This window comes from Balaenoptera borealis (assembly GCF_965194805.1).
Source record: "Balaenoptera borealis genome assembly, chromosome: 7".
NCBI classification, from domain to species: domain Eukaryota; kingdom Metazoa; phylum Chordata; class Mammalia; order Artiodactyla; family Balaenopteridae; genus Balaenoptera; species Balaenoptera borealis.
The window spans coordinates 116,434,813-116,862,053 of NC_138864.1; the positions used below are offsets into that span (position 1 = coordinate 116,434,813).

Here is a 427,241-nt window from a genome sequence, read left to right on the forward strand (position 1 = left end):
CCACGCCTTCAATCCAACAAATCTCATCACAGTCTCCTCAGTGAGACCAGGCCCCATCTCTACAGTCACTTGGGAAAAAAAAAGAGTGAAAAGAGGAAAAAGATGTGACGCAAGTAGAGAGAAGACAGAGAGGGTCACCAGCCCAGCCTTCACCTTGTCACACTTGGCAGGAATGATGGTCCCCAAATACAGGGGCTCCACCTGTCCTGGGCAATAAAACACACACCTCCAGCCCATTCCTAGCAGCTCTTAATGCTCTTACAGGACAGGGAATTAAGACAGCAGCTCCGTGAATGCTCTGAGTCGAAAAGACACATGCACCCCAGTGTTCATAGCAGCACTATTTACAATAGCCAAAACATGGAAGCAACCTAAATGCCCATCAACAGATGAATGCATAAAGAAGATGTGGCACATATATACGATGGAATATTACTCAGCCATAAAAAGGAATGAAATAATGCCATTTGCAGCAACATGGACGGACCTAGAGATTGTACTGAATGAAGTAAGTCAGACAGAGAAAGACAAATATCATATGATATCACTTATACATGGAATCTAAAAAAATGATACAAATGAACTTATTTACAAAACAGAGCCAGACTCACAGACATAGAAAACAAACTTATGTTTACCAAAGGAGAAAGGTGGGGGAGGGATAAATTAAGAGTTTAGGATTAACAGATACACACTACTAAATATAAAATAGAATAACCAACAAGGACCTACTGTACAGCACAGGGAACTATATTCAATATCTTGTAATAAACTATAATGGAAAAAATCTGAAATTTTATATATATATACGAATCACTTAGCTGTACACCAGAAACTAACACAACCATTGTAAATCAACTGTACTTCAATTAAAAAAAAAAAAAGATAGTGGCTCTGTTTCCATTAATCGCTGGGTTCATTTTCTGCCATCAATAACTATTTGTGAACAAATGCATGTGCGCATATTGCTAAACTAAAATGTTCTTTTTCAAGTTCACCTTTTAAAAAACCAGATTAAGTTACTCATCGGAATATTTGCTTCTCTCTCACTCCCAGGGAACAAATGTGACATGTGGGAAAAACGGCACGTTCTGTTTGAGGATGCCTGCACCCTGGCTGAGAAATACGGCCTCCTGGCTGTCTTGGAGACATCTGCCAAGGAGTCCAAGAACATCGACGAGGTCTTCGTGCTGATGGCCAGGGAGCTGATGGCCCGCCACAGCCTGCCCTTGTATGGGGAGGGCACCCTGGGCAGCCTCCCCCTGGAGTCCAGTCCTGTCCTCACGGCCCCGGGGCCGAGGGAGAAGAGCCAGTGCACTTGTTGAGTACGTTCCCCAGGCTGGTGGCACCCAGCAGAGGCCACCTCCGAAACCAGGGGCAGCGGACGGCCTTGTGTCTGCGGAGTAGACCTCGGACCCCAGTGCGGACTTGCTGCTGGTCCTACTCCTTCCTGCCTGGGGGGAGGGGGGACACCCTTTTGCCTCAGTTCACACCAGAGGGGGAAACCCTGACTCTGAGGACAGAGGACACCACTGTTTTTCTTGACTTTTCCTAGGACTCAAGGCCCAGCGGTAGGAGGACAAGATTTGTTCCTCTTCATCTTCCCCTTTTCTGTTTCCCCAACCCTTCAGCTGTTTTCTACTGAACTCTGCTTCTCACTTGAAGGAGAGGGTAGTGAAGGAAAGAAGAAAAGAGAAATAGAAAAAGGAAAGACGAGAGGGGAGAAGATGTTTGGAACATTGCAGAGTGGTTGAAAACAGTGTGGGCGTGGGAAGATGGGGAAAAAGCCTGCAATGACGAGCCAGATGCTGTTAACTTTTGCTTCCTGACATTCACACCTCGGGTCTTCGTTTGGGGAGCAAAGCTTTTTGACCTAAAGACCATAAATACGGTCTTGCCAAATGGTCAGGAGCCATGTGAGGGAGAGAGAATTAGATTTCACTTTATCCGAGTTGGGCTGATTGGACCACCCTCCTAGGATGAGTGAGATGCCTACAATTTCTTTCTAAAACACCCAATTATCTGCTGGATCAAAAGCCATTTCTGAATTGAAATTAAATTGGCTCACAGACAAATATCAAACCAATACTGACCTCGCTGTATGGCCGGGGCGTGCTGTGTACCCTCTGGAAGCTGTGAGTCATAACCCTTGTGCCTGCAAAGCTCCCTGATGGTTGCTGCTGAGGGTGTCTTACAATCCTAATAAGAACTGCAAGTGCTGGTCCAGCCACAACATCAGCCCTGAAAGAGGAAATGTCTGTCCGGGGCGCACCCAGGGTGCAGGTGAGTCCCCCCCCCCAGGCATTTCTAGCTGTAGCACCGTTATCTGTAGGCTGAGACCAGCACAAAACAAATAGCCACTAGCCACATGTGACTGAGTACTTGAAATTGGCTAATTTGAATTTGATGAGCTCTGAATGTAAACTACATACCAGAATTTGAAGACTTATTATGAAAAAAAAATGTAAAGTATCTTCCTAATAATTTTTATGTTGATTATATGTTAAAATGATATTTTAGATTAATATCATTCTAGGTTAATAAAATATATATTAACATTTCAGCTGTTTCTTTTTACTTTTTTTAATGTGGCAACTAGAAAATCTTAAATTATGTGTGTGGCTCACACCAAATGCCCATTGGACAGTACAAGAGAGCAATGCTTCTTTCTGTAGTGGAATTCCCCAACCACACCTATGACAGGGGCCAGGGGATGCTTGTCTAGGATTCCTGACACCCATGGCTTACTGACTGAATCTTTCTAGAAACCCACACTTCACCAAGCTTGCCAGGTGATTCTCCCCACACTAAACCTTGAGAACTACTACCATACAGAGGTTAGGTGAGGATGGGAGTGTAAACACAGAGAATAAATTACATTTTAATTCACAGCAATATATATTTATTTTTGAAGCGAACAACTTACCTTTTGGAAACATGAGGGAAATCTATTACAAGCCAGAAATAATAAATGCATCAAAAGCAGATTAACCTTTTTTCACATACACATTCTTGTTCTAAAGAAAGGGTTATGTGAAGCAGGAGTTCACAAGGCAGGTCAGGAGTACACCTGTACCGAGTCACTGGGCAATTTTCAGAGGAGGCAGTGAGCAGACACTCATTAAGAAGGGGAAGGAAGGGACTTCCCTGGTGGCGCAGTGGATAAGACTCTGCGCTCCCAGTACAGCGGGCCTTGGTTCGATCCCTGGTCAGGGAACTAGATCCCACATGCATGCTGCAACTAAGAGTTCACATGCCACAACTAAGGAGGCTGGGAGCCATAACTAAGGAGCCCGCCTGCAGCAACTAAGACCTGGTGCAAGCAAATAAATAAATAAATATTTTTAAAAAAAAGAAGAAGAAGAAGAAGGGGAAAGAAAACTGAGTGGATCAGGGAAAAAGTGTGCAGACAAGAGGCTGAGCAGGAGATGAGATTAATGGTTCACACCAGTGCTCCTTCATTTACCTGCACATCAGTCTCAACCAATACTCGAAAACCTCATCAGCTTCTAGGATGATGCACTCTGCGGGTTATCTGGAATTAAAATATTCCTACCAACAGGGTACACACGTGAGAACAAGGTCACCTGAACACCAGCAACCTGTAATTAACCAGCGTGGGCTCCTGTTGAAATGACGGTGCTGGGACAGAAGCACTGGAAAGGGCAAGCGGAGTGGAGCAGCTTCCCTGGGTGAGGGCGCACAGACGCCCGCTCTGAAAAGAGGCGCAGGCTTTCCTGAAGCTCAGAGCAGGCTTGTACCACACCGTGAAGCTCACTCAGGCAGGCGCTGCTTTACAGCCATGGCCCAGGAAGGCTCTGTGTTAACTGAATGCTGGCACTTTTCTCACATCCTCAAAATTGTAGAGTTGTTAACAAGGGAATTATACGAAGTTAAGTTCCAAAAGGGACATTTTTGGAAGAAAAAAAGATTATAGATGTATAAAATAGATAACTAATGAGAACCTACTGTAGAGCACAGGGAACTCTACTCAGTGCTCTGTGGTGACCTGAATGGGAAGGAAATCCAAAAAAGAGGGGATATATGTATACGTATAGCTGATTCACTTTGCTATACAGCAGAAACTAACACAACATTGTAAAGCAACTATACTCCAATAAAAATTAATAAAAAAAGATTATGAATGTCTCTATTTCATCTGCCAGTGTCAAGTACATCTCCATGTATGAGAAAATCTTTCAGTTAATATTTCATTGTTCATAGATTATTCCTGAATCTCTTCCCCACTCTATTACTGAAAAGGTCTGTTAGTAGTAACAGTAATAGTACTACTACGGTAATAATAATGGCAAACACATATGGCAATTACTATGTGCCTGGCACTGTACCAGGCTTTTTTTTTTTTTTTTTTGGCCGCGTGGTTTGAGGGATCTTAGTTCCCTGACCAGGGAAGGAACCCGGGCCCCCTGCAGTGGAAGTGCAGAGTCCTAACCACTGGACCACCAGGGAATTCCCTAAGCATTTTATTTACACTAACTCAGTGCATCCTGTCAACTATTTTTGAAGTAGGTACTATATGTAATTCCTATTTTAAGAATGAGGCTATGAGACACGGAGAGATTAAGGTCACACAGCTAGTAAGTGGCAGAGCCAGGATGCAAACCCAAATCACCCGGCCCCAGAGCCCACTCTTAACAATTATGCTACACTCTCTCTCAGATAATGACCAGTATTGGATTTGGGCTCCATCATGTTAACTCCTCACCAACCTCTACACACACAAAAATACACTCACCGCAAGATAAACTCACACACATACATTTCAATATCCTTCAAAGTAAAGTTGTGCAGCTCTCTCTATAAAAGAAGCTGAAGGGGGACTTCCCTGGTGGCGCAATGGTTAAGAATCCGCCTGCCAATGCAGGGGACACAGGTTCATGCCCTGGTCTGGGAAGATCCCACATGCTGCGGAGCAACTAAGCCCGTGCACCACAACTACTGAGCCCGCGTGCCACAACTACTGAAGCCCGCGTGCCTAGAGCATGTGCTCCGCAACAAGAAAAGTCACCGCAATGAGAAGCCCGTGCACCGCAACACAGTAGATCCTGCTTGCCGCAGCTATAGAAAGCCTGCACACAGCAGGGAAGACCCAACGCAGCCAAAATAAACAAATAAATAAATTTTTATATATATAAAAAAAAGCTGAAGGGGTGAGAAGGCAGTGGGGAAGGGGCACGGTGGAGAAAGGGTAGCAGGTTGGGTGGATTGAGTGAGTCCTATTTAACTGCGGGGGAATTACGGAGGAGCTGTGCCTGAAGTACACCCGGCTCAGGCTGAATGCTCTGCCTTTTGAACAGGGATGATGTAGAAACTCCAGTTCCATCGTATGTAAGGTGACGTGGCTGATCCAGGGCAAACCAGGCGGGCTTCCACCAGCCATTACGACCCAAGGCTTAGATTGAAAGGATGAGGAAGAACTCGGCCAGCAGTACACATTGCAGCTCCCCGCAGGTGGCTTGTAAACCTCCAGATGATTGAGAAGAGGTTCTGGGGATTCATATCACCAAAGGCAATAACAGTGCCTGCTTAATTTTTTTTTATTTTCAACAATATCAGTATAATCTGTTCAAGAGCCTGTGATCAATTATTGAATGAACATGCGTAGATTTTACAATTCACAAACGATTCACTAGTTGGTTTACCACCAGAAGAAGGAGAGCTGCTGAAGTGTTTTTGACATCCTACAGCTTCTTTTGTGTTTATTCTTAACCATATATTGTTTAATTTATACCTCAAAATAATTGCCAAAGACTGGAAGTACCAGGAATGCCGAAATTAAAGTACAAGTTAATAAATAGTACAGAATAGGGCTTCCCTGGTAGCGCAGTGGTTAAGAATCCGCCTGCCAATGCAGCGGACACGGGTTCAAGCCCTGATCTGGGAAGATCCCACATGCCGCGAAGCAACTAAGCCCATGAGCCACAACTACTGAGCCTGTGCTCTAGAGCCCGCGAGCCCCAACTACTGAAGCCCGTGTGCCACAACTACTGAAGCCCGTGGGCCTAGAGCCTGTGCTCTGCAACAAGAGAAGCCACCGCAATGAGAAGCCCGCACACCACAACAGAGTAGCCCCCACTCTCAGCAATTAGAGAAAACCCACGTGCAAGCAAAGACACAATGCAGCCAAAAAAAAAAAAAAATTAAAATGAATAAATAAATAAATTTATTTTAAAAAATAACCATTCTTTATAAATAAATAAATAAATAAATAAATAGCTAGCTAGATAGTACAGAATAGGTGGTAATTCTGCAAAATCAAAGTTTGCTCTTCACCTGAATAGAAGTTTCCTTTACCTATCATTTAGACTTGCATTTACTTATTCTTACATAGTGTATCAAGATGTCTCTAGAACTTGAAAAACAACATTTAAAAGAGATCGTAGGGACTTCCCTGGTGGCGCAGTGGTTAAGAATCCACCTGCCAATGCAGGGGACATGGGTTCGAGCCCTGGTCCAGGAAGATCCCACATGCCCTGGAGCAGCTAAGCCCGTGAGCCACAATTACTGAGCTCACGAGCCACAACTATGGCGCCCACGTGACACAACTACTGAAGCCCGCGTGCCTAGAGCCCGTGCTCCGCAACAAGACAAGCCACCGCAATGAGAAGCCTGTGCACCACAATCAAGAGTAGCCCCCACTCACCGCAACTAGAGAAAGCCCGTGCGCAGCCACGAAGACCTAACGCAGCCAAAAATAAATAAATAAATTTATTTAAAAAATAAAAGAGTTCATAGAGTGATAATTATATTCAAACAGTTTTTCATTTTGGGGCAATAAAAATTATCCACACATGATGTGTTAATTTTTATAAAGTCACTTACAAATAGCAGCCTGAAACCTCATCTAATTTAGAAATGAAATTTCAATTACAAAAATAAAATTTATGACATTTGTAGAAATACCAAACCAGTTATTTTTTCAAAATTACAGGATATAGGCATTCCCCATATAAGAGCTTGTGTGTGTAGCAGTTGCCTGTCAGCATTTCATTGTCTATATACTTCCAAATCAAACCATGGGTTATTTTAAAATTCAGCAATATTTTAACATAAATAAAAATAACTTAGTGAACATCATTTTAGTGGGAAAAAATCAGTATATCCGAACATAAATAAAGAATTTCACTCTTGGTGATAGGTGCACAGTATTATGAATGTAATTAATGCCATTGAATTGTACACTTAAAAATGGTTGAGATGGCAAATTTTACGTTATATATATTTTACCACAATTTAAAAAAAATTAATAATGTATTATAGCAAAACCCATTGAACTGTGTGTACTTAAATGTGTGAATTGTATGGTATGTGAATTATATCTCACTAAAGCTGTTAAAAAGTGTTTTAAAAAGAGCTCAAAGGGCCTAAGGAGAAAATAATTGCATTTTAAATAAATTTTATAATACAATCTTTGATAACTTATCAGCCATAAGCATTGCTTTTTAACTTTAGCCATTGCATATCATACAAAAACACTGAAACACTTTTTTTTAAATCCCTAAGGGAATTACTAAGATTATATATTACTCAGAAACAACTGAGAAAGGGATTTGTCACTTGGAAAAAAAAAGGTGAGGAACACTGGCTTTAGAAAAGCTGATTTTTTTTCCAATGTAGCTTTTTTAAAAAATATTTATTTATGTATGTATGTATTTATTTATTTGGTTGTGCCGGGTCTTAGTTGCGGCAGGTGGGCTCCTTAGTTGTGGCATGCGAACTCTTAGTTGCGGCATGCATGTGGGATCTAGTTCCCTGACCAGGGATCGAACCCAGGCCCCCTGCATTGGAAGTGCAGAATCTTCACCACTGTGCCACCAGGGAAGTCCCGCAGTGGAGCATTTTTAATAATTTTTTCTTCTGCTGCACACTGAAGAAAAAATTAAATTACAGAAAAGCTTAAGACTACTAAAAATCAACTGGGATCCCATGCAGAGTGACTCTCTCAACATGATCTTGTACATGTTCTGTCTTTTCTCTATACATTGACTTTCCATAACATTTCAACACGTGCAGGGATGTAGCTATTACTCAGGTAGCCCCTCGATGGGTTTAAGTCTTTCCCTGGCCATTTACAATATGAACCTGTCAAGTCACTTCCACTTTGGGGGGGGCTTTAGTATTCTTAACTGGAAAAAGAGAAGCCTGGACTAGAGAATGCGTCCTGCATCCTGGCTGTGCATGGGGCGGGCCACAGCACTTGCTAAACATACCAGTTCCCAGGTCCCAGCCCTGGAGCTCTGCTTCAGTAGGTCTGTCTGGACGAGGATCCATAATCTGCACTTGTTAGAAGTCTCTTCAAAGCATAAGGAGATTCTCACACACCAATCTACAGACTGACACTTGGGCATCATAGACCAGAACTGATCTGTTGTTTTACCAGCTCTCCAAGATTCAGCACCCAAAGCCTTAGTGGCCGTTGACCACAGAGATCTGAAGCAGAAGTGGAAATGTCAAAGGATTTCCTAAATGCCTTAAGGAATGCCCATAATTAGGGGGAGAAGGGAGGAGCCACTAGGTCAGAAGAAATCAGAACTAAGATGGTGTCAACCGATGCCACTAAGGAGGGGTCTGCACACCATCCCTGGTCCCAGGCCAAGGAAGTACAGACACCAGAGCATCTAGAAATGCTTGTATCAATTTGGCATCGCCACAACACCCAATCCTATCTCTGTTAAAACCAATAATAACAACTTTGGGATTGTACTTTGAAGAATGTTTTCCATGCCCTTTTTCTTTTCTTTTTTTTAATATTTATTATTATTATTATTTTTTAATTTTGACCGCACTGGGTCTTAGTTGCGGCATGCGGGATCTTCGTTGAGGCATGCGGGATTTTTTTTTTTTTAGTTGCAGCATGTAGGCTTCTTCTTTGCGGCATGCAGACTCTTAGTTGCAGCATGCATGTGGGATCTAGTTCCCTGACCAGGGATCGAACCCAGGCCCCCTGCATTGGGAGTGCGGAGTCTTACCCACTGGACCACTAGGGAAGTCCCTTCCATCCCATCTTTCTAACAACTTATTTTTATTGCCTTTCACAGAAGGCCCATGATGAACTGGAATTTTTTTTTTTTTTCTAAGACAACTAGTCTTTTTACCATGAATGGTTTGAGAAACACTGGTGTAAAATAACATTAAAGATTGGGGGGAATAGTGATCAATTCCACCTATTGCTGGGAAAAGCCAAGGACATGGAGTAAAGGTCCCTGCAGTTCCTGAATCTGGCAAGACCGTCACTGGTTGCCCTTGGCAATGCACTTTTGGTAGGATGATGAGGCGAGTCCACTGCAGGTGGCACAGTCTACTTGAGTCTAGCCTCTAGTCAGAAGGTGCTAAGTTTGAAGGCTGCTCCACAGCTTATCAACTGTGAAGCCACAGGCAAATGATTTAACGTAAGTTTCAGTTTCCACCATTGTAAAACAGACGCCATTCACCTCAGATTGCTGTAAGGAGTAAATGTGAAATGAATGAAGTGCTAAGCACAGGGCCTGGCACACTATGCATTCAATAAAGGGTAGTTACCTTAAAGTCATTAGTAGAGATCCCTTGTTCAAGAGCTCTCACAATGAGGGACTTCCCTGGCAGTCCAGTGGTTAGGACTCCGGGCTCTCACTGCCGAGGGCCTGGGTTCAATCCCTGGTCAGGGAAGGTCAGGGAACTGCTGCATGGAGAGGCCAAAAAAAAGAAAAGTAAAAAAAAAAAAGAGCTCTCACAATGAGAAAGTAGGAGAGAATTAGTTGATGGCTGGAAACGAGCAAAGGTTTTTTAAATATTGGGAAGACTATTTCTAGGTATTTAGATTCAGGAATTCTTCATGGATTGTGTGAGACAGTACTGCTAATAATAATGAAAACCTGAAAATAATCTTCAACAACAGGGGATTATTACATAAATTCTACACAACTTTTAAAGGTGTGGTAACTACTATATATAAAATAGATAACTAATAAGGACCTACTGTGTATAGCACAGAGAACTCTACTCAGTACTCTGTAATGGCCTACATGGGAAAAGAATCTAAAAAAGAGTGGATATATGTGTATGTATAACTAATTCACTTTGCTCTACACCTGAAACTAACACAACATTGTAAATCAACTATACTCCAAAAACAAAACAAAAAAAAGTGTGGTATCATTGTTTAATGGGGTGAAAAATGTTCAACAATAGGGTAAATAAAAGATTAAAGAGGGACTTCCCTGGTGGCCCAGTGCATAAGAATCTGCCTGCCAATGCACGGGACACAGGTTCAATCCCTGGTCTGGGAAGATCCCACATGCCACAGAGCAACTAAGCCTGTGCACCACAACTACTGAGCCTGTGCCTTAGAGCTCGCGAGCCGCAGCTACCGAGGCCCATGTGCCTAGAGCCCGTGCTCTGTAACAAGAGAAGCCACCGCATTGAGAAGCCCGCGCACCGCAACGAAGAGTAGCCCCCGCTCGCCGCAACTAGAGAAAGCATGCGCGCAGCAATGAAGATCCAACGCAGCCAAAAATAAATAAAATTAAATCTTAAAAAAAGATTAAAGAAAAAGTATGATTCCATTACAAGCAAAAAAGTATAGATGTACACAGAAAGAAAACTACAAATGATATAACTAGAAAGATATAAACCAAAGTGTTATTCCTGGGTATATTAGTTTTCTATTACTGCATAACAAATTGCTACAAACTTAGTGGTTTAAAACAACACGTTTATTATCTCAGAGTTTCTGTAGGTTTCTGTACATGTGCAGGCACAGCTTAGGTGGATTCTCTGCTCAGAGTCTCACCAGGCTGAAAGCAAGGTGTCAGGCAGGGCTGTGGTTTTCATCTGGGTCTCAGGTTCTTCTTCCAAACTCACTGGTTATTGGCAGAATTCATTTTCCGTGGTTGTAGGACCGAGGTCCTTGTTTTCCTGTCAGTTCTTTTGTTTGTTTCGGCTGCGCTGGGTCTTCGTTGCTGCGCATGGGCTTTCTCTAGTTGCGGCGAGCGGGGGCTACACTTTGTTCCAGTGCATGGGCTTCGCATTGCGGTGGCTTCTCTTGTTGCGGAGCACGGGCTCTAGAGCACAGGCTCAGTAGTTGTGGTGCACAGGCTTAGTTGCTCTGCGGCATGTGGGATCTTCCTGGACCAGGGCTCGAGCCCGTGTCCCCTGCGTTGGCAGGCAGTTTCTTAACCACTGCGCCACCAGGGAAGCCCCTTCCTGCCAGCTCTTAAAGGCTGCCTGCAGTTCCTTGCCACACAGTCCCCATAGGCAATCACGACATGGGTGTTTGCTTTCAGCCAGGCCAGCTGGAGCATATCTCTCCACTTTCTCTTTGGCAACCAGCCAGTGAAAACTCTACTTTGAAAGGATTCACCTTATTAGGTCAGACCTACCCAGGATAAGGTCTCTTTTGCATTATGACACATAATCACAGGAGTGATATCTCCCATCATATTCACAAGTTCCATCCACTCAAAGGGGATGGTATGATATCTGAGCAAGGGTCATTCTAGAGTTTTACCTATCACATTGGATTCTTTGGGTTTAAAACTTTACTCTTTATGATTTTGTTACATTTGTATAATAAAAAACGTTATTAATAGAAACCTGTGAATAGTTACCATGTAAATGAGCACTGTCCCTTAATTTCAGTGCTCAAGTTTGCCTTTCCTTTTATAATTGTGTTGGTACCAAAACTTGTAATGCACCTGTGTCCCAAGCTGCAGTCCACAGACTACTATGTCTCTGGAAATGACCTTTAGAGTCCCTAAGACTGTAGGTTACGACAGCAGTGTTTTCGGAACTTTGACTATAATCCATATTAAGAAACACAATTTACATTTCTACCCGGTAAAACGTGTCCTTATCACATGAGGTGCACTCTGACATAAATATACCATTCATTTGCTTAAAATGTTGCTTGTGGCCCATAAATTGTTCTCCCCATCCATGAATGGGTCACAACCTGCAGTGAATAACACTGCTCTGGAGCGGAGCTTCCATGTCTCTGCTACTCCTTTATACCAGCAGTATGATTAGCAAGCAAGCCACTTAAATGCACTGATCATCTCAGACACTTAAGACTAGATTATAAGCTAGAGGGTAAGAGTTGTGTTTTGCCTGTCTTTGAAGTCTGCAGGATTTAAACAAAGCATATCCTCTGTAAGAAACTAAATTTCTTACATTTGAATCTCCTGATGCAAGTAAACAGAACTAGAATAACGACAAAAAAAATCATTCCCCCCAAACCCTGAGGCTTAGGACTCCACAGCGTCAGGAGAGAACAGATGTTCAAGTCACAAAGGCCAACTGAGGGGATGGTGGTGAGGAAGAGTGTAAATCTGTTACTCAAGTCACCCAGAAAAGTGAGCTATATCCAGAAAGGAAGCAAATGGCAGCAGATCTGTGTAGAGACCCAGACGTGGAGTCCAAAGCTATAAGGCTTCCACGGACACACTGCCTGTTTGACACTGGGCTAGTTAACTCCTGCACCTTGGTGTTCTCATTTGCAAAATGAGACAAAAACTGGCCTTAACTACTTTACAGGCTTGTGAGGATCAGTTAAGAAAGCTCAGGAAGTGCTTTATAAAGCAGCGTGCAAGTTCTCCTATGATGACAGTGTTATGGCTAGGTGGCAAAGACTTCAAATTATGGCAAAGGTGGCCCAACAACGTGCAAGTGGCTTTAGAAGAGTGACAGCTGAGGTCCCTGTGGGACAGGATTCTGGGGGTGCAGTGACTTCAGGGGAGGGCTAAGTTCTGGTTAGGCTAAGAAGAGGACCAGTTGGGGGTGTCACATTTTACTAAAGTACTAAAACTTAGGAAGATCATCTTGATATATTAGGGCAACCCAATATTATCCCTATAAATGTTACAGACACACTTGCACTGATATTCTTTTCTAAAAGGAAAGGAAGTGTTATAGCTAAGATAGTAAACTGGGCATATCCTGCAGGGTATCGAACGCCACTGATGGTAGGGTTCAGTACAAGGTGTCATATGTTCTGCCTTTGCCGGCTTCACGGCTTCAGCACACGTCTTTGGTCTGAGGGGTGGTGCCCTTTTCCCCCCTTTCAGATCTCAGCTCAGATGAGCTTTCCCTGGCCAGAGACGAGCCAGGCCTCCCACTGAAAGTTCTCATTTTACACCTTTATAGTAGTTATCATAATTTATAATTATCAAAAATAATCACACAATGGGACTTCCCTGGCAGTCCGGTGGTTAAGACTCCACACTTCCACTGCAGGGGGCACAGGTTCCATCCCTGGTTGGGGAACTAAGATGCTGCATGCCGCGTGTCGTGGCAAACAAACAAACAAATAAATAACACAAATATCTCTAACTCCATTAAGAAAAGGACTACAGCTATCGTTATTAGGATATTTCATGCTAGGCTACATCGGCAAAAAAAAAAAAACAAAATAGACTCGCAAATCTCAGTGAATCTCTTGTTCATGCGAAATCTGATTTGGGGTGGAGGGGTTCTCTTCTCCAGTGACCTGGGGACTCGGGATCCCTCCACCTTGTAACTGCCGATTCAGCGGGGGGCTTCCAACATCTCCTTGGCAGGAGGAGGGATGGAGGAGGCATGCAGCACATGGTCCAAGTCAGTCACATGGCACCAATTTAACGGCAAAGAAGTTTGGAAATGGAAGGGATCACATGGACTATTTTGATGAGCACTGTTTCCGCCACATCTGTGCTCACAGCACCTCAGTGCTAGCACAGTTCTGGCTCTGTAACAAATGGTTACCTTCATCTTATTAAAAACGTTATCCGTTAACAATTTTAACGAAGAAGGCAAGGGCAGGGGAAGAAAGTGAGTTCGTGCACCTGCATCTATATAAGTAAAAACGAAATAAGCCCTTTACAAGAGGGCAAATATATCATCAGTCTTTAAACAAATCTTTTTTTCTTAGAAATTCATAATTTTGCATTTTAGATTATGATCACTGTTGGCAAAGACAGAGGAGGTACAAACTTTCTGGAAGTCAATTTCTAAGTATTTGTTGAGGGGAACAAGTTTTTAATTAAAAGGGAAGTAAAGCACATCACTTGAACCTAAAAACACGTATTTGTTTAGGTACTACAAGGCGTATTTCTTCTATGTACTGATAAGGGAGCTGCACTAAGACCTGGTTAGTTCTGGTGAAAGTAAGATCTTAGGTATTTTCTATTACCAGCAATGGATCTCTTCCTGTCATTCAATACAAAATAAGCACTGGCTGCTTAAAATTTTAAAGATTCTTTTCCCACTTAGAGGGAAATCCCTTTCCTGCACAAGCCTATGCTACCCTCAGAAATGTCTTCTAGTGTTTGAGGGCTACTTAAAAACTTATCATCTAGCTAACCAACTTACAGCAATTCAACTAAAGTCCTTCCGACATATTTAAAAACTGTAGTACAAAATCTCATTCTTCTAAAAAAAATTACATATTTTCATTAGTAGTATTTATCATCAAAGATTAGGCAAAAAAGCAAGTAAAGTTTGTAATAATGCTTTTCCTACTAATCATTGTCTGTATACGATGTATCAATTTTAAAAGATAAAGTTTATTTATGTTTGTTCATCGGTACAATTTACTTGATCACCTTACAATTTATTTTCTACTGGATTATCTTGAATAGAGGTGCCTAAAAAGTATTGTAAACATAAATGAATATTTTAAATACTGAAAGTCTTTTACTTAGATTTCTGTAAAAAATGACAGCTCATTTCTTTAAACAGATGATTTCAACATAGGACTGGTTGTTATGCTGTGACAACATGAAGACCCAAAATTTCAGAGGCCTTTCGCCCCCCAGCTGGCGTCCCATGCCCCTCAGAGGTCAGCTGAGTGTCCGCCCCACCTCTCCCTGCAGTGTGACCCAGGCCGGTGGAAACTCCACCTCCTCAGAAATTACGCATGGCCATAGGAAAGTGGAGAATGAGGAAAACCATGGGCTGACTGGCTCTTAACTTTCATCTGGAAATGATATTTGTCACTTCCGCTCACATTTCATCAGCTCACGAAAGTTAGATGGGCTTTGCCACTGTACCGCGCACCCAGAAAGCCGACTTGGACATTTGAAAAGCGTGAATAACGACGACTACAGATACTTTTATCAACAGCATACCTCCTCCCTCCCCCAAATCTTTGGCAGTATTTGCTTCACTTTTCCTCCAACCTTTAAAAAAAACAATCTGTGAATGTCCACAGGAGTTACAGTCACAGATGTAAACATCACTTATTGTGTGTGGTGGCAGGAAAGACGTTGAGATGGTAGTTTTGTGCAAGTGGGAAAGAAGTTTCACTCATCACCGGTGGTCCCCCAACTGTCTGCAATCGGCAAGCACACAGAAAGAGCTCACTTTCAATGCAGGCAGTGACCAGGCAGCAACACGCAGTAAGGACAGGCTTATATATAAGCTTCCACTGCCTTTTCTGAGACACAAAGAGAGCTGCTCCAAACACCAACCCACCGAAACTCCAGCAGTAAGCTATTATCACCACCTGGGTCATGCCTAGACCATTCTCCCCACCACAGACTCAGACACGCTGCCAACGGGGCAGCTACTGATGAGCCTCTTCCTACTTTCTGGACACCAAAAAAACAGAGGCTTAAGTCTCTCCCCCGGCTCAGATCCCCAGCACTTCCGCCTCGCCTTAGGCATCCCTGGCATCCCTCTGGGAGTACACGTGGTCCCCAGCAAGGCCTCAGCAGCAGCAGCTGCAGGTGAACTTTGGGCACTTCCGGAAGGGAGCAGCTTCAGCTAAAGATCCACCAGAAGGGAGCTTGCAGAAACACACACCTCAGTGGACCTTCAGCTATGACCATGACTGCAATAAGTTGCAATACACACAGTCCTAGATGTGGAGACATTTTCAATAGCATTAATTCTTAATACAGATATTACAACTATTAATTCTTAATTATAGATACTAAATTATTTTACAAATAGGCACTGTAAAAAGGTTATCTAAGGTCTTCCATTGGAGTGGTGGAAGGGTTTTTATTTTAATAATAAAAAATTTATATAGGGAATTCCCTGGTGGTCCAGTGGTTAGGACTCCACACTTTCACTGCTGAGGGCCCGGGTTGGATCCCCTGGTCAGGGAACTAAGATCCCACAAGCGACGCAGCACGGCCAAAAAAAAAAAACCAAAAAAAAACCATGTAGTAGAATTAGGAACAAAAACACCGTTATTTGCGGGTCTGAAGCAGGTTCAACCAGCACATGGCAACAGAAACTGTCAGTGCCACTGGCCAATAAAGAAGGCCTAAGGGTTAGTCTTAAAAATCCTAAAAAGAAATATATAATTTGATGATCCCAGCTGGTAAGATTTTCCTCTTTATCTCTTTCTCTCTCAAACATTTCTCAGCAGGCTAGATGTTTTAGGAAAGGTGTCAACTTTTCTCAACGAACCTATATCCACAGAAATTTGACTAACTGATGAACTGATCCAAGAGGCGATGAAAGAAACAAATATGCTTTGACATCTGCACATTTCAAAATGGCTCATTACACAAAACAGAAAGCCAAGTTACGGGTTTTTAAAATTGTTTTATTTGGGAAAAGTGCGTCTTACAAAAGGGCAGCTGCAAAATACAGAGACCTCTGCAACAATTACTTGTTTTTGCTTAACGTGAAAGAATGAGTGGTATCCAAGGAATCAAAGCAGTAGATGGACAAATCAGGGGCATCTCCAAGTTATTTTCAGGAAATAGAGCAACAAAACGCAAATTTATAATTTCTGATCAAGGAATTCTTCTAACAATTTAACTTTAGCTTATCTTGTGGATTACCACCCCTCCGTCCCCTTTCAGTGGAAAAGCATGACTTACTACTGCAAACCAATTACTCCACTACAGGAAACACCTTAGAACATAGTTTTGAATCACACCTGTCTAGCTGCAAAGCTCAGGGATGGAATGAGGCAAATACCCACAAAAACGAACACAAAAACCCGACAACAAAACCCCTCAAATGAGGACAAAGGTTTGTCAAAAAGTGCCTGGACTAGAAAGTCTAGGAGATCATAAAACATTAAATACAACCATGTAACTGAGACCCAGTTTGTGTTAATACATGAGATAACCAGATAGTTTGAACTTCTATGGCTAAGCCCGTTTCCCTATTTATACAGACAGAGCTAGCCCTGCTCTATTAACAGCTACCAATATACTGCTTTGTCCTTTTTTAAGATCTATTTGCCACAGGAGGCTGAAACCACTAAACTTGAGTTTTTCCACTAAGGCTACAGACACTGCATCTATGCAGGGATGAGAAGCTTGTTACACACTCACACGTACCAAGTCTATCAGCCCTTGGGAGTCAACTTCCAACTCTGCATTTATTTTATCCCACTATATCTTTATATGTGTTCTTTCACAATTTTCCTATCAGGCTAAACACAGTAAAAATCTCAACACAGTCACACCTGGTTCTGGTTACCCAGCAGTAGTACTTGTGTGCAATTAAACAAGAGACCAAAACCACAGAACAAGTGCACAGGGTGGGGATTACAGGGCAGGGAACAGATATAAAAACACAGATGTGCAGAATTCACCAGAAACCTCAAGCATCCGCCTAAGTCTATAGCAGAAGGCTACGTGCCACAGTTCAGATCCTTCACCTATCACCCCAATTCCTGGACCCCAAAGCAGGGCCAAAGCTGTTAGTTTTGAACCTGGGGTCCTCAAAAATGAGTACTGGAGATCCAGAAACGCTACCCTTGAACTGTGTGAATCTGGCTGAAAACAGATGACGCAACAAACCTACACTCTAACTGTCTGACAGTTAAATTCATGTTACAAAAAAACTAACTTTAAGATTTATTTTTGTAACTTTTTTAAACAGAGAAAACAACATATTCCTTGGGGAAAGGTGAGGGATTGAGAAGACAGGCCCTGGGTAAAAATTATTACGACAGCACCTGGAGTTGAGAGGCCTGCCTAGAAGAGAACCACGGGCGCTGCCGCCACCAGCGGGGACGGCTGCCGTCTGAGGCTCAGCAGACCAGTTCACACGCCCCGCAAAGCTGCTATAGATCCAAGTCATAAAAATCTTCCAGCTCATCGTGAAACAAGTCCCACTCGTCTTCAGAGTCTGTCAGGTCGTCGTCCCCACCTGCAGCCAAAAGCATAAGCAACATCTCGCCCAGCTCAAAGGTGACAACCTCTTCTTCGTCGTTGTCAAAGGGGTTGCCGTTCTCTCTTTCCTCAATGAGCTCCCAGAAGTGGTTCCTTCGTTGGGCCTGTAAAAAACAGGGCCGTGATAGGGATGGCACTGCCGAGTAGCATCTTCTATTCTGTTGTTTCTAAGGCAAAACGTCCAGCACACCAGAGGGCATGACGAACCAGACTTCTCATTTAGGGTTTCGACTTTACCAACTCCTCCCCTCTGGTTACTTGAGGCCAACAGTTTAGTCTAGAGCGTTAAGCATTCTAGTTTCTCCTCTCATAGCCCTCCCAGTTTGCTGAAGTTGGTTTCCTCCTGTAACGCTCTAGTCTCGCTCCCACTGTTAATCTTCTCCTTCCCCTACCCCAATCTGTGTGGGACTCAACTGAGAGTGTGGTATTTCCCCTCCTTTAAAAAAACAGTGAGAGTTACCCGGTATCTGCTTGATGTTCCCACTTTCTGTCTCTGTGGCTCCTCTCTACGGCCATCAGGGTACGCATGCTTGTAAAAACAGTTCCCTCCAAATGGGCAGCTCCCACGTCCTTCATCAAAATACCTGCACGCCTTGTTGCTGGAAAGGAAAATATCGCAACCCTTATTCACAGTGGATTTCAGGTCTGTATTTGACTATCATCCAGGGTTTCTTTAAACAGGGAGGGATAGAACTGGTAACGTCTGTTTACAGCCCTCCCCAAGGTGTGTTCTTAAACACGTGTGTGCTATTGCATGAAACACTGACTAGAAACAGAAACTGGTCAAGTCTAGCTGTTTAACAGCCCTACTACTGCAGATCCAGCAGAGAGAAAACCTTCGAGAAAGCCCACACACAAGAACATAGGACAACCGTAACATGGAATCAGGACAAGGCAGACCCCATTCCTGGGGCTTTAGCTCTATCAGCAGTGCAGACTCCATCGTAACGCAGCCCTTGGCGTGCACCCCAAGAACTGTGTTATAGGCAAGATACAGAACAGGTAAGTGTTATCAGCGGTGACAATATAAACTGTACTGGGAAGTAAAAGAAAGGGTAGGAAGGAGGTAGGAGTATATAATGCAGCACTGTTCTTTTCAAAGTGAACCCAAGCGACGTTGGGATCTTAGGTTGAGAAAAGGCTGCAGTGCTCATACCTCATTGCCTCCTTGTATTTCTGAATGAGTTTCTGCTTCTCTTCTTTCTCCTCCACCCAGTACTCACTTGGAATGACAAAGTTAGATGTGATCCGGCATTCTGGGCAGGACCTGGGAAACAATGAACAGGCTGCAATGCAAATTCCCCTTTACAGGCCCACTCTCCTTCAAGGACACACCCCGGTGTGTCACCTCCAGATTTAAAGACTTAACTGAAAGGCAAATGGGCTTTTCCTGAAAGGGTTCCACACACTGGTCACACAACTGACCATTTCTTTTGAGGCAAGACAAACCCCTTTATAAATTCAACTCAATGGCTAGCCAGTGCATTAAAAAAAGAATAACTTAGGTTAAAAAAAAAACAACAACAAAAGAAGACATTTCACACAGACTCCTTTTTCTTTCGTTTAAATAAATTTATTTCTTGTAACTTTGCTCTGTTTAGATTATGTAGTTTTTGTTCAGTTATGAGAACAATCTTTAAAGGATGGTGGATTATTGGCTAGCTTAATGGATGGAATAGGAAAGTGGAAAATGTAAAATGTCAGGAAACATACATTCAGAGCTAGATAAGTTTGTTCTCTGAACCTAAACTGGCTAATCCATTAAACACAATCTCCTCAGAAAAAAGCACGAAGATTCTACTAACTGATACATACGGTTTCCTCATTCAAATAAAAGTAGATATACCAACTAATCTAGAAGCTAGCTGAAATACAAAGAAGAAATCCCAATTAGAAGAACCCCCAGTTTCAAGATAAAATGCATGCATTTAAATGCGGTCCATCTGGTTGAAAGTTGGCACAAGATACTAAATTCTTCCCCAAAATAGAAAGCACAAATGGAGATTGGGGAGGAGTCTCACTTTATGATCTTGCTCTCAAATTGCTTAGCACTCCTCCACTTGCGAATACACTTGAGACAGTAGGTGTGGTTGCAGTTGGAGAGGATTCCGAAGCGGCGCTCGCTGGGGTTGGCTTTCTCATAGACCACCTCCATGCAGATCCCACACACCATGTCCTTGCTGCGCTGCACAGCAAACGAGAGCTCCATGTCCTTCTCATGCGCCTCGATGCAAGACTAGAAAAAGTGGAGAGAGGTGCAATCAAGTCACGGAATCATGACCAGACTTCAACCTGACAGCTAAAGACTCCTGTGCAGAGAATCAAACAGTCAGTTGAAAAGATAATGTTCCCAATACGACACTGAAAACAGCTTTGTTCACCAGTGAGTATAGGTGCACTGACATCTGGGGACTTCACGATACTATAAAATCAAACTCTGAGGACTCAACTTCAGGAACTAAAAAATTACCTAATTTTCTCTATCCTGCAACTCAACCCCTGCTGCTATTCACACTACAGACAGTTTTTCACACTACGTTTGTTGATTTTACTGTTTTCTAGATGGAAAATGTAATTAGGATTAAGGCTCTAATTTACAACCTGTCAGAAAATAAGGGTGAAGGAAACTAACATTTATTAGGTGACAATTACGTGCCAGGCATATAATTCACATTCAAAATAAAACAGCTTTATTGAGATATAATTTACATCCCATATAATGCATTCATTCAAAGTGTACAATGAAATGGTTTTTGGTATATGCATAGAGCTATACAACCATCACCACAATCAATACTAGGACATTTTCATTACCCCAAAGGGAAACCCCAAACCCACAGCGGTCACTTACTTCCCCCCCACTCAACACCCGCAGCCCTAGGCAACGACGAATCTGTGGACATGCTTATTCAGGACATTTTGTATAAATATGTGGCCCTCTGTGACTGCCTTTGTTCACTTCGCACATTTTCAAGGTATCTATGGTGGTACAATATATGATTATTTCATTTTCTTTTTATTGCTGAGTAATATTCCATCGTATGGAGAGACCACAGTTTGTTTTTCCATTTTCAGGTGATGGACATTTTGGTTGTTTCTGCTTTGGGGCTATTATGAATAATGCTATGAACACTCATGTACAAGTTTTTGTGTGGACATCACATACTTTTTATTTTAAATGAGGTATAATTTACATAACATTATATTACACATATTTTAATCTCTAATAAACATGCTAATTATAGGAAATACAAAAAAGCAATAGAAAAGTCACCCATAGTCCCATATAACCAGTTATTTTAGTATATATTTTTATCTTTTTCCTAAACCTTTTTTTTAACATCTTTATTGGAGTATAATTGCTTTATAGTGGTATGTTAGTTTCTGCTGTACAACAAAGTTAATCAGCTCTACTTATACATATATCCCCATATCCCCTCCCTCTTTCGTCTCCCTCCCACCCTCCCTATCCCACCCTTCTAGGTGGTCACAAAGCACCGAGCTGATCTCCCTGTGCTATGTGGCTGCTTCCCACTAGCTATCTATTTTATATTTGGTAGCGTATATATGTCCATGCCACTCTCTCACTTCATCCCAGCTTCCCCTTCCCCCTCCCCGTGTCCTCGATTCTCTAGTAGGTCTGCGTCTTTATTCCTGTCCTGCCCCTAGGTTCTTCATGACCTTTTTTTTTACATTCCATATACATGTGTTCACATACGGTATTCGTTTTTCTCTTTCTGACTTACTTCACTCTGTATGACAGACTCTAGGTCCATCCACCTCACTACAGATAACTCAATTTCGTTTCTTTTTACAGCTGACTAATATTCCATTGTATATATGTGCCACATCTTCTTTATCCATTCATCTGTCGATGGACACTTAGGCTAAACCTTTTAAAAAAAAAAAAAAAAAACAATCCCCTGAAGTAGGCACTGCTCTCCCGAATATATGCAGGGGTTCAACCTGCTACATCACACAGCCAATATGCTGAGGAGGCAGAGGTCAAACCACACTCCACTGCTTCACCACCACCCACAGCCAAAGTAAGTTTATTAAAAGAGATGATTATGATTAGAAGCAAAATCTGCTCCAATAAATATAAGGTTTGTAATACAGGGTCTTCCCAACAAAAAAAAATTCATGCAGCAAATGGGCTTAGGAAACCATAGTTTGAAACCTTCATCCATCGCTGATGAGAATGTAAAACAGTGCAGTCACTGTGGAGAAAGTTTGGCAGTTGCTCAAAATATGAAGCACAGAGTTACCATGTGACCCAGCAACTCTATTCCAAGGTAATCAAGACCATATGTCCACAAAAATTTACACACGAATGTTCATGGCATTACTCATGATAGCTGAAAGGTGAAACAACCCAAATGGAAAAACAAAACGTTGTACAGCCATACAGAGGATTATTACTCAGCCATGAAAAGGAATGAAGTACTGATACACACTATAACACAAACGAATCCTAAGAACATCATGCTAATCTTTTAGCCAGTCACAAAAGGCCACATATACGAAATGTCCAGAACAGGGAAATCCATAGAGACAGAAAGTAAATCAGTTGTTGCCAGGAGCTGGAGGAAGGGAAGAATGGAGAGCAGTGGAGCTAATGAGCCAGAGGTTTCTTTTCTGGGATAATGAAAATGTCCTAAAATTAGAGAGAACAGTGGTTGCACAACTCTGCAAATATATTAAAAACCAATGAAATGTGCATTTTAGAAGACTAAATTGTATAGAATGTGAATCTCAGAGAAGCTGTTATTTTAAAAAAGAAGAAAGAAAAAGGAAAAAAAGCCCAAAGTCTGAGGTTCTAAAGCACAGTTTACTTGATAAAGCAGTCAAGAAGCCTAGGAAGGAAAACATCCCTAACTTAATGATAATCACCATTCAATTCACCAAACGTTTCTCTGAAATGAACTGACAATGTTGTGAAAGGGAAAATATAGTTCTCACACCTATTAACAGAATATCTTCCTTAAGACTTACTTTTATATGTTGTGATCTTTGGGCAGCATCCATTGGATGGAGGACCTGCAGCCCACACATATCACACGAGTCTCCGTGGAGATACACACAGTTCTCCCCGTATCGGCACTCTCCCACTGCAGCATAGGGGCAGAGCTGCTTCTTTGTTTCCACTGCAGTTTGCTCCTTCTCTGATTCTTCCTTGGTCACTGAGCCCTGCAGGGGTGCTTCAGTGGAGGAAGGGGCAGCTGAAAACGTTTAAGAGTGTGGTAAAGGTCCAAAACGGATAAGGCAGACACATCAACTATAACTAAGGTAACTGAGAAACTAACTGAAAAGAAAAAAATGAAAAGAACTTCAATTAAACTCCAAAGCAGTCTATGGAACTAATTCCGTTACTCTTGAAAGAAATGAATTTCTTCTGATACTGACATTTCCAAGATTAGCCTTGTTCTAAAATTTTTTTAAAAAACCTTTTTACGTATTTCTTGTGCAACTGGCTTGGGACTTCCCCGGTGGCACTGTGGTTAAGAATCCACCTGCCAATGCAGGGGACACAGGTTCGAGCCCTGGTCCGGGAAGATCCCACATGCCGCGGAGCAACTAAGCGTGTGTGCCACAACTACTGAGCCTGCGCTCTAGAGCCCGTTCTCCGCAACAAGACAAGCCACAGCAATGAGAGGCCCGCACACCACAATGAAGATTAGCCCCCGCTCGCCGCAAATAGAGAAAGTCCGTGCGCAGCAACGAAGACCCAATGCAGTCAAAAATGAAAAATTTTAAAAAAGAGAGAGAGAGGCGCTTCAGTTTTTCAAAACATTCTAAATTCATTACTATTGGGATTCAAAAAGTTTCTTTGACTCCATCTGTTAAGTCTTAGGTAACCTAATTTAAGAGTATTAAGATTAGACTAAATATGAAGATTGGAAGCAGGAAGCTTGTGAAAACTCAGCTAATTGATGAACTACTCTCTATCCCTCTAACTTGTTTTTATTCTTCAAAGTACTCACTACGGCCACAGTAGGGCTGCCCAGGAACAAACTCAATGGCGTTCACCCAGTCTTCTGAACCCGCTCCTACAGTTGAAAAGTTTGAATTTCTTGACTCAGCTTCGCCCATATTCATTTCAACAATCGGTCCAACTACTGATGAGAGACTTGAGGAAGCAGCAAGGGGTGACTTTGCAGTTAGATCTGTAGCAGTTGCTTCTTCCTGTTTCAATGGCTTGCTGTGTTCATATCTTAAAAATAAAATAAAATAAAATTTAAAAAGTCGGCAGTCACTGTCTAACCAGGAGCCTCTAGATGGAATATATTCCCCATCCTGTCCTTGGGTTCTTTTCAAACTACTGTGCCTATGAATCACGTGGAAAACTGTTAAAAGGCAGATACCTAATTTCTAAGTCTGGGTGCAGCCCAGAGTTTTGCGAGTCTAACCAGCCCTCACACATGCCAGTGTGCTGCTCCAGGGACCAGTGTGAGCAGCAAGGCCACAAACCAGGGGTCAGCAAACTTAAAGAGTCAAATACACACAGATTCGGGGCTCTGCAGGTCATAGTGCCCATGTTACAACTATTCAACTCTGCAGCTGTGGTTCAAAAGCAGCCATAGGGGGCTTCCCTGGTGGCGCAGTGGTTAAGAATCCACCTGCCAATGCAGGGGACATGGGTTCAAGCCCTGGTCCGGGAAGATCCCACATGCCGTGGAGCAACTAAGCCCGTGCGCCACAACTACCGAGCCTGCGCTCTAGAGCCCGTGAGTCACAACTACTGAGCCTGCGTGCCACAACTACTGAAGCCCACGCGCCTAGAGCCCGTGCTCTGCAACAAGAGAAGCCACCGCAGTGAGAAGCTCGTGCACCGCAACAAAGAGTAGCCCCCGCTCGCCGCAACTAGAGAAAGCCCGCGCGCAGCAACGAAGACCCAACGCAGCCACAAATAAATAAATTAAATAAATAAATTTTTTTTAAAAAGCAGCCATAGGCATTATCTAAATGATGATGCGTGCTGTGTTCCAGTAAAACTTTACAAAAACAGCCTTTGGTCAGGTTTGCCCTACAGGCCATATAGTTCACCCACCCATGCTGTAAGAACATCTATTACCCTTCAAATTCCACTCTACTTAGGAGTTTCAGACAGTTGACTACCGTTCCCATGGCAAGTCTGCTAAAGAGATTGTGCAGTCAAAATTAACACTGATTAAGAAAGCAAGGCTGACACTCAAATTCAACAAGTAAATATGTGAAACATTTTACCAACACATAAAATTCTCCCAATATTAAAATGCAGAGATAGTATTTACAAAATATGCAGTATGTATTTTCTTTTCCCACATCCATCCATTCACCTAATTTTCTTTTCTAAATTCTTACCCTACACATCTCCTGATTGCTTTTCATCTGTAAAATTATCATTGAACCTTATCCCCAAATACAGAAAAAAACTATTTCCTTTAAGAAGCACCTTGCTGCCTCAGAAAATCCTCACAATTCTTTGAGTATTTTATGCTGAGAGATTCACCCAGACACAATAAATTATGAATGCAGTACATGAACTGTGTTATAACATATAGTATGTATCTAGCAGTTGTTGTAACTGATTAGTTAACCGGGCAGTACTGACCGTGGGTCATCTGCGTTGTAAGTGTCTGTGTTTACATCTAACGAAGAGGTAAAACTTTAACTAAAGACTGTCCTTTAGCTTATGGCAAACATTTGCTGAGCTGGTCTTTATCCTTATATTATCTCAAATCTTCCTATTCCTACTCCTAAGCAGTAGGTAACCTACTCTGCTTTGCAGTACAAGTAATTTGAGTATCCTGATATCAGCTACAAAACCCAGTGCATTTATCCCACAGACTGGAATTATGCCAGCTGAAGATCAGAAATATGCTCTTTCACTTGTACCACCTCACTTCATCATCAAAAAACTATGAGAAGGTATTATTTCATTTTATAGATGACGTGTAAGTAGTGCTCTAGGTCTACTGTGACTCCAAAGCCACCCTGTACAAGAGAGCAGCCATTAGCCATATCTAGCTATTTATACTTAAATAACATTTAAAACTCAGTTCCTTGGTCCTGGCACTAGCTACGTTTTCAAGTGTTCCATAAGTAGTCACACGTAGCTAGGGGTCACCTTTTTGGGCATTCACACTATCGCACAAAGTTCTATTAAACAGCACCGCTCTGAAGTTTGTTTCAGAGCCTTAAGGAACCTTAGAAATCTATCCCCAGATCCTCACATTTTAACTGCTTTCACAGCCTTTAAGTTAGAAAAGAACCCGGGTTTCAGAATTAAGACAGGCTTGAATTTAAAATGCCAGCTTCACCAATAGAGAAAGCCTTCAGGGCTTTGGGAAAGTATTAAAGGATTAAATAAAACTAAATGTCAAGATACATAAAGGGTCTAAGAAATAGATATGACACCCATATTTTAGTTCTCTTTCTTTCTCCTTTGCCATATTGATCTCAAGAATTTCAGGGTAGGGGCTTCCCTGGTGGCGCAGTGGTTAGGACTCTGCCTGCCAATGCAGGGGACACAGGTTCGAGCCCTGGTCTGGGAAGATCCCACATGCCGCAGAGCAACTAGGCCCGTGAGCCACAATTACTGAGCCTGCGTGTCTGGAGCCTGTGCTCCGCAAGAGAGGCCACAATAGTGAGAGGCCCGTGCACCACGATGAAGAGTGCCCCCCCCCTTGCCACAACTAGAGAAAGCCCTCGCAAAGAAACGAAGACACAACACAGCCATAAATAAAATAATTAATTAATTTTAAAAAAAAAAAGCTAAGAGCCATCTTTAAAAAAAAAAAAGAATTTCAGGGTAAATGACTCAAAAAACTACTTAAAAGATAGGACTCAAATGCTTATCACCATCTATCAAATTACAAATACTACAAAGTTTTTGAAAGGAGTGCATTTTGGTTTTAAGGAAAATTTATCAAGGAATCAATAAGGTATAAATAAAATTTTTGAAAGCACAGAATATTAGCAAGAAAGTTCACATCTGTAAATAGTGCAGAATATATCTATATAAAATACGCTTCTAAAGTAAAAATTTGTGAGTAAGCACTAGGAAAGGTAGAGTACAAATAAGAAAGAATAAAGCAAGAAAGAAAAAGACAAAGGCAAAAGCAACACTCCCACTTTGAAAGGAGTTTACTAAAAACTAATGGTTCAGTGAAGCATGGAGCTCTTCATAAAACAGGGACCGGCCACCTATGGCCCTCAAGCCAAACCCAACGGGAGCTAGGAATGGTTTTGGCATTTTTAAATAGTTGGAAAAAAGATCATTTTATGACACGAAAAGTAACTGAAATTAAAATTTCAAGGACTTCCCTGGGGGGTCCAGTGGTTAAGACTCTGCACTCCCAATGCAGGGGGCATGGGTTTGATCCCTGGTCGGGGAACTAAGATCCCGCATGCCACACAGCACGGCCAAAAATAAAAATTTAAAATGTATATCTCAGAAATAACTAATTTTCTTGTCAACTGCATTATTATGAACTTTCATCAAATCTTTAACCATGGTCATTTTTAAGTCTTTTGTCATTTACAGACAGTTCTGGGTGTACTCTGATGCTTTTGCAAGTATGTTCCTATAAAAGGGTTTCATCTTCAAGAAATTCATGGAAAAAACTCTGACAAGTACAGGTTTCTGGTAACTGACTGTACTGCTGAACTGAATGAATAAGCATTTTCAGAAGTCTAATAAAAAACTGATGAACTCACAAAAGTGCTAACAAAAGATCAAGATGGAAAAAAAAATCAATTACATGGGACTGAGTGAACTGATGAGGATGAGTATAATTTTTGTGACTTTCTGTCTGAATTAAAAAAAAAAAAATCCCACAAGGACTCAGAGGCAAAGAATATACAAATCAATTTTCACTGCAAAGTAAAGGAGCTGTTACAGTGGAGGATTGCTGGACTGAATGTCAATATTATGACATAGTATGAGTGTGTTTCATGTTTGGTAATTGCAATCATTGTTGCTTTTGTTGTGGTCATCCATGTACAATGCTTGGTGTCAGTCTATTTATCTCTTGTAAAAATAAAATACAGTGTGTGTGTGAAAAAAAATAAATTAATTAAAAAAATAAATAAATAAATAATAAATAAATAAATAAATAAACTCTCAGAAATGTTTAAATTAATTAACAAATTAATTAAATAAAATTTCAGTGTCCCAAAATGAAGTTTCATTGGAACACAGCCACATCTATTAGCTTATGTATTTATCTAGGGCTGTTTTTGTGCTACAAGAAACCGTATGGCCTGCCCAGCCACAAATATTAATTCTCTGGCCCCATACTGAAAGTCTGCCAGGCCGCATTAAAGAGAATTCTCACATCTACTGGATTCACAGTCCATGACAGTGGCTTTGTAAAGTTATTAATTCTTTAAGAAATTAACACAGAATTGCTGATCCTTTAAGCCACAGTGTTAAGAGGTAAGTTAATACTGAGGCAACACTGAAACTAATACTGAGTTTTTCTTTCACATCTTGCAAAAAATACTTTCATACAGTATCAATTTCTGTCTAAGGAAGTTTAATCCATTTTTCTTCTACCTCTACACAAAAGACAGACATTTCTCCCTGTGGTTGGCTTGCAACTCCCCACCCCCAATCATTCTGAGCTTTGATATCTGCCTTTAAAGATTTTAACTTATGGGATTTGGTAGGTCTATAGGGCAAAAAAAAATCCCTCCAAAGGGGAATTCCCTGGTAGTCCAGTGGTCAGGACTCCGAGCTTCCACTGCAGGGAGCATGGGTTCAATCCCTGGTCAGGAAACTAAGATCCCGCACGCCTCACGGTCACTCCAAAGGAAACAAGATCTACCATAACAATGGTTGTCAACCAAGGCAGTCCTGTCCCTTTCCCAAGTGGGTGTTCAGAAACAATGACTAGGAGTTCTAACGGCACTTACGCAGTGGGGGCAAAGGATGCTAGATCTCCTGCAACAGTCCTGAGCAACAAAGAACCGGCATCACTAAATAACAGCACCCCCATTATGCAACATGGATGCAGCAATACTTCTGCAACACGGATACAGTAACCCTTCTGCAACACAGATGCAGCAACACTTCTGACCTGTTGGAACTAGGATATCATCTTTCATTATAAACTACTCCCTTCATGAGGAGTTAAATTACTCAAAATCCCTGGGCATTGGCCAAGTTGTATAAAAAGATCTCTACATAGTAAGAATGACAAGTAGGCTTAAGCCCCCAAGTACAATTTTAATGAGGAAACAAACAATCTTGGAACAAGCCGCTCCATGAGATTCCTTCCTTAGCTAGTCTATAATCAAGCTCTATATCAGCCTGTCCCAATTATCACCAAACTTTCCTTTCAGGCAGACTATTGGGATGTAGGTTTCCCTAACTCCTTTCACTTTACCCTAAGAGCACTAAACTCAGCTCAAATCAGGATCATTCCCCAAAAACGGAGCTGTGTACCCTTATTAAAGAGAAAACTAAAAAGAAAAAAGCAGTTTGTTAGGTGACTTGCATCCACCTAAGTATCAGAGCCTCACTGAAACAGGGCACCTACCTTACTCCCTGGCCTTCAACCTTGGTCTCCCACAAGGAAACCCACTCTGAATACAGGGTAATGCGGAAGATGGGCTCTGTACTTACTCCCAAGGAGAACATGGAATGCCATTTGGGGCTGGCAAAGCTACCTGTAAACTAAGCTGATTAACACATGGAGCCTAGGCCTTAGCTCGGATTTCTTCAATTTACCCCCTTACTTCCCAGTCATTTCACCTCTATGGTCCAATCATATGAGACTCTCTTCTGAAATAAGAGGCTCATCTGTTAACAACCATACTTTTCCACAATCTATCACACAGTATATTATTCTCCACATCTCTCTGCTGCGCACCTTACAGCCCTGTGTCCACTCTCGCCTACATTCAATTCCTCTCTCCCTACAGTTTACAAGGATTTTCAACTGACTGCCTAGTCAAGGAATTAAGTTGGTTTAAAAACCCTGCAGAGGAGGTGGAGTCAAGATGGCGGTGGGGGAAGACGCGGAGTTAGCGTCTCCCCACAGCTAGGGCACCTGCTGGCCGCTGGTGGTGGACTCTGACACCCAAGGAGACAGGGGGAACCCCAAGGTGAACCGGTAGGACGTAGGGAGACTGACAGTGGGAGATGTGGAGGCCAGACAGGATCGGTGCCCCTGAGGGCGGGGAGGTCAGGAGAGGCAGGCGGAAGGAGCCATCCAGGAGGAGTGGGAGAGGAGTGGAGGGTGATTGCCCCACCCACTTGGGCACAGGGAGCCTGCTGAGCTCCCAGGTGAGGCCCCCCTGTCCTCCAAACCCCCCTCCAGGCCGCGTGAGTCCTTGGGGGCACAGGAGGGAGGCCGGGGAGATCACGAGAGGCAGATGGGAGGAGCCCTCCAGGAGGAGCTGGAGAGGAGAGGAGGGCGCTTGCCCCACCCACTCGAGCCCAGGAAGCCTGCTGGGCTCCCAGGTGAGGTCCCCCACCCTCTGAGACCAACCTCTGCTCCTTGAGCCTAAGCCCCACCCCCCCACAGTCCCCAAGGCCTTTTCCAGCCCTGTGGGTCCTGAGCACTGGCCCTGCCCACTGCCCAAACCTTGCCCTTGCTTAGGCCCCACTCTCCACAGCCAAGGCCTTTCTCCCCGCCTCCGTCCTTTTTCATTTTCCTCCTCCTCTTTTTTTTTCTACTATTGTGGTACTGATGCACATTCTGGTTGTTGACTCATCTATATTTTTATTTTTATATTCTTCCTAAAATATCTGTTAGTTTCCTAAGCTAATTTTATTTTTTACTATATTATTGGTTATTTTTCTTTTTTTTGTCACCCCAGGCGGCTTGCGGCATCTTGGTTCACAAGTCCGGAGTTGGGCCGAAGCTCCGCTGGTGGGAGTTCCGAGTCTGAACCACTGTACTAACAGAGAACCTCAAACTCCAGGGAATATTCATCAGAGTGAGGCCTCACGGAATCTCTCATCTCAGCAACAAAACCCAGCTCTACTCAATAGCCTACAAACCCCAGTGTTGGAAGCCTCAGGCCAAACAACCAGTAAGACAGGAACATAATCCCACTCAAAAAAAAAAAAGGGGAGAGAGAGAGAGACAGCAAAAAAAATATATCACAGATGAAGGAGCAAGGTAAAAACCTACAAGACCAAATAAATGAAGAGGAAATAGGCAATCTACCTGAAAAAGAATTCACAGTAATGACAGTAAAGATGATCCAGAATCTCGGAAGCAGAATGGAGGCATGGACTGAGAAAATACAAGAAATGTTTAACAAAGATCTAGAAGAACTAAAGAACAAACAGAGATGAACAACACAATAACTGAAATGAAAAATACACTAGAAGGAATCAATAACAGGTAACTGAGGCAGAAAAACGAATAAGTGAGCTGGAAGACAAAATGGTGGAAATAACTTCCGAGGAGCAGAATAAAGAAAAAAGAATGAAAAGAATTGAAGACAATTTCAGAGACCTCTGGGACAACACTAAAAGCACCAACATTCGAATTATAGGGGTCCCAAAAGAAGAAGAGAAAGAGAAAGGGTCTGAGAAAATATTTGAAGAGATTATAGTTGAAAACTTCCCTAACATGGGAAAGGAAATATCACCCAAGTCCAGGAAGCACAGAGAGTCCCATACAGGATAAATCCTAGGAAGAACACACCAAGACACATATTAATCAAACTAACAAAAATTAAATTCAAAGAAAAATATTAAAAGCAGCAAGGGAAAACAAAAAATAACATACAAAGGAATCCCCATAAGGTTATCAGCTGATTTTTCAGCGGAAACTCTTCAGGCCAAAAGGGAGTGGCAGGATATACTTAAAGTGATGAAAGAGAAAAACCTACAACCAAGATAACTCTAACCAGCAAGGATCTCATTCAGATTTGATGGAGAAGTCAAAAGCTGTTCAGACAAGCAAAAGCTAAAAGAATTCAGCACCACCTAACCAGCTTTACAACAAATGCTAAAGAAACTTCTCTAAGCAGGAAACACAAGAGAAGAAAAAGACCCACAAAAACAAACCCAAAATGATTAAGAAAATGGTCATAGGAACATACATATTGATAATAACCTTGAATGTGAATGGATCAAATGCCCCAACCAAAAAACACAGACTGGCTGAATGGATACAAAAACAAGACCCATATATATGCTGTCTACAAGAGACCCACTTCAGACCTAGGGACACATACAGACTGAAAGTGAAGGGATGGAAAAAGATATTCCATGCAAATGCAAATCAAAAGAAAGCTGGAGTAGCAATACTTGTATCAGATAAAATAGACTTTAAAATAAAGACTGTTACAAGACATAAGGAGGGACACCACATAATGATCAAGGGATCAATCCAAGAAGATGTAACAGTGATAAATGTTTATGCACCCAACACAGGAGCACCTCAATACGTAAGGCAACTGCGAACAACGATGAAAGAAGAAATCGACAGCAACACAATAATAGTAGGGGACTTTAGCACCCCACTTACACCAATGGACAGATTATCCAAACAGAAAATAAATAAGGAAACACAAGCTTTAAATGACACAACAGACCAGGCAGATCTAATTGATATTTATCCACCCAAAAGTGGCAGAATATACTTTCTTCTCAAGTGCACATGGAACATTCTCCAGGATAGATCACATCTTGGGTCACAAATCAAGCCTCGGAAAATTTAAGAAAACTGAAATCATATCAAGCATCTTTTCTGACCACAACGCTATGAGATTGGAAGTAAATTACGGGAAAAAAACTGTAAAAAACAAAAATACATGGAGGCTAAAGAGATCACTGAAGAAATCAAAGAAGAAATTAAAAAATACATAGGAACAAATGACAACAAAAACACCACGACCCGAAACCTATGGGACGCAGCAGAAGCAGTTCTAAGAGGGAAATTTATAGCAATTCAATCTCACCTCAAAAAACAAGAAAAATCTCAAATACACAATCTAACCCTACACTTAAAACAACTAGAGAAAGAAGAACAAAGAAAACCCAAAGTCAGTAAAAGGAAAGAAATCATAAAGATCAGAGCAGAAATAAATGAAACAAATGAAGAAAACAATGGCAAAGATCAATGAAACTAAAAGCTGGTTCTTTGAGAGGATAAACAAAATGGATAAACCCTTAGCCAGACTCATCAAGAAAAAAAAGGGAGAGGACACAAATCAATAAAATTAGAAATGAAAAAGGAGAAATCACAACTGACACTGCAGAAATATAAAGGATTATAAGAGACTACTACAAACAACTATATGCCAATAAAATGGACAACCACAAAGAAATGGACAAATTCTTGGAAGGTATAATTTTCCAAGACTGAACCAGGAAGAATCAGAAAATATAAACAGATCTATCACACATAATGAAATTGAAACCATAATTTAAAATCTTCTAACAAACAAAAGTCCAGGACCAGATGGCTTCACAGGCGAATTCTATCAAACCTGTAGAAGAGCTAACACCGATCCTTCTCAAACTCTTCCAAAAAGCTGCAGAGGGAGAAACACTCCCAAATTTCTTCTACGAAGCCAACATTACCCTGATACCAAAACCAGAAAAAGATATCACAAAAAAAGAAAATTATAGACCAATACCACTGATGAACATAGATGCAAAAATCCTCAACAAAATACTAGCAAACAGAATCCAACCATACATTAAAAGGATCATACACCATGATCAAGTGGGATTTATCCCAGGGATGCAAGCATTCTTCAATATATGCAAATCAATGTGATACACCATATTAACAAATTGAAGAAGAAAAACCATATGATCATCTCAATAGGTGCAGAAAAAGCTTTTGACAAAATTCAACACCCATTTATGATAAAAACTCTCCAAGAAATGGGCAAAGAGGGAACCTACCTCAACATAATAAAAGACACATATGACAAACCCACAGCAAGCATCATACTCAATGGTGAAAAACTGAAAGCATCTCCTCTAAGATCAGGAACAAAACAAGGATGTCCACTCTCGCCATTCTTATTCAACATAGTTTTGGAAGTCCTAGCCATGGCAATCAGAGAAGAAAAAGAAATAAAAGGAATACAAATTGGAAAAGAAGAAATAAAACTGTCACTGTTTGCTGATGACATGATACTATACATAGAGAATCCTAAAGATGCCACTAGAAAACTACTAGAACTAATCAATGAATTTGGTAAGGTTGCAGGATACAAAATTAATGCACAGAAATCTCTGGCATTCCTATACACCAACAACGAAAAATCAGAAAGAGAAATTAAGGAAACACTCCCATTTACCACTGCAACAAAAAGAATAAAATACCTAGGAATAAACCTGCCTAAGGAGGCGAAAGACCTGTACTCAGAAAACTATAAAATACTGATGAAAGAAATCAAAGATGACATAAAGAGATGGAGAAATATACCATGTTCTTGGATTGGAAAAATCAATATTGTGAAAATGACTATACTAGCCAAAGCAATCTACAGATTCAATGCAATCCCTATCAAACTACCAATGGCATTCTTCACAGAATGAGAACAAAAAATTTTACAATTCATATGGAAACACAAAGGACCCCAAATAGCCAAAGCACTCTTGAGAAAGAAAAATGGAGCTGGAGGAATAAGGCTCCCCAACTTCAAACTATACCACAAAGCTACAGTAATCAAGACAGTATGGTACTGGCACACAAAGAGAAATATAGATCAATGGTACAAGACAGAATGCCCAGAGATAAACCCACGCACACATGGACACCTAATTTACAACAAAGGAGGCAAGAACATACAATGGAGAAAAGACGGCCTCTTCAATAAGTGGTGCTGGGAAAAGTGGACAGCTACATGTGAAAGAATGAAATTAGAACACTACCTAACACCATACACAAAAATAAACTCCAAATGGATTAAAGACTTAAATGTAAGACCAGACACTATAAAACTCTTAGAGGAAAACATAGGAAAAACACTCTTTGACATAAACCACAGCAAGATCTTTTTTGACCCACCTCCTAGAGTACCGGAAATAAAACCAAAAATAAACAAATGGGACTTAATTAAACTTAAAAACTTTGCACAGCAAAGTAAACCATAAACAAGACAAAAAGACAACCCTCAGAATGGGAGAAAATACTTGCAAATGAAACAACAGACAAAGGATGAATCTCCAAAATATACAAACAGCTCAATATCAAAAAAACCAAATCCAGTTAAAAAATGGGCGGAAGACCTAAATAGACATTTCACCAAGGAAGACATACAGATGGCCAAGAGGCACATGAAAAGATGCTCAACATCACTAATTATTAGAGAAATGCAAATCAAAACTACAATGAGGTATCACCTCACAACAGTCAGAATGGCCATTATCAAAAAATTTAGAAACAGTAAATGCTGGAAAGGGTGTGGTGAAAAGGGAACCCTCCTGCACTATTGGTGGGAATGTAAATTGATACAACCACTAAGGAGAACAGTATGGAGGTTCCTTTAAAAACTAAAACTGGAACTACCATATGACCCAGCAAGCCCACTACTGGGCTTATACCCTGAGAAAACCATAATTCAAAAAGAGACATGTACCACAGTGTTCATTGCAGCACTATTTACAATAGCCAGGACATGGAACCAACCTAACTGTTCACCTACAGAAAATGGATAAAGAAGATGTGGCACATATATACAATGGAATATTACTCAGCCATAAAAAGAAACAAAATTGAGTTATTTGTAGTGAGGTGGATCGACCTAGAGTGTGTCATACAGAGTGAAGTAAGTCAGAAAGAGAAACACAAATACCGTATGCTAACGCATATATATGGAATCTAAAAAAAAAAAAAAAAAAGGTACTGATGAACCTAGTTGCAGGGCAGAAATAAAGAGGTAGACAAAGAAAATGGACTTGAGGACATGGATGGCGTGGGAGGGCAAAGTTGGGGCGAAGTGAGAGTAGCATCAACATATATACACTACCAAATGTAAAACAGTTGGCTGGTGGGAAGCAGCAGCATAGCACAGGGAGATCTGCTTGGTGCTTTGTGATGACCTAGAGGGGTGGGATAGGGAGGGTGGGAGGGAGGCTCAAGACGGAGGGGATATGGGGACATGTGTATACATATGGCTGATTCTCTTTGTTGTGCAACAGAAACTAACACAGTATTGTGAAGCAATTATACTCCAATAAAGATTTTTTAAAAAAATCTTGCAGAGACCATCCTACTACAAAGAATCGCTCATTCACAGTAGGATGGATTTCTAACACCTATTGCCCTTTTTAATATTGTGACTGACTACAAAAGACATATCTGGGTTTTTTAGTTTTTGGCTTTTTTTTTGAGTGTCATTGTATCAGTTTTTTCCTTCTAGCAATATTGCAATGAAAATAATCAGCAGAGGGCAAAATGACCACTAAACTCAGATACCAGGGGTTCCATTTCTGGGATCCTTCCTACAGTTACATGGAAAGAATCTTCCTTCTTCTCTACCCTTACTAGATTTCCTAAGTAAAACAGATGTGAGATAACCTAACATCAATATTCCACCCGTCAATAATTTCTTAGTCTTTTCAACTCTAAGCTTTTGAACCCAATAGTTGACACAATTCTTTTCTGATAATAGGATGCTAAAATTGGCTATGACACTGTCAAAATATCTTACCTAGTGTGATCATTTAAAATATGCCTGGGACTTCCCTGGTGGCGCAGTGGTTAAGAATACGCCTGCCAATGCAGGGGACACAGGTTAGAGCCCTGGTCCGGGAAGATCCCACATGCCGCGGAGCAACTAAGCCCGTGTGCCACAACTACTGAGCCTTCATGCCACAACTACTTAAGCCCACGTGCCTAGAGCCCGTGCTCCACAACAAGAGAAGCCACCGCAATGAGAAGCCCGCGCACCGCAACAAAGAGTAGTCCCCGCTCACTGCTACTAGAGAAAGCCCACACAGCAACGAAGACCCAACACAGTCAAAAAAAAAAAAAATTTTTTTTAATAAATTTTTTTAAAAAACCTTAAAAAAAAAAAATATATATAAAATAAAATATGCCCGAAATTCTTTGACAGTCCCCCACCCCTCAACAGGTGGAGGCCAATTTCTTTCCCCTTGAAAGTGGGCTGGACTTAGTGACTCGCTTGTCATAAACAGAATATAGTGGAAGTGACAGTGTGTGACTTCTGAGACTAGGTCATAAAAAGGTATTGTGGTTTCGTCCTTGCTGTCTCTCTTGAATCACTTACTCTGGGGACAAGTTAGTGTGAGGACACTAAAGCAGCCCTAGGGAAATGTCCACAAGGCGAGGAACTAAGGCCTCCCACCAACAGATGTGTGAGTGAGCCACCTTCAAAGTGGTCCTCAGGCCCCCACTGAGACTTCAGATGATGGCAGGCCTGGCTGAAATCTTGGCCACAATCTCTTGAGAGTCTCTAAGCTAGAACCACCCACCCAGCTAAGCCACTCCAAGATTCCAGACTCCAGAATATGAGATAATAAATGTTCGCTGTTTTCAAACTGCTGATTTTCAGGGTAACTTGTTTAACATCAATAGATAATACACTTAGATATTTTCTAAACTGAGAAGATAAAGAAAAGCTCTAACTGGGACTTCCCTGGTGGTCCAGTGGTTAGGACTTGGCGCTTCCACTGCAGGGGGTGCGGGTTTGGTTCCCTGGTCAGGGAACTAAGATCCCATGTGCTGCGCAGTACGGCCAAAAAGAAAAAGAGAAGAAAAGCTCTACCCAATTGCTAGCAGAACCCACAGAACCCACTACTGCTGAATTGCAATTTAACAGGATTATGGTACCAATTCAATGAATAATGATAGAGATTACTTAATAACTAATCCCTCTTGGTTTTCCACAGTTCTGAGATAGATACTAGAGACTGTTCTGAAGCATTTTCTGTAAATCTTGGCTTAAAATTTAGTCTTGCGAGCTCAAGTGGTTTATGAAAGTTTAGTTGGAATGACAAGCCCTCTTAACTAGTAACCTAATACACTGTTCCAAATGCCTATGATCCCATTTTCTCCCCATAATTCATACTAATAGAGAACAACTGAAACTAGTCCCAACTGGTCAAATATTAACCTTATTCTTGGTCTTTAAGAGGAAATGCCATTGGGCTTCCCTGGTGGCACAGTGGTTGAGAATCTGCCTGCCAATGCAGGGGACACAGGTTTGAGCCCTGGTCTGGGAGGATCCCACGTGCCACGGAGCAACTAGGCCCGTGAGCCACAGCTACCGAGCCTGAGCGTCTGGAGCCTGTGCTCTGCAACAAGAGAGGCCGCGACAGTGAGAGGCCTGCGCATCGCGATGAAGAGTGGCCCCCGCTCGCCGCAACTAGAGAAAGCCCTCGCACAGCAACGAAGACCCAACACAGCCAAAAATAAATAAATAAATAATTTTTTTAAAAAAGGAGGAAATGCCATTAACAAACACGCCTTCACCATACCCTATCCATAGGTTTGCTGGAAGTTGCTCCTCAGGCACTATTTAAACTTAGGACTGTATTATAAACTCATTTTTTAAATGTAATACATTCCGTCCAAGAGAAAGATCTGTCAGTGTGCTAACATTTCTAATGAGCACTTTTTAAAGTACTACTTTAGGGAATTCCCTGGCGATCCAGTGGTTAGGACTTGGTGCTTTCACTGCCATGGCCCGGGGTTCAATCCCTGGTTGGGGAACTAAGATCCTGCAAGCTGCGAGGCGTGGCAAAAAAAAAAAAAAAAAAAGGACTATTTTAAATCTATTATTTACAAAGTTGTTGGAATTACGTATTTTACTCTCATTTTTTTCTGCCAACCTCTCCATCCACCCCTGAACAAAACTGAATTGGAAACAAATTCTTACCTGCAGCGGTCTCCGTAAATACAGTACCCTCGCTGAAAATACTTGCACACTACACCATATGGACTGTCAGAGAGGTCATGTGAGTATCGACAGTTTTCTCCTTCCTTACAAACCCCATGCATGAAATACCTGTGAGACAAAGAACCACAAGTTGGTTTACAAGTCAGTACTCAAACAATTCATGACCAATATATTCTAATAACACAGGAGCACTATATACTAATACTATATTCTACTGTTATAGTCTATTTACACAAATACGAGTCATGAACACAAAGAAAGTAGAACTAGACCATATGACCATAAAATTATCCATGATGGTACCACAGGAAGGTTGCCTATAGATACAGACACCAATTTAAACTTTGAGGTCATCATTAATCTAGTCTCTGCGGGTTAAGTCTGACTACTGCTCTCATTTTACAGTCCTACAGACGTAGCTTCTTGTTTTCCACTAACTTCAGCCATAACGGCAGCTCTATCTGAAAAAAAATCAAAGATAAGCAAGAAACAACGTAAACCTGAACGGGTCAGACTACTGTATATGTTTCAATTCTTGGAGAAACCATTTTAATTCTTTAAAAGCCACATGTGAAAATACAAGTAAAAGTTGTTGCAAAGGTAGAGGCAAAGTGAAATCACTTTCTGTCCTTCATTTAGCAGACTCTTGTTCTGAAGAACATGTGTACCTAACTAGCAGTTTCCAAAAACCAAGTATCAGAGAATGACTCAGTTTCTAAGAGGACCTGGGAATTTGCTACAAGTGCAACTTTTGAGACCTCACCTCAGACCAACTAAACTGGAAATAGGGCGGGGGGCCAAGCAGCAATCTGTAAGTAACTAGGTGGATCAGGGAAGTGATAAAGGTCTTTATTTTTTGTAGATAATCCTGATCTTGTAAAGTGGGTAGAACCACCACCACCCCTTGCATCCTCCCTCCCATCACTGACTTTGGTCTCTTTCTCTTGAGCAGAGTTATGAAGATTTCATGTTGGCAGACCATAACTGCCCCAAATATGCATCTATGTACAGCTGATCCAGAGTAAGGAAAAAGTGCCTATCTCCTGGGTGTGTCAAGTATCTAGAGGTGAAAGGTAGAATAGCAGTAAGTGCACTCCACTTGTCCACTGGATTGAAGGATATATAGAAAAGAGACTCATATTTACCTAAAGGAGCCTTGAAGGCGGCTGCCCCAAATTGAAATGTGAAAGGTTCTATTCAAATTACTGGCACAGGGCTTCCCTGGTGGCACAGTGGTTGGGAATCCGCCTGCCAATGCAGGGGACACGGGTTCGAGCCCTGGTCCCGGAGGATCCCACATGCCACGAAGCAACTAGGCCCGTGCGCCACAACTGCTGAGCCTGCGCTCTGGAGCCCTGCGAGTCACAGCTGCTGAGCCTGTGTGCCACAACTACTGAAGCCCACGCTCCTGGAGCCCGTGCTCCGCAAGAAGAGAAGCCACCACAATGAGAGGACGGCGCACTGCAACGGGGAGTGGCCCGAGAGCCCTCGAACAGCAAGGAGGACCCAACGCAGCCAAAAATTAATTAATTTTTAAAAAATTACTGGCATTTATACCTTCTATGTGACATAGAAAGAAAAAATGTAACATCTTGGTGGAACAGCTATAATCATCAAGAAGATCCTAAACTGCCCTAGGGTTTCAGTCCGTAACAAAACATAAGAATATAGTAGTAGGAAGTCAAATTCTAACTATAATTAACCTAACTTCAACTGTTATCAGGTTTAACTTAATCTAACTAGGTCTGAACTTTTGCTCAACTACAGGGCAACTTTCTGCAAGCTCTGAAGCTGTCTGAGCACCACATAAGACAAATTTGAGTTAAACCACTTGTGCCAATAGGTACTTTTTGACTGCATAAATGAAGAGATTAACACTTAAAAAAAGCCAACAACCCAACAAATCAATAATTTCATTGTAATCACCACTAGTATAATCATGCTTCAAAGTATCTATAAAAGTATCCACAGTTGGTAATTGGTTATTCATTTGAAACAGTCTCACTGTTCGAATACAGTTGCTTACTGTCCCATCCCCAGTGGGAACTTTCACAATTCTCAACACAAGACAAAGCTGTCTATACCTTCAATATTCTCTGGGGTCAGCTTGAAGTCAGAGATGCACATACTGATACAGTTTTAAGGCTTGATAAAACACCTACCCCTAGAGATCTCAAACCAGTTGCTCCAAGGAGTTCAGCTCCCTAACACCTGCATTTAAATGTTCAGCAGGGGGCTTCCCTGGTGGCGCAGTGGTTGAGAATCCGCCTGCCAATGCAGGAGACACGGGTTCGATCCCTGTTCTGGGAAGATCCCGCATGCCACGGAGCAACTAGGCCCGTGAGCCAAAACAGCTGAGCCTGCGCGTCTGGAGCCTGTGCTCCGCAACAAGAGAGGCCGCGATAGTGAGAGGTCCGCGCACCGCGATGAAGAGTGGCCCCCGCTCGCCGCAACTGGAGGAAGCCCTCGCACAGAAACGAAGACCCAACACAGCCAAAAATAAATAAATAAATAAATAAATATTTAAATGTTCAGCAGGATGCTCTTCCTTAACACTTTTGCAACACCTCACACCACTATTACTTTTTGACATCCACGATAGTAAAAACTGTTCCCGAGAATCCAAAATGAAAGAGTAAAACTCAGAGTCACTGGCCTAAGACAGTGTAGCATGGCCTGTTAGCACCTTTTGACCAAGAGCATAATACAGCAGTGACCAAGAATGGAGAGAACAGAGGGGAGGACAGGCTGGAGAGCTAGGGAACAGATTCTGCAGGGCCTTTTAAGTCAAGTTATCTTAAAGCAGTAAGAAGCCACTGAGAGATTTTAAACAAGGACATGTCAGAATTAAATTTAAATTTTAAAGCACTACATTAAACTGCCTTCTTCCAGGTGATGTGTCTGGGCCAGCTGATTACATTTATGTCTAGGGACTTCAGTTGAGTCCAAGTTTCAAGAGCCAGCAGTGGATGCAGCTACCAGAACAGTTAATACAATCAGGCTGCATCAGTAGTCAACTGTTTGGATCCAAGTAGTAATAAAAAGCACACAGTTTCAGGATTAGGAAGACTGTTTAAATTCCAGCTTTGTGACCCTCAGTAAAGCTATTGTCTTAGTTTCACCACTCTTTCAGATTTAAGAACTTAAAAACAAACAAACAAACAAACAAACCATGCATGCAGTAGCAGCTGCGTAGTGTCTTTGCTGGCACTCGAGTTCATTTCCTCATCTCCCCTTCCACATCTCTTCTCTGCCTTGACTACATTTGTTTCCGACCACACACTGTAAAGAGGTACACACTAACAAATCGGGTAAGAAAAGCAAGAGACCTAGATGTCATGCCATAAGAAGATTTTAAGTAACTGGAGTAGTTTGGCCAGAAGATAAAGGAATAGCCTTTTCCAGCACTATTCCTGGCAAAGTCAATACATGTGGGAAGCTACATCATAAACCTGGCTCAGCGTAAGGACTGAGAACTAGAACTACCCAGCAATGAAATAAGTTCCTGAGGTCCAGAACTAGCATCACCAAAGGAATTCAAGCAGACACAAAAATCACCTGATACTGCAGAATCAACAGAAACACTAGAATACAAGCCCTAATTAGTTACTGCCAAATACTAAGCATTATTTTACATGGTTGTTTGGTACATATGGTCTGGGTTACATATGGTCTGGGCTTCTGGTTTGTTTTACTTGCCTTTTGTCTCTCAGTGATATTAACACTGTTGGTATAATTATAAACAGTCCTCACAGTGAAATCCCTTCTTGCCAACCCATGTCTAAGTCTAAGAGATTACGACATGATAGTGTAAGTTATAACCTAAAGAGGAAAAAAGGCACCTCTCCCAAGAATTTCTCCCCATTTTTTTTTCTTTTTTAAATGCCACCACCAAAAAGCCATCATCCAAATTCACCTTAATGCCAGTGTCCAGGCTGAGCTTGCCTTCAGTTAAAGGCTGGGCCATATGATTTCTATGGTTCCTTCCACCTTGAAGATTCTATGACTCCAATCAGATATTGTCCAGTAATAAAGACAAATACAATTGACTAGAATCCCCGACTGTTGTACCTCTTGGAAACGTAAGCATGGTTACCAAGATATATATAAGAAACCCCAACAGTAGCTTGTGAGGGCGTAAGAGAGCTACACAATACCCTTAAAGTACTTCTAGGCATCATAACAACCTGTCTGGGGATTTACAGAAATTACAGAATATTAATTAATTTGGCACTTAATCACTTAATCTGCTGTGACATTGCTTACTCTGTTACTTAATTCTTGGTAAGTACATGTACCCTATTTCTCAAACTAGATTGTAAATTCCTGGTGTTTAAGAACCACAGTTTATTCTGCTTTTTATCTTCTATAGTACCTGTACACATAATACTTAGATATTTGTTCAGTAAAAACTGTAGAAGACAGCTAGGTGTCATGGGGAATCATAGTGCCAGTAGCAAATTAATTTCTCTTTTCCCTGGGCTGAATAACTTTTTCAATGCCATCCCTTCAAAAAACACTGAAGTCTGCAAGCAATAAATTTTACTATGGATATCACAGCACTTGGATAAAGACTTTCTGGAAAAATTCCCTTCATTTTTAAGCTACACTTAAAGTTTTTGAAAAATCAAAATGAAAAAACACTTGGTTTTTGTGTATTATTTCAATACACTCGTCTACCATTGCAGAAGCACTCTGATAAAACAGTGTCTAAATTCAAAATTACAACTTGCAAGTTACAACTTTGTTGTTTTAACCCCCAACACTCAAGAAAACTAGAAAAAGCAACAGCATTTCTAGTTCACAGCACTAAATTCTAATAAAAGATATCAAAATGGCCTGGTGGGGGCAGCATAACACAGTTCCTTGGGAAAAGTATACCTAGGTTTTTCTTAAAAGCCGCGAAGATAAACACAATGACATAGAATTTCAAGAGAAATATTTAGACAATACTAACCAACAAGAAAATACAGATGATTCTGAGCAACCAGAAACAAATTTCCAACATCCAAACAGCTAAGAGGATTATACCCTTGGTGAAGAAAACAGCCTTAGTCAAATTCCTAGATATAAAGGGGGGAAGAGGCACAAACTAGAACACTATCTTGAATTCTCTTCAAAGGAGATTTTGCTATCAAACACAATGAAAATATTTATAATACAGTGCATTGCTGCATTTCCTTCAACTTCTAGCTCTACGTCTCTCGTTGTAAGCACTAATGTTTATTTACTGAATAACTGAATAAGATAGTCCCAGAAAGATATACACATGTTCTATTAAGTCCTTTGTCTTTGCTGATTTAAAAGGGTCATCTTCTTCTTAACGAAAGCAGAGGAATCTTACAAGCACATATCAAAGTGGGTAATTTTAGGTGTGGATTTATCAAGATCAATTTAAGCATTTACTGAGTATACCAGGCACTGAGTAAAGCCCTACAGATACAATGATAAAACAGGGCCCCTGCTCTCAGAAAGCTCAAAGCTTACAATAAATAAATGAAGATATTGTATTTGGTATTCCCCTATTCAAGGAAGAAAGATTTTTTTTTTTTTAACAGGCGATCATGTTAGTACTTAGAACAACTGAAAACAATATCAAATATTAAAACCCAAGACTTATCAACTAGCCTGTGCTTTTTTGGATAACTGTCTCAAGCAAAAGCTACAGACAGCTTTATATGAAAAACAAAAACAATTAGCACATCTAAGCCTGTATCTGATACATAATGCTTCTTAGAAATATTACTCAGCTATGTAAATTTCTTAAATATATAAATCTATTTGTTCATGGGCAAGGAACTCCCACTGGTCCAGAATCGATCTGGGATATTTCAGAAACTCAAAGAGCCTAAAGGTAGGCAAAAAGGAATGATTAGTCTGGCAAGCTGTTCTGAATTCTGATGACACTGGTGAGGAAATAGAAAAGGGGAAGCAGATCAGGGAAAAGTGCCTAACAGAGGAGAAAGTAAAGTGTAGATGTGACCACGCATTCTGGACAGAAATGAGTTGAGCTCAGATACAGACACAACAGGAAAATAATGAGACAAGTAATATATAGTAATGTCAAGTTAGTGATGGGTATTCAAGGCTAAACTATATTGAGATCAGAGTCAGTGTGTAAAATCAAGGCACTGAATAGAGTTCTTAAAGAACCCACATATTAAAGTAAGATTAGTCTCAGTGTATAGATAGATTGGAACTGCAAGATGAATGGCTAGAAAATTCAGGAATGTAAAGGTTACACTAGTCCCTTTATTTTTAAGAGTCAACTAGCACATATAAATCAACTGTAACATTGTAGAGAAAAGAGAAGTAACAGGCTCAAATAATTGGTTCCATGAATAGGAATTTTAAAATTCTCATTCTTTGGGATACTGCACAAGTATTCTAAGGCTCTACAGATGACTGATAGAAGAAGCCACCTAAAACGGCTTTTATGCTTTCTACATCCCGTTATTGAAAATAAACTTAATTAAACTTATCATTCATGCCTTAAACGTATCATGTTAAGCACTGAGAACGCTTCACTCTCGCTGTTAATACCAAGGCAGTGAGTTCTGTACATTAAGATTTTCAAACATTTACATATAAATTACCCCACCTAAGTGAAAACCGGCGTTTCAACTGATTTTTTCAACCGATTGAAAAACAAAAGCTTCTAGGCGCTTACTGATCACTTTTTAAAAATCCAAGTACAACATCCAATTAAATGCCCTAATCTTAAACGTGCAGCTCGATTTTTTACAGGCGTGCACACGTCAGTATAACCGTCCTCCACTAATCACTTATTTTTTTTCCAAATATTTTCATCCGACATCCCAAACCAAAACAAAATCTCTCTCCTTTGGGAGCGACGAGCTCCTCGACTCCCTTAAGTAAGATGCGTGGATTTCAAAAGAGAAACCTTTTGCCGGGAAACGGGAACGGCAGCTCGTCAAATTTAGGGCGGAGGAGACGACCCCGGTCCGGCACTCGGTTCTAAGACAAAGCTCAGAACCGCCAACCTCGATAAACATACAAAGAAGAAATAACCAAAGCTCCTGCTCCGGGTGGGGCAGGGCGGGGGCCGAGAGACACGAGAAGACTTTACAAACGGATGACACGGCGGCGGGGCCCGGCAGCCAAGCCCCCTCGCCGGGGCCCGCGGCAGCGCTCCCCGGCCAGGCAGGGTCGCGTGGAGGCGGCGGGCTCCAGGCGACACCGCCAACCGCCTTCTCGAACCGGCGAGCTGGAGGCAGGGGCTGGTGGATCCGGCGACAATAAAAAGGAGGGAGGGGTCATCCTACCTCTCCCCGTGCGCGCTGCGCCGCTCCGCCGGGTGCGGGGAGACGGCGGGCGGTGCGGCGGCTCCGCAACGAGGCCGCGCGCGCCCGAGCCTCAGCGGCCGGCGGGGGTTGACGCAGCGCGGGCGGGGAGGCCGCGGCCGCCGCGGGGACAGCAACGCCGGCGGCGGCGGCGGCAGCAGCAGCAGCACCGTCGGCGGCGGCTGCGAAACGCCGGCTCCCCTCCCACCTCCGGCCGGTCGCCCGCCCCTTCCTCCGGGGTCTCGGTCCCCTCCCCGCGCCCGGCGCCGGCCGCGCTGCGTCTCACCTGCAGGTGACCTGTTTAGTCCAGCCGCCGCCGCTGCCGTCGCTGCCGCCTCCCCCGCCCCCCGCCCCCAGGGACGGGGAGGTGACTGTGGGGGTAGGGGTGGGGGAGGCCGCTGCCACCGCTGCCGCTGCCGCTCCTGCTCCTGATGTTGTGGCTGTTGTTCCGGGAGCTGCAGCCTCCGCCATTACTGTTTATCCCACACAGCAATGGCGCCGGAACTTCCGGGATCACATAATTCCGGTCCGGCTGCCGGGAGGAGAAGGCGGCGAGGCGAGGGGTGGGGTGCGTAAGGACACTAAGGCGCCCGCTCGCTCCCCTCTGCCCCGCGTCGCGTCTCTGAGCGCTCTCGCCGCTCGAACTGCGGGCCGGAGCCCGAGCGCCCCCAGCCCGCCCCCAGCGCCCTCTGATTGGTGGGCGAGGCAGCTCCGCCTGGGAGGGGCGGGGCGAGGGCGGGCTACCCCAGGTGAGGCCCACCCCCCCCCCTACTGCCCCCAGGCTCCACATCCTGGGAACCAAAGTCCTCATTTCAAGGGCACTGACTTAGAGGAATGCGTCCCAGCATAGGCTGATGCAGTGGAGAGGCGGAGTGCGATTGGGGTCCTGGGTTTGAATCCAGACTTTCCTGGCTCTACCAATTACTAGCTGTACGAACTTGAGCTGGTTACCCATTCTATTTAGCCTCAGTCTCCTGATCTCTCAAATGGGGGTGAGAGTAGGCCCTACCACATAGGGTTGTGGTGAGGATTATATATGTGTGGCAATCACTGAGCTTAGTGCCTGGCCAGACGAAACACTTAATAAATGTTCTCTTATTCTTCCCATCAGAGGTGGGATCTCTCAACCCAAGAGAACAGCATTGTGGCTAAGCAAATGCTCTGCAGTCAGCTTGTCTCTTGTTACCTCCAGGCCTCTCCCATTCCTAGCAATGTGTTTTTGAGTAAGTTAACTTACCTCTTAGTGCTCCTGCTTTCCATCTGTAAAATAATAAATAATAATAATTTAAAAATAATAATTGTCCCTACTCCAGAGACGATTATGAAAATTAAATGAGAGTCCACTGTGATTCACACTACAGTTTTAACTTAATAGATATTGAATAACAAAAGCTGTCTTAAATATCCCAGTTTCTAAGAGTTGTTTCTAAGATTTATTTCTAAAACTAGGAACATTAAAAAGTATTTAATCCTACTTTCTGATTAAAGCCCATGGTCCACACAGATGCTGCATATTAAATCCTGAGCAGTTTTTCATGAGCCCTTAAATTTGCTTTTCTATAGTCTCTCTACCTTGAGAAAGTGAAAATCCACCCCACTGATAATCAGACCACAATGTACCCAACAGACACAAACAAGGACAGTGGCAAAGCCAACAGAAAACAATGTTTCACCCAAGGCCACACCATGGCTGCGAAATGACTAACAATCCCCTTTTGAGTAATTACAGCTTTTTGCTATGACTTCCCCAGCCCCACTTCATTTCTCCCTCTGACCTCCCAAAGAAGATTTATGAGACACCCAGTTTCTAAACTGCCCCACCTCACAACAGCACCCCAAACCAGAGCTGGTCTTCTGCTGTGTTGTTACCCAAAAAGAGCTTCAACCCTGTGAGAAGCCCCTCCCTATTCCCCTTTCCAAGATGCCCACATTCCACTCCTGGGTGGCCTCCCCTGCTGCGGCAAGTTAATAAATCTTTGTTGGACCACAGGTGTGTTCCTGGTAGTCTTTTTCTGTTAGGGTTTATCTGTTGTTGTTAAATAACAAAATTTCAACCAAGTCAATTTTATGATCTAATTGGCTTTATTGAACAATTCATGAATTGGGCATCTAGAAAGGAGTTGCACTGAGCTGTAGAAAAGGAAAGTTTTTTAAAGGCTGAAAGGGGGCAGAAAAAGGAACTTATTAGCAAAGAAAGCATTGTTCTCCCAAAAGGAACAGAAGGGGCCTACTGGTCAGATCACCTCACCTAGTGCTGACCGGGTAATTCTAGGTTGACTGGTTAAAGGTTACATTCCTGGGGGGTTGAGACAACAATTAGGTTAGGTATTAAGTCTTGGTTTGGTGATGTGGGTTTAGCACAAGTGACTCCATTTGGGGCCTTCTGTCTCCTTTTTAACACAGTCAAGTGATAAATTGTGTTTTTAAAACGTGGGAGTAGGGAAGGAAGTACTGAAACTTTTTTATGTTAAGAAAAAGGGTCATTTAAAACAATTCTTCTATTTTAGAAAAATCCTCTTGTAAAGTATGGATTCTTTTTGTCTCCTCACTGCTGCCCTCACCTGGAAGCAGTGATGCTCAGCTCAGGGCCCTCAGTGCAGTCATATGAGATGGTAAAAGATCTGAGTCTCAGAGATACACCTGGAAAGGCCCTGGGCCTCAACTTTAAGATGGATTGAGGATGGGACCCAGAGCTGTCCCCGAGACCCCCTGTGCCCAGCCAAGCTGAGCTCTGAATTTTAGATCTTCCTGTTCAACCCTGCAGCCAAAGTGACTTTCTCTGCTCCAAGTCCTCCAAGGAGGGTTTCAATCAGGGTAAGGCTTTACTAGGCCCCATCTACAGACCTCATCTCTCTTCTGCCCCTTTTTCCCTTCTCCAGGAACTCTGACCTCAAGCTTGTTACCAAATGCAAGTTTGTGTGCCCGAGGCACAGTGAGGCCAAACAGACCTGAACATCAGAGTTTGGTGCAGAGAAAGGTTTATTGCAGGGCCAAGCAAGGGGAACGGGTGGCTCATGCTAAAAAAACACCAACTCCTCGATGGTTTTCAAGGAGAAGTTTTTATAGGCAAAATTTGGGGTGAGGGCTGCAAGGTGTGTGACTTTCCTCTGACCGGTTGGTGGTGAGGTAACTGGATGGTGCTCCAGGAATCTGGCGTTCAGCCCGAAGTTACCATCCTCCACCTGGGTGGGGACCTTAGTTCCTGCAGAAGAACTCAAAGATATTGTTATGTACATTCCTTCAGGAAGAACCAGGACCCTGCCCCGAGGCTTCACTATTGTTTCTTGACTGCTCCTTCTTTGTTTCTGTATTCCCTCCCTTCCCTGATTAGCAACTGTTTGAATCCACCCTTTGGAATATCAAGGAGGCTGAATGAAGCTTATAAACAAGAAACTAGGGGCCGGGAAAGGATTTGTATTTGGTTTCATGCTGACCCAAACACGCAAGTCACACTCTTACAACCTCATCATCTAGGCACTTCCTTGGCTACCTCCTCCAAGCCTTTGCCAAAACTCAACCAGAAATTCTCAAATCTCGGGGCTGGGGGTGATAAATTGGGAGACTGGGATTGACATATACACACTACTATATATAAAATAGGTAACTAATAAGGACCTACTGTACAGCACAGGGAACTCTACTCAATACTCTGTAATGACCTATATGAGAAAAGACTCCTAAAAAGAGTAGATATATGTGTCAACTAAAAAACTATTCACAACCTAAAAGTTGAGAGTTATGTTTTATTCAGCTGGAGTTTTTAGGACTTCAAGCCCGGGAGTCAGCGTCTCAAGTAACCCTGAGAAAATTGCTCCGAGGAGAGGAGAGGGGAGCTAGGACATATAGGAGTTTTGTAACAAAGGGCAGGTAGTAGGAACAAAAGATTAATGTTAATAAAAGAAAACCAGATAGCTCTAGTTAAGGAATTTAACATTTTTCTCTGTACGGGAAGATGCAAGAGTTGGGCTCACTGAAATCATTCCTTTGATATGCACTTCAGCTGTCTGGGGCCAGTATCCTGTGTTTTCACGTCCTGAGTTTCCTCAGGGCTCACCACAGGGAGTGGCTGCAGTCTGATGGCTGCTAGATGGCAGGTATGCTTTTCCTTCCTGAGTCCCCTCAGGGCTTACCAGCGCAGCCTAGGTGCAGCTGCAATTGCTGATGACTGTGACATCCTTTGTTTACTGATAATGGCAGGCAATATTCCATTTATCATATGCATGTGTATAACTGATTCACTTTGCTGTACAGCAGAAACTAGCACAACATTGCAAATCAACTATACTCCAATACAAATTAATTAAGGGCTTCCCTGGTGGCGCAGCGGTTAAGAATCTGCCTGCCAGTGCAGGGGACATGGGTTCGAGCCCTGGTCCGGGAAGATTCCCACATGCTGCGGAGCAACTAAGCCCGTGCACCACAACTACTGAGCCTGCAAGTCACAACTACTGAGCCCGCGTGCCTAGAGCCCATGCTCCACAACAAAGAGAAGCCACCGCAATGAGAAGCCCATGCACCACAACGAAGAGTAGCCCCAGCTCACCGCAACTAGAGAAAGCCCACGCGCAGCAACGAAGACTCAACACAGCCAAAAATAAATAAATTAAATAAATAAATTTTTAAAAAATTAAAACAATTTAAAGAAAGGAAATTCTCAAATCTCAATTTCTCCTCTGACTGCCTTTTAAAATATTGCAACATGTTTCCTCACCACCTCACCCCACCCTCCTACACTCCTAATCCCCTTACTTTGCTCCATTTTTCTTTTTCTTTCTTTCTTTCTTTTTTTTTTGGCATGCAGGATCTTAGTTCCCCGACCAGGGATCGAACCCATGTCCCTGCAGTGGAAGCTGGAGTCTTAACCACTGGATCACCAGGGAAGTCCCTGCTCTATTTTTCTTTATTGCATAGTATTTACCTTCTAATTTACTATAGAATTTCTTGTTATTTATTTTTTAATTGTCTGTCTCTCCTAGCTAGAATATAAGTTCTCTGAGGGCATGGATCTTTACCTATTTTGTTCAGATGTATCCCAAGTCCCTAGTACAGTGTCCGGCATATAGTAGGTGCTCAATAATATTTGGGCAATGGATGAAAGAATTCTCTGTTGTTAGAAAAATTACTATGCCTTGTCTCACCATCCATACCAATAGGAATAATGATGTTTTGTATTATAGGGAAACAAAATAAATGAAGAGTCATCTCTTTCTCTGGGAGAAAAGTTCAGCACAGGGCAATCCATTTATCTCTTCCCTCACAAAATATTTATTAGTGATTTTGATTTTGCTGGACCCGTGCTACCCAAACAGCCAGGTTACATAGGAATCATGAGCAGACTTTAGTGCCTGAACGTAGTAGCCAGGTGACATTGGGCAAGTTCCTGCCTACGTCTCCTCACTGGTGAAATAAGACCAGTGGTACACCTTCCTTATAAGTATTAAATGAGTTAATATATATAAGGCTCAAGGAACAGTCCCTAGGTGTAGTAACTGCTAGGTAAGTATTTATTATTGTTTCCATTGATGTTGTTATATGATATTAAAACAGGGTTGCCAGATTTAGCATATGAAAATACAGCATGCCCAGTTAAATTTGAACTTCAGATAAATAACAAATCGAGTTTTAGTGTAAGTATATCCCAAATATTGCATGGGATACACTTATACTTAAAACATTCGTTGTCTGTCTGAACTTCAAATATAACTAGGCATCCTATATTTTATCTGGCAACCCTACATCAGAACCATACTTGATGCTTTTCAAAGGCCTGTCACTCCTTGTCTAGTTCTAGTCTCACAACGGGCTTTTGAAGTTGAGCAAGCACAGATTCTTTTGCCCCTATAAATCTGAGCAGATGAAGTTGAAGAGACAGGCAGAGATGGTGTGCAGGTTCACACAACCCATGAGTGACAGAGCAGAGCTTGAAGCTTGAGGAATTGTAGCTGTGGGGCTAGTGTTTCTTCCCCAGCCGGTACTGGAAGTCAGGCTCTCCCCTAGGGGAAGCTTTTGATGTAAAAGGGAAGACTACAGACAAGACGCAATCCCACTCGTCGGTCTGTGCTGAGTGCTACAAAATTAAAGAAAGTATAAGAGATAAGGCTAGCATCGTGCCAAGCCGCTGCGGATTATATTGCTGTGAGCAGATCTACTTTGCAATCTGTGGAACAACCTTGAAAACCTTAGTGTGTGAATTCTAGTCCACACAATAAGCACCAGTATTAATCTTCCTGTTATTTTCTTTCCAAAGGGGCTTCAAATAATGATTTGGTCCCTGTAAAAACACTTCGTATTTTCACATAGGTCAGTGGTTCCCTGCCTTCTTCGGGCTAAGTATCGTCTCCGACAATTTATGAATTATTTTGTATTAGACACTGTGTTAATTTTTGCTTTGTATAAATTTTTTTTATAATAATACAGTCATGTGACTAAACATTTTTAAAAGTAGAAAAGGGCCTGACAGGGACTTCCCTGGTGTTCCAGGGGTTAGGACTCCAGCCTCTCACTGCCCAGGGCCGGAGTTCGATCCCTGATCAGGGAACTAAGATCCCACAAGCCGCGCAGTGCAGCCAAAAAAAAAGGTGGGGGGTGGGGGGCATGACAAAGATTCTTTGACTAAACTCTACTCAGGCTCCCCTGAACTTTACAATGAGGCCTCAATTTTTGGACTTCCGTGTTCATCTCTGCATCATCCAGTTTTAGCAAGAATCCTGTTAAATTGCTTTAGCCAGAATCCTCCATCGCACCGGTGCCGGGTCGAATATGGGAGACGGAGTTTTAGGTGAAGTAGAAAAAGGACAGTATTGCTTTGCCAGGCAAATGGGAACACACAAGGCTCCTGCCTCAAAAAAATGTGTGTCCCAACCCAAGAGGATTTGAGGAGGAGTTTTCTAACAATACTTCAACGGTGGGGTGACTGACAAGATTGAGGGTGTGGGCAGGGCCTCAGGCTCTCCTAATCTTGATGAGCTTCTCTGGTCCCTTTAATCTTGCCTCAGGTGGTTTCTCGGCAGCTCCTCCCTTGATTAGCAACTGTTCGAATCTGCCCTCTGGAACTCAGGAAAGGTCACGGAGGCTGGAGTCTTGCCTACAAGAAACGGGGGACAAAAAAAGGCTTCCGTGCCCAGGATCCCATAACCCCACCCCCGTTTCACTAAGCACTGGACCACCAGGAATTCCTCTCTGTCTCTCTCTCTCTTTTTAAATGGAAGTAGAGTCATTTACAATTATTTGCCATTCCTCTTAATCCTCATAAGTTTAAGAGATACTTTATTTCCTTTTCTGTCTATTCATAACCTTTGCCCATTTTTCTCGTAGATCATTTGTAAGTGGAATTAGGGAAATTAGCATTTTGTTTCTCATGGACTGCAAATATGTTTCTCAGTTTGTTGTTGGTGTTCTGATTTTCCTTGTGATTTTTGCCATGTGGATTTCTTTTTTTAAATGCAGTCTATGTTTTCTGGGTTTTGTATCATAGTTATAAAAGTCTTCCCAACCCCAAGGTTATTCAAGTATTCACCCGTGTGGTTTTTTTCCTAGTAATTTTATGGTTTGATTTACTACATTTAAATTTATGATCCTTTTGTAATTTGTCCGGGCACAAGGTGTGAGGTGTGAGCTTTGATTTTTCCCAGATAGTTACCCAGTTGTCTCAACACCATTTATTGAATAGTTCATCTTTTCTCCACTGACTTGAGATGCCATCTTTATGGCATATTAAATTCTTTTTTTAAAAATTTTAATAGTGTTCATTTCTTCTTATTTTTCTTAAGAAATTTATTTATTTTTGGTTGCATTGGGTCTTCATTGCTGCGCACGGGCTTTCTTCAGTTACAGAGAGCGGTGCGCAGGCTTCTCATTGCGCTGGTTTCTCTTGTTGCGGAGCACTGGCTCTGGGCGCGCGGGCTTCAGTAGTTGTGGCTCACGGGCTTAGTTGCTCCGCAGCATGTGGGATCTTCCCGGACCAGGGATCGAACCCATGTCCCCTGCATTGGCAGGAGGATTTTTAACCACTGCGCCACCAGGGAAGCCCGTCTTTCTATTCTCTTGACAGTATCTTTTGAAAAGCATAAGTTTTTAACTTTGATGGAGTCCAATTTGTAATTTTTTTTGGCTTATGCACCAGGGAAGTTCCATATTAAATTCTTATACTCAAGTCTGTTTGTGAACTTTCTGTTCTCTTTATTTAAATCCCAGTGCTGTATATTATTGAAGGTATATAATATCTGCTAGAGCCATCTTACTTTTTGTTTCCAGAAAAGTTCTCACTTTATCTTTTACATATGAAATTTAGAATCTGATTGTCTAATTTTTAAAATCCTGTTATTTTTATTTTTAACATTAAACATTTTGCCCTACCCCTCCCACAATCTGCACAGAATGCTTGGAGCCCTTTGTTCTCAGCTTTAGCTCAGTGCCTGGCCCAAAATCTTTGTTGAGTAAACAAATGAATAGATAAACCAATGGACAGATGTAGGAATGAATGCAAATTTAGGTTTGTGCTGGCTTACCCCAGCGAGAAGCTCCCCTCCCCCACTCTAAACGACAGGAGCTAAGGTCTTAGGAAAAAAATTAGGAAAACTTGTAGCAAACTCAGTGCCTCCTCTTTAAATGGCCTGGTGTCTCAGCCCTTCGCGCACTCCCACACCCCCAAGCCTTTGTGCAGGCCAGATAGCTTTTGCAGTTTGAGGGCTTTCTTTTAAGCAGGGAGCAAAAAATGCTAATATTGTTTCCAGTTTCCATTCTTGCCCTTGCTAGGAGTGTGAGCTGTAATCTCCAAAAGTACAAAAAGGCCTGGGGACAGCCCTAGGGGTGGGTGGGAAAAAGATCAACTAGATTTGAGAAAAGTAAGCATTTAAAGTACCAAGAAATTAGAAAAATCTTATCTGCTTTAACCTTTACTTTCTAGGGTGTGTGTGTGTGTGTATGTGTATGTGTTTTAGCCATTAGAGTAAATGCTACTCCCTCTTCTGCCCTAGTGAAACCAAGCTTTCTAGAAAAGAGAGGCTGGAGAGGGCAGCCTAATCTCCATAGGAATTATCTATTTCAAAAGACTTCTTGAGTCCAGACTAAGAAATGGGTGCTGAGAATGAATTTAAGAATTCCCTAGGCTGGGATTAACAGATACACACTACTATGTATAAAATAGATAACCAACAAGGGCCTACTGTATAGCACAGGGAACTATACTCAATATTACATAATAATCTATAAAGGAAAAGAATCTGAAAGAGAATATATATATATGTGTGTGTATATATATATGTAAATAGCTGTGCTGTACACCTGAAACTCACACGATATTGTAAATCAATTAAAAAAAAAAGAATTCCTTAGCCTTATTTGGTTAAAAAACAGAATTTTTTTTGTCTGTCTTTTTAAGAAAAAGCCTCTTCCGGGTACAGTCTAAATGGGCCACAGTCTTAGGATGATGGCATCAGTGAATGTATTCACTTATTCATTCATTTAGATAGGGTCATCAGGGAAGGCTTTTCTTTTCTCTTTTTTTTTTTTTAATAAATTTATTTATTTATTTTTGGCTGCGTTGGGCCTTCGCTGCTGCGCGGGCTTTCTCTAGTTGCGGCGAGCGGGGGGCTACACTTCGTTGCGTTATGCGGGCTTCTCATTGCGGTGGTTTCTTTTGTTGCAGAGCATGGGCTCTAGGGGCGCAGGCTCAGTAGTTGTGGCCCATGGGCTTAGTTGCTCCGCGGCGTGTGGGATCTTCCCCGACCAGGGCTCGAACCCATGTCTCCTCCATTGGCAGGCGGATTCTTAACCACTGCGCCACCAGCGAAGTCCAGGAAAGGCTTTTCTAAGATGATATTTGAACAGACACCTAAAGGATTGGCAAGAATAAGCCAGTTGAAAATCTAAGGGAATAGTGTGCAGGACAGAGGGAACAGCGAGTACAGAAGCGCTGAGACAGGGTCATGCTTGGTATAATCCAAGAACTGCCAATGCCAGTGTGGCTGGAGCCCATTGAGCCAGGCTGAGTGTGGCCAGAGATGGGGCAGGCTGGCTGGGGAGAAATGGGAAGAGAGAGCGAGAGACAGGGTCCCAAGGAGCACATTCCTCCTAACGCCAGTTCACAGCATGCTTTGGGTGTGAGTCTACCAGCCAAGCAGAAGTTATCAAACCTAGTGAAACTGCACTGAAGCAGCGCACATCCAGGTGTGGCTACCTGAAGGGAGGAGACAAAGGGATGTTGTGAGTGGAGGGTAGGGACAACACAGACCCCTTTTTCATTCTCAAATAATCACAGGTACAGAGTGTCTTCTAGCTTTCTGTCTGTTTATCCTTCTGGCTTCGCACTTAGCAGGGAGCTTTGATCTGAAGGATTACAGCAATGCATTCTGGATTTGGTAATTACATGGGAGAAAAAAAAACGTTCTCTACTCTCTTAGGTTCATTATCTAGGACATGCAAATTAAACTGATAAAGACAGATTAACAGGAGAAAAGAGTTTGTTTCATATGCATAAGAATAACCAGTGAAAGAAGTAGCTGGCTTCTTAAATGGTTAAAATTAAAGGCTTATACACCTAACTTAGTAGGGAAAAGGGAGGGAGAGAGAAGGCTTCTATGGGAAAAACCCAATAGGTTTCTTTAGGGAAGCCCAGTGGGTTTTTAGAACAGGTGAGAGATAAGAAGGTTTGTGATAATGATTGTCTACACAGGTATGCATGGTATTTCTGCCTTCTTGAGGGCCAGTCAGGGGATTTATGGTATCCTCATTTCCTAGCAGTTGCTGATTTTAGTTAGGTAAAGAAAACTCAGAAAAGCTTTTTTTCTGCATCTGTTGAATCTTAAATGTCTTCAGCTTAAAATCATCTTGATATCAACTCTGGGGTCCTGAGTGGGTCCCCACATTATCAAATATATATCTCATAGCATCTTGTGCCTATCTTCCAAAATATAAAAATGCACATGTAATTGACAGATGAAACTAATGCCCTTTGATCAGAGAGCTGCGCAGAGAATACTCGCTTTGTATGTCCTCATAGGACGGGGATCTGAGCTCCTAGGACTCACCCTTGAAGAGCAGTACAAGACCACCAGCCCCCCAACCCACAGGGAAGCCTTCACCTCGCTGACCCCACCTCAGCTCGGTGCCTGCAGCTCCTTGCTGCCTCTCACAGCAGCGGCCCAGCTTCTTGAGCACTGATTCCCATGCAGGACCACCAGCCAGGCCCAGAGGCTATGGATGCCTTCCTCTCCCTCTTCCCAAAGCCCCCCTGTGCCCAAGTCCTGGCCTTTTCACTTCTGAAATCTACCTCAAATTTGCCCTCTTGCATCTCCACTGCCACTACTCTAAGCTAAGATATCATCATTTCTTGCTGGGCTATTTCAGTGGCCTGGTAATTGGTCTGTGGGCATCTACTCTGGCTCTTCCCATTCCATCCTCTGCATTGTAGCCAGTGATCTAAATCTGAAGATGCTGTGTCATTCTCTTGCTTAAAACTTTTTCATAGTTTCTGGTTACTTTTATTATTTTTTAATTTTTTTTTTTAAATCCTTGTCTTTTTTTTTTTTTTAATTAATTAATTTATTTATTTATTTTTGGCTGTGTTGGGTCTTCGTTTCTGTGCGAGGGCTTTCTCTGGTTGCGGCAAGTGGGGGCCACTCTTCATCGCGGTGCGCGGGCCTCTCACTGTCACGGCCTCTCTTGTTGCGGAGCACAGGCTCCAGACGCGCAGGCTCAGTAATTGTGGCTCACGGGCCCAGTTGCTCCGCGGCATGTGGGATCTTCCCAGACCAGGGCTCGAACCCGTGTCCCCTGCATTGGCAGGCAGATTCTCAACCACTGCGCCACCAGGGAAGCCCTTAATTTATTTTTTAAACATCATTTATATATATATATATATTTAGTTACTTACCTGGTTGCACTAGGCCTTAGCTGCGGCGGGCGGGCTCCTTAGTCGCGGCCTGTGGGCTCCCCAGTGTGGCACGTGAACTCTTAGTTGCGGCGTTCATGCGGGATCGAACCGGGGGCCCCTGCATTGGAAGCACGGAGTCCTATCCACTGCACCACCAGGGACGTCCCTCTGGTTACTTTTAGAATGAGAATTAAATCCTTGGTATGATCTACAGAGCCTTACAAATTTTGGCCCTGTTATGGACTGAACTGTGGCCCCCTCTCCCCCAAATTCCTGTGTTGAAGCCCCAATTCCCAGCACCTCAGAATGTGACTGTATTTGGAGACAGAGCCTTTAAAGAGGTAACTGAGGTTATATAAGGTCATTGGGGTTGCCCCTAATCTAATGTGACTGGTGTCCTTATAAGAAGAGGCACTTAGGACACAGATAAGCAAAGAGGAAAGACGATGTGAAGATACAGTTCATCTGCAAGTCAAGGAGAGAGGCCTCAGAAGAAAGCAGCCCTGGGACTTCCAGCCTCCCCAGCTGTCACACAATACATTTCCATTGCTTAAGCTGCCTAGTCTGTGGTACTCTGTTATGGCAGCCCTGGCAAACGAATGCCCCTACGTACCCATCCAGCTTTAATGTCTCTACAAAGCTCCCTTTACTAAGTTTCTAGAACTTGCCTTGCTCCCTCCCACTATGTATCGGTACCAAGCTATTCCCAACCTTCTTTGCCTTGCCCGTTCCCACCACAGAAGTGAAATACTAGCTTTCCCAGCATCCCTTGCACCAAGGGATGGTCATATGATCATAGACCAAGGAGCTATGAGGGGAAGGCTGTAGGGAGGCCTCTGGGAAAGATGTCCTGGGTTTTCTGGGTAAGTCAGGCTTCTGCTTGGTCCTCCCTACCTCCTGCCTTTGAAAAGCATCCTGACGTCTGGAGCTGGGCTGATAAGAGGACAAGCCTGAGCACAAGAAGTAACGTTCAGAAGATGGTAGAGCAGAGAACAGAAGGAGCCTCAAAGACAGAGGGCAAGAACTGGCCCAGTGCCAGCAGCCACCACCTCCATATTTTTTGTCGTATGAGAAAAAACAAAAAACAAACACCCAATTGTTTTAGCCACTGGCAGTCAGATTTTGCTTCTTGAAGCCAAAAGCATTTCTAACCAATGTAAGGCTTTGCACATGCTGTTCCCTTCTCTGGAATGCTGTTCCCTCCTCTCTGGAATGCTGTTCCCTCCTCTCTGGAATGCTGTTCCCTCCTCTCCCCAACCTTCAGACCTCAGCTCAAGTATCACTTTCTTGGGGAAGTGTTCTCTCGGCTCCTGACCAAGTCCAACACCTCTGATCCACTCTCACACTCCAGTTCCCCATCCTTCATAACACCTGTCATGATGGAAACATTACGTTTGTTTGTGTACGATTATTTGAATGTCGGTCTTCCCCCCAAAATCTCTTGAGAGCGGGGACTGTATTTATATTTGTTCACTGTTGTACCTCCAGTATCTATCACACTCAGTATGTGTAGAATGAATGAATGAATGAATGTCAAAAAGGCCCAATCCCAGGACATGCATTCATTCAAACTAGAGCAGTGTCTGGTGCATCATTGCAGTTCAATAAATATATGTCTAATGAGTGAATGAATGGGGGAAACAAAGGTGAAAAGTAGCAGCACCTGTCCTCAAGGAATTTAGAAGCTAAGAGGGGAAGCAGACCCCAAAGCAGAACATTTTACTGGGAATATGCAGTGGTAGAGGCATCTGCAAGGTGCTGTCAGAGGTCAGAGAAGCAGCCATTATGCCAGACTGATTGAGGCTGAGGGTAGCAGGGAAGGTGCCACATGAGCTGAGCCAGCCGTGTGCCCTTGCTGCAGACTGCAGACACACAGGCGTGGAGCTCAGGGACCGGATGGTGGAGGAGGGAAGCTGGAAGCAGTTATACACTCACTGTGGAAGCATAAAATCCTCTGCAGGAAAGGGCAGGCTGCAGCCAGCTCTGGGGGAGGTGGGGAGGACTGGGAGGGGTTGGACTTGGCCTGCAGGCAGTGGGGAGCCCTGGGAAGGTCTTGGGCAGAAGCCTGGCGCCGGTGCAGGTGGTCAGATCACAATCTAGCAGCAGAAGAAAGGTAGCTCTGAGTCCTGAGCTGCCAGCTTCACCGTGGTTACCTACCCTTCTAACTGGGATGATTCCGAGTCCCAGGCAAGGTTTCTCCACACAAGCTGTTCCGAAAAACAAATTAACCCTGTTAACTGAGTCAAGGAAATAGGTCCTGACCATTCCTCAAGGACTCTGGCACCTGCCCTGCAGTTTCTCCACCCCAGGTCAGACCAGGAGGCCGGGTGTCTTTAAAATCCACGGGGAGACTTCCCTGGTGGTCCAGTGGTTAAGACTCCGAGCGTGGGTTCGATCCCTGGTCGGGGAACTAAGATCCCACATGCCACGCATCATGGCCAAATAAATAAATAAACAAAGCAAATCAAATCAAATCCACGGGGACCACCCTGACTCCAGTTTTCCATGCACTCACCCTCAGGGGCCATTTCTTACCTTAAAAAAAAAAAATCCCTACTATATATAAAATAGATAACCAACAAGGACCTACTATATAGCACAGGGAACTGTATTCATTATTTTGTGATAACCTATAAGGGAAAAGAATCTGAAGAAAAACTAGATATACATGTATGTATAACTGAATCACTTTGCTGTACACCTGAAACTAACACAACATTGTAAATCAACTAGACTTCAATAAATAAATATATATGTGTGTGTGTATATATATATATATATCTCCAACTTAAAAAAAAAATCCCAGATACCTTCTCTACTGTTTATACCCAGGCCTTTTCAGCCCCCCTAACTGCTCTACCTCCAGCCACTGCTCTTATAGCCCATTCTCTGACCACAGCCTATATCTCCTCTTTGGAATTCTCAGTCCAGTAGGGGTTTCAGGGACAATCATCCTGTGAGTCCAGGACCCCCCAAGAAAATACCATTTGTCATAAAATCTTTCTTGGTCATCAGATCCTGCCCTAAATCAATGAAAGGCTTCAGGCTTTAAATAGACAGCTGAGACTTCCCTGTTGGTGCAGTGGTTAAGAATCCACCTGCCAATGCAGGGGACATGGGTTTGAGCCCTGGTCCGGGAAGATCCCACAACTAAGGATCAACTAAGCCTGTGCGCCACAACTACTGAGCCTGCGCTCTAGAGCCCGCGAGCCGTGAGTCCTGAGCCTGCGTGCCAGAACTACTGAAGCCCGCGCACCTAGAGCCCTTGCTCCACAGCAAGAGAAGCCACTGCAGTGAGAAGCCTGAACACCGCAATGAAGAGCAGCCCCTGCTTGCTGCTGCTAGAGAAAGCCCGCGAGCAGCAATGAAGACCCAATGCATCCAAAAATAAATAAATAAATAAAATTTAAAAATAAAAAATAAATAGAAAGCTGGCCAATTCCATTTGATTATACTCTGGCAATGGGGATTCTGGTTCCAACACTGCATTTGAAACGTAAAAATGTGTGGTGTGATCCAAGTGTCCATCGACAGATGAATGGATAAAACAAAACGTGTTTTACATTCCCTGGTGGTCCAGTGGTTAGGGCTCCGCATGTCCACTGCAGGGGGCATGGGTTCGATCCCTGGTCTGGGAACTAATACGATGGAATGAATATGATTCAGCCTTAAAGCAGAATGAAATTCTGACACATCTCCAACATGGATGAACCTTGAGGACATTATGCTAAGTGAAATGAGCCAGTCACAAAAGGACAAATACTGCATGATTCTGCTTATATGAGGTACCTAAACTAGTCAAATTCATAGAGACAGAAAGTAGAAGAGAGGTTGTCGGGGCCAGGGGAGGGGAGAAGCGGGGAACTGCGAGAATGGGTACCAATTTTCAGTTGGCGATGGTGAAAAGTTTGTGGAGATGAAGGATGTCATTCTGGCCGCACAACAACATGAACGTGCTCACCACTGCGAACTCTACACTCAGGAATGCTTAAGGTGGCCGATTTTATATTATGTGTAATTTAACACAATTAGAAGTTTCAAAAATATGAATGGGTTTAGGAGTATTTAGAACAGACAACACACACACAGTCGAGTGCCTGTTCTGTGTGAAGCCCTGCGTGAGTCAGAGCTGCACCAGGAGCCCGGTGTGCTCATCAGGAAGGCAGACATCACTGGAAAGGGGATCCAGCACCGGGCACTGCAGGCAGCTACCAAATAAGGAGGTGTATGAGCTATAAATAGCTGCTAAGACTGGCTGAGGCATGCCCTGACTTTAAGATCAGCTCAGCTGTTAGCTGCGTGGGATACACTGGGCTCTAGCTCAGTGTGTTTCCTCCCCTCCTCACACCCCACCTGTCCTGCCAAGGCCTCCAGCTCCTCCCTCCCTCTTGCATCTGCCCAGTGGCCCCATCAGCTGAAGGCCCTGGGATCCCGCCCTGACCGGGCTTATAGACCACACTTCCTGGTTGTGGCCACAGGTGCTCCAGCAGATAGTCAAGTCTGGGGTCAGAAGGGACCTCTTCAGGGACCTCCCTGGTGGTCCAGTGGTTAAGACTCTGCGCTTCCAATGCAGGGGGCCCAGGTTCGATCTCTGGTTGAGGAACTAAGATCATCCCACATGCCACATGGCGCGGCCAAAAAATAAAAAATAATTAAGAAGGGACCTCTTCACCTACTTCACAGATGGGGAAATGGAAGGGCTGGAGGTGAGGAGATGTGCCCCGAGTTCCACAGTCAGCCGGAGGCAGAGCTGGGTGAGGATGCCCCATGCCTCCCTCTCTCCCAAACCTCACTGTCCTTTTGGTGCCAGGGCCTTCCCAGGGGACAGGTAAGAATCTGGAGCGGTGGCTGAAATTTATCTCTTCCTCTCCCCCAGGTGAAGCTAGGACATTATCAGTTTGCCAGTGAGATGTCCATCTGCTGGGCCTACACGAAACACTCAGGGAGTGGGACTTCCCTGGTGGCGCAGTGGTTAAGGCTCCACCCTCCCGATGCAGGGGGCCCAGGTTCAATCCCTGGCCAGGGAACTAGATCCCACACACATGCCGCAACTAAGGAGACTGCCAGTCGCAACTAAGAGTTGGTGCAACCAAATAAATAAAAAAAACAAAAAACCCCCAACCCTCAGGGGGCGATGGCTTTTCTTTTCTGGTGTGTGTGTGTGTGTGTGTGTGTGTGCATGCATGCACGCACATGCATGCAAACAGAAGAGTGTGTAAAAACAACGTGCATAGTTCGAACTGAAGAAGAACAGTCTATGCTGCCCCAAAATGTGCCATTCTGGAATAAAGATTATTTTGAGCTGAAGGCAATTGAGAATCAACAGATGCAGGAAGGGTTCTTTGTCCTTCTGCCCCTTTTCCTCCTAAAAGCAGGACATATATTTCCCTTGTGAAGGTACCAGAAAGAGGAATGCAACTCTTATTACAGAGATGGAAGCGTCAGTATTGGGATGAGGCTGCACGACCAACTCTTACTAACATAACCCTTATCTGTCACTAGTTTCCCCCATATATTTCCTAGTCCCTTCTCCACAGTTTATCGTCCCTTGAAACCCAAACCACGTTTCCTTTGCTAAAATGGTATATGAGCCCCTGAGTCCGACCATTTCTTTGATTTTCACTTATTTTTTGTGAACTCCCATGCACATAAATATTGATAAAAATTGTGTACATTTTATCCTGACAATCTGTCTTTTGTTAGTCTAATTCACAGACCCTAAGAGCTTAGAGGAAGTTTTCCTCTGACAAAACACACCCAGGCACCTATCCCCCATATCAGGAAGTAGAATATTATCATATCCTAGAAGTCCTGCCCTGTGTGCCTCTTCCTTTTTTTTTTTTTTTGTTTAATTAATTTTTATTGGAGTATAGTTGATTTACGCTGTTGTGTTAGTTTCTGCTGTACAGCAAAGTGAATCAGTTATACATATACATATACCCACTCTTGTTTAGATTCTTTTCCCATATAGGTCATTACAGAGTATTGAGTAGAGTTCCCTGTGCTATACAGTAGGTTCTTATTAGCTATCTATTTTATATATAGTAGTGTGTATATGTCAATCCCAATCTCCCAATTTATCCCTCCCCCCTTCCCCGCCATGTGCCTCTTCGATAACACATCCTGATCCTGAGTAAACCATTGTCCTAAATTCTGTTTTAATCTTTCCTTTGGTTTTCTTTACATTTGTTTTTAGCTGCACACAGATTCCTAAACAGTACGTTATTAGGTTTGCCTGTTCTAAAATTCTATTTAAGTGGAATCTTACTCATATCCTCTGTTCTTGCTGCTTTAGCTTATGTTTGTGAGATTAACCTATATTGGTGCATATGATGTAGTTTATAGATTTTTCACTGTTGCATAGTGTTCCATTGTACGGTTATCCCACACCTGACTTACACATTTTACTGTTGATGAATATTTAATTACCTCCAGTTTTTGGCTATTACAAATGATGCTGCTCTGAATATTCCTGTACATGTCTTTTGATACACATAGGCAAGCATTTTGTTGGGTGTATGCTTAGGAGTGGAATTACTGGGTCATTGGTAATCAATTGCTTTACTTGGTAATGTCAGTTTTCCAGTGGCTATACTATTTACTTCTGTCATATCCTGTCGCTCCAGATTTCTACATTTTAAACTGTATACCCAGCAGGAACCGAATGCTCCCAAGCCCCTGCTCTTCCTACTCCAGGCCGAGGCCAAAGCCCCTGCCCACAGCAGTTTTAAAAAGATGTAATCGGGGGCTTCCCTGGTGGCGCAGTGGTTGAGAGTCCGCGTGCCAATGCGGGGGACGCCGGTTCGAGCCCTGGTCTGGGAGGATCCCACATGCTGCAGAGCAACTGGGCCCGTGAGCCACAATTACGGAGCCTGCGCGTCTGGAGCCTGTGCTCTGCAACGGGAGAGGCCGTAATAGTGAGAGGCCCGCGCACCGCGATGAAGAGTGGCCCCCGCTTGCCGCAACTGGAGAAAGCCCTTGCACAGAAATGAAGACCCAACACAGCCAAAAATAAATAAATAAAACATAGCCGATGTTTAAAAAAAAAAAAAAAGATGTAATCTTTCTCAAGTGATGAAAGTGTTCTGGAGTTAAACAGTGGTTATAGTTGCACAACTTTGTGACTGTGCTAAAAACCACCAAACTCTGCACTTGGAAAGGGTAAATGTTATGATATGTGAAGTGAGTTATATTTCAATTTAAAAAATTGTCTGACTTTAATTTTTGATCATGTGGGAGGTTTGAAATGGTAACACATAGTGGTTTCAATGTGCATTTTTCTGATCAATATTGTATTTGAAAATACTTTCGTCTGTTTATAGATCATTTGTACTTCCTCTTCTATGAAATTACTATACATTTCTTTTTTTTTTAAGTATAATTGATCTTTTCTTTTTGTTTATTTGGTTGCGTTGGGTCTTCGTTGCTGTGCTCGGGCTTTCTCTAGTTGTGGCGAGCGGGGGCTACTCTTCGTTGCAGTGCGTGGGCTTCTCACCGCGGTGGCTTCTCTTGTTGTGGAGCACGGGTTCTAGGTGCGCGAGCTTCAGTAGTTGCAGCATGCAGGTCCTAGAGTGCCCAGGCTTCAGTAATCGCAGCCCGTGGGCTCAGTAGTTGTGGCTCACGGACTCTAGAGCGCAGGTTCAGTAGTTGTGGCGCACGGGCTTAGTTGCTCCACGGCATGTGGGATCTTCCCGGACCAGGTATCGAACCCTTGTCCCCTGCATTGGCAGGCGGATTCTTAACCACTGTGCCACCAGGAAAGTCCCGCTATACATTTCTTTTGCCTATTTATCTGTTGGATTGTTTGTCTTTTCTTATTGTCTTTTCTTATTGCTATAAGGCCCCTTATAGCCTAGGGGCTATTTACATATATTTAGGTTCTAATCCTTTGTTGGTTCTATATGTTACAAATATCTTCCCCCAGGTGTGGCTTATCTTTTTACTCTACAAAATGGTATCCCTTGATGGAGTAAAGATTTTTCCACCGTGTTTCTTTTTTTAAATTACATTTAAAAAACTGAAATAAATTTACCGACAATAACATGCACAGGGACTTCCCTGGTGGCACAGTGGTTAAGAATCTGCCTGCCAATGCAGGGGACACAGGTTCAAGCCTGATCTGGGAAGATCCCACATACTGTGGAGCAACTAAGCCCGTGTGCCACGACTACTGAGCCTGTGCTCTAGAGCCCGTTAGCCACAACTACTGAGCCCGTGTGCCACAACTACTGAAGCCCATGCACCTAGAGCCCGTGCTCTGCAACAAGAGAAGCCACCACAATGAGAAGCACGCACACTGCAAAGAAGAGTAGCCCCCACTCTCCGCAACTAGAGAAAGCCCGCGCGCAGTAATGAAGACCCAACACAGCCAAAAATAAATAAATTTATATTAAAAAAAACATACACAGAATAAATTAAAATAAATTTATAAAAAAATAACATGCACAGAACTTAATTGTTGTTCAGTGAATTTTGACAATTGTGTACACCCATGTGATCACCACCCAAATCAAGATATAGAAGATTCCCACCACTCCGGATTGTCCGTTCTTTCTCCCTTTTAGTCAATTCTCTCATCCCAGCACCACAATCACTTTCTGAATTTTATTATCACAGATGAGTTTTGCCTTTTTTCGGATTTTCATATGAAGAGAATGATGCCGTGTGTATTATTCTCTTTCTGGCTTCTTTTACTCCACACACTGTGAGGTTCATTCAAGTCATTGTCTGGGTCAACAGTCCATGCCTCCTCCTTGGTAAGTAGTGTTCCATTGTATGAATACACCATGATTTATCCATCCTTCTCCCACTATGATGTTCTTATTTTTACTATATTACAGTCTTTTGCTTTATAATTTGCACTTTTTGTCTTGTCAAAAAACTTCTTCCTCACCTTGAGGTCAGATAGGCATTTTCCCATATTGTCTTTTTTTTTTTTGGCTGCACCGTGCAGCACGTGGGATCTTAGTTCTCTGACCAGGGATAGAACCTGCTCCCCCTGCATTGGAAGGCGGAGTCTTCACCACTGGACCGCAGGGGAAGTCCCCCATATTGTCTTCTAAAAGTGTTGGATTTATGGGAATTCCCTGGCGGTTCAGTGCTTGGGACTCCATGCTCTCATTGCTGAGGGCCCAGGTTCGAGCCCTAGTCTGGGAACTAAGATCCCACAAGCTGCACGGTGCGACCAAAACTTTAAAAAAATAAAAAATAAATAAGAAATAAAAGTGTTGGATTTAGCTTTTTACACATTGATTTGTTTTACCAGCAGTTAGTTAGTTACCAAGTTCACAACATATTAACTAATTTAAACCTCATAGGTACTTCCCTGGCGGTCCAGTGGTTGACTCTGTGCTTCCAATGCAGGGGGTATGGGTTTGATCCCTGGTCAGGGAACTAAGATCCCACATGCTGCGTGGCCAAAAAAAAAAAAAAAAAAAGTAAGCCTCATAAAATATTCTTTCCACTTTACAGATGAGGAAACTGAGACAGAGACATTAAATAACTTGCTCCAAGCCCCTCAGTTGGTGAGAGGGGAGCCAGGATTTGAACCCACACCATGCCCAGAATCCACACTTTTGACAGCTGACATACTTTGCTGGATATCTGGAATTAATTTGTATGCATGGCCTGAGGTGGGGGCCCAATTTTCTTCTTTTTCTCTCTCTTTTTTTTTTTTGGCTGCATCAGGTCTTATTTGCGGCGCGCGGGCTTTTCTCTAGTTGTGGCGTGTGAGCTCCAGAACACGTGGGCTCTGTAGTTTGTGGCACGAGGGCTCTCTAGCTGAGGTGCACGGGCTCAGGAGTTGTGGCGCGCGGGCTTAGTTGTCCCGTGGCATGTGGGATCTTAGTTCCCCGACCAGGGATTGAACCTGAGTCCCCTACATTGGAAGGCAGATTCTTTACCACTGGACCACCAGGGAAGTCCCTCTTCTTTCTTTCGTATGGAAAACCACTTTTTCCAGTACCAGAGGACAGTGTAATTCAGGGATACTTTGAAGCTGCTTCAGAACAAATCACTGCTCTTTCAGCACTAAAAAAAAGGGAAAGAAAAGAAAAAGAAAGAAAGAAAAAAAGAAAAAAAGAAAGAAAGAAAGAAGGAAAGAAAGAAAGAAAGAAAGAAAAAGACCAAGTACATGCCCCCTCCTCAAGCACGCTGTCCTACCTACCCCCGGCCCTGCAGATCTTCAAGGGCAGTAGGAGCCTCTCTCTCCTGTCTTGGGCCCTGATCTTCCTTTTCCAATACAATGCAAAAGCACCCAACATGCCCTTTCCCATGTAAATTGGTGCAGCCACTATGGAAAACAGTATGGAGGTTCTTCAAAAAACTAAAAATAGAGTTGCCATATGATCCTGCAATCCCACTCCTGGGGCATATATCCAGACAAAACTACAATTCAAAAAGATACATGCACCCCAGTGTTCACAGCAGCACTATTTACAATAGCCAAGACATGTGGCACGTGGGCTCAGCCACAACTACTACATGTCCATTGACAGATGAATGGATAAAGAAGATGTGGTATATACATAATGGACTATTACTCAGCCATAAAAAAGAATGAAATAATGCCATTTGCAGCAACATGGATGAATTTAGAGATTATCATACTAAGTAAGTGAAGTAAGTCAGAAAAAGAAAGACAAATACCATACAATATCACTTATATGTGGAATCTAAAATATGACACAAATGAACCTATCTAAAAAAACAGAAACAGACTCATAGACATAGAGAACAGACTTGTGGTTGCCAAGGGGGAGGGTGGGAGGGGAGGAATGGATTGGGAGTTTGAGATTAGCAGGTGCAAGCTATTATATATAGAAAGGATAAACACAAGTTCCTACTGTATAGCACAGGGAACTGTATTCAATATCCTGTGATAAATCATAATGGAAAAGAATATGAAAAAGAATGTATATATATGTATAACTGAATCACTTTGCTGTACAGTAGAAATTAACACAACACTGTAAATCAACTATATTTCAATAAAATAAATTTTTTTAAAAATGCCCTTCCTCAGCCACAGATGAGTTAGCATGTGTCTGAACCGGGAAAAACTGCCAAAAACACTACAGCTTTCTCATTCCTCTTTCAGAAGAATCCCTGGTCTCCTTTGTAGAGGGCACTGTCCACTGTCCACTGCTGTGAGACTGGCAATAAAATCCCTGTGTTGGGGGACTTCCCTGGTGGTCCAGTGGTTAAGAATCTGCCTGCCAATGCAGGGGACATGGGTTCGAGCCCTGGTCCGGGAAGATCCCACATGCCACGGAGCAACTAAGCCCGTGTGCCACAGCTCCAGAGCCTGCACTCCAGAGCCCACGAGCCACAACTACTGAGCCTGCGAGCCACAACTACTGAGCCCGTGTGCCACAACTACTGAAGCCCGTGCACCTAGAGCCTGTGCTCCACAACAAGAGAAGCCACCACAGGCACAGTGGTTAAGAATCCGCCTGCCAATGCAGGGGACAAGGGTTTGAGCCCTAGTCCAGGAAGTTCCCACATGCTGTGGAGCAAATAAGCCTATGAGCCACACCTACTGAGCCTGTGCTCTAGAGCCTGCAAGCCACAACTACTGAAGCCCACGTGCCACAACTACTGAAGCCCGCGCACCTAGAGCCCGTGCTCCCCAACAAGAGAAGCCACTGCAATGAGAATCCCGCGCACCGCAACAAAGAGTAGCTCCCGCTCGCCGCAACTAGAGGAAGCTCGTGCGCAGCAACGAAGACCCAACACAGCCAAAAAAATAAGAATAAAAAAAAAAAAAAAAAAAGAGAAGCCACCACAATGAGAAGCCCACGCACCGCAACGAAGAGTAGCCCCCACTTGCCGCAACTAGAGAAAGCCTGTGCGCAGCAATGAAGACCCAACGCAGCCAAAAATAAATAAATAAATAATAAAAATAAATTAATTATTAAAAAAAAAAATCCCTGTGTGGGGATGGCGAGGGGCCTGTGGAAGTGGCGGGTGTGGGCCGGGACAGAATGTTCGAGCTGTTTCACGTTTTATTTCAGGGCTGGATGCAAGGCCAAGATCAGTGAAATATTTGAAGTCTGCCTATAGCCAGTTGATGAGTCTCTGGGAGGAGGAACAGCCAGGGAGATACTGCTGGGAGTTGTGTGTACAGAACACGCAGTAAAGCACGGAGTGAAGGGTCAGTTGAGATGATGATATCAGCTGTTGCGGTGAAAATACGCTTCTTTTTTTTTTTTTTTTTTTTGGCCGCGTAGCCCAGATTGGCAGCTTGGCAGCTTGCAGGATCTTAGTTCCCTGACGAGGGGATTGAACCGGGTCACCCCCACTGGACCGCTAGGGAATCCCCAAAATACACTTCTTTAATGAGCAGAGTCTTTAACAATTATGAGGAAACTGTAAGCGCACCTCTGTGGTAGTTAGATTATTGGTCACAGGGGTTGCTGTGACAGTGGCCCCCGCACGCCCAGAGCCATAAACCAAGACGGGGGTTTTCTCTCTCCTGATGCTGGGGTGTGGGTGCTGCTTCTACTCTCTGCAGCCTGTTGGGTCCCATGACCTGGGGCAGCTACAGGCTCAGCTTGTCCCATACACCAAGCTTGCTCCCCTTGTCCCCCAATGGCTGGTCTTGTCTTTTATTTTTATTTTTGGCCATGCAGCATGTGGGATGTTAGTTCCCCGACCAGGGATCAAACCCACAGCCCCTGCATTGGAAATATGGAGTCCTAACCACTGGACGGTCAGGGAAGTCCCCCTTGTCTTTTTTGGTTTTTTAAAGGAACATTTATTTATTTATTTATTTTTGGCTGCATTGGGTCTTCGTTGTGGTGCGTGGGCTTCTCACTGCGGTGGCTTCTCTTGTTGAGGAGCACGGGCTCTAGGCTTGCGGGCTCTAGAGCGCAGGCTCAGTAGTTGTGGCGCACGGGCTTAGTTGCTCCGTGGCATGTGGGATCTTCCTGGACCAGGGCTCAAACCCGTGTCCCCTGCACTGGCAGGCGGATTCTTAACCACTGCGCCACCAGGGAAGTCCCCTCCCGCCTCGTCTTTTATTTTATTTTTAAAAAATATTTATTTATTTATTTGGCTGTGCCAGGTCTTAGTTGCGGCATGCGGGATCCTTAGTTGTGGCATGTGAACTCTTAGTGGAGGCATGTGGGATCTAGTCCCCTGACCAGGGATGGAACCTGGGCCCCCTGCATTGGGAGCACGGAGTCTTAGCCACTGGACCACCAGGGAAGTCTCTTGTCTTTTATTTTAATTGAAATATAATTCACATACTACAGAAGTTCACCCTTTTAAAGTGTGCAATCCGGTGGTTTTTAGTATAGTCAGAAAGTTGTCGTGTAACCATCACCACTAATTCCAGAATGTTCTAATCACTTCAGAAAGATCTCACCTCTTCTCAGCTGCTGTGGGCAGCAGCTTGGGCGGTGTCGCAGTGGAGGAGCAGGGTTTCAGGAGGGCTCAGATCCTTTCCCACACCTGGCTGAAAGTGAGAAGGTTTCAGTGCTCCCCTGAAGGTCATCAGTGTCTGTAGGGGGCGCCCAGGCAAGTTGTGTTGCCTCAGACGTGGGCGGGCTTGGGTGCTAGGGAAGCTGCTTGGCTGGGCAGGCACAGTGGAGACAGGGGTGGGAGACAGGGCAAGTCCAGGGGTAACATTCAGGACAGGCCCTACCCAAATGATACCTCCCCTAAGCTCCGGTCTTAGCGCTGCAATCCACACTTTTGGGGCTACAGCTCAAGAGTCAGCAGTTGAACCGGAAATGCCTTGCAGGGGTGACTCCCTAAACGGTTATCACCACAGCCTTTCTCTTTGGGAGCTTATCTCTGGGGCCGGAGGGAAGATTGAGCTCTGGGGCTGAGAAAGGAAGGAGGAGGGGCTGACTTAGAGAAAGGAGAGGAGAGAGGGAAGACCAAGTTTTAGCAAAATTCTGTCAGGCCAACCACAACGCACACTGCTTTGTCCTAAGGCTCCATTTGTCATCCCCAAACCTCTGAGGAAGGCATTAAAGAGCTCCTTCACAGTTTCCTGGACCAGTCCTGCAACAGTAAGAGCCCAAAGTATTAAGAGGAATATATATAACTTTACCAAGTAGACTTAGTAGGAAGTGCTCTTAGGATAAATACCTGTGGAATGGAAGAAAACAATGGCATAGAGCAAGAAGTTGGCATTTATCCTGTAGAAATACATGTGTGAATGATATATGCCCAAGGTTGATATAATTGCACAGAATATAAATGCATTGCAACATTACTCCTATGGTTTTTTGTTTGTTTGTTTTTTGTGGCATTATGCACATGACATAAAATTTGCCAATTTAACCATTTTTAAGTTTACAGTTCAGTGGCTCTAAGTACATTCACATTGTTGTGCACCCATCACCTGTTTTTTGTTTTTTAAAGAGCAATATTTTGACGTGGCTGGAAAGTGCAGGACAGTGTGACTGTCCCCCTGGTGTAGCAGGGCCCTGGCCCTACATGTCCCCTAGAGGGCAAATGCCCCCATCTCGAGATAGGGGGCAGCTTTCGGCATCTCTCTGCTTCCACAGCCCCATCTCCGCACAGAGCAGGGCTTGACTAGCCTCGAGGGGTCGTCTGGCTGGTGGGAACCAAGGACGTGGAGCCAGTGGACCCCATGCCGCTGGGAAGGCACTGACCCCCTCACCCTGTGAATCACCCTAGCACGGCTGACCCTGGCTTGGCCTTGGCAGGGCTGCTGTGCCACCTCAGTTTCTGCCCAGAGCTTCCCAGATCAACCAGGCCAGGGATAAACCAGGGCGGGGAAGGGAGAAAAGCGGCCTCGGCCCCGGGACCCTAGCGGAAGGCAGCGCGGCTCCGGTCTGCTAGGCTAGTTGCCCGCCAGCCAGGCCCTGCCGCTCTGCTGGCCTCTTGGCCTGCCGCCTCCCAGCTTGTCAGGTCCGGCTGCCACCCACAGTGCCGTTGGATAAGCCCTTTCACACCTGTCCAGGGGCCTGGCGAGAGTTAAGGGTGGGTCCACATGAATCTGCCAGAAAAACAACTCAGGCCGCATTCTGCCTGGGGGGATAAGGGATGAGCTCTGTGTAAGGAGGACAGCCTGTGGTGAGGTTCAGTAGCAGGACTTCACCGTGGGCTCTTAGGATTAGGGTTGGGATGGGGAGGGGTGACGGTTGTAGGCAGAGGAGAGTAAGAGGCGCAGGTAGGGAGCCCAGCGCTGATCAAAGGTGAGACGGCTCCTTGGCCCATTGTCAGGGAAACTGGCTCCAGGCCTCTGTTTATTGTAGCCCGAAGGCAGTTGCAGGCTGGCAGCTGAACCCCAAGCAGGAGCTGGGTAGGGGCGAGGTGTGGTCACTGGACAAGCCAGGGAGTGAAGTTAATTGGCCTTCACAGGTGCCAGCAGTTAAGTGGCCCCTCTCACCTGCCTTCTGCTTTTCTTACTAACCTTTGCTCAGCCAGGAATCTCCTCTTCCTCCTCTACCTGTTTCAGCCCCTCCCAAACACCCAAGTCAGGCTCTGAACTCAGCTCACACCAAGCCCCCCTGAAGTCTGAGCCGAGCCTCTAGCTCCGGCCCACCTTGCCCTCCTCTGAGTTCACTCCTACAGCGATCTCTCCACAGGATTTTTGGGAGCCTAATCTGTACTGCCTTGGGTTGGCTTTTAAGCCTAGGCAACATAACTAGAGTAATGGGACCTTTTTTTAAAAAACAAACAAACCTGAATTCACCAAGTCTGTGGGCTCTTGCAAGCTTTCATCAATGTTTTTATTCTCTAAAGCACTTTAGAAGCTCTTATGTAATGCTGAATTCAGGCCATGCGTGCAAAAGTCTTACTTCCAAAACTTGGTGCTAAGATTACTCTCTGTCAGTGAAACTCAAGGGAGAATTTGCATAAAAGGGAGGAGATGGGTCACCTGAAGAAGTGAATCACCTAAGACAGAGACCTGTACATATTTGCAGATATCTGGGGAACTCCCAACCAATCAAGGCTTCTAGGGCCTTAGCCCCAGATAAGTCAAGGTGGATCCCAGGCATCTTATTTTAAACTAGTATCCCAGGCAGATTTGGTGCAGGTGATGCCAATCACCCCTGAGAAACATGGGGCTTCTTTGAGAGGTACGGCTGGAAGGTGATGGATATACCTAAGAAAGCTGGAATCTCTCTGAAGAAAGGAAGGGAGCATAGGAAAGGGGGCACCCCTCATACATTGTGGGCAGGAGTATAAAATGGTGCAGCCTCTGTGGAAAACAGTTTGATGGCTCCTCAAAAATGTAAATGTAGTAATTACCATATGACTCAGCCATCCACTCCTAGGTATATACCCAAAGGAATTGAAAACAGGTACTTAAATACATGCATACACATATTTGTTGCAGCACTATTCACAATAGCCAAAAGGTGGAAACAACCCCAGTGTCCATCGATGGATGAATGGACTTTTATGTTATGTGAATTTCCCCCCAATAAAATAAAGAGGAAAAAAAAAAAAAAAAAAAGAAATGGAGGGCAGGGGGCGGGGGCAGGGGAAGTGCCAAGGATCAAGGAGTCAGCAGGGCAGGGCAGATGGAGCACTGCCCAGGGAAACAGACCCTCTGTGAGATGGGAAAGTCTGTTGGGCTCCCCTCCCCTCCTGGGGAGACGTCCCTCCAGACTCTCCAACACCCTTTGCTCTGACTTCCTACTCACCAAGCAACCTTCTGATTATTAATGTGGTCTCCTAGGAGCTTGGTGCTTGTGCTGAAAACAAGCTATCTGAGATGCCAGGAATGGCTGTTACGGTCAGTAGCAGGTTGCCTCCCCTTGATGAAGTACTCCTTTGGCTTTGTGGGGTATGCATCCATCTCTACTGAGCTTGCTGCCTGCGATAGAGACAGTATAGCACCAGTTTTATTTTTTATATTTTTAAATTTTTTATCCATATATTTTATTTTTATTTATTTTTTATATCTTTATTGGCGTATAATTGCTTTACAATGTGTTAGTTTCTGCTGTACAACAAAATGAGTCAGCTATACATATACATATATCCCCATATCCCCTCCCTCTTGCATCTCCCTCCCACGCTCCCTATCCCACCCCTCTAGGTGGTCACAAAGCACCGAGCTGATCTCCCTGTGCTATGCGGCTGCTTCCCACTATCTATTTTACAGGCTGCTTCCCACTATCTATTTTACATTTGGTAGCGTATATATGTCCATGCCACTCTCTCACTTCGTCCCAGCTTACCCTTCCCCTCCCCGTGTCCTCAAGTCCATTCTCTACGTCTGCATCTTTATTCCTGCCCTGCCACTAGGTTCATCAGTACCGTTTTTTTAGATTCCATATGTGTGCGTTAGCATCCGAGTACCGCTTTTAGTACTGTTGTGGGAATTGTTTCTTTGGTCAGCAAACATTTACTGAGAGACAACTCTGTGCCAGGCGCTGGTTTTAGGCTCTGGGAATTCAGCAGTGAACGTGATGGACATAGTCCCTGCCCTCATGGGGCTTACATTCTAGTGATCAAATAACACATGTGATGAACTCAGCATAGTAATGGGCAAAAAGAAGTGCTCAATAAATGGCAGATCTTATTGTTATTCTTGGTCTGAGTGAGAAGAGGTTTGTGTGATAATTTCTAAGAATTCATTCTCCCTCGTCTCAGCAGTGGTGACAGCTGCCTTCTCGCTCAGATTTGCTATCTCCGGCCTCTTCCCAAGACATGCCAGCTGCACCTGCTCCCACTCAGCCCTTCCCTTGCCCACCAGTGTCTCCGATATTCCATAGCAATAAAATCCACCCAACAAGCCTGCTCCAACTGCTTTTCATGACCAGGTAATTGACCATGAATTGAAACACAGTAATGGAATGCTTCTAAACACATACTCTTTATGGAAAATGTATGAGTTTTACTGCAATTAGAGGACTTGGTTCTTGGACAGATGGTGTGAGGCAAGACACAAAGGTTGAGTGGTTGTGATCTGGTCTAACACACCCATGCTTTATGGCCATGCTCTGTTTCTGAACCCAAATAGCATTATCCACCCAGATCTACCCTCGACTGTGAGCAGGGATCACAAACCTACTTTTTTCTTTTGTCTCTGATCCTCCCCAGCCCAATTTACCACTTTGCAAAATGTAGACAATTTGTTAGTTGATTTAGTTTCAACTTAGAGTAGGATGGGAGGGATGTTGGGAAGTTGAACCGTGTCCGATGATGTTCTGCTTCTTGATATGGGTGCTGGTTACACAGATGTGATCATTTGTGAAAGTTTGTCAGGCTGTGTATATTTCATAATCTGTGCACTTTTCTGTATGTATATTTTACTTCAAGCAAAAATGAAAATGAAAATAGGGCAAATGGACTAAGATACTTTTTTTTTTGGCTACGCTGCATGGCTTGTAGGATCTTAGTTCCACGACCAGGGATTGAACCCATGCCCCCTGCGGTGGAAGCACAGAGTCCTAACCATTGGACTGCCAGGGAAGTCCCTGTACTAAGATACTTTTACAAAGATGCTTTTCTCAATGCTCCTTATGATATTAAAAATTGGAAATACATTGCATGCATGAGAGGATTGGTAAAATAACTTTTAGTGTATCTATAAAATAGAATATTATGTGACCATTAGAGGTGTTGAAAAGATGTATATTTATTCACTTGGAGGTGTAAACAATATAATATGAAATAAGTTAGAAAAGAAGGTAGATTATAAAATATTAAAAGTGATCATCTCTGGGCAGAATATTGGTATTAATAGAGTTAACTAATCTGAGGAGCTTGTTAGTTACAAATTCCTGAGTCCAAACACTCAGAGATTCTCTTTCAGTCTTCCCCCAACCCCCAACCACACATATCTACCCAGGTTAATTGTTATGCATAGTCTCATTCTTACCCTTTTGGGGGGCCTTGGACCCCTTTGAGAATCTGATGTAAACTATGGATCCTCTCTCCCCAAAAACGAATGGACACACCAAATCTCAGATACAATTTGGGGGGTCCATGACTTTAGTTAAGAACCCCTAATGTAGAATGAGAGGCCAACCTCTCCTTATTTTCCTCTTGTTCTTATTTTTCCTCAGAAGACCCCCTTGCTCCCAACTCCCTAAAGGTCAAGAACCTCTGCCAGGGGACTTCCCTGGTGGTGCAGTGGTTAAGAAACCGCCTGCCAATGCAGGGGACACGGGTTCGATTCCCGGTCTGGGAAGATCACACATGCCATGGAGCAACTAAGCCCGTGCACCATAGCTACTGAGCCTGCACTCTAGAGCCCGTGAGCCACAACTACTGAGCCTGTGCATCACAACTACTGAAGCCCGCGAGCCTAGAGCCCGTGCTCCGCAACAAGAGAAGCCACCGCAATGAGAAGTCTGCGCACCGCAACGAAGAGTAGCCCCCGCTCACCGCAGCTAGAGAAAGCCCATGCGCAGCAACGAAGACCCAACGCAGCCAAAAAATTAAAAACAAACAAACAAACAAAACCTCTGCCAGGCAGCACAGGCCCCTGGGCCATTGCCAAGGTCAGAGCACATCCCTTTCGTGTGTTTTTGCAGGGTTCCTGGTGCCCCCCAGAGGGAATCCACCAGTGGGATGTGCAGGCAGTGGGTTGGCCGCGGGGTGGCCCCGAGGCCTGCTTTGAGAACGTGCCTGTGCTGCCGACTGCAGGCCTTGCAGGACAGCGCCCCCTGGAATGCAGCCTTCTCCTGCACCCCCTGCTTCTTCCCCTCTGGCCACACAAGTCTGAGGAGGCTGTCCCCAAAGTTTTGATGCTCCTTGATAACATCAACAACAAAAGTCCCTGCATTCATCCTGCACATGCACTAGTTCGCGTACGCTGCTCTGGGTCCCTACGTTGAGATGGGAAAATTTCATACAGTATAAATAGGAAAGGGCTCAAAGCAGTGGCTCACATGTTTTAAGATGGGCTCTAGGCAGCACCATAAACTTTAGGACCCTAAGAATATTTTATTAACAGATCTTACGAGGAGATTTCCTCTTTTTGTGTGTACCTCTAAAAGTCATGGGCTGCTCGGGCAGGGGACGGCTCTATGGCTTCTAAGAGGAAAGAGGCCGTCCAGAAAAGTCAGGTCCATTTGGGACCAGAAGAGTCAGTGGCATGACAGCAAGTGGCCTCGGCCGCCAGGTGGCATCACCAGCCAGCCTGAAAGCACGGCTCATCCCAGGAAACCAAACCCTTTTACTGTTCGCTTCCTTCCTTTTCAGCACAGATTTGACTCCACTCCACTACCTGCCAGCCCTTTCCCCAAGAGGACTCCCGTCCCGACGCCTGTGGTGTGGTGTCTGTAGTGTCTGTAGGCGTCGCCACAGTGCGCCCCCCTTCACCCCCGCACCGGTCCCCGGTTCTGCCCAGAGGAGCACCTGGGGGCCGCTCCTTCCCATCGCCTCCTCTTGGCTCCAGAGCACAAGTGCCAGGCAGGATGAACCAGGGAGAGATGACACAGGGCAGGACAGCTGTCTTAGCCTTGGCATAACAAAAGGAAAACCCAAACACTTTTCTTTTTTTTTTTTAATATCTAAGATAAAAAAAATTTTAAAAACCCAAAACCAACAACCAAAACAATCCGTTTGAATGTGCCTGGTCTCAGGTCCCATTTCCAGTGCTGTTCTAAAGAAGCGGCACCTTCCGGTGGCTCGGGGGTCCCAGGTCCTGGGGAGAGCCCAGGGGTGGCCGGAAACCACGCCGGCCTTTATCCCAGCCCCTGGGACAACCAAGGACCCAACGTTTCAGAAAGACCACCAGGACTGTTTTTAAAACACGTGGTTGCCCTAGGAAAAGTTCTCCCTGGAGGCTGGATTGAGGGCTATTTCTTGTGGAGAAACTTCATTTTATTGCCTAAAAAAAGAAAGCGAGAACATTTCACCAGGCAGACAAAAGGGCTGAGTTAAATCCTGCCCTTTTCACCCCAGAGGCAGTGCGGACAGCTGTGGCCTCCCACCCCCCACCCCACCCCCCAGAGCTTCACCCCAGAGCTCAGGAGAAGCTGAGGGAGTTCGCCCTGCCTGTTTGCCCCCTTGCACTCCTCGTGCACCACCCCGTGAAAAGGGATCTTCCTCAGACTTGGGGCAGTTTTGAAAGGAAGAATGTCAGAGCTGTAGATGTTGCTTCTGAAATGGTGATACAGGAAGCACTGACTGTAACACACCCCTGAGAGCCAAGTGAGGAGAAAACTCCCAGCAGCGCGGGAGGTAGGTCGTCCCTTCCCAGGCAGCTGGCCATCCTGGCTGAGGCACCAGCACGCCCCCTGCAAGTCCTCCGTGGGGTCCTCCTCACCGCAGTTCTTCCTTACTGGGGCCTGCTTCCTCCTTCATCTTTTTCGTTTTCTTCTCCTCCTCCCTTTCCTAGTAAGGGCCTTTTTCCTGATTAAACTGCAGTCCTTATTAAAATTCTTACATTTCCACTTTTTAGGGGCATCATTTGGAGGCTGGTCCAGGTCTTTACTGCCAGACACCTTTCTCTGCTTCCATTCATCATGCTTCTAAGCCCAATACCCCAGAAGATTTAAGAGTGTGGGAGATAATAGTGAAAGAACAGCAAGACAGCCAGGGGCCCAGGAAAGCAGGGAGGGGGCCATTTGTGTCCTTTGCTTACGATCTGGGGACAGATTAGAGCAGGTGGGTAAAATGCTGACTTGGCCCACTCGGTGCAGGCCTCAGAGCTCTGCATTAATAGGCCCCGGCTCTAGGGGAGGGAACTGGCCAAGACCCCATGGCCCGGAGGCTGCTGATGGGAACCGAGACCCCTAGGCCTCACCTAGTCCCTTCAGGAACTTGTTGACACCACTGTGTTCTCCACTGGGCAGTGTTTCCAGGTACTCTTGGGCTCGGACCTCAAAAAGACCTGTTGACAAGAGAAATCCCAGCCGTTTTAGTTCCTTCTCTTCGTGCTTCTAAACATATCCATTTCCTTACTGCCATAGAAAAGAGAAACCTTGCTTCTGAGATGAAGTTGCTCCCATAAACATGCTCTGAATCATGAGATTTATAAGGGCTTTTACTGCCCTTATAATTGTCCAAGCTGTGCAATAACTGTCTTTGGAAAGCTGTAAAGCTAGCTCGTATGTGAAACCCTATTTTTACTGGACAAACGCCTTCCAAGCATCTACACTGTGCCAGGCCCGCGGTTTCAAAGATGAACCAGACAGCCCTGGCTCTCAGGAGCTCCTGAGAGCTCCCTTTTCCTCGCATTCTCCCACAAGAGGGCCCCTGGCCAAGCGGTTTGGCCTCCTGGGAACCCGGCTGCCATCTGCAGACTCAGGAGGGTGGGCAGGTCACCTCTGAGGGTCCTTCAGTTCTTACCCGGGACTGGAGCCTCAGGCACCCTGTCTTCATCTCCTAGTGATCTTCCACAGACAGGGGCCTCCTTCTGTGCTACTTTTAAGCCATATGTCTCGCTCTCTCTATCGAATAGTGATCTGTGTACCCAGCAGGTCTTCTATTAAAAGGAATCCTTTCATCAGGAGTTGTGGGACTCATACTCGCTAATCCATTTTCTTTTGTCTCTTCAGATAGCACTCATCAGAACACCTGAAGTGTGGCAGACTCCCTTTCTGCCTTGCAAAGAGCTCTGGGAATGTAGAGCTTTGGTTCCTCAGATCAGTCTCTGCAATCGCAGCCCCAGAGGACACCGAGGCCTGGGCCAGCTGCTTCCCTGGCCCCCACCCCTGGTCACTGTGAGGCATCTCCTCACAGTGTTGAGCATCTTTCCCCTTCTCGGGTCCAGCTCCCATCTGGGATAGCCTTTGCTGACATTTCTAGTTTTTAGATTCCCAAAAGGACTTAAAACGATGTGAGAAGGAGATGGGAATGGTTTCATTCTCCTGGTGCACACTCCCTGCTCCTCCATCACTACAAGCATGACAGAATCCAGCAACAGGGACACGGAGACTAGGAGAGACAGGGGAACCTCAGGGAGCGAGGGGTGGGGCGGGGGTGGGTGGTCTTGTGGAGCGATGACCCACAAACTCCGCAGGTTGGGGGAGTCTCTGCCGTCCTGCCTCCCCCATGGCCAGCCCGCTGGGCTCAGTGGCACCACATACAGCCGAGGGCGTGGGGCCATCCTATCCTCCTCTATCCCATCCCCAGGTCCCAGAGGAGAGGGGGAGGAAGAAGGGCAGAGGGAACCAGAGGAGGTCTGAGGAAAAGGAGAAGAGGCACCACAGAGAGGGGAAAGGAAGGGTGTCTTTGAGAGTTTTGTCCAGCTGGGGAGAATAGAACAGGAGGAAACTTGCCGCCAGAACCTGCAGTGTGGTTCTGGGAATGGGCAGCAGAGGGGAAGTGACACCTGAGGAGACGGCAGGACGCAGGGGCAGTTTCCCCAGCTCAGAGGTGGCGAGAATGAACGTCCTCCAGAGGAGGCCGCATGCTGTTCCCATCTGTGCCCTGGCCCCCGACCTTCCTCCCTGCTCAACACCCACCCGGGGTCTGGGCACCTCCGGCTGCCTCAGCCCCCAACAGGGAACATGCCTCCTGACCTTTGGCATCCTGCCGGCGCAGCTCTCGCTCCTGGATGAAGCCCCGAAACGTCTGGGTCTCCATGAAGACCTCCAGGAACCGGCGGAGGCTCTTGGAGGAGACGGCTTTGCGGAAGGCCTCTCGCTGCAGGGTCCTCTCCTCTCGCTCGCCTGCCGTCAGGAACAACGAGTAGTGGCCCACGATCTCCACAAAGAAGCGGACGAAGGCTTCAGACACCACCTCGTTCAAGGGGCTGGACTCAGGGCCTGAGCAAAATGGGGAAGGACCAGGACCGGTGAGGGCAGAGGGCTGAGGCAGAGCCTTTGGGACAAGCCAGTCACTAAGACAAGGATGCTAGCTCCCTGGATGGCAAACTGCAATGATCCACGAAAAAGATTACCCACAGTGAGCATGTCACTTCTTCCCCACCTTTAAACAGATATTTTAGGGCCAAAATGGGGTGGGAAAAGTCTTCCCCACAACTCATTGTTAGAATGAGGTCCTGATAAAGGGGATGAGCACCCAGCCTCTCTCCTTGTATACCTCTTGCCTATTTTCCTGCTTAACCCAGTGCCAAGTGGGACAGATGCTCAGAGTCCATTTGCTCCCTGACTCCATGATGGAAGAGGGGGTGCGGTCTGGGAGGTGCATGAGCATTTACCACGCTTGCAGTCGGGGGACCTGTCATCCTGGTCACTAGCCAGGTCATTCCTCTGTTCCAGAATGTGTTCCAGGGCTACCTGAAGCTTCCGGGGCAGAATGGAATCCTCGTCATCCATCTGTAAAGCAGAAAAAACGGGTGGGCCACCGCCCCAGTGCTTCTGGGGATGGTGGCTGCGTCCTGGCCAGCAGGACACATTGGACACTGTGGGGCAGGCCTGGCACAGTTCCTGCTTTAGTGGGAAGAACACAACTTAGAACTAGAGGTCTGAGGTTTGAATCTTGATTCCACTTTTTACAAGCTATGTGAGCCTCAGTTTCCCCATCTGTAAAATGGGCTACCAATCAGCATCTACCTCACCGTGAAGATTAAATGCACCATATAAGACGGTGATGAAAGAAACTGAAGAAGATATAAATTAATGGAAAGATATTCTGTGCTCATGGATTGAACGAATAAACATTGTTAAAATGTCCATACTGCTCAAAGCCATCTATAGATTCAATGCAATCCTTATGAAAATTCCAATGACATTTTTCACAGAAATAGAAAAAACAATCGTAAAATTTGTATGGAACCACAAAAGACGAACAAAGCTGGAGGCATCATAATTCCTGATTTCAAACTTTACCACGAAGCTACTGTAATCAAGATAGTATGGTACTGGCAAAAAAACAGACATATAGACAAACAGAACAAAATTGAGAGCCCAGAAATAAACCTGTACATATATGGTCAGCTGATATTTGACAAGGGAGCTGAATATTTAATGGGGAAAGGATGGTTTCTTTTTTCTTTTTTTTAAAATAAATTTATTTATTTATTTATCTTTGGCTGCACTGGGTCTTCATTGCTGTGTGCGGGCTTTCTCTAGCTGCGGCGAGCGGGGGCTACTCTTCCCTGCGGTGTGTGGGCTTCTCATTGCGGTGGCTTCTCTTGTTGCGGAGCATGGGCTCTAGGTGCATGGGCTTCAGTAATTGTGACATGCAGGCTCAGTAGTTGTGGCTTGTGGGCTCTAGAGCACAGGCTCAGTAGTTGTGGTACATGGGCTTAGTTGCTCCGCGGCATGTGGGATCTTCCCGGACCAGGGATCGAACCCGTGTGCCCTGCACTGGCAGGCAGATTCTTAACCACTGTGCCACCAGGGAAGTCTGAAAGGATGGTTTCTTAAATAAATGGTGTTGGGAAAACTGGACATCCACATACGAAGGAATGAAATTGGACCCCTATCTTATACGAATGAAATTGGACCCCTATCTTATATGACTCACAAAAATTATGTGGATTAAAAAAAATTGGATTGAAGAGTTAAATGTAAGAACAGAAACTGTAAAACTACTAGAAGAAAATATAGGTGAAAAGCTCCTTGATATTGATCTTAGCAATAATTTTTGGGGATCTGATACCAAAAGCACTAGTAACAAAAGCAAAAGTAAACAAGTGAGAGTACATCACACTAAAAAGCTTCTGCACAATAAAACAAACAATCAGCAAAATGAAAAGGCAACTTACAGAATGGGAGAATATATTTGTAAAGCATATATCTGATAAGGGGTTACTATCCAAAATATATAAGGCACTCATACAACTCAATAGAAAAAAAGATGGGCAAAGGACATGAATAGACGTTTTTATAGATGTGTATGTACGTGTGTATACATGTGTATGTGTATATATACACATACATACACATACACACAGTAGAATATTATTCAGCCATAAAAAAGAAAGAAATACTGACTTTTGTGATAACATGGATAGACTAATGCTAAGTGAAGTAGATAAGACAGCAAAAGGTAAATACTGTATGTTCTCACTTATATGTGGAATCTAAAAAAACTGAACTCAGGGAATTCACTGGTGGTCCAGTGGTTAGGACTCAGCGCTCTCACTGCCAGGGTCCTGGGTTCAATCCCTGGTCAGGGAACTAAGATCCTGCAAGCCCCGTGGCACAGCAAAAAAAAAGAAAAAGTTATATATATATATAAACTGAACTCATAAAAATAGAGAGTAGAATGGTGGTTACCAGGGGCTGAGGGGTGAGGGAAATGGGGAAATAATATTGGTCAAAGGGTACAAACTTCCCGCTATAAAATGAATAAATTCTGGGTAATCTAATGTACCGTTTGGTGACCATAGTTAACATACACTTGAAAGTTGTTAAGAGAGTAGATCTTAAATGTTATCACCACACAAGAAAAATAATTATGTGAGGCAATGGGGGGTTAACTAACCGTACTGTGGTTATAATTTCTCAGCGTGTATGTACATCAAATCATCATGTTGTACATTTTAAACTTACATATGATATGTGTCAATAATATCTCAATAAAGCTGGTGGGGGGAGATTAAATGCAACACAATTAATTTGTGAAAGTGCTTGGCACCTAGTGGTTCCTCAATCAATGTTTCCCACTGTCCCCTACCCCCCACCCCATGGGGTGGCTAGTTCTAACCCGGGAACTCGGGTCAGGGCAGATGACCAGTATTATTCAAAGCTGGCTTTATGATCTGGGTCTCAAAGCAGGAAGGCCTTGGGGATGGGCCTACCCAGAGGGCCTGTGGGAAGTGAAAGTAGATGGAACTAATGATTAAAAAAAAAGGCATTAACATGTATAATTTTTCAGTGGCCATTCCAAGTGTAAAAGCAGTCCTTCAGGATGCCCTTCAGAAAGCCTTTATGTAATGATCCTTTGTAAGATCTGATAGGAGTCAGGCCTTTCTGGCAAGTGCTAACAAGAAACTAACTGTGTATTACTTTCTCTGATAATGAAAGTAGTTTATAATCATTATAGAAAATATATGAAAGTATCAAAACAATTAAAAATCACTCATAATCTGTCTCCTTTTCAGTCTCCCACCCCAAGACAACCAGAATTAATGTTTTGGTGAGTTTTCCTTTCAATCTTTTTTAGCGTTATATATATATATATTTTTTTTTTTTCTCTTTCTTGTTTCTATTTTTTTTTAAAAAAACAAGGTCAGCAAAATAATGTATACAATTTTGCATCCTGATTTTTCCACTTCATGTTATATCATGAAATTTGTTATCAAATGTCACTGAAAAGCATGTTGAAGCAAGACAAGTGTCTATAGTTATAACCTATACAAAGATTCTAATTGTCAGTAAACCGTTTTGTGACAGAACACATGGGAATCACCCCTTTGTCCAAAGCCCTCCTCTTTGGCCCCGTCTTCTGTCCTATCCTCAGTTGAGCCCTGGCCAGGGCTGCCCAAGCCCCCCGACATGTTGTGCAACTTCAGGCACATAAGGGAGCCTTTCCGTAGCTGGAAAGCCGAGCTCCGAACAAGGAGGTGAAAACAGAGCAAGCAGTGAGTTGAAGCTGCACTTCTTACTCACCTGTCTGAGGAACCGATTGTTGACAAGGTCGACCACAAGGACCTATGAGATAAGGAAAAGGGACTATTATTGTTACCAGGGCTTCCGGGATACAGAGATGGACTCTTAGCCTTCCTCCTTCTTGGCACCCAGAGTGGCAGCAGGGCTGGGGGTGGAGGGGGCCATTTGTGGTTTCCTGACATTGCCACCGTAGCCACAAATGATGAAGAGGGGAGGTGCGGGAAAGGGCTTTCCATAAATGCACACTTTCAACACTGTAACTGCAGGCTGGGACATGTGTGGCCCACAGGCTGGACTCCCTGCCCTGTTCCCGGACTGGCTAAGGCAAAGCCGCTCAGACCGTTTTTTAGTGTGTGGGTCACTGAGGAGGCGCCAGAGGCTAGAGCCCCCCATCGTTCCCATTCCACTTGGTTCTGCCACTCACCCACCCCCCAAGCCTCCCTCCTCCTACCTCCCAGTGACACACTTAGCCCTGTCATTTGTTTTAATGGGGTAGGAGGGGAGAGACCCAGAGGACTGGACCCAACGGGAGAGTAAGTCAAGCTACAGGTGCTGGGCTTCCATGAGTCAAGGCTTTCAGGCTAAAGCACCTCCCTCCTCCCTCCTGAGAGTGAGGCTGAGACCCAGAGCCACAACCAGGGTGAAGCAAGTGAAGGGCCTAGGGCGCGAAACTTAAGGAGGCGCTCACTCATAGGATCATGCGAGCGGCCGAGCCCCAGGCCTCAGCGTGGGCCACTGGCTATGATGGAGGATGAGCAGGGGCCTGGATGGCCACCATGATTCCACCAGCAGCGGGAATCATGGGCTCTGACACCTGGCCCAGGAGTTAAGAGAGCACTCTCCTTCCTTCTCACACCTTCTCCTGGGGTGGAACTGAGCCATGTGTGGGATCGAGGGCACCCAGGCAAACTCTTTGCAGTTCACAAACCCACACTCGAAGACCTGAGTCTGATGGTTGATATTTAACGGGAATTTAGGACTATCTGGGCAATTAGAGGAGCTGCATCTGGGGACATGGGGAGGATTTCAGGGCCAGGGGTTCCCTGGGGGTTCAGGACGGCGCAGCGTCATTCAGCCCCCACAGTTCTGCTCTGACTGCTAGAAGTTCTCAGTACACGGGGACAAAGACTGTTTAGAGGAAGGGGCTGCGACTAAATAACCACAGAAATGCCAAGGGCTTTCCTCACTTGGATGCTAACTTGAAAATCCGGAACTCCATCATTAAAAACATTTTGGTTGCTGTCTTTTTAACTGATATGAAAAAGGACCTCCTTGTAGGAGCACAGTCTTTGTCAAGACTTCGTTATTAGCCCAAAGATAATTTCCAGTTATTGTTAGCTCTTTGTGTGCTTTCTTCCCTCGGTGTTGCGGGGTGGAGAAGGGAAGGATAGGGTGGATGGCGCTTTATGGATTAGGTGTATTAAAATCTGGGTAAATTGTTGATTGCTGCCCTTCTCAATGCGTATAAATGGCAGTAGGTTCATCTAGAGGGGAAACCGAGTCTGCAGTCACTGGGGGTCTACTGAAGCCGGCTTGGGGCGGCGAACTCCCAGACAAAGCTGTGGGGTCCCCCTGCTCCCCGACCCTGCAGGCTGGCAGAGCCACAGCCAGCACCTGCCCTCTGCCCCGGCCCACAGGCAGGGCACAGGGGACCTCCCCGAGCTCACCTCTTCCAGTGGCAGCTCCCTGAGCAGCGGCAGCGAGCTGGTGAGCAGCCCAATGAGGAAGGGGGTTGGCGAGCACACGATGTCGATCATGGCAGGGGGCAGCACGGGGATGTAGGTGTGCTGCCAGGTGAAGGGGTAGATGACCGCCACCATCGCGTGGCAGCACTTGGACAGGGTGCTGCAGCGGGGAGAGAGGGGAGAAAGGGCCGATTTAGGGGAGGTGGGCAGCCTCCACAGGGGCCAGAGAGAGCTGTTCACACTCCAGCTCCCACTCCCCCTCCCTCCCCAAACACCACCAAACAACAAAAGCCTCTCTTCTCATGGGTACTCCTTCTCTTATTGAAGATGCTTTGTATTCAAACACACAGTCTCTCCGCCAAGCATGAAAACCTAGGTGTGATCAAGGGAAAACAGGGTAAGTCCTTCAGTATTCATGTGCAGCCGTCCGCTCCAAACAGCTCGGTTTGTGTAAAAGCAAAACTCACATACAGTTGCTTCTTGCCCAGAACCCAAAACATAGAAAAATAACACCATTCAGAGAAATAGTCTCTCTTAACGCAGAATGATCATAATGTAGCCTTTTTTTTTAAAAATATATATTTATTTATTTAGGCTGTGCTGGGTCTTAGTTGTGGCACCTGGGATCTTTAGTTGCAGCATGCATGTGGGATCTAGTTCCCTGACCAGGGATCGATCCCAGGCCCCCTGCATTGCGAGCGTGGAGTCTTACCCACTGGACCACCAGGGAAGTCCCATAATGTAGCCTTTTATTGGCAAACGCGGGGCCTTATTAATCGTGCGTGATCCACAGCGCTTTGCTCAGTGCCTGGATTCAGACTCAGTTTGTTGAATGAAGGGTGGATTACTTGGGATTATCACTTTGATATCAGTCCTACGGAGCCGCAGCACAGTGATGACTGGCGGCCTTCCGAGATGAGTGAGAGCAGACTTTCTCTTCTCCCTTGCAATCGTTTCTTATCGCTACTGAGCCTGCTCACAGCTGCTTCCCTCTCCTCTCATTCTAATATGCTGTTTCTAAAATGCTATGGGATTGGAAACTTTAGAAGCTTGTTAGAAATGTCTAAGGTAAGAATAAAACAAAAGTGAGGGCCCAGTGGATTCGTCTGTGAGTATACCAAGTCATCTTCAGGGCCCTGTAACCAGCATTTCATTTGTTAGGACATCTTTTGAACATTTGCCCTAGTTCTCAGCTGTGCTCTGTTTACGCAAAGTTGCAGGGAAGCTGAGTTCTGGATAGATGAATGCTCCTTTACTAGGTTCCCATGATGTCAGGCACCTATAATCTCATTGTCATAAAACTTTCCTGAGGCCATTTAAAAAAATCACTTAGCTCTGGTTTACTTAAGGAGAAAAGAGGTGGATTAAAAGATATAGGCTAGGGACTTCCCTGGTGGTCCAGTGGTAAAGAATCTGCCTTACAATGCAGGGGGTGTGGGTTTGGACCCTGGTTGGGGAACTAACATCCACATGCCGCGGGGCAACTAAGACCACACGCCACAACTACTGAGGTCCCACACCTCAACTAGAGAGCCCGTGTGCCACAAACTAGAGAGCCCAAGCGCCACAACTAGAGCGAAGCCCACGCCCCCCAACGAAGAGCCTGCATGCCTCAAAGAAGATCCTGCGTGCTGCAGCTAAGACCAACACAGCCTAAAAAATAAATAAATAAAATAAATATTTAAAAAAAATGAATTAAGCCAGGCAGAAAGAGACAAATATTGTATGATTCCACTTATATGAGGGACTTAGGATAGGCAAATCCATAGAGACAGAGTAGAATAGAGGTTAGCAGGGGCTGGGGGAAGGGAGAGTGTTGCATTGTTGCTTAAAGGGTACAGAGTCACAGCTGAGATGATGAAAAAGCTCTGGAAAGGGATAGTAGTGATGGTTGCAAACACTGTGAATGTACTTAATGCCACTGAATCATACACTTAAAAATGATTTAAATGGTAAATTTTATGGTTATGTATATTTTACTGCAATAAAAAAAGCAGGGCTTCCCTGGTGGCACATTGGTTAAGAATCTGCCTGCCACTGCAGTGGACATAGGTTCGAGCCCTAGTCTGGGAAGATCCCACATGCTGTGGAGCAACTAAGCCCGTGTGCCACAATTACTGAGCCTGTGCTCTAGAGCCCGTGAGCCACAACTACTGAGCCAGCGTGCCACAACTACTGAAGCCCTCGCGCCTAGAGCCTGTGCTCCGCAACAAGAGAAGGCACCGCAATGAGAAGTCCGCACAACGCAATGAAGAGTAGCCCCCGCTCTCCACAACTAGAGAAAGACCGCGCGCAGCAACAAAGACCCAACGCAGCCAAAAATAAATAGATAAACTTATATATATAAAAAAGAAAGCAATCCCCCCCCAAATCATTTAAATTCCTCTGAATCTAGTGAGTTCCTCTAAATCTAGTACCCCCTGAGAAATCCTTAAAATATACACTAGCCCTCTTTTCTATCCTGCTCCCACTTTGGGGCCCCTAACCTAATAAGGGTAATGTTGAATCTCGTCCATTTATCAGCATGTCTCCTAACCTTCCTGTTCTCTATCTTAGCAAATAATCAATCTCCTAATACTCACTGGAGTCATGAAATGCCTCTTAATAGCGTAGCATCCGCATATTTCACTGACATTTGGTCTTGTGTTTTCTTTCAAATGATCACCCCCAAAATGAGAAAGATGTTACCCCAACGTTTTGTTTTTTATCACTATAATACCTTCTTTATTAGCTGAGTAAGGGTGAGACAGACTAAAGTTCAGACTTATACCAAGGAGAGCAACATCAATAATTCAGCCAGCAGCTTGGGGTGAAGTGACTTCTGCCTTTCAAAGGATCTTCTTGAAAAGCACAGAAGCTTTTTTTCTTAAGGCATCACTTTCTCCTAGATATCAAGAACGTTGATACTTTTAGTGAATTGCTTACCATTTATGTTAATTTCCTTGATCTATAGATCACTGAATGTGTTGAATTCACTTTATTCTAAAACTTTTTGATTTTTAGGACTAATCTGTATTTGTGTGTGGCGAGTCTACAAAGTTGATCTGCTCAAGTACTATGGGTGTGAGGTCATGACTTAGAAAACTAGAAGGACATTAAAATATAAACAAGGATAGTTGTGTCTAAAACAGGTTTTTGCAGACTGTATTTACAGCCCATTGTGGGGTCTTGAAATAATTTCAGTGGGTTGTTATTAGCATTAAAAACAACTACCAGGGTTTCCCTGGTGGCGCAGTGGTTGAGAATCTGCCTGCCAATGCAGGGGACACGGGTTCGAGCCCTGGTCTGGGAGGATCCCACATGCCGCGGAGCAACTAGGCCTGTGAGCCACAATTACAGAGCCTGCGTGTCTGGAGCCTGTGCTCCGCAACAAGAGAGGCCGCGATAATGAGAGGCCCGCGCACCGCGATGAAGAGTGGTCCCCACTTGCCGCAACTAGAGAAAGCCCTCGCACAGAAACGAAGACCCAACACAGCCATAAATAAATAAATAAATAAATTTAAAAAAAAAAAAAACAACTACCACAAGAAGAATAGAATAGAAAATAAGAGAACATGCTGCATTTTTTTCCAGTTGTAAATAACTATCTGTGTGTATTATGTGGGTAGTATATTGGGTCTGAATGTAAAATGTATTTCTTTTTAAAAAATTATTTATTTATTTTTTGGGCTGCATTGGGTCTTAGTTGTGGCACGCGGGATCTTTGTTGCGGCATGCGGGATCTTTCGTTGCGGTGCGTGGGCTTCTCTCTAGTTGTGGCGTGTGAGCTCCAGAGTGCATGGGCTCTGTAGTTTGTGGCACGTGGGCTCCCTAGCTGAGGTGCGCAGGCTTAGTAGTTGTGGCGCACGGGCTTAGTTGCCCCGCGGCAAGTGGGATCCTAGTTCCCCGCCCAGGGATCGAACCCGCGTCCCCTGCATTGGAAGGCGGATTGTTTACCACTGGACCACCAGGGAAGTCCCTAAAATGTATTTCTTATTGGGGACTGCAGTAAAAAGGCTCGGAAGCCAATGATTTGGATGAGAGAACTGGTGGGGGCGGGGGGTGGAGACAGGTAGACAGTGATGGTTGAGTTGGAATTTTGACATTTACATGTTTTACTGGGATGTTGGTTTTCATTTCCAAGTGACTAGAGGGAGTCCCTTAAAAGAGACCCTAAGAAGGAATTCCCTGAAGGAAGCCTTGTGTATGAAATCCACCTCTTTTTATAGCACATTTGTTGTAAGTTCCTAAATATTACTTGGAAAAGAGTGGATCATGCGATGGTCCAGGCCACGGACGCTGTCATCCATGGTCTCTTCAGCAAGTCTTTGAAACTCTCACTTTAGTCAATTCACTAAAGGAGAATAAAAATGCAGCACTCATGTTTAACAGTCCGTTGACAGGGGACTTCCCTGGTGGTCCAGTGGTTGAGAATCTGCCTTCCAATGCAGGGGACGTGGGTTCGATCCCTGTTGGGGAACTAAGATCCCACATGCTGGGGGGCAACTAAGCCCACGTGCCGCAACTACGGAGCCCACACCACAGCTAGAGAGCCTGCACCTAACTAGAGAGAAGCCCGTGGGCTGCAACGAAAGATCTTGCATGCCGCAACTAAGACTCGACGCAGCCGAGAATAAATAAATACATAAATACATAAATAAATATTAAAAAAAAAAAGAGTCCGTTTACATTTCAGAGGTGTGATTTGAGCATTTTTGACTCCAGGGAGGTTATAGAATCACAGAATTTTAGACCTGGAAGTGATTTTAGAGAAGGAGTGCATCGTCTTTTGAATTTTATAGCTAACAAGCCCGAGGCTAAAAGAGGTTAAAGTAGGGACTTCCCTGGCGGCCCAGTGGTTAAGAATCTGCCTGCCAATGCAGGGGACACGAGTTCCAGCCCTGGTCCGGGAAGATCCCACATGCCACGGAGCAACTAAGCCCGTGTGCCACAACTACTGAGCCTGCGCTCTAGAGCCCGCGAGCCCCAGCTACTGGATCCTGTGTGCCTAGAGCCCATGCTCCACAATAGGAGAAGCCACGGCAATGAGAAGCCCGTGCATCACAACGAAGAGTGGCCCCGGCTCGCCGCAACTAGAGAAAGCCCGTGCACAGCAACGAAGACCCAATGCAGCCAATAAACAAACAAATAAGTAAATAACATTAAAATAATAATAATAATAAAATAAATAAATAAAATAAAAGAGGTTAAAGTAACCTCTGCATTCAGGATGGGGGCAGGGTGGGGACAGAGGAGTCCTGCAGACTGGGGGCGGTAAAGAGATACAGACTGAGGAATGGAGGTACGAAGAGGCACGGCCAGAAGCCTTTGGGTTTTTCTCAGTCGCTGCAATAGAAAAATACAACTGTTCAACTGTTTTTTTCCCAACTCAAAGAAAAGGTCTCCCGCCCTTCTGCTTTCTTTTGGCCTCATCCTAGAAGGAGAAAGTCTAATGGGTTCTCCCTTCTCTGTGCTGCTGCAGCGCTTTGTGTCTCCTGTTGGAAGCCCTGCAGGGCCGGGGTCGGGGGACAGGGTGTGCCGGCTTAGGTGCAGTGAGTGTGAACCAACTGGACCGGGAAGGCGTTGGAACAAGTTGAGAAGACAATGATGAGCAACGCCAGCGCTGGATACATCAGACCGGTGAATAAACGTCACGGAAAGAAAGAAGAAATTCATTCATTTAACTGGAACGCAGGGAGCTAAAGGACAACTGTACTCAGTTTGATGACAACTCAGCTGCGTCACCTGTTGGCCATGTAGGTAGGTGCTGCCACTGTTTGTGATTTCTCCTAACAAGTGGTTTTTGTTTGTTTGTTTGTTTTTTGAATAGTCTGATTCGCTGTTGCAGCTGGGTCCCAATGTTCCACACCTGGTTCCCACTGCCACCTCGTTAGCTGGCACCTGTGGAGCCCAGAGTGTCAGGAGCCACATGGCAGGTGGGCAGTGCTGGCAGCGTCACATCCCTCTTGCTCTCCAGCCCCACCAATATTCTAAAAAAAAGTTCTGCCTCTTGAAACACTAAAAGGAAAGGTCAGATTCTGTAAATAATACAGCTAGTGGCAGCTCTTCCCCCAAAATAAATGGTGGAAGAGAAAAGAAGGGGTTATTCTGAGGGTAGCCTGTCGAAATTTTATTCCCCGACTCGTGAAGGCTAGAGGAGCCTTCCACGGGGGTGGGCCCTGCTGGGATTGGTGGTTTCTTAGGAATATGCAAAGAACAGTCTGTGGTTCTGGGGATGCTAAGGATGACTCTTCAAGTTCACTTGCCCCTTAATGTGTAGCCTTACTGAGCATCTGCTGGTTGGAGGACAGGCAGTGTTTTTGAAGGAAGTCCTAGGAAGAGAGCCCTGGAAGCTGGCTCCCATTACAGTGGGGGTGATGGATGGACAGGAACACCAGGGCCCGCAGCTGTGATCAACCTGTACAAAAGCGGGGGGGGGGCAGTGGGGGGGAGGAGATGCCCCAGTGGGAGGTTGGCTGGGACACAAGGTTAAAAGATGGGCACAGGGGAGAAGGGTCGGGTCTCAGAATGCTTTGCAGTTCTGTGGTGGTTCCTGAGGGTCGAAGCATCAGTCCAGAGACATCCGGATACACTTGTGACCGCGTAAGTTCTCCTGGAGAAGACACTGTGGTTCCGGTTGCTACAAAGCCCTTGTGCCCTCCTTGGGGTTACTGTGCTGGGCAGCCTCCCAACTCACCTAGCAACCAGTAAGAAGCAAGCACAGAGCTTCCTCTAAGATGCTACCAGAAGTGTAAATGATGAGTTTCCAGAGTTGGATAGACCCCAGGAATTTGAAGGATGAGCCCATCAGCAGCCTTTAGCATTGCAAGCAAAGCGTTTCCCCTACTGTGCATCAATCCCAGGAACGTGAGTGAAAGGATCTAGTCTGGGGCCTGGTGAGACTTAGTAGGAGGGGGCTGCCGTATTTCCATTACTATACTTTCAAACCCTGGAGTAATGTGTCACCGAGTTAAAAAGAACACAGGCTGGGCCTCAGGAAAACTGGGTCTGCTTCTCTCTGTGTGATCTCAGGTAAAGCCCTTCTCCAGGCTTTAGCTTCCTCATCTTTTTTTTTTTTTTTTTTTTTTTTTTAAAGGACGGATGGTGAGCATGTCCCATATTTTTTTTTTTTTTTTTAATTTTAGCAATTTCATGTATCTTTATTTATTTTATTTATTTATGGCTGTGTTGGGTCTTCGTTTCTGTGTGAGGGCTTTCTCTAGTTGTGGCAAGCGGGGGCCACTCTTCATCGCGGTGTGCGGGCCTCTCACTATCGCGGCCTCTCTTGTTGCGGAGCACAGGCTCCAGACGCGCAGGCTCAGTAATTGTGGCTCACGGGCCCAGTCGCTCCGCGGCACGTGGGATCCTCCCAGACCAGGACTCGAACCCGCGTCTCCTGCACTGGCAGGCAGATTCTCAACCACTGCGCCACCAGGGAAGCCCAGCTTCCTCATCTTTAACATGAGGAAAGTGGACGTTCCAGCTTTAACATCTACAAACTATGAACTATAAGAGAGAGAGAGGGCTTCCCTGGTGGTGCAGTGGTTAGGAATCCACCTGCCAATGCAGGGGACACAGGTTCAAGCCCTGGTTGGGGAGGATCCCACATGCTGCAGAGCAACTAAGCCCGTGCACCACAACTACTGAGCCTTTGCTCTAGACCCCGTGAGCCACAACTACTGAGCCCATGTGCCACCACTTCTGAAGCCCGCAAGCCTAGAGCCCATGCTCCGCAACAAGAGAAGCCACTGCAATGAGAAGCTCGTGCACCGCAGTGAAGAGTAGCCCCTGCTCGCTGCAACTAGAGAAAGCCCGTGTGCAGCAATGAAGACCCAACGCAGCCAAAAAATGAAAGAAAGAAAGAAATGAAGAAAGGAAGGAAGGAAAGAAAGAAAGGAAAGAAAGGAAGGAAGGAAGGAAGGAAGAAAGAAGGAAAGAAAGAAAGACAGAAAGAAAGAAAGAAAGAAAGAAAGAGAGAGAGAAAGCCAGGAAGTGGAAATAGGAGCCAGGAGCTGGAAATAGCGACACTGAAAAGAACCGAGGCCTGTCATCAGAGGGTAATGCTATAGCTCATTAACACAGACAGGACAGAAGAGCAATGGCAACACCTCACTCTGAGCAACTAATGGATACAAGTTTTGGAGAGTTTTAAAACTGCTGCAGTAAGGCCCCAAAAGACTACACACAAAGCCAGCACAGCCTGGGAGGGATCTGAATCTGAGGGAAGAACTGGAGTACGCTTCCAGCCCAAGATTCTGCCAGTGATGGGTTTGGAGTAGAAGACAATTTGTGGCTATGCTACTGTCTAAATGTTGCTTCAAATGCTATCTTCTTGGTGTTTATAGGCAAAAATAGGTAGTTAATATGTAATCAGTCTGATGGCATTGTGCTATTAAAATTGCATCTTTCATAGCACTCTGCTGAATTAAATGTAGGTATCTCCCTGTCAGCCACTCTGAGGACCTCTGAAGTAGTATTCTGGGTGCCAGACCACCAAGATGGCAGCTACTCACACTTTTGGGTAGGCCTTGGCAAGCTCACCTGCCTGGAGAGGGCATGCCACAAACCCAACCTTTTTCTGAGATGGCAAACATTGCTGGTGCAACTGATTCCAGACAAGATAGGGGACCCCATTTAAGCTTACAGAAACTGATTAAAAATGAACCCAAAGGAACACACAACAAGATGACGGCACACAGCTACACATGGACTTATTTGTTTAGTTATCCCATGTCAAGGCCAAGGTTCAAACTCTAAATTTGTCAAGATTTGACCACCTAATCCTACTTATCATTAGCTAGAAGTCTGTCATTTGGCTTCTGGTCTTAATGCACTACAAAAAGATAAGAAGTAAATTTCTTGACTATTAAAAACTTCATCCTGGGACTTCTCTGGTGGCACAGTGGTTAAGAATCCGCCTGCCAATGCAGGGGACACGGGTTCGAGCCCTGGTCCGGGAAGATCCCACATGCTGCGGAGCAACTAAGCCCGTGCGCCACAACTACTGAGTCTGCGCTCTAGAGCCCATGAACCACAACTACTGAGCCTGTGTGCTGCAACTACTGAAGCCCGCATGCCTAGAGCCTGTGCTCCGCAACAAAGAGAAGCCACCGCAATGAGAAGCCTGCGCACCGCAACGAAGACCCAATGCAGCCAGAAAATAAATAAATAAATAAATTAATTAAAAACAAACAAACTTCAACCTGTCTACAACTTCTGTACAAATTGTTTATGTGCAGCTCTGACTTCATTATTCAGCCTAGTCTGTAGATTTGGCCAAAACTTTGGGAACTGAAATTAATAAACTAAAAAACAAAATGTTTATCATCAGGGAAATGAAGAAAGGGGTATAGGGAAATATTTATTTGGGTTGTTATGACAACAGAACAAGCCATCACAACAACATTCTTTCTTTTTCATCTGCTAAACTTTGGCTTGACAGAGCCTTAAGAAACACTCAGTGTCCACCCTAGAGATGAAACGGAGCAGAAATGTTATTCTAAATTTGATAGATTTTTGGCTCAACTTAAAACCCTTCTGTAACTCACACGGTGTTTGCCACGGCTCCCAGCTCTTCCCTCTTGCAGCGGGCAGACGTACCCGCGGTGCTGAGCAGATGAGTCGTGCGATGGGGAGGGTGCTGGTGGCGGTGACTACAGGCTGGAAGCAGGCTAACGTCCGCCCCGCGATATCACGGGGCCACTCCCTGAGTTTGCGGCATGCCCTGTTCTCGTGCCCTGCTCTGTGGTCTTAAGAAGACTGGGGCTACAGACGGCAATCGGGAGAGGCCTGCTTCTCACTAAGCAGGGCTGGAACTCAGTGCATGTGCAGCCTGTAGAGAGCAGTGTCAGCTGATGAGGATGAAAGTACCGGCTGAACTTAGGCTGAAGGCTTTCTTAATAGACTCTGCCAGGTCAGACAGCTTGCGGCCAGCTACTTGTTTGTCATGGCCTGGCTGAAAAACACTTCAATCTCCTCTAGCTATTTTCCCGTAAATCAGAACTAGACGGAGGCCGACGCCTCCCAGAGGGGTACCCTTAGGCAGAGCGGAAGAGAGAAGGAGGGTTCTGGCTTTCTCCCTCAGCGACGTCACACCCACCATGCTTTTTGGCGGCGTTTCTGTGCTTCGATCATTAGAGAGGTCCCTGCCTCCCAGGTGAGCCAGACTTCCTGTGCGTGCTCCCTGTTAGGGGAGGGGGCACATCTGAGGGTCAGAGAGGCCCCCTCAGAAGAAGGCAGTTAAAGCTGCAAGAGGAGGTGCAGAGGGTGCCCCCAGCTGCTGAGCACAGGCTAGAGCAGAGGCCTGGGAATCCCGTGAGAGCAGATCCACAGCACGGTGTGTATTCATCTCTAACCCACATAAGGTGAAGAGGGCCATAGCGGAGCACTCACAGTGAGCTACCTCAGCATCTTACCGCCCTGAAGTGCCCACGAGTAGAATCCCTCTAAGGGAAACGCTATCTAGATGGTTTCTACTGAACCAGATCCCCCAGGAGAGGAGTGGGCCTCTGTGAGGGTGGGGAGGGGCAGATGTCTGGTTATAGGGCTGACTTTCCCTCAGTAGCGCCTTCATAGAATCCCAGAGCATTTGAGCTACAGGGGTCCCGCAGGAATTACACAGTCTACTCCCCCACTTCACAGCTGGGTAGATGACGTGGTTGTCCCCTGGGGCACTTTTTAAAAATTTATTTATTTATTTTTGGCTGCAGTTGGGTCTTCACTGCTGCAAGCGGGCTTTCTCTAGCTGTGGAGAGCGGGGGCTACTCTTCATTGCGGTGCGTGGGCTTCTCATTGCGGTGGCTTCTCTTGCTGTGGAGCACGGGCTCTAGCGTGCAGGCTCAGTAATTGTGGCACGTGGGCTCAGTAGTTGTGGCTCGCAGGCTCTAGAGCGCAGGCTCAGTAGTTGTGGCGCACGGGCTTAGTTGCTCCGCGGCATGTGGGATCTTCCCGGATCAGCGCTCGAACCCGTGTCCCCTGCATTGGCAGGTGGATTCTTAACCACTGCACCACCAGGGAAGCCCCTTGTTTTTTGGTTTTTAAAATTATTTATTTATTTATTTATTTGGCTGCGCAGGGTCTTAGTTGCGGCATGTCGGATCTTTAGTTGCGGCATGTGGGCTCTTAGTTGCGGCACGTGGGATCTTTAGTTGTGGCATGCATGCGGGATCTAGTGCCCTGACCAGGGATTGAACCCGGGCCCCCTGCCTTGGGAGTGTGGAGTCTTAACCACTGGACCACCAGGGAAGTCCCCCCTGGGGCACTTTGGAAATCACAGGATGCCTGAGGGGGATGAGTCCTGGGTCAGGAATTGGGGTGGGGGGACCTTAGTAAGTCCTGGAGTAAGATCGCTGGGAGGGCAGACACCAAGGAGCGCAGTGCCAGGAGGCCTGGGGCACCCTGGCCGCAGAGTCAGAGCATGTCCTAGCTGGGAGAGACTCCGGAGGTCACCCAGTCCACATGCCTCACTGGGGTCCCGGCTGGAAGGCTGAAGGCGGTAAGGGCGGGTGGGCCCTGGGGAGAAAAGCACAGGTGTCTAAGCGTCTTCAGGAGACAATTCTGGCCTGATCGCCAAGCACCAAGGGGGTCCTAATGGCATGTTTTTAAAAAGACTGTAGACGGACAGCCTCACAGACACTACCTCCCCCCACCCCCGGACCATGGCGGCCTGCTCCGCCTCCTCCCTTTCCCTGGAGCCAGCTGACCTTGTCTGAAGGCCGGCTCTCCCACTGACCCCTCCCTTGAGCAAAGCGACTTAACCTCCGTGTGCTTTTTCGCTTCCTACTCATAGAACCCAACTGACTGAGTTGTCAAGAGCCTGAGAGAATACAGGCCAAACCCTTAGAGGGGCCTGGCCCAGGGCAGCTTCCGGCGTTCCCTGCTCTCACGGTTGCGCTGTTGTTATTCTCATCAGCTTCGCTCATGCTGTGTTTCCTTCTCTTCCTGCCTCAGAGCTCTCAGGGCCTCCCTTTCTTTATTTTCCCACCTCTTCAGGTCCACATGGAACTAGTGTTGGGTGGAAAGATAATTTATTGGGCAAGAGAGAGAACACTCTGAGCCATTTGTAACAGGACAATCGTGGGCTGCTTCTGGGGACCACGAGACACAGGAGCCCATGAGACACCGAAGCCCTAGCAAGTCAGAGCTCCGAGGGGCCGGTCACAGACAAGCCCTTGTTTCCTAAATGAGGAGACCCGGGGCCAACAGCTGAGGGTGTTCAGGCCTCCTCCCTATCCAGGAAGACCCCTCTTGTGTGATGAGAGATGGACGTGCACGTCTGAATGTTGTAAAGGGTCTAAAGATGTAATCCAGGTATTTTATATGCACATGCATGCACTGGCACACACTAATTAGTGCACCATGGCCTGGCTCCGGACCCAAAGAAGGCACCAAAGTTACCCATGTCCCTGCCCCCGCCTCCTCCCCTACAAAAACCCCGTCTCCTCAGTGCCCCACGTCTGGCAGCTGCTGCAAAAGAAAACAGCCAGTGGGCAGTAAGGGCCCTATGGCGAGAACGGCGTGCAGCAGCTACAGCTGGCACTTTACGTTCTCGTGGGTGTTTGCTGCTTGAAGAGACTAAATCTCTCAGGGCAGAGTGCCAGGCACCATGGCAGGTGGGGTGACGAGAGAAACTCCCAAGTCCCTCTAATCAGAACACTGCGGTGACTTGTCTCCTGCCAGAGCAGGAGGGGAGGGGGCTGGGAGGACCGACCAAGACCCAGGGCAGGGCAGGCTCCATTCTCAGGGATGGGGTCCCTTCACCGTCCATTGTCTCTCATTACAGCAGCTCCGTGTGAGGGGATGCCCAGAGTTCAACCTGTCAACCCAGAAATCTGTCCAGGGACAAGGTAGAGGTGGCCAAGTCCCTTCCCGGACATCTGTGTCCTAAGTACTTCCCGGTGTCCTGGTGCCCTGAGCCTCTGACACATGCCCTCTACTGCCCTGCAGGGATGCACTCGTCTTTGATGAGGCTCCCCTCCCTTTCTGTTCCCAGCTTCTCTTTCATTGTACCTTCATGAGAAAGACAGATGATACTTTCTATTCTCCTTCCCCCTGAGGAAAGCCTGGGTTAGGGCGGGGGGCCACAGGCCCTGGTGGCCACTCCTCTCGAGCCACGCCCACCTTCTCAGACATTTTCTCAGGCTGGACCCTTCCCGAGCCTAACATCTTTAAACCAGAAGCAAGCGCCTCAAGGGGCTGTTTGCCCCATCTCCACTCCTGGTGGGCCTTCTACTCCTTGCCTAGGTCTTTCTGAGATCCATCATTTTCCCCTCCCCCAAAGGAAAGCCTGAGAATTCTACAACTAAAGACGGTGGGGGAGTCGGGGATGGTAGAGCTTCCAGAGAATACAGACAGTTACTCTAGTGAGTGCCGGTGAAATCCCATCCTGGTCACGGAAGGGTTATTTCTCATCCTTAGCTTCCAGGGCCCTAACCCGGAGAACTCTCTGGTCCAAATTCCCCAGTGCCCAGGGAGCTTGGAGAGCTGCCTGGCGCCCAGCACCAGCTGCAGGCTATAGGCAGGGCCTGCTTCCTGAGCTGACAAAAGTACACAGGGAGTACAATAGCTATGACATTAAAAGTGAATAGCTGGCTCAAAGGCAGGGTGGGAGCAGCCTGGGGGTAGCCAAGTGGCTGCCGTCCAAGGAGTAGCATCATCAAGGTGACCAGATGGGCTGCGGCGGAGAGAGGGCTGGATTCCATTTTCCACCACGCCTCCTGATGGACCCCACATACATACACTTTGTCCTTTCCGTCCTTCTTTCCCTTTTCTTCTTCCTCCCTTTTGTTTTCTAGAGTTGAGAGTCGTATTTCCTCCCCAAACCACAGTTCTCCAATTTTCATGTTTTGGCATTTCTTCCTTCCAGATGGACTCTCAGCTGGCCTCCCTACCTCTCCTGGTCGGTTGGCCCGTCTCTAGCTGGGCCCCATATCTCAGCCCTTCCTGGAATTGCAGCCACCACTTGTGCAACTATGTCCTCAGCTCCAAAGCGAGGAAGGCTCTGATTCGGTATTTTGAAATGATGAAAATGCCAGGAATTTTTTTTTTTTCTTTTTCAAAGTTCAGAATTAACCCAAATCCCTACCTGCATCTCCTTCAGGATCTTCTTTGATTTGTGGCCTGGGCTTTGCAAATCACTGAATGTGACCACGAGGATGTGGGTGCATCCTACTGGGCAGTGAGTCTGTGTGTGTGATTTACGTTAGTACTGAGGGGAAGGGATGCCTTAGGCTCTGTCTCTGCTTTCCACCATATGGCCCTGCAGCCCTCCATGAACCGGGCCTTGCCCATCTCTGCCAGTTCCGGGCTTTCCTCTGGGCTTTCCTCTCTGCGCAGCTACACTGAGCTGCTTTGCAAGTTCCTGAAGGCGATGCTCTTGGCCTCCCGTCTCCCTGCCTTTGTACAGACAGCTCCTTTTGCCCGGAATGTGCTTTCTACTTGCTCTTCACCTTAAGACACAGGGAACTCGCCTCCTCTGGGAATGCGCACCCTCCTCGCTCTCCAGATGCTCTGCCTCTAGTCAGCCTTTACGACATGCTGCTGGGTGGTCTGTTTACTTCTCCATTCCCCCCCTGGACTGAGGCCTCTTTGAGGACAGCTCTGTGTCTCTTACGCCTCTTTCCTTAGCACATGGAAGGGTGCCCAGCACAAAGCAGAATGAGTGAAGAGTAGACCAAGTACCAGAAAAGTAGTGCACAGAAGTGCGGGCTCACCTCACTTTACACAACTGGTGTGCCTCACAAACCTCCAGCCTTAGTTGCCCACTGACTCACACCCCTTCTTCAGAGGATCTGCCTCTGCAATCCCAGGCAGTCCCCACCCTACAGATTCCAGACAGTGTGAGACGCCCGCCGCTCAAACACCTTAGCGGGAGTAGCCACGGGTGGTACCTGAGTTTGTCTGCGATGAAGATGACCCTCCTTTCCAGAAGCAGGGAGGCAAAAACACAGAGCAGGTGTCGGACGCTGAGACAGGAAAAGAGAGACTCAAAGTCCACGTGTTCGAGCCGGGAGTCCAGAGGGCGGCACAGTTCAATCACCTGCCGGGGAACAGGAGCAGCATGAGGGGGGCCAGGCCGCTCACACGCAGTGCAGACCTGGGGCTCTGCGATCTGCAGCAGGGGTGGCCCACTGCCAGTGGAAAAGGGAAAGAGAAAAAAGGAAAACAAAAGGGACTGGGAAAAGAGAGTTCGCAGGAGATTGGGGAAGGAGGTGTGTTTGGTAGGGACTCAGTCTCACAGCTGCGTGTGAGGACAGTTTGGACGGAGGCGGGGAGAGAGGACTGCAGAACAAGAGGCCCTCGGCCCAGGATGGTTGCAGACCCTCCTTGTCGATAACATATCTGGAGCCCACACAGGGAGTTCTATGACTGTTGAGGTCCTGTCCCTCACAGTCCCACAGCAAAGCGTCTCCGTCTCACATGGGAATCACAGGCTCACGCAGAAGGACCAGCAGATGCAAGCACCTCTTTCAAGACTCACCTCCTCTAGAAGGCGATTCGTAATGAACTCAACCCCATTCCAGCCCCTTCCCAATGATGGCTCTTTCAGCTTGTATGCTTAGTGTGTGTATCTTCTCACTCTGTACTTGTTGAAATGTTCCTGAGTTCAAGTTCAAGTCATTACTCGTGTGCAGGTTTTTCTTTTTAAATAGCTGACTCCTTCTTGGTGAGCAGAGACTGGCTTCTACTCTCAGCACGGCACCTGCCCGGTGCTGCCCAGACAGTGGGGCTCACTAAGGTAGACACCCCCATGGCCAAGCCACCTGCGTCTGTAGGGGTGGTTTAGGATTCACCAGCAACAGGGAGACTGCTCCTCTCTGTGCTGGGAAGTTGGGTTGTTCCAGAATATCCCAGACACATCCTCATCCTTCCCCTGTTCCCAGAGGTGACCGGCTCTTCCGAGGGCCTTTAGAACTGGAGACTCAAGGCTGAGTGGGATCTGCCCTCTGATATCCACAGAGTCACACACAGGGAATGGGAAGGATGAAAACAAGCTCTGGCATCAAATCCCAGCCCAGCCAAGGAAAGGGACATGCTTCAAAGTCTAGGATGAATAGAAAGTAGTACCTGAGCTTATCTTCCCTGAAAGAATCTGCTTTACACTATCAAGTGGTAGAGGTGATGCAGACCAAAAACCTAAATAGGTTCAAATATGATTTATGAAGGTAGTAGGCTAATAAGAGAAGCTAAAGATGTTCACTGCCCTGGCATAGTTCTGAGCCAGAATCCTGGGCTGGACGGACTGGACTTAGGGTGGAATTTATGATACTCTTAGAGATGGGTGATCTGGGCCAGGCTGAGGAGCAAGGGGACATCACTGAATGTGACAGCCCACTGAAAGCCAGCCCCTGGGACCACTGGGACTTGGCCACTGTCTGGGCTACTCCCCCCAGGACAGGAAAGGACTCTGATGGCTTACCTCAGTTCCTGATCCTGGCAAGAAGTTCTTGACAACAATGGTTTTGCCCAGGGCTGGGAAAGGGGCTTCCATGACGCTCCTCATGAGAGGCTGGACCAGGGCGGGAGAGATGCCTCGTCGTTTTTCCACCTCATCCAAGATCTGCAAGGGGCAGAAAAGCAGCTCAGCTATCCTGAAGTCAGGTCACCAAGGTGTAGCTCTGTTCCAGATGAAGTGGGCCTGCCACAGAGGCTGAGGAATTGTGGGGAAGCCCGTTGTCCTCATCAGGTCAAACAAAGTCTCTTTCACCTTGTGTGTTAGGACCCCAATTCTCTCCTCTATGCAGCCACTCTTTTTCCACGTGACTCTGTAATTTCTCCCACTAAAGGGGTGAAGTACAGTTTCTTGCCCCCTTGACTTTGAAAACTGTCCTATTTGTCACACGGGTATGGCCATGTGACTTACTGGATTGATATATGCATTCTCAATGGGAAGAATAGCACCCCCAAAGAGGTAAAAATTGGTTTGGGGGTTGGTGGTGAAAAACTTAGATATTGTGAGGGTTTATAGCCTTCTAAGGTGCCATAGTACATAAACAGATATGCGATATATCTATGGAATTAAAATTTCTCTGGGTGAGGGGACTTCCCTGGTGGCACAGTGGTTAAGAATCTGCCTGCCAATGCAGGGGACACGGGTTTGAGCCCTGCTCCGGGAAAATCCCACATGTCGCAGAGCAACTAAGCCCCTGCACCACAGCTACTGAGCCTGTGCTCTAGAGCCCACGAGCCACAACTACTGAGCCCACGTGCCACAACTACTAAAGCCCGTGCGCCTAGAGCCCGTGCTCCGTAACTAGAGAAGCCACCGCAATGAGAAGCCCGCGCACTGCAACGAAGAGTAGCCCCCGTTCGCCACAACTAGAGAAAGCCCATGCACAGCAACGAAGACCCAATGCAGCCATATAAATAAATTAATTAATTAAATTAATTAAATAAATTAAAAAAAGTTTCTCTGGGGGGTAGCCATTAGGGCAACACAAACCAAAACCAATGAGATACCACTTCATACCCATTAAGATGGCTGAAATAAAACACAGGTAACAGGTATTGGTGAGGAAGTGGAGAAATTGAGACCCTCACACACTGCTGGCGGGAATGTAAACTAGTGAAGTTTTTCTTTTGAAAACAGTCTGGCAGCTCCTCAAAAAGTTAAACATAGAGTTACTATATGACCCAGCAATTCCACTCCTACGTTTTTAACAAAGAGAAATGAGAACATGTTCACATGAAAACTTGTACATGAATGTTCATAGAGCATTATTCATAGTAGCCAAAAAATGGAAATAACCTAAATGTCCATCAACTGATGAATGATAAACAAAATGTGATACTCATATAGTGGAATATTATTATTCAGCCATAAGAAGGAATAAAATACTGATACGTGCTACAACATGGATGAACCTTGAAAACACTGTGCTAAGTGAAATAAGCCAGACACAAAGGGACAAATAATGTATAATTCCACTGACATGAGATCCTAGAGTCGAATTCATAAAAGAGACAGAAAGTAGAGTAGAGTGGTGGTTGCCAGGGGCTGGGGGAGGAGGGAAGAGAGAGTCAGTGTTTAATGGGTACTGAGTTTTAGTTTGAGGAGATGGAAAAGTTCTGGAGATGGACGGTGGTGACGGCTACACAGCAATGTGAATAAACATAATGCCAATCAATTGTGCACTTAACAATGGCTAAAATGGTAAATTTTATGTTATGTATATTTTAGCACAATAAAAAGACAAAAAATTAAAAAATAATTTCATGGAGGGGGAGGCAATTGAGAAAAAATATCTAAAAAGGCTGCTTAGGGGATCAATAATGAAAAAAAGGTTGAGGACCACTGCGCCAGCAGAATGAGGCAGAAGTGACAGTGTGCCGGTTCTAAGCCCAGGCCTTAGGAGGCCTGCCTTATGTGTTTCTGCTCGTCCTCTCGTGCCCCTGCCACAGCTGCGAGGAGAGCACGCATGGGACAGCTTCCTGTGTAAGGGAGGTGACAGATGTGTGAGCCAGACCCGCACCCAGACTTGCAGCCTTAAGCACAGCCCAGCCAGCCTAGATCAGCCAACCCCCAGCCTACTAGCAGGACATGAGTGAGCCCAAGGAGACCGGCGGAGCCGAACCCCAGCGGCCTGCCCCTCTGTGAGAGTAAACGATGGCTGCTTTACGCCACGGTGGTTTCTTACATAGCATTATTGTAGCAACACTTCTGCCTTTCTTCAGAGATTCTGAGAGCTGTTCTTATCCATGATTCCTCTTCCTGTACAAGGACAATTTGCCATTTTACTTATCCTTGTCCCTCACCTAGAAATAGCTTGAGATCTTGGAATCATTTAGCCAAAGCTCTGTCTATGGTTCTATGCTGAATATCTGCTGTGTGATCTTTGGCAAGTCTTCATACTACAGTCTTAAAAAATATGCTGTCACGAAACTGACATGAAGATGCAGGACTGTGCATCACACGAGTATGTGAGGATGTTTACTGGCTCTGCACCCCCTGCCCACGACATAGCAATGCAGCTTATGTGAACTCCAAAGCTGCCACTGGGTGCTGGGCTACCTCACATCAGCTGTTTACTCCTAGATTCATAAGCATTCTTACAACAACAAGGGCTCTGACCTACAGCCTTATTTCCATGTTTAAACAAACCCACGTTGAAGACTGGCATCAGCAGCAGTGCATATCTGTGCTACAGCTTGTAAATGACTGACTTTAATGTACAATGACTACCACTTCACGTGGAGTGGAGGTAAGACCATGACTCAGATTACACTGATAACATTAATCACCTCAGACTTGCATACAAGTTCTACTGTGGCAAGAGGTCACACTACATCAGTATAATTCAGGCTTCCTCTGAGTTCAGGAGGAGGGTGGGCAGGAGGGAGACTTTTGTTTCGGAATGCTTTTAGGGAGTGCTGCTTACATCCGTGGACAGCAGATGTAGGACTTCAATTCTCTAAAAGAAAGCTCAGACTGAAATACGTGCTCAAGAAGGATTTAAAAGAAATTTATGGAGGGACTTCCCTAGCGGTCCAGTGGTTAAGACTCCAGGCTTCTACTGCAGGGGGCATGGGTTCGATCCCTGGTTGGGGAACTAAGATCTGCATGCTCTGTGGTGTGGCCAAAAAAAAAAATTTATGGATTATATATTCACATCTGGTTGACACAGGAAAAAAACGTTGAATTATACCTAACTTTTGAGATTGGCATCATATAGCATAGTAATTATCTCCTACACGCCATTCTGGAATACTGGGGTGGGTTAGCCAATTCACCACGGCAATTCCTACGTCTTGATATATTGGCTCATTTTCCAAAATGAAGGACCAAATTATACTAAGATTTTGATAGAGCAGTCTTGCAATAACAAATCTTGCACACACACAACAGATATACACACACGACACATATATACAACACATAATGTGACAAAAGATAATGCTTAAGAGAAGGAAAGTAAAACGTATGGAACATTCTGGGGAGATCCTCTGTCCCTCCCATCCTCAACTGCAATGACTTTGACCTTCTCCCCTCCCCCACTTTCTGGGCCACAACCTTCATCAACTCATTTCCTGTCCCAAAGATTAGAGAATAGATGAGGCTCAAGGAAGGGAGGAGGAAGAAGTGGGAAGGAAAACGGGTGGGGGAATAAGAGGATAAAAGTCACGGGAGTTAGGGTGTCTCCTGTGTCCTCCTGGGCCCTGCCCTGCATTCCCTCCCTCCCTTTTCTGAGGCCCAAGTCCTCACCTTCGAAAAGAGGCTGAAGCATCCCAGGCGGCTCACGATGCAATAAACTTCAGGGAGACGCTTTCCTTTGCCACCAGGCTTTTTGGAGTGAAACACAAGGAAATCATGAGTGTTACCAATCTCAGGGGAGGAAAGACCCCAAATGTTTTTAACATGGTGCCTATTGTTTCCATACACCATAGCTTTTGAAAATCAGTGAGGTAAGCAGTTACCAATACCCCGTCTTATAGGTGAAAGCACTTCTGGTTACGTAGACATATTTTTTAATTCTCCCAAAGGGACCAAATCAAGAGTGCTGTGCACATAGCAGGTGCTCAATATGGCCTATAGAACCATAAAATAAGGAATCTTAACTTGTTTACCCATATCACTGTAATTCCTCCCAAGGAAATTATTTATTCTTTATCATTATTATAATAATTCCAAATGAGAAATCATTTCTGAAAATCCTTTTTGGAAACTGACTTTTAATTTTCAAAACAAAAAAGGAAAACAATCTCAACACTTAAACTCTAAAGTAATTATATCAACAAAATTTATTATCCCACTTAACTTTTTCAACTATTACCCATACTTTTTTTTTAAATTTATTTATTTATTTTTGGCTGTGTTGGGTTTTCGTTTCTGTGAGGGCTTTCTCTAGTTGTGGCAAGTGGGGGCCACTCTTCATCACGGTGCACGGGCCTCTCACTTTCGTGGCCTCTCTTGTTGCGGAGCACAGGCTCCAGACGCGCAGGCTCAGTAGTTGTGGCTCACGGGCTTAGTTGCTCCGCGGCATGTGGGATCTTCCCAGACCAGGGCTCGAACCCGTGTCCCCTGCATTGGCAGGCAGATTCTCAACCACTGCGCCACCAGGGAAGCCCCTTATCCATACTTTTTATTCACTAATTACTAAACAGCCACTATGTGCCATGCATTATTCTTGACTATATTAGCCTATTTATAAAAAGACTAAAATATACTCTCGGTGGAAAATGATTTGCCACTACAGAAGATTGTCCCCAAAATCGGCCTCAAAAAGACCCGTTCTTAAACGTTTTGGCATAATCATTTCATTGAAATAAGTTTCTGACTTTTAAAGGTTAATGTTCTGAAGGAGACACTTAAATTATTTGCGTCATAAACAATAAAGCCATCCTTCTTCTGCCCTAACAACTATTATGAATGTTCTCTGTAAGCTCTCAAAGTCTGTTTAGCACACTTTATTAGAAAGGACATTTGGCGTGAGGAGAGAAAGGTCATTTATTTGGCAGGGAAAACAATGGAGAAAGTATTTTCTTTCCAAAGGAGACAGACAGTGTTCCCATCTACCAGTAAGACTCACGTGGACCCCCAAATATTCCTCCCTGTTTTTAACTGCCCCGGTGAACTTGCTACACCTCCTGCCCCTTCTCGTGTGGCACGTGGTGAATGAGACCGCAGGAAGCCAGCGCCGGCTCCGAACAGAGCTCTTGCTGCCTGAGAGCAGGACGTACTGACCAGCAGTCTTCGGCAGTAACCGAACCTCCTGCTCCCATCTTCTCCAGTTAAGACAAACGAGAATGTTTCACTGTGGTTGGGAAAACGAAAGTGCGTTACAAAGCAAAACCAAACCAAAGTCACATCGCGTTGAGCAACCAGGGGACATTCTGGAGGAGGCTGTCTGGCTTGTCCATCTCTGGGCTGGGGCTCCGGTCACCTACAGCTTTGGAGTCTGTGTCAGGGACAGGGAGATCTAAAGTGTCGCTGCGTCCTGAGAGGAAGCGAGGAATTTTCTTTTCACCCTGAGCCCTCATATAATCCTATCACCTGGGCCATCCCATTGCATGCACACGGCAGTCATTATCTGAGCCCGGGAGTGAGGTGGCATCTGCTGATCTAGGGATGTGCCTCAGCGACGGAGCAGTGGAAGGGTAGGACACTTCTGTGCCCCTCTCGGAACTGCCCCTTGTGCGGCTCTGCTAGGCACCGTCTGTGCAGGCCAGCCTGAGGCCTGGACCGTCCCTAAAGACTGCTGGGCCAACTTCAAGGAACTTAGTATCCCTCAAACACTTAGGATTTGGAGCCTCCTGAGTTTGGTCAGCTACTGAAACATCTGATAAAAAAATATTGGTCTCCAACAACATGGGTTAAAGCAGAAATGTAAACTTATCACAATCCGAGTAACAGCTGGATGGGCTACTGAAGAAATGTTTCCAGAGCACTGGACAAGTATTAGTGACGGGCAATGTTTTCCTAGGCTATGAATTACCTTATTGCCCATCACGTCAGCTTGTGAAACACATTCCCAGGTGGAGCGGGAGGTCTGGGAATCTGCATACTTAGCAAGGTGATTCTTGTCTTCAGGCAAGTTTTAAAAACACCTGTGGAGGAAATTGCTACACTCGGGCCCACCAGGATCACTTAACAGTAGGACCGACTTATGGGGTCTACCATCTATGACCCCCTCTAGTTCTTGCTTTAGTCTCTGCAGGAGGGGAATGGGATGCCAGCTCATACCTGGTAAACTGCTGGACAGGAGTCCAGTCCTTGGCGTCAGGGAAACAGAACTGGGGGATAGCCTTCAGCTGGTCCTCAGCTTCTCTCATGAACTTGAAAGACCTTTCCAACTGCAGGGAGAAGGGCGAGAGAAGATGGGAGAATAAACCGCAGCACTGGAGAGTGAGGCAGATGCTTGGCAAGAGCACATCTCCCACCTTCCTGAAGTCATGACTGCCACCTTAATCTCCACCTTGAGGAGGGTTTGCAGCTCAGTCTGCTTGGGGCTTTTTGTCCCCAGGGCAGTTCCAACTATAATCTTATGGGGGAAGTGAGGAGAAAAAAAAGTGTGCTTTAGAGAAATGTTCTCTATGCAGAACATTCTGGAATGCAAGTATTTTAATCAATAAGGAAATGCTGTCATAGCAATCCCTTCCAAATCGGAGACTCATGAATCTGCAAGGCAGAGCCTCAAATCCAGTCTTCTGACCTCTGGGCCCAGGCAAATGCGCCCCTCCTTGATCTAGGCAAAGATGTTTTACAACACTTTTTAGTGACTACGTCCAGCTAAATTATATTATATGGTGAAATTTAACTCATTTCAGGAAGTCTTTGAATGTCAGAACTAAAGGAAAACTAGACATCATCCGGCCTGATCTTCTTATTTTAGAGATAAGAAAATAAGTCCCGGGAAGTTAAGTGATTTGTCCATGATCACACAGCTAGTATGGAATCTAGTAAAGAATCAAAATGATCTTAATCTCTAGTCTGTCTGTCTTTCTTTCTCTCTCTGATTTATCTGACATATCACAGACTGGATGAATATCATCTCATTTCAAAATGGAATGAATCAATAAAGTCTGATCTAGAGATGATATTTAAAGCCATGAGTCTGCTTGTTCTGTGTCTGAACAGGTAATCTGTGCTAAAAAAAAAGCACCCCATTCTGGGGAATCTGTTGGACAGCAATGCACATGTAATTAACCATACTGTACTGTACACCTGGAGATGTTGGGACGGTGAATTTTATGTTATGTGTGTTTTTTTGTCTCAGTTGAAAAACAAAGGCACTCTAGGTATAAGTTTGGGATACAAAAAGGAATAGTTTATAATTAGCACAGTTAGCTTATAAATTGGTACTTCTAACGTGTTGGGAAGAATTGTTGGCTTTTGTTGTGTTGTTGATGATAGGTTTACACTTGTTAAATTTCCTTTATAAACAGTTAAAGAAAAATAAATTATGCTAAAATTATCTTCAGTCATTTGAAATATCAGATATTTGAAGTGAGTGGAGTATGAATTTCTAAAGTTACGAAATTGTAATGTCTAACCTAAATTCTTACTATAATATTTTCCATAATTTCTTATTTTGTTTCTCATAGTTTGCCATTGGCCTCCACCTTAAACCAGGCTGGCAGAGAGTTTCTGACATCTGCAGGCCAACAGAACCTTTGACTCCTTCACAGAGGATCTACAAGCCTTCCCAAGGCCATGAAACGTCAGAGAAAAGAGGTCTCTGAAGGGAGCATCCAAAGGAATAGAGCACCGGGCTGATGGCTTTCAATTTGAAAACTCACTTCTAGTATGATTCCCCTTAGGCTAGATCAAATTTAACTAAAGCTGCTACCACTGTTAATGGTTGAGACAACTATCAATGAGTGAAACACAGTCACCATATGTAGACTGAAAGCCAGTCATTAATTGTCCTTTAGTTTTTCTTCTTCAGAATAAATAGTCACTCTTCCTTTTCTGTATAATTGTTCTCTCTTCCATCCATGACTCAGAGGATTCCAAATGGTCCTGGAACAGTCTTTGAGTTGATAATTCACTAGCTCAGACTGTTGCCAAAGCAATAATTTTTGATTACCCTTGGACAGTCTTGCAGAGAAGCAAATACCAGCTGGGTGTAGTTGTTGGAAGGGGTCATTAATCATCACAGAGTGAAGGACCCCAAACTATAAATAATACAAAAGGAAGGAACAATGACATTTCTCCACAGTGGAAACAGCATTAGAGAACTGAAGCGTAGGCCTTGTAGGGAAATGAGTTCTAGTGCTTTTCAATGTGGCCCAGTCACCATTTGGATGCACCCACCCTCAGACCACATGCACGATACCCATAAATATGTGTATATACACATGTGCTTACACACACTGTCATCAATGTATGAGTTATCAACCCGTATGTGCACATACACGCTCTTACATGCACAGGAGCACATTTATAGGAAGTGGCACATAGAGATCTCTCTTACAAATACAACCAATCACAGATGGCTGGAAAACAGCCTGACCTCCATGAGTTGTCATAAAGATAACTGCAAGATATCAAGCATTTTAATGGAATACGGCAGGCATGATCTCTAGTGCGCAAATATGGAGTGTAAACCTTGATTAAAGTGGCTATAGGGGTGGAGGATAAAACTCATGAAAAAGTGTTAAAAATGAGGAGGCAGAAGGAGAAAAGGGGCCTTCTGACAGAGGGAGCAAGTGAAGGAAAGGAGATATAAAGTAGCCTGGCATGCAAAAATGCATATAAAGAATGATCAGCGTAACATTAAAAATATATATCTAAAGAAATACTGGCAGCAAGATACATTTCCAACAGAAAGAGAGTGGTTAAATAGATTAGGGTAGGGGCTTCCCTGGTGGCACAGTGGTTAAGAATCCGCCTGCCAATGCAGGGAACACGGGTTCGAGCCCTGGTCTGGGAAGATCCCACATGCCACGGAGCAACTAAGCCCGTGCGCCACAACTACTGAGACTGAGCTCTAGAGCCCGTGAGCCACAACTACTGAGCCCGCGCGCCTAGAGCCCGTGCTCCGCAACAAGAGAAGCCACTGCAATGAGAAGCCCGCGCACCGCAACAAAGAGTAGCCCCCGCTCGCCGCAACTAGAGAAAGTCCGCGCGCAGCAACGAAGACCCAATGCAACCAAAAATAAATAAATAAATAAATTTATTTAAAAAAAAATAGATTAGGGTATACCCACATAATGCAGCATTATGTAATTTCAAAAATGATGTTTTAGAATTTGTATTAAATATGTTTATAAACAATGACAGGTTTATAAAACATGGAACGGAAATTACACAATGTGTGATCTCAGTTTTGTAAGAAAATTATACTATGAGAAAAGACTGAAAGAAAACACAATGAAATGCTAACAGTGATGATCTCTGTGGGATTAGAGATGACTTTTTTCTTTATACATTTCTGGATTAGTCCCCCTTTCAACAGTGACTATGCAACTTTCCACTCAAAAAAAGTTTTAATGTGATGTCTAGGAGTCTGGAGATTCCATGTTGGAAACTCAAGCATTCAATAGTTAGGTTGATTCATTAATTCATTCACAAATTAACGCTTTTATTCCTGGAACACTGGTTAAGTATTGCTATATGTATAACATTGTGCTGCGCCCCAAAGGAAGTAAATAAAATAATAGGACAGTCCTTCATGCGTTGGTGCACGTGTGGTTCTCAACTAAATATGGGCACACCCATAGCACTGGGGTTTTCAGAGGATCAGACTTGGAGCTCAGATAGAGGAAGTGGAATAAGTGCCGGTGTGGAGGGCTGGTGCCTGTGGTTTATTTCAGTTATACACATTTCCATCCTAAACTCCAAGCAGAGCACTTGACTGCTGTGCTGGAACCCAGTGTGCAGGACAGAAGGAAGGCTGGCCCGAGAAAGGAGGAGAGGGACGGCTGGAACCTAGGTCTTGGTAGATGCTGGGATTATGCTTGGGTGGTGGCAGCAAAGGGAGGCCCTGATGGGACTAGGACATGAGCGCCCTCCCCTGGTCCTGTCTCTGAGCACCTGCACTGTATGAATTGTACAGAGACTGTCACATTGTACCTCGTGAGTCCTCGTGGGCTTATCTCATGCCCTCCTATCAGAGTGTAAGCTCCCTGAGGACAGGAAACGCATTTTGCTCATCTTTGTAATGCCCAGGGGCCAAGCAGAAAACAGCTGGAATGTAAAAGGGTCTCAGTAAATTCTGGCTGAACTGAATTAGAATGTGGTGGAAGCTCTTTATTACTGATGTCAAAGGCTAAGAATAATTTATATATTCTAGGCCATGTCATTTTCGGCTTTATTGAGCGCCGTTTCATTTTAGGAGCCATGATTTAATATATGGTAAAGCCACATCCACATAGCCATGACCCATGTGAGAACAGAACAGGATTCTCGTGCACACGCACATACAGAGGCACACAGGGCACGTAGGGGTGTGTAGCATGGACACAAACATGACACTCCTTAGGGAGAGTTGTGCGGTTGATGGAAAGAAGCTTCTAGGACAGGTTGGGAAGAGACGTGGCTGGATAAGGAGACGGGGAGGATGAAGAGGATAGTACCGTCAGCACAGTGACCACAGGAAGGGGGTAAGCATTTCTGTCCCTGCTTTGAGTCTTGACTCTCACACCTCCTCGGACCTCCCAAATTCTCCAGCAGCAGTTTTTTTCATTTGATATACCTTAATTAGGACCCATTTTTGAAATTCTAGACACTGAATGTTCCTTGGGCTCCTGTACCTCCCTGAAACCGTGAGTCCCAGTAAGATTTTGTCAAGAATGCTGCAGTCCCTGGCAGGCCACAGAGGCCTGGCCCACCCTGTACCTTCAGAGGGAACTGCTGGGTGAGTTCGGGCACATAGGCAGCCCCGGCCTGCTTCTTGTGCAAAGACACGACCACAAAGTACTCGAAGAGCTGCCTCTCCTGGTACTCGATGAGCTCCCGATCCAGTGATGGGTATCTTGGAGCCTGCTTCAGGCGTGACTTCACATTGACCAGGCGCTGGCTGTGGGCTGGAGAGGGAGGAGACAGAGAGAGAGAGAGAGAGAGAGAAGGAGAGAGAGGGAGGGAGGGAGGGAGAGAACGCCTGAAAATGACTCACTCCCAATATGGAATTGCAAAGAGCTGCAACACGTTGTGTAATTCCTAGCTCAAAGAACTTCTTCTAATCCTAAAAGAGTGTGCCCGCATTTAACAAATTAGTACAAAGCTCTTTATTTGGGATTCTTGCCAGAGTTCTAGTTGGAGCAGCACCCACCGGGCCACCAGGCTAATCGGGGTGCAGGAGCCTGGAATGTGGGATCTGCTGTCTGGACTTGGGGCAGCGGCTTGAGTGACCCTTGGGTTCCTCTGTCAGATGGGGTGGGGACTCCTCCCTTCACTCACTTCCTTCATCTTTCAGTTTGGGGGATGTGACAAAATCCAGACCCTAGAGCTTTCGGAGCTGGGAGCTTTGAAAACATTCCGTGTGGCTCAACTGGCAGCGACCTGACTAACTCAGGAACCCCATCTGCCTTCTCTCCTGCCACCATTCTGTGCAATGGAAGTGACTGGCTTCATTCCAGAGGTGGGAGCAGGCGGGCGCTGGAGGCAAATGAGGCAGGGCCACTGAGAAGACGGGTCCCCATCACCTCACTGAGCAGCCCTGGACTATGGCTTTCTTTGGCTTCCCCCTAGGGTCTGAAAAGTGGTGGAAAACTCATTAAAGCCTAGACCGAGATCACCAAATTTAGATCCACAGGGACCAATAATTTCAGCGACTTCATTTGACAGATGAGGAACTAGAGGCCCTGGATCTCAAGTGATTTCCTCCAGATCACAGAGCCATTTTAACACGAGTAGGGCAAGAGCCCCAGGTCTCTGGAGTCCCAGGCCAGCACACTGTACCTTACACAGGTGTGAAAAACACCTATGACATAACGGAAAGGCGCAGGAACGGGGTGTCACTGCAGTGGTAGCCTCCCTGGATCTCTAGAACGGAGCTGTAGGCTCAGGGACCGAACAGGCCCACTCTGGCCAGGCTCAGCCTTTCACGCCTTGCCCAACAAGCTCATGCAAGGCCACTGTGTCCCGTCGCTCACACTGAACAGGAAGGGCCACCTTCACAGCTTCCCAGCCACCTGCACGCGCCCTGCACGGCAACTGCTCTTCTCACCTTTCAGCTTCTCCTCGGTGTCACTGTCAGACTCACTGTTCTCATCTGTCACTAGACAAGAAAACACAACAACAAAAGGAAGAAAGTTGCAAGTGTGGGTTTTTCCAATGCAGGAAACTTATTATATGTGGTAGCACAAATCCAAGACTTCTAGTTCAGAGGGGCTGTTTTCTTTTTGTCTATTTAAATGTAATGAACAAACTATGTCTTTGTCCAACTATATGTGTTTCCAAATTAATTTGGCTTTAGTTCAGATGGTACCTATATAAGTACAGCAAAAGATACTGGCCCCTTTAATGTATATGAAGCAAAGAAGGCTGCTCCCACGGCGAGGTCAGAGCACGCAGCCCTAGGCTGACCTGATGGATACACAGGGAGACAGGATGGTGGGGGACATTTCCAAAGCCCCCAGCTTGTTCTCCTCCTTGCTGAGTCAACCCCAAACAACAGGAAGCCACTTCTAGGAAGATTCTGTTTTCAGATTCTTGGGGGAGAAGGGATGGTGGCGGGGCCCTACCTTTTCCTGAGTTGCTCTCCGTGGACTGGGACAGCCTCTTCACCCGTTTCTTTCCTCTCCGGGCCTCATAAATGGCATTGATTCGCAACACCAGCTGCCAGACACGGGGAGAAGAAGAGCCGGTGTGAGCACCCTCTTCCCCGTGGCAGCTGGGATTCCTTCGCTGCCCATATTGTCTTTCAGGAGGGCGGCGGGCCAGGGAAAGGGGGTGGGGCGAGACACTTCCCACTGGCCCGCCGGCGTCTTTCAATCATTCCTCTGGGCCAGATAGAAGCATGACTGTCAAGAACACTAAAGGACGCTGCCAGCCTCACTGATGTATGGGCGGGTGTCGTCTGAGTATGCTAACGCAGCCAGCTGAGACAGAGGGAGACGATTTCACTGGCTAAATGGTGTGATGGCTGTTTCCCCTCCGATAGTGCAATGTCACTGTGGTTCAGGAAGGAGCTTTTGCCCCCAAAGCAAAACAAGGAAAGAAAGAGACAGAAAAAAAAAAATGTTCCCAGGCAGGGCCCCTTTCATGGGAACCATGCCAAAGAGTGTCTGAGCAGCAGGAAGGGAGCAGGGATCGCGGTGGCTCTTGAGTCCGAGCTCAGGATGGCGCGGAGGAGTGCCGTGCACTGGGCACACTGTCCTTCCTGCAGAGGACACACTGGCTGCACACTTGCTGAGGCCTTTCATGACCTCTCTGGTGCTCAGAAGCCGAGCTGCTCAGCAGACACCTTAGTAAGCAGCACATCCTCCAGACTGACTATAGCAGAACCGTCTGGTGATTGAGGCCCTGGGTCACTTCCCCTCAGGCTTTACGGCACCACCTGCAACTTTCAAGGGAAGAAGCTTCCTGGACTTCCCTGGTGGCACATTGGTTAAGAATCCGCCTGCCAACACAGGGGACACGGGTTCGATCCCTGGTCCGGGAAGATCCCACATGTCGCGGAGCAACTAAGCCCGTGCGCCACAACTACTGAGCCTGTGCTCTAGAGCCCACGAGCCACAACTACTGAAGCCCATGCACCTAGAGCCCATGCTCCGCAACAAGAGAAGCCACCGCAATGAGAAGCCCGCGCACCGCAACCAAGAGTAGCCCCTGCTCAACGCAACTAGAGAAAGCCTGCGCACAGCAACGAAGACCCAACGCAGCCAAAAATAAATTAAAAAAAAAAAAGAGTAGAAACTTCCTGGGTTCCACCTGGTTGGGAGAAAGGGAAGTCTACCCATGCATAATCGACACAAACCAACTAGTGACTTTAAAGGGGAGCTGTCTGTAAGTTGCTGCCTTGAAAAGTTTAAAATTCTTTCATACATTGGGAAGAAAAGGAGGAGATGTGCTATGGTAAACTGGGTGATGGGTACCCGTCAGGGACAGTTGCCAATACCCACCTCTGCCCTCTACTCCTAGGACCCCCTCCTTAAAGTAGTTCACCAGCTCCTCTCTACAAGCACTGGCCCACTAGAGAGGAGGGGGCTTATTCTCAAGGTCTCCTTGTGGCTGGCCTGGGTTCTGTCCCCCCAGCTCTGCAGACTCTTACTGACACTGCCCTGCCGTAGCCTCGGACATCTGCGCCCTCTGGCTCCTGACGGGCAGCCCAGCCCTGGCCTTGCCAGCTCTCTGTGTGAACTCCTCTTCCCTAACCGTGAACCTGACCCGAATGAGGCCTCTGCCTTCACCCCCAAATCCCTGCCATGTGGCAGCTCTTTATATTTGCTCTCACGAACCAGCCGTCTCCTTGAGAGCTCACACCCGTGAATTGGCCTTCTTTTCTTTTCTCGCATGTTCTAACTAGTGGGATGTAACACTAACCCCATTTCCCATGGAAGAAGACACCGTATCAACAGTATTATTCACGACGACCAAGAAGTGAAAACAACCCAAATGTCAACTGATGGATGAATGGATAAACACAATATAGTATGTACACACGATGGATGGAATATTATTCAGCCTTAAAAAGGAAGGAGATTCTGACACATGCTCCAACGTGAATGAACCTTGAGGATTTCATGCTAAGTGAAATAAGTCACAAAAGGACAAATATTGTATGACACCACTTATACAAGGTACCTAGAGTAGTCGAATTCGTAGAGACAGAAAGTAGCATGGTGGTTGCCAGGGGCTGGGGGGAGGGGGGAATGGGGAGGAGGTGTTTAATAGGTGCAGCGTTTCAGTTTGGGGAGATGAAAAAGTTCTGGAGATGGATGATGGTGACGGTTGCAGAGCAATATGAATGTGAATGCCGCTGAACTATACATTTTAAAATGGTCAAAACGGTAAGTTTTATGTATATTTTATCACGATTTTAAAAATACAGGTAAATAAACAAATGAGTTGCTAGGTCAAATTGTTTTTGGAGAGAAGGAAATTTTTAAACCTATTCAAAATCTCCCCCCAAAATATCCAAAAATTAACTAGAAAGAAGACATTTACAATATAGTTAACATCCTTCCATGTGTTTAAATAAAATGAACACTAGACTGTAAGCTCCATGCAGGCAGGAATTTTTGTCACTTTTGTTTACTGCTGTCACAGTACCTGTATGGGATGGAGCAGGGCCTGGCACACAGTAGATACTCAATAAATATTTGTTGATTATTAATTTGTTGAATGAATACTGAGCATCTCCTATGTGCAAGGGATTTTGCTAGGAGCTGTGAGGGATAAAAGGATATATGGGACATGGCACACATTCTCAGGGAGTTTACAAGCTAATAGGAAGGACGAAGGTGCATTCATAACTATAAGACAATTCATGAGTGCTATGTAAGTAGTATAAATAATATGACAGAGAAGGTTTTTCTCATTTTAAATCAGGTCATGGAGTAAGTGGAAGCCATATATATACTTCAGTTAATAAATCTTTGTTCCTTTTTATTAAAAAAAAATTTCCCCAGGGAGAAAAACTTAAACAGGCTTTCACACATAATTGAACTTTAACAGGAGATAAGTTTTGTTGTTTTAAAAGTGTTCTGAAAAAAAACCAAAAACAAATAAATGTGTTCTGTACTGGAAGTATTGGCCTTTTTAGAAACTTTTTAAAAGTTGAAAACAAACATTTTAAACTATAAGCTCATTTGGAAGACAGTCTGTTTCAGACAGAGAGTCATCTGGGACCTAATTCTGCCTATGATGGTTGCCTAAGAAACAAAGGATTCCACATAAATCTGCTACAGTGCTAAGGGCGAGCTCACTTCTCATTATAAAGGACAGCACAATGTTTCATGAATCCTGGGGACATCACACCACTGTGTAATTAACTGCTCCGTTTCAGCTGCCACGTCAATGAAGGTACAGGGTTGCTAGGAGAATACAGGGAAGGACTGTCTCTTTCTCTCTCCCCTCTTCACTGGGACCTCCATTCCTCTTAGGGCTGAGGCGGGAGAAATCAAGGGAAGCATGCATACTTCCAGAAGGGACTCATGTTACACGTCACAGCAGAGGCAGCCGAAGGAACACCAACCAACCCATTAACTGATGAGTTGTGAGTAGACCCTTAAGTCCTTCTTGCTAGATAAAAACACAAAAGCAAGGGTTTTGGATAGCAAATGCTTTAAGGTTCCAAAACCTGGAAGTCATGAACGTGCCTGAAAAAGAACCTTTGACTTCAAGTAAAGGATTCAAAGCATTTGGAAAGGACAAGCTTAGGTTAAGATTAAGTAGCAAGTGATAGAACTGAGGATTCATGAGACTTCTAATAAACTGTAATGAGCCACTTTTAAAGAAATATTTATTGATTTATTTGGTTGCGCCGGGTCTTAGTTGCGGCAGGCGGGCTCCTTAGTTGTGTCATGCAAACTCTTAGTTGTGGCATGCATGTGGGATCTAGTTCCCTGACCAGGGAACCAACCCCGGGCCCCCTGCCTTGGGAGCACGGAGTCTCATCTACTGCGCCACCAGCGAAGTCCCTGTAATTAGTCATTTGTTTTCTTTTTAACCATTCCTTTGAAGAATTGTGTACTTCACCTTTATGACTAAAATTTTAATAAGATTTTGTTGTTGTTGTTGTGAAAGTGACAGGTAAAACATGCTGATTTTTCTCCAGATTTGATCACACCTGCCAAACCCTACTTGAGTAAATGCCTGGGCACTATGTATGTGGGGCAACTCACCTCAATTTCAGGCAATAAACTAAGAGGGAACAAACTGCTGCTTGCAAGTTAAACTCATATGAAGTGGCAGAAATAGTTCTACCTTTCTCTCCACCTCTCTATTTTTATATAAAATATGCACACATATTCTCTTCCCCTCAATCTCAAAAAATCTTTTTTAAATATTAAAATAGTATAAAGGGGGAAGTGATGGGTAAAAGCGCAGGGGTAGAAGATAGAGGTTAAATGCTTATTAAGAGATACATAGTCAAACTTAGAGTTGTATCAAAGCTCTTTTAACCTCAGCTGATTCATTTGACTGTTCCTGTTCAATTTGCTAAAATAACGGTGAGGCTGTATAGATGTTAATAGCCACTTGTAATTATTCCACTATTGCAGGTTTTTGACATTACAGATATGTGTGAGTCATGCCAGAACAAGAAGAGGCGAGTTAAGACAGTGACTGAAAGACAGCCAAAGGGAGACAGAAAGCGATTCCACCAGGGGCGAAGGAGACTGGGATCCATGTACTAGTGGGAGCTCATTCAGCTAGCATCCAACGATCAATATGCAACCTGCACTGCACCCTGGGTGGTGCGAGGCAGAACCAGGAGAGCAGGAAGGGGAATGAGGCCTGACTCCTGCCCTCCATCAACAACACAAAGCAAGACATCTTCTCCCCTGTTCCACCTGCAACCCCGCTGCTGGGCTGCAGGTGATAGGTCTTCTCTTGCCCACCTGAGCCTAACTGCCCTTACCCTTCAGAATGCACTTTTTTTTTTGGGCTGCGCCGTGCAGCTTGGGGAATCTTAGTTCCCCGAGCAGGGATCGAACCCGTGCCCCCTGCAGTGGAAGCGCAGAGTCTTAGTTACTGGACCGCCAGGGAAGCCCCCAGAATGCCCTCTTGATTGTCCAGGTGACTTAATTTCACTTGAATAAGAATGTGGGGGGCAGGGGTGATATTATGGCTCAAAACACTGATTAACCAAACTGGGTCAGGAGGGACTGGCTTGTGAAAATGTCCCTGGACTTTCAGGTCAATGGGTCACTTTGAGATATCTGATGAAACCTACAGACAACCCACCCCCTCTTCCTTTTATCCCCCCGGACTCATCCATACAGTTTTACATGATTTTGTGGGTTTCATGATCCCCTAAAGTCCATCCATGGACTCTGAAATGAAGAATTCCTGCTCTAAAAGTTCCTGCGGGAAGTTGGTACCAAAGTGGCCAATGAAGAATGACAGGCACTGCAGGGGTTGGACTGAGCAAAGGAAATGTAACAGCAACAGCGGCCACATTAGATGCACATCCAAGCCCTTGGGCACGTTTTGCGTTTGGGGCTGAAAAGAGCCAGAAAAGATGTATTTTTGACAAATGCTCCCTTGGAGCACAGGCTCCATGTGGTGCCACCTCTGCAGTGGGAGGTGATGGAGTCTGAGTCAGAGCACGAGGGATGGAGCTCTGCTTCTTGAGGCCATGAAGGAGGGAGATGTGGCCTTTTGAGGCTGGGTATTGGAAACACAGTTTGGGATCCTAAGAGTCATCAAGGCAGGGAGAGGGATGGCTAAGAGGAAGGCTACAGGACCACCACAATTATTCTGACAAAGGGCCAGATATCTCAGCCTGCTGGCTTCACCGTGTCTACCCGGCCTGTGGTGAAGCAGGTAGAAGGGCCCAGTGATTTGATCTCTGTCCAGACTCCTCTGCAGCCTTCCTTTGCAGGGAAGGGGGAGTGCACATCTGAACACGAAGTTTGTTGCAAGCCTTACCTTGGGTATCTTTCTCTTCTTCCTGCTGTTCTGTGGGTCTCCGAGGTTAAAGAAAGTGTCATCAGGGCTGCTGGGGGTAGAGGGAGGGCTGATTTTAGAAGGGGACCCAGTGCCATCCCGACTCAGCTTCCTAGTGTCCAGCAGTTTGAAGTTCCTCCTCTCTGAATTTTGCCGGAAAAAAGCAGGTTTGGACAAGGACTGCTGTGAGGGGAGAGGAAAAAAGAAGAGTAAATAAATACAAAGGGACTAAATGAGCGGTAACTGGTGGTGGCAGTGATGGAGACCAAGAAGATCAAGAAGGGAAGCTGGTCTACATTCCCAAGGGTATGTTGAGTTTGCCTACGCTATTATTAAGTGCTCAATAAACACATCATTCAATTATGGAAAATGAGCATGATAAAGGATGCAAGTCTAATCCAGTCTCTCTTTTTAGACAAGTGGGAACTCACCTGGCTCAATCCCTTACTTTACAAATGAGGCTTTCTGATACAATGCACTGGGAGTTACAAGACCTAAGCATAGCTTTGTCCCTGCCACTGGTAAGCTGAGTGCCTTCTATACAAGGAATTTCACTTCTCTGGGCCTCAGTGTCTTATTTCTAAAAATGAGCTGCTTTAAGGTCAAAAGGCAAACAAAAAACCAATTTAAAAAATTTGTGACTTATAGAACTCATATTTTTAATACATGCTACATATTAATGAGAAGAAGACTAACAACTCAGAAGAAAAACAGGCAAAAGATGAGAATCAAAAGTTTACAGGAAAGGAAATATAATAACTTTTATATATATAAAAGATTCTTAGCTTCACTCAATCAGAAAAAAAACCATTAAAACTCCACTGAAGAAACATTTAAAAAAAAATTGTTATTGGAGTATAGTTGATTTACACTGTTGTGTTAGCTTCTGCTGTACAGCAAAGTGAATCAGTTATACATATACATATATCCATTCTTTTTTAGATTATTTTCCCATATAGGTCTCATTGTACAGTATTGAGTAGAGTTCCCTGTGCTATACAGTAGGTCCTTATTAATTATCTATTTTATATATACTAGTGTGTATACGTTAATCCTAATCTCCCAATTTATCCCTACCCCCCAACCCCCCTGGTAACCATAAGATTGTTTTCTACATCTGTGACTCTATTTCTGTTTTGTAAATAAGTTCATTTGTACCTTTTTTTTTTAGATTCCACATATAAGCAATATTATATGATAACTGTCTTTCTCTGACTTACTTCACTCAGTATGACAATCTCTAGGTCTATCCATGTTGCTGCAAATGGCATTATTTCCTTCTTCTTTATGGCTAAGTAAAATTCCACTGTATATATGTACCACATCTTCTTTTTTTTAATTAATTAATTATTTATTTATTTTTGGCTGCGTTGGGTCTTCATTGCAGTGCGCGGTCTTCTCATTGTGGTGGCTTCTCTTGTTGCGGAGCATGGGCTCTAGGCACGCAGGCTTTAGTAGTTGCGGCACGCAGGCTCAGTAGTTGTGGCTTGTGGGCTCTAGAGCGCAGGCTCAGTAGTTGTGGCGCACGGGCTTAGTTGCTCTGCGGCATGTGGGATATTCCCGGACCAGGGCTCAAACCCGTGTCCCCTGCACTGGCAGGCGGATTCTCGACCACTGCACCACCAGGGAAGCCCTCATTAGCTTCTTAACGGATAAAAACGCTTAGTGGGCTGTCGAGGAGAGCATTATCATGTATAACAAGCACAATCTGAGAACAGGAATAGAGGCGAGGAAGAGCAAATAAAACCAAGAGAATCTTCAGGGTTTACAGCCAGTGCAGTGAAACAGATGGAAAGATGGTCAACAATGAAGACAGAATTGTCTGTAGAAGGCCTTTGAAAGTGAGGATATGAAGCCAGCAGGGATCAGCAAGGTTTTTCTAAAAGGCCAGACAGTAAATATTTTAGGCTTTGTGGCCTACACTGTCTCTGTCACAACTACTCAGTGCTGCCACTGTAGTGCAAAAACAGCCATAGACAATATGTAAACAAATGAGCTTGGCTGTGTTCCAATAAAACTTTATTTACAAAATCAGGCAACCATCAGCAATTTGCCAAACTTGAACTATAGTATAAAAGGAAAGTCACTACAGGACCCTAGGAATGACTGTGTCAGACTATGGTCCAGAGAAGATCCCAGCTTTTGATCAGAGCACCTCAGACCAACAAGCCCTGATGATAGCACACCCATCCTGTGGTGTCTCTATGTAGTAATCTCTATGGAGGGGCCTAGCTCTGCTGCAGAGGCCCCCAGAGGCTCCCTAACCTTAGAAATATTCGATTCACAATGGACTCAACCAAAGATCTGTAGTGTCCAAAAGGGAAAGGCAGACAAGAACCCTCTGTTGAAACCTCTTATTTCAGGAGACAGTACGATGGGCCCTGGCCAGGGAGCATTCACTGGGAGGAGGGGGCGACAAGGAAGCTACGTGCCTTGTGCCTTGAAGAGGGAGCTGACCTGGACTCAGCCAGAGTTCATTCACCCTTCTTGTCTGTGAATGGTGGCTGATGGCTTCACTCCTTCCAGTCCTCGAGTGTCCCTGTCTTACTGCCTCAGGAGACTGACAGCAGGAGACTGAAAGGGTCCTTGATATAAAACATCCCATCTCCTCTTTCACCTATCTCAACCTGACTCCTACTCTCTTCTACAGAGGCCTCCCCCAGGAAGTACTCAGATGCCATTCGCACACACATACACATATGCCCACAGGTACACATATTCACATGAATACATAGAAGCTCCCTTAACTATACATACATAGAAATACACAGGAAAGCATACACACACGTTCCAACAATTGGGACATTACACTAATGTAAAGTAATGGCATTACATTAAATGATGGCATACCATGCAGGCAATACAAATTGTTTTTAAAAAGAAAGTAATGACATGGGGAAACACTCATAATAAATGTAAAAGAGCAGCAAAAATGTATATACAATATCATCCCAAATCTTTTTTTATGTACACACACACACACACACACACACACACACACACATACATGCACAGTGTGACATGGTCTGGATGGAAGTAAACCAAAGTGTTAACAGTGGTTTTCTCTGGGTGTTGGGATTACATGCAATTTATAAAAATACTTTAAAAACACACACACATACACACGTAATAACAACCTATTATAGAAAAAAATATAGGTGAGTACAAAGAAAAAATAAAAATTCCCGGGCTTCCCTGGTGGTGCAGCGGTTAAGAATCCGCCCGGCAATGCAGGGGACACGGGTTCGAGCCCTGGTCCGGGAAGATCCCACATGCCACGGAGCAACTAAGCCCGTGCAGCACAACTACTGAGCCAGCGCACCACAAGTACTGAAGCCCGCGTGCCTAGAGCCCGTGCTCTGTAACAAGAGAAGCCACTGCAATAAGAAGCCCACACACCACAGCGAAGAGTAGCCCCCGCTCACCGCAACTAGAGAAAGCCCGTGCTCAGCAACAAAGGCCCAACACAGCCAAAAATAAATAAAATAAAATAAATAAATTAAAAAAAAAAAATTCCCAATTACAGATGAGTTTTTTTAAAATTACACTTCTTGGTATTTAAAAAGAATTTTATAATGAGAATGTTCTGTTTTTAGAAAATGAGGTTATTTTATAAAGAACACATATTGAGGGACTTCCCTGGTGGTGCAGTGGATAAGAGTCCACACTCCCAATGCAGGGGACCTGGGTTTGATCCCTGATCAGGGAACTAGATCCCACATACATGCTGCAACTGAGTTCACATGCAGCAACTAAGGAGCTGGAGAGCTGCAACTAAGGAGCCTGGGAGCCACAACTAAGGAGCCCACGTGTTGCAACTAAGACCTGGTGCCACCAAATTTAATTAAAAAACACACATATTGAAAAGCATAATTCTTTTCTTTAAATTAAAAAAAATTTTTTTAATGTATTTACTTATTTATTTGGCCGCTCCGGGTCTCAGTTGTAGTATATGGGCTCTTAGTTGCAGTATGTGGGATCTAGTTTCCTGACTAGGGATCGAACCCAGACCCCCTGCATTCGGAGTGCAGAGTCTTAGCCACTGGACCACCAGGGAAGTCCCTGAAAAGCGTAATTCTATCTATTTAGCAAACACACATAAATAGTAGTTATGTTGCAGGCACTAATCTAAGTGGTTTACAAGAATTAATTTGACTAATCTTCGTAAGACCCCCTAAGAGGAGTGTACAATTATCATTCCATATTTTTACCAATGACATACAGATGGTATAGAGATAAGATTATTTGTCCAAAGCCACAGAACTAGCAAGTGGTCTAGGTAAGTTTTGAATGGAGGCAGTCAGGCTTCAGAACCTGCACACCTGACCAGATACGGTCTCTACGTAGCCGCAGCTAAGTAACAGATGATTTGTTGGTGGCAGATGGTGTGGGTGAGCTACCCAGGCAACCAGAGAATGCCAGTTAGTGACTTTTCCCACTTAGGTGTCAATATATAAGAAAGAGTATCTCATATTAGCTTAGATTTCCTTTATTACAAAAAATAGTTCCTACCATATTCACTGTGCTATTCTACGTGTGGGAATGGTGGGTGACACATAGCAAGAAAAGAAAACGGCCCCTTCTCAGGAGCTTGCATTGTGTGTTTGTAAGTGTCAGCATCTGCCCCCCAGCTGCACGTCTCTCCTTGCTGAGGAAAATCTGTCCAGTTGACCCTTACTTCTCTACTGGGACTAGGCACAATCTAATTAAATAAAAATCCTCAAAGATGTCTTAGGACTTTTCTGTGCCTGGTAGAGGAGGTTGTCACGGAAAGACGGCTTCAGTAAGTTCTCAGTCCCAGATGCAGCCCAGATGTGGCAGATGCTCCATGAATATTGATGAGCTAAATGGAGGAGGTGGAGAAGTCTGCAGCTGTCCCCCAGAACGGGGACACAAACCAGACACCCAGATGTAGGAAGGCAGAGAACTGAGCATGACACAGAGTCTTGCTAATGACTTGCAAAGGCCCAAAATGCTTGCAAGCATCTGTGGCAATCGGACATGTGCATTGGGCAACTGGATTCTCTTTCTGCAGGATAGCTGCCTCTGGATTTCAAGTTCTCATTGACATGATTACCTACTGTGTTTTACTGTTTTGGGGACAGGGGACCTAGGTTTTCTCTAGCCTGGCAGGAAGGGGAAGAAAAGGGTTGCTAAGCCTTTATTTTCTGGTACGAGGGAGGAGTACCCAGTCCTGCAGGCAGAGCTGCTTTGGGCAGATGTTTTCCATTGTTCCTAAGACGCCATGCAGTTCACTCCCTGCATGAAGTGGGGTAGAACTGAGTAAGACACGAAGGGGGCAGGCTGGGTATGACAGGCTTCTTCTTCTTGTTTTAAATTTTTATTGGAGTATAGTTGATTTACACTGTTGTGTTAAGTTTCTGCTGTAGAGCAAAGTGATTCAGTTATACATATACACGTATCCACTCTTTATTAGATTCTTTTCCCATATAGGTCATTACAGAGTACTGAGTAGAATTCCCTGGGCTATATACAGTAGGTCCTTATTAGTTATGTATTTTATATATAGTAGTGTGCATATGTCAATCCTAACCTCCCAATTTATCCCTACCCCCCACCTTTCCCCCTGGTAACCATAAAATTATTTTCTACATCTGTGACTCTATTTGTTTTGTAAATAAGTTCATTTGTTCCATTTTTTTTTAGATTCCACATAAAAGTGATATCATATGATATTTATCTTTCTCTGTCTGACTTATTTCCCTCAGTATGACAATCTCTAGGTGCATCCATATCGCTGCAAATGGCATTATTTTGTTCTTTTTTATGGCTGAGTAATATTCCATTGCATGTATGTACCACATCTTCCTTATCCATTCCTCTGTTGATGGGCATTTAGGTTGCTCCCATGTCCTGGCTATTGTAAATAGTGCTGCAGTGAACATTGGGGTGCATGCATCTTTTCAAATTATGGTTTTCTCCAGGTATATTCCCAGGAGTGGGGTTGCTGGATCATATGATAGCTCTATTTTTAGTTTTTTAAGGAACCACTGTACTGTTTTCCACAATGGTTGTAACAATTTACATTCCCACCAACAGAGTATAGGAGGGTTCCCTTTTCTCCATACCCTCTCCAGCATTTATTGTTTGTAGACATTTCTCCAAAGAAGACCTACAGATGGCCAAGCGGCACATGAAAAGATGCTCAACATCACTAATCATCAGAGAAATGAAAATCAAAACTACAATGAGGTATCACCTCACACTGGTCAGAATGGACATCATCGAAAAGTCTACAGACAGCCTTCTTCTTCTAAGCCAGACTTATCCACTGTGGGAAATGAAGGATTCCCTAAATGTTGAAGACATCCACATTCCAATGAAAATACAAACAACACATTTCAAAGGCAAGTAGAAACTATTTGCTAATTATTGGTTGTCATGGATTATTCATGATGACACTCTTTTCCATAGGAGGAGAAAGCAGCAGTTAATTGGTTTTGGCAAGTATTGCAGCAATCGACTTGGGTGGGTAAGATCCACCCTTCATGAAAGGTTCTACCTTCCACCCTCTTGAAGAAGATTCCCTTTGTGACTATCATGTCTCATGTGTATACCCCCGCCCGCCAGCAAATCCTGACCTCGAGTGGAGCCCAGAGAGGAAGATGGCTTCTTTTCTTAGGCTGGAAACAGATCCTTTCAATGGGGTTTAAACGGACACTTGCAGCCTAGATTTGGTCTTCCTTTATTTAGTTTCTTCAACAACTAAACCATTGTATAACAACTACTTATGGGAGACACAAAGAAACCAAATATATACTTTCTGACCTTGAAGAATTTACAATCTAGTTGGGGAGATGTTTTTAAGCTATTTTACAGGACCTAAATCAGAATTCAAATCATGAAAGTAAGAGATATCATAAGACAGTATATACAGTGTGGTGTGAAATGAATGCTTAGCCCACTGAGTGTTACAGGCAAGCAGAGGGGGAACAAGTCCCAGGGACTGGGACGCCCTGGAACCTTCCTGAAGGAGGCATGATTGAACTGGGCCTTAAAGGATGGGAAGGGAGAGGTCCAGGCAAGAGCCAAGGGCAGAGGTAGAAATGACCTAGCACAGGGGTGGGCAAAGTACGGCCTATGGGCCACATCTGGCCCGCCACCTGTTTTTTTTTTGGTTTTTTTTTTTTTTTAAATATGTATTTATTTTAAAATCTAAGACGTGGGAAAGAGCATTTATTTATTTATTTATTTTTGGCTGAGTTGGGTCTTCGTTGCTGCACGCGGGCTTTCTCTAGTTCTGGCGAGCAGGGGCTACTCTTCGTTACGTTGCGCGGGCTTCTCATTGCAGTGGTTTCTCTTGTTGCAGAGCACGGGCTCTGGGCACGCGGGCTTCAGAAATTGTGGCCCGCGGGCTCCAGAGCGCAGGCTCAGTAGTTGTGGCCCACGGGCTTAGCTGCTCCGCGGCATATGGGATCTTCCCGGACTAGGGCTCGAACCCGTGTCCCCTGCATTGGTAGGTGGATTCTTAACCACTGTGCCACCAGGGAAGCCCTCGCCACCTGTTTTTGTATAGGCCATGAACCAAGAATATTTTCACTTTTAAATGGCTAAAAAAAAAAAAAAATTTCATGACACATGAAAATTATATAAAATCCAATTTCAGTGTCCATAAATAAAGTTTTACTGAAACACAGCTTCACTTACTGGTTTGTATATAGTCTGTGGCTTCTCTGCACCGCAACGGCAGCGCTGAGTAGTTACAACAGAGATCATATATCATCATATATAACCAGATCTCTGGTTCTTTAGAGAAAAAGTTTGCTGATCCTGGGGCTACAGTATCAGAGGGGCAGTTAGTAGGCTTTGGCTGGAGAGAAGATTTTGCACGTAGAAACTGCGGGAAATGGTAACCGGGGATCAATTATGAAGGAAGTTTAATGCTATGCTAAAGAATATGAATTCATACTAATCTGTTCTCTGTTCCTACAATTTTGTCCTTTCAAAAATATTATATAAACGGAATCATGTAGCATGTAACCCTATAGGAGTGGCTTTTTTCACTTGCCATCATTCTCTGGAGATTTATCCAGGTTGTTGTATACATCAATAGCTTATTCCTTTTTATTGATGAATAGTATTCTACCATATGAATGTACTATACTATATGTAACCGTTCACCCACTGAAGGATATTGGGGCTGTTTCCAGTTGGGACCATTATAAATAAAACTACATGTGCCAAAAAAAAAAAGAATATGAACTCAGTTCTGTAGGCAATGTGTTGAAGTTATCATGTATGTGAATATAGTAATATTATCTGTATGCACATAGTACAAAACTGCAAAAGGTTCAAAAAGATATTCTGTGAAAATGTCAGTCTTCTTTCCTGACCTCCAGATACTCAGACACTCAGACAACTCCACAGAGGTACCCACTTACTCATTCTTAGGGACCCTTACAGAGATATTCTTGTACATTCACAAACATATATGAGTTTGTTTTATGTCAGGACATTCTTCTTTATAGCTGTATAACATGGATGTACTATCTTATTTACTCAGCTGGGGAGAATTCTGACCTAGAAGCTAAAATGATACTTTAGAAAGCCTTGTTGAGCAGAGGGGTTCCAAGAGAACTAGAGGCAGGCTGCCGATGTGTAAATCCAGGAGCCTGGCAGTGAGGGTGGCCTGGCATTCCAGTGTAACCCAGAACTCCAGCCTGCTCAAGGCCATGGTGCTGGGGACCCCTCTCCCCCACTGCTCCTCTGGGGGCTCATACCTTGGTGGGTGTGTCAGGGATGGAAGAGGTGGGAGAACCCGGAAAGTTCAAGACACACTTCTTCCCGAGGCAACGACCATGTAACTCAACGTCCTCATAAGGGTTTTCCTTCATTGGTGGATCTGCAGTCAAAGGCAACGGATTAGGAACTGGGAACACTAAGGAAGTTCTCCTTATCAGATCTCGACCCGACACCTTATCAGGTCTCTCCTTGTGGGGATGTCTGTTGTCTTGCTATCCATTTAGCCTTCCGCTTGGTAACAGACCTTGGTTTTCACCGGGGTAACTCCCTGACTCCCCATTGTTAGAAATGTGAGATTAACTCCGCTCCCAGTTTCAGGGTTTACGCCGATCTGAGTATCCCGGATCCCCGCCTCAGTGACCAGCTCTGGGAAGGGCTCATATTCCAAGCCTAAGCCAGTTGCCGCACGGCATTCCTGGGCTCTGAAGGTGAACAAGGGACCTAAATCAGTCTAATCAGACTGAACCTCAGGCTGTTTGCTGGGACTGGCAGGACACAGGCTTTCCTTTCTTGCTGCAAGGCACTGATTCTGGGGAGCTAATGGCAGCCATCATGGGGATCGTGGGAAACCTGCTGAGAATGCAGCTAACATGAGAGATAAGAAATGAGGAAGAAAAAGCCAGTTCTGGTCACATGAATCAACAAACTCCCTTTGTTGTTTCAGCTGGGTTTTCTGTTCCTTGTAACTGAAAGCTTCTCTGTCAGGTACACACTGCTAAGAGAAGTCTAAATCTCATACCCACTTTGGATTTGGGAAGCCTACTGCTTTGGCAGGAACCCTTCTCTGGCAGCTTGGACATAGCAATTCAAATAGCTCGGCTTAGTATACGCCCTTCCTTAAGTCTCATGTTTCCTCCTACCATGGAGTTTCTTCTAGTGTTGATGACTGCATGCATGTAAGTACATGTATATCTGCCTGCTCTGCCCCTTGCATAGGGACACAGAAGGGTTTCTTCCTCGCTCATTTCCTCCCCCACTGCCGCCCTCAACATATGCAGACATGGTCTGAGTTTACACCTTACTGAAACTGTGATCCTCCGTGGAGATTATTTAACTCACCAAATCTAAATGCACAAAAGCTCTGTGAATCTGAGTCCCATTTTGGAATCAGAGAATTCTTTAGAGCAAGGCCAAAGTTAGTTTTTAAATAGAAGACATTCATTTCAGTCTGAATTGTGATGCCGTTACCGCCACATTCCTACAGTTTTGGAAAGAGTACGGTGGTCTTTGGTTTTCTTTCATTCAGTAATCCCTACAATTCACTGAGAGTCTGTTATAAACCAGGTGTTTTACATACCATTTTCTTCAGCCCTCAAACAACCCTGTAAGGTAGCTGTCATCCTCCTTAGTACAGAGGTGAGAGAATTGAAGTTCAGAGAGGTTAAGTCACCAGCTCAATGTCACACAGCTAACAAGTAGCAGAGCCAAGACTCAGTCATGGATATTGAGGCTCCAGGTCTCGCGTGTTCCCCGCTGTATCACGCTGCCTCCTTGGCCGTTCATCGCCAGCCCTTCCTCCCCACTCCAGCCCACTTTTCTCTCACGTATTTCATCATGGGTCACTCTTCCACCCACCTACCCGATCTCTCATTCATTTGAGTACATGTTTGTCTTTGAGTGTGACTCTGTGTGTGTGTGTGTGTGTGTGTGTGTGTGTGTGTGTGTGTGTATTTCAAGCAGCCAGCCCCATTTCCTCCCTCTTCCTTCTCATAGACAGACTCACTCAAACATTTGGGCCTCTTACCTAGAATGTCCTCATAGACGTTCTCCTCCGATAAAGTGCGTGTGAGCCCCAGCTTCGTCTGTGCGCACCAGTCAACCCTGCTGTTCTCAGAGGAAGACTGCAGTAAGTCTTCAAACTCATAGGACTTTCTGGGTTGTACAAGGTGGGAGGAAAAAAAACCGAGAACTCAAATCAAATGAGGCTGGTTCAGAGAATACACGCCAAAATGTTTTTTTTTTCTTGCAAAGATTTCCAATACTTAAATCAACTCTGTTTTTTATAAGAAAGTGTGAAAATCCTCAAATATGAGATGTGGTTTTTACTTGTGAGAATGTTTATGCTATTATGCCAGCTAAAGATAGTGAAGTATACATATAAAATACAATCCCAACTTTGTAAGCAAACATATACATAGAAGATAAAAAGAAGAGAAGTGAAACATATAGCTGCTATATCAGGGCCGAGGGATGACTGGTGTCTTCTCTTCACTCGTACTTTTCTGGATTTTTCAAATGTTCTACAGTGTTTACAGAGCACACATTAATAAACACAAAGGAGTAGTAATGGCCAGTTCAGAGCAGACAAGAAGCCTGAGCACCTCCCCCTTCTCTCACCCAAGTGGTTATTATCAGAAACCCAAGGGCCAGTTGAGGCACCCCACCCCACCCTGAGATCTGTGCAAATGTGCCTGGGGCTCTCTCTGGGGCCTGGCTCACCACCACCCTCCCCCCATCTTACATCCACACAGGCTGTCCCTGTTCTGCTGGTATTGACTCTACTGTGAAACCTAGCCCCTTCTCCAACTCACACACACACACACACACACACACACACACACACACGGCCACTCACCTTGAGTTTCTATGATCTTTTGTAACTCTATGGAACATTTGGGAGATCATGAGGTGGGTCATATTATGAAACGTACAAAACATCACCCATCTCACAGGTTCACTCCACCTCCCCCCTTTTTCTTCTCTCTCTCCCTATCCTTCTCCAAAGTAACCTGCAACTTCTCCCTGTTGGAGCAGAACAGTCCTGCCCACTCAGGCTCCAGAAGCTCACCTTCTCCTACCCCCAAGCAGATTTATCAGGAATTTCTGCTGAACACACCTGGGCCTTCTGTGAATGGAATTGAGGTGAACATGCAGTCCACCCACGTTAAACAGGGCACATCCCTGAGCTGACTTGGTGCTGGCCCCTCACTGCTTCTGGTACAGGGTCCAGACGCTCACAACCCTCCTCTGGCTCAGGAATCGCCGCTCTTCTCTCTCACTGTGTTCACGTGTGTCTAGCTCAGTGTTCTGCGCATGCCAGATGGCACGTTGCAGCTAACCGCTGCGAAATGCAGAGCGCCCTTGTTTCCTCGTCCACGCTTCCAGCCCCGGGAGAAAGTGCCCCTCTGGTGGCGCTAGGATTAAACAAATCTGGACACAGACCCCGAATCCTTCATTCACAAGTCTTTTCAACTTGGATAAACTACCTGAGCTCAAACTCAGTGTCCTGATTTGTAAAATAGTAATTATCTCATAGGACTGTCCATAGAACAGAGGAGGTTTGTAAAGTTCTTGGCACCTAATAAGCCCTCAACAAATGTTAGCTATTATTATCTGTCATGGTGCTCTTAGTTATTTGTGTAGCCAGTGCTTTATATGAACATTTACTGTGTGGGAGGCACTGTGCTCAGGGTTTGAAAAATAAGGACTAAAACAGCCAGAGTCCCTGCCTCAAAGAGCTTACACTCTAGGGAGGAAGACAGATGTTCAACCAGCTCACACACAAATAAACAGAATTATAAACTGGGTTAAGTTCAGTGATGGAAAAGCACAGGTTGCGAGGATATCGAGGAAGGCTCAATGTAGGTTGCGGGATGCATCAAGGGAGGGCCTCTATGAGAAAGTCACTCACTGAAGCTGAGCCTTGAAGGATAAAAAGAACTTGGTCGGGGGAAGAGCATTCCAAAAAGAGGGAAAAGCATGTGGGAAAGTCCTGAGTCTACAGAGAGAGCTCGATGCATTTCAGGAAACGGCAGACAGACAGACAGACAGCATGGCTGGGTTGCAGGGAGCAGGGTGGAGAGTGCCAGGCAATGAGACAGCAGAACCAAGCAGAGGCCATTTGCCTGCTTTCCAAGCTTTGGGGATTTCTTGCATTTTAAATCTTTCCCTCTCCACTAGCTTCTTTCTCTCCTCCTTTAAACATGCACAGGTTTCCTCTATCTTAAAAAGCTTTCATTTGGAGCAATGACCTTTGTGGTTCTATTTCTCACCTTCCTTGCCAACACTTTTAACGAGGGGGAGGGGAGGAGGAGGAGCAGAGATTATTCTCTTAGTTTACCATAGTTCACTCGTTTTTCTTTCCCTCACCCTCTCAAGCCGTCCGTGTGCATCCCTTTCCTGAAATTCCTCCTAAAGGTCACTAGCGAGTTTCTGGTAGAACCTAACAACTTTCTGGGTCCTTTCATTACAGGACACCACTTGGCTTCTACAGCATAAGGTAGCAGTGCTCAAAGTGCAATCTGTGGGCCAGAGCTGGGGTGCCAACTGTTTCCGGTCCTTGACAAGATAAGTACAGAAATTGAGAGAAAGCGTTTAGAAACTTTTCAAACAATTTAACAGAATGAACTTAAAAAAGAAAACAAGGGCTTCCCTGGTGGCGCAGTGGTTGAGAATCTGCCTGCCAATGCAGGGGACATGGGTTCGAGCCCTGGTCTGGGAAGATCCCACATGCCGCAGAGCAACTGGGCCCGTGAGCCACAACTACTGAGCCTGCGCGTCTGGAGCCTGTGCTCCGCAACAAGAGAGGCCGCGATAGTGAGAGGCCCGCGCACCGCCATGAAGAGTGGCCCCTGCTCGCCGCAACTGGAGAAAGCCCTCACACAGAAACGAAGACCCAACACAGCCAAAAATAAATAAATTAATTAAAAAAAAAAATACCCAAGTCTAGAGAAATAATTAAAAAAAAAACAAAACAAAAACAAAAAAACAGGTTTGTATACTGACGTCTTTTTTCATTACATTCCTCTGGTAATTCTTTTTTTTATTATATTTTACAAAAGTATTGTTTGGCAAAGGATTGGAAACACCTGCAAACAGGCCCTCCTGACGGTCTGAGGAGGCGGGTGCAGGGCTGCCCTAACTCTACTTGCCCTGTCAGACCACCCCTCCTGGGCTTGCGCTGGCAGCTCTCTACCGCTTCCTCTTTCTGGGCTATAGTGTTTCCCAAGGCTTCACCTCTTTAGGCTCTATACTTTTTTCCTTTTTTTTTTTTGGCTGCACTGCACGGCTTGCGGGATCTTAGTTCCCCGACCCGGGATTGAACCTGGGCCCACAGCAGTGAAAGTGCCGAGTCCTAACCACTGGACAACCGGGGAATTCATTAGGTTCTATACTTTAATATCTACACAACTGAATTCATCACCCCCTATCTCCACCCCACCCTCATTCCTTTATGAACCTGAACCCCTCATTCCTTTATGAACTTGAATGCGGCACTTAGGACAGGAGCACAAAGATGGGCTTCTAGGCTGGAGCTCTATGGCCTTAAGTCAGGTCACAAGGCTGAAACCGTCACCAGTGCCCCAGGGCTCTGACTTATGAAAAGAAGTTTGTGCCCAAAAAAAGGGATACTAATCCATGAGCCCCTTCTTTCTCCCCTTGAGGTGTCCAGCGGGGAGAGGAAGGACTGAGCTTCAGAGCTCTAGCAGATGGGACCTGGGGGAAAGCAGGTCTGAGCCGTTTTCTCTAAGACGGGAATGGGTTGTGCTGTGACCCCACTCTGAACATTTCCTAGTCCAGTTTCCATTAGCCCAGGCTGGCATCAGCCAGGCAGCTGACTGGGGCTGGAGGTGTGGCCCAGAGCAGAGTGAGGTAACTGGCCTGGAGTGGGCCAGAACTCCTGGGTTTCCCCTGCTGAGCAAACCAAGTTACGTTAGCTAGTCCTCAGCATGTACGCTACGTGGTAGGGAAAATACAAACTGTTCAGAGACCACAGAATCATTCATTCAGTACTTACTGTGTACTGACCAAGTGCTTGTCTTGGATCAGCACATTCAAACTTTACAACAACCTTGTGAAAGACTGCTATTATTATACACATGTCATGCATGAGAAAACAGGTATAGAGACATAAGGTAAATTGCTCAAAGTCACTTTGGGAGAACCCAGGAAATCTGGTTGGAGATTGGTGCTCTTAAAAAGACAGGCACTGGACTTCCCTGGTGGCGCAGTGGTTAAGAATCTGCCTGCCAATGCAGGGGACGCGGGTTCGAGCCCTGGTCTGGGAAGATCCCACATGCCGCGGAGCAACAAAGCCCGTGCGCCACAACTACTGAGCCTGCGCTCTAGAGCTCACGAGCCACAACTACTGAGCCTGCGTGCTACAACTACTGAAGCCCATGTGCCTACAGCCCGTGCTCCGCAACAAGAGAAGCCACTGCAATGAGAAGCCTGTGCGCTGCAACTAGAGAAGGCCTGTGCTCAGCAAGGAAGACCCAACGCAGCCAAAAATACATAAAAAAAAAAAAAAAAAGACAGGCATGCTGCAGAGCACGCAAGTAAGGCAAGGCAGGAGGAAAGCTGCAGTTCCAGTCCCCAGACTAAAACAGGTCGGGTTTCCAAAGGTTATTGTTAGGAACTTGAACTATGTTTTTGGGTTTTTTTTTCCGGCTGCGCGGCTTGTGGGATCTTAGTTCCCCAATCAGGGACTGAACCAGGGGCCCTTGGTAGTGAGAGCACGGAGTCCTAACCACTGGACTGCCAGGGAAGTCCCAAACTAATTTTCTCTATAAAACCATATTACACATTACTGAGCATTGCCCAGGCAAGCCCTCTGTTTCCCATCATGTAACTGAACTATACGATGAAGAGATGCTATGAACCCTCACAGGGAAAAGAGCGGACAGGTCGGGAGTCACTTCACTGGGAGCTGAGCAGTTTCTGCCACAATAGCAGGAAGCTCCACTCCCAGCAGCAGAGGGAGAGGGTGGTGGCCACTGCCTGCAGCTAAAGCCTTGACTGCCTGGGATTCCAGCATGACCTTGGCTAAGCTGGGCCTTTTCTTTGATTGCAGAAAGGGGCTGCAGCTGTGCCTTGCTTTGCCATGGAGAGAGCTCTATCATTATTTATTTATTTATTTATTTATTATAAATTTATTTATTTTTGGCTGCATTGGGCCTTCATTGCTGCGCGCGGGCTTTCTCTAGTTGCGTCGAGCGGAGGCTACTCTTCGCTGCGGTGCACAGGTTTCTCATTGCGGTGGTTTCTCTTGTTGCGGAGCACGGGCTCTAGGCGCGCAGGCTTCAGTAGTTGTGGCGTGTGGGTTCTAGAGCACAGGCGCAGTAGTTGTGGTGCACGGGCTCAGTTGCTCCGCGGCACGTGGGATCTTCCCGGACCAGGGATCAAAACCGCGTCCCCTGCATTGGCAGGTGGGTTCTTAACCACTGCGCCAAGAGGGAAGCCCTATCGTTATGTATTTTTTTAATTTTATTTATTTATTTATGGCTGCGTTGGGACTTCGTTGCTGTGCGCGGGCTTTCTCTAGTTGGGGCAAGTGGGGCTACTCTTCATTGCAGTGCGCAGGCTTCTCATTGTGGTGGCTTCTCTTGTTGTGCAGCACAGGCTCTAGGCGTGTGGGCTTTAGTAGTTGTGGCTCGCAGGCTCAGTAGTTGTGGCTCGTGGGCTCTAGAGCGCAGGCTCAGTAGTTGTGGCTCACGGGCTTAGTTGCTCCGTGGCATGTGGGATCTTCCCGGACCAGGGCTCGAACCCGTGTCCCCTGCACTGGAAGGCAGATTCTTAACCACTGCGCCACCAGGGAAGCCCTATCATTATTTATTTTTAAAAATCTCATTTGAGGTACCAGTGAAGCAATATTTGTATAGGTCAAATTTTAAAATAATAAAATTATTATAAAATATTTATGAAATAATATCTGAATAGTTCAAATGTTTTAATAATAAATGCCCTAACAATAAAGATGCTTGTATGCTAAAGGCTCTCCAAGTCCCAGCGGATGGCTCACTTATTTAGAGCATATGTGGCACAATCAAGAATCTGGATGGGCTTCCCTGGTGGTGCAGTGGTTGAGAATCTGCCTGCCAATGCAGGGGACACGGGTTCGAGCCCTGGTCTGGGAGGATCCCACATGCCGCGGAGCAACTGGGCCCGTGAGCCACAGTTGCTGAGCCTGCGCGTCTGGAGCCTGTGCTCCGCAATGGGAGAGGCCACGATAGTGAGAGGCCCGCGCACCACGATGAAGAGTGGCCCCCACTTGCCGCAACTAGAGAAAGCCCTCACACAGAAACGAAGACCCAACACAGCCATAAATAAATAAATAAATAAATAAATAAAATTAAAAAAAAAAAAAAAAAAGAATCTGGATCATCTGTTGGGGTTTGTTAGGATGGGATTAGCCTGCAATCCAAATGGCTGCTGTCAGATACCCTGGGATTTCAAGCTATAGTTTGAATTTTTTTTATGATCCTTCCATATTTCTAAGAACAAGATGCTAAAACAAGATATCAGCTATATTTTGCATATGATTCCCAACACATAAAAGGTACCACCAGTCTAAACAGTATTAGAAAAGCCCACATTTAAAATGTTACAAACTTCCATTAAAAAAAAAAAAAGGTGATTAGAGGATGGTTATTCACAGTGCAAAACTCTTATTTAATTTGCAAAAGAATTCATCACAGGATTTCTTAAATAGTAGTTCCATTTCTGTATTAAATTGTTGGGTTTTAGCTGGCTAATTCTTATACAGGAAGCCTGAAAGACCAACTTTAAATCAACATGAAGCTACTGTCCATCCAAGATCAAGAAGAAACCAGAAATCCTTACATGCCCAGCTTCTAGAGGCAGTGGGAAAACAAAATTCCAATCACAAAGTTCGATTTCTCATTGTCCTGTGTTGGTGACATGTTTGCAAGCATTAGCTTTATTAGGTGGTTGGTTCCTCCTCAGCACTATTTCTATAATCTGCATAAATGCCTCCAAGGACTGTAGTCCTTTGGTTCTGAGGCTCAGGTAGGTGATTAGGGTCCCAAAGAGGAGAAATATGATTAAACTAATCATCCAATCATTTAGCTAAGTCTTTTCTATGAAAATATTTTTTAATTGAAAAAAAGGTTTTAATACCGTTATTTACATATTAACTTTGAATGGAAATTTTGAAAGGGTTATTTACATATTAACTTTGAAAGGAAATTTTGAAAGGTTAATGATAACCACATCCAAATTGGCTTCTCTCTCGTTTAAACACTTCCACGTTTGTTCCACATCCAGCTGCATGTTTAATAAGCACCTTCTTAAAGGGTGGAATTGAGCTCACAGCTGGTGATGCACGGGTAAGATGTCCCTGGGAATGTATTTCCTCGAGGTCCAGTGACTGGGACTCAGCGCTTCCACTGTAGGGGGAACAGGCTGGATCCCTGGCTGGGGAACTAAGACCCGGCAAGCTGTGTGGTGTCCCCCGGCAAAATAGCGTAATTTCAAGTAGCATTTTGAATGTTATTTGTGACTTTTCCATATTTCTGTAAACGAAGTACTAACGTAAGAGCTCATCCCACATCTCCGTTTAGATGACGCACGGGAAGCTCAAAATGAACAGATCCGAAGTTGAACTCATACCAACATTCCCCACTCCCTGACGAGGACCAGCTCCCTCTCCAATGCTGCCATCTCGGCAAAGGCCATCACCATCCGTCCAAGTGTTTACGCCTTAACCCTGGAAGTCCTGTGCAGCCTTCCCTCTCCATCACTGCCCACATCTAACCAGTTAACGAGTTCTACCTGCAAAGTATCCCTGGGATCCACCCACTTCTCTCAATCCCCACTGCAGTTATACCACACGGTAACCCCCAAACCTCCTTGATCTCCCTCCCACCCGCCCCGACTACCCACGCAGTCCACTGGTGCCCCTTCCACTCTCCCCGCTGCTGCGGGGTGGGGCAACCTCTTAGAAACGCAAATCGGATTGTGTCTCTCCCCTTCTTAGAAACTTCCAGATGCTTCCCATTCCCCTTCGGTAACAGGCCAAAACCCTCGCCTGGGCTCCAAGGCTCTTGACTCCAGAGGGCTTCTGGGCCCCAGCTCACACTCTTCCTACCCCTCTGGCCCACCCCCTGCCTTTCAGTCCTCCAGCGTGCTAAATTCTTTCTTGCCCCAGGGCCTCTGCTTGTTTGTCCACTCAAACTGCACACCTCCCCATTTCCCAGCCCACCCCCTTGCCTGGGAACCTCAGGCCTTGCATGAGTGTCACTTCCTCTCTGAGCTGGCCCGGTTTCCATGACAGGCTAGCTACCCCTGCTGAACATTCCCACAGCACCACGGGCTTCCTCACGGCCCCGAGAGTGCTTAGTTACATAACCAGTTGTATAGTTCTGACTATGACTAGTATGTAAGTTTCATGAGGGCAGGGTCTGAGTCTGTCTTATTCATTGCTATAGCATAATACTACATAGGTATAGTAAATATTTGTTGGTTGAGTAAGTGAGTGAATATTTTAAAAGCTGGTTTTAATGGCCACCTTTACTGCTTATAATTTATCCCTATTTTGGGGTAAAGAAATATTTTATCTGTATTCTGAGAGCTAATTTTGAGTCGATTGTTTGAACACATTTCCCTCAGAATTATTTTCAGCTGTATTTAAATTTGCTTGGACAGCCTGAGACCCAGCACCCACCTAAAACACCATTCAGATGAGCTAGAAACCAGGGATGCCTTGCTCTGATTCCCTCATCCCCCTCCAGCTGCCACAGACTCTCTTCTTTCCTCCATCCCGGGTGATCAGGGGCAGCTCTTCTCCTTGGGAAGGGCATTCATACCACTGTTACTGACCAGGGTTCTTGGCCTCCTTAATCAATAGAAATTGATCAGAGGCCAGACAAGAAATTCAGGCAAGACTTTACTGGGGCCCCTGCTGCAGCAGTGCGGAGCGAGAACAAACAACAGGTTCCCTTGCTTGCTCATTCGCTCAAGGGGCTGCGAGCTGGTTCCTTATATGGGGTGACGGTAGGGGTGTGTCCAGGGGTCGGGCTGGAGGGACGGCTTAGGTGGATTTCCCACCCCTTAGGTGGCGTTGTATGCAGGGGACATGCGCAGTACCCTACTTTTTCTTCCGACCGCTTGTTTTGCGCCCGGCTCTTCAAAAGTGGCTGTTGGGTTTTTTGGTCTCTTTGTATCTTTTGTCCAGAATTTGCCCCAACTGCACATGCACGCAGTTATTTTTAGTCCCTTATAGTTTCTTTGTATTTTGCTGCTCAAGGAGATGTTTGTCCGGGTGCAAGCATTGCAGCACTGCAGCAAAGAGTCCCAGGTCCCAGCCTGTCCCACCACCAGGTGATCAGAGTAGGGGGCTAAATGAGAGAATGTTTACGTCAGCTCTTAGCTCTCACTCCGCTACCGGGTATCTCCTCTGTCGAGAGCTATGACTACGCATGTTGGGTTTCCACTTATCTCTATCCTGGATGCAAAAATAGAAATGTCAGAAGAAAAACTATCCTTAGCCACCATTGTACCTAAAATCCAACCATTTCCACCTTCTCATGAGAAATAAGACATGACAATCACTATTCTAATGTAGAATGACAACCACCCTCTCTACTCTCATCTCTTTGTCTTCCAATGCAACTACTATCGAAATAAATGAATTTACAGAGTCAAGCTTCTCAGCCGCTTTCAAAGTTACTTTTGCTCTAAATCTCAAATTAATTAAACAATTTGCCCCTTTGAAGATGTTAAACATTCAGTTTTTAGACATGGTAGTTAGAGTTGCCTCATGGATGACATGGTGACTGAGACAGACTCATAGTGACGGAGACAGACCACAGCGTGGCTGGTACACTAACTTTAACGACTAAACCCATGATAGCTGAGGGCTGCTACCCAGTCAGACTTCTGTGGGGATCCCTATCAGTCCTAGAGTAGATGGAAATTATGGAATCGATAACAGTGCCGTATGATTTGGCAGCCATATAATGACTGAGGTTTCATGTTCTCAGAAAGTTCTGAAAGTCTTACACTAAAGCCCCAAGGAAAGGCTGAATCTATGTGATGCCAAAATAATCAGTTGAAAAGTTGAAGTTTTGGTCAACATAGTTATTTGGTTTCATAAAGATCTAAAAGCTCTGTCATGTGATCTAATTAAACTAAAACAAAAAAATCTGAATTCGAATGAAAACATTTTGGATATAGAGACCCATGTGAATTCAGGATGCTGCTTACACTTAAAAAATAATAACTTTTCTTGTTAAATGTCAGCCTGAAGGCATTCCTGCCAAAGTTGTTAAACGTATGCCATAAAATATACATAACCAAGTTAATGCTGCTGTAGGAACCTTATCTGTGGAATTTCCTGACATTTGAGGGTTTCTCATTTTCCATTTTAGGATTGAAGGCATAAGTCCTTGCAGTTAATTTCCTGGGGCTTTAGAGAAATGAAGAAAGAAGAGAGAAGAGACAGAAGGAAGAAGGAAGAGAAGAGAAAAGAGGAAAAAAGAAAAAAGAGCAGGGAAAAATAGAAAGAGAGAAAGAGAAGAAAAAGAAAAAGACATTTTCTCAAACTGAGACTCTGAATCCATTGGTTTGGCTCTTGCTGAGGTGGACTAATCAGCCTATGAAAATAAGCTGAATATGTTCTCGGGAGCGCGCAGCCTGGCCGTGTAATTCTAAACCCTCATAACCTCAAAATCCTTAATCATTTCTTTCTTCAACCTTGGCTGGGCTTTCCTGCCTCAGAGAGGACAGGAAGCCTGCCAAATTCAGAGTTGGGTCTTTTCTTTTTTTTTTTTTTCTTAAGCGATAGGACCACAATAAAGGGCATACTTTGTTTTTTAAGAGTAGAAAGTGAACATCTTGCCCTAATCACCTCCGTTGTACAATTTTAAACAAAACGAAAAATCCAAAGCCAAAATTCTTAAAACACAGTTGATGCAACCATATTCAAACTGGCCAAGAAAAATTACATCTTTGGACTGAAACTAAGTAACTTTAGCTGGTTTTAAAGAAAATGCTGGAAGACTGAAAAGAGCAGATGGTAGCTAAGAGAGAAAAGATAATGGGAATAACTGTTCACCAGGTTGATCTGTCTGCCCAGTGATGACACAGCTGAAAGATTCCAATTTCCCAGAACGAAGCTGCCCCTGGGAGAGTGGGCCTCTTTGGAGGAATAGCCCAGAAAGGGCATGGAAGGGCTACTCTGGGTAAGCACTGGGGACAGGAGCAGAAAAGTCACGAGAGCACTTAGGGCCCTGAGGTTGGCACTGGTTTGGGAAAGAATTTAGAATTGGAGGTGGATTCAAACCTTCTCAGCGCATAAAGAAGGAAGCCTGTAAATTCTTCTATAGATATCACATAACGCTGATACCAAAGCCTGGTAAAGTTAGTATAATAAAATCCAAGTATAGATCAGTCCCATTTATAGAATACTGGTACAAAAATCTTAAATAGGGGGCTTCCCTGGTGGTCCAGTGGTAAAGAATCACCTTCCAATGCAGGGGATGCAGGTTTGATCCCTGGTGAGGGAACTGGGATCCCACGTGCCGCAGGGCAACCAGGCCTGCACGCCACAACTACTGAGCTCGTGCACCTCAACTACAGCCCACATGCCGCAAACTAGAGCCCACGCACCCTGGAGCCCGCACGCCACAACTAGAGAGAGAAAACCTGCACGTCACAACTAGAAAGAAGCCTGCACGCCGCAACAAAAGATCCCATGTGCCGCAACTAAGACCCGATACAGCCAAAAATAAATTAAATAAATAAATAAAATATAATAAATCTTAAAAAAAATCTTAAATAGAATATTAGCAAATAGAATTCAGCTGTGCATTAAAAGACTAATGAACCAGAACAAAGCGGGAGTTCATCCCCCAAATAGTAGGATATAAATTCACTATTAATAGGTCAAAGGAGAAGAACCACACAATCATATAAAGTTTCTGAAAAGTAATTTGACAAAACCCAATCCTAATTTTTTAAACTCTCAGTAAAAAAAGGATTACCAATGAACACTACCTAGATAGCATGAAAACATAACTCCAACAAGAGTGCTTGAGAGTAACACCAGAAGCATTACCACTAAAGTTAGGGATGAGATAAAGCTGCCCAGTGCTTTCAGCACTATTATTTCACACAGTTATGAAAATATAGTCAGTGCACTTTAGTAAGAGAAAGAATTTGGAGATGTAAATCAAAATGAAAAACATAAAATGATAATTCTTTGTAGACAATATGATTATATATGCAGAAAGTCCAAGAGAAACAATTGACAAACAATTAGAAACAATAAGAAATTTCTTTGAGTCTTTTAAATGAATAATATACAAAAATAAATAGTTTTCTTAAATACAAAGACCATATAATGAGAAAAAAGATTACATTAACAATGGCAACAAAAGAATAAAATACTTAGGAATAAACTTAGCAAATGTATAGAATCCCAATTAAAAGCTGACATATTTCGTGTGTGTGTGAAATTTGATAGTGATAATATAGACCATTTAGGAAAAGACATCAGAATATTCAAGACATTTTTTTTTTTTAATTTTATAGCTACTTTATTTATTTATTTATTTATTTATTTATTATTTTTGGCTGTGTTGGGTCTTCAGTTCGTGCGAGGGCTTTCTCCAGTCGCGGCAAGTGGGGGCCACTCTTCATCGCGGTGCGCGGGCCTTTCACTATCGCGGCCCCTCCCGTTGCGGGGCACAGGCTCCAGATGCGCAGGCTCAGTAGTTGTGGCTCACGGGCCCAGCTGCTCCGTGGCATGTGGGATCTTCCCAGACCAGGGCTCGAACCCGTGTCCCCTGCATTAGCAGGCAGATTCTCAACCGCTGCGCCACCAGGGAAGCCCCTCAAGACATTTTTTGAATAAGGAGAATAATTAGGAAATAAATAAGAGGTTTATAATTATTAAAAAGGAGACCAAATGATCATTCGTGTGTGTATTACATGATAGTATATGTAGCATGTCCAAAAGAATCCACTAATTATTAGCAACAATAAGAAATTTCTGTAAGCTCTACTACATATTAAAACAGATTATGAGGGGACTTCCCTGGTGGCACAGTGGTTAAGAATCTGCCTGCCAATGCAGGGACACGGGTTACAGCCCTGGTCTGGGAAGACCCCACATGCCACGAAGCAACTAAGCCTGTGCGCCACAGCTACTGAGCCCGTGCTCTAGAGCCCACAAGCCACAACTACTGAGCCCACGTGCCACAACTACTGAAGGCCCTAACTCCTCACATACAAGGGATCTTCAATAAGATTATTTGATTTCTAATAGAAACTATGGAGGCCAGAAGGTATTGGGATCACATATTCAAAAGGCTGAAAGAAAAATATTGTTAATTAAGAATTCTATACCCAAACAGGGACTTCCCTGGTGGCGCAGTGGTTAAGAAGCCACCTGCCAATGCAGGGACACGGGTTCGATCCCTGGTCTGGGAAGATCTCCCATGGCGCAGAGCAACTAAGCCCGTGTGCCACAACTACTGAACCTGCGCTCTAGAGCCCACGCACCACAGCTACTGAAGCCCGTGCGCCTAGAGCCTGTGCTCTGCAATGAGAAGCCACTGCAATGAGAAGCCCATGCACTGCAACGAAGAGTAGCCCCTGCTCGCCGCAACTAGAGAAAGCCTGCGTGCAGCAATGAAGACCCAATGCAGCCAAAAATTAATTAATTAATTAATTAAAATAAATAAATAAAACAGATTATGAGGTTAAAATAATTAAAACAGTTTGGTCCTAGAAAAGAAATAGGTACCCTGATTAACTAAACAGAATAGAGCGAGAAAAAAATAACAGCTAACATTTATTGATCATTTACTATATGCCAGGCTCTGTTTTAACTTATGTTTACAAATATTTACTCATCCAATCTTCACAACAAAGCTATGAAGTGGTCACATGGAGATAATAATACATCTCCATTTTACAAATCAGTAAAATGAGGCTCAGACAAATTTAGGAGCTTGTCTGATGTCACACAGCTAGTAAGGTGCAGAGCTAGTAAGTTCTCTGGCTCTAGAGTCTTCTCTGATGCCACATTGTGTTCGTCACAGCGTTATTTGTAAACTGGAAACAACCTAGGTGTAAATCACTAGGGGAATGGCTAAATAAAATATGGTTTAGCCACGTGCTGTAAAGATGGCAGTTAAAAAAGGAAGGTGAAAAAAAGAAAGGAAAGTGGAACCACTGAAATATCTCAATGAGATCCTAAGTAAAAAACAGTCGAGGGCTTCCCTGGTGGCGCAGTGGTTGAGAATCTGCCTGCTAATGCAATGCAGGGGACACGGGTTCGAGTCCTGGTCTGGGAAGATCCCACATGCCGCGGAGCAACTGGGCCTGTGAGCCACAATTACTGAGCCTGCGCGTCTGAAGCCTGTGCTCTGCAACAAGAGAGGCCGCGATAGGGAGAGGCCCTCGCACCGCGATGAAGAGTGGCCCCCGCTTGCCACAACTAGAGAAAGCCCTCGCACAGAAACGAAGACCCAACACAGCCAAAAATAAATAAATAAATTTAAAAAAAAAAGAAAAAATATCCTGAGGAGGAAAAATCTAGGTGCCTATATCAAGTGTTTGTTAAAAAAAAACAAAAACAAAAACAGTCGATATAGAGCATGATTTCATTTTTTAAAGGATATAATATATATGTGTGTGTGTTTCCAGAAATTCTAGAATACCCAAACTTTTTTTCCCCTGTAAGAGAACATAAGACATTACGTTTCTGGCACCCAAAGAATCCTACCTGACAGACCGTGTTGAGCAGGGGACTGACATGATCAAATCTATATTTCTAGAAGACTCCTCTGGCTGCTGAGGAGAAGAACACTGGGGATGGATACAAAATGACTAAGGTGGTGGCAGTGGAGGAGATGTGGTCAGCTTTAAGAAAATGTTTAAAACTAGAACCGAAGGACTTGCTGATGAATTAGATTGGGGATATGTGAAAAAGAGAGAAATCACAAATGACTCCTAGGTTTTTGGCGTAAGCAAAACAAAGGGTGATACCATTTAATAAGATAGCATCTATTTTGGGAGGAGACCGTTAGTAGTGGCCTGGATTGAGAATTTAGGTTTAGACATGTTAAGTCCAAGCTATTAGATAACCAAATGGAGACCCAAGCATGACAGGACTATACAAACCTGAGGCTGGGGAGAGTCAGGGCTGGAGATATACATCTGGGAATCATAAGCATGTAACTGACACTTAAAACCATGGGACTGGGTGAGATCATTTAAGGGCGTGAGCGTAAATGGAGGAAAGGTGACATAATCCCGGGATGGCGTGTAGATGGGTTGGGGGGCTGTTATTCCGACATGTAGAGGGAAAGGAAAATGGAGCTGAGAAGGAGCAGCCAGTGAAGTAGGACTATCAGGAAAGCTGGTGGCCTAGAAGCCTAGTGAACATAGTATTTCAAGGTGGTGTGAGTCAAGTTGGTTCTCAAATGCTAAGAGGTCAATCAAGAAAAGAACAGAGGGCTTCCCTGATGGCGCAGTGGTTGAGAATCTGCCTGCCAATGCAGGGGACACGGGTTTGAGCCCTGGTCTGGGAAGATCCCACACGCCACGGAGCAACTGGGCCCGTGAGCCACAACTACTGAGCCTGCGCGTCTGGAGCCTGCGCTCCGCAACAAGAGAGGCCACGACAGTGAGAGGCCCGCGTACCGCGATGAAGAGCGGCCCCCGCTCGCCGCAACTAGAGAAAACCCTCGCACAGAAACGAAGACCCAACACAGCCAAAAATAAATAAATAAATAAATAAATTTATATAAAAAAAAAGAAAAGAACAGAGAACTGGCAACTGGATTTAGCAAGATGGAGGTCGTAGGTGACTCAGCCTAGAGCAGTTCCAGGATAAGTGGCAAAAGCCCAACTGCAGCGAGTCAAGATAAACACAGGAGGGGAAGAAGTGGTGACAGTAGGTACAGACAACTGTTCTGAGGAGTTTTTCTCAGTAGCTGGTTTCCAGATTAGCAGGTATCAAACCAATTAGCACATTACAGAAATAGACAAGAAATTAGGTTTCAAAACAGAAAAGAAATTGTTTCCAAAGCACAGATTTTACCTTCAAGCATTCACATGTTTTATTATCTAAGGTATTATTTTAATATTATAAAATATTTACCGTGTGTGCATCTGTACGCATAAATGAGAAAACTGAGGCCTCGAGAGGTTAAGTAACTTGTTCAAAGTCACTTAGATAGACCATGATAGGGCCAGGGTAGGCCAGGCAGTGTGTTTCTAGAGCCCATACCAAGAAAAAACATGAAAGGAAGAGCCGGGAAGGACTCCGCGCACCACGCACCAGGTGGGGATGGTAGTAGCAGAATGAGCGTCAATTAGCACCAATTAGTAGATGGCCAGTGTCAACACAAGTGTTCATTTAACTCTTGGTTACTGTCTGAATTACAAGCACTCATCACATCCAAAGGGTGATTTTTCAACGCCAATACTCTTTTTGGAAGACAAGGAACTAACACAAAACACCTGTATCCGTTACCACGTTTTCAGGTTTAATCAGTGAACCATCTTAAGCTATGAACAGTCTCAACTACAAGATCCAACGGTTTAATACAGTAAATAATCAGGCTGAGAACAGACAGTTGCAGTGTGGCCTAAAGGGCTCCAGCCGACAGCCACCAGTCACCTACCTGTGGTCAGCACTGGCTTTCGGTCTCCCGCTCCACAGTCTCCTGTTCACAGAGGAAGGCGGGGGAGAGGAGGGCAGGGGCGGGGGAGGTAGAGAGGGCAGAGGAGGCAGGTTCCTTTTATCTTTCCGGAAGCTCATGCCTGGGTTCCCATCCCTGTCCCCTTCGCCATCATGTCTGAAAGTTCTCCGGGGTTTGGGCGGGGGGCTGATGAAGGGTCTTGCGGGGGAGTCCTCCAAGCCCCTGTACACACTCTCCAGCCTCTGGTCGCAGGGCCTCCCGCCCAAGCCCCTCCTTTCCTCTGCGGCCTCCGGGGCGGGCTCCCTGCCTTCCAGGTCCAAGCGGTGGGCCCTGAATTCTGAGCTACTCCCGCCCCCACGGTTCTCAGGAAGGGTGGGCCCCTCCTCGGCCTTGTCCGGCAGAGAGTGTGGGGAATAACAGGTGCCAGGTAGCTGGGGATCCAACCCTGCAGACCCATCCTTCAGAGCCTGCTCAAGTTTCTCCACCTGCTTCAGCACAGAGAGGCCATCATTCTGAAAGCGCTGTTTGCCGAGCCTGGGCTCCCGGCCTCCTCCCAAGCTAGGAGCCGGCTCCCGGGCTGGCTGGCTCAGGTCTTGCCTCTGCTCTGCATCCTGTGCCCCGACTTTCACTCCCCCTTTACTCCTCTCATCCTCTCTACTCTCTGCGTCCAGCCTTGTTCCGTCCTGAGCCTCTGCGACCCGAGTCCTCGAACCATCGCGGCTTCTCCTCTCCGTCACACACGACGTCAGGTAATCCTCTTGCCCATCTGCTTTCCTGCCAGGGGCAGGAGTGGGCAACTCCTTTTTCCCTTCCCATTCTGATATCTTGTCCTTTATGCTGAGGGACTTGTGCCAGGCCCCGCCTCGGGCGGGAGGGCAGGGGTTCTGAACACTGCTTAGCTGCCTCTTGCCGGCCCTGCTGGCTCCTTTAGTGCCGAGATCTGAAGCTGGGTCGCTGATGATCATATTTGAGCTGAACATGTTCTGCTGGAAACAGTCCACTCTTGGCTCTAGCATCAGGTTATAGAGGCTCTCCAGTGGGCTTCTTCGGAAGGGTGAATCCTGATCAGTCTCTAGGAAAGGAACGGAGGACCTAAACGGCTGCCTTTGAGGGTCTTCCCCAGCCTTTGGACCTTCCACCTTGACCCTGAACAAGAAAGACAAACACTGAGTGCAGGAATTCTTGGTTATTGTTCTTAACTAGTCATTCAGATTTGCTAGAACTTAGATATAAGTGTTACATACTAGTTGCAAGCCACACACATTGAAACCACCATTAAAAAAATCACTTTATGTTTTTCTTGGGGAGACAGCACGGTGAAATGAAAGGAGCTATTGGATTGTGGAGTCCAATAGACTTGGGTTTAAATCCTAATTCAACCACTGACCAGCTGTCTGACCTTGGGTAAGTTGCTTAACTTCTCTAAACCTCAGTTTCCTCACCTGTGAAATGGGAATAATAAACATATCTAACAGGGTGGCTGTAAACATTTAATAAGCTAGCTCATATAAAGCATCTAGTATAGTATGAGTCTACAATAAATGGTAGTTGTCATTATTATTAGCTTTTTTTTAGTATTTTATTTATTTAGTTATGTATTTATTTATTTATTTGGCTGCACCGGGTCTTAGTTGCCATGTGCGGGATCTTCACGGCAGCATGTGGGCTCTTAGTTGTGGCATGTGGGATCTAGTTCCCGGATCAGGGATGGAACCTGGGCCCCCTGCATTGGAAGTGCGGAGCCTTAACCACTGGACCACTAGGGAAGTCCCATATTTGCTTTTTCCCCTGATGAAAATAGGAGAAGTTTCATGAGATAGAAGATTATACCAACAGATGATCCTTTGGAATGACTACTTAAAACAATGCCACAAGTCATGAGGTTTTTCCTAATACTGGGCTTGATAAATTGTCCTGATCTGAGTGGGTAAAGCCACAGTGATTGGCTGCATTTGAATGGAACCTCCTCTAGAATGTGAGCCCTACTAGACTGGTCTCTCCGTGAGGACAGGGATTGTTTTGTTTTGTTTTGAATGGTGGCCTGTTTTGGCTACTGCTACATCCCTAGCACCCAGAACAACATCCGGCAGAGAAGGTGGTCAATAAATATTTGTTGCGTGAATAAGTGAGTAAACAAGCAGATTCAGATTTCTCGCATGGCCTGGAACTGCACTGTCTGATATAGTAGCCACTAGCCACATGTGGCTATTTGAACTAAAATCAAATTAAGTCAAGCTTCACTTCCTCAGTTGCAGCAGCCATATGTCAAGTACTCAGTAGCCATGTGTGGCTAACGGTCACTGTACTGGATGCAGAAGAACATTTCCATCATTGCAGAAAGTTCTGGCCTAGCACGTATGTGTGGGGATATAGGCCTCCATACGTGACTTTAGGAGATGAGTTAGTGCCACGAAGATGTTAAAAATTATTTTGAAAGAAAAACAGAACATTTTAAGCTATTCTAATGAGAATGGAAGTATCTGTGTTTTGAAATGCAAAGCATTCTTCCACCAGCAAAGGTCATGAAGGAGCACAGGGACCTTAAATGTGCCAAGATTAGCAAACATGCATGGACTGACTTCGTGGTGCATGTTTTCTGAATATATAGATCTGACTATATGGAAACTCCAGTTAAGGTTCACATGAGGGATGAATAATTAGCAATTTCATGCATACTGTTACTAGCTAGCTTTCTATTCCAGAGACTAACAGTTGTTTATGTAAAGACTTCTCCCTGGATTGGGACATTAACACGTAAATTATGTTGTTGTTCTTGGTTGCTCAGCATAAACAAGAAACTTGTGAAATTGCAGACAAATTTTCATATGTTAAATATGGCTATCAAAGCAGAATTCCTTATTTAAATAATCAATTAGCATTCATAACAGAGCGCTTACAAAAAAGAAACCCTTTTTTAATGGTCCTGTCACCACTGAGGACATTAGCATGAATTCAAATTTTAGTCAGAATCAGTTTGTTATTTTACTGAGAGTTCAAAAGACAGAAATTTAAGTCCTTGCTCTCATTGTGCTAGAGGCAAGATGACGAGACAGGACACATAAAAACACAATTCAGGTTAGTTCACACTTAGTGAGAATTGATGATATATAATCATAAATATCCTATGTACTGTTAAAAAATATTGGCAGTAGATAACTATATGGCTTTAGAGTTAGAGGGACCTGGGTGTGGACCTTGGCTTCATTTTTTTTCACTTTAAAATGAGAACACTGGATTTTATTGGTGCAGAGTCCAAATTTATCTTGTTTGCTGTGCCCAGTACATAGTAGGTAGTCAATAAATACAATGAATGAATGGTTGTGTTAATATATGTAATGTGCCCAGAGCACAGCACACATTATAAGTCTTGATGGCAATAAACGGTAACTAGTGTTATTATAATGATTGTAGTTATTGTCTAAGATCCCAGACATCTGGAGCGGCTTCACAATCACTGAGGCCCCATCTAAAAGCTGAAGAGGAAAAAGGCTAGCTTGCTAGAAAACCACGCTGGAATTATAAAGCTCAAGCAAGAGCGGCAAGGATGATGAAACCAGGGGCAGAGTGCCTTCTCCACATGGTTGCTGCACCCCAGAATTTCTCGAGTTCCTGTTTCCAGGATTCTGTGGCCCCAGAAGGGGCTCTGGACTGGTATGCACAGTCGTGAACAGCTCAGTGATCTGCGAACAGCCCAGCAATTGCTCATTCCATTGCAGAATGTGAGAGAGGGTATCAGAGGAGAGGGCTCCACCTGGGGAGAAAACAACCCTGCTAATATAAAGCAGGCTGTGTGGACAGATGCAGCTGCAAAGCTTTAGGGCTCAACGATAATTAGAATACCCGCACATCCTAGTAGTTAGAAAAATAAGCCCTGGACTGGAAGGCATACATGGGCATAGGGCCTGAAGCGGACACTGGGCACCGGGAAGACCTTCCCTTGACCACGCTGGTCTTGGGCTGCTGACTGAATGCAGTGCATGGAGATGATTTACAGGAGGCTCACCCCTAAGACCTGGAAAAGAATGCCCCCTTAGTTCAGGGAGGCAGGGTTAGTGAGGAGGGAAAGGCAGTAGAAAAAGGAAGGAGACTGAGAATCCGGGCCAACTTCTGCATTCCTCGGGGAGAAAAGTTCTTACTTGTCAGCCAATTTGTGGCCCAGGTTTTCAGTCTGGCTGTGGCTGCCCTTGGCTGGCCTGCACACTGTCATCATGTCAGCACCAAGAGGAGCTCCAAGTCGCCTGGGGGAACAGGGATGCACGCTCAGTGAGCCACGGCAGCGAATCTAGGGCCCACACCCCAAACTATCTGTCTCTGGTGGATTCCACCCCGGAGTAGGGGGTGACAGAGGTGCACCATACAGAATCCCTGACCCAGGAAGGGGTTGGGTCAAAGGCACAGAATCCTGAGGTCCACCCAGATTCAGACCCCATGCCAGCACTTCTCGTGTGTGTGTGTCTTTTAGATAATGTAACCACAATTTTTAAGAAAACGTATAACCTTAGAAAGTAAAACATAAATACCAGCACAACTTGACACTTTTTCAAGGCTCTGTAAGAACCTGTGATGAGCTAACAGCCCCTAAAGAAGAGAAGAGCTATGACTTTATTTGAAACAAGAAATAAACCACCTGCTAAAGTGGAAATACCTACCCAGGGCTACTCTACTCTTCTGCTGCCCCCATGTTGGGTGTAAACCCACACTGTCTTTGGAGCCCTGTACAGAGATTCACGTCTTTTCCACCGAACCTCCCAGGAATCCCTCTCCCACCTCCTTCTCAAGTTTCCAAGATTCCTATCCCCGCTCTCAGGAAGGTTTACCTGCCTAGTAGTTTTCTAACTACTAGGATGTGCAGGTATTTTAATTATTGTTTCTTGGCCTAGGCGTCCCCTCCCCCCAAGAAATCAAAGGGCTAGGCTTTAAGACATGCATATAACTCTTGGGAACAAGGAAAGGGAGGCTAGAGGGAGAAAGAAAAAGAGAAGAGTGAACACGGGCAACAAATTAAAGAAGAGGGAGGTTAGGAAACGGTGAGCTGAAAAAAACCTCTAGAGAAACTGTGGGAGGAGGACGGAGCTTGGGCCTGCCCACGGAACCCAGCTGTCCCCCTTTCCAGTGAGCGGCACCCTGCATTTGGGGGTATGTCAGTGTTGAAAGCAAGCCCAGTTCTTTAAAGAAGCCAGGCCCCAGGTCTCTCCCCTCCGTTAGGGAAAAGAGCACTGAAAGGCCTTTCAGGGACAGGAAGGAACTCATTGCCCCTCTCATAATGCTCAGCAAAGCTTCTGGAGCCTCTCTGTGCGGCTGGGCTGACAGACACTGCCCTTCTGTCCTGCATCTGGCAGAGGCCCCAGGGGACTCAAGGGTAATAGCCACGCCCCGCTGCCCTCCACACGTCCGCACTCCGCCTCCACACAGACCAAGCCCACAGCGATGCAGCCTTGCTCCACGTGAGCAGCAACTCTCCCCACTCACCCTCTTCCTTCGAGCTGGCATCCTCTTTCACTGGCTCTGTGAATAGCTGCCAGGCCCTGTGCAGGATGGTCTGGGCACTCAAGGATGAGGAAGACGTGGTGTGTGCCGCCGGGGAGAGCACCGGGACTGTGCTGGGGTCACGACCAGCCCCGTAACCCCCTCTCTCCTCAAGGGAACGGTTTCCTTATACTCCCTAGGAAGCCATAGCTTTTTCAAAAAGCACAAAGCCCACTGTGTCTAATGCACAGAGAACCATGTATGAACTTTGAGGTTAAAGATCCCGAGAAGCACTTAAACAACACGGTACTTAAGTGAACTTGATTCCCATCAAGCAGTAATAACTTCCAGTCCGAAAACCACAGTCTCTAGAGAAACAGCTGATACCACAGTCTGAAAAGCAAGTTCAAGTGGGCTTAAGGGGCTGGAACTGAGGGGGCATAGAACCCCAGGCACACTCAGCAATCAGCTCACCAACATTTCTAAATTCACAGAAGAGTGGAAAATGCTGCTCCCACAAAACTTGGACACTTCCCTTTTGTCTCTGATGTTTAAAGGTCATTAATTAGGTGACAAGCCTAGCCTAATTTGCTAGGTGGGAGAACTCTGTGACTTAAATTACCAAGATAAACTTCTCTATCATTTTATAGGTCTGGGAATACAAGATGGAGCTGTTTCCCAAAGTGTGGTCCATGAAAGTTCATATGTTTTTTGCATATTCGAACATTCCCGTAAGTTTTTTAAGCTGTCTTACAAATTGAAGAAGATATTTTTTAAATGCCGGTATCTACAGCCGATTATGTTTATCAGTCTAGTCCATAATCAAGTTTTGTTTTTCTTCCTGCTAAAGTGAATACTGTAAAATCTGTTCTTGACTCAAAGGTTCTCTTTGGGCATCAATGTCAAGTTGATTGGAAGGATCAGGTGAAGTTAAGAAGTGGTGGGAGAGTCTTTTCAGCTTTTAATGTTAGGAACTCCCTTCTAACATCTCAACATGTTACTCCTAATTACTTCTCTGAATTACCTTTACTTTTTCAAGAGAGAGAAAGAGAGAGATTATAGTGAGATGCTTCTGGTCAGTCTCAAAAGCCCACAGAAAATTTAATTGCTCCAGACTGACACTACTAGATCAAAATGCTATATTATTTTGTGACTCCTTCAAGTTTACCCACTAAGGCTTGAAATTCCAGCCTGATTTCTGAAAACACTATTTTTTTAAAGGGCTTGGGGTACTAAATGTGAAATCATTAATTTAAAAACAAGTATTTCCCCCCAAAAGGGTCAAGATTTTAAAACAGATATAAAGTGTTTTTCCACAAGTAGGAAGGAGGCAGTTGACATATCAGATCTTTTCCCGAGAGCAGTTCTTACAGGAGAGCCTGAGGGTGCCTGAAGGAGGGAGGGGAGCAGCCCTGTGTGGAGAGAAGCAACGAGTCCCAGCGGGGAGATGGTAACTCCTTTAGAATCTGGCCCACGCCTGCCTGCTCTCCTCCCTCCACTGCCATTTGAGGAACCAGCAAAGGCAGGCAGGAAACACCACCTGGTGAAGCCAGCATAGTCTTAAATACCAGGGGCCCGGTAAGACAGCTACTCATGGTCTGAGGCTTGGCCTCTTAGAGTGCTTCTACTTATAATAAAGCATTGTTCATATTTTGTTCTGGGCATTAATTAATTATCCATTTATGATATTTAAAAATTATATAGATGCCATTGATTGTTGATATCACCAACAGTAATAACCTTCTTCCTATTAGCTCTGGTGGGGTTTTTATGTTGGGAACAGGGAGGTGATACATGGTCTACAGAAATTTTGTGATCAAGGTCACTTACAAGAAGAAGTTTGGATAGTACTGGTTTAGGGACTGCTATAAAAAAAATCCTGGACATGTTTAAGCCACAGGACATGGTGGGGGTGGGAGGAGGAAGAACTGATTTTCCCCAAATCTTAAAACAAAAACAGTGATTTAAATAAAAAATGAAATCTGGAAATGTCGATCAACGGATGAATGGATAAACAAACAAAATGTGGTCTAGCCATATAGTATAATGTTATTCAACTCAATCTTAAAAAGGAATAAAGGACCATTACATGCTACAGCATGGCTGTACCTTGAAAACACACTATGTGAAAAAAACCAGATACAAAAGGAGCACTGTATGATTGTATTTATATGAAATGTCCGGAATAGGTAAATCCATAGAGGGAAGGGGAATTGGGAAGATTACTAACAGGTAAAGGTTTCTTTTGGGAATGATAGAAATGTTCTGGAATTAGATAGTGATGATAGCTGCACAACATAGTGAACACATTACAAGTCCCTAAATCGTGCACTTTTTTTTGGGGGGGGGGGCTGTGTTGGGTCTTCATTGCTGCGCGCGGGCTTTGTCTAGTTGTGGCGAGTTGGGGCTACTCTTCATTGCGGTGCTCGGGCTTCTCATTGAGGTGGCTTCTCTTGTTCTGGAGCACTGGCTCTAGGTGCTCAGGCTTCAGTAGTTGTGGCGCACGGGCTTAGTTGCTCCGTGGCATGTGGGAGCTTCCTGGACCAGGGCTTGAACCCGTGTCCCCTGCATTGGCAGGTGGATTCTTAACCACTGTGCAACCCGGGAAGCCCAATTGTGTACTTTTAAATGGTGAATTTTATGTGAATTATATCTCAACTGAAAATACAGTGTAAGTATATTCAATGAAATTTGGGTAGGGGAGGAGGTGGAGTGAGGAATACATAACTATAATTTTCCAGTGCCCTTCAGTGTTCTAAGGCTAGTATGTTAGTTCTGAAATGTAGGTAAATGTATATGATACATAACTTGATTCATAAAATGGTCAGACTTGAAATACTGAATGAGAAATACAGTTTAGATCATAAATGATTACATACTAATAAAATTAAACATTGAGTGGTTTTATTTGTGTTGCAAATAAAACTACAAGGGCTTCTCTGGTGGCGCAGTGGTTAAGAATCCACCTGCCAATGCAGGGGACACGGGTTTGAGCCCTGGTCAGGGAAGATCCCACGTGCTACAGAGCAACTAAGCCCATGCGCCACAACTACTGAGCCTGCGTTCTAGAGCCCGCAAGCCACAACTACTGAGCCCACGTGCCACAACTACTGAAGCCCGCGCACCTAGAGTCCGTGCTCCACAATGAGAAGCCACTGCAATAAGAAGCCCATGCACTGCAACGAAGAGTAGCCCCTGCTCACCGCAACTAGAGAAAGAAAGCCTGCATGCAGCAACGAAGACCCAACGCAGTCAAAAATAATAAATAAAATAAAATAAATTTTTATTTATTTTTAAAAGTAAATAAATAAATTTAAAAAAAACAAAAAAAAGACAAGCTTTTCAGCTTTAATGATTCTAATAACTTAGTTTTATCAGCTTGTAAACAGCAGGCAACAAAACTGAGAAGAAACTATAACAATTACGGTAGAACAAAAATAGTTATTTTCTCAACTGAGCATTATTATTATTATTTTTTTTTGGCTGCACAGCTTGCAGGATCTCAGTTTCCTGACCAGGGATTGAACCTGGGCCACAGCAGTGAAAGCCCAGAATCCTAACCACTAGGCCACCAGGGAATTCCCTGAGCATTCTTCTTATTAGCAAGTATACCCAGAAGGTGTTTGTTTTCAGAAAATATGTTGAGAAGGAAAAAAAAAAAAAAAAAAAGTGCACAATCACATAACACAACTCTTGCTGCGTCTAACTGCTTAGTGAAGCTCTTTCCTGAGCCTCTTGATGCTTCATTTTCATTATCTTCAAACAAACAAAAATAATTTTTAAAATTAAAACAGGCCACTCTAGTTATTTACATAACAGCTTTTTGGGGGGTACTATTTTCACAAAAAAAGCAATATTTTCACATTTGGAAGAAGATGGGGGATCCTGAAGCAGGTGAGTAACAACGGAAGCCAAAGGCTACATGATGCCTCAGAACCACACCCGGGGGCCACATTTGGCAAAATCACAGCCTGCGCTCTTGGACCAAATGCTTAAACAGTGCCTGCACACCACGACCAGACCCCAGGTCCTCAGTGCACACGCCAGGTAAAGCCTGTGGCAGAGCCAAGGTAATGGCTTTTCTGGTAACAACCAAAGTCTTCCTATTTCTAGGAGTTCTGCTTTGAGCCCAGAAGATTCCCCCTTTAAATAAGCATGTTCAAGAAATGTTTGTTGGGGCTTCCCTGGTGGCGCAGTGGTTAAGAATCCGCCTGCCAATGCAGGGGACACGGGTTCAAGCCCTCGTCCGGGAAGATCCCACATGCCGCAGAGCAACTAAGCCCGTGCGCCACAACTACTCAGTCTGTGCTCTAGATCCCGTGAGCCACAACTACTGAGCCCGCATGCCACAACTACTGAAGCCCGCACACCTAGAGCCCGTGCTCCACAACAAGAGAAGCCACTGCAGTGAAAAGCCCACACACTGCAACGAAGAGTAGCCCCCGCTTGCCGCAACTAGAGAAAGCCTGCGCACAGCAACGAAGACCCAACGCAGCCAAAAATAAATAAATAAATATTTTAAAAAAAGAAAAGAAATATTTGTTGAATGAGTGAACACATATACCATTTTCTTATACTCAACAGATGACTGGATAAACAAAATGTGGTCTAGCCATACAAATGGAATATTATTCAGCCATTTAAAAAAATGAAGGACTATTACATGCTACAACATGATGAAGCGTAAAAAAATACTAAGTGGAAAAAAGCCCAGACACAAAAGAAATATAGTATGATTCAATCTACATGAAATGTGCAGAATAGATAAATCCATAGAGATGGAAGTATTGATAGTGTTGCCAGGGGCTGTGTGACGGGGAGTGGGGAGTGACTGCTAATAGGTACGGATTTTCCAGGGGAGGAGAGTGATGAAAATGTTCTAAAATTAGTGGTGATAGTTGCACAGAATAGTTAATATGCTAAAAATACTTATAGTTAATATGTTAAAAACCCTAAAAACTGTATTAAAGGGGTGAATTTTATGGTATGTGAATTATATCTCAATAATGCTGTTTTTTAAAAATATTTACTTATTTATTTAGCTGGTTGCGCCGGGTCTTAGTTGCGCAGGCGGGCTCCTTAGTTGCGACATGCGAACTCTTAGTTGCGGCATGCATGTGGGGTCTAGTTCCCTGACCAGGGATCGAACCCAGGCCTCCTGCCTTGGGAGCACGGAGTCTTCACCACTTTGCCACCAGGGAAGTCCCCTGTTATTTTTTTTTTTAATCAGCAGGGACAGCTGCTAAAAGTGAGGAGTGCTGGCCCCACCCCAGACTGAGTGAATCAGACTGCTAGAAGAGGGCCTAGGAATCTGCATTTATAACTTCCCCAGGGAATTCATAGGCTTAGAGTCGAACCCTAGAGTTTATTTTCCTGTCACTGGTATTGCCAGTCAGCAACAGATCTACTCTCCTTTGCCCTCTTCCTTTGTAAGGCAGTCTTTTACTCCAGTGTGTCTCTTTGCTCCTATTTTTCAGAGCATCTCTGAAATCCGATGGAGGCGTTATCAGCACACAGTGAGTTGCTCCTGTCCCTCAAGCCCAGGTGTAAATGCTCCAAGATGCTGTTTCATAGATCGTCCCTACACAGGCAGGCTTCAACAGCAAGGCTCGTTTTCACTCTAAGGAGTGGCCTCAAGACCGAGAAGATAATCTGAGTCATTTTAAGACTTTCTGTGAGTATGAATACCCAGTTACTGACAATAACAGTTTCTTTGAACAACTTGATCAGTATTTTCTTGACCTACACCTGTCAGTTGTCTGACAAGTGAAGCCACTGGGAATCTGTGGCTTGAGCAGCCTGAGGCTGTAGACTGGACCACACTTTTTGATGCTCCTGAGGCCAGAGATAGAGAAAGATTTTTATTATTCTCACTTTTCGTAAACCCAGGAAGGATTTTTTCACACCTGCAGAACAATCCTACATAGGGAGATGTATTTAGCCACCTTAGTAGGATGGAAACACATTTTCACTTGACAATATTTGCAAATCATGTGTTTCCCCTCACTCACTTGCAGTGTGGAAATACTTCCGTATGTTGCCTTTTGGTTCACCACTTTGTGGAGGATAAAAAGCAAGAAAGTACAATTAGGTGGCCATCTTGCATATGAACACTAAATTACTGTGTGTATAAGGTTTTAGTGGTGTCAGCCCTCCCAAGTTAATGCTTGATAACTACTAGAGTCATCTCTCTGGAAAAAGTTACTATGAGTTTGCCATAAATCATAAAAGTAGGAGTTATGGGAGTTATGAAATATGCTAATACTGCTAAAATATGGTTTAAAAATCTGAATTCAGGTAAATATTTCTTTTAAGTAAAAAAGGACACTTCCTTTTGTTTCTTTTAGGTATTACAGGTCACCAAACTTGGAGAAGTCAGGTTCTAACTTCTTTCAACTCTCAAACATTTAAACTTGCTCTTCCTTCTCTCTGTTCTTGGCTAGGCCAGAAGCCACTTCTTATTTCTAACCTCTGCAGAAGTCAATGTCAATGCTCCTACCATTCTTCTGATGAGGAAATCAAACCAAGGGAACTTAAGTCACTTGTCTAAGTACATATAACAACTCTTAAGTGGTAGAGCCAGGAATGAGTCTATGTTTTGAGCCCAAGCCTGGTACTCCTTATACAGTATCACTGTGGCTTCATATTACATTTTCTAATCTAGATGAGAACTAGACTCTAGCTGATTATTTTTAGTGTTGTTCAGCTCTTCAAGATCAGCAATTGCTTTATCCTTTTACACCATGCTGAATTTCATAAACACTTGCTAACTGAGTGAGCTGGGAAGGAGACTGAAGGTTTTTTTGTGGGTCTCTCTTTTTATGGTTCTGTGATTAAACATTTCTCTACTTTGGGAGTCTATCCTAAAGAATAATCCTAAATATGGAAAAATGTATGCATAAATGTTCATAGCTATATTATTTATAATACTGAAAATTACAAATAACTCAAATGTCAAGCAATATAATGGTAATATAAACTGTAATACAGCTTTCAGTGAAATATTATATAGCAAATTAAATTATGTTTAAGACTACTACAATTCTATTGAGATAGAAAGTAGATTAGTGGTTGCCTAGGTTGGAAGTGGGTAGGTGGGGAAAATGGGGAGTGACTGCTAATGAGTATGCGGTTTCTTTCTGGAGTGATGAAAATTTCTAAAATTGATTGTGGTGATGGTTGCACAACTCTGTGAATACACTAAAAACCATTAAACTGTACACTTTAAATGGGTGAATTGTACTATATGTGAATTATATCTCAATAAAGCTGTTATTTTTTAAAAAGTAAATAAAAGGGCTTCCCTGGTGGCACAGTGGTTGGGAACCTGCCTGCTAACACAGGGGACACGGGTTTGAGCCCTGGTCCGGGAGGATCCCGCATGCCGCGGAGCGGCTGGGCCCATGGGCCACAACTACTGAAGCCCGCACTCTTGGAGCCCGTGCTCCGCAACAAGGGAAGCCACCGCAATGAGAAGCCCTTGCACGGCAACCAGGAGTAGCCCCCGCTCACCGCAACTAGAGAGGGCCCGCGCGCAGCAGTGAGGACCCAATGCAGCCAAAAATAAAAGTAAATAAAATAAATAAATTTATAAAAAAAAAAAAAAAAAAAAAAAAAAAAGTAAATAAAAAAGTCAAGCTAAAAAAAAGAGACTATTGGGACTTCCCTGGCGGTCCAGGGGTTAAGACTGAGCTTCCACTGCAGGCGGCACGGGTTCGATCCCTGGTTTGCATGCATGCGGCACAGCAAAAAAAAAAAAAAAGACTATTACTAAATGGAAAAAATGCTCATGTTGTAATGTTAGCCAAAAGGAACAGGATCCAAAAGCTTGCATACTATATGAGTAAAACATGGTTTTAAAGGGGGCAGGGGGAAGGAATTTATTCCTACTCAAAATCTCACACATAAGAAAATGACTGGAAGGAAATGTAACAAAGGATTAACGGTAGCTGTCATCGGGTAAGAATCTTGGAATGATTTTTTTCTGTTCTACTTATCTATATTTTCAACAACAACAAAAAATAGATTTCCAAATTTTTTGTCATAAGCATGCATTAGTATTACTATCACAAATAACAGGGGAAAATGTAAACTCAGCTGTTACCTGTGGGAGTCAGGGTCTGCCCTGTGGCGCCCCCAACAGGCCACATGGTCGCTCTGCAGCTACAACGACAGCTGCAGGGTATCGGGTCGGCTGAGCCCGTCACTCCACTACTTGTTGCGCTTTGCTACAGTATCTCCTGAACGAAAGGGTAAGTGATACTTTATTCTCATTTCCTCCTTTCCCTTAGTGACCACCAAGGCTTGGACCCTGGTCTCCAGTAACCACTTCCCAGTACAGATGTTCCCATGGGTTCAAAGAGAGATTATATGGGGACCTATGGCTAACGGGGAAATAGTCATGTAATTCATTCTTCCAACTAATAATTGTGTCTACTTCACACAGGGAACTGAGTGAAGCTGGGAGAAATGTAAACTAAATCATTTACTTGCCCTCTGAGAGTTTTCATTCTCATACAGAAAATAAGATGCGCACGACAGTACCATATTATATACTTGGAAGTTGCTAAGAGAGTAGATCTTAACTGTTTTCACCACACAAACAAAAAAAGTTAACTGTGTGAGGTGATGGATGTGTTCACTAACGGTATATGGTAATCATGTCACAATACAAATGTATATCAAATCATCACGTGTATACCTTAAACTCACACAATGTTATATGTCAATTATATCTCAATAAAGCTGAGGGAAAAAAGATGCAAACAAATGTCTTTAATACAGAACACAATATGATAAGCAAAACAGGTGACAGCAGATTCCTTTGCGGATCTGGGCTCAAAGGGTGGGCTGAATTTCCTTTGGGGTGTATGGGTGAAAGGCATAGATGTTTGCATAGTCTCAAAGTGGTTAAATGCTTAAGGAAGGACAAACCACTGAACGAAAAGCAGCACTGATTCTGTAAGGAATTACACCCAACTGATTTGCTGGATTTCCTTGCAGGAGTCAATCAAGATGTGAACTAAGACAGAATCTGAACACAACTTGTGTAGACTGCTGAAAGCTTTTACCAAGATGTTACCAGAAGCATGGCGACCTTAATTTTTTTTATTTCAAAATAATTTCAAGTTTACAGAACAGTTGCAAGAACAGTACAGAGAACTCATATACTCTTTAATGACATTCACCACGTTTTAATATTCTCTCTCAATTAAAGAGTATTCTAAAATGCTCTTTTGGAGCTTCAGGGACAATGAGTGTTATCCAGCCACTAGAAGCCTTCAGTGCTCATGAATCTAAAAGAAAATAGAATCTTACAAAACCAGTTTAGTGAAGTAAGCACACCCAGGTCCAAAGGACAACTCAACCCCAATCCACTCCTGACCCTCCACCAGGGCCTCCCAGGAGGACACAGAACACTTTAAAACCAGATTACCAAACGTGTAAGAAGAGCTAGGAAAACACAGAAAAATAAAAAAACCTGGGGGCCAGAGGTGACTGCCCCTACCAGATATTCAAACATACTATAAAGCCTCTATAATTAAAACAGTGTGGTACTGCCACAATAGATAAATGGACTGATAGAATAGAAAGTCTAGACATAGGCCTAAGTACTCATAGAACTTTATATATGATCAAGGTGGCGTCTTAAATCACTAGGACAAAGATGGACTTTTTAATAAATGGTGCTGGAATAACTGAAGAGCCCCAAGATGTTCAAGTAAGATCACACTGTGAATCTGATGTGCCTGCAGCCCTGGTGAACTGAGAATTACTTGGGTCTTTCTCAGAGCCAGAAAACCAGCTGCAGGCAAGAACTAGCTCCACAGAGGGGCTGCAGCCCTGAGGGGTTGACAGTAGCCCCTGAAAGATCTGACCAGTATCTGCCATATCCCCTAAAGAGCTCCAAATGCCCTCTGAACCTGCTGTGATTTGAACGTAATTTCAAAATTCTGATTTTTCCCCCTATGGCAGCCCTAGAGCTTATCACACATTTGTACAGCACCTGATTTCCGCATCATACACACATTATAATGTACGTAAGCCCCCTGCCTCCTGCCAGTTTCCAGATGTAATTCTTGTTATGCTTATTTTTGAAGAGAAGATTAAGTTTCAGAGGCTTGCCCAGGATCACAGTGTTCAAGTAGCAGAATAGAGAATCTTATGATTTGTATCTTTCTACTCCGAATTCTGTATTTTGCCCCCAAACCTTGTTATCTGTTCTCTTAGTACCTTCAACCAGAACCACCCAATCGACACCTCTCACAAGCCTGATGCAAGAATCTGCTACTCAGTGATGCCAGTACCCCTGGGGACAGTAACCTGAAGGCCTGACCCCCTTTCTTCCAAGGGCAGCAAGCAGGAAATAGCTTTCATTCATAACCTTTGGAAAGGCCAGGGTAAGGAAATGAACACTGTTACATCCTATGACCTGTTAGGCACTGTATTAAGCACTTTACCAACATAATCTTAGAAATAACGCATCTCCCAAGAGAAATGAAGACATATATCCACATACGTTCTTGTACACTAACATTCAGAGCACATTATTCTTGATGGTCATGAAGTGGAAACAGTCCAAATGCCATCGACTGATGAATAAACAAAATGTGGTATACCCATACAATGAAATAATATTCAGCCATCAAAGGAATGATGACACGTGCTACAACATGGCTGAGCCTTGAAGACATAATGCTAAATGAAGCCAGTCACAAAAGGCCACATATTGTATAAGTCCATTTATACGAAATGTCTGGAACAGGGATATCTACAGAGACAGAAAGTAGATTGATGATTGCTTAGTGCTGGAGGAGATGGAGTGGGCATTGGGGGTGATGGCTAAGGGGTGTGGGTTTCTTTTGCCGTGTGATGAAAATGTTCTAAAATTGGTGACGGTTGCACGCTCTGTGAATGTACTAAAAACCATTAAACAGTACACTTTAAATGGATGAATTTTTTTGGTATGTGAATTATACCTCAATAAAACTGTTACAAAAAAAGGAAGGGAGGGAGGGAGGAAGGAAGGAAGGGAGGGAGGAGGGAAGGAAGGAAGGAAGGAAGGGAGGGAGGGAGGAAGGGAGGGAAGGAGGGACCGAAGGAAGGAAGGAAGGAAAGAAGGAAGGGAGGGAGGGAAGGAAGGAAGGAAGGAAAGAAGGAAGGGAGGGAGGAGGGAAGGAAGGAAGGAAGGAAGGAAAGGGAGGGAGGAGGGAAGGAAGGAAGGGAGGGAGGGAGGGAGGAGGGAAGGAAGGAAGGGAGGGAGGGAGGAGGGAAGGAAGGAAGGAAGGAAGGAAAGAAGGGAGGGAGGGAGGGAGGGAGAAGGAGGGGGGACAGGAAGGAGAGGGGTAGAAGAGACATAGAGAGAGGGAGGGAGAGAGACAGACTAAGCATCTGGCAGCAGGTACCAGGTACATACTTGGAAGTTATAATAGTATCCCTGGGAGTTTAAGAGATGTGTGTAGCCCCAAAGCCCTCGCTCTAGTACGCCATTACCTCCTTCACAAGCACTATCTCTAGCAGAGTAGCGAGTGAATCTGAGGAACCAGGATTCTTAAGAATACAGTGGTTACGACAAATGAACACATACGGTTACAGAAACGTAACAGGTAGTAGATCTGACAGGCACTATCCAGGGCTTGCCTACCTCACAAAAGGCTCCCTTTCCTGAAAACTGCCCCTTCCCTCCTCCACGGAGGCCACTGAGAGCCGGGCAGCCATGTTCGAATGATGATCCCACCCCCAGCCAGAGCTGATTGGCTCTAGAGGAGGCCTAACTCAAGTCGGGCCAATCAGGTTCTGCTTCCAGGTAGTGTGGCTGGAACACGGAAACATGGCGCTGTGAGGCTGCCACTTTCCACCCTGTGGACGAAGAAGCAGAGGGAGCTGGGCCGTGGGGGAGAAGAATGATGCCGGCGGAAAGAGGGCTCTGCACTCCCTCAATCCAAGCCACTCTTAAGGCCAGGCTGCATTCCTGCCCACGGGTTCCACGAGGTATCTTTATACCCTTGTTTGCTTAAGCAACCAAAAGAATCCCCACTAACACAGTGTCATGTTCAATCTATGTTCAACTACTTTCCCAAAACGAAAAAAGAAAGCTAGTGTGTGTGTGTGTGTATGTGTGTGTGTGAGTTTTAAACATGAATCTGCACCCATATGGCTGAAGCTGAGCCAACTGCAGCTACTAAGGAAACCAAACCCCCATTAGGTTTGCCTCCAGCGTGGCACAGAAGGTTGCCTGTGATCTAATCATTCCTATTACCCTATTGAGAAGTCCCTTTCCCTTTCTGGGGAGATTCATCATGACACTGGAGGTGCTGGGAACATCTGAAGTCTTAGTAAAGCCATGTCATGAGACCTAATCTTTCCAAGGACCTGAACAGCATATTATAAGCATTAGTACAGGAAGATCTGCTGAACTCTTGGATGAAGTTAAATAGGACATGGTATCAGAAGGTGTACAGTTTCTTTCCTTCCTTCCGAATAAAACCTCACTGAAAAAACTCTGGCCTTACATTGGGCCTCTTACAATGAGAGGTTACTGTGGGTAAATGAACAAATAAAGGAATGTATGCCTTCTTCAGCTCTTATTTGGATCTACAATATACAAGAAAGCAGATCTCACATCTCTCCCACATACACTAGCAGGGACACATATGAATAAAAAAACATTTACAAGAGGTTGCATTGTCTGAACACCAGAAGAAGAGCTGAGTTGACAGTAGGAAAGGGATGGACGAATCCTTTTCCCATCCCTCTGTCTATTTATGGGAGTCATTTCCCTTCAGGAAATGCTGAGCCCCTTCTCCCAGGACCCTGTTGGGAATGACGCCTGCGCTGGCTGACCCAGCCTTCCACATCCTCCTCCTGGCCTCGGCAGCTCTCCCCTTGTGACCCCGTCAGTCACTGGGAACCCAGCCTGTAAACGACAGTTCTTCTTAGAGTCCCCAGTCTATTGCGGAAATTCAAAGAGGAAAGGGGGAAAAAAAGGTACATAATGAAGCTAGAAAAGCCCCTGGCATGGAGAAGCTCCCAAATATGAACAGACAAAGGTAGCAGGGAGGAAGTCAGGGCTAGAAATGACCACACTCACACTGTGGCCCAGGATTTTGTGGCTCACCTAGCTTCGGTCACCTGTCTAGGGGGGTGGCAGAGGCAGGAGCAGGACCCAAGGTTCCTGTCACCCCATCTGTCGACCTAAGGCTCACTCACCTCCTCTACACTCATTTCCCCTCCCCAGAAATGTATAGACTGACGTATCTATAGAGAAGCTATCCCAGGAGAACCTGGGTCCACTAATTACATATTCTTCTTTTCTTCCTTTTTCTTCTTTTTTGTCAGCTAGGAGCCCACCTTTTCAGAAACCCGGAGAGAATTCTGGGGTTAGCCCTGGCCACCCCAAACTGAAGTTCTTCCTCTCTCCTCTGAATTTCTCTGGATATTTTTAACTTATCTACATTTGGTAGTCCTACTAAATGTGCATAACCATGTGGTATCTCTTTCATGGTTGGCTTTGATTGTTATTTATATGTTATTTATTTAAGATTTCACATAGTTATTTTTTAAAATTTATTTATTTTTGGCTGTGTTGGGTCTTCGTTGCTGCACGCAGGCTGTTCTCTAGTTGTGGCGAGCAGGGGCTACTCTTCGTTGCGGCGCATGGGCTTCTCATTGCGGTGGTTTCTCTTGTTGTGAAGCACGGGCTCTAGGTGCGTGGGCTTCAGTAGTTGTGGCACATGGGCTCAGTAGTTGTGGCGCACAGGCTTAGTTGCTCCGCGGCATGTGGGATCTTCCCAGACCAGGGATTGAACCCATGTCCCCATCACTGGCAGGTGGATTCTTAACCACTGCGCCACCAGGGAAGTCCCAAGATTTCACATAGTTATGTTTGACACCTCAAATTAAACTGCAACAATGAATGAATGATTAACATTTATCAAACACAATATTTTCTAGGCCAGATTCTACACAGATTGTTTCACTGACTCCTCACACCAACCCTACAATTGCCTCCCCTTTACAGATGTGGAAAGCAAGGCCTGGAGAGATGAACTTGTCCCAAGGCCACATGGATGCTGAATGAATCCAGGTGGTCAGATTCAAGTCCAGGTGCCTAATGCCAAGTTGAGTGCCTTGGGGGCAAGGCAAGGGGCCTTCCCCTCCCGGATACAGAACAGCTACTCAGGGAATTGTTACAATTGGGTTTTATTCACTCCTCCCTCCTCTCCAGGCACACCGTGGCACCAGGGCACAACCTGGCCAGCCCTCCACTTCCAGAGGCAGCCCTTGGGCTGCCATTTTGGGGTTTGCTTTTCCCTCTGAAGGGTTTCCTCATGTTCTTTTAACCTGGCCTCACTGACAGGTAGTACTGAGGAGGGGAAGAAGGGTCCCCTGTGGCATCCGTCCTGTGTCCTGGCCTCTGGACACCTGGAAGCTCACACCACACCGGAAGTAGCCACTTGCAGGGGATGCACCTGAAGGCCAGGCTTTATTTGCTTCCCGGCAGCCCTCCCTCCCACAGCTCCAGCTGTGCCGCCCCTAACTCTTCACTCTCCACCTCCTCTCCCTCTCGCCTTCCTGCCCTCCTCTTCCCTTCCTCCCCCTCAGACCCCTTCCTCCCCCTCAGACCCTTTCCCACCCTCTTTTGCTGGCTTCTGTTCTCTTTCTTTCCATGAGCAGAGAGTTTCCAGTCTGGCTCCCGGCCAGCACATTTGGACAAAAGGCAGCAATCTTGGAGGGAGACGTCATCTCCCATCCCCTTTTCCGGGGCCAGCACCGTGGCTCCCCGAGCCCCGAGAGGGAGCAGGGGGCTGCGGCCGTTCCCGCCCCGCTCCCAGTTCTGGGAACGAGCTTGAGCGATGGCACATCGCGGGCGTTGAAAGCAAAGGGTTTGGAAGCAGACAGACCCAGATTCAAATTCCAGCTCTGAAGCCTGAGAGCTGTGGGACCTTGGGCAAGTTACTTTGCTAAGCCTTTAGTTCTCGCCTCTGTAAAATGGTGACAGAAGCGAGAAAGGCTCGCTTTGAAAGGCTTATAGGAGATCGCAGCTGTAAAACTTCCGGCACAGTGCGTGTCCTGTAAGAAGCGCCCAATACGGCTTCTGTTATTATGAACCGAACTTAACTCTGCCAAATAATCCAAGTAAAAATACAGGACTTTGTTACAATCATCATCATCGTCCACCTTCTCAACTCATCCGCAGGGCTGCTTACCCAGCTTCAATTGTTTGCAAGCGTGTTACAGTCGTAAGACCTCTCAAACGTATCCTTACTGTTACAATGTAATCTGTAAAAGTTGGTTTTGAAATCGGATAAGGAGCTGACCCTCTCCCCTTTCCAGTAGAGTCGGTGCTCAGCCTTGATGCCAGACGTGAAAGGAAGGAGGGGCCCACACCAATCAGCAGGGCCTGCTCGCCCTGACTCCCCTTCCCTCCCACCCTGTTTTTTGGCTTCTTATAAGCTGAGGCCCTGTTTCTGTTTGTTTACTATCTGTGCTTGGTGTTTTATACTTAGAAGTTGCACAATGCCTGGGAATGTGCTCAGTTTTATTTAGCTAAGCTTTGAGATATGGGCAATGGTCTTTCCCCTATGGTTTTATTTAGCTAATCTGAGCCGGCATGGATGGATTTGAAATTAATTAGTAAGATTAATCAAGGAGCTGAGCACGGTACTCCGTGCGAGGTGCTGCTGGGAAATCCACCAACGCATGCAATGGTCCCTGCCCTAGAGCTAGGGATAAAAGATGCCAACCCGATCAACCACCAGCAAGAAAAGATTACAACTGTTCAAGACGAAAAGACAAGAGCAGTCCGGGGAATGCCTGACCACACGTTTAACAAAAACCACAATGTGAGGGTGGCTTAGGGACTAAATTCAAACTACAGTGGTAAATGTTATGAAGTAAATATAACTGGAGGAATTTAGAGGCAGGCAATGAAAGTCAGGAGTCATGGACTGCTTCAGAGAAGAGGCAGAATCTGGTGGCCCTTTGATAGATTGGGTTCCGACAGCTGGGAGAGTGTTTAGGCGAGGCAAGGGCATGAGGAAAAGGGGACGGTGCACCCTGCCCCGGACAAGACTGATGGTGGGACAGCTACTCTGGGACGTGTGAGGGGGAAACACAGAGAGGAGGATGGAAGGGGCTGGCGGATGAGACTTGGAGACGTTCTGGAATCAGAAAGAGGAGGTAAGGTTTGCTCTCCGTGGAACGTAAAGAGGAGACGTGATAAACATACGTGTTCTTTTTGTACATTCAAGAGGAAACGTGTAGGGACTTCCCTGGTGGTCCAGTGGGTAAGCCTCCATGCTCCTAATGCAGCGGGCCCGGGTTCGATCCCTGGTCAGGGAACTAGATCCTGCATACATGCCGCAACTAAGGATCCTGCATGCTGCAACTAAGGAGCCCTCGAGCTGCAACTAAGACCCAGCGCAACCTAAATAAACAAATAAATAAATATTTTTTAAAAACTAATAAATAAAAATAATCTTTAAAATAGACCTTTAAAAAAAAACAGGAAATGTGTAAAGCAGGCAGTCAGAGGTAGAGATCTAAGAGTCTGGAGAAAGCACAACCCTGGAGGTGTAAACTGGGGACGCAGCTGAAGAACCAGTGAGCATGAACAAGCTCTCTGAGGGAGAAAGTGAAGCAAAAGAAGACAGTGAAGAATTGAGGTGTAGGGGTGACTCTCACTTTGCCCCTGTTACCCAGATCTTGACTCAGTTCTTTTTAATGTTTCTTCATCTGGGCCTTCCAACCGGACAGGGAGGTCTGATGACAGAACACCTGCATTGGGCTTCTTTTTATTCCTCTGCAATGTCTAGATCAGATCTTGGTCTATCGTGGGTGTGGTACGAATGCTTGTTGAATTCGAAGAAGAAAAGGAAATCAGTGAAGATCTCCTTTTCCAAAGACAATTAGGACAACCCAGATGGTGTGGTGTCTCAGGGGAGGAGCGATTCTTCAAAACACTTCACAAAGGTGGGGCTCGGACACCAGCCAATTGCAGTGGCCTTACTGTTGACCCTTTAATGGCTGGATCTGGTCTAGGGGCTCCCAGGATTGTGGGACACCGGGAGTGACTATTAACCAACCAGTAGAGAAGCATTTCAGCGTTTTGACAAGTGGCATAGATGTGTCACCATACCAGTTTTATATCGACTGTGACCCGGGTCAGGAGAGTTGCATACATTAGGAAGCTCAAAAACAATGAGAACTGGGACTTCCCTGGTGGCGCAGTGGTTGAGAATCTGCCTGCCAATGCAGGGGACACGGGTTCGAGCCCTGGTCTGGGAAGATCCCACATGCCACGGAGCAACTAGGCCCGTGAGCCACAACTACTGAGCCTGCGCGTCTGGAGGCTGTGCTCCGCAACGAGAGACCGCGATAGTGAGTGGCCCCTGCTTGCCACAACTGGAGAAAGCCCTCGCACAGAAACAAAGACCCAACACAGCCAAAAATAAATAAATTAAAACAAACAAACAAACAAAAAAACCCAATGAGAACAGCAAACTAGCTATTCAATGACTGCATCATGAGTAACGGGATAAAGTCTCCACAGATGGTTAGGGATGGAGGCCAGACCTCAGGGATGTGAGGAGGAGCTTGTGGACCCGCCCCAGGAGCTCTTGCAGGTGCTCTGTCTCCCCGTCCTGAAAGCAGCATTCTCCTTCTCTTGCCCTCCAGTCAACAGGCAGCCTGAACTTGGGCTGTGTGTGTGCCTAGAAGCAGCCTCTGACTCTTTTCCCTGTCGCTCTTCCCTCTGTCCTAGGCCAGGGATCTTGACTGACCTGCCTTCAGGTGAAAGGAGAGCCTGGGACAGGAGCCTCTCTTGACTCTGCGGTGCCGGAATCTCCACGTCTCATCGTTTTGGGAGGCATCAAGGAGCCTCTCCTCTCTGATGTTTTTCTATCCCATTAGATGCATCAGTTTGGCTGGCGGGTAAACAGAACACTGGTCCCTTTTTTTTTTTTTTTTTTTTTTTTTTTTTACTGGTCCCTTTTTGATGTCCTGGGAGCTTGCGTATGTTTGTTGATTGTCACAAACACAGATAATGAAATGGACCAGATGTAAAGGATGTCAGGCTGCCAGGGAGTTATACTTGGGGTTGGATGACCACACACTTCATTTCACATCTGAACAACTCTCACCTCCAGCTCAGAGTATCAAATGGAGAAATCCCTCTGAGCCCCCAGTGAGCTAGAGACGTTGCCCTGGCAGAAGCCCAGTGCCCCGGCAAGCTGCTTTGGTGGGAAGCTCCACCGTGTCTTCCCAGCCACCCCTCTGACCAAGTCTGTGGCTGAGAAACTGGTCCCACTCCAGCTGTAGGGGATGCAAGTTCTGTGTCTCATGCTGTCCCATTGCTCCTGCCCAGTGACCAAATTGGTGCTCTATGGCTTCTCCCCCAGCTAACTTCTCTCCTGACCATGCAAGGTCAGTTTTAATCCTGATTTGCGGTGTGGTTCCATACAAATACCTCTGCTCGGTCATCCGGGGCGGTTGAGCCTGTATTTCCCAGGGACGTGAGAAGCACAAATAAAATTATACAAATGTCTTGCTTTAATGGTTCCAGTTTGCTGGGGAAAGGCAGCTGTTACTTCTTCCATGGAGAGCTGCGGGGAGCAGGGAAGTGGTACCTGTCTCCTCTGACTCGTTTAGTGGGAATGAGTTGACACACAGCACTGCGTTAGCCACCTGCCCCCCTCCTCCTTCCCTGTACTCAGACCTCTACTCTAGGGGGGCTGAGAAAGGCTGGGGTCAGAGGGATGGCACAGAACCATGTCCCTAGGTCAATGCACCTGGACCAGCAGGGAGAATGGATGGGCATGTCCAATCCTTCACCAGGTGGCAGTTTGCAGGAACAGTCCCAGGAGAGGCCTGCTGTATATCAATTATCTTTAGTGCTCCCTTTTTACTTTACAAGTGTCGCACTTTGTATATATGGTTACCCTATCCATTATCCACAGTGGATTTGCAGAGAACTTAGGGTTAAATCAAATTCAACCCTATGACATCTTCCCTTCTGAAAAGTGAGGAAGAAAGAGGGAGACACCTTGGATTATTTCCCTGGGTTGGCTCTTGTGTATAACCCAGCCCACCCATCCCAGGTTTCAGCCTGCACAATTATGTGAAATCGTGGTTATATGGGATCAAGATTTTGGGTACACGAAACCAACAGCAAGAGACAATATTGGGACAGTTTGTTGGATGACAATCTATAAACCATAAAAAATTTCTTAGAAACTCTAGTTTTAATATGTTGCCTTTTTAAATTTAACAAAACTCAAAATAATAGATTGTCTCTATGAATTACCACACTATGAATTTTAATTTTCGTATTATCTTAAATAGAAATTCATAGTAAATTCAGTGGGGAACTAGGGTGGGGACACTTGGGTTAGGGGAGAGAGAAGTAATAATATTTTACAATATTTTAAGACTGAGTATCAGAATCTCATTTTTAAAACATCCATCACTGGGCACAGATATATTCAATATGCATTTGGCTTTGAAATCTTCTAACCTAGCAATTTCACTTCTGGGAATTCATCTTATAGAAATGTTGGAACGAGTGCTGGGGAGTCTTAGCTGTGGCTAAAATCAGAAACAACTAATTGCTCATCAATAAATAATGTGTTAAACAAATGAAATCGATCCATACAAAGGAAGACTAGGCAGCTGTTAGAAAGGAGAGGACTATGTATGTCCCACATGGAATTATTCTCACAAAATACTGTTCAGTTATGATAGCATGCTTCCATTTTTGTAACAAACAAACAAACAAACATAATATATTACGTGTAAAGAAAAGAAGTCTGGGGGATTTGGTACATACACCGAACAGTGATGGCCTCTGAGGAGGGAGTCAGTATGGGGAAAACTTTCATTTTTCATTGTGTTCTTTTTACGTATTGCTCAAAAGTTTTATAATAAGGATAACTTTCATATTTACATATAAATATATATGTGTATATAAAAGTATGTATATAAAAGTAATCCTAAAATTTTAAAGCACACTTTTAAAAAAAACAAAACAGAAGGAAATGCGTTTGATACTCTGCTTGAACTGGTCTGACAGCCCTCCTGATAAGACATGCAGCCCTTGGAAGGCCTGGGTACCATGGAAGAACAGTCAGGGTCATGGTCACGGTCACAGCTTCCTGTCCTGTCCCCATTCTCCAGCTCAATCCTGCTCTCATTTCCTTCTGAAGGGAAGCATGGAACCTCCTGGTTCCCCAATACAGAGGGAAGCTAACCTCTTCCCTAAGCTTGCTGCGAGGGTGACTCACCCCTCTTTCCCTAAGGCTGGGGGCGGGGGAAACCATAACTTGGTTTTTAGTAGTTTAGCCAGTTGGAAAAGGGGGTCTCAGGCTCATCCCTCTTTCAGCCCACCACAGGCCAAGGATGAACGTGTCAAAGAGAAGCCAAAGAGAAAGCAATTCTGGGCTCCAGCTGGCAGGGGCTTAACTTCTAGGCAAACTGAGTTTGGATAAATTTTGTCCAAATCAGACAATGATTTTACCACGAGGGGAAAAGATGGTCTGACGCTGGCTTCCCGACATATTGCTGTCTTTTGGATGTCAAATGTAGAGAATCACTCACCTCAGTTCCCGCCACTGACTTGCCTCCCATCATTAAAGGGGCAGTGGTGCCTGTGAGTCCCTCTGTTGGGTGGCCAGTGCAGGGGTTTCAAAGAGAGCCCAGGGTACCTGTGGCAGCTGTCTGGTTCTGGTGAAGGAAGAAGGGACCATGCCTGGACACAGGAGACTGGGAGTGACACGAGGCACAAGCAGGGGTCTTTGTCACTCATGAGTAACTGTCAGACATTCCACAGACCCTCAGGAAGCAAAATAAGGGGGCTGGATTCCAGAGATAGTGGGGGAGGATGAGTCAACTTTGCCCACAGCCAAAGAAGTAACTGCCTGCGAGGTATATTTGAGGGTTGTTGGGAAAGCCATGGAGCCTCAAAATATTTCCCCTGTTATCCTGTCAGAGTTACTGAAATTCAACTCTTAGAGATTCACTCCTTTTGATTGAGACTTTAGGCAAGTTAAATTGCAAATGAATTCTCCCAGCTTCTTTCCAATCTGGAAGACAGAGGTCAGAGAATACATACACTTGAATATCAGGAGGGAAGTAGAAAGAAAACTCAGAGGCTCAGCACTCAAAAAAGATAGACCTATGTGGGTCCTAGGCAAAAAGAGAAAGGTTCTGAGGCTTTTCAGTTTTGGCTGTGGTGCAGCACTGCATATGATAGTATTAGACCAGACAGATCTAACTGTAGAAGGCTTGTAATTATGCTTTTAGAATTTCTGTTCAAAAAAAGTGCTTCACACACATACACACAAAACTTCACATAAATGTGTTTGTTACTAGCCTCCTTATCTGTATCTGCTCAAGATGGCTTTAGATCTTGATGTTGAAGGCTGACTAGCCAGTTGATTTCATTGTAACAGGCTTCCAAATTTTAAATACTATGGGGTCCTTGCTTTTGCAATCTGAGGTTTCTGTCCCCTGCTGTAATGAGCCCTCGAGGTGATTGTTAAAGCAGCTGCTCTCAATCTTGGCTGTACCTTAAAATCACCTGGCGCCTTATAAAAATACTGACGCCCAGGGCCCATTCTCAGAGATTTTGATTTACTTGGTCTGGGGCAGAGCCCAGGAATCACTTGTTTAAAAAATGCCCCCTGACCCCAGCATTTAAATGTGTAATGTGTTCCCTGGGTTTAAAATGCTAAGAACTGTGATGTGGAGGCATGATGGAGTAGAGTATCACACCTACTCAGTGTTAAGACTTCTACAGCTGACAAGAAGTGGTTTAAACTTCGGAGGGCACATCAGAAATGCATTGACATAGGGCTTCCCTGGTGGCGCAGTGGTTAGGAACCCGCCTGCCAATGCAGGGGACACGGGTTTGAGCCCTGGTCCGGGAAGATCCCACATGCCACGGAGCAACCAAGCCCGCGAGCCACAACTGCTGAGCCCACGTGCCACGACTGCTGAGGCCCGCGCGCCTGGAGCCCGTGCTCCACGATGGGAGAGGCCGCCGCAGTGAGAATCCTGCACAGCGCGGCGAGGAGCGGCCCCCGCTCGACGCAACTAGAGAAAGCCCGCGTGCAGCAACGAAGACCCAATGCAGCCAAAAATAAATAAATACATAAATAAATAAACAAATTTATTTTTAAAACCCCTTTTCAATAATAAAAAATAAAAAGAAATGCATTGACATAGATTCTGCAGATTCACCCTTCTGCAGAAACCAACGGGAAGGGCCTGGTCAGGAGATGTGCGACTGAGTGTAGAGCCTTACCTCCCAGCCCTCACTCCCGGTTCTTCTGCAACATTCCTTATGTTGCAGCAAAGAAGTTTCCCACCCTCCCTGACCTCAGTAGAATGGACCTCTGGTGTCTTGAGTCCCACCCTTTCCCCACCCCTAGAAGCAGCCTTAACATCAGGTCTGAGGGCAGAAAGACCTGGACCACTAGGGGAAGTGGACCCACCCAGCTGAATGGAATCCTGAAATGCTCTTCCCATTCTGTTTCTCTTTGGTCAGGATTTCCGAAGGCAACCCTCCCAATACTCTGCCCTACCAGACCCCTTCTCCAGACCAGTCTCAGCCCACCTGTCTGTGGGCTATACTAGGATGTGCCTGCTTCCCCCTTCATGGTGGGCACCTGGGGTGCTGTGCTCTCTACATTCATCAAAGTAGGTATCACCTCTTCCTACACTTGAGAGCCCATGGGCTCCTCCATATAGGATTCCCCAGGCCCTCACTGCCCTGCATCACGACTGCCCACAGGCCCGAGCTGGCACTCAGCCCCCCACAGAAATGCAGTATGTCCCCAAGTCATAACAGGAAGATGATATAGGAAGACGGTCATGTGGAATTTTATCTTCCCATCTTTTGTAACACTGACAATGAAATTCCTTTTTCTATGTCACTCTAGTCTTTACACAAACTTCCACATGACAAATTCCCAGCGGAGTTCAATTCCAGGAAAAAAATTTGTGCTGAATTTGTGTGCTTTCTCTTGTCCAAAATCCAAAACTGTGCAATCTAGTGTATTTTTGTTTGTCTCTAAGCTGCCAGAAAACTTATAGCCAAATTCATGGTCCAAGTGTTATAATCTGCTAAATTCAGGCCATTCAAAATATTCATTCCTTTCGCTTTGCTTTGTTTTCTCCTGAGCTTTTCTGCATTTAGTTCTAAGTTATCTGACCCTGTGCCCAAGTCTGTCACCAGGTCCCACCTCTCTATCTCTTGGCTCTTTCTATCCCACGTCACCACTGCGGTCATCCTGCGCGTCAGTAACTACAGCCTGGGTGCTGCAAGGCCTTGGTCTCATCCTCCTCTGAGCCTCCACCCAGCAAGCAGAGTGAGCTTTCTAAGATACAGACCAATCCCATGGTCCCTGCTGCAGCGAGATCCTTCTTCCCTCTGGGAACTGCAACCATGAATTCTCCCCACACTTGCCTGTCCTCCTCCCTCCCACCTGGTGATTTTGCACACGCTGTTCCCTCAGCCTGAAACAACCTTCTCTGCTTTGCTTTCTTGGTGAAAAGGTTTTCAGGGCTCAGCCTGACCTTACCTATTCTGTGGGTTTCCCCTGAGCTGGGCAGCCCTGCTCTGGTTTCCCCTAGCACACAGCACGCATGGATGGCCGGGCCAGATGCAGACTGTATTTAATTTTTTGTTTGACTACCCAGCTAGGATGGTGAGTGCCTGGAGGGAAGGGAGATATCTTATTCATCACTCTGTCCCTAACGCCTAGCATGTCGAGCTGTAGAACTGTTAAGTGAATGAATGCATGACACAGGCAGGGTTCACCTCTTCCGGAATAGTAGGACTGAAGGCCAGCCTTTTCACTGCCCTTCCTAAAAACAGTTACTGTTTGCCCTTGACTTCTTGTAGAATTCTGCTCATCCTAGGCGGTCCACCCCAAAGAGGGTCTACTCCACTCCTTTGGTGTGTTTGATACTTGATGGTGCAAGCAGAAAGGATTTTGTTCTTTTCTTTTATGTAGTAACCACTGCAGGTGTAAGAGTTTAATAGCAAAATTACTGCAGCGTGCCTATTATAACCCTGGGGCTGTTATTACTCTGTGTCATTCAGAACACTAGAGAAGTTGCATCCCTGAAGCGCATCTCAACACCAGCTATAACTTCGTCTGCTCCTTCCCCAGCACCAGCTGGCTAAAAACAGTCAGTGCACTTCCCTTTTCCCAATCTCTGCCCCTGGAGGCAATGTCCGGCTTTCCCACCCGATACCCTTAAGGACAGGATTCCTCCGCTGAGGTCCAGCTCTCCTCAGTGGTTTGAAGCCAGTTCCCTGTGACCCTCCTAAATATCATTATATCCTGTGTTAAGAGACTACCCCTGGGCTCCATCTGGTCCCAACTCCATCCTGAGGGGAAAAGTGGGAGAAATAAGATCATGCAGTCATCTTTACCTCCCTGCTTTCTCAACACTGCAAATTTCTTTCTGTAAAAACACACACACACTCTTTCTCTGTCTCTGTCTCTGTCTCTCTCTCTCCCGCGCCCCTGGGACGAGCACGGCGCAGGGAGGGGGCTCTGCCCGGTTTCTGCAGGTTTCCCAGGCGCGGGACCACGGCCTCCCGAGTTCCCGGAAGGACGTCCGGACAGCACTTTGCTCCAGTCCCACAGGTCGGGCTCAAGCGCCTCGGTCCCCACGTCCGCACACGGGAAACCCAGTCTTTGGTCTGCAAAGAGCCACTTCCCAGCTCCGGGTTGGGGTAGCTCCGGCCGTCTCCTCTCTTACCCACACCCCCGCGCGTCCCCTCCTCGGTCCCCCCGCGCGTCCCCTCCTCGGTCCCGCGGCACGGCCCTACCTCCTGGCGGGCCGAGGCTCCGTGGGCTCCGAGGCGCAGCTCGGGGGCGCCCGGCCGGGCGGGGGCGGCGGGCGGCGAGGGCCCGGGGCGCCATGGCCCGCAGCCCCCCGCGCTCGTGTCGGCCGGGCCTTTTCCGGCGCCCTCCGCTCGCGTCCCCGCCGCCCGGCCGCCGCTGTGGGCGAGTAGAGGGCGGGCTCGGCCGGCGGCCCCTTCCTCTCCTGGTGGCGCGGCGGCTCTGAGCCGGGCCGCTCGCCCCGCCGGCCCCCGCCCGCCGCCGCTCGGTGAGCTCATCCGCAGCTGGCGGGCGCCCGGCCCGTTGCCACGACAACGCCTCTCCCAGGGCCGCACGGACTTGAGCGGCTCCAGTAAACAGGACCTTCTGCCGGACTCTTCCCTTCGCCCTTTTTGGGGGGTGGGGAGATGGCGGCTTAACCCTTTTTTTGCTGGAGACCACCAAGTGGCAGGCTCCGTCTCCACCGGGCCCGGGGTTTATCCGCGCGACGCGCTCCGCCGGGGACTGAGACCATGAGATAGATGCGCCGGAGTGGCGGCGACACTCCCTACCCTCAATTCACTCCAGTCTTTTAACGCGTTTATGGGGCACCTACTAGGGCTCAGGCGCAGGGCTGGGGGCTGGGACGCCCTAGGCAACGAGTCAGCCGCCACCCTTGCCCCTTGCAGCTCCAAGTCTGGCCGAGGCGCCGACACCCTGGCACTATCAGTGAAAGCCCAGGGGCCCTGAGCGCGGGGCACAAGACTCCCAAACCGGGAGGGGGTCAGGAAACCTTCCCAGAGGACAAGTGACTTTACGGTGCCTGCTGCCCCCACTTGCGTCGGACAAAGGATCGAGGAACACAGATGGGCACGATTTAGGACTGCCAAAATACACGTGAAAATGCTGTGGGCAGTTGATGCTGAGGGCAGCTGGGGACCATGGAAAGTTTTTGAGCAGAGGAGTGCCCTGCTGAAAGGGAGATGGAGCTGGCAGTGGTGATTGATGAGTGTTGGGGGAAGGCTCCAGGCCCGTGTCTACCCCCCCACCCCCGGGAAAAGTCATTCTTGTCTTTCGCCCACGAGGCTCCTAGAAGGAGGGACCTACAGCCTAGGCAAGGGGTGAAAAGGGGAGAGAGAGGCTTAGCCTACTAATTCAGAAAAGGGGTGTGCAGGAGAGAGGGGAAAGAGAAAATAAAGGATTGCAGAACATGGGGAACATTAGATACTGCCTAGGCAGTTCCTGCAGACTGGGGGCCTGAGCTCTGAGGGGCTTATTCAGATATAAAAGTCACAAAGACAGAAAAGCTCCATCTTCTTTGTTGAGGGGTTTGCTCATTCTACAAGATCTTCAAAGCTTTTGTAGACCTCCTTAAACCTCCCTCAACTCCTTCACACCATACCCATTTCAACTAAACACGGTAAAATTTTAGAATACAAATTTGCAAGGTGTAAGCAGGTTTATTTGTTTTTGTTTTTTTAACTATAATCATTTAAATGATTGATTCTTGATCTTGAATGCTGCTGTTTCCACCTAGAGCGACCACGAGGCACTGCAGACCATCTCTCATCCCCACCCTCCTCTTCCTTCAGCATCCTGTAGAGGAGCACAGGCTCTGGGACAAACGGCCAAATCTGGCTCTGGAGCAGGTTGCCTGGCCTCTAACTCTCAGTGTCTTCATCCGTATGGTGGAAAAAGCGGTTATAACCGACCTCATGGTGTGGGGATTAAAGCAGATCTTCAAGTAAAGGGTGTAGTACCTGGACTGGCCTATGGCGGGCGCGCTCCCTCAGCTCCTGTTTGTTATTCTTTTCCTAATCTCTTTTCTTTGCAGGAGCAAAGGTTCAAGGAGGGAGGAGGGCAGCAGGCAGTGTTTCTTCTCCCTTCTGCGTTGAGCTTCCCCCTCCCCCCAACCCTTTTAGGTCCGGGGCCTTCTGCCAGAGCGTGGCTAGCAGCACAGAGCCCGCACCATAAGCCAAATGAAGGAGAACTGCGGGACCAGGGAAAGGAGGCTAGTCTGAATAAGAGGAGGAGAGAGCCTGAGAAGGAGCCTTTGAACGTCTACTCTCCCCCAAATTGTTTAACATCCACTTAAATTCCTTTGGGATGCTACACACATCCTGAGTGTCTTTTCAGTTCCAGGTACTTCACCTCTGTCATGGCACCTGACCCACTCCACACTCCTGGGCAATTACCTATCACCCCTACCATTTTATGGGCGGGAAAGCCAAGTTTTAAGAGGTTATGTGACTTATTTGAGGTCACACGGGCCCAGGCCTTTTTGTCACACCAAGTTGCCTGAGAACAAGGGCTCTGCCCAGCGCCAGTCACTCTGGAGGGGGGTTTCTGGATAAGCATTCAACCCTCGTCCTGGGTATGCTCCCTGCTCTGGAAGCCACGGGCATCTCTGACACCGCTCCCCAGAGACTGGGTACCCCTTGCTTGGGTCACTGTGACCCATTCCTTTTCGACTCCTTGCCCGGCAGGAACTTCTTTCTCAAGGCCATTGGCCTGCCAGCGCGTAGTTGAAAGTTATACACACAGTAGATGATAGATGAGAAGTTTGGTTATTTTTTAAAATTATTATTATTTTATCTAGAAGCCTGGATGGGGAGAGGAATCACTTATCTATGTTTGGGGCCGTGACATTTGGATAAGGTAGAGCAAGGAAGGAGCCTATTTTAGGGGCAGGGAAAGTCCACAGCCTCACCTTGACATGCCTTTGGTGAAGATTCTCCTCATCCCTTGAGAGTGGGCCTGAGCCCACGGAGCCATCTGGGCTGGCGGCAGGGCTGCCTCAGTCTTTCGCAGGCATCCTACTCCTTTCCTCCCCAGGAAGCCATCTCCCTCCTGCCGTTCTCATTCCATGCTACTCGCGTTGCATCCGTGGCTCATTCTCCCCAGCCTAGAGGCAGCTGGAAGCGACCTCCCGCCAGTCCCACCACAACCCCCAGCTGCCTCCCTCTGAGGAAATAAAACCAAGCCAAGCATCCCACCCAAACCTCAAACCCAGGCTGGGTTTGTTCTCGGTCCCAATCAGATGTCATCCAGGAGGTGTGGGATGGGAGGGGAAGTATGGGGCGGGGGAAGTGGAGGCCACCCAGGGGAAGGGGTGAGCAGAGCCCAGACTGAGGGCCCTGGTGCTCTGACATCCTCCCCAAGCTTCGAAGGGCCTGTCTTTGCTGCCCTCCACCCTGCCCCAATTGATGCTCTTCTGCCTTCTACCTCCTGTGCTGGGGCTGGGAGATTGGAAGCTGTGGGGGCCGTTTAGGGGGTGCTGTGGAGAAGGTGGCGTTTGTTGATCACCACTGACATTTGTCAGGGTACCACTGGAAATCTCAAAGAATCACCGAATTGGCAAATATCACAATAATCTGTAACTTTTGCATAAGCACCACCTGTTTCACTCCTATGCCCCTACCTTACTTTGAAGGGTCATGTTTTCTTTTTTTTCCACACAGTTAAAGCGTTCATAACTTTACAAGGATTAGTGTGTCTATGACAAAAAGAGAGAACCAAGTCATGGAAGGCCTGCATCTTTCACCATTAGGCAAAGTCTCAACTATCATACCTGCAATGCCCAGTACCCTCTACGCTTATATTCTTCTCTGTTCCTTCTGGAAGATCCAGTTAAACTTCAGGGGAAGGAACTAGAGGATGGTGACTGAGATACTCTTTTAGAGGCACGAATTTCTGTGTTTAAGCAGGTCTCGCTCTTCCTGTGCACTGTGATTTCAGAACACAGGAGGGCAGTCGGACCGGCTCTGGACCCTGCTGAGGACACAAGGCTTCCACCTCTTGCTTCTCAGAGCCTTCCCCTCTACTTCCCGACCAACTAGGCAATCTCCTCAGACATAAGGGGGCGGCAAGAATCCCCTTCAAACATTTTCATCACACGTTAGGATCTGGGCACCACACCTCTGGGCTTAGAGCCTGCCAGCTCGTCCCCTTTGCTAACACCCACCCAGACCCTGATCTCAGCCTTCAGACCCCCAAATGGCTGTAAGTCATTGTGCTGCCTCTCAGAGGGCACACCTTGCCGGGGGGGAGCATATTTCTGGAAGGCCCTAATATCTGATCCACTTCCTATATCTCTCAGATCAAATCAAATCAAAATCAAAATATTGGCCAAAGATGCAATACTGTAAATCAACTATATATCACCTTAAAAATATATATATATATTGGCCAACGGCAAGCCAGGTGGCTTCTGACTGCCCCAGATGGCAGCACCACCTTGGGCAAGGCAACTCCTGTTTGTGGGTCTCCGGCTCCTGGAGAGATGGGGCACGATGGCCCTCAGGTCCCTCCCAGTCCCCACCCTCTCAGGTAGGCGGAGAAAGCACAAAGCAGCTGCCTGCGCACATTCTCATTCTGCTCTTTCCTGTGTGCCTGAGCAGGTGCCAGGGAGTGTCAAGGCTTCCCAGAGATCACCCAGGAGGTAGGTTCTAATAGCAGCCTCTTTACCAATGAAGCAACTGCCAAGAAGAGCTAGGTGCCTTGCCCAAGGCCACCACGAATGAGTGCCAGAGCTGGGATGACCCCAGACGACCCCTTCCCACCTTTGCTGTCGGGACCACTGGTCAGGAGCTACCGTCCTCATCTGCCCCGCTTGCAAACGGAGGGAGGACCTGGTTACAGGACCGGCAGCAGCAGGCTGTACGCAGCGTGGTGGGCATTGCAGGGGCAGAGCTGGAAGGGGCCTCACAGACGGGCACCGGGGACCTGCCCAGGCCACGCGGCGTCAGCACAGGGGCAGCACCTGCACCAGGGTAGAGCTGCGGCAACCATCCAGGAAACCAGAAGGTGGGAACCAGAGGAGGAGAAATCTCAAGAGAAGAGGTAATGGAGACGATTCAGCTAAAGTGAAGAAAAGAGAAAGGGAGGGGCTGAGGGGGGCCCGACGTGAAGGAGGAAGCGATGGAAAATCACTGCAGCAGGCCGGGCAGGGGCTGGGGCCTTCTCCCTTAGTGTTCTTTTCCAGTATGATTTCTGATATTTCTACTCTACCGGCTTAGGGAGTAGATGTATGTGGGTGGCCCAGAGCCAGCATTTTCATGCCAGGGTCCAACTCCCTGAGGAGCTAATTGCAGGCTAGGTGTACCAAGCAGGACCTAGGGGTAGGGTGGGGTCGGTGCTTCTCAAACTTTTTCCTTCCCTGATAATCCCCTTGGGCTTGTGGGGGGAAAAGCAGATTCTACTCTTCCCCAAAGGGATCCTAATGCAGGGAGACTGGGATGGGGCCCGGGAATCTGCAATTTTACAGCTACCCCAGGTGTTTTTGGTGGAGGTGGCTCAAGTCTCCACTGGAGACACACTGGTGTAGAGCCTGCCCAAGGTGGGGATGAAGTGGAGGCTGTGGAAGGGGTATGCAGGGGTGTCCCTTCCCGGTATCTATTCTGAAGAAAGTGAGCATGTGTGATGGGGGAGGGGAGCAGGATGCTGAAAGGGTCTCAGCAGAGAACTGTCCTCCACAAGAAGTGGTCCTCACCTAGGGACAACTTTGTTCCCCCAGGGGACATCTGGCAATGTTTGAAGACATATTATTTATTTATTTGATTGTACCGGGTCTTAGTTTCGGCTCGCAGGCTCCTTAGTTGCAGCACGTGGGCTCCTTAGTTGTGGCATGCGAACTCTTAGTTGCAGCATGCATGTGGGATCTAGTTCCCTGACCAGGGATCGAACCCAGGCCCCCTGCGTTGGGGACGTGGTGTCTTATCCACTGCACCACAAGGGAAGTCCCTGAGACATGTTTTGTCACAGTTGGGAAAGGGGGGTGCTTCCGGCACTGAGCGGGTAGAGGCCGGAGATACTGCTAAACATCCTGGGACAGCTTCTGCTCCCCCCACCCCAACACACAACAAAGAACTATCCTACCCCAGAGGTCAAAAGTGCAGAGGTTGAAAACCCCAGAACCAGCCAAGTCCCCATCCCCAACCCCTTCTCCAGGATCTTGAATAAATACTTGCTCTGCATCACATCTGTTATGTAACAATGTGACGTGGGAGATGCTAAAATCAGTCATTTGGCTCAAGCGAAAAAATCAGCACAGCCAGGTGGGTCTTGGCGTCTCTTTGCCCCTCCCATTCTGCAGAAGATTTGGATGCACTTCACAAGCGATTGGTGCCACCTAGTGGTACTAGAGTTAATAGCAGGAACATTTCCAAGAACTGGAAACTGTTGATTATTAACGGGCTTACTTACACCACTGTGAAGATTCTGTGGAAATAAACGAAGACCACCCAAATGAGAACAAATAGAGGCTATTTATTCAGAGCTTTCTATAGCAAGGGAGTCAGTTACAATCGGTTGCATTTGGCAGAGACTCAAGTACAAGTGGAGAATCAAATGCTAGCGGAAAAGGTTTACAGAGAAAAAAGAAAAGGCTTCAGGTGCCCTGAATTGGAGGTTGTTGGCACGGGGAGGCTGGAGGCCAGGGCATCGCGTGTGATTGGTTTGGAGAGGCTATTTGGCTTTCTCTGATTGGTCCTGAGTTGATAGTGGGGGGCGAAAATTAGAGAAGCTGCAGTCAGGGACCAAGTCCTGACTATTCGGGGCCCATTGCTGCCGAGGCTACGGGTCAGAGTTCTGTCGTCATGTATGGTCTGGCCAGTGTCTGTTTGTATATTCAGTCTCTTAATTCATTAATCATTCTAAATACATTCCTGCTGTTACTAATCACGAAATATTATATAGAGTTACCCGTGTGAGAAGCAGCTTGACTACAAATCAACAACTCTAATTTTTAAAGGCTGCCCTTACAATTTTTGATTTAGGGTTCATATTTGATATCACTGTTTGATTTTGCTGTCCATGGTGTCTTCATATGTAAAACTTTGTTCTCCTAATCGAAATCCACATGGGCCCCAGGAATCCCTCAGCTTCACCTGTTTGGGTGACTTGTTAACTCAAGATGGTGCACCTTTATCACCATCAGCACCACCAGCATCGCCACCACCACAAGGTCAGTGGTTCTCAAACTGTGTTCCCAGGACCAGCAGCAGCATATGGGAACCTGTTAGAATTGTCAGTTCTCAGGCTCCACTCCAGACGTACAGAATCAGACACTGGAGATGGGCCCAGCCTTCAGGTGATTCTGATGGCTGCTAAAGTTTGAGAGCCACCACTTTAGGTGAATTTCTAGCATGCCACAAAGGGCTGAAGTCAGACCTTCCACGATGTTTCCTCCAAATTTGTGAAACAGAACTTTTATTTATCTAGATAATATAAATGACAATATTTGCTAACATTTAGTGACACCTGGTGTTATGCACGTCATGTACAGTTTTTTTTTTTTTTCATGTACAGTTTTGACTCACTGCTTTCAACAGCCTGAGAGGCAGGTTCTGTTCTTACCTCTATCTGACAAGTGAGGAATAGAGGCTCCAAAAGGCGAGGTAACGTGCCCCTAAGGTTATACAGGTTACAAAGAACCAAGAACTGAAGCCAGGCTTACTTAGCTCCAGAATTTTGTTCTTAACTACTGTTTTCTTTTCCCCAAGATTATTTATTTATTTATTTTTGGCTGCGTTGGGTCTTAGTTGCGGCACGCGGGATCTTCGTTGCGGCGCGCGGGCTTCTCTCTAGTTGTGGCGTGCAGGCTCCAGGGCATGTGGGCTCTGTAGTTTGTGGCACGCAGGCTCTGTCGTTGAGGCATGCAAGCTCAGTAGTCGTGGTCCACAGGCTTAGTTGCCCTGCGGCATGTGGGATCTTAGTTCCCTGACCAGGGATTGAACCCGTGTCCCCTGCATTGTAAAGCAGATTCTTTACCACTGGACCACCAGGGAAGTCCCTTAACTACTGTTAAAGATACTAATTGCCAGAATCATAGATGTAAGTCTAGAGAATTTGTATAGCTTTGGTCAGACTCCCCTCCCCGATTCGCTTAAGGAGAAACAGAGGCCCAGAGAGACTGCCTGAGGTCATGTGGTTACCTCTTTTTTTGTTTGTTTGAATCAAAAATTTTTATTTATTCTTTGGCCAAACACAACTGATTTCCATCCACAATTATTTTTTAAGGTAAGAAACAGTGAGTCGGGGCTTTCCCTGGTGGCACAGTGGTTAGGAATCTGCCTACCAATGCAGGGGACACAGGTTCGAGCCCTGGTCCGGGAAGATCCCACATGCCGTGGAGCAACTAAGCCCGTGTGCCACAACTACTGAGCCTGCGCTGTAGAGCCCGCGAGCCACAACTACTGAGCCCGCGTGCCACAACTACTGAAGCCCACGCACCTGAGCCCGTGCTCCGCAAAAAGAGAAGCCACTGCAATGAGAAGCCTGTGCACCACGACGAAGAATAGCCCCCGCTCGCCACAACTAGAGAAAGCCTGCGTGCAGCAACAAAGACCCAACGCAGCCAAAAAGAAAAAAAAAAACAGTGAGTCAACTGAAGAAGGGGCCGTGGCCTTGGCTAGGGAATGGTGACACTGTGACACTCAACGGAGAACGTGGGCCTGTGGGGATGAGCCTGGGCTGTGAAAGGACTGGACCCGGGTCAGCGACCCTCCTCCAGGAAGGCTCTGCAGAACCACACACACTGCTGGTAGATGGTCTCAAAGTCAGCGTCGTTGCCATAATAGGGATATTCAATAATGAGTTGCTTTTGTGGATCATAGCTCCCAAGTAGTTCAATTTTCGCTCTGCAGTTTTTAACTTGATTACTTTTTCTATTCAAATCTCTCAGGTTGCTGTCATCCATACATAGCATATCATCAAATGTGGCAAAGTCTTCTTTGGTAACCCAGACACACGAACAGCACCGACTTGGTCACCTGTTCGGCCATCTTCCCGCAGCACATAGAGGTGTCCACTCATGTGGTTACCTCTTAATTAGGGGGCTAGAACCCAGAGACTCTGGTTTCAGATTAAGTCCTCAATAAGCCCTTTGGTGAATCAGAGTCATACAAGAATATTTTACAACTTTGGGACAGAGTGGATAAATAAATCAGAGGAAGCTGGGAGGGCATAATTAATAGCTAGCCATATTTGAAACCAGTGGTGGTAGGTATGACTTCTGTCTAGGGAACTTTAAAAGGGTCTGCCGCATCTTGCGGAAATGGGATATGGATTATTAGTTAGCAGTGCAGGAGTTCCCACATTTCCAGCACTTCTTAGGCTGTGAGTGGCAGTCACACTTCCAGGAGCAGGCATGGGCCACGACCTTGTTTCCCTCCTCAGGGCCCTTCCACTAGTGAGGCCCTGGCAGACTTCTGTGGAAGCCTGTCACCCTCGTGGAGATAAAGGGTCATGTATGTAGAGATGACTGTGGTACCCCAGCACAGGGCAGCCTCCTAAGCCCCAAAGAGCAGAGCATAAGACCACTGGGCCCTCCCTGGCTGTGTTGGCTGATTTCCAAGCTCTGTTCTGCTCTTCTTTGCTCTCTAGAGGTAGCTGACCTTCCTTTGGTTCTTCAAGGTTAAAAAAACAAACTCCCCCAAAACCTCACACCAAATACCTTCCATCTGGGGGCTTTATTCTTTCTGAGACCGAACACCCTCCCACCACCAAGCCTCTCCTTTCCTCTTCCAAGTAGCTGCCATCTTATGTCTCCCCCTTCTTCATTTCCTTCACGTGGGGTCTTCCTCATAAGTGATGAGTCTGTAAGGTCAGTATGTGTCTCCTTGTCCCCAGGACCTAGCACGATAGATATTATTGAGCCTCGATAAATACTGGACTGAGTTTAAGAAATACTGGGGCTTAATAAGTATTGGTTGAATGAATGAATGTTCTTTCCGGAGCCACTCCCCAAGGTCCAAACACGTTCCCCAAATCGGGGCAGCCAGGGACTCCAGCCGTCCAAGGACAACACTCCCAACCCCCGCCCTCACCCCCCACCCCCTCCCTTCCCGCTCAGTTGAAAACCAGACCCGTGTTCCGGAACCGGCTTCAGTTCACCCAGCGTTTCCGCGTTTTCGCGCTCTTTGTAAGGAAAGCTAAGGATGTCAGTGGAGAGACAGACGCGCAGCGGGGAGAGGGGGCGTGGAGGGCGCGTTGGCGTTTTGGGTTAATTCTATTTCTGGGACTCCAAGACGCGAGGGCCGGGTGAGCCTTGGCCGCAGTCCGGCTCGCGTCGTCTTTAAGGGGCGGTCCCCGAGCCTGCGGGCGGGCGGTCCCGGAAGACGCGGATCGCGCGGCCTCCGCGTCCGGATTCCCGGCCCTCTGCGCCCGGATCCCGGGTCCTCCGCGCCCGGACTCCCGGTCCTCCGCGGCCCGATCCCCGCCCCTCGGCACCCCGATCCCCGGCCCTCGGCGCCCCGGTCCCCGGCCCTCGGCGCCCCGATCCTCGGCCCTCGGCGCCCCGATCCCCGACCCTCTGATCCCCGGCCCTCGGCGCCCCGATCCCCGGCCCTCGGCGCCCCGATACCCGACCCTCTGATACCCGGCCCTCCGCGCCCCGATCCCCAACCCTCTGATCCCCGGCCCTCCGCGCCTCTTCCACGCCCTTGGCGCCCGGACCCCCACCGCGCGCGGGGACTCGGCTCTCTACAACCCCGCCCGACTCCTCCCCACCCCATACTCAGTGCCCGGGTCCTCGGCCGTCCGCACTGCCCCCGACCCCCGCCCCAGCTCTCCACGCCTCGCCCCGCCTGGCCCTTCCTCACCCCCACCCGGGCTCTCGGCGCCGCGGCCCTCCGCACGGTCGCCCCAGCCCCACCCCGCGCAGCCCCTCTGCGCGCCGGCCGGCGTGCGCGGTGACCCTGCGGCCGCCCGGCTCTGTCTCCACCCGCGCGGCCACCTCGCGCGGGTCACCTCCCCGACCTGGGCCTGGCTTGGCCCTTCCGGCGCTCAGTCCTGAAAGCCCTCGGGCCTCAGGCCCCGGCGAGGTACCCGGGAGGGAGCTGGGACAGATGGGCCAGCCCTCCTGCGGCGGAGGCGGGGCAGGGTTGCGGGCCCGCGGGGCCGGGCGGCCCTGCGGAGGCGGGACTCGCAGCAGGACCCAGCAGAGGCTGCACATGCGAGGCGAGGTCTGAGCGCCCCGCGTCTCACAGCTGCCTCGCTTTCAAGTGGAATACTCAGCTGGGGCCCCGACTCGGGCCAGCCTTGCGGAAAGAAGGAACGAAAATGGGTGCTCCTTAATTGGAGGCAGGCAGCCTGGACCGCGACCTCTGGGAGAGCATGGTGACCCCCTGGCGCTTCTCTGTCAGGGTCTGCTTGTCGCACCTAAGGGGCTTGGAGCTCAGAAAGGACCTCGGCCTTCTGAGACCCTCTGGGTGCTGTCGCAAGGCTAGACTTTGTTGGCTTCTGCTTGGCACTTTGCCCAAACTCATCTCAGCCTCTGAGGACATTGGCAAGGGGGCCCCGGAGAGCTTGTGTCGGCAAAGGACCAGTTGGAGTGACCTGGCTGAAAACGGGCCACTGGAGAGAGTCCCCCCGGAGCGGCGGCTAGGCTGCCTCCTTCTGCACTTGCGGATCTGGCTCCGGGCGGGGGCGCTCTTGGTGAAATTCTTCCCCCTCCTTCTACTCTACCCCCTCACCTACCTGGCTCCCAGTGTCTCCAGGCTCTGGCTCCACCTGCTTCTGAAAGCCACCGAGACCTCCGGTCCAACGTACATCAAACTCGGCCAGTGGGCCAGCACCCGGCGTGATCTCTTCTCAGAGGCTTTCTGTGCTCAGTTCTCCAAGCTGCACGTCCAGGTAACGCCCCATCCTTGGACCCACACTGAACACTTCCTACGGCAGGCCTTCGGAGAGGACTGGGGGAGGGTCCTTTGCTTTGAGAAGCAGGAGCCTGTGGGTTCCGGCTGCGTGGCCCAAGTGTACAAAGCACGTGCCAATCCTGCCTTCCTGGAGAATGACAGCATCCGGAGACTGGCCACAGCCTCCAGACTGCAGCTTTCTTCGGAAGCTGGGAAAGTCCGGGGGCTGGGAGAGCTCCCTGGACACTTGGGGAAGGCGTGGAGGCCTCACGGAAGTCTTGCCGACCAGTCATTTCTAGAAAGGCTGCTCTTCCCTAAAGCTGACCTGGTTGGATCAAATGCAGTCTTGTCTCAGGCTTCGGGACTCGCCCATGGACCACAGCCAGATCACCTCATCCCCGTGGCTGTGAAAGTAAGTGTTCCGATGTTTGCAGCCAGGCCCTTCCCATCTCTAAAATCTCACCGACTCCACGGAGCTGCCCAGATCAGGAAGTCCCCCTTTGCAAGTCACCCCACACTGCCTTCCATTGATTTCTTTTAGCTTGACCATTCTCTGAGTGCCTATGATGCGCAAGCTGTTTGATTTCTTGGCTTGAAGGAGTGGTGATGCGAATGGTCTGAAAGAGGAAAATGAAGAGGGTTTGGAGTTGGCTGCCGCTGTGGGTGGAGGACCCACCATTCAGCTGACCTCCTGCTCTGGGGTCAGGACAGATCGGAGACAGACTGTGTTAGGTGTGCTGTGGTGAGCCCAAGAGGGTGGTGTTCATTTTACAGAAGTGGCTTCCTTCTCTCTTTATTTCCAATCACCCCTTCCTGGGCTCCATCAACTCTTCTCTCCACACCTTTCCACCCCTGTTCAGCACGTCCCCAGGAGAACTGGCAGATGCTAGTAGCAAATACCCCAGTGCTCTCCTTTACCCCCTCAGATAAAACCCTCCCAAGGGTGCCTCACTCAGACCTACTGAGTCATACTTTCCAAGGGAAGAGCCTGGGCCTGGCTTTTTATAAATGCTGCAAATGATTCTCATCATTAGGCACATTTAGGAAACACTGGTCCAAAATATCTCGAAGGTTCCCTCTGCTCTGTGGGATACAAAAGGAGTGGATGCCTGCTGTATACCAGGAAACATGCCCGTCACGTCAGATGCATTGTTTAATCTTTATTAGATGCCCGAGATAGGCATTTGTTTTTCTTATACCTTTATTTATACTCCACTTTATTCCTAAAACGATTTGAGGTGGAGGTAGGGGCTATCGTCTGCATGAGTTTTTTTTGTTTGTTGTTTTGGCCATTCCATGCAGCGTGTGGGATCTTGGTTCCCTAACCAGGGATTGAACCGGCGCCCCCCTGCATTGGAAGCATAGAGTCTTAACCACTGGACCACCAGGGAAGTCCCCTATCTGCATGTTTTAAATGATAGAACAGGAGGCTGAGAGAGGTTGCGCAGCTTGTCCAGTTTCATACAGGAAATGGGTTGCAGAACTGGAGTTTGAGCTCTTTCCATCCCACCTCTGGAGTTCTGTGACTCTAGAGCAGTATTTTGCAGGCTTTGGACCACCTGACTCAGCTACCTGTACACTCAGTAAAATGCAGATTCCCAGCTCCCCTTCCAGCCAGTCTGATTCAGTACGTCTTTTTCTTTTTTTAAATATTTATTTATTTATTTGGCTGCGCTGGGTCTTAGTTGCAGCATGTAGGCTCTTAGTTGCAGCATGTGGGATCTAGTTCCCTGATCAGGGATCAATCCCGGGCCCCCTGCCTTGGGAGTGTGGAGTCTTAACCGTTAGACCACCAGGGAAGTCCCTGATTCAGTAGGTCTTGGAGGAGATCTGGGAGTCCACATTTTCACCAAGCAACCCACGGTGACTTTTATGCTCGCTGATGTTTAGGAGTCACTGATCTAAACTTAATGTATGTGGAAGGGGAAGCCCACCTATTCTTCCCAGCAAAGCTGAGTGCCATGCAGGGGGGCTGCCCTCTGAGTCTCCTCAGGAAGACACAAAGGGAGGAAGGCAGGAGCATCCTGGGCGTTGGGACTGCTTCCCCTTTGCTCTGATGAGAGAAGCCTGCTGACTCTCCTTTGACGGTGGGACCCAGCCCTGGCTGGGTGGACGTGCCCTCCTGATTGATCCCTCCTGTCTCACTGTGCCTCTTTTTGGCAGGTGTTGCACCCTGGCCTGCTTGCTCAGGTGCAGATGGACCTGCTGCTGATGAAGATGGGCAGCCGAGTCCTTGCACTTTTGCCAGGAATCAAGTGGCTCAGCTTGCCTGAGATTGTGGAGGAATTTGAGAAGCTCATGGTGCAACAGGTGAATTCTCTTTCCCTCAGTTGTAAATAGCACACAACAGTTTTTGCCATTAGCAGCTGCTTAGTAAATGCTGAATGGATGAGTATTTTCCCAGTGTGTTGTGGCTAACGTAGTATATTAGTCAGGATCGGTGATGCTAGCTGATATAACAAAGAATATCCAAATCTCAGTGACTTAATGCAACAATGTTATTTTTTGCTTATATGAAAGCTCCATGCAGGTGAACTGAGGGAGTGAGTGGGAGCTCTACTCCATAGTTATTCAGGGACCCAGTTTCCTCCCAAATTTGTCATCTGGGGTCAGTGTGGAATGGGGAGAGAGACCACGGAGGGTCATGTAAAGGATTCTGCGGCCAGGTCTGGAAGTGATATATATCACTTCTTCCCAGTCTACAGGTCAGAGCTTTAATCACACGGGCCCAGTGTAACTACAAAGGAGCTTGGGGACGGCAGTCTTCCTTAGTGACTGGGATGAAAATGAAATGAGTCTGGTGGAACATATAGCATTATCTGTGCCACAATCAATGGCCGAACTCCAGAAGGAGAAGAAGAATTTGCTAAGTCACACACTGTGCCTTTGTTTTGCTTTGTTTCCGGGGCTTAATGAGTAGACAAGGACCTCCTCCTTGTCCAGGGCCCTTGGGACACCTGTTTAAGTAGCCAGACTTGGTAAACATGCTGGAGGCTCTCAGGGCTCCAAGGAGGCATCTGTGCTGGCTTCCTGGCGGTTGGCACAGAAATTGGCAGGCTTTCAGAAGTAGTGTGCCAAGTCTTCATTTATGTCCTCTGATTTAGGGTTTTAAGCCCCAGGAATGCGTTTTAACATTTAAAAAGCTTTGCTTTATGCTATGGAGTTGTGTAGTTTCGATAATAAAAGAAAATTGAAACAGAGAAAAATAACTTCTTTTCTGACACCCGTCTTGGCATTAATCACTCTCAGTTCTACCACCCACCTGAGCTTCAATTCCCCTTTGAGAAGTCTAATAGGCATCATGGGATCCCATCACTTGAAGCTCAGACCTCTATAGCGCACCCCATTTGTCTCAAAAATCAACTCTTCCTACCAGCTGTAGCTCTCAGTGGTCCGATCACGTTCCCAGCCTTGAAATCTTAGAGTCTGGGTGTATGTAGGGGGTGTATGTTCATTTATAAATTCATGTAACGTGTATTAAGAACTGTGTTAGAAGCTGGTGAACTAAGAAAACAAGTGAGGTTTTCCTGTCCTCAAGGAATATATAGTAGGAGAAGGAGGGCTGATGTGAAATATTTGGAGAAAAAGCACGAGTTACAATAGGAGTCTCTACAGGTTCAGTCGGGTTCAGCTGAGGCTCAAGAGGGGAAGTGGTCATTCCACCCTGAGGGTCCAGGCTCCCTAGGCTTGCGCTGACTCTCCAAAGGGGAGTGTTTGCAGTTGGCCCAAATGAGGGAAGAACATTCCAGTCAGGGAGAGTAAACAAGGCACTGAGAGGGGAGGCGTCTGGCAGGCTGAGATGTTCAGCACTCTGCAGATTGGGTGCAGCTGGAGTTTTGGGCAGTAGAGGAAGGAGGAGGTGCCCCAAGAGATGGACCTGGAGAGAGAAGCAGGGGCCAAACCATGGCCCACCTTGGACGTCATCCTAATGAATGCAGACTCCATCCTGCAGGTGGGGTGGGGGGACACCAGCACACGGACTGGAGAGAGGGAAGATGGGGGACAGGGGGCCCAACTAGGACACCTCTGTTAGGGTTCAGGTGACTGGTTTTGAGTCACCGTGGGAGGAACAGTGGGATGGAAAAGGGGAACAGATCTGAGAGTGGTGAGGGCTGCAGAGTTGATGGCACTGAGTCTCCCATGGGTGTGGAGGGTAAGAGAGAAGGTGTAATCTGCAGTGACTCGCAGGTGACTGGGGGCAGGGTGAACGTAAATTCAGTTTAGACAAGTCCTCCAGCGTGTCTGCTGTCTGCAGCTTGGAGTTCACGTCGTTGGGTAGGGATGGGGCTCGAGACTTCTGGGGCAGCCTGAGTTTCTTGGGAGTTCTGCAGGAGAGTAGGTGGGGAAGGCAGGTGAATCGCGGGACTTGCTAGCTCTTGGGGGGTTCAGATTTTGCTGTCCCTGGGCCCAGACTACCCCTTCCCTCACCTCTTCTCTCCATTTCCCTGTAGATCGACCTGCGTTATGAAGCTCGGAATCTAGAACACTTCCAATGCAACTTCCTGAATGTGAACTCTGTCAAATTCCCCACCCCTCTGCGTCCCTTTGTCACCAGGGATGTCTTGGTGGAAACGTATGAAGTAAGACTGAGAGCTTCCCCTGGCCGCGCCTTTTGCTCATAGTCAGGTCGTCTCCCCTTCACAGGAAGGCCTGAGTTGGAAAAGACAAAAGCCAAGAGAGCATGTGATTACTGCCTGTAAAACTGAGAGGGGTCTGGATACGCCTGAGGGTGGAAGGCAGTGTAGCAAGGTGGCTGAGAGCCTGGCCCTGGCCTCAGACTTTCTGGATTTGGAGGTCTGCTCTGCCGCTGTATTTGCTGGCTGGCTTCAGTTCCCTCCTGTACAACAGCAGGCAACCCTTCCTGCCTCGTAGAGTTGTCCCAAAAGTCAATGACACATTGAATGCAAAATGCCCTCTGCACAGAGACTGCACAGCGAAAGTGCTCAACACAGAGAAAGTGCTCAACAAGTATTCCTGTCATGGCCTTAGCTGTCTCCTGGTTCAGTCTCCTTTGTAAAGATGGTAATGAGATCCAGAGGAGTGACCTGAATGACCCACTGTTACTAGTTGTGTGACTTTGAGCAAGTTACTTAAACTCTCTGGGCTTTAGTTCTTTTATTTGTTAATTAGGGATAACAAGATCTATCTCAATAGGCTGCTTTGACAATTAAATAACCTATACGAAATGCGTACTGACTGGCTCCCCTTTCTTCTCTCTTCCTTTTCTTTTCCCTCCAGTGAGGTCACAGAGCTCATTCATGTCCCTATTGGCTGATTCTTGCCCAGAAACAAGCTCACCCTGACAGCAAAGCCTCTTACCTGTGGGTGGCAGTCAATGGATTTCCTCCCTAGTAAACCTATGGGACTTGTTGATACGTATTGTAGAAGGGAAGTGTAAATAGGTTAAAATTATCTTGTGGGTAACAGATTCATAGGGGCTCTAAGAAAGGAAAACCTCTCCGGGTCACTTCCCAATCAGTGGGAAGGCCGTGCGGGTGTGTCCCTGTGGAGCTGAGGAGCGAGGCAGTCGCGGGCTGTGCAGGCTAAAGCTGTTCTCTCCCCGATCTTCCCCCAGGAGAGTGTGCCTGTGTCTAGTTACCAGCAAGCAGGGATTCCCGTGGACGTGAAGAGGAAGATTGCGCGGCTGGGGATCAACATGCTCCTGAAGATGGTGAGTTCACGGCAGGGCGGGCGCTTAGCTGGCACGCGGTGGAATTGTGTGTGGGAGGCGGGGGACCCTGCTTGGCCAAGCAACCGGCCACTGGCTGGAGAGGGTCAGCTCTAGAGATAGCCGAGCTGACCCAAACACGCCTTCTTCTACAGCTTTCTGTTGAGCACTTTCTCCGTGTCATGCACTGTGTCTCTGTGCAAGAGTGGGGAGGGAGACCCAGGCCCCGCCCGACTTGCCTACAGTTTAGACAAACAGCCAAAGACAACCTCAGGTGTTACATGCTATTTCATTCATTCATTCAGCAAGTATTTGTTGAGCACCTGCTACGTGCCACACACTGAATTAAGTGCTGGATTTACAGTTGTGAGCAAAAGAGACATGACAACAATGTTCAGGGAACATTCCTGTTCAGTGGGAAGACAGGTGATGCTAAATAAGTGGGTTAAGTACGGGTACCCGAGGGTCATTTAGGATGGGCTGTCCCAGCCCCAGGATTTGTTCAGGAAGTGGCGCCATCTCCTCCAGGATGTGAAGGAAGTCTAGCTGTCTCCTTGGAGAGGATGGCCTGACAATAATTATTAATGAGTTGACACTCAAAAAAGGCTACAGTGAGCCCAAAGCAATATCAGTTATTTCATCACGAGTAGTAACAGCAGGAACCCAGCATCGTTAGCAGCTCACGTGTAGGAGCAAAGAAAGAAGATACGCGGGCTTCCCTGGTGGCGCAGTGGTTAAGAATCCGCCTGCCAATGCAGGGGACACGGGTTCAAGCCCTGGTCCGGGAAGATCCCACATGCCACGGAGCAACTAAGCCTGTGAGCCACAACTACTGAGCCTGCGCTCTACAGCCCACGAGCCACAACTACTGAGCCCACGCGCCATATCTACTGAAGCCCACGCGCTCTAGAGCCTGTGCTCTGCAACAAGAGAAGCTACCGCAATGAGAAGCCCGTGCACCACAACGAAGAGTAGCCCCCGCTCGCTGCAACTAGAGAAAGCCCGTGCACGGCAACAAAGACCGAACACAGCCAAAAATAATAAGTAAAAATAAATAAATTAAAAAAAAAAAAAAAAAAGAAGATACTGAGATTGTCGAGGGTCTGAGGTCTTCCTGGTGGTTGGCACAGAAGAGAGTGGTCGAGGCAGAGACGGCTGGTCTAGGATGCATAGTGAGGACGAGTGCCCAGGTCTGGGGGTGCAGAATCGGGGTAGGAAGGAACCAGGCATGTGGTCAGAGAGTAGGAGGAAAGAAACCAGGTAACCAAGGTGGAGCCGTGAGGGCCAGGCAGGTGGCAGAAGTGGGGCGGAGGTGAGAATGGGCGTTCTGAGCCGGACGGTGGTGTGGTGCAGGTGGACAGCACAGGAGGCTGTAAGCCAGACACTCCTGGAGAGGGCTCAGGGTGAGAGGGGGTGGTGGTTGAGTGGCTCTGACTTCACCTCCAGCCCTGGGGTGCGTGGGTGTCGAGAATAGGTAGCCCTCACCCAAGGGGCTCCTGGAGAAGTGGGGTTGTCGCTGGAGAGCTGGGTTTCCACTGTCAGCGCAGTGGAAGCTCAGTGGGGAGAGGACTTTGTCCCGGTAACAGGGCTCCGAGGCACACTGTGGGCCAGAGGGGAGGGTGCAGGGGGGAGTAGCTAGGGGAGAAGCAGTGCTGAGCAGCGCTCAGGAGTCGGGAGATCACGGGGGGCTTCCAGCTTGTGGGATCAAGGACCCTGGGGGCTCAGCTAACAGCAAGGTGCCAGGAGGTTCTGTCCCAGGGTCGGGGGTCACCTAGCCTTTGGTGACCGTATCCTACAGGTGTGCAGGCCCCGGCTTCCTCAGTTCCCGGGATTTTCACCAGGATAGCAGCCTCCCTTACCTCCAGCAGAGCCAGGATCTGGACAAGAAGGGTCGCTCTGTGACCTGCTGCCATGACCACCATGAGGGATGGGGTCTTCGGCCTGCATCCAGTAGGAGGAAGGAGTCCCCCCGGAGCCCCTCCAGCAGCAGCTGTTCTGTACCTCTGCCCCGGGTCTCTCCTTCCCCTCATAGAAGGATTAATGGTGGTTTCTCTGATCTTTCACAGCAGGCAGATTCCTGTTCCACAAAGTCACGCCTGACTTTCCCTCCATCACAGTCCCTGGGGCTTTCTTTCCTGCTTAGCAGGTTCAAAGCCATTTCTCCCAGCCTCCCGATTCCATGTGCCAGTACGGTTGTCAGGATCACTGTTTAGACTTCATTATGTGGACGGATGGAGGTAATGGAGGTGAAGTCTGATTTATGAAATATTTTTAAAGAAAGGAAGTTACATGAATTTTAAGAACTGAGAGGTTTGGGGAAAATCTGTCAACAATGACTAGATAATTTTTAATTTGAATATTAATTGCTCAACTCATAGAGTAAAAATAAGTCTCTTGAAATGCGGTTTGGTCTTTGATCATGTTCCCCTATGATCATTTTTAATGCTCTTTACTTTGAAAATAAACTTTCTCTTGAAAACATCAACCTGGCTTGTCCCTGTACAAATTCTGAATCGATGATATCAAGCCCTGAGGCTTTATAAAACGCACACCTCTCTGCCTTGTAATTCATCCTCGGGAACTCGCCGTCACCCTGGAAGCTTTTCCACGTGTGGCCTCGTGGTGATGGGATGGTGAGGTTGACTTAGCCTAGAGTAGCTCTGATCTCTTCCCAGATATTTGTGGACAACTTTGTCCATGCGGACCTTCACCCTGGGAACATCCTGGTCCAGGGCGCCGACGGTCTTCCCAAGAGCCAAGAGGCGCAGCCTCAGCAGGTAGATGTCTGTGACGCACTGGCGGTGGCTGTGACGCCTGCCCGGTGCCCGCTGTGCCTGGTGCTTCTGGACGCCGGCATTGTGGCCGAGCTGCAGGCTGCCGACCTGAGGAACTTCCGGGAAGTCTTCATGGCCGTGGTGATGGGGCAGGTGAGACCCGCCGGGCCCTCGGGAGTTGGGGCTGAATTTTTTAGGCCCTTGGGAACCTTGGGGCGCCTCAGCGTTTGTCATTCTTGTAAATGCCGGTGTTTGCCAAGGGTGCTCCTGATGGAAATGGGTGGAGCAGAGAGAGGAAGGAGGGAGAAGGAAGAGGAGCAGGGAAATGAAGCTGCCTAAGGCTCTGTAGTCAGAACGGGCCTGTTCGAGCGGCTCATGGTTTGGAATGATGGGAAGGCACGCCTCCTTCCCAAATGCTGTTGTTCTGGTGGCCTCTCTTCCTTCCTCAGTAAGTGTACAGTTGGGCCCTGGGAACGCTAGCTTCTTGACTGAATAACAGCCGCCCTGGTCTGTGCCATTTGCTGCGAGAAGGTGGGGCTGGTGAGAAGCAGCAGCTCAGGGAACTTATTCTCCAGGTGTGGGAAGACACCTGATTGGCGCGGGGGTACGGGACATAAGTGGTTTTAACCCCCCACCCCGTGCCTCTGAGGGGCTCCAGTGGTTGAGAATTATTATTTAGCAAAAGGGACTCAGCAAAGCCTCTACTGAGTCAACGTAAAGTGCCACATCAAGGGTGACCGTGAATTCTCCAGTAAGAAAGACCCTGGGAAAAAGAAAGCTGGAGGAAAAGGCAAAATTCAGAGGAACCCCTGCTTAGGAGGCTTCTGAGGGGGCAGACCAGAGGCTTGAGCCTGAGCCAGTTGGGAAGCATCTCCCGGGCCAAGGTTCAACACTGAGGTGCAGTGGCGGGTGAGGGGGCGGGAGGTGCTCCTCTGCACAGGTTTGGGCAGAAGAAGAAGGTCACGGCCGAGGAGGAGGAGCTTGGCTCCTGGGCTGTGACCGCCGGGGCTGCGTGGGTGCTGGGGAGACCATGTAGGCTTTGATCAGGGGCTTCCTGGGCGGAGGAGGAGCGAGACGGCTGGAGCCGTGAGCAGGGAATTCTGTTCGGGCGGGAAGACCGCCCTCGAGGATGGTGTGGCTGGTCCAGCCTGGCGGCCGGTCCTGGTGGCTCTGGGGCAGGCGGGTTGGTCGGTAGTGCCGCGTAGCAGGCACTGGCTTTGCTGCTGGGCCTGGGTGGCCTTGGAGGCAAAGGAGACAGTGCAGCTGCTTTCCTTGACTGCGCTGAGTATAGGTGGGGGCCCCCTGCCCAAGACAAGCTGCAAAAGACCTTGACTGTTTACCAGGTATGGCGGGGCGGGGAGGTAAAGCTAAAAAAGGATGGGTGGCCAAAAGCAGGGTGGTAGAAAATTTGGGGTGGGAACAACTAGGATATGAAGAAGTTTGGGCAGAGCATCTAGTTTTGTGCCCTCTTGACTCTACCTAGTTTTCTTCTTTTGCGTCTTCCAGGGCCAAAGAGTGGCTGAGCTCATCCTGCATCATGCCCGGGCCAGTGAGTGCAAGGATGTGGAGGGATTTAAGGCTGAGATGGCCAGGCTGGTGACCCAGGCCAGGAAGAACACCATCACCCTGGAAAAGGTAAGCAGGCCACTCCAGGGGCAGGGGCCTTGGGGTGTTTACTGACCTTGCCCTTGGACACAGCAAACCACAGGTCTAAGGGAGACCTCTTCATGGGGGGAGGTCTTGAGGGGCTTGGGTTTTAAGGCAGATAAAGAACAAACCTTTTCCTCTGCCCACATCTTTGAGGTGTGAGGCGGCCCTCTGGAATCCCGGCTTTCAAGAGTGGCTCCTTGACCAGGCTCTCCTGGGTGGCTGCTGGGATGGTGACATATGTAGTGCTGCGTACCTGCCCTGCCCAGACTGGGGGTCAGCTGTTCTGCTGCTTTATCTCCGTGGAGCTCAGTGGAGCATGGGGGTGGGGCGAGGGAGGACTGAGGCCCCTGAGCAGACAGAGGACATACCGAATGTTCACGTCCTCTATTTAGACCTGCAGCAGAGCCCACTTGGTATGCTGCACACAGTTCTGACAAACCTGAGTTTTCTTCCCAAGTGCACTCCCAAGCCCACACTAGCTGGAGCGAGTCGGAACAAGAGGCGGCCCACTGGCAGTGAGGAGCGGCAGCTGGCCCCCGGCGCTGCCTGTCTTATTTATCCCCACGTGATGTCTGCGTGTGCCGGGAGTGCGGGTAGAGGCCTCCAGGCTGGTCCTTCCGAGGGGTCTGTGAACTCAGCTGTGAGGCGGAAGTTGGGCTTGCGTGCGTGCAGTCCTTTCTGGGATTTGTCAGGCAGTCTGTTCCTGCTCACTGGTGTGCGTGCGTGCGTGCGTGCGTGTGTATGGACGTGGGACGGGGCCGGCAAGGGAGAAGGGGTTCCCGAGGGCTCTGCAGCCTCTGCAGACTCTTTATTCTGTTTTCCAGCTTCAAGTTTCCATCCTTCTCTCGAATGTCTTTAAGTTGCTGATGACTCACAAGGTGAGGCCTGGGTGGAGAGCTCGCCCTCTGGTCAGGCAGGAGGGGAGGGCTCTGGGGAAGGCGGGTGGCCTCAGGGTGGTGACAGGTACTTTTCTTATGTGAGATCTCGTTTTTGAAAACGTTGCATGCACCGATCCCTGTGGTGAAGAGTGCTGTTTCTGTTTCTTGACGTCCGGCAAGATCTTTCCTTGGTCATGTTGTGATCCCACATTGGTGGGGTTTTTGGTGAAAAACTTTATGCTTTCCAAAACTTTTGACAGGTTCCATTTTAAAAATGACCTAAATATCACCTTAGGATTGGGGAAAGCTTTAATCATTGCTAGGGGGCTGGCTTGGAGAGAACTGGGAATGAACACACACTCCCGGGAGTTCAATTGCACGGGACGGGGAGCCGGAGGGTGAGGCTCACAGCCAGCTCTGCACCCACCAGCTCTGACCTGCTCAAGCCTCTCCAAGTCTCCCCGGGGCCGCTGGGAGGGCCGGATGAGGCCGTGACAACGGTAGCGGTGTGCCGTGACTCCCCTCTACGCACCTAATTTAGCTGTGTAACATTTATTAGTATCTGATTTAATCCCCGCAACATTCCTCGAGGCCGGCACCGAGCAACTCGCCCCTGGCCAGGTGGCCCCCATGGTAGTGCCCGAACCCGTGCCCACAGCCCGACCGCGGGGCCCCACTCCCAGCTGCTTTGTTCTCCGGCCTCCGGTGCTCCCATTGGCACACAGCCTTCCTCACACACTGCGTGGGACACAATGGTTACCAGCGCTTTAGATGTTTGCTGTTGTCATTGTGATTCTCAGGACAGGACAGCAGAGAGAGGGCCGATCGAGTACAGCCACTCTATTCAAGTGCTTCACCAGGCACTTAATTTAAAACAATTCAAAACATTTTAAATTGTGGTTAAAAAAATAATATAAAATTTACCCCTACCCATCTCCAAGTGCACAGCTCAGCAGTGTCAACCACATTCACATAGTTGTGTAACAGATCGCTAGAGCTCTAGAATTTTCTCATCTTGCAAAACTAAAACTCTGTATCTACTGAACAAAAACTCCCCATGTCTCTCTCCCCCCCAGCCCCTGGCAACCACTGTTCCACTTTCTGTGTCCATGATTTTGATGACTCTAGATTTCTCATATAAGTAGAATCATATGGTATTTGTCCTTTTGTGACCAGCTTATTTCACTTGATGTAATGTTCTTGAGGTTCATGCACTTTGTAGCAGGTGATAGGGTTGCCTTTTTTTTAAAGACTCAGTAATATTCCATTGTATGTATATACCGTATTTTCTTTATTCGTTCATCCTTTGATGGACATTTGGGCCACTTCTACCTCTTGGCTACTAAGAACAATGCTGCAGTGAACACAGGTGTGCGAATATCTCTTTGAGATCCTGCTTTCAATTGTTTTTGGATATTTACACAGAAGTGTGATTGCTAGATCACATAGTTTCTTTTAAATTGAAGTACAGTTGATTTACAGATGGGATTTTTTTTAGTTTTTGGGGAAGCTCCATACTGTCTTCCATAGCCTGCACAATTTTACATTCCCATGATGAGTGTGCATTTATAACATGCCTCTTTCTCCTGATCAGCCATCTGACTCCCCAGACAAGTTTTTGGGCCTTAACTGAGACAAATACCCCTTGTTTATTTATTTATTTAAAAATATTTAAATATTTATTTATGGCTGCATTGGGTCTTTGTTGCTGGCGCGGGCTTTCTCTACCTGCGGCGAGGGGGCTACTCTTCATTGCGGCGCGCGGGCTTCTCTTGTTGTGGAGCACGGGCTCTAAGCACTTGGGCTTCAGTAGTTGTGTCACGTGGGCTCAGTAGTTGTGGCTCACGGGCTTTAGAGTGCAGGCTCAGTAGTTGTGGCGCACAGATTTAGTTGCTCCATGGCATGTGGGGTCTTCCCGGACCAGGGCTTGAACCCGTGTCCCCTGCATTGGCAGGCAGATTCTTAACCACTGCGCCACCAGGGAAGTCCCCTTTACTTTTAACAAAGATTATTTCCCCAAGAGTCAGCCTTCCATTGCCTGACCTTCTGTCCACCTGAAAAGAGATTCTTGTTCTAGGTTTAAATCCTGGCTCTACTCTTCCTCACCCAGAGGCCTTGAGCAAGTCACCACCTGAGCCACCCTGAGCCTTAGCGTCCTTATCTACTGAATGGAGATAATGAGAGTACTTTTGAGAATTAATTGGGTAATCCACGTAATCTGTTATTACTATTAACCTGGCTCCAAAGGGGAAGAAACTCTGCTGTATTTGAGCAAAGCCGGTTGTGCTTGGTCTCAAAAAGACTACTGTGGATTTTGAAGAATGACCCTTATTTAGATTTCTGGTTCCCGGTGTAGCTGTAAACTATTCACTTTAGTATTTTTAAGTCATTCACACACTTACACACTTCCCCTAGAGAAGAGCTGTACACACTGCATCCCCTATATTTTCCTTAATATTTCTAGTAGGTGGGGGGTTGGGTGAGTAGATGAGATGGTGGGACAAATGACTGGGCAGGGAAAAGAATGTTAGGTAGATGATAAAAATCACATGGGCAGGTAGACGAGGCCGGGAGTGGACGGTGACATGTTACCCAGGACACTCTCTGTATATCAATGGGCTTCGGAAAGAACCACTGTTTTTCTGTTTCAGGTAAAGCTTGAGAGCAACTTTGCCTCAATTGTGTTTGCCATCATGGTGTTGGAGGGGCTTGGCCGCTCACTGGACCCTAAACTGGACATCCTGGAGGCAGCAAAGCCCTTCCTTCTGCAAGGACTAGCGACCTCCCGCTGACTGCAGCAGTGGGTGCTTCATCTCAACTGGAGGCCACTCCCCACAGCCTCTCCTGTGGCAGCTTGAACATTCTAAAACTGGGATTGTGGAAGACCTGCCACTGCTTTTCACTCCGATTTGGTTTCAGGCATCTGTTTTAAAAGGTTTGGGTTAGTTGGGGAAGTAAAGGGAAAGAAGGTCCTCTCAGTTCAGTCGTGGAAGCTGGGCCTGGTGTCAGGGAGACTCTATTTCAGGGAAAATGTTCTCTGAAGGAGGACGAATAAACTTACTTTGTTTTCTGGTTTTTCTCTCTTCTCATCTTAACCCTCTATACTCCCGGATCAGGTGGGTCCTGCTGGTTATTTCCAGACTCTGATATCTAGGTTAGAAAATGTCATAGACTCCTGTAGACCCATGGCTTCCAAATGTTTTTTGTATTTTGTTTTTTTTGGTGCACTGCTCGCGGGATCTTAGTTCCCTGACCGGGGACTGAACCCGGGCCCTCGGCAGTGAAAGCACAGGAGTCCTAACCACTGGACCACCAGGGAATTCCCCACAGTATTTTGTGTTTTTTGTTTGTTTTGTTTCAAATGTTTTGATTATGTGCCCTATTGGTAAAAAGTTGCATGTATTTATATATACGTGCACATATGTAATTTATAAGTTTTATACAGGTGCTACCATCACTAGCCAATCTCTGAAGGCACAGCCTTCACTTAGGGCAAGTTTCACTGTATCTCAAATTATCCTCTCGACAATTTAAAATATTTTTTGCCAACCTCTTGCTAAGTTGTATTATAAGGTAAAAGGAAAAAAACCACAACGATTAATGGTTAATGTGACATACTAGAGACAGGAACAGAATCAGCTCTGCCGTTCTTCTTAAAGATCCCCTGCACTCACATATTAGCATTTAGATTCTGGTTTTTCTGAGCAATGTTCAGGCCCTTGTGCATTTGCCCAGGGTTAATTTCGGTTAATATTAATATATAGATAATATAATAAGTACATCCTGTTAACCAGGACTGGAAATCCACGGTAGCACCCAGTGACACTTCAGCAGCGAAGGAAGGGGTGGCGGCCACTGCCGCCCTCTGCAATGGGCTCATCTACGGACTATTCTCTCAAAGCTGGTCTGACGTGTGTCTGGCCCACATGGACGTAGAGGGTCGCAGGGTCAGCTTGTAGAGTGGATATCGGTAAAGCTTAATTTCTTGTTTTTGATAAAAATAATATTTTCCCCACATTCCAGTGGATTCTCCTGCTTGTTTTGGAGACCACGGCTCTGGACAGTGAGTGAAAGCTCAAGCCTCCCTGCTCTCTAAAAGTCCTGCTCTGACCACAGGACTAGATCCTTTCATTCTTTCCTTCTTAAGGATAAAGGTTCTGTCTTTTAGGGAACAGCTAAGGTTTAGTTGGACAGAGATTCCTTTGGCGCAGTTTTTTTTTTCAGAGGGGTGGAGATGTTGTTTGTACCTTCCAAGTCTTGAGGGGAGGGCATTCGAATCAGGCAGTGAGGTGCTGGGGGTCTCCAGGTAGCCCTGTTCAGCTCCCTCCTCATGGGCTAGCCAGCCAGACATTCGGCCCTTGTGCCAAAGGCACATACACTTACCCTGTGGGGCGAGAGAAGGGGGCACTGACACAGAGCAGGTGTCTCCCTGAGCGAACACCAGCACCACTGAGCCTTCCTTTAAAGCCAATGGATTCCATCAACCCACTGTGACATGTATTAGTTATCTATCACTGCATACAAACTACCCCCAAATGTAGCAGTTTAATACGACTATACTTGTTACCTCATAGTCTCTGCAGGTCAGAAATGTGGGTGCAGCTCAGCCGGTCCTCTTCTTAGTCTTGCACGCCTGCAGGCATCTTGGGGCTCCACTGGGGTGGGTTTGATGCTCACTCATGTAGTTTCTTGTGGGCTGTTTGACCAAGGGCCTCAGTTCCTCAGGATCCATTACAGCAGCAACAGAAAACGAACACAGGCTGGATTGAAGAGGAGAAAAATGGTTAATGGTTGTGCTTTTTTTTAATTTTTTTATTTTTATTTTTTTTATAATTATCGTTTCACTGTTAGGAATTTTATTATTTATTTATTTATATTTGGCTGTGCTGGGTCTTCGTTTCTGTGCGAGGGCTTTCTCTAGTTGTGGCAAGTGGGGACCACTCTTCATCGCGGTGCGCGGGCCTCTCACTGTCGCGGCCTCTCTTGTTGCGGAGCACAGGCTCCAGATGCGCAGGCTCAGCAATTGTGGCTCACGGGCCCAGCTGCTCTGCGGCATGTGGGATCCTCCCAGACCAGGGCTCGAACCCGTGTCCCCTGCACTGACAGGCAGATTCTCAACCACTGCGCCACCAGGCAAGCCCCTATTTTTTTAAATTTATTTATTTATGGCTGTGTTGGGTCTCCGTTTCTGTGCGAGGGCTTTCTCTAGTTGTGGCAAGCGGGGGCCACTCTTCATCGCGGTGCGCGGGCCTCTCACTATCACGGCCTCTCTTGTTGTGGAGCACAGGCTCCAGACGCGCAGGCTCAGTAATTGTGGCTCATGGGCCCAGCTGCTCCGCGGCATGTGGGATCTTCCCAGACCAGGGCTCGAACCCGTGTCCCCTGCATTGGCAGGCAGATTCTCAACCACTGCGCCACCAGGGAAGCCCCTGGTTGTGCTTTAATACAGATAATTTGCTGATTTTTTAAATAAGTATCTTAAAAATGCTAAACTTGATTTATACGTTCATCTTCATAAGGAGAAAAGGCTACTTCTTGGGTATAAGTAGATAAAGTGGCCAGAAGGGCATCTCCCCGAAGGAAGATCACAGCTCAATCCCACTAAAGTAGAAAGAACAAGGTTCATTTCTGTGTTACTAAAACCACTGGAAAGATAAGTTCCTTTCTTCTTTACAAGGCTTATAGGGAAAGGGAGATCAAGCAAGCCTTTAAAAGTAGAAAATTAGGGAATTCTCTGGCGGTCAGTGGTTAGGACTCAGCGCTTTCATTGCTGTGGCCCGGGTTCAATCCCTGGTCAGGGAACTGAGATCCCACAAGCCTTGCAGCGAGGCCAAAAGAGCCCCCCAAAAACCAAAAACCAAAAAAAAAAAAAAAAAGTAGAAAATTAAATAAACATGAAGTTGTGTAAACAAGTTTTTGTTTTTTTCCTTCCTCATCCCCCTGCTGTGTTCTCTATTTCTAGCTATGGGATAGATTTTTGATTTGGGGTTAGATGCTATAATGTTAGGCCATTTAGAGTCTGTCCTCACAGTTTGTTAAATTTGACTGGGAGTCTGATTTGCACGTCGAAGCTGAGAGCTCAGTGTCTGGGCTTGGCAGCCTTTCCCTCACCTTCTAAAATACATCCATTCAAATAGTGTGCTTATCTGAGAACCAAAAAGAGGGTCGTCATGCAACCTGCAAAAGGCAGTCAGGGATATTTGCCCTTGGAGTTTTTAGAGCAAGTCTGCAAAACAAATATGCGTCGCTGTTACATAGTCCAAATAGTTTACTGATTGGGACCCTAAACTTTTTATAGCAAAAAATCAGAATTTGTGATGCAAAACATTAGAGCTAAGGACCCCACAAATGGTCTATAGAACAATATTGCTTTAAATACAAGCCAGCATTAAAGTTAAAACTTTTTATTTTGTAATTCAGCAAGAAGGGGAGGGTAAATGAATTTTAGTTTACCTGAAATGCTTTTGCTACCAGGAAAGGAAAGTATTAACAAAGTAATAAAAAATTGCTGAGCACACGCTGTGGGCCAGGTACTCTGTTAAATGGCTGATGAAGGGCACTGAGGCTTGGAGAAGTGACTTGTCCAAATTCATAGAGCTAATCGTTGGCAGAGCTGAGGTTTGAACTCCAGATCTTCAGACTCAAGTTCTATGCTTTTTTGTGTGTTTACGCTGTGCTTTTTTTTTTTTTTTGGTGGCCTAGGAATCACAGCATTGTTCTTTCCTGGGAGCAAGGCAGGCAACTGTATAATATGGGCAGAGAGCTCCCTTAGGAAGGATGGAAAGCCCTGTCCTCCCAATTCGTGAACTTCCTATCTTAGTGATTTGTATATGTCACTAGGAAGGGTAAGCGGTGAATGGTAGCCCAGAGAAAGCCACACTATTGCATGTCAGCTGGGAAGTCAACTTGCACCCAGAAAATAGTAAATTCTTTCCTATAATTTATATACTTAGAAGTTAGGAGGGCAGGAAAAGGCAAGGGTGGGGGAAGCACGAGTCCTACAGGGCCAGAGGTCAATCAATAAGTTCTTCAGAAGGGCATCATAGTAATCATAGCTTTATGTAAGCCTCTCTCCAGGGAGAGAGGTTTCCAGTTACAGCGCACATGGAGGCCCATATCTTGCCACAGAAGCAGTGTCAGTTATATTCAATGCACTCAAATCCCTAAATTCAGGTCTACATTTCTCTCCATAAGTTTCCTATTTTTCATGCTTATGACTCAGTGTGAAGTCTTCAGTGCTTGGCAGGTGATCCATTTCAAATCGAAATCTCCAAGGTGTGAGGCTGGCAGGTTAAGTTTATAATTTAATCAAATCTGGAAGTTCTTAGGAAAACTATAACCCATAAGTGGGGACCTTAAGAATGTGTGGGGACTTCCCTGGTGGCGCAGTGGCTGGGAGTCCGCCTGCCAATGCAGGGGACACGGGTTCGAGCCCTGGTCCGGGAAGATCGCACATGCCGCGGAGCAACTAAGCCCGCGCACCACAACTACTGAGCCCGCGCGCCTAGAGCCCGTGCTCCACAACAAGAGAAGCCCGTGCACCGCAACAAAGAGCAGCCCCTGCTCGCTGCAACTAGAGAAAAGCCCGCGCGCAGCAATGAAGATCCAACGCAGCCAAAAATAAATAAAATAAATAAATTTTAAAAAAAGAAAAATTTGGGGACCGGGAGGGGGGTGTCTAGAGAAGTTTGGAGTTCGTCCAGGACTTAATAGAAGGCAATATTAAGAGACAAAAGCCAAGAATCCAGGGCTGGCTCAGGATCAAGGAGGCATAAATTGGAGGCCTGCTAAAACGCAGATTCCTTGGCCCTACTCCAGACGTAGTATCTGGGGTCGGGCTCCTCAGGGGATTCTGATACCACCAGCCCAGGTGCTGACATTTGGGAACCACTGGCTGCGGGTTGGTAATCAAGTTCAAGTTTGCAGAACAATACAACCATGAAGACTTTAAAGAAACCGTTGAGCCTTTGCAGGAAAGAAGGGTACAGTGGACTAGCTTTGGGAAGGACATACTGTTTCAGAAAGGATGTGGCCGCCTAACAGAGTCTGGAAGGGTAGTTAATTCAAGAGAGCAGGCAGGGAGGCGGGTCCTGTTCGGGAACAGCATCTAGATAAGCAACGGTAAGGAGGAGCGAGCTCAGTTTCAGGGTTAAGTTTCTTACGCCCGCGAAACGAAGAGGGGCTCCTGAAGCGGAGCGCCGAGGCGCGGCACGCCCATCCGGGGGCTCCACCTAGCCGAGCTCTCCAGGGCCGTCTACACCATTCGCCTTTCAGAGGCGTCTACTGACCATCAAAGCCACGGCGAGCCGGGTCCCTCCGTGCGGAGGGCCAGCTCAGCTAGCGGCCCCATAGTCCTCACAGCTGGGAAAGGCCTCCGACGCTAATTTGAGGCGGGAACTCCTGCTTCCCCGCCCGCCTCCGTACTTCCCCCTCCGGGAGATGGGCGGGCCGACGCCATGACGTCACTGGGCGGGGATCCAAGGGAAGTGACGTGAAGCGGCGGAGCGGCTTGCGGATTGCTGTCCGAACGCGGGCTGGCATGTCGGCTTTGACGCGCCTAGCGCCTTTAGCGCGCGTTGGAGGCCACTTCTTCAGGGGCCGCCGCGCGCGGGCGGCTGGAGGCGCTGGAGTCCGTCAGTGAGTATTGCCTGCGGTGGGGGCTTCGCCTGCATCTAACGAAAAGTGCCAGTCTTCCGGACGCCCTCACCTTGACGCCGAGCACCACGGGCAGATCCGGGTCTGCAGCGACCTCCACCCCGAGGCATGCTGGGACTCGTAGTCTGACGGCGTGACCCAGGGGCCCGGGAGAGGGGGGGACGTGGGGCGGGGATCTCTGCTTGCCCGGCAGGTTGAAGTGTGTTTCGGGCGGGCCTTGCCCCAGCGGGAGCCTGCCCTCGGGAAGTTGACAGTTGAACTTGGAGACGGCTGGAGCTAATCTGGAAGCGAGAGCAGGAGTTGGGGAGGCGAGGGCGTTCCGGGCAGAGGAAATCACCTGTACGGTGTAGTTTGAAGCGTCAAGTTCGAGGCAAGGTGAGACAGGAGACCTTGGGACGTAGGGAAGGAATGGTAGAGAGTCCTCACTCCTGGCTCAGGGGTTTTGAACACAGGCGATAACTGGTCGTTGAGAGGTTTTAATCAGACGTCATGCGGCCAGATTTTAATTCTGAAAAATTATTGTGGTTGCAGACTAGAGAATTAGTTCTTCAAGGCACGGGCGTGGAGGCAGTCACCCATAGAGAGTGCCGAAGGGTGGGAAGAGAAGAGAGCCAAAAGTGGATGCTTGGGCAATATCGGAACTTTTCTTTTTTAAAGTATTTTTTGGAGCAGTTTTAAGTTCACATAAAAATTGAGTGTAAGGTACCGAGATTTCCCATAAATCCCCTGACCCACACGTGCATAGCTTTCTCCATAATCAACATTCCCAACCTGAGCAGTACATTTGTTACAGTTGATGAGCCTACACTGACGTATTATTATCACCCAAAGCCCCATACTATAGAGTTCACCTTTGCAACACCAGAATTTAGAGTGAGCAAAAGCAGAGTCACCCATGATGTAGCCCAGGAAACCGACTGGAGAGCATAGTGCTGGGATGCCAAGGGAGGGCACGTCTACCAAAAAGGAGTTGGTAGTGCAGAGAGGTTCAGTAAGAGCAGGACTGAAGATAGTACATTGGATTTCTCCAAGTAATGGGCCAGGCCCCTTAGACCGTGATCTACACTTTACCAAGAGGCAGTGCAGAATAGTGGTTAAAAGCAGGATTCAGCCCCCAGAGTGCCTCTGTTCAAATCTCATCTCTGCCACACTCTTGCTGTATGAGCTTGGAGAAGTTTCATGATCTCTTAATAACTCAGTTTTCTCACCCATATAATGGGGATAATAATGTTGACTTCCAGGTAAATAAATGAATAATAAATCTCTAAAATGTTTTAAGAGAGCTGCTGGTGCCTACTAAGGATCATACAAGTATTGTTTAACTGTTATTATTAGGGAACTGAGACCAGGAAAATTAAAGGAGTGACTTGCCTAAAGCCATGTGTCTATTAAGGATACGGAGCTGGGACAGGTGTGGGGTGGTGAGAAGGAAAAGGCATGTGTGACCTGAGCAAGGACAGAGATGGAGAGCCACCAACAATAGCCCTTGACCTGCATGGGAAGACTAGGGGGTGTTCCTCTTCACCAAGGTCTTGGTACTTCCGTAACACATCGTATTTCACAGTATGTGAATACTTAAGTCAGTAGGTTTTCTGGAGAGTCTTTCTAGGTGCTGGGGATAGAGCAGAATACAAGAAAGATAATGGAGCTTACATTCTGGAGAGAGGACACAACAAGTAGAAAAGAACATGTTTAGGTACTATTAAGTGGCATGAAGGAAATAAAACGGGATTAATCTAGAGAGTGTCTGGGGGTGGTGGGTGGGCTATTATACCTAGGATGATGTGGGAATGCAGGCCTGAGAGTTTGATTTGAACTAAGACCTAAGTGATGAGTAGTCAGCCGTGCAAAAATGCCAGGAAGAGCTTCTCAGACGAAGGAGACAGCAAGTGGAAAGGTTCTGAGTGCTGATAATGGGCAAGCAAGCTGGTGAGGGGACAGTGGTAGAGAGACAAGCAGGGCCCAGATTAGGGTGGGCCTTGTAGGACGAGGCCTTATTCTAAGAATGATGGCAGGCTGTTGGAGGCTTTAAGCAGGAAAGTAATATGATCTGGTTTATGTTTTATTTTTTTACACTTTTTTTATTGCATTTCTTTTTTTTTTTAATTTATTTTTTATACAGCAGGTTCTTATTAGTTATCTATTTTATACATATTAGTGTATATATGTCAATCCCAGTCTCCCAATTCATCCTTGGTTTATGTTTTAAAAAGGTCACTTTCACGGAGAGTTATGGTGCTTTCTTTTTTCTTTTTTTTAAACTTGACACTTAAAAATCCTGGGTTGGAACAGCCATTATTTCTTTGGATATTGTTTCTTCCCCATTGTTTTCTTCTTATAGGACACGAATTAGGCATATGTTGGGTTTTCTCATCCTTCTAACCTCTTTTCATATTTTTTACCTGTGTCTAATCCTGGCTTTAATCCTTTTTATTTCAAATGATTACATTTTATTTCTAGAAATTCTGTTGTTTCAAACTTGATCTTTATAGTTTCTTGTTCCTTGCTCTTAATTTCAAACTTTTATTTAAAAATAACTTGTTTTCTCTATTATAAATTGTAATTATCCATTTTTCAAGTCTTGTATATTTGATACTGCTGTCTGTTGTTTTGCTGATTCTCACTCATAGTGTCTTATTTCCTTGTAATTTTTGACTGTGAACTTTTCCTGGAACTTTTATCTGTCAGAATTCTTTGAGGTCTTGCTTCTCAAGGGTTCAACGAATCCAAGACCACTTTAAATTCTTGGGTTGAGGTTCTCTTGGACCATAAGGTCCAAAATCCAGGTAGTGTGAATTTGGGTGCAAACCCACCTGAGGACTGGCTACTGGTAACAAATTCCTGTTCCCTTCTTCATGGCAGGTTTATGTCCCATTCACTCTTATATCATGGGGCTGCAGTTTTCTTCAGGGGTCTAGTAATTAGACTCTTCATCTTGGGTGGGCCCCAGGCTTCTCCTGTCTCCCACAGCTGTCCAGGTAGAGGGTCACAGAGTCTGGGGAACAGCAGAAACCCTCAGGGCGAAGCCCAGCTTCAGCGCTCATGTAGTTTCCAGGTCTTGTTTTAACTTGGGTTTTGCCCTTGGTAGATTCCTTTCTTTTGTGTCTGGTCAATGATTTATTAAAAATTAAAAAAAAAAACTCAACTAGTATTGTAGTTGTTTCAATTTGGAGGGTTGTTCAGCTTGTCTAGTTTGCCATAGTGCAGTTAACAACCTGTCTTAGAACATAACATTAGGTATCTGTGGAATCTTTATATTCCTTAATCATGGCAATTGTTATGCCATCCATTCCTTTTCTCTAACTGCAGTGTTTCAAATCTTTGTTCAAAAAGATTTCCACCTTGCAGTCAGTGACCCACTTATTTCAAGTCATAGTTAAAACATGTCACTCCAGCAGTAATTAAATGTGGAGAGTTTCTGGGAATGGGTTTAAACTATAATTCTCAAATCTTATTTTAAATGAGTTTAACTGATGGGTACTTATTACTAGACTGTATCCAAAACCTATCAAAGAGGAAGCCTGTTGTTACAATATATTGAATTCACACCCCCATGGTTTATTTATATAATGTATCTCTATGCAGATAGATCCTGAATAGATACTGTTAAATATAATTGGCATACAGAAACAGTATGGTGTAAAGCAGTGATGCTTGATGGAAGCTTTTTTTTTACTTATTTATTTTTATTTTTGGCTGTGTTGGGTCTTCGTTGCTGTGCGTGGGCTTCCTCTAGTTGTGGCGAGCAGGGGCTACTCTTCATTATGGTGTGCAGGCTTCTCATTGCAGTGGCTTCTCTTGTTGCGGAGCATGGGCTCTAGGCGCATGGGCTTCAGTAGTTGTGGCACGTGGGCTCAGTAGTTGTGGCACGTGGGCTCAGTAGTTGTGGCACATGGCCTCTAGAGCACAGGCTCAGTAGTTGTGGCGCATGGGCTTAGTTGCTCCGCGGCATGTGGGATCTTCCCAGACCAGGGTTTGAACCTGTGTCCCCTGCATTGGCAGGCGGATTCTTAACCACTGCACCACCAGGGAAGTCCCTCTCTAAATTTTCTATATCCATTTGTATGTAATAGCATACCTATAGCTGCTGAATAGGACTTGAAAGTAGCCCCATTAAGTACAAATTCTATTATTTGAATTAGATTCAACCTGTAATAATTACAGTCCAACTGAATAAAATGAGTATAGCTCGTATGGATTATATTCCACACCTTGTCAACAGTATCTAAATGAAAACACAAAAACCAGAAAAACTTGTTCAAACTTACTGTTTAAGACTCTTCGCTTTGTTCAGTGCTTTTGGCTTATTAAAAAGGATCTGCTGAGTCCTCTTTTCCATAAAGTGGTCTTTTAATAAAGATTGTAATAGAGCAGAGGACATAATTTGCCTTTGAAGTAGATGGCTAACCAGACAAAATAAATTTGATTTGTTTTCCTGGATAAGCTAGTGCCTTACTACTACAGGTTTATGATTCCTTAATCAAAACCCTTGGGGCCCGTACCCCATAATCAGCACATTCATATTTCTGGTGTGAAATACATGAATATTCACTAAATGAAAATCATAATTAGCCTCTTGTCAGTTCAGGCCAGTTTTTGCTGCCGCACAAATTTAAAGCAAGCTTATGAAAAAGGAGTATTTCGAGGGGTTGTGGAGCATTGCCGTTCTGTATTTCGTGGAGGAGATGAGAAAGGTTTAGTTTCTGGATGTAACTCAGAGTTTTGGATGAGTTCATACTTTGAAGATAGAGCAAGCTGCTTAACATTTTCGTTTTGTCACGTAGTGCTGGTGGAGGTGTGCATATCGAGCCCCAGTACAGACAGTTTCCCCAGCTGACCAGATCCCAGGTGATCAAGGCAGAGTTCTTCAGTGCAACCATGTGGTTCTGGATTCTCTGGCGCTTTTGGCATGACTCAGATGCTGTGCTGGTAAGTGCAGGAGAATAATTCTTGTCCTTCTTTGGGTGTGGGGAGGGAAGATCTCTTAATAGCTTAGCTTGTTTCTTTTTTCTGTTTGTAGACTGTTTTTCAACCTGGATGTATCTCTTCACCACATTGTCCTTATGTATATGCAGGAATCCTTTTATTTTATGAAACATATTGTCTCTGACCTTTTCCACTCAGGGATGTATTGATACATGTAGGTGGCCCATGTCTTACGGTTTCTGTTTGGTGGCCATATTTGGAAGGGAGACTATAGAAGCTAATTCTCTTACTTTCCAAGCTAGGGTAGGGGTTCATCAGCAGGTTAAGTTTCACAGTTAAATGCCTTTAAATGGTAAATGTTATTTAGTCTGTCCAGAGGCCCAAGGCAGCCAGGTTGAGGTGGGATGGATGTGGGCTAATTTCCCTCAGGAGGGAAATTAGTTACTGGTGACTTTCTAACATGTCATTGGCCTCAAAAGGAGCTTTTAATGACATTTGCACAGATGCTATTCTCTAGGAAATTACACCTTTAAGTCGTTGAAATCCATGCTTATTGATCCAGAATACTTTGAATTTTAGTAAATTTGTTTTTTTTTTTTTAGGATAGGGAAAAATCTTAAATTTATACAGTGAGTTCTAGAAGCATCAGGTTGATTAACATCCCACTTCTCTTAAAATTTCTCTGTGCCCTTGTCACCCAGTAAGGAGCTGCATGGTGTCTGTGGCAGCACACAGACACCTTTATCTCACTGTAGGTCAGCTGTCAGGATTATTGTGTCACTGTCTGGCATGAGATAGTGATGCAGCCGGATATGCCCTAGATCAGGATCGAAAAGAAATGAGTCCACCTGGGGCTTCCAAATCTCCCAGCAGGAATGACAGGACAGTTTGAGACCTTATGTTTTGTCAGGGAGTCAAGAGATTGTTGTGACAAAGGGTATCTTTGAAATCTGTTGTCTCCGTACCGCCCACGCTCCGTCACAAACACGTACTCAAATGCTGGCTCAGGCCAGTAGCTCCAAAGTGGCCAGGCTTTTAAAATTCAGGCCACAGCCTATTTTGAGCAGATTGAAGAATAGCTGGACCATCAGATAGTTGAAGTAGAATTTGTTCCTGTGGTATGTCAAGGATTTTTTTTTTAATCACATTTTTTTTCAAGATTTCTTTTAAAATGTAACCAGCTGTATGGAGTGTAGATTCTTTTAGTTGCGTGAAGTATAGATTCTTGAACTTTTTTTTTAATTGGTTGTCATTAGGGTCACTTTCCATATCCAGATCCTTCCCAATGGACGGATGAAGAATTAGGTATCCTTCCTGATGATGAAGACTGAAAATGTAGACTCAACTCTTTCCAAGTGGGTATACCCCAAGTTTCTTTTTAAAGTTATATTTAACTTTTGTCAGTAAACATGTTTTGACTTTGCACCTATGATGGTCTCGAAAAAACAGTGCATTTTATAACAGCATGAAGAACAATTAACACATCATGTCTAATTTCTGCCTTTGGTATTTTCACATTTGCTGTCATTCTGCCCACTTTTCCCCATACACACTTTTAGTCTCATCTTCCTTTTCATGTTTTAAAAAATTATTTTTTCCTAAGCTATGTTACAGTTTAGGGTCCCATTTATCTATCTATTGATCAAAGACTTTTTAAGCACCAACAATGCACAGGGCTTAAAGTGATGGACAAGATAGATACGGAGCTTGTTTGTAGTTGCAAAAATACAGTGCTCTACGCTCAGCGTTTTAATGGAAAATTCGAGCATATGGGAATGTTACAATATGGAATTGCATGGAATTAACTCTTTAAACAGTAAAAGGTTGTGGCCCTTTCATTTTCCAAATCAGGAAGTCAGAGAGAGTTTTTCTTTCAAAAGGAAGATACTAGGAGGAGTTCCTTTCCTCACAAATCCCTCAGGGATTAAGACATTCTCATTTAACATGATTTTAAATTAATCACTGCATGGATAATAGACCTAAAAATAAAACCCAAACTCTTAAAGCTTCTAAAAGAAAGCACAAGAGAGTATCTTCATAATCTTAAGGCACACAAAAAACTTTTGGAGAAAACACAAAAGCACTGATACAAAAAAAAAAAAACTTGATAAATTTGATTTAGCCTAATCAAAAATTTCTGCTATCAAAAGACACCCTTATGGAAATAAATATACAAGCCACTAATTGGGAAAAGATACAGCATATATATCCAACAAAGGGCTTATATCTAGTATATGTAAAGAACCTCTATAATCAACAAAAATTAGATGAACAACCCAATTGAAAAATGGGCAAAAGCCTTGAGCAGATACTTCACAAAAGAAGATATATGAATGGCCAATAATCACATGAAAAAAGCCCCTTAATATCATTAATCACCAGGGAAATGCAAATTAAAACTACAGTAAGATATCACTTGTACCCACTAGAAAGACTGAAACTTTAAATGTTGATGACAATATGGAACAGCTGGAATATTGGCCAGTAAGAATGTAAAAAGGTACAGCAATTTTGTAGAATTATTTGGCAGTTTCTAATGAAGTTAAACACATATATCCTAGGATTCAACGACTTTATTCCTAGGCATTTAGTCAAGAGAAATGAAAATATATGGCCATCCGTACAAAATTTTTCATAGCGATTTTTTTCTTAGTATCTCCAAACTAGACCTAATTGTACATCAGTGAGAGAATGGATAAACATATTACAGTATATTCATTCAGTTGAGTAATAATTCAGCAATTAAAAATAACAAGTTACAAGACACAGTCATTTAGGTAAATCTCAAAATCATTAAGCAAAAAGAGTGAGTCACTTAAAAGCACTAATAATGAATGATTCCATTTATATGAAGTCTGCGAACTGGTGATACTCATCTATAGAGGTAGGGTGAGGGGTCGGTACATACAGTTGTCAGAATTCGTTGAACTAGACCTTTAATATCTGCGCATTTCAATTTTAATTACACCTCAATAAAAATGTAAAACAAAAAATTTAACCATTGCACATTAATAATTGCCATCATTCAAAATACCTTGGAAATTGTTTTAAAGGGTAGGAAGCATTAAGAGACGGTTAAGTGTTCCCATTAAATCATACTACTAGTATTGCTGTTATTTTAATTCGAAGTAGCTTATTGACACGAAAGTTACAGCAGTTTTGTGTATATGGGGGCGGGTGGTGGTGGGGCAAACAGTGAAGCTGTTTTATAGCTCGTTTCCTGTCGCTGGCTTTCCTATGGACAAGAGTCCTTACCAGGCCTTACAAGGTTCTTACCAGGTCCTTACCAGGCCTCTTGTTTCCCCAGTGTTAACGGGTCTGCCAGCACTAGCCTCTTCCTATCTTCTTACATATTTTCCAATATTCCGGTACACAGTCATTAACATTTTAATGGCTAGACTGTAAACCCTTTGAGAAATCTGCAAGGTGATTTGACTCTTCTGCAAGGCTACTCACATGACTGATGCTCAATGAATGCTTGAATAATTGAATGAACAAGAATGATGGATTTGAATTATTGAAAATAAAAGTTCTTAAAGCTTTTCACTTTTGTTTCCTTGCAGGAGCCAGGTGAGAATTTCAAGAAGTTACAGACATCATATTATATATTAAGTTGTAAATTAAAGTGTTTTGGTCAAGAATGAGGAACTGAGTTATGGATATTTCTGATAATGACAACCACCCTTTATGGATTATTTCCTGTGCTCCCAACTGCTGTGCTAACTGGTTATAGCCCTTTTGGTGGGTCTTCTTGGGTACCCTGTGGTGTCGATAGATAAGCCCTAGTACCATTTATCAGTGAGGACATCGAGGTTCAAGGAAATGAAGTAACTTGCTTAGGGTCACACGCTGATGAGTGATGACATTAGGTCTGACCCCGTGCTTAACCATACTGCCCACCTCCTTGGCCGACGTCTTAGTCGTATGTACATTGACAGTTTATGTGAAACTCTTGCCATTTCTCTACTGCTAGTGTATTCTTGCCCAAGTATACAGAGGTTAGAAGTCGGTGTGGTCCCTCTGTTGTGTTTATGTATCTCTTGTGGACTGGGCATTGTGTTGAGTCACCATTTGTGGAACTCTTGAGACACACGTCTAACTAGGAATTCTTAGGGGCCAGAGGAATGCGAGATAAGGGTGAAATAGGATGATGCAGTTTTTCAAAAATTTGTTTCAAAGTACTTTTCAACCTTCTGTAGCATCACAATTCTGAGAGGAGGTAGGACAGAATTTTATTCTATCATCTACAGATAAAAATATGCAGTAGAGTGGCTTAATGACTTGCCCAGAAGCATAACTATTCATATTTTTAATTTAGGTTTTTGACTACCTAGGTGTTGGGAATACCATGCTAAACAAGACAGATGAGAACGTAGATTTTAGGAAGGGAAGACGGACAAGTAGATAAGTGAGATTTACTAATTGCTGTGATGGAAATAACACTGGGTGCTAGAGATGGTTGATGCTGATCTTTTCGGTGGGCGGGGAAGACATTTGAGCTGAAACCTGAACAAGTAGCAGGAACCAGCTGTGCGGGGTCTGAAGGAAAAGTGCCCCAGGGACAAGGAATAGCAAGAACCAAGGTCACCATGTTTAAGGGACAGAAAGTCCAGTGGGGTTCCAGCAGGGGAGGAGAGGGTGGGACTACATGAGATTAATAGGTCATGGTTGCAGGTTTAGATTTTATGTTAAATGCAGTGAGAAAGCTTCTGACAGGCTCTAGGCAGGGGGTGGTCCAATTCGAGTTCCTAGTTCTTAGGTTTTTCACCCCCAGCTTTGGTTCTCCCTGGGTGTCAGAGTGGGCATAATGGCAGCAAAAGCTAAGTGGAACAGTTTCACCCTCCCCACTGCCAGCTCCAGCAGTCCTGAGCCTGTTGCGCAGGGTGTCCGAGGCTCTCCTTGGTTTTGTGTTTACTCACCTGTGTAAGAGTGTGCCGTCTCACCTGATAAATATTTATGGTCTTTAAAAGACCATTAGATCTCTGTGTACTTTTTAGGTTTCATTTTTCTGTTGTTCTCCACTGCCGCCAAGCCCTGCCCCTGCCCCCGCCCCCACCCCCATCGATGAAAGTTGTTTTGGGAAGGAATACAATCTGTAACAGTGAACTCAAGCAGGATAAGCCCATTAGCTTTTTCCTTAGAAATCAATCAGAGTTGCTTGACTTGAATTAAAAGGTAACTTTAAAACTAGCAGTCTTCTAAAACTGGCCAGCGTGGCCTCCACATGCTGGATCCTCTTTTCCATACCTGGGCTGTGAAATCAGTTTGCGCTGATGCAGAAATTGTCCCGGCCCAAGGAATAGGCCTCCACCCTCCTCACATTCTTTCCATTTTATAGATGAGTAAGTTGAGCTGTAGATAGGTAACTTGCCCAAGCTACAAGTTAAGAGAACTGAGGTTCAAATCCTGGTTGTCTGGCTGTAGGTCTGAGTGAGGTAGATGGTGTAAAGCTTTTTGATCATGACCTGCCTACTCTAAGAAATAATTTTACATTGTGACCTAGTGTGTGTGTGTATGTATATGTACGTACATAAATAATACAAAAGTTTTATGGAAACTTATCTGTTACATTTTCTTTTATATTCTATTCGACATTTAAAAAAATGGTTGAGGCTGATTTAACTACCCACTAATGGGTTTCAACCTGCAGTTTGAAAAACTGGCACAGTGCTTGAAGAACTCAGGCTCTGGAGCCAAACTTGCTTGGTCTGACTCATAGCTCTACCATTTATTGACTTGCTGTGAGTTTGGGCAGACTACTTACTTGAACTGTGCCTCAATATCCTCATTTGTAAAATGGATTAAATAGATTAAATGAGTTAGCACATAAAGCCCTCAGAACTACATCTGGCATGAAGGAATGGAAGCAACTATTATTTCTAGACCATTGGGTCTAAGCTAAGTTTATAGTGACCCTTGAATCCTGGTTTGATTTTTATAGAAAAGCCTCCATATGGAGATAAACTGTAAACAGATTATTTCAGCAGATGCAGTACCACCCCTCTCCTCTGCCTAAAACAAGACATTTAGGATGACCTTTTCTTCCTTCCTATTGAGTAGCTAAAAGTACATTCTAAGTCAGTTTTAGTGTGTAGCCTGGTAGATGGACAGATGTACCTTCATAAATGGAAAGGTAGGCAGTGAAAGAATTATTGATGGCAACAGAGAATATCAAGTGTCAAATTTTAACACACAAATTTGTAAGTTTACTAAGTTTCCTATGGAAACTTGAGTGTAAACAACACAATTGATTACCTAATAATGTTATGAGACCAGGGAGGTACTGTGTAAGGAACACCTGTTGTGCATGTTCTGGGAAGGTACAGAAGTCATCTTGGTTCCACTTGCCTCTAGAACTATTCGGTAGAAGAGGTTGACCTGGGTACCTTTTGCCACCAATCTCATCAGGAGCTTCAGCAGGACATCAGTGTACAGTGGAGGAAACGGGAGCTGCCTGAGCTGGTACTGACCTGCCTCAGCAACTGGGCCTTTACCTTTTATCACCTACATGAGCAGTGGGCTTGCTTGATTGGAGAAGACGGAAGGAGCAAGTGGAATACACCTGGCACAATATCCATTTCTAACTACAAACTCAATGTCATGGAGTCAACACCTATTTCTATCCAAATTTCACTATAGCCATCATCACAACCACAACAAAATTTTATACATACAGTATATATAAAATGCATAGCAGTGATCTTGGAAACAAAAGTCCTGACTGAGTCCTGGCTACGTGAGCCTAGGGAAGTCATCCTTGGGGATTCATATTCAGTAGCTGATGAGGGGACCATGAAATCTTTAAGGCTGAACCACATATAAACTTTTTTTTGGCCGTGCCTCGCAGCTTGCGGGATCTTAGTTCCCCAACCAGGGATCGAACCTGGGCCCCCTGCAGTGGAAGTGCAGTCCTAACCACTGGACTGCCAGGGAAGTCCCTAAACCGTGTAATCTTTAAGAACTCTTTTGGCTCTAACATTTTACGAGCCTAGGAGAACTACAGAGCCCAGACAGTAGGCCCAATTACCACAGCCCCTGATAAAATTTCAGAAGAGCTAGTATGGTAGGGTTCTTTATAATAGAATTTTATCACAATAATTAAAGGATTCATAATTCTGGACTAAATTTTAAGGAAAACTTATAGAATAATGCATTAAGAAGTGAATCCACAATTACCCTACTGTAATCATGTATGAAGGTTATTTAAAAATGAGTTTCTGTAATTCTTACAGAATTACATTTTTCAGATGAGAAAACTGCAGTTCAGAGAAAATACTTGTCTCAACAGCATTTTATGATTCGCTGGAGAGGCATGAAGACCAAAAACCAGATTCCTCAAATATGTACCATCTTGAAGACTTTTCTGTTTATATTTTTCTCAGACATAGGGTTTCCAGGTAAAGTCTTAAAATTGTTTACCTCTCTTCTGGAAACTGCCTGGTAATACGACATAGCCTTGATGGTATTCTAGGTGTCTTTCAAGCTTTATGAAATCAAGTGCATAAAATCAACTCATTGGGGAAGGTAGCCAGCATTAAAAAAAAAAAAAAAAAAAAAGGAAGTGTAAAACAGGAGTGCATAGTTTCTAATACATGTATTTGTGTGTACTGTCTGTGTTCCTATAGAAAATGTATTACCGGAAGTTGTGTCAAAAAAGTTTGAAAGATACCAAAGTTCAGAAGAGGGAGCTTCTACAGACTACTACTTAAACGACTCTATTACAGCACACACTTCATTTGAGCCACTGGAGGGGAACAGTCAGATCACAGCATCATAAAATGCTTGAGGATCACCACCAACACCAGACAAAAAACTCTCTACTACAAGAGTGTAGCCCGTGCAATGTACTAGGTATTCATCTTGACAAGTTACTTTTAAAATATTTCTCATGTAAGTACCTCTGCCCACCAAGCAGTAACTGGAAACAATGTACACTTCCTAGTCCCTCCACTGCCTGATAGAACTGACTGTCAAAAGCCCTACTTCCATTATTGAATGTGACAGTGCTAGAAAAATGATAAAGACTTCTCCATGCAGTCAATCTTTATTATAGCAGTATTCGCATATTCACATCAAGTACATAGAACTTTTTTGCCTTTTATATAGTACAGAGTTTTTAAATAACTTTACACAGAAATAAATTTCTTCAATCTGAATTTCAGCTATCTTTTTTTAAAATTCTCCATGCTCTCTATCCAAACTGAACAATATTTTCCATTGTACAAATTTACATGAGAAAAACTCCGAAGTACAAATGAAAGGACCTGAGCAGGAAAGAGAACCCAAAGTATCAAGAAGCGGGGATGGGGAAGAATTGAAAAAAAAAAATTCAAGCAAACACTGAGGATTAAGGGACAAGAGGGAAACATCATCCGTTTGACTGAAAATAAATGTCTTTTTTTATGAATTGAAAAATAAGCTTTAAAAATAGTTACTCCTTTGTAATTTTCGCAAAGCAGGTATAGAGAGGTCTGTGGACAAGTAAAAAGTCCCCATCTTTTCACTGGGCACACCCCAGACTCCATGAGAACCTTTTCAATGCTTGAGCGGAACTGAAGTGAACTAAACCCAAACCTCTGGCCGCAAGAGAGGAGAGGAATGTGAATGTGAATCGCCATAAGGTTTGGAGTAAACCAGGGGCCATTAACTCACTGCAGTTAAAACATGAAGGATTTCCCTTTCCTCTCTCTTATAGAAGAATTGTCCTCAAACCGAGAAATAAGTGAAAGGGGGGGGGGTGGATTTCCTTTTTCTTGGTCCAAACCAAAGAGCAATCATAACTACTAAATAGAATTCAAAGGGACATATGTTAAACAGTTAATTTCAATCTCCTCATAGTTGTACACTCCTATCTTAGAAGAAACAGCAATTGCTGAGTGAGGAAAGGGTCAGAGTGTACAACAAATGAATGAGCTATGTCACTGTGATAGAGTCCTTCAAATCAGGCGATATGAAGGCCAAGCTGAGACTATAACCTGTGGCATGGCCAAAGGAAACACAGAGGACCCAACAAAGGCATTTTCAAATGAAGGAGGGAAAATTTACAGCATACACACACATACACACCCCTGTATGTAAACTAACATAACATGAAGATAAATAAGACATAAAGGTTAGCCATTTATGTTGGTAATTAACATGAATAAAAAGGCATTATATGTTTACATAGCTGGTTTTAATCAGCTACAGAACACAGGCAAATGTATTAGGAAGGAATGATTTTTTAAAAAACCCGTTCACAGCTTAGAATAAAAAGCACACTTATTGCACTCTTACATTTTATTTCAGGTAATTATAGTTTATTTCCCACCCTCACATCAATTCTTCCCTACCCCTAGACTTACTCCCATACCCTCCCCCCTCCCATTTTGGTCCATTTTGTCTACACCTGTGCCTAGACTGTGAGCTTTGTTGCTTATGCTAGTCTGACCTTTCCTCTTATGTAACACATACTCCACCAAAACACAAGTGGGTTAAAAAAAGCTTAACACACAAATGTAACACAATAATTCTCAAAACAAAACCAACTTACTAAGCAACTTACTCATAAGCCCTATCTCCACTCCTGTAAACAGAACACTTCCTCTGCTCTATCTCTTCAGTGAATTTCATGCCCGATTCCCTACATAGATTCTGTGATGAGAACCAGCCACTCGTGGGTGCTGGACAATGTGCTCAGCCTGCCAGGAGAAGCCGATGGTTTGCACAAATCATCTTTTATGCTAACATGAATAAACGTATTTTAGTTCTTTGTTTTCAAAGAGTACTTCAATCTACAGAATTCTTAAGAAAAAAAAGCATCACAAAATAACCCAGATACACTCACTGGCTGTGTCCTCATGCACAACTGGTTATATCATTGTAATTAGTCAAAACTGCTAAATAAAATTAAACATTTTAATGAAACTGATTTAGTAATTAATAAGACTAAGTTAACAGTTGGGTAAAGGGGGTCAAAAGGTTAAAAAAAAGTATTACAAGAACAACAGTTGAAATTGTGGATACTGAAATAAAAGATACACTCAATTTTTTGAGGTAGAGACTAACCACCCCTAAGCGTTCTAAAATAAACCACTGTTACTTTAAGATTTTAGGACTTATGTTTCTGTCCTCTTCTACCTTAAAAACACCTGACAGAAACTGTTAATTACCACAACTGGCAAAATTTAGGACTGAAATTCAATTTAAATGTTTTCCCAAACAGAAGTGAAAATTGATTATCTTCAAACAACAAAACAAAGCTTACTCTCTAGAGTACTAATAAAACAAAAATCTTACCAGTATTTTCAATTTACCAGAGCTAGCAACATGGAATACGAGTACACTGGCCACTTCATTCTCCTCTGGGGGCCACTATACAATCAGGCAGTGATGCTCCTGCACCCCTCGGGTGCTCAACAACCTACGGGCATTAGTAATACTCCTTAGTGAAACGTCTAGAGAACTTGCTGAAGCCTTTCTCGGGGGTGGCGAGGAATCAAGATACTAGAAGCACACCATGGAGTGTGTCCAGTTCACACCCGCCAGCCATATGTCCCCTCATAGAGGAGCCCCTGGAGATTCCACCTGGCCCCCAGAGCACCTTGAACAGCATTAGCAAGACAGTCCCACTTATTTCCAAACAAATCCTGAGAGGCAAGTTTATATTTCAAACTCTGGAAAATCAGTGTGTAGGTTGGCAGCAGTACTCTGGGAACTGAGAAAATCAAATTCTGTCCTATATGTTAATTTCACCTTTTTCACTAGTTAATACGTATGACTGCTGCCCAGCATATAGTACTTCAACCCTAAACTATAGCAATTTCTTAAAATGTCTGTCAAACATTCCTGTTATATAAAAGTTCCATGCTTTGAAGAACATATGGGAGTAGAAAAAGTTTCTCTAGAAATGTCACTGAATTATGATTTCAACCTATTTGCTCTATGTGATAAATATATCTGACTATACTAGGGATTATGTGCTTTAAAAAAATAATTTTGTTCACTGAAAATTTACCTGTGTGTTTTCTCATTTTTTTAAACATGATTTTGGCTATAAACTCTTTAGTGCATTTATCTTTGCAGTCTAAATTGCACGCTAAAAAATAGTAACACAGCTGAGTTAGACCAGGGTGGCTGCTCTCTTCACAAATCACTGATTTCTGCTAAAATTTTAGCTTTTATTGCATCATGAAGGCACAGTAAGATCATTTGGCAAATTGTCAAGGTATTTTTCTAGAGCCTTACCTACACCATTTCAATGTATGACCTGTAAGCTATTTGCTGTTTATACTCACAGTAAACTTTCCATGTCTGGCTATGGTTTTTTTGTTTGTTTTGCTTTTCAATAGTCTAATGGTTGAAACCGCTAGTCTCAAAGTGCTGATATTCTAGCACAAAGAATGCCAATTTGGACAAAGAAGAGAATCTTGCAAAATGGGTCATCATTCTACCCTCTTAACTGCGCAGTCTCTCTACAGGAGCATCTGTGCACGTGACGAAGCTGCGGCTAACTCATTATGAAGATGTACTGTCTTGCTAAGCCTACCAAAAATTAAAATTATATCACCGTTAGTGAAGTGTTACCATTAACTATTTAATTTCATGCAACCGATATAAGGTTAAAAATTCTGAAACGTACCCCTAAACAGATTCTGGCACCACTTTCAACAACATTCAGATACTCTGAGCTACATTTTTCAGTATTACTGCTTAAATGTATAATGCCCTTTAGGACAAAATGAGAATGCTCAAATACAAGTACACATAAAAGTTAAAATCTTAAATCATCTTCATGTTCTAGAGCTCCTGACTTTTCATATTTTAAAATAAATTACTATTCATTACCTCATTCTGAGGAGGTAGTTTTTGAAGAGGTCACCTGAACCCTGCAATGTGTTTCAAAGTAAAGCTAAATGAGGCGTGCACAAGGCTGGAGAGGTGAATGTACGGGAGGGGCAGGTGAGATCTGAGGAGGGGCGTGCAGCAGTTCCAAAATTGCCTGATGAGTAAAAGATAACATTGTGTGATAAAGAGCTGTGACCGCACCAAACAAGAATTTAGGAAATATTTACAAAGTTTCAGGTTGACAGTGTTGAAGTCTCGATCTTTATTACTAAGTAACTGCTCTTCCTTCTCCAACACTGACATAAATATAACACGTATACTAAAGTATATGGGATTTTATCTTCTAGCTTGCCTCAGCATGTCCTACCAGATCGCAAACACAACCAGGGATTGGATGTCAAGGAACCAGAATTTGACAGCGAGACAGAATCTTCTTTTAAGAGTGCACTTAAGTACAAATGATTACAGTGGATTTTCTATTCACAAATCCCTTTTATAAATTACTTTTTGGTCAATATTATTTCAGTGGTAAAAGTTTAGACCCTAGACTAGTTTAATGATGAAAAAGTCCATCAGGAATACTACATACTTTAAAACAATCTTTTATGGTTGCTCTGAAATTTTTCAGGTGTCACCTCTCCTTATCCAAAATAAAATACACTACAGAAGGCACTGCAGCTGCCTTACAGGAAAGACAGATAAGTACAGCCTTACAAGCTCGTCAGTAAAGCAGCCACATAATATCAATACAAACTACTCATAAAGTGCACTGCACAACAAACAAGGAGTTCTTTCCTTGTATTCTCTTAGGAGCTCAAGTCTATCTGTAGTCTAAGCATCAAAAAAAGCATGTAAAACTCAGGGGAAATTCCTTTTCCATGCCATTTGTAAACTAGAGAAAAAGTATTTAATGGAGAAAAGGAAGAAAAGGGAAATGCTAAAATTTTTATTTTTTGAGGGCTCTATACAAATCTCTCAAGAATACCCTGAGCCTGGCTTCTGGGCACAGCTTCATTTAAGAAATGAGATTTTTCAAATGAGATAGCAATCTATTCTAAAAAGAAAGGGAAGAAAACAGTGTATCACCTTGAATTTTGTTTTGAAAACGCCAATGCTAAGCTCCCTCCATAACTAGCTCCTGCTGTGCTCAGGGAGGGAGTCCTGCACTAGACGCTCCGGCAGGACACGCCTACTGTTCAAGCCCAGGTCTCTCCAATCTTGGAAAAGGTAACACAAGCATGTTCAAAAGCATCTATGGGGACATATTTAAAAAGAAAAATAAACAATGCTTTTAAAAGAGAGGCAGCATTATGCACACAAGATGCTCTTCAAATCAGCACAAATCATTTTCATTTTTGCAATTTCTCAATTTTGTAAGATACTGCTCTGCTCACGAAAGACTTAAGAACACACTGCTTTTCAAACTCGTTAATAACGTGAAGATTATTTCCCATTTTACTGGGACAATCTTTTACAAGTCCATGGAATTTTCAACAGGCCTTCCTCTGAATATAGGTAACGTAGCAAGAAATCATCTAATGACAGTAAGCTTTAGTAGGCTGAAAAATAGCGGGGCAATTTACAATTTGAAAACTTTAAGTAATTTCTAATTCCCTGATTTATTTTATAGGTCCTGTCTAATTTCTTTCAGGTCCTTCACTATATAGCTTGGTTGGGCTAGGTACATTTGATTTACATTCCTAAATCTTGATAACAGAGTCCAGATTCATGATAAGGGGGGTATTTGCCATTAATACATCCAGAGTCACTTTCTTTGCTACTACTGTGATTTATACCACACTTTAGTAAAGGTCAAGGGAAGTTACGACTAGGTTATATTCCCCATTTATAAAGATAAGGAACAAGGTTCTTAACACCACAGCAGTTCTTTCTATAAAAACAACTGATGTTAGGCTTTTCACATCCTCCCTCAGTCCCAATACACCTAAAATTGCTCTATTCTCTGCCAGGGGGACTCGGCTGCCAAAGTTAACCAACCTTTTGAAGACCAGGCTTGGGAAAAAAGGAAGGAGGAGAATGAATGGAGACACCACCATTTTTATTTGAGGTTGCATATGCTAGATCAAAGACTAGAAAGAAAATGTAGGATGTAGTGCAGGAGTTAGTTGGAAGAAACAATGAGATATTAGTAGAGATGTTAGTGTGGATCCAGCAAGTACCATTAATTTAAAAATTATAAATATTTGTCATTATGCTAAGACTCCCCATATATTTAGGTAGAGAAAAGGATAATGATCTTTCTTTAAAAGTTGTTTATATAACAAAAATACAATTTTCCAGGATATATAATTCTAGTGGGAAGTATTATTTTATTCCAATTCAATTAAATCTGAAAATTATTTTCTTTTTAATAAAAATATAATAGAAGAAATTCAGAAATTAAAACTTGTACCTTACATTTAAATTACATAAATGTCTCACATTCAAAACTGTTATCAAGCAGTTTTGTAGGCTTTTAATTAGATACAGGCATTTTGTGCCCTGGACAAAGTAGCCACATAAGTACTTGGTGACTGGAAGAGCTTAGGAGGAAGATATCAATTGTATTTTCCTGAGAACTTGCTACATAGTGGAGAAAAAAAATCCCCAAACACTCGTCTTCATTGCTGGACCCAATGGGAAAAGAAGGCAATGTGCGCCAGAGCTTCCAGTCTGCCCGCCAGGCAGAGCCTGCGTGAGCGAGGAAACAAAGGCCAGAGACCCAGCAGGTCAGGAAAAAGATGCAGCATTCCCTTTTCCTCTACACCAAAACCTACCTCCTCATCTCTCACCCTCCATTTAAATAAAATAGCTTCATTTTGGTGAAAATTTATCAAGGACTGAACATGCACCATACAGGAAGGGCATGCTGCATTTTTGTTCCATCCCTCAGAAATTAACCAGTGGTGGCTAGGGGAAAGAGCTCCACAACAAAATCCCAGAACAGGAAAGAGAACGAGGCTTGGTGATTGCAACTGCCCCATCAGATGATCAGCCACATATTGATCTGGTGGTTAGAAGGGCAAAGTTGACTGGCAGACTTTCCAGAGCAAATCTCCCAAGCTGTAGCAGCAGTTTCTTTCCATCATGCCTGACCATCAAAAGGTCAGAACTCAGGGTCTCTCCTCTTTCTTCCTGGGAGTGGGCAGACTTGTATGCACGTGGTATTTGTGTTGAAGAAGAAACACTGGCAGCAGAGAATTCTAGTTCCTAAAACATTCTTCCCTCTTTTGTTGGATGGGAAATTCCATTCTGTTCCACACCAGCTTATGCATTGAAAATTTTTATCTTTAAAAAGAGTTAAGGAACAGAACTGTGTTTTGATGTTAACAAATTGTACGAACACAAGACTTAAATAAGAGTAGATGCTGTCATGATGGTGTGGCTACTTGAAGGCTGCAAATTCTCCTGTAGAGGGAGGACAAGAGCTAATTTTAAAAAAGTTATCTCAAATAACCTGGAGACACAGAAAAGCCTCACGGAAACCTCACTGAAAGGTGACGAGCTATATGTTACAAATCTAGCAACGACATCACTAATTTAAAAGCAAAAACGGCTGAAACCATGAAAGAAGACAACTTACATAGGATATTAAGTCTGTAGATAATTTCCCAGTTGGGTTTTACATGCTATGATTCTAATCAAGCTGAAACAGTTCCAATGAACAAAATTTCTCAGTAACGGACGGTAAAATAGTAAGGCTGATTTGTAGAACACTTTCCCCCTAAATTATCAACTCATTTTCATTATTATAATGCCACTATTAGGAAGGAAGAAGCAGGAATTATTCTCATTTTGTAAAAGATAAAATTCACAGGTCAAATGATCTGTCCACATCACACATTTGAATGAAGGAAAGAAAGTTCAGACCTCTCCCATTTGTAGTTCATTTCACCTTTTAAACTACCAAAAAATTACTTATAGGCACATGTCAATGAACGTTATTCTCAGCATAAAATTTTTTTTAACCACAAAGACCCTTTGAGGTACTACACTCTTTTAGCTTACTGAATTTGGGGGCTTCATGCCATTATTTTTCACCTACTATTTTGTCCACAGCTTCTACTTCAAACTAGGGTTCCTCTTATTAAATACACCACAGTTAATTTCTGGGGGTTGGTTGATAACTGACAGCTATCAGAATTTAGTGAGCCTTAAGGTCATTTTTCCATAATAGAGCTTCTGATGAGGACCCAAGCAATCACTTATATGAATACACTGTTTAACCGAGGAATAATCTATCTGTTTTCTGATTGCTATTTGATTTCAACTGGTGTATTAGAGAAAACTGGCATGTTTCAACAAACAACGGATTGCTAATGACTGGCTGACTGAACCCTCAGATTGTATGCTGATAATATTAGCAACTACTCGAGTGTCTATTATAGTATACCAGATGCCTCACTCAACACTATACACATTTGCATCTGATCCTCATAATAACTCTATGAAGTAGGTACTATTACTTCTCTTTAATTTATAGAGGAGCAAGCTGGGATTTTAAGTAACTTGCCAGAAATCTCACAGCCAGAAAATGGCAGAGTTGGAATGTAAAGCCGGGTGCTGACTCCAAAGTCCAAGGTCTTAACAATTAGCAGACCCCCTAAATGATTTTCAATAATTAATAATTTGCTTTCCTGCTCTGAATACAACTACTAATTGGACTGCAGATAGTGAAACTATCTCTTTCCATCTAAGGATTCCTTTTAACAAACAATTAACCAAGGTATTTTGAGTCAAAAGATCAAGGAAGGGTAAAAGATTTATTACCCTTCATATTTAAAGTTAAAAGAACTGGGGAAATTGGCACTGATTGGAAGAAAAAAAAAAAAGTAAAATTACTAAGACCTTGGAGAGTAAAACATTTAGAGCATAATCATAGGAGGCTATTATGTTAACAGAGACTCTAGAAATACATAAACATCCTTACTACCTTTGCTTATGGTTTTATGGTTGCTACTTTTTTCAGAAGTATTTTAATACATTTTTTAAAAGCAATTTTCAACAGTCTTTATGAGTAGTCACTGTATCTAACAGAACCTAAAACCCCTTAAAGGAAGCCAATGTGAAAACAGGATTTGCTTAACAGAAATCTTTATAAAAAATGGCTAGAATTCATTAAGTGAGAAAATATCAGAAAATGATAAACTCTAAGCCCAAATCTTATATACCATGTTAAAAATAACTTAAAAAAATCTTCAGATGTTTCCTACTCATTATTACAATTAGACACTCCATTTCATTGCAGTGTTCTCTACAAACTTAAATATTAGCCTTAAAAATACAAACACACAAAACAACCCCCCAAAGCACAAAATCTTGCCAACAAACTCCAAATCAAATACCAATAAAGCAAACACTAAGGATCATGCTATCAGAGTCTACTGCTTCTAATGGAATGTGGTTCTTTTCATAATCAGACTTCGGGTGGGGGGGGGGGTTAAAAAAAAGACAAAAAGGACTCATAGTTTAGAGATCAATAAAATAAAACTCCTTCTACATACGTCCCTGAAATCACAGAAAATTTAAGGAAAAGACAGGGGTAACAGGAGATGGATCTGCTATTGGAAAAAAAAATTTTTTTTTTCTTGCTTATTCCTTCTTGCATATCAGGAAATCTCTACTATCCCAACTCCTACCCTATTTTATTTGAGGTAAGAGCCAACTCTGCTTGTGTGAAGTTATTTGAAGTGAAACATCTAGATATTCTGACTTTAAAATAATTTAATTATTAACCAAAAAATCAATCAGAGGCCAAAATGAAACTTTTTAAATAACCTCCTTTTTGGCTAAGGATAACCTAAGCTCTATTTTCCATTTGACTTTATTTAGGAACGGGGAAGAGAACACTTGGGAAGATCCCAAGATTTCAGACACCTCAAATATCATGCTTTGTTTATTTGAAAGCTAAGGACTTGATTAACTAGTTTTAAGATATTACTAAGTAATCACCTTTAATTCTAGAATTAAATGTATTTCAGTGGCTGTTACACATATAATTTGATAAAAAATTCCTTAAAGATTAAATATGCTGTGAAAAATCTAACACGTTATTTTGTACATAAATAAATCCCTGTCTTCGATGTAGGGGGGCAGTCATTTGAAACTAGAGTAAGTCCCATTCTTTCTTTGTGGTGACCTTTCAGGCAGTTTCTAAAGGATGAGAAACATTCTGGCAGAGACACACTGGACTTCTTAAAATTCTTAGAGAAATGATCACAGGAGAGATGAAATATTTAGTAAAAGAAAAAGTACCATAGAAATGTTCAGTAATTCTCAAATAAGACTATAACTGACAAAATGTTTTAGTCATGAAATACTCTTCATAACACTTAAAAAAAAAAAAAAGGGCAGATCATGTCCTTAAATTGCGAGTGATCCACTTGAGAGAAAGGCCATTTAATAAGCAAGTGTGTTAAACAGTCACTATTTTAGAGAGTGACTTTAACTGCTGGTTTAGTATTTAAATGGTTGGTACAATCCTGTAATATCTGAAAACAAACAAACCTGAAGTATTTGAGTTAAATGCTGTGATCCCTAAACTACTTAAAACCAATCAGACAAACCTCATTCCTCATCACTGACTAGTAAAACTTTTAAAATGTAAAACAAATTTTATAAAAAGGCTGCCTTCTGAAGAAGGATATCAACTTTAATGAAAATATCTGAGGTTTCAGGTTTCAGGAAAGAAGCCGTCAGTTGCAAGAGAAGGAATGTCTTTCTGTTTCAATTCCTTAGTCAAAAAGATTAACTCTACATATGGTTAGGAAAATAATGTTTTTCTTATTTGGAGAATACATCTAAAACTCAGTATCAAACAGACAAACAGCAACAACAGAAAGGGAAACTACCATGTATCATTCTAATGCTTTCTACTTCTCCAGATCCATGTTATTTATATATTTCACTTGCTCTATTTTTAATGTTCTCCCAATAACATTTCCAGTGTGCCCAATTTGGAAAGAAGAGAATTACTATGCAGTCCTTTGAAGGCATGCTCAAATGTCAATGGGATGGTATAATGCAGTGGTCCCCAACCTTTTTGGCACCAGGGACCGGTTTCATGGAAGACAATTTTTCCACGGACGGGGTCGGGGGAATGGTTTCAGGATGATTCAAGCGCATTACATTTATTGTGCACTTTTATTTCTATTATTATTACATTGTAATATATAATGAAATAATTATACAATTCACCATAATGCCGACAGGAGGTGGAGCTCAGGCGGTAATGTGAGCGATGGGAAGCAGCTGTAAATACAGATGAAGCTTCGCTCGCTTGCCTGCCACTCACCTCCTGCTGTGCGGCCCAGGGGCTGGGGAACCCTGGTATAATGAGTTTTCTGAGCAGTTTTAAGAGTTTAGCAAATGCCCTCTGGCAAAGGAGACTGGTAAAGAAAGGAAGGAAAAGTGTCAAATGCAGATGTGGGGAGCTGGGTAGTATTTAGTGTGGGTAGTGTTGGGGGGAAAAAAAGAGAGTGAACAAAGAAAGGAAGATAAAAGTGAAGAAAGTATGCTGAGGAATTATGAAAGAGCTCTTCAATAAAAAGATCCTTTGACTCTTGTGCCTCAAAATGCCCAAACCTTTGAGCATTCCACAGACCAAGTCAATCTGTAAAAACTTTGTTAGCTACATGCTTGTTATTCAATTTGTGAACAAATAAAACCCAATCTAATAGTTACTAATAATCACACCTTTAGCGTCACTGGAAGATTTAGAAATCACACACTTTGATGTTTCTGAATAAGTCACATTCTTTTATGACTTTCTTATTCTCATTTTTTAAAATACAATAAACATTCTTTTTCACTACTCTTCCTACATTCAAAGTCATGAATTGATTTCTAAAAACATGAATGGCATTATTTATCTTAAGATACCCAAATGAGGGGCACAAGGTATGCCAAACTTATCACTGAATAACCTTGGAACTGTCAGTTATATTTAATATCATCACAGTTCCAAACTGAGTAAATGAAGATGTATTTAAGAGGCTGGCTTTGGTCCCTAGGCTGACTCTGAAGTAGAGACGGTGATTTCTTTGATGACAGCAATGCTGCTTCTTTCACTTTTGATTCCCGGTAAGATTCTGGTTCACAGTAAGAATATACTGACTGCCACATTACAGTTATTTTCTACATAAGAAAGTGTAAGCATTAGAAAGTGCTAAACGTGTGTGTGTATATATATATATATATATACACACATACACATATATACACACACACATACATACACACACACACACCATGGAATAAAAAAAAACAATTCATACATTCACAATAAGGAGGACAGACATTTTATGAGACACATGGATAAGTCATTGCTAATATGCATCATGAGAGGTGAGTATAACCTAAAATAATAATAATTTTTAAAAAATCCATTACCTGGTTGTTTGGCAACCACAGTTATCTAAAAGAAGAACAAAACAAACCTACAGAATTCCACAGAATTCTGTGGAACTTTTTGGAAGGAAGAGGAGACAATGCATTTGTAAGGAAATTCGACTTCTGCACTGTGTAAGACATCCTTAATATATAAAGAAATATTAACTAAAAATCCAAAGTTAAACCATGTTACTCATGTCAAACATGCCACTCAGCAATATCTCTGGTTACCTGCACCCATAATTTATACTGCTCTAGGGGAATAAAGGACAACTATATTTTCCAAACTGTATTAACAAAAAGAAATAGTTATAAGAAAAAATATTAAGAATAAAAATAAACTTATTCAATTTTAGTGACTCCTAATTAGACCTGTTCAGTTTACCCTCACTAACACAGCCTAACCTACTGTCAGCTTCCCACCTGCCATCACACACACAGGTGCAGCGTTGTTCTTGGAGCCCCTAATGGACGCGGGACAGCTAACAGCAAAAGGTGAGTGAGGAAAGTTTAATAATTAGAATAACCAAGTAAACAAAAGAAACTCGGAACGGGAAGTAAAACCTCTGGAAAAGGTACTGTGAATTTTCATCAATGTCTGAGAACTTCAAAAACCCTTCGATGTTGAAAATCTAATGCTAAGTATGAATTTTAGATTGGCAAAACAATTATATCCAGTCTTTAAAAAATACATGTTCTTTTGTTCACCTTAAAAAAAAAAGAATATCCTATTCAATTTAACAAATATATAAGCAAACATATGTTCACTTTCCTTTGTCCCTACCGTCCTACACTCTTGTCACTCATTTAGTTTGTTAAGTGGACAGGAAACGCACCATATCCCCCTGCCTGGATGGGTGTTTTTGGAGAAGCACAAGCATACAGACTAAAATCCTCTGTTTGGAAGCCAGCCCGATTCAAAGAGGGTTCGGATGCACTGCGGTGAATTTTTGGCAATGAGCGGGCCAGCAGCTCAATAGAGGCGAGAATCTAAAAAAAGAAAAAAAGGAAAAAAAGAAAGAATGATGAAAATCTAGGTGGTGTTAATCTTTAAGAGTCCCATTATACTCTACAAGAAAGCATATGAAATCTTATAATACATTGTTTTCACTATTATCCCAAATGCCTGGAAAATACTAAAGAAACTGATACTTTTCCTTAAAAAGAAGAGAAAATTACCAAACTATTACAGCTTTACTCTCTATAAACTGAATGGGAAAGGTAACCCATAGTTAGCTTTTCTTTACATTTTATAATTTTAGATCATTTGCCAGCCTTGAAACAGTAAATAATAAAAAATTTTAAAACCAATTATATACCTATTTCTCACAGACCACAAGTCCCTTTTGGGAAGAAGATGGAGCATAAATAACTAAAGCACTATATACCTTCATAAACAGAACCATTAGAGCAACTTATTCTTTAAAGAAATTTAGTAATGGGAAATGTCTTACACACACATAATTAAAAACAGGGCCCCAATGACCCAGAAAGCCAGCGCCACAGGAGTGAGAAGTGACAGATGAATACCCATAAGTGAAAGAAAAGACAGGAAAACTCTACAAGTAGACACCAATGCACAAAATGTAGAAATACAGCACATTTTTAAGGTACAAAGAAACAGGTTATGACTCTTGAAGGCATACAGTATGATAATGCATGAAACATACATATAAAGGGCTTGGCACAATGCCTGGTATATAGTAAGTACTCAATAAAACTTTAGCAGCCATTATTACTACTACTATGATTATATACTATATAGTAGTATTATACACATTATATACTACTATTATTATTTTTCTCAGCTACCAAAAATTTTTTTAAAGTTAAACTGTAATCTGTATAATGATTAGTATAAGAAGGCAAAGAAGCAATGTTACAAAATTTTTAAAATTATAAGCATAACACACAAATAAAAATTCAAATACAGAAAAGTATGAATCCTACCTTCCAGGGGTAACCACTGTTAAAGAGTCTATACTTTCTTCTGGACCTTTCCTATGCATAAACATGCACATATGAAAACAGAGCCCATCCCCTCCCTCACCACCATTTAAAGTGGTATCACAGTACACATTTTTCTGCGTTGCTTTCTTTTCCCCTCACTGACATCCAAGCCATCTACAGAGAGATACCTTGATCTTTATGTCTTTAATTTTTCCAATTACAGTTAACAGTCTTTATCTGGATACCTGTGGGGGCAGATTCTGTAGCATATAGCATAAATTTTCAGGAGTGGAATTACCAGAGCAAAAGGTATATATATTTTAAGTTTATGGCGTCTACCAAGTCCTTTCAAAAAAGGTCAAACCAATTTACATTCTTACCAACATTCCTTCCTTACTTCCCAACATTGTTCCCAATGCTGGATATTGTCAATCTCAGAGACAAAATCAAAATGTATTTCACAGTTGTGACTTTGCATTTTACTGATTATCACTGATGTTATTATTCCTAACATCCTGTGCTTAAGTTCATTCAGCATTTGTACTTCTTTTGTGAATCACCAGTGCATATTCTTTGTTGATTTTCTTTTGATTACCTTTTACTTATGGATTTGTAGGAGTCCTCTGTATAACATAAACACTCTTTATTATACATGCTACAATTATTTTTCTCAGTGTTTTTCTTTCAATATTATTTTTACTATATAGAAGTTTAAAAATGTTTCATGTAGTCATACCTGCTAACCTTTTCCTTTATAACTTCTGGATTCTGCCTCTTGCTTAGGAGAGCCTTTCCTACCTTAAGGTTATAAAAATGATTTGTTATTTTATAGTTTTGTTTTTTACATATAAACCTTTAGCCATCTGAAATTTATGTTTGTGTATGGAGTGAAGAGACATCCTGTAATGAAAATTTAAAAATAAAAGGGGCAGCCTTTAATAATCTGGAATACTCATATATGAATTTCATTTTCTGATACCATGAAAAGAATAAAATATTACTTATATTAAGAAATATGACCATTTTGTCCCTTTTAATACCATTTGAAAAGTAAGCCTAAGGATATAATCTGCATTATTAATGTACATCAACCACGTTAAATAGGAAACCCTAGCACCTGGGATGTGAAAAGAGAACATGGTGCAGAGTCCTGCTCACAGTGGCCAACAATACCGGTCGTTTACTTTGATGGTCTTAAACCAGTGGTTTTCTGGGTTAAAAAAACCCCAACTCTTCCTCAAAGGAACAGTAACGCAGAATTCCAATATGTAAAACATACAACTACCCATGCAGCCATTCAGCCTCCCCTCCCTGCTCTGGGACAAGCCCCTGAGAGACTTGTTAAAAGCACAGATTCTATCTTTAATTCTTTAGATAGGGATAAAAGAGTCACACGTTCCCGTAACACTGACTTCTAAGAAACTGAGCTAGGACTGAGAGCGTTCACAAAGGACCACGTCAGTAAATTATGGTAGCTGAGTTATGGGAGTCAGCACTTCCCACCTGAAAACTGTACTGACTCATCAGGACAGATTTATACAGCGCTATCATGATTTTCTAGGCATTATAAAACACCGAATTTATATTACAATATCTACTACAGCTAAACTTTCTAAGACTGTTCAGGTACTTAGTTCCAGTTCATGAGGCTTATGAAAGATTATTAAATTGAGGGCTTTAGCCTTCCAACTTGAAAAGATAAAAAACAATGGAAAGTTTCCAAGAATCAGAGAACGGCAGACAGTACCAACAGTTGCCTTTTCTTTTTGCCCCAGGTAAAAATGCCCCTCAGAAAAACCTAACATTAAAGGGATGCTTGCAACCTGTTTATTTTACCTTCAAGAAGAGTAAAGGTAGCAGTGCACAAAGTGTAGTCTGTAGAAAAACTATTTTTATACTAGCACTAAGATATTATTTCCCTTTTTTACTGTCATTATTTTACAAGTGTAAGTGGAGTTTTCAGAGGCTATATAATGTAAGATATTGCAACATAATGAATGCAAAGCAGAGAATCCAGCTATCTTCTCTTTGCAGAGATTTGCAGAAAGTCTAAAACAATGCCACTTTTCTCTAAATACTTTTTGTTTGGGAAAATATAACTATTTTTCATAAAAACATTATTTAACATGTAATGGTTTTATTATGTTTAAATAAATTTATAAATAAATATTAAAAAAACGTATTTTTAATTTCTAAAATGGGCATTACTACTTACATAAACAGAAGGTCTTTGGGGTTCTTCAACAATTTTTAAGTGTAGAAAACAGTTCTGAGACCAAGAAGTTTGAGAACTGCTAGACAAAAGCAAAATCTTTCTGAATATTTTGTATTGGGATCCTAAGTTTTTAGGTGTACCACTGTTCAACCTTTATAAAATCACCTTTATGTGTTTACTTATCTGGAGTCTGCACATAATCCCATGGAATCCAAATCCGTAAAATACAAACTGTGCTCTAAAAAGTGCTTAAAAATCTGCATCAGCATATTAGTCTGTCCTTCTAGGTAACACAAAGCTTTTTCTTACTTGGGGAAAGAGTGGTCTCTCATCTCTTTTCTTTTTTAGGCACTCTGCCATTAATCTCTTCATGGCTTTTGGACAGTTACTCCGTACCTTACTGAGATCTGGAGATAGATATCCTCGTCCCACCATAAAAATTATCTGGGGAGGAAAAAAAAGGCAAATCATATAACCTTGTAGATAAGTTGAAAAATATATAAACATTGAAAATTCAACAAGCTGTGCACTTATGACATGTACTTTCCTGTATGTACGTTACACTTCAATAGAAAGTTAAAAAACACAATGCTACTAGTACCCTGATTCCTATATACCATAGACTGTGGGGAATCAATACTTAATGTGCTGCAAGGTGAAATCTTCGTGGCGCCTGGACTGCTGCAAAGGTCTCCTAACTACTCCGCATGCTTCCAGTCTCCCCTTATCCAATCCATTTTCCCACTGATAGTAATCATTCCGAAACACAGATCGGGGTCGTGCCTCTTCTACTGAACCAAAATAGTTAACCTTTTTAACAGTTGTTTTGGCATCTGAATCTTAAATTCTTTTGTTGAGGAAACTCTAATGGGGCATTTAGTTATATAAGTCTGAGAATCAGAGCCTCCTCCCGAGGGAAGGTAAAGCTACTGGGAACTAAAATCTTATGTTTAATAAAGTAAAAAGCCTGTCTTCCCTGGGTACAGAGATTTATAATTTTTCTGATTTCTTACATTTCTAATTTTCTGACTTGTGGTTCTTTTGAAGTGGGCAGAGACAGATGTTAGCAGTCTTAGGTGTCACAGAAGAGAGAGGCGTTTTGATCTTAGAGGGAATAGGTTCAATAGGGACAGACTAGAGGCTAAGGTGGAGAGAGCCAGTCAGAGATCCCCGGCTACAGGGTAGAACTGATAAATTTTAAGAACAGTCAAGTTTGATATTCTATTTTATGTTATTTCTTGTTTGGTGCTGTAATAACCCTTATTTAACTATAAGCTGATTTGCCCAAGCACCACTAAAGTGAAGGTGTAAAGTTTAACCTCCTTTCCATCTCCTCTGTCACAACTGCCCTTCTCCCCCTTTACAAAAGGCACACCTTTTACCTATATGGAATTTAACTACCGTGCACACTGCGTCAGGGTGTAACACTGCTGAGGGTACCAAAGGGACGCTTCCAAATATTGGTCTAACTGGACTCTAATGAATGGGTAGCAAATCCCTTTGCAAGACAGTTGGTTTCCAATTCTTTGCTTTCAGCAAAATTAACTGAATTGTCAGCTGATTGTTAAAATAATTTTAAATGACAAGTTATTATATAATTTTTGGTATGCTATAGAAATGAGTTCAAATAAGCAGTGATATGGTTACGGTAAAGAATTAATCTTGCCCAAAGAGAGGGCTGGCCTTTGCCTTTGGCTCCTGGGAGGTAATCCCTAAGCCCTTGGAATGTCCTGCCTGGTAAGAGTGCCTTTGTTTATCTGGGAGTCTAAGGTCATGTCAGATAGTCTATGCTATCAATGTGATTCTACAGAGGGGGCTTTAAGTTATATGGTATCAGCTTGACCTCTGTAGGGGCTAAAAACTAAGATCAACAACAGAGGTGGTCAATTGTTATCTATGTGACTGAGGCCCAACAATAACTCAAGGCTCCAGTGAATTTCCCTGGTCGGCAATACTTCCTGCACGTTGTCACGCATGACTGCCAGGAGAATTTAGTGCTGGCCACAATTCCACTGGAAGTTCCATATGTGAAACTCTCCTGGATTCTGCCCTATGTGCCTCTTCCCATGGTTGATTTTAATCTGTATCCTTTTGCTTTAATAAACCATAACGTGAGTATTAACAACTTTCAGTGAGTTCTATAAGACTTCATGAATTACTGAACCTGAAGGTGGTCTGCTGAACTCTGCATGTGGTTATAACAAAACTCCTGACTTTCCCATATTCTTATTTATTTGAACAATATTCCTCAGCACTTACTTCTTTAAAAATAAAACTAGGAGAAGGACTGATACTAAGTCCCAGCTTATTCTAGCAAAAGTCATATTTTTCACAAATAAATGAACTGAAGAGAAAACAAAAGCCCCATGTTGCTCATTAAGAAACACATTTCTGGGCTTCCCTGGTGGCGCAGTGGTTGGGAGTCTGCCTGCCAATGCAGGGCACACGGGTTCGAGCCCTGGTCTGGGAAGATCCCGCGTGCCGCAGAGCAACTGGGCCCGTGAGCCACAATTACTGAGCCTGCGCGTCTGGAGCCTGTGCTCCGCAACAAGAGAGGACGCGATGGTGAGAGGCCCGCGCACCGCAATGAAGAGTGGTCCCCACTTGCCGCAACTAGAGAGAGCCCTCGCACAGAAACTAAGACTCAACACAGTCATAAATAAATAAATAAATAAATAAAAGAACGTGAATTTAAAAAAAAAAGAAACACATTTCCAATAAAATTTTACCTGTTTCTTTATATCAAAACTCATGTTATTCTCATCAGTTATATATTCAGTAATTATTAATAGCATAATTTGGAATTAAAAAAGTTAACAGAGCCTAAAGTCACTGGGAAAAATTTTTTTACTTCTAAATTTAAGCACATTTTTTTGTTGCAGAGATATAATCTGAATGATCAATAAAAGGGTTTAGAGCATAAAAATGTTACATTAGGGAAAAAATTCTATGGAGGAAGTAGGATACAAATAATTTAGAGACAAAAAAAGAGCCATGTAAAATTCCAAAAATTAATGAAGAGGTTTTTTATTTTTTAAACAAGTGATGATGGTAAGAATCAAATCAGTATGACATTTAGATTTTATTTGGTACATTTAAAAGAATGATATAATGCTTTTCTTTTTTTTTTTTTTTGAAATGTCAATATAATACACTGGAAATTACATTCTTTGTAACTATTTAAGCTTAAAGGAAAGGTCTTTCCTGAATGTAATTCATGGATAGAAAATTCAAGTGGCACTTATACTACAAAATCTATAGCTCAGTTTGAAATTCTGGGACTGGTTATTGTCATTCTCAATCTACAGCCGCACTGCTGGTATCCCTACCCCTTCATTCACTCCTCTGTGTTACTGGAGCACAGGTCTGCTCGTCCTCAACATCACCCCCTGCACCGCCTGCACTGCCTCAACAGAACTGAGAGCACAGCCTGTGTTTTATTCAGCTTTGCATCCTTCTATATCTCACAGCGTTTGCAGACAGTAGATATCAAAATTTTTTTATTAAAATAAAATAATTTGCATGTTGATAAGACACTGGTACTTATTATCATTTTCTGTCTCCTTGAGATCTTGTGCTTAGAACCTAGCCACCATACTGTGAGAAAGTCCAAGTTTCCTGTGAAAAAGTCGTCACAGAAAGACCCACGTCGAGAAGAATTGAGGCCCCTGGCCCTTGGCCAAGATTAAGCTTCCAGCTCACGGCTAACTGGTCACATACCTTCTCAGGTATGTGATCAAGCCATTTTTGGAAGTAGATCCTTTAACACCCAGTGAATCTACCACAGCCAATAATACCATGTGAAATAGAGAAAAACCTTCCACGCTGAGAGAAGCCCAAATTGCAGATTTACAATTTGTCTAAGCCACTATGTTTTAGGTGGTTTGTTATAGCAATGATAACTGGAATTCACGTGAAATAATAAATGTTATCTGTTATTTTCTTCTAAGATGACACAGCACGTCTGCTCCAATTAAAAAAAAGCCAATATACCTAGCTTAATTGAGCACATTATTAATCCCAATTTAGTAAAGAAGCTGCACTGAAAGAGAGCAAAACAGAATGATAAAGAGGGGGAAAAATGACAAAGCAATTTCTCAGACTTTCGGCACTAGGGTAAGTGAAGTAAAAAGTCATGCTACTCTGCAAAGTAACATAGGGATGGTCATCCCTCAAGGAACTAAGAAACCTGTTTTAGGAAAGAACTCAATCTTTGTAACTGTAAGGAATTCTTTAGTTCATTCTCTTATTTTTAATAATTGAAAAAAAAAAGATACCTAGAGAGGTACAGTGGCCAGGTCATGCAGGTCATGAGTCCAAGGTCTGCCATTACATCACACTGCTTTACCAGAGTCCTGCCTTGAATTTACAGGCAAAACCTGCCACCTCAGACTATGGGGGGGTGAGAGTGTAGGGGCATGGGTCATTACCATATTATATGGTAATGAAGCAGCTGTCCCATCTCCCACGGAAAAAAAAGAATATTCCTAGATTTTCAAACAGAAGTCCAATCTGAGAGCCATGGAGATCAAAGTATGAGAGAAAGAAAAATCAAATCAAGGAGATGGATGGAACAGTACCTGGGGGTTACTTCACTGAGGATGACTAGAGTTACTGATTCAAAAGAGGGAGTTCCATGGAAAGCGCCACTTGAAGAAAGCAGACTAGAAGGTAATGAAGTAGAATGGGGATGATGGGAAGAGTATATAATTCTTTCATATCCTTTTTCTTCATCAAATACTTGGTTTCAGACTGGCATATTCCAGAAGGCTCTAACTATACTACCAGAAAGAATTAACTAGTAAAGGCCTTACCCTTCTGTTGGTCACTCACTTACTTCTCTCATGGAGAGTAAGCCCTTGCCACATCATTTATTATACTCCCATGGAGGACAAAGCACCTAAAATGCCAAGAAGTGGATGAGTGCAGAACTCTGGGAGGCTTTTTCCATATTTTGGAGACACTACTACTTATTTCCATAATATAGCTTTATTATTTTATTAAAATAAACTTATTTACTGACAAATGGATTTCATCCAGATCTTAGGTTCATAAATTTTTATTATTTGTAGTCTCTATGATAAATCAACTAAAACTGAACTAAAATTCCCTCGTAATTCCTCTAGAAGAACAGAATGCATAGGAAAATTAAACACGGCATGGGGTATTGTGCTGTATGGCTGAGTTAATAAGACTGTAAAAGGCAGAGCACATGAAGCTGCTAAATTAGAGACAATCTTGTTCTTCAGACTGCCATCATCAAATCAATCATCTCAGTGATCTAGGATCTGTCACAAGTACACTAAGTGCAATGTTTCAATTATGTTCTTTAGCTGCTATCTTGGTCCATCCTGAATCGAAGTTTCATGGAGGCTTAAAAGATCAGATCATCAGAAGCCAGGTCATAGATTTCTTTTTAACACTTAAAGCTATAATCCAACATTCTTAAGCTATGAAAGTAGTTAGAAAGACCAAACAGCAATTTAAAAAATTAGTTTTATGCTGACTTATGTAGAAAGGCAGTCATTTTTAAAATTCTCAAAATAGAGAATCAATACCACTGTTGGGTAAGGGTCATATGGTGATTCAATAAGCATATGCAAAGTATATGACAACTTAGATTACTTCTCTGATATCACATGATAGTTATAAGTTCTTAGTGAGAAAGCTACTCAGTATCTTCAGAAAGCTTTAGTATCACCAAAAAGACTGAGAGTTGAACTGTTGACCAAAACACTACTAAATGAAGTAATATATTTATACATTAAAAACTATCATTTCATTAGGTTGGGAGGTTATGATCAAACACATAAAACATTCATGCTTTTGAAGATTCTTTACACTGGTGATTCTCAACTTTGGTATGTATCAGAAACAACTGTCAAACTTATTAAAAATGCAGATGCTTGGACCCACCCCACTGAATCAGAATCTACTTCAGCATCTCCATTTTTTAAACAAATTATCCAGGTGATTCACATGTGCATCACAGTATAATGTATAAATATTATTTAATCACAGTTTATATGGTCAACTATTGTTTTCTAATATATTAACAGTGTAATTGCTGCAACTCTCTCTCTACACATACACACACACACACACACGCACTTTTAAAATGTTGAGGTATATGAGGTAATTTCAGTAAAGACAATTCATTTTTCTTGGCCAGTATTAAAAGACTAGGTGAATTTAATGTGGCTGGGATCGAAAAGGCAAAGAGCTGCACGAGGCTATGTTGATACTTTGGAAGGTAAGGAACAGAGAACAGGAACTTTTAGGAAGAGAGAAGTAAAAAATTCCCTCCTACTTGAATTCTCACCACAGAAAAATGAAAGCATGATGTAACAGTCCTTTCATTTACCTAGTTTTAAAAATTTAAGAAGTATGGAGAAATCTTAATAATTTCAAAAGGATTTGATGTAAAGAAGTTCAGAGCTGAGTACCTGGCTCAGATAGCACATCTGTGATAGAGCAAAAGGGATAAGCCCAGATGCTGTAGCAGCAGAGCTCATTCTTCTAACTGTACCATGGTCAAGAGGCATGAGGTATAATCATTATTGCATCTCTAGTTTCTAGACAGAAGATGAGGAGTTTCACTCCACTACAAGACTTAAGCATGGTATTTCCAGGAAAGGCCTTATATGCTGCTATTACTGCCAAAAGTATACAAAAGGTTCTAAAACTGGTGACAAAGATCAAGAGATCTATCCTTCATGCTTACCCAGGATCCAATACCTCTTTTCTACAATGAACTGGAGCCTTTCTACAAACAGTAAAAATGAACCTCAAGAGATGGTAAATATTTACCTGGTCCCTGTTGTTGATGTTTGAATAAGGTAACTGTCCGGTCATCAATTCATACAGAACAATCCCAAATGCATATACATCTGACTGAAAGCTATATGGGTTTTTATCTTGCATTCTGATTACTTCTGGTGCCTGGTAGAACATAAAAAGAAAAATATTCTTGTTTATTCTTCACATCAACTGAATAAAGACTGAAAACCAAACTATTATAATTCCCAGAACAATGCTTTTATCATTAAATAACCCATGTAATATATAATCAATTCTCTTATTTATGGCCAAAGAAATAAAACTGATTATGAAAGATAAACGTAAAAAAATGCTCTGTAAACTCTGAGAGAGGCAGTACTAGCTGAGATTCCATATACATTATTAAGATTTTATAATTTTATCAGCTGCCCTCTTTCTGCACAAAATACCATCACTGCCATTTGAATTTTTCCCATGACTTACCCTATCAAGAGTGAGTTCCTACCTTCCATTCCTGATTCAGGAAAGAAATACTAGACCTGTTGTTATGAGATGTTTGGAAGTAGCACAACCACTATGGTAATCACCTTAGAATTTAAGTTTTCCCATTGGTACAAATGATTCTCCTTATCTCAGGGCACCTTAGACAATAATGGTAAAATTTTAAGACTGATAAACTCAAACTCCTTTCTTGCCTCCAAAAGCGGTATAAATATGCTATGGATGCTTTATTAACAAAAGCAATAGACAATAGGTAGATTTAGTAGAAGATGGTATAAAGAATCTTTTGGCTGCTGCTTCTTGGGCAAAGATACAGACCTAATCATATTTGTTACATTTTCACACATTTCAGTCACTGTATTCTATAGCTAGATTTCTTATTAGCTGTTTACATGAAATACAATAAACGGTTGGTTAAATATTAGCTTAAAGGAGTTCTTTCACCTTGCATCTTCTGTATTGTTTCATTTGGAAGAAATTAGAGAAACTGCAGAGTATTAATAAAACTTTGTGAAAACATTAATTTGATACCAAAACCAGGACTAACTGCAAAAATGAAAGACCTGGGACAAGATTCTTGGTTATTGGTCAGGGTAAGGCAGGTCAGGCTATCTCACAAGGCAGGCAGTAACAGCATCCAGCCTCACCTACAAAACAGACTCACCTGTGCAGCCTTTAACCTCTCAACATCCAGACTACATTCTAGCCCAATAATATACCATCAGAGTCTGGGGATGGGAACAGCTTCAACTTTGAGTTTTTATAGTTCCCCAGATGACTTTAATGTCCAACCAAGGTTGAGAACCACTGATGAAAGATGTGTGGGAGATCCAGATGAGAGTAAAGGATTGGGGGAGCGTGCAGTGAAGAAGGTTGTATCTATTTGCTTTTGTCATATTTTTTATTGATAACTGCTCTTGGTAGTACAGCACAAAATAAACCACATACAACTGTGATGTAATGAACAAGCCAGAATATAAGAGGCTGGTTATGATACAGACATAATTTTCAAAGCCAGAACACAATTTCTGTGAGGGACAGTGTAAGAACTACCCTTTTAAAATTTAGTTTTACCTCACTGTTGTTGGTAGATGGTTTGATGAAAGGTCGTATGGGATCTATTTATAAGAAACGCATGATTTATCTTCAATTTAGTAATTTGTAAAAATTTTCACAGAAGTTTTTCTTCTTTAAGATATAAATAAAGCAAGGTTGAGAATACTATTGTAAATAATTCAGAGAATTACATAACCTTTGGTTCTGAACAAACTCTTCTCTCCTAGTCTATGGATATACCATATTTGTTTCTGAAGGCAATATCAACCCAAATGGATTTTACTCAACAATTAAGTGTACTACTGACTAATCTCTTGTCTTAAAACGCAGCTTGATGGAATAAAGGATGAACCCATCTACCCAGGTATCAACAAAAAAGAAATTAAAAGAAAATATAAACCTTCATGTATAATAGTCTATAAACTGTATAAGCCAAGGTTTTTGGAAAAGGACAAATCTGGAGACTTGACTGAGCCTAACTTTCCCGGCACTAGTTAAAATAAACACACCTTTAAAACATGTAACAATTGTTTCTTTATAATTGTAGGTTTTGCAATTTCTCTCCCCCTTAGGATACATTGTTATCTTTGTTACATGGTATATGTCTTAAAGGTATCTGAGATCCAGATTACAATTATTAATTAGCTTCTTGTTTATAATTATTTATTAAAACAAACATATATTGAAGAAAAAAATATAGCTAACTCTAATTACTAAACCTAAGAAAATGCATTCAAAATCCACTAGTTCAACCCAATGTTAAAGATGGAGAGACTTGGAGGAGGTCAAGAAACGTGCAAGAGTCAAACAGAGCACGAGAGTACAGACCTTCTGACTCCAAGTCCAGTGCCGCCCCTTCCCACCTTGCCACTCTAATGCCAGTTATTATTAAAAGAAATCATGGCCAAATTTAACCCTAGGCGTATCTTGACTAATTCAGAATCCTACCTTGGAATTCTCTCTATGGAACTGCTACGGATAAGTTCAGGGAATTTAGGCAAATGTGGCTTTGAAAGCCCTTGCAGCTTTTCTATTTCCAGCAGGGTGTCCCAAAGTCTTACTGCAGATTCAGTTATTTAAAGCTTAAAGCTGCACTAAGAGTTTTGGGACACCCTGTATTCAGCTTGGAGCAGACATTCTCAAACTTTTTGGTCTCAGGACTCTTTTTCAGTCTTAAAAATTATGGACAACCCCAAGAAGCTTCTGTTTATGTGGATTATACCTGTGGATATTCATCATATTAAAACTTAACTGAGAAACTGTTAAAATATTTATTAATTTAAATAACAAAACAGTCATTAGATGTTACCATAGATCACCCATTTTTTAATGAAAAGTAACTGTATTTTCAAAAACAAAGTTTAGTGAGAAGAATAGTACTGCAATTCTTTTTTTTTTTTTTTTTTTGCCACGCTGTGCAGCATGTGGGATCTTAGTTCCCCAACCAGGGATTGATCCCGTATCCCCTGCAGTGGAAGCGTGGAGTCTTAACCACTGGACCACCAGGGAAGTCCCTGCAATTCTTTCTGACTGGTTTAACAGCAGCCAGCTAGAGTCACATATTTGCTTATGCATTCAATCTGCTCTGATGTGTTAAAGAATATGAAGAAAAATCTAGTTTCACACAGGACGACCTTGGGGACCTCTGAAAGGGTCTTAAGGACCCTCCAGAGAATGGCTGGCTTAAGAAAATGATCCTATGCTGCCCTTTTCACAGCCTGCTAAAAGTAACTGCACAGAAGTTTTGGTTCCCTTCTCTTATAACTTCTCTTTCTTATTTTCCGCAAAGCAGAAATAGGAATAAAGAAAGAGAAAGAAAGAGCTATGCAGGGCACACAAAACCGACAGTGTTAAAAATCTACCTTTCATTTTTCTTTTTGTCTTTCCTTTCCCAGCTGCCCATAATTATATGGTTCTTTCTAGTCTAAAGACAGTAACTTTCCAATTTAGGCTTAAATAAGATTGTGAAACAGCCTCTCTCTTAAAGGGAGTAATTCTTTTATTGAAACCTTAATAATGGCTGCAGATCACACTTGCTTAAATTGCATACTTTTTTTTTTGAAACAGGATACACAGAACATTCTGAACACAAAATATTTTAAAGAGACAATCTGAATAAAATTTAAACAGTGTTTATAAAATACACTTTTTGTTTGAAATATACTGAAACTGGTTTCATAATATTCTTTTTAAAGATAAAGAAAAAAGTTAAAATCTATTTATATATAAAATAAGATCAACATTGATTTTTGTGAATACTGAGAACTATGAAAATACTATAGTTGAAATCTTCAGTGACTTTCTAATAACTCAACAGCATCTCAGGGTCCAAAAATTTAATTAATGGAGAAATAGCCTCAATTCTTACCATCCACAAAATGGATCCAGACAACTGTTCAAATTGATGGGACCCACTCCATCGAGATTTCACTGTGGCTAGACCAAAATCACCTATTTTTACTGTGAGGTCTTCATGAAGAAAAATATCTGAGGTGTAGTAAGTAAAGGAAAACAACAGATCTCATTTTCCTATCAAAGCAACCATTATGAAAAATTTAGGTAAGAGATCTAATTTCTATAATTCTATATATTATGATATTCTTTAAAGAAGTATAGTACTTCATATTTCCTTTTAAAGTTAATAAATATGTTTTAAAAATAATTAGTGTTATTTGGACTCTGTGACCTGCTTTTAAGATATTTGGTGCTTGAAATGTGGTAGGATGAGGTGAGATGTTTTCCTAAGTTTATGGGAGACACTGAAACTTTCCCATTAGATTTTAGTAATGTAGGCCCAAATATCTTTCTGGCACTGCTGGGAAAGCTGTAAAGGCTCTTCACTGGAATGAAGGAAGGCAACAGGCAGACAGGATCTTAATCTGGGCTTATGGAAGAAGAAACGTTACGTTTTTCTCACCTCATTGTTATATAATGTAGAGCCTTCAGTTACATCTCAACTACCACTGAGCAAGGTCAGAGCACTGAAAGAAACTAGTAGATAGCTACAAAACTATGCATTTTATGGTGCTTATAGAACATAAACAAGCAATCAAAGAGTCCTACTATCATAATGACTTGATAGGTTTTTTTGTAATGGTCAATTGTTCAAAAACCAAAAGCAGGTTGTAGTACCTTGTACTACTATACTCTTGTGTAAACCCATTTATTAATTCCCTTTACAGTGTATTATTGAACTTAGCATGAAAACTGTTTTTACATAATGTGAAGATAAAATGCAGGAGAAAAGGTCAGGATGTTTTCAAACTTCGCAGACAAATTCAGGAAGGATACTATTACTCTTGAGGTCTCTGTGGATGATTGACTTGGCGTGTAAGTAACTGAAAAACAAAACATCATTTTAACCTGAGTAGAGCTAAAGACTCTGGCCTCAGTATCTATAGAACACATTTAGGGGTGTAAATAAAGATTTATTTAGAATCATGATACAACTGCAAACTGTACATAACCCCTTTAAATAAGAAATAGTAAAATAGACTACAAGTGAACTAAGGATTTTAGGACCATATTACTATTATGGTACAACCAAAATCTTTTCTATTGAAAGACTTTGCTTTATCTTTTACAATTTACCAATACAAACCTTCCACTCCAGTCAAGCCTATTTATCCAGGTCCTTTAAGTATACCTTGGTATTTAATCCCACCCCTGTGACCAATGCTCCCCTCTCACACCAAATCAGCTTTCATTCTATTCTCTACTGAATCATACTTATTCTTTAAGATTCCATATACATTATGACTCCTAAGTGAAGCTTTCCCAAGACTCAACCACAAGTGATCTTTCTTTCCCCTGTTCAGTTATGTAGTAATTATTTTAACAGTTTGATTCATGTATTTTTTTCACCTGCCTATGTTCACTTTCTATTTGGAATATAAACTCCATTTGATAAAATAAAACCATTTTTAAAAGTAGAATTATATATTCTTAAAATACCTTCTTAAAACTAGCGAGGAGCTTTCTAATGTAATGGACACAGTGAATCTATTTCAAAGTCAATGATAAGTTTAAATCATCTGTTACCCCTAAAAACTGTCTCAGTTGAGTTTATTGAGGGAAAGAGCTGTGTCTAGTTTACTTCTGTTTATCCCCAGTGCCTAGTACAGTGCCTGGCATGTGGCAGGTATTCAATACATATCTGTTGAATCAACTACAATGAGATGCATATAATGTCCTAGTCAAGGTTATTTTTCTTCATTTAATACTGGAAAGAACAGACATATGAGACTTCTGAAATCTAACAATGACTGTTAGGAAATAAATTTTGCCTTAAAGTAAAACTTTAAAATTCAAATGATATAATCAAAATTATGTAATGAACACTGTTAAAAATGGAAAATTTGCAAATAATTAAGTTTATTATTTATGCTTTCTCATCTTCAATTAAATTTTCTCATCCAGAGATCAAGATCTCAAAATTTTTTCTCAGACCAAATTTTCATTTAAAATTACTTGTTTATACAAGTAACTCCTTCTCCTCCAATTACTCTTACATGATACTGTTTACTTCCTTCACAGCATTTATCACAATCTGAACTTATCTTGTTGTTATGATTTTTTAGGCCTAGCATTTGATATACTACATCACATTGTCACTCTTCCATTAAAAAAAACATGATGTCATAGGTCTCATTTGCTTAAAAAGTTCTGCAGTGACAAACAAAGGTAAAAAACAGATGGAGAAAAATGAGTCTCAATCAAAAGCTGTTCCAAGATGGGGAAACCTTATCCTCATTAGAAAGAAAAGGGGACAGGTGATGGTGTTGGCGGTGGAGCTCAGTGCTTCAGTCTGGTATTTAGTGCACAGATAACGTGTTGGTCTTTGAAAAGACATTCTGTTTCCTTTGAAATTAAAAACAACAATAACAACAACAAATGGATGGTATACATGAAAATATGGAGGCATGATGAAGTTATAAGATGGGAAGATAAAGGCATTTCTTGATGGATAGTGTCAATCCTTTCAACAAATCTGATGCAAAGAAATACAGCAAGAATAAGGTAGACAGAAATGTAACTAGAGGGTTGAAGAGAGAAAATTTCTGACCAGGAAAGTACTAGATAATTAACAAGATATAAATATGATGGCTGAGCTAGTGATATAACCATAAACAGCATAAATCTATTATAGGCCAAAGTTGCATATAGCTGCAACTTGAAATAACACTACTTTATTCTTGTGTAATCCTCTATTGTTTAGAAATTGCTTTACTAACTTATATCTCATTTAATAAACTCTTTCTGTAACACTTCTATAACAAAAGCAGCAAAAGAACAGAAATCCAGGTCTATATAATGGAAGGTTGGAAAGAAAAGAGACCTAAAGTCCCCAGCTGGAAAAATGGGATAGGTATCATACCTCAATCCCTACATAATATTCCAGAGTAATTACTACCCTAAGTAATTCTATATAGGCTGACACTAAACCATAATTTCCTAAGCACCAACCAGTTACAATGGAAGACACCAAAAACCACATAACTGGTTGAGGGTAAGGACGGGAACAAGAATAAACTGACTTTGCTACAGATGATGCAAAAGTCTATCCACTACATAGGACAATTAAATTGGACCTCCTTCTTACCTTTCGAAGATGTTAAGGAGAACCTTATAAGTTTATAAAAGTAGCAGGAAAGAAAAAACATGCTATAAACTAAGTATCATTCTCTTGATAGGTTTCCGTTAGGAGTCTCCTTCCTTGTAAAAGAAAAAGTGTCCATCTACAGACTCAATTTAATCTTAAAGCTGGCAAATCATCCAGTAAAATCTGTTCTCTACGCTGCTTCTTCCAAGGTCTTATCCAAGATTCAGCTTTTCAACATTCTTTTCAGACCATAATATGATGCCCCGAAAGGAAATACAATGCTCTAGATTTGATCTGATCGACACAAACTAGAGTGAGATTCTCATCTTCATCCTCCCCTTAAATGTAAGACCTGAAACCATAAAACTCCTAGAAGAAAACATAGGCAGTAAGCTCCTTGACATTGGACTTGATGACAAGTTGTTTGGGTCTGACACCAAAAGTAAAGGCAACAAAAGCAAAAACAAACAAGTGGGACTACATCAAACTAAAAAGCTTCTGCACAGCACAGGAAACCACCAACAAGATGAAAAGGCAACCTACCAAATGGGAGAAAATATTTGCAAATCATATATCTGATAAAGGGATACCCAAAAAATATAAAGAACTCATACAACTCAGTAGCAAAAAACCCAATCTAGTTTTAAAAATAGACATCTTCCCAAAGAAGACATACAAATGGCCAACGGGTACATACATGAAAAGGTGTTCAACATCACTAATCACCAGGGAAATGCAAATCAAAACCACAATGAGATATCACCTCATATCTGTTAGAATGGCTATTATCAAAAAGACAAGAAATACCAAGTGTTGGCGAGGAGTAAAGGGAATACTTATGCACTGTTGGTGGGAATATAAATTGGTGCAGCTGCTATGGAAAACAGACTGCAGCTTCCTCAAAAAATTAGAAACAGAATTACCATATGATGTAGCAATCCCACTTTTGGGTATATATATATCCAAAAAAATTTAAATCAGGATCTCAAAGAGTTATCTGCACTCTCATGTTCACTGCAGCATTATTCACAACAACCAAGACATGGAAACAACCTAAGCGTCCATGAATGGATAAAGAAAATGTAATACACACATACATACACACAGGAATAAACCATAAAAAAAGGAAGGAAATCCTGTCATTTATGACAACATGGATGGATCTCGAGGGCATTATGCTAAGTGAAATAAGTCAGAGAAAGACAAATACTGTATATGATCTCACTTACATTTGGAATCTCAAAAAACAGAAAAAACAAAAACAAAACCCAAATTCATCTTCATCTTCCTTACAGAGGGAAAAAATGTTTATTGCGTCAGCCATTATTATTATGGCAGCCACAGTCACTCTACTGACTCCTATTAAAATTATATTCAGTTACAACCCTAGAGAGTTGTTGTTCTTGCATTGCTCCTACAAAACCATTTCCCCCATCCTACATTTGTATACTTCTCTTTTTTGGACTTGGATAAGATTTCATATTTTGTAGACATGACCTATAATTTCAGCTTATTAAAATTTTAGTTTTCACTAAAAAATAAGTTATAAAAGATCAGCATGCTAATGATGCCCTCATCTAAGTTATCTGTAAATACGCAGTCATATTCAAGAGGAGGACAAAAATCTCCTAGCTTAAGAGCTTCAGGTATGACAATAATACAGTTATGAACCTAGTTAAATTCTTCATGTTTGTTACATATCTCCATCTTATCCTCAAGAATATCATGAGAGATATTATTCAAATACCTTGCTGAAATTCAAATACTATGCCTACACCATCTGTAGGTGCAGGCATTTACCAGTCTAGTCTATTTATAAAAGCCTCAAGTATCTCTCACTCAAGTTTGCTGCCATTTTCTTGTATTTTCAACTATTTCTAAAACCAAACGACTGGCCTACACAGACATTAGCACTTCAGTCCTCTTTCATCTAATGCTACACAATTTCAAAAAAGTTCATCAGTCTTCACACAGCAAGCTAAATCTCTCCTCTGACACCAACAGAGAATTTAGCGGTTGACTGGACTGGTATGCGTGACGGTGGTGACAAGGTGTTATTTTATCCAAATACAGTTCCAAATTCTGGTCTCCCTTCTACTTTGTTGCCCTCCAAGCCCTCATAATCACAATGTGGAAAAGTGAGCAAGACTAAAGGGAATGCCATTCTGCTACTCCTGCGTAGTCAGTAATCATTTATCACTTTAAAATAATTAAAATCCTTAATACATGGAGTTCACACATTTTTCAGTTGTGCTCTATAGTGGCCTAAATTCTATTTTTACTTAGATTTTTCAGTTTCTCTCGCGTTAAAAAAATCAAATTTATTGAGAGGTATAACTAGTATACAACACAAAATGCACTCAATTTTTATGCACAGTTTAAAGAGTTTTTCACAAACACATATATATATACACTTGTCTAAAGACCAACCACAATCAAGATGGATATCCATCACCCCTAGAAGTTTCTTCACACGTTTCTGCAATTAATAACACCCACCCTAGGCTCAGGCAACCATTGATAATGATTTCTGTCACTAGCGATTAGTTTTGCCTTTTCTAGAATTTCACATAAACAAAAACATATGGATTCTTTTGCTCAGCATGACCCTGAGATTCACACACTGGCTGCATGCAGTATTAAAAGTGTACAGAAAAACCACAACGTACCCAGTTACCTGTCAGACATTTGGGTTGTTGTGTTTTTTGGCAATTATGAATAACATACTATAAACATTCATGTACAAATCTTTGTTGTTGACTTGTTTTCATTTCTTTTGGGGAAATCAGTAGGATTAGAATTGCTCATATGGTAATTTTAATTTTAAAAGAAACTGCCGAAGTGGTTGTACCATTTAAGATCCTCATCAGCAATGTATAAGAATTCTGGTTACTCTGCATCTTTGCTAATAAACCTGGTATTGTTGGCTTTGATTATACGCATTCTAGCGGGTGTGCAGTGGAACCTTGTCTATTTTAATGCCTAACATATTGAACATCTTTGCATTGCTTATTTGCCATTCTTTTATATTATTTAATAAATTACTCCAATCTTTTGCCCATTTTTTCATTGGGTAGTTTGTCTTATTACTTACTGAATTGTAAGAGTTCTATATATGCTTTGGATACAATTCTTTCACCAGATAATGTATCTTGCAAACATTTTCTTCAAGACTGTGGCTTGTCTTTTCATTTTCTTAACAATGTCTTTCGAAAAGCAAAAGTTTTGAATTTTGATGAAGTCTAATTTACGAATTTTTTCTTCTACGGTTCTTAATTTTTGTGTCCTAAGAAATCTTTGCCTATCTTTGGGCTACAGTGATTTTCTCCTATATTTCTTCTAGAAGTTTTAGATGTTCAGCTTTTAGTCTTAGGTCTGTGATCCATTTTGAATGAATATTCATGCCTTGTATCAGGAAAGGGCTATTTATTTATCCTATATGGATATACAGTTGTCCCAGCAACATTTGTTGAAAGGTCTATCCTTTCTCCATGAATTGCCCTAGCATCTTGGTTAAAAAAAAAAAAAGACAACTGACCACAGACATAATAGATATATCTGTAGGCTTTCTTTCCTGTTTTGTTGACTCACACGTCTATCCTTATGCCAGTATCACAGTGTCTTGAGTACTGTGGCTTTATAGCAAGTTTTGAAATCTCACACTAAATGTCCTTCAACTTTGTTCTTTTTCAAAACTGTCTTGACTATTCTAGCCACTGCATTTCCATTTACATTTTAGGATCAACTTGTGAATTTCTACAAAAAAATCCTGCTGAGACTCTGACTGGGACTGCACTGAACCTATAGATTCTATAGATCAATTTGGAAAGAACAGACATCTTAACAATATTGAGTTTTCTAGTCCATGAATATGATATTCGTATGTCTTTTTTGTTTCCTAGCTGGGACCTGCATTAGAGAGGGTATAATCCCTCTTTGGAAAATATTCTCATCATAGTTTAAGTACAACACTGGCCTGAAGAGAATAAATGAGGATGTATTGTAAACATGGAATATCATGATATTGATGGAATAGCAAAAACTATGCTATTCTCTTTTTAAGTTCACTTCAAGCATTCATAAGCCCAAATACATAAGATCAGAAGCATGATATTTGTTTATTTATAAGAGCAAGACAGCTCAATGTGGGAAAGGATAGATATTTGAACAAATGTTGCTGGGACAATTGGATATCTGTATGAGGAAAAAAAAACTTCAACCCTTACCTCATACCAATTTGAAGTGGGTTGAAGAACTAAAACTAAAAGCAAAAACTGTAAAACTTCTATAAGAAAACAAAGAATTACTATCACCCTCTTGTACATGTAAAGCATTTTCAAGTTCTCAGGATATTTTTACATCACTTGGTTTTATAACCTTTGTGTTTCTTTGTGAGGCAAGCAAAAAGGCAATAATTCCACTTATGCTGATGGGAAAACCAGAGCCCAGAGGACCTGAGTGACATGACCAGAGAGGCATAGTGGGAAGGGCATGGGTTTTGAGTGTACAGATTTCACTTTGAATTCCAACTGTATCACTTACTAGCCATACGACCTTGGGTACATGACATAATTTCTCTAAGCTTTGGATTCCTAACCTGTAAAATGGAGATAATAATTATGTTCACCTTCACAGGTTCTTTCTTTCATTTATTTAACACATATTTATTGAAAGCCCACCATGTGCTAAGCAACAACTGTTCTAAGTCTTGGAGATAAGGCAGAAAATCCCTACCCTCAAGGGGCTTGCATTTTAGTATAGAAGATAGAAAATAAAAAAGATGCATGAGTAGAATATACTGTGTTCTATAGGTGGGAGACAGAAAATGCTAAGTTGTAGGGGCTGTAATTTTAGGCCAGGGAGGGCCTCTTTTCAAAGGACATTTTGGGTAAAGATCCAAAGGAGGGGAGGGAGTCATGCAGATATGGGATAAGAACACGGCAGGCAGAGGGACCAGCAAGGGCAAAGTCCTACAGCAGGTGTGTACTTCCCATGTTCTAAGAATGGCAAAGAAGGCAAACTGGCTTGGAACAGAAAGAGCAAGAGGGAGAAGAGTAGTGAATGAGCTGAGAGAGGTAGTAAAATCGGCAGTCGGGGAGGGAGGGTTGTGGTGGTGGTCGCATTACAAGGACTATTATAAAGGGCTTTGGCTTCCTTTCTGCATGAAATGTGAAGACACTGGAGGAGCAGAGGAGCAACGTAATCTGACCAAAGTCTTCAAAGGACCCCTCTGGCTGCTGTGCTGAGAGCAAACCGAAGGTGGGTAAGGGTGGAAGCAAGGCACTCATGCAGCCAAGAGATAACTGTGGCTTGAATCAGGGTGATAGCAGAATAGGTGATGAGAAGCTGTTAAGAGTCTAGATATACTTTAAAGATAGAGCTAACAGGAGTTGATTAATAGATTGGTTGTACGGTATGAGAAAAAGAAAGGAGTCAAAAATTAAGTACAAAATGTCAGGCATAAGCAGCCTCAGAATAGAGTTGCCAGTTACTGAGATGAAAAGACTGTCGGAAGGGCAGGCTTGAGGAAAAAGATCAGGACCTCAGAATCAGACATGTTAAATTTGAGATGTCCATTAGACAATCAAGCGATGTTGAGCACACAGTTAGATATGACAGTCTGGAGTTCAGAGGAAATGAACTGGCTGGAGACTGGAATAGAAAAGGTAATTAAATGGTATTTTAACTCATGAAACTGGATGAGATTACCAAAGGAACGTAATCCCTGGACTATTCCAATATTTAGAGAGGTTAGGAGTTGAAAAAGAACTAGCTGAGAAGGAACAGACAGTAAGGAGAAGGAAAATCAGGAGAATATGATTTAAAGTAGTGCTTCTCAAACTTTAGTATGCATACAAATCACTTAGGGATCTTGTTAAAATGTAGTCTTCAATTCAGGAGATCTGGGGTGGTGCCTAAAATGTGTCATTTGAAAAGGCTCCCAGGTGGTAGAGTTTAAAGGATTAAGAAGAGGTTTCATGAAAAAGAGTGTGATCAAATGCATTATATATTTCTGATGGGTCAAAAAGATTGAGGACTGAGTATTTAACCCTTGGATCTAGCACCATGGTAATTATCTTATTCAGAGATATTTCAGTGAAGTGTCAGGGGCAAAAAAGCCTGATTGGAGTGGAGTCCAAGACAAAAGGGGAGGGAAGAAAATTAGAGAGTGCATATCAACAACTCTGTTGAGAAGTTTTACTATAAAAGAAACAAGAGGAATGAGGTGATAGCTTCAGAGGGAAGTGGGATCAAGGAAGGGACCTCCACAACTTTTTTATTATGAAAATTTTTAATCATAGAGAAAAATTAAAAGAAGAGTACAATAAATACCCTGGTGCCCTCCACCTAGGTTCAACAATTGTCAACATTCTTCCAAATGTGCATGATAAGAAAGATGTTTTAAAATGGGAGAAAATCCAGTAGAAAAGGAAAATCTGATAATGTACAGGAGAGAGCCACTCAAAAGATGTCAGTGAGTAGGAGAAAGGGGATGGAATCTAGTGCACAAAACTGAAGGACTGGCTTTTACTCTTAGTGATCAAACAGAAAAACTGAGCACGAATGTAGGCAGGTAGGTAGATATTGTGGTGGGTGCTTCTAATTTTCTTAGTGAAACGGCAAGCAAGGTTACCAGCTGACAGTCCTTGGAGAAGAGGTGTTGGAGAACTGAGGATAAAGGAAGTATGACAGTGTCTACGAGAGAGGAAGAGCGAAAAACCAGGGAAGGGAAAGTATGATTGCTGCATGGCATTAAGGGCCCACTTGAGGTGTTGAAAGGATTGACTAAACTGAAGAAGCAGAACAGTGTAGAGTTCAAGGAAATACACTCTGAAGCCAAAAGGCTTGCGGCAAGTCACTTGGCCTTTTAAACTGTAGTTTCTCCATCAGTAAGTAGGGGATAATAATAGGATCTACCTCACAGGGTTGTTGATGATTAATTGAGATGGTATATATAAAGTACACAGAACAGTGTCTGGCACAAAGTATTATGTAATTGCTAAATATATCACTGTATATAAACAAACCACAAAACATAGTTGGTATAAAAAAAAGAGTTACTAGTAGTATCAGAGCTGGAGTCAGAACATAATATTTATTGATCAGTAAAGATGTCTAAAATAAGAGCAAGTAAAAAAAAAAAGGTAAAACCAGTGTGATTCCATATTTAAAACGACAACAACAAACCACTGTATACAGTATTAAAATACAGAATTCTGAAAAGATACACAATACTACACATCAAAACACTAATGGTACTTCTCTCTCAGTGGAGTATTGGTGCTTATTTATGTTTACATTTTCTAAATTTTCTATAATGATTATGTATTTCCTTATAATACCTTATATTTTGAAATTAAGAAAAACTGCAACAAAGGCTAATGTAGAAATCACTTATTCTCACCATACTTTACCCTGTTAAATTTTTACACATTTGCCTCCTGTCTTTTTAAAAAATTTATACCTGTAAAAAGGTTGTGAAAGTAAAACACAACTGTAGAATCTTTTTAATTAAAAGCCAGAAACCACGAGAACTTTATATAGGTAAAGCTAAAGCCCCTCTCTCCTTGATAGCTATCCCCATCTTGACCCCTTTTTGCCATTCCTGGAGACAACAACTACTGAGCTTGGCATATACCTTCTAATCTTTGCTTTAATACTTCTACATACATATATGTAAGACTTAAAAAATATATATGTAATGTTTTGTTTTTGAAATTTTAAATGGTCTCATGCTACAGCTTGCTTTTCTCATTGGACATGCTGTAAAGCTGATGTAGACACATATATTATTCATTTCTGCTACGTATTCTTTCCCTGCACATAGGTGCCCTCTACTAATGGACATTTATGTTTCCAATTTTCCACTATTATATATTTTCCTGTAATACATCTCTTCCTATACACATCTCTTGGAACAAAAGCTGGTGTTTCTTGGGAGTAGACCAGACACTTTACATTTTAATAGATACTTCCAAAATGTCCCCAGGGTGGTTGGTTGCATCAGGAGTGTCCCAGTAAGCAATTCCCCTAACCTTTATCAACACTTAACCTTGCCAGAATTGAGGAATTTTGCCAATTCCAGTGGGTAGAACATAGTGTACTTCTTTTAATTTGCATTGTTTGTGATTATCAGCATCCTCCTCTCAATTACTGTTTTTGTCTACCAGAAAATGACGTTTGCTATAATAATTCTTCGATTACTCAGAATTATTTTCAATCATTAATACATGTTCACCATCTTCTCAGCTTCAATTCATCCTACTATCTTTCCTGTAACTAGGTTTACTTATGAGTAAAAGGAGGCATACGCTTCATTATTTTAAAAAGTAAATTGTGAGGATTTATCCCCAAATTATTTTTAATCACCTTATATACAGAATATAACACTCCTGTGAGTAAACAACAGACCAGAACCTTTTCTTTGTGCCTCCTTGATTTAACATTTAGTCAATTTTCTAATAAAGCTAAATTTAAAATTATAAACAAATATTAGACTGAAACGAAAAGTCCTGCAAAGAAACAGCACGATAGACTGACGAGCCCTGAAATTTCTTTAGTTAACATTATTCTTTAAAATACCCTGGCCCTTAGGCTGAATCAATGACTATCAGGTGAGAAGATGATAAACATACTACATGAACCCTGATTCCTAAGAGTGAGTCTTTAACTATCTAACACTAGAATAGCTCTGCTCTCTTAAAGTTAACCTAGGAATCAGAAATGATCTTTTACTGAAGAGAGAGAACAGAACCACACAGGAGAAATGTCACTCATTCACCATGTGCTTATATTCTATAATCCAATAAAAGTGACATATTTGAAAGTCCCAATGATTCAACCTTCCTAATTACTAAAGTTTTTATCTTATGAATGACTGTGACCTTAGTACTTTATACAATGAGATAGGATGCTCTTATTCTGCTTATACCCTGTGACTTTAGAGTCAATTTTGCAAAGTAGAAAAGATCACTTTCAACAGCATCTGGAAATCATGCAGGGGGCAGACTATTTTGAAATGAGGGCTGTGCAGAAGTACATTATTAAGCAGCTATTTAAATAGTCTATGGAGTTACTGGTCAGCTACATCTAGCCTATTCTGTTCTTTGTGAAATGATGGTGGAAGACAAGGGAAGAGGAATCCGACATTTAAAAGTTTAATAATTGCAAGGAAAGTAATTTCCAGTGTACTGTAAATATCAGCACTTTTAACATTTTAAATTGTTATCTGAATGTTCCTTATAAAGCATCTGTTCTTGTTTCATAGATAGAAAATCTTCTTTTATCTCTGAGAAAACTGATAGGGTTTTTTTGGGGGGGTGGGTATCTCTTCTCCTTGCATTGTGTTTGTTATTCCTAGTTGCCTTTTCCCCCATTTGTTCTCTCTCACTGGCATCAGAGACTTTCCCTCTGATGTCTGGTAATTGAGAGATAATTTGTCTTTACTCAGATTGAGACTAAAAGGCTACGGAAAGCTTTGAGCATACAGATGGGCTTCTTGTTTTTGAACTCCCATGTACTCCCATCTAGGTGGAATCCCTGATATCACTACCTTTGGGTCTTTACTCTTGGCTGATAAGATTCCTCAGACAAAACTCTTCCAATGTCCTGCCTGAAGGGGAAGGTTTGGCTGCCAGCAGTCCGGGAAGCAAATGAAAAGAGAGTACTGGGGAACTCTCTGTTCATCACTCAGTAAGCAGTCACCCACCACCCCCCCCCGCCCCAATTTCCCCCTATGTCCTGGGTCCAGAGAGTTTCTCCCCTCTCCAGAGGATACATTTCCAGTGTACTGCCAGGGTAGGGATGGGGTATCTACCCAGTGGCACAGAGCAGGAGAAGGGATTTAGAGAAACATTTCAGACAGGCCTTTTCATTTCTGTACTCTTCCTCCTCCAGAGATAACCTCACAGTGCCAATTCTTGAGACTTGAGAATTCTGTGGTACAAATCAGGTTGGTTTCCATTTTTCCACAGTCAGTTAATAATTTAGTTTTTTTGGGTGTACTATGTCCATTATCACTTCTCCATCTGCTTCCTAGCTTCTAAAATGTTACTGCTATTCTTTTCTTCCTCTCTGTTTTCTCCATCTTTATATGTTCATGCTTCAAAACAATTTTCATTATTATAGTTTTGGTGGTGTTTCAAGAGAGCAAAAACCTGTCACCTTAACCTGAAAATCACATAGCCACTTTAATAAGAGGATTTGCAATCTGCCAAAGCCTTCAGAAACTAAAGATGTGTTGGTACATTTAACCCCAGTTGTATATATTGTCTTATAAAGAACCAAAGGGAATTGTATCTTCTTTGGTTAAATTTAAGCTGGTAATAAAAAATATAATCTGTTAGAAGGCTTACATTTTATAATTAATACTTTTTCAGCTATTAAAATATAGGATAAATTGACGGGATGATCTACATTTATAGCCAGACATACACATCATATAGTAAGTGTTACTTAAAAATGTAAGCGAAGTATTTTAGAGAAATTAATTGACTGTAAAACTTTATACTTATCGATCCCAAACTGTAAAGTAAGGGGAAAATATTGCCTCTTAACTAACTATTCCCCAGACCACAGAACGATTCCAAGTTGATAGTGTTCTTCTCTCCTGTCACTTCTTACCTTAATCGACACTGGCACTTCACTGCCTCATTACTGTTTCTAAAACAATTTTTAATACTATTCTCTGTTGCCTCTGTATATAGCAAAAGCATTTTCCCCTCTGTTATTCTTTTATTACTTCTTTGACTATTTTTCCTTTTCTTGACATTTCTCAGTTTTGGTATGACAAGGATGTGACTGCTTTCTCTTCTGGAAGGTAAACCTATCAATAATATGCAGTTGTGTGTAATCATGGTTTCATTTTTAAATTTTTGTAATATGTATCTATCATAGGCCAGGCCTTGTTCTAGGCATTAGAGATAAAACAATGAACAAAACAAGACCCCTGCTCTTGTACAGCTTGTATTCTAGTGGGGATGACAGACAATAAACAAATATGTTATATGGAATTGGGTGTTAAAAACAAGAATGGGGTATAGAGTGACAGAGTGGGGCAGGAAAATGTTATATAAGGTGATCAGAGAAGGTTTCCTTTAAAAGGCAACATTTGAACAGAGACATAAGAGAGAAGCTCTATGAATATTTGTGGCATGAGTACTTATCCCCAAAAGAAAATAACAAGTACAAAGGCCCTGAGGAAAGAGCATGCTTGGCCTGCTGAAGAAACAGCAAAGAGACTGGTGGGGTGGGAGCAGAACAAGCTTTGTTTCTCTCTCAATGTTTACCATTCTGGCCAAGGTTTACTCTTTGCAAGATTTTTTTTAAAATTAATTAATTAATTAATTAATTGGCTGCGTTGGGTCTTCATTGCTGTGCGTGCGGGCTTTCTCTAGTTGCCACGAGCAGGGGCTACTCTTCGTTGCGGTGCACGGGCTTCTCATTGCGGTGGCTTGTCTTGTTGCAGCGTGCAGGCTCTAGGTGCGCGGCCTTCAGTAGTTGCGGCACGTGGGCTCAGTAGTTGTGGCTCGCGGGCTCTAGAGCGCAGGCTCAGTAGCTGTGGCCCATAGGCTTAGTTGCTCTGCGGCATGTGGGATCCTCCCAGAACAGGGCTCAAACCCGTGTCTCCTGCATTGGCAGGCGGATTCTTAACCACTGTGCCACCAGGGAAGTCCCTCTTTGCAAGATTTTAATATAATCTTTCAGATTTGAACAGATTCAGATTCAGATTCAGAGGTGGGATTGTTTTTAAGTCTACTGGATAAGTGGTAATGTTATTGAATAAGGTAATAATTTGCTGCAATAAGGATTTTGGCTGAATACAGGTTTATAAACAATCTAAATTACAGATATATTGTCTAGTTTTGAGACAGAGAGGGTAGGACAGTGGGAAGATTTAACAGCTAGATCTGGTTTTGAGTCTTGGTTCTATGCTTATTTGCCATAAATGATCCTGAGTCAGAGTTTTCGGCATTAGTACACGTATACTCTTTTACCTTTTTTATTCTAATTTTATAATGTAAAAGCAGTATAGTGGTTATAGTGGTTACGGGGAAAGAATAATGGTTTGGGAGTCAAAAATTCTGAGTTAAACACCTTTGCTGCTGCTTATTAAATGTGGAGTCTAGACAAGTCATTTAGAAGCCTCAGTTTCCTTATCTGTAAACATAAAATAAAAATATCTACTTCATAACATTATAAAGATTAAATGACATAATTGCCTATGCATGTGAAAGCCATTTGTATACTATAAAATGTTAAATTAACTTAAGACACATGCATATTTTTAAACTACCTATGGAACTTTCAAACATATTTTACTCACTTAAATTTTTTCATCTAAGTGCTTTCAAAATTTATTTAATTGTACCTTTTGATTTACCTGTTTATTTGTACTTGCATGCAAAATTTATCCTTCATAGTCAGTTTCCTATTTTGGCTCATGATAAATTTTATAGAGTAACTTTTTATCTTTTAAATTACACAGCAAAATTCAATGGATATGAACAAGTGAACGTGAAATCCTCAAAAAGGATCAAAATGTAGACTTTCATTTTACTTTACTTTTACTTTATTTCATGCAGATGATCATTTTGCAATAGAAAATATGGGTACATGGAAAAAATAATTTGAAAGGATAACTAACAATCATTTTATATACTTCAATAACTGTTAATGACTTTTTAGTAGGTTTTTTTTTTTGGTCTATTTCTGTCTTTTGAGCCCTTATTGCTTAGCTAAATTACAGCATGCTAAACATAAATTTGTAGTCACATATTTATTATCAAATATTTGATACATGTTTTGAAGACTATACCAGCGAGAGACTATTTTGTTTCTTAATATCATATTGCTAGCCATTAGTTAGAAGTGTCTACATGCTGCTGGACAGTAACTGAAGATGTAAGTCAAAAGAATAATAGCTAAAACCTTTAAACTGTCCTCAATGGTCTTCAAAAGTAACTTACAAGAGATTTAACAGAATGGAACTTACTCCATGCCCTGTGCAGTCTGCCGTGCAATATCTATAAGTTTGATCATCTCGAATTTGGTCTCAATGATGTGGAGATGATGATATAAGCTGGAGCCCTCACACCACTGGGTAACAATAGCCAGTTGTGGCTTTGTTGAATAACCCATGAAGAGTAGGATATTCACATGTCGAGTTTTCCTGTAAAAAGAAATGTGACAGTAAATAGTAAATGTTGATAAACTTTAGCAAATGTTAAAAAAGAGGGCCAAAGCAGTCTACTTATTAATAAGATGTTGTCAGAAAAAGGTATTTTTAAAAAAGCCAACAGAAGGATAAATTTAGATGAGACTTTAGGAATTGTCTAGTCTAACATCCTACCCTTTTCATAAACATCTTTTTTAGTATACCTCATAGACAGGCAACTAGAGATTCCTTAAATACCTTCAATTATGGGAAGTTTATCACTGAAACTGTAGCCTCTTCCCGCTACTCTTTTTCTTTCTTTCTTTTTAAAATTTTTTTGGTTGTACTGCGCAGCATGTGGGATCTTAGTTCCTCAACCGGGGATCGAACCTGTGCCCCCTGCAGTGGAAGTTCGCAGTCCTAACCACTGGACCACCAGGAAAGTCCCCTCTTTTTTTTCTTTTAAAGTGGTTCTAGTATTAGTAGAAGTTTAGGTTGAGAAAAAAATCATTTTCCTACAACTTCCGCCACTGGATTCCCTGTTCTGCTCTCTGCAATGAAACAGAGTAAGTTTATACCCTCTTGAACGTAACAGCCTTCTATGGACCCAAATATTCTCAGTTCTGTTGACTATTTTCTCCCTAAGTTATAGTTCCAGAATCCTCCCCACCTAAGTTGTCCTTGCCTGGACACATTCTAGTTTGTTAATTTTCCTTAAGTTCCAGGGCTTGATACAATCTCTAAATGTGTTCTGATAAGCTCAGAATTTTGCGAGCATTGTCTCCATAAGTGGAAGTATTACTTCTCGTGATCAGAACACTATATTTCCATTAATTCACTCTAGGATTAATATTTCTATCAGCTGTACCATATAATATTGCATACCACTTACAAGAATACAGTTAAAGACAAAATATACTCAGACAAACTTTGTTTTATTCATTTTAAGTAAATCTGTAAAGCTAACAGTGGCTACCACTGGAAAACACAAGTTGATCAAGATAACTTCTCTGGAAAACGTGATTCACACAAGCTCACCTGAGTACTCCTACTTCATTTTTGAAGGCCTGTAACTGCTGAGGTGTGGGTGCTGTCACATTCAACATTTTCACTGCCACATCACCTAAAAGGTAATTGCCATTCCAAATGTCATTCCAATTTTTAAAATTTAAAAATATAAAAAAATCTAGGGTATTTTCACTAATTACCACGGCCTTAAAAATATACCATTATAAAACTGCAAATAAATTATACCTTAACTTCTTAAACTGCATTAATTTTCTAAGGATAAAAACTAAACTAACAATAATATTCCTATACTAGTATTTCAAAATACCAATCCAAAAAAACAGCCAATCTCATTTTTCCCCTGGAAATTTAGTTTAACCAATTAAACACCCATGATATTTTCCTAGTTATTTAACAAAACTAAATTAGACACATTCACTAACTGAATGTTAAAACTGCAGTTGACAGGCCCAATGGAACTTGGCTGAAATAGAAAACTGCAGACTTCTTTATCAGAGTATTTAACACCTTTTCGAATCCATGGATCACTTGTTGCTTTTTACTTAGGAAAATTATTTAAAAAACACAAAACTGTATGTGAAACAGGTACAAGTCTTACATGTTGCCAAAGGGTGTATAAATTGGTACAACCACTTGAAACACTGTTGGCAGTACCTACTACGGGCCCCACAATTCTTTCCTAGGTATATACCAACCAACTTGGACACATGTGTTCACCAAACGACAGGTACTAAGAATACTCATAGAAGCAGCATCCATAATCGCCCCAAACTGGAAACTATTCAAATGCTCATCACACAGTAGATAGTCATGCTACAGTCACACAATGAACACTATATAGAGAATGAATAACCTACAACTACATACAATAATATAGATGAATCTTATAAACAATATTGAGTAAAAAGGACCAGATACAAAGGAGTACATCCTGTATTATTTCTGTTTAGGTCAGGATAGTGGTTACCCTTGGGGGCAGAGGGCATAAGGAGGACTTCGAGAGTGCTGGTAATGTCCTGTTTATTGAACAGTGCGTTGACTTTGTGAAATTTTAGCTACTTGTACACTTATGTGTACTTTTTTGCATGTATATTTCAATATAATTAAACTAACTTACTGATTTTTCCTGATTATCAAATAAAGTGTTTATAGTAAAAAAAAATCAAACTTAAAATTAAAAAATTAAACATTTTGAAAGCAAAAGGAATAAAATTAAAATCTCCCATAATCACGTCACTCTGAAATGACCATTGTTATTAACCTATTGATGTATACCCTACTAGGCTTTTATATGTATGCAGTATAAATATTTATAAATACATATGAAAAAGGCAACCTAAAAAGATATATACTAAAATACTGATGGTTATTTAAAAAATTATGTTATATATATTTATATGTAGCATCATAATATGGGATATTATACATGCTGCTTTTAAAATATACCACATACACCTTTCCATAAAATAGACATCTACCATACCATTTTAATTTCTATATAATCATATATGGAGGTTATCAATTTATTTATTCCTTCCTCTATTAATGAGCACTTAAGTTATTTCCATTTTTCATTAATATCAAATCTCTAATGAATATACTTGCACACACGTTTGTTCCTGTTCTACAAACGGAATTGTTGGCTCTATATATATATTGCCAAACTGCCCCCCAGAAAATTCATAGCAATTTATGTTTCCACCAGCAGCATTACAATCACAACTCTAAATATAATCAATTAAAAAAAAAACTTGGTCCATTTGATTATCTTTTCAAAGAAAGATAAGTCATTTGAGAGGCAATAATGATTTCTATTTTTTGAATTTGTAATTCTTTCACAACTAGTGAGACTAAACATTTTTTATATGTTTACTGCCCAGTCTTTCCTTTGGTAAGTACTCTTTTTGTATGTTTACTTGTGGTTTATAATACAAATAAAATTACCAGCAGAAAGACTTATAAAAATAAAAACAAATCTTGGGGACTAGCTCATCTGGAGGATTATCATCTTTAAAAATTATTACTGTAGTGTAATGATTAAACTTCTGGCTGCTGTGAATCCAGTTTTTATTTCCCATAATTTCTGTTATAAACCTTTGGAGGACTCTTGCATCTGATCAAAATTACCTTAATGATGCAAACAGTGAATACTCCCTTTGATATTTTTTTATAAAAGTTATTATATTCTATTATTATAATTTGTGACAAGGTCACTGTATTACATACATACCATGCCACTTTCCCTTGTAGACTGTCCCAAATGACCCGGATCCAATTCTTTGTCCCACCGTGATCTGCCCATCAGGAATCTCCCAATCGTCACTTGAATCCCGTCTACCAAGTGTTTTCTTGATAAAAATAGTGCAAAAGTCAAGCCAAGGCAAACAAAAAAGGAAAATCTTATGCTTCACACTAAGTACATTTCCCTTTTCCTGAAAGGGACGTAAGTTAGGAAGAGAGCAAGAACTTTGGAAAAAACAACAAAAAAACCCCATACTCTAGAGGAATAATAGAAGGATGATTCTTACAATATAGAACTTAAGTTTAAGACCTAAGTCAGTATTAGGGTGGAAATAGTTTATTAAAAAATAAAAATTATTTATTGGGTATGAGCAGAAATGTTACTATTATTAAATTTTATTATTAAAATCAATAAAATAAAGCGGCTTTTTTATCATTTGGAAGACTACTAGGAGCAAGATAAGTGCTATACGTTTGTGACTAGTTTTGGCTCCAAAGGCCAAAAAGTTAAGTTAACGTACTATGGCTGTTGATAATCTAATTACTTTCTCCCAGTCAGTGCTAAATTTCCTCATATATCTTATCTGACCCAATCTCTCTCAAAAAAAATTATCAACATATACAATCACTTTGGGATGATAAAGGACCCACATATCCAACATATACTATTGCTAAAATGATTAGTTTTTAATATAGATTTAATTTACAGCAGACAGTCAATTTTCATTAGGGAAGAATGTCCTTTGGTAGATATTTGTATTTCAGACCAACTCTTTAGAACATACATGCCTCATCATGCCTCCTAAAATACTAGCTTACTCTCTTTCCATAGTTTAGAAACAGAACACTATTCCTGCTCTTCCAAAACTGCCTTTTACTCAATGATATTAGAGTTGAGAGCAAAAATGAGTGTTGTGTTTTGTTTTTAAGCGAAAAACTATCAGCTCTTAAATTTATTTGATTATGGGAATTCTGTGTCAAATATGGACATATATGCCACTATATATCATATATCTAAAAGGTGACAATACATTTGCCTATGACTTCTAAGAAGACAGAACTTAGAGGAAAAAAGATATCATATACTCTCACCATTCGATTCCTGTCTTCTGAAGATGAAGATGACTTCCTTTCTCGCTGAGGTCCTGGAGATTTCTGTAATGCTTTCACATTAGTGAGTGAGCCAGGTAATGAGGCAGGGGGCGTGGCAGATAAACCTGTGGTTGATCCTAAGTTAGTGAAAGGGAAATGTATCTATTAAAGGAGGATCAAGTACATTAGCTTATTGGGGACAGAGGGTAGAGGGAGATTTAGACTTATTTTAAAAATGCAGTATATGTTCTAATAGAGATCATTTGGAAAGGACAGGCAAAAAAGGAGCCTCATTTGGTGACTAGCTTTAAATTAAAAAACTATAATTTCTTTCAGTTTTATACTTTTAGCTTTCTGGTCAATTTCATGACCTTTAAAACGTCTGATTACAGATATATACTTTGTTTATTGGTGCAGAGTCTAGGAGAAAAATAATCTTTTTAAAATAAGAGATAAACACTAAAAAATACTCCCAAGTTTTTTCTTTGATCAAAAAACAAGAAGCAAACTCAACTTAAAAGGGAATATAAAAAATAAACTTTAAATTATGTTACCTTAACAGCTTATCAATTAAAAAAAAAGATAGAAATTCCCCAAATGGAAACATATTCTAATAACGGCCATAATGTTGACATTACCTGGCTCTTTCATATTAGCCACTAAAATTTTTAAAAATCCTATACTACATACTATACTATTTAAGAGTGAGAGATACTGGTCACTTTCATTGGTTCCTGGAGGCTTATTTTGCTAAACAAAGATGAATTTTACCTGCATAACAAAGTTAATGCAAACAAAGCCAAGCAGGTTTCTCAAGACTTTCTGAAAAATCTCTGCCTATAAAATGAGGGCAAGGTAAGTGCTATGGCTTCTCAGCCAAGTTACTACAAATGGAAAAATTCTATCAGCCAAATGAGTCCAAGGGGTACACTCTTTGAAAATGGACTCAGTTGGCAGGGTTGCATATCTTTCTGATGGATATTTTTCCAAATGCTGATTGAGCAAAAATCCCAATTCATGTACAGAAAGCACCTGGTTCAGAGGGGTTCAGGGCAATGACTCCTAGTGGGGCCTGAGTATAGCTAAGTAGGACTGAGATGTCAGGTAATGTTTGCACATACAGAACAAAAAGACTTCAATTTTTTTAAAAAGTAGATAACTATTCTCTAGTTAAAAAGTCACTATCTTTCAAAGAACAAGGATCAGAATACTAATGGCAACATTTAAATGTTAAAACTGTGTAGAACTTTTCTCATTACTACACCACATATGTCATCATGTGGAATTTCCATGACCTCACATGCAATTTTCTAAAAGAAAATGGTAACTGGAATGTCTATTAATTAGAGCACAATCCATATTCTGCCTTCCACTGATAATTTGCAACATCATAAAGCCTTAACTGAATACCCAGGCTTCACAATTCTGATCTACTCAGTGCTATATTGTATCACTTTAATTACACTACTCAGTACTCTATAACTTCCAGTCCATTCCATGGATTTTCTGAGAAAGTTGGGCTGAGAGCAAAAATCTGAAATGCCACCATTACATTCAGAATAAGTTAAAAGACACTGACTAGCAAAAGCCAGTAAATATAATTCATTAAAAATATTTACAGCAAGACACCCATCTAAATTTTGACTTAAATTTTTAAAAATCAGTTTAAAGGGATGGATAATTAAAGGATGGAAAGATAAAATGTGAGTAAAGGATGGAAAGATAAAATGTGAGTGAAATTATACTGCTAACTTTTTCCTCACATGAGGGCATAACTGAAAGTATAAATCCTAATTTTCTTAAGTGTGCTAAAATACCCCAAATATATTACAAATCTTCTTTAAGTTCCCTACCTTTGATATAAAATATACATGTCCTACGTTTTAAAAAAAAGGACACATATTACAGAAAAATAAAGCGAAAAGTCTAGTAAGAACTCATAATAGGGATTTCCACTTTTTGTAAAAACCAAAAAATTTGATAACCATTATTAGCAGCCATCAAGGCTATCACCTAAATGGATTAAAGTAAAATAAATTCAGCTTGAAGAAGCCCCTCCCCACATTATTTACTGTCACCCACTGAGTTTAAGAAATTATCAAGACCAAAAAGTAAGTAATATAACAAAAAACAAGATGGAAATCTCAGCTCAGAATTTTCTTGCTTTTAAAAATTTATGACAGACAGCATACAGGAAGCTTGTGGTGGTGAGTATGTGTGAGAAGCACATTCAGAGCATTCCAGCCAGGCCAAGCAGAAATTTAGTACTGAAAACTCTCACACTTACAAACACACACTGTGAGGGTGAGGCACAAACAGTATCTGTTGTTTATATTTAGTTTGCTTTGGGTGAAAACAAGAAAGAAGAGCCCAACTACCTCTGAACACTGGGCCAGGCTCAAAATCAAACACTATTTCACTGGGGACAGAATGTAGGAGGGGACTGGGAGTCCGGGATTGGTATTTCCGAAGACAGCGCATCAGCTGGTTCAAAGGGGCTGTTAGAAGAAAAAGAGAGGGGCAGGCAAACACAGGAAGACAGACACACAGAAGAAATGAAAGAAGTCACGGGGAATAAATGAGTTGAAGCCTGCTTCACAAAATAATTCTGGATGTCTAAAAAATCTGCTTGTTTTCATAAAATTCCAATGATTCTTTATAAAGTGATTCACAAAAAGGATAAGAAATGGCATTTGATTTTTGGTACTAAGCAGGCAATTTTTCGGACTAAGTTAACTCTGTGATGCTAACAGGATGGCAACATTTAAATGCTGGATGTATTGGGCAAAATTATCAAAAGCCACAGCTATTAAGACATATGAAAGTCAAACTGGCAGCAACATTAATTGGTGGGTTCATGGAATAACAAACAGGAAAAAAAAAAACTTTTATAACTATGTGCTATAGTAAATACTAAGTCCAGAGTACATAACGCAGGCTTATTATTTTGGTAGGTCCACAGGTATGTATAAATATTACAACAAAAGATGGTTTACTCAATGTTTATTCAACATAAAGTATCTTTGAGCCTGGGCTTAGATATTTTGAATATAAAGTAGGTCACAGTGAAGAGACCAACTCTAAACAAGATATGCAGGTATTGTAGGGCTTCCTTATTAAATAGAAGACAGCTGAAGAGGTAAGCATAAAGGACCACCTGGAAGAAAACGTCAAGATAGTTTCAAACACCATCTCTTAGAAAAATCTTATGGGGGTAAAATCTTATTTAAAAAGTATTTTCTAAAGTAATGTTTTGCTATGCTCCCAATTTTCACTGTGTGCTAGAGTGAACATCTGATGAAAATTCTGTAAGAAATCTCAATTCAGTTTCTCATTTGCTTATTTTACTTACTGGACTAGTAAAAGGGGAACTAGGCTTTTCTATTAGGGGTCCATGCTATAAAGTATATATTCCAAAGCCTTCTAGAAAGCTGGAGGGAAGTGGCTGACAATGTCTAACAAACTGACAAGTTGTAGCAGGCAACCCCAGGGATTCTCCCCAAGAATGATGTAGGAGTCACGTTTTAACTGGTTGTAAGCTCAATCTTTAAGTATTAGTGGAGGTGGTTAGGAATAAAGTGGGTAAAATAATTAAGGATCTCTCCTCGACAACAACATCTAAAAACTGTAGATAGTACATTTAAGACTCCCTTTTATGTCCTCTCTTTTTCTCCAGCTATGAATTAATTAAAATTTTATTAGAGATAAATGATAAATACTAAAGAAAAGCAAACAATTTTTGGTTTTTCTCTGCACATTTTTCTCTGTGTCTGTGTTTCATGAAAGAAGCAAATATAAAGGAGACAAGCAGCAAAGCAATTGCATTTTTCCCTGATTTTTTTTTTAAATTGAAATCACTACTTACCTCCATCACTACGAAACCCTTGGTCTCTAATCAAGTCCTACAAATAAATAGTAATGTATATTTAATCAAAGCATATGTTAAGAAAGTAATAACATTTTATTTTCCACTAAGCATTCACAGAAAGGTTAATTCAAAATAATACCTGCCTTATAAATTACTTCACGAAACAGAAAGAATATGGAATTAGCTAGTGAACATGATAAAATAAAAAATTTGAAGCACTCGTCAACCTAACCCTAGATTGAAGGGATTATTAGTCCTGACGAAATGTTGAAATCCATTTCAGGCCATTCAAAACCAATGGCTGCATTAATTCTTAAAAAAAATTCTACTGGCACATATTAAGAGCCATAAAATGTTCATACCCTTTGATCCTGTAATTCCACTTCTGGGAATTTTTCCTAAGGAAATAATTCAGAAGAAAAAATGATATGCACAAAGATGTTTAGTGCAACATTATCCATTATACTAAAAAACCAGAAATTATTTCCCTATTTTAGGCATACTGACATATTGGTTAACTAAATTATAGTGTATCAATTTAGTAAGTATGATGTAGCTACTAAAACAATTATGAAGCTTGACTCATGAAACATGTTTACAATAAAAAAGAATACAAAATTAAATGTACACTGACACAATTATAAAAATATAAATGTGTAAGGACACACTAGAAGGGGGAAAAAAAATGTCTTTATTATTAAAATACAGCATTTTACAACAGACAACGTGGTGGGGCAGGGCAGTGGGGGAAGAGCCTACTGGCAATGCAATGCAATTTGGACCCTGACAGACAGAACTTAATCTACCCAGTATAACTTAAATATGAGGTCTCTAAATAAGCTCAAAGTCTCTTTGCAAATAGGCAGCTTTTCATTTATAGGCTAAAACAAAGAGCACATTCTTTACAGATGTATTTCTGTCATATTCAATGTATTATATAAAGCCTTTAACATTTTCTACAGAATAATCAACAAATACTCATATCTCCAAATAAGATGCTAAATGTTAGGGGTTGTGTGACTATCAATAAATATAAAAAATCATGGTGGTCTCACTAACTTTGTGTTCTTGAGAGCTTATAATCTAAGTGTAAGAAAGATATACACACACAGAAATTATGTGATATAAGAATAAAAGCTTAAGAAAACAATAAAAAAGGTGCCAAAGTTGCTTAGTTAATTGCCAAATAAATAGTACGGGTGAAAAGATTCTTCATGCTACGTTAAGTTCACAGGATAAATAAATAACTATAGAACTTGGCCATTGGTGAAGCATTTGAAGAAGATGATCTAAGTGTTGGGGTTTGAGGGGTAGACAGGAATGCAGAAAAGAAAAGCAGAGGGGGACTTCCCTGGTGGTCCAGTGGTTAGGACTCTGCACTTCCACTGCCGTGGCCCGGGTTCAATCCCTGGTCGTGCAACTAAGATCCCGCAAGCTGAGAGGCGCGGCAAAAAAAAAAAAAAAGTCTTCTAGACAACCTACTGCTAATAACCACCATAAACTTATATTTTCCAATCTCAAATATGTTCTTAAAGCTCCTTGACAATCTTTATCTATGTGACCTAGGTTAAATAGGATCTTCTAGTATTCCAATACTGGCTATTTCAAACTTTTTGCCAATCTCCTATGGGGTTCCTTTGTTACTTATATCTCTTCCCTTTTTTAGCATGACAGAGAAATCAGAAACTATCAAAGAACATTCTGTTCTGTCTCTATATCTACAAACATTTGTATAATAATATTAGCTATAATTTTTGAATTCTTATTTTGTGCCAAGAACAATAAGCATTTTCAAATCACTACAAGGGGTAGACACTACACGCCTCAAGGTTAAGTCATCTGCCCATGGTCATACTGCCTGTAAAGAGCTACGGAGCTAGCTATGTTCATCTTTAATTCCTCATAGCCTCTGAGGAACATCACTTCCAAGTTCAAGGAATTTTACTACCTCAGTTATTCTTTGTTATTTTTTAACCTCTCTCTTCACTTGCTTCTTCCCCTGAAGTTACAAATATGCTCAAGTCTCTGCTTCAATCTATGGCCCTTTCATCATTCCTTTATAGCCAAGCTTCTCAAAATTGGCACTTAATCCCACATCTTTAACTGGTTTTGCTATCCTCCAACAGTCCTCTAAAACAGCTCTCAATGAAGTAAAAATGACATTGTAATTGCCCAATAGTCATTTCCAGTCCTTATCTCATTTGAGTCTCAATGGCAACTGCCATCAACTACTTAGGCATTCTTGAAGTCCCCTTTTCTCCCTTTGGCTTCTGCAACACTACTTTCTCTTACTTATCTGAAGCTAAAGTTAGGAAGAGAAGCCTAAAATGGAGACAGAGAATGACAGTCTCTGCCTGTATCTCAAATGTTAATGTTTACTGGGGTTGCATGTCTACCCTCTTTTCAGCTTACATATAGTATTTGAGTAATATCACTTACATCCATGACTTTAACTGACAAAAATAGTCTATTTCTAAACCTGTATCTCTACTCAAGGTCCTTATTTCAACTGCTACTGGACTTCTAAACAAGGAAAGTTCCACAGACACCTTAAAGTCAAGGTATCCAAAATAAAAGTTAACATTTTCATTTCTACAAACCCTGTTCTTCTTCCTTTGGCATTTCCTATCTTAATGGATAGAATAAATACTATCTATTCACCTAAGCCAGACAACTCTAGGCATTATCTTTTTTTTTTTTTTTAATCACCATTTCTTATTTATTTATTTTTGGCTGCGTTGGGTCTTCTTTGCTGTGCGCAGGCTTTCTCTAGTTGCGGTGAGAGGGGGCTACTCTTTGTTGCAGTGCACGGGCTTCTCACTGCGGTGGCTTCTCTTGTTGCAGAGCATGGGCTCTAGGCACGCGGGCTCAGTAGTTGTGGCTCGTGGGCTCTAGAGCACAGGCTCAGCAGTTGTGGCGCACAGGCTTAGCTGCTCCGCGGCATGAGGGATCTTCTCAGACCAGGGATCAAACCCGTGTCCCCTGCATTGGCAGGCGGATTCTTAACCACTGCGCCACCAGGGAAGTCCCTAGGCATTATCTTTTGTTACTTCTCATCTCTTTCACTTCTCTCCTCTACTACTATATAGAACAGTGATTGAGATAAGAAAGAAAGACCAGGTTTTACCCCATTTCAATCATTTATCACCTGTGTGATCTGGGGTAAGTTTCCTGATATCTCTAAATCTAATTTTCTTAACAGTAAAATAAGGATAATACTACTACTTAACTCACAAGTGTTTGTGAGGACAGAATAAGAAAATGTATGTGAAGTACTTAGTAAAGTACCTAGCACATAGTAAGCATTAACAGTAGCCATTTACAGTATCCATCCTAACAATCGTGCCTATCAAATCTCTCACTAATTCAAAAGAACTTTCTAAAGTAAAGAGCTGATCACTTTCTTTCCCACTCAGTTTATCGGACCCCCTATTACCAACTACTATAGTGACCTCAGAGTAATAACATAATGTCTCTCAGTGTGGACTCTACCTACTTAGTTTCATCCTCTACCATTCCCTACCCTTCTCCTGAACCCTAAACTCCTACAATACCAACTATTCATTACAACCCACATAAAGGTACTTCTATATTTCTGCACATACCATTTCCGTAACAAATGCCCTTCCTTCTTAAAACCCCCACCTAGTGCACTGAATAAACTCCGACTCCTTCCTACTCATCTTCTACAGTCTGGCTTAAATGTTGTCCCTTCTCTGCTAAACATTACTACATTTAACCAGGTAGGGTTTATCATCCCCTTCTATAAACTATCACTGTATATTTTGTGTTTATTTATTTATATGGCTGATTCATCCATTTCCATTAGACTGTGACCTCCTTGAGGGCAAAGACTGTGCTAATTCATCTTAATTCCCTATTCTGACACAGTGCCTATCCCAGAGTAAATATTAAATCTGGTTTACTGGAATAATAAATGACAAATAATGACTGAAATTGAATGAAATGACTGAAACTGAATGAAATGCTAAAAGGTTTATATTTTTCAATGGGAAGTAAATGAAAGTTTTGGAACAAAGGAACAGATGATGATAGAGGTTTTATAAAAATTATTCTGATAATAGCAATAAAAAATGGAAATGGGCAGAGAGAAATCAATGGCAGGAAATCTATTTAGGAGATTAATGTAATAAGTAGTTCAAGTGAAGAAATATGGGCCCAAATGGTGGTAGTAATAACAAATTTGAGACGTATATTAAAAGGAAAGGTGATACCTTATGACTATTTGCTTATAGGGGAAGATGAAAAAGCAAGATATAAAGATGACACTCCTAATGTTCAAGCCTAAGAGAATAGGAGAAACTTAATAACACTAAGACATAAAGAGAAATAGTCTAAAAGAACATCAGTTTTGAAAGTAAATACAAAGGTAACAACTTTGAACATACTGACAATAGATCTAACTGACAATAGATCTGACAATAAATACAAAGGTAACAACTTTGAACATACTGACAGTTAGATCTAATAGATCTAACTGACAATAGATCTAGAAATAAGATGTGATTTCTTATTTCACACAATCTCCTTATTTCCATATTTCCCTCTCTATTTTTTTTTCCTTTGTATTCAGGTCTAGCCAGACAGAAGAAGACCTTATTAGTTGAGAAAAATTGATATTAAGAAAAGGCTACTTTAAATGAATCCAATAAAAATAGAGAAAAAATTTCATAGTAAAAAATAGGAAGAAAGTCTGACTTGGGAATGTATCTTGAAAAATGAAATTAAGATTTATAAGAAGTTTATTTTCTTTTACATTCAACAAAACTTTAAGTTATAATTTCAACAGTATGCTAATCCTTAGAATTAATACAGAAAAAATCAAGTTTTCATTGGTAATAATATCAAACTTATGACAGCACAAATTGAAATTCTTAATTTCATATTCATCTTTTACATCACAATCATCATCATTTTTATAAAAATTTTAAAGGACTTCATCAATCCCTCAAAGGCCTCCATCAATCCTATGATATTTAAATCATTTTCACTTGAAAAGCCTATTCTCTTGTCATCCTTATAGACTTTCTCTCTTTTACTGTTAACTGGACTAATTTAATTCTGCTGTACCCTTATTTCTCAATGACTTTATAAGATTTGAGTAGTTCTACCAAGTGACTTTTTCACTGTCTTCATAAAATCCTTAAAATCTTATTTTTGTTGTCAGATTCACAATCAATCTGCTTTATGTTTTCACTGAAATGTTGGATAGTGATGGAAAAGGGCTGGAATGCAAGCTGGTATTAAATGGGGAGGGATATGTGAGTGGAGACTAATATTAAGGGAGTCTGTTAATTAGTGATTATTTTCCTGTTAGGATAATTTTTGCTTCTTCACTCAACCTTATGAGGACTCACATAAGGAATGCCGGTATAATGAGAACAACCCTTGTCCTCTAACATACACATGACCCCTCAGTAACTTCACTATCCTGCTTACATGGGGAAACAGTTTCAAATTCCTTTATAAATATAATTACTTTCCAAGGCAAACAAATTTGGTGGCTTTTTTGTTTTGTTGCTTATTACAGACAGAGACTGAGGATAACCCACATTTTTTATTCTAAAGTACAAATTCTGGGAGAAGTGATCCCAACCCCACCACAGCTCAGATAGCAAGGGCTCTTTATTCTCTTCAGTTACTGAGATGATGTATTGATAGTTGAATGAACCAGTCCTTTTGGATTGATCCTGCGTATCTCATCTTTTTTCTCATCTCTTCCTTCTCTTTTGTCTATATCAGGGACTGGCAAAATACAATGGGCTGGCCACCTGCTTTACTAAAGTTTTACTGGAATAAAGCCTCACCTATTTGTTTAAAATGTATTATCTATGGCTGTTTTCACACTACACTGGCAGAGTTCAACAGTTGTCATTAGAGATCATATGACGCACAAGCCTAAAATATTTACTATGTGGCCCTTTTAGAGTTTGTTGATCCCTGGTCTGTATTATGGGAAACAGACCTCTGTTTTGTCTTCTAACCCTTTTACTAATACAAATACTTTTTGATGACTTCTTATGTTAGGTGCCAACTAACACCTAATAGTTCCTATGTTAGGGAACTATATTAGGAATGGTTTCTGCTGTCCAGGAGTTAAGGTCAAATCGAAGAAGTGACACTAATGTACATAATTAACTTATAGTGTATAAGATAAACCAGGAAAGTAAAAAAATTCAAGAGTGACCAGCCCCAGAAGGAGACTAAAATAACTGACTTGTGTAGAGATGGAATCCAATGGTATACTCAAGAAAGTAAAGAAGGTAAAAGGTAGCTTTGCATGAGAAGTACATAAAGTAATGATTAGTCCTTAAGGGTTATTTAACTCAAAGTTAAACTTTTCAAAATTTAGGTAAAGATTTCAAATTGATCTAAATAGGAAATATGCAAGTGTATTCTTATTTTTTCTTTACCCCAAAATGGTCAAGTGGATTATCTGTTAAATAAATGAAGATAAGACTTTTACAGAGATGGTGTCATAAGGAAAAAAAATGAGAATAACTCTATAATTCGGTGCCAGTTAAATATTTTATGCCATCAGAGAAGATGAAAAGGCTTTTCTGATTTGTAATTCATGAAAAGTCTATCACTTATAATAAATGTGATAAATGAAAGATGGCACTTATTTCTGATCTATATTATAAATGTAGCAGAAAAAATAAAGAAACACATTTGAATTTTCTAAGTTCGAGCACTGCTGGATACTTACATCAATATTGACAGGTTCTATGGTGTTTATATGCACATTTGGAGCTGATGAGGACCGGTCTCGTTGTCCAAACTGATTTCGATGATCTTCATCTGGTCGGAAAGGCTGTGGAATTGGAATGGATTTTGAAGGAGACGGACTGGTGAGAATTGGGGGCCTGGAAAAATCAAGTGATTGGAAGATAAGATTCAGATCAACTTTATAGAGATAATAACATAGAAAAATGGATGATATAAAGATTTTCTTGTTTTCATATTCTCAAATAAAATCTTTAAAATAAAGCATTAAAAATTCAGCAGTAATGGCTTTTAAAAGTGTTAGTTTAAAAAACTAATATGTGCTTGCAACTAACACTGACAAAGCTGCTTTGCTCAAGCAGACGCTCCAGGGAGTATCAATGATAAGAACACTGATTCTTATCCAGAAAACTCCAGAGAAATCTACAAATGGCTAAAAATTACCTGTTATTAATCAGCTGAAGAAACTCTTGTCCTTTAAAGTTATACAAAAATGCTCTAGGTAGGCACTGACTGAATAATGTCTGCCAATTTTTCTACCTTTGCCATTTCTTGATAGTTGAAGTTACTAAAATGAAATTTTTATGGGAAGTATCAATATTAGGAAATTATAAATCTTTTAAAAACATACATGTGTTTTTCAGGACCTAAAAGATATACCTATTGCTTTATACAAGAGTTGAATTAAAATCCTGAACAATAATAGCAAAAGATCATTTCCAAATTCAAAAGATGATTCTCAGAGTGTCAATCTCTCATATTTTGAAATGTTTACCATGCCCAATAATTGATACAAGACACATAGGAAAATAATATATTAAGCATTAAAGTAAATATTTGTAAAAACTGCTTTTTGATGAAACCATCAAAATAGGTGACAGAGTGACCTATTTTGGTACTGTGGATAAATAACAAAGTCTATGATCTCTCACTGCTCCCAAAATGAACCTGGCACTCACAGAGCACATTAAAGTTTTGAGAATAGATTGTAAACACCTGTGAGAAGTCTGTGCCCCTCAGAAGGAATATCCTAGGGAGCTAAGAAATGAGTGTCACTTGATTGACGAGGTGTGACTGTCTTAGTGAGCTCCATCAGGACCAATGAATGACGCAGTGCTAACAGCCTCTCTTCAGAGACTGGTTATCGTTGCACCCCATCTTATGCGAACTCTGTAACTAACCAGCATTATCTAGTGGTTAATAAGACAGCCAAAAAGACAATGTTGAGGGAATAAAAAGACATTTTTAAGACGGGAGAGGGTTTAGAGAGGAATGAGAAGAAAATACAGTAGAAAAGGACTAGATAAAGGTTGAAAGAGCCAAAGAAGCCAAATAGTGACAAAAAGCTTCTAAATAAAATATGTTAATAGAATCTGAACCAAGAATCTGTGCTTCTTTGAAGCACACTCTCAAGGGTAGGGAAAGAAATTTTGACTTTATCTAAATGAATCCACTTAGAAGGGAAATAAAAATAATAAAATATTATGTACTTTAAAAAACTGCTATAAGCCCAATGAGAATTATAGGTAAGGCTGATGGAACTAGCCTTTAAGAAAATTAGCATGTTCTACTGGTCCTTTTTATTCTGATAATTGAGAAATTTTTAGTTTGTGACAAAGCTGTCTTTATTTCTGCTTTAGACAGCCAATAATAGCCGTTGGCAAGGGATTTTGGGAGCAGGTAAAAAGAACGTAAAAGTGACAATATTAGCTTTTAAAAAGTTTTGGAAAGTACACTGACTTTTTAAACACTACTTAGAGGTGATTTAAAGTCTCAAAGCAGTAACATACTTTAAGTTAGAACTTAAAAGTGGAAAAAGCCTGAATTTACTACAACTGAATAGGGTAGTCTAATTAACACAACTGATCTGGTGTAGTGACAGCAAGTCATTCTTGAAACTTACTGAATTAAAACTATGACAGCAACATGTAGTACACAATAAGTCAGAAATATGTACGCAAAGGACATTGGTCTTTAAGTAAGAAAAACAAAAACCTGGATTAAATCTAATAAATTTTATTAGCAGATCTAAAGAAAATGGGTATACTAGAAGATGAAGATATGCTGCTTGTACCTCCCTTCTCCCCTTGCCCCCGTGCCCCCACCATCACCATGCTTTTATTTCCTATGCTCATTCAGATTCTAGAATTCTTTACGGTCCAGTTCAAATCCCACTTTCTTGATTAAATGTTGACTACCCTCTCTCACTATTCTCTCTTCTCCTGTAAACATGATAATATTTATCACACAGTTTAAAATAATATATCATAAATTGTAGATTATAATTATATACTATTTTTAAATCATCGGCCATTATCTCATATGTTAATGTTACTTTTCTAAATGGAAATCATATACTTCTATATCTGATATTAAAAATAAAGCAATGATCACAAGGCCGGGACTCTAAATTATCTGTTGCTTGATTTTTTTCAAGAATGGTCCTAAAACAGTCTATGTCAGCTTTAACCCTGTGTATCTGTACCAAATGTACGTAAATTAGCTGACTGGTGTGATAAGCTACCTGAAAAAAAAAAATCCTTAATTTAACAATCCAAATGTTGGAAAGGTTTATAATTAACCAAAAGTTCCAAAGAAATCAGCTCAAATAGCATGTCACTGAGCAGCAGGAATCAAATCATACCCAATAGAATCGGAGGGGGGTGCAGAAGGGGATGATCCAGACGTAAGGGTAGTCTCTGCTAAGGAGGCCTCCTCCTGTGGTATTGGGTGGTGTTCAAAGAACTTGGAGACAAACAGCAAACTGTGAGGCAAAAACAAAAACAAAACAAAAACAAACCTAACTTGTGCAAAACCCAGAAGCTTCATATACCAGAATACCTTAAAGAATTAACAAAAATGTCTGAGATCAAATTCCATTTTCAGGAAGGATTGTTAAATTCAATTACTTGTATTTTTGTCTAAAGGCTTATTGTAAAAAATTATATTGTACTTTCAAAGGCAAGCTCAGAATCTAAAACTAATTGCTCTATACAGCAAATTTCTACATAGTAGAGGGGAAAAATCATGCTTTATGGTTAAGGAATTAGAAGAAAATTTATCTACTGCTAAAAATTAGGTTATATCATTATGATATACTTTAAAGTACAGAGTTGAATTCCCTCTACTCAAGTAATCAAAAAAAGTAATAAGACTTTACTAGCAGCAGTAACAACACAAAAAAAGATTAAAATAGACTCAATCTACTGAGAAAGGAAGTAGGGGGAAGAGAGGGACTAGGGGGAAGAGAGGGAGGAAGAGAAGGGGCGGGGAGGGAGAGAGAGAGAGACAGACAGACAGACAGGCACACTAACTTTGAGAGAGAGAGAGCACTTAATTTACAAAATAGCTGACAGAACCAGATTCCCCAATCTGCGGTCCAAAAATATAATGGTTAATTTAATTGAAACACCCAAAAACCATCTAAAAGTGATTTCTATGGGCAAGGGATCTTTATTAATTAAAAGAGAATATAAAACATAAATGAAATGTACAGCAAACCAGAATTATAATTTGAGAGAGAAGTACTGGCTATACTACATATTACTCTCTAGCCACACTTCAAAAAGTTCCCTGTAACAACTCTTCTGTACAGAAAACTTCCACAGACTCCAAGACATACTAGTTTCACATTAAGAAAAGTTAAATGTAAAGTGGAAGACAGAAAAGAAAAATTTTTTGATTACTTACTCAAGTTGGTCATAATTAACACACATCAGTGGAACCTCTGTACTACAACGCTGGTGAAATTTATAACCACATGTTTGACAGCGGAACCCCTGGAAAAGCAGCTTTCGACAGAAGTCACAAAATGCTAAGGTGAAAAAAGTTTTCCGTACCTGCAAAGTAAAACATCGTAGAGGATTTCAAAAACTAGTAAGAATCTTTTTAGAAATCAACTTATTTACTCTTGATTAATATGCTTACATCATGAGAACTGACTTAAACACTAAGATACTAAAATGAAAACCAGTGGATTCAAGATAACAGATGGACTACATGTATTTATCTCCCACCCACTAACCAATTAAACTCAGAAGTCAAGAAGATGGGAAATAAATAAAAGACTAACTAATATCAAGCTTTACTACATAAAAGTAAAAGCAGAGATGACAGGAGAAGGAAGAAACAGAGGTGAAAGACAGAATAAGGGTACACTTCAATAACTCTACAAAGAAAGGAGTTAACAGATGCTTATTGGTGTTGACAGAACAAGAAACAATGGCATACTTAAAGTTACAAAGGTATGCAATGGAGGAACCAAAAAACCCACAAAAAACAAAAATGCTTCAGAGGAAGAGAGAAAAGAGGAGGAAGGTTGTAATGTTACAAATGATCTAATTCCCTATGGAACTGGTCATAAGTAAATGTCTAAAACTGATAAAGAAAGAAACTGTGGCTTAAAGTTATTATTTAGTAATATGAAAATAATCACGAGAAGAGGTTGAAACAGAAACCATTGAAAGTTAAGAATGATTTCCTCTCAGATAGCCTCATCCACCAGAGGGCAGACAGCAGAAGCAAGAAGAACTACAATCCTGCAGCCTGTGGAACAAAAAAACCATATTCACAGAAAGACAGACAAGATGAAAAGGCAGAGGGCTATGCACCAGATGAAGGAACAAGACAAAACCCCAGAAAAACAACTAAATGAAGTGGAGATAGGCAACCTTCCAGAAAAAGAATTCAGAATGATGATGGTGAAGATGATCCAGGACCTCAGAAATAATGATAGTGAAGATGATCTAGGACCTCAGAAAAAGATGATCCAGGACCTCAGAAATGATAGTGAAGATGATCCAGGACCTCAGACCAGGATCAAAAAGATGATCCAGGACCTCAACCTTCCAGAAAAAGAATTCAGAACACTGAGAGTGAAGATGCTCCAGGACCTCAGAAAAAGAATGGAGGCAAAGATTGAGAAGATGTAAGAAATGTTTAACAAAGACCTAGAAGAATTAAAGAACAAACAAACAGAGATGAACAATACAATAACTGAAATGAAAACTACACTAGAAGGAATCAATAGCAGAATAACTGAGGCAGAAGAACAGATAAGTGACCTGGAAGACAGAATGCTGGAATTCACTGCTGCAGAACAGAATAAAGAAAAAAGCATGAAAAGAAATGAAGACAGCCTAAGAGACCTCTGGGACAACATTAAATGCAACAACATTCGCATCATAGGGGTCCCAGAAGGAGAAGAGAGAGAGAAAGGACCCGAGAAAATATTTGAAGAGATTACAGCTGAAAACTTCCCTACCATGGGAAAGGAAATAGCCACCCAAGTCCAGGAAGCTCAGAGAGTCCCATACAGGATAAACCCAAGGAGAAACACACCAAGACACACAGTAATCAAATTGGCAAAAATTAAAGACAAAAAAAATTTATTGAAAGCAGCAAGGGAAAAACCACAAATAACATACAAGGGAACTCCCACAAGGTTAACAGCTGATTTCTCAGCAGAAACTCTACAAGTCAGAAGGGAGTGGCATGATATACTTAAAATGATGAAAGGGAAGAACCTACAACCAAGATTACTGTACCTGGCAAGGATCTCATTCAGATTTGATGGAGAAATCAAAAGCTTTACAAACAAGTGAAAGCTAAGAGAATTCAGCACCACCAAACCAGCTCTACAACAAATGCTAAAGGAACTTTCCTAAGTGGGAAACACAAGAGAAGAAAAGGACCTACAAAAACAAACCCAAAGCAATTAAGAAAATGGTAATAGGAACATACACATCGATAATTACCTGAAACGTGAATGGATTAAATGCTCCAACCAAAAGACACAGGCTCGCTGAATGGATACAAAAACAAGACCCATATATACGCTGTCTACGAGAGACCCACTTCAGACCTAGGGACACATACAGACTGAAAGTGAGGGGATGGAAAAAGATATTCCATGCAAATGGAAATCAAAAGAAAGCTGGAGTAGCTATACTCATATCAGATAAAATAGACTTTAAAATAAAGAATGTTACAATAGACAAGGAAGGACACTATGTAATGATCAAGGGATCAATCCAAGAAGAAGATATAACAATTATAAATATATATGCACCCAACATAGGAGCACCTCAATACATAAGGCAACTGCTAATAGCTATAAAAGAGGAAATCGACAGTAACACAATAATAGTGGGGGACTTTAACACCTCACTTACACCAATGGACAGATCATCCAAAATGAAAATAAATAAGGAAACAGAAGCTTTAAATGACACAATAGGCCAGACAGATTTAATTGATATTTATAGGACATTCCATCCAAAAACAGCAGATTACACTTTCTTCTCAAGTGTGCACAGAACATTCTCCAGGAGAGATCACATCCTGGGTCACAAATCAAGCCTCAGTAAATTTAAGAGAATTGAAATCATATCAAGCATCTTTTCTGACCATAACGCTATGAGATTAGAAATCAATTACAGGGAAAAAAAACATAAAAAACACAAACACATGGAGGCTAAACAATACGTTACTAAATAACCAAGAGATCACTGAAGAAATCAAAGAGGAAATCAAAAAATACCTAGAGACAAATGACAATGAAAACATGATGATCCAAAACCTATGGGATGCAGCAAAAGCAGTTCTAAGAGGGAAGTTTAGAGCTATACAAGTCTACCTCAAGAAACAAGAAAAATCTCAAATAAACAATCTAACCTTACACCTAAAGGAACCAGAGAAAGAAGAACAAACAAAACCCAAAGTTAGCAGAAGGAAAGAAATCATAAAGATCAGAGCAGAAATAAATGAAATAGAAACAAAGAAAACAAGAGCAAAGATCAATAAAACTAAAAGCTGGTTCTTTGAGAAGATAAACAAAAGTGATAAACCATTAGCCAGACTCATCAAGAAAAAGAGGGAGAGGACTCAAATCAATAATATTAGAAATGAAAAAGAAGTTACAACAGACACCGCAGAAATACCAAGCATCCTAAGAGACTACTACAAGCAACTCTATGCCAATAAAATGGACAACCTGGAAGAAATGGACAAATTCTTAGAAAGGTATAACCTTCCAAGACTGAACCAGGAAGAAATAGAAAATATGAACAGACCAATCACAAGTAATGAAATTGAAACTGTGATTAAAAATCTTCCAACAAACAAAAGTCCAGGACCAGATGGCTTCACAGGTGAATTCTATCAAACATTTAGAGAAGAGCTAACACCCATCCTTCTCAAACTCTTCCAAAAAATTGCAGAGGAAGGAATACTCCCAAACTCATTCTATGAGGCCACCATCACCCTGATACCAAAACCAGACAAAGATACTACAAAAAAAGAAAATTACAGACCAATATCACTGATGAATATAGATGCAAAAATCCTCAACAAAATACTCGCAAACAGAATCCAACAACACATTAAAAGGATCATACACCATGATCAAGTGGGATTTATCCCAGGGATGCAAGGATTCTTCAATATACGCAAATCAATCAATGTGATACACCATATTAACATATCGAAGAATAAAAAACATATGATCATCTCAATAGATGCAGAAAAAGCTTTTGACAAAATTCAACACCCGTTTATAATAAAAACTCTCCAGAAAGTGGGCACAGAGGGAACCTACCTCAACATAATAAAGGCCATATACAACAAACCCAGAGCAAACATCATTCTCAACGGTGAAAAACTGAAAGCATTTCCTCTAAGATCAGGCACAAGACAAGGATGTCCACTCTCACCACTATTATTCAACATAGTTTTGGAAGTCCTAGCCACGGCAATTAGAGAAGAAAAAGAAATAAAAGGAATACAAATTGGAAAAGAAGAAGTAAAACTGTCACTGTTTGCAGATGACATGATACTATACATAGAGAAGCCTAAAACTGCCACCAGAAAACTACTAGAGCTAATTAATGAATTTGGTAAAGTTGCAGGATACAAAATTAATGCACAGAAATCTCTTGCATTCCTATACACTAATGATAACAAATCTGAAAGAGAAATTAAGGAAACTCTCCCATTTACCACTGCAACAAAAAGAATGAAATACCTAGGAATAAACCTACCTAGGGAGACAAAAGACCTGTATGCAGAAAACTGTAAGATACTGATGAAAGAAATTAAAGATGATACCAACAGATGGAGAGATATACCATGTTCTTGGACTGGAAGAATCAATATTGTGAAAATGACTATACTACCCAAAGCAATCTACAGATTCAATGCAATCCCTACCAAATTACCAATGGCATTTTTTACAGAACTAGAACAAAAAATCTTAAAATTTGTATGGAGACACAAAAGACCCTGAATAGCCAAAGCAGTTTTGAGGGAAAAAAATGGAGCTGGAGGAATCAGACTCCCTGACTTCAGCCTATACTACAAAGCTACAGTAATCAAGACAACATGGTACTGGCACAAAAACAGAAATATAGATCAGTGGAACAGGATAGAAAGCCCAGAGATAAACCCACACACCTATGGTCAACTAATCTATGACAAAGGAGGCAAGGATATACAATGGAGAAAAGACAGTCTCTTCAGTAAGTGGTGCTGGGAAAACTGGATGGCTACATGTTAAAGAATGAAATCAGAACACTCCCTAACACCATACACAAAAATAAACTCAAAATGGATTCGAGACCTAAATGTAAGACCGGACACTATAAAAGTCTTAGAGGAAAATATAGGAAGAACACTCTTTGACATAAATCACAGCAAGGTCTTTTTTGATCCACCTCCTAGAGTAATGGAAATAAAAACAAAAATAAACAAATGGGACCTAATAAACAAAAAAAAAAGAAAGAAAACAAGAATGATTTCCTCTGGAGAGTGGCATTAGAGGCTAACAAGGGATAGGGCAACAGATGATTTTTTTGGTAAACCCCTGTGCACTATCTTAAAAACTATATACATTTGATTAAAATGTAATATACTTTGATTAAAATGTAAAAAAGAATTTATAATAGAAAAAAACTAGTTTATAATTATATGAAAATCAGATCAACCCTACCTAAACTTGCTAACTTAGGAGAAGGGACAGGAAAATCACATAAAAGTAGGTAAGAACTACTTTTAACAAATTATCAGTTTGTTAGAGGATTAGAACACCTAAATGTATCTGTGAACATTCCTCTATGTGAAACTTAAAAGGCAACATGTAAGAACTCCATGTCAAAAGCCAAACATGGGTCACATAAACAGAACTGTGCCAGGGAAGCTCTATCTTGATAACGAACAAAACCAGAAATTGTTTTAAACTGTTTGGTTTGTATATATAAGAAGCAGAAAACACAAAAAGGATAAACAAATAACAAAATGTTAACAATGGCTATTTGAGAGTGATGAGAGCATGGGTGACTCTATTTTGTCCTTTGTTCTTTGCTGTATATTCTCAATTCATCTCAGTTTTTCAGACAGCGTTAATCACACACAATAGTAAGAAAAATACATCATGATCCAGGACACACCTGTATTCATATAATAATATTACCCTAACTATACATAATGCATATCAGAATTTTCTAATCCATTCTACTGCATGTAAATGCTTTTCACGATCCATTAAATTGATTTCAACGCCCACTTTATCAAACTCTTTTCAATAAACACATATTTAACTGGATAAAATGTTATTAAAAATAATGCTTCATCAAGACAATGGTATCTTGGCACATCATCCATTCTGGCTTTTTGAGAACATTTAGATAGTTTTAAGAGTAGCTCTTGTTTTCTTCACCTTTTTGTCTATGTATCACTTTCTAGGGGATATAAGAAAACAACTGACTGTTTTTAGCTTTGTTCCTTTTCCATTTGTCTCTGGATTTAAAAGCAATTAGAAAATCTTCTTTAATATTTATGTGGCTACTATTTACTAAAGCAAGCATCTTTTTATATTGCTAGCATAATCTCTGGAAATTAGAGCACAGAAAAATACAAAACGTATTCACAGGAATCAGCATTTTATAGTCACTTTATCCTTTTTGCTAACTGCTCATACTCTCAATCGCCTAATAATCTGCGGACTTTCATGAAGCCCTAATTTCTCTTGCTTCTTTAATCTACTCAGTTGCAGTCTTTCTTCCTGTCACTGACTTATATGTGAAAACTATGTGTAACTGGTTGTTTCTGTATGTAAAGGAAGGGGGAAAAAAGGAGAGAAAAGGAAGGAGGGCAGGAGGGAGGAAAGCAGAAAGGAGAGAAAAACACCTGAGCAGGAGAAAATGTGGGTATGCATTTGAGCATAAATTGAGTAAGTGACGTATACCTCTATCTGTGAATATACCTTTGTCAATAAAGGTGGGCACAGGAAGGTGTATCTTTTCTTTTGGGCCACAACTTATGCTTATTTTGGAATTCAAGACATGGATGGTAAACTCGTGGGGGCCATAGAACAGGCAATTTGCATGCATTAATTTGTAAGGTGTGGGGCTGTCTGAGGGAAGACATTAACTTTAGTGCCTATAGAAAATGGGAAGGTCTGGACACATGGCATCTGTTTTTAATCTTGGTTCTCTACCTTCCCTGCCCCCTGCCAGTTCCCAAGGATTCCTGGGATGCAGGCATATACCGAAGGAATCGCTTTTATAACAGACTATGAAACCAGGAGGCATAAGCAGCCTTCCTGCAGTAGTCAACAAAAGCCAGCCCAGAGAAGCAGGGAGAGGATTTCTTTCCCTTTCTAAGCAGAACACAGGCTTACTCTTGCCTATGACACTAAGAGCAATCACTCCAAAACACAAATCTAATCACACTGCTCCCCTGCCTATTATAATCATTAAATTTCCAATGATTTTAGGGAAAAGTCTAAATCTTTAACATAGCTTACAAGGACTCTCACGAACTTACTCCACCCATATACACGCTACACTCTAATAGCCGCCTCTCCAACTTTGTATCATCCATTCTGAACTTCTTTCAAAACTGAAAAGGTAACATCCTTTCTTGCTGTTCCCTCTGTCTAGAGTACTCTTTTTTTAAAATATTTATTTATTTATTTATGGCTGTTTTGGGTCTTTGTTGCTGCACGTGGGCTTTCTCTAGTGGTGGCAAGCGGGGGCTACTCTTCGTTGCAGTGCGTGGGCTTCTCTTGCTGCAGAGCACGGGCTCAAGAGCGCAAGCTCAGTAGTTGCGGTGCACGGGCTTAGCTGCTCCGCAGCATGCGGGATCTTCCTGGACCAGGGCTCAAACCCGTGTCCCCTGTATTGGCAGGCGGATTCTTAACCACTGCGCCACCAGGGAAGTCCCTGTCTAGAGTACTCTTCCCTTCACCCTTCATCTGCTCTTCCCTCATCCATCAGGCCTTAGCTTTCATATTTCTTCCTTTGGGAAAACTTCCTGACTCCTCAAAGGCCAGGTTAGGAATCTACTCTGTGTATCTATAGCACTTTAAACATACACGGTAATTAAGAGTGCTTATGAAAACTTTTAATTAAATCATCTGTCTCTCTACTCTAAGGCAGGGATACTGTTTTCTTATTAATTGTTATATCCCCAGATCAGACAAAATATTGGCAAATGAAAAGATCTCAACAAATATTAACTGGCAGCTCTCCAATTATGTTGTGAAGATTTCCATACTCTGCAACTAACATGCAGTTTGCTTTCATTACCCTCTTGTGGCAAGGACCTTCCTGAGGCACTGCTTAAGGTTAGTAACTTAGATCTTCTTTTACCTCCTCATATCCAATTTCTAATTAAGAAGAATAAGAAAAAGAGTACTTTTTTTTAATTCCTAAAAACTTAAATAAAAAATCTTAAGATTTATCCTCTCAAAATTCTACAGGTTTTTTTTTTCACACACACACACACACACACACACACACACACACACACACACAATTTTATTTTTACAAGAGATAAATAGACTGACACCAAGCATTGTACATGGATGACCACAACAAAAGCAACAATGATTGCAATTACCAAACATGAAACACACTCATACTATGTCATAATATTGACATTCAGTCCAGTAATCCTCTACTGTAACAGCTCCTTTAATTCTACAGGTTTAAAAAAAAAAGTTGATAGTACTGAACTTCTTATATCATCATTACAAAACTATCTGCTACACAGTAAATCTGATTGGCATCAGGTGTATCTTACACTCGTCCAAAAGATACCTTATCTATTGAAGCACAAACCTGATCTCATTATTCACCTCTAATGGAGCCTCCAAAACACTAACACCCCCCAGGAAATCAAAAGAGCCCAGCTGTACTAATCAACAAGGCACAAGGGAAAACACTTGATGCCAAAAGGGTAGCAAAAACTATCCATCTAGAAAAATAAACTGTGGTCCAAATTCCATATATAGAAAAGTAAGAAGTGCATTCCTGCCTTACAGATCACTCTAATCTTGGCTCCTGCCTACTCTTTTAGAGGACAGGTTCTCAAGCTCTGGAACTGTACCCTCTACCTTATCTCTGAGGTAGAGAGGTTCCACTGTTCCAGGCCTCATGCTGGTGACACTTAGCTTAGGCTAGGTTCTGGCAAATGCAAAAACCAGATAAAGGGAGAAGTACTGAAGGAGAGCTTTAACATCTATCTTTCTTCAGTCCTCAAGGAGAGCTATTCCACTTCCATTAGTCTATCTTTCAGAAACATTTACACAAGTGTGTCAAGATGTATGCAGGAAGAGTCTATTTACCATGTATATAACAGATTTCTTAAAAACTTATATGTCTATTAAGAGAGATGGTTAAATATACCGAATTTATATTCTTATGGACTATTATGCAATCATTATAAAGCTAGGTGTACTGACATGGAAGGATGCCCATGATGCTTTGTTTAACTTAAAAAAAAAAAAAATGAAGACTATCATACAAAACATGATTCCATTTTTTAGTTTTAAAAAAAGGAAAAAATGGAAAATAATGAAGGAAAGGGAAGGGAGAAAAAAAAGAAAGGAGAAAACTTTGGGTTCACAGACACATGTTTTATATACAGAAAGACTTTGGAAGACTACACAATAATCAATTAACAACTGTTTACCTCTGATAGGGTACTTTCATGTTTTTACTTGATATACTTTTGTACCACTCAAATTTTGAAGAATTTTCTTTCAATAATGAGTATCTATTACTTTTTTTTTTTAAATTTTTTTTTAATTGAAATATAGTTGATTTACAATGTTGTGTTAGTTTCAGGTGTACAACAAAGTGAGTCAATTATATACATACATACATGTTATTACTTTTTTAAATTAAAAATAAAGTATAATTAAAACAAAACTCTTTAAATATGTGTTGTTTTTTTTAAATAACAGAACTGATTTTCAACTTAGGTAAAATATCAATGCCAAAATTATTCATCCATACTTCATATTCTCTATAAAAATTCATTCACAAGAACTTGAAGATTTCTGACATTAAAAAAAATATAAAGGTACATACAAAGTTGTGTGTTGTAAGTGGAACATTCTCCAACACTTCTACATGCAATTCCTCTCCAGTAAGCCAGGAAATATCAGTGTCCCAGCCAATTGGTTTCTTCTCTCTGAAAAGTGTAGACACAGCCTTTCTTGGTTATCATACCTAAAGATCTTCATAAACCTCATGCTGAAGATATGAAAATTGGTTATTGAGGGGCTAGTAATGGTGAGGGAGTTTTGGCTCCCTGGTCTTCCATCGTTAGAAATTTAAATGGCAATAAATTAATTTTTAAGTTTACCCCAAATAAATGTATCACTCTTGGACAAACAGCAGGGTAAAGAGATGTACTCTTTTCTTCAAGTCAGCTCCAGAAAAGACCTACAACAGCAGAAAATGGATTGTTCCTGGGGTCCAAAAAAAAAAAAAAAAAAAATCACAGGTACGGATTTACCTATCCATTAAAAGAAAAAGAGTACTCAAGGGACAATATGCCCCAAAAAGGAGACTTTTTTTTTGTTTTAAAAAAACGGGACTCAAAATTGGGGTTGGGAGACTCATGGCACAATTTTAGATGCTTTCTGAAAAATAGTTCAATATAAAATGTTAATTTTGGTAAGTCTTTTGTGAAACTATGAGTTTATATTAAAAATAAAGGAGTGGAAAAGAGTCCATTATTCAAATAAGACACATAAAAAATAGTTCAAAAATTTTAAGAATCTCAAACCCTAAACAAAGTCATTTGATCAGAGTAACAAACACTATCGTCACAAGAAATTATCTAATGTTAACTCCTCAAAGGGCCTACAAGATTTCTTTAGGCTAATTAACTTAGTATTAATATTTTTTTCCTGAAGTTGATTTTCAATACCCTAGGTTTGGGTAAAGATATTACAGAAAACTCCAAAATTTCATGTCTGAGGTTTTTTCTTCCTTTTTTAAACAAAGTTTCACATCACATACAAACCATACCCATCCTGAATTCTGTAAACAGCACAGCACTCTGGGATTAGACCTCTCATCATCAGTGCTTTCTTCAGGCTGTCCCGGACTGTAACTCCACACCTTGCAGGTACCTATGGTATCATAAACATATGCTATGAGGTAAAGGAAATAAATTATATATTTTTCACATCATTGAAAAAAACCAATAATTTACCTTTATAATACCTTTAAAATGTCATATGGATTACTCTGTCAGAAAATCATTTCACTAACTTAATATTAATGGGAAATTATGACTCAAGTATCTATTATTACCAACTTAAATCAAAGCAAAATTTATTTTTAGTTTTTTATTAAAATTACAAAATATCTTAAACATATAAAAGAACAGAAAATACTACAGATCCCTATGTGCTCACCGCTGAGAAATAATAGATGTCAACATTTAAAGCAAAATCAATTTTGATCCAACATTGTTCAAAGCTGAAAACTCTAATCCTTCAATCATAATGATGTTCCCTAAGAGATGTCTTACTGATCCTAAACATAGCAGAAGAAAATACTTGTCTTAATGTGTATAGCTGATATTTGCTGTTTAGTTGTTTAGCACTTTTATTTCCTCTGGGAACCCACCCTTCCCTAAAAACCACATGGTTCTGGAGAGGCCATCAATCACAAGGGTCACTACTTTTCTGGCTACACATGATATAGGCTGGCTAATCAGTTTCCCATATTCCTAATCCAGGGCTAGATATATGACCCAAACAGTACCAGAGTTCTTTCCTTAACTGATAGATGGACACTGGGTGAGAGAAGTTTCTGTTTCTACTGTAGTTAAAGTGTTCCAAGAGGATAGAAATCTGGAGTCCCTAATGGCCATCTTCCCTAGTACACTGAGAAAACCTGGCTACAGAATGAAGCTAACCTAAGGAGAAGTAGTGATGACATTAGGAGCAGGGAGAAAAGAGGCACTGAAAATAGAGATAAGAATCTTTCTGTATATTTGAAGTTATCTCTATCCTGGCTTTTTCTGCCAGTGACCCATCTCCCCAGATATTAATCCAAATAATTTAAAACTGAAAAAGGACTGACAAACACAGTGCAGACTAAAGTGAAGCAACGGGAGTTCAGGTTGGTCAGTCTTTATGGGGGGAGGGGAGTGCAGACAGAGCAAATGTTAGTTAATAACAAAATTAAAGGTTTCATTCTTTTAAATCACTAAAGTACTTAGCAAACCAAAAGTTTCCAAAGAAATTGGGAAACTTATGCTAGAGGGGGGAAAATGGAGTGAAAATGAATATAAGACAGCTGAATCTAAACAGTATATTGAAGGGGAACAATCCAGAAAGCCAAATTAGGACCTAAGATTAGAAAACACAGGAGGCAGATTTTAGCTCAATATAACCGTTAAAACTATCCAGCAAGGGAAAAGTTTACCATGAGGGAGTAGGTTCATCATTGGAAATATTCAAGAGACTGGATTGGTACAGTTGATCCTCTTTATTCATAGACTCTGCATTTGCAAATTTGTCTGTTTGCTAAAATTTATTTGTAACCCCAAAATCAATACTTGCAGTGCTTTTGCAGACATGCGCAGAGGACTGAAAAATTTGAGTTGCTCAAGGCATACTTTCCCAGCTGAGGTTAATCAAGGTGACACTGCCTTCTTCTTCTAGCTCTCATACTGTAGACAAGTGCCAGGTGACTTTTAAGCTAATGGACCCCAGTCGGCTGTGAAGAAATAAACAATCTAGGGGCCAATATAAAGAAGCCATCTTTGGCTCATTTATACCAGTAATCCTGCATTTCTCCTAGGAGCAATGGTTCAGTATTCACTAATTCAGTGTTTGCAGGGAATGTATAGAACATAACTACTGCAAATCGTGAGAACTGGCCATACCTTCCAGAAATAATGAACAGAAGGGAAAGCTTACTTTTTCCCTCTGCAACTCATATTCTGCCTACTCTAAAGCAAAAACATCTTGATTGGCAACCCTATCTTTAGTTTTAAACCCCATCCAATCTATCCTGTCCCCATGTTATCAGTGAAATCTTTCTAAAGAAGGTATTCTTAACATGTGTGTGTGTCAAATACTTCTGAGAACCTGATGAAAGCCTTAGATACTCTCTGGAACATAAAATTTCAAGCCTATATATGGACTGCTGAGGAGTCCACTGAACTCAGATTTAGAATCCCATTCTAAGATATAACCTTACATTTCATTAGTCTTCTCAAAATTTTCCAGTTATTTATAGGACAAAAGTCAAATTCCTTAATATGGCATACGAGGTCATCAATGGGCTGGGGCTATCAACCTTTCAGTTCCTTTGGTAATTCCCCTCATGCACTCCTGTAATGCCATCTTCTAATATAGCTATGCTCCCTTATGCTTCTCTGAACAGGTTGATTCCAAGGTGTATATATGTTTCATCAGTAGGCAAAAATTTGGTTTTCCACTCTTATCACCAAGGGGAAGTCACCTATCAGTCCTCATTCACTTCTGTAGGCTGATTTTTGTTCCCTCATGATACCTGTTCAACAGACTGACAGACCAACAGAATAAAACAGAAAGACCAAAGCAGACTCCAACACATAAAGAAAATCAAAATAAAATAAAGGCAGCATCTGAAATAGGATAAAGGTGAACTTTTAAATAACTGATGTTGGAACTACTGGAACCAATCTAGGAAAAAAAGGTTCACCCATACTACATACTGTATACTAGGGTAAATTCCAAATCGATCAAATATTTAAATGTTGAAGGAAGGAGGGGACAAACCATAAAAGAACTGGAAGAAACACATGGCAAGCTCCTTTATAACCTCAAGTGAAGAAGGTCTATAAATCTATGATGCAAAGTCTGGAAGCCATAAAAGAAAAATGTTAAATTCACCTACACATAACTAAGAACTTTTTAGATGGCAAAACACACACAACATACTACAGTCAGCCCTCCATATTGTGGGTGCCACATCCGTGGATTCAACCGAGGATCAAAAATATTCAGAAAAAAATTCCAGAAAGTTCCAAAAAAGCAAAACTTAAATTTGCCTACTATAAGTAATCTAGAGATGATTTAAAGTATACAGGAGGATGTGCATAGGTTATATGCAAATACTATGCCATTTTATATAAGGGACTTGAGCATCCAAGGATTTTGGTATCTTCAGGGGGTTCTGGAACCAATCCCCTGCAGATACTGAGGAACGACTATATAAGCAAAGTCAAAAGACAAATGCAAACTGGGAAAAAAATATTTGCAACTTATCTAAGAGGCATATAATCTTCATGATATATAAAGAGCTCCTGAAAAATTGAGATCAGGATCAACGGGCAAAGGACATGAAAGACAGTTCAGGAAAACAGAAATATAAACGGCCTTCAAACTTATGAAAAGGTGTTCAACCTCAGAGAAAAGCAAACTCAAACTTGCCAAAATATCTTTCATTTATCACATTGGCAAAAATACAAAAGTTTGACGACATACTCTGTTGATGAGGCTATGGTAAACAGGCATCTCATACACTGCTAATAGCAGTGCAAGACTAAGCAAAACCTGTGAAGCAAAATTCGAAAGTTTCTTATCAAAATTACAAATGTAAATTTCTCTTTGATCAAGGAAGCCTACTTTTGGTATACCATAATATATAACTGGTAAACTATAGTACGTCTATACAATGGAATCTATAGCTATAAAAAAGAATATTTAAGCATGCTATATGTGGAAATGGAAAATTTCCAGGATGGCCTACATAAATGTTAAAAGCAAAATACAGAAAGATATATACAGTATGATGCCTTGTGTGTATGAAGAGGAGTGGAGAAATAAGAATATATCTTTTTATTTTCTTCTTGCTACATAAAGAAACCCAGAAAACACACACACCCACACACCCACCCAAATAAAAATAGTTACCTAAAAGGTACAGGGAAAACTGGATGTATAGAGGTAGAGGTGGAAACAAGATTTCCTGATGTAAATACCACATGAAAGAATTACCTATTCAAAAAGGAAAAGGGGAAGGGGAGCACTGCCTCAAATTTTAAGGCTGAAAAGACTAAAAAGATATTTTCAAAAGAACCAGGTTAATGCCTCTTCTCCAAATTACAAAATTAAATGTCCCTGATTAGGCTGTCAAAGCAGCAATAACTTTTCTCTAAAATAATTTTAAAACAAGCATCCTACCTTAACAAACAAAGTTCTATAGTCAATGTAATCATCTGAGTATTTGCCAAAGGAAAATTTAGACCAAAACAAAATGTATCAGTCTAAACTTTAACATACCAGTTTTTAAAGTGAATATAAATCATCTTTTATCAATGGATTCATGATGGTCCACCACACTACCCTACTTTTGTGTATGTTTAAAATTTTCCATATAAAATGTTCTCTTAAAACCTTAAGAACTCCTTCTTAAAGGAGTGGCCATCAAAATTCAGGTGGCCATCACAATTACTACATGTTTAATTATCTGAGCTAGTAGATTAATTTGGTAGTTTAAATTCTTTACAATGCAGACTTTATTACATGCTTTAAGTGAACTTCATGATACACTGAGATCTCCTTGTATAAACTGGCACAGATTATACGTGCTGATATATGGGTTTTTTAAATAAACCTAAATTTATAGCTTCCTGATTTTATCATAATTTATCTTGATGTCAAGTCCTTTTTTAGGACTGTTAAACCAGTCATAATATAGTTTATTATTATAGACTGTTAAACCAATTCACAATATAATAAAAGGAAAAATTTAATATGATCTGCTTATAACATGGTCTTTTTAAAGTAAAAAGAGGCTGATTATATAATACTACCAAAACTTCCTAAGGTGAAAGCCATTTTAGAATTAAGTATGCATCCTGGTCAAGTTGTATTTAACTGACAAAGAACAAGTGATCACAAGATTTTATAAAGGTGGTAGGTCTTTTACTCCTAAATTGCTGGTCCCAATTAAATTGAAACCCAAAACTAAATTTAATCAATTACCTCATTAGACCTCCAAGGGGGAAAACTTATCTAGCAACAGATTAAGTCCTTTCACTGTGGCAAAAGTTAATAGAATTTATGAGGAGTCAATAATGTCCCAGACTTCACAGCTATTTTATTAAAATTAAACACAGTATTTTAAATATCAACATGAGTTAATACTGCTCCATATAGTACTCTGCCTCACAAAGTTACTATGAGGATCAAATGAGAGTATGGGGCAACATTTTTACAAACTGTAAACCACTATGCAACAGGTATTCTTCTTGTCTACAAAAGGATGGAATGTGTAACTCTCTTTCATCACTTGCAGATCTTAGAGGTTTCTGCTTTGCTTTTGCTAAAAATAAAGGGAGAGGGAGGGTATTCACTGGGGTTCTAGCATTTACTCTAATGATGTCCCTTTACTCAATCTATACCATTAAAACTACTTACTTGTGCTAGTAAGAGAGAGTTTCCTACACGTTTTTGTGCTCTTTACATGTTTTTCCTCAAACTGGCTAAAACAAGGACAGCTTGTTTAGCTTCTCCTTATCTCTTCCATTCCATAAACATTTCTTGCTTTAATTATCGTACAACCAAGGCATGATTTTGAAGGATCCAACATTGCCCTATCTGTTCCCACTGTCCTTCCTTTCATTATGTTAGATACAATCAGGGTTAATACCAATCAGCAGATATTTATTTACAAATCTCAGGCTACGGTAAACCCAAAGCCTCATTCTTTCAAAAATACTTATAGAACACCTACTAATTGTTAGACACTGAGGAAACCAAAAAAGATAAGCTGCTTTGAGAGCTTCCTCCCCACAGATGTTAAAATTAATTTAGTAGTTTTAGATATTTTTTTCAGACACCTGGTATTTACAGCCTTTGAACCAAATCTGCATTTCCCATTGAGAGATCCACTTACAGGTCTGCAACTTGGAAATACCCCATTACTTGTAGACAAAGAGTCCTGTATAAAGATGTTCATATTTTAGCACTGTTAGTAATAACACAAAAACTGAACATAACCTAGATGTCTGTCAGGATAAACTGTGTGAAATTGAAAAGAATCAGACCTATATGTATCAACACATACATATGTATACCTTGAAATTATAATTTTGAATAAAAAGGACAAGATGTTAAACATTACATACAGTATCATACTATTTTATAAATTAAAAAAAAATGCTTATAGGTACATATCCATGTAGTAAAATATAAAAATATCAATTGAATGTACCCCACATTTATCATAGTGGCTACTTCTTGGGGGACAAGGTGGGATGAAGGATGTTTGGGAAGGGAATGGGACAGGTAAGAGGGACCTAAATATATATATGTATGTACATATGTATGGATATATGTTATATATGTGTGTGTATGTGTAATATGAAGCAAATATAACAAACATTAATACTTGTTCATTGTAGGTGACTAAACACAGGTGTTTAATATATTGTCCTTTATACTTTTCCATATAAATAAGTTTCCTAAATAAAAAAGTTAAAAACCTTATGAATGTTCTTTTCTAAACCTTTGCTACGTCCTCAAATCAGCATGAATATGTTCATTAGTTTTTTTTCCTAGTGGCAACTGTTTCTTTTTAACTTTCTATTTTTCTTTTGTCCTATGTTCTTTGAATTTTTCCAACTCTACTATGAAAAATTTCAAACACAGAAAATTAGAAGGAGTGGTACAATTAACATCCAAGTTCTCTCAGATCCTAAAATTATTTTTTCTTATTTGTTTTCTCTCTTTAACATTTTGTTTCCATCATACCATTTGAAAGTTCTAAATTGACTGATTGAGATAGAATTCAGAATAGTGGTTACTCTTGAAGGTGGTCACTGAATTGAGGGAGCACAAGAGAACACTCACATTAGAAATGTTCTATATCTTGGTCTGCATGGCACTTACACATGTAGAAAGTCACTGAGCTGTACACTTGAGGTTTGTACACTTTACTATATGTAAGTTTTATTTCAAAAAAGGGGTGGGAGGGGGGTTGCAGGCATCATGACAATTTACCCCTAAATATTTAAGCATGTATTTCCTAAGAATAAAGACATTCTCCTACATAAAAATATCTCTATTGTCACACTTAAGAAAACTAATAATTCCATAAGAACATATTATATTCAATCAACACTCAACACTTCCTATCTCAAGAAGGACTTCTACAGCTCTTCCCCACCCTGGTCCCAAACCAGGATCACACAATGCATTTGTTTGTTTTGTCTCTTCAGTCTTATTCAGTGTAGAATAACCCCCAACCTTTTATCCTCCATGACACTGAGTCCAGGCTGTTTGTCTTATAGAATGTCCACCTTCTGGATTTGTCTACTTGCTTCCTCATGGTGCTTAACTTTTCCCTTTATCCCGTGTTTCTTATAAAATGGAAAGTCCAGAAGCTTAACATTCAACACAATCATTTTTAGCAATAATACTTCAGAGATGATGACTCATCCACTGAGTTTTACATTTTAAGGCCACCTAGAAATTCTATTTGGTTCCTTCTTAGGAATCTAATCTTGCTTTTTTAAGTCTTCTAATGCACTGATGGTAGACTGTCTCCTTGCATATTATAACTTGTGATTTTGACCTTGTCATTGAGGCATTCTGAATTCCATGAGACCTATATGGGCTATGGGAGGCTTTGCATTTGTTTCTGCCCAGTGCCTGAATGCTTTGCCACTTCAGCACCAGTTGTTAATTTCTTGGGTTAAGAATTCCTGAATAATGCAGGTAATATAATTATGAACCCCACACGCTATGATAAGAACAGGTCTATAGTTAAGAATTCACAAGGGAAACTTTAACCTTTATTTGGAGCCCTGGCACTAGTACTCAGACTTGAGTGTGGTTCAAGTTTGACAGACAGGTATAAATGTCAAATCCGACACTAAAAACAATGCAATTTGTTCCAGTTAAGGAACACAGACTTAGGCACCAAATAATTATGTCTTTTCCATTCTTGTTTGAAATGGATGCTTACATTTGCATGACCACTGGGTATCACATTTCATTTTCAACAACTAGTCTTTCTGAAAAATACAAAGAAAAAGCAATGATGATATTAAAGTTGACTCACCACTGTCCTCTGTTTATTGGGCAGGAAGACTCTAACGATAGGTTTTTGTGGTGACTTGGGGTTGCTCCGTGACACATCTGTGGGATTTTGAAAAACTGAAAGAGATGAAGGCAGCACTGAAAGGCTAGAAGAGGAAGAAGATGTAACGGTGTCTGTTGATGCAGAGCTAGAAACAGAAAAATCAGTTCCATTCCCCAGGGATTCCAATAACTGTTGTTCTCTTTGTTGGAGGGCATCTAGCTTGCTGGTGTATTCTTCATAGGCCTATAAAATAAAGTAGACTTACATTGAATCTGGACTTTTTCCTGACAGTAACAAAAGGAAATATGAAATTTAAGTCTTTGATTATAATCTCTTTATAATCTAGCTAACACGATTCTGTATTACAAATTACAAAATAAGTGCTGGAAGTATTGTAAATTAGTACTTTTACCTTTAAATTGATAAATATTTTGTTATAAGACACTACATCTAGAAAGTGACACACACACACATATATATATGTCTATAATAGCCATGAATATTAATTTTTAAAAACCAGTATTTGCAATTTTCTGGCCAAATCACAATTTATCTTCCAAACTACATATCTAACATAAGATAAAATACTAATACATCACAGATAAATACCCTCTCTATTAATTTTTTTTCCAGAAAAGTTGTAGGCATATAAGGTTTCATACTTCTCTCTGCCTCTCTCTCTCTCTAAAGAACTGAGAGAGAGGCTGCAAAGGATATGAGGTGTTAGAGAGATCTGTCAAAACACAAGACTAAGGTACACAGTGTCAGATCTCACCATTACCACCAAAATCTCCTCAACAGGGATCAGAGGATGTATAACTGCCACTTTTTTTTTCTGAAACAGCTATTAGTTAAAATACCTTCTTTTACTCACTATGGATATCTTATGACCTCCCTTTTCCCATCAAATACTGCTTAGAGAATAGAATTTTGTTTGAAAAGGTAGTTTACACCCTGCAGTCAAGAAATTTTGAGGCCATTATCCATCAGGGTATCTTCCTAGAAGTTTCATTTTACTAAAGCTACAAGGTCAAATGATCACATAAGATAGCATATTCTAAAAGTAGGAAGAATCTTGGAAACACAATGATACTGAAAATAAAGAGATGGAATGAACTGGAATGTATGTGTCCATGGTTCTTTGAGGCAGTAGTAATCACCTTCTCCCACACTATAATCCACCATGTCTCCTTACCACCCCAAATAGATGCAACACTATAATTTATGAAAGGCTACAAAGATTTAAAAAGATTTAAAAGAATCAAAGATTTTTAACAATGGCATTTCCCATCACTTATTGGGCTACAAAGAAGCAGGTGGATGCATTTTTTTAAAAAATTTAATTATTTATTTATTTATGGCTGTGTTGGGTCTTCGTTTCTGCGCGAGGGCTCTCTCTAGTTGTGGCAAGCGGGGGCCACTCTTCATCGCGGTGCGCGGGCCTCTCACTGTCGCGGCCCCTCCCATTGCGGAGCACAGGCTCCAGATGCGCAGGCTCAGTAGTCGTGGCTCACGGGCCCAGCCGCTCCGCGGCATGTGGGATCCTCCCAGACCAGGGCTCGAACCCGTGTCCCCTGCATTGGCAGGCAGATTCTCAACCACTGCGCCACCAGGGAAGCCCGATGCATTTTTATTTGTGCAAGTATTGTACATGAGAAATAAACAAAGAACGTTCTTGATACAAGATAAGAGTAAGGAAAGAGGGGGGGTCTTAAAAGGTTAGCATTTAGATAGATGGAGTTAAGTGGGGAGAAGAGAGTACTGTGTAGCACAGGAGAAATTTTGTAACAGAGTAAGGAGGTAAGAAATTTTAAGACATAGAGGAAAACTATGGACTAGCATAGCTGAACATCATACAATACCTGGGACATTATCAAGGGATCAACAGATGTTTGTGAAATTTAAGTGAAGAACAGGAACACAAATAATAAGACTGGAAAAGTGGGTAAGGGACCAGCTTGTAGAGAATGTATATATTATGTTATGAAGCCTGAACTTCATTCTATAAGCAAGGGAGAATTATCTAAGGTAGAGGAGAATAAAGGATAAATTTCATTTCAATACAGGCCACCACACCTGATATGCTTGATCCTACCATATAATTTTTGGGGGGTTGGGGAGGGAAAATACTAAAATGAGCTAGTGAAGTAAACTACACCAAAATGCCCTCTCCTTTACAATCTAATAGTTGTCCAACGCTGACCGTGAAATGTTTCACAGCATCTCAGGCACTATAACCAAATCAGTCCAAAATTTTCTGAGCTGTATTTCTATTTAGCTTTCAGTTCGATGGGCTAATTACTTAAGGGAATCTTTTTCAGTATGATCTACTTATTGAGATTTTGATCATTCGATAAATACATACTGAGCACACACGTACCTAGTAGAGTTTGGGACTCAAACCACAAAAATGAAGACTAACACAATTCTTACACTTTGAAGATTATGTACATGCAGCCTGGGAGACAAAAATTCCTCCTTGCGTAGATCAAATATTCTTATTTACTGTCACCTGGGCAAGTACATTAACTACACAAAGTTAGGCTTAGGAAAAGTAATAAATGTAAACAAATTTTCTGAATGTTATTTCTTTATTAAAATACTAGCCTTAATTTTTGAAAATATATTGTTCCCTCCACTGTGGATTACAATCTATTATTTCACTGCATTTATCAATAACTCTTCCTTAAGTACAAAACATTTACTTATTCTACCTCTCTCCATCCTCATAGCTGCAATCTACCAAGGTACTTGCCTACCTTGTTCTGTACCTGGCTTGACTCATTTCACCCCATTATCCTTGCTGCATTCTGTGTGGATGCTGATTACTCTTACAACACTCCTGCCTTGAAGTTCTCTAAACCTCGTATCTATAAAGGCATTTGTTTCTACTCTACCTTCAAGATCCAGAGATACAAACAGTTCTTTACCAAAGAGTTCCAAATGATGACAAGATCTCAACTGGGAACCTCCCATACCCCGATGCACACACACTTATCCCACTGTCTTAAATTTCATCCTCACTACCACACTAATCTGTTCATTGTCAACATTAATCCCTTAATGTTTTTCAGATTTCTTTGCTGTTTTACTTCCCATACTTCGTGACTCACCATTTCAACAATGCCAATGGTAACATCTTAGATTGTCTGGTTAATTCTTATTCTTTTACCAACTTGCTTGTCAAATACCAACTTTGGGTAAATTCTATCATTCAATTACTGCATTCTTTCTCTCAGGTTACCACACATTACTGAAGAAAATAATAAAACAAGGCCAACTGGTTCCATTATCAATTCATGGAAATTAGTCTTTCACACTACTATATGAAAATTTGTACTTATTTATTTAATTTTTTTAAAATTAATTAATTTATTTTTGGCTGCGTTGGGTCTTCGTTGCTATGTGCGGGCTTTCTCTAGTTGCAGTGAGCGGGGGCTACTCTTCATCGCAGCACGCGGGCTTCTCATTGCGGTGGCTTCTCTTGCTGCGGAGCACAGGCTCTAGACGCGTGGGCTTCAGTAGTTGTAGCACACAGGCTCAGTAGTTGTGGCTCCTGGGCTTTAGAGCGCAGGCTCAGTAGTTGCGGCGCACGGGCTTAGTTGCTCCACAGCATGTGGGATCTTTCCAGACCAGGGCTCGAACCCGTGTCCACTGCATTGGCAGGCGGATTCTTAACCACTGTGCCACCAGGGAAGCCCCTGTACTTATTTTTAATTCATATTACATTTCTCACAATACTTACTCCCACCCTTCTTATGCTTCTCTGGATCCTAACTTCATCCCCCAACCTTTAATTCACTCAAGAAAATAGCATTACCTTCAAATTTACTCTGAAGATCAAAGCCATCAAATAAAAGCTTCCTCTTCTTTCTTTGTCCAATCAATTCTCCCCATCTTTCCCCATCCTTCTTTTCCTCTCAATTTAGTGTTAACACTGGGTGTTTAGAGCCTCTTCTGTAGAGGCCTTGGTTCATCATTATCTCCATTTTCTCTCATATCTTCCAACTTTCCCTTTTTCTCTGTTTTCTTACCCTGCAAACTTGAGCAAGTCCTCCCACATAAACATACACCTCAAGCACCATTACCACCATCAACAAAATTCCTTTGGTGCTTCAAGAAGCTGCAGAAACCAGATATTTCTTCAGGAGGCAGCGTTTCCAAAACCCCATTCCTTCCCATCAAAATCCTACTTATTTTTCAAAGTTTAATTCAAAGGTCTGCTTGATAAGAATCCAAAAGCGGTATTTTCTTTTCACCTCCTTTGGAGTATTACCACACTCTTCTTTATATGGCTTTTTAAAAATCATTTGTGAAAAAACTTTGTGAGCATTAAGTGAAATAACACTAGCAAAGGAAGCTATTACAGCAAAAACCCAATAAATACTTTTATTAGTAGTAATAACTGGTACTAGTTCTTATCGTTATTACTGTATTACTTCGCTGAGTTCTCAACATGACTCTACTAAACTATAAGGTAGTTGAGGGCACAGCTCATGTTATTTATTTATTTATTTATTCATTCATTCATTTAATGGATTCTTTTTTCAAACTTAAGTATAGTTCATTTATTTTTGAACTTAAAAAAGAATGTAAGAACACAATATTATTAAGATGAAAATACTCCTCAAATTGATCTACAGATTCAATGCAATCCTTATAAAAATCCCAGCTGGCTTTTCTTTTGCAGAAATGGACAAGCTGATCTTAAAATTCACACAGAAGTATAAAGTACTTGGAATAACCAAAACAATCTTGAAAAAGAACAGAGTTTGGAGATTTACATTTCCTGATTTCAAAAGTTACTATAAAGCTACAGTAATCAAAACATATGATACTGATACACATATAAAAAAACACAATAGATTGAGAGTCCAGAAAAAAAGGCTTACATTTATGGTTAACTGGTTTTTGACAATGTTACTGGTACAACTGAATATCTGCATGCAGAAGAATGAAGTTGGACTACTACCTAACATCATATTACAAAATTAATTCAAAGTGTATCATACACTTAAAAGTAAGAACTAAAACTAAAAAACTCTTAGAAGAAAACATAGAAGTAAATCATCATGACCCTGGATTAGGCAATGGTTTCTTAGATGACACACCAAAACACAGCAACCAAAGAAAAAGTAGATAAACTCGACTTCATCAAAATTAAAGCTTTTGTGCTTCAAAAGACACTATCAAGAGAGTCAAAAAAAGACATCCCACAGAATGGGAGAAAATATTTGCAAATCATATCTGATAAGGATTTCCTACCAAGAATATATAAAGAACTCTTACAACTCAGTCATAAAAAGACAACCCAGTTTTTTAAATGGGCAAAGGATTTGAATAGACATTTTTCCCAAGAAGATATACAAATGGCTAATAAGCACATGAAAAAGATGCTTAATATCATTAGTCACCAAAGAATTACAAATCAAAATGCCACAATGAGATGCCAATTCACACCTGCTAGGATGGCAATAATAATAACAAAATGGAAAATAACAAGTGTTGGTGATGAGGTATAGGAACTGGAACCCTCACACATTGCTTGTGGGAATGTAAAATGGTGCAGCCACTTCGGAAAACAGTCTGGTAGTTCCTCAAAAAGTTAAAACACAGAGTTACCAAAGGACACAGCAATTCCATCCCTAGGTACATAACTAAAAGAACTGAAAACATATGCCTACCACAAAAACCTGTACATGAATGTTCACAGCAGCTTTATTCATGATAGCCCAAAAGTGGAAACAACCTAAATGTCCATCAGTTGATTAATGGATAAACAAAATGTGACATATCCACATGATAGAATATTAGCCATAAAAAGGAATAAATGCTACAATGAATGCTACATGCTACAACATGGTTGAATTTTGAAAACATTCTGCTAAGGTGAAAGCAGCCTGTCACAAAAGGCCACACTGTGTATGATTCCATTTACACGAAATGTCCAAATAGGCAAATCCATAGATTTAGAAAGTAGATCAGTGGTTGCCAGGGGCTGGAGAGAACGACTGCCAATGGGTAAAGGGTTTCTTTTTGAGGTGATGAAAATGTTTTGGAATTAGATGGTGGTGATGACTGTCCAATTCTGTGCATATGCTATATACTACGCAATTGTACACTTTAAAAAAGTGAATCTTATGGTATATGAATTATTTCCCAATTAAAAATGGGAAGATGGGGACTTCCCTGGCAGTCCAGTGATTAAGACTTCACCTCCCAATGCAGGGGGTTTGGGTTCAATCCCTGGTGGGGGAGCTAAGATCCCACATGCCTCATGGCCAAAAAACCAGAACATAAACAACAGAAGCAATATTGTAACAAATTCAATAAAGACTTTAAAAAAATAATAAATAAAAAAATAAAAATGGGAAGAAAATTAAGGACGTACTTAATTAAAACATAATGGGAAAAGGCAGTGGAAGAAAAAATTTTTATCATTAGAGTTCATTATATTTATTCTTTTGAACTTAATCTTACAAGATACAATGAAATCTTTCAAACTACCCATGAGTAATAATTAATGAACTGTTCTGTATTCCAAAGGAAGCACCTAGCTTCCTGTATTATTTTCTTTGCAGATTTTTTTTGGGGGGGCCACACTGAGTGGTATGCAGAACTTCCCTGACCAGGGATTGAACCTGTGCCCCTTGTACTAGATGCACAGAATCATAACCACTGGACCACCATGGGAGTCCCAGTATTATTTTCATTGCAGTATTTGTTTTGATAAATGTCTCTGTATTATCCTGGGTTCTACACAGACTACAGATCAGAAAGGCTGTCAGCATCATAATAATGATATAGCAATTAAGAGCACAGGCTCTGATAAAAAAGAAAAAAAAAAAGAAGACATACACGTGGGGAAAATGTAAGCAGTTATAGAAGACTCACAAAAAAAAGAAAAAGAACACAGGTTCTGAATTCAGTATGTCTGGCTTCAAACTTTGGCTACCCCATTACTAGTTGTGTAACCCTCGTCATGTTATTATTAAAACCCTCTGTGCCTGAGCTTCTTCATCTATAAAATGGAAATGAGAATATTAAATGTAACTCACAGGGCAGGTTGAGGATTAAATGACCTACTGTATGCTTAGAACAGTTCCTGGCACAGCAAGCACTCAATAAATGTTAGGAGCTTTACTGTCATCATCTGTCTGCCTGCAGGGGACTCCAGCATACATATAAATTCGGTGGTAGCTTAGATTCAGTGTGTTAACACTAGATATGTAGGGTTATTCCAGAAACTTTATCTCTTCATCTCTGGAATCCAATATATCAGGTCTAGAAAGAAGAATCTACTACTGGAAAAGCATCTAGCATTATATCTTACACATAGAAGGCATTCAAATAATTTGTTGGATGAGTAAATACAGAAGAATTGGGAGAAAAATAAGAAATTCTGGGAAATGACTTTTAGGGGAAACTCATCTTCCTCTGTATGATGATAAAAAGAAAAGACTGGAACCAAAGATTGAAAAGACAAACCTGAAATTCTTTAGAGTACAATAGTTCATTTCACTGAAGTTACCATCAAGGGAATCAACAGAATGTTAATTATTATTTCATATGCCAGTTGGAGAAAATCCAGAACTTAAAAGCTCGTTTTTAAATAAATTAGTACATAGAAAAAAGAAAGTCACGAGGATTTCTGATGGTGATATAAGTGATTTCATTCTGTTCTGCTAAAAGGAAGAAATGGAGAGATAGGTAAAGATTTATCTTTCTATGAAAACACCAAAGGGGTTTCTTTCGAAATGCTATAGCACAACTTCTACCTGCCAGTGCACAAACTAATCAGAAGCCAAATTGTGAACACTGGGAAAATTTTACTTTTTAGCCTCTTATTTCAGGAAATGTAAGCACAGTCACTAGTCTAGGGGTGTATGTAACCCCATTCTGGTTGGTGAAATGTAAAGACTTGTAAGGAATTTGGGGGGGAAGGTTTTCCTCCTTGAAAGGGCTCAGTACACCAGAGAACATCTGTGATCTCTTCTTCCCGATTTGACGTGTTGTGTTAGAGTACAATTCTCAGATGTGCTGCAGTTATGACAGAAAAACCAAAAGGACTACAGCAATCTACCCCAGTGTCTGACAATCTTGAGCTGTAGAACAATCTTTGAATAATTTACCTCCATGTTTCTTGTTATGGGAGCGGAAATTAAAACCCCTACATGTTTGGACAAATTGGTATTTGTTATTTGCAGATTAAAAACATTTGTAATTTTTATAGATCTCCTAGACTTATTCTCTAATTTTTCCGATCTTTCCTTTAATATTTTCCATCTTTGTTTTTTTCTACTTTCTGGAAGATGTCCTTAACTTTACAGCATTTGTTTGTCTGTTTATATGCACATGCAGATACACACACATTATGTATTTAAATTTTCCGTTATGCCATTTTAATTTACTATTTTAGTTTCCAAGAGCTCTTTCTTATTCTCTATTACTTTTGCTTCTTTAGTACAACCATGAAATAAGAACAGATTACTATATTTTCTCTTATCTTTGATGTTAATTATAGTTATTTTCAAATTTTCTTCTGTTTTCTGCACTGTTTCTGAGTTCCTTTTGACCATTTCTGCCATTATCTTTCCTGCTAACAGCTTTCTTTAAATATCTGGTTATTCATTTATCATTTTTTAAAAATTTTTATTTATTTATTTATTTGATTTTTGGTTGTGTTGGGTCTTCTTGCTGCGCGCGGGCTTTCTCTAGTTGCGGCGAGCGGGGGCTACTCTTGGTTGCGGTGCGCAGGCTTCTCACTGAGGTGGCTTGTCTTATTGCAGAGCACGGGCTCTAGGCATGCAGGCTCAGTAGTTGTGGCTCACAGGCTCTAGAGCGCAGGCTCAGTTGTTGTGGCACACAGGCTTAGTTGCTCCATGGCATGTGGGATCTTCCTGGACCAGGGCTCGAACCTATGTGCCCTGCATTGGCAGGCGGATTCTTAACCACTGTGCCACCAGGGAAGTCCCTATCTGGTTATTCTTTTTTTTTTTTTTTTTTTTTTTTTTTAAAGCACTTTTCTTTTTTATAGCTACTTTATTTATTTATTTTATTTTATTTTTGGCTGTGTTGGGTCTTCGGTTCATGCGAGGGCTTTCTCTAGTTGAGGCAAGCGGGGGCCACTCTTCATCGCGGTGCGGGGACCGCTCTTCATCGCGGTGCGCGGGCCTCTCACTATCGCGGCCCCTCCCGTCGCAGGGCACAGGCTCCAGACGCGCAGGCTCAGCAGCTGTGGCTCACGGGCCCAGCCGCTCCGCGGCATGTGGGATCCTCCCAGACCAGGGCTCGAACCCGTGTCCCCTGCACTAGCAGGCGGACTCCCAACCACTGCGCCACCAGGGAAGCCCCCTATCTGGTTATTCTTAACTGTCCATTCATATTTAAGAGTTAAGGACTCTTAAGATGTCAATACTACCCAAAGCAGTCTACAGATTCAATGTAATCCCTACCAAAATGGCAATGTGTTTGGAGAAATAGAAAAATCCATCCTGAAATTCATGAGGAAATTCAAGGGATCCCAAATAGCCAAAACAATTTTGAAAAAGAAGAACAAAGCTGGAGATTTGCATTTCCACAATGAGATACCACTTCACACTCATTAGGATGCCTATTATTAAACACACACACACACACACACACACACACACACACACACACACAGAAAATAAGTCTTGGCAAGGATATAAAGGATTGTTAGTGGGAATGCAAAATGTAGTTGCTTATGGAAAAGAGAATGGCAATTCCTTAAAAAATTAAATACAGAACTGTCTTATGATTCAGTAATTCCACTTCTGGGTATACACCCCCAAAAGAAGTAAAATCAGCATTATTCACAGTAACCAAAAGGTGGAAACAACCAACCAGTGAGGGTAGCCATCGACAGATAAATGGATAAATAAAATGTGATACATACATACAATGGAATATTATTCAGCCTTAAATTGGAAGAAAATTCTGACACATGCTTCAACATGGATGAAGCTTTAAGACATTATGCTAAATGAAATCAGCCAGTTACAGGAAATATGTTAGAATTCCACTTACGTGACGTTCTAGAGTAGTAAAATTCATAGAGACAGAAAGGAGAATGGTGGGTCTCAGTGGGTAATCAGTAGATTACCCACTTAAGGGCCTTCAAATAGCAATACCCACAAGTCTTCTCCCTGGGCCTGGTCAACTTTCCTCAGGGAAGAATACTGTCATCTGCAGCCAGGCTCCTCTTCACAGTATATCAAACGGTGGTAAGTTCAATGTTTTATTATTTCTATGTTTATTTTCTGTGACCCACTCCCCTGATTAAAATACAAGCTATCTGAAGGCAGAGATTTGGCTGGGGGGTGGGGTGGGTGGGGTGGTTGTTTTTTGTTATATCCCCTGAGCTTAGACAAGTACAAATATTAGCAGGCACTCAAAAATTATCTGTTGAACAAATGAATCAAAGATTTACGGAGCACTTAATATGTGTCAGGAACTATGCTATCTCATAATTATAAACTCAATTTAATCTTTAAATTACCATATGTGTGATATAGTCCCATTTTACCAATGAGGTGAGGTATAAGGAGGTTAGGTAACCTGTCTGCATAAATTAAGGCAGAGCCAGAATTTAAACACAGGGTCTGTGTGACTCCATGGTTCATCTTAACCACTATATTATACTGCCTTCTACAGAGAAATTGTGTAATGTTAGTCCCTGAGAGTCAGAATCTACATGCTAATGATATAACCTATGAGGTATAGTCTGCTGTATACCGTCCTCGTTAGATGTAATTCAAATAGTAAAAAGCCTGAAGCGTATGTGTGTGGAGGGGTAGTAAATCCCTGCAACAGTGAGACATGGTGATCGATGCAAATGTATTACATCTGAGGATGGGGAAAGTTTCCTGACACAAAATGGTTGGCAGAAAAACTGCTGGTTAAGTTGTCTAATTCTGATTAACAAAGAATTACTATTTCACCAGGACTTTGCCTCCTTATGACTCCTTTGCTTGTTCTCCTCACACATACAAGTAAAACAGACAGCATGGGATATTAGAAAGTACACTAACTATATTCAGAGGTATGAATTCTAGTCCTAGCACCGATACTAACTGGCAGTGTGCTCTGTGATAAGCCATATGAAGAAGAGAACACTTTATTAGCAGTTACTTCCAAACTTCCAAGTTTATTTTAGAAATGCAAGCTTACTTTCTCTTGAAATACTGAAGATTTAACTTACCCTTTAAAAGTAATTAGATTACTAAATTAGAATTTTCGTTTAGGAGTCTGTCAATCCATGCCTAAAAATCTCTGGCATTTGAAGGCAAATGGTAACCTGATCATTAGTAATTTAGCGTTCTCTCCCAGCATGACTAGTGATTACAGTTGGAGCCAGCTTTTATAGAGACAGCCAGGATAGCGTAGCGGTGAGCAGTGTGGGCCGTGGAGCCTGACTGCCTAGATGCCGTAACAGCTTCCTAGCTGCGGAACCTGAGTGGCGTACACGGGAAACTAATGCCAAGAAAGCCTATCTGTGATTGTAACAGTAACTACTACCTCCTAGGATTAAGAACAATGAGTAATCAATAAATTTACAATGACGTTAAAGGCTTGATACAAAAGCCTGAAGGCACTATCAAACAGTAAGGCTGAGCAATTTTGAGCTATTTAAATACTGTAGACTTTACCCATAAGGAAGCAAAAACCTATTTTGTGGGGATTTGTTCTGGGAAAAAGATATTTCACAAAATTCTCCCCATTTTCTAATATGGTAACTAGTTTGCTGACCTCCAGAAAAGACTGTTTTCTCTCTCTGTTTTTTCACTAAGTTTTTGGTTTTTTTTAAACCAGGGTGATATTTTGAAGCTTATATACACCTTCTCCTTTAGTTTTGATATTTTCCAAATTAGAAAATACTACATATTTATTGTAACAAGTGAAACAAGATTAAAAAGTACAATAAAGACAAAGCTAATTCTCTCTTCCCATATCTACTTCTAATCCCACTCCCTAAAATAACCAATATTACCAGTACAAATGCTTTTTTATAAGTTCATTTTCTTCTTTTCAAAATTACTACATATATGATACTCAAAAGCTTACCTCCAGATATATTGATGGTGGATTATGCTCCCCACCAAATTTGTCCAGTAGGGCCTCTATATGCTCCTGTGTCAACTTAATCATTTGTTTGATATTCCACACCTAAAAAATATTTTGAAAGAATGTGAATACAAATCATTTAGAATATGAATTAGAAATATTTTAACATTTCTATTAAAATATTGCAGTAACTGCCAGTGTTCCTTGAAATTTAAAGCTTAGAGACCTTAGAGATCATTTAGTATAGTGGGTTTTCCCTTTTATTATTAAACTTCTTTAAATTTTTTCCTACACTAGTAACACAATATATTCTCAACTATAAAAGATTTAAGTAATACATGAGTATTCAGGAACAAGCAATGAAACTCTCTTTTCACTTTCCCCACATTGCTGGGCCCCCTGCCTAAAAGGTAAGTGCTGTTTACAGTTTGATATACATTCTTCCATGTCTCCTTTTCACTCAAGTAAAAAACATAAATATATACATATATAAAATATACAACTATATATAATATAAATATTACATATTAAAATATTTTTAACACTTGCTTTTTTCACCAAACAACATGCCTCAGAATTCTTTCCATGTTAATACACATGTATTTTACTCCGTTTAAAGGGTTGTATAAGCATCCTTTTAAATGGCTGAAGTAAGTATAGATACATAACATTCATTTCAAAATATTGTTATGACACTGCTTATTTCAACAGTCTTCAAACTTCAACGGTAACCTAAGGTTAGGTCGACATGGATCATTTTAGGAGAATCAATTTCCAGATCCTCAATGTCTATCTGTACTCTTCCTAATTGATCTGCTTTAGAACTAGTTCTCCTTTCTTCCTCTCCTTTTAAAATTACCACTTTGTAATTCTCCACTTTGTAAGAGAAAGGCAAAGTTCTTATCCATCTCAAATCCTACAAAGGTGCACTGTTCTGAGCTGTATAAACTTCAAAGCACCTAACAAACAAAAGAAGAAGGAAAATCCCTTGGAAAAAAAGGGGGAAAATTAAGAGCAAGACCTTATTTTATTAATGAAACACATTCTTGGGAAGGCTCCAAGCCTCATCCATTTATCCAGCCAGCCAGCTGAGAATTCAGAAGTCTCAGCCAGCTGAGAATTCAGAAGTCTAGAATTCAGAAATCATAATACAGGCACATATTACATGTTTATTTTAAGATAAATAAGAAGTCAGATTTTTTTTCCTTAATGATAAATGAGTTCAATTTATCTGAGTGGTGTGAGAATCTGCTTTGCAAATTACCATACGGTATATGATGGATACTCTCTATAAACTGAATGATTTGAATCTGCAATTTTAAGGTGTAACCAAAATGTATTTAACATATACTAGAAATCATGGCCTTTTAAACTATTAAAGTTATAATGAAAAAACGTGAGACAATTTTCTAAAAAATTTTTATTCATTTATTTATTTATTTTTTGGCTGCATTGGGTATTTGTTGCTGCACGCGGGCTTTCTCTAGTTGTGGTGAGCGGGGGCTACTCTTCATTGCGGTGCATGGACTTCTCATTGCGGTGGCTTCTCTTGCTGCGGAGCATGGGCTCTGGTGCGTGGGCTTCAGTAGTTGTGGCACGTGGACTCAGTAGTTGTGGCTCGTGGGCTCTAGAGCACAGGCTCAGTAGTTGTGGTGCACGGGCTTAGTTGCTCCATGGTATGTGGGATCTTCCCGGACCAGGGCTCAAACCCGTGTCCCCTGCATTGGCAGGCGGATTCTTAACCACTGAGCCAACAGGGAAGTCCCAAAATTGTGAGACAATTTAAAAATGTACAAGGGAGAATAAGTGAGCAAAGGGTTTCAGGACCCTTGGTTTATTTAATAATTCCTTACTAGAGGACACTTAGATTATTTCATTTTTCTCAACTTCAAACAATTCAGTGAATAGCTCTGAAATGCCTTTCTGGGCAAAGGTACAAGTTTTCCTTTTAGATACTAAGGCAAAGGATTCCTGGATTGAAGGATATGCACATCTAAAAAGTTAATATGCCAAATGATCTTCCAAAGGGAAAAAGGTACCAAGATACCCTCCTACTAGGGTATCAGTCCACCCTTTTCCCCACAATCCCACCAACACTGGATATTTTCAAACTTTTAAACTTTTCCTGATCTTCAGGGGAAAGATGATCTTGTTGTTCCAATTTGTATTTCCTAGGAAGTTGAGCATTTTTCATGTTTACTGACCGTTTTAATTTCTTTATGGAAAATTCCCTATCTGTATTCTTTCTCCCCATCTATTTTTTTCTTGTTCATTTATAGATACTCTTTATTCTGGATATTCTGGGTATTAATCCTTATTCTCCTACAAACGTTTCAGTCTTTCCTTTTTACTTTATGTCTCTGTAGTCATAGAAAGTCTTGCTACTCAAAGCATGGTCCATAGACTACCAGCAGCATAATCTTCTGGAAGTCTGTTAGAGTAGCAGAATGTCAGGCCCCATTTCAGACCCACCGAACTTTAACAAAGTGATCCTTATTAAAGTTTGAGAAGAAATGACAGAAGTTTCTAATTTTTTCTATAGTCAGATATTACAATATTTTCCTTTATGACTCCTTCGCTAATTTCTCATATCCCCAACAAGTATTAGATATCTTCTTTTCTCTAGCTACACTTACTCCCCAAGTGATCTTACCTAATCTTGTGGCTTTATATGCCAAATATGAATTGATGAAACCCAAATTTTTAAACCCAGCTCTATCCTCTCAACTCCAGACTCTTTTTGTCCAACTGCTTACTGAATATCTCTACTAAGATAACTAATAAGCATCTCAAACTTAACATGTTCAAAAGTTAACTTTTGACCTGTCCCCCAGAGCCCCTTCAAAACTTGTTTTTCTTACAGTCTCTTCATCTCAGAAAATGACAAACTCCCTCTATGATGAGTTCATTGACCACCCAGGCAGAACTGCTTTATAGTCAAAAGTTGATATCCTAAAATTGCTTATGTTTTTCATGTCTATTAGCTACTTTGAGATCAGAAACATGTTTTATTCATCTTTTATTCCCCCATCACTTATCTTGGTGTGTCTTTGTCATGACACGCATTCAATTAGTGCTGGAGATAAGATTTAAGCTGTCTGCAGAATAGGATAAGAGAGAAAAATTAATCCTAGTTCAGCGATTCTTTCCAGTCCAGGAAATTAAGTACAGTCCTCTTTTTTTTTTTTTTAAAGCTCCACAGATAAAACTCATGTGCAGTTAGGGTAAAGAACCATTCCCCCAAAGAATGGGAGAAAGGGAAAAGAAAAAAAAATTAGAGAGGGCAAAGAGCATGGGGGAAATGAGGAGACTGAGCTGATTAGAACTGATTAGAATTAAATTTTCTTGCTGGAGGTAGAAAATGCAGGGCCTGACCACAAATGCCTGAAAGGCAGGTTTCTTAACTTCCAAACAAAAGCAACTTTATATCCAAAGAATGAAGAAAAATCACAAAGAATCCTAGTTGTAATTAGAAAAGATGAGTCTGGGAGAGGAAATTCTTTCAGATTTTCCCCAAAGAATAAGAAAAAAAACTTTGATGATATTTATACTTTGATGATACATTAAAAAGTAGAATAAGATACTGTAAAGTTAACAGTAGACACAGAGCTTTGGCCTTAAAATATCTTCTTGGAAAAACAAGAAAAACTGTTACAACAACCTAAAAGGGAAATGAAAGAATTAAAAACAAAAAACTTCAAGAAAGGTACTAGAAGATTTCCTATCCTTTTTTGATCTCTTCAGTAGAACACAGCAATTAAAACCAGGCAATACTAGTAAACAGCTTATCATTTCTAGCAACTTTAAAAATGGCAAAATTCACTCTCCAAAAAAGGACTGAATTTTTTTTTAAAAGCCAAGTTAAAATATAATGCAGACAAGCTGCTATGGGAGGAATTGAAGGGTAGCAAAGGCAGAAAAAACTACAGCCACTGACTCCCCTCCTCCCAATAAGAAGGTATCAGATCCAAATTATTGGTTTCTATCAAACCTTTAAGGAAATATACTATCAATTATTAATAGGTGATAGTATATGTAAAAAAGAAAATCTTCCAAATTCAGTTTATGAAGCTAGCAAAATCTAGATGTCAAACCTTGACAAAGATAAGACAAAAAAATAAAGCCACAAAATAATCCAACCTGTGAGGAAAGACAAACTCTTAAACATAATTCAGTACTATATATGTATTTTTTAATGTGGGGATAGTCATTCATTAGGAATCCAGTAATATAATACTTTAGGTCAAAGGAGAAAATTACAGGACTAGTCTAATAGATGCCAAAAAACAAATGATTATTACCAAAGATAATAAATAATAAATAATAATAAAGAAGAGACTTTGTCCTAAAATTCCAAGAAAATTTTTAAAAGAATCATGGTACTGAAAGCAAGAAAACTAGCACACCTGTCATTCACCAGAAAAAATTCTGAGTAATTCCTCTAAAATAATACAGATATAATCAAGCTTCACCAAAAAAATCAAAGCTAATACACTGTGGACCAAAATATAAGAGCAAGTTCCTACTGAAATAACTCTGGAAGATCTCAAAGCTTAAAGACAACACATACATATAAAAAGGAAGCATGAAGGAACTACAAAGACTGAATTTTGAATCATATAGTCATTAAAAAAAATCTCAGTATAAGTAAATAGATTAGAGTTGAAAAGAGAATTAAAGAACTAGAAGATGATTCAGAGAAAATTAGCCAAAAGGCAGAGAAAAATGAAAGGAAAACATGAAAGACATAAAGAACAGAATTAGTAAATGCAGAGGTAAACAGAAAATGGGAGAGATATTTGAAATGAAGATGGCTGTAATTTTCCAAAACAGTTGGAAATCAAAAATACTCAAGAGTAGCAAAATGAGTCCTGGCCATGACAGATAAAACTAAATCCACAACCATCCAGGTTGAAGTGAAAATGCATAAAAGTTCTTAAAGTCAACCAGAAAGAAAAGAAAGATAAATTAGACTGATGTCATACTCCTAAGAACAGTAAAAGAAGCCAGAGGATAATGAATTGACTTCAAGGTGCTAAAAGAAAATAGCTAACAACCTAGAAGAAGGAAACTGAACCCAGAATAATATAAAAGAACAGTATGGCAGGCTAATTAACATCCCCCAAGATGTATACATCCTGAAACCCAGAACCTATAAATGGTACCTTATATGACAAAAAGAACTGTGCAGATGTAATTAAGTATCTTGAGTTAGGGAGATTATCCTGGATTATCTGGGTGGGCCCTAAGTGTAATCACATCCTTATAAAATGGAACTGGAGAGAGATTTTACTACAGAGCATTAGGCAATAGAAGACCTACCAGAGAGATTTGAAGATGCTACACTGCTGGCCTTGAAGTTGGAAGAAGGGGCCATGAGTCAAGGAATGCAACGCTAGAAGCTGGAAAAGGCAAGGAAATTGCTCTGGAGAGAGCACAGCCTTTCTGACACCTTAGTTTTGGCCTAGTGAAACCTATTTCAGACTTGCTAAGAGGATAAATTTGTACTGTTGTAACCCAAGTTTGTGGCAATTTGCTATTGCAGCCATAGGAAACTAATACAAATGGGGAATCTAGAAACTATAAACATGACAGTATATATAAATAAGCATAGACTATATAAAATAACAACTAAAACAATGACTACAACTAATGGGAGAAATGACCAGCACTAAAGCATTTTAAGGTCCATCTATTATTCAAGAAGAGTTCTGGAACATCTTGTTGTGTTGGACAGATGTGAAAACAACACAGGAGCTAGTCTGAAGGGACTCCTACTGGTCGGGAGGTTTTCAGCAAAAAGAGTAAAGACTACAATTAACTATAACAGACTGCATACATTTAAAAAATAAAAATTCACTAGCCCATAAAAATAGTGTTTGATGGGAGACTTTAGGTAACTGTGACATCTTTAGAAAATTAAATATTAATGGAAAAGAATTATGCATTTATCCTGCCTTTTGGGGAAAAATCATAGTTATTCTCATTTGATATAAGAGGCTCTTCTTTTTTTTTTCATAAGTAAATAGCACGTATGTGTGGGTTTTTTAAATTAATTAATTAACTGACTGATTTTTGGCTGTGTTGGGTCTTCGTTGCCGTGAGCGGGCTTTTCTCTAGTTGCAGCAAGTGGGGGCTATTCTTTGTTGTGGTGCACGGGCTTCTCATTGCAGTGGCTTCTCTTGTTGCGGAGCATGGGCTCTAGACATGTGGGCTTCAGTGGTTGTGGCATGCAGGCTCAGTAGTTGTGGCTCGCGGGCTCTAGAGCACAGGCTCAGTAGTTGTGGTGCACGGGCTTAGCTGCTCCGTGGCATGTAGGATCTTCCCGGACCAGGGCTCGAACTTGTGTCCCCTGCATTGGCAGGTGGATTCTTAACCACTGCGCCACCAGGGAAGTCCCAAGAAGCTCCTCTTTACAAAAGAATGCCAGCTAATATAAAATAATTGATTCAGGAAAGGACAGGATGCTAAAACCATTAGGTGAAAAGTTGATGAACAGGATACTAGCATAGTGCCAAAGTATTTTCCCCCAGATTAAAGACAAAGGGAAACATACACCTTTACAAGGAGAGATGTGGCTTAGAATCATTAACAGTGTGACAACTTGACACGTGCCTCTTAATGTGATGCAACATAAACAACACATTATTTATCACCCACGAAGTATACGTGCAAAACATTTAAATAGAATCTAAACCTTTATACTTAGCTTCTAGTTTAGAAGAAATATAAGGAATAAAGAAAAATATGCTAAAAGAACCACAATGAAATAATCAAATATGGAATATGTGACATTCTATAAGATATTTACCTTCCTTTGAAAATCAAAGCTATGAAATCAGACAAACCCAAACATGTCATTCCATGACAACTGTCCTGGTTTCTTTAATAAATTATGTCATGGGAAACAAAATGGTGGGTGGTCACTTCAGACTAAAAGACAACTACTACTAAAAGACAGCAACTGATTTAATGCATGCACAAAGAGAAGATCTTAGTTCAGGGATGGAGAACAGCTATAAATGATATTCTTGGGGTAACTGTGCAAATTTGAACATGTACTAGATATAAGATTACGAAACTGTCAATCTTCTTAGACATAATGATATTGTGACCAGGTAAAATAATTTCTTTTTTTTCCTTAGGAGCTATAAATTGAGCAAAATGTTAACATACTGTTGAATCTAGGTAGTGTAAATAGTATTTATATAAGTGTTCATGGTACTATTATTTCAACTTTTCTGTAGGTTTGAGTTCTTACCCAAACTTTTAATTTCTTTTACCTTTAATGTTAAGTAATGGTCCTCCTTCTCCCCAACAATGCTTTTTATCTTGTTAAAGTCTGATATTAACCTACCTACACCAGCATTTTACCACTACTTGTCTGGTACTGTCCTTTCTCACCCTTTGACTTTCAACCATTGTGTGTCTCCTATAAATGAATTATAGATAGATTTTCTTTTTGTTAGCTTGTTTTGTTTTAAACACATCTGTGTTTTAACCAGAGAATTTAGTTCATTTATATTTTTGTAGCTGATTTATTTCTATCATCTTATTATGTGCTTTCTGCTTATGCCACTTTTTCTTGCTTTTCTGACTTCTATGAAATTGATCAAGTTTTGTTACTCTTCCTTTTACTTCTATATATCAGCCACAAAGCAAGTTTCATAAATACAAAAATTGCTATCACACAAACCATATTCGTTTACCATGATGCAACTAAACTAGAAATGAGTAACAAAATGTGAATATATTTTTGAAAAAGTCAACATTTATTTTAAAAATCTTCAAATGTTAGAAATAGGGATCTTTTAATAAAGTATATGAAACCTGCAGCAAAATACCACAGTGAAAGGTGAGGAATAAGATAAGGGTGCCTGTTATCACGGCTGTGATATACAAGACGTTACAGTTAATGGCATGGAGATAAGATACAAAAAGAGACTTCAGAATTGGACTGGTAGAGATAAGAATTTATTTGTAGAAAACACGCTATCTATAGAAAAACCCAAGAGACTCTATAAACCGTTAGGGCTCATAACTATTAACTATAAAGACTAATGTAAGAGTTCAGCAAGACTGGGACTGGCGGATGTAAGATCAAGGATACAAATATTACATAGTGTTCCAATGCATCAGCCAGAGCCAATTAAAAAAAGATGCCGTTCACAACAGCAACAAAAACTGTAAAGAATTCAGGAATACATCTAACAAAAGACTGCAAGATCTTTGTGGTGTAAACAACAAAATAATATACAAGTGCATAAAAGAATATTGATAAGAGACAAACTCAGATGACTCTGGAGGCTAATTGCCTCCCCTCTTATTATAGCACATCAAGAAGCTGACTCAAAAGCCTGAGTTTACTCAATGCAAGAAGAGGCTGAGGACAGCTACAGAGCTCAGGATACTTTCCCTTTCTAATAAGGCCATTTCATCCACATCAAAGCTCCAATTATTACCTAGGAGCTCTTTCCATGGTAAATTAATTCTAGTTATGTCTACCCTAAGAACACAAATATGTGGAAATAAAAGAGCTCAGGGGATTGTGTGTATTCTGGTACTTACTTTTCTCCACTAAACTTTATTTCACATTTACACTATATGATATGTGTGTGTGTGTGCCCCCTCTCCATTTGACAAATACGTAAATTGTGTGTGTGTGTGTGTGTGTGTGTGTGGACTCAATGCCATAACAATCTCAATTTTCCCCAAATTCATTCAGTGCAGTACAATAAAGAAATTCCCAAGAGATTTTTTTCCCATGGAATTTGACAAACTCTAAAATTCTTATGGAAGCACTGTAAAATGATAGCCTTTTAATAATAAGGAAAGTAAGAAAGGTGTTACCAGACAGCAAGATTTATAAAGCAATAGTATGGTAGGAATAGAAAAACAGAGTAAATGGACTGAATAAAGGACTCAGAAGCACAGGGATTTTTTTTTTTTAACATGGTTTTTTTTTTAAATTGAAGTACCGTTGATTTACACTGTTTCAGGTATATAGCAAAGTGATTCAGTTTTACATACACACACACATTCTTTTTCAGATTCTTTTCCATTATAGGTGATTACAAGATATTGAATATAGTTCCCTCTGCTATACATTAAGTCCTTGTTGTTTATCTATTTTATATATAGCAGTGTTTATCTGTTAATCTCAAATTCCTAATTTATCCCTTCCCTCTGGTAACTCTAAGTTTGTTTTCTATCTCTGTGAGTCTATTTCTGTTTTTTAAATAAGTTCATTTGTATCATTTTTTTTTAGATTCCACATATAAGTGATATCATATGATATTTGTCTTTGTCTGACTTACTTCACTTAGTATGATAATCTCTAGGTCCATCCATGTTGATGCAAATGGCATTATTTCATTCTTTTTTATGGCTGAGTAGGCACAGGTATTTATATACATGGCATATGGTTTGTGTTGGCATTATAATTTAGTGGGGAACAAAATTGAGTGTATAATAAATAATGCTGGGGTAACTGGTTATCTCTTTAGAAAAGGTCAAATAATCCAAAAGAAAACAGAGCAAAGGGTTTATGAATAAGAGTTCACTGAAGAGAATTCAGAATATCCAATAAATACCTGATAAAATAAACGACCTCATTAGTAATCAAAGAAATGAAAATTAAAATGAGAAACCATTTCACACCCATGGGACTGGCAAAAAATTCAGCACCAACCATGTACAGCAATAGATAATCTTCTATTCTACAGGCAGGTATAATGTAAATGTCTGAGAATAAACTGGCAATATCTAGTAAAGTTGAAGATGGGCATTAAGCTATCATCTAGCTATTACATATTAACATAGGCACAAGACATATTCATTGCAATAATGTTTATAATAGCAAAATATTGGAACCAAGTCAAATATTCCCTAAGAGAAAAACGGGCAAACTCCAATATATTTGTGAAATGGAATACTAGATAGAAGTCAAAATGAAGAACTAAAGCTAAATATATCAACATGAACACATCTCAAAAACACAATACTGAGTGAAAAAAGCAAATTCCAGGGTATGTACAGCTTTAAACATGGAACCGACATTGTTTATGGATATATACCCACAGCAAAAATATAGAAACATGCATGGGTACGATAAACACTAAATTCAGGATAATGGTTACCTCTGAAAAGAGAGAGGGCAGGGAATAGATTCAAAGGTAATCTTTGATTATCTATATGATCTCTTTGATTATTTTTTCTATAATTTTCTTATATATTTAAAAAATCTGAAGGAAATATGAAAAAAGACATGATTCAACACAGCTGGGTAATGGATACATGGATGGTCATATTATTCTCTACAATTTTCTATATGCTTGAAAAGGGAAGGAAGGAAGGAAGGAAAGAAGGAAGGAAAGAAATAAATTGACCTGGTGAGTTGGTTAGCGCCTTCCACACTAAACTTGTCCTTACTTTTGTAACTGCGGCAGCCCTAAACCTGCCTACTCCAATCCCTGTGCCCTAAAAGAAACAAACCAATGAACACAAAAGACTTATGGAAAACCCACGATCAGACTTCCCATTTAGAAAAGAAGTCTAGATCTGTATAATTACAAAGTTCTCTACTGTAATTAACTCAGTCTTTTATTCATAAGTATGAATAGACAGTCAAGATTCACAAGAGGGCTTCCTTGGTGGCGCAGTGGTTGAGAATCTGCCTGCCAATGCAGGGGACACGGGTTCGAGCCCTGGTCTGGGAAGATCCCACATGCCGCGGAGCAGCTGGGCCCGTGAGCCACAATTACTGAGCCTGCGCGTCTGGAGCCTGTGCTCCGCAACAAGAGAGGCCGCGATAGTGAGAGGCTCGCGCACCGCGATGAAGAGTGGCCCCCCGCTTGCCACAACTAGAGAAAGCCCTCGCACAGAAACGAAGACCCAACAGAGCCATAAATAAATAATTAAAAAAAAAAAAAAGATTCACAAGACATGTACAGCATGGTGACTATAGTTAATAATACTGTACTGTATATTTGAAAGTTGCTAAGAGAGTAGATCTTAAAAGTTCTCATCCTAAGGGGTAAAAAAAATTCTTTGTGTGGCAATGGATGTTAACTAACTTATTGTGGTGATCATTTCTCAATATACACAAATATCAAATCATTATGTTGTATACCTGAAACTAATATAATGTTATATGTCAATTATATCTCAATTAAAAAAAAAAGAAGACACTGAAAATCCAACAGGAAGAAAGAGAAAGATCATGATGAACAAACAGAATGACTGGGTAAGGAGAAAATGGAAATATTATTATTGGGAAAAAAATTTAGAAGGGGTAAATAACAGAATGAGCATTGGTAAAGACCATGGCAGTGATTTGCAATATAAAGTTAAAGAAACTTCCCAGAAAGTAAAGCAAAGCAAAACAAAGGAAAAAACAGAGGTGCATAACACAAGTATATAGTTGGGATATTAAGAACATATCTGGGAAGTTCAAAATTCATTTAATAAAAACTCTAAATGATGAAAACAGAAGAAATAAAAATTTTAAAATATTTTGACCTAAGGAAAAACATCAGTATTCTGACTGAAAATGCTCAGTGAGGGCTAAGATAGATGAGTAAAAAAAACATGTCTGAATAAATCCTAGTTTCCATGAATAAACTTCAGAAACTCAAAGCTGAGAAGAAAACCCTAAATGTTTCCTACTGAATAACTAGAATTGATATCAGACTTTTCATCAGCAACATGAAAAGAGAATGGAAACAGAAAATGGATTAACTTATTGCCTAAGGCTGGGGGGTTAGTGGGAATGGGGAATGAATGCTATCTGGGGGATTCTCTTTGGGGTGGTAAAAATGTTCTACAATGGATTGTGATAACGATTGCACAACTCTGGGAATATATTAAAAACTACTGAAGTGTACTCTTTAAATGGGTGCATTCTATGATACGTGAATTATATCTCAATAATGCTTTGAACAGAAAAGACAATGGAGTAATGTTTTCATTGCCCTGAATAAAAATGATTTGAACCTAGAATTTTACCCTCCAGGAAACTACCAATCAAGCATGAGGGTAAATGAAACTTTTTGGTCACATAAGGTCTCAAAAATTTACCTCAACAGGACTTATAGTTCTGAAAACACTCCTACCTTTTGACTTAGCAGTTCCACTTCTAGGAATTTTACCAGTCTCCCACAAAACTAGAAAACATAGTAGGTCTATTTATAAAGATAAATGATTCACCAGGTGAAAAAACATCAACTGATTTTTAAAAATTTGGCACTATCTTTACATACAACAAAACAAACACAAAACAAAAACCTAAGTTGCTCCCCCACCAAAAAAAAAAGATATTCCATAAAAAGTCATGTTTCAAAGTAGAGAGTTAAAGATAGCAAGAATGATAACAAAAAGCGGTCAGAACAATTAGGCAAAGGGCCAGGTTATGAAGCATCCTGAAAGCCATGGTGAGTAGCTTTGATTTTATTCTAAGATATGAGAATTCAAAGTTTCAAAAGTGGAGGGGTGTGTGTGTGTGTGTGTGTGTGTGTGTGTGTGTGTGTGTGTGTGTGTGTGTGATACAACCTGATTGATATTTTATTATTATTGACAATTATTATCCCATTTTATAGATGAGAATATTGTGGCACAGAGGTGTTAAGTATTTTGCTCAAAGCCACAAAGCTGGTAAACAATGAAGTCAGAATTTAATTCTAGACAATGTAAATCCAAAGCAGTATATATTATAATGCCTCAAATATCACTTTAGTGGAGAAGAGATTATAGGAAGGGCAAGAATGGATGCAGAGAAGACCAGTGAGACTACGGTTGTAGGCTAAGCAAGAGACGATTGCTTGGACTAAAGTGGAAGCAGTGCAGATGGAGAAAAACTGGTGAATCTGGTATATATTTTAGAGGTAGGAAAATGAAACTCACTAATAAACTAGACATGGGAGAAGGGTGAGAGAGAGAAATAAGAATCAAGGCTCACCCCAAGATTTTGACTAAGTAACAGGGTGGACGGTGATGCCATTTACTGAAGTGGGGAATCTCGAGGAGAAGAAATCAAGTATTATATCACCCACAAGAGAGGATAATTAAATGATCAAGGAGGCAGCTAGCTATGCATTTTAGCACTCAGGAAGAAATATGAGGCAGGAGATACATTTGGGTGTCACAGTACTTTAATAAGCAAATTTCCAAGGGAGTGTAGGCAAAGAAGACTCAACCTTAGAGCCCAACAATATTTAGAGGATTGGTAAAGAATAGAGTCCACAAAAATGGTTGAGAAGAAACAGACACTGAGGTAGGAGAAAAACTATTCAATGAAGATAATTTATTGGATAAGAATAGGAACAAGAAATAGTGGATAGAAGACACTAGGAAGGATGAAATCTATATAACTGTACATCTTTGATCATCATATTTACATATATTTGCATATGTATCAGGGCTGGCAGATAACAGAGTATGTTTGTAGGCTGAAGGGAAAATCCAATAGAGAGAAATTCATGATGTGGAAAAGAGAAGCTAACTGCAGGAAGGAAGCCCTAGAGACAGTAAGAAGAGATGGAACCCGAGTCACAAGAAGAGGAATTAGACTAGACTGTCATGGAAGGTCTCTGATAACAAGAGAAAGGAAGACTGAGAACATGGAAGACCAATGCAGATAGGTCTGCAGATATGGTGATGCGAAGATGATGACAGCTGCATCCAATTTCTCAATAAAGTTTGAGGTGAAGTCCACAGATGAGAATGGGGGCTGTGAGAGGTTTGCCATGAGTGAAAATGCAGCCTTAATAGGGAAAGTGAAGAAGGAGCAGCACTGCCAGACACTGCTGAAGCCCTGCTGAGGTTCATGGCATAAACTTAGAGCAGGACATTCAACTGCCTGAGTGCAGGCAGAGAGACGCTGGGCAGCTGGTATCAATATTTATTCCGCCCATAAAAGGGGAGGCGGACTAGAGAGTCAAGGATATTATTCTTTTTTTAAATTAATTTTTATTGGGCTATAGTTGCTTTACATTGTTGTGTTAGTTTCTACTGTACAGCGAAATGAATCAGCTATACATATACATACATCCCCTTTTTTGGATTTCCTTCCCATTTAGGTCACCACAGTGCATTATGCAGAGTTCCCCGTGCTATACAGTAAGTTCTCATTACTTATCTATTTTATACATAGTATCAATAGTGTATATGTGTCAATCCCAATCTCCCAATTCCTCCCACCCCCTCCCCAAGGATATTATTAATTGTTATAGTCATTCCTTACTAATATCTTAGTCCTGAAGTCTGTGAGTTGTGAAGAAACAGTTTTACTTGAGAAGGCTGAAGAACGGCTATAATCAAGGGCCAGACAGGTGTCTGGAACCTTTCAGGTTAAGAAAGAGGCTGAGGATTTAAGAGTTTGTTGATCATAGTTCCACAATTACTTTGGCCAGTAGACAGTAATAAATAAAAATAGGAAAGTGGTATTCAAGAAATCAATAACAGAATATATCCTGACTTTGAGTTAAACTTGGAAATTAATCTAAAATTATCTGAAATGGAATAAGAGGATCAAAATATTTCTTTTGGTTGATTAAGAGCAAGTAAATCCTAACGTTTCAAGGATCCCAACAAAACACAAAAGAAAACAGCACCATAAATGAACCATTTTAAACTGTCCATAAAATTGTCCACTAAATTTACATAACTAAAAAATTCAACAGCTACTCACCACTACTATTCAAAAGGGTCTTCAGTAAACAGGTCAAATTTTTGCCACATACATATAACTGAATTAAACAGAACTGTATTTGGAGTAGGAATAAAATTGGATGAAAATGCAGATCTATATCATGTGAAACAGATGCAGTACAGATTCAGGACTTTCAGGTGCAAATATTTTTACACATCTTAACAACATTATCATGTTTCCTGCTATTAATTTTGGTATAACCCCCAGGTCATAATTTTCTTCCATTGTAACCTCCTATCCCAAGTCACTCTCTGTTTTCCAAAACCATGGGAAACACTTCTGAGCACCACATCCTACAATTCTAAAATCACTGTCACAAAGATTTGTGGAAAAGCACTGTCACAAGTAAATAACTGGGGCCATAATGGCCTATTAGGGCTGTAAGTTCAGTAAAGTTGAGATCTGTAACACATCGATCACTGTTTTATTCCTAGCACTTAAGTATACTGGCAAGAAGCAGGTATTTTATAGGTGCTGGCTGCACGAAAATATAAAAACTCTATACTCTGGGTAAGCTCAGAGCAGACTTATTAAATCATATTCAAGAGGGTTCAACTGAGGTCACAGAAGTAGGAGCCACCTTAGTCAAGATATTTTCTTTCTTTTTCAGCTGGGGTTCCATGAGAGAATTAAGTTCTCATGCCCCAAGGCATCCAGGGTAAGTAATGAACTACCCTGTCTCCGATATATCTAGAATAGTACTTAGAAGACGCCCAAGTGAGACAAGAGTTAAAACGAATGCTCACTAGTTTTAGGCATTTTTTTTGTAAACCCTGGAACAACACATAATATTTTGTGAAGAGCACTTCGTGGTATGTGAATGTTTTAAGAATACAATGTAACCATACACACACTGGAAAAATATCACCTGGCTATTATTTCTGCTGTGCTTTCCACTTCCAAAAAAATATACTGCCAGTTTTCAAAGACCTCACAAATTCTCCATCAATGTAAGATCTCTCCAGCTTCCAGTTCCATTTTCCCTGTGCCATGTACATAACAAGTGGGTGACAGGAATATTATGCAGTAATTGTTGAACAAGGCACTGTTTACACACTTTATATTAAATTGTTCAACTCCTCCCAACGCCTCAGTGAGATTGAAACTATTGTTATCCTTAATTTACAGATGAGAAAATAGAGATGAAAAAAAAAAAACTGGCCCAGGACAGACAGCTAATAAGTGGCAAAACTACTCATATACTACACAGTCTATGTGTTTATAAGAAGCAGAAGAAATATTCCATCATTAGATATTCTAACCAAGAACAGCTGACTGTTTACACAGTCTCCAACATAAGGCAGGTGAGAACTTTTGAGAAAATTAGAATTTAAGTAAAAGTGGTTCAATGTAGATTCATTTCTTCATTCAACAAATATTTAATAATTGCCTACTATATGGCAGGGTTCTAGGCAATGAATACAGTGCAATTAAACCAAGTCCCTGACCTCACAGAGCATACATTCTAGTTGAGGGAAGACAAACACTAAACAAAGAGAATACATAATATGTCAGATGGTGATAAAAAGTTACAAAGAAAAATAGAGCCAGGAAACAGGAGAGAGGTAGGTGGCTATTAATTTTGGAGAGTGCTCAGACTTGAAGGTCTCAATGATAAGATGATATATGAACAGAGACCTGAGAAAGTGAGGGAGCAAGCTCACCATGCAGCTGTATAAAAAGGAAACCAGAGGGGAAACAAAGGCAAAGGTATTAAGGTAGGAGCAAAACTGGTGTGTGTGATAGACAGGCTGACTGCATTCAAGACCCCAATTAATGGTTTCCCTGTAGACATACCTTCTGAGTCATAACTTTGTAGTCCCCTTTCCACTCTGACCCTTGGCTTCTCCAAGTGACTCACTTAGGGCAACAGGTTATTAGCAAACATGATCCAAGCAGAGGCTTAAAATGCAAATATACACTTCTTCTTGCCCTCCTGCACAACTGAACTTGTTTGCTCTTACACTCCCGCCTTGCTATGAGAACATGCGTGGGCTAGCTTGACAGAACCAAGTGCCATTCAAGGCCATCCTAGACCAGCCAGCCTACCTAGAACCACCAGCTGGTCATAAAAACATAGTCTAGCCAAAGTAAGACTGCTCATAGACTCATAGTGATTGTTTTAAGTACTAAGCTTTGGAGTGGCTTGAGACACAATAGATAATACATTGTGTTAGAGGAACAGTGACATACAACAAAACATACAAAAAATTGTACATGAATGTTCATAGCAGCGTTATGCATAATAACCAAAAAGGGGAAATAACCCAAACATTCATCAACTGATAATAAATAAAATGTGGTGTATATCCATTCAATGTATATATTTGGCAATAAAAATATACGCTACAACATGAACAAACCTTAAATACTAAATGAAAGAAGCCAGTTACAAAGGACCACAAATTGTGTATTTCCATTTACATAAAATGTCCAGAATAGGGAAATCCACAGAGGCAGAAACTAGACTACTGGTTGCCTAAGACTGGGGAGAATAAAGGGATTGAGGGATGAGAGCTAAGAGTGTGGGGTTTCTTCTTTGGAGTGATGAAAATATCCTAAAGTTGATTTTGGTGAGGGTTTTTGCACAAGTCTGTAAACATGTGAAAAGCCATTGAATTACACATTAAATGGGTGATTAATATAGTATGTAAACTATATATCTATAGAGATTAGTTTTTTAAAAAGAAAGTAACATGACCACTTAAATTTTTTAAATGGCTGCTACATTGAAAAAGGACCATAGTGGGAGCAAGAGTCGATGCCAAGAAACCAGATGGGAGATGACTGCCAAAGGAAAGATGATGGTGCTTTTTACCAAATTTATACTGGCAGAGGTGGTAAAATGCGTCAGGTTCTGGATATAGTATAAAGGTGGAGTCAACAGGATTTGCTGATGAATTGAGTGTGGGGTATGATGGAAAGCAATCATCTTTGACTCTGCAGTTTTTAACCTAAGTCAAAGAATATAAGAGCCCCAAATCAAAAAGACTGCAGAAGGAACACTGGGGATAGGAGAAAAAGGCACAACATGTGGAATTAGAAATTTTATTTTAAATATCCTGACATGCCTATTAAACAACCAGAGTAAAGACATTAAATAGAAGCTGGGTATTCACATCTAGAATTAAATAAGATGTCTGGGCTGGAGATATAAATTTGGAAGTTGAGAAATAACATGTTTTTCACTCATTCTAAGAGACTATCCCCCACCACACACACATGCACATTATAACAACAGAATGCAATCTTACAATTGATGACATCTTAAAATTGCTGTTGCCCACGTGGTGGGCATGACATAGTTACCATTGCCTGAGGATGTACAATTTGGTCAAGGCTATTCACACTGTTGTCAGTCAAGTAAGTTATGTGCATTGTTGGTATTGCATATGTTGAGATTAACTGCCACTAAGATTATAACATGACTCCATACTGAAACAAAAGTTATTATAGATGCAGAAAGACATATAGAGATGCCAAGCATAAATTTGATATTGATAAAGCAAATAAGCCTAAAAAGGCTATGTCTGGGATAAAGTATCTGCAAATGGTGTGACTGACAAGGGCTTAATTTCCAAAATATAAAAACAGTTCATACAGCTCAATATTAAAAAAAAAACAAAAAACAACCCAACCAAAAAATGGACAGAAGACCTAAACAGACATTTCTCCAAAGAAGACATACAGATGGCCAACAGGCACATGAAAAGATGCTCAACATTGCTAGTTAGTAGAGAAATGCAAATCAAAACTACAGTGAGGTATCACCTCACACCAGTTAGAATGGCCATCATCAAAAAGTCTACAAGGAACTTCCCTGGTGGTCCAGTGGTTAAGAATCTGCCTTCCAATGCAGGGGATGCGGGTTCGATCCCCAGTTGGGGAACTAAGATCTCACATGCCACGGGGCAACTAAGCCCATGCGCTCTAGAGCCCGTGCACTGTAACTAGAGAGCCCGCAAGCCGCAACTACTGAGCCCATGCGCCACAACTAGAGAGAAGCCCGCCTGCTGTAACGAAGAGCCCATGCACCACAATGAAAGATCCCGCATGCCACAACAAAGATCCCACGTGTCATAACTAAGACCCAATGCAGCCAAATAAATAAATCAATAAATATTAAAAAAAAAGTCTACAAATACTAAATGTTGGAGAGGGTGTGGAGAAAAGGGAACCCTCCTATACTGTTGGTGGGAGTGTAAATGGGTGCAGTCACTATGGAGAACAGTATGGAGCTTTCTTAAAAAAACTAAAAATAGAGTTACCATATGATCCAGCAATCCCACTACTGGGTATATATCCAGAAAAGATGAAAATTCTAATTCAAAAAGATAAATGCACCCCAATGTTCATCGCAGCACTGTTTACAATAGCCAAAACATGGAAGCAACCTAAGTGTCCATCGACGGATGAATGGATAAAGAAGATGTGGTATATATGTGTGTGTGTGTGTGTCTGTGTACATATATATACATACACATACACAGACACACAATGGAATATTACTCAGTCATAAAAAAGAATGAAATAATGCCATGTGCAGCAATACAGATGGCCCTAGAGATTATCATACTAAATGAAGTCAGACAGAGAAAGACAAATACCATATGATATCACTTATATGTGGAATCTTAAAAAATGATACAAATGAACTTATTCACAAAACAGAAACAGACTCACGGACATAGAAAACAAATTTAGAGTTACTGGAGGGGAGGGATAAATTAGGAATTTGGGATTAACAGATACACACTACTATATATAAAACAGATAAACAACAAGGACCTACTGTATAGCACTGGGAACTATATTCAGTATCTTGTAATAACCTGTAACGGAAAAGAATCTGGAAAGGAATACCACTTTGCTGTACACCTGAAACTAACACAAAATTGTAAATCAACTATACTTCAATCAATCAGTCAACAGGCTACAACAGTAAGTATGAAATAAAAATGTTAAGTGAAAATAAGCACTAAAATAGACTATTTTTTTTAGTGGTACATAAAGCAACAATGCATCTTACAATCAACAGTATCTTAAATTCAGTGAAAAATGACAGATGATATTTAAAATCACGAAAATGAATTAGATTACCAGGGAAGTGACAGTAGATAGAGAAAAGAAGAGATAGGGCAAGTTCCTACCTAATCATAGTTCTATCCTCACAGGAAAATTGCTAAAATTTAGTGAGATATTTTATAAAGCACTGAGCAGATTGCTTAAGACGTAATTGAAAATACAATTATTAGTTACCAATGTTATCATCAAATGTTTAAAGGCTTATGACAGAAGTTCCATCAATGGGCCATTTTCCAGGGAAGGTGTGCCAGCCAGGAAGGCTACATTACACTCCGCAGTCTCTTTGCCTTAAAACAAAAAAGGTTTAGTTTTCATTCATGCTATATGTCCATTTCAGGCAGGCAGGGAAGCCCTGTTTATTGCAGTCACACAGGATGCAGGTTGATAGAGCAGCAGTCACTATTTTTAAAAATGCCAATCACCAGGCTGGATAGAAAAAAAAACTCTGGAGGGCCTGACACTGGCAATTAGACATAGGACATGAGGTGACACAGGTCATATCTGTTCATAGCACAATGAATAGAACTAGTCACGTGGCCTTCTGTGTGATCGGAATAGGAAAGCTGGATGTGGGTAAGGCGCACAAATGACTACCAGGGAAGGCTAATTTATCTAGAAATCCATAGATACAAGAAAACTGTAGAAAAACAGTCTGAGACTTTGGCTTAGAAAGAATGATTACTAGATGCCATGGAAGAAATGAAGAAACACATTACATCTATCAAACACTATCCACATTTTAATGGTCTTTGAATACGCTGACCCTTCTGCTAGAACATTCTTTTCTTCCATTACCCACACCATTCCACAATACAGTCAAATAGGGAACTAGGTTTTTTTCCCCTAAAGTCTTTAATGTGAACAAAAACTGTAAGCCCCAAACACACTGATTAGCACATACTTAAGCTGATTCATAGAGAAACAAACAATACAATCATAAGAAATCTGGGATATAATTTTAAATTCCAATATTTGGCCAGGAAACTGAAGGATTTGAAATTTAATGTTGTTTTCTTCTCTTCTCCCAATGATAAAAGAGGAAAAATTAGGAAGTAAAACGGCTATCTATAAAGAAGAAATTATAAATATAAATTAGGGTGTTCCTTGAGATCCATAATAATTCTATAACACCTTACTTCTGATAATAGACACTGCCACCTGGCCACAGGAAGGACATGTTATACAAGATGGACCAATCGCATACTTCAACCCACCAGACTGGGCAATTGGGTATTATGGGCAAATGATTCCAGTCATAAACAATTAAATATTTTCCCAGGAATTTTCCTGAAATTTAGCTTTCCTGACTATATATGTGTGACTATACGTTCTTAGCTATATACATTTGACTACAGTCACGTAAGTGGAAGCAAATGAATCTAGGGCTACTTACAGCCATGCTCCCCACCATGGGGGGAAACCTATCTCCAAAGAAAAAAAGGAGCAAATATTTAGAAACAAGCAAAGAAAGGTGGAAAATAGAATACCACTGGTGTTTGACAACCTAAGGCCCTGCCTTGACTGATTCCTGCAGCTCAACTAGTTAGTATACTTCCCATAAATTTCTCTTTTTTTGATTAAGCTGGATTGAGTTAAGTTTCTGTTCTGACCAACACTGTTTGTGCCAAATAATATATTTAAAAGAAGAATTTGGTTTCAGCGTCCATTGGCTGAAGAACACCAGAAGAACAGGTTCCCTGTAGATGGCATGAAAACTAGGAAAAAATGTATCTGGCTACAAACATGCCCATCTAATCCAAGCTGCATAATGAATTCTGAGATTGGCTGGAAAGCCCAGATAAAGGACTCAAATTGAGTAACACTGAAAAATAAACACATGAAAGAAATATCCATATGCTAGAGGTATCCAATTTTCCTTTCTGATCATGCAAAAGGTTATATAACTAGTTCTATTCAACATGTTATGAACAGAAATTACCTGTGTTAATGATTTTTAAAAATCTGATCAGCAATAAGCCTTATAAATTCAAGTAGCCATAATCAAGTTACCAAGTATATGTTAAAAAAGACAAAATTTTCAACACAAGAAGGTAACTTCTTGTGAAACTTGATATATTCAATACATCTCATTTACATAGATTCAACCAAAAAAGAAGAAAAAGAGAGAGGAAGACAGAGGTGAAGGGTAAAGGGAAGGGAAGAGTAATCATCACTGTATGTGAATCTTCACATCTGAGCATGGAAAGGCAGTGATGAATATCTCAGTAGCATTTCTAAGCTTCACTGTGAACTTATATGACTATCATTCCCTAGTCAGATTAATTCTCTTAACATAATATTCAAAATGTCCAGCAAACAATTCAAAATTACTCAGAATACAAAGAACCAGGAAAACCTCCAACTCACATGGAAAAGACAAGCAAAAGTTACAAACCCCAACATGACCCAGATGTTGGAGTTATCTGACAAAAACTTTAAGCAACTTTAATAAAAATGCTTCAACAAGCAATCAAAAATAATCTTGAAGCAAATGGAAAACTAGAGAGTCCCAGCAAAGCAAGAGAAGACAATACAGAAAATTACAGTAACAGAAATTTAAGAACTCAATGGATGGGCTCAACAGCAGAATGAAGATAGAGGAGTCAGTGAACATGAAGGCAGATCAATAGAAATTATCCACTCTTAACAGCAGAAAGAAAAAGGATTGAAATTTTTTTTAAAAAATTGGGGTTCTATGGGACAACAACAATAAGTCTAACATTTGTGTCACTGAACTTCCAAAAGGAGAGGAGAGTGAAGCAATAAAAATTATATGAAGAAATACTGGTTGAAATCTCCTCAAATTTGACAAAACGCATAAAACTACAGATTCAGAAAGGTCAGTGAATCCCCAAATGGATAAATATATAGAAATACATACCCACACACATCATTAAGTGTTGAAAACTAAAAACAAAGCCATTATCTTGAAAGCAGAGAAAAATGACCCATGAACTATAAGGGAACAACATTTCAGATGACTACAAATTTCTCAAAAGAAACCATGAAGGCAGGGCTTCCCTGGTGGTGTAGTGGTTAATAAGAATCCGCCTGCCAATGCAGGGGACATGGGTTCGAGCCCTGGTCTGGGAAGATCCCACATGCTGCGGAGCAACTAAGCCCGTGCGCCACAACTACTGAGCCCGCGTGCTATAACTACTGAAGCCCACATGCCTAGAGCCTGTGCTCCACAACAAGAGAAGCCACGGCAATGAGAAGCCCACGTACCGCAACGAAGAGTAGACCCCGCTTGCCGCAACTAGAGAAAGCCCACACATGGCAACAAAGACCCAACTCAGCAAAAAATAAATAAAACAAATAAATTTTAAAATAAAAAAAAAAACCATGAAGGCAGAAAGAAGTAGCATAGCATTTTAAAGTGTTGAAAGAGCTGTCAACCTAGTATTTTATCTAGTGAAATATCTCTCAGCAATGGTAAAATAAAGGTATCTTCAGATAAATAAAAACTAAGAAAATTTGCTGCCAACAGACCTGCTCTAAAAGAATTACTGAAAGAAATTCTTCACACAGAAGAGAAATGATATCAGAAGGAAACTTGAAAGAGCAGGAATGAAGAGCAACAGAAATGGTAAATATCTGGGTAAATATAATACACTAATCCTCTCTTCTTACATTCTTTAAATACGTTTAATAGTTGAAAGGAAAATTTATAACATTTCCTAATGAGGCTTTCCATAAAGGAAAATGTAATATGCAAGACAAGAATAACAGAAAGGGGCGGGGTGGAGGAAATAAAGACACCTATATGGTGGTAACTATATTTCTATAATCCACTTAAGGGAGTAGAGAATTTATTCTAAGCAGAGAGTGAAAACTTTAGTATGTATATTGTAATCTCCAGAGCAATCACTAAAGAAACTATAGAGAGACATAATTAAAGAAAATAACCACACTAGGCAAATTTAAAATGGAATACTAAAAAAATGCTTAAATAACCTAAGAGAAGGCAAGAAAGGAGAAACAGAGTAATGAAAAACAGAGGAAACTAATAGAAAACAAATTACTAAACTGGTCAACCTAAATCCAAACTTATCAATAACTATATTAAATGTAAATGGTCTACAGATACAAATTAAAAGACAAAGATCATCAGAAGGGATGAAAAAATACCTAAATACACAGTGTCTACAAGTAACTCACTTTAAATATGCATCAGAATCACACAGAGGGCTTGTTAAAATACAGACTGCAGAGCCTCATGCTCGGAGTTTCTGATTCAGTAGGTCTAAGGTAGAGTCTGCATTTTTAAACAGAATCCCAGGTAATGCTGCCACTGCTGGTATGGGTACCACACTTTGAGAACGACTTATTTAAAAGAATGTTTCTTAATTTCTAAAAAGCTACGTTAAAGGATATGGGATCAGTTTTCAATAGATATTGTTGATTTCCAGTTTTATTAACCATATCTCTTGAATGTACAAATAGTGTATAGGGGTGATATGTATACTTTGGTTCCTTTAGTGTCTGAAAATACCTTGGCCAGGTATGGGATTCGTAATCACAGCTTTATTTTTCTCTCAGTGTTGCCATTGTTCACCTGATTATCTTTCCTTTCGGTTCTATATAGAAGCTTATGATCATCTTTATCCCTAATACTCAGTAATTTCACCAGGAAATGTAACTTTTGCTTGTTATTCTGCCTTTCAATATACAGATTCAAGTCTTTCTTCAGCTCAGAATATAGTTTTCTATTATTTAATTAATTATTACTTCTCTGCTTCTTTTTTCCTTCTAGAAACCTGTTAATTCGTGTTAGAGTTCCTGAGTCTATCTTCTAAGTCACTTACATTTTTACTAATGAATTCCATTTCTGTGTGTTTCTCTTTTTTTACTGATTAACGGGTTATGTACCAAACACACTATTTTAGGCTTTAGGCATGTAACAAATAAAGTCCCTGCCCTCATAGAGTACACATTCTATTAGGGGAACAAACAAACAAGAAAACAAATGTATAATTTCCAGCAGTGATCAATGCTTTGTAGAAAATTCAATCAAGGTAAGAGACAGAGAGTAGGAAGAAGGCTTTTATTTTATTTATTTTTAAAATTTATTTATTTATTTGTTTGTTTATTTATTTTTGGCCACACCGCACCTCCTGGCGTGTGGGATCTTAGTTCCCTGACCAGGGATTGAAGACATGCCCCCTGCAGTGGAAGTGCAGAGTCTTAACTACTGGACCGCCAGGGAAGTCCCGAGAAGGTTCTTTTAGAAAGAGTAGTTTGTGGTTAGGAAAGGTCTTGTCAAAGAGGTGGTAACATCTGAACAGATATGAGAATGAAGTGAGAAAGCTGGGGAAAATATTCTCCAGGCAGAGAAAAAATAGCAGCTAATGAAAAAAGCCCTACATTACAAGTATGCCTGGAGTACTCTGAGAACAAGAAAGCCAGTGTAGCTGATGTGAAGAAAATGCAGATAGTGCAAAACAACAGCTCTCAAACTTTTTGCTCTCAGGATCCCTCTACACTCTTAAAAATTACTGAGGATCCCAAAAACTGTTTTTTACGTGGGCTGTATCTAATGATATTTGCCATATTAAGAAATAAGACTGAGAAATTGTTAAAGTATTAATTTAATAATAAATCCATTATGTTTAACACAGATAACTTTTTTAAATAAAAAAATAAGTCCACTGTCCAAAACAAACAAAAAAAGAATTTAGTGAGAAGAATGGCACTGTTTTACATTTTTGCAATTCTCTTCAATGACTAGTTTAACAGAGGGTAGCTGGATTCTCATATCTGTTTCTGCATTAACCTGTAGCAAAAATACATATAATGCAGCATCTGGAAAATCCATTCTATACTCAGGAGAATGAGAGAGGAAAAGGTAAATATCATCCCACTATTATTATAAACATAGTTTTGGCCTTATGGCTCTTCTGAACAGCTGTCCCTGGACCACATTTTGAGAATCACTGGTATAGAAGATGAAGTTACAGAGGGTGGCGGGGGCCAGATTACATAAAACTTGAAACCATAGTTTAAAGTTTGGCTTTTGTTTTAAGTGTAGTTTTCTAAGCAAAGGAATAACATAATATAAATTATATTTTAAATAATCACTCCCACTGCTATGTAGAGAACAAAATATAAGGGGGCAAGACCAGCTGGAAGGTTACTGCAATAACTGGGGAGATGATAGTAGCTAGGACTAAGATGGTGGCAAAGAAAATAGTGAGAACTTATCTGGTTCAAGAGGTATTTCAAAGGTAGAGCCAATGGCACTCACTGGAAGAGTGGATTTTGGATGTGAAGAAAAAAAGATTTTACTTGGTCTTCCAGAACACAAATTCGGTTCTGAGCAGTGGTTTCTCTTTTTCAGTTTGTCTTCGGAAGTTATACATTTGGAAATTAGTCCAAGAGAAAATTATCTTGGCTCCATGTTTGAAATATATCCTGTATCAGATGACTTCTTACCACTTCCCCTTCTATCACTCCAGTCCAAACTACCATCAACTCTCCCCCAGAATCTCCACCGATTTATTCACTGAACTCACAGATGATTAAAATAAAAAGAGGACTTCCCTGGTGGTGCAGTAGTTAAGAATCCGCCTGCCAATGCAGGGGACAAGGGTTCGAGCCCTGGTCCGGAAAGATCCCACATGCCATGGAGTAACTAAGCCCATGTGCCACAGCTACTGAGCCTGCGTTCTAGAGCCCACATGCCGCAACTACTGAGCCCACATGCCACAACTACTGAAGCCCGCACACCTAGAGTCCGTGCTCTGCAACAAGAGAAGCCACCACAATGAGAAGCCCGCGCACCTCAACAAAGAGTAGCCCCCGCTTGCCACAACTAGAGAAAGCCCGCATGCAGCAACAAAGACCCAACGCAGCCAAAAACAATTAATTAATTAATTAAATTTATTATGAAAAATAAATGAAAGAAAAGAAAAGAAAAAGAAAACAGGAAATTGTGGATAATGCATTATGGGTATGGTTGTGGCATTAAAAACAACATGTAACTCCACTCAGAGTACCATTAATCAAACAAAATACTTAAGCCCTATACCAAAATATAGTCATATGAGAATATATTTATATGCTTTCAATTAAAATGAAATATGTATCTCCTTCTTTCCTGAAATAATTTTCCATTTTAACCATTTTCAATTAACTGGCACTGACTGCATGATATAAGCATCAACTTAAATGGCAAACGTAAATAGCAAGATAGCTTTTTATTTGCTTTTAATACAAATGACATCACAACCTAATGGACTATAAGTTCAAAGATCACAGCTATGGAGATAATACACAGCAATAATCAATGAAAAATCAAATAAACCTTAAATTGATAAAATCTTCAAACAAGAAAGAAATACTATGAATACATTTGTGTGTGTGTGTGTATATCTAGGATACACACACACACACACACACACACACACACATATCCTAGAAAGCATCACAGTTGTACAAAGAACAGAATGTCTACAACCCTTTCTATTTAAAATGTAAGCAAGTTCTAGGTCCAAACCTAGAACTTAAACCAACTTTAATTTTTATCTCATATAAGAAAAAACAGTATTATTTCTTTTTCTTTTTTATTTTTAAGCACAACTGAACTATCTGCTTCAAAAGATACTACAAAGGATAATTTTCCTATAGTTTTCTGCTATGAAAAAAGCAAAGCAAAGCAGTCACTTGATCTTCCTAACTATTTCCTGGTCATCCTTTGGCAAACATTCTGCACTGTTATCTTAAAAAGTCTACCTTTAATATAGTTAGGATTTTAACCACCGAATTTGGAATCCACCACAGGCAGGATGTCCTATGTTCTCTTATCTTACTAGATCATATTTAGTTACATCTTGCAAATCATATTATTCCCACAGGGCCATTCTGTTTTTCTTCCATGGTACCTTTATTTACTTTTCCAGTTAGCCATCTGAGATATTTTAGGGCTTAACCTTTAATCTATAGTACATATTTTTCAAGGCTTCTAAAATGTGTTCTTAAGTATCTGTAGCTATTTAATACTGTTCAAATATTCCGTAAATGTGAGGCACTGTCCCTATCCTTATAGTGTAAGGGAGTTACTTAAACTATTCCAAGCCCACATTTTGTTTCAGTTCCCTTTTCTAAAGATGAATAACCGGGACTTCCCTGGTGGCGCAGTGATTAATAATCTGCCTGCCAATGCAGGGGACACGGGTTCAAGCCCTGGTCCTGGAAGATCCCACATGCCGTGGAGCAACTAAGCCCGTGCATCACAACTACTGAGCCCATGTGCCACAACTACTGAGCCTGCACTCTAGAGCCCGTGAGCCACAACTACTGAAGCCCGCGAGCCTAGAGCCCGTGCTCCACAACAAGAGAAGCCACTGCAATGAGAAGATTGCGCACCGCAACAAAGTGTAGCCCCTGCTCGCCGCAGCTAGAGAAAGCCCGCACGCATCAATGAAGACCCAACGAAGCCCAAAATAAATAAATTTTTTTTTTTTTAAAAAATGAATAACCACACAATGGATTATTTTGGCTTTCTCCCCTCCTGATAAACTGTTATATGTACTCAAATGGTGATTTTTTTAATTTATATACTGATTTATTCACAGACCTCCCTACTAACTAAGCTAAGCCCAGTATGTATGTGCTATGTAAAATAAATATAGGCACAGAGGCACGCAATAAAATGGTAACTATCACTTACTAATCAGGTTACATACATTAACTCGTTAAACTGTTACAACAGAGTAAGATAATATGTACTCCAATTTACAGGTGAGTGGTAAGGTTCAGCAAGGTTAAGTAACTTGCCCATATTCATAACAAGAAGGATCTGAACCCAGATCCATCTCCTTTAGTAATGAGAAATGACAGTATTTCAACAAAGGCTTCAAACAAATCACAAATCCAATAAAGAATGACCATCGGGCTTCCCTGGTGGCGCAGTGGTTGAGAATCTGCCTGCTAGTGCAGGGGACATGGGTTCGAGCCCTGGTCTGGGAGGATCCCACATGCCGCGGAGCAACTGGGCCCGTGAGCCACAACTGCTGAGCCTGCGCGTCTGGAGCCTGTGCCCCGCAACGGGAGGGGCCGCGATAGTGAGAGGCCCGCGCACCGCGATGAAGAGTGGCCCCCGCTTGCCGCAACTAGAGAAAGCCCTCGCACAGAAACGAAGACCCAACACAGCCATAAATAAATAAATAGAATAGAATAGCTATTAAAAAAAAAAAAAAAAAAAGAATGACCATCTACAGGAGACCTTGACAATGAAATTTAACCAACATACCCATTATATGCAAATAATTATAAGCTTAGAGATATGGAGATAACCAGACTCTACTTTTTAGAAAAACATGAGAATTTAAAGGGAGACATAAGATATCTTTTACTTCTCCAGAAGCTGCCAATTTAAGTCAGGTCCCCAATACAGAGATTCTTAAACTTCCCAGTTTCAAGATCCCTTTATAGTCTTAAAATTTCCTGAGGACGCCACACAGCCTTTATTCATGCAGGTTATAGCTATCAATATTCATATTAAAAATTATATCCAAGAAATTTTTATACCTAATTCATTTAAAAATTACAACAAACTCATTAACACAAATCATCTATTTTTTATGAAAAAATAACTACATTTTCCAAAACAATAAAAAACAGTGAAAATGAAAAGTGGCATTTTTTACAATACTAATTAATAGCTACCTTAACAAAAGACATCTGAATTCTCATATCATCTTCTGCATTCAATCTGCTGCACTATCACACATCACATCACCATATACTCACAAGAGAAGGAGAGTCAAAAGGCAGATAATGTCTTAGTATTATGAAAATAGTTTTGACCTCAAGGACCCTCTAAGGGTCTCAATAACCCACAGGCACTCTTTACTATTCCTTCATATCACCATTCAAAATTTATAATTACATATATGTGTGCACAGATTTTGTTCAACGTCCACAATGTATACACATAGCGCCCAGCACACAGTCATCACATAAATCTGCTGAATTAACATACTACAATACAAAGAAACTACTCTGGTTAAAAGAAGGTAAAAGGACAACATGTGTCAGGAGGCACACTTGGAAGCCTTCATATTTGACCTGGATCCTAAAGGATAGTTAGAATTTTATTAAGTATATGGGGTAAGAGTATTCCAGTCATAGTAAACAATCAGTGGCATCAAGGTACAAGGTATGTTAATGATAACTATTGCAATAGTTTGGTTTGGCTACAGCATAAGTGAATAAGTGTTTAGGAGGAGATAAAGGTATAAAGGTAGGCTGAAAAATCTACAATGGAGTTTGGCTTTTATTTTAAAGACACGGCCAAATGGTCAACACCCTTGGTTTCAATTCTATACCACCATTTACTAGATGGGCTTGGATCAATTTATTCCAAATCTTATTCTGCTCTTACTTCATAGGTTATTTTAATGGTTTTATGAGACAATCATTTCATGTGTTACCTTGTTTACTATCATTACTCTAAACTATTATCCTTTCTCCCTGAACTACTACTTACAAAGGCATCCTAACTGGTTCCCCCACTTCTTTTGTCCTACTTCCATTCCTCTCACATCCATTCTCCACAGTCTGAGTGAAATCCCTAAAACACAAATCTGATCACATCATTCTCCTTGCTTAAACCTTTAATGGCTCCCCAATGACTCAGAATAAAACCTAAAGTTCTTAGCAAAGAATACAAGATCCTAAATGATTTTGTTCCTGCCTACCTACTGCCTCATCAGGCACTATTCTCTCCATCCCTTATTCAATAAACTCAACCACAATGGAGTTCCAGCAGCAAACCTTTTCACATGCTATTCCTTCTTCCTGGAAAACTCTTTGCTCAGCATTTTTCCAAACTAGCACAGCTTATTCAGATAGAAGAGATCTTTAGATTTCACTTCCTCCCAGCGGCCTTTCCTCATTACCCTCCTCCCAATCTATAGTGGATACTCAAACTCTCACAGCAGATAATCACAATTCAGAATTTATGTGTATATATGTATTTTTAAAATAATTTTGTAAAGGACAGCTGATGGCAGAGACTACATCTAAGCCAGCACATAGCATAATTTTTTAAATGCAGTTTTTGTTGTTATAAATGGCTTTTGATCTGATTAGACATATATTTTAGGATGTTTACTCTGGCAACAATGTTTAGGTTAACTAACAAGTCAGAGAGGTACTAGAGGCAGAGAGTCCCATTAAAAGCGTGCTATAATGATCAGCAAGAAGTAATGAGAGTCTGAACTATTGTTGATCAATTTAATATCCTACCACAACCCTGCAGGGTAGCAAGAAAGAAGTTAAGGTTCTGAGAGAGTAAATGGCCATTCCAAAAGAGGAAGTTTGAAAACTTTTTGTCTAATAATTCAGCTATGAGTTTAGATGACCAGAAAAGTAAGGTGCTGAGAGAAACTGTAATCCCAACTCTACAAAGTAAATCATCACAATTGTAATACTGAAGTGGGTGCAAGAGAAGCCCCTTTATTCAATGCAATAAAGTCAAATGGTTGGTTAATTGAGAAGGTTAGTTAAATCAGGGAATCATAAGCAATGATAAAACCTTAACCATTTTATTTTAAGTTATTTCAAGAAACATTTTCCCTGGTTTGGTATAAAAATTGTTCAAGACCATGAAAAATCCGAGAAAACTAATCAGCTCTTTCTAACAACACAAATAATCCTGATACCAAAACTGGGTAGAACAGCACAAGAGAGCTACAGACTAATCTTATTTATAAACACAGATGGAAAAGCCCTAAATAAAAACCTGTATTAGCAAATGGAATTCAACAACAAATTAAAAGAACACACACTGTGATAAAATGTATTCCGTAAGTAATAATGAGTTTCTCAAAACTAGGATGTCTGCATATAGAATTACTTACATTAGTAGAAGAAAGAAAAAAAACCATACAATCACCTCAACAGATGTAGGAAAAAATATCTGACAAAATTCAATACCCATTTATGGTAATAAAAAAAACAAAAACACAAACCTCTCAAACTAGAAATTCAATCACCAAGCATATAGAAGCATTCCCATTAAAGACAGGAGAAATAAAGATATAGTGACACAGATCACTACAACTATCAAATATTGTATGGAACACCCTAGGCAGTGTGTTAGAACAAGAAAAAGAAAAAAAAAAGACATAAGCATGGGAAAGGAAAAAAATAAAATAATCATTACTCGTACATATGATTGTTACTTAAAAATCCAGGACAATCCACTGATGAACTTGAGAAGTAACAAGAGTTCTATAAGAACCAGATACAAAAATCAACGTACAAAAGAAACAATAGGTTCCTTACATACCAAACAATAAGTTTTTTTTTTTTATCCCATTTGCAAAAGCACAAAAGATTCTCAGGAATAAAACTAACCCCCCATTCCCCAAAGTATGAGAACATTATGTAGAAAACTATAAACATTTATTTAAGGAAATAATGGACCTAAATAAATGAAGATAAAGACCATGTTCATGAACTGGAAAACTCAATTTGTAAATATCTAATATATATGTCCCTATATTAATATATAAATTTGATACAATCACTATCAAAATCCCAGTAGGACTTTTTATAGAACTTGACAACCTGATTCTAATAGTCACATGGAAGAGTAAATGAGCATATGTTTGTACAAAATGAACAAAGAGAAGAGACTGGCATTATCAAAATGCAAGATACAGTATAAAGTAGCAGTGCAGACCTAGTGCTATTACAGACAAACAAACCAAGAGATAGCCCAGAAACAGACCCATGGAAAGCTGGTATATATTAGAGATGGCGTCACAAGACAGAAAGAGGAAAAAAGACCACGCACATGTATGCAAATGGTGTTTGGATAATTATATCCCCCCAAATACCTTCATATCTTCACATAATAAATACCAGACCACTTAAATACCTACAAAAATTTTTAAAACTTTAAATTTATCAGAAGACAAAATAAGGTAATATCTTTTTAAATCCTGGGTACGGAAAGATTTCTAGACAAGAAAGCAAAAAAAAAAAAAGGAAAAGATGGATAAGTTTGACCACATAAACAATAACAACAAACTTCTTCATAACAAAAGCCTGGAAGAAAATATTTTTGACACATAATAGATTAAAAATAATATCCATAATATAAAATAGAACACTTAAAAATAAATTTTAAAAACAAAACACTTAAAAACAAATTTTAAAAACAAAATAAGCACAATACATAAATGGGCAGAAGATGTCCACAAATAATTCAAAAAGAAAAAAATCCAAAGGCAAATAAACATATAAAAACATACTCAACACCAGTAATAATCAGGGACAGAAATTAAAGTTAAATTTTTTCTTTTATTATACAATTATGTAGAGAAGAGTTTACAAAACATATCTATAGTTTAAAGAATAACTGTAAATTAAAGCAAACCTTACATAATCACAACCCAAAAAACAGAGCACCGCTAGTATCTTAAAAGCCTCCATGCGTCCTCCTCAATCACATCCACTTTGTCATCCCTAAAATTATCACTATCACTTTATTTTTGTGATTATTCCCTTGATTTTCCTTATAATTCTAGTATCTATAATTTGCATTCCTGAACAATATAGTTAATTCCATTTGTTTTCAAACTGTTTATGAATAGAATCATGTTGCATGTAGCCTTTTGTGATTTTCTAATGTTTGACTAAATTATGTTTGGGAGATTCATACCGATTGATGCAGGAGCCGTCTGTGGTTTTTTTCTAATCTATCTGAACAATATTTTTATTCCATAAGTGAATATATCATGATTTATCTATCCAATCCACTACTAATGGACATCTGAATTTTGTGTCTGTGTATTTTGGGGTTAACAGGAGTAATGCTGCTATGAACATTCTTCTATACATAAGCTTCCTAGTCCACATATTGACACATTTCTCTAGGACAATGGTTGGTTCTCAAAGTATGATTCCTGAGCCAGCAACACCAGCATCACCTGGGAACTTGATAGTAATACAAATTACCAGGCTCCACCCCATTCTTACTGAATCAGAAACTCTGGGGGTGGGCCCAGCCATCTGTCTTCAGAAGCCTTCCAGGTGATTCTGATACACACTCAAGTCTCACAACCACTGGTCTAGGTGAACTGCCTAGGAGTAGTATTGCAGGTGGTAGAAAACTATTAATTTCCAAAGTGGTTCTTCCAATTCACACTCCTACCAGCAGTGGAAGAGCTCCCACTGCTCCATATCCTTACCAATGCTTGATGCTGTCACATATTTATTTCTGTCAATTTAGTCTGTATAAAATGGTCTCTTGTGGTTTTAATTTCTATTCTCCTGTTAATGAGGATAACGATCTTTTCATATGTTAACCAGTCATTTGAATTTCTTTTATCATCAAATGCCTTCTCAGACTTTTTTGCCCTTTTTCTACTTGGTGTTCTTTATCTTAGTGATTCATAACAGTTGTCCATTCATTATATGTTGTGGTATATAACTTCTAAAATGGCCCCAATGATTCTCACCTCTTGGTATTCATGCCCTTGTACAACCTCCCCTCCTTGAGTGTGGGCTGGGCTTACTGAGTTGCTACTGAATAGAATATGGCAGAAGTGATGGGATGTGACTTTTAAGATTAAGTTTTAAGAAGACTGTCAACCTAAGTGTCCATCAACAGACGAATGGTAAAGAAGATGTGGTATATCTATATCTATAGATATAGATATCTACAGATATCTATAGATAGATATACAATGGAATACTACTCAGCCATAAAAAAGAATGAAATTTTGCCATCTGCAACAATACAGATGTACTTGGAGGGTATCATGCTTAGTGAAAAAAGTTAGACAGAGAAAGACAAATACTCTGTGTTACCACATATGTGGGATCTAAGAAATAAAACAAGTGAATAAATATAACAAAACAGAAACAGAGTCACAGAAATTAGAGAACAGACTCATGGTTACCAGTGGGGAGAGCAAAGGGGGGGGGGGTCAAAATAGACGTAGGGGATTAAGAGGCACAAACTACTATGTATAAAATAAATAAGCTACAAGAATATATTGATCAGCACAGGGAATACAGATTTAAAAAAAAAAAAAAGACTGTGGCTTCCACCTTAGAAAGTCTCACTCTCTTCTGGATCCTTCATTCTGGGAAAAGCCAGCTGCCATGTTGTGAGGTGGTCCTATAAAGAGGCCCATGTGAGTGAATTTGGAAGTGGATCTTCTGAGGCTTGCAACATGCACATGAGGGATCACAGAATTAGGTACTCCCTCAGTCCAGCCTTGAGATAACTGCAGGCCCAGCTGACACCTTGACTGCAGCCTCATGAGAGATCCTGAGCAAGAACCACCAAGCTAGGTTGCTCTCAGATTCCTGACCCACAGAAACAGAGAGATAAATGTTTGTTTTCAGCTGCTAACTTTAGGGATAGTTTATTACACAGCAGCAGGTAGCTATTGCTTGTCTTGCAGATATCTTCCATCTGTGCCTTGCCTTTTAGCCTCTTACGGGGATCTCAATAGAGTTTCTATTTTTAATATAGTCAAAACTTCATCAATTTTTATGGTGTTTTTCAGTCTTAAGAAATCCTTCCCTGCCTTGAGCTCATAAAAGTATGCCCCCTCTTGTAAAAAGCTTTCTGAGTTTGTCTTTTTGTATTTAACCTTCAATCCACTAGTAATTAATTTTTATGCATATTAAGAGATGTGGGTACAGCTTCATTTATTTAATACAATAAGCAACTAATTTACCATTAAGCATGCATCCAGCCACCTACCCCCATAAAAGCATATAAAATTCATTAGCAACCTCTACTTATATAGTATCACCTGTCATTTTGTTATTCATCTTCCCTTTTCTTCTTATAGGCTCCTAAGACACCCCGCTGGCTAGGTCTCAAAACCCATGCCTGTGGAACCCTCAAAGTCACTCTCCCTTGCTCCCCAAGGTCAGGTAACTGCTCTGGACATCACTCAGCAGCAGATCCCCATCCTCTCCTGCCTGTAACAAGACTGTAATCCAACTGACATTCTTAAAGATCTATTTTAAAAAAACCTGTCTACTTCTAGGCTTCCTACCATTAAAAGAAATTAATAAAAGGAAATATAAACAAAAAACATATACAACAAGGAAAATTTTTAAATATAAAACTCAGATACTAAAATTAGAGTGATAAGTTTGTTGGTAGTCCTGGCACTCATCTAATATTTTAGGAAGTGGTCTGTTAAAACCCCCAGATATCTCTAGAAGTGAATTTGAATGTGACCTTTGGTGGGAGCCACATGTCATATTCACCAAGGTAATAACCTGGGCCCAGCAGTGCCTCACGTATAGGAAGCATTCAAATTTGTTGACTGAAAAAATGGATTAAAGAAGTTGTCTCATCTTACTGTTCTTTAAGGATATCATGGCAATTCTTGCCTCTTTTTACTTCAATAGAAACTGTTAATCAAGTTGTCAAGTTCCACAGAAAAACCTACAGAGGTGTGGATTTCAATAAAGTTACTGATCAATCTGAGAAAAACTGACAGTTTTACCGTTCAGTCTTCCAATCCATCCTCAGTATATGGTATGTAACTCCATTAATTTAGGTCTTCCTTTATGTCTCTAAATAAAGTTTAATTACTTGTCTTTATAAAGGTCTTATACATCTTACATATTTAGAATTCAGTTTAAGTATCTCCTTTTCTAGAAAATCTTTCTGTCCTCTATCCCCCACAACCATTTTGGATTATATGCTCCTCTTCTGTGATTCCTCTGTACCTGGGGCACACTTTAAACATAGTATACTGTCTTTAATTCTTGATTTATTTGTCTGCTTCTACCACTAGACTATAAGCCTCTAAAGGACAGGGACTATCATTCATTTCTATATCACAGCACCTAGCAACCAGCACAAGGCAGCTCAATATTTTTAAACTTTAAACAAAAGAATGAATAAATATAATCAATTAATATAAAGTATAAACTGTCACAAGGAAAAGAACTACCATTTATTGAGTACCTTCTATGTGCTGGGCACAATAATATGCTTAGTCCTTAGATGCATTATCATCTAATTGTAACAGTAAATAATCCTTTGGATACAGTGGTTAAGAATCCACACTTCCACTGCAGGGGGCATGGGTTTGATCCCTAGTCAGGGAACTAAGATCCCACATGCCACAATTAAAAAAAAGAAAAATAGCAAATGTTGGTAAGGATGTGGAAAAACTGGCAGGCAAGAATTCTACCACTGAACCACCAATGCTTACAGGATGTGGAGAAATTGGAATCCTCGTTGTTGGTGAGAATGTAAATGGAATGCTGGCAGGAAAACAATTTGGCGGTTTTTTAAATATATGTCACCACAAGGATGGACCTTGAAAACATTAAGCTTAGTGAAATAAGACAGGCACAGAATGACAAATAACATACGATTTCACTTATATGACGTACCTAGAATAGGCAAATCCATAAAGACATAAAGTAGAATGGAGGTTACCAGGGGTTGGGAAAGGGAGAATGAAGGAATTATTTTTTAATGGGTAGTTTTTGTTGGGGATGCTGAAAAATTGGGGGTATAGATAATGATGATGGTGATACAGTATTTTGAATGCCACTGAATTATATACTTATGAGGGGTTATAATCACAAATACTATGTTATGTATATGCTAACACAAATTTTTAAAACATTAAACATTAAATGATTCCTTGAGCCAATAAAATTCATTAATCAGGACCCAATGCAGAAAAGAAAAAAATATATATCATTTAGATACTGCAACCAGTAAAGCATTAAATACAAGGACTAAGATGCCTATCATTCAACATATGGAAGGACTGGGAATAAGGAGCAGCCACTGGACTAAGGAGTTAAAGGATACACTGCAAGTCAAAGGTCCAAAAACTGTTTGCTACTACTGCCTCTACATATCCATGAAGCTTGTAAACACAGGAATGCTCAGTCCAGACACCTCAACTGCTTCTATTTACTCAGATTTCACAACTCTGCTAACCAGCCAGAACAGCAGCAAAAAGAAAGCTTCCCTGTCCAATCTGGCTTCCAAATTGTGGGAATTCATCTAACTGAAAGAACCTAAACTGCATCCACATTTGATGGGAGGGAGTTCAGGAAATGCACTGAACTTCATCATTTGTAAGATGTTAAAGCATTTTGAAAAAGTGAAAATTGGGATGCATTTTACAATCAATAGCATATCATGGTTAACTAGCAATATTTTATTTCAGAAATGCAAAAATAATGGTGAATCTAAGAATCAATTACATCTTAAGTTTAATGAAAAATGTAACTTTAGCTCCCAAATTTAAAAAAAAAAGCTCTAAAACCTTCCAAATAAAAACATGTTCTCATATTATCTTCTAAAATCTTTATATTTTTGCATTTCACATCCACGCATTTAATCTACCCAGAATTTGTGAATACTGTGAGGTAAAAATCCAAATTTATTTTTCCAGCACCATTTATTGAAAAGGGCATTCTTTTCTAATTTCCAACATCTATCTGTCATATATCAAGTAACCTATAAGTATAGGTTTTATTCTGTTTTGTTCCACTGGTCCTCCATCTATCACTAGACTACTGATGACAATGTCTTAATTACTATACTTTGTAATGTCTCAAAAACTGGAAAAGTTAGTCCTCCCATATTGCCTTCTTTGAGAGTGTCTTGGCTACTTTGGCCCTTTTTGGATTTTCCATATAATTTGAGAACCAGTTTTTTAAGTTCCACCGAAACAAACAAAAACCCTACTAATGTTTTGATTGGAACTGCATTAAATATATAAATCTATTTGGGGAGAATAATATCTACGCAATATCAAGTCTATCAATCCATGTAAATACATGGTATTTTGCTCCAAACAGTAGGTCTTCTATAATTTATTTCAACAAGGCTCCTATAAGTCTTAGACTGTTTTTTAGACTTATTTCTGAGTACATATTTTCTATACTATTGTGAAATTATACTGTTTTAGATTTTCCTTTCCTATTTGCTAGAATATAGTAATAAAAATGATCTTTCATTTTCCTAATCAGCAATCTTGTTAAACTCTTCAATTTGCAGATATTTTTAGATTTTCTAAATACATACTCATGTTAAGTCTGTGAATAGTGATAGTTTTATTTCTTCCTTTCCAATTCTCAGGTTTTTAAAATTTCTTTTTCTTGTTTTAGTGAAGGTCACGACTTTTAGTATAACTTTGACTAGAAGTAGTTATAATGGACAATCTTGTCTCTCTCCCAAACTCAGAGAGAAAGCTTTCAATATTTCAACATTAATTATGAAACTTGATTTTTTTAAAGTAGATACCTTTTATCACATTAGATTTTTTTTTAACATCTTTATTGGAGTATAATTGCTTTACAATGGTGTGTTAGTTTCTGCTTTATAACAAAGTGAATCAGTTATACATATACATATGTTCCCATATCTCTTCCCTCTTGCATCTCCCTCCCTCCCACTCTCCCTATCCCACACCTCTAGGTGGTCACAAAGCACAGAGCTGATCTCCCCGTGCTATGCGGTTGCTTCCCACTAGCTATCTATTTTACGTTTCGTAGTGTATATATGTCCATGCCACTCTCTTTGTCACATCTTACCCTTTCCCCTCCCCATATCCTCAAGTCCATTCTCTAGTAGGTCTGTGTCTTTATTCCTGTCTTGCCACTAGGTTCTCCACGACCTTTTTTTTTTCCCTTAGATTCCATATATATGTGTTAGCATACTGTATTTGTTTTTCTCTTTCTGACTTACTTCACTCTGTATGACAGACTCTAACTCCATCCACCTCACTACAAACAACTCCATTTCGTTTCTTTTTATGGCTGAGTAATAGTCCATTGTATATATGTGCCACATCTTCTTTATCCATTCATCTGTTGATGGACATTTAGGTTGCTTCCATGTCCTGGCTATTGTAAATAGAGCTGCAATGAACATTTTGGTACATGACTCTTTTTGAATTCTGGTTTTCTCAGGGTATATGGCCAGTAGTGGGATTGCTGGGTCGTATGGTAGTTCTATTTTTAGTTTTTTAAGGAACCTCCATACTGTTCTCCATAGTGGCTGTATCAATTTACATTCCCACCAACAGTGCAAGAGTGTTCCCTTTTCTCCACACCCTCTCCAGCATTTATTGTTTCTAGATTTTTTGATGGCCATTCTGACCGGTGTGAGATGATATCTCATTGTAGTTTTGATTTGCATTTCTCTACTGATTAATGATGTTAAGCATTCTTTCATGTGTTTGTTGGCAATCTGTATATCTTCTTTGGAGAAATGTCTATTTAGGTCTTCTGCCCATTTTTGCATTGGGTTGTTTACTTTTTTGTTATTGACCTGCATGAGCTGCTTGTAAATCTTGGAGATTAATCCTTTGTCAGCTGCTTCATTTGCAAATATTTTCTCCCATTCTGAGGGTTGTCTTTTCGTCTTGTTTATGGTTTCCTTTGGTGTGCAAAAGCTTTTAAGTTTCATTAGGTCCCATTTGTTTATTTTTGTTTTTATTTCCATTTCTCTAGGAGCTGGGTCAAAAAGGATCTTGCTGTGATTTATGTCATAGAGTGTTCTGCCTATGTTTTCCTCTAAGAGTTTGATAGTGTCTGGCCTTACATTTAGGTCTTTAATCCATTTTGAGTTTATTTTTGTGTATGGTGTTAGGGAGTGTTCTGATTTCATAGTTCTACACGTAGCCGTCCAGTTTTCCCAGCACCACTTACTGAAGAAGCTGTCTTTTCTCCACTGTATATGCTTGCGTCCTTTATCAAAGGTGACCATATGTGCGTGGGTTTATCTCTGGGCTTTCTATCCTATTCCATTGATCTATGTTTCTGTTTTTGTGCCAGTACCAAACTGTCTTGATTACTGTAGCTTTGTAATATAGTCTGAAGTCAGGGAGCCTGATTCCTCCAGCTCCATTTTTCGTTCTCAAGATTGCTTTGGCTATTCGGGGTCTTTTGTGTTTCCATACAAATTGTGAAATTTTTTGTTCTAGTTCTGTGAAAAATGCCAGTGGTAGTTTGATAGGGATTGCATTGAATCTGTAGATTGCTTTGGGTAGTAGAGTCATTTTCACAATGTTGATTCTTCCAATCCAAGAACATGGTATATCTCTCCATCTATTTGTATCATCTTTAATTTCTTTCATCAGTGTCGGGAGTGTTTTCTTAATTTCACTTTCAGATTTTTCATCATTAGTGTATAGGAATGCAAGAGATTTCTGTGCATTAATTTTGTATCCTGCCACTTTACCAAATTCATTGATTAGCTCTAGGAGTTTTCTGGTAGCATCTTTAGGATTCTCTATGTATAGTATCATGTCATCTGCAAACAGTGACAGCTTTACTTATTTTCTGATTTGGATTCCTTTTATTTCTTTTTCTTCTCTGATTGCTGTGGCTAATACTTCCAAAACTATGTTGAATAATAGTGGTGAGAGTGGGCAACCTTGTCTTGTTCCTGATCTTAGTGGAAATGGTTTCAGTTTTTCACCATTGAGGACAATGTTGGCTGTGGGTTTGTCATATATGGCCTTTATTATGTTGAGGAAAGTTCCCTCTATGCCTACTTTCTGCAGGGCTTTTATCATAAATGGGTGTTGAATTTTGTCAAAAGCTTTCTCTGCATCTATTGAGATGATCATATGGTTTTTCTCCTTCAATTTGTTAATATGGTGTATCACGTTGATTGATTTGCGTATATTGAAGAATCCTTGCATTCCTGGAATAAACCCCACTTGATCATGGTGTATGACCCTTTTAATGTGCTGTTGGGTTCTGTTTGCTAGTATTTTGTTGAGGATTTTTGCATCTATGTTCATCAGTGATATTGGCCTGTAGTTTTCTTTCTTTGTGACATCTTTGTCTGGTTTTGGTATCAGGGTGATGGTGGCCTCGTAGAATGAGTTAGGGAGTGTTCCTCCCTCTGCAATATTTTGGAAGAGTTTGAGAAGGACAGGTGTTAGCTCTTCTCTAAATGTTTGATAGAATTCGCCTGTGAAGCCATCTGGTCCTGGGCTTTTGTTTGTTGGAAGATTTTTAATCACACTTTCAATTTCAGTGCTTGTGATTGGTCTGTTCATATTTTCTATTTCTTCCTGGTTCCGTCTTGGCAGGTTGTGCGTTTCTAAGAATCTGTCCATTTCTTCCAGGTTGTCCGTTTTATTGGCATAGAGTTGCTTGTAGTAATGTCTCATGATCGTTTGTATTTCTGCAGTGTCTGTGGTTACTTCTCCTTTTTCATTTCTAATTCTATTGATTTGAGTCTTCTCCCTTTTTCTCTTGATGAGTCTGGCTAATGATTTATCAATTTTGTTTATCTTCTCAAAGAACCAGCTTTTAGTTTTATTGATCTTTGCTATTGTCTCCTTCATTTCTTTTTCATTTATTTCTGATCTGATCTTTATGATTTCTTTCCTTCTACTAGTTTTGGGGTTTTTTTGTTCTTCTTTCTCTAATTGCTTTAGGTGCAAGGTTAGGTTGTTTATTTGAGATGTTTCCTGTTTCTTGATGTAGGCTTGTACTGCTATAAACTTCCCTCTTAGAACCGCTTTTACTGCATCCCATAGGTTTCGGGTCGTCGTGTCTCCACTGTCATTTGTTTCTAGGTATTTTTTGATTTCCCCTTTGATTTCTTCAGTGATCACTTGGTTATTAAGGAGTGTATTGTGTAGCCTCCATGTGTTTGTATTTTTTACAGATCTTTTCCTGTAATTGATATCTAGTCTCATAGCGTTGTGGTCAGAAAAGATACTTGATACGATTTCAATTTTCTTAAATTTACCAAGGCTTGATTTGCGACCCAAGATATGATCTATCCTGGAGAATGTTCCATGAGCACTTAAGAAAAATGTGTATTCTGTTGTTTTTGGGTAGAATGTCCTATAAATATTAAGTCCATCTTGTTTAATGTATCATTTAAAGCTTGTGTTTCCTTATTTATTTACATTTTGGATGATCTGTCCATTGGTGAAAGTGGGGTGTTAAAGTCCCCTACTATGATTGTGTTACTGTCGATTTCCCCTTTTATGGCAGTTAGTATTTGCCTTATGTATTGAGGTGCTCCTATGTTGGGTGCATAAATATTTACAACAGTTACACCTTCTTCTTGGATTGATCCCTTGATCATTATATAGTGTCCTTCTTTGTCTCTTGTAATAGTCTTTATTTTAAAGTCTATTTTGTCTGATATGAGAATTGCTACTCCAGCTTTCTTTTGATTTCCATTTGCATGGCATACCTTTTTCCATCCGCTCACTTTCAGTTTGTATGTGTCCCTAGGTCTGAAGTGGGTCTCTTGTAGACAGCATATATATGGGTCTTGTTTTTGTATCCATTCAGCCAGTCTGTATCTTTTGATGGGAGCATTTAATCCATTTACATTTAAAGTAATTATCAATATGTATGTTCCTATGACCATTTTCTTAATTGTTTTGGGTTTGTTTTTGTAGGTCCTTTTCTTCTCTTGTGTTTCCCACTTAGAGAAGTTCCTTTAGCATTTGTTGTAGTGCTGGTTTGGTGGTGCTGAACTCTCTCAGCTTTTCCTTGTCTGTAAAGGTTTTAATTTCTCCATCAAATCTGAATGAGATCCTTGCTGGGTAGAGTAATCTTGGTTGTAGGTTTTTCTCCTTCATCACTTTAAGTATATCCTGCCACTCCCTTCTGGCTTGCAGAGTTTCTGCTGAAAGATCAGCTGTTAACCTTATGGGGATTCCCTTGTGTGTTATTTGTTGTTTTTCCCTTGCTGCTTTTAATATGTTTTCTTTATATTTAATTTTTGATAGTTTGATTAGTATGTGTCTTGGCATGTTTCTCCTTGGATTTATCCTGTATGGGACTCTCTGTGCTTCCAGGACTTGATTAACTATTTCCTTTCCCATATTAGGGAAGTTTTCAACTATAATCTCTTCAAATATTTTCTCAGTCCCTTTCTTTTTCTCTTCTTCTTCTGGGACCCCTATAATTCGAATGTTGGTGCGTTTAATGTTGTCCCAGAGGTCTCTGAGACTGTCCTCAGTTCTTTTCATTCTTTTTTCTTTATTCTGCTCTGCAGTAGTTATTTCCACTATTTTATCTTCCAGGTCACTTACCCGTTCTTCTGCCTCAGTTATTCTGCTATTGATCCCTTCTAGAGTATTTTTAATTTCATTTATTGTGTTTTTCATCGTTACTTGGTTCCTCTTTAGTTCTTCTACATCCTTGTTAAATGTTTCTTGTATTTTGTCTATTCTATTTCCAAGATTTTGGATCATCCTTACTATCATTATTCTGAATTCTTTTTCAGGTAGACTGCCTATTTCCTCTTCATTTGTTAGGTCTGGTGGGTTTTTACCTTGCTCCTTCATCTGCTGTGTGTTTTTCTGTCGTCTCATTTTGCTTATCTTACTGTGTTTGGGGTCTCCTTTTCACAGGCTGCAGGTTCGTAGTTCCCATTGTTTTTGGTATCTGTCCCCAGTGGCTAAGGTTGGTTCAGTGGGTTGTGTAGCCTTCCTGGTGGAGGGGACTAGTGCCTGTATTCTAGTGGATAAGGCTGGATCTTGTCTTTCTGGTGGGCACGTCCATGTCTGGTGGTGTGTTTTGGGGTGTCTGTGGCCTTATTATGTTTTTAGGCAGCCTCTCTGCTAATGGATGGGGCTGTGTTCCTGTCTTGCTAGTTGTTTGGCATAGGGTGTCCAGCACTGTAGCTTGCTGGTCGTTGAGTGAAGCTGGGTCTTGGTGTTGAGATGGAGATCTCTGAGAGATTTTTGCCATTTGGTATTATGTGGCGCTGGGAGGTCTCTTGTGGACCAGTGTCCTGAAGTTGGCTCTCCCACCTCAGAGGCACAGCCCTGATGCCTGGCTGGAGCACCAAGAGCCTTTCATCCACACGGCTCAGAATAAAAGGGAGAAAAAATAGAAAGAAAGAAAGAGAATAAAATAAAATAAAGTAAGATAAAATAAAATAAAAAATAAAAAAATTATTAAGAAAAAATTTATTAAGAAAAAAATTTTAATTTTTAAAAATAAATTTTTAAATTTTTTTAAAATAAAAAATAATTAATATTTTAATATGTCAATATTATGACATAGTATGAGTGTGTTTCATGTTTGGTAATTGCAATCATTGTTGCTTTTGTTGTGGTCATCCATGTACAATGCTTGGTGTCAGTCTATTTATCTCTTGTAAAAATAAAATACAGTGTGTGTGTGTGAAAAAAAAAATTTTTTTTTCAATTTTTTAAAAATAAAAAATAAGAAAAAAATTAAGAAAAAATTTATTAAGAAAAAAGAAATTTTTTAAGTTAAAAAAAAAAAAAACGGACGGACAGAACCCTTGGACAAATGGTGAAAGCAAAGCTATACAGACAAAATCTCAGACAGAAGCATACACATACACACTCACAAAAAGAGGAAAAGGGGAAAAAATAATATATCCTGCTCCCAAAAGTCCACCTCCTCAATTTGGGATGATTCGTTGTCTATTCAGGTATTCAACAGATGCAGGTACATCAAGTTGTTTGTGGAGCTTTAATCCGCTGCTTCTGAGGCTGCTGGGAGAAATTTCCCTTTCTCTTCTTTGTTCGTACAGCTCCCGGGGTTCAGCTTTGGATTTGAACCCGCCTCCTCTGTGTGTAGGTCACCTGAGGGCGTCTGTTCTTCACTCACACAGGACGGGGTTAAAGGAGCAGCTGCTTGGGGGGCTCTGGCTCACTCATGCCGGGGGCAGGGAGGGGTACAGATGCGGCGCGAGCCTGCGGCGGCAGAGGCCGGCATGACGTTGCAGCAGCCTGAGGCGCGCCGTGCGTTCTCCCGGGGAAGTTGTCCCTGGATCACGGGACGCTGGCAGTGGCGGGCTGCACAGGCTCCCGGGAGGCGCAGTGTGGATAGTGACCTGTGCTTGCACACAGGCTTCTTGGTGGTGGCAGCAGCAGCCTTAGCATCTCATGCCCGTCTCTGGAGTCCGCGCTGATCGCCACGGCTCACGCCCGTCTCTGGAGCTCGTTTAAGCGGCGCTCTGAATCCCCTCTCCTCGCGCACCAGGAAACAAAGAGGCAAGAAAAAGTCTCTTGCCTGTTCAGCAGCTCCAGACCTTTTCCCGGACTCCCTCCCAGCTAGCTGTGGTGCGCTAACCCTTTCAGGCTGTGTTCACGCCGCCAATCCCAGTCCCCTCCTTGCGATCCGACCAAAGCCCGAGCCTCAGCTCCCAGCCCCCGCCTGCCCCAGCGAGTGAGCAGACAAGCCTCTCAGGCTGGTGAGTGCTGCTCGGCACCGATCCTCTGTGAGGGAATCTCTCCGCTTTGCCCTCCGCACCCCTGTGGCTGCACTCTCCTCCGCGGCTCCAAAGCTTCCCCTCTCCGCCACCTGCAGTCTCCGCCTGCGAAGGGGCTTCCTAGCGTGTGGAAACCTTTCCTCCTTCACAGCTCCCTCCCACTGGTGCAGGTCCCGTCCCTATTCCTTTGTCTCAGTTATTTCTTTTTTCTTTTGCCCTACCCAGGTACGTGGGGAGTTTCTTGCCTTTTGGGAGGTCTGACATCTTCTGCCAGCGTTCAGTGGGTGTTCTATAGGAGCAGTTCCACATGTAGATGCATTTCTGATGTACCTGTGGGGAGGAAGGTGATCTCCGCGTCTTACTCTTCCGCCATCTTGCCCAGACCCCCATCACATTAGATTTGTCTCAGGTTTTATGACTAATGAATGCTCAATTTTATCAAGCACTGTTTGCAACTACTCAGCAGATCATATGTTTCTTCTCTTCTAACCTGTTAAAATGGCAACACAAACATAAATTTATTTTTCTGGTATTAAATCTTACATTCCTAGGATAAATCCAACTTGGTCATAATGCACTCTTGTTTTATTTAGAGAGACAGATATCCTAATATCTTGTTTAGAAATTTTACATCCGTGTTCATGAATGGAAGTAACCTGGTAATTTTCTTTTATCATTTCTTCTTGTCTTGCTTTGGAATCAAAGTTGTGCTAACTTTGAAGAAGTTTAGAACATTTTCTCTCTCGCTGGTCTCTGGAAGAACATATGCAAGACAGAAATTTTCTTCCTTGAGTGAATGGCAGAATTACTAGTTTTCTTTGGGGGAAAGCTTTGACTACTGTTTTTGGTTTTTTTTAAGATTTTTCTTTTTTTGATGTGAACCATTTTTAAAGTCTTTATTGAATTTGTTACAATATAGCTTCTGTTTTATGTTTTTTGGTTTTTTGGCCGCGAGGTATGTGGGATCTTAGCTCCCTGACCACGGACTGAACCTGCACCCCCTGCACTGGAAGATGAAGTCCCAACCACTGGACTCCCTTGACTACTGGTTTTAAGCTGTGATACTACTTTTGAGTTTTCTGAATATTCTAAGAGTCAGCTTTGGTGTTATTTTTCCAAGAATTTGTCCATTTCTGTTAAGTTTTCTAATTAGTTGGCTTAAAGCCGTTCATTATTCTGTCTTATGATCTTTTAAAATGTCTTTAGGGTATGTAATGATGTTCCCCCTGAGCCCCCTTCTTTTTTGCTCCTTGCTCTTGGTTATTCTATGACTTTTTTTCTTGATCACTATTCATTTGAGATTTATCCATTCCTCTTTTTAAAAAATCAATTCTGGCTTTGATAATGTTCTCTACTGTATGACTCTCCTCTGCATTATTTGTTTCCTCCTTTATTTTCCAGGTGCTTGTCAAAATTAAATTCCTGTGATAAATGGATATTGAAGTTGACAATTAATGAGATTTCTTATTTCGTAGTTGTACACATTTAAGACTCTGAATTTCTCTCCATGCACTATTTAGCTGCATTCTATAACTTTTTAATTTTGTTTCCACTGGGGGGAGTGACTGTTATAGTTATCAAAACTTTTATTCTAATAGTACACCTATCTAGCCTTTCCTTTTCCTTTTCCCTGTCCTTCTTTCCTTTACTATGACATTGATTTGTTAGGAAAAAACATCATGTACACTGTAGAAAGTCCCACTTTCTGGATTTGGTTGATTGCTTTCTCATGGGTCACTTACCTTGTTCCTGTATTTCCCATAAGCCAGTTAGATCTAGAGGTTTGATCTAAAGATTTTATGAGACACAATCTTTTTTTTTCCAATCAAGAATCTTTCATGGCCTGGTGCTGGGTATTTCCTACTTTTTTTTTGGTCAAGATCCTTTACATGTGAGGGACATAACGTCTGATTATCCCGTTTTAAATGATCTGAGATTGATCAAATTCCACAACTTGACATCAAAATTTTGTATTCATCCAGTTCAAGGTACTTCCTAATTTCCATTGTGATTTCTTCCTTGATGCATGGATTAATTCAAAGTAGTTACATAACTTATAAACACATGACGCTTTTAAAATTACCCTACTGACAATTTTTAATAAAAATGTATTATGGAAAGAAAAGATGCTCTTTTATTTCTATCTTTTGAAATTTGTTGGAAGTTGTTTTAGACCTAGTATACAATTTTCCCCACAAATATCCATATGTGCCTGAAAATGATGTGTAGTCTTCTACCACTGGGTGCAACAGGTTCCATACATCAGCTGGGTTAAGTTCATTCATTGCGTTGTTCAAATATTTTAAATCCTACCCAACCTGTCTGCTTCTTATATCAAGTAATGAGAGAAATGTTTAAAAACATCCCATTAAGACTACAAATCTGTCTACTTCTTGTAGTTTTGTTAATTTTTGCTATATGTATTCTGAAGCTATATTTCTGGCTATCCTATATTAAGATTATTAAATCTTCCTAGTGAATCGCTCACTTTACATTTTGAAGGGACTCTCCTGATTGCCAATAATGCTTTCTGCCTTAATGTCTACTTTGTCTGATATTAATATAACCGTACCATATTCACTTTGTTAAAATATGCATGATTTATCTTACTACAACTTTTACTTAGGTCCCAGATAAAACCCACATAACTAATTTTTTTTTTAATTTGGTCTAAAAATCTTCGGCTTTTAAGTGAAGCATTTAATTCATTTAGTACTTAATGTAATTGGTGCTATGTTCAGATTTAAATCTACCCATCTTACTTTGTGCTACTTGTCCTACCTGCTTTTTGTTACCTTTCTTGCTTTCTTTGGGATAACTTTTTTTTTATTCCATGTTTCTCCTCTCCTAAGAGTTATTAGTTTTTAGCCTAGAAATTAAAACATGCAATTATCAGTCAAGTCAATTAATACACTGTCTTTCTCCCAGAAAACAGAAGATCTCAGAACACAGCCTTCTTTCGTCATATATTTTAATTAAGGCCTTACTAATATTTTATACAATGTTTAATTCAACACATCCACATATTTGTCCCTCTCTTTACTCTTCATTCCATCTTATACCTCAGACCTTTATTTGGAATCTTTCTGCCTAAAGTAGAAAACTAAATTGTCTTCAATTTTCTTTACAAAGGGCTGATGGATTTTGTTCAACTAGATGTTTATTTTACCCTCATCCTTGAGTATTTTTTTTAAGTATAGAATTTATAAGTATAAACTGGCAGTTATTTTGAGAATATATATGATTTTCTGTTGAGAAAGTCAGCTGTCAGTCCACAGCTGCTCCTTTGAAAAAAATTCTTCCTCTGGCTGCTTCTAAGGTTTTTCTCTTCGTATTTGGGTTTATGCCGTTTCACTATGTGATCTGTCTGGGTGCAGACTGCTTTTTATCTATACTGTTAGAAATTCACTGAGCTTCTTAAATCTATCAACTGGTTTCTCATCAAAACTAGAAATTTTTCAGCCAGAAATTCCTTTACAAATATTACCTCGGTATCAATCTCTTTCTTCACTTTCTGGAGCTCTGATTTAATTATGTTAGATCTCACTCTGTCTTGCACGCCACTTAACCTCTCCAATATTTTCCATATCTTTGACTCTCAGTGGTGCATTCTGGAAAGTTTCTTCTGCCTTACCTTCCAGGTAACTAATTCTTTCTTCAGCTAAGCATAATTTGTTAAATTTTCCCCTTAGGTCTATTTGGCATAGTTTCGTTTCTGAAATTTCTATTTGGTTTTTATCTCTCGTTCCCTGCTTGTCTTCAAATATGTCTTTAATTCTTTAAACGTAACAAAAAGCAACTGTTTTAACTCCGAAATTTGCGATATCTGAGAATTTTGTGGATCCATTTATGCTCTGTAGTTCTTATTCACAGTGCCATTTCCATGCATGTTACTATATTTTTCTTTTTAAAAAACTTACCTCGAGGGACTTCCCTGGTGGCTCAGTGGTTAAGAATCCGCCTGCCAATGCAGGGGACACGGGTTCGATCCCTGGTCCAGGAAGATCCCACATGCCACAGAGCAAGTAAGCCCGTGCGCCACAACTACTGAGCCTCCGCTCTGGAGCCTGCGAGCCACAACTACTGAGCCCACGTGCCACAACTACTGAAGCCCGGGTGCCTAGAGCCCATGCTCCGCAACAAGAGAAGCCACTGCAATGAGAAGCCCGTGCACCACAACGAAGAGTAGCCCCCACTCACCGCAACTAGAGAAAGCCCGTGCGCAGCAACGAAGACCCAATGCAGCCATAAATAAATAAATAAATAAATAAATTTATGAAAAATTTAAAAAATAAAAAACTTACCTCGAGGTATATGTACATAAAGAAAAAACCACAGTTATATATCAATTATATTTTAAAACTACACAAATCTTAACTATATTACTTGAATTCTACATCATATTTCATATAATTTTGGTTTTTTTTTTTTTTTAAACTATGCTTGGTTACTTGTGACGATGTACTGTTCTTTGTCCCTGAAAAATTACTGGTGGCAATTCCCTCAGAATGAAGGGGGACTTTCTCTACAGATGATTTGCCTTTCCTTCTGCCAGACCTTGGGAGTACTACCAGTCGGAAACAGGAACCATAATAAAAGGGTCCCTGGATCACCCAGGCAGGACAAATCTAACTGCCAATCAGTGTGAGGACTAAAACTATGGTCACAACTTGAAGGGTTTATTTTAATTAATTTCCCTTTTCTTGCCCTGCTCCAATCAACCCTACAAATCCCCTAGATATTGGAATTGGTAGACAGTTCTCTTTCACCCTTAACCTAATGATGAAGTTCTTGGGTACCATCTTCAAATGGAGTTGTTCTCTTTTTGACTCTCATTCTGGATGAACTCTAGGCCTTGAATTCTGTCCTCTTCACCCCCACGAAGTCCACCAAAACTAAAGCCCAAATTCAAACAGACTGGCAACTGCCCCTAGGGCAAAAGCTACTTCATCATCTACTTATTTCTTCGGGTTTCTGCTTTTTTTCTATAATTTGGCCTGGCAACTCTCCACTATCTTTTCAGCTCTTCATTCTTTAAGATTTTTAAAAATAATGTTTCCAAGATTTTTATTTGTTTTTATCAAAAGAGTTTGTCCAAATAACCCAATCCACCATTACTGAAAACAAGTCAATTTCCCCCTTTTATGACAACCATTTTGTAATACTTCTTGAAATTCAGTGATAATGTACATAAGCACAACTTTAAAAATAAATATAATTCCCTAATTGTACTTTCAATCCTATGAAAGAAATTAATTTATAATAAATAATATTTACTTCAAAATGTGAAGGCAATTACTATAATAAACAACATAATGAGGGCATCAGGTGCTTGCATCTATACACAGAATCACTGTGACTGTGGTGGTTACAACTGTAGACTGAGGGGAAGAGTGTTTAAGTCATCAATTACTGTACGAGTGGCACTGCCATCAATTATGTGATTTTCTGAAGTGGTAAAGAACTCTTGATAAAGTTCTGATTGAAAACTTTAATATTCCTCCAATTTACATGACAACTGAATTCCTGAAGCTTCTGGTGTACTCTATGAAAATAATGCCTCATACATAAAACAAAGTTAGTTTCTAAGCTCAGATCATTACGATCACTTTTTTCCCCTACATCAAAGTCCAGCAACTCATTCTAAGTCATGTGCTTATTTGAACAATTTTTAAATGTGCAGACTGTCTGGAATACTGTGGGATGGCTGACTTCCCTGGTCTTTGCTCATCAAATGCTAGTAAGTACCCTTTTCCCCCATCTTCGTAAAAACCAAAACACCTCCAAGTATTTAAAAGCTTTCCTCTGGGGAAGAACTGCCCACAGGCAAACCCTCTGGCTATAGAAAACACAGAGATGCACCACCAAGCTCTCCCTTCATGGAAGGAATTGCTGCCCAGCTGTGAGTACAGTCAGCAGACAGCCTCCAAATGTCACCTCCTTCAAGGTCTACCTCAACTGCAGCCCACATCTAGTGACCAAACAAGGAGAGGTATAAAGGCCCAGCCGTTCTGGCTCAATGTGGGACTCTGATAGGCAATCTCTCACTCCAGAGCTCCATGCTGATAGGCAAAGGTTTTGTGAAGCCTGCATCACAATACAACTTTGTTGTCTGCTCAGTCCTGCACCGTGCCTCTTCCTCTCGCAGGTATTGATTCCTAATAAACATCTTGCACTGCAAAAAATGTCTCAGTATCTGCTTTCAAAGAACCCAACCCCCAACAGCGGCCTAGTATAACATCTGACTACCAAGTCTTTCTCTAAACATTTTTTGTTTGACCTCTTCCCATCTTGAATCTACCCTACAAACACTTACCAACTCAATCATCCTCAAACACTGCTTTTATCATTTTTTATTTTAAATCTCCACTTTCATCCCACGGCATACAATATAAAGTTAAAATTTTTTTCAGTCTATCACTATTTTCCACAATCCAGTGCCATCAAATTTAGCCAAATTTTATTTTATACAATTCACCCAACTATACTCAGATTGTTGTGTTCCTTCAACAAAACTACCTTATGTATTTCCATCTCTAATTTTTTTCAAATTCTATTCCCACTGCCTATTACATCCGTTTTCCTTCCTTCTACCTGCCTAGGTTAAACACTAACTTCCATCAAGACCTTATTAGCCTATAATAACCTTCCATGTCTGAACTCCTCCTGCATTTATTCTTCTCCATCACCAGCTCTGACACTTAATTACATAATGCCACGTGCATGTCCTCATACTCAGTTAAGAGTGTTCTTACCTTTTAGAAGTCTTTTTTTCCCTCCAAAAGAAATCTTAAGCACAATTCCAATACATTAACTTACGAAGTGTAACTACTTTGGCTGCAGCAGAAACTGCCTCCTTAACCCCCCAAACCTTTCACTGAGCTCTTCCTTGCCACACTCCCCACCCCTGAGAAAGTCTCCGAGGTAACCTTACAGCACCCAGGTGTTCATTTCTAAAGAGGAAAACAAAACCAAAAAAACCCTAGTTTTACAGGACTGAAGAACTCAGGGCTTCAAAATAATTCTGAAAACAAACTGGAAAGCTGTGGTTAAGAACAAAAGTCTAGAGAAGAAAACTGCCACATTTCAGGTGAGTGAGAACTATCTGGACTAAGAGCACTGAAAAAGAATGCAATCATTTAAGTAGGATTAAGTACTCTTGGTAAGCAATGAGAAAATAAACATGAATCCCACACGAGCCTTGACTACTTATCTATTTTACTGAAATACAGCTGATTTACAATGTATTAGTTTCGAGTATACAGCAAAGTGATTCAGTTATGTGTGTATGTGTATACATATACATAATATATATATATTATTTTCCAGATTCTTTTCCATTATAGGTTATTACAAGATATTGAATATAGTTCCCTGTGCTATACAGTAGGTTCTTGTTGTTTACCTATTTTATATACAGTAGTGTGTATCTGTTAATCCCAAACTCCTAATTTCTCCCTCCCTCTCCCTCTCTTTTCCCCTTTGGTGACTACAAGTTTGTTTTCTATGTCTGTGACTCTATTTCTGTTTTATAAATAAGTAAGCCTTGACTTTTAAAAGGTCTAGAACTGTACTGATCAAGGTAGCCACTAGCTAAGTGTGACTAAATTTAAATTAATTTAAATCAAGTAAAATTTAAAAGCCAGTTCCTCAGTCCTACTATACACATTTTGAGTACACATAGCCACATGTGGACATACTGGACAGCAGGGAACATTTCCATCATGACAGATATTTTGACTGAACAGTGCTGGTCTAGAGGGAGTAGACAGATACCAACAAAAAACCTATAACACAATGTAGAAAGTAAAATGATATAGGTATACCTCAGGATGCTATAAAAGCACAAAGTAGAAGCACCTAACTAGGCCTTGGAAAGAGGTTAAGGAAGGCTTCCTACAATAAGTGAACTAAGTCTGAAAGGTTTGGGGGATGGGTACGGGGAAGGAATCTATATTTCAGGCAGCAGGAAAAGCATGAGCAAAGACAGGTCAAATTTGGAGAGTTTTTAAACGAAAATAACAGGATAGCAATTGCTTCACTATACAGTATAAAAATTAGACTACAAAGGTGGGGATGCTATTCTGCATAGACAAAACAATAAATATTCAAAAAATTTCAATAAAGAAAGAATTATTTTTAAAAAGAAAATTAGCAACCAGACCTCTCCAAATTTAGCTTACATTCATAGCAGGATAATGGCAGATACTTCATGAACAAGTAATAATTCATGTTCTATTTCCCAATGCTTCTATGTTTGTGAGTCAAAATGAGAATGACTCGTATCAATTATTAAATTGCTTTGGAAAGTTACAATGAACTTTGACCTGAGGACAAGTTAGGAGGCCCACAATGCTGTCTGCACATCAGCAAGTAAAATATTAAGTAACATAACCTAATATTGCCTCTCAATTTCACTATTTGTTCCTAGTCCATTCGCTCTCACATGCTCCCTAACAACTTTTAACACCTTCATCTTTCTCCTTACAACACCATATCCCCAAGACTTACTCTTCACTGATAACCTTGAGTCTTACTTCACCAAAAAAAAAAATGAAGCGACTGGAAGAGAACATGTACAGGTCCCCAGCATCACATCTATCTACCTATCAGCATCACTATTCCACATATTCTCCCTTACCACTTATTATCAAAGATAAAGTGTCTATGCTCCTACTGAGAGCCAACCCTTTCACTTGTACACCAAATCCCTCTCCCTTTTGCCTCTTCAGACATTGCTCCAGCAATTCTTCTCTCTCTCTCCTGAAATCACATTTTTACTCCGTAATGGTTCATTCTTACAATACATGCCCTTATTTTTTTCATCAAAAAAAAATTCCTTGACCCCATCTCCTTCACTACCTATGGCCCCATTTCTCTTTTCCCTTTATAGGAAAAGTATTCACTATCTTCACTTCCCCTCCTCTTCTCTCTTAGTATCACTCAATCAGAATATCTCTCTCAGCATCTTCTTGTGTAAATCATCAATACCACCAATACCTTAACTAGAGTATTAAATTCTTAGTCTTTATCTTACTTAACCTAGCAGCAGGAGGAGAAGGATCAAGAGTTGCCAGTGAAAAGCAAGCAGCATATGAATGGCTATGACATAGAATAGTTATGACTTTATGACTAAACTTTTCTCTCAAATAGCCATCCATGATAACCAATAACCAAAAGTTTGATTCATAAATTCATATAGAAACTTAAATTAAGTGCCAAACTCAGTAGTAGAAAAATCATCTGCAATAAAGAGTTATCAGAAGTTACACTGAACTAAATTCTTATGTATAATGAGACTTAAGATTGTGTAATTTATTGTTAACATGAGAAGACATGGGCAGGAAAAACATATGGGTAGAATATTTCAAATCTTAGAAGAAAGCATGTAAAAACTCAGATGAACACTTTCAGTGGTTGTAAAACAGGAATGTAAGGACTACACTGAATCATAATGTCTTTCCTATCTGAAGTTCTCTGACACCATTCCCATGGAAGTATAGTAATATAATGTGTAAGAAATGAATTCTGAGTTATTTAGGAATAATTCACAATAGTTCTTTAACTTTTTATAGTAAAAAAAAGCTACAAAGGCAATAATTGTTTGGGATTCATAGAAAAGATAGGATTTTTAAAAAATAATAAATGGGAATTAAATTACCTTCATACAACATTACCAGAAATTATGCTAATAAGAACACTTTAAAAATAAAACTCTTAAATTAGTAACTGTTGGGGTTTTTTCCCTCCATGCTACAGACAGATTTCTAAGTAGAGAGTATAAACTTTAAAACAGATGAAATGGGATTAGATCCAAGGTGACAAAACAAAACAAACAAACAAAAAACAGAGGTTCTAATAACTATTTACAATGTTACTGCTGGACCTAGTAATCCCCTTTAATAGAGCACATCCATAAACTCAAACAGAAATTTACTTTGCGGGCTTCCCTGGTGGCACAGTGGTTAAGAATCTGCCTGCCAATGCAGGGGACACAGGTTCGAGTCCTGGTCTGGGAAGATCCTACATTCCGCGGAGCAACTAAGCCCGTGAGCCACAACTACGAGCCTGCGCTCTAAAGCCCGCGCGCCTAGAGCCCGTGCTCCGCAATAAGAAGCCACCGCAATGAGAAGCCCGCGCACCGCAACAAAGACCTGATGCTGCCAAAAATAAATTAATTTAAAAAAAAAAGAAATTTACTTTGCAAAATAAGTTCTGTAATGTAGCAAATACAGTTTAAAAATCCTAGGTCAATGGAGGAACAACCCCAAGCAGTATTTTAAACTGTTTCAAAATACTTACCTGTTTAAAGGTAAGTGACTAATTCAAAGCATCCTAAAATTTTATTTAATTTAAGCTGTTCTGGAAATAAAAAGTCAAATTTTTCTGGTGTTATTAACTTAAAGGTTATATATTTAGTGATAGAAAAAACGTAAAACAAGAGTAGAGTATTTCTTAATTTAAACACAAGGCATCTTTTACAATAAGGAGATGCATACTTTTTTTTAAACACACTAATTTTGGAACAACAGTTGAAAATAGTCTCCAAAATGTTATGGTTCTCTCTCCCTGTAAGTGCCATTTCCAAATTTGCAAGGTAGCCAAATACAATTAGAATACTACTACTTACAACATGAACGAAAGCCTGAACAGTATATACCTTCCCAATTGTCACATGACTCTGTACTTGTCAGATATTCAAGACTTACGCTCATTTTTTTTTTTTTAAAGATTTATTTATTTATTGATTGATTGTTATGTTGGGTCTTCATTTCTGTGCTAGGGCTTTCTCTAGTTGCGGCAAGCAGGGGCCACTCTTCATCGCAGTGCGCGGGCCTCTCACTATCGCGGCCTCTCTTGTAGCGGAGCACAGGCTCCAGACGCGCAGGCTCAGTAGTTGTGGCTCACGGGCCTAGTTGCTCCGTGGCATGTGGGATCTTCCCAGACCAGGGCTCGAACCCGTGTCCCCTGCATTAGCAGGCAGATTTGCAACCGCTGCGCCACCAGGGAAGCCCTTACGCTCATTTTTAAGACTTAAGTCTTCCTTCCTTCATGACGAAACTTAAAAAACAAAAAAAAATCAGGCAACATGTTCATAATTCTTAAGCAAAAATCATAAGTAGAAATATCATTTTATATTGTAGGGAAGCCCTCCAGGCTAAGCAGTGCAAAGCTACTACCACTGTAATTTAAAACAAGGTAAAGGGTCCTATGGGTCCAAATGAAAAAGGCAGAAATATGACCAACCACCATCATATGCTTATCCTTAGTAACAACAATTTAATGATGTCTCTAAGCGTAATAAAGGTGCTAATTCTGGAACATCACAGAACATGACATAGGTTTCAAATGGAAAAACTCATGCTGAAGATGGAAAATGACACAGCTAGTATTATAAACTAGTATCCCCCACCACCTGATTGACATTTTCCATGACTTTTTTGGTGAATAAATATCTTAGCATATTCACTTTCACCTAAACGTATCTTGATTACAGTTAACATTTTTGAAATATGATGGAAAAAAAAAGACATTATTGACTTTTTGGTGCCACCTATTAGGATATCGCCTTCATTTCTTATAAAAAAGTTAATTGTGGATGAAACATGTTTCTTTACCTGCCACTTTTCACAACCTCTCCACCAAATGATTCAAGATAGGGGTGTGTTAACTATATACCACAGTGAGTCTTAAGCTTTTTTTGAGTAGAAGACACCTTTAAGAACTGGAAGCAAATTATGAACCCTGTCCTTTCAAAAGACAATAGCACAAAAAATTTTAAAAATCAAATTTTAAAGTTCTAAAAATCCTATGAACTGAATCTACCTAATTTTAAGACTGAACTATAGGGACTTCCCTGGTGGCGCAGTGGATAAGACTCCGAGCTCCCAATGCAGGGGTCCCGGGTTCGATCCCTGGTCAGGGAACTAAATCCCACATGCATGCTGCAACTAAGAGTTCACATGCCAAAACTAAGGACCCCACATGTCGCAACTAAGGAGCCAGTGAGCTGCAACTAAGGAGCCCGCCTGGTGCAACTAAGACGCAGCACAACCAAAGAAATAAATAAACAAATATTAAAAAAAAAAAAAAAAGACTGAACTATAAAGCAATCAAGACAGTGTGGTACCAGCCAAAGAAGAGACATATACGTCCATAAAACAGAGTATAAAACTCACAAACATAATCAACTGATTTCAATAAAAGTGCCAAGGTAATTCAACAGAAAAAGGTTAGTCTCTTCAAAAAAGGTGAAACAACTGGACATCCATACGAAAAAGAATGAACAAACCTTAACCCTTACCTCACAATACATATAAAAAATAACTCCAAATGGATGACATACCTAAATGTAAAAGCTAAAACTGTAAAACTTCTAGAAGAAAACATGGGAGAAAATTTTATGACCTTAAGTTAGGCAAAGATATACTGGGTAGGACAAAAAAAGCATGAAACCTAAAAGAAAAAATTGATAAATTGGATTTCATCAAAAATAAAACTTCTACTCTTCAAAGGGTACTTAGGAAAATGAAAAGACAAGCCATAGACTGGGAGGCATGTGCAAAACACATATCTGATACAAAGAACTTGTATCTAGAATATATATATAGTACTCTTACAACTCCATAATAAGAAGGTAAATATAGAATAAAAAGATGTGAATAGATACTGCACCAAAGAAAATATATGGGTAGTAAATAAGCATATATACAGATGTCCAACATCATTAGTCATTAGGAAAATGCAAATTAAAACCACAATACTGCATACATACTAGAATGGTTAAAACTAACAAGACTGACATGACAAGGATAGAGTTTGGAACTCTCATTCATTGTGGGTGGCAATGCAAAATGGTTTCTATTGCTTTAGAAAAGTTTGGCACTTTCTTATAAAGTTAAATATCAATATATACTCACCATACGACCCATGAGTCCAAACTCTAGGTCCTTACTCAAGAGAAATAAAAACGAGTGTCCACACAAAACCCGAACCCAAACATGTATAGCAACCTTAATAACTGCTGAAAACTAGAAAGAACCCTACTACTCATCAACTAGTAAATGTAGAAATAAGTCATGCTACATCCACACGATACTACTAAGCAATAAACAGAAACCAATTACTGATACATGCAACAACATGGGTGAATCTCAAAAATATCAAACTAAATGAAAGAAGCCAAATACATAAGACCACATACTGTATGATTTCATGTATATGACTTTCTGGAAAAGGCAAAGCTAGAGATCAGACCAGTGTTTGCCAGGGGCTGGAGGTGGGGTGGGGAGGAAAATGAATGCAAAGAGGAACTGGGGAACTTTTCCATCAAAAGTTCTATCTCTTGATTGTGGCAGTAGTTACATGACTATATACATTTGTCAAAACTCATCAAACTGTGTGTTTAAAATGGTACATTATAGTATGTGTAAACTATATCCCAATAAACCCGATTTTTAAAAAGCAGTTATGAACTTTCTATAGAACTCTAACCCACACCTTAATTTCAGAACCTCAAATATGATATACTTAGTCTCCCCTAGACCAGGAGTCTGAAAACTTTGGCCCATGAACTAAATATGGCCCACCACCTGTTTTTTGTACAGCTCACAAACTAAGAATGGTTTTTACATCTTTAAATGAAAAAAAAAAGAATATTTCATGACACATTCAAATTTCAGTGTCCATAAATAAGTTTTATTGGAACACAGTCACACTCATTCATTTACATATTGTCTATTAGCTGCTTTTACGCTGCAATACCATTTTTGAGTCTGTTCAGTCCTTGTGACAGAGACAGAGCAGTCAGACCCACAATAACTAAAATATTTACCACTTGACCCTTTACACAAGTCTGCTGATCACTGCCTTAAACACAAGTTGTTGAAATTTTCTACACAGATTATTACACTTAGGAAGATTCATGTCAGCACAAATCTCCCTTCCATACACAGTAGCTCTAAAATTTTTACAGCCATTAAGCCTTTTTTTTTTTTTTTTCAAGGAAACCAACATGTAATGCAGATAAATGAAGAACTTCAATAATTAAGGTGTAGTGGGACTAAATAGAGACTTCAGGTAACCTCTGAAGAAAGTCCTTGATAGCCTCAAAACTGTTTTTCCAACTGTCTGTTGCAACTAGGTGGTTGTCAATTTAATAAATTGATTTTATGAGTAGCTTTAAAAAAAAGAGAACTGAATGGTATAGAAAAATCAGAGTGCACCATATCTAATAGGGTTTCATTCACTAATTACTAAAAAAAATTTTTTTTAACTAAGGTATAGTTGATTTACAATATTATATTAGTTTCAGGTGTACAACATAGTGATGTAAAAATTTTACAGATTATACTCCATTTAAAGTTACTAGAGGGCTTCCCTGGTGGCGCAGTGGTTAAGAATCCGCCTGCCTATGCAGGGTACACGGGTTCGAGCCCTGGTCCGGGAAGATCCCACATGCCGCGGAGCAACTAAGCCTGTGCGCCACAACTACTGAGCCTGTGCTCTAGAGCCCACGAGCCACAACTACTGAAGCCCGTGCGCCTAGAGCCCGTGCTCCACAACAAGAGAAGCCACCGCAATGAGAAGCCCGCGCGCAACGAAGAGTAACCCCTGCTCGCCGCACCTAGAGAAAGCCCGCACGCAGCAATGAAGACCCAACACAGCCAAAAATAAAAAAATTAAAATAAATAAATAAAGTTACTATAAAATATTGGCTATATTCTCTGTTTTGTACACATTAACTCTTTCACTGAGTATGTATGTGCCAGATGAGGATTTAAAAAATGTACAAAACAGACAAAAACTGCTTCATATATATAGGTATTAGAGCAACTCAAAATCTGTGTTTCTTACAGTGCTAATGTGTTTTTTAAAAACGGTGCTAGAGCTCTATAGTAATTGGAAAACCACCGCCCTACGGTACATTTGTTCCCAAAGTGCTGTCAATAACTGCAGCTACATTACAAGAATGAAAATGATGTTTCATTTGATGTTACAGAGCTTCCAGAAGATATAAAGTTAATTGAGTTCAGAGCAATTTTTATATTCTTTATCAAGGGCATTCCCAGGACCCAGAAAGAAATGTAATGTTATTGAGCGTCACTTTCCCTCTATAAGCATAGTCCTGATATGGGAAGGAACAAGAATAATAGTTTTTTAAGACCAAGAGAAAACATGGAGACCAAAATAATCTCAGAGGGTAGAGGGGAAAAAAAAAAAACTGCTTACTGTTAGGGTGGAGGCTGTATTAAAGAGTTTCTTCTGACTACCCTGCTAATTATGCATAACAGCAAATTGGGTTGGTAGACAAAAGAAAGCTGAAAAATAAAAACTACCTCCCAGAACATGTCAATGTCTCTCCACCAAATATTTAAGGAAGGAATGGAAGAAATGAGGCTAGATTTTGGTTCTTATATTAAGTATCTACAACATTATGGCTACAAAAGCGCTGCTTACGAAACAGAAAAGCTCCTCAACAGGCTCATCATTTTGAATTCAGAAGTTGTATAACTATTGCTGATCCTGACTTTACAGAATAACCAATGTAGATGAACTGGACAAAGAGAATGAGTAAAGGACTTAAAACAATTCAACTTTTGAGGAAGACAAAATCCAGTAAGAGCCACTGACCATAAAGGCTTATTTCAAAGATAATTTGAGGCAGAAATATAGGAAGCATAGGAACATACTGAATTTCATAAAAGAGGATTATGACACAAAATGTTCACTAAGTACTCAGCTAAATTAATATCAAGATGTCAAATTAAAAAAATGCACTTTTGCATTTCTAAAGGAGAAAAACAGCTTTATGGTTGGAGAAACACGAAGAACACTTAAGAGCTGTCTCATTCTTTAACAAGGTAAGCGTCACGTCTTAGAAAATGCTAACAAAGCAGTGTAGCCTGCTCCCTCCCTTTCTTCCCTACCATTCATAGAACATAGGTTTCCAGTTGTTAAGACCCGATCAGCTTCCTAAACAGGAAAGCCAGAGACAGGGAATCAAGATAAATCAGACTTCTCTAGCCTGTTATCTTAATATAATTTTTCTGGCCTATTATCTAAATACAATTAAATCAAGTTTGCTTTCAGGTTCTACTACATTCAAGGATTCAAGTACTCAGTTCCAACGTTCCTTTCTTAATCCGTTTACTGACAATCAATTCCTTTAATAGTCAGCATATATAAGTGACTGATATCAGAAAAATTTCTAAATAAAGGAAGAGGTGAGCAGATGCCTAAAAGAGGGAGTTTATTAAATGATAAGAGAGAAAGACTACAGAAAGGGAACGCTAGAAACACCAAAGACAGTTACTTTATGGTTTTACCTAACAGGCATGTTTTGTCCACCTTCGAATGTATCTTAACAAGTATTAACAGCAATAGCCAGAACTGCAGAAACACAAAGTTTAGTGGGCCTACCACTTTTTAAAAGCATGATGTAATCCAACCTGGTTTGGCATGATTCTTAAAGATGTGTTTTAATACAGTGGACCTCATTATAAAGGATATTCCATCCCAGAATACTACTTAGTCGATGCATTATTATAATTATACAGCTTAACTAAGATTGGTGATAAGAGACCTTGAAAACAATACAATTTTAATTGTAATGCAATTGTAAGAGGCACCCTTCTACAAAAATACAAGAAGAACAGTTAATAAACATCACACCCTGGCATAACACATTTTTTTAAATAAATGTATTTTTATACCATATGGTCACATTGTCCCTTATTATACCACATTGTCACAGAAAGAAAGTAACATCAGGGAAATATAAATGGTCAGAATTAAACGTTTAATGCCAAAAGTATAAGCACATTTATTTGATAAATATTTAATAAGCTCCTGTCATTTACCAGAATATTCTATTTTGAGCATCTACAAAGTAATACTTACAAATACAGGACTTGAAATTTGTTCACTTCCCAACGTAATTTTAAAAACTAAATCTACATTCTGTGTTCAAGATGTTTGATAACAAGAATAAAAAAATTAGAAACAACCTAATATAAAAAAATTGTTAAAATCACAGTGTATCTGATAAGTAAAATGTTCTACTGCCTCGCTAAGTTTAAAAATATTACAAAACCACATACATTACACAAGCATAAAAAAGGAGTATATGGATATAAACTAAAATGTTTATAGTAATTATATCTTAGTGGCAAGATTACAGATAATTTTCTAAAACTTTTTGTACTTACATTTTTCTAATTTTTCAATAATAAATGTGCTTTTACTCTGAGAAACTTTTTAAAATCTGTATTTTCAAGTAAGGTAATTCTTTAGACACATTTTTTTCATTTCTTTCCATACACTTGACAATTATATCTCTTCAAGTGCATAGAAGACAGTTCAATTAAAAGACCACAGTGCATTTCAGTTTCCAGTGGATAAACAGATACCAACTTCAAACTTAAAATTATTTCTTGGAGTAACTTATTCTACCATCCATAACACTGATACCTATATTAGAAAGAGATTCATTTTTAACCCTTTACTCCCCCCTCCCCCAGTCAAATACATTTATTATAAGTTCCTGTAAGAAAATATGGAGGAAAAACTACTATTCATCATTAACCATTAAAACCTGGGTGGAGGAGGCAGTGGGAAACACTTCTAAGTAATTAAAATTAGTTGAGCATCCTGGTTTCAAGAGATACTAATAAGCTTTCCAGTTATTGCCAATTTAAACTTGAGGTTTAAATTCATCTAGCCTAGAGGTTCTCAAGTATTGATACATGATAACTGCCCAGGAAGTGTGCCAAATACAGAAACTCATGGCCCTAGCTCTCACGTACTGAATCAGAATCTTCAGAGAGTAGAGCTCAAATAATCTGGCCCTTTCAAATAAGGTAGCAGACATTGTACTTAACAAAAGGCTTCTCTATATCATTACAAACTGTTCTAATAACTCTGAAACAAAGTTCTCAACGAAAACAATTATAATCAGAGAATTACGATTTCATAACCCATGCCCATTAATTTACCCATTCTTCTAGATACAATTCAATAAAACCACACATGCACTACAGAGTAAAGCAAGCCTAGAGGCACCTGTGCAGAGTAAGACAAAGGCATATCCGATTCAAGGAAAAAATAGACAGCAGATGTGACCCCTAGTATTTATCCATTAAAAACAATGTATCCTAAAAATAAATTTCCATGTCAACGGAACAAAGCTGTTTATAAATAAGAAGGAATGTGGAGGTGTGGGGAGACAAGAGGAAGCTTCAGCAAGTAAGTACCAAAAGCCAGGAAACAAGGCAGAATGAATGGCAAATGGGGACAAGGAAAACAGAATAAACTAGGAAATGGAAGAAGGAAAGAGTGCTATCCTTAAAATCCAAGAAGTTGGGGGAAATGAACAGATATTAGAGGAAACTGATCTGAGCAGAAATGCAAACAGAAAAGTAAGCGGAAAGTGGTGTAAAAGATATATATATTCATAAAAGATATATATATTCATAAAAGATATATATATTCATAAAAGATATATATATGTATGTATACATGAGACATTTAGATGAGATCAAATGATGGTACAGAACACATCTTGGGCATAGATGGAAGTGGCGTAAGAGAATGAAAAACAAATATTATTGTGAACAAACTGATACTGAAGAGAGCAACCATATCTAATGAATTTCCAAAGTAAAGATGATGAAGCAGGAAAAAGAATTGCATTGACAGAAGAACGAGACGTTATGAGAATTGGGAAACAAAATGTAAGTACTGTAGTAGGAAGGAAAGAACTTTGAGCAAAGGCAACGGAGCAAGTCACATTATCTAATCAATAATTGTAAAGCACAGTTATTATACCATATATTATCTCATTATTTGTAAAGTACAATAAAGTGTATTACTTTATGTAATACAATACCAAACACTAAATGTAATAAATTTTACGTAACAAAAACCAAAATGTAAATAAAGTCATTTGACAAGGTGATAAGAGGCTAAATAATGTATGAGAGAAGCAAGGACTAAAGACGAAAAAGTAAAAGAAAAAAATTGGGACAAAAAGGAAGACAACGGAAAGAAATCAATCACACCTATTAAGAAAAAAAAAAAAGGGTAGGAATAAACAAAGAGGTGTGGATGCACAATGGAAGTGCAAGTGAAACCTGACGGAATCTTGACAGCTTCACGATTCAGAAAGTAAGTAGCTCCAAAGCGTTCAGAAGGATTTGTGACGATAACAACGTTAGCGAGCGGTGAAATGAACTAGAAGGCCTCAACAGGACTAAGATAAGAGAGGTGCAAAAATGGTCTTAAGTAGAAGCTGAGGTTAGAAGGCAGGCAGGTCCGACCACTGGCAAAGGAGCGGGGCGGCAGATGGAACTGGGATGGGGGTTACTGGTCGGCGACAGAATACTGACAAACATTAGGAATCGGGGGCCTGAGACCGGGATGGGAGAAAGAACGGAAACAGTGGCATTTAGGGTTGAAAAAGTAAAGACCATCCGCTGGTTAAAACAGGTGAAGAGCAATCTCCCCTAACAAGTAGAGAAGTGTAAGGGCCTGAAAAGAGGCAGAGTCAGGGAGAGTAGAGAGGGAATGATCGCCCCATCATCACCGTGACCGTGTGATAATTACATACAACGCTAACTCGGGCTGGGGTCCCGGCCCCGGCTACTGACCGACATCTTCCACCCAGATGCCGCCGCCAGCCTCCCCCGCCCCCCACCCAAAATAAAGAAAACATCCAGCAGACGCGAGGCTGGCTACCTTAAGCCAGCCGTGACCTTCTCGGACCAACCCTGAGTCTCGCCCCCTATTGATAGCCTCCTGCTCCACCACCGCTGCCCGAATCCCTCAAGCCCCAAGTGCGGGCCAGGGAAACCCCCCTGGGCCATTGTGTGTGTTTACGTAGCGAGGAGCTGCATGACGGAGAGGCACAGGAGGGGAATGCCCGTCTCCCAGCCCGCAGCGCCCAGAAGGGAAGGTGGCTGAGGGCACCAGAGCCCCCACCGCCACCTCTCTCCCCAAAATAAACACCAGCCAGCCGAGCCCCGAGACGGGAGGGGTGCAGGGCGCGCCGGCACTCACCTCCTCGGGAATGGCCGGGTCCGCAGCCGAAGAGGCCGCGGCGCCGGCCTCGGGCTCCATGTCCCCGTTGAACAGAGCCTGGCCCTGCTCCGCGCCGCCGCCGCCGCTCAGCGCCGCCATCTTATAACCGAGAGCCTGGCCCCAGCGACCGCTACTGGGCGGGGAGGGGGAAGGGAGGCGGAGGGCGGGGGGAGGCGGAGGCGGAGGGCGGGGGGCGGCGGGGAGGGACGGCCCGGGCGGCGCCGGCGGCGGGAGGGCGCCTGGGCCACCTCGGGAACCGGCCTGCTGCCCCCGGCACGGCTGAGCCTGAGGGGATTGGGGGAAGGACGCTAGGCGGGGGGCGGGGGCAGGGGGCGGAGACGACTGGAAGTCGCCGCGGCAACGGCGTCACCCGCGTGTCACGGTCGTGACGTCACCTGAGGTGCGTGACGTGATCCTCGGAGCGCCCTGGCGCCGTCGTCAGGGGAGGGTACCTTCCCCGGCTGTCCACCCCCAGCTCACACGTTTCCTCCGCTCGGCCGTTTCCATGGCTCCGATTAATTCTCTTCTCCTCCGTCCTAAGCCTGTTCTGTAATGTAGGATTTACTAGAAGAGGAGGATGGTGTTCGAGAAGAAGTTGAAATCCTAGAGGGAGAAAGACGGGAAGCCCATACTACTTGTGTTATTTCCATTATAACGAACGTCTCCGTGTCATAAAAATAAGACTTGAAACCCCGAGGTTGCAACAGTCAAGCAGAATTTAATAGAAATATATTTAGGGGGCTTCCCCCTGGTGGCACAGTGGTTGAGAATCTGCCCGCCAATGCAGGGGACACGGGTTCGAGCCCTGGTCTGGGAAGCTCCCACATGCCGCGGAGCAGCTGGGCCCGTGAGCCACAACTACTGAGCCTGCGCGTCTGAAGCCTGTGCTCCGCAACGAGAGGCTGCAATAGTGAGAGGCCCGCGCACCGCGATGAAGAGTGGCCCCCGCTCACCGCAACTAGAGAAAGCCCTCGCACAATAACGAAGACCCAACACAGCCAAAAATAAATAAATAAATTTATTTTTTTAAAAAAAGAAATATATTTAGGAAAAGCCAAGTTACGAGAATGATGCTTGGATCCTTTTCATTAAAAGATTTGGCCTGTTAAAGTGGGTCTAAATGGAAGTCTAAAAGCTTTTTTTTTTTTTTTTGCTTCATCGTTCAGGAATAAAATGTTTAGTCTATTTTTCGTTTTCCAGATTCATTCAACAAACGTCAAAGGTCGCTTTCTATGTGCTAGGGCCTGCACAAGGCACGGAGCATTCTAGACATTTGAAGCATCCAAACTTGAATCATTTTTATTTTTAAGAAAATCATTCAAAATATTTTAAATACTTTTGTCCTGCTCATAAACAATATTCCAAGGAATTCTTTATGCCAAATATGCATGAAAACAAGAGAAGAGAGGTAAATTACCTTTGAGAGGCCCAATTACAGAATGGAATTAAAGAAACCCAATTTATTATTAAAAACACATGTATGTGAAAGGAAAGGGGAATATGAAAGGGAAAAAGTTTAAGGAAGGGAGAAATAGGAGTGAGAAACAGTGGAAGTTACTGTGAGCTCCAGATGGTGTGCAGTTAATCACAAAGTAATGTAAACATCAAGTCATGAGAAGCTTTAAGTGTACTACCCATAGGGGGAAAGTCACCAGTGACCTTCTTGTATTCACCATGATTCAAGAGATAGAAAGCCGTCCTACTGACTTCTGAAGCAGAATGTCTGTGTATGGATAGAGTTACCATGACCCCAAGAGGAGATCCTTACTCCCAAGGTAAGGAGTTGTGTATGAGACTGCTTGTTTAATCAGAATATTAATATTATCCTACATTGAAAAATACAAAATACCACCTATAGAATGAGCATGGTATGCTTTGTTAGCTTCTTTGTACTTTCCCTTCCAAGTAGAGAAGTCTCCTTGAGACACTAAATTTAAATCAAAAGGTGGCTTGACAAAAGTAGTGTAAATGAAGATTATCCTAAGGGATAATGTCATCAAGCTATACTATTCTGAAGCACCCTTCTTTACTATAAGAAAATCTAAGCAGACAAACGTAGAACCAGCAGCCAGTCATGGCACCTTTTCCCCTTGATACCATCAGAAATACAATTAGCAGAGTTTTTTTTATTCTCTAAAAGTCCTATTTCATTTTCTAAAAATCAGCCCCTAGAAATATTATATCATTATAACACTTCTTCGTAACATTTAAAACTCCTAAGATTTTTATTCTATTGGTTTCATTTTAAAGTATAGCCTTCTTTTTTTTTTAATTTTTATTGGAGTATAGTCGATTTACAATGTTGTGTTACCCTCAGGTATACAGCAAAGTGAATCAGTTATACGTATACATATATCCACTCTTTTTTTTTTTTTTTAGATTCTTTTCCCATATAGGCCATTACAGAGTATTGAGTAGAGTTCCCTGTGCTATACACAGTTCCCTGTGTTCTTATTAGTTATCTATTTTATAGGGATTTATCCCAAGGATGCAAGGATTCTTCAATATCCACAAGTATAGTTTTCTTTATCAGCCACAATATTTTACGTGATATTTTTTCTCCACAGGATGGCTGATCTCATCAATTTAATATTGATTCTTGTTAGCTTTCATTTATTCAGCATTTTCTGGGGACTTCCCTGGTGGTCCAGTGATTAAGACTCTGCACTCCCATGGCAGGGAGCCCGGGTTCCATCCCTGGTCAGGGAACTAGATCCCACATGCCGCAACTAAGAGCCCACATGCTCCAACGAAGATCCTGCATGCCTCAACTAAGACCTGGCGCAGCCAAATAAATAAAACATTTTCTGACTTCGTCTTCAAGATATATCTTACTGATTTCCTTAGGCCATTCTAAAGACCCACAGGATCCACATGGGAAAATACAGAGAAAGCATAAACTTTGGACTCCAAAGATCAGGATTTTAGTGTCACCACACCACATCTTGGCTATGTAATCTCAAGGCTGGTAAGCACAAATACCTGTTTGTTGTTGTTTCAATCTGTAAAACGAGGGGAGTGATAATGCCAGTCCTATCTATCTGTGTCATTGTGAGGATCAAACATTATAGGTTTGCCCTTTGTGAAACATAAAGTTACCCTCTTGGTTAGAATTCAGACAAAGCATAGCAGACATGGCTTATTTCTGCTCCATGATGCCTGTGACCTCAGCTGAGAAGACTGAATGCCTGGAGGTGTCTCAGTCATGGGGGTCTGGAATCACCTGGAGGCTGATTTCCTCATATGTCGGGTGGTTGAAGCTGGGACCTCAGGTAAGGCAGTCAGCCAGGATGCCTAAATACTCTCTTCACGTGGCCTGAGCTTCCTCCTAGCATGGCTGCCTCAGGGTGGTCAGACTTGTAACAAGGCGGCTCAGGGCTCCATATACTAGGGTTCCTGTAAGCAAGGTGGAAGCTGTATTGCATTTTATGACCTAGCTTCCTAAGTCACACAGCATCACTTCTGCTGCATTTTATTGGATACAGGTAAGTCACAAAGTCCAGCCCAAATTCATGGAGAGAGACTATAGAACCCACCTCTCAATGGAAGACGTGTCAAAGAATTTACAGACATATTTAATGTACAGACAGATTGCGTTTAGAATAATGAACTAGCTACTCTGTAGAAATGGCTGCTTATCCTCACCTTCTCCCAAGGGGATTCTACACTTGAACTCTCCCCCTTTTATTACTGAGAATCACCAAGACATATCTCAGTATGGTACTGAAGAAGGCCTTACCTTCTTTCTTTAGCTTCTGAGGCCCCCACTGCCTGCAAAACTAAATGCAGGTCCTTGGCTATTGGACACATCCTAACTCTCTCCTCTTGGGCATTTCCCCCCAAATCCCAGCGCTGATGGGATTTGGTAGTGTTGATGTGCTGAAACCCTGTACACAAAACAGTGGCACTGTGTTCTTGGAGCCTCTAATGAGCCAAGCCAGTTTGTGTTGAGCAGAAACAGAAATAACACCTCCCTTTTGTGTTATAGCATGCCATATGGGCATCAAAGCAGTCTTATCTTGCATTTTAAAGTCTTACAGACATTGTAGTCAACACAGTTCTTTTAGCTTTTTCTCACCATCCCCTTTTCCCCTAGGGCATTCACGTATTCACAGGAAGCTGGAAAACAAATCTAGGTGAGAAGCGCTACTCCGAACATTGCTCCAGATGATGGCTGAGACACTGTTATGAAGCCTTGCTGATAGGCCTGACCCTCTCTTCCCTGGAGGTAAGTTTATTTCCGACTGGTGTTTCTAACCTGAATCCTGCATTCTATAGACACTGGATAGTCCCACCCATCAGCCAGACTTGCCCAGCCAGGTCTGATCCCACATGAATTGGTCAACTGCTCGAAAACAGGTAAGCAGCCTCTAGGAAGCTTCTATAGCTCCAACCGTGTTCAATGCTGTAGAGCTAATCACAGTTTAATATTTTCTTTATGAATCAAGGTCATCATTACAAATAACACATCCTATATTGTTTAATAGTGGGCTACTCTCAGAAGCTATTCAGGTGTGAATAGAAAACAGAATCATAGAGTTGATTCCCCACAATCTTCCCACTGGGAGATATACTTGGAATCTCCTCTGTGGAATTTTAAACTCTACCAAATACTTTAGTGGTAGGGACCTCACTAATACAGTACATTCAACTGTAACTTATTTTTTCTGAAGTTAACTTGAAATCCTCCTCTTTATAACATCTATATTCTGATCTGAGTTTCGCCTTATAGAGGAACACAAGATGAGTTTTTTTCTTATTCTGTGGAACTGCTTTCAAATATTTGAAGGGAGTTCTGTCTAAGCATTTTCTCATCTTTCTGCATACTCTTTTCAATGTTCCTGTTAAAACGTGGTCCCATGAATTAAACACTGTTCCAGATTTGATCCAACCAACAAAGAATAGTATCTCTCATTGCAATAACCTAGGAACCATGCTTCTGTTAATATAATCAAAAATCGTATAAGCACCCATTATTGATACATATGAAGGTTACAGTCAACAAAAAAACTTTGTTGTTTTTTAAATAAAATGCTATTGTATCAAGTCTAGATTTTCAGTCTTTTTAGCATTGGACATCTCTTCCCCTGAACTCACATTTCTCAGACTTTAATTCTTGAAGGAAGCCCTTGCTTTTTAATTCACAAAATTTGTTAGATATTATATTTCTAACATTTACCAAAGGATGTTTATGTCAATATTATTTCGTCTTATAACATCTTGCTTATACTATCCTTGGGTGTGTTAATAAGATACAGAGTTCTTTGAAATATTCTTTGTGAATTTGGTAATTTGGGGTATTAAATTTTTAAAGTGTGCTTTTATTGCAAGGTATAGTTTTCCATATATATATATGGAAAACTATATCTATATAGTGAAAATAGTACCTGATAAGGGATGGGTCAGAGCAGGGTGGAGGAGATAGTGTGGGACTGAGACTTCTCTGAGTATACCTTCTAATATAGTTTTACTTTATGAGACATGTAAATAAATGAAAAAGTAAAATCTAACCAAATGAACCTAATTGTACATCAAATTGATAACATAACTACACAGAGAAAATGGTTAATTCAACTAGCTTCTGAGTATAGTTTTCTGACTGTAGACTATGGTGGATTTACACTGTGTTATATTAGCTAAACTGGACTTGTTTCTCAGAATCCTCTTCCATCCTGTAAGACCTGCTCACCATCTCCTTAAATATATCCCATGAAAGGGTCCAAAACACACTCCCTTCACCAAAGATGTAAGAAACGGATTTGTGAGGGTAACTCTTCGAGCTCTGTGGTGACTCCCTTCCGTAAGACAGAACTGACAATAAGCAATACCATTTTGGTGGAGTGGGCTTTTAACTGGTGGCGAGCACTGGCTTCTCCTGCAGGACCCCCATCACCGGAGTTGCCATGAGAACCTCAGGTAGTGAGCGTCTGACTTATACTGCAGTCCCTCCTCACAGGTTCCAGCAGCAGACCCAGAAACACCGGCCTCACAGAGACTCCTTAAACACCTCCACAACTGCATAAGATCAAATCCCTATAGTAAATTCCTTGTTATTTACATTTCCTAGGGCTTCTGCTTCTGATTACGTACTGACTGGAATAGATTCTAAAAGCAAAATTAACTACAAATAAATCTTCAACTTTATTTAGATTTGTTATCGGTAGTCATCTTGGTTTTGTAATTCTGCAACAATTTGTCATTATTGTGGCATAGAGCAAATGAGTACATATGTTGATATTGGGAATCGGGGTTCTTTCTGTGGAAAAAGTAGAAATACATATGGAACAGGGGAAGTTGAAGAAGAACCCTGTGGTGTTGGATTTGAATTGGAAGTAGCAGTATTAACATAAGATTTAGGGGGAAAAATATATGTATATATACACATACTATAAATATACACACACACAGACATACTGTATAATTTTTAAAAGAATATATGCTAGTTAATATACAGAGAAGGAATGATACAATTAGGAAAATACATACTAGTAAGTATATATATTGCATTAAGAACATGCATGTACTATATAAGTACATATGCTATAAAAGTGTATACAGTTGTCCCTTGAATAACACAGGTTGGAGCTGCATGGGTCTGCTTATACATAGGTCTTTTTCAATAGTAAATACTACAGTACTACATGATCCGAGGTTGGTTGAATCCACCGATGCAGAACTGCGGATACGGAGGAACTGTGTATACAGCGGACTAACTGTAAGTTATACATGGATTTTCAACTGCGAGGTGGGTCAGTGCCCCTAACCCCGGCATTGTTCAAGAGTCAACTGTAAGGACTTCCCTGGTGGTCCAGTGGTTAAGATTCTGCACTTTTCCTGCAGGGGGTACAGGTTTGATCCCTGGTCTGGGCAGTTCTGCATGCCATGCCATACGGCCAAAAAGAAAACAAAAGAAGTCAACAGTATATACTTATAAATATATAATCTATATATTTGTATCTATGGCTATACCTATGTAGAATATATGTGTATACTACATAACTACTTATGTGTGTGTGTGTATGTGTATATATATATAAGTACTTAAGAATTATGTATGTACTTATGTAGATATATTATATATATATATATATATTTTTTTTAATATATTTTTTAACAGAAAAAGCCAAACAAACTTTTTGGCCAGCCCAATAACAGTATTATAAATAATATTATAAATAATAAACAATATTATATATAATAATGTATTATTATATTATATATAATATTATATATTTTAATATATTAAAATAATATGAATAATATATCATTCATATATTATTTTAATATATTATTTTAATGTATTAAAAATATATACTATATAATAATTATAATTATTGTACTATATACACTATATAAATATATAATTATATATTTTAATATATTAAAAATAATATAAATAATAAATAGTACAATATATAAATACTTATGTTTATATGTAGTCTACATAGATATAGATTCATAGGTTCTTAGCTCTGCCCGCTGAAAGAAGTGCCTAGGAGTAGTAGTAAGTATATCTGGTGCCTGGATCTTGGTTTTGAAAGGGCATTCTCCACGAAAAGTAACACGGGCTTTAAGAAATGGTTGATCCAGATCTAGGGAAGTAAATGTATAAATTGAGCTTGCACAGGATGTGCCTTGGTATATGCAAGAGCAAGGATATGATAGAATTAGAAAAATTACCATTTTGCAACCACCAGTGTAATCATTACTCCAAGTCAGGACCATGAATAATTGCTAAAACTATTATTGGGTAAAAGACTGTTGGGGAACAGGACCGTCTCATGGTTTCATAACACCACCACACAGACCTCTTACTAATTATAAAGGGGAAGTGTATATTTACAGTGGAGAGATCTGGCAGCCACTGTATTAACCAAGTAATAAAATTTAGCACCACCAATAGGGGAACACTTCAGCACTATGTAAGTCCTGATGCAGTACATAGTCTATGTAGTATTTGGGCCCAAATATGTTTAACCTGAATGTAATCATGAGGAGACAATCAAATCCAGAATGTGGGACGTTATATAAGACAACCGACTCTAACTCTTTAAGAATTCAATATTGTGAAAAACAAAAAAAAAGGCAAGGGCAGAGGACTATTCTAGTTTAAAACAGAGTAAAGAGATACAACAACCAAATGCAATACATGAAACTTAACTGAATCCCGGATAAGAAAATAAACTATAAGAGATATTTTGGGGACAGTTGGGAAAATTTAAATATGGGCTGTATATTAAATAGTAATTGTGAACTAAGTTAATTAATTTAATTAATGTTAATATTCTTATTCCTATGAGATGAGTGGTGAAGTGTTTAGGGCTGAAATGTCATTATTTCTGCAACTTATTTTAAAATGGCTCAGAAAAAAATGGAGATAGAGATAAAGAAAAGGGGGAACCTAGACGGATATAGTAATGTGTTTGTAATACTGTTCTTTTAACTTTTCTGTACATTTGAAATTTTTCCAAAGATGTTGGAAGAAACATTTTCTATATAAAAGTAATACGTACCTATGGTATAATAAAACATTGTGGTAAGTTTCCAAAGGAATTTTTTTTCAGGCAATTAAAAACTTGTAAGGCATCTATTAATATTACATTAAGTTTTACCTTCTTACATTACCTGCCTAAGATTATTCCTGATAAATCTAGTTTGATAATACTTTTTATTTTCTGATACACTGGAATTAAACCATTTTGTATCATAATTTATAGACAATAAGAGTCATGAAACAAAGTTCTGCTGTATCTTGCTCAGGTTTTAATAAGACCCTATAATGTATCTCTACCTATCAATTGAGATTTTTCTCACATCTTAAATGTTGTTATGTTAATCTAAGTGTGTGTTTGGAGTACATATATATATTTTTAAATTAATTTATTTAATTTTTGGCTGCATTGGGTCTTCGCTGCTGCACGCGGGCTTTCTCTAGTTGCAGTGAGGGGGGGCTACTCTTTGTTGCGGGGCGCAGGCTTCTCATTGTGGTGGCTTCTCTTGTTGCAGAGCACAGGCCCTAGGCGCGTGGGCTCAGCAGTTGTGGCTTGTGGGCTCTAGAGCGCAGGCTCAGTAGTTGTGGCGCACGGGCTTAGTTGCTCCGCGGCATGTGGGATCTTCCCGGACCAGGGCTCGAACCCGTGTCCCCCGCATTGGCAGGCGGATTCTTAACTACTGCGCCACCAGGGAAGCCCGTACATATTTTTTATTTTAAATATTTGCAGCAAAACCTGTCCTAGTATCTTCTTGTTCTTAAGATATTTTTATGATGTCTCATAGTTGATATCTTCATTTATTCATTCACTCCACAAATACTTACTGCATACCTACTTGGTGCCAAACACTGCACTAGGCTTTTATGTAATCTGAACAATAATGAGAGTCTTAGATTTTGGTTTGTTTGTTTTAACACTTACCATTGCTCTGGAAGAGCCTCGTATACAGTAGATTGTTAAAAAGCAAATCTCTAATAGTACCCAACGTTAGAGACATCAGAACTCCTATTACTGTTTTTTGGTATTTAATGTCTCTAATGCTGATTTTCAAATCTGTGTTTTGCTTTTGTCTTTGATTCTTGAGTATAGAAACCTTTCTACGGGATCTTGCTTCCTACTTCACAGAGAAAATAGAGGCTTTAAGGCATGAACTCTTTAGTTTCCCCCAAGTGGGAACTTCTATGCATTTTTATTCATTCTCATCACCTTCCCTACCTCACAGTATGAAGTGCCGCTCCTCATTTACACATTGATACTGTTGGCTGTCTCCTTTTTCTCAAAAATCTCTATTGCAGGCTTCCCTGGTGGCACAGTGGTTAAGAATCCACCTGCCAATGCAGGGGACACGGGTTCGAGCCCTGGTCTGGGAAGATCCCACATGCCGCAGAGCAACTAAGCCCATGTGCCACAACTACTGAGCCTGCACTCTAGAGCCCACGAGCCACAACTACTGAGCCTGCCTCTGCAACTACTGAAGCCCGCAAGCCTAGAACCCGTGCTCCACAACAAGAGAAGCCACTGCAGTGAGAAGCCCGCGCATCGCAACGGAGAGTAGCCCCCGCTCGCCGCAACCAGAGCAGCAATGAAGGCTCAACGCAGCCAAAAATAAAATAAATAAATAAACAAATAAATAAATAAATAAATTTATAAATAAATAAATTAAAAGCCTTTGGCTAAAAGAATTGACACGGGTAAGTACTGAAGTATCCAAAGTGAGGATCATCCATCTTCTTAACTAGCTTATTTTTACTAAGTCTGAATGTATCTATTTATTCCCTTTGTTGAATTGACCTGCCAGTTCCGAGGTGTTTGTGAGCTATAAACAATATTACAATTTTCTTGATTATGTGGAACAGGAACAATTTCTTCAAGGCCATTATAGTTTTCCTCAAGACACTTGTCCTTGTAATTTGGCCTTGCTGGATGTTGGAAACTTGAAGTTATGGAAGGTGTAAAACCAGTTTTCCTTTCTCTGTCCCCGAAGACTTATTTCATTGTCAAGTTTTCAGCGTAGAGTTAATTGCATATCTTTGGATGTGGTTTATTTAATTATTCTCTGTGGGAAAATAGATCATAGGAAAATAGTTTGGAAATGTTAAATATACTCAGTAAATTAAAGATTTTTAAAATTTAAAAGTTACTAAGTTTTATTTCTAGAATGGGTCTAGATATAAAGCAAGTACCCAGTCCCTTTTTCCTCTAAATGCATACATGCATACATACATACACACATACAATCACCGTTAAATAACCACAGATATTAGGTGTTCTGATTTAGATATATGCTTCTTTGTCCTTTTGGATGGAGGTTGGAGAAGGCATATGGAGATGTTGATGTATTATGCATTGAGGCAGATTACCCAAAACTAGTTGCTTATTCCATGGCTAAGGCAAACTTTTGGTAGGGGATAATGTTGAGAGTTGCTTGCAGGAGATGAAGAATGAATGGAGAGGGGAAGCTGATGGCACACTTTGGTGAGAGACTTCGTAAGGTTTGGGCTTGAGCACCTGAGAAGCAAAGTACCATGGATGTAGGGAGCAGGCCTTTCTCCTCATATCTGCACAGAACCCAGGCCTGATCTGGAAATGTGCAAACAACTGGGCTGGGATTATTAAGGGGCTGCATCCTTGGCATGAGTAGTGGGGAGCCTGAGAAGGGTGTCCTCAACATTAGTATCAGTGATTCTCCTTCAGGCAATGTCAAGGACAGTCAACAGTGGCCAGGGGCACCTGAAGCAGAAGAGGAAGAACATAGTAGGTCCTGAGTGGGAGTTGGTTTGTGAACAACTGAAAGGCACAGGGTCAATGCTACACCATTCTAGGGACACTGTTCACATTTTACTTACTGTGAATCTCAGTTGTGCTCCAGGGAGTGACGTTCACCCAGGATACAATGTCAATTGTACCCCCTGGAACTGGGCAAGGTGGCCGTCTGATCCTGGGAAGCATCCCTTTTGCAGGTTCCCAGAAATAATTACAGGCTGCCTTAAATGGGCTGCTGAGGTTTCAAACTATCAAACTGATAGGGACCCAAACCATTGTGATTTTGAGTTTTGAGTTAATATATCCTCATTTTATTCATTTGGTCTGATAATACCTGGGAATTTGGATTGCTTAGTTTATACACTCTTGCCAGATATTGTTATGTTCTCTTACAGCAGAGACCCAGCTGGAGTCTCAGCAGTGTTCCAGATCCAAATGTATTTGGAGGACTGGTGGGACATGCCTGCCAGCAGCCCATTTACATGAGGGATTGGGGTGTCTTGTAGATGGATCAAGGAACATGAACCAGTGTTGAATAGAGCGATTCTCATAATAGTATATTATCTATCATTTAAATTGTTCTCCATTCCCACAGCTCTCACTCATACCTGAGGTTTTTTTTCGTTTCTTGTTTTTTTAATTAATTATTTTATTTTTGGCTGCGTTGGGTATTCGTTGCTGTGCACGGGCTTTCTCTAGTTGCAGCAAGCAGGGGGTGCTCTCCGTTGCGGTGCACGGGCTTCTCATTGCGGTGACTTGTCTTGTTGCAGAGCATGGGCTCTAGGTGTGCGGGCTTCAGTAGTTGTGGCTCACGGGCTCTAGAGCGCAGGCTCAGTAGTTGTGGCACACGGGCTTAGTTGCTCTGCGGCATGTGGGATCTTCCCAGACCAGGGCTCGAGCCCGTGTCCCCTGCATTGGCAGGTGGATTCTTAACCACTGTGCCACCAGGGAAGTCCCCATACCTGAGTTTTGAGGTAAATCTGTAAAAAGTTAAATCTGTTCAGTACGGAGCAAGCTCCAGTGGGAGAATCACAGTGCTGACCATTCTGGAGTGAGGCCATGCCATCTGAAGAAGAGAATTACACACCTTTGAGAAACATTTGCTGGCATATCACTGGGCCCTGATAGAGACAGAATATTAGACTATGGGAAGTTAAGGGGCCATGGGTCCAGAAATGCTCATTAGGGGTTTTGTCAGACCTGCCAAGTTATAAGGTCAGATGGGCCCAGCAGCAATCCATCAAAAGAGTGAAATCAAGTAGGACCAGAGGGCAGAACAGGGAACCTAGACCTCCTTGTCACCCACCACAGATGCACAGGTACCTCTTTCCTCAGTCATACTTATGACTGCCTTGTCATGGGAGGTCCTCTAAAACCAGCTAAAGGATGAGGGAAAAGGCCAAACGTGGGTCACAGATGTGTTAACTAGGTACATGGGTGAAAAGTGAATATGATTATGGCTGCATTATGTCCACTTTTAGGGATGGCCTTGAACAATAGTAGGTAGGGAAAATCTTCCCTATGAGTTGAACTTCCCTATGAGTTGGACTATGAGTTGAACAACTGGTCACGCACTTTACGGAAGGAGAAGTGGGCCAAGAGAAGAATATATGCAGATTCTTGGGCCGTGGTCAATGATCAGGGGCCTAGAAGGAAGAGACTGACAGTTTGGTACAAGGAAATCTAGGGAAAAGCCTTGTGAGTAGACTATGAGAGTTGGCACCAGTGAGCAAATCTTTATATCAAATGTTAACGTCCACCAGAGAGCATCCACTGTGGATAAGGCATTAAACAACCAAAGAGACAAAACGGTTAGGCCAGTTGATGTCAGCCAGCCTATGTCATAAGACATCCCAGTGCTGGCACAATGGGCACATGAGCAAATTGGCTGTGGGAGCAGACACTGAGGTTACTCACGGCCTCCCAGCCTGGCCTCCCACTTGCCAAGGTGGCTCTAGCTACTGCTGCCATCCTGCCAGCCACAGAGACCAAGGCTGAGCCCTTGATACTGCACCGTTTATTGAGGAGACCAATTGGTCACTTGGTGACAAATTGACCACACTAGACATCTTACTTTTCTTACTCAATAATACTAAAAATACCTGGTAATCCCTCAAAGTCAACTGCCATGGCATGGGTTCGATCCCTGGTCGGGGAACTGAGATCCCCACAAGCTGTGTGACGCAGCAAAAAAAAAAAAAAGCAGGTGTGGCTTGAAAAATGTACAAATAAATGTAATTTGAATAGATATTGCCAACTGTTTTACAAAAAGGCTCTAATACTTCCTATTTCCACTAACAATATATGAGAATCTCCTCCCCACATTCTTGCCAATACTAGACATTATCACTTCAAAAATTTTTTGAAAAATAGATTTAAAGTGATATCTCATAGTTACTTTAATTTATATTTCCCTGATATAGTATTTTTATGTGTCTATTGGTTATTACATTTTTTTTCTTTTATGAATTATCTGTTCATATCTTTTGCCTAATTTTCTACTAGTTTCTTACTCTCTCCTGCCTTAGTTTGTAAGAGCTCATTATTATCATTATTGAATATTTATCCTCTTCTGTATTATAAATATTTTCTCTGAATCTGTTGTCTATTAGTTTAAATTATGATATCTCTTCCGTATTTATTCATACAAAAGTTTAAAATTTTTTAGAGTCATATTTGTCTTTTTTTGTTGTTGTTTTATACCTTCTGGCTTTCCAGTGCCTTCTACCTGTTGATTAAATATATATTTTTCCTAGATTTTTTCCCTCAAGGATTTTGTTTGTTTGATTGATTTTTAAGTATTTCATCCATCCATTTTATCCATCTGTATTTTTTTATATCTATCACAATAGCTAGTTGTGCTAGCACCATTTATTATATAATTCATCTTTCCTACAGTGATTCCACCCACCTTTATCACATATTACTTTTCACATATATGCTGAAATCTCTTTCTGGATTCTTATTCCGTTCCATTGATATGTTTGTCTAATTTAGAGTTCTGTAATGATTTGATAACAGTGACTTTTCAGTGTGTTCTAATATCTGCTAAGTCTTCCTTCACTGTTTATTTTGCTATACTCAGTCATTTATTTTTCTATATAACCTTTACAGGTATTTTATCTAATTCCAACCTACATTCATACCCTATTAGAGTAGTAATTGAAATTTTATTAAATTTATACATTGTTTTGAGAAAATTGACTTTTTTAATACTAATGTCCTCATCCAAGAACATGAATGCTTTTCCTTTTGTTCAGCACGTGCTTTATGTTCTGAAATAAGATGTTATTATTTTCTTCATTTAAGTGCTGTGCTTTTCTTGTCAAATTTATCTCTAAGTAATTTATATGTTTTTCTCCTGTTGTGAGTAGCATTTTTTTTATACATGTAAGAGATTTAATGCAAACAACAGGTGTTTTTTTTTTAATTAATTTATTTTGGCTGCATTGGGTCTTCGTTGCTGCACATGGGCTCCCTCCGGTTGCGGCGAGTGGGGGCCACTCCTCGCTGCGGTGAGCGGGCCCCTCGTCACGGTGGCCTCTCTTGCTGCAGAGCATGGGCTCCAGGCGCACGGGCCCCAGCAGCTGCAGCACGCGGGCCCAGTAGTCGTGGCCCGCGGGCTCCAGAGCGCAGGCTCAGTAGCCGTGGCACACAGGCCCAGTTGCTCCGCGGCACGTGGGATCCTCCCGGACCAGGGCTCGAACCCGTGTACCCTGCGTTGGCAGGCGGACTCTCAACCACTGCGCCACCAGGGAAGCCCGAGTAGCATTTTTAACCTCATTTCCTTTTCTAAATGCTTATTAAAAGAGGAAAGCCAGGGCTTCCCTGGTGGCACAGTGGTTAAGAATCTGCCTGCCAATGCAGGGGACACAGGTTCGAGCCCTGGTCCAGAATGATCCCACATGCTGTGGAGCAACAAAGCCAGTGCACCACAATTACTGAGCCTGTGTTCTAGAGCCCGCGAGCCACAACTACTGAGCCCACGCACCACAACTACTGAAGCCCGCGTGCCTAGAGCCTGTGCTCCACAACAAGAGAAGCCACCACAATGAGAAGCCCGCGTGCCGCAACTAAGAGTAGCCCCTGCTCGCCGCAACTAGAGAAAGCCCACACGAAGACCCAACGCAACCAAAAATAAATAAATAAAATAAATAAATTTATTTTAAAAAAAAAAGAGGAAAGCTATTAACTCCTATATATTGATCTTGTCTTCAGGCATCTTAGTTTTCTTTTCTTTTACCTGTATCTCTTGAGTTTTATCTCCTTTTCTCCTAATATTTATACCATTTTTCCTGTCTCACTGAATGTACTAGACTGTCCAAGACAATGTTTAATAATACTGACATAGCATCCGTGAGTACTTATTGATTTTAATGAAATGGTTTTGGTATTTTGCTATTTAGGATACTTTCTATTGGGCTTTAGTAAATAGTCTATTGTATGAAGGGTTTCCTTCTATTTTATGTAGAATTTTTATTAGGAATAGCTACTGGATTTTATCAAAAATCTTTTTCAGCACCTATTGACATGATTATATAGTTTTTCTCCTTAAATTTGTTGATAAAATGGATTATACGGAAAAAATTCTTATTATTGAACCACCTCAAAAATACTTGATTACATTACTGGATTAAATGTAATTGTTTGGAACCATGCAACTATATTTATAAACTTGGAAATGTATGTCTATACTCATGAATGAGACTGTTCTACAGTTTCCTGTTTTTTGTATTGTCTTTATCCAGTTTAGATTTAAAGTTCGCTGACTTTGTAAAATGAACTACTGGGGTTCCTATCTTTTCATTAATAGCCTAGAATAGTTTAAATCACATTGAAATTTTATGCTCTTTAAAGAATAGATAAAAATCAGCTAGGAACCCATCAAGTTCTGGTACAATTTACAATGTTAGAGTTCAACACTTTTCAAATTCCATCTACAGTTATTCTGTTCATGTTTACCATCTTTCTTGGGTAGGTTTTGTTTATATAGGAAATCATCTATTTATCCCCAATTTTCAAACATATTGACGTAAAGCTGTATATGGTATTCTCTTAGAATTCTTTTAATCACTCTATCTCTGGTATGTCTTCTATCTCATTCCTAATCTTGTATATTTTTATTGCCTTTATTTGTCTTAATTAGACTCATAAAAGTTTATTAATATTTTTATTTATTAGAAATGTGTTTGATGTTATTAAAAGAGAGTACTTGAAGTTATAAAGCATCATGCAGGGACTTCCCTGGTGGCTAAGACTCCTCGCTCCCAATGCAGGGGGCCTGGGTCCGATCCCTGGTCAGGGAACTATATCCCACATGCGTGCCGCAACTAAGAGTTCTCATGCCACAACTAAGGAGCCCACCTGCTGCAACTATGACCAGGTGCAACCAAATAAATAAATTAATTTTTTAAAAAAAGCATCATACATCTCCCAATTGTCTTTGATGATGAAGAGGGACAGTATTTTTCCCCAGAAGAAATCTCAAAGAAACTTAAAAAAAAAGCCACAAAGGGAATTCCCTGGGAGTCCAGTGGTTAGGGCTCCACACTTCCATTGCAGGGGGCATGGGTTTGATCCCTGGTCGGGGAACTAAGGTCCCTCATGCCATGTGGCGTGGCCAAAAATAAATTAACAAAATTAAAAAAAATTTTTAAAGCCATGGGACTTCCTTAGTGGTCCAGCGGGTAAGACTCCGTGCTCCCAGTGCATGGGGCCCAGGTTCAATCCCTGGTCGGGGAACTAGATCCCGTACACGTGCCACAACTAAGAGTCCACATGCCACGTTTAAAGATCACGCATGGTGCAGCGAGGATCCCACGTGCTGCATCTAAGACCAGGCACAGCCTAAATAAATAAATATTTAAATAATAATAATAAAAATAAAATTTAAAAAGCCACAAAATAGGCAAAGTAGGCAATTATACAGCAGACGGAAAATAATGGAGAGAAACATGAGAAATACATATGAGTTAAGTATAATTATCTTCGTTGTCATTTGTGAACTCAGAGTAAAACTTTTAAAATAAATGCTCATGCCTTTAACAAATAGATGTGTTCACTTAAGCATATGCACCTTGCTAAGAGTACTCTTTACCTTGGGGGGAAAGTGAAGTCAAAGTTATACTGAGAAAGAAAATGTTTCCACAGTTACCAAGGTGTCTTGTCTCAGAGTACTGTGGGGAATAGTGTTTGGTTCTTCTTATTTTGTTGTCAAAGAGTTTAATTTTTAAATTAAAATCCTTATCAGTAGATAAGTAGGTTGAATTTGGTAACAACTTTGTTCTAAACCAAATAACAAATCTATAAACTTTCTAATAAGTTTACCATATGACCCAGCAATTCTACTTCTAGGTTTATACCCAAGATAATTGAAAACACATGTTGGCACTTCCCTGGTGGTCCAGTGGTCAAGACTCCGCGTTTCCACTGCAGGGGGCCCAGGTTTGATCCCTGGTGGGGGAACTAAGATCCCACATGCAGCACGGTGCGGCCAAAAAAAAAAAAAAAATCGAAAACATATATTCATGTGAAAACTTGTGCATGGATGTCCATAGCAGTATTATTTTTATAATAGCCAAAAAACAATCCAAATATTCATCAACTGATGAATGGATAAACAAAATGTTATATACTCTTACAATGGAATATTATTCAGCCATTTAAAGGAATGTAGTACTGATCCATGTTTCAACATGGATGAACCAAGAAAGCGTTATGCTAAGTGAGAGAAGGCAGTCTTAAAAGGCTGCATATTGTATGATTCCATTTATATAACATCTCCAGAATAGGTAAATATGTAGAGACAGAAGGATTAGTGGTTGCCAGTAGTTGAGGGGAAGAAGAATGGGGAATGTCTACTAATGGGTAGACAAGGTATCTTTTTGGAGTGAAAAAAATGTTCTGGAGATAGATAATGGTGGTGACTGCATAACGTTGTGAATATGCTGAAAACCACTGAATTGCACACTTTAAAATGGTAAATGTTATAAAATTTTACCTAAAAACATTGCAAAATAAAAAATGACTAGGGAAAATGTTAAGAATTGGTATATATGCAAGTCTGGAGCCCAGGGAAGAGGTCATACTAGAGATATAAATTTAGAAGTGATTGCTATATTGATGGGATATAAAGTGTCAAGTCAGTGTCTCTATTTGCAGATAATGTGACTGAATGTGAGGAAAATCCTATGGATTCCACAAAGCAACCACCACAACTATTAAGTGAATTTAGCAAGGTCCCAGGATATAAGGTTATACATAAAAATCAGTTGTATGTTTATATACAATAGCAAAAAGTTGGAAAATGAAAAAACACTCCATTTATAATAATTTTAGAAAACATAAATACTTAGAAATAAATTTAACAGAAGACATGTAACTACACTAAAAATTATTAAACATTGCCGAGAGAAATTAAGTAAAATCTAAATAAATGATGAAATATACCTTCTTCATGGTATAAAATAATAAGGAATATATATATTGGTCTCTATCCCTGGTCCCTGACACAGGCTTCCTGCAACCCTTGTTGATAGGGATGCTAGGAGAATCTTTTGTTCTTACATTTAATCTTTGACCCCAGTTCCTGGCACGGAGATTCCAAAACTCTTGTAATTTCCAAGTGATAAGAGCACTGGGAGCATCTTTTGTTCTAATACTTGGTCTCTGACCCCAGTTCCTGACACAGGGCTTCTGAATCCGTTAGAATTTCCTGGGTGATAGGAGTGTCTTTTGTTCTAATGAGGTGACTCTGGATGGGCTCCTGGATGATTCCTGGATCAGGGCTGGTCACCAGAAAGACGAAGCCATGATTAGAAGCTTAGAATTTTCAGCCCCTCTCCCTCATTCTCTAAGAGAGGGGAGAGGGGCTGAAAATGGAGTTAATAATTGACCATGCCTACATGATGAAGCCTCCATTAAAATCCCAACAGTATGGGGTTGGTAAAGCTTCTACATTGGTGAACACATCCACGTACTGGGAAGGTGACAGATCCCAATGCCACAGGGACAGAAGCTTCTGTGTTTGGGACCCTCCCAAACCTTGCCCTGTGTATCTCTTCATCTGGATGTTCATCTGTATCCTTTACATTATCCCTTATTATACAATAAACAGGTAAATGTAAGCAAGTATTTACCTGAATTCTGTGAGCTGTTCTAGCAAATAATCGAATCCAAGGGGGAGGAGATCATGGGAACCTCTGAACTGTAGCCAAGTTAGCCAGAAGTTGTTGGTAACCTGGGGACCTACCAGCAGTTGGCAGCTGAGTGGGGGCAGTCTCCTGATAATGAGCCCTTAACTTGTGGGATCTGTTGCTAACTCCAGGTGAATAGTATAAGAATTGAGTTAAATTGTAGGACACCCAACTGGTGTCACAGAAAATTGCTTGATGTGAGAAAAAACCCCACGCACCTGGTGTCAGAAGTGTTGTGAGCATGGTAGTAGTGTGAATGTAAAGGAGGGACACACCTGAGGAGGACTGGGCTTTTCCTAATCACATGGATTGGCTGATTCAATATTGTTAATACATCTATAGATTCAATGCAGTCTCAATCATAAGTCCACTAGACTTTTTTTTTTTTTAACTGAAAGGCTCATTCTAAAATTTGTATGGGAACTTCCTTGGCAGTCCAGTGGTTAAGACTCCACACTACCAAAGCAGGAGGCACGGGTTCGATCCCTGGTCAGGGAACTAAGATCTCACATGCCTCATGGTGCCGTCAAAACAAACAAATAAAGAAACAAACAAAAAAAGAAGTAAAATTTGTATGGAAGCAGAAATGGCCTAGAATATCTAAAGCAATCTTGCAAAATAAGAACAAAGTTGGAGGACTAACATTACTTGAATTCAGTATTTACAATAAATGTAAAATAATCAAGACAGCATAGTACTGTTATAGGGATCAACTAATAGATGAATAGAACTGAAGAAAAATCCCAGAAACAGACACACGTATAATCATTTGATTTTCAACAAAGATGTCAAAGCAATCCAATGAGGAAAGGAAAATCTTTTCAACAAATTATGCTAGAACAACTGGATATCAATATAGAAAATCCTTAACAACTATCTCACATCATATATAAAAATTAATGCTGAATTAGTCATAAACCTAAACATAAAAGCTAAAACTATAAAGCATCTAAAAGATAGGAGAATATCTTTGTGACTTGTGGTTAAACAAAGTTTTTAGAACACAGACTTATCTAGCCATAAAAGAATAGATTGGAAAAGGGCAGATATTAATCAAAAAGTACAAAATTTTAGTTATAAGATGAATAAGTTCTGGATACCTAATGTAAACTATAGTTAACAATAATGTACAAGTAGCAATTCTGGAGATAAAAGTACACTAACTGAAATGAAAATTTAACTTGAAGAGCTCAACAGTAGATTTGAACATGCAGAAAAAAGAATCAGTAAACTTTAAAGTTAGAGAAATTATCCAGTGTGAGGAACAGAAAGGAAAAAAAAAAAAAAAGAATGAAGAAAAATGAAGACAGCACTAGAGACTGTAGGACATCATTAAGTGTACCAACATATGCCTAATGGGACTCTCAGACAAAGAGTCAGAGAAAGGGCAGAAAGAGGATTTGAAAATAACATAATAGTCCTGAACTTCCCAAATTTGATGTCAGACATTATTATACACATCCAGGAAGTTCAACAAACTCCAAGTAGGATAAACAAGAAGAGAGTCAGACCTTGACACATCATAGTCAAACTATCAAAAGTTAGACAAAGAGAATCTTTATTTATTTATTTATTGCTGCGTTAGATCTTTGTTGCTATGCGCGGGCTTTCGCTAGTTGTGGTGAGTGGGGGCTACTCTTTGTTGTGGTGCGTGGGCTTCTCATTGCAGTGGCTTCTCTTGTTGCAGAGCACAGACTGTAGGCGCGTGGGCTTCAGTAGTTATGGCACATGAGCTTAGTTGCTCTGTGGCATGTGAGATCTTCTTGGACCAGGGCTCAAACCTGTGTCTCCTGCATTGGCAGGAGGATTCTTAACCACTGTGTCACCAGGGAAGTCCCCAGAGAATCTTGAAAGCAACAAGAGCAAAGTGACTCATCACATACAAGGGGTCTTCAATAAGATTATTTGATTTCTCATAGAAACTATGGAGGCCAGAAGGCATTGGGATCACATATTCAAAAGGCTGAAAGAAAAATACTGTCAATTAAGAATTCTATACCCAAACAGGGACTTCCCTGGTGGCACAGTGGTTAAGAATCTGCCTGCCAATGCAGGGGACACAGGTTCGATCCCTGATCTGGGAAGATCTCCCATGCTGCAGAGCAACTAGGCCCGTGTACCACAACTACTGAGCCACAACTACTGAGCCTGTGCTCTAGAGCCCATGCACCACAACTACTGAAGCCCGTGCACCTAGAGCCCATGCTCCGCAACAAGAGAAGCCACCACAATGAGAAGCCCGCGTACCGCAACTAAGAGTAGCCCTCGTTCGTTGCAACTAGAGAAAGCCTGCACGCAGCAACGAAGACCCAACGCAGCCAAAAATAAATAAATAAATAAATTTATTTTTAAAAAAAGAATTCTATACCCAAACAAACAACAACAACCAAAAAACCTATCTTTCAAAGATAAAGGAGAAATAAGATGTTCCTAGATAAGCAAAAGTGGAGAGAATTTATTGCTAGCAGACCTGCCCTTATAAGAAACACTAAAGAGAGTCCTTCAAGCTGAAATAAAAAGATACTAGAGAGTAACTTGAATTCATGTGAAGAAGTAAAGTGCAGTGGTAAAAGTAACTGCATAGGTAAATATTAAAAGCAATATGAATGTATTTTTTGCTTGTAATTCTTTATTTCCCCTGATTTAAAAACAGATACATAAAGCAACAATTATAAATCTGTGTTGATGCACATACAATGTATGTTGTATGACAGTAATAGCACAAAGGAGCAGGAAGGGAATGGAGCTTATAGGAGCAAAGTTTTTCATATACAATTGAAATTAAGTTGGTACTAATGTGAACTAGATTGTTATACATTAAGATGCTAGTTACAGTACTACGTAAGATCTCTCTTGTCTTTTACCACTTTTCCCTTCCTCCTTCTTACCCCAACCTTGGAGGGGCCACAAACCACATCTAATTGAGTAGGGAGCAAAATAGGACAAAGTGGAAAAACAGGAGTCACCCAGGGTCACCTTTTTCCACAGCAACCTTCCACCTGTGGGAGAAGAGAAACTTTAACTTAAATGAAGTTCATTTCATTGCACTTCTTTGTTCTATCACTACATGTGCATTGTTAAATATTATGGCATTTCTTTGCACATTTTAAAACTTTATGTACGGGAATTCCCTGGCGGTCCAGTGGTTAGGACTCCACACTTTTGCTGCCGAGGGCGGGGGTTCAGTCCCTGGTCAGGGAACTAAGATCCTGCAAGCTGTGCGTCATGGCCCCCCCAAAAAACTTTATGTAACTACTGCATTGAACAAGCAGGAATGCATGGAATAGAACTGGATGTCAATAAAGTTGTCTATTGCTTGCAAGTCTATGGAGTCCTATACCCTCAGCATCTAACAGCGCCTGGCATGTTGCAAGGTGGATAAGAATGAGGCCTCTGGCGGCAAAACTGCTCAGGTATAAATCACAGCTCACATACTCACCTGTGACTAGCTTGGTTTCCTCATTTGTAATATAAGGAGTAATTACATTATCTATCACATAAGGGTGTTGCGAAGGTGGAATGAGATAATCCATACGAAGTTCTTAGCATGGTGCCTGGAACATCATGGGCATGAAATAAATGTTAGTTATCAAGTTTGTTAAATAAAGAATTGAATCTATAACCCCCACCCCCGCCCTGGGCATGTTCATGCCTCAAGTATTTTGGGGCTTAAATAAGTTTAGCATCAAAAGGCCTTTCTTCATCTCTCTGACCTAGCAAATCACAGAAAGAGACTGGGTTAATTAACTGGAAGGCAGACGGTGATTTGCAGTACTTCAGCGGCGTTTAAAGCAGCAGCATTTGAAGCCTATGATTGTCCTTCTCCCAATCAGTGTGTTTCTTTCCATTTGAAAACCTGTGTCTAGTTTTCTTTTTGACGGTATCTTGCTCTTGTTCTAGTATTTGCTTTGACTCTCTTTTCCTTTCTTTCTTTTCTTTGAAAATCGTGAAATACTACCAACACAGAGAAAAATAGAATAATAAAATCACAAGGGCACCCATAACCAAGCTTTATCAAGTATTACCATTTTACTTTTTGCTTCAAATTTACATTAAAAAATAAATAAAAACATAGTTGAACCCCCTAGGCTGTTACTTTCCTCCCTTCTCCAGAGGTAACCACTACCCTGAATTCATGATTATTACAATCATGCATTTTTGTACTTGTATTTCATATATACAAATATTCATAAACAAAATAATCATTTTACAGTTTTAAAAAATTTATATAAATGATGATATACTATATTTATTACCTTGTAACTTGCTTTTTTTACGTCAACAGTATCTTTTTGAGATTTATACATGTTGATTTATGAAGCTCTAGTACATGCATTTTAATTGTCATATGAGTATAACAACATTTATCTGTTTATCCTTTTGTTGATAGACATCTCCCCTCTCCCTTTTTTTCTTCTGTTACAAACAACACTGCAAGGAATGTGCTTTTCTATGTCTCCTGTGCACAAGTGCAAGGGATTCTTGTACTCCACAGACCATACACTAAATATCAAGGGTCTAGGGTTTATATCTAGAATTGGAATTGTTATGCCCATCTTCAACTGTACTGGCTTCTTCCAAGTTGCTCTCCAAAGTGATTGCACCAATGTACCCTTTACCAGCAATGTATGAATGTCCGCGTTTCTCCATTTCCTTGCCAACACTTCATATCAGATGTTACACGTTCTGCCTATCTGATGAACATAAAAGGGTATCTCACCATTTTCATTTACATTTCCCTGATTATTAGTGTTAAACATACAGATTTACTAGGTTTAAACATGTATATTTATCGTTGTTGTTGTGTTTTTCATAAAACAAGTTCACGGGTAAGGTATCCTGGGCTGGTATATCTGTTTAATAGCCATTTAGGACTCAGGCTTAGCTTGCCCTTTCTTTCTTTTTTTCCTTGTGTTTTCTTCTATCCCTTTCTTCCCCAGCATTGCTAGCATGTTGACTTTTGTCCTGATCTTGTTGCACGTGGTTGGGAGCTAGATGGCTGTTCCACCTCCAGCTTTAAGTCTGGACTCTAGAGTGGAAGAAAGAGGAACAGGAAGCATGTATCAAGAAAGCGAAAACCTTTCTAAAGTCCCCAGTGGATTTCTACTTATATTTCAGTCAAATCTTAGTTACATGGTGTAGGGGTTCAGAGTATGTCACCCCAAATTAGGCACTGTGGCATATTATTTTGAATTAAAGGTACTTGAGAAACAGCCAGTGCAAAAAGGTCACTCTGACCCCCCTTTGACCCCCTGAAAGCAGGAGAAAAATCTCCCATGTGAAAAACTACACTCCTTGTAGCAGGAGGGTAGAAAGGCATCCTTATCACTAGAGATAGGGAATTTAGGGCCCAGAAGGCTGTATAAACAAACCTTGTTACTTCTTCACCATTTTACCACTAGCTCAAATGCCTTTGTCTTGTCAATTCTTTACAGATTTATTGTTTCTTTATTTACAAGGTATAAAGACATCCTCCTCTGGTCACTTCTTTGAGCCTCATATCTTTATGGGACTCCCATGCATACACATGTAATTAAATTCGTTTTTCTCCCATTAATGTCACTTTATTACAGGGGAGCCTCAGTCAAGAGTCTAGAAAGGTAGAGGAAAAATGATTTCTTCTCCCCTTCAATGGCCACCCTAACATCAAGGAAGACCAGAGCCTCTATAGTACATCAGGCAAGAGATAAGGAGTTAGAGGTTGAGACAGGGTCAGACCTCCTCTGATTGCTACCTCACATCTCTCTGTACACGCCCTTCTTCCCTTTCGGTGGAGAGGCGCATTTGCCTCCCCCTAAGGGAGACAACCACAAAGGCTCATCCACAGACAGTGTCCAGCTTGACACCCCAGATCTCTGAAGGAGTACCATCCTCTCCATCACGTACGAACATGGCTCTGGTAGTCCTGCAACCCGTAAGCTTAACGACAAATTGCTTGTGTCCAGGATACCTAATATACAGTGGTGAGAAGACCAGGATAACGGCAATAAAACTCCCACTCAGAGAAAGGGGAAAATGGGAAATTACAGCAGTTACCAACCTTTAGAAATTATCAAATCCTGCTAGACAATTACTGAATCCTACTGGACAGGAGCAGTGAGGACTCCCTGCCCTGATAGAGAAGTAAGTTCCTTAATGTGCCACTCTGGCAGCCCCTAGTCTTCTCCCTGGGGTAAACCTGTGTCTCCCTCCATCTTTGGAGATAATGCCCTTCTCTTCCTCCTGGTACTACTTGGGGACCCAGAGGTTGCTTTAGATTTCAACAGCCATAGGCTGTTACCATGCTTTGTGTTTTGTTTTGTTTTTCAGTCAACACAGTCCTCTCCTAAACCTAGTAGGTTTTTGGATGATCTATTTCCAATTAATTCTATGTGCAAGTAACCGCAGTCAAGATTTTTTTCTAGAGAGTCTTTGAGCCTGAGAATTTTTGGCTCTCAGGCCAGCCTTTGTGCTCTGTCAGTCCCCCCACTCCCAGAATTTAACGGCCCAGGCTTGCGGCACTTTTTAAGCAAAGGCAGGAAAACAGCACCCTTAATTCCATCTTCTTCCACTGGCATTCCTTCTTTGTCTGGCAAAGAATTTTTTTTTTTAATAAATTTATTGATTGATTGATTTTTGGCTGTGTTGGGTCTTCGTTGATGCGCACAGGCATTCTCTAGTTGCGGTGAGCGGGGGCTACTCTTCATTGCCGTGTGTGGGCTTCTCATTGAGGTGGCTTCTCTTGTTGCGGAGCACGGGCTCCAGGCACGCGGGCTTCAGTAGTTGTGGCGCACGGGCTTAGTTGCTCTGCGGCATGTGGGATCTTCCCGGACCAGGGCTCAAACCCGTGTGCCCTGTATTGGCAGGCGGATTCTCAACCACTGCGTCACCAGGGAAGTCTTGTCTGGCAAAGAATTATTAAGTGTGAGGGTACTGGGTAAAGTTCTGGGCTCCCAGCCTTCTGCCCTGCTGGCCTGTTGCTTCACAGCCCTGCTGGCTTGGACCGCAGGGTGAGGTATTGAAGCAGTTGACGTTTTCAGCCTCACAAGTATCCCAACACCAGGACTTCCGGCGTCTGCAGACAGAGCCCCTCTTAGCCCTGAAGTTTTCCACATTCCCTTGCCTCTGTGTTTGCATCCCGTTAACTTGAGTCTCAGTTCACTCCTCTTTTAGAGATCCTTTGCTGAAAGTGGCAAGGCATTTGGTTTCCAGCACACTCAGAGTCCTTACAATGGCCCCAAGGCCTTCCATGCTCTCACTCCCCTCCCCTACGACACACCCCTCTACATCATTTTTTACTATCCTCCTTTTCTTTGTCTCCTTAGTCTTCCAGGAACACTCCAGTGATACCCCTCCTATTCCCACAGCTTGGACAGTGTCATCCAGGTAGCCTCATGGCTCTCTCTCTCACTTCCTTGAGGTCCCTGCCTACCTTTCACATTATCACAGTAGCCTTTTTGACCAACTCATATAAAAGCAGCTCCCATCTGTAGAACTCCCTTATCTCCTTTACTTTGCTAATTTTTTTCCCATAGCACTTTGTAGACTGCACATTATATGACAAGGTATGACAGATGATATTCTGCCCAGATATTTCATTACCACATATCAAATTTCACCACCTTTTTAGCCTGAAATGATTGATTCCTTGGTACTCTCTGACCTACTTCCGCTCAGCCAATTCCACAATTTAGTTTTCTTACTCTTGTGGTTTCTCATTTCTGATAAAAGTCATAATCAGTCAGGAATACTTTCACCTGCAAGGATTCAAAAACTTCAGTGTGGTTGTTAAATAGATGGAGGATTATTTGTCTCAAATCACAAGAAATTGGGGGATAGGTAGGTAGTCCAGGTTTGGTGCAGTGAATTCACTGGGTCCAGGCTTCTCCGTCTTCCCACACTTTCAGTGTTTTGGCTTGTGTCCCCATGATGGTTTCCTGTTAGACACAATACAGCTGCTGCATCTCCATGCTTTGGACACACATTTAAGCAAGAGGAAGGAAGAAAGGGCATTAGCTGTATCAATAATGAAAAACTTTTCCAGAAATCCTCAGCACTTTCATTTTTTTTTTCATGGCCAGAACTGTATCACATGGCCTCTTCAATATGCGAGAAAATTGTAGACAGTGAATATTTTTAGCTGGAAACATTGCTACCTGGGACGAAATCTGGGCTCTGTTAATAAGGAAGAAGAGGTGAATGGCTATTAGGTAAACAGAAAAGTCTGTCAGTGTTTTTCTCTTCTGTGAAGTGCTATTTATACATTATGCCTATTTTTTCTACTGGGTTATTTATCACCACCTCATTAATTTTTAGGGGCACACTGTATAATTGGAAGGTTAATTCTTTGTTGATTTTATGCATTACAAATAGTTTCTACCATTCATTCATTCATTTTTTAAAAAGTGTGGTAAAATACACATAAATTTACCATCTTAACTATTTTTAAGTGTACAGTTCAATGACATTAAATACATTCACACTGTTGTGCAACCATTATCAGAACTTTTTCATCTTTCTCAACTTAAACTCTATACCCATAAATACTAACTCTCCATTCTCCGCCTGCCCCCAACCCCTGGCGCCCACCATTCTACTTTCTGTCTCTATGAATTCAACTACTCTAGGATCTGATGTAAGTGGAATCATGCAATATTTGTCCTTTTGTGACTGGCTTATTTCATGTAGCATAATGTCCTCAAGGTTCATCCATGTTGTAGCATGTGACAACATTTCCTTCATTTTTAAGGCTGAATAATATTCCTTTTGTACATATAGACCACATTTTGCTTATCTATTCCTCCATCAGTGGTAAATGGACATTTGGGTTGCTTCTACCTTTCGGCTACTGTGAATAATGCTGCTATGAATATGGGTGTACAAGTGTCTCTTCAAGACCTTGCTTTCAACTCTTTGGGGTATATATCCTGAAGTGGAATTGTTGGGTTATTTTATTTATTTATTTGAGGAACCACCATGCTGTTTTGGCTGCACCATTTTACATTCCCACCAACAGTGCACAAGGGTTCCAATTTCTCCCCACCCTCGCCAACAAATTTTTTTTATAGTAGTAGTGGTCATCCTAATGGGTATGAGATGGTATCACATTGTGGTTTTGATTTGCATTTCCCTAATGACTAGTGATGTTGGGCATCTTTTCATGTCCTTGTTGGCATTTGTATATCTTTTTTTTTTTTTTTGGCTGCCTTGGGTCTTCGTTGCTGTGCGCGGGCTTTCTCTAGTTGCGGCGAGCCGGGGCTACTCTTCGTTGCGGTGCGTGGGCTTCTGGTTGCGGTGGCTTCTCTTGTTGCGGAGCACGGGCTCTAGGCGCATGGGCTTCAGTAGTTGCAGCACGCGGGCTTCAGTAGCTGTGGCTCACGGGCTCCAGAGCACAGGCTCAGTAGTTGTGGCGCACGGGCTTAGTTGCTCCGCGGCATGTGGGATCTTCCCAGACCAGGGCTCGAACCTGTGTGCCCTGCATCGGCAGGTGGATTCTTAACCACTGCGCCACCAGGGAAGTCCTGTATATCTTTTTTTTGAGAAATGTCTATTTAAGTCCTTTGCCCATGTTTTAATCATGTTGCTTGGGGGTTTTTGTTTTTGTTGTTCAGTTGTAGGAGTTCTTTATGTATTCTGGATATTAACCCTTTAACAGATATTTGGTTTGTATTTTCTCCCATTCTGTGGGTTGACTTTTTACTCTGTGTCTTTTAATGCACAGAAGTTTTTAATCTTGATGCAGTCCTGTTTATCTATTTTCACTTTTGTTGCCTGTGCTTTGGTGTCGTTCCAAGAAATCATGGTCAAATTTAATATCAAGAAGCATTCCTCCTGTGTCTTTTCCTTAAAGTGTTATAGTTTTCACTCTTATGTTTAGGTCTTTAATCCATTCTGAATTAATTTTTATATATGGTGTAAGGTAAGAGTCCAACTTCACTCTTTTGCATGTGGCTATCCAGTTTTCCCTATACCATTTGTTGAAAAGACTGTCCTTTCCCCATTGAATGGTCTTGGTATCCTTGTCAAAAATCATTTGACCACATATGCAAGGATTTATTTCTGGGCTATCTATTCTATTATGTTGGTCTGTATGTCTGTCTTTATGCCAGCACCACACTGTTAAAATACATAGTTAATATATATTATATTAACAATGTCTAGAGTTATTCAGTATTCTTATCCTTCTCCCAAAACAATACAGATCTTGCACAGTTTAACCATAAGATATCTTCCTCCATCTTTTTTTTAATAGTAATCTTTTATTTATTTATTTATCATATTTAGTTTTGGCTGTGTTGGGTCCTCGCTTCTGCGCGAGGGCTTCCTCCAGTTGCGGCAAGCGGGGGCCCCTCCTCATCGCGGTGCGCGGGCCTCTTCACTATCGCGGCCTCTCCTGTTGCGGAGCACAGACTCCAGACGCGCAGGCTCAGTAGTTGTGGCTCACGGGCCTAGCCGCTCCGCGGCATGTGGGATCCTCCCAGACCAGGGCTCGAACCCGTGTCCCCTGCATTAGCAGGCAGACTCTCAACCACTGCGCCACCAGGGAAGCCCCCTCCTCCATCTTTTAATTTTTGAACAGCTTTAAGTTGTCTTTCTTAAACACAAAGAAATTAGTTATTTGTAAGTTACCATTAGTAGTTATATTTAAATTTACCAACTTTTTAAAAAATCAATTTTTATCAATTTCTGGGCTTTCTGTTATTTATTTATTTATTTTTAAAGATTTATTATTATTTACTTATTTAATTTATTTTGGGCTGGGTCAGGTCTTAGTTGCGGCACGCGGGATCTTCGTTGAGGCATGCAGATATTTCTTTGCGTCACGCGGGCTTCTCTCTAGTTGTGGCATGCTGGTTTTCTTTTCTCTAGTTGTGGCGAGCAGGCTCCAGGGCACTTGGGCTCTGAGGTTTGTGGCATGCGGGCTCTAGCTGAGGCCCGTGAGCTCAGTAGTTATGGCACACGGGCTTAGTTGCCCCACAGCATGTGGGATCTTAGTTCCCTGACCAGGGATTGAACCTGCATCCCCTGCATTGTAAGGTGGATTCTTTACCACTGGACCACCAGGGAAGTCCCATGGACTTTCTGTTATTTATTGATTCTATGATTTTCTCTAAGATTCCCCCTTCTTTTGCTGAAGGGCATTTGTACTGATTTTTAAGTTATTGTCTTTTAGCTCAAAATCCACTCTTTGCTCTGTGATGCTGGGCCTGGGACTTTGCAAACCACATGTCTCCTTTGTCTCCTGGCTCCCTGTTAGGCTTTGCCAACAAGGGACCCTAGAAGTAGACTGGAAAGCTGGAGAAAAGAGGAGTGACTTGCTCCTTCTTATTTACATGTTATTCCTGTTAACATTTCCCCAAAAAAACCATTTCCAAAAAAACCACTTTTTTTTAAAGGAGGAAGACTCATAATCTTACCTCGCTGAAAAAAAATTTTTTTGTATGCAAGTACTTTTGAAAAAAAAAAAAACGACAGCTTTATTGAGATATAATCTACATTCAATAAAACTCACCCATTTAAATGTACAATTCAGTGGTTTTTAGTATATTCAGAGTCATGCAACCATCACCACAATCTAATTTTAGAAAATTTTCATCACCCCCAAAAGAAACCCCATACCTATTAGCAGCCTAATAGAATCATGTTTAGTTTGAGATTCCATTTGGCCCTTAGCCGGATACATACACATTTTTATCCAATTATAATCATGGTGTACCTGACATTTTGTATACCTTATGATGGTCTTACTTTACATTGCAAGAATTTTCTGTTTCTAGAGTCTTCATAATTATTTAAGATTTCAATGTAATATGTCACTGTGTGGGCTTACCATGATTAACTGAGGAAGTGCGATTGTTTCCACCTAAGGCAAGGTTCCACAATACTGGCCCAGAAATTGTACTAAAGCTTTTTCTTAGGCCCTGTCTTTCATTTCTGGACGATTGCATTTGGCGGGTAAGAGATCAGATGAAGACAATGCCAAACATTCCAGACCCTGTGCCCTCTGGGTTGGCAGTCACCCTTGGACAGGCCACATTCACATGTTGTGGCATTCTGCTTTATAGGTCCTGTTCAACTCAAATAGACCATGGTCAGGATGGGCAGGTTCTGTCTGCACAGGCTAAGCTATGTTCACAGGAGAAATCCTGATCCAAAGGCTTCCTGTTAATTAGTGTTTCTCACCTGCTGGGTATTACCTGTCTTTTCAACACCTTACCCCTTCCATGCCAGAGGCAGCTTTGACCCTGAGGATCCTGAGGCCCATTGCCTAGATTTTATAAATTTTTTGCTGGGAAGATCAAAGATCCGAGAGGACTATAAGGTTTTACTCCTAAGAGATGTAAGCCTACATATTTTACCATGTTCTTAAAGACATAGGAAGCTTTTAAGACTTTATCCTTGAAATAAAATGTTGGCAGGACCACTGTCTTTGGCTGCACAATTCCAGGGCCCGCCATTCATAAAAACTACAGTATGTGAAAGGCACACCCTAGTGTACAGAGTGTAACCAGCACCAATGTCCTTAGCAGCCTGGGTTCTTGGCCAGCAGATATATAGTAACAACAGGACAGAAGTAATGAGGAGCATAATTAACATTCTGTGGCACCTTCTGTGTGTGAGATTTAGCTAGAATGTCTCATCAAATCTGAACATAAAACCAGGGATGATACTTTGGCTCTCCTTCAGGCTCTCCCACCCCCATCTTTACTGAGGAATAATTGACAAACAAAAATTGTATATATTTAAGGTGTACAACTTGCTGCTTTGATATATGTTTACGTTGGGAAATAATTGCCACAATCAAGCTAATTAACATATTCATCACCTCACTTAGTTACCATTTTCCTGTTCTTTTCTCTCTCTCTCTGTTTTGTTTGTTTGTTTGTTTTCTGTGTGTTTTTTTGGTGAAAACACGTAAGATTTTCCCCCTTAGCAAGTAAACAATACGGTATTGTTGACTCTAGTCACAATGCTGTACATTAGATCTCCAGAACAATCTGCAAGATCTCATCTCGTATAACTGAAACTTTGTGCCCCTTAACCACCACCAACTCCCCATTTTTCTCTCCCCCAGTCCCTGGCCACCACCCTCTACTCTCTGCTTCTGTGAGTTTGCCTATTTTATTTGTTTGTTTGTTTGTTTGTTTGTTTATTGGCTGTGTCAGGTCTTAGTTGCGACTCCCAGGCTTCTCTCTAGTTGTGGCGCACGGGCTTAGTTGCCCCGTGACATGCGGGATCCTAGTTCTCTGACCAGAGGTCAAACTGGCGTCCCCTGTGTTGCAAGATGGACTCAACTGCTGGACAACCAGGGAAGTCCCGAGTTTGGCTCTTTTAGATTCCTCTCTACTCTGTGCTTTTATGTATGCAGTTCCCTCTGGCTGAGGCATTCTTTTCCTGTAGCTTCACTTGACCCATCTCTATTTTTTCTGCTCTACTTAGCTCTGCTGTCACCTTCCTAAGCTCCCTAGGTGGGAAGGTTGCTCTGCCTCTGGGCTCCGTTGCAGAAACACCCAGCAGATAGCTCTACCATAAGGCTTATTGAATAGAAAGCGATTGGCTGTTTGCCTATGTCTCCCCCAAAGATTTAATCATGTCTTCCTAGCATACTGAAAGTTTTCAATAACATTCACTGAACTTATAGATGAGGTACTGAGACTACCATAATATTTTCCCAAACGTATGTGTAAAGGAGCCAGGAGTAGAACCCTGGCCTTTGACTTCAAATCCCAAGTTCTTTCACTATATCATGCTGGAGTTTTCTCTATCCATCCCCAATTAAAGTCCCACCTTCCAGGCACCTGTGTGATTTTGTTTTGAAGCAGGTATGTAACTTCGCATGACCTGTACATTGAATAAGCAAATCTAAAGGGAAAGAAATCAGAGAATGCATCTTTATTTTTGCTTCCCACTGTTTCTCTCCTCTAGCTAAGACCATCTGTAGATGGAAATCCTTCTTCACTTTATGCTTCCACCCCTCCCCTTCAACTTGCTAAATAACCAAGATTTCTGGGTTCTCAGAGGTTGAAGGGGTGAAAAAACAGCTGGAAAACAGGGTTGGAAGGAAGGTGCTTGCCTCAGGTGCAAAATTTAAAGGGCATCAGTAATCAAGGTAAATATTAATGCAATGTTTTAAAAAATTGAATGCAAAAAATCCAGCATGAACAACACACCAAAAATGTAAATAAAGACAGGCTGTCGTTTTTTGTTTGTTTTATGACCTTGAGTTATTGTGCAATGGGAACAGTGTTTCTAATCATCAGCTTGTAGTTCAAGGGCCACTGGGTCATCGTGTCCCCCAGTGAGTATGTTTATGAGGGTTTACAATGGTGGAAGAACAGACTGGGCAACCCAGGACTTCATATGTCATCCTGTTTTTAGATTGTAAAATCTTTATTAACTTTTCCATTTGGTTCAACATATGGGAGGATAATTTGATAAGTGTATATAGGGGTGCAGATTTTTCCTATGGCCGCAGGCTCCAATATGGCTTGGTACAGCACTGCAGGAAAGTTCTTATTTGACTGATAGACTTGGAAGATGACTTCACAGCTCTGGGTCTGGCAGATGTTTCTGGCTGACGATTTCTTTCATGGGACTCTTCCCAGGTTCTTTGGAGGCAGCCCCTGGGAACACTGGGCTGCCTTTCCTGTGATGTTTTCCAAAGGTTGGCCAGTTCCTTCTCTGGTTTTTCAGGGGTTTGCTCCATGTAGACTCTTGTCTTCTGCTGTCTTTCCTTCCTTCGTGTGGTCCTCTGGGGCCAGGTCCAATATGGCTCCAGGCAGGCTCTCTACTGAGAGGGCCACAGTGGGTCTTCAGAATGCTCAAGCATCCTCTGCTCTGACACTCTCTGGGAGCATGGCCACCCCGAGCAGCCACTCCCCTACACCCCCACTATCCTTATCTCTCTTCCGGATGTGATGCCAGCCCTTCTCTGGCTTGGGGTTTTTCCAGATGGGAATCAGGCACCAGTTCACTGTGTTTCTTCCTTCTTCACCTGATATAAAGGGGGAAGTACCCTCCACTCCCCTAAGGGGGGTAGGAGAGAGAATCACAGCACAATTTTCTGCAAGTAAATTTTGCTACAAATTCTTCTCCTTTTTCCACAATTTGCTCCTTTTATACTTTTAGTATGGGTAAAGGGTTTTTAAGAGCCATGCTACCAATTTTTTAGATATCCACTGAAAGATTCCTGTAGGGTGGCCTATCTTGAAAATTCCTTTGGAATCAAATAGCTATTGCCTTGGTGTCTCCGCTGAAAAGTCCGTTTTAACATTCTGCTACTCTTATATTGAAGAGGTATTTTTCCTAAAGATCTGGACATGGTGAGATTAAAGAAGTGGGAATTAAGATTCCTCAGCTCTATTCTTAAAGGCAGAGGTCTACATTTTAGTAAAAACTTAATATTTCAAACCGGAACCCGTGGAGTCCCTGTGAATGGTATGACAAGGGAGCCAGTGCCTGGAACATCACCTGAAGTTAGTGTTTGTACCTGAGTCATGGCCGAGTTACTTCATATCGGGCAGTGATTCATCAAACTTCAGATTCTTTAATACATCCTACTGAGAGTGGCTAAAACTCACAGGTAAAAATCCCAAAGGTGGAAGTTGCTACAGTCTCATTATCAGACCAGATGTTGCATGTGAAAGACATAAACTTTGAAGAGCTATATACGGGTTTGTTATTATTAGTTTTCTCTGGAAGTCTAATTCTCTGTATGCAGTGTCAAAGTATAGGTCAGCCAAATTTCTAAGTGAGTAATTCACAGATTCAAAATTAGCAGAATTCAGTTAAGTGGGGTTTGGCTGTGACTGTCTTTATTCTACTGTAGGAATATAATGCCAGTCTTTTTAGGTGTTGCTAGTAACCAGCCTCAGGCCAGTTTGTCTGTGTTGTCTCTCTGTTAGCAATCTTTGTACAATTTAGCTTACCTAAGAAAACGCTGATCCTAATAAGTGTTTCTCCTCGAGTCTGTTTTAAACGGAAGTAGGACAGTACTGCAGGATAGGAAATGATTTATAGTATATCAGACTGATCTGACATTCAGCCATCACGTTAAATATCATTTCTGCAGAGATGCTTTTGGAGTGTCAAGGTCCCTTGATAGGCTACAAGTACCATGAGGGTGGGGTCTGTCTGTATCTCGCCCACTGCTGTGCCTCCAGGAGCTCGTACGTGGCTAGCACAAAGCAGATGCTCCGCGATCATCCTCTCAATGGATGAGCTCACATACTCACTAACGTGTTGCAGGCCCAGTGTTCGGTACTGGGATATAAAGAGGACAGACGAGGTCCCTGTCCTCGAGCAGCTTATGGCCCCTTGAGGGGAGACCGACAACTGCTGTGCAGTACGAAAGGCACTTTGTAGAGCACGACATCCGAGTTGTGTGGGAACACGGAGGAGGGGTATGTGGCACCGTTTGAGTGAGGGTGGGAGGAATGGGGGAGCGACCCAGAGAAGGCAGGGTTGCTTGAACTAAGTGTTTAAGGATGGGTAAAAGTTAGCCAGATCAGAGCAGTAGAGGAGAAGAAATTGCTTGTTCAAAAGGAGAGAGGACAGAGTGTTTGTGTATCAGCACTGCCCTAAGGCAGAGTCTAAGAGGTGCGTGTGTGTGTGTGTGTGTGTGTGTGTGTGTGTGTGTGTATCAGTGTGTGGCTGTGATGAAAAAGTCAGCTGGTGCTCATGGGTTCCTCTGAAGACTCGTGACCCTATTTCCAAACAACGAGTTGGGCTGAAACAGACTGTTTTTCCATCTGCTTGCTCTTTGTCTTGCACACACTTCCATCCTTCTCCCCCAAGTCATTTGTTTGTCCTCGATGCCTGGCTACCTGGCCAGGGCTCCTTTCCTTTCCTGTCCCTGCATGGGTGTAGCCCCCTCATTTACATGGCCACCAGGGCCATCTCTGAGTCAGCCCCAAATCGTAGTCCCAGGGCAGTGACTCCTTCATATCGCAAATGGTGATTATTTCCCCGCTACGGAATTATTTGACTAATTGTCTTAATCTTTCATTTTTCTTTCCATTCAAAGACACAATCTGATATTCATATCTTAGTTTTTTCTTTGGGAAAAGCAACCAAGGCTACCACACTGCTAAGGCAATGGAACAAGAACAGTGGAATCAAGCTCAGAGAACCAGGTTCCAGAAAAACCAGGACCACTGATTAGCTGTATAACCTTGGAAAATTGGTTTTCTTGTGTTTAAAACAATAGCTGGACTAGTACTAGGTGCTCTCTAAGATACTGTCCCACTCGGATTCTTGTCAAGGGAGGAAATATTTAGCCTCGTAAGGAAGAGACAAGGTATTATTGATATTGAGCAAAAACAGTAGTAATCACCTGCCCATCTCTCTCTCTCTGTTTCTCTCTCTCTCATACACACACAGACACACACACACTCCATGGGAATATTTCAGTGAAAGGAAATCAGCTAAACAGAAACACAGCAGTGGGTGTAAGGTTAGCATTCTCCATAAATATTTTGATAATTGTACAGTTGTAATTAAGTTCTGCTTGAGAAAATTGGTTCTCACGGTGCAGCTTGAGAACTTCCTTCATTGCTTATTCAACTCCAAAGCTAAGTGGGTCTCTGTATCCTATTAGTCACCAATTTAGTTTGTTGTCCTAAGGTCCAAAGCACTATGATACCACTGAGAGATGGCATCATCTACCTGACTTCTGACCATTATATGGTGGAAGTTGGTGATCTGTATTTTTTAAACAACAACAAAACAAAAATCTGTTTACATTTAAATTTTGAAGAATATCTTCCCATCTAAAGGAGAGCTAATTACACTGTTTTTCTTCAAGGGGGTAGCTGGTTCTGAGTTTCTGGTATTATGTATGCGTGCATGTGTGTGTGTACCTAAGTAAAATAAAGTAACAATTCCAGTTTGGCAACCCCCTAATTGCAGGGATGGCTAAAAAGATTATTATACATGTTATTGCAGAGAACTCAGCACCCTATAAAGTCATGTGGCAGGAACTGGGGCATTTCTCAATTTATCACGTAACATTGCATTAAACCAACTCCTCTCTGTAAACAGCAGGCCAGGAGGACTACCTGGAGGGTGGATTTTTAGGGTCTTCTCGAAACTTCTGTTGTCACGGGAGGGTGGAGAAATCACTCATTTTGTTAATTCTTATGTTGTTCTTTGGCTTTTCTCCTTTTATTTCTCTCTTTTTTTCTAATTAGAAAAGGAATACTTATTGAATGTAGGGTGCATAAAATGCATTTTGTAAAATGCATAAAAGTATAAAGAAGCAGAAATAAAATTAATTGAGATCCCATTTCCCAGTTACAACCATCATTAACCTTTAGAAATATTCCCTTACTGTCTTTATTCATGCATAAAAAAATAGTTATGCTCTGCTTTTAACACAATGTTATAAGGCAGGCATTTTTCTTATTTAAAAAATTATTTAAAACCATCATTTCAAGTGGCTACCTAGTGTTTTATTTATGGAATTTGCCTAAACAGACTTCTATTATTAGATGTTAGGTCAGTGTCAATTTTTCACCTGCATAAAAAGTTTTACATTGTTCATCTTAATGTCAAAATATTTGTACATATTTTGGATTACTACTTTAGCATAGGCTACTGAAAAATGGAATTTCAAGGTCAGAAAGTAGAACATCATTTTAAAGCATCTTTAAACACATTGTGAATTCTGAAAAGTTGTATTAATTTTTATTCCTACTACCAGCAAAATATGAAAGGACCCATTTCATCACACTTTCGTCAGTTGGGACATTCACATTTTAACACATCTTTGCTCAGTTCATAGGTAGGCGAAATATCATGTATTTATAGTTTTAATTCTCAGTTATTTGATTTCAGTGAAGTTAATCATTTTACCAAATGTTTATCATCCAATTGCATGTGCATTGTCTCTTCATGTTCTTTGTCCATTGTCTATACAGAATTTAGAGGGTTTTTTTAACTCATTTGTGTGAGTTCATTTACTCCTTAGTCTATAATATTTGTTTCAGTATTTCCCTCAAGTGTTACTTCTATTTCAAACCTACCTATATCTCTTTGATGCAGCTCAACTTTTTTTTTTTAATTTTTTTTCCTGCCTTTATTTTTTTTATTATTATTTATTTTTATTTATTTATTTTTTTAATTATTTATGGCTGTGTTGGGTCTTCATTTCTGTGCGAGGGCTTTCTCTAGTTGTGGCAAGTGGGGGCCACTCTTCATCGCGGTGCACAGGCCTTTCACTGTTGTGGCCTCTCTTGTTGCAGAGCACAGGCTCCAGATGCGCAGCCTCAGTAGTTGTGGCTCACGGGCCTAGTTGCTCCGCGGCATGTGGGATCTTCCCAGACCAGGGCTCGAACCCGTGTCTCCTGCATTAGCAGGCAGATTCTCAACCACTGCGCCACCAGGGAAGCCCACAGATCAACTTTTTAATCTTTTATTTTCTTGTATTTATCTTTTTAATAAATTTATTTATTTTATTTAGATATTTTTGGCTGCCTCGAGTCTTCGTTGCTGCACGCGTGCTTTCTCTAGTTGCGGCGAGAGGGGGCTACTCTTCGTTGCGGTGCACGGGCTTCTCATTGTGGTGGCTTCTCTTGTTGCGGAGCACGGGCTCTAGGTGCGCGGGCTTCAGTAGTTGTGGCATGTGGGCTCAGTAGTTGCAGCGTGCGGGCTCTAGAGCACAGGTTCAGTAGTTGTGGCTCACAGGCTTAGTTGCTCCACGGCACGTGGGACCTTCCAGGACCAGGGCTCAAACCCGTGTCCCCTGCACTGGTGGCAGGCGGATTCTTAACCACTGCACCACCAGGGAAGCCCCTCTTTTAGTTTTAAACTAAAAAGTTATCTCCAGTCCAGAGATTATTTAATAAAGTTTTCCTTCTCTTTTCCTTTATTGTATATCCATAAGCTATTTTAAATGCAAAACACTTACATACCCCCAAAGTCTGAGGATATACTCATCAGCTCAAAGAAAGCATAAGTAATGATTCATTGAGAAGGTAAAGCTGGTCTCTATTAGGAACCAGTTGGACTGCAAACTTTTAATAAGAGTATTTGAAAGAAACACCTGTGACTGTCCATGAGCTGCTGATCTCGAAGAGTGGGGATGACTGGGAGGGGATGGTTAGAGAGTCTGGAAACATGGATTTTCACACTGGTTTGAGGCCTCTTCATGTTTTTCATTCTTTTCTTTTTCTGAGTTTCTAGAGTAAATTTGTAGCAGCCGTGGGTTCAAGGAATGATTACTTAAGACCTTTCCTAAGAATGACAGAAAACTGTGGGTTGCGGAAAGCACAGTTCCTCATTTTCGAAAGGAACTGAGAGAGAAAAAAGAGTGAGGACTGGGGGAAAGTGGACTGGGAATCTCTCAATGGCTCCCCATAATAAACAGAAACAGTGGGTAAATGTAAAATTTTAGTGTCAGGGCACAGAAGGTGAGCTACGTGGAGAAGTGGAGCCTAAATGAAAGGAAATTATTCCCCTTTTGAAATGAAATAAGGAGAATCGGAATTAGATTAAGCAGTCATACAGTTTGAAATTCAGTGTGAGAAAGGCAGATATTTGTAGTTCATACATTTTATTTATACTTTGAACCTACTTATTTTTATTTTATCATTGCGGATTATTTAAATATTTGTATAGGTTATCAATTCAGCTAGCACACTTAATTTTTAGTTGAAATTATAATGTATGCCCTCATGAGCATTCCCACTTGGACAAAGCCTAAGTGGCTGGTCTAGCAGCTACTAAGGAGAATTTATCTTTTAACCTACCTGAACTGCAAACATAGTGACTAAGAGGAACTACTTGGTTTGTAAAGTACTGGCTTGGTAAACTCAGCCTTATAAAGTGACCACAGGTTTCACAAATTAACATTTGTGCCCTGTTTGAGCACATTTGCCAAGAGTCTTTCTGTAACCTGGGATCTAGTTCTGCATTTCCAAGGGATCTTGGGCAAAACATCCAGCTCCTGACATGCCAATTTCTTCAGCTGTTCTACGGGGGCTTTGACTAAAGCTCTAAGGTTGCTGCCAGCTCTAAAGCTTAGATTTTTTTTTTTTTTTTATCCTGCAATTAGGAGAAACCTAACAAGGAGAGTTTTCTTGCTGTTCTTCTTTAGCCATATGAAAAATACATTTCACGAGAGTCACAGGAAGCAGCCTGGAACTTTATAATTGATTAAGAATACTAGAGACAAAATAATATTATTCCTTTAAGTTACTCTAATTGCCTAAGCAGTGTGACTAGGCTCTGACTTTTTTTGAGTTCTTTTTAATTTTAAATCTTTTAAGTTTTTTTCTGTTTTCTTTATCTTGGTATGTAAGAAATATTTACCATATTCAATTCAGTTCAAAGATTTTAATAACGAATTAAAACAGAGCAAAGAATAAAAGCCATACATATTCCAATATATTAGAACACCTTCCTGTAGTAAAATCCTTATTGTTCAAATAACCTGGCCATGATTGAGGCACTACCATCACCTGGTGGCACATTGCCTAATTACAGGAAAAGTATCTAAAGAAAAGTCAGCTTGTGAAACTAAAAAGTGATGGCAAACGTTTTTTTTTTTAATAAGCAGTGATTTTTTTAAAAATTTAATTTATTTTTTGGCCTCACTGGGTCTTCGTTGCTGCGCGCGGGCTTTCTCTAGTTGCAGCGAGCAGGGGCTACTTTTTGTTGCGGTGTGCGGGCTTCTCATTGCGGTGGCTTCTCTTGTTGTGGAGCATGGGCTCTAGGCGCACGGGCTTCAGTAGTTGTGTCTCACAGGCTCTAGAGCGCAGGCTCAGTAGTTGTGGTGCACGGGCTTAGTTGTTCCGCAGCATGTGGGATCTTCCCAGACCAGGGCTCGAACCCGTATCCCATGCATTGGCAGGCAGATTCTTAACCACTGTGCCACCAGGGAAGTACCACAAGTGTTATAGTTTTAAACAAGCCTCTGAAATGTATATTTAACAAGGCAATCGCTATATAGATAAGGATATTATAATCTAGTAGTGACCAGGTTAGTGCCACTGAACCTATAGTCAGACAACATTGATTATTAAATTCTTGCATCTGTGCTCTTGGGAAGGAAAAAAAATCCACTTTTTTTTTCCCCAATTGCTCCAGTAGCATTTATTTATTTATTTAAAATTTTAAACAAGTCATGATGTTTATTGTGGAAAAGTTAGAAAACTCAAAGAAGCAAGAAGGTTATAAAAGTCATTTACAATGGCATCACCCAGGAGTAAACACTGTTAACTTTTGGGTATATTTCCAATATCATAATTTTTTCTACATCATTTTTAATGATGGGATAACAATATTAACAATAACAGCTAACACTTACATTGTACTTACTATATGCCAGGCACAGTTCCAAGTGCTTTATATATATTAAGTTTAATCTTCATAGCTGGCTTATGAAGAAGGTAGTATTATTATCTTCATGTTACACACAAGAAATTGAAGCACATAGAAAAGAAATAACTTACCAGATGTTACACATATAATAATTGGTAGAGCTGGGATTCAAACTTAGTCTGCTTGGATTTAGAATCTGTTCTTAACCACTATACTCTACCGCCTTTCTGTATTCTGTTATGCTGATAAATTTTATTCACTAAATTACCATTGTTGGACAGGTAGGTAGTTTCTAAGTTATTGTCATTATAAACAGTGATGTGAGGGTCATCGCTTTTGTTAATTTTTGCAAACATACTTCATTATACCTTTAGGCTAAATTCCACTAAGTAAAATGAGGGTCAAATTAACTCCACATTTTTTAAGGTTCATTGTCTAATTGCCTTGTGTCAGACAGTAAGGATGTACTCAAAGAAAGAGGGGTGTAGTGAGGGAAAGCTAGAGTGAGCCAGTGGTATTGGATTGGAATTGAAGGTATGGGTATGAACTTATGGTATTTGAGAAACATATTTAGACTGTTAAATATAGAAATAGATACAGATATGTGTGTATTGGGAGGATATAAATGCATACATGTATATGTTTACCAGCTGTGTCTGCTGAAAGGGCGTAAAAACAATGACACCCAGTAGCAATGAGCACATTTAGCACCCACATCTTGGTTTCTAAGTGCCATTCTTCCTTGGAGAAATGGCCAGTTCCAAGGCTGGGGCTGGGAAAGTACCAGATGAGTGTGCAACATTTTTGTGTCAGAAAGTAAGGCGGTGCCCAAAGAAAGAGGGAATATGTGAAAAGAACATAGGAGTCAGCTAAAAGGGGCTTCCACTGGCCAAATCTGGGACAATTTGAGCATCAAAATGAATAATGATAGTAAAGAATCCATGAGTTCAAACTGATATGAATGTATGAAAGAAAGAATGAACAAATGAATAAATGACGGAAAGGGAAAGTTTTCCTTGATTGTAATATTCTAACTAATTAATGTAGAAGGAATGACGGAAGTAGAAAATCACTATTACAAAGGAAAAACTAGTAAATTAACAGGGGAGAAACCTGGCAGACATCACCTTCACCAAGTGTTCATCAAAGTTTAACATCACCTGTAATGGCCCATAGTGTGCCTCCTGATATAGAGCATGGAGAAGAACACATTACACCTATGATACTGCCACCCATAATGATAACCTAACCAGAATCATGAGGAAACATCAGACAAACCCAAACTGAGTCACATTCTTCAAAATACTTGGACTGTATTCATCAGAAATATCAAGGTCATGAAAAACAAGGAAAGACTGAGGCACTCACTGTCTCTGATCAAAGGAGACTAAAGAAACACGACGGTTGAATGCAATTCATTATCTGAGATTTTCTTTTCCTATAAAAGTCATTATTGGGATAATAGTTGAAATACAGTTTGTAGATTAGCTAATAGCTTTTTATCTGTGTTAATTTCTTGATTATCCTGATTTTGGTAATTATACTGCGGTTACGTAACAGAATGCTTTGCTTTAGTAAATACATGCTCAAGTATTTAGAGGTCCAAGGGTAATCATATCTGCAACTTACTCTCAGTTTTAAAAATTTACACACAAACACACACACAGAAAGAGAGAAAAAGAAGGAGAGAGAGAGAAGGAAAGAGGGGAAGGGAGAGGGAGAGAGATATAAAACAAATCCGATATGTTAACATCTGGGGAATCTGGGTGGAGGTTATAAAGTAATTCTTTGCACTATTTTTGCAACTTAGTGTAAATCTGAAATTTTGCCAGAATCAAAAGTTTAAAAAAGTCCAAACAATGCAAAAATGTATATGCTGTAATACGAATAAGAAAGTGATTTCTTATTCTTTTTTTAATCCTTTTCCTCAGATATAAGCACAGTAAACAGTTTGGTGGGTAGGCTTACAAACATATGCTATGCATATATAAATAGATGTGTATGTACATGTCTGTATATGTGTTTTTACACATAATTTTTAAGTAGCTTCATACTATAATACTTTAATAGAATGTTCTGCTACTTGATTTTTTAAAATGTTTTATCACTGATATTTTTCCATGTCAGAACATATACATATATCTCTTTTTAAAAACTAGTTGTTTAATATCCAGGGTATGGATGTATAGTACAACTTATTTAATAACTTTACTATTGATGAACATGGAAATTTTTTTCCTATTTTTCTACAAAAACTGCATGGACTTTTTTGTGCATTTGTATTGAATATCTGTATTCCTATGCTACAGTCATATGGGATTCCTGAGTCAAAGGATATTCATATTTAACCTCTTGATTAATATTGCAAGGGCCACTTTAGAAAGCAAAAGCTTACCTAAGTAGTATCTCTTAATTGCCACTGTCAGAAACATACATTCAGAATAAACGTGAACAATGGCTGAGACCAATCTGTGGGCTGTTTGAATGAGTCTTAGGGACCATGAGCTGCTTATTGCTGTGTATTGCTGACCAGCAGGAGCGGTGATAACTGCCTCTTGTATGTTACCAATGAACATCTCTGGCTGTGTGTTATCTCATGCAGGCTGGTACATGACTAC

General features: G+C 41.5%; 6 protein-coding genes and 2 long non-coding RNA genes across 23 annotated transcripts in view; 4 read left to right on the forward strand and 4 right to left on the reverse strand.

The window, feature by feature from the left end:
• RAB19 (RAB19, member RAS oncogene family) overlaps positions 1–4,984 on the forward strand; it is a 19,649-nt gene extending 14,665 nt beyond the window's left edge. For all 3 annotated transcript variants that reach the window (XM_082400383.1, XM_082400382.1, XM_082400384.1), the window contains one exon: positions 1,057–4,984. In XM_082400383.1, the coding sequence (XP_082256509.1) occupies positions 1,057–1,325 (269 nt within the window). In that variant the 3' untranslated portion in view covers positions 1,326–4,984. The remainder of the gene's footprint in view (positions 1–1,056) is intronic.
• An 11,526-nt stretch (positions 4,985–16,510) lies between these two features.
• On the reverse strand, positions 16,511–46,963 carry MKRN1 (makorin ring finger protein 1). Of its 3 annotated transcripts, none has more exons than XM_082400380.1 (8): positions 46,548–46,963; positions 38,937–39,065; positions 24,104–24,333; positions 23,115–23,341; positions 20,141–20,355; positions 19,276–19,386; positions 18,580–18,718; positions 16,511–18,223 (listed from the first exon to the last, which is right to left on the reverse strand). In XM_082400380.1, exons 1-8 carry the CDS (start codon positions 46,730–46,732, stop codon positions 18,011–18,013), a joined length of 1,449 nt encoding a protein of 482 aa, XP_082256506.1. In that variant the 5' UTR covers positions 46,733–46,963; the 3' UTR covers positions 16,511–18,010. The 3 variants fall into 3 exon arrangements, with proteins under 3 accessions (XP_082256506.1, XP_082256507.1, XP_082256505.1); XM_082400381.1 differs by having other exon boundaries at positions 19,343–19,386; positions 46,548–46,962; XM_082400379.1 differs by lacking the exons at positions 16,511–18,223; positions 18,580–18,718; positions 19,276–19,386; positions 46,548–46,963 and adding an exon at positions 46,244–46,486 and having other exon boundaries at positions 19,671–20,355.
• A 31,604-nt stretch (positions 46,964–78,567) lies between these two features.
• DENND2A (DENN domain containing 2A) lies at positions 78,568–179,967 on the reverse strand. Of its 5 annotated transcripts, none has more exons than XM_082400270.1 (20): positions 179,684–179,967; positions 153,510–153,611; positions 149,356–150,519; positions 132,720–132,847; positions 130,954–131,075; positions 122,195–122,392; positions 116,341–116,434; positions 115,824–115,874; positions 114,494–114,681; positions 109,895–110,004; positions 108,896–108,965; positions 107,417–107,494; positions 103,634–103,774; positions 102,105–102,253; positions 87,220–87,397; positions 85,553–85,594; positions 82,192–82,309; positions 81,551–81,796; positions 79,831–79,917; positions 78,568–78,912 (listed from the first exon to the last, which is right to left on the reverse strand). In XM_082400270.1, exons 2-20 carry the CDS (start codon positions 153,581–153,583, stop codon positions 78,881–78,883), a joined length of 3,270 nt encoding a protein of 1,089 aa, XP_082256396.1. In that variant the 5' UTR covers positions 153,584–153,611; positions 179,684–179,967; the 3' UTR covers positions 78,568–78,880. The 5 variants fall into 5 exon arrangements, with proteins under 5 accessions (XP_082256396.1, XP_082256399.1, XP_082256400.1 ...); XM_082400273.1 differs by having other exon boundaries at positions 122,195–122,395; positions 179,684–179,953; XM_082400274.1 differs by lacking the exon at positions 153,510–153,611 and having other exon boundaries at positions 122,195–122,395; positions 179,684–179,953.
• On the reverse strand, positions 133,042–137,853 carry LOC309632634. Its single transcript, XR_014247014.1, has 2 exons — positions 135,685–137,853; positions 133,042–135,347 (listed from the first exon to the last, which is right to left on the reverse strand). It is a non-coding gene; the product is annotated as an uncharacterized lncRNA (long non-coding RNA).
• A 9,594-nt stretch (positions 179,968–189,561) lies between the features above and the next one.
• ADCK2 (aarF domain containing kinase 2) lies at positions 189,562–205,356 on the forward strand. Of its 2 annotated transcripts, XM_082400303.1 has the most exons (8): positions 189,566–191,723; positions 193,475–193,621; positions 195,763–195,891; positions 196,887–196,982; positions 199,655–199,906; positions 201,260–201,388; positions 202,228–202,281; positions 204,933–205,356. In XM_082400303.1, exons 1-8 carry the CDS (start codon positions 190,791–190,793, stop codon positions 205,071–205,073), a joined length of 1,881 nt encoding a protein of 626 aa, XP_082256429.1. In that variant the 5' UTR covers positions 189,566–190,790; the 3' UTR covers positions 205,074–205,356. The 2 variants fall into 2 exon arrangements, with proteins under 2 accessions (XP_082256430.1, XP_082256429.1); XM_082400304.1 differs by lacking the exon at positions 202,228–202,281 and having other exon boundaries at positions 189,562–191,723.
• A 5,397-nt stretch (positions 205,357–210,753) lies between these two features.
• NDUFB2 (NADH:ubiquinone oxidoreductase subunit B2) lies at positions 210,754–219,506 on the forward strand. Its single transcript, XM_082400396.1, has 4 exons — positions 210,754–210,918; positions 215,721–215,865; positions 217,119–217,217; positions 219,426–219,506. Exons 1-3 carry the CDS (start codon positions 210,821–210,823, stop codon positions 217,191–217,193), a joined length of 318 nt encoding a protein of 105 aa, XP_082256522.1. The 5' UTR covers positions 210,754–210,820; the 3' UTR covers positions 217,194–217,217; positions 219,426–219,506.
• Positions 219,507–223,877: 4,371 nt separating this feature from the next.
• Positions 223,878–383,182, reverse strand: BRAF (B-Raf proto-oncogene, serine/threonine kinase). Of its 7 annotated transcripts, XM_082400292.1 has the most exons (21): positions 382,851–383,182; positions 316,792–316,893; positions 304,684–304,947; positions 296,638–296,741; positions 295,690–295,792; positions 286,007–286,155; positions 284,961–285,080; positions 282,300–282,456; positions 275,567–275,603; positions 274,080–274,199; positions 271,702–271,838; positions 270,599–270,716; positions 268,378–268,462; positions 267,178–267,354; positions 251,873–251,919; positions 250,950–251,068; positions 247,055–247,186; positions 240,554–240,688; positions 238,030–238,080; positions 236,916–237,069; positions 223,878–231,096 (listed from the first exon to the last, which is right to left on the reverse strand). In XM_082400292.1, the coding sequence occupies exons 1-21, from the start codon at positions 382,968–382,970 to the stop codon at positions 231,074–231,076; spliced, it is 2,454 nt and encodes an 817-aa protein (XP_082256418.1). In that variant the 5' UTR covers positions 382,971–383,182; the 3' UTR covers positions 223,878–231,073. The 7 variants fall into 7 exon arrangements, with proteins under 7 accessions (XP_082256418.1, XP_082256423.1, XP_082256422.1 ...); XM_082400297.1 differs by lacking the exon at positions 238,030–238,080 and adding an exon at positions 275,932–275,967 and having other exon boundaries at positions 223,878–237,069; positions 382,851–383,181; XM_082400296.1 differs by having other exon boundaries at positions 223,878–237,069; positions 382,851–383,175.
• Positions 304,954–310,941, forward strand: LOC309632629. Its single transcript, XR_014247010.1, has 2 exons — positions 304,954–306,020; positions 306,323–310,941. It is a non-coding gene; the product is annotated as an uncharacterized lncRNA (long non-coding RNA).
• Positions 383,183–427,241: the final 44,059 nt, after the last annotated feature.

Coding starts and splice junctions, on each gene's coding strand:
- DENND2A (XM_082400273.1), bottom strand. CDS start 153,583: ATGATGACAGTGTGCAGGCCAGCCAAGGGCAGCCACAGCCAGACTGAA. Junction 150,520..153,509: donor GGCCACAAATTGGCTGACAA/GTAAGAACTTTT, acceptor TTTCTTGTTCAG/GGTCAAGGTGGAAGGTCCAA. Junction 122,396..130,953: donor TCCCTGACACACCCACCAAG/GTATGAGCCCCC, acceptor CTCCCCTCACAG/CAGTCCTTGTCCAAACCTGC.
- BRAF (XM_082400296.1), bottom strand. CDS start 382,970: ATGGCGGCGCTGAGCGGCGGCGGCGGCGCGGAGCAGGGCCAGGCTCTG. Junction 274,200..275,566: donor AGGGTTTCGTAGTGATGGAG/GTAAGTAGTGAT, acceptor TTCTTCTAACAG/CCCCTTTGAACCAGCTGATG. Junction 251,920..267,177: donor CAGACTGCACAGGGCATGGA/GTAAGTTCCATT, acceptor TTTGTTTTTCAG/TTACTTACACGCCAAGTCAA.
- MKRN1 (XM_082400380.1), bottom strand. CDS start 46,732: ATGGCGGAGGCTGCAGCTCCCGGAACAACAGCCACAACATCAGGAGCA. Junction 20,356..23,114: donor AAAGATCACAACATATAAAA/GTAAGTCTTAAG, acceptor CACTTTTTCTAG/TCTTGCATCGAGGCGCATGA. Junction 18,224..18,579: donor GAACATCAAGCAGATACCGG/GTAACTCTCACT, acceptor TGTTTTTTACAG/GCCCAACGAAGGAACCACTT.
- NDUFB2 (XM_082400396.1), top strand. CDS start 210,821: ATGTCGGCTTTGACGCGCCTAGCGCCTTTAGCGCGCGTTGGAGGCCAC. Junction 210,919..215,720: donor GGAGGCGCTGGAGTCCGTCA/GTGAGTATTGCC, acceptor TTTGTCACGTAG/TGCTGGTGGAGGTGTGCATA. Junction 215,866..217,118: donor ATGACTCAGATGCTGTGCTG/GTAAGTGCAGGA, acceptor GGTTGTCATTAG/GGTCACTTTCCATATCCAGA.
- ADCK2 (XM_082400303.1), top strand. CDS start 190,791: ATGGTGACCCCCTGGCGCTTCTCTGTCAGGGTCTGCTTGTCGCACCTA. Junction 191,724..193,474: donor TCATCCCCGTGGCTGTGAAA/GTAAGTGTTCCG, acceptor TCTTTTTGGCAG/GTGTTGCACCCTGGCCTGCT. Junction 195,892..196,886: donor TCTTGGTGGAAACGTATGAA/GTAAGACTGAGA, acceptor ATCTTCCCCCAG/GAGAGTGTGCCTGTGTCTAG.